The sequence below is a fragment of the Vidua chalybeata genome, chromosome Z (genome assembly GCF_026979565.1).
Source record: "Vidua chalybeata isolate OUT-0048 chromosome Z, bVidCha1 merged haplotype, whole genome shotgun sequence".
In the NCBI taxonomy this organism is placed as follows: Eukaryota; Metazoa; Chordata; class Aves; order Passeriformes; family Viduidae; genus Vidua; species Vidua chalybeata.
In genome coordinates this window covers 33,647,886-34,224,601 of record NC_071570.1, presented here as the reverse complement: position 1 = coordinate 34,224,601, position 576,716 = coordinate 33,647,886, and the positions used below count along the sequence as shown (strand labels likewise).

Below are 576,716 nucleotides of genomic sequence, written 5' to 3'. Positions count from 1 at the left end.
ACTGAATTCAGTGTAAAAAATCTGTAGACCAAATGACAACAGCATTTTAACTAGCAGACAAGTTGGTCACTAAAAATTTCAATTACAAAGTTTGTGGGTTTTGAAGAGAAACCCTGCCTGCCTTTTGAATAAAAGTCTCCATTCTACACATTGACTTTTAAAATATGGTCTAGATCTGTATTAATGAGTGACAAGGAATTTGAGAAATGTGATGCACATGTGGCTTGGCAGGTGCTTTATATTGAAAGGCACATGAGGCTTTGTCAAATTCTGTAGAGCTGCTCTAATCATAACGACTGAGCATCAGTCATTGTTTACCTTAATTCTATCATAAGCACATCTGGGTAACTCCTTAAAATAATGATAAGATAATTAGTCAAGAATTGAGTTGGAAATCTGATAAAGTACTTATGACATCCATATTGCTACCAAATTAATTCATCATGGTTTACATTGTTACAAAAGCACCAAAAGAATTAATAATAATTACTGCCAGTTTTTGAATGTGTTGCTAACATGAGATCAAGTACAATGAATGTTTTTAAAAAAATAAAGAAGTTATTACAGAGGTGTCTCAATAACCCTACAAAATTTTATGTCTGAATTTTTTTATTGATAAAGCACATAACTCTTTTTCATGTATTACCATCCTTGGGGAAAAGGACAAGCAAGTTAATTTTGTGCATCTTTCCCAGTAAGTTTTCAGGCTAACACTTTGAGCCTGCATTACAAGAACTGAACACTGTCTATGCTGAACCCACAGCAAGAACTCCAAGCTGGAGGCAGCATATACAGTGTCCCACCAGAGAAATCAATAAATGGATAGTTAGAGCAGATCTGAATCTTTCTTGTTTTGACTTAGCACAGCTTCAGCTAAAGTTGGTGAATCAATAGCTCATGGCAGCAAGAAGCTGTCCCTATATGTCCATGGCAGTGCCACTGCCATGTCAATCTAGGGAAAGGCTGACACTATAAAGCGGGCTGTATGCTTTGAGCCAAGTCAGAGGTTTTAATCAGGAATAGACTGGTTTATTCCTGCTAAATGGCTGCATATTTTTTAGTTGTCTGCTTAAAAACTATTGGCTAATATTTTCATCATTAGGAACTAATGAAAGTTGCCTGGCACCAAGGTGGAAAATGTCTGCCACAGAAAAAACCTAGTTAGGAAAAGAATGGAAGAAAGAACCCATTCCCTGGCATGAGTATGTGTGTGTAATGTGTGTGCAATGCATATGTACAGCACTGTCCTGACACTTTCTATTTTCAGTTATGTCAGTCCTTGGCAAATTTTTAAGTCATTAGCTCAGAAATCTGTTCCCCAAGGGAGTTGCAGGACTCACTAGAATAGAAAAAGCAGAGCATTGAAAACTGTACAGACATCAGGATCTATCTGTGAGAGGGTGGCTGGATCCACAGCTCCTCTTCCTGAAGTTCAGGTATCTCCTTCAATGGTTTTCCAGCATTTCCATTTTTCTCCATTACCACACTGATACTTCCCTGATAAGTTCCTGGTTACAATCTAAATGCAGCCTGTCTTTGTTTTCCATCCACTATTTTCACACATCTCAGTACTTTTCCTCTCTTTTGCATTCCCAGACAGGATTCCAAGCTGTTGTAGTGTACAGCTACGCAAACAGAGCAAAAAGGCTTTGTGAATTTGATATGTTTCCTAAACCTAAAGCTGAAGTTTCTATTCTGTATTTTTACGTGTATTCATCCTTCCCCCTGAAGCTATTCCCATTGGATTTTACCTATAATGTATTCATACTGGGCATTGTTCTATTGGTTTCACCTTATCTCTTATTTTCCCCTATTTAACCTGTAACTCAACCCCTGACCATTGTCACTTGTACGTGCGGCGTTCGAGCAAATACAACCTACTTTGGACTGCACACAAGTGTCCAATCTCTTGAGTCTCTTTATCCCGGTCATGATCGTGCTCTCTAAACAGATCTGTCTGTATCAAACAAACCACAAAGGTGTTTGTTGCTTCTCTCCGGCTGCTCCCGGAAGCGCCTGGCCAGCACCCCGGGAAAGAGGAGCCGGGCGAAAACAAGGAAGTTGGAGAGACAAGAAGCAACACCAAGCCTTCAATAAGCTTATACATTTGTAGCCCTGTTTGTATCTGAATGAGAGTTTTCATGTTCTCTGTGTTTCTACATGAAACCTCTTTGTAATCAAACTCCTGGGAAATTCTGTGGTTTTTCTTTTGTGTTCTCCCAGCACTTATCCTTTGTTTCTCATTTCTGCCACAAAAAGCCTTACTTGTGCCTTAGTTACTCATTATACCTGCTTCCATAATATTTTACCTTAGTCTCTTTCTCTTTGTTCTCATTTGCTCAGACTCAGCTCCTATTCAAGAAGACAGTGCTCATCCCTTTGAATTCCTCACTAGCCCTTTTGTGCCAGGGCACAGTCAGCCCTTCAAAATTTGCAGAATAGAGCTGTGGTTACACCCCTACACTAATATCCACTGATTCTCCCTCTGTGCTTTCTGCCCTGCCCAGACTCCTCCAATTGCTTTGCTGCACTCCCTAACTCCCTTGAAGTAATTTCAGTCCAGTCGCCTGCTCATGTTGAAGGAGAAGCTTTGTAAATATGAACTCACCCTCTTTTATCTTAGCCCGTCTTGCTTCTCAAGTGCATAAGAGTACCTCTAAGTCCAGTGGCTCTCAAAAATCTCTTTTGTCTATTTTTCACCACCCCTTCTTTCAACACACCTGCAATAATTGTCAGCCTCACCACCAGTTACAGTCTGTATCCCTACAGGCATATTACAAGTGGCCTTTATGATGCCTTTGTCTGCAGCAGGTAGTGAACTCTGTAAAGTATAGAAAATGCCTCATTCTATGTCTGTGTAACATAACACTGGTGCTCAGCACTTGAGAAGAATAATTTACTTCTCCTATTCATGTATTCTTGATTTAAAGATGTGTTTTCTCACTTGGAATCTATTTTATCATCTGATTTGAAATTGTCATGTAATCATAACAGTGTGTTTGTGATAGTACATTACATTCCATGGCAAAAAATCTGATGTCATAAATGCAGGATTTATATCATCACTGAAAAAATCAAGCTGAAGAAGCAAATGAATGGAAAAAAACTCATTAAAATACCAATGTTTTCTATAATTGCAGTAAAAATATCACTGGAAACCCAGACACACATTGTTTAATACTTTTCTTTTTATACATGTTTCCTGATTTTTAAAAGTCTGCTTCTCTGAATAAGCCCTTCTTGCAGGGGTGGAATATAGCTGCAAAAAATAAGTGTTTGGAATCAAGGCTCTAAAATTCAAAACTATTGCCTCACACAAATTAAATAGAATGGAAATAAAAAGGACCACAATGGTGAGAAAACACACATAAAAATTTCTGGGCTACATTTCTCAAAGCTGAGCTGCCCCTGCTGCACTCTATTCATTAGAGTGCAAATGACGTATTAGGGACGTACTTGCGCAGATTATTTACATGAACTAAGAAATCAGTGTTGTAAGGAAAAGCAGCACATCCCAAAATGGTATGACTCATTTCTGACTTCCTGCCCTCCCTCACTGAAAACACAGACAAGGAAAAACAAAAACTTCTGAAGATACTACAGCAGTTGAAGACATGTTTGACAAAATCTTTGAAATTTAAAGACAAAAGGTGTTTCAAAACAGATGTTCCTAAACAGCTGGTGTATTTCAAACACAGGAATTTCATAATATTATGATTTACATGTTAAATTATTTATAATAGAGATTTTTGCAGGAGTTTTCAGGAGATTTTGCAACTGTAAGTTAAACACTAGAAAATTGTTTCCTGTTGAGTTGTGTCTCTAAACTGATTTTAACAAAGGTGCTGGATAGAACATAACCTCTATGCACCCAGCTTGCCTGTTGCTCCCACACATTCCATTCCAATCAGATAAATGAGGAAGTTACCCTTTCCTCACCTTTAAAATAGGCTGGGAATAGACTACAAAGAAGTGGTTTAACATTTGTGATTGGATGCATTCAGGTTTTGTGGAAAATAAAATGTTTGAAGAGCAAGGCAAAAAGGTGGAAGACAGTACTAATAGCTGAACTCATTGAGGTCTCAGATCTATTTAGCATTGCTAAAAACCATTTGTCACATCCCTTGATCTGGTTTAGATGGCCCTCCTATTCCTGGTGTTGCAACTTGTATTGACTACAATAGTCTTCTTAGGCCAAGGCACACTTAGTTGAGATCCTGTCTGGTGGTGATCACTGAGACACCAGAGTCAGTCAAGGCTGCAATCAGAATGCTCTGTTTGTGGACAGTTTTTTAAACATCTTTTTCTTCTCATGCACCCAAACACTTCCTTTGCCTTCTCCTACCTAACAATGTACGTTTTTTCATGTAGAGTCCTTATGTAGTGCGAAATATTGCACTATGGAGAATCACTGATTCCTACAATCTCCGAACAAATAATTTTTTTTAAGATGATCTTAGTATTCAGTGTAGGGATACACTGACAATCAAGACAATCCAGACAAACAAGAAAATAATATTTTGGGACAATGCTGAGCACTGTCAAGCCTTGCAAGTGCCCAGGAAATGGATGACAAGTAGACAATAGCTGCCCTCTTAAATAAAAAGTGCCTATTTCAACTATTCATTTGGTAGGTTCACCATGTCTGATCAGAAAGTCAGGTACTTGATTTAAAATACAGAAATACTGTTTGTACTCAGAGAAGGAAGTCCTCTTTCTGAAATAGGAAACAATATATTCAGGACTCCAGGCATGTTTTTCAATGTGAATACACATGAATTTATTTACAATTGTGTCACCCACAAGAGCTGTGAGAGCCAATTTAAAGACCTTACAAGATGATGTATAGATGATTGCACAGTTCCCACCAGCCAGATCTACAGCACTTTCAATTTGCTGTACAAACAGTATCATATGTTTCAGTGGAATTAAATTCAGAATAAGAAAATATTGTGTGGGGTTATTTTTTTTTTATTGCTGACTTGTGATTAGAGGTGTTACAAATAATGGCATTTAAAAGTTTTGCAAAATTGTGTCTAGCATGTCCTTAACTTTTGATGTTCCCCTCAATACAAATCTTTATTTGCTTACCCATTCAGATCAGCATTCTCACAATCCTCTACTGGATTAACAGAGAATCCTACACAATCAGCTAAAGGCCAAACCTCAGAAAAGGTTGCCTGGGCTTGTGACAAAATAACAAAATAAACTATTGCACAGAGCTGATGACAAGCAGTCCAAATGAGATCCAACTGGCCCGATGACAAAGCCTCAATGGCTTTCAGAAGATGTTTTTTTGTAATGCTGTGATGACTCTACAAAGAAATAAACACCACAGTCAGTCAAACTGAGGTATAATATGCTTAACACACTGCCGGCATACAATTCATTCAGTAATGTAAAAAGTGACCATACATCTTTATGTTACAAACACTTCCTACCTACATTTATACAGATATAAAACTGTTAGCAAAATGGAAGCTATTTGAGGCTTGTAAAAGAAAGCAGACTGTATTATCTGGATTATTTCCATTTTGGACATATTTTCTTACTTAGTTCAGAATGAATGGCTTATGTTAGTACATTTAAATACTGAAAGAAGTTTTGGGTTACAGAATGATAGTACTTCCATAAAAACAAATTATTTTTCCATGTCTACAAAATTGTATTTAAAATGTAAAAACAAATATGTTGTGTAATATTATTCTTCTTTGCCTTCAAAAGTAAGGCAGAACCCTGCTAATCTGCTATGGACAGATTTCTTTTTGTGGCTGTATGACTAGTACCCCTTTGTGACTTATTTCTGCATATTTTCTCCCTGCTTTGTCTCTCACTTTTTTGCTAATTTCAACTTAAAATATTTTCCCATTGGAAACAGGAAAAGCCTTTTGCAACTTGAGAAACGACACACCAGTATTTGGTAACTTCTAATCAATTATAGATTCAAAAATTATGAGAGCAAAGCATGTAATTTAATTATTACTGCAAAATTATACTACAAGTTACACCCAAACTTCAAGATCTGCCTTAAAGCATGACCATGACAGGCAGATGAACAATCTCAAGATTTGTCCATGCCCCTCCCATGTAGACTTGAGACTCTCTACCTAAACCATTGACATTAGCTGTAATCTCTCAATTAGTTTGAAAAGGGAATGCAAGATCCCTGACTTAGAGCTGATGTTTGGTATTGTTACAGATACTTCCTACCCATGTTTAGTTAAGATGAACCTGGATGTCTCAGTACAACTTGAGATCCAGCAGCTTGAGATAAATTCATGTATGAGAGGAAATTTGCAGCCTCTCAGACAGTGCTCCTCTTCAGACCTCAGTTCACACCATTTATTGCAGTATGTTCTCTTATAAGGGCAAAGCATCAGAGTCATTTGTCTCTTCACTGTTCTTTTAGAAACATTGATTTCAGCCATGCCCTGTTCCTTCCGGATCCTCCTTCACCTTTGCTCTTTCATGGATGAATAAGAGGTTTGTAATATTGCATCACTTGCCCTCCCATCATCTGACTTTTTAAAGATCATCTCCATCATCTTCATCTCCTCTTTTGCCAGCTGTCTCCAGTCACTGGGTTTTTTTTTTTTTTTTTTGCCCTGTGTTTTACCAATAACTCACCTGAAGCAAAAAAAAAAAAAAAAAGAAAAAAAAAAAGAAAAAAATCACCCTTTCCTCATTATAAAATTACAACAATAGCAGAATTCCCTCATTTCTGTCTTCCTTCATTTCATCCTGTTTGTTTACACACCATTGGCAAAACACCAGCCAGCATCTCCTACCTCTGCTGTATTGCCAGGACTCCAGAAAACCCTAGCTCTGATTTATGCTCAAGTCATGGTTCAGTCTCATTTGAACACTGCACACATCACATCAGGATTTCGTGTGCCTTCCATTCCCCTTTTCCCTTCTCTCCTGCTTCAGTGTGAATGCTGACATTTCTTCCTAATTACCTTTTCTGAATTCTCTTCTCAATTTTCCCATCTTTCCTCCCATGAAACTCTTTATATGTTAACTCTGTCTGCCTCCCTGTCTTTCTATCAAAACATTCACAACATGATTATCATCTCTGAGGTCAGATTTCTGCTCTCCGGTTTTACTAATGTTCATTGATTCTTCCAGAATATTCCTTGTATGTCAAATGATACAAGAGGAGACAAGAAGGTCAGCTACATTTGCATCTCTTTTAAAGAGCCAGGGGCAAATATCTTAGTACTGAAACTGTTTACTAGATTGTAATCTTGCAGCATAGATCTCTGAATTGTCATGAGCCCACTTACAGACCAGTTAGCATTGATTTTACTGTCTGATAAGATATTAAGTTCCATTTCTGACTTTTTTCTTTATTTTTCTTTTTAGGAAATGGTTATTATAGTCAAGGTGCTACATACTTCACAGGACTAAATGAAATGCTAATTTTCTATATTCACCTGGATGTAAAATACACCAGGGAACTTTTATCATGAAGTGCCCAAAAATATCTGACAATAAAGTTCAACCTTTGAGTGAACTTAAATAAACCAATAAATCTAGAAGACAGATAGAGGAGTAAAGAAAACTCAAGGAGAGGAAACAAGCAAATGGAGTAAGCTGATTTTGCAGGACTGAATTTGCTTTAACGTAATGCCCTGAAGACAACAGCAGGACAACAGTACAGTACAGTCAAATGAACAGATGTGTGCACCAACCATCATAAAATAAAATGTAGCCTTTTACATACAAGTCTGCTAAAGGAATAAGAATAGAAAATAACATCTTTCCCATCCAGGAAAGGCTAGAATATTCAACCCATATGGAATGGCTGGTCTTTAACTCTTCTTTATTAGTATAGTAGTAGAAATGGAAAAATTCAATTTATCATCAGTGGTAAGATTACCAGTCTGCTGTGGTTTTTACAGGCTTAATAACTGATATGCTATTGTTATTAACTTTAGTTAAGCTATTGTAAGTTATGTGTTAAGTGGTGTTTCAATTTTACTTGTGATTATCCTTCAAAAGAAAATACAGAAGATTTGATAAAATAAATGCCTATTAAATAAACACACTATTATTCTGCCTGATTTTAATAACTAATAGATCTTACTAACTTTTTAGACAAAGTTCAATTTTATGTTTGTCAGCCTCTAACCACACTGAAACTTCACATACAAATGGTATGAATGATAAAACAGAAATGTAAGATGGATGTTAGCTTCTGTGTGTTGTGTAAAGATATTATCACCCTCCTGTAAGAAGATTTATGAAACCATCTAATGTGAAACACTGTTTGAAGGACAGACAATACTGTGACAAAAACCAGTCTCAGAGTTTCCTCATTTCAGAACTCTTCTTTGGGGAAAGTACTACCCAGCCATTCGTACCTATAAGAACATATAATAGTTGATACTAATTCCAAACATTGTATGAAGTCTGTCAAGGGTCACTTTAGGAATAATGAAAAGTATAAGCAAGTAGTATGAATGTTAAAATCAGAAAGTTAATGTTCTTCTTTTTCTTGGTGTCTGGCATAAACTATCATCATTCCACTGAAGTTCCTGCAAAACACTTGGCCTCCAAAATTATTGAGGATTTTATAATATAACTGTCCATAAATGTACCCTTGTCACACCACTGATGGTTACAGCAGAATCCCTTACCAAGATTCTCATTCTGTTGATCCTGCTGGGTTTGACTGACTGTTCACTTATACCACTGTGAATAAGAAAATGAATGACACTGAAATTATTGTAGAGATGTCAATATTAATTAAACAAACAAACCCAAAACATAATCAGACTAAATCAGACTAAAGTTTTTGCTTATGTTACAGAATTTACTCATTACATACACACCATTTTTGTAGGTGTGTGTGCACAAGTACTTATGCATTTGTGTATTTCTCTCTCACCAACTCTGGCCATCTTTCAGAGCTTTTGAAGCCATTATCCCACTTAACTAAGTCACATGGCAGAGCAGAGTTACTTTCAGAGATGTTAAGTGTTTATGAGGTTCATGGAAACAGATAGCCAGAATGAGGAAATAGCTCCTATCAGTGTCCCTGGAAAGGTTGTGGCGGGAGTCTCTAACTTATTAGACACTTGGGAATCTAACCACAAAACACTTTTCAGTAAGAAAGTGTATTTCAGTAGCCTCACTGTTCATAACCCTACTAGGAATAAAGTCTATTACCTGCTGTTAAATGTCTCTTGAACTGCTGTGGAAATGCCTAAGTGACTACAGATGCACAACCTCATTTAGAATTAACACACTGCAGAATAACCTACTATCTTCTGAGAAGTCAGCTAGATGGTGGATCAAACTGGCCACTCAGAGAGGTCTCCTTAAGCCAGCACCCACACTAGCAGACTGAAAGCTCAGAGTACACTCTGCATAAATGTATTTTCCAGCACAGACTGGACTGCCATGTAGGCAAGAACCATATCTTCATTTTTCATGTAAAATAAATCTGTTGCTCTATATAGAGAAAGGTTGGATAATAGCAAAGTTAATGTCATGGCCTGTTTTTAAATTAATTCAGATCACCAGACAAACACAGTACAACCTCAATAGATTTCAAACTAGTTCTCTACAATCTAATCACCTTGCAATTCAAAGCATCCTTCAAAAGCACAGGAACAAACTGCAAACCAGGGAGCAGAAGACTAACTTATACTGCCATATTCCAATGTTGTGGAAGAGATTCAAAACATTCCCACCTTGGTCTATCTGCATTTGTGCTTTATCCTTCCTAGCTCAGGGAAGCTAAGCACACATGAATATGAACAACAGGAGGAAGTAGAGATATTAGAAGATGTCTGACTATTCTCCACCCCAGTCTCTTTGCCATGACACTGTTTCTGCCTGTGGCTTTTCTATGTGAAGGGATAAAAATTCATAAAACAAAAAGGAGAGGAAAAAAAAAGAAGAAAAAAAGAACAGAAAAAGGGAAAAAAGGGAATAAAGGAGTACCACCTTGGTTTAACCAATATTTCCTTTCCTACTTGTTTTATATTACACAATCAAGTGCGTTAGCACTAAAACACCACATCGTCCTTGCAGTGTGAGTTAGAACAGCTGTAGCCACAGCATAACTGCCCTTGAACATGTTGAAATTTTCTAATGTATCACAATTACAGAAACACCTGTGACAAACAGCTTTCTTCTGATCCTCTATAAAAGTTCACAAAGCCCTCAAACTTTCTCATTTGACACAGGTCTATATTGCCTTGATGCCAGCTCCATGCATCTCAGTATAGGACACTGCAGCATCGTTTCTTTTCATTGTGCCTCAAAACATAAAATAAAGGGTATGCGCAGGTGCAGAAGTCAACTTATGATTCTGTTACTTGAGAAAAAGACATAAGACTCACCACAATAATACTGAATTTCTTGGTAAATCATTTCCACAAGCAAAATTATTTTCAAGAAATTAGAAGTGCAGATATTGTGACAACAAATGCTATATGTGCTATACTGTATTCTTGATCTCTGCAGAACAACTATCCCACAGGTACAAGTGAGCTATTGATTTGATGCATCATTTGGGGGTTGGTGAGGGTAGGTTTGAATCACATCTGTACATAGTGACTAAAGTTTCAGGACTGAATGCATTTGGCTTAATTGTTATTTTTCAAACACTGTGCTATGGATGTATTAGCTTTAGGAACTGCTGGCTGGAGTCTATTAAATTATTTACATTTATACTGCTCAAAATGTCTGTTTAAAAAGGGCAGGAAGAAAGTCACCCTTAGCAATCACCACGGCAAGTGTGGCTGATGATTCCCCAGGCAAAGATCCAGAAGAGGGAAAGGGAAGCAGAAGTCAGTTACCAAGCCCAAGTTTCTTTTTATGCAGAATGGCAGTCTGTAGATAAGCTTGTCTTTTGAAAGATGAGGAGTATGTAATAATTACACAGCCTCCCAAGTCTTGGCTCTCTATAGCTGTTCCTAGCTAGTGGAAACTTCTCCATGTCCAAAAAAATGCAGCAAAGTTTTAATAATAATTTAATAATAAATTAAAAAGATCTATTTAATATTAATTATATAAAATATCCATTATATAAATATTATATAAAATATTATATAAAATATAAAATAATATATAGAATATTGTATAAAAATATTATATAAAATATCTATTTAATAGTAATTAAAAATATCTATTAGAATAATAAAATATTCATTAAAAAGGCACCATTTTTGCAGTCTTAGAGAGGGGAAGCCTTCCACCATCCCCAGTAATATGGCACATTGTGGAGAACATGAGGTCTTTCACAGAGCATGAGGAGACAATAAATAAAATTACTACACTAATTCAGGAAGCAATACACAATGGCAAGCATAATTTGAACCACTTCTGCATTGCTCATACACTCAAGAAAAACAGCTAGATGTCGCTGTGTACAGCTCAGGGGAAACATCTGTTCCAACTGCCTTGGTCAGCAAGTAATAAGGAATATTATTGAAAATACCTGAATGCTTTTATGCAAATAAGTGGTATGTCTTCATGTTGCATATTATGTTTTGTTCTGATTACTCCACCTGATGAAACACTTAACAGAAACAGAAAGTTACTGGAGACAACTGATAAGAATGTTACAGTCACAAGAAGCCTAAATATGTTAGGATTATTTAACCTGGAAATAAATAAAACTAGCAAGTCACAGTGCAAGCATACACCATAAATTAAATGTTATTAAGAGTGTAAATTGAATACTCCTGTTTGCTTGCATTTTCTGCCACTTTTCTTACCCTTCATCTGTCTGGTCTATTTAGATGCTACAATACGAGCATTAGAAGATATCTATTACTCTAAATTTGAACCATGGCTGCCATAATGAGGCTCACAGATGGTCACTAGGCAATTCCATAACAAACAAAAATAATCTTATTTACCCTTTGTCCTCATAAAACAACAAGGAGACCATTACATTTAAAAGGCAACCCATTTCAAAAGGAAACACTCCTATAACATAACCCTAAGTGTGGATTTTCAGGGGCTCATGCATCTCTGGGAAGCAGCCCCTGATTGCTCAGGAAAGGCAAGAGATCTGTGAGCAAGTTGCCTTCCCACAGGTGGCTCACCCAACTCTGCTGCAGCCCAGCCTCCTGCCAGCTTCATACACCACCCTGACATGAACATGGGTGGGCAAGGAGGGCAACACTACTGCCTTTGGAAAGGACTTTTTCCCTTGTCACTGGAGTACTTTGGACACTGCAGTCCCTGGTTGCCAGTGCAGAAAAGTGGAACTGAAGATCCCATCCCCATTTTCCCCCTCCATCACCGCCACCCTGCCTTGGCACCCAACCACACTGAGCCGTTCACAGTGACAAACAAGCATAACCGAAGCACAGAGCTCCAAATGTTTCCAACTAATACTCCAAACATCTTGTGCCATACATCATGGCTTTCTGGAGAATTCAATGCTGTAAATGATCACAGATAAGAATCTAAATGGCAATGGTCCCAGATTACATGTTTCTAATTCAAATTTCCATCAAAAGTAGGAGTTATTTTTAGGAGTGGTGAAAAGACCTGCTTATTTAAAATTAAGAATTAAGGAGGATTTAAAATTAAGAATTCAGGAGGATTCAAAAGGCTTAGACTCTATGACAAGTCAAAGCCACCACAGTTACACGTGGCAGACAGACCACATGTTCTGTAAGAGCCAGAGCAACGATGCATAGTTCGGACACAAGACTCATCACTGACTGACTACCCCCATGGACAATCTTCTCTGTGGTCACATTATTCCATATTTGTCTGCTCTGTGGCCTCTTGTTCCCTTTAGAAACTTTCTGGTAGAGTTTATCTCCGTCAGAAATATTCTACTGCAGGGACCAGACCAGTCAGAGTCATAATTTCTGTGTCCGAGTCAAAGAACTGGATTTTTTTTCCTTCTTTTAACATTTATCTTCATGTGTATGGAAGACAGAGAGAAGAACAAAAAGACAGGGGAGAAAATATGCTACCTTTTATGCTTTTACATATTGAAACAGGACTATTAGAAGCAGAGCATCTGAGATAGGAATCTTAATGGTGGCAAAGATCAAATATAATCTTCTAGCTATAGTATTTATGGTTCCAGTTTTAGTTTCAGTGGATAGAAAAAACCACAAGTTTGCTTCCATTTGCAGTCTATTGCAAGCACTGGCACATACTTCTAATGTGGATATCGTGGACACAGTATGTAAATACATGTTGGCACAAGTTTCCCTGCAGCCACGGAAACACCTGCCTCCAAGTTAATTTATAATCTGCACCTATGGTCATGAGACGCTTACAAGTTTATTGAAAAAGGTCTTGTCAAACCATATAGGAAGGACTCTGTTCTTTCTCTTCCTGTTCCACATGACATAAGTTTGGCATTAACAAGTCACATTTTTATGTCCAGCTTTTTAAATTGTTAATAATACATAAAGATATTTGATATGTAAGATCATGGGTCAAATATTTCTCACTTTACTCCCATGAATAGCCCCACAAACTTTATTTATACAACTAGCCTGAGGAAGACAGTCATGTTTTACCTATCCTGTAAAATTATTTTGCAGTGTTTTGAAGTGGCTCTGACCACTACTTAAGGGTATTCTCATTAACTTTGAAGCACAATGCATGTTCCTCTCTTGAGCTCTTCAGATGAAATCCTGTAAGACCAAGGAGAGTTGTTCATACATAAAAAGAAGTCTGATAATGCAGTCAAGATGCCCTGGTTCTTCTCAAATATGATTCAGTACAGGAAAATATCATGTCCCTTCCACTATCTGGGTTTAATGTATTCCATGTCACTCTATATAGGAAGGATTATGAAAATCCATTCAACCACTATTTCCTTGACAATATTTTTTCCTTTGTTTTATTAATGACTATGGACAACAGATCTGCAAAGGAGTTACTGCTTTTTGACTCCAGTGTAGTCAGCTGGCATATTGCATATTGGCCCTGTACTAGACCTAGGTGGTTTGGTTTTGGATAATTATAATGTAAGTAATCAGGAAGTGGAGCACCCTAGGATGTTTATAAATATCACAAAGAGCCATTATTAAAAGTATCAGATACATTATACAGGATAGTCTTGAAAGCACAGAGAAGTTCAGATTGTAGTAGTTTTTCTCCACTAGTTTTTATAGGAAAGAAAAGTACTCCATGAAATACAAAGCAACATAAACAACTCATTTCAATTCAAATCTGGATCCAAGCTGGAAGCTTAGTATGTAGCACTCAATCCATTTCAACACAGAATCAGCAGCAGAAAGTTTCCACAGCATTTGTAGTTTTATTGGGAATCAGCAGATGGTGCTCCACAAGGCCCTTTACAAGTTCTGTGTAAAGAAATATTTGGGTGGCTAGGTCACACTGAAATGTTAATTATACCTGTCATGCCTGGCTGTGCATTGCATCTATGAAGTCCATTGACCAATTTTCTTGCATTTTCTTAATTGCTGACCCACCTGTAAAATGGGTGACATATGCCAGACCTTCATTGTTACACCACTACAGATGACAGCATAGGCACTCTAGGCCTGTCATTCTACATCCTTGAATGATAAGAAGGAATTGCATAGCTACCTTACACGGATTCCTTGAAACCTAAAAATCCTTACTTCAGTTAGACTAAGAAGCAAAATCCTGAACAACCTTGGAATGAGTATCTTACTGGGAGAGGGAAAAGAGGGTATCAGCAGCTTGGGATAGAAAACAACCAGTGTTTTTAGGACAACCTAGCACTGATGTGCCCAGGAGTAAAAGCATCAACAGCAGAGGTGCAGCTACTTCTACAGCCACAGCCTATCTTGACTTCAGAGCTGAAAAGAAAAGCTACTCATACCCCCACCTACTTGGTTTGGACCCTCAACTACACAGAAACTCATACTTCTCCTTTTCCCTTCTGCCCCACTGTTGACGAATAGCTTAGGAAAGCAGTCACAAGGCAAAAGTTGTTTTTGCAGTCTTTGAGCATGTGCTCCTAGGACTGGATGGTACTGGGATGTGACAGCACGTTCTTCCTCTCCACGGTGGCAGGCTCGCTTTCCACCACCAGCACAGCACACAAGCACATCCTCCCTCATCTGGGAGTCCCACAGACAGTTCCAGTGTCAGTGATTGCATTTTCCCTGCAGCTACCTGGTGCACATTAGCATTAGACAAGAGTGCTTCAAAATAATCCAGAACCAAATATTTAATTCATAATTACACTCCAATTATGACATGAAGGTATATTATCATTACCATAAATTTACAGTGACCTAGAACAAAACAAATTAAACTACTGTCTTAGAATTATACAAGACCAGTAGGGATTTTCCAACTGTTATATTCTATTTTAACCCCAAATCCATCTGTCTTCTTTGCAAATTGACAATATGTATACAATGTTAGTCCATTTATATCAAACACATTATTGTTTAGCAGTGGATTCTTGAAGGTTTTCTTGCAAAATACTTAACTGCCTGAGGTCCAGGAGAAATAAAACCCCTTTCATTGTTTCCCAACTATTTCTAATGGGATGAATAAACTCTTTAACTCCAGTAGTATCTAACATGTCCAGTCAGAGATAACAATTATTTCCTGAAAAGCAACTGATCTGTGTACATCAAATTCCAGCTTTCCTTGGAGCAGATACCTGGGGAAAGGAAGGCACTCTGTGAACAATACGAGATGTCGTCATAGTGTGAAAATGTGATTCAGTAAAATTCATGGAGAACAGGATCAAAATGAATACCTACTGACAATCTGAATTGTCACAAAAATTCCCTGCCACACATCTCCCTAAAGAAATCCTCTAGAATTTTCATTTTTCTTGGGATCTCTGCAGGTGATTTTTTACAAGGAATTCAGGTGAATGAACATTTGCTATTTTCTGCTGTCTTCACAAACGGAAAATGACCACCAAATCTCAGAAACCAACAGCAAAGCAGGCTTCATTAGGGAAGAGAGACCAACCACCTGTACTGTTACATGAGCTAGCTAGGCCGAGGTAGGATATGGGAGAGGGCAGCACATGTGATAGACCTGAAGTTCCCATGTACTTCCCAATAACACTCCTCAAGGGACACAGCAGAACTGGACTGCTGCATGTTGAGCATCTTCTTTCTGGAAAGCCTTTCAGGGTGCCAGAGCTCAAATACTATCAGAGTGGTCTCAAGGGACAGCATCCCTGGTGACATGCTGCTCAGGGAACACTGGAGGCATTTCCAGAAGGGACTGAAATCCCAACCAGTTCCACTAGAGGGTTATGCCAAAAGGACAAGCCTGAGCAGCGGCAGAAACAGGCAGCCTCATTGTGCTCTGTCTCATTGTAGTGCTAATTGTCCTCCAAATACAGGGGTACAGCCTCTGGTTTACACCACTATTTTTTCTTGCAGGATTAATTTAAGAAGCATAAAACCCCTAAATGTTATCCTTTTCTCTGTCTGTGTCTCTGAGCCTTCAAATCTCCTCCTACAAATCTTAGCCTGAATTTGCTGCCTATGGAACATGAAACAGAATTTAATCTCATTTTTCTGTGAAAATAATATGATTTTAGTTCTGAGAAGCTCCAAGTACGTTTTGCAGATTTTCTGTTTTTTTTTTTTTTTTTTAACAAGTTCAATTGAATCAGCACTCTCATACTGTACTCTTATAATAACCTAGAATAAGACAAGAATTATCTGCTAATGTCGTGCTGCAGGATAAAACAAAGTTTGTAGGAGACTTAAAAAAGATCTTAAAAATTATGTATATCTTTAAACAATACAGGATAAAACTAGTATATTTATTTCATTTTAAGTGATTCCAGACACAGCAAGTTACACTGTTAGTATGCTGTTATTTTCCTCAAAAGAGTCAGTTGCTTCACTTGAACTATTGAATTTTGGGATATTGCAGCTTGAGCAAATAGCATACAGAGTTTGATGCTTAAATTACTCTCTCACTGTCTAGATTTGTTATGTCATAATCTTTGAGATATTTCAGAATGAATTATTTTAAGGATTTGTGTTTTACTAGTAGCAGGCTACTAAAGCATGCTTCAAAGTTGTGTGGGTAAAGCACTAACTGGAGTATAGACTTTCTTTCCACCTAATGGATGCAAAATCAGTTTTGACTTAGGCCTTCTCAGGAATGCTTTTCTTTATTCTCTTTCCCTTTTATCAATAGGTAAACTAGACATGCATCAAAGACATCTAAGAAGAACCAAGCTATTGAAATGGATTCATTCTTGAGAGTCCTCAAGAGGTCTCTCTTATTTTGTGAATTCTTTGTAGCTATAAGTCAGTTTGGAGTAGTGAACACTGTTTTAAAATACCGTATTTTCAGATTTTCAATTGTTGTTCAAAACCTCCCTTGTATGTGTTTGCTGCTAAGAACTCTTAAATTTCTTTTTTCTCTGCTAAAATTCCATGAAGACCAAATGAAATCTAATAGCATGAGTTTGATTTGATTCTTTACTTTTCAGTCCTCTCTAGAGACTAATTATTTCATTATTTACCCTATGCTATCCCTTCCCTTCACTCTCCTCTGCTCCTCCACCAAAAGCTGTGAGTTTTGTAAATGGAAATGAAGAAAAGTGTCTTTCTCTGACAATTATATTTCCACAAAGTAGGCTGCTTTTACTATCGTGTTTTCATGCCTTTTAGGGACAGTGTAGCCCCACACATTACAGGCCTAAATTTCCTGGTTGGAAAACCTAGCATTTCTGTCAAAGATGTTTTTTTAAATGCTAGATATTGGAATTCTGGACACATGTTAGAGTCTCCGCTTTAATTTTTAAAAAGTTACTTGGAAATGTCATTGTTCTTCAGGAAGACTTAAAGTGATTGCCATCTCAGAAAACAGAAAATATGAAAGAAAGATAACTGGATTTAAAACTATTTACTTAAGCTGATTTGTTTGAATCAAGCCTTGTGACACATGTACATTCAGAACTTGACCTTGGCAATACTGCAGCTCACTGAGTGAGCAACCATGAAAAACAGACTCATGAGAACCTCTGGTCAGGGGTGTGGGACATAAGGCATCCTCTATTTAACCATTACTGTCTTCGTTACAGAGAAGCAGGGACTTGCCAAGCCTCCCAGATATGCTAGTTATGACCCTACACAGCGAATAACACTATTTTAGCACTCAGGTTAGAAGGCATTTGGGTGCTCTGACAGAACAATTTTATGACTTTTTCCATTTGCAGACATAGCCTTCATATATAAAACTGGAAAGCATACTGCCTTCTCACCATCAACACCACAGAATTTCATCTTTCTTTTGGATACCATGAAGGATGCTCAGAAAGCTCCATGAGCTTTGCAGCACATGGTCAGTGAGTGAAGGACTAGAAACAGACTAAGTTCTGGGTACTTTCAAGATTGTACAGTTGGGAGGAACTAAGATGCTAGGAACAAGGAATACTTGGACTCTGGGCCATATTACTGTCACCTTCTACTGCCTGTAATGAAAGAAAGTAGGACAAACTTCATGACTAAACCTTATTAATTATCTTCAAAAAAAAAGAAAAACATGAATTAATGGTAAATGTAATGGACATAAATAAAAAGAAGACACCTAATACAGACCAAATCCTCAATGTCTGAATTTTATGAGGCATTAATGAAACAACTTTTCTTTTAATAATCAGCTTTTCTTCATTATTTCACATTTTAAAATGTGGGGCCAATCCAAGGATTTCTACATGCATAATTGAGGTAAGGTAACACAGCAGCAAGAAAGAATGGCCAGTGGAGACATATTTAGTTAAGATTTGGGGCTTATCCCTGCTGTTCCACAGGCTATCCCTTTGCCTTTGGGATGTTGTTTTGTACCTGAGCAAAGATATTTAATATCATTTGTCAACTCCAAGTGTACCCAGGTTATTTGTACAAAGCTACCAGATACGTTACCATACACTTCTGAAGCAGCAGCTGGAATTACACAGAATATAATATGGAAAAATGGCTAAAGCCTTTTTCCTGCCTTTACCTCTCAAACCTTCTCATCTGAGATGCAGATGATCTCCATGTTTAACTCTTCCTGCTCCCACAATAATCTTGTACAATAACAAGACCTTTTAAGGATGAGCACTTTCTCAGAGTCTGAGGCCCCACAGATATCCGTCCCATTGATGACCAGTGGAAATCAGAGTTGTTTAGGTTGATCATGAGAACAGGCAAGAAAGCAGAAGCTCAAACCCATGTAATCTGGACTGCCTTGCTAACCTGTAACTAAACTTGCTACCTGGTGTACAGAAGATGCACCTCTTCTCCGAGACATCCAGGGAAAAAGGGTACTGTAAGGACTGGCAGTCTGGAGATATATCTTTCTATCCATAACTTGTGGCTACTCAAGTCACCTCATGATCAAGCGTATAAGAAAGTGTATGCAAATGAACCACATTACTGGACAGAACAGGAACCACAGGGATCAGTAGATGCCCTTCTCAGGGGAGTTTTAAGAGGACATAAGACAATCCTAGTGCTACTGAAGGGAGACAATTCCCACAGTACATACTGTGAAGCCAACAAACTCTAAGTAATCCATGCAGGGCATCCATTGCAAAGAAATTTATGCAATAAGTCCCAAAACAAAGCATAAATTACCCTGGGTCTTCATCCTTCCCATACTGCTAACTAATATTTGTATTTATTTCATGAAAGTCTGACTTCAAAATAAGACTTTAGATGGTCTACAGATACCATTATCTAGCACTGCCATAGGACAAGTCTACAGAAGCACATGCAGAGCCATGTACTTAATATAGTACAATAGGTTCAATTTGTATTAAAAAAAAAATTTTGGAAATTCACTGTTATTTTTGTGATAGCAAAAATTTACTTTTTAAAGGACCAAAAATTTTGATTACCTATAAAGGGACATGATACATATGTGATGATGCTCCAGATCCTGAAATACACTCCTTTTCTGCTCTTATAAATAAAGCAGCTCACCACAACTGGGATAAAAGCTTTTCTTTGCTTTCATCATAGACATGACCTGATCTTCTCTAAATTTCTTTTTCACAGTTTGTCACATTTAGATATTAATTTTTGCTGATATCTAGTTCATTTCTCTTCTGACCAGCACATTTAAGGCAGCACCAGAGGTGACATTTGGAGCATTTGGAGTTTACCAACAGGTACCATGTAGGACAATTTTGATAACATCCCAGTAAGCTGGCACTGACTAAATAGCAGTCTAGCATCCATTTGTTTCCATTAATATCTGAAAGTAAACCATTAAAATTTATCCTCTTCCTAGATAGGCAATAAAGTAAATATAAACCTCACAACAAGAAGTTAATGATCTGTCCTTAGCAAGGCTGTAACTTTGACACAGTGAAGCACTTACTCTCTTAGTCTAGAAACAAGATCCAGTATATATATCACTAGATATATGCACTGAGCTGGAAATTCTCCATTTATTACCCTTTTTACCCTGCTACATTCAGCTTGTCAAAGTTGACTATCATGCTTAATAGTGATTTTTTTTCCATTAAACTCCAATCCAGGACCTACAGTCAAACACAGAATATTTTGGGATTAGAGAGTTATGTGACTCCACACTTCCAAATAATCAGATATGCCCTTCACATTAACTCTAATAAGTAGACAACAAACAAACAAAAAGAAATATAACATAATGGCAAAAATTGACTTAATTTTCACAGTAGTTGTTTACAAACTATGTCTGTCCTCATTTTATCTTTGGTTTAGTCTCCAGTCCTGGTTCAGCTGCAACTGATTGCCAACTGACATGTCTCTTGAAGTCTGCCTTACAAAATGTTGCAGACCTCAAAAGCACAATACGCACACATAACCCCATTAAGCCATTCCGAAAGCATTATGCTCCTCATCTATAATTACAACTTAAAAATTTGAAGTTTTGTCACCAAGAATGACATAGTTTCACTTGGAATAGTTGTGAGAGCAGAAAAGGCAATTTACCTGCCAGGAAGCTGGGCAAGAGCCATTCTTCACTTAACACATGACTTCAGACAGCCAGAGGTTGAAATGGCCTTCCAGGGGCTGTTCTGCCTGACAGTTTTGCCATCTCCATGCTCCCTTCTACCATGCCTCTTCCTAAGCCTTTATGTGGAAATGGGCTGCCTAGAGCTAGTGGTGCTGTCCTTCTGGCATTTATTTACAGTAGCAGCATCCTAAAAACTGTGAAGAGCAAGTTTCCCACAATAATTATATTTTCTTTCATTTTTAACGTTTTTTTAGGTTTTAAAAAATTAATTTAAAATCTACACCAGAATTCCTGTTGCTGTTGAAAACACTACAATCCCAACAAGGTGAGAGACTTGCCCCAGAAATTCCATGGTCTATTGCACATTTCTAGTTGTTTAATATTGTCTGAAAATATACAGAGGAGCACCTCTTCAACAAAACAGGAAAGCAATAGATCAGTAGACTCCTTTATAATTTTTTATTTTGCTTCCTTAGATAGTTAATGTTTTTAAGAGTTTCCTCACAGATTTTTCCAATACCATTTTCTACTGGAAATTCAAACTTGTCCAAGTTTTCAGTAATCCAGAAAGATTTTGCAACTTGTTTAATTACCTGTTTTCATTCCACTTGCACATTAAACCTCGTCTTGCCACACCACATCCCATTTGCAATGGGTACTGAATAATAAGACTTGCTGCAGTTCCTCAGTGGTGGTCCATGGTACTGCCAGCACAAGACAAGAGAATGTCTTTGGAGTGTCTAAGACAGCTTGCCCTGTTTGGACTTCCAGTAAGAGATAGGTATCCTTCAAACTGTAGGGGATACACATTTCTGTTATTACTTCCTGAACCACCTAAAGAAGGTAAGGAAGGGGTCAGTTTGGCCCATATCACATATAGGTCAATTTTATTTGACCTAAAACATGAATGACACCTGTCTACATGACCTTTCTGCAGTATGAACCAGAATGAACAGTTTTACCGGTGTTATTTATTAGTTAAGATCCCTACTACCTCTTTATCTAGTCCATTGCCCACCACCTGACAATAGACATAACCTCTTAGGTCAATTTAACAAAAAAAAAGAAAAAACAACAGTTCAGTATCCCTGTATTCATCCAATAAGCAAAACACTCCCCAGGAGCATGCACTGCAAGTTCTATGTTTAATAGTCTCTGACGTGCAGGAATAATTTCAGTGGAATAGCACACATAGCCAATACTCGATACTAGAATTCAGTTCACATATTTTAGAGCTTAGTTTTATCAGGAGCTAGTTTGCTTTTTTTGAAAAAAGGTCTTGGTTAAATCAAGAAATCAAATTTTGTAATACAATATTTTATGCTACTTTTTGCTGAGAAACAGCAATGAAATTTCTACAGAAAAGTTATTTAAGGTCTGTAATTCTTCTTCTCCTATATTTAAAAAGAAAAACTGGAGGGAAAGCTTTTCAAATGGTACAATGCAATGGTACTCAGAAAAGTCCTTAAATCTAGTATCTGAGATGCAAATGAGGGGAGCCTACATAAAATTGCAGTTTTTCAGAAACAAGTCCTTCTTTTTGTGATAATCAGTGCAATTCGATGGGAACAAAGCAAGGTAAGAAGTCTTCTCTCCTACCAGAAGAGGACGTTCTACCTTTATTTGAGTACTTGCTCAGTGGCAGAGGCCATTTGTGTGAGAAACTGCATGGGATGATGCATACATACATCCAGGACCACAGGAGGGTGTCTGAGTCTTTTTCTGCTCCCTTGAATCTAAGATTGCCAGGATAGGCCTTCCCATTTGCACTTGATCAAAATCCAGATCCCTTCCAAATAAAGGGTTTTGGCCTGGAGTCCCATCCACAACCTAAAAAATGTTATTGCAAACATGTTCCTTAACAAAGAGGGGGTTCCAAGCTGGTTCACTCCTGATACCAGCAACCACTCTTCTGTTAGGCAACAGAGTGAGGGGAAGGGCGTAAGAGGTAATGTTATACTAGTACAGTGAATACTGACATCACAAAGTCAATATTCCACATACGTGTATGTACGTATGCGTGTGTCTGCATCTGTGTGTGTATGTTAATAGCACATGTTGACAAGGTAACTTGCTAATTATTTTTCCTCCTTCTCCATATCTTGCTATTTTATTCAGAGGCCAGCCACTTAATATTTTGTATTATGGATTTTGCTGTAGCTCTAGCTATGTCTATTGCTATATTAGAAGTAAAACACATAAATATGTAAATTGGGAATCAAATCTGAACTTTCTGAAAGTCTGAGAGGTAAGTCTATAAGGGGTTTTTTTAAAGGCTCTATTATTCCAAGATCAGGGCCAGCTGCAAAGATTGGATTCACATCCAAAAGCCTATATTAAAATGCATACATTTCTTGGTAGAAAGAAGTTGTGAAACCTGTCAGACTGAAAACAACACTCTTTTCTTGTACTGCCTGACAGTTCAGTTACAGATCTACACTATTGTTTTTTTTTGGTAATTTAAATATGATTGTTGACAAAGCAGAAAGGGGTGGGGGAGTCATAAAGAGTGGCACACACAGTGAGAATGAAGAAAGCATTTCTCATTACATAATATGTCCCTGACATGTTCTTACTCACAAATCCAGTATCTAGTATTTAAAAAAAGAAAAATTAAAAAAAAAAAGAAAAGGGGGGAAAACAATGAAAGAAACAGCAGCTGTTTCTAAGTGATGTCAGAGAACAGGTGTGATACAAATCTCCATACCAGCGCAATCATATTGATCTCCCGATGAAGCATGCATGAAGCACGTGTGTAAACTTTATCGACCCATTCTGCGTTTCATTTCCAGGAACACGGCCTGAAAACGTCCCTCTACAACTGAAAACATTTTCAGGATAAACACCGTATTGGCCAATTACTAAAAAACATACACAAACGGAACACGGGAAGGTGAGCCTGACCCTGCAGCCCTCCAGGCAGCCGTGCAGTGCCGGGCCGAGCCGGGCGGTGCAGTGCCGGACCGTGCTGGACCGGGCCGAGCAGAGCCGAGTCGAGCCCGGCCGCCGAGCTCCGGAGCAGCCGCCTGCGCGCCCCGCGCTACCGCCGGGATCTCCCCGAACCTCCCCCGGGACTCCTCCCGGACCAGCCCCGGCACCAATGCTGCCCCGGCGGGAGCCGTGCTGCCTCCCGACCTGTGCAGCGGATGTGTCCGGAGCCCTGGACCGCGGGGGCCCACGGAACGGCCCCCGGAGCACCTTGGGGCCGGGCTGCGGCGCTGCCCAGCACGCCAGGACGTCCCCGGCGCGGGCAAGGGCGGCTCGGGGGCCGGGGCGCTCGGGCGCTGCCGCTGCGCGCCGCCGTTAGAGGGCACTACGCAACCCCGCATGAGCGCGGCTCCGGCAGCCGGCGGCAGGGGCGGGGGGCAGGGGGAGAGTGGCACCAATCTGGGAAAAGATTAAAAAGGATGTGGAGTCCCGGAGCTTCTGAATTCTGAAGTGCTCAAAATGCCCGGGCGATCCTCAGGACGAGGATCATAATAATAATTAAAAAAAAAAAAAAAAAGAAAAAAGAAAAAAAACCCAACAACAACAACAACAACCAAAAAAACCGCAGCGAGGTCAATCATTTACCAGTCTGGTCCTTAATGCGTGTGACCGCAGGTGGTACCGAGGGACATTGTGATTCATGCCCACTTTCAAAGCGGGACCAGGGCCCGGCCTGAGGCACCCAAACAACTGTCTTCTAATATTAGCACGGCTGTATTTCTGGATCTATTATAGTCTGTCCAGACAGATCCCATTGTAATGGGATCTTTTATTAAAAGATTAGCACTATCTCCTGCAGTTGGTGGAAAAAAATCTGTTATCACTGAGTTATTTGCAGTTGTGGGGAGGGGGCAGTCGGGAGGGGGTGGCGGGGGGCGGGAGCGGGGAGGAGGGGTGTGGGGAGGGCCGGGCGGAGGGCGCGGGCGGCCGCGGCGCACCGGCCCCTGACCCGGCACTGTCCGGGCATTCCTGTCTGCATACTTCGCAGTCTGTTGTGCTTTGGTGGCTCAGAAAAGCGAAAGAATCGAAATTTAAAAGGCAGCTTTTGAATAAACAATACCATTTTCCGTTAAGTAATCGTTTTGTATAAAAGGAAATATCGCCTACTCAGTTTCATTCAGCGGTGCCAAAAAATGTTATAAATGAGAGACCGCCAACTTTTCCAAGGGGAGAATAATGCCAGACTGTGCTTAATAAACTAGTGCCCTAGAAGTTCATTATCGATGTTGCAATCTTTCTGTTTCTGAAAGGAGACCGCCTACGTCGCCCCCGTTCCCGTCTCGTCCTCCCGGGCTCTCCCAGTGAAAAGCCTATCACCCGGGAACGGCCCTAGGTATTAAACTTTTGGCCGGGGGTTTGGGTTTGGGGTTTTTTCATGTTTGGGGCTGGTCGATCGGGGTTTGGGGCTTCTTTGGGCCGAGCGATCTGTCCTCCCGTCCGCCGGAGGTGCGGGGAGTGGGATGTATCCCCCGCAGCCACCTCGCGTGGGGACCATGCCCGCGGAGCCGACTCCGGGCGGGTGGGCTCCGCTCCGCGCCCCGGCAGCACCCCCAGCCCGCCGGAGGGGCCAGGGCGCCCCTGGGGCGGCCGCGACCCCCCGCGTGTCTCCAGCCCCCCGTGGCGCTTGCGCGGCCGTGGCGGCTCCGCAGCGGGGGCTGGAGCCGGGGCCGGGGCCGGGGCCGGGGCTGCTCCCGCTGGCGGCTCCGCCGGTCAGGGCTGCGCGGGTGTGCGCCTGTGTGTGCGTGCACCTAGAGCGGATAATTGGAGAGGGTTTCCAGAAGGTGGAAAATGTCACCTGATTCAAACTGAACTTTTTAAATCTCCCCACCCCCGAGCAGACACACACACACATTAGGAGACCGCCCACCGCAGACAGCTAGGACCCCCGTATAGATTTAAAGAGAGACTGCATTCAGAGCCTGACGTTCATTCAATAGAGCGATCATAAGCAGGCTGGCTAGCGCTCGCTCCCTCTCCCTACTCCCCCTCACGCTGTCTCTGCGTCTTTCTCACTCCCTGCTATACTGAGGATGTTAAATCAGAGAATCCACCCGGGCATGCTCTTAATCCTGATGTTTCTGTGCTACTTCATGGAAGATCACACAGTGCAGGGTAAGACCAGACTATTTATTCGCAGATATATTTCTTTATTATTACTAATGTTTTCTGTATTTTGGGCACGGTTTAGTTTGCTTGCGGTGTTAAACGCCTCTCTCCAAGGTTCAACAGAACAGAAGTTAACTGTGGGCTTTGTAGCGAGGTGCAGAGGTGTCATTTAGATCCCTTTTTGATCGGATCTTCGCACTGCTCCGCAAAGGCACAGAGGACAGATAGGATGTTTCTTGTTTTTTGTTGTTGTTATGCAGCGTGAATGAAGAGCAGCATCGTGAGGGAACTTTCCCAGTCTCGGCTCCCGAATGAATGCACAAAGTTTGTTGGTAATTTAGTTCATATTTTTATCTCTCCTGACTGACTGAAGGAGAGTGGTGATGGAGAACCCCACGATTACTGCCGGACATTTTTAGAAACCAATAAGTGGTCATTTTACTGACTTTAATATTGGGATTTTCTCCTCCTCCCTACTCTTTTTTTTTTTTTTTTTTTGAGTGTGTGTCTGAGTAAATATTAGCGTTGTAAATTCTCCTGCACTACTGAAGAGTATGCTTAAGTAAGTTGGTGGTTTTTTTTTTTTTTTTTTTTCCTCGTGCGAACAAAACAAACCCGACCCTGATATTGACAACTCTTAAGAGCCCTCTTTCGACACAAGGGAATATTGATCTTTAGTTTGGGGGCTTTTCCCCTATTCTTGACCATGTTCCAGCCACAGCCTGGACGTCTTGCCATTGCTTCTTTTATAATTCTTTCTTTTCTTTTTTCCTTCCCCAGTACCCATGATTAATCTAACGTAGGCAACTGTAAGACATAAAACTTTTTTTTTTTTTTTTTTAAATAAGGGCATTGTTTGTTCAATGATTTTTTTGGGGGGGGTGTCTTCCCCCGCGCCCAGCAACATCTCCGCTGGCCGATCCTGACCCCTCGGTGCGGTACATTCCCATGGGAGTAAGGAGGAAGGATCGAGCCTTGGCTGGATTAGCAGGAGAATCAATTGGTATTGAGTTGCTGGAGAAGTCACATTGGTTATTCACGAGAGACTCATCTCAACTAAAATGCTTCAGCTAAAAAAAGGGGGAGTTGCTTGGACTAATGTTCTTGGCTTGACTCCACAAATAACAGGGTTACTAGAGGGGGGAAAAAAAAGACAAAAAATAACCCCAAGAAAACCCACTCTATCCCGTGCAAAGACAGTGTACTTTCCTCTGAAATGCTTGCAGGAGAGATGGCACCTATAACTTTTCCAGCTTGATCGATTTTTAAAACTCTATGGGGACCTCCTACTACAAGTGTCCTTGTATTTTATGTACTTTGCTCACTTTTTTTTTTTTTTTAACTCTGCTGAATTATTTTAGTGAAGGAGACATTTGTTAATAGAAACAGTAAAATGTGGCGATTTCGAAAGACTTCGCTAACAGCAAATGTTCCCAATTCGTGCAGATTGCAAAATGGGCTGGGAGTGAAACTGTGCGGCACTAAAACAATGCTGCTGTGCAGCCGCGGTGAGGAGGAGAGGGCAGGGGGAGGAGGAAGGAATTTGCAAGCGCGATTTTCTTTTTATTCCCTTTTAAATGCACATCTTTTTCAAGGCTCTGTCACGTGTCGGCAGTGCTCCTTCTGCTCTACATATGGAATAAATACCTCCAAAAACTCTCGCTGTTTTGGTTGGGTCTTCTCTTTCTTTCATTCTGTTTTGTTTTGTTTTGGATTTTGTTTTGTTTTCTTGCTTTGGGTTTTTTAGTTCTTTTGTGGTTTTGGGGAAGATTTTTTTGTTTGGTTGGGTTTTGGTGGGGGGGAGGGTTTGTTTGTTTTTTAAACTGCGCTTCCAAATGGGCCGTAGTAGCTGCGGGTTATGAAACGGGACAAATAAAAGGAAGCAGTCTAGTAAAAGTCACGGCAAGGCGCACGTGCTGTGTCTGGGTCACTGGTGGCCGCCACTGATCCGTCTGGGTGTCCCCCCCGCCCCTCGCCCCACAGCTGGGAACTGCTGGCTCCGGCAGGCGCGGAACGGGCGCTGCCAGGTCCTCTACAAAACCGACCTCAGCAAGGAGGAGTGCTGCAAGAGCGGCCGCCTGACCACGTCGTGGACGGCGGAGGACGTCAACGACAACACGCTTTTCAAGTGGATGATTTTTAATGGGGGAGCCCCAAACTGCATCCCGTGCAAAGGTGAGGGGGTGCTGGCGAGCTGCTGCCTGCTGAGGAGCGGCTTCGGCAAGGGGAGGAGGAGCAGGGAGGGAGTTAGAGGGGGGCAGCCCTGTCCTCTTGCTTCCTTCGGGGTTTTGAGGGACGTCTCGTACCAGCCCCGAGATCGCGGGGGGGAACCCCATTTCTACCCGCCGCCTTGCACATCACGAGGAGGGGGGGAGAGAGGGTCTCTCCCCCCCTGCCTTCACTAGTGGAGGGAATTTACCTCGAGCGGCGTGTCCTGGAACGGGAGGGAATGGTGTTTTTGCTCTGTGCTCTGGGTTCACGGTATCTTTTTTTCTTTAAGCAGTTTTGACACCAGGTCTCTTCTGCACACTTGGTATTAAAGTGGTGCCTCTTTCCTTCCATCAGAAACATGCGAGAATGTGGACTGTGGACCCGGGAAGAAATGTAAAATGAACAAGAAGAACAAACCTCGGTGTGTTTGTGCTCCGGATTGCTCTAATATCACTTGGAAGGGCCCCGTGTGTGGCTTAGATGGGAAAACCTACAGGAACGAGTGCGCCCTTCTCAAAGCCAGATGTAAAGAACAGCCGGAACTTGAAGTCCAGTATCAGGGCAAATGCAAAAGTAGGTTTGCAAATCTAATCCAGTCTCCCTCAAATGCCAAAGAGTGTCTGTCTGAGAGTAGGGAGGAAATGTTGGGTGTACTTCTTCATAGGAACCAGGTTGAGAGAGAGTAACTAGACCATGCTCAGCAGACAAGGATGTAGCTGAACCAAGAGCTCCCCATAGTCTGGCAGCACTTGTGTTCACACAGCTACCCTGAGATATGAATGCATCCTCCAGTAGCCCTTAAAGGAGGAGAGCTGCTGAAGGCTTTTATATGGTTATTTGTTCTTGTTGTCACCTATACACTCATCACTGGGATCCTAGTATCTTCTACTAATCACTGTGTTTCTGTCTGTATTTCAGAAACCTGCAGGGATGTCTTATGCCCAGGCAGCTCCACATGTGTGGTTGACCAAACCAACAATGCCTACTGTGTGACGTGTAACCGAATTTGTCCAGAGCCTACCTCCCCTGAACAGTATCTCTGCGGGAATGATGGCATAACTTATGCCAGTGCCTGCCACCTGAGGAAAGCTACTTGCCTCCTGGGAAGATCCATTGGATTAGCCTATGAAGGAAAATGCGTCAGTAAGTATCTTTGGAGGAGACTGAGTGCAGGGGGGGGGCTTCCTCCATCACCTGTTTCAAAGTACCCAGTGTGTGTAACTGGACGGATGTGGTTAGTGCTGGGGAGGAAAAGAGACTTCAGCAGCTTGGGTTAGTGCTTCCCTCCCAGAAGAGGAGAGCCAGGTGAACTTAGCCCTGGAAAAGATTACAGTAGGCATGAGGGAGAAGAGGGCCTGATCTGGCTGTGGCTGTGGGTGCTGCCATTAGTATCCAATGGAGAAATAGCCTCCCTGAAATAGATGATGACATGGTTACAATGTAATAAGGTCACAATATTCAGTGGGTCTGTATTCCTGGAAACAATTGTCTTCAAGTGGTCTTAGCAAAGACTATGTTAACTTAATTTAAAACATCTGATCACTTCTTCTTCTTTAGAAATAATTGTGGGCTTTGGAGACAGTGGGTGGGTGAAGATAGGCAAATAATTTCTGTGCAACTTGACATTCTGTGTTGGAAATGATTCCAGAAAGGATTGATAGTGCAGTGTATTATGAAGAAGCACCTGCAGGGCAGCCTCTGCTCCCCAAAACTGCTGGGCGAATTTGGGGGAGTCTCAGGTTGCTTTTAGTTGGCGTAGGTTGAGGTGAATTCCCTTTCAAATCTTGTAGACAACTGCTGTCTGTGGGTTAGTTTAAAAGTAATAGATTTAGAAATGCTGGACCTGTTGACAAATCCTGCATTTACCGCTAATTTGGGGAGCCAAATTTCCACTGACGTGAAATGGAGCAGGAAAGTCATGTACAATAGGCAAATGTAATCCTGTATTCCCAGGGCCAAGCTTTGCTGGCACAGCTGTCTTTCTTCCCCCACATATAGACAGGCACTGTTGTCCAAGGGAATGCTTGCTTGAGCAAAATCAGCAAGTATCATCACATCTACTATATCTGAGCTTTCTCTCTTCACAGTTCACAGGGGAAAGGGAGGTTTTGGGGGTTGCTTGTCTTTGCTTTGCTTTTTGCTTTGTCTTCTCACTTACCTCTAGTATTCTGTGTATGTTTTTAGAAGCCAAATCCTGTGAAGACATTCAATGCAGTGCTGGGAAGAAATGCTTGTGGGATTTTAAAGTTGGCAGAGGTCGGTGCGCCCTCTGTGATGAGCTATGCCCTGAAAGCAAGTCAGAAGAAGCAGTGTGTGCCAGTGATAACACAACTTACCCAAGCGAGTGTGCCATGAAAGAGGCAGCTTGCTCCATGGGTGTGCTTCTAGAAGTTAAGCACTCTGGATCTTGCAACTGTAAGTGAGATTTTTAACTCTGCAGACACTTAAGGCTTCTGAAGGCGATACCTAGGTAATGAAGACTTACACCTTTAAACATAAAAAAGATTGATTTATTGATTCAAGGTACAGTAGAATATAAGTATCTATCTTTCATGCACACACTTTGGTTGCTGATAAAATGCAATAGATCTCCAACAACGAGCTGGCCTTCAAGTTGGAGTTTTTGGGGATGTTCCAAGGACAAGCCATTCTATCAGAAAGGGGTTGCCCGAGGAGTGTAATTCTAGTGACTTTTTTTGTACTTTGTCTGCTCTCGTGTGCTTTGCTGATTGCTTTATTAACACCTGGATAAACTCTTAACTCGGTCCAAAAGAACAAGTTTAAAGGTAGTACGTGGCACCTGGTTTAGCACAGTTGCCTCTACTAACTCTGAATGAAGGACACAAAGCAATTAAACTAAAACACCAGAGCGCTTTTTATTTGATTTCAGGAATCTGCCAATAAAACCTGAGCCATTGATTCTTCAGAACTTTCTGCAGTTATGACTTCATAGATTATGTGTAAAAAACCTTACTGCATAACAGCAGATGCCAAAGAGCATCTCACTACAAGTCGCATAAAATGCAACGCTGTATTATGGCTGTTCAGAGGGCTTTCAAAACATGCACTGAGCTGCTTCTGCGCTGTTGTTGTCCTAATTTAAACAACAGCTCCCCTGTATTCCCCCATCTAGCAATTAATGAAGACCCAGAGGATGAAGAGGAAGATGAAGACCAGGACTACAGCTTTCCTATATCTTCCATTCTAGAGTGGTAAAACCTCTATTACTATTGAAACAGCCATTGGGCACAAAATCAATGTCCGTACTGTAAATAAGTGTATGCTTATTTATTTTGGGGAGAAAAAAAAGTATACATATAGTTGAGTCTCGTAGACATTTATTTATACTGTGTCATGTTTTATAATTTATACATAAAATGTCTGGTTGACCGTACACCTTGTTTTTTGAAGAAATTTATTCGTTACGGGAAGAGCAGTGTTATTTATTGTGAGGTCTCTTGCTTGTAAAGTAAAGCTTTTCTTTTTTCTTGTAAACTATAAAAGTCCATTCCTTAGAGCCTACCCACATGATCTCACCTCTTTGTGTCACTGATGTTAACTCTTTTCCACTTTAACAAACTTGCATGTCAGTTTCTATTATGTTTATTTATTGGATTTTCTTTTTGCCGGTTCTGTACACAAAAGATCCCTGTGTTTTTGTTTACAAGGAATCTTGACTGACCAAAAAGCATTATAACTGACTAAAGTATACTGTCAAGGTGCAGTGAGGCAATCTTTAAGGAAACTTCTTGCACTTCATTTTCTCTACTTCTCATCACATGGTGTACTGAAATGATTTCTGTATCGAGAGTTTATACTGTACTATACAAATTTTGAACCCAAAGAAATTGGATTGTGAAGTTCAATAACATCTACAGGCCTAACTGTAATAAGAATAAAGGTTTCATTTTATTTTTATTGTTTTAATTTTTTGTCATATGCATAAGTGTTTTATCAGGTGTTTCCTTTAAGATGGTCTTGCAGTACTGACCGCTTTCAAAATTTTCGTATCCAATCAGTGTGTGGCTAAAAGTTATATCAAAGCTTTATCAGTTCAAGTTTCTTGCTTTTCATAATACTTTTTTTCTGATGCAATTTTATATTTTCAAACATGGCGAGTTAAATATAAATTCATTTAAATATATAGTTTTGTACTTTTCTACCATGTAAATGTGCAATGTATATAAAAGTTATAATGTGTATTTGTAAATAAATGATGAGTGAAAAAAAATAAAAAGTGGAATTTTCCCTAGAGGCAGTCCTCAGTCCTTTGTTCTGAATGGTTTTGGTTCTCTGGATTCTTTTGCATCATGCGACACCACTTAAGGCCAAAGCTCTCAGCTCACATTGATATAAGAAACCCTTTTTTCAGATATGGACAATGTCTCAAGTTCATTACTGTTTAAATGCAGTGATAGAGGAGAAGAGATTGGTCATTTTTTTTCCACTCTCAATCCTCTCAACAAGAAGTCTGTAATTTCATAGAACCACAAAATGTTTTGGGTTAGAACAGACCTTAAGACTGTCTAGTTTCAATGCCCCTACCATGGTCAGGGACATCTTTAACTAGACCAGGCTGCTCAGTGCCCCATCCAACCTGGCCTTGAACACTGCCAGGGATTTGGCATCCATGGCTTCTTTGGGCAACTGTTCCAGTATTCCACAACCCTCACAGTAAAGAATTTCTTCCTAACACCTAGTCTCAATTTCCCCTCTTTCAGTATGTACTCATTCCTCTTTGCCCTGTCACTCCAGTTCGTGTCAGAGAATCCCTCCCCAGCTCCCCTGTAGGCCCCTTCAGATCCTGGAAGGCACCTGTGAGGTCTCTCTTCTTCAGGCCTGACAGACCTGAAGAAGAGGCCTCACAACCTTCTCAGGCCTCACAACCTTCTCTTTTCTAGGCTGAACAGCCCCCACTTTTTCAGCCGGTTTTCATAGGAGATATGCTCCAGTCATCTTACAAACCTCATGACCCTCCACTGGACTTGCTCTAGCAGTTCCATGTCCCTCTTGTATTGAGGACCCCAGGGCTGGATGCAGTGCTCCAGTGGGGTCTCAGCAGAGTGGAGCAGAGGGGTAGAGAACCCCTCTCTCAATCTGCTGACCAAAGGGAGCATTCACTGCAGGCTCATGGTGAGTTTTTCATCAGCCACTACCCCCAAGTCCTTCCCCACAGGGCTGCTCTCAGTCACTTCTCTGCCCAGCCTGTGGGTGTGTCTGGGACTGCCCCAATGCAGGTGTAGGACCTTGCACTTGGCCTTGCTGGACTCCCTGAGGCTTGCATGGTCCCACCTCTCAAGCCCATCCAGATCCCTTTGGATGGCATCTCTTCCCTTTGCTGCCTCACTCTTTTTTAGGCATCTTTTACTTTGATATTTCTAGGAGAATTTGAATATGCATTTGGATTTTTGTCCATTGGTCATCTGCCATTTTTATTTATTGGTCATCTATCCATTTAGATGATCAATAGGAAAAAAGCAAAGCAGGATCTACTTGCTTATATTCAAGATGTGTAATAAATAGCAAAGAAAAAAAAAAAAGAAATCAAACAAATCTGAGAGCACACTATCACTTGGAAATTATTTTTCTCCCAAGAGGAAGCTTAATTCAGAAGTTCTTTTTGGTCAACCTATATTAAGACTGGACACTGTTTGAGACTGGCTACTACAACAGTGAATTGAGGAAAGGTAACCTGCATAAGCACAGCAGGAACCAAAATCCTGTTCAGTGCTACCTGGTCATGTTGTTATCACAAATAAGGCCCTACTTAACAAAAATTTCTCTATCATATTACATGAAACATAACAATTTACTTATGCATCTTATTCAATGATATTTAAGTACTTTTCTGAACTGAGGTCTGAGTGAAGTTATTTACCCTTTTAGTTTAAATACAAATATTTGAAGAATTTCCTGTTATAGTCTTCTGTATATTTTCTACTGTATATAAAATTCTAGTTTGTAATTGATTGTTTAGCATTACCCAAAGCAAACATAATTTATTCATTTCTGAATATATAAAAACTACAAACATGAATTTATAATATTGTATTCACAGTAATACCAAAATATTTCTCCTTCTGTTACCTCATGTTACCTCCTGTTACCTCATTTAGACAAATAGTCTCTTTGGAAGGAAGTACATGGTGGGTAGAGTAAAGGGAGAAGGATTTTGGTCTCCTGAGGGAATAGAACCCAAAATAAAAGAGAACAGGGGCCAGGAGAACAAAGATATGGAAAAAGAATCTATTGGAAAACCACTCAAGGAACTAATAAATACATGTCAACAACAGAGAAACAACCTGTTTAATAGATAGATTGACTATGAGAGAAGATTTTTCCTATATTCAGTTAGGTGCCAGCTACTTCATTTCCAACAAAACAACAACATTAAAATATTGGTTTTAATTGTAAATATATTTACATGTCTTAAAGAGAGACTGTAGCAGAGCAGGATTTCTGGGTTGTAGTTTTATGTCCTGCTGCTGGTTCACAAAATAATTTTGAGAACACCACCAATGGACAAATTCGAAAAATAAACAAAAATTCCAATAAGATATATTTACACAAGTACATGTATGCTAAATGGCCACAAAAACTGACATCAGGTTTTTGCTGATAAAATTATTTAAAAGTTCTGAAACTGCATCTCTCATTGCTACTGCTATTTCTGTACAGCTGAAAATCTTGAAACCTACCTTGCATCAAAGCCTGATTGTGATGTACAGGTGTGGCATATTCTGAGAGGCTTCTGAAGTAAGCATCTTCTGAGCATGCCTACCATAGACCAGCCTCATCATAAATCACAACAGCCCCAGAGACTTTCTCCCAGAAACATGTCCAGAGGTTGTGGAAGCACAATAGCCAACATTTTACATAATATCGTACTTGTAGATAAGGCGCTTGTTCTTTAATTGGGAGATGCAGGTTCACTGCCACATCTCCCAAGAGTGCATCCAGCACTAACACAAGGTGAAGCTCAAGCTGGAGAAGTGTCTGTCATGCCTGCTGAAGCCATACTTCTGTATTGGACAGGAAGCAAGATTCATCGAGAGAGCATAATTTGCAACCCTAATAGTGCTCCTTCTAAAGATGAAGTCCTGGCTAATTGCCTCAGGGGCTGCCTACACATTTTGCATTTGTAATTGAGTAACATGCATAAATAGTGCTTGAAGCAGCAGCCAGAATCCAGATTGCTTCCCTTCCTCCTTCCCCCAGCAGGTAAGTGGCTCCATCCTTGAGCTATGAAATCATGTTTAACTCTCTGCATAAAGATTACAAATCTTAAACCAAGATTACAAATCTCAAATCTTTTTCAACATTGAGTCATAGTTACAACAAGAGTGAGAGGCTTTACTTTTTTCTTCCTCTCTTCAAGGCTTGTACGTGGGGAAGTTTTTGGGAAATGGAAATGTGATTTTTATTTCCTCAGTCTAAAGAAGGGGGATTGTGTGTGTGCATGCATGTGTGTATATTTGTCTTGTTATGTTTGGTTTTGCTTCTTCTCTTAATGCACAGGCTACCCTGGCTGTTGTTTAAATGAAGAAAAAAGATCTCTGGATGTTTAAGTACAGAAAAGTGTAAGAAGATCTGAAGTCATGAGCTCCTAAAACCAGAAAAGAAATAATTTTTCAGAAACATCTTTCTCTTCAGTGTTTTGTATTGTCTGGCATACATATTTCCCTTGCTGTAAATCACATTTCTGAAACTCCTGGATCACCATGGAGTATACTTTTGTACTGAATCCCAGGTCTGTGAACTCCATTCACAAATGCAGACGAAGTAACTTGGAGCAGAGTGCATGTGTTTGAAAACAGAACCCCACATTCTGGCACTAAAGTACAATCACCTTAATTCTAAGATACTCAGCTTGAGGCATTTGAACAATACGAATATTGCCTTTAAAGCCCTGCTTCCCAAATGTATTTGTCTGTGCAACACAGGCAAAAGAGTATACTCAATTTTGGTCACACTCAAATGCATTTCTGATAGCTGCATTCTTCTGACAGACTTACATTCTGACAGGCTACATTCCAAGCCTCTCTACAGATTTTAAACAGCTGCTATTTATTTTTCTTTTCTTTCTTTCTTTCTTTCTTTCTTTCTTTCTTTCTTTCTTTCTTTCTTTCTTTCTTTCTTTCTTTCTTTCTTTCTTTCTTTCTTTCTTCTTTCTTTCTTTCTTTCTTTCTTTCTTTCTTTCTTTCTTTCTTTCTTTCTTTCTTTCTCATTCTATCTTTCTTTCTCTTTCTTTCTTGTTCTTTCTTTCTCTTTCTTTTTCTTTCTTTCTTTCTTTCTTTCTTTCTTTCTTTCTTTCTTTCTTTCTTTCTTTCTTTCTTTCTTTCTTTCTTTCTTTCTTTCTTTCTTTCTTTCTCTTTCTTTCTTTCTTTCTTTCTTTCTTTCTTTCTTTCTTTCTTTCTTTCTTTCTTTCTTTCTTTCTTTCTTTCTTTCTTTCTTTCTTTCTTTCTTTCTTTCTTTCTTTCTTTCTTTCTTTCTTTCTTTCTTTTCTTTCTTTCTTTTCTTTCTTTCTTTTCTTTCTTTCTTTTCTTTCTTTCTTTTCTTTCTTTCTTTTCTTTCTTTCTTTTCTTTCTTTTCTTTCTTTCTTTCTTTTCTTTCTTTTCTTTCTTTTCTATAATCTTCTGCTGAACTTCATGCAATGTACTTGTCATCTTAATTTCAAATTACCTTCATATTTTAAGAGGCACCTGGAACTACGAGGCTGATGTTGGTGGATGGCCAACAAAGGTACCAAAATATGCTTCCATCTTATTTCTGAGTTAGAAGCATTGCTAAAAAAGGTCACAGGGCAAACCACATAGATAAGAGAGATGGGTAATTATGCAACTCGTTGGATAATGGAGACAGAGGTCGTGCTGATGAGAAGTGAGCTCTGCAGTGTCCCAAGGGCCGGGGCACTGGCCTGCTAGGGGAGTCTGAGTGATGGAGCTGCTTCTGCCTGGAGAAAAGAAGCACCTCAGATCAGCCTTTTCCACCTACAGACAGATAATGTTGTGGACAGAGCCAGGCTTTGTGTAGCAGCACAAGGTGTGCATAACCTGAAACAAGAGAATTTCACAAGAGGGTTTAAGGAAAAACTTTTTTCCACATTAGTACAATCCAGCAGATGATCTCTTGACAACCCTTCCAAGTTGGATTATCCTATGATTCTATGAAAAGGCATGCCTACCTACTTCCAAGTCATACAGACTCCAAAATCAGAAAGGAATATCCAGTTGAAAAGAAATAATTTCCTCAAGAAACTTTGAAGGAGCAACCATATCACCACATATCTAGGATGCAGTTGTCAGTAGGAATACAGGATGTTCCTCCTCTAGTGCATCTTCCCATTATATGATCTTTAAGTGATCCTAAAATTTCCCATAAATGCTATTTTCCCACCAAGTTTAGTGAGTTCAAGGAAAGTGGCACCTATCCCTAGAATAATTACACTGTGTTGCATAGAATGTGTAGTAGATAAAATGTAAGAAAATGCATAAAACATCTACATTTTTAAGTGAAAACAAATAAATAAAATGAGAGAAACAGTTAAAATGCAGTTTAAAATAATGCTATTGTTCAGATTTACAATTTCTTTTTTTTAGTAGTGACAATAATTCTCAAAGAGACAATAACTAGTACCAGCTAGATTGGTCAAGACATCAAGGAAAGCCAAAAAAAAAAAAAAAAAACCAAAAAAAAACAAGCCCAAGACAAGACACTTAGAAATATAATAGATAATACCAGCTGGAGCAAGTAAATAAAGCTCTTCAGGAATGTTTTCCATAATCTTTTCCCACCTACAGTGGTTTAGTCAGATCAATTCAAATCCTTGTTTCAAATGGTGACCCCACCCAAACTGCAAAAAGCCTAAAATGCATGACATTAAAGACATACAAATAATGAGTGTTTCCACATTTGAACTTCAACCTTAAATAAACTAATTTTCATTCTTTTTACGAGAAAGAAAAAGGGATTGAGCTCATCCCTATAAATATGCAGAGCCTGAGATCCAAATTTACACAGTGCACAAATCTGGAGTTTGTGTACTTCTCAATCCAGCATGCCTGGAAGCTGTGACAATTGATTTATTAATCTCCCCAGCATTCTCCACTTACAGGCTCTGATGGAACTTCAGCCTTAATTGAAAGGCAGTTGCACTGTCAGCAATATGGCAAACTGCACCACACGAGCTGATGGGGCAAAACCCAGCCACAGCCCACAGCAGAAGCTCGAACAAAATCCTCTTTTCCTATCTGGAAAAAAAAGGCAGAACCTGAAGTGTGTAGCCACAGCCTGTGTGCAGCAAGGGTAGTCTAACATACAGAGTTGAGTACATGTAGTGTGCTTTGCAGACACACTGCAAGTTAGCAGAGAGCTCTTCACCTCACGCAGCAAAAAAATACATGGTGAGTCTTCAGAACACCTGTGAGTTAACCTTACTGCTTCCACTCACCACCACCCAATTCTCCTTAGTAATGAACTAGTCAGGATCTAGAAAACTCTTTTCTGAAAAAAAAAAAAAAAATCAGTGAGTCATATTCCCTTTATTAGATTTTTCTTTCTTTGGGTTTTTGGTGGATTTTTTTTTTTTGGTGGTGGTTTTTAATTTGTTTGTGGTTGGGTTTTTTTGTTTTCTTGGGTTTTTTTGGTGGGGGGTGGGTTTTTTATTCTTTTTCAAATCAGACAGAGTAAATATAAAAAAAATTGAGAGAAATTAAGAAGTAACAGGGAAGTGTCACAGCAAGGTAAATGAAAAAAAAAAAAGACAATGGTAGAGTAAAGCTACAAGGAGAAAGACCACAAGAACAAAAATAAATAAAATTGTGCTAAAAGTTACATGTGAAGTCCAGTTGTAGCAGACCCTCAGATGCATGAGCAAGCTATGAACGTTGAAGTGCCATCTACTGGTATATCTCGTGCTAACCATGTTGCTTGGAGTCCACAATGGGATTCCACATGGAGTGGGAGATCCATGTTCTTTTCTGCCACTGACTTTTTGGTGACTGTGGGTAATGGGCCTTGTGTTATAACCTCTCCACTGTAAAAGGCAGATATTGAGATTTCAGTGAACGTGTGTGCTTTCACAACTGGCGCAAAGCTCTTTGAAATGTAGTGGTTGAATGTTCTGCAAGACAAGTAGAAAATTTTGCATGTACACATCCAAACCCAGCACTTCTGGACAAGATGCTAAAAAATGAAATGTGAGACTCATAAGAAATGGAGAGCAGAATACAAATGAGAAAAAAGAAAAGAGAAGAAGGTAAAGACCAGTAGGAGTTAAGGAGGAGAAGAATCAATAGAATACAGTGTAAGTGATTAATTGCTAAGGACAATACAATTTAAGCTGCAGTTTTACCAGATGTGTATGTGTTGCTCCAGCTGTGGGAACAGTAGACTCTCCAGATCTTGTTTCTAACACACAATAACTGTGAACTCTATTATGTGCAAATAATAAATCTGAGCAGCACCTCCAATATATGAATAAGCAAGAAAAAGGAGGTCATATTTTCAGAAGTGTTAGCACATATTTGTCAACTTAGCTAAATAGCACAAAGGAAGACTACAAGACAATGGTAACACATACACAAAGCAGTATGTGAGCTTGCAAGTAGATACATGGTTTTGAAACCCCAGGTTTAATAGGTAAGGCCCCTAGGGATGGCAGACAGGCAGGGTCTTGGGCAGACTGGATGGGCTTGTTTTGCTGATGTATTTACTGGCTGGTATGTTAATTTTTTCAATGTGTTATAGAGCAGTTCCCAAGTTAGGGTCATGATCCCACTTGGGGCCCACAAGCCTGGAAGTGAAAATGAAAGTGGGGTTGTGACCCTGGAAGTAGGGTTGCCAAGGGAAAACTTTGGGAAGCACTGATGTTGTGCTACTAGGTGAGACCCCTACGTGGATGGTATGCTTAATTACTGCTGAGGGACAAAGGTTTTACCAGTGCCTGTATTTCTCAGAGTTAAGTCTCATTTCTGACTGATTTATTGCCAGATTCAAGTAAATGTCTCAGGTACATGAAGAGAGATTTTAGAATTACATTCAGAATTTTGAGTATTACATCTTGAAAAGGCACATGACACAGTAAAGACACATCCACCATTTTCTTTAAAATATCCATTAGTAGTCACAATTTACAGATTAGAGCCCTTCTCTCACAATCCTTGGCCAGAAGAAATCACTCCCACTTTTGCCATTTTTCAGAAGTATGATCACACCACCAGGTCATCACTGTGGCATGCAGCAAAGTCTTTGGGTTATGTTGAACTCTGCTTTGTTACTGGGGAATGTGGGGGTTGTCCCTCACCACTTACTTAATTTTTGGGCAAGGAACTGCTGAGAAACTGTTGGCTGAGAAAAGAGTTACTATGTTAAGAAAAATACTCAATAGAAAGGGAAAACCACTCTGAAGTCTGACATTTTTTAGAAGTGGCACAGATACCTTCTTCAAGAACAGATCCTAAGATTGAAACCAGCCCTAACTTCTGAAGGTTTGAAGGTTTAGTTGCAGGACACATTAATCTAGTGCCACTTCAGGCACTGTAGAATACCCTTGTTGGTCTTCAGCTGCTGTACCCAAATGAGAGAGTTTCTCCATAGTTTCAGGGTAATTTCTGACACCCCACAAGGGAGCTATGATATGCCAATGAGTTTTGAATAGAAAAAGATCCCTATTTGTGGACAAGTGAATTGACCCCTTAGGGTCTTAAGTCATGCAAGTATTTTTGAAGAGTCATGGAAAGTAGACATAAAGAGTTGCATCTTCTTACTTCTCATGCTCTATGTACATTTATTTCAATCTAAAATTATACTGTGCCATGACTGCAGCTTTCACTGTGGAGTTGGATAATATTTCTGACTTTCACGTAGAGAAGTATTTTGTAGTCAGTAACAGAACAATTGTGACATGCAGCATGCCACTTCAGTAAGTGAAGAGGCATTAACAGCTGATTTTTGGCAGCAACATATCTTTGTTTCTTATTCATTAGTTACTTGATTTACACCAGGATTAATTATTGATACGAATACTTCATCCATATTTTTTATGTCATAAGCAGGGGAAAAGGCATGGCTGTGAATAATCCATAGAATGGTTTATGAAGCACAAATTCCTCAGAGACTATCAGATACCCACCTGGTGTCCCTGAGTGCTGGATTTCACATTTAAATCTCTGAATTAACAGATGTGTACAGTCACACACAGGCAGAAAGACCCTTCTTGATACAACATCTGAGGAGGCTCATGGACACTGTTTATTTTCACAAAATGGAGGGGTATCTTGAGCTTGTGAAATTTATTCCAAATCTACACATCTTGAAATGTTAATAACCAGTATCTGCATAGAGTTCAACTCCCAAGTTTTAGTTCCCAGAGCACATTTAAAAAGACAAGTATACTTATTGAAATCAGTTTTCAAAGAGAAAACAGCTACAATATTGAGCAGAAGTCTCCAAATCTGAAAAGCATGCTCTTCTAAGTAACCCTATTAAAAATTACGTTTTTAATTTTTGCCTGAATATTTTGGCAACTGAGATACAAACATTTGAAATTAACTGAGGCAAATAAAATTTATAGAAGCCATTATAATTAAAACTAAAAATGGTAGGTTTTTTAAAAAAAAGGAACTTCATTTAAAGTTTACCATATTTTAAAAAACCTGCACATTTCAGATCCTCCATTTCCTCTGTTAGAAGTGGGGATTGTATAATAATATTATATTTTCAAGCTTTTTCTCCACAACTACGGATACTAGAAATATAGGCTTCTATGAAGCAGTCATGTTATGCAAGAACTTGGGGATTTTAAGAAACAAAACAAAAACAAACATTGAAAAACATGATAAAGTCATTAAGAGTCAGTAAGGCTGCTGCCAAGCACGGAGTATTTTATTTATTCAGAACTCTGTCCTATGAAATTGAAGTCTTATCTGCATTTAAGAATACCCCTTTTAATTAGTCCCACATAGGGCAAATCCTCCCCTAAAAATGCTAATTATAGCTTAAACATGTTTTAAACATATATCCTGGTTTTGGCAGTGAAGGGTCATATCTTCATTAAGAATGTCAGCATCCCTAAATCTTTGGAAAGGTAGTATAAAGGACAGTTTTCATGGAAAAAAAAAAAAATCAATTCCATTGCTAGCAAACGTAATCATGTCAGTAAAATCAATCTATCTGTAGAGACCAGACTGGAATACATCATTTTTGGAAGTACCACAGAAACCAAATTATTATTTAGAATTTGATTTTTCGCAGGGGCAAGTAGCCACAGCTGCTTATAAACAGTTTTAATAGCTGTTTTTCACTGCAGTAGCAAATCATATAAGAACACACCAAATTATCTTTTATTATAGTCTTGTAAACTATTCAACAGCATGTATCAAGCCCAGAACCTATGTTCTCACTCTTTATTCTCACGATGTTAATAGCAAAAAAAAAAACAAAAAACCCAAACAACATAATATTTTGACATATGTGATCCCTAGAAGGAGAGTTGAATATGTCTGTCACTGTGAAATCTTCATCTTTTCTAATGAAATTAAAATATTTAAAATCAGGTTTTCAGCAACTCGTGGAAAAATGCTTGCACAAATTTCCTGGATATTGAAACCAAATGAATGTCATTATTTGCACATACAATCACTTGCTGTGCTGTCTTGTCTCAGGCAGATTGTGCACTGAATCCTCAAAGGTTCTCTGGGTTTCACAAAACCTGTAAATCACAGCTGAGATCTTTGTTTAAAGCCTCCAATGGGGGAACAAGGGCTCAACAAAGTAGAGGGTATGTAACAACTATTGATCATGAGGAAGGTCTGACAGATCCACCATTACATTTATTTTTTCCTCTCCCCAGGTTGCAAAGCAGCACTGCTGCTGCTAAGTAAATCTAGGCTGAGGAAGGAGATGGTTTTTGCCCTTCCACCACTTATGTGAAGGCACATATCCCTAAGCCACTGAGTTCAGTACAGAGAGCTGTGCTGGGGCTTAAGAGCCAGAAAGGCACCCTGGATAGTATCCTAAGGCAGGCAGGGATACGACAAAATGTGGTAATACTGTACTGATAAACTCAGCAGGGTCACAGCATAGATGTGAGAATGTACCGTGAATTTGTTATCAAGGATCCTGGCATACTTTTGGCTCAGGCCAACTACTTCTCTTTCACAACTCAAAATTGCATTTCCAGGATCTGCACAAGCCAAGGGTCGTCCCCAATAAGAATACAGTTAATACAGTCAGGAGGAAAAGCCAAACAGACTTTGGCTTCAAAGAAGAGCCCATTTTATTCATTCACACAGACACAACATTCAGGTCAGGTTTACACAGTGTCTGAGTGAAACACCTTATTTATATGGTTCTAGAAATTACTTGTATAACTTGCAGCTGATGGAATGACATAAGACAAAGCCACAAATGAGCTGTGCATGATATTCATCTTAATTTTCCAGCAAAGGCAAGCATGTACAAACCTGAATATGTTCCTTACACCTTTAAAGGTACCACAGGGATTTTTCTTGGAGAATCAGGAAAGAGACAGCAGTTAAGTGAATATACTCAATTAATATCTTAATATGCAAACAGTATACAAGGAAAACACTAATAAACAGAAAATGTACTTGTTATTAAAATACTCGGTAAAGAATTGATTGATTTCAGTAACTTCAGTGAACTTCACAATCTGTGTTTCTGAATAGGAGAAATGCCAGATTTGGAATAAGTAGTTGCCTTATGGAATCTTGGCGTTTTCTCCTGCTCAGAAATGCAAACTCTGAAGTTCAACTGAGCTATGTAAATCATCTTGTCTTATGCTCCTCTTATTAGGCAATTCTGTCTTGATATTCTGAGTAATGAACTGCATAACAGTCTCAATGGTACATAAAATCAACATGTTACTTCAAGAGCAAAGCCCTTTCAGTAAAAAATTGCTTAGAATATTTTCTTTCATCCTTAAATTAAAGAGCTGTTGTCTGCACAAACATAGCTAGGCAGACTGAAGCAAGGAATGAGAAGGAATGAAGTGCTATTGGACACACTTCATGGGTTCTTGATATTACTAGGAATATTCCAGGTGCATAGCTCAGTCTGAGATGCTATCTACACTATGGGATGTGGGCAGATAATTCACATTTCCTTTCTTGTATGTCACTGATCTGTCTGCATGAGAACAGGTTATCTAACTTTCTGAACAAAAATAATCATGAAGCTCTGTTTTAGAAAAGATTACAGAAGTTTTGGCAAGGTTAAAGCAAATATCAAAATAGAAAAAAAAAGGAAAAAAAAAAAAGGAAGAACGCATAACAAAGCATATTAAAATAGCCAGATGGACTACTAGTCCCAGGAAGCAAAGAAGAGGAGCTAAATCACAGATGCTTATGTGCCTTTTTTTTTTTTTTTTTTTTAATTCCAGAAAGGTGGCTTTCCAGCATAGAATTGATTAAAAAATATTTGCTTGGAGCATCCTTCTGGGAAAAAAGCACTCTACTTTTCCAGAAGTAACTAAGCAGAGTCAAGTATCAGAGCAGTATGATAATGCCATTGTCTTCATTAGGATTTTGCAGGCTTAGTTAGCAGGAACTAGTTGATTCACTGAGGTAAAAAAAGAACCCAAACAAAATAGAAATTAGTGAAGTTACAGCTTCTGAGCCTTCACTTCAATGCCAGCTGGAGAAATCTGCACCTGATTTGAGCATCCAGGTCAGCCCAGGAGCTCCATGCAGTATTAGTCCTCCACTTGTGAAAGCTGTAGTTCCTTTGTGTGCACAAAGCCTGGTGTTCTACTGAAAATCCATTATCTTGCAATAAGAAAAGCTCTTTAATTTTTCTATTGGAAGAACAGTCTGTCTTGGGTAGAACTGTTTGAGAGTCTCAGACAGCCACCACCACTTTGATGACTTAAACTTCATATTTGTACTGCAAAGGAAGTTGGCAATCAGCCTCGGCAAAGGCGAAATCCCAGCTTTAGAAATATAAAGTAACCCAGTTAGAAAGGCACAAGAAAACTACAAAATAGTGACTTGCAAAATAGTTGCATTTCTGAGGCTAATTTTATGAGGGCAGTTTGCAAGATTCATAAATTAATCCAGCAGACCTAATTGCAACTGAAGAAATATGTCAAGAAATTATCTCACCTATCAAGAAAATATCTTACCTTAAAATAAAGTTTTGATCTAACTTACTTGGTCCGTGTATGGAGGAAGAGAAGACTGATCTGTTTTCCTGTAGACACGAGGATTTGTGGGCCACTTGCTTTTATTTTTACATCATTGTTATTTCCATCAAGGTATCTAGATTGCTTGTACACCTTTAAAAGGTACTGTCAAGAAGTGCTTTACTATGGAAATCACATACATCCCTAGAAATTATGACCTTTACATAAAAAAAAAGTCACACATATTTAAAAAACACATAAAAATTAAGACTAAATAGATGGAATTCTGAAAGCTTACTACAACCATCCTGATACTTAACAGGGACCTGTTTTTTGTTGTAGTTTGCACTCCAAATCCATAATTCTGTAGGGTTTCAGATGCTATAAGTTTGCAAGAGGTCTTCAAGTCCTTCTTGGACAGGTTACATCGTAATTGTACTCTAATTCTGGAAACTTATCATCAAGAACTGGTGAAAGGCACATCAAGTACCTAGGATACTACAGTGAAATACAATTTTCCTCCAAATATTTACATGGGATGATATGGAAATAAAAGGATCTTTTGTGATTCCTTTCTACCGACTCCTCTCCCTCTACTTGTGCTGTAAAAAGGAGGATGATCTATGCCAGAAAAAAGCATGACTTGGTGAATTGTGAAAAAGGGAATGAGTAATACAAACCCAAGAAACTGGATTAAGATAGAACCAACTTCCAGTAAAAACATTCCCTAGAAAGTCTGACTTTGGAGCTTATTTTCTCATCAAAGTATTTAAACTTTCACTGATACTTATAGTTTTAGAAATCCCAGTGTTGTCTTTTTCCATTAATAAGCAAATTTTAGTTTCTGATTTACAGCTTTCAGCTGGTTGACATAGCAAAAAGAAGTGAATAACATTCTGGAAAATCTCTACCTTATAATTCTTGGTCTTTAAGACCTGGGGGACAAAGATTCAGGTTCCATGAAGCTTCCCTATAGATAAGATTATTATTTGTAATGACAACCTCTGATCAGGCATAGCATTGCACACATTTAAAAATAAACAACATCTTTTCACACAAAGGAAACGAAACAGAGATAATCCACTTGGGCATCAGTAAAAATCATGCTATGACACCATTCTAGAAGAAGGTGGGGACTACCGGAAAGATGATAAGGCAGGTTAAAAAAAGGGAAAAAAAAAGGCAAAAGGAGGAAAAATGAGATAATCACAAGTGGTCCCAAGAAATAAAATATTCCACCTGACTGCTTCTTAATCATCTTGTTTAAATATTTGTCGACTTTACCATGAAACAAAATCCAAGTAAACAGATGTTGACAGCAAATGTTAGGATACATGCTAGTAGCACAGATAAAGACACAGATACAACCCAGAAAGAATTATATGACCGTGATTAACTGGCTAGTGAAAGCAGACAAAAAAATGAGACTGCAGATGAGGAACAACTAAAAATTACACAAGACAATAGTGCAATATGATCAAACTTCAAGACAAACACAACCCCAGGACAAGATACAAAGAGCAACGAAGCTCTCAAACAGACTTCTGTAAGGAGCAAAGTGGCAAAATTAGTCCAGATTATCTTAAAACAGACTTTATCAAAAAAGATTATGTGATACAGTTGCCTAAAATAGGAGGAGATTGGGTGTGCCAAAATATTCTTTTTAATCCCATAAATTCTTGGTTAAAAAGACCAAAACACTTTGACACTATTTCCAGAAGTGTGATTTATAAGGACGATAACCTGCATTCAACAACTTTATATTAAAATTTATTTTCTTGTTCCAGTTTTTCATGTTGAGAAGCTATCACTGCAAAACATTTAAAGCATTCCAGGAAAGAATTTGAACACAGAAATCCAAGCAGTGATAGAAAGTTTAAACCTGATGAGACAACAGCCAAAACAGAATAAGTATGTGAAAAAAACCATGGACTTTGCTTTTGTGGAGAGACCTTAAAGATTGAAAGGTGTGGTGATAAAGGTCATAAAGATAATTAATCAATGCAAAATTCAAAATAATTTATATAAGCATTCCTGAAATCCACCCTGCCCACCCCCTCCCCCAGCATTTTGTAGCAAATCAGTAACAATTAAACAAAGGTTAGTACCAATATAGAAAGTTCTAGGGGTTTACCAGACACATCATTTTCCTGCTGGCAAATCAAACATTGCTCATTAGAAAACTACAGAAATTGTGAATGTGGTGTGTGGACTTCATAAATTGGAATTTTTTCAAGAATAACCCTAAAAAATGAAATTCAGAAACATGAAAAAACATGTTTCAACATTGTTTTCTGTGTTCTTAAAGACAGAAAACTAAGAAAAGGGAAAATTCCTTCTCTATGTTCACTGTACTTTAGGAATCTAGTTTTCTGAAGTGCAAATTGCAACTTTGTCAATAAAGAGGATATCCAAGAGGCCACAAAAGTTTGCATTTGTTTTTTCCAAGACATAAAATATAGCAAGTTTTATTTTAATCTTCTTCTGAAAGTTGTAATTTTTTTTGCAGTTGTTCCCTTGTTTTTAGAAGGGGTTTTTTAGGTCATTGGAATTAGAGGCTTCCATTCAGCGAAGTATATTAGCACATTCCAAGTTTCTTTAGAGGTATGAACAGCTCAATTGAATGCATGAAGGAATCTATATAATATCAATGTCAAAAATAGACCTGGGTTTTAAATATATATGAGGCAATATTACACAATATTTTACATTAATAACTGTTAAAAATGCATTTGGTTTTGAATATGGTACTATTAAAAAGGTAATATAAATTAGGAATACATTGAATAACCAAATATGAGGCTAAAGGACTTCCTTGAAATTGTCTGATACTGTCAGATACTACTTAAACAGTTGTTACACATATTAACTAAAATAATCTTTGTGAACAGACATACATTTTTTTTGCCATTTCTAAGTTTCATGTGAATTAGAGATACGATACATAAGATGAAATTTGAAAATTTTTCTAATGTCTTAATTTTTTTTCTGGGAGCCTTTGTTCTCATTCAGAATGCCAGTGGTCCTCTCTAGACCACTGAGATTCAATGGAAAACCTTTATTATTATGTCCATTTTGTTCATAAATGTACTCTTTTATTTCATCTTGTGCTTTCTTTTCAGAACAACTATCCTCCTCTTCAAAAAGGAAAACCCTAATAGCACTTTCCTCTAGTGAATTCCAGTAAAAGGAGGCAAGCAATAATAGTATGGATTAACAGGCATTAAAATTAAACCATATGGAAACATGGGCAGAGGATTTGAGCAGGAAAAGTACCATTTAAAAATTAATCTTTATGTCTTAAAAGGGATTGTTAGGAACATTGCAAAAGTTCTGAAAACTCTTAATTCAGTGCTGCTACAAAGCCAGTGTTCTGAAAAAGTAAAACTATGTTTATGTTGTGAGGTTGGCTCCTCATAGAAGGACAGCCCGGGAAATATACTTTGTGACCTAAATCTAAACTAACAAAAGACCCTGAAGAACACTTATGGTATCTGTCGTTTAAGTCACAATTTCTGTGATCACTGACATGTACATGTGAACAGGGAATTTATTACACTCCTGTAATACTACTACCCTTTATCTTTTTATGAGGAAAATAGAAAATGAGGAAGAGTCTCCACTGTGTGACATGGTAAATAAAGTAAAAAGAAAGAAATATGAGTGCTACAGTAGTATTTAGCCTGTTGTTTATCAGATGGGGAGAAAATTTAACTTAAATGATAATTTAAAATTACAGTTTTCTTCATGCTTTTCACAGCACTTCATTGATAGAAAATACATGAGAAAAGTAGTCTGAAAGAAGGGGAGTTTTAATTATACTTTCCAAGCTGACAGGAAGAATACAGAGACACAACAGGGATTATAAGTCTTTTTGATTAACTGTCTCTTATTTAAATTTGTTTCTGCTTTCCTCATGGAATGGGATAATCTATCCAAAATGAATTTTTAAAAAAATAATTATTCAAAGAAAGAAAATTGCTAGTGTAAGACTTAGAAGCCAGAAAAAGCAAGGGAAGAAAGGTAAGGAAAGTGAAAATAAATAAATTGATACAATTAGAAAAGAACTAGTAAGAGGCAATTTCACAAGCCAATTGATCTACCAAATGCTTAATTGTGTCATTGGAAAGCAGGAAGAGAAAAAGTAATGATCATACTGTTGGCATGAAAGAGCCTTGCTTTAACAACAAATGGATGAGTTTGATCTCTCCAATTAAATCTTGACATGTTAATATCTGGCTCAAAAGGCACAAGTATGACTGACTTTGCCATCCAGATTAGTTAAAGCTAAACTCAACAGGAATACTGAACTGAGTGGAAAAGACCTATCTGTGTATAATAGTCTCTGTTTCAGATGAAATATGAATTTATTTCTGTGGGTTTTCCTTGTGTTGAATACAACCACTTTTGGTGAAAACATTCAAAAGCCTCTTTCTTCAAAGCAGCTGGAGTTATTCAGTATCTACCTGTAGTTGATGTCATCGAATAAACAGGCAAGTTGAAGTGAGAGACTATTTGCAGTGATCAAATTTCTCACAGAGCAGTGGTATCCTAACAACACTACTACTCATGTGAAAAACTGAGTATAAAATGAGTTTATGCGTCCAAATGAAGATCAGATCAGTAGGAGAAGAGCTTTAAATTGCACAGAGTAAAGGAAAGGAAATGAAGTCACAAATTAGATAAAAAAATGTTGGTTTCAATACAATTCTGTACCTTTAAATAAATTAATAATTAATAAAGTAATATTTCTCATAATTAATTTTCCTAAATGTTCAAATACAGGCATTTATTTAGTTTACTTATGAGTCCTGTTTTCATAAAGAATTTAAATCCTTTACATATAAATATAAATCTTATAGATATATGGGATATACAGAATATAGAATATATATCAATGGATACAAAACTAGAAATAATACAGCTCTATAGTATATATCAATAGAATATATATCTCATAGACATAAATAAATCACTACTTTTCAGTAATATATCAAGAAACATTTCCTTATTTTTCATGAAAGAGAAACAGAGTTCAGAAAAATGGGATTTCTGCTGCATTCTACATATTATTATATAATATAGTGTTTTCAGCAATATACAGAACTTTTAAATTCTTACAGAACTTACAGAATTTTAAATTCTTTTATTCCACATTAACCAACTTAGGTCAGGTTTTTTTATACTAATACCATGCAGTATTTCAGAAAGCCTCTAAAATCTCATCATCTGAACTCAGGGGTTCAGAAACTATGCAAAATGTCAGGTAAAGGCTTCTATAATACTTGGCAACAGAGAAATCTTTTTTGCAGCATGAACTATAAGGACAAGGGAAGTCATACTATGTCAAGACTGGAGGGAATAATTTCCTGAAGACTTAATTTTCCAGGAACCTCACAAAAAGCTAAGAAGGAAGAATGACTATCATTATCAGAGAAGGAGTGTCTGATCTGGACAACTAAAAGGACTAGGATCTCTAACAACTGTTTTACTTTTATTATTCTAAGACTCTTCCACTAACAAATACCACCATACCTAGGATCTTTCAAAAATCATATGAGAAGGCAGATGGCTATAACAGTTCAAAGACATTGAAATCTGTTTTACTGCCAGTTAAAAAAAAAAAAAAAAAAAAAAAAGACATAGAAATTACCCTACAGATGTTAATAATTGTCTGGGGTGGGAGCTGGGGAATGGGAAGGCTGGCTTCTAAGTAAACAATGCAAAAAAAGACAAAGAGGTCCCTGCTGATGTACAACAATAAAAGCAGTTTTCTCAGCAGTGTCAGCTTAGCAAGCCTGAGGGTCTGCATTTTAAACCCCAGTGGCCTGACGTCACTCACCCTGATGGTGTGTGTGAAGGAAGCTATCTCTCTGCAATGACCGACCTGAAAAGTGTTTTCAAAGCCCAGTGGGCTAATGTCACTCATACCGACGGTGGATGGTGGGATCTCTCAGGGTGGCAGCCTGGGGGAAGTGAGCTGCAACACCAGCAGCCGACCATCACTCACTCTGATGGCAGGGGGTCAGCTGGGATTCTTTGGTGGCCTCCCAGGCAATAGTTAAAAAGAAGATTTTGGTTCACATGTCAATGTCTAGCTTGAAAGCAGCGAGTATAAAAAGTGATTTTTTTTTTTTTAATTGTGTTTCACTAGTGGCAGCAGTGCAGCCAGGAAGGGGAGTTTCTCTGCAAGGACGTCTGATTGCATGTGAAGCTTACAATGGGGCTGGCTCTGCCTGGTTTTAATTTTTTTCTCCTGTATGAGCTGAGATATTTTATTCCCCCATACCAAAGGGGGAGAAAAATTAAATCCAGACAGCTCCAACTGCACTCAGCATCTCATATGCAATCAAACAGACTTTGAGAATACCATCAGCTTTTTTACCAACCTGCCTGTCCTATAGAGAATGTAAATAAATACTAAAATCCCAAACATCATGTTCTTATGTTAACTCATCTTGTAATGCAGAAACTGACATTTGGGACAAATTCTCACGTTAAATTTCCCCTGACAACTAAAGTGTTGTAAGGTTTGCAAGGGATACATAGGAATAGCCTCTGTCCCACTGCAAATACTTAAAAAGCCCCACAAGCATAAATGCAGCTGATATTTCATTAGCAAAGTAAATTATCTGGGACAAAATGAAGCCAAAAGAGTCACTACTCACAGAGAAAGCTCTTTACAAAGACAAACTTTTCAAAGTAAAACTAAATACACAAAAACATAGTATTTTAAAAACTAAACCCTAGTTCTATGAAAGTAAATGAGTTATGTCATGCTTAGTAGTCTGAAGGGTCAGAATCTGAGAGATGTCCAACACTGAAATCATAGCTTCTGTATGTAAAATCAATGCAACCAACAAATAAAATGAAACTGGGAATTCATGCAGCTCTAGACAATATAATCAGCTTTCTTGTATTTTGTATCCCTTTTCCACCAGTTCTTTGCCCCATTAAACTGTTGAGATCAAGATTGATGCCATTGTTTCTTACATAGCTCCCCTCTGCCACCCAGAAGGAAACAAACTAACCCAAAGCAACAATACATTAAGGAATAGTTCAAGAGTTCTACTGGTCACTGCTAACTGTAGTTTACTCGAGACTATGAAATTATTTCTACCAGAACTGGTGTGTTTGGGCATGAAGTAAGGCTGTGCAAACTCAGCCTAGCAGAAAAAAAGTAAAAAGTTAAATATTGCTCTCCAATTTTCACAATGTGTGCAGTCCACATTTGTGAAGAGAAAACATGACTCTAACTCTCATAGTTAAGCTAATAAGCTTTCTCATAGAGTGAGACAATAGGAACTGTGAGCATACTGTACCGCACAATAAGTGTTGGCACATGAACTGGTTCAGTCTTGAGGGACAGTGCTTCACAGTATATCAGATCAGCTTGCAGCCAGAATTATGAATGAAAAGTTTAAGCCTTCGTGAAAGTATTGACTTCAAATGATAGTTCTGCAGTCATCTCAAAAATTGATGCACTGAACTATTTTGAGGAATATGGCATTTAACATTCCATTTTCTAAGACTGCTATGCACAAAAATTCACTAGTTTAACCTAAGACATGATTAAAAAAGGTGTTGTATTATATGTGTGAATACATTTACACAAATTTAAGCCAATCAGATAAACATTTAACCTGTGTAGGAGTATCTTACATGTCTACTTATAAACCTGGGCTAGTAGTGGGAGACAGAAAAATTCATGTTTCTCCCTTTCTCAGGCACCAGACTGCAAGGGACTGTTGGTGCATATTAATTTCATAGTAAACTGTGTGCTTGGAATTGCCACAAATGCTGTTTCTGGAGAGCTATAGTTATTGGTTTGGAAATAGTCTCTCACCATTTTGTGACTACTATACAAAAATACTTCATCAACAAATGCTATGGTTACATTTAAATTAGTAAATAAACAGTCTAAGGATCCTTTTGTATCCCTGATGTGGCTCAGTTTACATGGCACAGCTTGCATCCGTGGAGCTAAACTCTTTCTCCTCTTCTCCCCTACTCAAAAAAAAACAACCCAAAACCCAGAAAGGCCTCATCCACACAGCTTATTAGGAACAGTCTCAGGCCCATGCTCATTCCCAGACTGTGCTCAGACATTGTTTGGGATGGTGCTAATTAGTCAGGGTCAAAACGGTTCCAGGGGCTGTGCAAGCAATTAGCAGTACGTTCACTTGCACACATGCTCAGGCCCATCAGCCGTGATCTAACACAGGACCATCCTGTCCCTGCAGCTGCCAAAAACAGCTCCTGAATTTGGCATCCTCCTTTGGCAGATTCAGTTAACTTCAAATTCCAGCTGCCATTTGCTACCTCTGTCCTTTCCCCACTCAGAGGAGAGGCAGCAGGGAGGGCAGGAATCTGAAGAACTGGATTATATGAAGCACAGGAGCCTTCACACGCTGCCCAAACCACTGGCTTCCTCTCTGGCAGGAAGCAAAGACACAAAGCTGGATTTGCCCAAAAGATCTTCAGTTGAGCTATGATAATCTGTCAGCTGATAGACAGACTCAGACAAATTACCTCAATTCACAATGGAGCCCTCAAAGGCAACTGGCTTCACAAACCACTGGTGCCTTTGAATGGCTAAAAAATCATCCCCTGCTTACATAAATGACAGAACACTCTTCCTAGCTGAAGAACCATAAAAGAGAAAAGTTTGGATTAGATTAAATAAATCTGAGTTGGTGTGAATGCTGTCATCATTCATGCACTGGACAAAGACTTTGGAAGAGAGAAAAAATAATAAATGTTGTGAGATGCAGATATTCTTGCCATGTCTTCTCTGCAGGTGACTGAAGCTTTGATGTCAGAGACATGCATTATTAGGCTGATAACTAGTACAGCTGTGAAAAAATTAACCCAAATAAATGTGGGAAGCAGTTTTTCAAGTCTTTTCTTCACAATCACTGGACAAAACCTGCTAGGTTCAAAAGTTTGGGGTGTTTTCCCACCTTCATTAAACAAAAGACACCACTACCCCATATAAACTGTTCCAATTCATCATTGCCACAAAATGTCTCCTGTTATCTGTCTTACTACATCTGACTTTGTACATACTCACTAACAGTTGAAAAAATAAATTTTAAATACTCACATCTGTAAACCCAACAAATTTATAAATTGCCGTTGTTACTGTGTTGCTCTATTGTGCTGCCCAGACAGGTTTTTCACTTTTCTCCTTTTTCTGAAGCATTGTTTCTGTTTTGAAAGGGAAAAACAGCATACACTTTCATTTCCCCGTAAATCAGAAATATTTTATGGGAAGAAAGAATACCGCCTAATACAAAGACTATGAAATAATGGCTCTAGGTCTGAAATTTCATTAAGACTATATAGTGTATGTGTGTTGCTTTGAAAAATAACCTTCTGTTGATTTGATACTGCAGAAGACATTTTCTGAAAGTTTGTTTTGTTTTTCATTAGAAATAATTTTCAGTCCTCCTTCATTTAGGACAAGAAAATATTGAATTTACTCGCTTGTGCAGAATTTTTGTATCTGACCCTGTCAAACTCTGTCGTCAAAATCAAGCACAAGGCTTGCTTCTCCTGGAGCAAAGCAGAAACAGTTAGTCAAAACCAACATCTCCTCCTGTAGAAATTTATTAACTTTTTTTTTCTAAATAATCTTCTAAATGTTTTCTAATTTTTAAGTAAAATTAAAGCTGAAACTTCATTTAAGTTTTTTTTAATGTCATCAGATTTTTTTAATATAAAAACACAGTAATTTCAAGAATATAATCTATTTTTACCATCAGAACCAGAAACTTTATAAGGATGATAACCTGCATTCAACAACTTTATATCAAAGTTCTTCACAATGTTGCAGATCCTACTCTAACACTGCTTTTGCACCATGTATTTTTGGAAACTTTATGTCATTTGAGCTTTTGGCACCGAACAGAATCATAGCTGACTTCTGATTTATAGCAATCTGTCTTCTTCAGCCGTGTACACAGAACTCTAATTACTGTAGGGTGTGAGTACTGTTACTTACTTCTGGTTTACAGTTAATATATTATAAATATGACTCCAAGAGACTAGTGGTTGTGTCAGTCTTCCTTGCTTTAATATAGGAGGTAAGACTAGAATTGATTTAAAAATAGAACAGAACTCCTGAAAGTGCCACAGTATGTTGTTAGATGCTTCCTTATCTCAGCGAACTAAGAATATGAATCCATTTCAGACAGCAAAACTAGGAAGTATGCTAAAAAACAGGTGCAAGAAGATATACAAAGACTTTCATGTCTTTGTATAGAGCGCACCACTTTGTCTGCAAAATATAATGGGAAAGAATGGAGCCAAAAATACCTGTGCCCAGGACAGAAGTCTCCGGGCACAGAGGGACCAGCCAGCCCAGACACCTGACCTCCCTGGCACTTGTCCCCTGCCATCGAGAGTCACAGAATCAGCAAGTTAAGGGCTGAAACAGATCTTAAAGATCATCTAGTCCCAATCCCCCTGCCATGGGGCAGGGACACATCTCTGGTTCCATAGTCCAGGTTTCTGAAGGCATTATATCCAACCTGGCTTTGAACACTGCAAGTATTAGGGAATCCACAACCTCTCTGGGCAACCTGTTCCAGTGCCTCACCACTCTCACAGTAAAGAATTTCCTTCTAATAGCTAACCTAAATTTCCTCTCTTTCAGCTTGTGCCCATAAAGAAGATGGTGTCACAACCAATGCTGCCAGAAAATGTTTCTGGGCCAAACATGTAGCTGTGGAAAAGGAGAGTCTGCACCCCAAACACGTGAATGCCTCCTCCACGGAGCGCCGGACATTACCCCTGCCTTCCCTCCATGCTAGCAGTGCCCTTCGCTCCTGCCTCTGCCGAACCCCTTACCCACCGCTCCCACTCCCGCTCCCTCTCCCAGTCCCCTCCCCGCCCGCCCTTCCCACCGCCTCTTTCGCCCTCGCCTTCGCGTTTCCTGTCCGGGAGGAGGAGGTTTGGCCCTGCGGCGCCGCCGTCTCCCAGCGGCTGCGTTGAGCATCATGGCGGCGTCTCTCTCAATGTCAGCGGCGCTGAGGGGCCTCGTCGCCAGGAGCGGTGCGGCTGCGGTCCGCCCGCCGCCGCCCAGGTAACGGCACCGCGGGCTCCCCGCCGGCCGCCCGGGGGGCACCGCCGCACCCCGGCGCCCACGGGGACCCGAGGAGGCCGTTCCGGGCCTGGACCTCCCCCGCGGCCGCCCCGGGAGCTGGGCCGGGGGTGCCGCGTAGGCACCCGACGCAGGTGGGGGGCGGCCAGACTGGCAGCAGGCGCCGGGCTGAGGCTTCCTTCGTGTCAGTCTGTGCGTGTCCTTGCCCGTCCCCGTGTGTCCGTCCGTGTTCTCGCCTGTTCCTATCTGTCGGGGCATGTCCTTGCCCGTCCTTGCTGCCTGGTTCGCAGTGACCGCCCGCCCGATGTCCTTGCGGTGCCTGAAGGTCGGGTTCTGGTCGTTGCGGCTTCGCTGCCGGGGAGTGTAACCTCGCCAGCAGTCTCCCCAGAGATTTGTATTTTCTGTCGTGTTGCCTTTCCTCTCCGTCCCTTCTTCGAAACACGTTAACTTTTTCAGAGGATGAATATCTGTTTTTTTGCCAATTTCCTAAAAATAATATTGGAAATAGCTTTATAATCTTAGGTGGCACTTTGTTCCTTTAATGCAAAGACCTATGTTAGAAGTCCAGTACATGACCCAACCACGAGATGAAGATGCGTGCATTTGTTTACTTTTGTGCCTCTCACAGGCCCAAGGCTTGTATAAGACCCCAATCTAGTCAGGACAAATAATGTAGCTCCATGCCATTTAGTTGTGATTTAGTTGTGATTTGCTTTTAGTTTGTGATTTGCTTTTTGTGCTCCTTAAGTCTTTAGATATTAACAAATACAGGTTAATTCTAGTAATTTTTTTTTAAATCTCTGGGGGTTTTTAAATATGTATGTGTATATAAATATGTGTGTGTGCATATAGAAAGACGCAGAGAAAACTATATATACATGCAGAGAAAGAACTGTAGCTGTACTATTTTTTCACATTTTTATCCTCTGATTGTCCCATTGGCTACTGCTGTGTTCTCCCTCCTAAAATGGAGCCTGTTTTATGGTGTTGAAGGTTGTCAGTCTTCTAAAAATGCTTTGAAATCTGTGAGTATGAATTTAGGAGTTCCTCTACACTAATCCAGAAGCTTACTGTTCATGTTCAGCTGTTTCTTTCTACCTTTCTGTTCCTCTGGTGTTGACAGAACTGTTGCCTGTCCATTGTCATAAATTGCATAAATCAAATAATTCAGGCTAAAAATAATTCTGTTTGTTTGTTTAAAGTCTTACCATTCTACATTTCAAGTAATTATTTCAGAAAAAAATAGCATGGAAATATGAGGTAGGTACACTTCAGTTGGTATTTCTTTTTTGAAACAGTGTGTTAGATTCCTTGCTTGCCACAGAGAGTGAGGAAAAATTAGTGTCCCTTAGTGTTTTCAGTAAGAGGGATGTTGAGGACATTGGCCTGAGTGAGACTGAAACTTAGGCTTCACATTCTGTAGGACAGTGACCTGATAATAGGTCAGCAGGTTTCTTGGAGAAGAGGAAGAGCATTATGATTTTCTCTTAAAGTTTTGTACGCAGCTTTGTAATCACTCCTTGTTGTTAGAATGAGAAATTTTCCGTGGAAGAAAGAAAAGATGCTTCAGATTAAGATGGTTTTGGTAGTACGAGGGAATGCTTAGGACTGTCATTTATTGCATAAGTTTTGCAAATTATTTCCTGGTTAGGTAGGCACTGAAACTTAAATATTTTCTCAGTTACTGTTTTATATAAAAATATCTTTATATGAAAAATATTTATATGAAATTTTATTCTTAACCAACCTCTGTAGTCTCCCTGTTTGGGAGTAAGAATCAACATACATAATTACAGAAAAGGGTTTAGGGTTCTATGTTTTAAATTCAAAATGTCTTCCTACAGCTCATAGTGAGGTGATAAATCAGATAGAAGAAGACAGGAGAAAGTGTATCTCTTTCTTTTTCACTTTGTATTGCTTCTTGTATGCAACTGTTTGTTTTCCTTTGATACATAACAGAGCATGTAATCCTTTGTATTTCATCAGAAACCTAGATAAATTTCAGTATACAGATAGATGCCTCAGAATTTGACAATGTATGAGTCCCATTTTAAGCTTTAGTGTCTCACATCTCCTGACCTCAGAGAGCTGAACGTTTACCAAAGACCACTTAAGCTTGTTTTCCAGTTGAAGTGATCAGTAACTATCCGAAAGACTACTTTGAGAAGCCAGTAGTTTGCTGCATATCTTGCAATTGGATATATAAATCCTGCAATACTGGTTTCCTTTCAGAAAATATTTTGACAGATGCAATTTAGTACAAGTAGTCTCTTTGTTTTGAAGTATTTGTCTGTCTAATTTGTTAGTGGAGTAATCTCTGTCTTTGTCAAACTGTAGAAAGAATGTGTTATACCAGTATGCTAGATATGTATCTTTAAGTAAATACAAGTATTAGGATTATTAACAATAAAAATTATTGGTGTTCTTAGGAGATGAATGAAGAAGATTCTGGAACTGTCAACTGTGAGGGCATTTGAATGACTCTTATATCACTCCAGTCTTATGCTTTTGTTTACTTAGATTCAGAGTAAAGTTTGGCTGTTTGGTAAAACTTAATGGAAGTTTCATGTTACTTGCTTAAATTAGGTTATGAGAGTAATATAGCTAATTGTTTGGACACTGTAGGTTTAAATTTTAAGCATTGAAGATGTAGTTTTATTTGCCGTGCATTTTTATGTAGATTTTTGAGTGTGAAACTTCTTATAGTGTTCTAGTTTTCAGAAGTTCAATTAAATAATAATGTGATTACTTTCCAAGAGTTACAAGAGAGATTCTGTTCTGATTTCTGTTAGTGATATTTCTTTCTTAGAATTTTTATGGCATCATCTAGCACAAATACTGCTTTTTACTGGGACATATTTAGGCACTTTAACATACACATGGCCAAGCTGCCCAATGATTCTAAACTGGTACTGTTTTTTTCCACAGTATGGACATAAGTGTTGAGTCTGAAATTAAGAGAACATGCAGCATTCCTCATATCTTTATGAAATCTTGAGTGCTTGTTTTAAATCACTTAAGTAGGGGTTACTGCATCCCTCATTATTTTAGCCTAATAGCTATCAGCAGATATTTGAGCTGATTGTGAAAGTCAGTGTCTTCTTTGCTTAAATCATATTTTGAAGCTTTCATATTGTAAGATCGGTGAAGTTTTCAGGAGGCTTGAAATTATGTTGAACATGCTCTCACTAGTTTGACCTAAAAGATTGCTAAAAGTGTTTCCTTCCATTAGAAATATGGACAGTTGAAGCTGGAAAAGAAAACTTCAAACAAATTCCTGCTGAACTGGGAATCAGATGTTTGTCTCCAAGCCACTTCAGAGTGTTTCTGAGAAGCCCTTCCTATCAAAATATATTAGAGTCAGAATTAATTTCTATTGCTGTGGCAGAATGTTTTGTGTGTAGGTGTGGTATGGCCAGACACTCTCTACATTTCATGATAATGAATTTTTCATGTCACTTTTTAGTGGTTTTTCAAAATGTGTTACCTTCCTCTTGTAATGCTGTTGTAAAGACAACAAATGTTTTGTGGTTCATCATTGTTATGGGTTTAGGAGGATGCCCATGCACAAAAAACTCAGGACACAGCAAGAATTGCAAATCAAGTCAATTTTATTAGTCACTTTTGCATAAATACTTACCAACCCCTGGATGTTTGAGAAGCTGCCAAGCAGGAGATGGAGAATGGTGCTCAGCCAGGAGGGGTAGGTAGGCTGTGCGCCTTCAGGGCATCCCCTGGATTAAAACTGCATGCATCATGTCCTCCCATCCCGTCCACCCCAGAACCACCCCTTATATCACTTCCTTGGGAGTGGCCAGCTTCAGCATCATCTCACGCAGGGCCAGTGCATGAGATAAGATCATAACAGCCCATGATCACACCTCCATGCCAACAATGGTTTTATTGTGTGTTATTCCCCCTTCATAGGATGAAGCCCACCAAGTGACTGATACATAGTTTCATTACTGAAGGTTAGTCTTACCAAATAACCATAAGGACTTTTATACTATCCTGCCCACCTGTACAACAGCGGACTAAATATGGCAGGTCTTCTGTCCCTGACACAATCATAATGGATATCTGAGGTTATGAAAGTAAAGAATTATGGACACTTGTGTAGTACGAAGCCTTTTATTCAATCCATTCTCAAAAAATTGAGGAAATCTGGGATTCCATTTACATTTCAATTTTCAGTTACTATCTTTATAAGCAGGCTTTCCCCTCAGGAAAATGATGGAGAAGCCATTTTTGTGGCAAAATAAAGGACTTCTAAAACAAAAAAAAAACCTCCTGTCTTAATTTTTTATCCTGTCCTTCCATAAAAAATAGAGACAATGCTTACTAACTTAAAAAAAAAAATAATAATTCTGGAAGATAATAGCTTACTGTTTTATGTTATTGTTTGTTTGGGTTTGGTTTTTTTTCTTTCATGAAATAATATTGACATTTTTGTTGCATGTGAGTATCAAAGCATGTGTTAAAATATGACTTAGTAGACTTCATGGAGCTAGGTCTGGGTAGTGCAGAGAGCTGTTTAAAGATGCACAAAGCTCTGACTGAATCTGGCTAATAGAAACACTATTTTGCCAGTGTTAGTGCTAGCCAATGTGAGGTTTTTATCAAGTCTGGAATTGGTAACATGTTGCAGAAGTTGTATTATTTTTTATTTCATCCATCTGTAATACATGTCTGCTGCTTCCTTTATACCACCCGATATATATAAGTATGTGTGGTGTTGTCAGGCTCAGACACGTCAGAAGCTTTGGATTTCATTAATAAAAAATACAGTTCTATATCATTTATCTTTGTTAAAATTATTTCCGGTGACTGATGTAATCTGCATAGAGTACCTGGAATAAAATTTAAAGACCAGGAGAAAATGCAGTCTTTTTGCAGTCTTGCCTTAGCTGTATAAGAGATGTTTATAGATAGTTTCATTTTGGTTAGTCACCAGGAAAAAAAGATGTATTTGGCTTTTAAAATACCTATTTGGCTAGAATTTTACAGTTTTATCTTAAGTATGTATTTTGGTTGTAATGTGTATCAGAGCAAGTACAGTGAGTCAAAGTATCTTACAACATAAAAGCACTGGAGTAAATTGAAATCTGGAATAAAATTCAAGCAGTTTTTTTGCTTGTGAGATTGTGATGACATGGAGCATTGGAGCAGGCTCAAGGTGAAAGATATGGAGAGACAAATGGACATAGACAAGGAGAGAAAAAGATGAAATCTACTACAGTTCATACATTTAATGAGCATGAGTTTAAAAAAAAAAGTCCAGGCATCAGTGAGTGTTTGTCTGGTCTTGTAGACACTGAAGCCATAGTTTGGGAGTAGGTATTTCATGTATCTGAAGTGCATAATTCCTTTAAAAACAGGTCCTTTTTACTCTTGTCCACTCTGTTCAAATAGTGATTGTGTGGTTAAGAGAGGGTCTAGGAGCTGAGTCTTGCCAGTCTTTCACTGTGACTGAAAGCAATATCAGTGGTTATTTTTTGTAGTCACAGGTCTTTTGACGACAGCTTGTGTTTGGCTCTTGTGAAGGACGTCCCTCTTTCCACAACAATTTTGCATGCTTTGAAGAAGAGAAGGGGAAATTTCTGATAAATAAGATGACTTCAGTCCCTTTGCAGTATTTTATGTGGTATCTCAAAGCTTCTAATCCATCATTACTTGAGTAGTTGCAACAGGATAATTTACTCATGTCTGTTGTGTTCATGGGTATGCACCACTATTAAGATATCAGAGTGACTATGGTGAACCAGAATGGTGTCTTAGATTTCCTGGTTTTGCCTTCTCTGTTTGGCTTTATTGGTAGTAGGGTGTAGGAGTGCTCCTTGTTTCTTTTGGAGTGGAAAGAGTAAGCTTTGGAAAGTCCCATGGAGTAATGAAGATGTTAGATTTAATGAAACATGGGAGCAGTAGGATGTTGCTGTCAGTGTGAACAATTCCATCACAATGAAAAATTGAAAAATACCATGTATCATGTAGTTTAGTGGTGAATTCAGATTAATCTCATTTGAGTTCTTAAAGTGTATGGGATTCCTGTCGTGTTCCTGGAAGTTTACGTATTTTCAGTATTCCTCTAGAGGAGGAAGAGGATGGATAGAAAGATATACAAGTAAGAGGGGCAGACAGTAAAAAAAAGTTTGGGAGAGCCAAAGTTTGAGAAGGGGTCAAGGAGGAGATGTGTTGTTCTGGAAATGGCATCATGACAGCAAAATGTTCCTGATACGGCTTCATAGATTGTTCTTTCTTATTGGTCATATAACTTGGGGTGATTTGTTTTAATTACATTCAGTTCCTTCACTTTTGGAATTGGAAATCCAGAGGGGAGGAATAACACTTTTCAGAAAGTAAAGGTTAAACAGAGACAAGCAGACAGATGTGTAAGGTTTATTTTGTTGAAAGCTAGCTAGTAAATAAGCAATGTGCTTGCTTCTCCACTAAAACAGCTGAATGCTCTTCCAACCAGTTTTGTGGCAGCTAACCATTGTGGGCTCAGAATTGTAGCTTGCTTGCATAAAGTCTGGCATACTTTTAAAAAAGCATTGTTACATGTGATAATAACTTTTTTCAAAAATTTACTGATTGGAGAACCTAGTAATCTTCTCTCTACTTAGGTGATTTGAAGTGGAGTGGAGATAGAATTAAACCCCCAAAACTGGACCAAAACAACAAACAAACAAACAACCCCTCAGTAAAACTTTGGAGGGTAGAGGTGAAATTTGTTGGCAATAGTATCTTAAAACAGAAGGATATAATACTTCCCTTCAGGGACTAGACAGTTTAAAATAGAATCTAACACTGCATTTGAAAAATGACCCTTTGTTTTCAAGAAAATCCCTCAAACATTCTTACGGAAAAGACTTCCATGTTGATATATCCTAATATCAAATATTTGATATCTCAGAGTTTGAGAAATATATTTGTAGAATTTGTTGCACTAAGTTGAACCACATTTTTGTCAAATAAATTAGTCTTTAGTAAGATTCTGAAATACCAGATGGATACAGGGAAAGGGAATAATAATGCCAACTGTCAATGGACAGTGTTTCAAATCTGTGTTAGTAAAATGATAAAAATTGCTTTATTGATGTAGGTTTAATATAACATGTTCAACAGATTTAACTTACAGTGGAAAAATACTGCTGTTTGGATTTTAAAAATGACCTTGATTTTGCCTTAGTATAGGTTTGAGTATTTTGACTCAATTGACCTTATTATTGTCTGTCTTAGATGAAATTGGCTGTTTTAAGAGACTGAAATGCTGAGAGTTTTGTAGTTAGCAGGGAAGCATGAACCTACTCACAACTAGTTTTAAAAAAAAACCCCAAGTTTAACAACTCCTATTTTATACTAATAATTTCAGTAAATTTGTATGATCCTTAATAGCTAAATGCTTTATATGTTTTACCCATGTTCAGGTTTTCATTCTTATGATAATACAATGGATTTTGCTATGTTTTTAAAATTCTTTTGTAAGCATGTGCTTCTGTGTGTGTTAAAAAATATACCTCTGAATTGTCTTACAATCACATCCTTTTTTGTTTTTAATAAAAGAAATCTCTAAGCTAGCAGGAGGCAAGCTGAACAGTTCACATTACCTTCTTTATAAATGTCTGTTTTCATATTTCCTAAGAAATTAATGGCATTTTTTCTGTCTGAGTTTCAAAGGACAGTTGTTCTCTCCTGGCAGTGTAATAGTATGTTTAGGTACAATTTACTTAGCTCTTTCTGGTGCAGTAGTTTCTGTCTGAATCTTCCCTTGACCCATGACGTTGAAGAAGTAAAGTAACTTTTGACTCAACAAGAGAGTCTGTAGGCAGCTCCAGAATGTGTGTGGGCAAACAGTTCTTGCAGCTGCTTATTACTGGGGTCTTAACATGAAAGAGTTCATAAAGAAGTTCTATTCCTTTTTTTATAGTCAGACTTTATGTATTTGATACAAATATTTTTAGACCTTTTATGAATGCTTATTTTATATGTGAACACCTCTGACATTGTCATTTGTGATCAGTCTATTGAAGTAATTTTCTGCTAAATGTTAATGAAGTAATCCGCTAAGTGTTAGTGATGCCATTTATATTGAAGTCCAGACTAAAATTTTATTGCAGATGATAGCTGTTGAGTTTTTCATATTTTTTATAGATTTCAGTAGTTTTAAGGTAAGATTTCTATGGATATTGCATTTTCAGAAGTTACCATGTAACATCTTTTCTGCTATTTTAAATGAAGGGAAAAGGCAGAAAGCTCTTCATGCAGTAGCTTTGACTGTTCTGTCATGTGTTCAAGGAGTATTTGCATCTGCTGCGTAAGTTATTGGAAGGAAAATTCTGCAAGAGTGATGTTTTTTCATACACCAGTGTTTGTGCCTACCAGAGAAAGAGACAAATAATTTGCATGTTGTCTGAACTGAAATTCAAGAATAAGGTTTGCTTTTAAAGCATCAGTGTTGCCTTAAGGCTTTACAAAAGTGTGAGTAATGTCAATACTTGCAGTCTCCTTTTAGAGAGAGAGCTAATAGCTGATTAGATAGTAAGAATATGAAAAGTAAGAAAGAATTGTACTAATGGAGGAGGAGGGGATTGGTGTATGAGGGATCAGTGTAGAAGCGAACACACAAATAGGGTATCTGATGAGGTTATTTTTATTCTCAAAGGCGAGTTCTCAAAAATGCTTCTGAGGTGTATTTACATTAATAAATAATGACAGATGGAAATAAAATTAAATCAGATAATTATGGAAAAACAGAGCATTCAAGCTTTCTTTGACTGTAGACTTCATTTATGTAGCTTGGTAATTTCATTATATTTCTCTTGAAGCGCACAAAAATTTGTCCTTCATCAGTTTAAAGAATTGTCGTTCCAAGATTGCAGATGCTGATTCAGCATGCAAAAGAAAGGAAAGGGTTTTTTTTCCTAGCTAGTGCCATGTAATTGTTGCTTGCACTTGTGTGTAGAATAGGAGTTATAGTTTTGGTTTGGTAATTTTTTTTCAAAACTCCTGTGGGAGACACATAGGTTGCTTACACTGCAGCCAACCATTTGTTTTCATCTCAAGACAGATGTGTATTATAGAAGGTGTTTAATCATGCTGGTGCCCACAACTAAAAGCTTGTGTGGTTATTATCATTTTAAAACAAGATGATGTTTAAAATCAGTCATTATAGAAAGACTGCATAAAAATTGAGTCCTTTGCTTTGGTTGCAATATGAGGCTAAAAACCAAGTGCAGATAAATTGCATAGACTGGAAAAAAACAGTATTGTATTTTATCTGATAGGAGTTAATGACAAGCAAAATGTCAAGGAACATCAAAGTGTGTCTACTCCAGAAGATAAGGCAAGCTGGAAAGTGAGGGTGACCCCAACAGGGACAAGAGCCAGAACCAGGGCTGGAGGTGGGTACACCTAATGATGCCACTTCAGCAAGGGCTGAAGACCCAGAGCAGAGCTCTTAAATAGAACTCCAGCACCACAGGCAGGGGATGTTCATGGAGGCCCTGTACGAGGCTGGTCATTAAGACCTGCTGGTGCCCTTAGTGTCCTGACACATGGTCCAAGAGAGTTTGTCTTCAGACTGTCAGTGTTAGAACACCTGAAAACGCAGACTATGTTCTTGCACGTAAGGTGGCACCATTGGTGTATCTTCTCTGCATGTATCTCAGTAGTCAAAAATTTATTGAAGTATCATGGAGGTTTTTCCTCAGAGCTGTATAAGAACCATGTGGGCTGACAGATCGAGTGGTGTGACTAAGGTGTGTGACATGGAGTATAGCTAAGGTACATGATAACTGAAGAATAGCAACAGTTCAAAGGGGAATTGAGGACAAAAGCTTAGCATCAGAAAGGAAATTGAAGAGAAAGGTAGCTGAGACAAGGTGAAATTAACAAAGCAAGTGTGAAATTAAATCATGCAAAATAGTATTACCTAGATTATCCCATTCTCATCTAGAATAACTCCTACGAGCATACGGTTTTGAAAAGAAACCTGTATGTCATGTTTCATTTGTAAAGATTTGGCTTTCTCTAACTGGCTTGCACTACAAACATTAATATATAGCTCATAAATACAGTTTGTCATAGCTGCCCAACAGCTAAGGTTTACTTACCAAATAGCTTGTTTAACTTTCACAAACCATTATAAATCAAGATGTAGTTTTCCAGTAACACTTTAAATGATTCTTTCTTGTGTTGTAGTTTACAGTTCAAGTGTTTGAGAGCATTAAATAAGAAAGAAGTTGCCTTTTAATTATATAGGTATATATAGACATAGATATGCATACATATATATATGCCAATATATATGCTGTGTTTTACAGGTCTTAGATTATTAGAATAAGAATTAATTAAGCTGGTAAATGCAGTCAGATTGAAGGGCTAAATCAATAGGAGTGGATAGGAGTGAAATTCAGGATCATGCTATGCCATAAACCAGTTTGCAAACAATCTTTACTCTGTTTTTCTGTTTAATGTTAACATGATTCAAAGGCTTTTTTTCAAAACGCACAAAATAAGACAGAGGTGGGATGTGGAACATTAGTTTCATTCCTCACAGTTTTGAAATGAAACCCTTTGACTTTTGTTGTTCCTTCTATAAAGAGAGCACAGTTTTTAGTTTTGTCAAGTTGTATGAATGCCTGACTGCGTATGTGTGGGGAGTTTGACATTTAGAAAGCACAAACAAAGCAAATGTGTCACCTGGGTATTTTATCTTTACATCCTACACAACTTTTCTCTCTTCTTTTTTAACTTTAGTTTTAACTTCTTTTTAAACTTTATTTAGCATTAACTCTTCTTTATTAACTTTATTTAACTCTCTTCTTATTTAACTTTATTAGGCTTTCTAACTAGAGAATGTAAATTTAGTTGATAGTTGTTATGGGCTGTGCAACATTTCCAGTATTATTTGTCTTCCAACTAACTTGCCTATAAGAAGTTTCTGGTTCTCAGCAGCCTTAAGATTGTGAACTAAGGTTAATTCCTATGATTAGGTGTTCCAGTTAAGAGAGTAGTGTGTAATGAAATGCTTTATTAGTAACTGTCCAGGTGGCAGTAATTCAGAGTTCCTGTGACCTGATAGCAGTTGGACATCTTACAAATTATGTATTATATTGCTCTAAATGTAGTATATCTGGTTTCCTTTCATAATGAGTTCTTTTATTTCTACAACAAAAATGTTTAAATAATTTTGAGTAATTTTGTTCTTAACATGTTAAGCCCCTCTCTTAAAAGTGTTTCTAATATGTTTTCTGTAATCTGTCAAGAGACCACTGGTATGCTCTGAGTCATGTGCACATGAGGGTCAAGGAGCACTGACATGACTTTTTTTAGAAGTGTAGTTGCAAGTAATGACTCAGTTTGCATCTAAGCACTTCAAGGAATGTTTTGATACCAGCCTGGGACTTGCAGAGAACTGTTTCAGGATGTGCAGCTGTTGCTTGCGAGTGTGCTGACTTGAACCTTCAGGCTAGTTCTGTGGATTTTTGGCTGAACTTTTCCTCAGCTCAAGCTGTTTGCATTGCTCATATGCTTATACTCAAGATCTCAAAAGACACCAACTCTGCAGGAGGAGGTTTAGCCAGCCTGGGCATACTGTCTGCCTCATGTGGAGCCTTCTGAAGGATTGGTCTTTGTTGTGCACCCAGTCACATCACCTCAGTTAGCTGGCTGCTCAAATAGGCCCTGTCTAAATCAGTGGAAGTACAGGCTTGGTACTAGGTCAGAGTTAACCTTCTTTGTTATGTCTTGACTGCAAGAAAGCTGATTAAATGAAGAAAACTCGTGGTGGGCAACTCATGTCTTCACAGAACTGACTTGTTTCCTGAGAAATTCACTGGGGTGCAGAGGTGGATATAGTGCTCAGGTCCTGTGGTAGTTCTGGAAGGACATTGTCTTTACATTGTGCAGTGGTTCAGCTGATACTTGTTTGAATATAGTAGTTCAACAGCATTTTCTCACCTGTGGGATAATTAAAGTAGAATCTAAAATAAATAAAATTCTATTATTTTCTATGTGATGATGTATTCACTACTTGAAAATATAACTAATTTAAAAGCATTATAGAATATTCTGGGTTGGAAGGGATTCACAAATATCAGTGAGTCCATCTCCTAGCCTGCACAGGAGGAGTCACACCACATGCCTGAGTCCCTTGTCCAAACACCTCTTGAGCTCTGTCTCGCTTGGTTCTGTGACCACTTCCATGAGGAACCTGTTCCAGTGCCCAGCCACCCTCTGTGTGAAGAACCTTTTCCTGATATCCAACCTAAACCTTCCCTAACACAGCTTCATGTTGTTTCCTCAAGTACTATCCACCACAGAGAAGAGATCAGTGCCTGCCCTCCACATCCCCTCATGAAGAAGTTGCAGATTGCAATGAGGTCTCTCTTCATTCTCCCCTAGGCTCAACAGACCAAGCTACTTCTCATGTGGCTTCCCTTCAAGACCTTTCAAGACCTCCTTGGCCCTCCTCTGGGCATTCTCTAATAGCTTTATGACCTTCTTGTATGGGGGTGCCCAAAAGTGCCCCCAGCACTCGAAGTGAGGCTGCCCCAGTGCAGAGCAGAGCAGGACAATCCCCTCCCTTGCCTGGCTGTGATGCTGTCCCTGATGCCCCCAGGACACCCTTGGCCCTCCTGGCTGCCAGGGCACTGCTGGCTCATGTTCAACTTGCCATGGACCAGAACCCCAGGGCCCTTTCCATGGCACTGCTGTCCAGCCTCTCATTCCCCACTCTGTCTGTACATCCAGGGCTGCCCCATCCCAAGTGCAGAATCCAGGACTTACCTATGTGGAATTTCATCTGGTTTGTGATTGTCAGTTGTCAAGATCTCTCTGTGCAGCTTCTCTGCCTTCAACAGCTCCTCCCAATTTAGTATTATTGTCAAACTTGTCTGGTATCCCTTCCAGTCCTGCATCCAGGTTGTTAATGAAGATGTTGAAAGTCTTAGGGCCTAAGATGAAGTTCTGTGGAACCCTGCTAGTGACAGGTCGGTCCCCAGTCTGATGTCACTCCTTTCACTGTAACCCTTTGTACCCAGCCCATGAGCCAGTTCTCACCCATCTCATTATGTGTTTGTCCAGCTGTGAGCTGGACTTTTTGTCCAGAAGGATCCTGTGAGAGACAGTGTTGAAAGCTTTGCTGAAATCCAGAGAGATCACATCAGCTGGCTTCTCTTGAGCAACTAGGTGTGTTACCTTATCATAAAAGGAAATTGACAAGCGGGACTGTTCATTCATTAAGTTGTGGTGGCTGTGACTAATGGCTGCATTGTCCTTCAGGTGTTTTTCAGTAATTCTCAGAATGGTCTTCTCCAAAACTTTACCAGGCACTGAAGTGAGACTGACAGGCCAGTAGTTTAATATTTGCAAAGGCAGGTTAACTTAACATTTAGCTTCAAAGTTCCAAACCACAAGTCAAATGCTTATTTCCATGTTAATTTAGTACATTTATATAGCCATTTCTTCTTTCCGTAAGTTTTGCCTGACAGAAAAGCATAGTCAGTTCTTGCCCTGTTTTCCTAACACACGACTAGGAAAAATATTTTTTTTGCATATTACCTTATTAGCAAGTGAAAGCAGTGTCTTTGTATTTATATTTCAATTTCTATCATTTCAGCAACTTACTACAGAAATTTCAGTAGTTTAGATAAATTAATTAGTACTGCATTCATCCATTTAGAAACCTAATTTAGTCTGTTTAACATCATTTTGTAGGCAAAGGAAAAAGTATGATCAGCCAACTTCACCATAGTATGAAAATATTTATTAATTCAGGGACTTCGTTTTCCTCTGAACACGAAAGTTACTCCTGCAGTTCATACTACAAAATAGAACTACATGTCGCCATATGCAGTGTTTGGCACTATATTCCATATTTTACTTCTATTATAAAACAGTAAAACTAGTTAGTGAAACTGAGTAAAAATAAAATACCATTGACTCTGTTAAGTCACTATCACTTCAACCACAGTAGTGACTTTAATACCAAGGAAACATTATCCTGCTGTGTTTAAATTCATCTCTCACAAGTTTAACTTTGCAAGCTGTCTTTTTAAAAATGCATTATGTTGGGGCTAAATAAAAATATATTATATTGAATGCTGTGATCTGTATTGTATTTGATGTTGTATCATTATTGCCTGTGTTTTATATGCCAGAACTTCCTACTGATTTGGATTTAGTCTGTTCAATCACAGTGTATGACTAGGTTGGATGCTGTGGAAGTTGTTAGTGGGTAGTGTTTCTTTTGTTCTTTTTGTTCAGAATTTAATGTTTTTATGATGGCTGTACATTCTGAAGCTTATTAGAAGTGCAATAATACTAAATACAATAATATTAAAAAGTTTGGTCTTCTAAGAATGAAGAATATTCAATCTATTTTGTTGTTCATCATGGCTTCTACATAAACGTATATTCACATCCACTGGTGCCCTGGTCTTTCAGATCTTTCTTTAAAACGTCCTTTAGATTTACTTCTTGATGACTGTCTTCATTTTTCATGTGGTACATGGGGCTTTCTTCAAGACTTTGTTTTACCTATACATTATGATCTGATTACCTGTTTGGTGATACCTGGATTTTTTTAATCATATCTCCAACAGTTGACCAAAAGGGGGTGCTAATAGATCAAACAGTCAGATGTGTTGCATAAAGAGGTTAAGGAGAAGTTTTTGTGCAATGGTTTTAAGTCCCAGCTACTGAATTGTGTCAGGTAAATACAAGTTTTCACATCTGGATGTTGTGTAACATTCCAATCACAGCACTGCTCTCCGAGGAAGGCAAATTCATGCTGTGTAAATATGGCAGCTTCTTACTATGTAGGGGTTAAGCGTAGGTTACTTAGCAGGTATTTACAGTGGTCAAATTTATTGAGTTTCAGCAGTTGAATACAGATACCCAGAACAACCAAGTAATATCTGAAGTCAGATGCCTTAATTCAGATACCACAAAAGACATCCACTAACCATTTTTTTACTGTTTGGTTTCTTCTGTTCAACAGAAGTTAATGGCTTCAGCAGAGCTGGGGCCTATAACTTAAGATGGGAAGTGAAGACCTAAGAATCTTCCCTGCAACAAGGAACTGCTATGTCCTTATCCCACAGTGGTAAATATGGTTGAGAGACCTGATACTGTTATGAATATTGTAGTTTCCCAGTAGACTGAAGAATTTCAGTGGCTTTTCACTGGACTCCTTCATTGTGTAGCAGGGATGTGGAAACCATTTTTGACTTTGCTGTAACTACAGATGATGGTGGAATGGGAATACACACTTATCATGGAAGACGTGGTTAGATGATCACAGTATTTGTTTATTCAGGACAATAGTACCTGCAGAAAGTTTTGAATTCTGCAAAGACATATTTTTGCTGGTAGTCCTCAATAATTCATTCTGTTTATTGTTTATTGTTGCTAGCTATGTGTAAAGCTTTCTGTATAGTTTTTGAAATTCTGAATTATTTTAGCAGTCTATTTGTGATTATTTGTGATTATTCTAAGTATTCTGTGTACAGTAATTCTAAATCAGAGTTTGGTTAGACTTGGAACAGGATAGAAGTAGAACTTCCTGCTCATAAGGTCTCATCCCAAGATATTTCAACAGGAAAAAAAAAAAAAGCATAAGCAGTCAAAAAGAAGCAAAATGGGAAGATGTATACCCATATTGCGTACAGAGAGAAAGAAAGAAAGCAGATTACCTTTCCAGAGGTTAGTAATAGGAAAAAGCAGTAGGATCTTGTGAGAATGGAATTGTAGTTCTAGTTGAGGTGTTAGGGCTGGGTTAGACTCAATGATCTTGAAGGTCTCTCCCAGTGATTGTGTGATTCTGTGTGTAAAATGTGTGTTCTGCAAGATTATCAATCAGAAAAGCTACCTAAAAGTCAAGATGGATGTGGGCAAATATTAATAGTTAATTTTTGAGAATTGCTGTACTGTTGAGGATGAAATAAAAGGCTTAACTCAAATGTTCACTTAAATGATTTAGATTGCAAATTCATTTAACTTGAAGGTATAATAGATATTATAAAGCTTATACCATTTCTAAGGTGAAGCTTGAGTGATGAAATTATACTTGCCATTGTGGGAGTTTGAGAAGAGAGTGTTGTGTGAAAGAGATGCATTTCCTAGTTCTGTCCTCCGGTTAGTGCCTGACATTAGCTACGCACTTGCAGTGAAGCCTGTTGAAAATTAAACAGGCATTCTGGGAATCAAGCTACATTTTCTACTAATTTTCAAATAGCAGTATTTCAGCTCACATGACATTTCAGAGTTGCTAGTTTTTCCAAACTTCAGATTACTTTCCTACGAGAGATGCAACAAATGGAAATATCATCAGCCTGTCATCTTTCAAGCACAACTTTATGTTTTATATGGTGTTTTATGTATTTTCACCTGGAGGTCTCTCCTCCACTGACTTGAGATTCACTTTCCTAGTCCAAAAGCCAGTTTTCAAACACTCTTCAATTAGGAAGTTCTTAGAGAAAGTATGTTCTGTCCAACTCATTGCAGTCCAGGGATGGACAGAACACAGCTCATTTGAGAAGTGTACAAGGTTGCAAATTCCAGTAACAGTTGTGTTTTCCAGAATTGTGTAGTCAACAGAAATGTCTGAAAAATTATGAAGAGGAGAAGTTGACTTAGGTTAGTAAGCTGTCCATCTGCTTTTGAAGAATAGCTAAAATATCATGGAGAGCTATAAGGTATGATGCCTTGGAAGTTATCCCAGTTGACAGAGTTATCTCATGCAAAAAACCCAGCTCCCTCTATGTAAAATGTGGAGGCATCTCAGAAGGAGATTCTGCCCACCTTTAATCTGGTGGGGTTTTTGCCCTGCTCTTTATCATTGGCATTAGTAAAAACAATGTCTAATGCTGTAATGCTGAGTGGAAATAATTTTCAAGGGCATGGCATTTGTACTTTTTAAACCTGATTAATGTTTTTCCAGTTTAAAACAAAACAACCCACTCTCAACCATGTTCAAACTAAATTGTGCTAAATTTTGTTCATAATTGAGAAAGTTCATACAAGAAAAAGTATCATCCTGATCAGCCTTTTTATAACCCTTACACACCTGAATCTTTACATATTGATTAGACCTTTCCACAGAACAAGCTTCAGAGAACTTCTTGATTCATAGTATAGATTAGTTTTCTTTAGAGAACGAAAGAATTAAATTGTATAATCCAATGTCTTTCTTTGGACAGACATTAAGTAATGTAGTGAGCACTGTATGACATGAAGTTCCGGAATACCTGCAGAATATTACTTTGATAGTAAAGCTGCTGTAGTGGGGGAGAAACTAATTTTCCCGTTACATTGTTTTTTTTCCTTATTTAAGGTTGAATATTAAGTCTGGAACACAAGTGTAATGCTGCAGTTCAGGATGCTCTTAGGATAACATCTCTCTTGGTGTGTAATTGAATAAGGACAAGTAACAACCTGTTCTCCTAGTGCTCCAGTGTCTCTCTTTTCTGTTTTTATGATATATTATTTTACATGTACAAGTTAAAAGTACTGGCTGTGTTGAGCCAGAAACTCTCTGGTACAGAGATTTTGAGCTAACAAAGTAGTTACCATGAATTTTTATGAAATTATTGTGCTTCCTTGCACTTGAAAACTTCTGTGTTTTAAAACAAAGTAACTTTCCTGACAGATTTTGTCACTTTAAATAGGAATAGATAAGTCTGTCCATGCCGCAGAGATAGGTGAATCTATAAACTTCGTGCTTTGGAGATGTTTTGAAGTTGTAAATGGCAGAGGGAAGTTCATTTAATAGAATGTAATCTGTGTTGAAAGTATCTGATATAAATCTATTAGATATTTCTTAACTGAACTTTGTTGTAGTTGCTTAATTTCAGAAGGTTCTTGTAGAGAAAACTGAATTCCTACATTTTTGTTCCTCATTTCTTTAAAATGGCCTTAATCAAACATGGAGCACACTCTTGTCTACCTGGATTTCTCCAACGGTTTTGATATGCTTTGTCAATGCCTTCTCCCAGAAAAGCTGGTGTGTTACAGTCTAGTGAGGTGGTCCATGCAGTGGGTGGGGAACTGGCTGACAGGCAGCACTCAGAGGGTGGTGGTGCCTCGCTCCTTTTCACATTGGCAGCCTATTACAAGTGAGGTCCCCAGGGATCAGCTTTGGGCCCAGCACCGTTTGATTTCTTCATAAGTGATCCGTGGTGGGATCCTGACAAACCCTGATAAAAGTTTGCTGGTGATACCAAACTGAGTGGGGAAGTGGATACTTTGGAAAGGAAATTCATCCAGCAGGAAGACCTAAACAGGCTGGAAGGTACTTACGAAGTTCAGCAAGAGCAAGTTGCTGTTGTTCAACTTGGGAAATCATAATCCAGAACTGCAGTATAGTCTGGGATTTACCTGATTTGGGACTGGGGTAAGGGACCTGGGGGTCCTGGAGGAAAACAGTCTTAGTCTGTGTGGACAGTTGCTTCTGAGCAGAAAGGCAACAGATTACTGGTTGCATGAACAAAAGCATAACCAGAAGAGATGAAGAAGTTATGATCCCACTTTTCTCAGCACTTCTCAGGCCATACCTGCAATACTACATGGACAGGCTGGAGAGGGTCCAAAGAAAAGCCACAAAGATCATCAAAGAACAGGGAAGCCTGCCATGTGAGGAAAGGCTGAAAGAACTGGATTGGTTTGGTTACACAGAAGGTGGACACTCCTTTTTTACAGTGAGTCACATGCAAAAGGAGCTAATGGTATAAGTTACTCCTGTTGAGATTTTGGTTAGACACAAGGAAAATTTTTTACAATGTAGTTAAGTCAGTGAACTATTGGAACAATCTCCCCAGCCAAGTGGTGGGTTCCTCAGTGTTGGACAATTCAAAGATTCAGCTGGACTGGGTGTTGGGCCATCTTGTCTAGACCATGCTTTTGCCAAGAAAGGTTGAAACAGATGGTCTTTGAGGTTCTCTTCCTGGTATTCTATCGTGAGGTCAGAGAATTTGGTTTCTTGGCTTGTTTCACCTGCTGTTGCATTATTTCTCCAGAAGATGATTTATACTCAAAGGGCCTAATCCTGTCATTAGTGACATAATGTAAGCTAAGGGCAAATCTAGTTAATTCAGTGATGTGGAATTGTGTTCTCAGTTTCTATATGTATCTTACAGATTTAGCAATTATGCAAGAAGATAAATTGTATTTCTTGGAAATGAATAAGCTGACTGAAAATGATGTAGAAATTAAGCAAAATAATTGTTTTGTGCACTGACAACCTGAAAACTGTGTTTGCAGTATCAGCTTAGAGTTTGTTTAGTCATTTTTTTGGATTGGTTTGGGTTTTTTTGAATTTGTTAATGTCCTGTTATTGAAGTGTAGAATTGGAGCTTTACCATTACAAATAGATTTAGGATTTTTTTCCTCTGATGCCATCAGTTTAAGGATCAGAGTTCCAGAATGCTTGCAGCAGCTTTGTATTTTTCTGTCTGTTCGTGACAAACCAGCTACTGTACATTCATATAGAGCAGTACAGTCCTTGCCACTGGCAGTCTCTCTGTGACAGAGAGCCTGTAGGCTGACATAAAGTGCAGCCTGTTGTGAACTGCTAAGTGGGAGTCTGCCAAAAACTCAGCAGACAGAACTAATTGGGGAGAAAAAGGATTTTTGTGCCCTCATCTCTCCCTCTTCAATTTTTTTTACAAGACGGATATTGTTAAAGTAACTTGTTTATGTAAGATTTGTCTGCCTCTATTTTCTCATTGCATGAATCATTTTTTAACTTCAAGTCTTGCACTGCAGGTCACTGAGCACTTCCACATGGCGGCTGGCACAGAACCAAACTCGAGACACGCAACTCATCACAGTTGATGAAAAATTGGTAAGGGTTTTCTACTGAATACTATGATACAGCCTTCAGGGTTATTTCTGCACAATAGGCATTCAGTATGGTATTCTGCGTTCTTCTAGGAAAGCCGTATAAATGCGAACTACAAAGCAACAGTCCTTTATACACTAAAAAGTGGAACATCAGTAAAACATAAGTATGTGAATGAATATGGCATTCAAGTGATAAGCAATGTAAAATGATGAATACCTTATTTATTGTTATATTTTAATCAAAGACCAGTATGAGCTGTAATTAATAACAAGTTTGTTCTTTTTGAAATTTATGTATATTTTCTGTGTAGTGAAATTATACATAATTTGCCAGCTTCCTGAAATTTTCTTCATTGGTACCAATATTACTAAAGATACTACGTAAAGATATATCATGGAAGATTATTGTTGCTATGCACATACACTCTAGCTTTTGAATATGCATGAAGGTTAGATTACAACTGGAAACAAATGCATAACATTCTTCCGCTAATCAGTAGCAGATCAGAAATTTGGCAGTCTTTTCTTGTAACTTCTTCCATAATGTGTGGTCTGTTATTCTAGATGCAACCTGACACTTATGTTTACATTATTCAATAGTATACATTATTCAATAGTATAATTTTTGTAAGACTTCTGGGGGAAATGCATCACAGCAGAAGCATGCCTTTCACTGGTTTTCATATCACCTTTGAATCTCCAGGAAAACAACGTTCCTATCATATGTGCCAGGCAGTTCACATTGTATGTATCTTTTTTGTATCCCTGAAGCTAATATGAACTACCTAAGAAATCTTTGGAATTTATATTTATAAATTGTATGTTTGTAATGGTATGTACAAGTTGAAACAGCCAAAGTTGAACAGGCTGTTGGAAAAAACCCACACTTTAATAGCTCTTCACGGCTTTTTTCTCTCATGCTTTGTATATAGATGTAGCAATAGTAATTACGTACCAGTAAAAAAATAATCAGTTACTTCATAAACTTCTTTCTGAATTTAAGAAGTAACAGTATAATCTTAGATTTAAAAATTAAGGAAAAAATAGTACTTTATTCTCACAAATATGATTATCTTGCTAGTCTAGTTGCATAACTTGGGATCAGAAAATTTGTAGAGATTGTGAGTCACTGTAAGTAAGATTGAACAAGCCAGTACATGTACATTTTCCTAAATGACTTCTAAATGCACTGTTCTTTAATGTTAAAATACACATATACACATATGTATTTAAATACAGCTTTTATAATGCCTGAAAAGTATCACGTTTCCCTATTGCGGCCTTGGGTGATGGATACCTATGTCTGAAAAGGCTACAATACAAAGACAGACTCAGAAAAAGAAATACTCTTCCACTTCCATATTGACTTCAAATGTACATTAGTGTTGTACATATACCTTGTCTAGCTATGAGAGTTTATACTTCCAGTTGAGTTAAAGTGAAACTAGTTTGAAATACAGCTATTCAGTTCTCTTAGTGTTGTAAATACACTGTACATGGAGAGCATATCTCTGATGTCATTATATGTTGTCATCAAGTTGAAAACTCTTATAACAAACTTGAGTTTTTTTGAGATCTCGTATTAGCAGCCATTAAGTTTTTTTACTTTGATTCATATAATGTATCTAAATGATTATTTTATCTTTATTTCTTTAGTGTTAGGTTATATGTCAGACTGAATAGTGTTTTCTTGCAATGTTGTGCACATTCTAAATGCAAAAATCTTTTTTCTTCTCTTTTAGATTATGATAGGGCCTGAAACAAAATGACAGAAAATTAGAAACTTCATTTGTAGATTTCATTAGATTTTGGGAATAGTTTCCATAATGTTGTAAATTCAGGTTCTTTTAATGGGCAAAAATTACATCCCCTTAGCAAGGAAAATTGTCTTGGGAGTTTGATGTGGTTTTCAACTCTTTCAGCATTAGAAGGAGTTCTCTAGACACCTGTTTAATTTTAAAGTAGAGTACTATCTTACCTTATTTTAGGTTGTTGCAATATATTTCCTAATTTTAAGTATGATTAATTACAACCAATTGAGACTAATATAGCATATTTCAGGTGTCTCAATTAATTAACAAAGCATAAAACTATTATTTCAATGCAAGCTGTATTTAAACTGTACTCTGGAAATTGATGCATTGCATTTAATTGAAAAAGACTTATTTTCTATTACAGATTGTTAGACATCATTAAATCATACTTTAATGGATTTGTCATCTTTGACATATTTTAATTTTTTTTTAAGCTGGACATCACCTTTTCACCTTTTACTTGCATTTCAGAAGGAGTAAGAACAGGTGGAAAATGGGATATGGTTATCCTTGTGAGCCACTCCCATCTTTTAACTTACTTGGGAACTGAACTCTTCTGTGACTTGACATTTACAAGGCTAGGAGAGTAATGCTAAGGTTGTTGAAAACTTTTAACTGCATATTGTAGTGGAATTAATGTATATTTCCAGTGCTCTTGTAGACCTTGTATTTGTATGTGAACATGCATATACTAGAACTTGTTCAACAGAATCATTTGGTTCTAGCAGTGCTAAAATATTCCTTGTATTAAGAAACACAAATTAAATAGAAGAAGTGTGACCATCCTGAGATTGAATAATTAGGCAGTAGTTGGTCGCTTCCTTACTGCAGCCTAGACTCTACTCTGTTGGATACAACAGAAAAATGAGTACTAATGAAATAGTAGGAAAACCAATAGTTTAAACCGCATTCATTTATCACTCTAGAAAAAAGATGTGTCTCTTTAATGTAAAAGGAGTTAAATGTTGAGCTTATGTAGAACATATCCAAGAAATTATATCTTTGTCTCAGTTATTAGCTGTTTTCAGTGAATACTGAATAAATTAACTTTAATGAACAATAAAACCTGAAGAAAATAACATACAAAATGAACAAAGCTCAAAAGAAATACAGTTCTTGCATCATATTTTCATTCTCTGGCCACCAATTAGGTCATATTCCAAGAGTCTGGACAAATAACTGTGTGCAAAGTAGTCTCTCAAGACCCTCCTTGCATTAGGAAATTTGGGCTATAGAGGGCAAAGGCTGTCAGCAGCAAATCTCACTCAGGTAACGTTCCAGATTATTTAACTGTTTGTATGGTATAACATACATCATTGCATCACAGTTATAAAAAGTTGTAGTGGTTTTGCCTGAAAATGGGAATTTGAGCTGTTCTAATTCCTGTGATTTGTTTCAGTTTTTGTGAGTAGGATGCACCGATACTGTGCGTAGCTAAAAGTCGTCCAGTTCAGCATGTGTGCTTTAAGCAGACTTCCCGGTCAGTGCTGGTAAGGCTGCATTGTGGATGTTTAGCCTGGAGTTAGGCACTTTGGTGGATGTTCAGTTGTTTACAGCTGAAAGATTCCCACAAATATTTGTCAATAAAGGGACTTTTTTATTGGTTAAATTATGATATTTCAAGAATGTTTCAAGATTAGAATTACAATCAGAAAGTATCCGTTGCATTGCTAAAGCAGAATATTCAACTAATAATAAATATTCTGTAGCTCAGTGCAAATATTATTGCAAGAGCAGTTAGGGCTTGGTCACTGGGGAGTTGTTGTTACCTCACAGATGTTTTTATATTCTGTATCAGGCCAAGATAAAATGAATTGCTGCACAGGGTTAAGCATTCCAGGCAGAACTACACATTGCAGTTTAAATGGTACTAAAATAGTTTTTTCAGCATGGTGAGAACATCTAGGGGCAGACTATTACAAGCATGAAAGGCTAAACAAAATGATGCTATTAACATTTCATCGTGTGTCCTGAAGTTAAGATTTTCTACATAATGGTTCAAAAGTCTTAGTACTGAACCTCAGTAAAGGACTATTTTCCATCAGACTGTAGACAATCTGTGTAACTCACTGAAGATAACTTCTCTAAACAAAACTGGGCACAGAAAATCTGACCCTTTATTTGAGGGTGAGCATACTTTTGAAAGGTCACTCAAAATGCTGCAGCAATACTGCTCAGCAGCCTAGGCCAGTGATATAAGTCACTGTGGATGAAGGGAAGGCCATAATGTCATCTACATGAATTTTAGTAAATCCTTTCCCACATCTTCCTCCTGAAAAAAAATATCTGCTCATGGCCTAGATGGGTGTACTTTTCACTCAGGGGAAGCCTGGATGGTCAAGAGTTAAATACTGAAAGGCCAAGTCCAGAAAGTGGTGGTGGATGAAGTTAAATCCAGTTGGTACTGATCATAAATGGTGTTCCCCAGGGCTCAATATCAGAGTCCTGTTTCATATCTGTATTGATGATCTGGTCAAGGGGACTGAGTGCACCCTCAGTTAGTTTGTAGACACCACCAACTTGAATAGGAATGTTCATCTGCTGGAAGGTAGGACAGCTCTGTAGAGGCATCTGGACAGGCTGATTGGTGGGCTGAGGCTAATGGTGTGAAGTTCAGCAGGACCTAAGTCCAGCTCTTGGGTCATGACAATGCCAAGCAGTGCCACAAGCTGGTGACAGCTGCTGAACATGAGCCAGGGTGTGCCCAGGTGGCCAAGAAGGCCAATGGCAGCCTGGCCTAGATCAGCAATAGTGTGGCCAGCAGGGCCAGGGCAGCGATTGTCCTCCTGTATTGGGCACTGGTGAGGCCACACCTCCAGTGCTGTGTCCAGTTCTGGGCCCTTCCAGAAAGACTCCAAGAAGGACATTGAGGAGTGACTCTAGAGAAGGGCAGTGGAGCTGGGGAAATGATGATATTTACTGAGGGAGCTGAGGGTTTTTAGCTTGGAGAAAAGGAAGCTCAGAGCACACATCACTGTTCCCTACAGTTACTTGAAAAGAGGACATAGGTAGGATTGATCTCCTCTCTTAAGCAGGAGTTGATAGGAGAAGAGGAAATGGGTTGGATATTAGGAAAAATTTCTTCACAGGAAAGGGTGTAAAGCATTGGAACAAGCTGCCTTGAGATGTGGTTGAATCACCATTCTTGGAGATGTATAAAAGATGTGTAGATGTGGCACTTCAGAACACAGTTTAGTGATAGGCTGAGTTAACAATTGGATTCAATTATCTTATGGGCCTTTGCAGTGATTTCTGTGATTTTAATAACTATTGGGATATCTGTGTCAAGAATCTTAGCAGCTTCCTTTTGGCTGTGTAGAGGTATCATTTAGTGTTTAAAATCTTTACTACTAGATAATCCAGGAGTAACAGTGTATTAATAGGATTCTCAGAATATGAACCTTTTCCACAAAAAAGTTGTGAAAACACTCCAGTCCATTTTTTCTAGAAGACTGTGTTATTAGCAAACATCACACGGTGTTTTCGGGATTGAGTCATAGTTTGTTCACCATCCAAATCCCAATTTTGGCTAGGATTAAAAATTAGTGAAACTGTATAATCTTTGTTTGATTAAAGATCCCTAGACTTTACTATAATAAACAGTGATAATACTGCAGCTCAAGTAAAATATACAAACAAGTGAAAAATAGCCTGGAATGATGAAACTTCTTCAATATTCAGTCTGATAGTCTACTGTGCTATGAAACAAAGGACATAGCAAATCACACTTTAACATGTGTTTTAAAGTGTAATCGTTGCTTTCCCAAGAATTGAGAGTATATAATATACACTAATCTGAAAACCAAAGCTGTAATGTGTCATAGAATTATGTGTGAGACAGTGTGACATTGCATTGAAGACTGTGTGTAGGACCTGTTTTTGCAACTCAGTGAAGAGAAACACTTGGCAAAGTATGCATTTATTAAGGACAGGCTTACTAGATTTTCTTTTATTGAAACTACTATTTCAGCCAAGAATTCTCCAAGCATTACCACTGTGTTAAACAGTAAGAATGTAGTGGATGTTCTATGTTTTGGTTTTCAAAATGCTGTTAACCCATTGTGGATTAATACCTTAAGGGTGAGTTGAAGCTGTTCCTAAATTACCTTAATGGGATAAAAGAATTTGCAATAATCTTTCATTTAATCCACTCTAGCTGCAGTATTTATTTAAGTGGCTACCATAAAGGATTCAATTCAGTATAGTGTTGTTCTGCAGATGATGAATCTAACTTAAAAGTTTTTCTGTACTTTATCTGTATAGCTCTGATAAGGACATACCATATTCAAAGCATACACAGGACCAGGATGGTAATTTCTTTGGGGGTTTAGACTTACTCATTCCCTCCCATTAGCCTCAAATTTTCCTCTTGTGGCTGGTCTTCCTTCTGTTTATTTTTTTCTATAAATTAGATCAGCAGCTTGCATTTTGCTTTAGAATAGTGGAAAATAAATTTAAAAATATAAAACTGTTACATAAGACTAGGCTAATAAAGATTTTTTTTTCCATCCTCTACTTTACAAATATGTTTTGAGAAGCAGTTTCTAGTTTTGCACAGTGGGGCTTTGCATATGAAGCCTGTGATTTGGAGAAGTACTTTCTTCAATCATGTCTGTGTCAAGTAAGCAGGTGATCATCTTATTTGAACTGTGCTGTACTTGAGATTCAAGACTTTAAAAAGTGCTTTGTTTGCCTTCGGTCATCTACAGTTCTGTGTTTAATGGCTCTGATGTTTGAAAGATGCTAGAGGCTGATTAAGGTATAAAACTACATTCTAGAAATATTTAAAATTTCAATTATTTCAATAAAAGTAAAATATTCAAAAGAGAAGACCATTAGGAAGTAAAAATGCACATCTACTTTAATAAAACGACCTAATCTAAGAGTGGGCTTGCATAGAGTTAAATGTTTAAAGGCCCTTACTGATAGTCACTGATAGTTTAGGTGTGAAACTGAATTATTGCTGCAAAACATAATAGATTAAAAAGGTTTTTTTCTATTTCTCTGTTATACCTTGCCCACACTTCCCCATTTCCTGCTCTCCCCTCACCCAATGAAGACTAAGAAATACTACTTTGGGGAGGAAAAAACCTTGTTTAACTTAAAGAAGCAGATTAAGTGAAATGTAATATTTGAAGGGTTTAATGACTCTGGAGATGGTGATTACCTTTCTTACTTCATGTACACAATTCAGGTCTGCCAGAGTATATATTTGTTTCTAAACATTATTTTTTTGTTTGTTTCTAATTGAAATAATTAAACATACTCTTCTTTATAGTTATGGTTGGTAGTTGCATTTGGGCTTAATTACAGTACAAGTTCAGGTGTAGTTACCAGTTTGTCTAATGACGTACATACTTTCAGTACTGCATATTTACTATATTTTGCTGTTTGGCAATTAAATCCCTTCTCAGTTGGAATATCCTAGCTCAATTCAGTCTGTATTACTTGCTACAACTTGTTTTTGTAAGCAGCTGTAGTCCGATGGAGCTTGCAATGGTTTAGTAAACCCAGTTGCGTGATAAAGTGCTTTCTGTAAGAATATCTGTAGGCAGCAAGTGATACTCCCTGTGATAAAGAAGCTTTCTATAACTCTGACAGTCCAAGTAGAAATTGCCATCACCTTTATCTGTCTTCTAAATATTGCCATATTACTAAAATTCAGTTGAAGATACTTCTGGTATTCAGTTTAAAAAACTACATTTTGCAGGTAGTTCAGAACCCTGTATAAAGTGATAGGATCGTTGTATCCATGAGGGCAATTTCAGTCTCATCCCTATGTAGGTTTATTTAGGCTGGGGTAAAGGATTTGTATTCCTTTGGTCTGAGAGTCTTTTCTTTTGGTACATAGTAATGCTCTCTCTGCTGGCTGTTGGAAGGAGGAGTGTTTGTGATTGAGGTTACACAACCCTTCTGAGTGTCTTATTTTGTCTGGGCTTCCTTCATACAGCATTACTGTGCAAAAATTTCAAGGCTTCAATCTGGAACACTTGGTCAAAGTATGTTTTTTTGAAAAGTATGTAGGTTGTTTTTTATTTTTTTCTTTTCATTGCATAGTATTTAATTTTCTATGAAAGAATAATGCTTTTGAAGAGTTTGCTGTGATGGCTGCGCAGAACAAATTAAAGGGACATCATTGTGTTCTGTTTAGCTTGGATTCTGAAGGGTTATTCAACATCTAAACACCTACTTGGTTTTGGAAGTCTAAATATGCAAACCATGTTTCTGATCTGCTAGAAAGAATAAAAGTAAGTCATTGATACAACCAAGTAATCAACAGGAGTAAGAAGTAACTTCATTTTTTGGAGCTGTTTTGTTCAATTGTTTTTAAAGGAGGGTATGTCCATGTTCTCATAAAACAGTTCCATTACATGAACCTTTTCTAAAACACCCAAGTTAGTATCCCATGTTATGAAATATTACTGTTGATGGCATGAATTCTTTTTGTGTTGTCAGGAATAGTGAATAAATGTCCTGTACACCACTAGTTTTTCTGTGCATTCAGGTGTGTCTTTCTGCATTTCTGTAGTACTAAGTTATACACTTAAACCGCAAGTCCTAGCCTAAGAAAGGCTAGAAAACCACAAATCTTAAATTCCTTGTACAGACATGAAAGCTGCTTCTAGTCATGAAGCTCTAGCTGAATCATTTTATCAAGTCAGAATGGAAAAGCTTTCCTTGTCTGGAAAGTCTGGTAATTTCATGGGACTCTTTGAACATCTTGGTCATGGTGCAAGAGAACCTGGGGCTTCTTCAGCACTTTCTGACTCTACTCATATCATCAGTGATGGAATCAGATGTTTTTCAAATTCTTGATGGCATGTTTGTGAGGTATGCTTAAGTACTTTCATGTCTCTTTTCTCAAACTGGCAAAGTAAACCTGTATTAAGTGGAGACATGGACTATGGAGAGAGCATCTGATGTTCAGGACCAGAGTTTTAGTATGTCATTTAGTTCTTGTGCTGTGAAACATGCACTGTAGGGAAATTGCTTTGTCTCTTATATATCTTTTTTGGCATACTCAGTTCTACTCACTCTAAGTTTAAAACAAAAGAAAGTTCTTGCTGACGGGAAAATAACTTTTATCCTATTACTTGTTACCCTGAAAACTTGGTTAACAGGTGATAAGAAGGAGCTATAAGGAATTTCTACAAAATGCTGGTAAGAAATACCAAAGACAGTAAGTATTTTTAAAAAATGTTTTAATTGTGTTCCAGATATTTCTGAAAAATTATGATTGATAGTAATTCAGATTAAAATTTGTGCAGAAGTAGTTGATTTTACTTACCAGTTCATTTTCTGGATGTGCACATAAATTCACATATGAAAATAAGTAACTGTTTTCCTATGTAGGCAAACCTCATCTGTATAAATCATGTATTTGAAGTTCTTACCAAGTATCATATTAACCAGGCAGAAGCTGGTTTAAGATAAGTATTGTAGCTTGCACTAATATTTTATTCTTCTGGTTTGTATTTTTTCTTAGGACCATATTTTTGTTGTTTTGTTTTTGACTCTATTTGAAAGCATTCTTGTGTCAACTCATTCTGCATCTGTTGAGTCAGAAGTTGAATATCTTCTCTCTAATGTCTGCTTCCAATACAAATTCTTACTTTTATCACCACTAAATAAACACAATTGTACATTGTATTCGCCTTAGGTTTTTTTCCCCCACAGCAATACAAAAGTGAAAGGAAACATTAGTGTATGAAGTTGATTTTATTTGATGATGGATTTCTCTCTATTTTATTAGAAAGTGTAAGACCCTGATTTCTGTCCTGTAAGTAAAGGCCAAGCATATAAAGGCCAAAGCACTAATTACAGGAATGGACTTCTAGAGGTAACTAGCTAAAACCAGTTGTGAAGTAATACTAATATGTTCGGCTTTTTTAGAGAGGGATTTTTGAAACCATCATTTTTAACTAGCTATATAGATAAATGTAAAGAAACCTATTTTGTCCAATGGTATTAAGGTGTATTTTATTGATAACATTGAAACAGTTGAAGCCCCATCAATTCTTTCTGTCCCCACAAGGAAGTAAAGAGTGTGCTACTGTTAGAAAAGAACCTTCTAAAACACAGTTAAGGTTTAAAAGCTATATGCACTAATTAACAAAATGCAGTGAACATTTAAGCTGTTAATAGCCGCAACATCCCTGATGCATAGACCTTCAATATGCTAACACTGCATAACAGTTCTCTATTGTGCATCTCTTTAACGAGGGTAACTGTGTCAGTTCTTTTCTTGCTTCACTACCTGCTGTGTATGGAAATTATGTACACTATTTAACACTTCCTTTCAACTTCTAAAGTGCATGCATATTACACAGAAGCATTACATCCTGCATTAGGGTAAGGGGCAGCTTTTAACAGGACTGATTTCCTTGTAGTTTCTGAAGTGCAACTTTTCTTCTTCTAAAAAGCGTGCACTAACAGGGATTTTGCTCTCAATTTGCATTTCTTGATTGGGGATTTACTTCTGTTTTTCTCTCTTATGTCTCACACCACTTGTAAGTGTATGGGCAAAGATCTATTACAGAAATCATTTTCTCTATAAAGGAGACGTGAAGAATAGAGAACGTGCATCACAATTAAGGCAGGCATTGGCTGCATTTCTTGATACTCTTCTTAGTAGGAGATGATAAAGTAGTGTGATAGAACTGTCAAGCTAAACTTTAAAAACTACTTTTTGCCTTTTTTTTACTCTCACCTTTGATGAGTACCTTTATCTTAATAAACAGAAGCCTAAATAGTTTGCTTATTTTTAAGCCTTAAAGTTAAATGCTGCTCCATAGCTACCATTCAATAGGGAATTAATTAATTGGTAGTTGTGAGGTGAAAGGAAAAGAACACTAGCAAATGCACAATAATGAGATTTAAATTTTAGTATACTTCACTCTAGCTTCCAGCCCTAGGACATTGTTGGTTAGTTAAAACTGAATTCACAGTTAATGTTTCATACACTGTAGTTGCAATCTTTCTTATGATGTCATCTTAAAAAATCTTGCCAGAGTTATCAGTTCCTAAGATGTTGCTGTACATCCAGATGGGTACTCAGCAACTGAGACCTTAGACTATTTGCTGTCCAGGTTAGATTAGGAATTAAACAAGGTGTTCCTGCCTCACAGTAGGAATTCCACTACCTGTGTGTAAGTAGTTTCCTAGTTTCCTGCAGGCTGAATGTTTTGCTCCCTTGGGTCTTTTGCAGCTTCAGTGGATAAGAGAGCATTGAGAAAGAGCCACATATTTAACATCAATTGAAAGCCTTTCTGAAAGCTGAAGATTATGCAGCAAGTAGTACCTGAATTTGGGAACTCTGCTAAGGCCTTATTTGGAAATTTTCTTTATTGGTACTTCAGAGAAAGCTTTGTAAGGTTTTCAGATGGGCATAAAGTAGATCATAATTTTTAATTTTCTTATTCCTGAAGAACAGTAACCTTAAAAAATTCATTTAAGTCATATGTCTATGGTTTATTTTGTAAATACACTTAACTTTTAGTGAAAGTTAAAAGTAAGTACTTTATTAAAATGGCATCAGAAACACACAAAAAATACAGAAATTATTTCCAGTGCACAAGAGTAGCCTGAATTTTGGCTTTCACCTCAGATATGAAGACCTGATCCTGAACTGCTGGTTAAGGCTCTTGGTGTCCATGATCAAAATTGCATTTTATAGACTATAAATCATCAGTAACGAATAATTCACCAAGGTACTATTGAAATACTGTGTTTAACTTCTCAAGACAATCTGCTTTACTGTGGCTTATGCTAAGATGGTATTATAAATACTTCAAACTGAATAAATTGTTTCAAAAACATGCCATCACTGAACTACAAGTAAACTGCAATATGCTATTTATTTAACAGTACGTACAAAATTGAACTAACTGGGGGAATAGGTACAAAATTCTTTATCCTAGGTAGTGTCTATCTTCTAGTACTTCTGTCTGCTTTCTTTCAAAGCTTTTCCTGCCTGTTCTCTTGTTTTCCACTGAGTGATAGTATCTGTAAGAGCAGTTGCTTATTGTAGTACAGCAGGGAAGTGTTACCATAATGTAAATTATTCTAAGATAAATCAGATTATTTCAATTGTTGGTTACCCAGTTTCATTTCCTAAATGCAGGTAAATAAAGACTGCCTCTGATTTGAAAGTCCATCATCTAAAAATCTAAAAATGTGGCTGTAGTTTTACTCTTCACTAATTGATTTTCTTGCATGTTTTTTAATCTGAGCATTTTGAATTTCTAGTAGAGTGCTTGAAATCCATGCACTGTAGAAAACTGTATTTTTAAAACGCCTCACAAAAAGATCTAGCCACTTGTCTGTGTGTGCAGGCAAAAGATTTGCTTACATATGGTTTGGATGAATTCTAGATAGTATACTTTCTCTAAATATTGTTGGGTTAGAATAAAAAGCAATTTGCAAGATCTTCTGTAATTCTGACGTTTTTCCATCTTGTTCAAGATAATCATGCTGTTTGTCATTTTGTCAGTTTGAAGAACATTGCATCTACACTGAATTCTCTTATGAGTACTAGTAGCAATATCAATCTATTTTTATGAAATATACTCTGCCCCTGACTGCCCCCACTTTACCTCTATTTAATAATGATTTTCTTAATATAGATACATGGGGAAACTAAAGTGTAAACCCAGCTATTTGATTTCCTTTCTTTTTAACATCTTTTTACATCTACACAGCTGAGACATACTGTTACAGGAAAAAAATGCAGTATTAATAAAAAATACATTTTTGTGTCTTGCAGTTGTTTCTTGGCAGAAAAATTACACTGAACAAGAAATAACCTGTCTATGCTGAAAGTGGGACTTAGGTGTTCCAAGTGTTTCATTTTTAAGTTTGTAAAATGTTGTTTATTTGTCTATCAGAATGCAGACTAAATGGTTGGTATTTTTTGCAAGTGTGTCAAGAAAAATGCCTCTCTGTTTTGAGTCTTGTCAGGGTACTGAGAAGTGCAAATTGTAGATTTTTGTTTTTCTTTTCAGTGTTGTAGTTTAAACTAACAAAAGACAACTCAGCAGCTTTTCTCATAACTTGCCAGTAATCACTTTTATAAATACCAATTTTCTGTGACTTTTGGAGGAGATGTGATTAGAAAATTTGGGGATGCATTGCAAACTTCAAGTGAAGTGTTTTAAAGACATGAAAGAAGGGCGGGTGAGAAGGATGTTTTCTACTTATTTTTGTGAAGTCATGTTCCAGTCTTTATTCTGTTTGCTCTTTCGTAGTGTTTTTCTCAAATCACAGATTCAAAGAGTTTTATAGTTTAATGATGTGTGGAATGTGTTATGCCATTTTATTTGTAGTATCTCATGCAAGCAAGTCTAGAATAATATTAAGTATGTAAAATATTGGGAAAGTGTAGTGAGCCATTGGAGCAGGACAACAGGGAAGTTCTCAAGGAGTTTGTGCAACTGCAGTGAATACTCAGACATCATGGTTGCTATAGTATTGCCGCAGGTGTGAAATACAAACTGATGAATAGAAATGCTGAAGCTACAGTGCTTGTTTTGGATGCTGACACTTCCTTTGCATAATGGCAGTCAGCAATCTAAAAAGTATTATAGTGGACTTAGCTTGATTCCAGTAATGTGACAGTTTCTGCTTCTGTTAGACCTACTTTTCTGCATTTTGAGTTTCTCTTTAGTTTTTTACAAAACTGTTTGTAAAAAGAGATTTTCTTTAAATGAAAGCTTTCATGAAATCTTTGTTATTATCAAATTCTGTTTCCTGTTTACAGTGTTTCATTTTCTTTTTAAAAATACAGTTCCTAGGGTGCTTTTTTCAGCTTCTTTATTAATCATGCTGCAGGATGGCTACATGGGAGAATATGTTATGAGTAATACCATGTTGTTCATCATTTACTGTGATAATGCAAAATAATTGTGGAGTCTGAAAGAAAACTGTATCCTGTGTGATACAAAGTTTCCTAAGAGCAAGTAGGCTTTTTCCCCTTGTTTTGTTTGTTGCTGTTAGATAAATGTTGTCTGACCATGTTTAGTTCATTCTGCTCCATTTTTCCATTTGCAGTTTACATAGCAGATTCTGTTCTCTTGCATTTCACTCAAAAATATTATATTGAAATGTAAAAACATAAATGTTCTGATCCTGACTTACAGTTAAGCAGCTGAGCACATTAAATAAAAAACTTTTTTCACAGCAGCTACTTTGTGGGTATTGTGCAAGATGTTCTGTGCTTTGATATAACAACTTCTAAATAAAGTGAATTGCAACATGGATTTATAGCAAAACTTTACGTAGTTAGTCTGGTAAAACATGTTGGAGGAAGAGAGCAAGCTGTTGTAAACTCTTATAAAGTACAGAAAACTTCTACTTTCCATTCTAACAAGTGTAAAACTATTGAGGTTAAGTAGGTGGGGCAACCGGAAGTAATTGCTAAGGCCAGTGGCATTTTTGTGGTTTAATAAAGGCAGAAGCTAATTATTCAGTTTTTATTTAAGTGAAATGATGCCAAAAAGGAGGTTCCTGCGGAGCAGCTGCACTCCTTCAGTGTTACCCTAATTTACCACAGACACAACTGTCACAAATAGAACTTTTAAACTTGATATATAGCCACGAAAGTAAGGAGCCCTTTGTCTGGAATGCATGCAGAAGAACTGCTTTATACAAATCAACCGGCAGATGACGGACAATGATGAAAATTTGATTCTTTGAAGTCATAATGGTCATTGAAATGTGTGAAATTCTGGTATTGAAAAGAGAGCGGCTAGCAAGACTCTAAATCCTGGGTGGTTGCTGGAAGCTTGCTGGGAGGTTTTTCTCTGTTTTGACATCAATTTCCCATTGCTTGTTCCCTGTTTCCTTTATTAAAAAAAAAAAAAAGAAAAAAAATAGGAGGGAGTGCTAAACTGTAGGTAGTTAATAGTAGTTATGTACAGTTTCTGTCTTCATGGTGAAGGAAATGCCATAGAAGAAACATAACACCTTTATGTACACCTGACCCATCTATTCAAAACCATTTGTTTTCAGAGCTACTTTCAATCATTTTGTCTCTCTCCTTTAATTAGAGAGTTCCATTTCTTGTCCCCATTGGAATTTCTGCTATTAGTGGAGTACTTAAAAGAAGGAAATTCTCGTTTCCTTAAAAAGTCATCTTTGTGCTGAATAGTGCTTTCATTGACACTGCCTCTGTGAATCAGTTTTTCTTAGTGCTGTAGAGCACATTTTGTTTGTTACTACCCTTTCCAGAACAGCTTTAGCAGGCTTTCCACCATGACAAACATTCTTAAGTAATGTAAGTTCTAATAAAGAGAAACACTGATGTTTTTAAGAAATTTTATGTGATTTCCACTGTTTTAAACAAAGGGGGATTTGTCCCTTTGAGCTTATTCCAAGAAGAGACAAAATGCCTCCAAATTAGTATTAAAATTTTCTTGAGTTACAAAAAAAAAAAAAAAAAAAAACAAAAAAAAAACAAAAAACAAAAAACAAACAAAAAAAAAAAAAAAAAAAAAAAACAAAACAAATCAGAGTTTACTATTCAAATAACATCCATATTAAGAAAAACAGAATGTCAGAATGCACCTTTTAGGTGGCAGCCTGTTTTAAAAATGTGAAACAGCGTTATTAATTTTTAGTAAACCTATATAATTCAATTCTCAAGTATTTTATATTGTCATGTAGTGTCTTTAAGCTTTTGAATGCTGAACACCTCACTAGTATCTTAAATTGCTAACACAGCAGAATTGAGGAACACTAAAAAAGATACTAATGTGAAACCAGCTGTCAAAAATATCTTTGTTTTTGGAAAGTTGGTTTACAGGTAGTTTCAATGAGAACTTAAACTCAGAACAAAGCACTGAAGACCCAGCAAAGAGTTCAACCCAATGCAGCATAGCTCTTTTCAAGTATTATATTGTTTTAATGGCATCTTGGAGCGGGAGCTTTAGCCCATTGAAATGTCGCTTAAAGGACAGGTTCTTCTGTCAGTAGCTGGAGCTGTGTGGATGAAATGATCACAATAGAGTGTTGTAATGCATTTTAAAACTGTGAGAAATCAGTTTGTCTAGACTAAGAGTGCGCCTACAGGGAATAGGAATCTTAGAGCTTCTGTGCTCTTTAGGTGTCAAGTATGTGATAGATGCCAAGCCTTTTTATTCCATATCTTTGGCAACAGCTCAGCTATGCTACAGTACCTTACATGTCTACAGCAAGCAAAAATCAGTGATTTTATGTCAGGACAACTTGAGCTTCAGCAACCAGAAACTCATTGTCCTAACAACTGTCTGTCCAATTGCCAGCTTTTAAAATGGGGAAGATATCAATAAATGATTGCTAGAAGGCATGGAAACTCTAGCTATAATGAATGTTCGTATGGAGAGCTAGCAACACCATGTAGATATTTCAATTTTGGAAAGCAGGCAGGTTTTAATTTTCAGTTTGAAGATATTTTTATGGGATTAATCCTATATTATTAGTGAAATAACCTTGATTTAGAGCCAACTGAGTGCCCGAAAAACATGGCTTGAAGGGTTTGTCTGGGGTTTTCGTTTTACTTTCATCCAGATAAACAAACCTAGGCATTTCTTTACTATGGTAATCTCACAGATACAGCATTCACTGATTTTAACCCTCTTTTTAGTTTGTGTTTTGTATGTGCTGTGTAACATTTTTATGATTTTCTTGTGTTAAGTCTTCAAAAGAGAAAATAGAATATGTCCATAATGTTATATAATGTAGTATCTTTATTTTAGTAGTTCCAGATTATTCTGGAAGAATTAAAAAGCTTCTAAATCTGAAGCATAGAATTCATAATGGATTTACAAGTTGCTGAGAGTAATAATAGTAAAAAAATAATTCTGAGCTATTTTAAAGTTTACACATCTGAAAGCATTTGATGATAACTAACTCAACATTTTTGCACATACCATATTGTTAAAGAGCAGAAAAAGAATTTTTTGTGACTATTACTACATTTTCTCATGTTTGTTAAATACAGAAATAAAGGTTAATATTTCAGCCTATTCGTATACATAAGCAAGCTGAAACACTGAATCCCTGCCAGACTTTAATGCAGGTGAAAACTCCTTTTTGTTAAACAAAGCACTTTGCCAATTCAAATCAGAAAAAATTTAAGCAAATTCCTTCCTAAACTGCAGTTTAAGCTTCAGTAATGAGAAGTGCCAGTCTTCAGAAGGTATTTTTACATAGGTGTTACAATATTCTAGTAGCTGGTACTGCTTCTCTTTCATATCACTGCTAGACTTATATTAAAAATAAGCATGACTTGGTCCTAATGATAGCATTTATAATGGAATTGTTAAAATAGTTCAACAGTTTTTTGTGGTAGTTTGGGTAAAAATGTCAGAAGTTGGAAAGCTAGTGTGGATGTTTGTTTGTTGCCCCTGCTGTCCTAATTGTAAATGCAAGTCAAATGCTTTAAACTTCCTCCCTTATATAGTTCTAAGGAACTGATCTCCCAAATTTTGTAAAATAAGATTGGAAATGAGAACTGCTGCTTTTCAAAGTATGGTCTGGTGACTGCATCAGGAGGTTTCAAGTTTGCCACAAAGGAAAATCCCATAAAGTTAGTAGGTACATTTATGTAAAATGAGAGTGTTCTTTTTAAAATTCTCATTTCGTTCAAGTTGTGGCCATACTGTCAAGATGAGTTCAATATGCCCAAAATTTTGCTGCAGTTTTCTGAGTTTGACCAGTTTACTACTTGTTCCTGGAGGGAGGGGAGGGGAGGGGAGAGGAGGGGAGAAGGGAGACTGAGGAGCTCCCACTGGCCTTTTAAGTATGTAAGGAACAGGAGTAGTTTAACCTCCTTAGAGATTGATTTGATGTTTGATTTCAGTCTTTACTAGGGTGAACTGACAGGTTAATTTTGCATAATTACTGTTTAGTTTTTAGCAAAAACGTTCACTTTAATTATATCAGATGTTGCTGAGAGTAATTTTTCACAGCAATTCTTGTGAGGTTTTTCCCTATCTTATGCTTTATTAAAGTCAGTTAATATTTTTAGGTTGGTTTGAAGGACTTATCTTTGTTAAGGTTTATTTTGAAGGCTTATCCCTCCCTAGTAGAGGAGGGCATCCTTCTATTGATTATATACAATGTTACAAACATTGTATAATGTATATAATACATTTGATTTCTTTGAAGGTTGGACTCTCCTAAATAATTTTGTCCTTCACAAACATAGTGAAGAATGTTACCAGTGTCAAATGTCCCTCTCTTGATCTTGAACTTCAACAGAATAACTGACTGTCAAATGCTGAGTCATAACTTGAAACATCATGAAGTTGAATGGCTAGAGGGATAAGAGCTAAATTCTGGCACCTTCTCTGCAGTCTCAAACAATCAGTAGCATATTGTGGAAAAGTTGCTACCTTCTGCCTCCTCCTTCATGCGAAGGATAGCTTCTTTAGTCACCATAGGTGTTGGTGTCTCTTAACAATATACTGAGTTAAGCCCAAGGGAAAGCACTTGCACTGCAGCACATACTTGGCTAGCAAGTATTTTGGTGAATAGTCCTGTTCATATTTTGGAATTTGTCAATGTTTCAGTCAGCACTCTAATATTTTCCTGAAGGAAGAAAGTGTTTGCACTTTTCCACATTTGCTTTAGCTGGTGCAAGTTGAAGCAGTCCTGACTGTGGACAGAGAAGCATGGGGGGAAATATCCTGTCCCTCCTCTGGCTCTAGTTTTGTAGATGGGAGATGAGCAAGTTTAGGTAACTGATCCAAGCAAAACCTAACTAAGCCAGGGTAAGCAGAATAATAGCAGCCCTAACATGTATCACCTTCATTTGTGTTCAGCTGAAATCATAATGTATTTTTCTAATATTTTTCAGCTTTTGTAACTTTAAAAATAAAGCATGAACTTATGTGTAAAACATAAGCAGTATTATTTTACAAGTCTCTTACGAACCCTTTTTTAACAAGTCACATTATGGTTTTTTTTAGGATATTACTACTTTAACTGGTGTTCCAGATGAGCACATCAAAACCAGAAAAGTTCACATTTTTGTTCCAGCACGTAATGCAATGCAGTCAGGAGCTAACAATACAAAGAAATGGAAGATGGAATTTGATAACAGGGAGCGCTGGGAGAACCCTTTAATGGGCTGGGCATCTACGTGAGTACTTACTGAATTTGAAAATACTTTTCTTCTATATTTTGACTCTCACTAGTAATTAAATTTGAAATATTAAATATTTCTACCTGTAAATCTGATTGTAGTATAACAGTACTTACAGTAAGTGGTTGGGTTTGTTTATTGTATGATTTATAATCTGTTAAGTTTAAAAGCAGATTTTTAAAGCTGACGACATCATCTGGAAAAGTTCGAAAAGATGTTAACAACCACACATTTCAATGATTACACTGTGGTGATGTTACTGTGTGGCAGAATCAGGACCAGAAGGTCATTAGTTACATAAAGTAGTAAATCATTCTCAGCTCTCAGTTGCATCTTTTAAACAAAAACAATACTTCCAGATTTTTTTTTATCCTGAGGATCTAAAATGAGGAGTCATGACTAATAAAAAAAACCACAAGAAGCCCAGCTATTTAAAATATTATTCCATTTGTTAAAGTATTGTCAATATAAGCATTAAAATCTTTTAAATACACTAAAAATCCAGAAAGGTACTAGTCTTAGCTTAATATACTGTAATTTGTAGATGTAATTACAACTTGTATGCATCTGATTTTTAATTCTTTTTTTTTTTCCTCATATGAATTCAGTACCTACATTTCACAGTGTGGGTAGAATTCCTGTAGACTCTGAGAATTACACCAGTAATTCCTCTGACAATATTGTAATTTTGATTTGGTGCTGTCTCCTTTGAAACATATTCAGAATAACTAATTATTAGACATAAACCAAAATCAACCACTAGAGATTATTTTTCAAACTTCAGAAAGAATACAATGTGTACTGAAAATATCTAGCTACAATCATATTAGCATTTATCATCAGAGAATACAAAATTTTATGAAAAAACCAGTAAAATCTTAAACATGAAATAATTTCAGGATGCAATTTTTGAGATGTATTAACATTCTAAATCCAGTCACAGAAATTATTTTTTTATATATATAACATAAATGTATCCAGAAATTTAGTACAAAGTAACTATGAAATTTATTTAAAGTAACTTTGAAATTAAGTCTTCCTGTTGCATTGATTTCTCATAAAAATTTGAGAAAGCTTTACATATGTTTTTATTTTGGGGTAGGGAAAGGAATTTCTCATGGGTTAGCATGCTCCAGGTAGGATTAAAAAAAGTGTTCTATTGAGAGTCAATGCTAGTAGCTTAAAGGTTTTGTAAATTAGTTTGTATCCATTCATTTTCAAGACGTTCTTGTAAAAACTTCTAGTGTACACTCTGGTGTTACCATTCAACACCAATAAAATATACCTAAGAATAAAATAATAAAAATACCTAAGAAGAGTTTCTTCTCTTGAGATTGAATTTCTGCAAAGAACATTTCTTAGCCAGTTTTCCATTTACTTTTGAATAATGTAATGGGATTAGTGGGTAAGAGCTGTCTAGGGCCTACATATTTAAGACCTTTTTTCTCTGAACTAAGTATACTTGAGTATATTGGAAAGTAGGTCTTTCCTATATTTCTGTCATTTCTTTCATATATTTCAGTCTTATTTGGGGCTAGAGGTTTTTTTGCACTTGTTGTTCTTGACTATTTGGGCTTTTTTTCAGTGAAAATTTTCCAGTTATGGATCTAAGTAAAATGGGCCCATGGCATGTTTTTTTTTTAATTGGGAGGTTTCATTACGAGAATGCTTAAATACATTTCTTGGGTACACCTTATAATATAAAGCTGTAAACGAAGAAATATGGGGAAGTGCGAAGTTTTGATTGTATGAGGTCTCATAGGAGAACAAAACTTGGAATCCTAATTTTCAGTGATTGATAGAACAGTTGGGGTAGGCATAGGAAATTCTGCAACACTGGCACTGCTGACACTATCAGGACGTCATGCTAGACATCCTGGTTTTTTCATCCTGTTTTGGACATCCTGAAACCCAGTTCTCTCACGCAGATAGTTCATTTATGGAAATAAATCAGAAATCTATTTAGATTGAATGAAAGATGATTCCACATTAAACAGAACTAATAATTTTTGCACAATTCTCATTTTCCAACTGCCTCTGTCCTGGAAGGCTTTTGCTATATTTGCAGTACAGAACAGGCACTGGTCCCTCACCACACTTCAGACCTGAAGCTTCTTTGTTCCATTTTAGCAGCGTTGAAAAGATTTTTCCAACCCCAGTTATGGAAGAGAATAATGATAAGCAGAAGTTGTCATAATATTGCAGTACACTGGGGCCACTTGATTCTCCACTGGTCATGTCATCAACTAATTCTTAGTTCTTAATTCACTTACCTGCTCTTAGAAGAGAAATCTTTAAATATCTTTAAGAGAGAATATTACAGTGGCTTGCAAAAGTGTAATTTCTGTCTTTATCCTGGTTTTTTTTTTGTTTGCTTGTTTGTTGTGTGGGGTTTTTTTTTTTTTTTGTTTTTTTTTGGTTTTTTTTTTTTTTTTTTTGTTTCTGATTTTTTTATTGGGGAATATATTGGATATATACTGAACTCCATTTTTCCATGTGTACATCAGATAAAATTACATTGTTGTCTTTGCTGGAAGCGAGATTCCCCCTTTTCCCCTCCCCCTTCCCCAGTCACAGGCTTTGCCCTTTATTGTAGAGAGTTCAGTGTATCTTCAGTCTTTTCTCTTCATTTATCCTTCTAGCTTCAGAGAGAGAACAGTTGAGAGGCAGCTCCTTCAATAGTTTGTTGCAATTTGGTCTTGTCTTTCCAGTTGTCTCCCAGGCTCATAGGCAGTGTTGTCACAGGGAGGTTTTATCTATCTTTCTGTTGCTACAGCCAGTATCTAATTTCTTTAAGAGTTAGAACTCTTATTTCTTTCCTCCTTTGTCACTGTTCTTAAATTGAGTTTTTATATCAACAAATAAGGCAATTTTATGTTTTTACTGAGAATTTAATTTGTTTCAAAAACTTTTATGGTATTTTATTCATGCAGTTGAGGAATAGCTGGTCATCTAAATCTAACCACTATGTAATTAGTTAGCTAGCAGTTTGCATTTTGGAGCTTCATTTTGAGTTGTGGCCTGTGATCTGTTTGCTGTGTAGGAATAAATTGTGGGGGTCATGTGACCTCAGCCAAAGCAGAACTCTCAGTATTTTTTTAACGTACTATTCAGTTTCTGGTTAATTCCTTCTCTACTCACTTCAGTATTCTGTTCTTTTCTGTCTGAGATTATTCTTCGCCTAGCTATTCTACAGACACTTGGTCTCCTTGAAATGTTCAGAATTACCTTATACCTCCTGATTTTACAAAAAGAAAGGGATTTTACAGATTTAAATTAAAGAGTCTCTCAGAGCACTTACTATAACCTCAGCAAGTGGTTAGACATGTGTGTCTAACAATACAATTAATTTTTGCAAGTAGTTGTGAGGGAGGTCTAACACTCTGAAAGAGTAAAACAGTACTTTGCAGAAAGTAAGTGTTGACCCTGAAAATAATTTTTAGAAGTCTGTTGAATGGTTTGTGAGTTGGCATACTACAGTGAGCTTGTATAATACAGCATTTGATTTAACATTTGAGATACAGATACAATTTTTTTCTATTTCCAATATGCCTAAAAATTGTCATCTGATTACTTACAGAGCTGATCCTTTATCCAACATGGTTCTTACTTTCTCTACTAAAGAAGATGCCATTGCTTTTGCTGAAAAAAATGGTACGTATTGTATGTATGAGCCATGAGAGGTTAATCCTTCCATAGGCAATCTTGATCTCAAAGTATTAACAACAGAATAAGGACAGGATAAAGTATCTTCCCTCCGTTATGCAGAGTTGGTAGACTAGTGTTCTACATGGGGAGGAGGAAAATGGGAAGGGGGGATATTTCCAGCGGTGCTGAAGATATTGAATTTAGACTTTCCACTCTCTAGAAAGCTGTTTCAGCCTTTAATATTATTATTAGAATGTAATATTAATGTTAAAATTCTTTTGCAACTGTCTCTGTTTTACATATGAGCTGAATCAGACCTTGCACAGGTCTTCGAGGAAAGTTTATACTTCAGGTGTATCCCAGGCTTGGTGGTCCAGCTGCATGGTGGTGTGATCTTTGCCTGAAGGTTTAACAAGAGCATCTCAGTTCCTACTAAGGAAAACTGCCAAGAGTTCTTGTAAATGTTTGATAATCAAAAAAACAAAATTAAATTACTACCAAGTAAGCATGTTGGACTTCATTTTTGGCTATATTGCAGCCAATATTGTAAAAGAAACCCAAGAGGATCATCAAGTCCAACTCACTGCTCCTCACATGACTACCTAAAAGCAAACGGTGTGACTGAAAGCATCACCCAGATGCTGAGCTCTGAGAAACTTGGTGTCCTGGACACTTCCCTGGGGTGCCTGTTCCCATGACCATACTCTCAGTGAATAAGCTTTTCCTATTGCTGAGTCTGGACTTCCCCAGAAGCAGTTTCATTCTGTTCTTTGTGTCCTGTTACTGGTCACCAGAGGGGAGATCATCACATCCCCTTGCTGCTCTCCATAAGGAACCTGTAGATTTAGGATGTTATACCTAACTCTGCCCCAGCATTAGAGTCTAAACACACATGCTTGATTCTTATTTGTGAAAAAGACAGTAGAAAAGCCAGTATAATTACTTAATAATTATTAAGCCAATGTTATATCAGAGGGAATGTATCTGTGAACTTAGTTAGTTAGGCTTGTATTTCCTGACAGAATGATGGTACCACAAACAGTACCCATAATATTAACCTTTTGAATATTCAGCAGTCCTTTTTTCTGAAATGTTAGCATGATTTTTTTGCTGCTCTCTTTTCTTTTTCTTTTTTTCCTCTTTTAAGTCAATGCTATTTTCCTTAAAAAGTTAAGCTTGATGCTTAGTCCATATGGATGTGAAGATGATTAATTACATTGAGATAAAGCCAGGAATAATGAACATGAAGTGTAAGGTTCTTCAGAAGTCTTACCTGTGGTGTGCAGCTTTCAACTATATTTAGTCTGGGGTAAATAGTAAAGTTCCTTGATCAGACCAAATTATGCAAAGTTGTTAGATGGTTGATATTGTGCACCACAAAGCTGGTAAGTCCATTAACCTGTACATCTAAGAAACTAAACAATTTAATGTTCAATTTATTTTCACTTTTTAATAGTAAAAGCTAGAATCTTATTTGTCTGTTTTATGAACAAATGAAATTGGGAGAGTTTGGCATTTATGCTTCTGTATTGTTCATGTTATTTCTTGAATAATTCAGCATACAGGAGAAAGAAATTAATGTAATGACCTGCTTATGTCATATCTTTGTAGATGTTATATTTTGTCTTTTCAAAATGCAGATTCAAGTAAAATACATTTGTTCAGTGTAGAAAGTTTATGCCTTCAAGGAATTAGAAATTACTCCATTGTTAATGAAACCAGCTAAACTAAGGCTATGACTTGGTATTAATATTAGTAGTTCAGTATTCACTTAGCTTATACTCTTAATTTTACCATAATTGAGATGCACCAAACTTTTCTGTAGATACTGGCTTGCCTAACTTTTAATTTCATTTTTTATTTATGTATATGATATGTGCATAATATTTTCTGTAATGATAGCTTCAATATCATGTGTAGCTAGAAATACAAATTTTATGTTATTTAGTTCTGGTTTTTGAAAGACATTAGAAATTTAGGCACACATTTAGACTGGAAGTTAGCTTCATACCCAAGACAGTATTGAGACATACCTAAGTCTAGGAACACAAATAACTACCTCTCTCTGTTCCTTCTGTGTGTACCACACAAATTTTCCATTTGTTTCCATACCACACAGAATTCCTTAAGAACCTGGAATTTCTGAAAATTCTAAATACTGCAGGTTATTTTGGTACAGTTAGTAAACTTAAGAGTTTTTTCTCACCTAAGAACTTAAGGAGATAAGGAGATGTCTTTCTGCCTGCCCCATCTGATGTGTTTTCTAATGTCAGAGTAGCAGCACTGGATACAGTAACAGGAGACATTGCTGTCCAAAGTATTACAGCTGAGGATGGTCTGAGTTCTAGGCAAGGAGGTAACATTTTTAACTGGAAGAAATGAAAAATTATGACTGTTGACCTAATTTTTTTGTACTGTCTGAATCACTGAAGCAGTTGTTTAAAAATATACAGATTAAGTAACAAGAATGGAGAGTTTTTCTACTCCACAGTAACCTTTAGTCAGGTGGTGAGGGTGTTCTTCCAGAGAAGGTGAAATCTGCTTTCTGTCTACATGGCTTGTGTATGGCACGGCTCTGGGCAAGAGTAACTTCCCCCAGCATTCTGGTATTTTTATAAAAGTGATCTCTGCTCTCTGTCGTGAATACCACAAAGTGCTGGTCTGAAGGAGTCTATTCCAAAGTGTGGAACCTAATCACGTATAGTGGTCTCTTGCAATCATTAGTTAGATGTAACTGACTTTATGCATTTTGGCTATCTGTGGCCGTGCAAGTCATTGTGCTGGCAGTTGCAAATCTCTTTTAGAGGCACTCGGCCCCTCTCCATCTGGTGTATAAAAAGATGAAGCAATACCTTGGGGCTGTAGATTCCATTCCAGCAGCCAAGTGTCTCAATGTTAGGTGTTACAATGCTGAATGTTGCAATACTGAAGTCTGTCTCTGGATCTAGTTCTGGCTGTTTACTCAAGCTTATATTTTTTAATCAGAACAGGAGGCAAAAGCCAGTATTTTCACAGATGGAAAGAATATGTTTTTAAAATCTCTGTTGAGTGTTTCTTACAGAGAATAGTTAACTTGGAAATTAACACTGGTTGAGACTAATAAACATGAAGAAAATGTTTGTGTGACGTTTGTGAATACGCAGAATTGATGCAGTGACATGACAACTTGTGTATCTTAGAGAATATTTTGATGTGTAGCTGTATCTTGATTGTTTACTGTGAGCACCTTAAGTATAAAAATTCAGATATATGTTAAGCATTTTAGGGCTTGCAACTAAAGGAAGAAACAAGTTTCTTCCTTTAAAAGTAAGGAAGAAAAGTACTGTGAGTATCACTTAAAACTGCATATTTAACCACTTCTGGCTTCAACAGAAGTATCTCAACCTTGAGTGAAATATTGCAGATAAAGAGACCAAACTTTGGAGTACTGAGTGCTGCCCTGGCAACTTTCCAGGCACCTGGAGGCTGCAATCGATTTGCATTTTGATTTACATAAACACTAATGTCTCCACCTCCTCTTTTCTGACATTTTTAAGCATTTCTCTTGCTTAACGATCACGTAATTTACTTGTCTTCTATCACTTCATTCCCTTTTCTTTTTACTCCTAATTTTTTATGTTCTTATAAAAAATGTTAAGTATTAAACTCCTTTCTAATGTTGAAGTTTTTTCTTTGCTCTTTGGGTTTTTTGGTCCTCCTACTTTTCTTTTTTATTAGCTTTCCAAGGTCTCCATTGTCTCCCAGCCTTTGAGATTGATCTTTTGTATATTATTTTATGGCATGTGTTTTCTTACCTTCTTCATTTCCTCTGCCAACGTACAGGGAGCCTTAGTGCTTCTGTGTACTATGGAATTGTGGAGCCATGAACTTACAGGACAGTCAGTCTTCCCTGTTGAGCTTTTCATTGATGACTGTCAAGTTGTTTGCCTGGAGGTCTGTAGTATGGTCAGGTCTTCCTATCTTCACAGAATGGTCATTAGCCACATTTATGGCATTTCATTATTCTCCGTTGCCAGCTAAAAGGGAACAATTAGTGGGTGCCTACATTGAAAAAACATATTAAAGTTAAAACCTTTAAGTTGGATTTGCTGTATATTGTATGCTGAGAATATAATTCTTGTTGTTTCTTGTCTCACCCTGCCATTACCCCATAACTTCTAGGCTGGAGTTATGATGTTGAAGAGAAGAAGATGCCAAAACCTAAATCCAAGTCTTATGGTGCAAATTTTTCTTGGAACAAAAGAACAAGAGTATCTACAAAATAGGTTGGCATTGGGGGTGTGACTGTGAATAAAGTCAGCTGTGCTGTATTTATAGTCCATGTATAATACATCTCTTAATCTCCTAATAAATTTGACCTTTAAACTACAGATGCATCTTGTGATGTCTATTTAAAATGGTTTTCATGTCTCCAATTGAACCTGTTACAAACTTCCCTATAAATAGAGGCGATTTGAAGTGTTCATACTTCTAAAAACTTGCTGAACTAGGAATCTATCAAAAGGAATGTTTGAAATCAGCTGCAACTTTAGAGGTTATGATTGATCTTTGATGGTAATTTTATATCTACTATCCTGTTTAAACTTCTGATGTTTAATAAGTTCAGTAAGCTTTGCATAGACAAAGTCTTTCAATAAAAGCTGGGTTTTTTCTTTCTATACAAGACAGTGTTGGCAGTTGAAGAGCAAAGGGTGGATAATAACTCAAGACTCTTCTGTATAAATCTGTATTATACAGATTTTTCTTTTCTGCTGAAATTAATACCATCATTATTCCAGAAGCATTCGTGACTAGAATAGAAAGCACTGGGTTTTGTTTTGCTTATGGAGCAGTTTTCGTCTGAAAGATTAAGATTGTAGTTGTTTCTCTATGATGTTCTTGAAAAGTGAAACTAAGCCAGTTAAACATGCACAAATGAAATCAGAATACTTGAGTGCCTCACACAGTATCAGCATATACTAATTGCATAATTACAGTTCTGGGTATTTTATTGCTAGTTACATGTTTATCTGAATTGAGGTTTCCTGTTGCATAACAGGAGATGTGGTGATAGCATCTCAGCCTTAACAGCAAGTATATATTCTAAGCTCAATTTGTCTTAATATTATTGAATTATTAGTTTTAAAAATGCATAATGAAAATTTGAAATTTGAATCTTTGAAATCTTTGTGTATATATTGTCTGTTGCTTTATGTGCTTTAACTTAACAAGTTATGGCATTGGCACATGATCAGTAAAATGTATTACCAATGGGGGGGTTGTACACCTTTTTCCTATGCAACTGAAAGTTTTATCCCAGCTGTCACAAAATATACAGTTGAAACAGCTCTCTCCACATAGATCTAAGTAATGGTGTGAGTGCTGTGTTAGATTTTAACAAAAAGAAGGCATAAAACTGTCTTGTATTGCCCAGGTTTTATTATTATATGGTGTATATTCTTGTTTCAGTTTTAACTAGCTCCCTATATGCTGGCTAGCATTCATGTAAGGCATTGGTTCTGACCCAGTTTCATTGTAATCAACCAGTTGGATGAAGTTGCTATTTTCCTATTACAGACAAAAACTGTTATTCCAATTAATCTTCTGTTGAATTTTGAATGCTGCATTTTGCAGTGGACCCTGAAGTCCTCCAGGAACGCCAAAGTGCACCAAACTGGAATCTTAGCCAGAATCTCCTGCATCTCTTTGTATTCCAGTTCAGCTTAATATGCTTATCTTACCAACAAGACAGTAAAAAGAAAAGCCATTCATTGGAGTTTTTTTTTTCTGTTTTTCCCAAGTAAAGAGCAGCAAGTTCTTAATAATCTTCAAGCTTTATCAGATTATCAAAATGAGAAATCCACAGGTATCTAATGCAACAGAAACACACCTTGGTTTTTGAAATGACATGAACCTTGAATATGTCAAAAGGCACAACAAGTAAACTACCATAAATAGTCATTTATGATGAATAAGATTAGCAATTCATCTGAAGGAGAATTACAACATTGAATGAGACTACAAATTCATTTTGGTGGTAGATTTAGTTGTGCTGCATCCAACTAATATAAGCTTTTAATGGGAAGAATATTTGAAATTTGTGAAAGAAATGAAATCATTACTGGGTAAAGAAAAAGTGTAAAGCTCACAAATAAACTGAATATGTTCTTTACCAAGTGGGATATGTTTGCAGGTCGAGTGTCTTGCCACCTTACATGGCAATAGCAAAAGAATGTTAAAGAATTACTAGGCAGTTGCAATATTGCAGAATAATGTACCACAGATGTTGCATTTACATTCTTCCACCAAGCTGTTTTAGAATTGAGGTGTTTTCTTTCTTTTCAGTTTTTTAGCTTCCATTATTGTGGAAAGCCCTGTGCGAAGAATGGGCTGATCTGAAGTATTTTATGCTTTGGCTTTGGTAGTACGTTGTGTGAAAGCATGCTACTGCTAGAGACAAAGTCCTTTCCCATTTCTAGCAAATTGTTCCACAGAGCCTCCAGTTTTCTGAAAAAGGTTATTATCTGTCATTGCTGTCTCATCCAGCATATCATAATGAGTTTGGACTATTCCTGTCAAGTCTTGTTGAAAGTACCTTCTTCAAAGAAACAAGCAGCATCATAATATCTTTCTTCCCATATGCTACTACTTTTTACTCCCATCAACTCTATAAGGTAGGTGGTATATAGGTTTGGGGGATTTTTAATGTCTCTTGTCCACTTGAAATTTTCATACATGAGTTTTGAAAGGTTGGCCATTCCAGTACTATAATTACTATGTAAAACCAAGAATGTTTTGGTGAAATTTTAGCTTCACTCATAAACTATAGTTTCTTTATTTTACCACACATTTTTGTTTCAACGTTCCTGTCAGCTGATACCAAGTGTGCATCCTGCAGGTACTAGGAATATTGGCATCTTTCATAATTCCAATTAACTTCTTTTTTTTTAGTTAATAATAAAGGCCTTGCAATTCTTAAAATCATGATGTTATAATGGAATGTAAAGAATGTCAGGAAACTAAAAGCACAGTTTCAGATTTCTAGCAGAGTATTCCTTAATTGTGCAGTTTGATGGATAATTTAAAACAAATCAGACTATTAATGGATACTATGAAATGGAAAAATTAATTACCCATATATGCAAAGTTTTGTCATTTGATAGAAAAGGAAAGGCTAATATGGATAATTACCAACTTTTGCCTGTATTTTCACAGTTGCGTAGTTTGGTTTTGCCAGATGCAGCTATCTGACTGTGTCTAGTTACTGGGGAGGTCAACATATTTTGTTATTCCAAAAAGAAAAAAACAAAATAAAGAAACATTAAATAACCCAAGAAAATAATTTTACACAGTTGTATAGTAAGTTATGGCCTGTCTGGTAAGGCAACTTGCTTTGATAATTCCTTTTTCTCATTCCTGTGTTCTGAAAGGGATTTACATTTAGTTGCTTCTTGCTTAATGCTGGAGTATGTCACCAACTTCACAAGATTGTGCTTACAGCAACTTCTAAAAAAGGGGTGCAAAATAGTTTTAAATTGGTATTAAAATGTTGATTTCAGTGGATGTAAAAAACTGATTCTTCACATCCATGTTCATCATGAGGGAAGGTAAAAAGATTCCTGTCATGAATGCCTCCTGCACAGGAAAAGTTAATTTAACACCTTTTAGGACAAGTTGATTAGAATAAGTACAAATAAGTTGATTAGAATAAGACCATAGTCTTGAAGTAACTGAAATTTGAAACTGCATAGCTCTAACTTGTGGTTTAAACATTTTTTCTTAAAACTCTAATCTGAATAAAAAATGACTCGTTTTGGGGTCTTTTGTTTTTTGGGTTTTCTTTCATTCCTCCCTACACCTTGAAAAACTCTATAAATAATTATTTTCACATTCTTCATTGTATTTGTTAATTATGGGGCAGGGTGATTTGAGTAGTTAATTTGGATTTACAGAGGGCTTTCAAAAAGGTCTCTTGCAAAGACACAGAGAAACAACACACCTGAAGGTGTATCTTCTGTTTGAGGAGCAAATCTCTAACATGGAGGAGAGAGGATTGAGGATTAGTATAGGTGGCCTCTAAAATCACAAGTAATCCAGGGAAAACTGTATAATTCACTGGCTTTTAAACAGGCACATCAACAATCTCATGAGAATAAGTATGTTTTCACGTAGCAGATTTTGAAATTAATTGGCAGTTTTTTGACTACTATAACTAGCTTTACACTAGATTCAATACAAGAACTGCATATTATAAAAATCCGCATTAAATATAAAATAGTATCCTGTTTAGTAAAATCCCTAACCTAAATGCTGCTGCAGCTAGGAAAGTATCCCAGAGTATTCTGGGTCCTTGGAGTATCCCGGTTTTATCAGTGACTGCCGAAGCTGGTTCAGGTGTCTATCTGTATCTGGCTCAGAATGGCTATTCTTTGTACTGTTTGCCAGTATGGTGATCCAACATTGTATGCTATTGTGTTTTGTCAGTGTTTTGTGATAATTAAATACATCCTTTATAGTGAAGAAGTGATCACAAACAGTTCCCACTTTGAAGCTGAACAGCATTCACTGTTGACCATCATGATCTTTAGTGATCATCAGGTTTCTTAAAATGGGTTATCACACTTGGATACTTACATGTGATCAAATTCCACTGATTAAGAGTATTCTCTAGGACTTCAGAATTACTTAAATGAAGGTACATGTACAGTTTTCCTCCTAAAACATTCTGGTAAAACAATGACTAATCTTGATAAATAACTACAATTATTGTTAAAAATATGTCACTAAGAAGAAGGGAAGAAAACTGTTTATTCTGGTACTGTGCCTATAAATACTGGAAGATATTTTAATTTCACTGATATTAGGTAGAGAAAATGAAAAAATTCTTATCATGTCTATCAAGTAAAGCAGTTGTCTCGTGGCATGCCTTGGTTGTCTGTTACAGGAATATGTATGCAAAGTTGTAGTCAGTCTACTGAGATGATTTCTATAATTGAATGCAAGCTTGTCATTGCTGCCTTCTTCCTTAACCAGCTAAGGGAGTCAAACATCAAACTGAGAAGTACTGTAAATTTAAAACCAGGACACACTTATTACAAACAGTCCCTAATAAATTCTGTGCTTATTCCAGCACCTTTTCTTGATCAGTTCTTAGATGCTTCACTATTTTTGTTTACATGATCCAGTGTCGCTGCCAAATAGTTTTGTCAAAATTACAGTCTACTTAATAAATGAATTTTTTTTTTACCCTTTCTTACCTTTTCCCCCCACCTGACCTCTTCTATTGCTTCACCTGGAATGTCTGCACAGTGCTTGAGAAAATATTTTTGAGTATGGCTGAAGAAATGCTAGTTACAGTGCCCTTTACATTTCAGAATGTCTTGTTCATTGCTCTGTTGCATGGAACATTCAGGTTTTCGATGATGCATTTTCTGGTTTTCCAGTTTATTACTGGGATATGATAGCAAAGTTCCTTTACCAGTCAACACCCCAAAGTACAACCTTTAGACATGTAAAATACCCAGTTTCTAGAACAGACATAAAATCTCATCACAATCTAAGGAGCTTCACAAAGACATTACAAAATAAACTACTAAATGTGGAGGTGGGAGGGTAATTTCTGATTTCTAATTATTCTTAGTTTGCAACTGCTGTTTGCATTTATGCGTGAAACAAAACTTTGGAGCAAAAGATATGTTTGCCTCAACCCAGAATGCTGAACCACAGCACTGAGAATGCACAGTTAACTGAATTCCATAGGCTGTACTTGCACAGGTGTAATAACTACCTAAGTAAAACGATTTTAAAAAAAATTACTTAAAATAATTATGCTATAAAAAAGCAAAACTTGCTACTGCTAATATAACCCAAATTTTAAAAATAACAGTAAATTGTAAACAACTTTGCTGCAGCCCATCACTTGGAGTAAATTTACAAATCCACAATCTTACAGTATCTCTTTTAAAATGAGGTGAAGTGAGAATTGCCCACCTATTCACGATATGAGGATATTTGCACATATTCACTCTGTGAGGAACTTACCGGGTTCCTTTAGTAGCTGGTGGATTTAGATTAATTTAGCTAGTGCAGAAATCTGAAGAGGTGAGATGCATGGAGTTATAGAAATACCTTCTTGTCTATTGCCGTGGGTGTGATGTGAATGAATGTTAAAAGTGCATGTCTCAAAAGAGAGACTAAACAAGTTGTTTGGAGGGAAGAAAAGCCCTGAAGGGTTTTTAAACACATAGCAGCCACCTTCAGCATAGAATTCCCTAAAGCACAAATGGCTGAAGGCTGTCAGAATAAGCAAAGGAACACGACTCAGCAGGCATCCCTGCAAAGCTAGACAGCTGTCTACATTTGCTCCCCTTCAGAAACAGGACCTGGGCTAGACGAATCCACCATAACCACCTTTTGTTCTTACATGACTGTAAACACAGACCAGTTAAATTACTGCCATGTCACGTGTAAACACCTGAAGTTCAGTCATCAATACCACTCTTCATGTCTGAGAGATAATTAATGTCTGTTGAATTAAATATCATCTGAGTGATGATTAAACTGTTGGATTTATATCTCTATATCTGAAATTCCTTGCTTTGCACAGCTTGTGTTTGAATTACATACATATTTTTATTTTGTTGTATTATCTCAAGTTCCTTCAGGTTTTCATCCCGCCTGCTTTAAAAATGATGGCTGAAGCATCATCTGCTGTTACTAAGAATGGCTGAGAATTTTTTTTTTTTGCTTTTTTCTTTCTTCCAGACTACTAGTTTAGTTTGGTGTCAATTTTTTCCTCCAGACTAGTAGTTTAGTTTGGTGTCAAAGTCCTGCCTATGTCTCAGAATTCCATATGCTTTCTGAATGAGGCATAGATGCTACCAGTCAGTGCAACAGAGGCGTGGAAAAAGTTGGGTGTAGTCAGTTCTCTTGATGTACCCTCAAAAATAGCATCTTCACATCAGTGCCTATCTTCAGATTTCAGGCTAATTAAGAAGCACAGGAGAGAGACTTTGCAGGCCCAATGTTTGAAATCAAGCCTTTATTTTCCTAAAGAGAGCCAGAAGACCAAAAGGAAGATAATATAGGAATTTCATTTCAGGAAGGGCAGATGATTTACTTTACAACCTGAAATTATTTGAAAGAAGGAGGCAAGATAATTTTTATATCCACCCATGCCTGCTTTTTATACACTGGAAAGCAGGTTATGAGGAAAAGTGGGAAACAAATACAATTACCACTTCTTTTGCTGATTTTTACATGTTAGAACAGAGTAGAAAATAATCAGCACCTGGCTCCACCACCCACCAATCACAGAATACACCTTAGGAAATTGTCTCAATACCAGGTTTCACTTCTTGCCTCCTTTTCCCACACTGCATGATGGCTTATCTTCAAAGCATTCCCATTTCACTATCTTCAGACAATTCTGTTTTGCAGGTGGAAAGCAGCTTTTTGGTTTTCCTCAGCTTTGATCATTACCATATGGTCTTTCATATGTGCTCAGGGTCTCTTTCCAGCATCATGATTTCTCGCACTGGACCGTTTTTCTGACCAGTTCTCTATAGGAAAAACTACTCAAAGTGATGTGGTTCTTGGAAGTATTTTGGGTTCCAGACAGAAACAATTGTGTCATGCCAGGGGCATAGATCAGTGGCCTGGCCTGAGGATGAATGTTATCAGGTAGGAGGCCTTATCTTAGAGGAATGTTAACCTAAAACGCAAATACAGAAAACTGGTGTCACAGAAATAAAAATCCAGTTCTTACTGGCACCTCCTGGGCCTTTTATTCTTTTTCATAGGCATTGCCTTAAAAGATTCACAGTCAGTCTTTGAGTGATGTGGCTGTGTGTGCTGCTATGTTTTCTGGAATTTGGAATTTCTTTTTTGGCCAGTAGGCTCGGCGTCCCACATTGGTGCACTTAAATGACCTTCAACATCTCCTGAGGGCATAAAATGGCAGTGTAGCCAACTGCCTCATCTGTGATTAGAATTGCTAGTTGCTCTGTCTAGGTGCTTAATTCTTTTTATCTGTATAATATCGCTGACCTAGTAGCAGGCTAAAACAAGAAAGTTTTATTTTTAGGTGTCATTTTGATTTTTTTTTTCTTACCTATTACAGCCCTGCTGTTTGAGTTGTCAGCAATGTAAAAAGTTCTCTTAAGTCTTGGCAGCTTGGAAATATTCTGTAAAAAAATTAGTTAATATTGGGAAATGTTCATTGGTTGAAATCATTGTGATTTGGGGAAAAAATCTGGCTGAATTGATATTAGTTTTGAAATATTTTGCAGCCTGGGAATGATTTCAGATCAAAACCACTAAACTTGCATGGGAGTAGCCAGTAGCAGGAAAATACAGTATCTGGGAAGGTGCAGTTAAGGGTGTGGCACATGCTGCTGCTACAACCCAGGTGAATTCCCTGTTAGGCTAAGGAATTCCTCTTTTTTGCTGACACCACTAATACCCAGTTATTTACAGGAAATAGGACTGTTCTAGAGAAGTGACTGAAGCAAGGACAATAGATACTGATGGGATACTTACTCATCTTGTGTAGCAATGACCCAGGTCTGGTTTGAAGCCAGAACTTCAGTTCTGGATCTTACGTCTCTTAGAAAGTTGCTGTTAATTGCTGTAGTTTATTTCTATCTTACTATTTTTCTTTGCAAGGAACTTCAAAAGCTCCAGGTTTTATTTCCAGGCAAGGTCCTCAGGGATAATATTTCCCCACCCACTTCTAATTAATTTAGAGTATCTTCTTTGCCAGATCACAGACAGAATATGCTGCCTCACAATTCTCTGCCAAAATCTTGGCTTAGAAAGAAAAATCCAATTTCTAATGCCATATTACTGAAGCAAATTTGCAAACTTTGGCTTTCAGAGCATCAATAGCAATTCAATTTTAAAGTCCCTGGGCAATAATAACCTGAATATGAGAATACTTAGTCATGTGACATGGGGTGCATTTGTTTCTCTTGAAACCAAATTTTGTCTTTGTTATCTGCAAGTGTTTCTGGCCTGGCATCCTGGTTCAGAGACTAAAACATTCTAGCATATCAGGTGGAACAATCCTCTTGCAGTATATATAAGGCTGTTCTCACAACCTTCACCTGCAGTGATGCTGATAAAAAGATTTGCAATCTTATGTTCATCCAAATAAGCTCTCCTGCTGTTTCCCTGAGACCTGGATAGTCTGAGAAAGTTTCAAGGTTTCTTTTTGCTTAATTTAGCAGCTATTAGTCCAGCTCCTTATAGCCTCAAAAGCATCACTGTGTGTACACTTTGCAGGTATTGAGCCCTTAATTCTTAGCATTACAGGTGAAATGTATAAGGACTGGTTTTTAACTCTTTTTATTTCTTAAATCTTTGTGTGAGTATAGGATTCTTCATGAGCATTTTGATTCTACTTCTTGAAAACCAATAGAAGTCCACCTTACCTTAATTCCAAAGTAAAATTTCTCCTTAAAGTAGTTGTAGCTTTCTGTGTCAATTACTTCATTACTATTAAGAAAATCTCTCCTCTGAAGAAAGCTGAGAGAGTCAGGGCTGCACAGTCTGGAGAAGACTTTGGGGATACCTTAGTACAACCTTTCAATACCTAAAGGGATCCTACAGGAAAGTCCATGTGAGGGACTTTTCACATGGGTGTGTAATGATAGGACATAATGACCTCAAACAGACAGAGTAGGCTTAGATAGAATATTTGGAAGAAATTCTTTAATGTGAGGGTTGCCCAGAGAGGTTGTGGATGACCCATTCCTGGAGGTGTTAAATATCAGAATGAATGGGACTTCCAGCAACCTGGTCTAGTCAAAGGTGTACTGGCAGGGTTGGAACTAGGTGATCTTTAATCAAACCATTCTATGGTTAGAACACTTTACAGGTATTTGGATCTTATTAAAACATTCCCAACCCTGATTGACGTGACTGGCTTTGTTGAAAGAGAGAAAGAATAAACCATTTTGCAAGCAGTACTGCAGATTTTCTCCCAGAATGAACCCATATGGATTGCTAACTCAAATACTCTATGTTAACAGATAGCTAAATGAGAACCTTCTCCCCAGTCAGATAAAGATTTACTTCATAAAAGCTTCTGCAACTTCTTTTGGAAATATTCCCATCTTTGGAGTATGCGCTATGCCACCTGTTTATGTATTTATGAAACGCTGCTCCCTGGGGGACAGGTCTGGGTTGTATGCTTATTTTGATAAAGCACTACTTTAATCTTCAGACACTAAGTAACTACTCCTGCCAATGAAGTTATGTACAGAAGTAAAATATATTATACCTTTTATCTTTCATTTCAATTTCCCCAAATTAACTGCTCATTCTATTGTATACATGTAGGCAGTACTCTGCTATTTCAAAGCTTTTAACAGAATTATAAATGAAAGAGATATCTGGGATTCCACTGAAGACCATCTAACAACTCAAGACAAAGTATTCTGACTGTGTATTTGTGGTATGTGTGCAACAAGTGAGGAGTCACTGCACAAACTGGTGTTATAAAACAGTGATCATCAGAGCAACAGTGGAGTCTCCTTTGAGTGAGTGTTTATGTGTTTCACTGTTGGTACCTTGCAGATGCTAATCCAGTGATAGGAAGTGATGTTTGCCATCCAGCTAAATAAAGATTGAAATGCTGCTTAATCAAATAAGCTTATGTTCAAATGTTTCCCTAAAGGTGTCCAACTGGTTTGATGTCTGCATACTGTTAGCCAGCTCTTGGTATTCCCTCTACATCCTATCCCATTTTATCCACAGCTGAGCTGTAATTCCAAGTAGGTGCTGCTTACTCAATAATAACTAAGGATACATAAATTATTCTTCCTTTCTGGGATCTTCACAGTTCTGCTCAGTGAATGGACATCATATTAGCTCCAACAGGGTGGTTCAGAGTGGTTTCCCAAGACTGATCCTTTCTTGAATAACTGTTCTGGTTAGTATGTTCAACAGAAAATTTGTAGTATATTGCAAAGAATTTTTAGCTCTGGAATTTCTTGTGTTCAGGGGAAAATAGGATTTCCTGTTGCTGTGTGTGTGGCAGCCTCATCAAGGTGCTGATGAATACATAGAATGAGCTGGGTTAGTAGAAGTAACTGTTCTTCCAAAAAATGTCTTGCTCATCATAAATCTAATTGTAGAACTATACATCTGGAAGCAATAAAAGAAGTGGCCTATACTCTCCAAGTGTCAAGACAAAGGATAGCAGGTGGTAAATGATGTCTTAGAAAGCTGAGCAGGGACCCTACTGCACATTGTCCAATCTTTTACATTGCTTTCAAAATGGTACCAGAAAATATCAGTGATAAGCAAGTTGCCAAGATGTTTTTTATGCCATCGGCATAGAAGGCTATGACTCTGACCTCGCATCTTCAAAATCATTCTCCAAAGACCAAATCTGGATGTATTGCCAACATGCCTATGTGCTGAATTTAGAATGGAAACCTAGATGAAGTGATTATTACAAACCTGCATCCCCAGAAGTTAGAACTTACTCTTCTAGCTGATCAACTGGTGAAATAGAGTTTAGGAGATTACAAGAGAATTAAAGAGTGCCTACATTACAAAAAACCAAAACGTATCTCATCTGTAAACTCCACATTCTCAGGATGTTCAGGCAAAGGACATATGGAGCAGTTCATAATGCTTAATGTTCCTTAGGGCATCAAACATTTTCCAGCTTGTCACACACACAGAGGTTTAACAACTTTTGGTGAACTTAAATAATAAGAAACACAAGTCTTGAGGGACCTGGAATCAGTCACAGCCAACCATGGATATATATTTTACAGTTTTCTACAAAAATACATGCTGTAAATGCAGATAAAGTTTATGTTTTTCCTTCAGTATAAAAGAAGAACAAAAAGAAACAAACATGCTAACCACCCTGGAGGATAATATGTGAGAGTAAAATTGGAAAAATTAAACATGTCACCAGTGTCCCAACCATGGCCTTAGCAATAGGACATTTTTTAAGAGAAACTGCCTAGTGGATCTAGAAAGTAAGCAATGCCTAACCCCATGTATAAAGGCAGAAAACAGACAGGACTGTTAACTCCATTATGAAAACAGGATAGGAACCTCTGTGAGTACAGATCTGACAATCAAGAGCCTCCTTGGACCTCTTTGAACAGAAACAGGCAAGGTATTTTTTTTCCCCAATATCATTAAAATAGTAGTAAATTCTGCCCCAATATTCCATCACTTTCTGTGGCCATTTTCTGATGCTTCAAAAGAAAGTAACCCTGTCTACCTTCATTCCCCAAAAGCCAAATTATACGCTAAAGGCAAATGTAAATCTGGTCCTTGCAGGTAAACAGCTGGTAGCATTAAAGTATTTAAAACATGGTGCAAAAAAGATATATGGAAATGCAGTCTCCTTTCAAGGCTCTCTTAGAGGTATAAGAAGTTAACCACTCAAAGATACAAATCACAAGTTTTAACTTTGAACAACAAGATCACTTGTATCCTGTCATCAAGTCCCACTTACACACTTGTGAGTTGCTAGCATAAAATATTTTATTCCTTGTGGTCATTATTTCAAATGCTACTCCAGAGTGGCTTATCTTCAAAACTCTAGTCTTATTTACAGACTAGTTTTATTTATAACCAGTTTATACAACTTTCCACTTAGGTGCTTTAACCAATATTCCCTCTCTGGTAAGGGCTTTCTGAATTAAAATACCTAATCAAATTCCTTTCTAGGATTTGATTACAAACTAAGCACATCAAACTCTTTCTTTAATATCTTCTCAGGCCAATGGCTTTTCATTTGCCAAATCCTTTTGGTAGCCATTGCTTTAGTTTCTTTTATGCATAAATCATGCCTAATGCAAAGTCAAAACATTACTCAGAATGGGAATTGTAATTGGTTGTTGTCACTGAGCTGATGAAACATGTTTCCGCCACAAAGTGCAGTTAACCCTATCCAGCATTTGATTGAGTATGAAAGATCACAGCCTAAGGATTTTCTCAGCAGTAGAAGATGTCGTAAATTTGGCAGTGACTTGCAAATCAGATTCTGAAGTGGAGAGTCTGGTCAATCTATTAAATAGAGACACTGAAAATTTTCAGCTAAAAACTGGGAAAAATAAACTGCTGCTCTGATTTTTATTATTGTTTTCTTTTTACTTCTTAAGGAAGTAATTTGTAACTCATTAACAAGTTGCGATCAAAAATGGAATTGATTGAGTAGTTTCTAAGTGGCTTCTGATGGCACTGAAATACTTTGGGTTTCGCAGTTTTATTTCAGTTTGAGACATGTCCAGAGGCTAGAACAAATAAATACATACATAAATAAAACAGATAGCCATTTAGAGCATTGAAAGTACTGAGGATAGGTCTCCATTTTCACTTTGTTTATTGAGTTGGTATTTTTTTCCAATAAAATTGTATCATCAATTGGCCTGAAAGTGTTGTCACCTCTCTCTACAAACTTTGTCTTATAAACTTCAAAACAACAAGTAGAGAGTCAACTGAATATAGTCAATAAATAACAAATGGGAGTTGTTTTCCTACTAGAACAGTGCCAGTGGTGGTGATTGGTCTACTAGTATTTACCTTCCATTTGCAACACAGTTTGCCAATCTGATGATTATTTGTGTGTAGTCACAAATAAGATAGATGAAGGAAAAAGGGAAGTTACTCATCAGGAGTGCAAACTGCAATGTGACAGCAGTCAATGTATATCAAGATTGCAACTGTTGTAGCAAATGCTGATTTGCTAAGCCCAAATTGTTTAGGAAAGGCAAAGTGTTAAGATATTCCTTTGATAGCTTTACTGTTTTGGTCCTTATTTAAGGGCTGAAAAAAAAATATGCATTATAAAAAGTATAATCTTTACTTGAAAGCATACTTCCTTAATCGCTTAACTGCAACTTAACCTTAGAGCTAAGAACACCACTATAACTAAATATGTAGGTTTCAGTGAAATTAATATTAACAACTCAGTTGAATCATCAAGCTGCCTGTTTCCAGTGGATAAAAGGCTTTACTTTCCTCCACAGTGGCAACAACTTTCTTCTAAAAGAAGCCAAGTATGTAAGCAAAGTAAATTTTCATCAAATTTTCATCCAAATCCAGACAAAGTTCCATTTTTGTCAGACTGCCAAACAGTATGTGAGCTTTAGCTTGAAATTGCAAAGTTCTATGGCAAAATTTATTCTTTGAACTTGTTAAATGTTTTCAGAAACTGACAACAGTAATATCCTGAACAGGTTACTATGTACTACATAGCTATTTCAATTAGCTGCTTTACAGTTTCTAGGAACTTTATATGCGCTGCCATATAATTTCTTGAGGTAGCTTTTTTACAGAAGGAGATGCCAGGTGAGATACACATAGGTATATATTCTAGTTCGGATAAGGGAAGGGAAGAGGAACATGGGTGAATGATTAGACTCGATAATCTTGAAAGTCTTTTCCAACCTAAACAATTCTATGAATTGCTGAGACTAGACTTGGCTATGTCCGCAAGACATTCCATTCTGTTCTGCCATTGAAGTGGGTTTGGAAACTACCTCTCAATCAGATGGCATTTGCAACACTTTTGTTTTGTGTGTCCATGTTTTCAAAATTGTATCAAGAAATCAAATGGTTGCTTATCACAGATGTAAGGTATTAAACCTGCATGTTTCAAAGTTTCATGATACTGACACTGGCAACTTTGGAAGACAACGAGAAAGAAATGCATGATGAAGTAGGAACGCACAGAAAAACAATTTCTCTTTTTTAACTGAAATACAGGGGCTATTTTTTGCCACAAAATGCTGGGTTAGAGTGTTTCAGTGAAGAGGAAACTATTGCTCCTTGCACAGGAAGAGCTGTTGGAGGGAGATTAATTATCTGAGTTGTCAGAAATAACAACCTTTGACTATCATATGAAATAGCAGCATACAAACAATGGAAATAAAAAGATAAGACTAAATCACAGTGTTTTAGCTAACCAATCCTCAGTGCTCTGCCAGAGTCCTCATTGTCATTAAGGGCAAGCTGAAGGATTCCAGAAGTGAGACAAAGCTGTGCAGATGAAATCCTCAAAAGAGAGCATGACTGGCTGTTCATTGTTGAATGATGAAGTTGCTGCTGTGTTTTTGAACATGGTATCTTAAAGAGCATTCAGAGATGGTAGACTAGGAGAAAGTGTATTCATCTTGTTGCCTTTACACCATCTGCCAAGATAGCATCTGGCCTAAGCCATCAAGACAGCCCTGCCTTTCAAAACCCCAGCAAGCATTCTTTTCTTTATGCATTTCATGTGTGATTAAAACTGAGTTGTTGGTACTATGGGCCATGATAACTTCTCAGCAAGCCCTATACGAGAAAAAGATAGAATGATGCTGTAGTGAAAAACAGACCCTTTGAGTGCCTTCTCCATGGCAGAGAGCAAGACCCATGCTTTCAATCCAGCATGGTAAACCAGTGAGTACAAAAAGCAGGTTTAACTCATCTGAGCACTGCCTGTCGCTTGTGTTCTTTTCCACCTGGTGTTTTTTTTATTGTTGGATGTATCTGATGCCTTTGTCATGAGGCATGGCAGAAGCTTATGGCAAGATAAAGCGACCTAAATTAACCAGGCAAGGATCAGTCTAAATGTATTTAATTCTTAATATGAAAGAATCTACATGCCAGTCAGCATTATTGTTGTAAAATACTTGTCAGATGCACAAGATTAAGAAAAGGTCCATGCCAAAGATCATGCCCATAAAAGGAGGAATTCATCAATAGGTATAGGCTGAGCAAAATTCCTGTAGGCTGAGCAAACTCAGAACGTAGGGTGCCTCTTACCCTGGAGACTCTTCCCAGCAGAGCTGTATAAACCTTGTTCAGTCTTTGTCGTTGTGCCTCAAATGGAGTCTGTAACCTCGTAAGGGTCTGCAAGAACTGACGCAACATGTAACACGTTTCCATAGACTTGGGATCTTTTAAGGCATAAATGTTTCAGCCAGTTGCTGTGCATTGTGCAATAGCCATCTCCAGGGATTTCAGTGGCCGTCCCAGAAATTTCACAGAGGAGCATTAAGCAACGTGCACTTCACATTAGGAAGTCAGAAGGTAAGGGGTATTTTCTACACTCCAATGTATAACAACAAATTATCCTCATCCTGATAATATTATCTGTATAATGAATAATCTGTTCTCTCCTTGTTTTTCTCAATACTGTTTTTTAAAGGCTCCATTGCCTGACATACTTCCACTCACAAGTCTATTACAAAACTTCCTGTTGAATGCCCTGCCACTGTACAGCACCGTTACAAGGAAGAGTTTGTCACGGTTTCTGGAATTAAAATCCACTCCCTCAGAAATAAATCAAAGTGCTGCTAAAGAAGTCTCAACAAATGCTCTTAGTCTTTGGACTGGCAATATGTGAGTAACAATTAAAGCAGGCATGATTACTTAGTAGGAAGATGTACAATGCTCACAAAATAAAGTACCGTTGGGCAGGGAGAGGCATATTTCTTTGACATACTCTGAAAAAAGGTGATATATAATTCAGGTCTATCATTTTATGCTGCTGTACTACTACATTATTGCTGTACTACAGACTAAGTTGTGATTTCTAAATAAGGCAGTAATTGAAACCTGTGTGTAGAATATTAATCCTGTGTGGATTCTTGAACACATCACATGTCTCCACTACAGAGACACAGAGAATTCCACTTTACCAAGAGAATAATGTCAATTTACTCTTCTGTTAGAAAATACATCCAACGTGAAAATTGAAGTTTTGTTGTAGCTCCTGGCTCCTGTAATGCAATATACAGCAGTTGCTCTGAAACCCCAGTGGTTGTAGCTCTGAGTTGTCTTTCTTTTATTACTTTGCACAAGCTCTCTTCTAGAACTGTGAGGAGAGGAGGGGTTAGAAATGTAAACAAAAAATGAAGTGGTCAAGGATGCCTGTACAGATACATCCATTTTCAAGTCCAGACTTCAGTTCTGACTCTCAGTCTCTGCTGGTTTTTGTGCATTCTGTGGTCCACAGCTCCTGTTTGTATCACTGTTGCAGTGGAATAACAGAAAACGTAACTACTTCTATATTGGCTAAGAAAGACTATTTAAGACCTCTAAAATAGAATTTACAATATAAATAAATAAATAAATAAAAGTATTACCAGCAAAATTGGATTGGAGCTAAGAATTCCAAAGAGCCCATAAAGTACAAATCACAAGTATTTTTAAAAATCTGATAGTGAAAGGATGTTAAAGTCCAGCTGAGTATATGATCGTAGAAATTTAGAACTCTATTAGATATTCTATGTAACACCTTCTTGCCTCTTTTGGGTGCTTGTCTTGCTGGCTTGAAACAACAGTCTTATTTGACTATATACATATCTGTGAATCACAGGAAGCCCTTAGGGTTCATAAAGATAAAATAAACCACCCAACTCTATTCCACACTCCCCAAAATGTTTCACAGCAGATCAAAATGGTCTAATACTAAATTTCAAAATACCAGATCTCTTTGTAAGTCAATCTAGATTTTTCAAGCAAAATTACACTCATTTTCCCAGAGTTCTTTTATACCCAAGCTTCTGCTTGGGTATAAAAGCAGGTAAGAGGTTCTCTAGATCAGTTACTCATTATGTAACTTCATGCAACACAGATGAATAGGTACCCTAAATTTTTTCAACCTTCAAGCATTACAAGCAAGCTTTTGAGAGAAAAAGACAGCACATGAATAATTTTATTCTTTTCATTGGCAGACTCATGACTTTCATTTTTCTGTTGGAATCTGAGTTTGTAAGAAAAATTCTGTTTCCCTTTATTTATACTGTGTGTATATGAATGTCAGGGATCAAACTTCCTTTATGCTTTTCAACAAAGAATGAAATGTTATTGGAACATACTGCCCTAAGAATCATTGCAAGAACATGATGATCCCCAATAGAAATGAGTATTAATGGTCTTGCAGTATTTCTAAATATTTTCTTCTGCCAAAAGTTTACTTATGGAAACTTACATGGAAAACATAGTTGAATTTAATAAATACCTAGATTAGATGTTAAATTTACCATCATTTTCACTTACTCATCTCTGAGTTGGTCTGTTCCAAGGAATGATTGCTGGCAATTGTTTAATACATCAATTATTCTAGTATTATACATTAGATAATAACTTCACCTTATCAGGAAAACACATTTCTGAATCTCTTGATCCACTGAAGGATAATAATTGGAATTTTTTTTAGGAAACACTAGAAGGAGACTGAGAATAAAGTAGCTCTTTCCAAGCTATTTTTGTGCTTCTGGAAAAATAGTGTGGGTTTCAACAGATCATTTTGGTTAAAGCAAGATCCTTTTAGTCACAGGTTACAGCTTTAGATTAAATAATTTTTATTTTTTTAAGACACATGTGTCTGAACTCTACATATGTAGAAATACTAGATAAAAAGGAATTGAATAAAGACAGAGGCAGGAATGTAATGAACTTTTTTTTCCTCAACCTTGGAATTTCTAGTTGATTTTTATTAATGCAACACAGATCCAGAAAGGATAAACTGGTGGAAATGGATCATAGTGGTCACAACAAACCCAGAAGAATACTGAAGAATACTGAAGAGTGGCTGGAATATTGCCAGTGAAAAAGGCCCTGGGGGTGCTGGTGACAGCAGCTGAACATGAGCCAGGGTGTGTCCAGGTGGCCAAGAAAGCCAATGGCAGCCTGGCCTGGATCAGCAATGGTGTGGCCAGCAGGAGCAGGGCAGGGATTGTCCCCCTGTGCTGGGCACTGGTGAGGCCACACCTCCAGTGCTGTGTCCAGCTCTGGACCCCTCACTGCCAGAAAGACACTGAGGAGCTGGAGTGAGTCCAGAGAAGAGCAATGGAGCTGGGGAAGGGTCTGGAGCACAAGTCCTGTGAGGAGCAGCTGAGGGAGCTGGGGGTGTTTATTCTGGGGAAAAGGAGGCTCAGGGGTGACCTTATGACTCCCTACAATTGCCTGAAAGGAGGCTGTGGCCAGGTGGGGGTTGGCTTCCTCTCACAAGTAATAGGTGATAGGATGAGAGGAAGTGGCCTCAAGTTGTGCCAGGAGAGGTTTAAATAGAAGTTTAGGAAAAACTTTTTCATTGAGAGAATTTTCAAGCACTGGGCCAAGTTGCTTAGGGAAGTGGTGGAGTTACCCTACCTGGAGGTACTTAAAAGGCATGTAGATATGGCACTTGGGAACATGGTTTGCTGTTAGATTTGGCCGTGCTGGGCTAACAGTTGGACTCAACACTGTGTAAGATGATGTCGGGGGTGGGGTGGGGTGTCCCCACCTGTTTTTTTTAAGGCAGGAATTTGCATGGAAATTTAGCAAGAATATTGTTTCTAAAATTAGTTATATACTACGATCCCATAGGATTTCACTTACGGCTGTGCATCAGGAAGGTCTTGTGGCCTTAATTAGCATAGTCTAGCAGGCACAAACAACATGTCGCAGACCTCATGTTTGACTTTTGCCTATAAAGAAAGATTAAGTTGTGAAGAAATACAATTCCAATAACTGAAAGGAAAAGCACTGTAGCTTAAACCCCTTGGTAGATGATGAAAGGCTTGAATGGAAATGGAGATGAGAGAAGACTAGAGCAATTTGTAGTACTAAAGTAGTTACAACTAATACTAAACTAGTTACAACTAGTAGTATACACCTGTGGAAAGGTGTGACATAATGTGAGTATAGATGCCATAAGGGCTATAAACAGATCAGTTATGCTTAACTGGGAACACAAACCAGACAGGCAAACAAACAAACAAACAAACAAACAAACAAAAATAGAACAGGCAGGAAAATAGAGTAGGAAAAGGACATGGGTGATAAAGGTAGAAAATTAAGAGAAAAAGAAAGGTAAGAGAGAAATCTTGTTTTACAAGGAGACAACTGATAACCGTGTATTTTTCAGTCTGGGGTGGGGAGGCAATTTGAAAGTTGGGGAGTATGGTGAGGAGTGTGCATGGGAAAAGGAACTGTAGAGAGATATTTAGGGAAGACATTTTAAGGTCATTAGTTTCTGTATATTGGCAGTAGTTGTGGAGAACAGACAGCTACTGTAGTTGTTAGTAATGATAAATGTCATTGAATTATAAATTAACAGAATGGAAAACTTCATGTCTAGCCATTGTGTAAAATTAGGAGGGGGACATTCTGGCTATGTGGGGTTGGTAAATGCCAGGTGCATGGGTGAGTCGTGAGCATTGGAAAGAGTGTCTTATTCAAGTGGTCTATTCAGTTCTTACACCAGCACTGTAATGTCATTATTTTTTTTTTAATGCTCTGTCTGCTGAATACAAACCAAAGAATAGTAAACACTAAGTGCCTTAGTGACTATCTCAGCACGTTCATATGTTCCTGCTTGCATGTCCAGTGCAATGGCAGAGGGGAAATGACTCACCTTTAATGTGGTGATTGTTCATAAAGGCCTCTAAAATCACACCTGCTAACAACATGACATGACACTTAACTGGGTCACAATGCATAACATGCTAGCCAGCCTCATTCTGAAATTACAATTGAATAAGTATTGAAGTCTTTATCTCTTCTGACATACAAAATTTCTTCACGTAAAATGCATTATTTTTGCATATATATGGACGTTTACTTGCCAGTAGTCTGGAAAAAATCATAGTGGAGGTGTTTCTCCCTCCATGGCTGTGCCATACAGCTGTTTCTTTCCAAGTACCATTTTCAGCCTGTTCTCATCTTTGGCTGTTTCACCCTCACATTATTCTTTATATCACACACTATTTGTCCTTCTGCATGTATGTTGGAGAATGACACAGCCACTTTTCCAGGAACGTGATTCTTCTGTCATAACCACTAAATGTATTAATATCCCATTTGCTGCAGATTGCATTGCCTTAATACAGAATTCAGTTTACAAAGGTTACCATGAGTTGTGCATTATGTGAAAAATTACCAGTAGAAACAACTGCCCTACTCAGACAGGAGACTGCTAAAGAGCAGTTGGAGAATGAACTACACACAGCTAGCCATTAAAGGCAGAATTATATTTAAAAAAATGAAGGCCTATTATCTACAAACATAGCTTAAGAACCCAAACATATTGAAACATACTCAATAGCAGCATACTTACAGCAGTAACTGAAAAGCTGTTATATTTTCTAATGCAGGTTCTGCATGTTTAAGTAAAATACAGTACTGGTTTAACAGTAGCTAGTAGGGAGAAACAAGAAGTAACCTAGATTGCATTAGTAAAAAAACCCTCTTAAATTCCTTTAAAAAAAAACCCTACAAACTAAATCATATCACTTCTTTTTGCTGTAACAGCACAGAGAGAGAATTACAAATGGTGTTCGGGAGTGGATAGCTTAGAGGAAGTATCTTCCCCTCTCTAACATTCAAGGTGAAATATCTGGTAGATATTTCCAGGGTGCATCTACCAGGTTAGGATACAAGTAAACATTTCCTGCAGACTGACCATGGCTACCTCCTCCTGGTACTCCTTCCTTCTAGGAACAATCACCTCATGTGTTTAAGACTTGAAATCATTTTACTTTGCAGCTCCTCCCTGACCATTTCTGCTTGGCTTAAATTCTGCTTGAAAGTGAGAAAGGGGACAGTAGTATGTGATTTGGGCAGGGGTACACATCTTCCATGATTCTCACTCTCTGATTTATGGTAGAAACAAATCCACTGTCCCTATGTCTGTGATTGTCAGATATTCAAATATCACTTGTAGAAAAGGAATGTAAGAGATCTATAGAACATAGAGAAGTAAGCACTACAATTATATTATTATAGCAAAAAGGGGGAAGTGGTGGGAGAGAGATGCCACCTCATTTTAGGGAAATTCCTTACCTACAAATTACTGCAAACTAGAAGACTATCCAAGGAGCTATCACTATATGATGCCTATATGTTTCATATAATCTTCCCAAGACATTTGCTGTCAGAGACAGTTGAGATGCACTGTTACCTTTACATGCTACGTCTATTCCTTATACACAGATTTAGTTTCTCAGACCTGGATTTTGCCTCCACTATAGTTACCTCGCTCTGAGAACCACACCCTCCCCAATATGATCCTCAGGATGCAATCGCTAGGAACTCAAGTAAAGAGGCCTCTTTCCTTCCAGCCAGGCCCATCCCCTCATATCAGAGGAACACAGTCACTTGGCTCCAGTTCCAACATATATTATCACTTATTCCTGACTTGAACACTTCACAATCTGTGCCACTTTCCAGCCACTCAGCCACCCTCTGCTTCTATGATTCAACTTCTGAAGGTTGCCGCCAGTCTGAACGCCTCCTCCGTGACAGCTACACAGTGTGTCCAACCCGCTGTAGGAGCTACCCAGGGAAGAGTAAGGTATCTATGCCATGGACAACTCTGGGATCTTGGATAACACGGCCAACTCATTTAAAATTAGCAAAAAATCACCTGCAAATGAAGGAAAGCATGAATATACATATCTAAGCTACATTTCCAATCTACACTAAGGAAAATACAGGACACTCCAAACCAGACCAACCTGGAAGAGAGTACTTCATATAATGAAGTACGGAAGCTACGGAAGACAAACATACCTGCTATTTCCAACCTTCTTGCATAAGCATTCTGAAGTTCCATCACAGAGGAAACTCCTGCCACATTCTTTCCCAACCACCTTAATGTTGGCCTGCACCTAAAAAAGGTCCACACTGGGCTGCATCCAGCCCTTTGTGCTGCCCCACCTACTGGTGTTAACATAAGAGCTGCTCCCAAACCAGAGGAACTTGGCATGGCAGGGGTTAATGGGGTGATGGGGAGGGGAGGGTGAGACTAAAGAAAATAGCCCGACACTCTTCTAGCTTGTTTGATGGAGATGCGTCCTGGCAGCATTGAAAAGCTTCAAGATTAATGGAGAAAAGGCGGAATCTGACAGCTTTTCCGCTGGTTTCACTCCTCCTGGGTGGGCCGATTGCTCTTGAATGTCACTTGCTACTTAATCTTGTGTATCTGAAACAGACTGATGTGTTTGGGGAGCCCTGCTTGCTCTGTATAGACATCAATTGGCAAGGCAGATAAAAGGAAACTGCATTGAATTACTCTCTTATGCCTTTTATAGAGCACTTTCTGACTACAAAATAATTAGTAGCCTCATCCAACAAAACCCATCGTGGCTAGGGTGCTCGTTAAACACCAGAAGTGAGGAGGAGAAAGTATTGCTTACTCTCTTCCAGCTCCTTCCTAGAGCTACCATCAAAGCAAGACATGTTTATACTCAAATGAAAATATCTGTAGTTAATACTGTCATTTAATATCACCTCACTGTCTGTGGGATGCTTGCATTGATTTTTTTTTTTTTTTCTGGGTGATTATTTCTGTTTGCACATTATCACTGCAGAGTTAACAATTTATGTGTTACATTCTCTCATTGCAGAGCAGAAAACCCTTAAGTACTCTTTAAAAATGTAATACATCTCCCACTCAGTGAACATGATACATTTTCTCTTGTTGTACATAAAGGAGGGCATGGGAGACTAAAACGTAAGGTTTTTTTTCCCTCCATCTGCGATGAAATCAGATGGTGACTGTCTTGCAAAGGACATTTGATTCTTTTTTTAATCCCAGAATATCAAGTCAAGTTCTTCTATATCTTTCACCCATGTCATATCATTTACAGCAACCTAGAAATAGTAACAAAATTTTAAAAAGCAGCCTTTAATAGTCTGTAAAATTTGCTTCATGTCCCAAACTGATTCACATGTTATAAATCTGAGTTTGTCCCTATTTGTTACTAAAACAACATTTGGAGCTATACTAGTGTATAGCAAAAAAGCTGACATTACTCTCCAAGTCTGCAGTCCACAACATAGGCAAAACTCTGGCACTGAGTGAACTGAAAGATAACATTTTAACTTTTTAGGCATCTAAATATTTAGGAGTGCTTTGTTGCCAAATTACCTTCTGCCCTTTGATAGACAATTGTCTGAAATAGATGCACTGAGCCAATTTGACACAGGATGTATCTGTCATAAAATTCTATTTTTTCCTTTTCAAACAACAGAAATAAACACAGTTTAGTCTTAAAACTGTGGATTGCGTCACACCACCTTCTAAGTAAGGAAAATTATCCCAGATTAAACATCAGAACCACCACTGTATTTCCACTGGCGCCTAAAAACAGTTAATAGGAGATGACTGTGCCTTCAGCAATTACACAGACCTGTGCAGTTGGCAGTGGGAGGGAAATATCTCTGTTTTTACAATATTTTTCCTCAGACCTAAGAGGCCCTTTATAGAAAGAAAATGTGATTTTACACAAACACTTATAACAAGGTGGAGGAATAGCAGCCATTTCAGTGGTTTTTTTTTTTTTTTTATCTATCTATTTTCTATGCCTTTCTTAGGAATATAGGAGACATAAACTGAATAATGAATCACTAAAGGGAAAGCATCACTAGGCTCTGTATTGTATTTATTTACTACATTTTTTTAATAGGTGGACCTGCAGATACTTCACTGTTTTTAAAAGAGCAGCTATTATTTTCTGATTTTTCTGTTTCAGCTGTATGGGACTATTAACAGTATAACATCTAATTTAAACAATCTTTAAAAATTTTAAAAGTTGTTTGAGAAATTTAAATTAGTAAAAACTTCACTAAGTCCGACTGTTGATTTTTTTAATGTTGGGCTAATGATTGTGGTTTAATAACTGAAGCATAATTACACATTTAGAGTAAAAATCAAATCAGTATCTGTTTTCCCATATTGACGCTTCGAAGTTCAGATTAATTCTCTACTTTAAGTTTGTTGCATACATTTCTCAGCCTTAAACCTCTAACAAACTTTGGAAAAAGGTAAAAAAGAGCAACCAAACTTAGTTATGGTAATTTATAGAAAATGGATACCATATCCGGTATATGTTCACTTTATTAAGATTCAGGAGTGAACAAAGAAAAACTAAAAAAGGAGGTTATTAGAACCTTTTGGCAATATTGTGAAAAATAAGCAGCATGACATCCTAGAAACTACAGGGTCTTCACATAATTTCCCTCATTTCCCTTCCCTCTTCCCCAGAAGGATGACATTTGCATTGTTAAAACATACACAGGACTATAAAGATATTTACCACATTTCATTGAAGTCTCTTAAACAAAATTCTTTCTGTAAATGTAGTCCAGCCAAATTTGTATGCTATTTGTCAGAAAAAAATCTTAATCTTTCTATATTTGGCCTTGTTTGCTGAATGTTAAGATTTTTAAGAGCACTGGTCAAATTCTACAAACACATTTAACTTCACCAGTTAAGTTCATGAGACCTGGCAGAAATGAAGGCTTATGCACAACTGCTTACAGGACCCAGATCTTACAAGTAAAACAACCTGAAACAAGATATTCTATTCTTTTTAAGGATTAAGGCAAGAGAATCTCTGTTAATTACATGCATATTCTTTATCTGTAAAATTTATCACTTATTAACATCATACCAATGTTTTAACAAAGTAAGAGTAGGGGATGCAGACAAACCTTAGGTAATTAATACAAAACGTCTTTACAGTTTGTTGTCACATTTGGCCACAAAATGGAATTTCTTATCTAATGATTCTTTGTGCAACATGTTGCAGCTATGCTTTGATTTGCAGGCTTGTTCAAGATACTTGAAATCATGGGTCACTAACACTATACACCGCTGCACTCCCTCTGAGTCCTCTTCCCTGCTATTTTGGTGCAGTGTTTGTTCCTACTTCCTAGCAGGATCCAGGCGCAGTGTCTGGTAAGCCACTGATGTGTGCAGATACACACACACAGGTGCATAAAACAAAAACCAGAAAGAGCTTTGTTTTCCTTCTGCTGCTATTCTACATGAAGATGCAATCGCAAACCAAGAACACCTGGATGAACAACACTGGTGGTAAGCTTAAAAGGCAGACAGAATCAACTCTGATCTGTTTAGACTTTACTACTACATAAAAACAAGAGGCTTCTAAGGCTGAGTTAGGCTTCACAGTGACACAACAGAGATGTTGTCTGGAATTGTACTGTCAAATGGAAGGAGGCCTCCACATGCGCCTCACTGCCCCTCTGCAGCCACATTTCACTTCCCAGCACAGAGATGACGTTCTGGCAATTGGTGTTTCCTGTAAAGAAAAAACACAATTTTTTTCAGGCCCACTGCTCCATACTGAAACCCATGTTTTAAAAGCTGATTTCAAGGTTGATAAATCTAAAGGTAGAACTTGTAGTGTTGCAAACACTTTTGGCTGTTATTCTGACCTGGAAGCTGTCAGAGTGGGATGACTTTCAGGATCTTGTCCTATCCGTCCAATTCCAATTTCATTATGTCATAGTGAGATGAGAAGGAGACAAAGTGATCATGATGCAAGAACTACTTTCTCTTTTTCCTATTAGGATTGTGCCGTTATGAAGACAAAGGGCATACTCATAGCATGGTGCTTTATAAAGATAGGAAAATATTGTAGTCAATTTTTTTTTGTTTCAAAACTGCTTCATTGCAAGAATTCCACAAGAAAACTTCCCCTTTGCAAAACAGGACAAAATTCCATCTTACCATTTTCTAGACTTTTTCATGTCCAAAATATTATTTTTCCCTGTGCTTCATCCTCAAAAAACTTGTTAATATTTATTTCAACTAAACAGTTTAAAATGTGTTAGCTTTTTCCAGGAGTTCCAAGGCAATATTGTTCCCTATATTTAAAAAAATGAAAGGTATCATTACAAGTGTAGGAGGAATATGCAATCCTGGCTGAAAATGCATATTACAGCCAAGACACAGCATCACATAAGCACAGATGGGCTGTAGGGTCCCAGACAAGACCTGGAGCTGAGAAAACCCCAAGTGGTGCCCTCTAGGCCTCCTGATGCTCCCCATGTGACAGAAGGCAGCACATCACAAATGCTGGAAGGGAACCAGGGCTGAGGGAAAGGTGTGGGCATATTTGAACTTCATTCAGCAGGAGAGAAAGCAACACTAAGGCAACATCTCTCATCTTCCAAGCAGGAGACTGACAGTCATTGTGGGAGATCCCGCCTGGTGGAGTGAGACAGCATGAAGGTGCTGGGTTTGGGGGGAAACAGTTGCTGTGGCCCATTTGTGTAATTGCTAAAATGGAGGATAGGTACATGTGGGTCTGTCAGAGGAAAGAGTAAAAACTTAGGAAGGATAGGAAATGGGCTCAAGCAGAAAGGCTGTGCATCACCAAGCAACCCTTTAGTTTGCAACACAAGCCAAAATATCACTTAGTTCCATTTATGTGAGAGACTACTGAGACAATTAACATGTTTCTATACACAAGCATTTATGTAGCTATTTTAAAAACGAAATAAACTATATATAATTGTCCTAAGATACAATATTTTTTGTCAAGATTTGGACAAAGTGGGAAGATGACCAGGACTTGGCAACACTTGATTTTATGCAAAACCACCCTCCTGCCCCTGTAACTCCTAAGGTTGGGATTTTTTTCTATCATCCTTTCATAGGGCCCCAGCCTATACCCACAGTCTTGGCTCCCATAGTGTTGTTTTGGAAATAGAAATTAAACCTCCTTTCTCATGACTGTCAGGGAAGCAGAGCTCTTGCAGCCAGTTTCAGGAGCCCTTGCCCAGATCCCATAGCTGCTGTGCTCCTTTGGAGGCCCAGCATGTGATCCAATATGCTTTACCCTGCTCCTGGCCATAGGCTGCATTCAGATGGTCACTTTCCAACCTCCTGCTGCCTGACTCCATGGAGGAGTAGAGGGAGCACACCTTGGAATTCAATTACCTCCTTCCCATGGGTGGTGTCCTAGTTTAGGGCAAAATCTGGGAGGAGACCTCTGGAAGGCGCCCCCAGAAAACAAACCCCCACGGCCTCTCCTCCACCTGGTTCGGGATGGATTTCCTCAGAGAGAAATGGAAAAAAACCTGTTTATTTAACAAGCAAAACACTCCCCAGTACAAAAAAACAACACCAGATGACAAAAGTCTTTCACTGTTCTGAAGAGATGACAAATTCAGAAAGTCTCTCCTGGGAGTGGTCGCCCAGCTATCAGTCTGCGGCGCTGGGGATGGCTGCTGCAGGTCACAAAATGCAGACTCTCGGTGTTTCTTGATGTTTCCCAGGTCCAGGTCCAGAGCAGGTTCAGATGATATTCAGGAAAGGGAAAGGGAAGGGAAAAAGAAACAGTCCAGGGTAAAAATTGGACTGCCTAGCTAAACTAACTAATAAGCAAAAGCAAAAGCAAAAGCAAAAGCAAAAGCAAAAACAAAAGCAAAAGCAAAAGCAAAAGCAAGCCAGCAAGCCAAGCCAGCCAAGCCTCTCCTAGACACAGACCATGGGGGGAGGTGAGCCGGCTGATAACAAGACAAAACAATCCTTCACTTTCAGAGTCAGTCCTGAAGGCACAGAACATAATATCAGGCATAAACAGAACACACGATCTGGGATACGAACACCATACCATCACCCTAGGACATTCTACCCCTTATGTCCAAATCGTCAACTACCAAACATCACGTAAAAACTTCAAGTAAAACTTCCATCTTTCACTTACTCAGACCTTCAACACTTACACATTTCCTTCCATCTCACTTGCTCAAACATTCGACACTTACACATTTCCTTCTGTCTCATGTCTGTGTGGTTTAATGTACAAACAATGGCAGTAATATCCAGCAAATTGAGATATTTGCATACGAGTCTCACCCCACAATCAGGTCTCCCTGAGGTACACATCGTGTTCTTCCATCTTTCTGCATTATCCACCATGTACAACCTGGTCCCTGAGCAAAAACAACCCCACGAATGGGTTTGTCTGTACTCAAGGCAGAATTGATCCACACTGTCTTCCCTAACAAACCTCTGATATATGCCACTGGGACTTCATCTCCGTCTGCTATATTCAGGGACTCAGACTGGGCAGGACCTGCTCGATTGGTGGAACCTCGGGTGTTAACTAACCAGGTGGCCTGTGCCAAATGCTGCTCCCAGTTTTTGAAAGATCCCCCACCCAACGCTTTCAAGGTGGTTTTTAACAGTCCATTGTACCTTTCCACTTTACCTGCAGCTGGTGCATGGTAGGGGATATGGTACAACCACTCAATGCCATGCTCCCTAGCCCAGGAGTTGATAAGGCTGTTCTTAAAATGAGTCCCATTGTCTGACTCAATCCTCTCAGGGGTACCATGCCTCCAAAGGACTTGCTTTTCAAGGCCCAGGATGGTGTTACGGGCCATAGCATGAGGCACAGGGTAGGTTTCCAACCATCCCATGGTGGCTTCCACCATTGTGAGCATGTAGCGCTTGCCTTGGCATGTCTGGGGCAGTGTGATGTAGTCAATCTGCCAGGCCTCCCTATACCTGTATGTGGACCACCACCCACCATACCATAGGGGGCTTCACTCACTTGGCCTGTTTGATGGCAGCACACGTTTCACAGTCATGGATAACCTGAGAAATACTGTCCATGGTTAAATCCACCCCTCGGTCTTGTGCCCACTTAAAAGTGGCATCTCTACCCTGATGGCCTGAGGCATCATGGGCCCATCATGCTAGGAACAACTCCCCCTAGTATTGCCAATCCAAGTCTATCTTTGACACCCCTATCTTTGCAGCCTGATCTACCTGCTGATTGTTTTGGTGCTCTTCATTAGCTCTACTCTTGGGGACATGAGCATCTACATGGCGAACCTCCACAGGTAGTTTCTCTACCCAGGTAGCAATGTCTTTCCATTCTTCAGCAGCCCAAATTGGTTTTCCTCTACACTGCCAGTTAGCCTCTTTCCATCTCTCCAGCCATCCCCACAGAACATTGGCTACCATCCATGAATCAGTGTAGAGGCAGAGCTTTGGCCACTTCTCCCTTTCTGCAATGTCTAGGGCCAGTTGAACGGCTTTGAGATCAGCAAGTTGACTTGATCCACCTTCTCCTTCAGTGGCCTCTGTGACCCGTCGTGTGGGGCTCCATACAGCTGCTTTCCACTTCCGATTCATCCCTACGACGTGACAGGAACCGTCAGTGAAAAGAGCATAGCGTGTTTCCTCTGCTGGTAATTGGTTGTAGGGTGGAGCCTCTTCAGCCCGTGTCACTGGTTCTTGTTCTTCATCTGTGACACCAAAGTTTTCACCTTCAGGCCAGTTTGTAATTACTTCCAAAATCCCAGGGCGATTCAGTTTACCAATACGGGCACGCTGCGTGATGAGAGCAATCCACTTGCTCTATATAGCACTGGTGGCATGGTGGGTGAAGGGAACCTTTCCTCTGAACACCCACCCCAGCACTGGTAGTCGGGGTGCCAGGAGGAGTTGCGCTTCTGTACCAGTCACCTCTGAGGTGGCTTGAACTCCTTTGTAGGCAGCCAAGATTTCCTTCTCTGTTGGGGTGTAGTTGGCTTCAGACCCTCTGTAGCTCCGACTCCAAAATCCTAGTGGTCGGCCTCGAGTCTCCTCAGGCACCTTCTGCCAAAGGCTCCAGGACAGACTATGGTTCCCAGCTGCAGAGTAAAGCACATTTTTGACTTCTGGTCCCATCCTGACTGAGCCAAGGGCTACTGCATGAGAAATCTGCTTGATCTGGGCAAAAGCTTGTTGCTGTTCAGGGCCCCAATGGAAATCGTTCTTCTCGCGGGTGACCAGGTAAAGAGGGCTCACGATCTGACTGTACTTAGGAATGTGCATTCTCCAAAAGCCTATGGTGCCTAAGAAAGCTTGCATTTCCCTCTTGTTGGTTGGTGGGGACATAGCTGTGATCTTGTTGATGACATCTGTAGGAATCTGATGCCATCCATCTTGCCACTTCACTCCCAGGAACTGGATCTCTTCAAGCAGGTCCCTTAACTTTACTCTTCTTGATGGCGAAACCAGCTTCCAGGAGGATTTGGATGATTTCCTCTCCTTTCTCAAACACTTCTGCTGCTGTGTTCCCCCACACAATGATATCATCAATATACTGTAAATGTTCTGGAGCCTCACCCTTTCCTAGTGCAGTCTGGATCAGACCATGGCAGATGGTAGGACTGTGTTTCCACCCCTGGGGCAGTCGGTTCCAGGTATATTGCACGCTCCTCCAGGTGAAAGCAAACTGAGGCTTGCATTCTACTGCCAGAGGGACGGAGAAAAACACATTAGCCATGTCAATAGTGGCGTACTACTTTGCTGCCTTGGACTCCAGCTCATACTGGAGTTCCAGCATGTCTGGCACAGCAGCACTCAGCGGTGGAGTCACTTCATTCAATGCACGGTAGGCCACTGTCAATCTCCATTCTCCTTCAGATTTATGCACAGGCCAAATAGGGCTGTTGAAGGGTGAGTGGGTTTTGCTGACCATCCCTTGGCTCTCCAGCTCTCGAATCATCTTATGGATGGGAACCACAGCATCTCAAGTTGTTCTGTACTGTTGGCGATGCACTGTTGAAGTGGCAATTGGTACCTTTCGCTCTTCTCCCTTCAGAAGTCCTACTGTAGTTGGATTCTCGGACAGTCCAGGCAAGGTGTTCAATTGCTGGATGCCCTCTGTCACTGCAGCTGCTATCCCAAATGCCCACCTGAGTCCTTTTGGGTCTTTAAAATACCCCCTTAGGAGGTAATCTATACCCAAAATGCATGGGGCCTCTGGGCCAGTCACAATAAGGTGTTTCTTCCACTCATTTCCGGTCATGCTCACCTCAGCTTCCACCAAGGTAAAGTCCTGTGATCCCCCTGTCATGCCAGTGATGGAGACAGATTCTGCCCCCACATGTCTTGATGGAACCAATGTGCACTGTGCACCAGTGTCAACCAAGCCTTATATTTCTGTGGTTCTGATGTGTCAGGCCAACGGATCCACACAGTCCAGAAAACTCTGTTTTCCCTCACCTCTACCTGGCTAGAGGCAAGGCCCCTCTAAGCCTGGTTATCCTTCTTTCCTTGGGCATATGTCTTAGAGGTTCCTTCCAATAGATCGGACATGTCATCATCATCATCATACCTGGAAGCTTGGCTACGGGCAATTGGGACGGCTTTCCTTTTGGTGGAACTTCCTCTTTGAGTCTTACCTTCCTTCAATTCACGCACCCGCTGTGCTAGAGCAGCAGTAGATTTTCCGTCCCATCTCTTCATGTTTTCTCTGCAATCACGCAAGAAGAACCACAGCTCAGCTTGTGGGGTGTACCTTCTTTTCCCATCTGGGGAATGTCTGTGTTGGATACCAGCGCCTCTAATTTGTACTGCCGAGATTTGGAGAGGGTCCTCTTTAATCTCCTCCCTGAGTTTCTTATGATTCTTCTCTATCCTGTCTTCTAATTTCTGTAGATGTGTTTCCACTGTTGCAATTCTAGTATGTGTCGGGCCATGCACAGCATCTGCATATGCTCGGAGCTTCTTGGCCATATCAAACACGGGCTCCTCATTATCATCCCGCTTCATTATTGCTAAAGCAGAAGCGTATTCATGCGGCCCAAGCCATACAAGTTTTCACCACATCACAGATGTACATGGTACCATGTCTGGATTCCTAGTTGTTATTTTATCAGAGAAGATAATCTCTGCCACTGCCATTTCTCTCAGGCATTGGATTTCTTGTTCTAGTCTTCTACTGGGTCTGCTGTATGTAAAGATCATCTGCACACAGGTATCTTTGTGCTACACTTTCCAGGACCTGTGCCCAGAGGCCGTGAGGGTTAGCTCCCCTCATCATTCCTTGGTCAATGACAGGATCATGTGACAGGGATCCCAAATGCCTCGCTTCAGGGCCATCCAGAATTGTGGCTTCACCTGCAGCATCCCAAAGATGGACCAACCGACTCATTATAGACTCATCAGGTCATCAAGTGTAATCCTTTCTCAGGCCACGGAGGTCCTTTAAGGAAAAGGACTCAATATCGGCCTCTGATCTTGTACTAGTTGCTCTGACTCCTGATTTTATGTCAGGAGGTGTTGAGAGTCCTTCTCTTGCATCATAATCATCATCATCATCATCATCCACTGGTCGATCGGTCTTGTCTGTGCACTTTTCACTTCTCGTGCTAGTAGCAACAGCCATTGGTTGAGGCTTACAGTCTGGTTTAGCTGCTGGCTTCAGGTATGGGCTGTTGGCTGCAGCCTGAGTGACTGGGATAGCTGCTGGTTTATCTCCCTGCCCCTCTTCCTCTGTCTGCTGCCTTACAGTATCTAGCAGAGTGTGATAAGCATAGGCCAGGGCCCAGCTCACTGCAATGATCTTTTTCCCCTTAGGGGTATCATGGCACTTCTCTTTCAGGTACTTTGCCACCTCAGCTGGGTTCTGAATTTGTTCACATGGAAAGTCCCAGACTACAGGGTCAGAAAGCTTCTTTAAGATTTGGCCCATATCCTCCCATTTCCCACACCACTCAGGATTTCTCACACCTGGGTCTACTCTTGGGTCAGGGGTCTCATCAGCCCTTCTAGAAATCTCAGCCCTCATTCTAGAGAAGCTGCAGACTGTATAGAGAAAGCTTACCAAATTAAATACCAGAAAGATGGTATCTTTAACATTTAGGGGAAACTGAACATTCTCTAATAGGGATGTAACAGATTCAGAAGAGAAGAAGGAAAGCAAAGGCTGAAAAGCCTCATCTCCTGCTTCTCCTCTAACAAACTGGGTGCACAACCATAACCATGAACCATACATTCCTGGAACAGACTCCAGCACCTTTATAAACCTCCTGCAAGCCATTACAACCAAAACTAGCCCGATGGATATTCTAGTCAGTGCCCCTCTACTGCAAAAACTACGTATTAGGGACAATACCGAATACTTCTGGATAAGAAAATAAACCTAAGGACCATAGAGGTATTAAGACCTCAAAAAAACCTAGGGACCAGAAACACATGCAGGCCTGCACCCCAAGAGACATTATGAATTCAAACAACATAGCCAGTACTCTATACCAGCCCAGAGTAATTGCAACAAAAAATATGATTAGAACAGGTTTTTTTCCACTCTCTCGAGCCCCACATTGGGCACCAAAATATTTGTCCTAGTTTAGGGCAAAATTTGGGAGAAGACCTCCGGAAGGCGCCCCCAGAAGGCAAACCCCCCACGGCCCCTCCTCCACCTGGTTCGGGATGGATTTTCTCAGAGAGAAATGGAAAAAAACCTGTTTATTTAACAAGCAAAACACTCCCCAGTACAAAAAAACAACACCAGATGACAAAAGTATTTCACTGTTCTGAAGAGATGACAAATTCAGAAAGTCTCTCCTGGGAGTGGTCGCCCAGCTATCAGTCTGCGGCGCTGGGGATGGCTGCTGCAGGTCACTAAAATGCAGACTCTCGGTGTTTCTTGATGTTTCCCAGGTCCAGGTCCAGAGCAGGTTCAGATGATATTCAGGAAAGGGAAAGGGAAGGGAAAAAGAAACAGTCCAGGGTAAAAATTGGACTACCTAGCTAAACTAACTAATAAGCAAAAGCAAAAGCAAAAGCAAAAGCAAAAGCAAAAGCAAAAGCAAGCCAGCAAGCCAAGCCAGCCAAGCCTCTCCTAGACACAGACCATGGGGGGAGGTGAGCCGGCTGATAACAAGACAAAACAATCCTTCACTTTCAGAGTCAGTCCTGAAAGCACAGAACATAATATCAGGCATAAACAGAACACACGATCTGGGATACGAACACCATACCATCACCCTAGGATAGGTGGCCATTGACTTGCTGAGCACAGGGGCCCTGAGCCACAGGGAACAGGACTAAGATAAATTGGATCAATTCACACAAGTTAGAGGCATTGTTTCAGATTCTCTTTGGAGTCATGCACATGACATTGCAATAGATTATACCATATATTTTTAAGTTCTTCTTCAAAACTAAAAGGGTTGTTTGTTTATTTTCCTCTCTGAACAAAATTGTAAAATTCCATTGCTATGAAATACATGGAGCTATTTTAACAAATCATTGCTGAATATAAACTATTGCCAGTCATTTAATAGATTATTGATGGTATTTTAATTAGGCTGGCCACTTTACTGAGACCAACTGTCAATGAATCATATATTGTCTAATTTTAAAATCCTTAACTCATTAACCTCCTTTTCCTCTCCTCTCCTCTCTTACTTTGCATCTGTATTTTATATATATATATATGTATTTACTTTCACTTTTTTACTTTTACTTTTTATATCTTTTTCACATTAGATTAATTTTACTGATACATCAGCCCACGGTCCAGTGGGAGCCATCTGCAATGCTGGTTCAATGCATGCTGGTTCAAAAACCCCTCACACTGCAAAGCTATGATGCAGTGAAAACTCTCAGTGCTGGGTCTAGTTTTCTGAAGTGTTGCTGGGTAATGCTGTGACCACAGGCCTTGTCCCTTCTGCAGCTAGTGTGAAGCCAGCATGTATTTCACACTGTGTGTTGTGATCAGTGTGACAGAAATGTTCTGGTGCACATCAAATTAGGTGAATGAGCCAGAGGTGATCTCATTCTTACTTCAGAGACTACTAAGAGACAGACTGCAGCAAGTGCTTCTGTTCCTAAGATGGTTTGTGAAAAGTAATTTATCTGTCTCATCCAGAGGGAAAAAGAGCTTCCTACTGCTCAAGGGTACCTTCCCCACAGTAGGAAATAGTGTTATGTCACAGACTGGACATCAACATCAGGTTTCATAATGAAGCTTTTTTCTTACTGTGCACTGTGAAAGCATGTGAGCTGCAGCGATACTTGAAGGGACATGAAAGACAATAACATTTATGGGATTTGTGCTTAAACCTGATATCTAACACACTGGAAGGATAATTTCCTTTTTTTCACTTGTAAACCCTGGTTGGAAAATGCTTAATCTGGGGCAGGGAGAAGCTCATTTCTCAACAGTTTTCTGTTAATTTTGCAGTTTTAGAAAAGATGCTGGTTATTCTTTTCTCAGTCACTGAGTAATCTTAGAGGTACCTACCTACCTGATGAAGTGCATCTTTCCCTTTGTCTCATTGCAGAGTTTTCACAATCAGCTTCATTCACTTGTCTTCATGATTCATGGTATTTTATCTCCCAGGATAAGAAGTAAGGCACCTCTGAGATACACACTGATGAGACTCGTTCTTCTGGTCATCTGCCAAAGCTTGTGGTTATCCAGTTTCAGAAAACAGTGAAAATCATGGCTGTTTATATCAGCCTTTAATTAAATTTACAGCAACCGCTAGAGTTTACTAATTTAAGGTAGTTGCATAAGTTAGACTCCTGTGTTAATCTCTGTTCCCATTACTGTTCAATATATTAAAGGTGGTGTGAGAAGACACTATTCCTGCTCTCATAAGTTTGAACCATTCTTCACTGATGCTCACATTTTGTGTATCTCAGCTTCCACTGTTTAACCAGCCATACAGTGACTTTTTATTTTACAAACAGAGAAAATTTGTTACTCCCAGAACATATGATCACAGCAAAGTTCTCAGTGCCTGAAAAGGTGGTCTGTGATGGCTTTGCTGGCAAACTCATAACTTTGATTAGTAATGGTGAGATGTTAAATCCCCATTACATTAACCTACATTCTGTCTCAAGTACTTGGAATACCACCAGGCCTTGCAGAACAGAATTTGTTTTCTTTATCTTTTTCCCAAGTTTCCAGCACAGCCTGGAAGGGCAGCTGGCTCTGCCTTGGTGTGTTAGAAGCACAGTGCATACCCAGCTGGCTGTTTGACAGAATTTGCTGGGCAAAGGCACAGAGGACCAGCAGCACAGTAGAGAAAGCTCTGATGAGCACTAGGATAAAATTGGTGGAGTTTCTCATGTGCCTGAAATCTGCTTTTGGTATAAAGTATTCCTCACTTTGTCCACTTGTCTTGTTGATTTGTTTCCTCTGCTCTTGATGCCCTCCTATTTTTCCTTTCTTCGTCCTCTCCTCACCACCTTCTTCTGCTCTTTTCCTCACCCTCTTCCCCCACCTGTATCCTCTCTGTCATTTTTCTGCCTCTTCTAGCATTACCCCATGTGAGGAGCAGCCAGTACTTGGATTTCATGTGGAGTCCCTCATGCCAAGTGTCAGTGCCAAAGCAAATGTCTGGTTAAAATGCTGGCCTGGCTTTGGGCTGGTGAGTGATACACGATGGGAGTTTGACTGGGGCTTGGCAGCAGCACATGGGACACCTCTGCCCACCCCAGCTCACCATGCCTCCCCTCTTCACTACTCATGTCATGTGGACAGGGCACAGTTCTTTTACCTTCCAGCCTGGGACAGAGGAGCTGCCATCTTCCCTTCCCCCGTGTGGGATTTTAGAGTGTACCTTTGATTAATTGTTTGATTTTTTTTGTATTTTTGCCAGTGTTTTTCTGATTTTTTTATGCCTAATAGAAAAATTGATTAGAAGAGAAAATAAAATCATCTTACATACTTTCTTCACTCCTTCTTTCAGGCATATTCTGTTTCAAAACACTTTTATTAACAAGATCATTACTGATAGTGGATGAATTATCTGATAATCAGATAAACAGCAGGGTTTCTACTATTGTTTACCCTAAAAAAATCTCAATCTCCCACTACAGGACTATTTCACAGGCTGATACAAAAGAAGGGTCTGTTCTTTGAACTGTTTTTTCTTTCTTAATCTGGTATTCAAACAAATTAAATTAATAAATTTAAAACTGACATGCTGATTTATTTTCAAGGTTTAACTTTGTAATATTGCTTGAGAAGATTCTGATTCCTCCTCAGTTTTATTTTCTGAGTTCCAGACAGAGGTCATATAAAAATAGTAACACATATAAAAAGATGTTTTTTCTTCATGCCATTATTCTTAATTACACACATCCTTGAACCATCCTTTTTTTCCTTAATAGTTACACCAGTCTAATGTTTGTGCATTGTTATCATCTCTCCTATCAGTCTCATAGCTCCACATGACTAACTCCCCTAATCTTCGAGGCAGGGAGGAGAAGTGGAGATTGCAATTGTTGTGTATCCCCTGGCAGCCTGACAGATGAAACAATCCCCACACAAGGCTACGCTGTCAGCCGGCTCCTCTCATTACCTGGCAGCAAACTGGCCGCCCTGAGAGACTGCTTGCCTACCAGAAACTCCGCCGTGGCAGCCCCAGATGGGCTCAGCCAGATTCTTGACTTCCCTGCCGGCCTCAGCTCAGCACTTTCACAGCTAACTAATTTTACAAGTGTCTTGCACTGATTGCACATATGCAATTTCACACTGAGTTGGGTCAGGGGACTTACCTGGCTGAAGAGTAATGTGGAAAAAGGACACTGGTGCAAAAGAGAAGGAGAAAGGCAAAGCACTAAGCAGCATAAACTGTGGAGGAACTGGCCAGGGGGGCTTAGCCTCTGCTTAAAGTCACTGATGGTATATTGTCCTCATCCTTCTGCAAGAAACCTTCCTCCAGTGCCAGCCCACGGGTGGCAAATTGCCCAACCATGACTTTTAAAGTGGAAGGAAAACGGCACTTCCATAATAGCATATGCAATTCTCTTTAATATCACAATAGATGTAGCTCAGGTAAGCAACTGCTGGCACTTCTTTGAAAGGGACTCCCACAGAGGCTCTTCTTCCACAAAGTTTAGTGTGGAGCAAGCACCTCTGTCCTTCTTTATAGATTGTGATTTAGGTGTTTCCATTCACTTAGAGCACTGACCTGGATGTTCCTACCAAAAAACTATCTTGGACAAAACACTGCACCACTGCTCTCTACATCTTAACAGGAGGTGGACTTTCTCCAGACAGTGATCGACATCTGTCTCAGTTTTGGCAGAATGGGACAGTTATGGCTAAGAAAAGAGGCCAGGTCCCCAAAAGTCCCCATTTCTCTAGCTTATATAACAAACCAGTTTAGTTTCTGATGGCTCAAAGTGAGCATATATCAAGCCTATTAATAATTACTACAAGGATGTCCAAGAAAAACTGGGAGAAAAGCATTAGGAAAAAAAAAACCCTAAAACCTCCCAAAGAATCTAATCATGATAGGGTGAGAAAAGAATGTGGCTGTGGATTGATGGATGATGTGTAGATATTTTTTGTTAGAGACTTATGAAACAAGTAGAAAGTCCAGATGTTTCAGGGACAGTAAATAGTTCAATGTTTCTGAAATGGGTGTGGTCAAGGGAGAAAGTTAACACTGAGATGCCCAAATAGGTTATATCTTCCACTTGGTTTTATTAGTTGGTGTATCTGAGGTTTTCTTCTATAAAAAAAACATTTTGAACTTCATCTAAGGAATTTTTTTTTTAGTTTATTTTCAACTAAACACATCAGGCTGGAAGTTGCAACAAAATTGGATCTTGGTGTAGGACCAGGTTGCTGCTGCACATGACCAGGGGACTGATACAAGCAGCATGATTGTGGGCTGGTGTAATCTTCAGTCCAGTTTTATCTGTATTGCGGAAACCCAGGGGCTGGACATTTCAGTCAAAGGCACAGAAATTGGTCTATACTCACACATTTCTAACTTAGAAGGTCACTTCCTGTCCTCCTCCCAGTTCCTTATAGATTTGTACCTAGCCAATTCAGCTTGGAAACATTGTTCTGCATTTTACTATCCCCATCTTTTGTTCTCCACTGTCAGTAGCCCTGTTGCTCTTTCTGTTGCTATGTATCTTCAGCCTTGAAGAAACTCTAGTTCACTCAGCTAGCTCACATTAGTGAGTTGCTTAAAAGACAAACTTAAATCCCAGCTTGATTTGTGATTTGCTCTGCTAATGCTTTAATTAGTAATAGTTCTTCAATACAGTGACAACACCTAAGTAAGCACAACTCTGCGATAGATGTGCCTTGACATTTTATTTTGGTGGATTTTCAAACAGAGATCAAACCTTGCTTCCAGGCTTTGGTCCAGTCAACCCAATGGCTTCCCTAGTAGCAGCACACTCTTCTATAGTCTGCAGAAAGTTTCCTCCATCACTGCTGGGGTTTGGCGGCTGGTTCACTGTTCCTCTCAGCAGGCTTTTACTGCTTCGTGCCAGGATTTTCATTTGCAGTCTCTGGTTTGTCCTTCCACCAGCTCCACAGGGTTGGAGGAACAACTCTGCCTTCCAGAAAGCACTCTGTGTCCTTCACAGATGTTCATAGGGAACTTTTTGAAACTCCCCACCAATTAATCTTGGGTAACTTCTTGATCTGATAGGCACTGGGTATTTTGACTTTTTGTCCTTTCTGGAAGAAGGGTTTTCAGATCCAACCGTCCTTTCAAACTTTTATACATGCATTAGTGAATGCTCATCCAGTGGCTTGGAGTATGCATATATATTCTTTCCCTGGGAAAAAAAAAAAAAAAATGAGTGAGCTGTACTCATTCCTTCCTCCATAATTTTGCAGGCTTTGTGCTATTTATGGCTCAGCACCCACCTCTAGAGTCTGTTCCCCCAGTTTACAGCAGCATATTCAGTACCTCCGTTCACACCCTAAGGAGTCACAATGCCTTAAGAAGAAGACATCATATACTGCAAGTCAGATAGATGATACTTTCCCCTTAGTACTGCTTTTCTTCAAAGAATTTTAAGTAATTTATAAGTCAAAAATAGAATTTAATTTAAATTTTAAGATTTCTACCTATTTTACTATTTTTTTGTAATTCCTAATGGCAATTCTGAAAAAAAACTTGTATCATAAATAATATTTTCCTTGGACCTGAGGTGTGGCATATGTATATGTGCATGTTGCATAAAGACAGATTCACATCTCTTCCTTTTTATACAAAAATGTTGTTCCTCAGCACCTGAGAGCACCTGGAGCATTAGTAATGCAGAGAGCAGAGAGCAGAACAAATGACAGTATGTAGGCTCGAAGTGTGACCAGTGTATGCAAAATGTAATCATTGTTGGGACCACTAAAAATTGCATGACCAGCAATGATTTATTAGTAGTGCAGAATCCAGGGAAATACTCCCCTCTAAATTATTGTTTCTCTGGCTCTAAGCATTCAATACATTCCCAGTTTGAGCCAGGGAATTTATTTTCTCCTCTTCTCTGTATTTGTCTGTGGTTTTCATTATCATTCACTAAATATACTTGGACATGACATTACTTTTCTTGAGCTACAGATTTGAAAACTTCTGTGACTCTCCCTTTGACCCTCCACCATTTCAGGAATTTCATAATTAAATCAGTAACTCACACTCACTTAATAAATGGGGCCTGTTTTTTTGGCATTATATAAATTACATACTTTTCAAATAAGAAGGGCAGAGTAACAACAATTATCTAAAACTCACTAGATTGAAAGGCTTGAAATATATAATTTTCATGTTTACACAGTTCCTCCCTTTCTTCTAGAAAATATGTGAAAATAAAGTGGATAACCTGCCACTGAGCCAGCTTAATGGTAGATCTAAAATATAAATGTCTACCATTTTGTCTAAAAAGCTACCATACTTCTGTCACCAACTATTTTCATAAGCAACTTACATGCTTTATGGAAGTCATTTTCTGTAATGATTACTCCAATTTTCAAGAAGCCAGAGGAGGAAGCATTTGTCATCAAGGGCCAAAAAGAAGAAGTTACTTGGATCTTAAATGAGCCAGACCAAAAAGTATCTTATGTTGCCTAAGGTATAACTACATGCTCAATTTTATAAGCCAGTGATGTCAGATTCGGTCAAAATTAAGTTTGTCTTGGCTGTGAATTTGCTGAAACTATTACCAAATACACTGAGGATTGGAGAATCTGCTGACTGCTACTTTGAGAAAAGGAGGGGGCAGACAGCTTTCAGAGAATCAGTCCACAGAGGTACCCACAGGTGTTTCATGGTGGCCTTTGCAGAGCTACTGCTAACTGTGAGATGTGCCCTACTATTGCTCTAACACCTGTTAAAGAAAAGAAACAGCGCACAAAGTGAAATTTCTGAAACTCAGTAAACATGTGTTTTACTGCTAAGGACAAAGAAGAAAGAGATTCCAGTGTGTGCTGAATCTCGAGATGGGTAGCTTGTGCTACCTCCATTGCAAAAGTGGAAGAAGAAGCAGAAAATAGCTGCCAGAAATAGGGTAGTATGGGCCATCTAAAACAACAGACAAAGATATATCAGCTGAGCCAAAAAAATCGTTAATTGGGATGCTGGTCTGGGAGTTCATGGCTTTGTAGCCTTGTAAAGGCTGGTTCTTGACTCTTACTCTTTCTTTTTCTAAGAAGCTAGACAAGTTCATCTTTTGAAAATTAGCACATGTGACTAAATACACAATGATAAAAGCACTTATATTATTTCCATAAATTCCCCTGACAGCCATTTGAATGCAAATTGAGCAGAAAGAAACCCTGTTTAAATGAATTAACAAGGAAAGGCAGTGGGGGGGGGTATGGGGGAAGAAACAGGACTGAATACAGACACACTAGAGACAACCTCTTAAAAATAGAGTTGGTTCATAGTAAATATAATCAAAGAAGGCATTTCATATAGCTTTATTTAGGGTCAGAGGACTCTTAATTTATCCACTTAGTGGATAAATTAAGTGCACTCTTGAGTGCGCAGTCAAGATAGTGAAATGTTTCAGCTATTTAATCTATTTCAATACTGCAAACCAGGGACTGCCTGTTATGTGTTTGCTTTCTTGCTTTTGTCTCCATGAACAAAAGAAACAGCAACCTCTTAATTGAAAAGATAACATCACAAAATTGAAATGATACAGCACAAAATCTGTGCCACATGTTTAGAATCTGCAGTGAACTTATCTCATTTTGGTGAGCCTCTGTTACTGTGCTTGCTGACCTGGAGTGTGCAAGCTGTAGAAGATTGATGACTGTTAGAAGATTTACAAGAAAGCTGAAGTTAAGCAGGAAACTAGTTTATTTTATCTTGAAAACTGTGAAATAAGATGAAAGTTTATACCACTTCAGAGTGTGGTAGATTATTTAGACTGTTTTGTTTTTTCTGAGAAAGGGATACACTAGTCAGTGCGAACTTTTGGTTCCCAGCGCTGCTGCTCTACATTGCCATAGTGGAAACTGCGGCTGTGGCACTGGTGCTAACACCAGGGGCTGAAGATGAAGAGTAAGGGCAGAAATAAACTTCTCACAAATTCACCACCAAAGAAACCAGATGGAGACTGCAGGTTCACCTGAATGTCAGTCATCCCAAAGCATTTCACTGGAAAGCATTAGTGAAAATAAGATGGATGGAACTTAATCTTGTATGAAGTAGTATGGAGAAAACAACTCCAGAGGGAAACCAGAAAGAAATAAGGCATATTCTCTCCCCACATGTACCTAAAACAAGCATCTGCTGCAATATATCTGCATGCAGTTCTTTCAGATCATGAAGAGTAGTAGGTAGGAACAGACCTATTGAAAAACCAAGTATGGGTTGCAAGAAGTGACACTGGTGACTCACTGTTGAACAGTGTTCAATTGCCATTCAGCTCTGGTGAGTCAGGGATAACTGTACAGATGGATATATCATGTTCAGAAGAGATGTAATATCATGGCACATCAAATCTACACGTATATTTTCATTTGAAAATAAGTTTCTTAATCATAAACAATTTCAATTTAAAGAAAAATTTAATTTCTTTCCCTATTTTTTCAATAAAATTGTAAACTATTTTACATAGTTCAAAGTATTTGAGGCTGAAGTAGCCACATAGCACAATTCACAATTAAATAGAATAATTTTGAACTTTGCCTCAAAATTAGAAAATAGCTGATTTGAATTATAGCAAAAAGCAAATGACATTTAAATAACTGTCCATTATTTCAATAGCAAGGGTTTGAAATAGGCAACAGAATAGATTCCAAACTGTGAACAGATATCCTTTCTTTATGGCTAACTGGGTTTGACTTCACATGGTTAAAAGATATATGTGAATGTCTAGCTACAGCTGAAAGAAATTAACTACATCCAACAGATCCTTTCTTGTACAGACTACATAAAAAAGATAAATCTATGAAATGTTTAGACAAAAGACTCGTTAAAATTAGTCTTTCATGAAAATCATCATTCAATCATCTTCTTAATGTGATCCATGATGTAAATATACAATGTCTGTACCAGGGGAAATTACACCACTATACACATTGCCTACCTAAAACCATAGTACTGCAATGCAAAACACCAAAGGACTCTCTGACAAAACTAAAACTCAAGCCATGCTAGGGACTCAGTCTTGTTTCCCCTGCAGAACAGCTGCAGAAGAGAGAGTCATAACTGTTTTCAAGGTGCAAGTGGACTGCATGCTAGTTGTGATTAGTGAAATGGAGCCCCTTGTTACCAGACAATTTCACTGAGTTACCAAAGTGAAAGTGCCTTGGGAAGATTAATATGAAAGGATTACAAACTTGCTTTGCTGGTCTCATCTGTGGGAGGCCTTAGTTGCATAGGGAAAGCACTGCAGTGAGAGCCTATGCTCAAGCACCAGCACTGCTTCAGAGTTCAGATGATCTTTAGGTCAAAATTATTCTGCATTTGATCTCTCTCTCTGCCAAATGGAAGAAAAGAAAGTCCTCGCTTTTGTAAAGAATGGAGTGAGGCTTAATGCTGTGGGCTTGTAAAGTTATTTGAATAACAAAGGAGACAGAGCTATAGTTAGAATAATGATGCTAAGTCAGGATTTTCCAACAACACAAAACGATGGCACTGATTACATATTGGTGTCTGAAAGAGAATTGGTAGAAACAGATCACTATATCAGACAAAACATCTTCCCTAGACAGCTAACAGCTAGTACTGCCCAGACAGACATTCAAAGGCACTCCATGAAACATAGATAAAAACGGGGAAATATTGACACAAATTCATCTGTTTTAACTGTTGTTCTGTCTGGATTGCAAGATAGCTACAGGTCATGCAGCAGTAGCTGTCTGAAAATATGCATGCTTCAATCTATTACCTACACCTGTAAACAACTCTTCATGTGATGATGGTCTGAGTATCAGCAGCACAACGGGTCTCAGCTCATATCCAATAGACAATGGAGATTCTGTGGAAGGCTCCAGACAAAACTTGACATCCTTGAAGGACAGTACTACATCCTTACACACTAAGTTGTATGTAAAATTCTAAAAACTACCCTTTTTCCCAGCAAGATTTCAATTGCTTGACAGGAGGAGAGAGAATCTGAGATAAACAGTCAATTAAGAAAATATTTCCCAGAATTATTTTGAGATGTTATCTGGCAATGGTCTGAGCAGATGTGCCATGGCGTTGTGCCATGTTGTTAAGGGGGCTAAGTTGTGCTGTTAGGTAGCCTCTTTGCTGAACTGTGCCACAGACACCACTTTCCATGGAGAAGATGTTGTCTGCAGCTAAGTCACCGCTCAAGGTATTCCCAGGCCTCATAGTTACTTGTGGCTATATGAATAGAAGGTATCACATCCTTTGCATGTTGGGGCCTTATTCAGGATCTTGAAGACCAAGAAATGAAGCAGCAAATCTAGAAAAGTTTAGGTGGTATCTAAGCTTTTAGCTCAATAGGTAAGATGAGGACCAGTGTTCTGAACCAGGCAGTTTCTGGGCAGGCACCAGACCTATCAATTCAGGAAACTTCCCAATGGCCTTGAGACAGAAAAAAAATAAAGTAAACCTGCCTGACCTAGCGAAAAAAGGTATGGAGAGTGACGAGGCCAGTCAGAGAAAAAATTCGCCTCTTCTGCCTGATCCTCAAGACCCACATCCATGATACCATGACCAAGGATTACGGTGTTGTTTTGAAGGTAATGCACCAATAAACTAAGCCTCTGTTTCTGAACTACATTTGTCCTATGTGAGGGAAGGTGATACTCATCAACCCCTCTAGTCAGGTAATATAGATCTGCTAAATTCACCCTGCACTCATTCTCTGCTAAGGAAATACTCTCTTGCTCCAATTATTTTTGTCCTGTCTTTTCATTCATTGAAGACTTTTCATCCACTGGACATTCATTGCATGCTGTGTAAATGCTGCAGATATGCAGCAAATTCACACATGGAGGGGAAAAGGTGTAACCCCAATGGTTTGTGGGACCATCAGCACCACAGGGAGCTGTAAATCCCCATCAAAGGGTTGATAAACTGCTTTAGCATGAAGGTAGGCCAGTCATGACCTAATTTTGACATTTGGGATAACTGAAGGAGGACAGGGAATTTTTCTGGGCAACAAAATCAGACCATGTGTGGTTTGGAAAGGTGTGTAACAAAGACATACAGATAAATGAGGATAGATGACAAAACTTCAAAATAAAGTTAATTATAGATATGCATATCTGACACTAAAATAGTTCTGGTAACAGAATTTCATATTTGCATCCTTTGAAACATCAGTGTAATATTTTTTATTGTTTTTCAACATATTTTCTCATATACAATGATCTTTCCTACAGGACTCTTTATATTAGTTACTTTGGTAATATTTTTCTCTCTGAATTTTCTATAACTTTTAGTTCAATAAACGGAATCTGATATACTGTAGCCTTAAAGTAACCACAGAATATAGACATGCAAAATATAGACACTGATCAATAGAAGCAAGTCATTTTGATAGGTGAAGAAAAATCCAAGCAATTCTGAAGGAGAAATAAATATTGAAAAAATTTATGTGCTCCAGCTATCACAGCCCATAAATGATTACATGAAAGAGATATTTTATAAAATGCATGTAGACAAGATTTTTTCTTTGTTCTGTAACCACAGATACGGCTTAAGTTTCCTCATAGGAACCTTTAAAATAGGGAAAAAATGATGGCATTTACCTTACCATATGGAGGTCTACATATTTCAGCACAGTGGTGGTATCCAACATGCTTATCTGCACTCCCACTTGACTCTACATCTGTCTAACTACCCAGGAGAGTGATGCATCTGGAAAGGTTGAACAGGCCAAGGGAGTTTACATGTATTTTGCAATGTTCTTGAGAAAAATTTACTGGAGGGAGGTCAACATGTCTTTTTTCTTGTATCTCTTTATATTAAATAAAGACACATTGTATGTTATCTGAACATCCTGACATCTAGGTTTATTTGTAAGTTTGTTTGTTTTCACTAAGAATGCAGAAACATATTGGAAAGTGTTTGCTTTTGAAAGCCTTGTATGCAAGGGGAATACTTGAGAGGGCATAATATGAGGATTAGTACTGAGTAACAGATGTAGAGATAAAACAGGTTTCTGATAGAACAGATTACAGTCAAAAATGTTTTTTGAAGAAGTTCATAGAGTTGCACTCCAAAAATTAGCATCTTTGTTATTTATGGTAGTGATTCATGATAGCCTGTGACAGGATGCATGGGAATGGGGCATGTCCCTGTGAGAAATGATGGGGAGGTTGAGTAGTGCCAGGGAAAAGGACTCGCCTGGGGGTGGGGAGATATTTCACATGCCTCCTCTGTCCGTGCAGCCAGCCAAGGCACAGGCTTTGATCTGCCCAGGATGACAGTGAGCCAAACTGTCCCTCATTCAAATGAATCCACCAGACAGTTGTGAGACATTCCTCAAAGGGTCACCAGCACAGGGCTGCGGAAGAGGGCAGCTCCGGCCATGCTCCTGTATTACATCTCCTCACAGCCGCACCACCTGCTGCAATTTCCCCCCACATCAGGCTCAATTTGTATGCAAATCCTCCCTCATTTATTCTTGCTCCCTTTGGAAAGGACAAATTAAGTATAATAACTGTAATTGCTTTAATAACATGAAGAAAATGACACCTTTATGGGACCAATAATCAAAGACTGAGACTGTAATACAGCATGACAGGTGTGAAGGCATGCCACCAGCCGTGATTTTCCCATTTCAGTATTTCTTTCGTCACCTTGAAAAGTGCTTGTCTCGGTAAGCCAGGCATGGCTGGTCCCTGGCTGTAAACTCCACACCATTCCTGACAAGCCAGCCAGGGTTCCCGTGGCAGAGGCACCAATAGAAAGCAGTGGCTCCACTGGAGCAGCCACTGCAGGTCATCAGCACCCGGCTCTGGAGGACATGCGTTGGCATTAGCTGGTGAGGCAGAACCACTACCAAAGCCTCCTCAAACTGGTGTTTCCCCCCCACTCTGCAGCAAACAAGTATCTTATAGCTGATGGGTCACAGGCTGAGGCAGATGGCCATCCCTGAGGAGGCCTCAGTGCCATTCAGAATAGTGGCCCACACCTCACCAGGCTCACTTTATGCATTCCTTATGCGGAACCAGACATTATCTAATTTTGGCAACTTTTTCTGGTTTAATTCTGACATTAGTAAATGAGAATCAACTTTCAGCATAGTTAGCTGAAGCAAGGCACATTTGATCTTGGCTTTTAGTTATACTCAACGCCATCTACTAACAGTTATATTTTCTAGCTATTTGTATTGTAACCTGTAATTTTGATCACAAAAGAGTGTCTCAGAACTATCCTCCTGTAATAGTCCCTGCTTTGATGAAAGATAAACCCAGCATCAAAGATCAATTATTACATGAACAAGAGTTCCCACCCGAAATAAGCAGATATGGAAACACAAAAGATGATGAGAAAATGAGCCTTCATGCATACCTGATGAAGAAAGAATAGAATACTGTGTCTCATGACAACCATGAATGAACTGGTCCTTGGGTGCCAGGGGAATTCCAGATTTGTGTTAACAACCGCTCCAAGGGCACACTTGTGTGACACGTGAGAGAGATGTGCAAAGAGGTGTGAACATCAAGGTTCACAATGGTTTAAAAATGTTATAGCAGGCAGAAATTAAAAGGATCCAGTCACTAAAGGATCCAGTCACTTGATTTCTAGTGAGCACCTCCTCAGGCCGTAATCAGGTTAGATGTGAAATGGCTCTCACAGACCAAGTGCTTGAGAACATGCTAGTCACTGGTATCCACATAGTATAAAATACCACACTTGAAAGAAAAAACAGTTTCAGTTTAATTTGCTTTGAACCAAAACCTAAAAGCAAAACTGTCTTCTGAATCTCTCATAAGCAGACAGAACAAGATTCACCATCTCACAGCGGTAACAGAGGATTTGTTCTCATTATTGAGAACCTAGAAAACAAGATATTTCTAATCTAGAAACACTGCATACATTTTCATAAATGTCTATGTCACCAATACATCTACATATGAAACCACCATATTTGACCTTGATATTAAAATTCTTCAGAGATCAAAAGCAAGTGCTAAAAATAGGCAAGATATTTATATAGCCCATAATAGTAGAATCTTATATTACAGGCACCTCTCAGTGGGGACAGGCCTGAACTGAAATCTCAGGTCTGCACCAAGAAAAGAAAATAAACAAACCATACCAAGAAAAGAAAACAAATAAACAAAGAGCTGATGTAGCATCCATCTCCCGCATTTTTAAGTTGATGTTCTATCTCAGATCTCAGAAGTTTACCAGGAATGTTCCTGGTAAGAGGTAAAAGACTTTGGTGCATGGATGTTTGGTGTTCTTAATGCTCCAGAAATTAAAAAAAAAAAAATCAAGAAAATGAAAAGAAGCTCTCTTTAGCCTGAGAGTGAGCCCTGAAGTCAGCGTGTCATTTAAATGAAATGAGAGAACTCCAAAGAAAAAAGCCTCAGCAACATACTGCTATCTTTGGGTAAACATTTGTTTGTAATATTTTTTAAAAATAATACTGTCAACTTCAGTGATTGACGATTTCACCCCATTTATCACTGACAACCAGAATTATTTTTTCAGCTGTGGATCATGTTAATTGTGGAAGCTAATAGAAAGGAATGTGAGGTAAATGGTCTCAATACCTTTAGTATATGTGATGACTTTCACAGACTTGCAGTACTGTATTTACTGTAACCAAATGGTCATGCTCTATATCTTAAAGGCAAAAGTGAACTTTCCTGCATCAATCACACTCCTGCAAACCATGCAAAAATATTTTAGACAAGGCAATTAGCATTTTTAAAAATCAACCTTAGTTTCAAATAATTGAAGGAAGTTCAATTCAATTCTTTCAATTCTGACACCCATGTGTAAACCAGAGAGGATTCCAGCTACCAAGTTGGCAAAGTAATTTATTAAAAATGGACTAATACTGTTATAACTCATGTTACTAAAAATGAGTGCTAATTTCTTCTCTGCGGCAAGATAAATATTGAGAAAAGGATGATATTGCATTTTTCATTCCACTGTTAGACAAGAAAAAAAAAAGAAAAAAAATGTTTTCCAGATACTGCAGTTAATCCGTGTTAATTTTAAATGGTGCCAATCCCTTTCACATCTTGAATCTCCAGGTCCTACAAAAATACCATACATGGAAATGCTATAATAAAATAGTTCTGATGTAGTTTTGTAAACAGGTATTTGTTTTCACAAGCATTAAAATTTGATACTGTCAGAAATGGGGTCTTTGAAAGTTACAATAATACAGTAATTTGAATATAAGTTTGTCTGGGGAAATGTTAGGATATGTGCTTTCAAATAAATGAGAAGGTGACAAAAGACAGAAAATGCTGTTTTAGTGTATGTTAACAAAACACAAAATGGATTCATTTCTATAGATGAGATTTTTAAAGTGCCAACTTTAATGCACAGTAGGAATTATTGCTTTCAAGGGACTATGTCAAAATTGACAAGCCCAAAATGCAACCTACTATAAAATTAGACTCTTTACATTTTTTTACAGGATGCCTGTTTGATCTTAAATATCTATCAACATTCCTAATTCAAGACTGTCATATTGTGAAAACACCAAATACTTTGCTGTGTGATTAGCCATTAAACTTGTTTTAGTTTTCCAACATTCATATGCAAGTCATGATTTCCTCTCTCCTGCCTACCATCTCTGGGATTGTGCATTTGAACAGCACTAGACCTTTTGTTTGGGATTTCCATGATTTAGCATTTCAGCTGGCACTGTTTTATAATGAAGTTACAAAGTTCCTGTCCTTCAGTGTTCAATGCTTCCTTAGAAAGATGGCAGATCTTCATATGTGGAAGTTGCAAAATCAGAAAAGGATTTTTTGTCTCCTTTTTCTTATTACATACAAATGCTTTCTAGTGAACACTGAAATGCAATTAATTATAGTTACATTGCATGGTAACAAAATAAACAACAGCATTTCACTTTTGCAAGGTGATAGGTGAAAAAAGAAGTACTGTGGTGGCTAGTTTTATTTGTTGTGATTTTTAGGTACAATTCATGACTCTTGCTTCTTAGCAAGTGGCCAGTTTTCAAATACATAAATATAGTTACATATATATTTTTTTCATGTATGAGAATATGTTTCTATGCTTAAAAATTAATTGCAACAGCTTTTTATTATAAATAAGGTCTTTACCAAAACCAGCCTGGAGGAGACTGAGGGGAGATTTCATCACAGTCAACAACTTCCTCATGAGGGGAAGCAGAGGGGCAGGCCCTGATCTCTGTGGTGACCAGTGACAGGACATGAGGGAATAACCTGTGTCAGGGGAGGTTTAGGCTGTGTATCAGGAAAAGGTTCTTCCCCCAGAGGGTGTTTGAGCACTGGAGCAGGCTCCTGAGGGAAGTGGTCACAGAACCAAGTGAAACAGAGCTCAAGAAGCCTCTGGACAAAGCTCTCAGGCACATGGTACCATTCTTGGGGATCGTGCTTTGCAGGGCCAAGAGTTGGACTCAGTGATCCTTATGGGTTCCTTCCAACTAAGAATATTATGCAATTCAGGCTATTTTCAGGCAAAGAGTGTCTCTTTGGCTGTAATCATCCCGGACCTTTCCTGGGCCTTTTGCTGATTACTTCAGTTGGGTTTTCTGTAAACCTGACAAGATTAGAATACTTCTGTTCTCTCTCAGTTTATTGCCACAGCTAACTGGAGCTCCATAGACTAATGTTGGTACCAATACTGACATTTGCATATCTGCCTTTCCTAGAGAGACTTGTGATTAAAAAATTAAGGTATATTTAAGACATTATAAATGGAAGTGCTGAACATGTTTGATGCACAAACACACCCTCCACAAGCAAGGCTGTCCTGAATATATCCCATTAAAACCCACCAGAATACCACATATTACATTTTCCTATGAAATTCATCTATAATGAACAAGCATTATATATAGCCTATTTTGGCTTCTCTAAACATAGCTGTGATAAAAGCTAAAATACATTATAAACCACTAGAATTAAGAATGTCTCAGAACTATTTAAATTAAACTTCAGTCAAACCCACACAATGAAATTAGTCCGTTCACTCATGAGGGCAGAGGATTGAAAAGGGTAATGATCTTCTTCAGTTTCTTCACCTAACAGAATTCAGCACAGCCTACTTGATTTCAGGTGTCCTTTTCAACTACAGATGCTGAAAAAGGTATGGGTTTTGTTTTTATATTGGATATGGGACTCCCTCTTATCCTCATGTTAACCTGGGCCCTGGATGACTAACCCTACAGCTGACACAAACAGATGTTTTTATTTGTTTAAACTATTAGGTCAAAGGGCTAATGAGCTAATGAAAATTCTTTTAAGAGCTATCAAATGAGGCATGATTAGCTGGTTTTCAGTTCCTATTTGTATGAAACAAAAGAATTTAAAAGAATCCTCAGTTTAGAAATCTTTCATTTCATTCCTAGTCTTGATTAAGAGGCAGATTTAAAAAACAGTGACATGAGAAAAGCATACCTCAGTAACTGCATTACCAACTTCAGTCTAGTTTACCAATGGTGTTCTTCCATCAGCTGTTACAACTTGCATTGTGAGAGCACTTCCTACTCAAACAGTGCTTGACAGGATAACATTGAGCCGTTTCAGCAAGCTTCTGTATTTCCCAGAATATATTCCTTTGCTCAGCTTCTGTAACTTCTGTTTTGTATATGTACTTTGCCATGTCATTTATTTAAAAAGAATTTCTAGTCACATAAACATGGCCCTCAGTTTAATATTATGGAATAATTGTGCAGGGATTATTCCAATCTCTGTTTCACCAATAAACCTGCAATATCTTTCAGATATACTTCCAGAGTAAAAACATCTTGCTATGGAAGAAATCCGCTGATTTTGGAAGCTTCTATTTCATACATATGTATGTGAATTTGCGACTATGTATGATGTACCAATACTTACACAGTAGTATTTGTTTTCACTTATGCATAAATAATTTATCTTGAAGAATCCAAATCAAGGTAATATGCCATGGCCCTAAACTGGCTACTTACTCAAGAAACAAAAACTTATCAAGTCAGTTCTACACAGTGTTTATTTTTTTTTTTTTTTTTGATAGTGGAAATCATGTATAAATCACAAACAGTACAAGTTTCCCATGTCAGCAGCTGACCACTTGATTGGGTCAGCTTCTGTTGATACTGCATTTTTAGTATAAAGTCAAGATAATATGGCAGTTAACTAATACTTTTGACTACAGTAAAGATACAAACTTTTGTAATATAAATTAATTGCCATTACAAAAAGGCAACTGTATTAAGTAATACGGTACAAAAATCTGCAACTTCTATAAATATAACGAAATGCAGGAAGTTAAACGAAATAATACATCACAGATTTTTGTATAGCGCATTTGAATAGGCAAGCTAAGATACACATGGAGCATTATACAGCAAGAAAGAATATCAAAACCCACTAAGACTGATATTTTAAGCCATACAAATGCTAAAAGTACAAGTACAGGGCACAACATGAAGCAGTTAAAATTGCCAGCTCAGAGTGGGCAGACAAGGCCTTACTGATGAGTTGTAAAGCATTAGGCAGCAGACAGAAGGTTGTCAAAACCACCTGTTGTTGGATACTGATTGATAATGTTTTCATTCTGACGGCTGAGACACCGCAGACAGCCACAGGTCTGAGAAGAAGCCCAGTGTGGGCACACACACATATACACACAAAGTAATTTAACAGATGGCTAAAGAACATTAAAGCACAATATCTTTTTTTTTAAAAGACAATGTTCACTCCTTAATGAACTTGCATGGAAGCCCAAGCCTAGTGCCCAAGTTTATTCCACCTAAATGACAAACACATGTGAAAAGATTAAAACAAACAAACAAAACCCAAAGCAGTTAAGATTGGTTATCTGAATGAAAACTGCATGGTGCTTACATATTCTACCATAGTCAGAGCATTCAACAACACTATAGACAAGGAAGTGTGACATGAGCTGCTATGAACATTGTTATCCCCTCATAAAAAGGTGAAGTTGTTGATAGACGTTTAAAAGGTACACATCCATTAAGTCCATCTACAACACAAAACCACAAAACCTACATTCAAAGTAGTGTTGGTCTTAGTCTTCAGCAGTTATGAGGTATTGTTTCAACTTGTGATGAGGAATGATCACTCTATTAGTAAGAAAAAGCATACTCAAAATAATTCTGAAAATTAAAATCACTGCTTCTGTGCAGTTGACTTTTGCCTAAACTAAAAACACTGAAGTATCAAAAGGTCCTAGTCTAAATGGCCACTGGCATACTCCAAAACCACATTATCATGGACTTCTTGGGCCTTTCCATGTTAGTTATGTAGCAGCTTCAAACAGTGCATAGCCGGGAGATCACAACCAAAAGAAAACTTGGAGCCACTAAAGTTTTCGGACCAGACAAACTCACTGATGGTAGAAATAAGTACAGCTTCAAGAATGCAAGAGAGTTGGGCTTATTTTCATTTCCTGTACCTTTTGGTCCATAACTAAACAAAGCAGGGGAAAATGGTAAAAAAATGTTATTTCACATCTTCTAACTTATGGCCAATGAAAAAGCAGTAAAAGCTTGGAATCCCTCATTTTGCTTCCCCAAACTGCCTGCCTTCTCTGGGAAATAATGCTCCTACTCCTCCTCCCTGCTTATTTTTCATTGTCCCTAAATAATACAGAAATTTGGGGACTTTGGGGAAATCTGGGGCCACTGTAGCCTTTAAGCTCATGTCAGCAACAAGAGAGTTTGGAAATGTAAATTAGATCCAGTTCCTCTTTAAATCCAGGGAAAGGAACCTCCTTAGCCCTCACAAGAGAAACTGATGGGCAGCTGGGTCCTGACTAAAGTGTGCAGAGAGAACTGAATCAAAGCAGTTGATTTAAAATGAATGTGCTTTAAAATGAACAATTCCAGTTCTTGGTTGTTTCTAAGAATATTAGCAGTGACGATTGACCTGACAGGAAAGAGACCATAAAACAAAGCAAGGACATGCCCTTTAGGCTTCCTGCCTATTCCATCTCAAAATTTAAAAAGGAGTTTACCAGTTTTCCCAGCTTCTTTTTGTTAATAGGAAGCAGTCACAATAGTGGGAACAGTGCAAGAAATTCATGGAAATTGAAAAGTAAACTAGAATACCTATTAGAAACATTTTGTTTAACAAAGAGCAAAATTACAATTAATAGAGAAATGGCTTTTATGTGCCTTCAAAAGCTGATGTTTACTATTTTCTTATCCCCAAATAAACTAGTAAGAAACTACAATAAACTTAAAACAGAAGATAAATGCTCAGAGTGGAAAGATATGTTGCTTAAAGCCCTGAAAACAAGGCATTGTGTGTTTCAAGACAGAAGCAGAGTTGATCAGGAACTAATGACACCTCATTTGAGTTTGTGTTTGCAGACATTTATGCACAAGGATAGCTGAATGCACAAGGCACAGCATTCAAGGTGTGCACCAATCCAACTGACTGATCTGCACATACCCTGTTGTCACTGTGAACCAGTGGCCTGGCATGTTTCTTCAATGGACAAATCAGTTTATGAGTTTTTTAAAAATCAACAAAAGGTAGCCAAAATACTGCAAATCTGCAATGGGGAAAACACAGAAAGAGGAAAAGTGGACTGTGTTATGTGACTCAAATCGACTTTTTCTAAATGCATTACAAATGTTGTTTCCAATGCCTACTTTTTCATCTTCTAAGTAACATTTAGCCCAGAGGAAGTTTGAAAGAACAAGATATAATCCCCTTGAAAAGAGAAGCTTATTGTACAAACACTGGAAGACTCTTAATTACGGGATAGATGCCTTGGCAATGTTACAATAACAGTAGTAGTCTACAAATGAGTGATAAAGGAAGTATTTGATATCACTTATACTTTTAACTAGTAATAAAGCCTCCACAGATGAACTTAGAGATATTTGCTCTGCTTTTCTTATGGAAAACTACTTTCAAAGAAAATTATTACTTTATTCAACTTCTGTATATTTCTAAAATCTTTCATATACCTCTAAAAATCTTTTTACTTAGATCAGCTGTTTATGTCAGCTGATTTCCCCAAGTACTGTTATCTGTGCACATCTGTTTGTTAATTTACTTTCCAGCAAACTTCCAGCAAAATACCATACTGCCTCTGGCAGGGTTTTGCAGTGACTTTAGAAGAGACTCAACTACCTTGTGGAGTCCACCACCTCAACTGTGTGTTCACTTAGTAAAACCTCAGGAATAACCTTTGCATTAACATGAAACTGCTTGACTTTTAGGTATCCTATTAAGGTTCTCAGTGGCTGTGCTTTTGCATAATGTGAGATCAATAAACAAGCTAAATTAGACTCATAAATTCTTCAGACATTACTTATTTTTTAAAATTCAAGGTAACACGTGGAATTCCTCCTTTACAGACTATGTTATTTTTGTGCGTGTAAATTTTTCTACCAAGGATGATCACAATGCAAGAAAGCAACATGCAGTGTGCAGAAATAGTGGTAAACAAAGAGGAACTTTCTACTTCAGTAGTGTAGACAACTTTACTGGAAATAGCTGTGTACCTTATTCACAGAACATTTATTTTAACCAAAGGACATTCTGCATTAACTCTGTATGAACAACATATCACAGCTGAGCCTTGATACTACACTGTAATTAAGCTGTGACAGAGTGAGCAGGTACAGCGATGCGTGGGAACCTCTTCTTTCTCTTGGCTTTCACATTCTTGAAGGTTCGAAGTCTCTCTCTTCTAGCAAGTTTATTAGGAGGGAGAAACTGTCTTTTACTGCCTCCATATCATCCAAGGAGCAGGGCTTAAGAATCCAGCGCTTTCCACGTGCAAGTGGCTCAAGTTCAAAATATTTTTTTATCTATTAAGAAAAAAAAGAGAGACAAATGTATTATATTATATTATGACAACTCTGTCTCACATCTAAAAAATCAAACCAAACTAAACCAAACAAAAACATGTAAAAAAATCAGGATATTAATTTTCAGAATCATACCCACAGCTGCTCTTATAATACAGGTTATATGACATGACCTGAAAGAGTTTTCTTTAGGGGTGCTTGGAAGCTACCATTCTACCCATACATTTAACAGCATGGGAGGTCTGAGGAGGACCAGACTTGAGTCAAACAGCAAAGCACATGAAGCATATGCTCAAAAACATATCCAAAACAGCAAAAGTAAATAAGAAATGGTGTTTGTATTTCAATGTTAAAAATGTATGTTTCATTATACTCTTACTGGTAAACACTTAAGATATAGAATTTGTCATACTACTGTAACTTCACAAATTAAACATAAAAAATGTACAGATCCTAAACATTCCAATCAAACATGAGCTATAGCACAGCATCTCTTTGTGACCAAGAAAATCCAATGAAAATTAAAATTCTTCCAAAATTACTTAGTTTTTCTAAAATTAAATATAATATTTAATTTTATAAATTAACACACTAATGTTAGTAGGATGGTGGTATTATACATGAAACATGATGCAGTTTCTTGGAAACACCAGTCATTACTGACATTGCAACCACTGTCAAGACACAAATACAGACCCAGAAAGACTGAGAAAGGAAAGATTTTAATTTGGTAGTATACTCCAATCACTTTTCAAAATAGAAAGTACAATGTCAAAACAAGTTTTTGATGTCTCTTAGAAGAGAACAGCAGCCCACAGATTATACTGGCCCACAGTTTACTGTTTTTATTAAAATTTTAGGCTTTAAAGGTATTTGACATAAGAGTCTACTCATGTTTGACTTGTCCAATAGAATTTTAGTTTTTACATCCAAAACTACGTAACTCAGTTCCTGCTACTGTCCATATATCAACAGAAATACTTAGTCCTGACTTAGTTTGAACATTCTTGTTAATTGTAATTATTGCAAAATACTCTTAATTTTCTTTTAGCACAGATTGTGCCATAAATATACAGCACAATTACAGGAAAGGTTACTCACAACATGGTAGGCAATAGAGGCCCTAGATAGGCAACAGGAGCCACACTGCTTAAGGCTCCATGTGCAGAAGGAATGAAAAGAAGAAAGGAAAAATAAAGGCTTTCAAAGCCCATACAAACTGCAACATCTCTGTGTAGCTCTTATAGTGTCTACTGATAAACAACAGTTTTGTTTATCCATTAATGTATTCTAATAGAAAAAACCAAGTTGAGTTGTATCAACTCACATAATTCAAAATTCAACCATGATCAGGCAGGCTTTCTTATTTTTTTAGACAGCAATTTCAACCAGAATGTTTAGTGACAAATATTAGGGAAAAAAAGGTGGTTTTGAGACGAGAACTTCTGCTAACCCAGAAACAACATTGTGAAAAATTTTAAATCTTTTTTCATCAAAGTAGAATTGTACCAATAACATTTGAAAACGATGTGTGGTACTTGTTACTCACTTCCCCTCAAACAAATTTAGAAAATATACCAGTTGAAATATATGGGGCTTCAGCAAACCAGTATTTTAATAGCAACGTACCAAATTTTTAGCATTGCTATCTCAGTGCTGATACTGATATCACCAGTATCTGATATGTTAATGCACTTATATGTAATAAAAACCAAAATACTAATATCTACAAGGGATGTATTGCAACTTTTCCAGCAACTTGAATTTACTCCCATTACTACACTGAGTTAATGGCACTAATCATAGTATTGGAAAAGCAGAGCAAGGAAGCTCTATTGACTGTTCCAGCAGCAACCTCCTTGACTGTCACATGAGGGGAGGAAGTAAAAGCTGCACAGAAAGATAACAAAGCAAGCTGTCAGCGCAGCTAGCGGATAGAGCTGCCCGCTGGTGTTAAGCTGACAAATATGGCTGAGTAATCTAAGATGTTTCAGACCTACAACCCAGAGGATGTCCACCACACCCCCTCTACTGGAAGACTATTGCCATCAGACCCTGGAGCTCACTGAAGTCAGTTCACAATCTTCTTTACACAGCCTCTTGGATTAAGGCTCTGACATATGAAGGAAAGTCATTACATTGTAAGGACAGCACTTGGTTTTTAAAGTAGAAACACATGCTCAAGGAAATGATGGCAGTAACTAGCACTGAGCATTTGTGGGCAAATACAACACAAGTTACCAAGTTCTAGCCAAGAAAAATACAATGCCTTTAAGCTATATTTCAGTGACTGCAGATGCCAACAGATTTAGTGAAACAAATTTTGCAGATAAATTATTTGAATGCCAAAGTTGATCAAAATGTATTTTTTTCTGCTTCTATCTATATAATCAAATTGTTACTAAATTGTCACTAATTACTAAATTAGTGATGCGCTGTCATCATTTTTCACACTAAGGAACAGTTCAGAGTATCTGCAGTAATAGATCCTAGATGAATACTGAAAGTGTTTGTTAGGTGGCTGTTTTTAAAATGTGAGGGTTTGATACTGACATGAAAGTACAACTGCTTATATTCACAAGAGTTATTTCATTCATACCTTCTGCAGAAAAAAAAAAAATTTGCTAGTTGACTTGTGTCTAATACTAATCTAGAAAGATAACACTAGTTGGCTTACAAATAATAACTCACTAAACAAGAAGTAGCACAGAAGTGATTTTTACAACCCAAGGGACACATTGTGGTGTGTTACTATACTTCCTCATTTAAACTTCATACCACAATGGAGTTTGTTAAACCTCAAGGTTTAGCAAGCAGGCTCTCTGGACTTTGAAACTTCCAGAAAGAAGTTGGCAGACCCAAATATTTTCCAATTTATGGTAACTTCTTCTGCCTTCAACTCAGAAGAAGTCATTCTGTTCTAAAAGCAAGTACTTTTTTTAGACTTTAAAAAAGAACCATTTTTTACATGCAATAGATGAAACATGAAAAGTTTGACACAATCAGATGCCCAATTCTTTTTATACAGTTGAGTTTTCCACTGGAATGCACTCAGCTCTCCATCTGTATTTGTTTTTGTAGCTCCTTTCTGCCCCACTGACCATCATCCACACTCATTACCTGCAGATTTCCTAAGAAGACATACACTGATCACCAAAGTGTCCAAAGAAAGCTGAAATTCACTGAATACTCACACACCTAGGTAGCTCTTGCATAATCAGCAGTTGCTATTTTACAGCTCCCTTCAATCACACTAGCACAAAGGGGTGAGTTCCTAAGAGAAGCTCTTCTCTTCCCCTCTGCACAGTGAAAAGCTTTCTGCCTGTTCATGGATGCTGAAGTGAAATATAAAGACTCAAACATGTTTCAGAACTCCGCTGCATTAGATGCACATTTACATACTGGCTTTGCATTTTCAAGAGTTTACTTTGAGATTACTAAATTTTTTAAGATATAGTCTTAGAAGAATAAGAATTAAGATTAAGATTAATAATTTTAAGACTTCTTTACTAATTTTTACAGGATATCTTGACTCCACATGGGGGCCTTGTTTTATAGAGAACCTGACATTGTATTTATGCCACATTCTGAAGTCAATAAAACCTAACAATACATTTGCAATTCCCACTCTTCTCACACTCTACCTTCTAAGTCTATTCTACTGGCACAATACACTAAACATATGGTTATCAAATGTTGCTTAACCTACGTGCTAGAAAAGTCAAGACACAATAAAAAGGACCAGTGCCCAGAACCTCAGCTGGTGTAAATTATCATAGCAGTGTGGAACTGATGTTACTAAATTGATATATGTAAGCTGAGTAACCAGGCCCTGCTGAAAGCTTTTCTGTGTTCTATTGCTGAACTTCATCATCTAGTCAGTTCACCACCCATGTGAACATAAGATCTATAGGAAAACTTAGATGTTCTAATATATGAGAAGAGTAATCTCCATTATTCAACATGAAAAAAAGCTGATTGAAAGCATTATTTTTCATTCAAATTCAAAATTATACTACCAAATTTCATCAACATAGAAGAGCTTCCAGCCCACTGTGACTAATCTGTTGTAAACAAATACAAAATTCAGATAGTCACTTACATTACCAGGCTGGTAAATGGAGAACTTAATGAATTTTTTTTTTCATTCATTGCTGTTTTATTGAAAAAAAAAATTGGGACAAAAAAATTGTAACAAAACATGTATATTATATCCATGGTCTTGTCAGTGTCCCCACTAGACTAAATTTTTGAAAGACTTAAATTTTCACAGGACTTACCAATTATTACTGCAAAAGGCGGACTGATGAAGGTATGAATTGAACTAAAATAATCTATTTTGCTGAATCCATGTATTAACCATAAGACATGGTTCATTCATCCATTCCAAATCTGCATGGACAAGAAACAAAGTAATAATGGGAGACTGGAGTAGCCCATATTAACACTGTGAAAGTTTCACTGAGCTCTGATGCTGATAATATCTTTTCAGACATCATAAAAATCTGCTTTTTGGAGCAACCATTTAGAAGACACAGCAGAGAGAGGGAATTTTGCTTGCTGTCTCTACAAACAACAGACAAGCTGTCTATAACAATTATTGTGCAAATTCAATATATTTGGAGAAGAGAAAGAGCCAAAGGTACTTTATCTTACATAGCACTAAATTTTAAAAAGGAAAACGACATAAAATTTGTAACTTAAAGAAAATTAACTGTGCAGCTAAAAAAGTAAAATGGTTGCAGGTGGCACAGAAAAAAATACCATAATTAGAGGCTCAGAGTATATTTATACTGCTTCAGAAGACTTTAAAATAAACAAAAAAAGCTTTCACCAATTGCAGTAAGGAAAAGGATGGCATTAGAGGTAAAAGAAGTCAAGTCTAAAAAAAGAAAAGAAAAAAACAAAAGAAAGAAATTTCTGGCAAATTAAATAGAAACCACAAATGTTGACCTGCTAACCACAGAGCAGAACTCATTACTTAAATCACCACTGATGCTAAAAAGTAAATTGAAATCCACTCTAGCTTATGTTGGTGTGCTTGACTACAAACTGCACAGCCTCTTGTGCTGCTACATGAGCTTTTCTGCTGGTTCTTTTCTGAGTACAGTGATTTGTAGGATTGTGTGGAGTGGACTGATAACCACTTAATCTTAAATCAACAAGTTCAACCCACTGTTATACAGGAGTTTATATGTCCATGCTTTTCATGAAAAATCTGCTAGAAAGCTTCTTATCAGACAGTCCACTTGGCTAAAAAGGACCTCCTGTCTGACCAGAGCAGCTGTAACATGCACAACTCTCAGCCAAAGTTTTGTAATATTTATTCATCCTACAGAGACACTTCACTTCTAAAAAGATACTTCACTGCACGTGCCTGCCCGTATGCTTCTTCTTAACAGTGATCTCATCCTTGTCTAGAGGGATCCTTGTAATGCACCTATGCATCATAAGCACTCCTCCTAAAGCACCTGTACCTCATGTTTATTGATTCCATATGTAATATCTCTTACAACAGGGAGGGGAATGAAAGTGCCTCAGCTGATGAGAAGGGATGGTGATGTGCTGTGGTCTGGAGCAACCTATGCACAGGCCTACTCCCAGGAATGCCAGCGGAGGTCCAACAACACTATCACCAACAGAAATGCTTTTATATTCTAGCTCTTTGAGGATATATATTTCACTGCTCACCAACTTCAATGTGCCAAGGAATCCAAAGTCTGTATGCACAACGTTAAAAATTTGCAATGAGTCCATTAAGTACATATGATAATCAAATTTATGTAATTGAGCTGCCTTTTTTTTAACTTTAAAATATAACTGCTGAAGTAAAATAAAAAGAAAAAACAAGTCTGTCTTCCTCAGCATTTCTGTGTCATAGCAGGGTAAGCAATTTCTCTAGACAGGATTACAAAACCATCAGAGGCTTTTTAGTACATCTCATAAGTAGTGGTCACTGCTTTACAAATTGGTATTTCTAGTTTGTACAGCTTTACAAAAATTTTTTAAGATTTTTGCCTTTTATAAAAGACTACCTGAAACACATCCAACTCAACTTTGTAAGAGAGCTGGATGATATTTTTGGCTTATAAGTCTTTACAAAGGGGAATGCAGTCACTTAAAGCAATGTACACAGTGCTTTGTGCATGTTCCCATCCTTGTTATCTCCAGTGGCCACAAGTCACAACACTTTTCAGATTACAAGTGATAGTTGAAAGAAATGTATTTTAAAGAAGATAACTAACTATTCAGAATGAAGAAATAGGATGCCTGACAAATCCACAGAGCCACACTATTCCAGAGAGCACAGATTATTGGCAAATGCAAGCAGGAGACAAGAAAAGGAGGAGTGAGCTAAAGAGCTGGAAGGTTTTTAAAACAGAGAAGTTGGGGTGTTTTTTTTACAGACAGACAGAGTCATGTTACATTGGGTCTGGAAAAATAAGATGGATGAGAGTGAGGACAGAAAATTGCAGAGGTTGCAGAAGTATCACTGAGATTTGTATGAGGATGGAAGCAAAGATACGCTTTGAGAAGCCACTAGGATCCATGAACTCTTTGCACACACTCTTTGTATTACCACACAACAGTGTACTACAGTGCATTAGATTTTTTTTTTTTTGTTAGATTCTGTTGTTTTGTACAAAAGAAATAGTAAATTGTGTAGCTGCCAAAAACAAACACCTATACTTTGCCTTCTATGTCTTATTGACCCAGGATATTCCTTTCATATAAGTATGTGCTTTTCTTACAACTGGAAGCAATAGAAATAACACGAGAAGAGCAGCAGCATACTTATATAGGGAAATCCAGACTTCCAGATGAAGATTCATATAACCATATAACCAGGAAAACAAGATAAGGGCTCACAATTATCCAACCCTAGAGTGAGTGAAAGAGCATCTTGAGTGATAAGGGAAACAAGAACAGAGAAGAGGATACTGTAGAAAATGCATGCAATGAAAGCATAGTAAAATATTTTTCTTTAACGCCACTTTAATTCTTTATTTTACTTCAAAGAATTACTCAAAAGTGAAAATCAAACATTACCTTAAGTTACTGCTCCTTTTACTTTCTCTCTTACCCACTGTGTTTTATTAAGTACTATGGGTTGCCACAGATAACTCTCTGACAGTTGTGTACTTACACATAAAGTTTTAGAATAAAATCCTAAAGAGTAATGCTGAAAATTAGCCCTGGTTAAAGATAGCTATTTGGAGGACATCTAAAATTCACATATCTTTTTTCCTGCACATGGAGCACAGGCACAAAAATTGTCAATTTACTGTATATAAGGACAATTTTCTATTTTAGTGTATTCTTAGCACATCCTAGTACCAAAAAGCTGTACCAAAAATAACTGATTGAATATAAGATAAATTTAAACTTAAGATAACTGTACCCCTGTATCAGCAGCAAGGAGCAGGATTTCCAAGGGCTTTGTGGTTGGCTCCTCACATTCACACTGCTGACACTGTTCCAAGTTAACAGTCAGATTGAGCACAAAAGAAAAGTCACTCAGCAGCAGCTGTGGTTTTGTGAGGGGTGTGCTCCCACAAGCAGACACAGACAGTAGTAGTGCCTATTTCCCTTGCTCCTTACCAGGTACAGAGCACAGCATGTTAGTATAGGATGGTTCCAACCTCCCTTCAGGTCTTTTGCCAATGGGAGAACTATTTGTTATGTACAGTCTGCACAGAGGCAGTGGCAGCCCTGAACTAACTGCAATTAACCATTCCTTGTTCAAAAGCAGAAACTGTGTAATAAATCAATTTGAAAAAGTTAACATAAAATACTTGTTAAGTAAAAATTGTTCCCAGAGACCATGCCACTGCCAGGTTCAGTTCCTGGCTGTCGAAATGCCACAGGCTCTTGACCCTCCCAGCTGCTCCAGTACCAGGAACTTCTCTGGGACCTCTTTCTGAGGATTTCTTTCTGCCCTGTGTTTAGAGGATGCGAGTCTGTACTTTGTGTTTTCTAGATCCATGCCTCTGAGAAAATTAATGCCTCCAAAATCACAGCAAGCCACCATTTAAAACTACTATTCCAGGCAGCTCCAGACTCATCTATTTCTTGATACTTTTTAACTCTCCACCTAGAATTACAGCAGAACCCCTCCAGGTTTTCTGACCAGGGCTTGCTTGAGTAAGGCCCCCCTCACTGCTTTCAGATTTCTTCATAATGCAAAAGGATACCAAGAGAAAAATTACACAGCTCAATTCAGATATAGTCCTGTACACAGGAGAACATCCATGTGCAAAACAAATCTGTCACTAACCCTAAAATGATAAGAAATGCATGAGCAATCATAGATATGGAAAAAAGTGAGCACTTTACAGCAAGACAGAATGTTTTAAGTCAAGTGAATGGGAAGTAATATTAACAAACTAACTTGCACTGAGATTTGCAACAGTGGTGCTAGAAAAGACATGAATTTGGAGGAGATGGGTGAAAGCAATGAGATGCTGAAGAAAAATATTGTTCTTTTGAGTCTTAATCTTAAAGGTAAAGATTCTTTCTGCTTTTTAAGTGACAGAGTTATTCCTTCCATTAGCATAGGTTGCAGCAGGGAATTCCACCTTTCTGAAAAGTTTTTTAGTAAAAATATTTCATGGGAAGGGAATGAGTAATGAATATTTTTCTGTTACTGCATTGAGAGATTACTTCCCTATATTATATTGATCCACACTTCAAGGAAAGAGATTAAATAATCAAGAATTGCACATACAAGACGGAAGAAAGATACATGGGTACCTCGGGAAGGATATCAACCTTTACATAAAAAAATCCAAACCAGCCCCAAAGTACCATAAAATGGCTTGGGCTGGAAGGAATCTCAAAGATCATCCTATTTCAACCCCGCTGCCATGGGCTGTGACACCCTCCACTAGACCAGGTTGCTCAAAGTCCCATCCCACCTCGAACACTTCTGGAGATGCGGCATCCACAGCTTCTCAGGGCAACCTGTTTAAATGTTTAACTTCCCCATAGTAAAGCATTTCTTCTCAATACCTAATCTAAACCTGTTCTCTTTCACTTGAAAGCCATTCCCTCTTGTCCTATCACCACATGCCCTTATAAAAAATCCCTCTCATCTCTCCAAAGAATGGCCAAACTCTGACTGACAGCATTTGTAAAATTTATGGTCTTCTTAAAGGAGAGCTGCTGAAAATAATATTGAAGCAGCATAAAACAGGTTTTGTAATAAAGCGATTGTTACTTTAAGTGAATTAAGGCTTTTCTTTGTACATGCCAACTGTGGAATACTTTTAAAGTCATTGAAAAGACAGATTATTTCTGAAAAAAAGCATCTGGAGGCAGGTGCTATGTCCTAGTAATGCCCCAATTATCATGACTGTACCAATGAAAAACAAAAGCAGATACCTGTCAAGTGATTCTAGCAGAAAGGGAAACCTAGCTTTTGAAAGCTGACAGCTCCTTCCCTCTACCTTTGGATGTGACTTGCTGTTTTACCAACAGCCCCTAGCATTACACCTGGGGTAAGCACTGCACTGAAAATGAAATCAATATAGCAAATGTATAGCTGACACTAACTTTTTATGGGGATGAGAAGATTAATATCATTTTATTAAAATAACTTAATGCAACAGATTTTTTTAAGCATTCTCGGCTTACCTTAGACAGTTACCTGTCTATTCAAAATTGGGGTCTAATAGAAGTAAAATCCCCTCTTTAAATTCTGAGGTTCTGGTGCTCAACATAAGTCAGAAATCCGCACATTTGCAATTCCTAATTTCATTTACTTTACATTAGAAATCATAGGCTAAGTTTGCTGACTACTAGTGACAAACTAAAAGGTTATAACCAGTAGCTCTTACGGAACATATTCAAAATTGGTACCATTTTACCACTTCCTGATAATGAATTATTACATATGTCGACAGCTAAAATGACCATAACTAAATACTCCTTACCAAACCAGGAAAGATTCTATATATTGAAGCTAACAAGTTTAAATTTCAAGCTCACATATGAGAAACAACCAATTATCCTGTCTGAAACACAGGCTTATAAAACCCTCAGTTACTTGTAAAATGGTCTGCTACACACGAGTAAGATGTTGTTTAAATGAGTTGTTTGACTAGATGCATTCACCATGAAATTGATTCTTTTAAAGCATTATTTTTAAACTTGATACAAGTTAACTGCATAAACTGAAAATGGGAAAAATCTGGCATTATAAAGCGTAAGTTGCAGTATGAGATTAGTATTTTATGATGTCAAGGGTTACTTGAATGAGAAACCCATCAAAAACAAATAGCCATTTGTGAGGCAGTAATTGAAAGGTTTAATATTATTAAACTATTCTGCTATTTCTAGGCCAAGATGTATAGTATATTATCTACTGTTATATCACCACTGCCTGTGCAACTCCAAAGTATTACAAAGGCAATAAAACAACAAATAGAACATCTTTCAACCACTAACGCCAAAAATAAATCTGAGTTGTGATTTTTCTATAGTCTGAAAGTAGCACTATATAATAGATTTTTTCTTGGCACTTCCAGTTAGATTTAGTATTACTCTCCTGTTATGCCTATTATTCAGTGATTGGCATAAGGGGATAACCAGCAACAGGTTACTGAATATTCTTCAATCTCCAGCTCAGAAACACAGTTTTCAGCCTTACCTGGTCCAGATTTCAAAGAAAGAGAAACTATTGCAAGGACATAATGAATTTAAGTATATGTGTATATATATATATAAATATATATATATAAATATATATATATATAAATATCACTAAAAATATGTTCTTAAATAACATTTTAGATTTGAATTTTTAGCACAGTCCTATATAAAGAGACAGACAGATCATGCCAGTTTTATGGAAAAGACTAGAAATTGCAAACTAATGTTTTATGTTTGCTTCCATAACTGAAAAATGGTTCAATTGTTTTATAGTGAATCAGTGTACTAATGGTATGCTGCTAATAATTCAGATGCTTCAGTGACTTATAACAAAAAAGGTCTACTTGGTAAAGAGCTAGAATTTGATATATTAATAATGTAATGTTTCCAACTGTCTTCTCACTAAAGAAATCACCTCCTTATAAGATGAAGCATTAACAACAATTTTTTAAAAAATAAACATTACAAAGTGTTTTACACATTGCTCCAGAAAAGTGGGAAAAGATGCAATGCTTCCTACTGCAATACTGTTTTGGAGATGGATCAAATTTTTGAGACTCCAAATAAATAAGTATTTGCACATTGTACAGCAATTTACTCAACATGCAGTGAAGAGTGCCACCAGCCACACTGTTTTATAAGACCAGTTGCAGACAGATTAATAGAAATGAGAGTGTCATCATCATGTCAGTCAGACCACAGGCAGTGCAGCAGGAATTGGAGAGGGTAAGTAGAGATCAGCCATATAAAAAGACTTTCGATTACTTAAAAGCAATAAAACATCCTGCTTCTAAAGATGTCTAATCCATGACAGCAAAAATTACTTCATATTTTAAAAATTCCAGTCCAGCTGGTAGTGCATCAGCTTGATGTTTGCCAGCTAGAAAGCACAAATCTGCAAAATATCCTTAAACATTTGAAGAAGAGTACACTGAAAAGTGAACAATGCTTAGAAAAATCAAGACTGAACAGCAATATCTGTAACAGAAAACAAAACATGTTTCCTTTGTTTCCTTCACAAGAGTTTAAATGTATTAACAGTATTTATCAGTAAAAAGAAGGTATAAATTAAATCACCTGGGTTTACATTAAAGACAAGCATGGACAAAGAAGTACAACTGGATCCTATAAAAAATCCACTGTCCTGTGGTCTGATTAGATCTTCAGCTGTTTTTGTGGGAGGGAAGAGAGCAATTACTATTGAGAGAGAATTCTTATTGAATTATCAATAAGAGAGCTCATTTCATACAAAACATATGCAAGACCATAATGCTTCTAGTAGGATATAACTACTCCATTTTTAATTAAAAGTTGACTTTAATTATAATTATTAATTAAGTTAATAATTATTTAAGTTCTAATTATATAGCCTGGGCACTCACAAGGCATATATATATATATATATATACATATATATATATACCAATCCTTATTTCTGTGAACACTCTGTCACTTACTTTGCCAATGAATTTTCTAACCTAAAGGGCAAACACAAACAGTTCAATTATTTTCTTTTCAGTATCCAGAGTATATGATTGATCAGCTAAGTTGTTTGATTTGGCTTTTTCATTAGATGACATTTTAAAGCACGTCATTAACAAGAATAAACAACAACACTCATGTTTGTGCACAAATACCCTAATACCCTGAATAACGTGCAACTTCTCCTTCTCTATCTTCTTTTCACTACAAACATTCAGAGATATTAAGTTTATTATCAGTTATGCAGTTAATTCATTCTTGATATAGCAGTGTAAGAAAGGTACTGGATTGCATTTTAGATATCAACTACACCTTAGTCTACAAGCAAGAACACTACAGCTTGTATCATATAAAAACATAAAGTGACATTATCATTAAAATGGCTCCCCAAAAATGCACAGCTGAAGCAAAAGGAGAAATACAATGTCTTGTTAATGTCCTATTCAATACTGTTATGTCTTGTTATGCTCTACCAGTATCTTGATGGGCTATAAAGAAGTAAAATCACTTGGCAAAAATGTTTTATTAATAGAGCAGTCCATCTACCTATAACCAGTACCAATATGCAAAACACCCAGCAGAATAGAAACATATTTTATGGGAAAAAAACCCAAACATTTATGGTCTTACACTTTGATATTAGCACATACTTAGCACTTACACTTTGCAAGACACTGTGACACCACAATGATGTAGACTACACTCTGTCTGATACAGACAAATCTGGAACATTTTGAACCTAGTTCATGCTTAAAGCTGATAGCATTAAGAAGAAGGAAACAGCGTGGAGAAAAATTAGCAGAGACATCAAAAAGACAGACAAAAATAATCCCTTTGCTTACAATTGCTAGCATTAATATATTTTACAGCCATGGTCTAGGCCACCTTCCTGCAGAAGGAAGCTAGTGCAAGGAAGTGAGGGTCAAACCTAGAGTGACATGGTTCACTGAATGACCAAACAGAGGTCTACATATTTCCCTTATGGCTGCTGGCACCGGTTTTGGCCTAGAAGCCTCTAATGAACAAAGAGAGCTCTGATCCCTTCTGGAGCCATTCACATATGATTAAGATCCAACAATAAAGCACTTTGATCCACTGAATTACAGAAAGATTGGATGTTTCCTGAAGAAGTCATTTCGGGTGAAAAGGAAACAGAAGAAAAGAAGAAAATTTTCCTGATGAGGTCAAACTTACTAAGACAGCACTCTTCGCACTTTTGACATTCATTGCATTCTCTTGAGATTTTTGAAGCTTTGGAAAGATGACAGATGACTGAGGTAAGGAAAAGAGGAGTGAACTGTGGCATCAGTGTCTCAAACTCAAAAGAATAAAACTCAAAGAATAAATTTAACTTTTTGAAGATGGAATAAGATTCATTTTCAAGAGAAGGAAATTGAGTTAAGGATTGCAAGGCAAATTGCACCAAAGGAGGACATACAACCACTACAACAAACTGGATGGCATCTTTCATAGATGATGAAAAGCTTGCAGCACTACAGTCAAAAATACATGCTTCCTTGTGCTCATGTAGCTGAAAACAGCAGGAGATATATGGGTAAGTCTATAAAAAAATCTCAGAGAATGAACACCTGGTTTCTTTAAAGTAATCTTTCTATCTTGACACCAATATACTTCACATAACCCAAGAGAATTAAAGGCCTGTTTGAAGTTAGAAGAGCATGTTCTTGACATACCATTTGGAGGAGTATTTAGTTTTTTTCAACAGACATAAGTATTAAGCACAGGTGATGGATTCAGATCCACAGGAATGAACGGAGGCTGGAATGTCTAGACAACCAGGAAAGCGTAACACAGGTGTGACAACTCTGCTTGACTATCACATTCCAACATTTTCAGTATAAACTAAATAACTTCCATCATCTGTTGATATAAAAGCAGAAGAGGAAAAACATATTTGGCTTTGTCTACTACAAATGTCTACTCCTAATAATTTATTTTGGAACCTAACTCTCCTGTTCATATTTGGGTTGGATGCTTCTAAGTCCACCTGGGAATGGCTCAGCTCTCTGGTTATCCAGGACAACAGTTCTTAGTTCATAAAACACTTCAAATTATTTGTCACTGGTATAGTCAGACTGCTCATACTTGAATGCTTTTCATGTGGCTGTCCTACTGGACTGCAGGTGATTTTTTGCTCAAAAAGAAAATCTTCATAGTTTAAATGTAAACTCTAACTTCTTGAATCCTTTGCTAATGTATGTGTTTTATGATTCCTCATGCACAAAACAAGCAACACACATTCTCTTTCCCCAGATGATTTTTAAAAACCAACAATGTAGAGCTGCACTGACAGCCAACTACCAAAACCAGGAAAGCTGAGGTGAAAGCAAAGGGAACCAACAAGGTAGTAACCCTGAAAGTAAAATCTAATGTCTGATTGTGATAAAAGGAGATTTGCCACCAGTCTTGTACCATGAAAGATAATATCACCCTCTATAAACTACTCAGTTTTATAGTGCTATAATGCCAGATGAATATTAAATAAATCTTGAACTATTATGTGCAGTACACATGAAAGGCAATTAAAGGTTAATATGCTCCTTAAAACAGTATGACTTAAAAATATATGTGAAAATAGCATTTTCCATCTCTAACAGATTGAGGTACAGTTTACCTATTTTGGAGTTCAAGTTATGGAAAAGTTTTACTTTTTCTGATGCCATAGGATTTTAGCTTTTATATTTTTCATATATTTGTAATCCTGTAATTCTTTAGTGTGTCACTCTAAACTCCATATTCAGTGTTAATTACTGTCTTCACATTTTGGTCAGACAAAACAATTCCTCTCTAGGCCTGGGAATCAAGGACACCTCACTGTCTCAGGCCCCAAGAAATGCAAACAAAAGTGAGCTGGGGGTAGGAGCAAACTTAGGGTAAATTACTTCATTACCTGAAATTGTAATTGGAGATTAACCCCCAATATGCAAATGGACCAAACTTATAAAAGTCTGAAAACCTGTGACCCGTCATCCATTTTTGGGTGTAGTCCATGGGTGGGCTCTGTCTGCCCTAAATGTACCTGAAGGCCCTTCAGTAAGTATTACTTTTTATTCTCTTTTTATTCACTTTTTATGCTTTTTATTCTCTTAATTTTGTCTGGTTTCTGTTTTTAGGTAAGCCTGAAAAGGCATCATTCCTATCACACACCTACAGTATAGCATGTTCAGCAGACAGCTGATCAGCAAAATCTTCAGTAATTAATGTTTGATTACTCCTGTCATAATTTCTTCTGCTTCACAGAAGATAATCTCTAATTAATCATTTAATTTTAATCAACTAATTAAAAATGTATTAGATACCATTTGCTATTACAAGTCCATGAAAAGGAGACACTTTAACAAATCCATTAGACAAGTAGAGATACAATTTTTGGAGCTATAGAACTGTAGACAAAAAACCAATCTCTTGAAAAACTGACAGTGGACTGACCTATGAATTAGCAGAGGGGCAGGAGTTTGAACAACAGCACTCTCCCATGACATTTACAAAGCTGCAGTTCATCAATATTACTGCTAAGAGCAGAGCTTGGTCTGACAAACCAAAACAACTTATTGACCCTACTTATAATTAACAACAAAGGCATAAATTTTAATGGCAAGTAAGTAGTTAAGCCAGTTGCTAATTACTGCCAACCTGCAACTGGATGCAGCAACACACCTGTGCTTTCAAAACTTCCTACAGCCACATACATTGGCTGAGATGTTTGACAGCCTAAGTGTGACTGCTCTTCTTCACCTTTAGGAGTTTTCCACTTTTCAAAGTGTCTGTACTGCAAAAGTACCCCACATAAAATAGTGTGACAATTTTCATTATTTTCCATATATTCTCTGTCTTGGAAAGTCTGTTTTGTTCTTTTCTGGTGACTGAGGAATTGATTTTTTGACATTAGCTTTCACACAAAGAGAATAACTAACCTAAAGATTGTTAGATTATGATAATTACAAATTGCATACAGTGCTGCTGTGTAACTCTTAAAGAAGCTAAGTTATGCCCAGCTTCTTCAAGAGGCTTTCCCAGAAAGCCCTCTAACTTTCTTCCTCGTTTAAGTTCAAAGTAAAAGACATAGCAAACTTTTGGCTGAACTTGTCTAAAATATATGTGGCAAAGCAGAGCTTTCACTTGGAGAGCTGCCAGCCCACCTTTGGCTCCCAGTGACAACCAAATACCTAGCTGCAGCTAGGTTGAAGGATGAGAATTTGGCATATCAACAGCAGTCAAATAGGAAAAAGTTTACTCCCAGGCTCCATAGCTAAATGATCACCATTTTAGCTTTGGCCACCTGGAATAAGGGAAGCAAGTTTTCTCGGTATTCACCAGCCATAAGCAAAGTCTGCTTCATTTCCTATTCAAATTTAACTGTAGCAGTAGAAAGGTCCACGTTAGTCAGGGATGAAGGTGCATGCTGCAAGACTGAAACCCTATACAAATGCTGGAGTCACAAAGGGTGACTAGAGACCCAGTTGTGGGCTTACATTAAAATCAAGTATGCCCAACAGAAATGAAAGAGAGCTAAGGGGTCTACACAGTTGTGGAATTTCTTTTTTTGTTTCATTGTTATTTTTTGTTTGTTTGTTTTGGGATTTTTTTTGGGGGGGTTTTGTTTGGTTTTTTTGGGAGGGTTGTTTCTTTTGGGACTTTTTGTTGGGGATTTTTAAGTGCAGGTGGGTTGTTTATTTGGGGGATTTTTTTTTTTTTTTTTTTTTTTTTTTGTTGGGTTTTTTGGTTGGTTGTTGGTTGGTTGGTTGGCTGGTTGGTTGAGTTGTTTTTTTTTTTTTTTTTCATTTTCTTGTTTCCATAAGTCAGCTCAGGAGAGAACCCAGGAAGGCAGGAATAGATGAAGAAATAGTGAAGGAGGTATATAGCAAAAGAAAGATATATTCCATTAGAAACAGAGGAAAAGACACCAAACTCAAATTAGAAAGTTCAAATCATGATTAATTTCAGATTAGTTTTGTTTACTAGAAATTGCAAGAGGTCAGTATGAACCATTATTGCATAAAAACTCCATCTTCATTACAGCTACTCATTTCTCTCCAGTGTTTCCCATTCATTTCAGCTGAAATCTTTCATTCCATAAAGTCCGTATTTTGGGTCATAAACCTGGGTTTAAAAAAAAAAAAATTTAAATAGTACTGAGATATTAAAAGAATATCATACTACTCCCTGTCTTTCAGACCAACCTGAATCTAGAAAAGCTTCAATGTGAGTGGTGTTTTTATAATTCATGCTTACTTATTAATGCAAGTACCAACTGCAAACCACTGTACTATCCACTCTAGTTCAACAATACCACTTCCAAATGCAAATCATCGCCATGATATACCTTGAAAGTGTTATGTGTAATAGGCATAATTCGTGCCTATAAAATAATATATAGATAGGAGTTTTTATATGACAAAAATATAGCAAGCAAGCCAGGGCAGAAGGAGGGAGAAGGTTGTATCATGTATGTCAAAACCATTGCTGATAAGGCTTCATTTACAAGTTAATACATGTAGCAAGCTTGGAGATTAGTCGTTTCTTGAGATGATCTAGGAACTCCCAGACGATGATTGTCCCGACAACTACCCAAGATTAAGGTCACTGGAACCACCAAGAGATACATCTCAATGCCAGGTTCCGGTAACTCCATCATCAAAGTGCATCTCTTCCCGGACCTCGGATTGTTCAACCCGGCACAGAGAAAAGAAACTTTATGAATATGTGGGACTTTGAATGGAAAGAAAAGGCTGATCGCCAAAATCCTGGCCTCAAGCAAAATAAACTGTATAAAAACTACTCGCGCAGGACTGGTGGTGTGAAGCATAGGAGACACCCTCTGCTATAGCGGTTGAACCTGTATCTTACCCAGCGCTGATCCCGGGCTTGGCTCTGTCCTTTTCTTTGTGGCTGGCTCAGATAGAATTTGATCCTTGTAATAAAATGTATTGGTTTTTTTCTTTTAATTTGGCTGAGTCAATTTTTACCTATAACAAAAGCATGGCTAATCAAACAATATGGTGACATTTACCATCCTCATACTCAGTTACAGGATCTAATATTCAGGAGGAATAATTCTATATATAATTCTAAAGGAACAGCTAGAGTGCTACAGATAATAATATATATCATCTATAGAGAGGAGGTTAAAGATTTGAACCATGTCTTCAATATTAAAATTCAGATCTTGGAATATTTTTTAACATAAACATAACTGTTGAGCACTGTGAGTTCAGCAAATTTGGTTTTTCTACTTCTATACCACTTGGTTTCATTCTAAGGGGGCCTACATCTAAATAATGCCCACTACTTTGGGCATCACTTAAGGAGGCATAAACAAGCTTTAGAATTAACACAAATTACAATAGGGATACCAGCTCTCTTTCTCAAAAATACTATTGAATTCTTGAAGACTGTTGTGCAAGAATACTATCTCATGCCCAAGATATTAATGAAGGAAATGTCATCTATTTTCATGAGCTAAATAAGTACTGTTTTCCCAGTTTTGCAGAGGGAAACCAGAAAGGAAAGATTACAATCCTGAAATGGCAAGTTACTTCACCAAGTGTTTGATTACCAGTTTTGAGCAGTCCCATCCAGATGGGTAAATACTTCACTTCTAACTTGCAAGCAATTTTTTCCAATTTTTCCCAGCCACCCCCGTCCCAAGTATGTTGGAATAAGCTCAGCCAGGTAATGGCTAGCCAGAAGAAAAACAACATTTCTTTTTAGGAACCCTCACCAGCTCAGACTTGTTCTTTTCTGAGTCTGTGCCTTGGAGAAGTTCAGGAAACTTGTCATTTCTACACAGTAACTGCCTCCTAAAATAGATTCACCTACAAACAGGCTCTGGCAGCACCTGAATCTGGCACATTTTATGAACCCAGAAGGGGAATGACACTGGTGAGTTGGTGAGGAGCTGTGACATGTTTTTGGGTTTTCCTTAGAATCTCTTGTCTTTTGGGAAATCATGAGGAATTATTAGTGCTAGTGCTTATCACCTAGCTATTTAATAAATTCCTTACAAAGGAGCGAATACATCCAAATTCTCACTCAATTAGCTAGCCAAAAGTTAGACTGACAGGTAGGGAATAATAGAAAAAGATGTAGAGGGTTGGTTTCCTTGGAGGACCAAGGAGGATCTATCTCTCTTTAGATCATCTCTTTAGATGCACAGAATGGCCTGGGCTGGAAGGCACCTTACAGCCACCATGTACTTACAGCCACCTTGCCATGGGGATGGATGCCATCCACTAGCCTAGAGTGCTCAGAGCTCCATCCAACCTGGCCTTGAACATTTGTGGATTATTCACAACTTGTCTGATCAACCTGTTCCAGTGCTTCACTGTCCTCACAGTAAAGAATTTCTTCCTAATACCTATTATAAACCTACTCTTTTCTCAGTTTAAAGTCATTCCCTCTTGTCCTGCCACTACATGACCTTGTAAAATGTCCCCCTCCATCTTTCTTTAGGCTCCATTCAGAGACTAAAAGGACACAATTTGGTGACCTCAGAGACTTCTCATTTCCAGACTGAAAAATCCCAATTCTTTTAACTTTCCACATAACATATATGTTCCAGCCCTCCAATCACCTTGGTGGCCTCCTCTGGACCTTCTCTAACAAGCTGGTGTCCTTATGTTGAGGATCCCAGAGCTGGATCCAGCACTCCAGGTGGACTCTCACGAGGGCAGAGGGGCAGAATCCCCTCCCTCCCCTGCTGCCCACGGGGCTCTGGATGCAGCCCAGGACACGTTTGGCTCTCTGGGCTGTGAGTGCCATGGCCGGGCCATGTGCAGCCTCTCAGCCACAGCACCCCCAAGTCCTTCTGGGCAGGGCTGCTCTCATTTTGTTCATCCCCAGCCTGCGCTGATACCTGGGACTGTCCTGACCCTGGTGCAGCACCAGCACTTGGTCTTGTTAAATCTCATAAGATTTCCATGGGCCAGCTTCTTGAGTTTGTCCAGATCAAATGTTGATCTGGTCAAAGCAGAAGCAGAAAATTACAGTAATTTAAAATAATGAAAAAATTAGGATTTTTTTATTAAGTACTTTCCCAGTATTTACTAATAAAATGAATTTTACATTGTAAACACAGTAATCTTTCTCATCTATGTGTCTCAACGTTTTTGTATAATTATGATATGTCCATATTAAGCGGTTGTTTTTTTTTTTTCCCACCTTTCAGCTAAGTTTGAATCCACAAATTCAGTGGGTTTAAAATAGAGTAAAACTAAGTTTATACAAATAATATTTTGTTAGCAAATCTATCTCTTATTTTTATGGGGAAATTTATGCATAAAGAATTGCAGTAGGTTGAACAAATTTTTGCCATTTCCTCACATTAACAGCCATATTAGGAAATCTAGTGCTACATATAGGTCACACATATAGTTGTTCAAAAGACAGCTGAGACTTCCGCTTGGCATGAAGCCAAGGAGACGAGACTCTAAAGCCCATTAACAGTGTAGCATGACTGGGAATTAAAGAATCTTGTGGACTCATAAACTATCTAGAAAGAAAATGAGAAAAATTATAAAATTTGATCAGAGGGTTTATATATTTTTATTAGTGCCTGGCAGCAGACTAGTAATAGACTATTTAAACGTGTACAGCAATATAACTATATTGTGTCAGAAGCACAGTACTTAAAAAGTCTGCAGACAGTAGAGTATTCATATTCTAGACAGCAGAGTAATAATCATTTTAAAAACCCAATCAACCAACCAACCAACTAAAAAACAAAACAAAACAAAAAAAACCCCAAACCAAATCCCAACCCCCACAAAACCTGACTAGACTTCACACAGCTCTTAACTGTATTTATCAAGCCAATATTCTCTGGAACATGGGTTTTTCTAAAGGAATCAAAACCAAATGTTTCCAGACTATCAATGTCAATAATTACATAGCAAGCACTGCCAGGAAATTAGAATTCCCACATTAAAATCCCAATCTAAAACACTCAAAACATAACTACCCCACCAAACTCTGTTTAAATAAGGTAAAAATAGCTGGTCAATGCATAGCAAATTTGCACAGTCCAGAAGATGAATGCTTCAAGGTAGAACTACCTCTCTGTCAGTGGCTGCAAAAAGTAATATTCTGAAGTACAGCTGGCCCATTAGTCAAGAATTTCATAGCAAGTCTCAGGAATAAAATACTACTTTCTTCATAACAGAATATAAAATGAATATAGAGTAATATTTAAGTTAGATTTTATGTTTCCTAAAACACTCCTGAGGAGTCCTGAGGAGCCAGATTTTTTGGTTGCAAAGTCCTGTGTTTAAATACCAAAAGGACTGTATTTAGAAAACCAAGGATGTTTAAGAAGTTCCAGGATCTTTTTTTGGCTTTCCCATTTAAGTTTAGTGACACTACAAACCTAATATTAATTCATTTCAGTTACCAACGCTTTTGAGAAGTTTGTGGATGTAGAGTTAATGAACACACCTGAAGATTCTCCAAGTAAATACAAACAGAAAGTCAGAACTTTAGCTGATTATGGAAACATTAACGGTAGGTTTTTGTTGTCCTCCTCACCCACTAAAATGGTCTTACTGTTTATTTGCTAAGATATTTATATAGAATTTAAAGATAGAAAGCAAAAACTTCAAAGAAAAAAAAGAGAAAATAAACATGGCTTGTTTATCCCTCTTTATTCTTTCCCCTCTCCCCCCCAGTCAAGTGCCTTTCCTGTGCTTACCTTGTTCTGATCTTTCAAATCCACCCAACTGGACAAGAACCATCTGCTGCAGCACCACAGCCCACAAGGCCAGGAATAGCATGGAGAACCATAGCATCACTTAGCCCACAGGCTGTTTTCTCACGACTGCTGAAAACATGTCCAACAGCCAGGTCATACTGCCTTCCATCTCCCACAGAACAGATTGCAGTGACTCAGGATCCTACTGGGTCAGAAGTCCGCTGGGCAAACCTGCTGCTGCCGTACACAGAACTAATACCCTCTTACTGCCACTCCACCAAGTCTATTTTCCAATCATTTAAATGCGTTCTAGCAGACAGTTATGACAAGTAAATGCCTTCTAGCAGCAGAATTAAATGAAGCTTTGGGACATTCAATGAAAACAGATGCGCAATTCAGTTTAACACTGGACAACTTGTTTTTCTTAACATGCTTTTATGATGCTTCACCCAACTACAGCACGTGTTGTAGTGGTATCACATCTTCTCTGCATTTCTTGAGGACCTCTTAGAACTAACACCTTGCTGTGCAAAACCAGAGTTTATTTTAGTGATTTGATTAATCCATTCTAGGTCAGTAAAGCTTGCACATATTAAAGTTAGTTGACTTCACAAGTTGACTATAAAAATGATACAGAGAAGGGGAGGGGTTACTGCCAGAGACAGAAGAACTTTAAATAATAAAAATTTATAAACTCCACAGCAGAAGAATTCAGATGGAATTATAATGTATGCTTCTTTTTGGTTTCCTGCTTACTATGTTGTAGAACTTATATCTGCAATTAAATCATAGTAAGATATATGTTTAGGTACTAAGCTTCCCTTACATTCTCCTCATCCTCTCCCTAAACGCACAAACTAAGACAATACAGAAATTAACCAAACTGCAAAAAGTCCAAACAACTCCTAATATAGTCTCAGAACCATTTGCTTGAAAAAGATTCACGTATCACCTGAAGTCAACAGAGGAACTTTCCTGTTATATACCTTATATGGAAACAACTGAGACATGAAATCTTCATACAGAAAGACAGCTATATTAAGCAAGATAAATAGCATTGTCTTTCCTTGCTGTTATTCTTCACTGCTCACTACAGCCTTATACACTCTGATAATAATCCACTGACAGCAGAATGAAAAATGCATTGAAAGCCTCTGATATAAAGCAACATTTTGACTACCTAATTAGTACCATAAATATTACATATTTTTCCAATTAAAATATAAACATTAGTTCCATAAAACTTTTGTACTACATTAGACCAAGTTTGAGATACATGAATTGAAGTACAGGAACAGTGAAATGCCTTGTTTCTCTACTTTGAAAAATATTTTAAAAATTGATATAAAATTCTGGAACATCACACCAAGACTGATTTCAATACAGTATAGCAATAATGATAGCTTAAGAACCAGTAAAAGGAGGCAAGAAAAAAACCCCAAGGAAATTATTTCCCCAAGCAATTGTGATGTCTGCAAAAGGACAGAATGAAAGTGATTGGTAGCATCAAGACAAGTAATAAATCTAAACAGTCTGTGAAGGCACCATGCTCTGTACACCTCCACTGCAAATTGCAAATTACTTTCAGCAGTGCTTTTTTACTCCTGAAAGTTATTCCAGCAGTTTCAAACACAAAAGTACTTAAAAAACCAGTCACAACTTTGCTGGCTGCTTGTCTGAGCTTTTTGCTGTTGACAGATGTTTCCTTAATAGTTATAGCAAAGATGATTTGTAGGAAAGATGAAGACTTGACACTTTCCTAGGTGCTCTGTACACAAATTTCGGGAAAGGTGGGAAAAGCTTTTAATCTGGGACAATTTCTCCTTTCTGAGGAGAAAAGCACAGTGGAAGTTGTACCTTCAGACAATGATGTTCTTTTTCCCGCCCAGAGGTCTTAAACACTACAAGTTACATGGCTCTTTACTGACAGCAGCCTTCTCCTGTCAAAGGTAAAAATAATCTGGTGCTAATGAAAAAAGCGTAACGTACTTAGAAACCAACTAGATACCACGGGTCACAAAGTAAGGAACTTGTAGGCAATGGGCTGAAAGCCAGAAGGAAGCACTACTAATCTGTTTGCTGCAGCTGGTGCCTCTTTCTGCTTCTCCTACTGGAGAATCAGGATGATACTTTGTCTACGCCAGGACTACTGAGGCATGCAGAAAGGTAAAGCACAACTCAGCCAGAGAGTGAAAACAGACACCTATTGTGCTACTCAAGCAATTATTTCTGGATACTGACTTTCTGTATCTCCAGACAGGCATCTCAAGCTCAAAGAAGCTCATTCTCTGTTTTAAAAGCCCTGATGCTCCAAAAGAGATATTGTGAAAAAGACTGATGAGTCTCAGTAACTACCACCAATGCTGTGATAATGAAGGAAGAACTGTTCATAAACACTGTGTCCTCTCCTGCTCCGTGTGAGAGCAACTACAAGTTCAACTGCAACCATTCATATGTGAAGCTCTGCCAGGTTATGCTTGCTTACAGACTGCTAATGCAACAGCAGTATGACTGAGTGCAAAACCTCCCAACTGAGAATAAAGAGCTCTTAAGTAAAAAGAGAGATATGTCAACCTGAAGAGACTGGGCTTTTTTCTAGTGGGAATATCCCCATGGAAATTCCTCCAAATCTAATATGCAAGACCACACTGTTTTTAACTAAGAGATCAGGAGGCTCATTAAAATTATCTGCACAGTAAACAAAACAAAACGAAACAAAAAAACCCACAAAGGAACATACGTAGAAAGTTCATTAAAAGAACACCAGCTGTGAATGAACAAATCAACTATTGCACAAAACTGATCTACAGAAATAAAGACCAGCATTTTTATTAATTTTAAGATCCAGACATTCATAGTTTGATTTGTCGAAGTTTGCAGCATTTTACAGCACTTTCCACAGTCAAAATGCCTAGTAAGTCTTTAATGGTCATTATTTACCATAGAAAAGTTCTCTTAAGCTGGGTATCAAGAGAAGAGAACTGAGAGAAAACACAAAAAGGAACCACTAAAAACCACTAGGTTTCAATGACCTATTTGGCACTTGACAAACAAAATCTATGATAAAGGAAGTCAGATAGAGAAGCCTTCAATTACTACAACCACATAGTTCTTCATGCATTGCCTTGCACATCCTCCCATCTAGATCCTATTCCTCTCTTAAAGGATTGCCAGTAAATTAAATAGAACCAGGATTAAAGAGAATGCTAAGTAAAATTTTAAGCACATGCTGAACTTCAAATATTTAAAATGTACCATTAATACATAAAAAGAATTGAAGACATGTAAGAACCAGAGATAGGACCCTTATCTTTAAAAGTAAGTCCTTGTTTAAGAGCTTTGCAGAATCAAGGTTTAAACACTAATAAATATTCTTAATGGCTGATTCCTAAAAGAGCCCTTGCTGAATCTTACTCTTTTGCCTTACCACCAAAGTATCTGCATGTGCTTCAGACTGTCTGATGGCCCATTTTTGGCTCTCCATACTTGGTACTAAGCTCTGTGAAGCACATCTTTCACAGACACTGCATAAGAATATGTAGAAGGACATTTAACAGCCAACAATGTCAAGAGCACAATATCATGATTGACGTTAACATTTCACCAATACAGAATGCCAAAAATAATCAGGAATTAATTTAGGCTCGATTTGTCAAATGAGATGCTTACAGTCATATTCCTAACCCAGGAATGCTGATTTGAATGCTGACTTTGAATGCTGACTGTGAATGCTGACTCAGTTTTCAGAGGTGCTGAGAACTTGCAAAGTTCAGAGTTTCAGACCTTGAACATCACACCATTTGTTGAAGTACCTAAATATAAATTATATGTAACATAATTGGAGGTTAGGCTGAATTGCTTCAAAATTTTGTTGATGAGAAAATTAAAATTAGTCACTACTTTATTCCAATGAAAAACCAACAGAAGCATCCAAAATCATGTAGTGACTGTGGTTTCAGAGCAGTATAGAACCACAGCACTGTAGCTACATGAAACCAAACCAAGCTAGCTAAAAAGCCACTTTCAAAAGTATTTTCTACAGCTAATTTTCAACCTGGAAACAGAAAAAATAGCACTGATATTCTTTGTTGTACCCAATTTTGAATCATTTTTTGGGAAGATGATTGTAAATCATCTGGGCTGAGAAAACATTTCCATAGATGGCCACAGCTGAAATGCATCCACACAAAAACTACGAATAACAGAATTATGCATTAAACTAATGTGTTATCTATTACAAAGTGCAAAAATAGTGCAGCTCACATTGAACATAAACCACAGCATGCTCAGAAAGAAGACCAACTAACCTACATGCTCCCAACTGAAAATGTAAAATCAATTACAACTTTAAAAAATTATTACACAAAAGTCACCTGTGTGCACTGTATGGCATGGTTCCACACAGACTTCAGTTAATCTGGTCACTGTCCTTTATTGTTGATGACAAAGGTTGGCAGAGAAACAGAAACTTACAGAAGGAAATGTGCCTGAAGCATAAGCCCTCTCTCCCACATACCAACAAGATCCTATCTCATGTACTTACTGGAAGCCAAGCACACAGGGCAGAACCTTAGTACAGGTTCCAAAAAAGCAAATTAACTGTTTCTCAAAATAAGTAATTGAACAATAGAAGAGAGAGAAATAATTTCTACGAAAGAGAGAAATTCTGTTCAATGTGGCATCACTGGCCACTATAATCACCCACCAATAATCATATATGCCTGACAAGGTATGATTCTGTAATCAAATTAAATTGAAGCAGGATGGAAGAGGATATAGTGGCGGCGGTATTTCCCCCTTAAAAACAACAATAATAATGCAGCTGCAGTAGGCATGTTCTCAGACTTTTTTTCTTTTTAAATTTATCTATATATTAGAAAACCCAAACTCTTTCTCTTTACTTCAGGAAAAAGAATGTTTTTCTCCTTCATATGCAAATGCTCATATATCTACATAAAAACAAATTCTCACAGAGCTGAGAGGGAAAATTCTCTCCCTCCTACAATTTGCTTTTTCACCCCCAAATGTCATATTATACATAATAGCATGCTAGTTAGACATATGTATAGAGTAATAGATGACTTCATGCACTGTTGTATCAGAAGACACATGGACTGTTTGTAGTAGTTGTAATAAAATGCCATTTTTAGGATAGCCCACATACTTGAGCATTTGCTTCACTTTCATCTGCCAGAATATGTAATAGGATGAGTGTTTGGTGCTTAGAACTATTTTTTGATTCTTATTTGTATCTGGAATTACAAAACATTTTATTTGGAGAAAATATACTTTAAAACATAACTTATGGAAAAGCAACTTCAGTGTTTTCACTGTATCATACTCAACATGTAACAAATGGATAAAGCTCAATGAAGGAAAATTAGACATCTAAAACCAAATACAACCACATCAGAGTGATCTAGTTAAACAAGAATGCATGTTGCAAATTTTATCTCCCCAGCTAGTATTTTTGGTGTCTAAATGTCCATGAACGTAAGTCCCTTAAAAGGATTTCCCACACAAAAAATACAACCAAACTGTGAAACTTGCTGCCACAGAATGCTATGGATGCCAGAAGAGTAAATACATTCAACAATTAATTTGAGAAATTCATGGAAGAAGCATTCTTTTAGGTGGAAAGGTATGAATGCAACACTGCATGATTAGGAAGTACCTAAAGATCACTCAAAACTAGGATAGGATGATGGGTGAAGTATCACTGTGTACCTACACTGGTATAATGGCACTGCAAGCCAACCATGGTCAGAAAGGGGCATTGGGAAAAATGATCCTTTGGTGTGACTCAGTGCAGCAGTTGGTGTCTTGCAGTTCCATACCAAAGCTTTTATCCAAAACACTACTTCCATTCTGTATATCATACCTAGATCTTTTATATATAAACTGAAACAAACGTCAGAGTGATGACTTTTCTAGTGAAGCTGATGCACAGAGAACCGCATGAACCTGTTATTCATGCAGTCTGTATATTCATACTTCACTAAGAACAACTCAGTACACCTGTCTTTACATTGCCTTGCCAATCAAAATACCCATACTGAACCCCTATTACGAAAAGTGTTATTAATATTTTAAAACAAGAAATTATTTAGAATCATTTAAAATTTAATTTTGATTATCAGAAGGCATCTTTGGCATAATTTAAGTCCAAGATGAGATGTTTCTATTAAAAAAAAAGAATGCTCCATACTTTTTGAACACACAAAATTATGCTAAAGTATCTAAGACAGTTACAGAACTTTTTGGACATGATAGCACATAAAAACACTAATTCCAGGAACAAAAGACCCCAAAGTATGGAAAATTTCTCTTACTCAATGGCACCATACATCAGTTTCCTTAACCAAGAAAATACAACAAAATTCCCTATGTAATATTTGAATGCAAATGAAAACCCTTATGAAATCAGATTCAACACCCCAATTATTTTTGAGCAAGAAGATTATATTCAGATGATAGAAGGGGAGCACAGTTTTGTTTAAAAACAAACTAGAATTCCTTTTAAAGAGAAAAAACTTAGCCAAAGCAATGCCAAAGCAACACCATATAGCAAATGTTCTTGTGTGGCTACGCACCTCTCATAATCCAATGTAAATAATGAAAAATATCAGTATAAGAAAAGAGCTGTAAATGAGAGTTTGTGACTGGTTTTCCAAATTTGATGAGGAAAAATAAAGTAAAACATGAAAGAATTTAATGGTATTAAAGGTCTAGTTTTTTTAAACAAGGGAGTTGGTTAACTGAATGTAGTGAAATGGAAGTTAAAAAGAGATAGAATATCATTACTAACTCTTGGACATCAATTGCAGATTTCCACCAACATAAAATAGCTATAAACATTTCAAAAGAAGTGTGAGGCTGAACTAGCAAAAGTGTAAAAATCCCTGCACTTCAGGGCAGGATTGCAAGCTTGAGCCAATAGAGTGCAGTTCAATACTTTAGCAGAGAAGGAGGGAACATTCCTTAGGTATAAACCACTAGTAATTAGGCTAATATATTATGTGCATGGCAGCTTTTAGGTTTCTATCACATAGCATTCTAGTTTATATTAATAACATTACTTTAGTAAAAACCAATAGCAATATGTGCTGTAACCTGGTGTTCTGGATAGTTGCCTGTTGGACTTGACTTTCAGAGACTTTTTGAGTGCAGGATATTTGACATAGTGTGAAAGGCCATAAATAGTTTTAACATCACTCAAAACTACCAAAAGATATCCACAGATGAGCTACAAACTAAAGTGGAGGAACTCATGCAGACAATACAGCCTTGGCAGTCAGTAAAGCTTAGGCCTCCCAAACTTCCTGGTTGTTTTTCCTCTTGCTTTGGGTATATAAAAAAAGAGGAAAACACAACCTTTTAAAATTTACAGACTGCTATTAGGTTTCTTAGCAGTCAGCCCTCGGTCTGTTATGGGAAGATTCTTTTCATATGATGAATAACAGAAGTAAACTGAATTTATGAAAAGCATTATGTGAGAATCCAGACTAAATCTTATCTTGTTTTCACCAACAACAAGCTTGGGAATTAAACGAATTATAAACATTATGTATTTTTTTAAAAAAGTAAAGCCATGTGATTTTTACATAAGATCTCAGTAGAGAGTCAGTGTGAGCCAAGAGGCTCACTTTGCAGAAGGTATCATTGCAAGACTGAAGCACAGGACTGCTTACCACGTTCCTTGACCATGTCCCCTGGTTCTAGTTCTTTCTAGCTTTGTTTGGTGTATGGGTATAAAATCTTTAGAAGAGTGAAAATCTCTGACCTATATAGGTGTTCAGTGGCATGAGGGCAAGTATTGACGGATTGATGGATCTCTGACATTACTGAATTTTTTGCACACTAATTTCATGCAGCTATAGAACAAACTAAAAAGTCTCATTAAAATAAGTGCTCGAGCAAAATTCCTGATATTATAGAGTCTTAAAATGATGTTAAGAAGTCATACATTTTTCCTCACATATCTCCATGCCCTCAAAACTGTTCCCAGAATTTTCATGTGGCTTTTCCAGCACAGCTTCAAATCACAGATTTTGTGATTTACAAGCATTTTTCCCTGTAGAAGGACTTTTCCAAATCTCACCGTATAGAGATACCTACACAAAATAAGATCCTATTATATCAGAAAATATACTTTTGAAATAAAAATTTCAGTTACAAACTATTAGAAATGACCACCTCAGATTTTCAAGAGCACCCTTTAGGGTATGGAATTACTGAGTATTCCATATTTTAAAATACTTGCTATTAGTTCTGTAAATCTAACCATTGCTGTATCACTGTCAAATGTTTTGGCTAAGTAAATTTTGTATGGTTATCCTATTTTCAGCAGAGGCAACTAGAAACGGTATTTCCTTGTCTGTACCACTGTACAGACAAGTCTGTAATACTTTGATGGACCTTTCAGAAGGTGAAATTACTTACATTCATCAAATTATTTGAAAACCCGAAGTCTTACAAAGAAACTTCCTATTAAAACCTCTGAAGAATGGTGGTATGATATAATAAATCCCTAAATGTACAGTCTCCAGCTGACCCAAACAGCTTTTCATGTACTAGCAGGTAGTGGCATGTTCCAGCAATCTCCTTTCTAAAGGCTTAGTATCACCACAAAGCATATGGCTAAGGATCAACGCAATGAGATCGGACTGTTCATTGAGTTACACAGAGATCTCATTTATCTTTGTTTTTGGAAGGCAGAGTTAGGTAGGCTGTATTTTCACATTAACAATTGCAGAGCACTCCAAAAATCCTGGCATGGCCAATGACATGGAAGTTTCAGGTCCTATGATTTATTCTCCTCCATACATAAATTAGTGTGTGTAGATGGAATCCTTTCACTTCAACTAAAGCAGATAACGCAAAATTATTTTCACTGACACATTTTTTTCTTCACCTGTTTTTTCTAAATTATTTTACAAGTCATTATGATTTTGTTCAGCATATATGTATATCCACAGACAACCCCCATTCATCCATTTGGCAGAAATTTAAGACAAGACTAAGTAAGCCCTACAGTGCATTTGAATATTACATCCCTGCATTCAACAGGTAAACCTACATCTAATAATCTTACTGAATAAGAATAGAATGAGTGCATATGTGTAGATGATAAATTTGATCACAAAGCACAAAAGTTTTACTGAAGGCCACACCAAGTGCTTTCATTACTCAGTTTCTTTTATACACTGGTAGGATATGACCTTTCCTACAGACTATCCAGCAGTTTTAAGTTTGTCTGGTCAAATAATTTTACTGCAGCCTTCATCTGAAACTACTGAAGAAACTATTCATAGCAATGATTTTTATTCAATTAGATTTTTAATACAGTGGGTTTAAAATTCAAATTGGGAAGAATAAAAGTACGAAAAAAACACATTTGTCAAAACAGAACATCAGCATGGTGTCCCATGCAATCCAGGGAAATGAGACACAGAATATTACTGCACCATTTTTCCCAGCAGAGTTAAAACATCAAAATACCTTCCCTTGCAGTTTATACAAAGGCCAGACACAGAGAAAAATGCACAAAGTATGACATTAGCCATACTGGAGTTATTAATGGAATAAATGCAGCAGTCAAAGACCCTCTGAAGATAAAAGCATCACTCTCTCCCATCTCTGGAACTCTGCCCAAATCACAGTCATATTTTCATATTTGTCAGCCTCTTTTCCCTTGTAATGAAAGAGTTTCCTTCATAATAGAAAATAAAAATTAAGTGTTCCTTCTGTGCTTCAAAGTAAAATGGTTTCAGTAATGATGCAGACAGTACAGTGTGCATCTTTCTAAGGAAAGATTTACTGCTTCAATTTCAACTTAACATTTTGTATTGCTTCAGGGTTAAAAATACTAGGACATGTAATCATGCAGAAATCTATTTCTTACAAGCGAATTGGTTGCTTTTTTTGGTATCTAGTTCTATGTTTGAGAAGGGTCACATTTACTCATTAATACTCTGAGAGAGGGGTTTTATAATGTAAACATATGTGCTGTAAAACTAAGTCTTGCATAGTCAACAGTAAAATAATGTTTAAAATTTCAGTGTAGAATGTTAGCTAGACTTGGCCTTAAAATTATTTTTGCAGGAAAAGTAACTGAGCTAGAAAGAACTGTTATGTCAATCACTGATTTGACAGACTGACAGTTACATCAGTTATGACAATTTCTGGTCTTACAGACAATCCATAGAGTTTCTGTACAAATCACAGCTATTATTGTTTGAACTAGAACCAAACTTCAAAGCAAGATCCCTGGTCTAGTTTTAAAAATTGCAGAAGCTTTGACATAGGAACAAGTCACTGTGGAACAAAGAGTTATGTTTCCAAGCACCATGCTGACAGTTTACCTTGGCCCAAGACAAATTCAAGACAGTTTATATCCTCTGAGAACTAACCTCATTTCAATTATTTTGTGCTTGCTGAAGGCTAAGTAGGCATGTACTATGATCGTGAATGAGCTGACCTGTAGCAAGTTCATATCCCATTGCAATTGTCTTTCCTCTCAACCCCACCAAGCACTTCCTGGAGCATGGAAAATTATTTCTGTATTTAATTCCCTCATATTTAAGATACCCTTCTATTCAAAATCTTCCATGTTTTCACTTACAGATGACAGTAATTTCTGGTTTATTTACTTGTTTATATAAGAGACACAGCTTCTTATTTTAATTAGCAAGTGATTTTGCTGTATCTGAAATCAGATATTCTAAACACTTGACTCCAAAAAACAGGCTCCAGATCTGTTAGAAATGTGGGCAAAAACCATTAGAAAGTATGTGGACCTCTAAAGACAATGCTTTCTTTAGCTGAATGAGGAATGGTAGTTTCAGTCTTTGGTATTCAAAGATAACTTTGCTGTTACTATTGCTCAAGAAAGTCCTGCTGTCTTAAGGCAAAGTTGAAGCACCAGAGAGAACAAAGAAATGCCGATGTTGCAAACCACATATCATTTTGTCTGTGCAATGTTTCATCTTATCATGACTGCACATGGAGTTAAATAATATTCTTACGTGGTATTGTTCATTTTCTAACTAACCTCTCTGATTTAAAAAAAAAAGAGAGAAAATAAGCCGTGGTTAGCATATAGTAGACCTTTAAATCTCTTTGGATTCCTTTTCTACATACTGTAAGAGTGAGCTATTTTCTGTCCTCCCACTCTCACCCAGAAGCAATGTCTGCATGTCACTTAGATCGCTGTTCATGAGAGATATAAGTAGTAACAAGTTGTTGATTTCAATATTTAATTTATTGCCAAGACTAGAAGCAATAAGCAAAAATCTGTTTGACTACAAGCAGTCAGCAAACTAAATACCACCACAAACAAGCCTGTATCCTTTAAGTATAACTCAACCACACCTTACAGCTCTTCTCCTTTATTCAGCAAGTCTTTACATAATGAATATCTAATGAAGCTGGAGTGTCTCTGTACTGTCCTGGATATCTAGCCTCCTGACATAATGCAATTGAACTGTTCTGCAATTCTTTTTATTATTAGCAAATTTGGTGTCACACTGTGACCGAGGCTATGCAAGGCAGCACGCATGCACGCTTTTCTCTTGTACATATTTTTGGGGCCTGCAGTCTGAATCTCAAACAGAAAGGTGAAGAGACCTTCCAGGTCTACAAAGACTTGCAGAACATTACCCAGATACATTGTAACAGGACTGGAAGGACACATATTATGGATTTTGAAGGGACTTACTCATTGTTCTGTATCTCTTTCAATGTGTGAGGGAAGAGCAATGTCAACTATCTTCATAAGCAAAGAGGATTTACAGTTACAAGTAATTATTGATAAAAGCTGGTTTAAAAACTTCATGGACTTAAGGTTTTTAATTAAGTACAGGAAAAAAAAAAAAAAACAAAGATTATGAGCAAATGGGTTATCAAAAGTTTTCAAACTGTAGAAATTTCCTGCATATCCAGAATGAAGGCAGATTCAGAGTTGCTAATGGCGTACAAGTCTCAGTGTGGTTGTAGGAAAATAAATCCAAAGTCCAAAAAATCTCTACAAGCTCTTCTAATCCCTGCAATAAACTTAGTAAGATAAAAATAAGGGCAATGAGAAAACTGCATTGCAATATTGAGGGAGCATTGCCAGTTGCTGCTCTCATTTAAATGGGGATCTTTTGTTTGAGCTCCCCCATTGCTCACTGCTAGAACAAACTGCCTAGACAAGTTCTATGCCTTCAGGTGTTCCATAGGCCAAAGTCAGTATTTTAAATACCACTCCAAGAACACCACCAGCATTATTAACTTACAATTGTATCACGAGTCTCAGGATATTTGTTGAGTTTTTTTTCCACATCCCAGTTTCCAGAGCAACACAGTGACAAGAAAACCCCACTTGTTATAGTAAATGAAAAGAGTTGTTGGAAGTAAATACACTTAAATAAGCAGCCTACCATGTTCCTTACCAGTTTTGGGTTAAGAAGGTGGGTTAAAATGCAGTTCAGTAAAATTCATGTTGCAAACATCTAATCACAAGCAGACAGAAGTCTGCACTACAGTGCTCCATGTTCAGTCTTCTATAAAAATACAGATGAAAAAATGTTTTTTTTGGCCATTGATCTACTTGATCATTGCCAACAGCTAGAAATCTAGCAGGATTTGTAGCTCATGAATACTTCCACCAAATTTTCTGGTAGTTTCCCTTAAACTGGAACCAGTATTTTCTTTCTTTTCTTTGATAGAGCTTCTGCCAACCAACTTTTGTGCATCAACCAATCCTCCTAAATACAGTGACAGACTGCTGAGACCATCTTAAAAGAAAAAAGCTCATGTTGATAGGATTATGACAGCAACAAGCCTGTAGCTCTCTATTCCTGTTGGATTTTGATGCCAGGAGAGTTCCCCTAAGAGACAAGAAGTTCTTCAAACTCCCTGGGGGAACATTTTACAGGAAAGGAACACTTGAAATTTGATTTGTCCACTGAATTAACAGCACTAAAAGTCTGTTCAAATGCTAAAACAAACACATGAAGTATAGCACAGCCAAGTAACTTTACTTTATAAATCATATCATTTTCATTTCCTGAATCCATAACCACAGTGATGCAATAATGGAAACTTTTGTATGTTTATAAGTTAGATGACCCACAATCATTCCCTACAGTAAGCACTAGTAATTTCTGACTATTAAAATAATTGTTATATTCTATTGCTATGGTTTTCTTAACATTATAAGGTGAGTTTTCTATTTCACAAACCGTTATTACATTGGCAACAAGATTTCTGACCTTAGCCAACAGTATTGGATGTGATTAATTTCTAACATTCTTTTTGGAAGTCAAAATAAACATCCACTCAGTTTTCTTTGTTTGCCATTTCAACATCCTAAGCCTACTGGCCTTCTCACAAATTCATGCTGGTTGTCCCTAATTAACTTTTTTCCCTTTTTAAAATGTTTGAATTACATCCAGCTAGATTACTTCTATTTAAACTCCCGTTCATCGAACATTAATCCCAAATTGTTGTATTTCATTTAAATAACAATCCCATATTATATTTTAAATTAAACTGTCAATTAAAATAGACTGTTCAGACTTACAACAAAAGTCATTGATGTGGCAAAATATGATGGGAAAATGAAGATACCTTTTACACAAGTCTATATACAATGTACTGTATTATAGAATCAGATCTTAAAACACCACCACATCTGATCAAGAAAGTTAATATGTACAATTTTGGAATATGTAGAGGAATTGCTTTAGGGTATTATTTTATAATCCTTTCTTAAATTAGTCTCCATCTCAGTATCCTGTGCTGCTTGGAAGTAGAAGTTAATTTATTCTCTCAGCTTCTGCCATAGATTCCTTACCTATGTAATTAACAAAACTGCTGACAAGATACCTTGCAGATTTTTTCAGAGTTCTTACGAAGAACAAACCTATCCTTTTGTAGAATAACACACAAAGTAGCCATGCAAGATTGGATTCTACTTTTCACACTTCTAACTAATATTCACGCATTTGCTTCAAACCTTCAGTATAGTAGCTGCTTTCCAGACACTTGAGAAGGGCAGCCTGTAATCTTTCAGACAGCAGATCAAACTAAATGTGCCATTTAAGCAACATAACCATAGAATAGCTTGCTGGAAGTCACAACCACACTATGAGGCTCAACAGATGAGATGCAATGAAGAAATTCTGTCTATACAATCTGCTTCATCCATTTCTTTTCATATTTGACTTTAATCTCTGTATCCTATGTCTCATTCTTAATTTGTTTAATTGGCTGAAGTCTAGAATGGCCTCCAGCTGTCTAGACCATTGAACTAAGAATGCAACTCTGCACTAGCTCAAAGTAGAGTGCCTCAAGTTTTGCTCCTGGAAATTTACATGAGCAGTTATTCACACTGCTTTCTAGTTTGTCTTTGCAAGGTACTTCCTGTTCTACTTGTTTTAATTGCCTGTCATTCTACCAAAGCATTACCTGACTACCAGTGTATTTACCATAAATATACATTTGTTTCGCAAAAAAATTACAGTTTTTCTTGGTGTGGATCTTCCATCGTTCTGCCCTTTCATTCACTTACAATGTATATTTTATATCCTTCCATGATGTTAATTGCATTATTGTGTATATTTGCTTCAGTACAATGAAGTACCTTTCTCTTTTTTTCTCTCCCACATCATAATTTTTCTTTATTACGGGTGCATGACCCTATAGCTTAAGAGCAGATTTCTGCATGTTTAATCCTAAATTTCCTATAAACTAGTTCTGCTGGAAACATTATGAGCTACATTTATTTTTAGAGTGAGTTCTCTGTAGCACTTCAGTAAATAGTTATTTAAATTTCGTATCTAAGAACAAGGTGATTTTAAAACATCCATAGTTATATATTTTGATTTTTTTTCAACCAACACACAATTTACCATAGCTCCTAAAGAGTTTCATTCATTTTTCCACTTTCTGACATAGAAGATACATTTGGGCTGTGTACCTGTGTCTTGGGGTGATACACCAACATTCTCACGGGTGGGTATTTCATGGTAAATTTCACCATTTACATCAACCAATTGTCCCTTTGAAATGCCAATCTCTGAACACTTTAAAATGTTCTTTGATAAGGATCTAAGTCAAACTAGTTGTCTCCCTCTCTCTCTTTCCAGCAGAAAAGAAACTTGATACACTAAGAGACTTACTCGACTGACCCTATCCACCCAGTAATTTGGCAGATGATGTATGCCACCAGTCTATTAAACCTCCAAGTCTCATGAAGATCAACAAGTGTGCAGAGCACTGTAATCACATTAACTGACCCACTCTCTTAAAGAATGAAGCCCAGATCCAAACCTCATTAGAAACTGAAGAAGCCACAGAGGGATGTAATAGCATACATACTTTAACTACAGAAAAGCCAGAGATAATCCTCAGAAAAATTTTAAGACTCAAATCCATTAGAAGTCTGTACTTTAGATTCCTTCCAAGGTTTTTATCATCTTCACATTTTTAATTTAGCATCTGCAGATTGTGCATCTCCTTTCTTGTTTCCAACTTTTTTGTCTGCTTATCTAAACTGCTTAATAATTTGAAAGTTTATTTTCTTGGATATATATACCCATGAAAAGAGTCACCCTTCTGTATAATTCTCCCTCCATTATTAAGCAGTAAAACCTCAATGAAGTTTCCAATAAATTTTCCTTCAACTTGTTTTCATTCTTTTTGATGATATCTGCCAAATCTCATTATACTCTCTTTCACCACAACTCTCCACAGGTTAGGATTTTATCTATATTTTAATAATTCTCAATTATATTTACCAGATTTAAAACCTATTTTTATGTGTCCCAGAAAGCCCATCCTATTTTCTTCCAGATTATTCTTTCTATTTGATCCTTCTTACTCTTCCATTATCTCCATACACTGTTAATATCTTTTGGACAGCCTGTAAAGGGATTACTCACTTTCATATTGTCATTTGTACTTACTTAAAAGTACAAGCTTACCACATATCAATTGTGCAGTCCTCCCTCCCTTCAATTTTCTTCATGTCTTTTTTTTTTATCTTAGGCCTCTCCAGAGTTATTTCTTCTTCACATTTTACATGTTCTCCTGACTAATTTTTTCAGCAACAAAATTCAGATACTTGATAAATAAAACTAACACAACAAATCTCAAGTCTGCTCAGGAAAAAAAGTTCAACCTTAATTCAATACTGTATCTCTTTATAAATTACTGTAGCGAGTGAACAGGGTAGAGAAACTATTTTAAAAAGAAAGTGACTCCAAACATGGCCCAAATAATGAAGATAAAGATGCAAATCTAAGCACAATTCTGAACAAGATCAGCTAAAATATGTAAGAAAACCCAGACAACTTATACTTGATCATTAATAACATCTGAACATCTCTATGAAAATTTTCAGATGTTTATCACTAACTTTTAGAGTGTCAGCCTTAAGGTTTAATCAGTTAAAGAAATAAGTTGAAAGCAGACTGAAAAACATAAAATGCCTCTAGTCAATACAAAGATGGCAGGGGACAAAGTAGCAGCATCCAAAAATATAAGTCTTTACCTTTGTATAAAACCAGTAGATTTTAGAAAAATTGAACCATTTTTGAACAGTAAAGTATCCCATAAGAAATAAAACCGGTAAAAAGTTCAAAGTCTGAACATGTCATGGCAAAACAGTCAATAAAATACAGACTATAAAACTCCATGTAAATTGCTACTATTTGTGATAATCAGGAACACTGAAATAGAAGTGAAAGTAGAAGTCAGACACACTGTTTATCACAGACTATGAATTATCATTTCAATTAAAACATTATCAGAAAGATATACCACTTCATCATTAATAAAAATTGCCTGTATTCAGTTGTGATTCTATCCACAGTACTAGTGTGCTCATTAAATATAACTCTAATAGCATAATCCTTCTCAAGTACTGTATCTTGCAAAGGAAGAGGCTGAAGTCTCAATTTGAAACTATAATTTGAAACTATAATCAACATCTAAACCTTAAGTCATTTAATACATAACAGATTTAAAATTTGTTGCTTGATTCTATAGAATTAAAACCAGTGGTGGAACAGATTTATCTGGAGATTACTTAAGTGGGCAGGAAGTAAGATCAGTAGTCTCCAGACCTCCTCAGGCACTTAAGCAAGAATGGAGAAAGGAGACCTGTATTTAAATAATGCAGCTGGAAATGAGATAGGAACTTCCCAAAGTGTCAAGGGAATCAAGAGAGAATAGAGTGAAAGAAGTTGCAGAAGTTAAAGTTAATATACACAAGAGTACATAGATACCGAAAGAGCTTGTCTGCCTGTAATATCAAAGCAAAAGCAGTTTCAGGACATAAAACATGGCTGACATGAAAGGACTTATAGCTCTGAATATTACTACCACACTTTGAATTTCCTTCAAATTAGGGGCTGTCTCACAGCAGCTGCTTTATAAGATTCAAAGCTTTATTTCGTTTTGATAATGATAATAAGGCATCCCTCATTCCTGTTGGAAAAATTGCCAAGTTTAGTATTAAGAACATAATCTGGGCTCTCTACCATATGGAAATACAGATCAAATCTAAACAGAGAGCTGACTTCCTTCAGACGCTTTTGGAGTCAATCCTGGATGGTAACTAGTTATTCCTGATTACAATGCTGAATGGAACAGACAGAATTAAATCAAAAAGAGCTAAAAATTATATCATCAAGTCTAGCACTAATATAAATCTTAGAGTTGTGCATATTCTCAGGAACTGCAGAGTACTATTTTTTAAATTTAATTTTTTTTTTCATTCAATGGGTATTTTCCAATTTAAATATCTGGCAATTACTTTAGACCTTTGTAAGCTTTATTCAACCTACTATATACTTGGACCCAACACAGCACCCGTCTCTCTTTCTACTGAAGCCATTTTCTAGTCAAAGCAAAAGTATAAATCAGAAACCAGTTTCCAAATACCAGTTTGGAAAAATCTGAAGTAATTATTAATAGAACTACTTACTTTAGTGTAGCTCAAAATAATTTACTGCTATCAGTTTTGGTTATTTTTTTAGGGAAGAGATGGAAGTAGCTAGAAAATCAGTACGATCAATTTATACTGAACAGAAAGAACATAATCATACCCCATAATCTTTATAGGGGAGTGTTTTGCCAAATCACTTTCTAGACCTCTAAAATGGACGTGAAAATAAAAAATAGACCTTTAGCTCCTATTAGGATATCTTGATTGAAAAATACACGTCACAGTAACTCAAGGTAGTGGGTGTAAATTTTTTTTTACAGACAAATGATGCCTATGGCCAACATGAGAAACTGGCATTTAGATTTAAATCCTAAATTCTATGACATATGTTTTTATTTTGAGTTTTTCCCCCATCCCTGATTCAAAGCACTGGCAAGAGAAATTACATCAACAGATTTTTGGCACAGCCGTGACAGATCCCACATTACAATGAAAAAAAAAAATTCCCCCCAAAACCATGTGCGACATTTTCTCTTTGAGATCAATGAAAGTCCAGCATTATCAAAACATGACATGCCAGGCTTTCAACATTACTCAACTGAATACATAAAACTCCTAAAAAGTTGATGTTCAGAGTAAGACTGCAGTCCACGGATTTAAGGTTCAGAGGGACCATCAGATCACTCAATTTTACAATCTGTATAACACACAAATGGTATTTCAGGTGGTATTTCATGTAATCACTACATGAAATACCATACAAGTCATGTTATCACTACCATGATTTGTATGACTTGTAACTCATGGACCCCATTCCTGACAATTCAAACCATTGGAGATAAAGGCAATGTGCTGCACTCCAGTTTCTCAGAGGTACAATGAGATACCATCCAGAAGTGTTAGGCATGGGAACGCTGGAAGAAAAACTGAAAAGGAAATGGAAGCAAAGTACTTTAGCTAATGTTAGCATCTCAAGTCAGCTTATAGTACAAACACAGAAAACCATATTTCAGGTTGCCATGGTAACAACAACCAGATTAGAAAATTTTCACCAGATTTACGTTTTTGTTTGAAAGGAGGAGAAAAACCCCATGATTGTCATGAATCCCCTGGGGTATTCTCTACATATGCAGAAAGCCATGTCAGAAAACACATTTAAAATATGTCCTGTATATATGAATAACCCTTAACTTTATCCCAACATACTTATTCTGATCCATATGCTTTCCCAAACAAACTGCTATTGTATCACTAGAGCAGGAATGGGAGAGATGAACATGTGGAGGCCTCTTTCAGCACACACATGGACTAGAAGACCTTTGAGCCGCAAAGGAAAGCTGACTAGGATAAGAGGCATATCTGAGAATAGTGTTCTGCATGCAGATGGCTCCTTCCATTGCTGAAATGCAGTCTTGGATCACCAGCAAACTGCTGACTGTGAGCTCAGCTGATGTCCTCTGCTGAGCGCACAATTGGTTCACTGCAGTATATCTCAGGCTTGGTGGAAGGACATGGCTTTTAATTCATCTGTTCACACAATCACCCCGAAGCCAAATATGAAGTATGCTTCCAGGGCCCCAACAATAAAAACCAGAACAGTGTTCATCATACCACCACAACATACAGATTTACAACACCAAGAAAAAAAAAAAAACCAGCAATCCTGGTTAAGTTTTAGCTTTTTTCAGAATACCTCAAAATAAGTTCTTCACCCTTTCTAACACTCTCCACTCAATTCTGAACAGCTTTGTGATCCTATCAGAGGATGTGACATCAGCTAAGTGCATTTGCATTGTGCCAGACAATGTGTCAATGCCCACATACTGTAAGACTGTTCAGAAAAATTTATTTGTGATAAAATACCAAAACCTTTGTTATTCACATCAAGCAACTCAAAATTCTTGCAACATCCCATTTCCTGATCAGGATGGAAAATAGTGATGTTGATACTCAGGCAGTATTGTACCTTCAAGTTTTAAGCTCTGAGCCTATCACACTGCTGTAATAACACTTTTGTCAGTGTAATAACACTTTTTGTGGTCCAATTTGAAATTCTTCATGTCTCTGTCAGTTCTGGATGTGTTTTTCTCTTCTTTCATATAGTTTAAAAGGAAAGCACTACCATACAAGGCCAGATAAAAGAAATGGAAGTTGCAAAAGGAACTCAGGTTGACTAGAGGACAGGTAATCATATTTACAAATAACACTGATAATCAGATTTTAAGAGTTCTAACACATAATTAGATACCTCTCAGTTATTTGCATATTTCAATGCTACTTTACATCTAGTAAGGGCAAGAAACTTAAGTAAGCACACAGACAAGCAGATACAAAAATGAGTATCTGCACTATGTTCAGGGGTTCAAAAAGTATGTGATCAAGCATAATTCTATTTTCAGCATGCCTAATGAAATGTCTGTCATAATAAAAGGATAGAAGAAAGCCCCTTGCCTTGACAAAATGAATCTTGCAAAATGATAATTAGGGAGAAAAAGATCTTCTAAGCAACTTTACACTTAAGAGAAAAGGACAAGACTGAAAACTTACTTTCAATACTACAAAATTAAACCTTTAAAAAAATAAGAACAGCAAGACTATGATACAGATAGCACTTCTAACAGTTGGAGCTGAAAATATTTTTCTGATGTAGAAAGTAATTCCAGAAAGAGCTGAATGGCTCCTTCTTCCTATACCATTCTCTTCAGACCAGATTGACTCCATTTGCAATCATGAGCTTAAATTTCAAGAATTCATTTTCTAAGCTTTTTCATAATATACCAGCCCAATGAAACCGAAATTTCAGTCTGAGCATTTCTATCAAAGAGACTGGGATACCTGAAGTTTAAGGTACCACTAATTCAAACTCAGCCTAGAATTTGACAGCTTAAGTGTGATCTATTATTGCTGCTCATCCAAGAGAGAGCTTGTACTTTGAAGAGTCCTTTGCAAACTGTGTCTGGGGACTTACCTTTGGTAGCACAAATGTCAAAATGCAAGCTAGATTTGTGGAATTAATAAGAAAAGAATGTAAAAAATGTATTTTATTATAAGGCAAGAGGATGCAACATCAAGTACATAGAAAGAATAGATCTGTTGAGTAAGGTGACATTTTAAATAGCCACTTTTCAAAGTAGAACTACATTTTAAGGGTTTTTTGCATATGTTTTACCTAGAGACCTCTGTGATGATGTGCCAATATCAACTTCCCTTTCTCTTTAGTTGCCTGTTTTATTTGATTTCTTTCTTCAGATATGTGCCAACCAGTTCAACTTGTTTAACAACATTTTTTTTAAATCAGCTGCCTTGCTGGAATGTTGAACTGATGCATGTGTGGGTGTGCTTATAATGCATGTAAAAATACATTAAAGCAATATAAAGGGTCTGGTTTAAGCCTATAAAAGTAAAAAAATTAAGCGCAAAGGCCAAATACTGAAGCAGACACCTCTTTATATATCATAATACTTTACAAAAACAACCACCTAACTTGCATAGAAAGTGCTGTGAAAGTGGAAGTGCTATGTTCATTTAATACAGCTGTGGTTTATACGGTTGAACTGAAAACCTAATGGAATATCACAGGCTGTGTTATTATTTAATGGAAGGAGTTAGATTTGCAAAATGTTTCACTCTCAAATATCATAATATGTAATAAAATTATGCAATGTAATATATTTAATGATTATATATATTGGATTGTGCACTGAAGAGAAGTTCTTTCCAGAAAAAATATTTAATAAAATGCTGATGATATGAGGGTAATCAAGCAAAACAATTGAACCAGGATGTCAGATGGGGATATACTATTAATGAAATCAAAGCTGCATCCTGATCTGGAAAAGCATTAAGATTTCCTTATTAAGTCAGCTTGAGGCACAAAAGCTTGCCTGTTTCAGGCTCAGATCTCCAATTCATAAGCAGCAATTAGAAATCCCTTAGGAAATTTCAGTTGCATTGTCTAACCTTTATGTTTGTGACTGAAAAAAACTATAGAATGAGAATAGACGCATAAACTTAGTCAGAGAGACAAGCTCTCAACAGTCCACACATCCACCTAACCCTGATAAATCACATTAAGTCGTCATACTTATGATATAAACTATTTTGTACTGTTTTGATAAAGCATTAAACAATAAATCACAGAATAATAGAAAGGCTTGGATTGGAAGGGACCTTAAAGATCATCTCACTCCAACCCCCTGCCACAGGCAGGAACACTTTCCACTAGATCAAAAGGTGCTGCTTCTGAAATCCTTAATTCTAATTGGATTCATTTTTGACAATAAAATGTCAGATTCTTCTTGTTCATATTGGGAGAGAGAGAGTAGAGATAATAGGAGGTTTTGGGGAAAACTTGTAAGATTTTACAGCTCTAACAATCAGTTCAAGGTACTCGGATGATCAGCATCACTTTGATAAAGAGCAGCTATTTGTGCAAGTCCTGCCTTGTGCTTAGATGTACTTAGGTACTTCTATTCTGCTAGTGGAGAAACAAGCTTATTTCCTAAAGGAAGTGGAAATACACCAAGAGTTTTTTTCATCTTCATATAAAAAGAACCGTTCAGAAAAAAACCTCTCCTCCAGGTCTCTGTCTTGTCATCTGACTGTTTTCACTATCTCTGAGGATGGTCAGATGCTTTTTATCTTCTCTAATGCCTCTGAATTCTCCATTTTTCTCCATTTTTCATCTATACCAGCTGTCTCAAACAATCTTTTTTTTTTTTTTTTTTTTCCATTAAGCATACTGTGGTAGTTTTTACAAGAAAAGTGAACAAAAAAAGCCACCCACATCACCTGCCAGGTCTTGACTTTTGGACCATCGCCACTGATTTCACCTGCTTGAACTGCTTAATGATTTTGTGAAGGTGGGAAGAGCAGTAGGGTCCTGCTTTTTTAATCACTGCTTGATTTTTTCCATTGTGTGAGGGGAATTAATTTGCTTAAATCAAACCTTCTTGGTAAGTAGAAGGTATCTGGTATCAAAGACATTTTAAGAGTCTTCTCAACTCAGTAATTCTGCTTGCCTCTACCTGCCTCAGTACAAGCGAATTTGTAAGGAAAAAATGATGCTTAAGCTTGTCTAAACCTGACTGAAGACACATGGACAAAAGAAAATAGTAGTCAGTGGAATTTTTTTTTACTTTACTCTTGCTGGCGTTCTTTGCCTTTTGCTGTCATTCACCCAATAGTGGATCCAAAATGCAGTAACTTGAGATTTTACTCATGCACTACTTCAGCAGAAGTTCCTACCACACAGAGTTCATAGGAAGGTCTCAGGAGATGTAAACCAACTAGTAGCTGGCCCAGATTGGCCCTTTGTTTACATACTTTCCTTCTTGTAAAAAATAGAAAGTTCCCTCAAACAGTCCTCAGCAATTGCAGACGCTGACCTAGCAAGTTGGAAAGATAATTTGCTAACAAATGAAGTGTTAGTCATAAAAAGTTGTCTATGCTCATAGAGCTGTAAGGCTCTATGGACTGTTATTTTTAAACACATGAATAGTCAAAAATTCATAGTATAGCTTAAAAATAAGAGTAATTCCTGCAATATTATATACCTATTCAGATTGTATGCATTCTTTGACATTTTGTCCTTATCAACAATGGGTTGATCTTTTACCAGTCTGTTTTTATGCCTTTGGTAAACTTCATCTATATTTGATGATTATGGATGCACAACTCTCTGCTTTGACATGGCATATCTTGTACCAACTGCAAGAGCAACCAACTCATGAGGCACCAGCCCACCAGCCCACTCCACAGAGAAGGATTTGCAGGTGTCCATTAACCATGGAACAAAAACCAGACAAGTTCAGCTTTTACTGTAATGGTAGCTAAATCTCACCCTGACTTTTGCTCAGTATTCAAAATTTTCATGCCAATTTGCCTACTTGAATCTCAATATCTTGAGCAGAATGCTTTCTGAAGCATTCTGCATCATGTATCATTCCAGAAGGCAAGGGGACATAACCATCTGATGTAAAGCCATTCAAACAAAGAACTTTGTCATCACAGTTATACTTAAATTTAAATTTAAACCACTCTCTTCTAGTAAGTACAGGAGATTAATACTAAAATGGTTTTGGTTGAGTAAGATGTACTGACAGGTATATTAGAGGATACCACTGTCATTTCATAAAACATTCCTCCTTTACGCTACTTGTTTGCAATTAGATCAAAAATGCTTCATCATTCCAATTAAAGACTTATTCTTCTCATAATTATGCTTCTTTGACAAGAACGTAATCACTCACCTGTGCTAAGAGTAAATGAAGTTATGCTTAACCTCCATGCTATTGAAATACATCTCATGCAGTTCCTAAGGCATTTCTCCCAAAATCTGTATCTATTCCTTGTCCAAACCAATACTTACCTATGACTATTTTACCAGCATTTCTGTAAAGGATACAGCTGTAACAAAAAAAGTATAACCCAGATGTTAGAATCAAAAAGCACATTTGATATAACAGGGTGGAAGGTTTAATATATTTTCACTCCTGTTAATGCCAGAGTTAAATTTATGTCAAAGCTATCCAAGCTGTCAATATGTGAAGATGTCAACCAAAATAAACATTTTCCTGTGGTTTAGAATGAACGAAATGGCCAGTTTACATATTGCAACTACAGATTTTCTCAAAATTTTTTTTTCTTTCCGGTAGTGTGACATACCTGTCAATCTATGTTTAGTACTGTTACATAAAAATTAACCTTTTTAAATGATAGAATACAAAAAGGAGGGAAATAAAATTCTCTATTATTTTATGCCATGTACAAGCACTTATTTTTTAAAATTTATATGTCTCCCTTCAAAATACATAGCCCATGTTCTAATTTAAATGAGCAAAGCCAGATATATTACTTCTCATGTAGTTCTTTCTAACTCAGAAGTCGGTTCAGATATTAGGAACCTTCCTTTTGTTAATGAACATACTCTTCCCACTTTATTCTATGGATATTTTATTTTGATTATTGAAAAACAAAAATCACTTTCAGTTCCACGAAAAGATATTAGGCACCCAGAGGGCATTGGTCAGGGGTCTAAAGCGATATAATTAATTTTACAAACTCTAATCACCGAATTTCAGGCATTTTTTAAATCCAAGTGGCAAATACACTGAACAACTGACTGAATTCTTCAGGGTCAAACAAAAAAAAAAAGAGCTACGTGATGTATTTGCTAAAAAAGGAAATATTTGGGAGAGTTGGGTGAGAAGAACCTACCAAGAGAACAGGAGTCAAAAACAGATGGTAGATAAAGGACGGAATAATCCATAAAACCTATCTGCATAAACAAAACAAGACATACTTTTTCCTGCAGAAGCTCATAGCACATTTCTTACTAGACAAAACATTGGCATTTTAGCTGTGGTGGAAAATTAACAAAACTAAACCAAACAGAACAAGCCTGACATCAAGGTGCTAGGTGCAACCTGAATTCAGACTCTGTCCTGCAGCATATATTTAAAAGAAAAAGTGCTTTATGCTGAACAGCAGTATCTTGGAAGCGCATCCTCAAAGTTAAGAGTCAAACAACAAAATTTTATCAGAAAGCTTTTACCAACCTCCTTATCATTCATGTCAAGTAGTTACAAATGAAAGGAACAGAAAAAAGATGGTGTGCCTGGGGACACCAGGACCTGATCAACCTTTTTGCTGTACTGCAGATTTGAATAATAAGGAAGAGATTTTCCCTAAACTCTCACCACAGATACTAATAGTAATGACTCTATACCACTTCAATGTAAAAAATCAAAATAAATGACTGAACAAGTATTATTTGATAGTTTAGCAAATAGAAGTTTCAGGATATTAATAAGTCTGAAAGTCCTACTCCTATTTTTTGCTGACAGTTTAGCAAAGCTATATATTTCTAATAAAAGGAATGTACTTTGATTTTCAAAGACAAACAATTTATTTTTGGGAAGGCTAAAAACTTAACGCAGAATGATCATTCCTTTATGTTTTAAGTAGCAGATTACAATAGCATCCATATAACGATACAAGTGGCTCCTTTTTAAGGCAAGTCTATGCCCTGAGGCAAAGGTGAATGAGAAAATACAGGTCAAGAGGAGCACAGGAGAGGAAGTGCATTGTAACTGCCTGGCTGCCACTAGAGAGACCCCTGGGAGCTCTGCACTTGCCCCTGGGGAGGGCAAAGGCACATGGGAAATATTACACTTGCCAAGGTGAAAGACCAGGATGTCTGGGATAAAATTGCTACAAAAACAAGAAAAAAAATTAGCAAGTAACAATTATGTAGGAGCAGAAGAGCTCCCCAAGTTTCTGCAGGACTAATGCAGGGGATACACTGAACTGAAAGCAGAAGGTATCCATAGTTCAAATGAGAAATGCACCTCTCCTCTGTTCAGCTTGGAGGCAGGCATGGCCTGCTCTGCTCTAAGCTGATGCAGCCTCACCTCAAGTCCTGTGTGCAGTTTGGGCACCGCAAGAAAAAGACATAAAAAAGACATTAAGCTATAGACAGTGTCCAATGGAGGGCAACCAAGATGGTGAAGAGCCTTGAGGGAAAGCCGTATGAGAAGTAAATGAGGTCACTTCATCTGTTCAACCTGGAGAAGAGGAGACTGAGGGGAGACCTCACTACAGTTACAACTTCCTTGGGAGGGGAAGAGGAGGGGCAGGCACTGTTCTTTTCTCTCTGTGACCAGCAATAGGACTCAAGGAAATGGCCTGAAGTTGTGTCAGGTGAGGTTTGGATTGGATATCAGGAAAGGGTTCTTTACCCAGGGTTTGATTGGGTACTGAATCAGGTTCCCCACAGCAGTGGTCACACCAACAAGCCTGATAGAGTTCAAAAGGCATTTGGACAATGCTCTCAGGCATATGGCACCATTCTTGGAGATAGTCCTGTCCAGGGCTAGGAGCTGGACTAGATAATCCTGATGGGTCCCCTCTAACTCAGCTCATTCTGTAATTCTATGATTCTATGGATAACTGGGCTGGCAAGGATGGAAACATCCATGGTTTGCTAGTCATGCTGGACAGCAGACACTCATGCTTACAATACCATCTAATTCATCCTCAAGTAAATGACAGAAAATCTAAAATACCTATTTGAAATAAAAAGACTAAAAGAATAGCTTATATGGTCACTAATATCAGACAAAGATCTACACTTCCAAGCCACATCATACAAAGAAACTGGAAACAGCATCCATACAGTCTATGTCAAACAGGGCCAGATCTCCTGGCTTGCCCACCTGTATGACAACTAAATCTGTCATCCCACAACTCCCCATCAAAACAAACCAGTCTGGACCAAGACAAAGTCATGCAGGCCTGAGTTTTAAAAGAACCTTTCCCAACTTGGAAAATAAACAAATTAAACCCATATGTTACATATGAATCAAGCATTTCCATAAGCAGCTGAAAGAGTAAAATTTGGTTTTCAGTGTCCTGCACTGATTCTTTGTTATCAAGGTGAACATGTTTTTCAGAAGACTGCTCTGAGATGTTGAAGTTGGACAGGAGTCAAAAGTTATTGCTAATAGGGCACACAGGCAGGCTCACATGCAGAAAACACCATCACATGAGCTTTGTTTTCTTGAGAAACCAATATTCAAAAACAATTCCTCAAAGGATATTTATTTTAAAGCAAAACCTCACTTGTAACATGACAATAATAAAGAATCACATATTTTAATAATGAGAGTTCACACCACATTCCTGGGACAAAAATCTAAAATCCTGTTCCAGGGAGTAGAAAATTCAAAGAAAAAAAGCCATCTTGCTGTAATTTTCTAAGGCATTGAGGCATTTCTAAGGCTGAATTAATTTCTAATTCAGAATTAAATACTGGTAATAGAGGGAGTACTGAGATTTGTGACTGGTTTGGTACCCCAGAACCCAACTCTCTTAAATTAATTCTGAAACTCATCCCAGTACTATGTTAAAGAAAATTGTACAGAAAAAAAAAAAGTGCTCATAAAATAAGTGGTTCTTCCATGACCTCAGCTGTCAGTAACTGATTATCATGAGCTAAGTGCAGAACCTGAGAAGTTCACTATCATACCTCCTGTATTAAATCTTCAGTCACATTTGAGTTGAGAGAAGAAAGCAAAACTGTATCTATCACTCAATAGATTTTAGTCTATAAAGATCATATCTTATTTAGCATAAAGGAGTAGGAAAATACAAAAACTTACAATAGTATTATCAGAAGCTTTTTATTTAGTTACAATATTTGGAAATTCTACAGCAATTAATTCAAAAACCAAGATTATGGGAGTCTTGGCTACAAAATAAAATCATTGTCTACTGGCTGGAGAAAGTTGCTAGATTTAATTTTTTTTGTTGTTGTTTTGAAGTACAACATTTCATTTTGAATACTTTTGTTTCATATTCTGTATTACTTTACTGGAGAGAACAATCTTTTCAACATAAAATAATGCAAAGTACTGGCTTTTTTAGAGCTGCACCATTAAACTCACAAGTTCACACAACATATTTCAGTTTCAACAAATGATTTCTTCCTATTGTAAACAAAAACTTGTCAACTAAATAATGGTGTACTTCCTCAATTTTTTTCAAAGCCACTCAAGTTTTCTGACCACCATACCCAAATACAGCAGTCAAGCTGGATGAAGAACAAGTATTCAGCAGATGCCATGACCCAACCAAAAAGACATCTGCCACTAGCATGTTTACAGTTACTATTAACCTGGAAGCTGCAAACACACCATTGTTAGAGCACACACTGGCACGGCTATAAAAGGTTTCCTAGGTGCCTAATTAATCTATTAAAAAGTCTATTAACAAAAGAGTTGACAGTACTGTCTTATAATACTTATAAAAATATTAAGACTGATAAAATGTAGACTGCTGTTGATTTAAATATTTAATAATCCAAAACATATTTTATATTGTTTAAGTCCTAATCCATTTCTTTCTACATCATAGAAACCAAAATAAGTTTCTGTTACAAACATAGATTTATATGTCATCCTTAAAATCAGTCAGATGCTGTTGTCAAAGATAACAGCCATTAAGAGGATGTGCCTATGTAAACACAGGCAAACTCAAAACCCTACAGTAGAAATAACAGCCCCTCCAAAACACAGAAGCAAAGATAAGGAACTATCCAGTAGTTACAGTCTGAAGACCTTGTGGGCATAGGGGAGAACAAAGTCCTGTACTGATCCTTAGACAGCATCAACATTCTTCTAACAGGAGGAGAGGCAATCACACATTAACAAAAGTAACACTAACAATTTTTCCTGCTCCTCATGGCAAGTGCCACAACATCAGCAATTTCTTTAAGAATGTGTTTTGCGGAACAGAGCATGGCACATTGAAAATATGAGAATACAGGTTTCTTTCAAGATGTCATAAGAAACATACCACCTCAAGTGCTCAGTATCTTGCTCACCTAGCGTTATTGTTCTTCTGACTGGAAACAAGATTCAATTTTATGTGAAGAAAAGCTTATGGGCTGATTTTCTAAAGCAAGCAGCTTGCAACTAGAGACAAAGCTCAGAAATGCATACGCAAGACAAAAAGACTTAATAAAGGTCAAAGGTTTAGATAAATTCTGCCTTTTGGCATAAGCATTAGGTGAACTAAAAAGTATTCAAAGGGACTTCAGTCACTTTTATGCTCAAGTAAGATCAATTCATAGTATTAAACACATCTGTTCTAGTATCTTTAGTAACTATGTTTACATAACATGCATTCTCTGTCACAAAATATTATAAAACTACCATTACTTATTCAAGGATCTGAATTCCCTAGGAAATTATGTGGGGCCAAACGGTATTATACAGTTTTTCGTAAGTGTTTATGGCAGAACTTCAACTACTTTCCTGTTAATGAAGTGTCCAGAGTGGTTTTTTTTTTTCTCCATGTTTATCTTAAAAACATTAATTTACAGAAATTAGAAACATGTGACAATAATGACTTCTGCATACTGCCAGAAGCTAAATGCAGTCTTTATAGTGAGAAAGATTAATAATAACTTACATCCCAGTAAATCAGTTAGATTCATAAAACAAGAATGTTTTCACCAGCAGCACTGAAAATGCTGAAGACTCTAGCAAATAGCCTCTCACAGCTCAAAGAGCCAGAGAACACCTATTCTGCAAAACAGTCAACACAGTACTTATTTTGAGTTCAAAGTCTTACCAAATAGTAGGCACTCACTTTCTTAAAAGTGGTAAGATATCCATACTCTGACCTCTTCCTCAGGAATAGCACTAAATAAAACTTTATTAGACATCCTAAATTCACAGCGTAGTCACTAGCATAATTTGGGGGTTAACAAGTACGTTCAAATTTTCACTTTATGCAAAACTCATTCTACATTTCAGTTTAGAAACAGAATATCCATTATATAAGATCTACACATAATAGTATACACATACAAAGAGTATCATGAGGATATCTGCATGCAATATTTTTTAGCAGAAGTAGTAATGTTCACTGTGCACTGTGTCCAGGTTTGCTGACCATAGCTATCTCAGGCTCCACAGAAGTGCAATAAAGCTCTCTTCAAAACAGCTTTTCTTTCAAAAAATTACCTTTTTTTTTCATGTCTCCAACTCAAACTATACACACACACACACACACACACACAGAGTTCAATGCACAGCATACTTAAATTACTGTATATAGGGAAGCTCAGAGAACATCAGTACTACAGGGTCACCTAAGCAGTTCTTAAACTCACTCCCAAGTTTTGCTGAGTTACCTATAGATGATGCAAAAGCAAGTGAGTTATGTATAGACGAAGGAGGCAAGGGAAAGGATTCATTACAGTTTGCTAGACCTTTTTCCACAGAAGTTTTGGGTTTTTGTACGTTTGTTGCTTTTGGAGGTGAGTCCACAGGTGCCAACTCTTTAAACATCTCTAAAAGACAGTGGAGAAAAACCAGAAACTGCTGACCTTCCAAGCATAGCAGACTGTGGTTGAACATAGCAGCACATGGCTACAGAGCACACTGTTGGGCTGAAGCCTGCAGAAGGCAGCCCAGTGCCATGTGCTGGGCAGTGCCTGTGTTGATGGTGGTGCCTGTAGCTGAGCTGTGTGAGAAGACTGATTCATTAACTTGGATGTCACTGCCACCTGCCAGCTCCTTCCCTGGCATGTCAGAGCTTTTCTCTCCCTACAATATGCTAGCATAACTACTTGAGCAATTATTTGCTTAAATAGTTCAGTTTTAATTGCTTAGGCTAGCTTTTTATCAGTAGTATAGTTTTAAAACTATTTTTTGGCAAAAATACAAGCCTAGAGATGATACGGGAGTAACGAGCAACCACATGGGTTATGTGATGGATGCTAACTTACAGCAGGGACAGTGTCAGGGAATCCTGGAGCAGAGAGGCAAACAGGGTGAGCAGAGATGGGGTAACTGGACAAATTCTCTCTGCTCAGCTGTAGAAGAAGGTCAGCAGCCAGCAACAGGGAAGAGGAAGGGGAAGGAAGGCAAAAGCTGAATACCATTGGCATGTACCAGCAGCAACCCAGCACTGATAGGACATCTCAAGGCCTTCAGAGTTGGTCCAGGCACAGAGCTGGGATCCTTGGAAGGGCTGCCAGTAGAGCAGCACCATGTACTACAACTACAAGCCACTCATCTTGCTGAAAGCCAGAGTAGTTTGTGGCTGATAACGTCAAAGAGTCATTATTGTGTTAGTCCCCATGCTCATGAGGAACCAGCAGCTGATGTCCATCATGAGGCACAAAAACACACAATTAGTGCCTCCATTGAGAAAGACCTGGGCAACTCAAATGACAAATGCTTTCCTGCTTGCTGGCTATTCTATTTAATACAGCACTTTACAAGTATGATCTAATATATTGTGAGATTTGGGACATAGGGTTACTATGGTTATAACCTCCTTTGCTTTCTTCCCCTTGCAGGGGGAAGGCAACAAATTGCAGGCAACAAATTAAAAGTAGAGCAGGAAATATTATTATTCACAGATATTAGCTGGTACAACTCTGCATTGTCTTAACATAATTCTCTTTCTCCATCATCAGTGAAGGTTTATTAAAGGTTAGAAGAAAACAAATGATCATGGATACATAGACTGGGGGACAAGCTTATTTTTGCTAATTGAGATGGAAAACTTCTGAGGCCCAATCCCACCTTAGGCAGCTTACTATGCAGATTGCCAATCCTTTAACACTATTACAATTACATTTATACTACCTTGCCAGACAAAATACACAAAGAATTAACTGGAATGATTACAAATGGCTATTTTTTCCCATTTTTGTTTAAAAAAACCAAGTTACCTAGTTGCCAGAACCATATTTAGAATGGAACATCTACCAAGAGCTTTGTATGGCCCTCATAATTTCTGTTCACCTATCTGAAACCAATCAGAACAAGTAGAAGTCTATTTAGGAATATGGTGAGATATTTTTTAATCCATAAATAATATATGAAACTGCCTAGGGAGTTTTTAAAAGGGGGTTCACTGACATGGGTAAGAAATTTTGCACTTGTAAATAGAAATAGTTTGAAACAATGCAATTTTCTTTGGATAAAAGATCGTTCTATTGTCCAGTGCAAATATTTTAAAGAAAACCAAAGAGACTGAAATTATTGGCTCAGTTTAGAAATTATGACATTGAACAAATCAAAGCAAAAAAAAAATAAAAGCACAAAACAATACTGGGAGATGAGAGGTCTGGTCAGGTTTTAGACAGACTATCCAAACAGCTGGAAAAGATGTAGATTCTCTTAGGGAAATTTGTAATGTATTTGACTCATGTTTTTGTGTAACTGTGGATTATCCTAAGGGGTTTGAAAGAAGGAACACATGCCAAAAATTTATAAACATTATCTGGAAAATGGTAGTATTTTAGTAGTTTTCCAACATAGCCAGCAATAGAAATTAAAGTTTAAAAGTAATGAAAGAAAAAGTAAAACAATTGTGAGGTGGTCAAAATGAGGGATTACCTATAGATGAAGTGGATTCTTCTGCTTTGTTTTCACAAAATAAAATCAGTTAATGTGTCCAAAAACTAAGCTTTCTTTAAAAAATATGTTCTCAGGATTAAATTTTTTTAAATATTATAAATTCCTTACTAATTTTTGCTTTTCATCGCTTAAAATGACAGAACAGAAATAAAATTCATCATTAATACAACTCTTACTGGCTTGCTTTATCAAGTCACATATGTACTACACTCTGTAAGTGACAGACTACCCTTAACATGTGTAATACTGTCTCCTCGAGTAAATCTGTCTTATAATGATTATGATTTTACAAACTATTTATTTTTAGAAATTTGCAATATGCTTCCTCTCACCATTTTCAAGTACTTCATAGAACTGGTAATTATGGAGATATTTTGTGTCTTTGCACGATTACATCTTCTCATGTTAGAAGCCAGTTTAATGTACTTAAAGATGGAGCTGGAATGGCTTACAATGTCACTTTTCCAGACAAAGGTTGCTATCTTCCTTGAAATCCATCAAACCCAAAATAATTAGGGTGTGTCATCTTACTAATTACTAATAATTTACAATTTATTTATTATTTATTATCAGTAATAAAAGTAAATATTCAGTAACTAGTCCAAGTAACTGCTTCTTGTCTCAATTAAAAGGTTTAGGGGTTTTTATTTCTACTTCAGTGATCCAGCATTTAACATTTGGGAGGGGTACTAGGTACTTGTGGAAGAACAATGCAGGATTTGCAAATCTTGCAAAAGAATTCAATTGACAGGGGCCAGTGACAGACAAAAGGTGTAAAAGGGTATGCATAGAGCAGCTGATCAATAACAGGTGGGGAGAGATGTGATGGGCTCTCAGAGCTTGGCATGGGACACCGTGTCACAGCTGGGTCCGCAAATACAGGGCCCTATGTGGGGTGACACACACCTCCTTGAGTTGCACAGGTATCAAAGCCTTACACATCAAAGGAACTGACAATTAAAATACACAATTTCCCAAACAACTGTGTCCCAGCTGATGGAAGCTACAGAGAGCAAGTGAGACTGTGACATAGAAATGGAAAGCAGCACTAAGAATGCATTTGGAGTGATTAATATGCAATTTCACGATTCTCAGCACAAGAAACTTGATGAATCTCAGTATGCCAGAGCAAGATGCAAATTATTTCTGAGTCAGGCAAGTAAAATGTTCATTAAATTACTGATTAAACTGAAGCCAGCTTTGAACACAAGAAATTTTGATCCCCTTCTACTATGGGAAACCTTCAGTTGCACCTTCTGAGATGGGCTGCTGGGGCATGGTCCATGTTGGTGGTTTTGCACTGGGGGTTCCTGGCACAGGAGGGATTCGCACGTGTAGGTGGCTAAACCTGTTCTTCATTTGTAGAGTCATACTTGTGGACTAACCAGACATATGGCCTGAAGACCTAAGCACCATTACAAATAAATGAGCAATACCTATCCTGAGTAAAATTCAGAACGTTGAGCACATGGAAGGAGTTTGTAGGAGCCCAATTCTGTTCCCAGAAAAATTCAAAAGTGTTTCAGCCATTAATTTTTGTTTGGAAGACACAACTCTGCAGAAGAATAATCAAGTTCAAATTGTTTGCAAGCTTAACAATTTTAAGGCTGAATGATGAACACATCCAAACCTTCGGGGAAAAATCCTGCTTGCTCTTTTAGTCCAAAAATGACAATTAGATTTTAAGCGGCACAGTTAAGCAGATCCAAACACCAGTTTAAAATTCAATCCAGAATCCAAAACATAGCAGCCAACTGAGAAGCATCTGGGGACATCCTGATCAGACCAAAGAATTTATAACACAAACCCAGTATTTATTTAATAATCATAATAAATGTACCAAAACACATTAATATAAAGGCCAAAAAAGTAACTGCATTTACCCAGATACAAAATTCTAACCAAACTCTACTTCAAACCCATTACATTTGAGAAAGTCTGAAACTGGGTTTTCACTTCACCTTGAAAAATTACCAATTAAGCAGCAGAATTTTAATTTTCAGTAGATATCAAGTAAAAAACATGTAATGAGAAGAGTTCTGCTAGAGTGGAAGACCTGTATGTAATTACAAATCACAGTTTGGTGGCTTTTTCCAGCACCCAAATAAAGAAATGTAGATTGACAAATGACGTCTTTAAAAAGAAAATGTTTTTCCCATGTTTTTAATTTAAACTGTATCTCAATGTTGGATCGGAGAGGCAGTCTTTTTAAGATGTGCTTAAACACTCATGCACAAATATTTCTCCATTTCAGTAATCAGATGGGTCTGTTTTAAGACAATAAGACGTGACAGGTAGTACATTTGTGGGAGATCAGTGATTCCCTTGGTTGCTTTGCAAGATGCAGGTCTAAAGGCATAGTGACATCAACCAGCCGAGAAGTGCAGTAATCCCCTGGGACTAGCTGTCATGCCTCATTGTCCTTATGAAAGAAAAACGGTAAACAGGAAGCCAGTCTGCAATTATGAATTTATGGATGTTTGTTAATGAGTATCTCAGACCTACTCAGACAGCTCCTTTTGGAATATTTTTCGAATTTCACAGGCTGTTTCAGAATGGTCCTTCAAAACTGATTAAAAATGCCACCATCATTAGATTATGTGAGAAAAAAAATCCATATTAAAATTTGGATATTGTGATTTAACACAAATACACTTTGAATGCCTGGGGAAAACACTCCCCCCCCCCCACCCCGCTCCAAGATTCAGGCATCAGCTCTTTCCAGCGAACAAATTATCCAGGAATGAAAAAAACAGAAGATGGAGAAAACTTAATCATAATAGTACAAAAAAAAAAAAAAAATGACCCAAGAGGACTTCAAGGACCCAATTTAATATATTTCTGGTTTAAGACACACAGACAAAAATGAAATATCAGGAATCATATATTATGATTTGTGCTAAAGGAATCCGTCAGAAAAATTGCCAGACAATTACACAAAAAGATAATGAGGATAAGATGACACAATTTGAATACAGATCACCCAGACAGACACCCTCTCGGCCATTTAGTAACTCCAGACAGACAGTTTGCAGTGGTTCTCTTACCCTAACTATCCTAAAAATCAGGGAAATAATACAGTTAAAAACAACAACAAAAAAAAAGTCTTAAAAATATTTTTCATAATATTAAATTAAGTACTGTTAAAAAAATAGAACATAACTAGGGCAAGAAAATATTAAGAGAGAGGAACAGTGATGATTTATAATGAGTGCTGGTACCAGACAGGGAAGTAGGGTTGGGATGGCAGTGGATAAGCAGTTCATAAAAATGTCTTGGGCTGCAGGTCATATACAATATAACACAATATCTGTTTTATGGGAGAGATTTACTTGCATGTCTGCTTAATGCTTTGCTGCATGCCTAGGTATACAAATTATCCTTTAGAGAGGTATAGTGCTGTTTCATATAGGGAGTTTAACAGTATCCAGGCACCAATCTGCAGCTGGAATTTTATAATTGATCAGAACATATTTTTCCCAAATAAAACCAATTTTTCCACAATTTGTTGAACAACAAAGGCAAACATCCACTGAACTACCTGACAAAGCTTTAAGAACAGTTTGTCCATGAAAAAGAGAAGCAGATAACAGAACAGTGCTTACTGCTAACAGCAGAGATCCAACTAAGTTAACAAGTTTTGTCTGAAGTCACGTTTCATTTTACTGCATTGGGGAAACCCATTGCTACTCATCCATTCAACACATTTGCCTTCTTGCAGGTGCTGAACATTGCACAGCTCAAACTAATTTCTGAGCAGCATGCCAGTGAGTTCATAGGCATGAAGCCATTCTGGTTTAAAGACACAAGAAGCTCAGTTTACTCTTCCATGTTCAGTATATGAATTCAAAAGGTGTTAAGAGAGGGAGTGTGGCATTGCAGCTGCAATATATTTCTACTCACCAGTGAACCCTTTCTCCCCAAGTGCATCTCTGCAGACTCTCCATCTAACAGACACACTCACAGTACTCACGCACCCAAGGCTGAGCAGAGCTCCTGGTGTCCTAGCTCAAGCAATTGAAGTGACTTTGATAGAGCCACAGAGGCACCAAGTGAAAATGAGAGATCGAGCTTCATGCAGCAGTCCTGCAAGTCTCTGATGTGCATTATTTCACATGTTCAGGTCACCAAAGTGGCCACTGCTTCAGCTCAGCATGTCATAAAACCTTGTCACTAACTGCTCTACGAAGCACTATTGCCCATACAGTTTAAAGATATAAGGCACAGTGCTGTTCCACATCTATTTACATTTAGACATTTCTATGGCAATATAAAAATTATCTGATCCAAATATAAATATTTCTATGCAGTACTAATGCAAGTGACCCGAAGAGGAGACTGATTAATTTTCTAAAATTATCTTAATTATATAATCATGGCAAACTCAAAGAAAAAGGATACATATATTTGAAGCATTTCATGTGCAATTAAATCGATTATGATTAAAACAAATGAAGGAATTAAAACAGGCTAAAGATACTAATAACATATATTTTAGAATTAAAAAAAAGGAAATTATTATGAATCATCCAAAACAGGACCAGGGATTTGTGTAAGAGTTATTATTTTATCTAGGTCCAAGATATCATATGAAGACTAACAAAATACTTAACGATGCTGGTTTATAATGCTTGAACATGACATATCCCAACTCTTGCATAACACTTGATTTAGGTACAAAGCGCTTTTCTTTTTCACACCTCAGATATAAATGGAAACAAGGAAAAAAATCTCACTCAACAGTTTTATATGTAGATAGTTACTGTGCTGCAGATGTTTCTACTGGCATTACACACTCTCAATTGAGCAAGATAAAATAGTTGATTATATATGCTTTAGTATATGTTAACCTAAAGAAAAGATTAGCTTAAACTGTCTTCATCAGCAGATTACACCAGCACATTTTACTTTGCTCCAAAAATAAAGAGGAGCACTTGCAGTGCTGGATATGTCATTGCAGTTCAGGGCCAGTAATCAGTGTTTTGTGGGGTAACTTCTCAAACAGCTTACAGCTGCTCCTTACAAAACCTGACTTGGCTGCATTTTCATTTTGATTGTTGCAAGTATACTTTCAAGTCAAAGACAGTAAAATAGAGGGGTTTTTTTGCCACAACAAATTTACTATCTTCTCTTGGTACCAGGGAACAAAGCTATGAAGATATATCTGTTACTGTAAAAAAAAAAATTTAAAAGAAAAAATTAATAGTATAATTCCCAAAGGGAGTTATAATAAGTATCCATATCAGGTGACCTACAAGTCCAGGATTTTAGAAAAATGAAGTTAAGAGTCTGCAGCAGCTGAAGTAAAACCTTTTTTTTCCACAGGGCATCAATATTTCTGCCTTTTCTCATATCTCCAATACAGGCTTGCATTTTCTTGAACTGTTGTATCTGCTTTATTACCAGCTCCCAGAGATATTGGTCAAGAGTCATTCATGGTCTGATTGGGTTTTTGGAGTAGGAGTGGATGTTTTACTGTGGGGGTTTCTGTTTTTTAAAAAATAGTTCACTTATACAAGGATCTACAACAGTAAATGCACAGTGTACACACTCAAGTAGTACTGGCTTGAGAAATAATACAGTTAAAGAGTTACCAAGATCCTAGCAATTGCATTTTTTCCCCTCAAAACAGGCAAAATTATTGTGAACAGTAGGAGCTCTGCCCTGTAAAATCTTCCTATTTAAATCAAAACCTTTATTCTTAACTTCAAGGATGATGAACTTGTTGAATGTGTATGACTATAGACTCAAGACAAACCTTATAGGGAAAACCTGCCTCTACAGTTTTTGATCACTTTGACTTAATCAAGCCACAGAGAATGTTCTTGTAGGTGATCAGCACAGTCTTTACAGACACAGTGCATCATAAGAAACAAAAGCAGAGTTACCGAAGGAAAACCATCTAGACAGTCAGCAGAAACTTGAGCATTAGCAGGCGGCATCAGCATGTCTCTGAGCCATGACAAAGGAGGATTTTGCTCTTTCTCTAGAGAGACTTTTCTCTTGAGCACAAAATGTGTAATCTCTTCATAGGTTTCTAAGTGCTCGTCAGGTCACTTCTACTGTGTGAGCTCAGGCCGCATGAGCAAGAGACCAAATCCCTATTTTGAGGACACAGCTACAGTTTTTAACTACTCACACCATGCAGCTTGGTTGCTGCTATAGCAGTGTGCACAGAGTAAAAGTGAGGGAAGCAAAGGGGTCTCATTTCACATACTGCTTTCACTCTTGTTTGGAAGAAAGGGATGATAGCATAATGATTCCCGAATGTCTTAAAGAAGGAAATGTAACAGTGTCCTAAATTTCCTAATAACTCAAGCATCGGATTACTTCAATTGTAATCACCATTTCTATTTTATAACCAAACCTGTAACTTAATAGCAGTGGAACCACATGGAAAATAAACCGAGAAGAATGCTGATATTTAAAAAAGCTATAAGCAAATAAGTATAATTTGATTCGGGTTTTATTTTTGTTTCTCTTTTCCTTTTAAAAAGGCTAGTTTGGCTTCCATGAGTATATTTCTTTTGCAAAAATTGATTCTACAGATGTTTATGAATTTAGAAAAGTACAGCAAGAGTGTTGCAAATCAGGCTTGGGAAAAATCATCAGACTGCTTTCATCAACTGCAACACAGAAACACTTTAATTCTGACCCTTCACCAACTATAAACTATAGGAAGTATCTAGTGCATTAGCTGTTTCCTGCTGGTACCTAAAATTTAAACATTTGTGCATAGAATGACAACTTGACAGTCATCTGACTACAAAAATTAGTTTGGAGTAGATTGCTTTGGTTGTAGTAATGATATTAAAGCCTATTCGTTTTTATGAACATTAGCATAATATTTAGTATATTTGAACTGCTTTTTTTTAATCCAAAAAAGTCAGCACTGTCAGTTAAAATGATGCTAGTCTCAGTGGCAGCATGCCTAACCTCAAAATCATTGAGGTTCATTGCAGCAAGCAAGCCGCTAAATCTCCTCAGTGTCCAGTGGGGACAATCAGAATTGTGCTGATTGAGAGGAATCTACAACAAGGATACAAAAGGGTCACCACACCTAAACAAACATTGTAGCTGAAGGCAATTTCAAACTTTATATGTTTTGTAAACTAGAGAGACTTTTTTTCCCAAGGAAAAGTAAAATGAGATTCAAGTCTTCCCATTTATTTTCTCTTAAATCATCTGGTTTTCTAGTATTTATTCTTTACACTCTGCCAAGCAATATTATAATTTACAGCAGTTTTTGCTGATAGAAAAAAACCTGGAAGCCCTCTCCAATGCCAAGCGACAGCAGTTTAGAGTGTTTAACTGGTGAGTAATGCACTGATGAAATACCACAATGCAAATTTTTTTCAAAATATTTAGGACTTAGAGATTACTTGTGGAAATGGTAATGTTTTCTAACAAATCAACTGTTTCAAGAACAGACCACCCAAATGTATTATCATAAAAAGAAGTCAGATACTTAATTACATAATAGAATGACACATTTCTACTTTACTTCTCTATTTTACATTTTTAAATTCCTTTTTTTTTAACAAAATGCATCCTCTCTAGAGAGTAAAAGATTTACAACAGGAGGCCAGTAGAATTAATTTGCTAGTAACCAACTTCCTCGTGTTCAATTACTTTGGAAATAGTTTAGCTTGAACCATGATACTGTACATACAGCACAAGGGAATGAAAACACTACCCCTTTTCCGCATCTGAAATGGCCTTCCTTAGACCACCTACACTGACTTAAACCATGCGCACTCTCAAATAAATTTAAAAATCATAGAATCATAGACTTCTTTAGGTTGGAAAAGATCTTTAAGATCATTGAGTCCAACCACTAACCTAGCACTGTCAAGTCCACCACTTAGGGCCCACTTGTCCAGTGCTTGACAACCACTTAGATAAAGAAATTTTTCCTAGCATCCAATCTAAACCTCCACTGGCACAACTTTGAGGGCACTTCCTCTCATGCTGTCACTTGTTATCTCGGAGAGAGGCCAACCCCCATATCACTTCAACCTCTTCTCCGGCAGTTGTAGAGAGTGATACGGTCACCTCTGAGCCTCCTCTTCTCCAGGATAAACACCCCCAGCTCCCTCAGCTGCTCCTCACAGGACTTGTGCTCCAGACCCTTCCCCAGCTCCACTGCCCTTCTCTGGACTCACTCCAGCTCCTCAGTGTCTTTCTTGCAGTGAGGGGCCCAGAGCTGGACACAGCACTGGAGGTGTGGCCTCACCAGTGCCCAGCACAGGGGGACAATCCCTGCTCTGTTCCTGCTGGCCACACCATTGCTGATCCAAACCAGGATGCCAGTGGCCTTCTTGGCCACCTGAACACATGCTGGCTCATGTTCAGACACCTCCAGTGTCTTTCAAGCCACACTTTCCCAAGATCGTAGTGCTACCTGAGGTCTTGTGGCTGAAGTGCAGGACATGGTACTTGGTCTTGTTGAACCTCAAGCTCAACCCTTTAGTCCAGCCTGTCCAGATCCCTCTGCAGGGCCTTCTGCTCTCCAGCAGATCAACACTCTCACCCAACTTGGTGCCTGGTACAAAGTGACTGAGGATGCACTTCTTCCCCTCATCCACGTCATTGATAAAGAGGTAAACAGGACTGGTCTTGACACTGAGCCCTGGTGAACTCCACTAGTGACCAACTGGATGTAACCCTATTTATCACCACCCTCTGGGCCTGGCCATCCAGACAGTTTTTCAGACAGTGAAGTGTGCACCTGTCCAAGCCATGAGAAGACAGCTTTTCCAGGACAGTGAAGTAGGAAATGGTGTCAAAGGTTTTACTGAAGTCCAGATAGAAAATATCCACAGCCTTTCCCTCATCTACCAGGTAGGCAGTCTGGTACACAAGGAGATCAGCAAGGATCTCTGGCTAAGCAGAGATCTGTCTTTCTGCCTGGCATATCCTGTACATGCTGTGTAATGGCAGTCAAATGATCTGCTCCATGACTTTTCCAGCACTGAGGTCAGGATGATAGGCCTGTAGTTCCCCAGATCCTCCTTCCAGTCCTTCTTGTAGATTGGCATTATACTTGCTAGCCTCTAGCAAGGCTGTCTGGGACCCAACCAGTTTGCCAAGACTGCTTGTAAATGATGCAAAGTGGATTGGTGACCAATTCTGCAAGCTCCCTCAGTACCCTTTGGTGGTTCCCATCTGGCCTCATAGTGAACAACTTGAGTGAACAACTGATCTTACTATTAAAGATTAAGGAAAAACGGACCTTAAGTACCACAGCCTCTTCTTCATCCTTTGTTACTATGTTTCCCCCTGCAGTCAATAAAGAATGGAGATTCTCCTTAGTCTGAGTTTTGTTGCTAACATATTTATACAAACATTCTAAGTGCCTTTTATGTCAGTAGCCAGATTAAGTTCTAGTTGGGCTTTGGGCCTTCTAATTTTCTCCCTGCATAACCTCACAACATCCTTGTAGGTCCCCTCAGTTGCCTGCCCCTTCTTCCAAAGGTCAAACTTTTTTTTCCCTCAGTTCCAGCCAAAGCCCTCTGTTCAGTTAGTTTTGTTCAGTTAGTTTTTGTCTTTTGTTTGTTAGTTTTTGTGTTTCAGCACACTGGAGAGCCTGCTCCTGCACCTTCAGGATTTCCTCTGAACAGTCATCCTGGACTCCTTTGCCCCTCAGGGCTGCCTCCCAAGAGCTCTGTCAACCAGGTTCCTTGACAGGCCAAAATCTGCCCTCTGCAAGTCCAGGATGACAGTTCTGCTGAACCTCCTCACCTGTTCTTGAAAAAACTTGAAAACTCTTTAATTTCATGATAGCTGTGCCTAAGATGGCCTCTGACCACCACATCACCCACCATTCCTTCTCTGCTAACAAACAGCAGGTCCAGCAGGGCATCTTCCTTCACTGGTTCAAAAACCAGCTGTGTGAGGAAATTGTCTTCCACACACTCCAGAAATTTACTTGGCTGTTTCCTCTCCACTGTATTGAATTTCCAGCAGACATGTGCTAAGTTGAAGCTGTTTATAGAATATTTCATCTGCTTCCTTACCATGGTTGGGCAGTCTCTAACAGATTCCCAGCAGGATATCTGCCTTGTCATCCTTCTCCTCATCCTTAGCCATAAACAGTCAATCCTCTTGTCACTATTGTTAAGATCTAGACAATCAAAACATGCCCTAAAGTAGAGGGTTACCTCACTGCCTCTCTTTCCTTGAGAATCTGTTCCGAAGAATTTCTAGCCCTCTACTACAGCACTCTACTTGTGCAAGTCTTCCCACCATGGTTCCATGATGGCAACTATGTTATGATTTTTGTGCTGTGCAAAGGCTTCCAGCTCCTCCTGTTTGTTTCCCGTGCTGCAGGCATTGGTGTACACACACTATTGATCCCACTACCTTTTGGGGGAAAAAAACCTTAAGTCTTTTGTGACCATTCCTAAGGTACTTCCATGGTTTCTAACACATCAATAACCCTTGTGCCTTTGCTGACACATAGATCTCCATCCTCTACCTCCCCTGAGACAGGAGACAAAAGTACGTTGCTAGCATACTTGCATTCATTCAACATATTTTATATCACTTCAACTTTTGGTCAAGAACTACTGTATTTCTGCTGTCTGTGCAAAAGTGAGATATTTCTTGAGCTACTTCACAGATTTTAAAACCAACCACCTAAATATCATATTTCTCAGATTCTTAACAAGTCTTCTTTGACGAAACACACAACTAAAGACTGCTTAAGAAATAAAATGTGAACTAGAAAAAATTTACGTAAAAATTAATCTACATGATGATGTACCATGTTTTATTTATGCCAGTCTGCTAACTTCCAGCAGTCAGAAATTCATACTAGGTATTCTGCTTTTTAACACAAATAAACACACAGTTCATATTAAGACTTCATAAGGCCTTCACAAATACTGCCTTAATGCACACATATATTACTAAAACTCTCCTTCATATCTTAATTTTCCTCAAAATGAGGAAAAGTATATTCATAAAATGTATGCAGCAATGGTATGTCTGAATGTTCATAGTCACCTACCAGAAACATGCCTTAAACACTGGATAGCCTAGTTAATATTAAGCAGACACAAACTGTATTTTTCTATTTGAGAGCAAAGTGCTGAAACAACTACTTTGTACTTCACTACTTATAAGCCATATTGTGTGTTCATCACCATTTTACAGAATAGTAAAGTCTACTAAAGGGACTATCAGTATCTGATGAGAAAGCAATATGTATTGGCAATCCATTAGAAAAGGGTAACAAAAGGACAAAGTATTTAAATAATTGAATTTCACAGCAGATAACTTTAGTGGGTGCCATAAAAACGTGCTATATCTGTAAAAACATGAACATATTGAAGGGGAACATGGAATAAAACTGGATCAGAGGTGCTCTGGCAAAGAAAGCAGGGAAATAATAGGGATTTGGTAAAAGAATTCAGCACTGGTCCTTCTCCTTTTCTGGGCAATTGCCCTACATTTCCTTCTGGGACTGTGACAAGACATTTATTTTTTTCTTTTCTATTTTATTGCACTGCAGGCCTACTATTTATTTTAACATATTCAATGGGCGACTTTGTACTTTGCTTGGGTGGCTATCCCATTGGTGTACTACTTCTGTGAACCTGAATTTCAGAGAATCCTATACCTCATCTGAAACTAATCTACTGTGCAAAGAAACTTCTACTTATCTCCTCACTGCACTAAAACTGTTTAAACCAGATGTGTCAAAGTTATTCTGCAAGAAGGGGCTGAATTCCACATTTAATTATGCCCCATGGAGCAGGTCATAAACCTCATGCTATCACTGACAAACTGTTTTTGATCCCCCTTGAAGAGAAGCTGCTTTGGCCCAATCACAAACACAAAAAACAGACCTATACAAAAAAAAAAAAAAGTTTCAGACTTGCTTTGTAAACATAAGGAAAATAATTGGAGAAGAAAATTGTATTAGATGTTAATGTAGCATTAACTGACAAACAGTATAATGGGACAGAAAACTGCTAGCAGTGTGGAAGCAGAATTTGTGCAAGTTTTCACTTCTTGGGAAGTATCCCATTTGTCTCATTCTGCAACAGAATGACTGGAAGAAGTTTATAACCTTCCCATGTTACAGTGTGGCTGCACTGTAAAATGGACCATGGAGACATCCTAGAACAAATATCTCTCCCTGAAAAGAAAGGAAATTACATTGAGAGATGCAGAATTTCAGTGATTCTATTTACAGCAGAGACACGTCTATCCTCCAGCTCCAACAACAGTGTTAGTACCACCATTGGGAACAAAATCTTGCAGCTTGGAGAAGAAACTGGACAAGACATAGCTGGCAGAAAAAAATAAGGAAAAAAATAATCAAGATGGCTTGTTAAATTCAGTATCTAACTTAAACTTTCTCCATCTTTTCAACCCATTAATCACTGGATCTGTTTGAGAATTTTTCACACCTCTCTACAGTACATATCTCCTAGCTGATCACTTCCTCATTTGTTGTTGACAGCCTCCCCTCAAAATCTATTTCTTCTCAAATTATTGGCTGGTTCAAGTAAGATAAAAAAGCTCACCATTTTTGCTAATGCTGGTGGACTGCATGACTTTGGACTGCTGCTTTTTGAACACTTTCTACAACAAATCATGTGACTTGGAGTGGCAAAATTTAAACCCTCCTATGTTTTGAAAACTTAACATAGATCTTTCAGAAGCAACACTAGCTCACTCTTTATTAGGTACATAAATAAAAGACCTTTGCTTTTCATGGATGGGGCCAGTCATGCCATCCAGTTTTCTCTCTAGTTTTATCCACAAGCTGTCACCTGTGACATTCTGCTAACAGCAAATATGTTACAAATATGACAGGGAAAAGACTATGTTAAAATGATCTTAGAAACAGCAGAAAGAACAGAGAAGTGCACAGTATTGTCAAGAGTTACTTTAGGACTTCATGCAAGCATTGCTGCCTAGTATATATGTGCGGTACAGATCATTTCATTCAAGTGCAGGAGAGCCTTCAGCCTGAACTCAACTTGATAGCTTCAGCTAGGCTTCCTTCAGGCAGCATGCCCATTAGCCTGCAATCTATCAGAACTAAACTGTACTCCTCAGGTACATGCTATACACTACAGCCAGGAATGAAAAATTCCCAGTTTAAGTGACGAGTGGGTTGAAAACCTTGAGGAAGTTTCAGTTACATAATAGCTACTTACCAAGGCTGAAACCTGTGACCTGGCAGAGCATTTGCCTTGAGCAGAAAGTTTTGTCTGTGATTCACTGGTAAGAATTTCAAGATCTCACTCAGTTCTTTTCGTGAGCATCAGAAAGCACCAGCAAAGGGTAACAGGACCTCTGTCTCATTCAGTGTGACTTCAGGCACAAGCCTGAATAACACCATCACCTGGCAGGTTAGTTGTGGCTTTATCTCTGTGAGTCTTGAAAATCCCTGAAGGGAGACTCCATAACTCCTCTCTCTGAGAGCAACTGTGTTCTCCTGGGGAAGATCCTCTCCCAGTGTCCATACTGAGCCACCCAACACACAGCTTCTGGCTATTACTGCTTATGTCATCTGGCTTTACCAAGAAGAGTTTGATTTCATTATCTTTCTGTTTCTCAAATATTCTTACTGCATTTCAGCCTTCTCTTTGCCAGGCAAGAGAAGCCCAGCTTCCTTGCAGTCTCTCTTGCTTGGAAGGTGGGTACTGGTTACCCTGGCAGCTTGCCACTGGACTGTCCTCACTTTCTTCACATCACTACTGACTTGAGGACTCCCCGACCAAAACACAGTATCCACAGAGGAAGAGAAAGGGCACGGCGACTTGTGTGCAGTTCTGCAGAGCTGCTGCTACCACCCAGAACAAAATTGGACAACTCATTCATGGTACTAATCACTCATGTGCAATCTGTGCAATGAAAATGTAACCAGAAAGAGAGAGATCCAGATGGTAGTGGCTAGATCTGAAATGTAATTAGTTCAGTCAATACAGTAGTGTATTTTTAGATCTTCCACTAGTCAAAACATGAGATGTTGCTCAAGAAAATTTAACATTGCTTTAAAAAAAAAAAAAAAAGATTGCAAAAACTGTTTGCATGTCAATTCTATAGAGACTTTTCTGACAACTGAGGCAAGGGCTGGAAAGCACATTTCAATTCATACAATGGTTAAAGGTAGGAGCACTGCCAGAAAATATTATTTGGAACAATTCTTGGAATACAGAGGTTCATCTGTTTTGCAAAAGAAAGAATCAGAAGCACATAAGTATAAGCAGTTATTTTAAACTTGCCAATTAAGCAAGGACACCAATAGCTAACAGATGCAGTTATTTGCATATGGTATTAGCAAAACATACATACTACATATGACAAATCCTGATTGAAACCTGTGTCCCGGTAGAGATAATACAGACCTGTCTATTAAACTCAGCACTTGTCTGAGGTCTATTACACTAGCTATTTAATTTGTATTTCATTAATAGTATCTTTCAGATGCAAAGTTGGAATGTAGAAAAATTAATCTAGAGTGTCATTTCCCAGAACCATTTAAACCACTCAACAGAAAACTTGCCTTTGGAATTTTTCATCATGGACTAAGAAAAACTGTTCCTACTCTGAAGGATCTCTTTCCAAAAAACAGACCTAATTGTTTCCAAACACACCTCAGAACACTGAGGAAACCCAAACCTTCACAAAGAAGTTTAAACACTGTGACTTTGATTATCATTGACACATACATCCATTACATTGTTTAGGTCTGTTTTGATAAGTGCTACACAAACACAGCAAGAGTGAAAACACAAGAGGAACACATATCATCTGGGAGGAAAGAGAAGAAGGAGACACCAGCCAAGTAACAAATGGCTACTTCATGTCTCGAGTTGCATAATTGGCAAATTTCAAGAAGAAGGAGCCTGGGAGCAGGGTATGAACTACAAGAAGAAGGGCAGCTAAATGGAGCATCCCTATGAGCGGGCCATCACAAGGAAAAGGTACTGTAAGGAGAGTCAAAAAGGCTCATACCAAAGAGCAAGAAAACTGGTGAAAAGCTAGATAAGTGCATTCTACTAATTAAAACAATACTGATACATTTAAAACACTTTTTTTCTAATTAAGAAATATGAGTCCAAGGGCTTTTTATGGAGGGAGACTAATATCAAGAGGTAAAAACCCAACAAAAACTACACAAAGACACCTCATATCCCTCAAGAAATGAGACAAGGCAGTAAGGAACTGGGTCATCCATTTCAAGAAATGCATAAGGTAAGCTACGGTGGTTTTTGTTATGTTGCATTTCAGAGGTTAGAAAACTTCACTGGGGTGGTGAAGAGTCCCATTGGCTCAATACAGAATAGTGGTGGTAGCCAAGATAACAGTGATAAACTACTTTAAAATGTCTGGTGCACCACAAGAGAGCTGTGCTTCAACAACATCAAAAATACATGGCAAACCAATCATTAAAACCATTCATTCAAAACACAGTTTGACAATTTTCATGGGGCCAGTTTAAGATTATGGATTTTTATTTATTTAAACATTTTTGTGAAGTGACAAGCCCTTTTGTACATAGGTTGAACTATGATCACTTTCTAAATTGCTGCAAGCACAGTTCAACTTTTGTTGTTTTCATCTTTTGCTTTCACTTTTTGCCTAAACAATTTTATGAAATATTCTTAGTTTCTGCCACCTTCTACCCATATTAAGCAACCTAGGATTGTAAACGAGGGCAGAGTTTTCAGGCTGAATGCAGCGTATTCTCTATTCCCCTAATCGTGCAGAACCTCCTCCGCCTCACATCTGCAGGGCTGGAGCATTGCCAGTGGCAGGTCTGTTCTTCACAGCATCATTCTTTCAATGCCGCTGGGGATTTTCTGCAGAAGATAATTTTGACCATATCTTACTAAAAATTGATGCCCTTTGATGGCATCAAGTTGATAGTTTGATAGCCTGTGCAAATTTGGTCAACTGTCTTGCTTAATTTCTAGAATTGCTGGCATTCTCAGTAATAAACAAACCCCTTGATTCACACTACCATGATATGATGACTAGCAATTTTGGCAGCTCTGCAGTTCAAACCCAAGGCTGAAGTGGCACAGGAGAAAAACCACTATTTCCCATTCCTGCAAACTGACTTCTGAAGTCATGGCTGTAACACACTGGGCCGGCAGCTTCTGGGTATAAACACAGGACAGTTTTTAGGACTAACCACTATGCTCTCTCCACAGAACCTAAACCAAGATTAAAATAATATTTGCATCAAGAAAAACTATAGCTGTAAAGAGAGCTAATTTTGTGCTTGTATGGTTGGAATATTATACCTGAACTTGCTCAGAAAGTATATACTTTCCTTTAACACAGAATTAGCTTTGGGTGTAACTATCATTTGTTTTTTAGCAGAACCTACAAACTACTTCTATTTGCTTGCACCTAAATGTAACAAAAAGATGTCCTCCACACCCATTAAGTATAATTTTAGGAGCCAGAGGCTTCTGAAAGACCCAGGTGAGCTAAGAGCTGGCTCTCATCTTCCTCTAACCACAAATGGAAAGGTGGAAAGTCCTAAAGAAGGAACGACTCTAATCCTATTACTCTTTTGCTGCTTCCATGCCATGCCAGCCAAGCACCTCAACAGCAGTCACATTCACTGTCTCCCTCTTGTGGGATTAATGGCCCTTTCCTTGTTGCTGTCAGAAGGTAGTACTCCCATCAGAAAACTTGCTTTGCTCTAGCTAGTGCCAGATTTATCTGAGATGACTGATTTTTCTTGTCTTTGTTTTTGCTTTCTGGCAGGACTTTTAAGAGTGGCTACATTTTAAAACTTAAAATTCACTTACTAAATACTGTTCATGATTACTCATTCATTCTGCAAGATTACCATACTTCAAGTACTGCTCCAATTCTACCAGATACTGAAAATCACTAGGGAATATCTGAATTAATATTTTCCATCACATGAATAAGAGAAACAAATAATTATAAAAAATAGTTTCTATACTTATCTTTACTTTTCATATTTTGTAAATTAGGAATATTTTTTAATAAATTTGAACATTCCTTTATTTCAAATGAGAAACTAATGGTTTCATAGGTATTAAACCAAACATTTTGACTGAACTGCTAATAACTGAATAGCTGAGTTTGTGTGTGCATGTGTATGTATATATATATAAATATATATATATATACATGTGCATGCACAAAAAGGCAACACCCTGAGCTTAAATTATCTTTACAGAATATTCTCCTTTATTATTTTTTATCATGGTAGAATCTATAAACCCCACTAGAAACTGGGGCCCCACTCCATGATGTGCTGTACAGACATCTATTAGAACTCAGTTACAGCCCAAGAGAGTTTACAAATGTGTATTTCTCCTATGATGCACATAAATACAGTGTGGCTGTTCAGTTCTTCAAAACTAGCCTGAATAATACCCTCGAGAGCACAGACTATCAAGAAAGTACTATGATTTGAGTTTGACTATTCATATTTTTTTTTAAAGGCTAAGTAGCACTTCAGTTTAAAAACATTTTGAGAAGCAGTGTATTAAAAGACAAACATCAAACAGACTTATACCACTTTTATAAAAGCAAGTCCAACTAAAAATTATTCAAGTTTTTAACTGCTGAAGCAGTCAAAAAAGGAGTGCTTTTGCAATGGCAATTTTTTTTTTTTATGGAAAGAGGTGGGGTAAATGTTTCAGTTTAGCCTTAAGCCAAGGAAATTAAATCAGCCTCTCACACTATCAAGAATAAAAAATAACTTGGTGGATCTTCTTTCTTTCACCCATCTCACAGTGTTTTTTAGTGTTGCACATTGACAATGACAACAGCTCGTCTCACATACACACACTTGTTAATTACTCAGATTTACAGCAATGCATGATGCACAGCTGTTGACTTGCACCCATTGCAATAGATACTGCACATACAGAACAGAGGCTCAGCCTCAGTGCTTACAATGCATGTGTGACAACAAAAAGAGCAGATGGGTGCAGACAAATTCCAAAAAGAAGATAAAGCTGGTCAGAATATTCTCAGCACAGTGGTAGATAACTGGATCTTATATATCTCTCTCTATATAAAATATATATGGCAAACTTCTTTTGGGGCATACAGAGAGGATGAAGATGCTTGTTTAAGTGTTAGGTGAGCAGTTGAATTTATCATGATAAACAGAGTTAGAACACTTCACATAGGCCTGCAAACACTCTTATTTAAACATTTATTTTCATGAGAACTGAAGTAATGAATAAAGAACACTCTCTCTTAATATGCAATTGGATTCCATGAGGAATCCCCAACCAGTCTCTCTGTTTTTTTAACCTCTAAAAAAACCCCAACAAAAACCCCCTGCAACCAAACCAACCAAATGCGCACCTACAAAAACCAACAAAAACCAACCACCCACTGAACAAAACCCCTCAATGCATCAACAGCATATATCAGTCAAATGGCTACCATGTATGGGTCCTGTGTATTTCTAAATATTACAATGGCAGTGACAGGAATATAAAAACATTATTTTAAGAGCATATGAATAAAAAGATTCACAAGAGTCTTATCATGGTGATTGTTTACTGTGAAGTTACTGACAGATTCCCTCTGATCTAACTTCAGGTTTGTATGAGTAAGCTACTGAGTTGGTAATCCTTTAAGTACAAATCTTTAGGGTAAACTGGGAGCAGTAGTTAATGTAAATACAACACAACTGTTCTCAAAACTATCAGTTGAAAATTATTCACATTTTTGCCATTTCCTGACCAAAAGTAGCACCTCCTATTAATTTACTAAGTGCTACACTCCAAAATTAAGTTCATGGCATCAAGGATACTAAAACATAAAATGTTTACCATCAAAGAATGTTAGTATTAAAATGATTAAATAAATTAGAAGATTAAGGTCCCCAGGATCAGAGAGAAAAGGTCTGTAACATTGCTTTTTCATCTGTATATTTCTCTCTCCCTTCTCTTTTTCACTTATCTTGCTCCTTTTCCACCATCTCTCCAGAACTCAACAGGAGATCAAAGGACATTCCACCCACAGTAAATCAAGCTAGAGGCTGCCAGTCTGGAGAACACAGCCAAGCCACAATTGCAGGGGAAATGAACACAACTGCACTTACATCAGTAACAGAGGTTAATAATTTTTAAAGGATAGAAGTCACATATTCACTGGCTCCACAATTACAAAAATGGTGTCCATGGTTTAGGCATCCAATAACAAGGTTAAAATATAATACTCACTTTTCAAAAATAACTCAGAAGCTGTTTTCATTGTTCTAGGAAAATACTATTTTTTGAAACCTGTTCTTTTTATATGTTTAAGTTAATATTCAGCATGATTCAGTCTAATTTCTATTAACATGTCTGCAAGTGTAACAATATCCGTATCCTTTTCAAGCTGTTTGAATGTGGGATTTTTTCCAGCGTTTTCTTTAAAAGTTTAGCTGGCTGTTTTATAATTTGTCACCTTTTGTCTTCTTTCAGCAGTATGTCATTAAGTCTTTAATTTGGCGTTTCCTGTTGTCTGCAGAGGGATATATGCTGTTTTAAATCCAAAGGACTGCAGACATAGATGGTGGGTAAAATCTGTGAACCATAAGTAAATTCTTATAAGGAACATACAAAAAAGATTGTTCTTCAGTCAGACTTAAGCCATTACTTTCTTCAAAAGAAGAAAAGACGCAAGTTAAGAAAAAGGCACCGCCAAAGACCTTCTGCCCAAATGTGCATCTCCATGAAGTTTCCTGCTGAGTGCATATGAATGCACAGCGATCTGGGAAAAGGATCCAAATAGGATTTCAAACATCCAAAAATTTTAACTCAAACATTTAGGTATTTCACCATGCTGCTATTCATTCATTCACTGATTTTTTTTGTCTTAGTTTAAAGAGATGCTAAACAAAAGGAGAAGAGCTCTACATGTATTTACATTCCAAAACTAAGCTCCCCTTACCACCCCCCTAGTCTGTCATCCCTTCATAGCTAAACAAACCGTAAAGTCTAGCCCTATGTCCTTGAAGCAAAGTCACAAACACAGTAACAGAAAAGTTTGGTCTTTCAAGAAAAAAAAAAGACAAAAAGCGGTTTTAATCTATTATAGCTGGCCATGCTGTTTTGACACCACATTCAGATAATATGTGCAGACTGAACTGGTGGAGGAGTGGGATCAATTTCTTTATTATTTTGGCTCTTACTAAGCTTTGTTCTTTGACAATTTCCCAGTCATGAATAGCTATTCCTGTCCTACTGCTAAGACTTGCTCTTAGATACAAGTGATACATTTACCAAAACAATTTTGCAAACAAAACCAGAGGCTAAATATTTTACCATATAAAAGGCAGGCAAGACCAGTGGTTGGCTCTCTGCAGCTGAGGGGTTTCCACATAGATGAAGCTTGACAGACCCAGCCGCCTGCGCCACAGACAGCTGCAGGGCCCTCTTAGGAGCTGCTGTGTGCTTCAGCCAGGGCAGGTCACACACTGCAAACACCAAAACCTGCCAAGTTTTCCCCATTTCTGATACAACAATACTTTTAAAACAGTACACAAATACAGGCAAGGGATGTCTTTCCCAAGGAGGTGAGAACCTAAACAACATTAGAAAGGCACATCATTCCATTGAGAAACTGCACAGTACTCTGTGCTGAACTCTTCCAGCACAAGTGCTGTCTCTGGTGGAAGAGGCAGCAATACCCCACTTGAAGCAGAGCAAAGCATGAGAACAGAGTGTGAATGACTCCGTGGATTACAAAGAAAGTTCCTTCACACGGAAAATACATTTAAACCACCTTCTCTAAAAGGATTAATAACAAATTATACCGTCTTCTGTTTGTGAATAATATCTTAAACTTTAATATAGTATATACAGCTGGAAGATTTAAACATGGGAATTTTACTATAAAGTTATTTATTCTTGTTGTTAAAATGCAAAATTATATATTAGAATAATATATCTTCATAACAACGCCTCTGATGAGAGTGACAAACATTACTTTGGAAGCACTTACAAAATTACATCTTTTAATATTAGAAGAATCTGTTGAGATCATTGTGACAAGGATGATAATTTGAATTGCATACTGTTCTGTTTCAGTTCTTCTGGTGAAACATTGCTAAGCACCACCTTTTTGAGCATTAAACATGCAACAAAAATTTTTTCCTAGGCTGTTGCTAAAATATATTAGACTTTCTGACCACATCCATGATATGTGTTTTGCTTTGTTATTCACATCCAGCCTTAAAAGCTGAAGGATTCCAGAACCTGACTTTCTATCTGGCTTGTTTGGAAAAGTTCTGGCCTTTTCTGTGCCAAAAGTACAGGAGTTTTATGATCTTGAAAGTTGTACAGGTTGAATTGATTTCTGCTATCAAGTATGAGGCAGAAATTTATAATCAATATTTATATAGCATATTTAACTGCTCATGACCAGCATTGTTACATTCATATCAGTTTTTAAGAGCCTTCATTTGTATGCTTATTATTTCATAAATATACTTTAAAGGTTTTCTGAAGCTGTATGCTGTCATGAACCCAAAAGGAAAAGTCTCCTAGAAATGGTCAAAACTGCTGCAAAGACAAATCTGTGTGGGGAGGGCATTCTGAAAACATAGAAGTACTACACCTATTCTGTTCAGCTCCCCCACAGACTTTTACTAAAAACTTTCCTGTGGTTTAGCTAAATCCAATTTCAAAGTGGACTAAAAAAGACACTCAACATCCTCTCAGAGAGCTACTGTAGAAGAGCTATTCCTTGACAGGTATTTTGGGCTAGTCCTTCATGTAGACAAGCCTTATGTGATACCTTTCTTGGCATAGTTCCTAATGTTACATCATCCACCACAAGGCTTCAGTCTTTTGTAAACAATTTTGTGGGTAAACACAGGTATTCTTTATCCCAAGTCCTCTAAACTCTAATATACTTCTCATCCATAGAAGGTTTTGTGTATATAAACAGGTTTTTATCAAGCATTTGTATTGAAAATGTGAACTCTAAACATTCCTTTGTCATACCCTGAAAGTTGTCACTAATATTTTTCTATTGTACAAGGAAATTTTCCATTCAAATTAAAAAGAAAGTTCCCTAGCTGTGTTCTTTTTGATCAACAAACATTGAAACTTGCTGTTTCAATCTAGGAAATTATGCATTTAGAACTCCAGGAGCACCTAATCTTAGAACTCAATTTGAAATTGTTCTTTTTCCTCACGTTATAACAGAAAAGTACCTATTCTGATATAGCAATTGCACTGCTAATCTAAAATGTAACACGGTGCATTAAACCTGTTCTGTGATGATAGAAAACATGTGCAACTGTGCAGATACATCCATCAAGAGAAAGGTTTCCAGTAACTTTAAGACAGAAAACAGCAAACTCTAGACCCCAAAGGGAAAAGAAAAGAAATAAAATGTAATTTCACACTTTGTCAAATGAGAAACTACAAAATAGGTAAGTAAGATGTCTCTCTCTTTTCAAAAGCAGCCAACTTTGCCAGCCAGCCCGCTCCAGACAAAGTAATAGAATATATAACTAGGTAGCCTTCATTTCCCAGGTAATAACCCTGTCCTATCCTTATCTGCTATCATTATCAACATTGCATTACAAGATGATTTTATTTCACTTGAAAGTTTGAATCCTTTAATATGGAATTGCAATAATTACTTGTGTTTCACATATATCATTGAATATATTGCAACATACATTAAAGATGCAACACAATAATTGTTTTCCTATCTCCATAAACAATTTTAAGAGACATTGGCAAATCCCTGTTGTTTTGGGACATGCGAAACGAAGTTTGAGCACACAAAAAACAGGTCTGCTGGAAATCAGTAACTCAGTCTCAGAGGATGGTAAGGCCAAAAAATGTAAAACCATTTATTAAAAAAATGTTCTCAACATGATAACAAACAGGGCACTGCAGAAAACAAAACTCTTCTGGACATCATCAAAAGGCTGTTCATGACCTGGTTAGAGAAGATGCTCAAAGGCATGATGTGGGAAGCCTTGAAAAAAGATACATGCAGTCATAAACCATGACAAAGTGATTATTTTTTTGGACTCTACAGTCTGCATGATTTCCATCTGCTGTTTATTCGTTCTCTTCACCCTCATCCACCATTTACATTTTGTTAGAAATAGACACATTTTATGTCTAGCTGTTTTACAGTCCAGCTTTTCTCTCTTGCTTCCTTCCTTCCCTCCCAAACTCTTACAGGCTTCTAGATTTTTCTAACAGCTTTTTCTCTACACTGTCAACCTGGTTGCTAAAGTGCAGAAGACTACCACAGCAGTTCTAACTCTCAAATCTAATCACTGAAGGTTTCTCTTCCTGCACCCAGCATTCCAGACACTAAAGCTTTTCATTTGGCCTATAGGACTTCAATGTATTTGTAGATGAGAGAAACACACAGCAAGAATGGAAACCCAATCTACACAACTAGCATGTCCCCTGTTAAAGAACACACTCTTATTAGTCAGCAGTGACACCACCTGGCTTATTCTTCCTCTAATCCAAAAAAAAAATCTTTCCAAGAGTCCATTGCTATTTCTGGGTCCAAGCTGGCTTGAACATTACTCCTTTGCAGTCCATATCTACAGACTGTGCATCAAACAAGTTGCCAGAATACTGTCTCTGTCTCACTATTTAAAACAAGATTAAAGCTCTTCCTCTAAAAGCCAAGTCTTAGAAGTGAAGTCCCTTCACATATTAACAAGGCAATTCCACATAAATTACCATCCTCCGCTCCTGAAATTTCAATAGTGTTATAAAAGCAAGTACTCAGAAGCAAGTAAAATGGGGGGGGGGGGGGAGGGTAGACCTGCTTATACTGACTGAATTTTGTCCTCTCAACTGCCACTAAAATGCAAAAATAGTTACACTCATCAGTAGGGCCCTATTTTCTGTAAAGATCTTTCCTTGATTCCAGGCAGCCTCTGAAGAATGAGTTCTCCATCTCTGTGCAAGTTAGACCTAATGCAGAAAGCATAACCCATGCAATTTGCATGACACTCTGTGACAAAAGCAGAGATCTGCAGAGATCTGCTTTTGTATCTTCCAATTAGAAAGAGAGAAGCTCTCAATTTTAGTTTAATTTTTTTGCACTGGAATTCACCATTACCATAAGGCAGTTAATTACAATGGAGCTCAAAACAGAATGAGAACGCCCTGTTTTGGGGTTTTATTCCTGGTTTAAGGGCCAATGTGTTTAGGAACCTTCAGAAGAAGGATGCTGGGGAAGATTCACAGCAAGTAGTCTTGGGTAGGTCAGAATTCTTTCCTCAGTAAAGAGTGATTAGGAAAACACAGATTATTAACATCAGTCAGCAGACATGACACCTGATCTCATGCTTTTCTGATTACCTGCCCCAGGACACCTTTGTCTGGGCCAAAGGGTATTTAGAGGGAGGAAAGCAGCTGCAGCCGTAGCCACCACTATTTTATCTGCGTCCTGTCTGGAGTTTAAATTATGTGTGTCATACTGACGCAAGACACTAAGATGGTTCAAGTGTTGTGCTAATAATGCTTAGTGATTTTGGCAGGAATCCAGGAACACCCTGTACAAAGGAAAAGCTAGACAGATTATGACAATTTTCAACGGTTTATAACTTGCTCAACTCTCCAAACCTTTTCAAGGAGCTAGCAAAAGACTCCCCCCACTTTCTACCTTTATTTTTCAGTAAAGGAAGTAGCTGCAAGTGAAAAAAATAATCCTTTCAAACCAGGAAGCATTAATATTGAAAGGAGTAACAATAGAACAACAAATTTGCACTTCCCCTGAAAAATTCAGACACCGTCTGCATGATAAAACAGGAGTAAAACTCCCTTATAATAGTCAGTCATCAGCCTGCAAAACCCTTATGGTTTTTACAAGCTTTCATCTTGTACAATCCCAGTTCTACAGCTCTAATAAGACATTTTAATAAATGCCAGAAGATGTTTTAAATGTGAGGACCTCCTAACATGAACCTGTTCTACTGGTAATAAATCTATCTATCAAGATTACTACTTAGAACAACTAATTGTATAGAGATCCTCATAACTCTGAAACATCATGCACAGTACAAGACATAAACAGGGTTCACCTGAATCTTCAGAAGACTATCACTATCTCACTTTATATACAGAGCCCTTAATCACAAGCTTTCACTATGTGTCATACTTTTGTAAGGCATTTTAATTCAGAGGGAGAAAAGAAATCCATTTAGTTACAGAAGCAATCAGTTTAATGATAGGAAATACATTACAGCACAAGAGTCTGGAACAGTTGGCCAAGCCATCAGAAAGATGTCATTTTTAAGAAATGTTTTCTCTATATAAGCCTTGAACTGACCTAGTTAGAACCTTAAACAGAACCAGAATTATTCTGTAAACTTTTAAAGGTCTTGCCTGCAGGAATACATTTGCACATCATCCTGGAGTTGTGTCTAGTCCAAACTTTAACAAATTGACAAACACCATAAGTGTTCCCAGAAAAGAAATTTGTTTAGAAGTTTCAAATCCAGCTACTTTAATGCCTGGTAAGTGAGCATGAGCAGTTTCACTACTCAGTTCTCAGGAGGAAACTGACAAAGACAAAAGTTGTTCTTTACTGTGCAGAAATGGGTTGTGAGAAATGAAACATTAAGATAACTCAAGCATTGGACTGATTGTCAACAGGGTCCAATAGACTAATCTACTGGACTTTGACAACTCTCTAAATTCAAAACATAAAATGCCAGGACAGCCATTGTATATGGCACAAAGCAAAAATGCAGGACTTAATATTGATTACAAATACCTCAAAATCTGTGTCAAGCATTTTGTTTCAGATAAGAAAAAAAATTCCTCTTAATGTTCTCAATTCAGTAGTACATAAAGCACAGGTAATACTCTTATCACCTGTCATACATAACTCAGTTCTTAGAGTGGGCTCTGTTGTGCACAGCAGTAGGTTTAGGAGAAAAAGAAAAAACTAAGATGATCATGACTCCTTGGCCCTAAATAAAAAGAAAACAAAAACCAAAACTAGTATGGACTTAAGCATTTTCCAATCTTTACCCTATTCATAAACAAATAATCTGTATGGATGAATCTATGGTACCAAAGTTCTTCTCCAGAAGAAAAATTGACATAATATTAATAGTGAATAATGCCCATGAATTTTCAGTCACCTAGGCAGGCTAGGCTTTAAGTGGTGTTCTTATAACTAATTTATTTCCCAACATCTTGTATTGTACATCAACTCTTTGTATTCAGTTAAAATCTGACAATTTTATTTTTAAAAAATGCTTATGAAACATATTGTGCCTTGAAAATGAAACTCCAGCACAATAGCTCTGTCTTCACTCTCTGAATTATTCACAGACAATATCCTGTTCATCTCAATACAATTTTATTCTTACAAAAAGCAAACAATACAACTGGTTTGGGGGCTGGGGGGAGAGCTGCATCCCATCTTGTCCTAACCAGTCCAGAGCAATTCTACAAGGGAAGATTCCTCTGGATATTATTTAGACCTCCTTAATGAAATTCAGGTGTAATCCCTAAGGCTCTATAGCAAAGAGTATCTTTAACTCAAGGACAGAATACAGTATTTGCCAAAAGGAGATTAATTATGTTTAGATGTGTCTACTATGAATACCAACAAGTCTAGAGCCTCTTTAAAATACATTTCAAAATTAATTGAAATTACATTCTTTAAAATAAATTCTTAAAATTCAGTAGTGAACAAAATATAAGCAGTTTATAAAATACACCAGGAAATCCAGTCTATAAAGACTTTGTTTTCATTTGTTTTAATTTTAATAAAGTCAGTCACAATATGAACTCCCTCTCTAGCCACAGAAAATACTTACGGGGAGCAAAACGTTCAATTCTATTTCCAGATTACCACAATGCAATTGTGAATAATCCACAGAGGTTTTCCACCAGCACACTAAGGGGTCCAAAAAAAATGGGCCTTTTAATTTGTTTCCTTCCTCTCATGCTTTTCCTAAGAGAAAGCTTTATCCATTAATACTATTTTGGTAAAGTTTTATGTTTCTTAAATAGTTCTTATGCAGTCTAGATTAAGAGCAGAGGAAGAGTCAAGCCCTGTACCTCTTCTGAGCAAACATACTTTCCAGAAGCTTCAGCCTTCAGATTTTTTTAATTATTATTATTATTATTATTCTATTAATACTTTCAGCTGTCAATCTACCCTCTCTCAACCTGGGACCATAATGTACTCAGAGTATTTCAGTAGTCCACAGGGTGTGAGACTGCTTTTTGTTGCCAGAGCACATGAACAAGAAAAGTAAAAATACTGACTAAAGGAAAACGTGTGAATATTCCTAAATGTAAAACTGTGAATGGACATCATACTAAATTACAGATCTTCCCTTCTTTTGAATCAGAAAGATAAGGGACGTGACGTTTAGATTATGCTGTATATTTTATACAAATATCCTCAAAACCAGTCGATACCTCAACTTCAGATTTCCAAAATCCTGAAAATAGGCAGATGTTGAACAAAACAGTCATTCTGTAGAAAGAAAGCCATCAACCCACTGATCAAAAGGGCAAATGAGACATTTACAGAGCCAGTAAATATATGTGCTTCTGCATGGAAATTTGGTGTGAGAAAAAAAAATTAGAAATCTAGAAATACCAGATATTTCAGAGCTTTTCTTCAGTCACTAACTCAACTTTCTGTTTACCTACACAGGCACTACATAAGCTAATGCAAGTGTCTAAACCCAATAAGCAATGATACACTAACTGCAGTCCCATGCCGTACCCCTGTGTCCAGATTTTAAACAGTTTAAAATCATAGAAGAAAAAGCACAGAAGAATCAACGCTGACAGTCCTTGATTATCTTAGCATAAACTATTAATTATTAAACCCTTTATTTACTGACAAAATGAAACAATATCTTCACTTCTTTCATCACCGTAGTGTATTTATTTTTCTTCTCTAAATACTTCAGACTCTATCCTCTTACCTGATTGTATTGATGCACCCTCATGAATGGTGTGGCTGTGGGGAGGGCTCTCTTAAACTAATAGAGCAGAAAAAGCCTCAAAGGAATACTGCAGTACAAATACTTGTCTAGAAATAGGAAAGTTAATTTAACACTGAAATGTAATTTAAACAAGCTTTGGACACAAATCCTTCAAAAAGCTAAGCTGAAAGTTTTATGTTGCATCTACATTTATAATTGTATTACAAGTACATATTTTGAACATTTTCTATTACACAGGCTACCAAGGCAGGTAAGTCTGACTGAAGAGGTAATTTATGTACTTTAAAATTTTCAGTATTGTTAACCTTGAGAAGAGCCTCTATATTCCTGGCCCACCTGATTTTTCAGTTTTAATAGCAGATCTCACACCATAACACTTTCCTTCCTATACACCTTTGTGAAGACTCATAATGATCTGTGCTAATAATGATTTTTGTGTATAATGGAACAGCAGATCACTGAGAATTGAATTTGATTTTAAAAACAAGAATAATAAAGCAATTCAGGTTCTTTCATAGCAGGATAATGTATTCCCGCACCTTGTAGTACAAAACCACAGAAAAGCAAATAGATAAGAAGTCAGCAGGAAAACAAGAAAAAAGCATTAGTAGCTTTTACCTATGGAGTTCTCTTGCCTCTCATTTATATATGAATAAGCAAACTGTGTTAAGAGAAGTGTTTTGCCCAGTTCATGTGTTAAGGTTATACCATGTCAACTTCTAGGAGGAGAAGCTTAAAACAGATCAAAAAGAAAGACCCTGTTCACTAAAAAAGGAGCCATTCCAAACTGGAAAGGGAACTGCAAGGGTGATTAGAAGGGGCAGACTGCTCTTAAGCACAATAACCACAAAGAGATGTACTCCTGATGACCAAGGAAATAACCAGTGAAGAAGAAGACCCCATCTCTGTTCTTCTCAAACTTAAGGTCCAAGAATAGCTAACCTAATTTATGTACATGTCTGAATGTCAAATTCTTCAGGCTGACATAACATTCACACATTATTCTAATTGACAAACCCTTTTAGAACTCATAAACTGCTAATTAATCAAATTGTCAAAAGAATATTAGAACATGCCATTTTTGATTTTTATCTACACACAGAGGAAGGTTCTGTCACCCAATTATTTTATCAAATACGCTTTAATTTTGAATTTATTCTTACTCTGACAGCTACAGTATGTCCCAGCTTGTTGTAAAAAAACCTAACAAAATTCATGGCAAAAAGGAATGGAAGCAATCGACACCATCTAACCAACCCAGTTCAAGCAGCACAGCCAGTAAAAGTAATTACACAATCATGTAATATGCTAAATCCAAAAACAAACTAGTTTTCACTGGATGGTCTTCAAACTTCTAAAAGTAACCTGCAAAAGAAGAAAGATTGTACACAGAGTCTTAGACAAAAAGAGTAACAATAGTACTCCCTTAATATTATTACCTCTTATTTATTTAAAAGACTAATGTATTTTATTACTCTTTATACTGCAAGACTAGGAGGTTTTTATAGATTGCATCGTTTAACTAGTTAACTTTAATTACAATATTTAAGTTTTCATTTCTTTGGGATGTTTTGCTGAAGAAATCTACCCACATTTGCCACGAATAAGCTTGGATTTTCATAAGGTGTTTGAGATGCACTCTTGTTCAGCAGTAAGCAAGGAATATTCCAGATGAATTCCTGAAGCATGCCATAGTTTATAAAAACTGTGAAGAAATAAACATGCAGACTTTTTAAAAATGCAGGCAAGCCCAAAAAAGAGAACTAGAGATGATCTACCCTCCCCTTGCCCAAATGCGGCATCTAGGGAATGTGGCATCCTCCTCCTGTTAGGGAGATTGTGACCTTGTCTTCTTTCCTACCTCTCTGGGAATTTCCTTCTGGGCTGCTCACATGTGTGAACAATAACTACACCATTGTACTGCCTTTATCTGTATCCTAACTTCACATAGTCTTCTCACATAAACATCCTGCAGATGAAATCCTACTCTCAGACCAAAGGAAGGCAAAATAATCTCAGATCTGTTACCTCAGGTTTTCTACAGTTTTTCCTCTTCTTGTCACTTTGACATTATCTTATGATAGACACAATTCTTGGCCATAAAGATCCTAGCTGTCATCTAGTGTACCTTTCACAAAAGAAAATAAAAAAAAAAGGGGGAGGCAGGGGGGCTGCATGTTCTTCCAGTACTTTTTCCTGTAAGAAAAACTGAAAATTATGGAGAACAGTGGTAGCTCCTTCTAGAAACTGCAGGCATGATTCTAGAATACTGCTGCTGGGCATTTCTATGGAAGACTTGAAAACCTAAATGTCATCACAGCTATACTTCTTTAAAATTTACTGTTTATCTGCATATTCAGAAAGGCCTTGCTCCCAATGTACACGTGTTGGGCAGGACAGAGCTGTAAGTTGTGGTGCTCCAGTCAGACCACCACACATTTGGTTCTGCAACATAAAAAAACCTCATACCACTCTAGAACACAACAGGAAAGACTTGAAATCCGCTAAACCAGTAATGAAAAATAGTGAAATAATAACTGTGATCCCTGAATACTATTCAGGAACTTTTATTTTAATAACACCTAGAATTCTACCTCAGTGTGAGCACTGTAAAACACATATTCTGGATTAAATATACTTCCCATCCTAGGACCTTGAAATTTATAAATTGTAGCATTTTACATAAGAGCTCTCTAGTAGAATATCTGTATGGACTTTTAAACTGTAATGCTCCATTCTCAGAAGGATTGAGTCCTAAATATGAACTGTTCTAGTTCAACTTGTCCTGGAATTTATTTAAATCAATATGCTCTTATTAAAAGGACTTTTAGGGTATTTTTTTTTTCTACTGACAATTTTTCTGAAGCACGCAGGACTTTTCATTTTACATTTAACATTTTTTGAATGCACTTCACAGTTTTTGTAATGTATACAAATACATATTAATAATTGAAATTGAGAACTGTGACCTTACATCAATGCCACAGAAGAAATAATTTCAGTCACTATAAAGATGGTTCTGTTTCTGGATACTACGGACTGATCAATTTCCCAGATTCCTAGAACAACTGTTGAATGTATTTCATCATGATTTTAAAAGGACTCCATCCTATTAATTAAGCCAAGTGAAAAACACTTTCAAGTTGCCTTCAAAATGAGGAAGGGGGAAGGTGTGAGATTTTTGTAATGAGTTCTGTATAAACTGAAGAATTTCCAAAATGTTATTGCATACTATTATATAGCAAGAACTAGTATGAAAAGCAGTAGCACTGGAACTGCTTTTATTACTTATATGACAGCCTAAAACACTAAACACATTGGAAGGTCAGTAACTTTATCTTAGCAACTCTGTTTCTAAGACAGCTACTGGAACAAACTTAGGTGCATTTAGAAGATGGTATCACCATTTGTGAACACATATGCATATCAAAACACATATCCATAAAATTTTTAGATGTATTTGTCTGGTTTGGGAAAGACACCAGACTACCCAATCTACTTCACAGAGCTTGACATAAATATATCATAACATGATGTGCCTATTTATTTTGCCATTACAAAACCTGTCTTGTTATGTTCTCTTTGCTTTTCTTTTTTAAGCAGAATTGAATGCAGTTTGGTGATACTTTGATAATATTTAGTAAGAAACATAATTTGATACTAAAGTATTTAATTAGTCTTTGCTTCAAGATAAAGCTTGAAGTCTGGATTTCTTAGCACTTAGTTAAATATTGGATAATGATCTCATTTAAATGATGGAGTAATTATGGAAAATACGTAAAAGGAATTAGCTTGGACACATGACCAGCATCTTGAAAATGTGTTAAATGATTATGAAGGACACTGCTTGACAGGGCTAATATGGCAGATGGACAGAAGTAATTTCATTGCATACTAATGCTGATGGCCTTAAAACTATAATTTTAAAAAGAATAAATAACATACATTTTATTTATGTATATATAATATATATACAAACATTTTTTTCCAGCTGAGTCAATGAATATTTAAGACTTAATTTTCTACAACAAGAATCTACAAGCTCATTAGACAATTTAGCTAAATAGAAATAATAACTAAACAGAAAATAGTAATTTCTAAGTGTATACAAGCAAACTAGTATTCTCAGACACTGGAAAACAAACTGTTATTCAGTGAAGTGTTTACTTTTTTACTAAATTGTGGTCAATCTGTAGATGAAAGTATTTTCACAATTCATCAGACAGCATGAGATGCAAAAGTGAGGAAAAACAAGGATGGTCCAAATCTGATAAGAAAGTTGTTCTCTGTTTTTCCTTCTTACAGAGACCTGAGGTGTCAAATAAAACACTAACATGATTGGAAGATAGAACACTTTCTTTTTATGGCTTAAAAACAATAATCATATAATAGCAGATAGGAGCCACGTGAGTCTGCTGCAAAATATCTTCTTATCTGAAGTGAAAGATCTTAACACTTGTAAAACTATCAGAAAGATGCAGCATGTGTCTGCCATTAACAAAACAGAGAATGGCAGGCAGTGAAATCTTTACTACATGTCAAATTACTATGAGATTTAAAGTGAAAATATAGAACTCTGACTTGGATAAATTTACGATGTACAATGTCTGGGGGGGGAGGTGGAAACAATGGACAGAACTCATTCACACTGACTAAACACTTCTGGTTTATATGTGTTACCTGGATATTGTACTTAAGAAAGAAATTGTGACAAAAAAGTGATGACCAACTTATATAATAGGAAACTGTTTGGGTTTTTAAGGTTTTTTTTGTTTGGTTTGGGGTTTGTTGGTTTATTTGTTTGTTTAAAAACTAATTACTGGCAGCAATTGATGAGAGAGAATTGGAGGACGGGGATATATCTTAATGTTTCCTGCAACTAATTGTTCCCAGCAACTAAGGAGAGAATTTAAGCCTCCACACAAAAGATAGCTCCAACTGCCTTTTTTCCTTAAATAATTTCACTGATGGAAACTTGAATATACACTAAGACAACCAGCAAATACATTCCAAAACTAAATTACAGGGATTAAGTACAGGGATTTGTTAATTCACACTAAAAAAAGAAAAAAAGTGATATTCTATGTACTCAGCACACCCCTTTGCCATTAAGTTTTGTTCCTTCTCATAATTTTCAAAGACTTCAAAATGAATACCCTATGATTTCCCTCATTATAAAAGACATTGTTTTATATGATATTACAATTACAACTAAAAAGTGGTTGGCAGATATATTGGTAGGTTATTTATCTATTTAGCTGTCTTTGTACAAGGAATATTTTCTTCAGATTTTCCTCTTGCTCTCATTCTAGCATCAGTTCCCCAAACAGAATGAATTTGGTCAGTTCCCTTGAATTCAACAAAACATTGTTTGTTTGTTTGTTTGTTTTTTAAATCTATCTGCCTGAGGAATTCAGAGCCCAAAATCTACTTCTTAAGAAAATATTATCACTGTGGTAAGTAAGGTTTTCTGGTAACAAAAAAAATAAGGACTTCAGGCTGATGGAATAAATTGTGGTAATTTAACTATTTACTTCCCCATATTGCTCTTAATGAAAGCAGCAGAGGTGTTGCTGGTGTGATTTTACTACAGTTACAAGGGAACAGGGAGCATCAGCCAGTGTGGTACTTCAGCCAGCACTTAACAGAGATCCTAAACAACATTTCTTTAGGCAAGTCCACAAGTTTGTCATTACAGCTCTTCTTTCCCTTACCCTAGCCTACTACTTGGCTCTTCACCCCAGTTTGAAAGGAAGAATGTTCAGTTCTCTTGCAGAAGTACTGGGAGTAATTTTTCACTGTATTTTGGGAAATGCAATAAAAGTGTGTCAAAACAGCTACAGCAAAGTATCTTTAAGGACATGTATTTTGCTTAACAGTCCCAATACAAGCTAACTTCTTACAATAAGATTCTTGAATTTGTCCTGCACTGGTTTTAAAGACTGTAATTCTTGTGCTTTATATCATTTCTCCTCCAACACCTTTAGTATCATTTGAGAAAAGAATCCCACAAAATGAGACATCTTTTAATGTCATCAATACTAATTTCAATTACTACACAAATCAGAACAAACTCTCCCTTCCTTATTAGTCTTCAATAACTCATAAACAGTTGTTTTCATAGCCTTCATGTACCTCACCAGGTTGTACATATTAAGCCCTGTTACTCATCCCTCACAAACCAGTCCCAGCACCCTCTTTAATGCGGGGTCAATTTGTATGCAAGAATGCAGGCAGTTATTGCCCTTCTGCAATGTTTGAAAGCATCAAACTGTTGATGTTTGTTTCGATCTGTTTGAGAGATGCAAGGTGATTTTGAATACTGTCACATACTTCATTCTTGGGTAGGTCAGATATGTTTCACTTCTTGAGTGAGATTTAGTGGCAGCTACCACATAGATTTCTTAATATTTGCTGATGGCTTCAATTACATATGCCTCGTGTTTATTCCTACCATTTTTTTTAGAAGTTGTTATGGTTACATTTTCCTAAGTTCATTAGCCATTTGCTCATTCTTTAGCAGTAGCATATATATTTAAATGAACCTGTTAATATTGTCTATCTCCAGCTTATAAACTTGGTTTTTTGAAAAAACACACAATGACAAGCATGATGACTACATATTTTCACAAGCTGTTACAAGTCTTTTTCCAGCACTGGATACTTCCAGGAATTTTCTTCAAAACTCAAAACAGCCATTGTTGTGTATTAAAAGCCATATCTGTTATTAAAATACATATTTTTATCATGGCAAAGTGCACTACCATCAGTCAGATGATAACGAACTTCATGAATGATTACTAAAGTATTTAATCAGAATTTAACCCTTTTAAGTCTTTGCTACTTGGCAATTTTTGAGGCATTTTATCCTTGGGAGCCAATACTTTCCCTAAGAATGAACAGATACACAGAAGAAAAGCTGCAAGTAGTACATATGACTCTTACATATATACACTACTCCTCACTCCTATATTCTCCAAAAGCTGGTCATTTTCTTCCCTTGTCAGCTTACACTTCTTCGTCTCTTGGATACCTTTCAACTATGTGACAATGAAGAAATCAAATACCAAAATAGCAACAGCTACATATCCTCTGCATGACAGTGTAATTTCTTCTGCCTTAAGCCAGTGTCTACCATTGAAATCAAAGCCGTTTTACTTCTAACTGATGTATATTACACCAAAGACTTAACTCTGCTTATATAAGACTTGCAGAAAGACCAATTTACTCACAATTGTTCTATTTAGCTTTTAGAGTCCAAGCCAGCCATATATTTCACAGCCAAGGCAGTGAGAGTCGTTGGAGAGAACCCTGGTTCTCATGCAAAAGAACAAAGGACCTCAAGCTGTACTGCTACTTGTATTCCTATACATAAGGAACAAGAAAGCAATGTCTACACACATTTACTCTTTTAGGTTTTGAAGCTGTTTAGAATGTTGACAAGTTCAATATTTTAAAATAAATTATCTTCAAGAATTTTAAAAACAGTTTTTATATTTAAATGTATTTGAAACAGATCATTCACAGTTTAATTAAAATCTAATACTTGTATGACAGGGTCTTGGAAATAGGTATGCTCTTCTGAATTGGGATGCATGATTCTGATAATTACATGAGAATCAAAGAGAGAAATCTTTAACTAAAATGAGCAAATGAAAATGCACCAATAAAAACTGTGGCCTCCTAAAGAGCAAAAAAATAAAATATTAGCTTCACATATTTTACACACATCTGCAAGATATTAGCAGAGAGTTGAGAGGGCAAGAGCATTCATGCAAAAGTCATGCAGGTTAGAAGCACAGCACTCTATATATGCTGCTGGCTATATAATTCAGCACATGTGAGCAGTTCCCCCTGTTGCCCATGAAGGCGTTTGTTGCATAACCAAATGAAGTCACTACTCACTACCTGTTCATTGTCACCCAGCACAGAATGGTACCACACAATACATATTTAGCCAAAATGGTTCATCTACAACAAACCTTTCAGAAACATTTGTAACTGTAAATTAAACACGTCCATGAGTAGCTTCCAGGGAACTGAGGCCAACTGGTACAAAATGACGTGTCTAGGGTGGTATACTCCCTTAGTCTGTAAAATAGAGTGGCCTCACAGAAATGGTCTTTAGGGAATGATCCTTGGAACACTGACTACCAAACAGTGTCCAGAAATTAGCTCAGTGGTTTTGGCTTTAAGTTAATCAGGACATTTTTCTGTAAAACTTTTACTATGGACATAGCCAAAGAAATTCAAAATGTCCCCAGTCCAGTCTGCAACTACAGAGAAAAACTACAACCCATCTTCAGCTGGAAAAGGGGAAATAGTTCAATATAATTTTAATTAAAAACAGGCAAAATTGGAGCCCAAATCAGAGGAAACAGATACTACTTTGCTACTGCAGTGAGAAGGCAGTTGTTTTTATCTCTGAAGATGGCATCCCGTTAATAAGTTTCACACACACAATGCAGACAGGCAAAGAAAAAATTCTATCCCTGTGTTTATAAACTACACAGCTACCTGACTTACCAGGGTTACTTTACACTCCCACATCAGATAGCATATTTATGCTACTTGAGGGACTTGTCCTATCCCACCTTGTTTCCTCAGTCTGGCAATCAGTCTTAGGAACAAGATGGGGACCAATGATAACTGAATCACCAGCCAGGAACAATTAGGAAATAATCATGACCTTCATATTGCATGTTCTAAAGATCTGATGAAGCCACAGGCTCAGTGAAGGATGCATCTCACATCATGGTACAAAAGGATACCCTCCCCGCTGTGGCTGAGTCACATAAAGAATGCATTTCACAAAACTGCATTTTTGTTGGGCATGTTTCTCTGTCCTTCTATAAACAGTTCAGGTATGCAACTTGGGCCATATTCTATGAAATTCCTTAATGCTATGGTATTTATATTAAAATACATTTTATGGCACAGCAGATTAAAGCAGGAGTTTCCACATATCGGCACTGTACAACATTCTCCCCTACATTAGGAAACTCCACCACTGTCCTTTGGCAGGTTATATTCTATTTTACACAAAGTAGCTTAATTAACTTATATCAACTCAGTTTTCTCTAGCAAATTTTGCAGGCTTGGAAGCCAAAAATCTCCAGCTTTTTTTTAACAACTAAAATTCTTTATTTGCAATAATTGACAAAATTATACATGTACAAAAAAAATTTCAATCAACAACATGTAGCTAAAATTATTCCACACAAGTGTTTTTCTAGCTAGCCATCTTAATGAGCGCTGCCTCCTAGTACTAATCAAAATAAAAATATACATACTTTAGCTATTGCTATAAAAACTAATTTTATATTGTTATGTTGAAAATAAACCCCACATCTTCTGTGTATGACAAACAAAACAATGTCTATGTATTCAAGTGTCCTTGAAATAAGAACTGATTTTATGGCACAATTCCAATGCCCAAACAAACAGGATGTGCAAACATCTTTTATTATACATGGAAATTAAGATAATTTCCACAGCTAGCAATTGGTCCTTTAAGCCACTATTACTATGTTGGGAACTTAGGCTGAAAGATAATTTTTACACTCTAAAGCAACTTCATAAATTACATTGTGGCAATTCTCTAAACAGTTTTAAATATTAATTATGTCTAAAAATCAGTCTAATAAAATTGCTCTTAATTATCTTCTGAAATAACTTTTCTATTTGACTTTTCTGCAGAGAGCATAAAATCCTGGAAAAAGAATCCTGAAATTACAGGAGTATCTCACGTGGCCATCTCTAATTTAACAAAGTCAGCCTATCTGAGTGAAAGAACATAACAAGTTTGATCAGACAGACACTATCAAAAAGTGTTTAACTCAGACGTATAAGTCTAATCTTTTGCTGTCTAGTATGCATTAGTTAAGTCCCTATATAAAGAAGGCACAACTAGATTCATAACAAACTTAAATTTCAACTTACTAGGTATCAGAGAGCAAACACTATCATCAGGAATTTCCAGAAAGGATGACCTATAATTTTCTGTTCATATAACACTCAGTGTTTATTAGGTTGTACTCTGGAAAATACCTAAATCTTTTAAATATATCGAAGTCTATAAATATTGCCCATCAAAACATCTATTTGGGATTGAGAGTTTCCATTCTCACAGAATGGGTCAGGTTGGACAGGCCCACAGTGGTCTGGTCCAACCTCCCTGAACAAGCAGGGTCATCCTGGAGCACACAGCACAGGATTGCATTCACTTGGTTCTGGAATATCTCCAGGGAGGGAGACTCCACAACCTCTCTGGACAATCTGTTACAGTGCCTGGTTACCCACGAAGTAAAACATTTCTTCCTCATGTTCAGGTGGAATTTTCTGTTCATCAGTTTCTGCCTGTTGCCTCTGCCCCATTGCTCAGCACCACCAAGCAGAGCCTGGTCCCTCCTCTGACTTCTGCCTGCAGTCACTGACAGACACTGATGAGGTGCCCTCTCAATCATCTCTTCTTGAGGCTGAAGAGGCCCAGCTCCAGCCTTTCCCCACAGCAGAAATATTCCAGTGCCCTAATTGTCTTGAGCTGGACCCACTCCAGAACCTCTGTGTCTCTCACATCCTGAAGAGTCCAGAAGTGGACACAGCACTCCAGCTGAGGCCCCACCAGGGCTGATCTGGGGTTTGTTTTATTTTTTTTTCTCATTTCAGTCTTTCTAATTATTGAAATCTGACTCTTGAACTAGCAATTCTTTAACATCATTTAGAAGATTCATTTCTGTATCCCAAAACTGCTATTTTATTATAAATACACTATTCTAAGTTTTCATTTTTTCTTTATATTAGAATAGCTAATTTCATAATTTAAACTATGTCTTGAGCATAATACAGGGGTGCCCTCAGGTTTTGGTCTAATTATTTAACATCATGTGCTGAAGTATGGCTATAGTGCAACAGAGGTGGTGACACAAATACACAATTTTTAAAATAGTACAACAACAGAAATTCCTGTATTAAGACCACATTATCAGTAAGTCTTCCTTTTGCTGGGTCAGAGGACTCAATAATTAACATCAAGGCTCTGACACTGAGTAAAGCCTCAGCTTTCATCTAATTCAGATGACCTCTTCAAAGCTTCATTATAAGATTTAATTGCACTAATTAACAGAGATCAGAGTCAATTAGCTATTTGCAGTCTGCACATCACATCACAAGGCACCGATGTTTGCAGTGATGCTGCACGACAGGAAACTAGATCAATTAATGTAACACAACACTTGTTTTGTTACCCAAATGTGCATCTCCAGATTTCGGATGCCTCTGTGCAAATGTTGTCAAGGCTGCTAAACCCAAAAAAAGCTAAGTAACATTAAAGCTCTTTATAAATAGGAATTATTGGGGTTTTTAGCTGTAACAAGAACTTCCAAAAAAACACCAAGAAAAACAGTAATAAAAAACCCCAACCTATCAGTGCCCTTTTAACATTCCAATATGAAAGATTAAGCTTCCTGCACAGCTACATTTTTAACTTCAGAAGACATTCTGGGAAAGTAAATAATAAAATAATAAACTTCCACACTTTCCTTCAATCTCTCTGTGAAATGCAACTTTGCCCTGCAGCTGTGCTGGACAACAATAGCATGCACAGCACCAAGCCCTGCATTCAGACCATGGAAGTTTCCCCTCACAATGGGCTGTGGTGCTGAGGAAGCACAGACACTCTTCTGCCAGTCCTGAGCTTTGAAAAACATTTCTTTGAATGCAGTGTAACCTTCTGTTCCCTATTAATTACAGGCCCAGAAACCTGTAGTAGAAAAGTCTATTCACAGTATGTATCAAGTAATGACATGAATTAAAACAGTGGCTCCAACTTTCAGATGAGCCAAGACATGCCTAATGACCATTAAAGTATCCAAAGTCTATCTTGAAGGCTGTCCTGAGCTTCCTTTGTCTGAGCTTTAACCATGTATAGCCAAATCATGATGTGAGACCAAGAATGGAATGCCTACAGTGGTGTCCTATGTGCCAGGGCATCCTGAGCCCAGTGCCACAATAACGTGGCTGCATGACACCTGGTCTGCTCATAGTCCTCCTGCAACTGGAAAACACTTTGTAGATATGCTCTTCATCTTTGGATGATTTTACATATTATTTCTTATTTGATCTTAAAGATTGTAAGAGATATTGATTTTTTTTGGTGAAAACTGAAAATTGGTTGTTGCAGGAAACTTCTGAGCACTTTTTACTTTTTTAGCTTTACATCATTGGCTCATATTCTGCATAATAAATGCCATATCAAGTTCTCTTGTAAGTGGGGCCCAGTGAAATTCTCATACATCAGTAAACCACTGAGATGCCACAAAGCCACTGCTTTAAGTAATGAGGCTGAGTATACAGAACTACTATGCAATGTTACATGGGTGTGAAAATGCCTCGTGTAGGTTTTTAATAAATAGATAACAACAAACTCAATAATATCTTTATTCTGATATTAATGTAAATGCATATTTAAATAATAATGATAAATATTAATATGCTTTATATATTCCTATATATATATATAGGAATATATATATATATATATATATATATATATATATATATATATAAATTAAAAATTAAACAATATTGATCATTATTCAGATTGAAAAAGGGATCAAAGAGATCTAGCCAAAGCAAGTGAAGGGCTACATATGGTGAGATGCCTCCAGTTACAATACATGCACATCAATGGCTTCTGAAAAGAGTAAGATCAAATACACATATATTTTAGTGATCTCTACACTGCCCACCAGCTTCTCAATTAGGGCAGGAGTTGAAGACTCTGTGGAGCCAGTCAGGACAACCAAGTGCATTCCTTCCCTCCTGCAGGTAATCACAATCCCTGTTCCCACTTGGAAAATTGATGAAACTACATCTTTAAAAGTAGTTTGATGTGTTGACCTGAGATTATGATTGACCTGGGTTATGATTGTAGGTTTATTACTTCAAAACCCTTGGGAAACATTTATATGCAAACATTTCGATATTTGCTTTGCTAACCCAGTCTTGACACACTGTATCTCCACAAAATCCACCCAAGCACTCTAGCAGGTTCCAAAAAACGGAGACAACCAGAAAAAAAGAGAATAGAACCTAAGTGGAACTTTTCCTTGGTAAAGTAGTACTACTTTGGTGTTGATACTGACTGCAAAATACTCTTTCTGCAAATAAAGAAAATACAGTAAAAATCAATGAGATTAGAGTATGCTAGGAAGGCTTAGGGGGTAAAGAAGGGATATAGGAACCCCAGGAAAGAACAACCATGTCAGAAACAATACCATAAAAATCCTGTGTCCTGTCTATTTACCATCATATATATAAAACCAAATTAAAACCAGAATCACAGAATCAATTAGGCTGGAAAAGCCCTCTGAGATCATCGAGTCCAACTTAAGACCAAACACTACCATGTCAACTAGACCACAGCATTAAGTGCCATGTCCATTCTTTCTTTAAACACTTCCAGGAACAGTGACTCCACCACCCCCCTAGGCAGCCCATTCCAGCATCTGATCACCCTTTCTGTGAATTCTTCCTAGAGCAGAGCCAAGAACCAAACTATTTTAAAAACACAAAGCCTGCCAGAGTTCAAGAAGTGTTTAGACAGTGCTCTTAGGCACATGGAGTGATTCTTGGGGCTGCACTGTGCAGGGCCAGGAACTGGACTTCAATGACTATTGTGGGTGTCTTTCAACTCAGGACATTCTATGATGACATAATGAACAAAAGTTGGGGCTTGGTGATTGTTTATTTCTCAAACACCGCCCCCCCTTCCCCAGCCTCTTCATTCAGGTAACAGAGCAATTAAATTAACTATAGTTCCTTGGCGCATTCACTCTGGGCTTTGGTCACTGGACTCAAAAATCTCAGTCCATTTCTGTATTCCATCCTTATGGAATGGAAAGGAACCTAAAGGAACCTAAGCAGAGATGCTTTCTCACACCCAGTGAGATGCTGCTTGTCTATGTCAGAACTGGGCAGAGACAGGAAGAGCAGCCAAGCAGCTGCACAACTGCAATAAATGCAATTGACTGATCCCTTCAGAAAACTTTTCCCCCTATTATGTTCTAAAACATAAGCCAAAGTCTTGTGTATTCTACTTCATTTTCAGAATCCTTAAGTATGCTCATGAAAAACCTTTTTAGAAAAGCAGATTTCCATTACGAGTGATTTTAAGAGAAGCTAATACTATTAAAATTCAAGTGAAATTCATACTGAAAGATATATTTAACCTTATTCTAAAAACTTTTCAAATTAATCAGATTACATTCACAAGTCCAACTCATAGTTCAGTTTCCACCATTCATGCCTGCCATTTCTACCTGAATGCAAAATCTTGCTCAATTTGCTCAAAGTTTATAGTAGTCTACATTTTACTGAGAGAAGGAAAATACAGGAGGTATGGGGGATAAAGAGATGGAAGAATAGAGGCCTGTTAACCGGTCTTTATTTTCTGGAGTATTTTTGTATTTTTTATATTCCTGAATATTTTTCTAGATGATCAAAGGAAAATGGGTAGTGGTATTTTTTTTCCTCTATATAAAAGAAAATATTACTATAAATTACTAAATCATTAGAAATCTCTGAGAGGCGACACATGAACAGTTTTGCCCTTAATTGCAATTACTATAGATTAGTACTCCTGCTGGGAGTTCTCCTGTTTTCCTTTTCATATTATCTGGATGGAGCAGATTAGGTGATCAGTCCTCAAGTTTTCTCTTAATCCTCTAAAATCTCCTATGCTTCTCAAGTTCCTCTCTCCTTTCTTCGCTGTCTTGTCCCCCATTTATATTAAGCTGGAAAGTAGCTTTCTTCAGGATGCTATAATGTTAAACAGTCAGTACTGGCATGATAATGTGATTTTTCCTGTCACTAGTGGAGTTTTGGTGGCTTAAAAGAATTGAAAACAACAATCAACCCAACAATTAACCTCCTAACATCCAAATCCCCTGAACAACTGAAACAACAACAACAAACACTTGCAAAAGACGTTTTTGGTGCTATTGAGGAGATACTACTATGTTGAAAGCAATATAATTTGAAAAATTGGGAAAATTAAAAATGTTATATCTACTGTACACAATACATAAATAATTTGCAAACAAAAAACTAAAAAAAAAATACAATTTAAAATAGACTGACTCTGAGAGATAAATAAAGTCTGGGATTTCCCTGATTTCTTCTAAGCTATCCCCTCTTTAGGGACCTGTCCATCACACAGAGAGGAAAGGCTAAAATCAACATGAATGACACAGATAGACTGAAGTGATTCTGCCTGAGGTTTTTTGCTCAACTACACATTCCTGCACCAGGAATTCAATAACCAGTTAAATGCTTGATCTGCGTGCAAGAAAGAAGCATGAACATAGGATTTCTTCTCAGAGAAAATTTTCATCCAACCACTTAATGCATCTGTGTGTGGCATTCACTTCTGGCTTCATCTTGAGTAAGATGAAGATGCTTTCAGAAAAGCTTAACCTTTCCAGAATAGCAGTAGAGGATGTCAAAGGGATTAATGTTCCCATATACTAAACCAGAGATTTTCTTGTGTAAAGTGCACGTTCTGTAAGATTAGCAAAAAAAAAAAAAAAAAAAACAGAAATAAAGACCAGCACAGACTTGTACATCACAGTAAGACAACTCATTCTTCATAAAAGCACACATCTTTTCAGCACAGGAAAACTCATGCTGGATGTTACAGGCTTAGGCCTCTATTATAATCTCAATCTCCTTTACTTCTAGGAAAAAGGGTCAAAATTCTTTATGTGATGTTATTCGTACATATCTCCGTTCTCCTGCCATTTTCCTACTTCTTTAGAAGAATGTTGTTATCCAAACATCTGTTGTTTTCTCTGTAATATAATGAACAATATTTTATGGGCTGTATATTCCTCTAGAAATAATATATATGTCTGCAGGTACATATAGTTTACTAAAGGCAAGAATGAAAAGTATACTACTTATTTTCCTTACACCGGACTCTGACTTATATTTCTCATGATGAACAGGACCAGCAAAGTCTACACACACTGGAAAGGCCTGTTGAAAAACTACTCACTTCATGATCTAAACTGCTTGCAACAACAAATTACCTGATTAAAGCTCCTCTAACATAAGTAGATAAACTTATCTTGCCTACAGGCATAAATGAGAGTGCATCTGCAAACTTACAATAATGTTTATCTATTGGTCTCTTTCACAGCTCAATAACATGCACTAAATAAGCATTTTAATAAATTCATCTGCCTTTTGTAGTTCGGGGAACAGGGGGAAAGAAGGAGAAAATGCAGAAATCTCTAGTTTTCATGTAAGCCAACAATTTAAAAAGGGTCTATTACAGTACACTTGGCACCTGACAAACTACTCGAGAACCTGTCATATGGCATGCCAAGTTCTTTTAAACCTCTGAACAGGTTTATTATTACTGCTCTACAAAGTCTGCAACAAGTCTTGGCAGACCTACCACTCAGCAAGAAGAACATTAGGCCAGATGTATTTAGAATTCAAAAGTGCAAAGTTGCCATTTTCCATTTACAAGCCACCTTTAATCTTTTCAACTAACCTTTCCAACTATAGTCAATCCAGAATCTTGCCTACTTTAGCAAGACAGATAGGTGGAAATGTAATGAGAGAGTTCAGTTGTCAGGCTAGCTCTTCATGGGCCAAAACCACTTTTCTAGTACTTTTAAGTAGTCTTTGGGTAAATGTAACTGAAGACAAACTAAACTGACTAAATGCTGCTGGGATACAGTGCACAGATAGACACTATTTCAGAGAATATTCACTGTAGCACTGTCTGGAAGATGTATGTAAACACAAACACACACACACCCCCACACACCCAGATTTTTAATTATCTTTCCTCTCCTCCATATTTCCCCTTTCTACCACGGACTCCCCAAAAACATCACAACTGACAAAACCATCACATTAAAAGTGGTTAGGATACACCAATACTTACCAAATGATCAGTGATAAGCATTTCAAAATGCCTCAATTATTAATTTTCAGATGGTCATGTAAAGTAATACCTGTCATAACATTTATTAAATTGTTTTTTTTCAAAAGCGTTTCTGGCTCACAGAATTAAGACAGAATGAGCTTAAGAAAGAAAATTAGAAATTAAGATTACAGAGCATAATTCTTTGGACAACAAAGACAGCTCTATCATATTCAGGACGTAACTAATCAGAAAAGAAGAGATTTTTTTTATATAAAACATATGTCTGTGGCTTGTGGAGGCTAAAGGGTTCTCAGAGGTTTAGAAAACTAGCTAAGATACAAACAATGGAAAATATAGTATTTCGTGAAGTGCAAATATCAACACATATCTGTGAATTCACAATAGCATTTTCTGAAAAGAAAACAAGTATTTTCTCACCTGAAACTATAAAAAGCAGTTCTCTTCAATTTGAAGTGATCAAATAACAAAGAGTATATTTTAGGAAATAACTGTAAAACTGAGGTAAAGTATTACACTGAATGCACATTAATAAGGGAGTGAATTAATCCCTGATGAATGTTACCTGAAGGAATATCAAAAATTACAAAATTTTTGGTAATGTATGACGTTTTGGGTTTTGTTTTTTGTTTTGTTGTTTTTTTTTTTTAATGGGTATGCGTATGCATGCATGAATTTTACAGCATTTTGCTAAATATTAGAACAAAGGATAAAATGCCAAGAATAAATGAGAGAATGAAGCAACAATAGTTTCTCAATCCCAAAATATATAAATTTCAAAACACGTCATTTTCACTTTTGAAGGAATAACTGTTGAAATAAGTTAGGTTTCCTTTCAGGTGCAAACTGCTGGTTTGCTATAGAATACATAGATTCCACAGCATTTCTCAAGTGCAAGAAGCTGTGCCTTCATAAGAAACAATGATTATATCTTCAGAAAATGTGCTTCCCCATATTTTGCATGCTACTAGTCTTCCATCAGACATTACATTAACTTAAAAAACATTATATAACATTAAAAATTGGTCACAAATTGCATTCTCTAGCAAACAGCTCAATATGATGATCAATTCTCAGAAGCAGCTAAGAACACACCATGCAGTTTTGATTTCAGTGTTTGAATTGTTTTTTTGAAAGGACAGTTTCTAACAGAGTAGCTATAGCACAGTATAACAAGCACAGGGTTTCAAGCAGCAATGGATCAATGTTAATCTACGATCAACTTATGTAAGGCCCTAGCAACTTCAGATGATTTTGAAATATTAACCAACGCCCAACAAACTTGGCTGAAGAAGCTTCCCAACTTTCCTGCTTACCGCTGGCATTTGCATGGCAGTACTCTTCACAACATATCCACACAGACTGTATCTTTGAGAACTTCAGCAGTATAACACCTCAGAGTGATGCACTGAATCAGTATTTCAATTTAGACCATGTGAATTTGTCAGAGTTAAGCTGACCAATCTTAAACAGCAAAATTTATAAACAAGAAGCATGCTTCTACAAACTAGGGAGTGTCTTCAGACCATTTCAGCAAAGATGCCTTCTAAAAGGATGGTCTTATATAGCTGCATTATTACCTTGCCTAGCGTGACAGCCAATTTCAGGACATTATGTAGGCATTCTGCTTCTTCCTAGTACAAACCAAGATGAGCTGCTCAAATGTAGATGACCTTATGGAAATAAGAATCACACAGTTGGTGCTCTCAATAGCTTATGTACACCTATTCTCATCTTAATGACAGAGATCAGCAGTTAGAAAGGTCATGACTGAGACCTCCCAGGATGATGAAGAAGAGCAGCTAATCAGGCCACAAGTTATGCAACTGCTGGGGGGGAGTTCAAGAAATCAAAGCAGATAGCTACAAAGACAGGCCTATGTACAACAGATAGATATCTATGTAACTGTAGGGATAAATACCTGTATGCACAGGAACATCAGACAGCACCAGACACCCTTCTCCTCAGGGAAAACTCAGAACCATGAGACAGTGAATTTTGCTCTACATGACCACCATATACCTTCCTATATACCTCCAAGGTCAGCACTGGGATCTGACTCAGAGATTGATGAATCTGAGATTATCCATGTTAATATTCTGATAACATTATGTCAATGAGGTGAAAGGGTAAGCTTATAGGAAACAAAGGAGGATTATTTCTATGGATCAAACAGAATTCTGTTGGCAAACAGAATTTTGGGGTAGGAAACGCATTGGACAGAAACTCTTTTTACACAGGAATTTTTCCACTTGGGTCATGCACCTCTATTAAACAATAAGTAACTTTCTGAAGACAGATGAAGAACAAACACACATTGCAAAACATGCCATAAAATAGGAGCTGCTTCTTCCGCCGATACGATAAAATAGTCCAAATGACACAAATGTCCTCCTACAAATCTTTCTGAACTTAATGCCAGGACATGTTTGGTTACTGTTTATGAACTTAAGTTCATTTTCTCCTTTCAACAAGCACCTCATACAAAAAAAATTCTTATTAATTAATGTTGTTATTCCATAGCAACTTCCTTTACACAGTCACAACAAAGATCTGTCCCATCATAATGAGATTACGTAAAATATGCATCCACCTCAGTTGTATAACACCATCTAATTTGGGCTTTAAATAAGTTTCTTTTACCAACAGTTTTTTCCTTAAAATGCATGCTTTTTTGGACAATCAAAAAACTGAAGTTGCCTTCTTCAGTTTAAGAAAGCTGTTTTTATGGTCTTGCTTCTCCTTATCTTCTTAAAGGAGTTATTAGCAATATTCAAAAAGATAGTTGATAAAGAACATTTAACTGTTTAACAATACTCAACAGACAGTTGATTATAGAAAGACATGTCAGTGCACATATGGCAGGCAGATAAATTATGCACATCTGGATTACTTTTGGCAAGAAACACAACTAAGTGTCTAACACCAAGTTTAGCAATCTGTCACTATCAATATGTGCATTTATTTAAAGACGTCAAGGATTCAAAGTCATATTTTCTATTTCTTCATAAAAGTTCCAGCTCTTCACGAGACAGCAAAACAGGTGACAAAACACATTGCATAAATTGCCAAAGGCTGTATAAACAGGGAACATTTTCAACTTACCATGCTTACAGGAGTAGCCAAATTTTCAAATCAACTCTATCCTTCACCAGTTTATATCAGTATTTAATACATAAAGTAGGTAAATAATCAAGTTCTGAATACCCAGCCTCAAAAGTTAGATGAAATTTTGCTAAGTTCAAAGAAAATGAAATAATATGAAACTACCTGAAAAGTTTCAATTATGATCTTGTTTGTACAGTAACTGATTATTTTTTGTGATGGTGGAATGAGAAAATTTACTCATATCTAACTATACTGCCCAAAATTAAGTAATAGATTTAGCAGCAGGGAGAACTTACACCATACTAAAAGGCAAGCATAAAACTGAAGGTTGAGAAGTCATGCTTGTTCTTAATTCAAATCTAAGATAAGTAACCAAAAAAGGAAAGCACAATCGATACACCACAGAAAGCAATACTTGCATACTAAAATATCAAAAAGCCAGAGCAAGTTTTTCTCAAAAGAACAGAGAGAATGATCATAAATCCAGAAGTATCTTAAAAATATGAAAATCAAAATCAAATTTTGTGACAAAAAGCCTAATTGCTTTCTTACATATTAAAATCATTCAGCTTATACTAAACAAAGGGAGAAGGGAAAGAAGTATTACCACTATAATTTTTATTGTAAAAAAAGCTATAAATACATGTTGTAAGAATTTCAAGACAACTCATTGCTTCAAAGGAGGTGAACACCACCTTAACCTGATGGTGCTGTTTCTTTGGTATTAGAAATTCCACTCAGGTTTAGCTCAAATCAACTCATAGTATGGTCATCATCCATGGTCCTCTTATGATTTTCATGTCTGAAGGGAATAAAACCTCATTCTGTCTCACTTACACTGTGTAGATGTATGGAGAGACAACATTAAGCCTATGTAAATAAATTTAACTTTTATATTCACATTAATATATGAATACATGAAAAATAGAAAGGTTTTGATTTACAGTTGTAATATAGAGCCTTAATTACATTCACAAGAAATTGAAATTACTTCAGATAGGTCATAACATTTATTCCAAATACCTACTCAAAGTTGTATTAGTATCTGTTATACCAAAATACAAACATTTCATTATCTCTTTCAAAACCTGAAACCTTGGCATATTTTTTACAGAAGTAGTATCCATTTACATTTTATTACACACACACACATAGATCAACAAATAGCTACAATATTTAAAATTTTAAAGAATTAACTGATTCACCATCTTACTGAACACCATATCTGCACCTTTGAGTGAGTGTTCACCTAGTCAAACATAAGAAAGAGAAGTTGGAAAAAAACAGTAAAGAGACAGTAGAATTACCCACCTTCCTGATGAACAATCACTCCTGTGGCAGAGGAAAAGACACTGCACTGTTGTGATTACTGAGACAGCAGTTTTCATACCAGACTCGGGACAAACACACTGGGCAGCATGAATTCACCTAGGTCTTTGAGAGCTTAAATTAGATGGATTTTTGTTTGTCTTTTCATTTGTACTTTGCTGCTAATTCACCTTCTAGTGGATTACAGGACCTGCTTCCCACCATATATAAGCTATTTCTCTTGTCTTCAGTACCTCTAAAATTTTCATTCTTCTTCACAAGTACTCAAAGGAAATATGCAAAATTTGGCACAGGCACTTCCCACCACAGAAGGAGTTGAGAAATTCTCCTGACAAGTATGCATAGGGTAATATTTTAAGCAGATGATTAATTAAATCAAATTGAGAATCTCTTAAAAAGGGTAAATGAAAAGGGTTTGTTTACTAGGACAAAAATCTTGAATAGCACTGAAATGGGTAAATAACAAGCTGAACAGTCACTGGTTAGATACTGACAACACAATAGCTTACACTCCCTATTGGGCACCTGACATTAATTACTTACATGCCAGCTAAAATAAATGGACATGGAACTTGATAACTTCAGTTGTGCTATATTTCACCTCAAAATTCTTTTACCAGATTGGCAATAGCTTACACTATGTAACAAAGGCTCTTTCTTTGCATACGTATGTTCAGATTCAAACAAATTTACCTGTGTCTAGACACACTGAAATGTCTTGAATGTTGAACTCTCTACCAGCAGAGGGGGAACCTCTATTGTGATTTCTTTCTTTTAACACAATCTTAAAGGCAGACTTCTAAATCTGTTGTTTAGCTTCCAGGGCATTCTTTTTACAAACCTCACATGCAGGACTAAGTTAACACTCCTACTTCCCATGGGCATTCAAGACAGAAGACTTAAATAGGCTGACTGTGCTTGTTGCTTTGATCACATCATAAGACAGCATTTCTAAAGCTACTTCATAAATGTAGCCTATACCAGCAGGACTGTATGTTAAAGGAAATATATATATTCAGATTTTCCTTGATCCTTGTTTTAAATTACCTCTTATCAATATGAATAACTCATTTCACTGTCACAATCTTTTAGGGCTTTTTTTTAGTAGAGAAGAAACTTCATCTTTCACAGAAATCAATGTTCCTTCTCCTTGTACTTGAATTTTCAAGATATTCAAAATTTCGTATCTTCATTATAATTTAGAGCACTTACAAGACTCCTTTATATGGACATAAGCTGGAGAACAGAAATAACCTATTCCCACAAAGTCTTACACAGCAAGTCCACAGTAAATACAAAGAAATGAACCTGTGTTTCATACATCTTAGTGATTGTAATGACTTCTCTTCCTATGGTTAATTCTCACCTTAATTTCCTTCCCTCAAAAGACTCCCTTAGATTAAAGCAAACTGTATTAGTTATCCAGCAAAACAATGGATTGCTAGCTCTTATGTTCAGAAAGCATTATATTATGGTATTCTTTTAAAAATAAAACCTCTATCTGCCAATAAGAACTGAAAAATTGCAAAGTGGGCAATCGCTGGAGAATCCTCAAGGTGGAAGCTTTATATATAGAAGCAACTTAAGAATAAAAATATTTTAAGTGTACACAGGTTTATTTCATTTATGTATTTTAATTTACATCACCCATGAAAGATGCTCTAGATTTGAGTTATCATGAAACAGTAGTTGGAGATATAAAACAAGAAACACAGACCTAATGTAATTCAAAAAAATATTGTAAACAGATACTCTTTTTTTAAGGCAAAGCATTTTAAGTGTAAAACATTTTTCTCACTAGAAGACAATTGCCAAAAAAAGGAAAAAAAATTAAAATAAAGTATCTAAATCTCTGTCTAACTTTGCCAAATTCTAATCTGAGTGCTTACATTGTGCTCAAACAAAACTTTGATCATAAATTTCTTTTCAGAGACCAAAATGAATGACAATAGGAAAGCAGGTTTCTATGGCAGGGCAGCTCTGTTAAAGCTTTCAATAACCATGTCAGCTCCCAGGGGCTTTAATTTGCTTCTGTGGTGGCCTTTGTTTCTATCTTTAAAGAATTCAGAAACTACATGACATACATGTACTTAATTTTTTTTTTTCAGTATTCTTTGGTAAAATTCTAATTGCTCTCCGACACACATTTCTGAGGGATGATGGTCACCAGAGCTGATTTGCAGAGCACCAGACAGGTGAGGATCTCAGCCTCTGACAAGGAGTCCCAAACACTAGCAATTTCAATTCTTTTGGGAAGGTGAACAGGCAAGCACAGCTCTAATTTTCTGCTTTTTAGTATTCTTCTTTCCGCTCAATGCTTGGTGACATTAGCTGGCACACTCTGTCTGTCAACATTTTTTTTTTTTTTCTGCAGAAGTTTCATGGGGGGAAAAAAAGAAAGAAATTTTCTAGGCCTATAGTTTGCTTTTCCCCTCTTCATCTCTTCTCCCCTGTTATTTGCCTCTTAAGATGAAAACCTCAGGTCTGCAAAGACAAGTAGGAGCTTACTACTGCATGACAAAAAAAACCCCAAAAAACTCTCTTGTATTTTCTAACAATAGCCTGCCAGTCTCAGAAACAGACTACAAGAGACATATAGATTGGCCCTTCTAAAGCAAAACTTTGGATACTATGTGTAAATAATATTCTCCTAGTGTTACGCAATACAAAAAAGCTGATATGGCCCTAAAATACAGTACCACAGTACAGGAAAATCCTGCAGAATCTAGTACCAAGCACACAATTTAAAGAACTAAAATTGAGTGATTAGCAAGGTTGTATTGATACATGCTTGCCATAGAAAACTATGATGATAAAGTTTAATTTTGGAAATTTTCCTCAGTGCCTGAAAACTCATGAACAGAAAGCTTATCGTGGTAGTAGCCACAATTCTTCCTTTGCAGGAACAGCAAGTATTCCACTAAATGGGTAGATAGGGCCAGGCTGGGTGGTGCCCTGAGCAACCTTGGCTAGCAGCTGGCACTCCTGCCCACATCAGAGGGGTTGGAACTGGCTGATCTTTATGGTCCTTCCAACCCAGGCCATTCTATGTTATCTAGAAATTGAAACTAAAATTAGAGAGGTTTTAAATAATAAGGTGACAGAACCAAACTCTTTTGGAAGTCTTTCAATAGCTAAGAAGTAAACATTTGCTCAACAAGAATAGACTTCAATTTTCCTCTTATAAGCAGAAACTTAAGATTTTCAGAGTGGTTTTCAGTAAGATAGTTGTAAACATGCTGGTAATGAATAATCACATCTGTCCCAGCAAAAAAAGCTTCAGATAAGAAAACATTTCACTATTTCTGAACACTGCACAAAGTATCCATCTAATGAAGTCTGAAGATGCAAGAGACAACTGTGATAGAGGTTGTTAGACTGATGGTCCTGATCAGTCCTATCACTGTTGTAGAGAGACGGTAGTTGTACAGAATGTAGTCAGCTGAAAAACGCCGTATTTGTGGAATCCTGTGGTGTTTTGCAGGATTTCTGACAGATTTTTCCCATATTTCGATAGAACTACATCAGTTTCTTGGTGAGTCTCAAATAGCAAATTCCTTTAATAGGTACAAGGTTGCCACAAGTTTCACATAGTAATACTTTAAACTCACACTGCCTTCTGAAATGCGTCATTGGCCTAAATTAAGAACTAAGTAACTGATAAAGGAACATTTAAGTTCCATAGAAGAGACCTGGGATTCAGATTTACAGCTTTCTTTTCATGGGTAGAAAAATTCAGAATTTTATCAAAGCTTGCAAACAACTTCACTGAACAAGCTAGCTGACACTACTTTTTGCATATTAATCAAAATTAAAGAGTTGTTATCTATTAGCAATTACATTCTGTATATTCATACCAATAGTCTGAATAATGGCCCCAAGAGTCTGACTTAGGAATTCTGAAATACTACCAAATAGAAATAATTTCTTTTTGCACACAAGATTGATACTCTATCAAGAACATGAAATCAAGCATAAGAAATGGAAACAACTCAAATAATTTAAATGGTAACAAGAAATTTAAAATCTCTAAGGTAAGGAGAATTACAGCCTTTGACTTACATGTTAGCAAAAAGCCTGTGGACTATTTCTGCATTCTCTAATACCATAGCTGAATTGACAAGGAGGAAAGTGGTCACACAAATAGAGAATATTACATCAACATAGTTCTCAAAAAGCATTAAACTCAGAGGATGACTCAACTGATTCTAGGACAGACATCCTTCATAGGAAAATACTAATATATACTGAAATGAATGAAACATGCAGAGTAATTTCTTTACAACAGAAAACTAGTTAGAAGATGCTATATATTTCCTATGTCTCAGGAAACTCAAGAAGGCCATTTCAGAACTTGAAAGTGCTGTATTTATTTCCAATTATTACAATAAAAGACAATGCAAACTGATATCAAAGAAATCAAAATATTTTTCAAAGTGTCAAGAAAGGTTTTGAATAATAATGTTGAAGTGTCAGAGAACATCACTACCTCTTTCAATTAATTTGCAGCTATTGCTCTCCAGCAGGTTATAAAACAACATATAGCTATATAAGTACACTAAAAAACGTATTTTTAATATAAATTCAAAATTTAAACCAAATTTTAATTCAAAAAACAAAATCAATTTTCAGATGCATAAAATAACCTAATAAGTTTTGGCAGAGTTTTCCAACATTTGATCTATTTTAGTCAATTAACACAGTGAGTGTCTGGCAGATAATCCTGAGCAGAGCAAGTCAACTCTTCTTTCATTGCCTAATAACAATATCCTGGCTATACACACTGTATTCTCAAGCACTCCCAGTTACCCATTGAAGGTTCTCAGAATACTTTAAACTGTGCTTTTCAGAAAACGTAAGTTGAAATAATTGCAAAGCCAGGATGAGAAGACCATCCTACTGGTTTATTGTTTAAATTATTTGCATTACTCTTACAGTGAGAGAAAACAATACCGTGACCACAACAACAACATATGCGTGGTGTGGGACTCTCTGTGACCACAGTTCTTACAGCTGATACCACGTTCCTTTAATTTGTGTATATCAGATTCTATGCATATAAAAGCACTGTGAAGCAACCTGAATAACAATCATGTCAGAAATGGAGAAAATTAGAAGTATTCAATTATTAGAATGATAGCACCGGTTGGTGCTAGTAGTCTTGTTTTCCTTTGTTTGTCCAAACTTTTGCATTAAGCTCTTAATTCCTGCTTAAGATACAAACTCTCCTTGGAATCACTAATAATTAAAAGGCCATTAGCTTTGTGGTTGTACTTGATAAGTCTACCAGTGCTTAAATTACTTTAAGACTGCTTCCGTACCTCAGAGATGACAAGCAATTACATTAAGAGTCTGACATGCTCCAATACTACACTACTACTTCAGTTAATATGTAAGTGCAGGGAGCAGGATGCATGAAAAAGACCCAGACAACCTCCCATCTAAAAACCCTGAAGGAAGGTGCAGTGTAGTCACAGAGGTAACTCCAGCCTTCTCTGGTATAAGGACTTACAACTGACGTGTCTCTTTAATTCAGATTTTGCAACGATGAGAAGAAAATTCAGTAGAAGGAACAGAACCACAATTATGAACGTGACCCTTCCTGAAAAGGGCAGTTTTGTAAAATATTTTGTATCTAATAAGCTAGATTTCTAGTCTCCCCTCTGGCATGCTTCTACCTAGGACATGTCAAGTTTCTCCTCTTTCATTGTATCTGATTCCTCCCTCCAGCCCCTCTCTCTCTGAATGGTCTCTATTTTAAGGCTCAGATACATATGCTACTTGTTTTGTCCTCAAATGCCTCAGCGAGATTCAGACCCCTGCACATCCTGATCAATATTATACAGAAGTGGATTTAAACACCAGACCACAACTAAACCAAACTAACACAAAGAGGCCCTACATGCCCCACTGCCAGACACAGGAAATTTTTAAATCCTCTGTCAGCTAGGTTCTACCAAAAGTGGAGAAAGTGCTTTGCCATTGTTTAAATGCAATCCACTTCTACAGCATCCATCCCTCTGCACAAGAGTCAGGGATTGATGATCTGATGCCTTTTACATGCACAAAAAATATCAACCAAACCCTGAGTTTACTACCCACAAGACCCTTTGAGCTTTGACACAGCTGGGTTACTAACAGCCTATAAGTATATTCCTAACTAAACCCTGCTGCCAAGTAAATATCAACAAACCAACATGTAACAAAACAAAAAACTTCGTTCAACGTTCCTGATTTCAAAACAGGCAGTTATTCAGTCAATAAACATTTATTGTAATTCTACAAGTAAGTGAAAGGCAACTAACAGGCAAAAGACTTTTTAAATGTCTGGCAAGTTTGGAGAGCGTTTGGAAGGAAAAAGCTTGCCAGAAACTGCTGGCAAGCACACTCCCTACAACAGCCAGCAATGGATATCCAAGCATGCATTTTTGCTTCCTTTCCCAGACATAGTATTACCACCCCCACCTTCTTATTTATGCAGGGAAAGGGTGGCATTATTGAATTTGTTTTCTTAGTTAAGCAATTTTTTTCCTATTGCACAGAGGAATGATTTCCAAAAGGAGAGGTAGCCAAATACATCTGGGGAACATTTTAAGCCCATTTTACAGGTATTAAAAACTGAAATGTCAGAGTCCATTGGCAGAAAATAGTATTTCACTTTTATGCAACACATTAGCTACTGCATTCCCAGTTTAGAACAGCTTGAGAGTTATACTTCTCAAATACAGCCCTGAGATGCAAACAATGGCTTCAGAGAAATGTAAGAAGTCACACCCATTTTCTTTAGAAAAAGAGCACCTGTAACTACTATTATATTTTGCTTCTTTTGTTTCACTAAACTTTGTGTTTGAACCCTATCCATTATGTGGATTAAACCATAACTACTTCACACTATTAAGGATCATAGAGTGGATAAACCATGGGAACTGAACCTACAGGAAGGTTTTGCTGGAGGTCTTATATCATGACATCCAGATAAAAAGGAAAAACTTCGCATCTTGTATTCTAGTGCCTATATCAAAAGTTAAAATCTCTGTCTTAAAAGAAATGCTTTCTAAAAATGCAACTATGAGCTGGGAAAAAAAAAATCCAGAAGCCTGAATTTGGCTATATCCCCTCTTCTTTTGTCAGCTGTCTTTCTGAAGCAAGCAACAATATTACCATCAAAAAACAACTTAATCATTTCATATAATACCTGGCAAGTTTATGTGAAAACAGTTTATGTTTATGTTGCAGTAAACTTTTTGTGGTTTTTAAAGCATCAACCTACAAAAGCTATTCACATCTTAAGGAAAGCTAAAAAGAACATATGAAAATTTCCCTTTTCTTCAGATAAGTAAGTAACATTTACTCTTCCAGAGTCTGTGACGGGCAGTATCAATAATATACTCTTGGACTAACTTTGTTTTATAAACCAATTTTGAAATAGTGCTCTAATGTCTTGATTCCTAAACACACACCCAGAAAAATTAGTCTAGCAAGATGACATTTGTCTCTTCTCACTGACCAAATGCTTTGTAATAAGCAGATTGGCGGAGATGACTTAATTCAGACACACTGAGTAACTGAATAATTAAATCAAATTGAAGAGCTAATAAAGAGCGCATAGAGACTGCACAGACAACATTATTTAGGGAATGGAGAAAGTAAATGGAAAGAGAATACTAGTAAAGCTTAAATGTGCCTTGATTCAGTGTTCTGATTTGTTAAACATTTCCCCATCATTTTATGCCCTAATAAGTTTCCATTGACTAACATGACCTAAAGCTACAGAGAAAGCTAGCTCAGTGCAGAGTTTCCTAGAATGTATCTCCACCAAGTTGCTGCAACTAAATATCAGTTAAAATATTAGAGAAAATGGAAGCATACATATCATAGAAAATTCTTTTTGAGACTAATGTTTGGGTATAGTAACAACCAAGTCACTTTGAACACCATGCTGTTTCAAAATACACTAATCCTATTTCAATTTCTAATAATAAGTGTATTTTACAATGTGTAAAAAACAGGAATGACATACTGTGAAATTAGCTGCCAAATGCAGCACTGAATATAAAAAATGTACTTTGTTACCCACATTCAACTGTCAGTTAAGCCTCAGGTTACCAGGAGGTAAAACTATACCTTATATCCACTGTAAACAAAAGATGAGCAAGATAAACCAAAAATAATCTGGCACCACATATTAATACATAATCCAATACAAGTTAAAACCGAAAGTTAATGTTCAATGTGAACACTGAAGCCTGACATCCTGTTGTCTTCTCTTCCCTTCAAGAAGAGATACTCCCTTGATTGTCAGTGAAATTATTTGAATGATCAGTGGGAGCATAGTCCCCTGAAGTCAGGTGAGGAATATAGTCTTAGCTATGGGTCAGCTTTTCTCAGCTGTTTAATTTCATATATTTCTAATTGTAAAAAGACACAAGGATCAAGACAATCACCTCTGTCTATGCAGTACAATCTAAAAGTTAATACAGCTGTATGGCAATAGTGAAAACCTGACTTTTGACAGCCAACAGAAGTAAGAATCAATTAGTGAAACTTCTGGTAGCAGAGAGAAAAAGTACCTTACTTCTAAGACCATCCATTTGTTTTATTACCTAGTGCTACAATGCACAATGATAATATAGCTAAAAGGCTGCACTTCGATTTTCACTAAAGCCAGCCACATCAGAAATAGCAATGACAAGAGTTTGCCATGAGTTAAAGGCTATCAATGCAACTGCTTGTACTCTTCAACTCACGGAGATTCAGGCCACTGCCAAGTAAGTGAATGAAACAGAAGGGTAAATGTAATTTCAGGAATAGGTAGTTTCAACTTTTCATTTTTGCAATTGCAAAACAGCAGGTTGTCAAGTCCAATTCAAGTGTCCAGAAGCAAACTTTACTATTAGAAAAATAACTTTTTAGTACATAAAGACAATTTTTGTGTGTGTCTGCATTTGTAAATGTAAATTTCAGATAAATCGATGCCTATTTCAAGACCAAAGGTGTGAAGATCACTATTTACTCCAAGACAAACAATCAAGGATATGAGGGCAAAAAAGTATCATAACATGCTGCAGAAGATTCAAAATCTACATTCCTGGGCAAGTAGAGCTAAAATCTTATTTTTATATACATATTCATATGTGTATATACATACCTGTATGGATTTAATAAATACAAATAAAAATTATATATATACAAACACGTGTACACATACACTCTACAGATCTCAAAATAAGCAGCACGGGCACATAATTAAGGGGTCCCCAGGGCTCATAAAGAAAGTGCAACGACCTTGTTAGTGTTTGGCCTTTCTTTCACACCCAGTCTCATTGTAAAACAGTCAACCATGAAAGTACTTTAAAAAGCTGGTTTTCTTTTTATTTACAGCATGATTTTATAATGTACCATTCATGTTTTACAGAAGCTGGTACTTCTGTACATCTTTCTGCCAAATTCAACATGAACCACAAACTTTCTAATTTACAACTTTCAGAAATTTGAATGCTTTTGAATACCAGGATTTTCAACTTTGCAATTTAATGACAACCCTGCCTGTGGCCTTTCCTGACCTGTTGTGAAGTAAATCAGGCACACTAATGTGGGCTAACAAGTCTTTTTCACACTGTTCGATCACCCTGCATCTTTTTTCTCAGCAGACACCGCCTCTCTCCCACTCTCTGTCTAGCCATCCTCCCTCAAAGCAAACAAAATGGTCACTGTAACCCTGCATTACTGCTCATTAGATCACAGGTTAGTCAAGTGGAACTGCCCGAGGTTCCCAAAGGAGAGCTATACTTCAAAAATCTGTCCATGTCAAATGAAGAAAAAACCCCTGAGCGTGGGGTCACCCAGATCAATGATCAAAAGAGACTGAGAATAGTGGAGGGAAAAAAAGAAAAGGGAAAAAAAAAAAAAAAAAAAAAAAAAAAAGAAAAAAAAAAAAGCCCTTTTTTGTAAAAAAAAAAAAAAGCCTTCTGTATAATAAATCAGAATAGAAAAATACTAAGCTTTTTCCCCACTTTAACAACAGTCCATTTTGACTTTAAAATGTTTTTTCTTGTTTTTCAAAAGATTTTTATATGAGTGAGAGTATTTTTAAAGTGTTAAGATTGTGGTTTCAATAAAACTTAAACTTACTTAAGAAAATTAGCAAGAGGAATAATAATGGAAGATAATGGAGATTTTCTCTCCATCACATAAATACTTAGCCATTCCAAAAGGAGTTAACATCAATTTTCATTCAATTATGACTTTAATTTAAACAAATCATACATTCTGAACTTCATGAGAACTGGTATGGGTAGCATGTCCACAAAAAAAGGTAGTCAAGCAAAAACCACATAGCCTGAACTCTTCTGCTACATGACAGATGTGCAGGCACGTGCAATACTTCAAGAATGTACAGTACCATGACTGTGGCCTCTGTTTGTCTTTTACGTACGCAGGGCAATTTTTTAGTAACAATCACAAAAACGCCTGAACTGAATTTAAAAAAATTAAAATACAGTAATAATTTTAAGTATATAATTTTGATTCACAGAACAGATCAAATTACTCAATGAAGAGCACTGACTTTTAATAAGGATCTGTGCGGACACAGGTTATAGATATCACATGCATTAATACTGCTTATTCAAAATGATTTATGTATTTCTAAAACAACAAATATACACAGAAGATGCTGTTGCAGCTAAAGGGACCTGATTGTTTCCTGGAATATTGGTGGCAGAGCATCTTTTTGTTTACAGCTCCAATAAGATTTCTTCTCCTGCCCTAGGAGTGACTCAAATTTCACTTTCTTACTCCCTTTATCCTCAACCATGAGTAAAGGCAAAATTAGCAACAAGTAAACAAATTGGGACAGAATATCTGTAGTAGATTTGTATTTAATATATGATCTGTAGTAAAAGCATTACTGCAACAGAACAAAGCTACAGGAGATCAAAGGAAAGAAATCTTTAGAGTACTTAAATGTTTCATATAATGTAGTAAACTATTTCCTAGTATTTATTACCAGAGTAACAGAAAAACCAAAATGAGACAGTAAATGCTATGATAGTACATTATGAAAAAATATTGAAAAAAATTTCACAGAATAAGCTTGTATTAACAGAGAGACATATGAAACAACTTATTTTTAAATAAATAATGCAATTGCAGAAAATATATAACAATATATGCAGTAATCCAAATTATCCATCTCTGGAGATATGTGTGGATGAAATGAAAAGTCTTTTAAGCAAAGCTCATTCACTAAAGCAGGTTGGACTTTTTGGGGTTTTTTTGTTTTTTTGGTTTTTTTTAAATCAGTTTGCTAGATGCCTCACACATCTTTTAATAGGCCATAGATGCCTATTAATACTTGAAATGGAACTCCAGCATGCATTAACTTTAAAGATGCCCACACATTCATACTGAGTCTTTACTTTTAAGATAGTATTAATACAGCACAAGCTTTCTGACACTTGCAACTTCGCATCTAATCAGAATCTGAACAACTAAATATAACAGAAAAGATCAGAAAAAGCAAAGATATTGGGAAATATGTAGTCATAGCTATGGATTATTCAATACACTGTCAACACTCTGCTTTTCAAAACAGTAGGAAAAAATATAAGGATTATGTGTGTAAATCTGAATAATAAATGAACATATTTTCAAGTAAAAAATTGCTTAACTTTGCCTTTTTTTTAATGTTACCTAATTAATTTATATGATGCTTTAGAAAGTTGTTTTCTAGACTAACTCAAAACTTTAGGCTGTTCAGATTCTAACAGAAGTTACTGTTTCATGTCAGACTGCTGTAATAGATTTTCTAAACATTTAAACTATTTTGAGAAAACATTTATGCTTATAAAGATTCTAGCACGACTAATGATATGCTGCAGTATCAACAAATCATCATTAGAATAATGTTGTTATATTCAAAACTCTGCTTCTAGTCTTATGAAGACAATTGTTCCCAGATGCTAGAGTGAATAACTCATGTTTCTTCAGAAGCATGTCTGCATCTGCTGTTGAATCACTGCAAGAAGTGGATGGGAAAATGGTTTCCTCTTTTTGAACCAAAAGTCATTAGGCACTGAACAGAAGTGGTTTGTGACGAAATAATGGGCACTGTTCAGCCTATATCACTATAGAAGAAGGCCTTCAATGGCTCCAATTTTCTTTAAGTAAAAACTCATAGTACTGCATCCTCATTGTCCCTGAACTGTGGGGCCCTTCACTACTTTTGAATTTGCAGAACTCCATTCCATTGTTTGTTTTTGTTTGAACCCCAGAATGCTCTCTACTCATCTCTTCTGTTTTACTGCCAGTGAAGTCTTGAGAAGTAACAGGGTGCATGAGACTTGTCAGTAAACCCCTTCCCTTTTTCTCCTGTTACTCCTTCTCTCTGGTTCATTCTATTTGCAAAAACAGAAGTGTCCTGTCCAGCAATCAAGCTCACAGTAATCTCTGATTTTTGTCTTCCACCACACCCAGAGAGCATCCAAGATTTTTCCAGGAGCATAATGGCTTGAAAGAATGCCAGAGTAAAAAAAAATGAGTTTAAAACTGAGAATGGATAGGAAGGAATTTATTCTCACCTTACAGTAGTATGTGTTTCCTTCCTGGCCTTTGACAATTGTAGCATTGTTTCAGTAACATCCAGACCACTGATGCAAAGATGATCCTTTCCCCATCCTGTCACTTGGGAAAACATCATTGTTTCTTGAATTCTCAAATACATGCCAACATCTCCATCTCCAGCGGTTTATGGTTTGTTTTCACTCATAGGAATTTTACGCTCAAAAATCTAAAGACGAACCAGCCTCTGACAGGCCAATGACACCTCAATTTTCAGGTTTGTTTTTCCTTATGCTGCAGCCCATATTCAAGAGAAATTCTCCTCAAGCATCTTCAGAAATGTTGAGTTTCATAAGGAACAGAAAGCCTCCCATGCTCAGGCTGAGCTCTGAGCACCTTCTATTTGACACAGTTTTTAAGAAACTCTGCATACACGTATTTCCAGCAAGGTCTTCAGGGTGTTGGTAATTACAGACAATAATAACGTATGCTGTGTCACAGCATAGGTAGTATTGATGCAGCTGAAAATTTTCTATTTTTGTGGCACATAATTAAAATCCAACTTGAAATACTTAAAGAGATACAAAATGGATAGATTTTCTTCTGCTGTGGTTATTGCTGAACTTCCCTGACATGACCAATTAAGATACTCACCATGATCTCCCATGTGTGTGAGTGTGTAATTCCTGCAGAATGGACTGTAGCCAGAAATTAATTTCATACACTGCATACCTACTCTAATAGAATGAAGATTATGTGATAATAATCAACTTGAAAAACATTTCTTTTAAAATTTACTTTGTTACTTTGAGTACCAAATATAAATTATGTACTTCAACTACAAAAAATTACCTTTTCCTTGGTAAATACAAGATTCACAGTATATTTAACTTGCCTTTAATCAGCAAACTTATTTTAGCACTAAAAAGACAAATAGAAGAATAAGTCCTCATCTTTTAAGAAGCAGCAGCTTGTATTATTGAACTCAAGATTTCATTCTAGTACATATACATACATATCCATGTAAGATGGGTGTTTGAAAGAAAAACATACTAAATCACTTTTACAATAGAAGAGTTTTCAAAAACTTGATCCAATGCATTACTAAATACTTTTCCATTATTTTTCAACTGATCCAGAGACCGTTTTTGATAAAATGGTAGAGTTATATTTGGAAAGTAGTTATATAGCCACTATTTTGTTCCATTTGTAATAGTTATTAATTCTGAGAGAAATACGACTTCTCATGTTCATGTAAGATGTCACTAACAGTAATTAAATTTTTGAGCATTCAAGAATTCCCCAGAACAGCAATATCACAGACATAGAGGCTCAAAAGAGTCATAATGATTGTGTGGTCAGATTTGTATCCAACAGGCTTCAGCATTTCATTTAATTCTCTACTAAAGCATACCAAATTTTTACCAAGCCAAAAAGGTTTCAGAAAGAACTGTAAAAAGCTGTGCTCTTCTCTAACAGTCCTTACTGAATACCATATAAGCATTTGTAAGTATACAAATACTTATGAAAAACATTTACTAAACTATGCATATAGATTTGTATCTTAAAGCATTTTAAACTTTCTCTCATAAATTTACTTTTTATTTTTAGAGACTGTGCTCTATCTTTACAGTCATTGTGTTTAGTTCTGCAAGTGCAGCCAACTCCTTCTCTTTGAACGACATTTTCTTTCTTTCTTTGCTTGGAAGTAAACAAAGACACTAAATTTTCAAAGCACATAGTGAAAATATATGCTTCTTTCCTATCTCTCTCTCAAGTCCAGTAAAAGTAATTGCACACCTACTCTAGAACATTGATTTTTAAGTAAGAGGGGAAAATTATTTCCCACTATTTCCTGTATAATCTTCCTTTACTATGGTTCACTCTAGGGGGATAAGCCAAAAAAGCGTGAGAAGTAACATGGTAGGTAGAAGGGTCCAACTCTCACTGGATTTTAAAGGTCCACACTTCCAACTTTCCACGCCAGTTCTGGTTTTACACATTCCTCCCACCTCTCGTTTTTGCCTGTACACCAATTATCCAATTGTCTTCTCATCTGAGTTTATTTAAAAGTAAGACCTTGAGGAAGGATAGTAGTTAAGTAATTTTTAGGTCCAAACCAGTTCATCACATGGTTGTACAGACAGACTGTCACACCTGAAAGATGGGGGAGGCAAAGAGGCCAACAAGCAAACCAGTACTGCTGATGAAATAAATACTAGAAGTACACAACATCTATATACATATAAAACAACCATTTGAAGACCCAAATAGTGCTGTAAAAATCCATGTCTGATGTTCAAAACTATATACAGCAATACTCTTCAAAATCTACTCCAAGACATGCAGCTGCTTTTTTTGCAGACATATACCTGGCACCATTCGGTACAAAGGGCCATTCAAGAGATTTATTTCTCTAAATACAGTTTCATGTTGTGAAATGGGTGTTTGTGGACAACACTTCTACTCCAGTGTCCTAGCTACCCCTACTCTTTATCTTGTACATTTTGTAATATGTGCACATTTGCAGATGTGCTTAAGTATTTAGTTTGGTATCTTCAGGAACATCATTCCAAATCAGAGTTTCTAGGGGTAGTCTTTGAATACATTTCCTTGCAGATTACATGTTTGTCAAGAGCACAACTAGGAATTTACTATTCAAAGAGATACTTTTCTTTGTTAAGTTTTTGTTTCTTGGTCCCACATACACTGGGACAGCAATATTAAGCTTTACTAAGTGATATTATTCACCAAAACATTATCAAGTATACCAATTCATCTTTTTAGCTAATGAATATATTGACAGTTTTATCTGTTATGGCTTTGTTTATTGTAAAACATGATTGAAACACAAATTCATGTAAGGAAAAGGTGTGGTTACTGTTTGGATTCAGTCTTGCAACTATGAAATTCCTTGCTGTTTACATTTAGCTAGGATATGGATCTACTCACATTTATTTAAATTGGTTATCTTTTTAGATTGCATTTTTTATATACTATTTTTATTATTGGATCCTTTTGTATCTAAATCGTTTTCCTAATAGGTATGAAGAAATTTTAATCAGAATGGAAGTTCATATGAGAAATGCAAATAGGAGTTACTTCTTCATTGTTCTAAACAGGGCAAAACTAATATTGTCAAAACTCTAGTTTAATAATATTCTTTCCTGCAAATGTGTTCATAACTAAAGTCTGACAAATAACTCTTCTGTTCCCTCAAAGGCCACAGTTGTGAAGGAAGCAGCCAATACTCAAAATAGCAGAGTCCAGCTCCAAAACAATCTTCAAATATCAGGGGATACACCTTGGACGAAAAGAAGTATTTGCAGTAAGGAGATTGCAAATATTAAGGTCGCTAAGGTCACTATGATCTCAAAAACAGGGTAGGAATCTATATTTTGGCTATTTACTGCAGTAATCTGAAGATAAATAATCTCAGAAACAGTTCCTTGAGGAACCAAAAATCTGTCCCCAATTTATCTTTGCTCTGGATGTCCCTGTCACAAAGTACACAGATTTGCAACAGCTGGTCTTTGAAAGATTTGAGAGGCTTGACCATGGTGAGGATGGGACAGACTGCAGAGAAAACTTTGATTTTCACTCTTGGTTGTAGGCTAAGTTTTTGCAGTACCTGCTCCAGGAGAAAACATTTGCTCAAAACTGTGAGCTAAGATACTACATACTCTATGAAGGTAAACCCGTTAGTGGTCATTGTTCAATGCAGTTTTTCAGATTGCTAGTAATGACATCCATTACTCATACACTGAAAGGGTTTCCAAAGAGAAACCCTTTTCCCCTAACTGGCAGAAACCACAAACAGCATGAATTATGGAAAAGCAGTACAAAGACACTGGAATATAAAGAAGTGATTACATCCTGGAATTGAGCCTGTCATACTAAGCAGCCAACTCAGACCATTAGCAGGCCCAGAATGTCCAGTTTGCAGCATGCTCCAGATCCCCACCACCAGCAAGGGCCTCCACAGATGCGGGCAAACCTGAGCATTCTCCTGCAATGGTTATTGAGCTTTAAGATATTTAAGACATCAAGAAGACACTGTTTATCTACAAAATTATTTCTAGACATAAACGACAGAGAAGAAACTGGCAGAGTAATAGATAACAGCCCTCACAGCCCTAAGATGGCTGTTTTCATAGGGAGAGTCACCTTCCACTATTTTGCTAACAGAAGACCTAATTTAACACTGTCAGTGATTCAAAATCCATATGATCTTGAAAAGATAAATACATCACAATCTATGTAAATATGCAACAAACCTTTCACACTCACTTTTGAAAATACTGTTTGCACTTAAAAGATTTTTTTTTTGAATCTTGGTCTATCAAAGAAAAAAGGACAACGAAAATGACTTTCCTATGGAGTTTCACACCCCCATCAAGTAAAATTTAAAGTAAGGTCTTGTATGCAAGGAAAAAAAATAGCACTTGTCATCACGTTAAGCTTTCCACACTATTCCTTTACCGACAAGTATATTTAAAACAATGGTATAATCTTAAAATAGGCTGAGAATAGGTTGATTTACTGTTAACTAGTAAGTCTATGTTAAAAAGTTCTAGCATTTTTAAAAATGGAAATTTAGAACAGGTCTTCAGTGATTTCTCCTGTTACTATTTAAATATATGAAAGAAATTTATTATTTGCCTGAATTTTTGGATAACTGAACAAAAACCAAACAACAGGTTACATTGTATGAATGTCTTCACACTTATGGTCTTAGAATAGAATAGTTCAAATGGAGTGGACCTGCTGTGATCATCTAATGCACCTACAATCTTAAAAAGAGCCTTAAATATAAAAAATAGAAACATCCAAAAGTCAACACACTGTCAAACAAGAAGCTGCTTCACCTGTGAACTGGAAAAGCTAGTTCAATTTGGTTCCTCCTTTGGCCAGTCCTATATGCCTTTCAGGAGTCCCAAACAGATTCAGACAAGTATCCAGAATAGCCTGCTCCTAAAATATAGTGGCTACAGACAACTTCCAACACATGCAGCTCCTAAATATTGCTCTGACCCAAGAGAAAAGTGCACACGGGTTCTGGAATCCACTGCAATATCCAGTATTATTCTACTGCAATATTTTAAATCTGTAAGAGAAATCTGACTAATCAAAACCAGTTTCGGCAATCAAAAGTACTTTTGTGTGAAAATGTAAAAGCACATTCTGTCAGGAAGATACTTATTTTAAAAAAACATATAATTAGATAAACTGTTTTGGAACTGCAGCCTGTATTTTGGAAACCATGGCCAAACAGATATGCCACCACCTTCCCTCTTATGCCGAGTAACTAAATTTATTTTTTATTTGTAGAAGTTTTTATTTACTATTTCGTAAGTTTTCCAAAACTACAGTCAGAACTGACTTATATATGATTAATTCTTCATTACTGTGATTTTAATCTAAAATAAAGTTATTCGGGAGCAAACCTATTGAAACAAAAATAATTGTATCCGTTTTAGAGCCTGGTTAATATACACAGTCTTTATTTCAGCATTGCTCAGTAGAAATCACTTAGCAGATATTTTAAAATGTCTAAATAAGTGCTATTGTCACAGGAAAAACAAAACAACTTAAAAATATCTTTGACATGGGAAGATAGAATAACCACCATAGAAGTCTACATAAGAGCAATTGGAGGGACATCTTTATTTATAGTTTCTAAAATGAAATGCCACGCCAAGTTTACTTTCTTGAGTTCATTTAAAAATCAAAATATAACTAGAAAACAGCTAACCAGCAACAGAACTCAGAGGAAAAAAAAGGGTTACATTTACTGATTAGTATTTCAGCTTGGCTTCTCCTGTAATTCTCCCTGGTCACTTCAATAATACGAAGGATATTCTGCAAAATTAATTAGGTTAAATTGCATCTCATAAATTAATAAGTTATTTGGATATTTTTGCAAGTATCTATTATAGCTGTGAATTGAACTATTCATAACATTGTTTATTACTTACAGCACATAGATTCTACAGTATCATTTCTGCCTAAGCAATGTGTGGAAAAAAAAACACATTAAATGAAGTACAACATTGTGAAAAAGTGAAGCAACTGCACTTCCCAACAAAAAATATAACTAACATCTGTTGCAGAAACTGCTTGGCACTTGCACAGTTTTGTGAAGAATTTTTGTTGTAAATAAATATTTTTCTACGTTTCCTATTATGCACCACTCAACTCAGACATTTTCCTTAATTATACTCCAAGGAGTCCTTTCATTTCCATTAAAGAAAGGTAATTTGTTGCCTGAAAGAATGCATACATATTTTTAAATTTCAACTGTGATTCATCTGTCTTCTGACATATGAAAAAAAATCAAGAAAATACCTCTAATTAATGGACTTAGTTCTGCAAAAAATTTTAATAAAATTCTCAATGCTCAACATATTACATTTGTTACATATTTTAATATGTTGGTTTTATATAAGTAATGGTCTTGCGATTCATCATTTTACTTCTATTCCACATCTCAATAATGAGGAAAATAGCACAGCAAAGCCTTTAGGAAAGCAAAAAATTACCATTTTAACATTGGTAAAAATGACTGACTTTGTATACACAGCAAACACACATCATCATTTTTTCCAGGGACAATGTAACAACTTTGTGATATTTCTCTCTCTTTTTCCCCCTTTTTTTCCTTTTTCTTTTAATTTCACTTTCCACTACTCTTAATTAAAGAACTTCAGAATCACTGAGCTCTTGATACAGTGTGGGTTTTTTCCCTCAGAATATGCATGTACTGTGCACATTTAACAAAACTGTTGTATTCTGCACACATTCTGTTGTACTCATACATTGTCTGTTACCATATTAAACTGTAATTTTTTTTTAAAGCATACAGTAGAAGCCCATTTAAATGCTATTGTAAGCATATAGAGATCTATTACCCTACTGAGATTTCAAGGAACTGGTAATGAAGAATGAGGTGAAAATGAGAGTACTGCCAATAAAAGAAAAGAAAAGAAATGTTAACTCTAAATACAGAAAAAATTCAGCTCAGACCAAAAGATCTACCCACATGGGCTCACCTGCAAAATGAGAGAGTTACAAGTATAATTTGCTGTAAAGCAAACCAACTGGCATTGCATTCATCATTAATATGAAATTGACAAAGAACATTTCTTAAATTTTATTTGCTATCAAAAACTTCAGTTAATATTGAACCAAATTTGGCCTCTTTAAAAATGGAAAAGATAGTAAAATAAGAAATACTTAAATCATATAAGAAACAACCCTTCTGATGATGAAAAATATTATCGATGAAAAAGTTAAAGCCAAGGCATACAAACTATATTTCAATTATAAAACCCAATCAGTTTTGTCTCAGGATATTGTCATTTTTGAAGCAGGAGGTTTTTGCTTTTATGCTGTATAATAAACTAGGCCAAAATTTCTTTTACACTTTATAATAAACTATGCCAAATTATTAAACTTGCATATCAAAATCCATATTACATTTCCTTTAAGTATTCATTATTTTTTTTCTAAGTCTGTTTTTTATATGAACAAGACTAGAACTTGTAGGTTCTATCCCTGCATAACTTTTGTTTACTTTTTTATGTAACTTGATATTTTCAATCCAAATTCCATTTTTTTCCTTTTTCCTAAGAATGAAATTTCAGAGAAAACAACCAACAATTTTTAAAAATACTTCACAGTGTAGTTTACAAAACTTTCACAATCTCTTCTTAAAAACACTGCTATACTCCAGTCACATTTACACCATTTCCTATCATATAAAAAGCTTCATTTCTTTTGACTCGGAAGGGAGACATAAGTATCAATAAAGAAACAAAGGCTGTATGTTCAACTATACTGTACTAAGAGCAGCTATCCTACAGATCAGTTTGTTCTGAGCTGGAAGTCTAAAACTTCGTATTTCAGAAAAAGAAAAATCTAAGAAAGTATCAGTTTAAATACAAAATAGCAACACAATAAGGTGCTGAAACAGTTTTCACTCTGCTGCACTCACAGAACAAACGGATTTCTCATATAATCTTTAAGAGGAGGAGTCCTTTAAAAGACATTTATGAACAGAATGACACAACCCAATTTTAACTTCTTCCTGCAATTTCAGAAGTAATTTTCAGCATTTCCTCAAATGTATCTGACATGATAAGAATGTAGACAAGACAAATTTCTCAGAAACTGAAAAGCAAAAGGTTCACTGAATAGAACAATTACATAATTTACTGTGAGATAGCTAGAAATTAGACAAAAACATTACTCCTTGGAACAGGAAGATGACAACCAGTTCAGGACTTCAGAACAGGAATTGCAGCTCTGACCTGACATCAGTACACAGCAGTTCAGAGAACAGCTTTTACATAAAAAGACAACATATAGCCACAATGTATTGCTTTAAGCAGTGGAAAAGAATTAAGCAACGGAACAGTGCAAAATTAAAAGTAATAGCAAATAAAAACCCAAGTTAAACAAAAAAAATCAGTCCCAGCAGCTTTTCATAAGAGTAGTTTTAAAAACATCTTTCCTCCCTTAAGTAAAATTTGGTAAAAGCAGAAGATCTGTTTGTATCCAAGTATTACTTGTCTGTTTTCCAGAACAGCTAAGTCTGTATAGAGTGCAGTGGAGTAAGTTTTTAGGGACTGTGACTGTTCCTGGACTCCGTACTTAGTGTAAAGAAGAAACTGAGGCCAGTCCTTAACCAGGATGTCAAGGTAATAAGTGATAATGGATTGGTGATGTACAGAAAGTAAATACAAACAGGCATGAAGCTGACACATTAACATACCTCTTGTACTGAGCGAGCTGCTGGCTTGTCTTGGTGATTGGCCAGTATTAAAAATGGCAAAGTACATAACTGTGGGTGCTGAAGAGCGGAATGCAGCTCATTCCTAGCAGTTTCTAGATCATCTTCAGAGGAGGCGCTGTCTAGTACAAATATTACCCCTTGGGATCCTTGGTAGTAACGACTCCAGTATTTCCTGATATTGTCAGCTCCTTTCAAGACAATAATGAGAACTAATTAAAACAAGAATAGTTTACCAAATATAACACTTGTAAGTGAAAATAAACCATCTACTTAGAAAGATGAAAATAATTAATTTTCTCTCTTAACCATCATTAAAAGAATAAAAAGAAAAAAATACAATAAAAAAATCCAACATACACTCACACACCCCAATGTCAAATCAACATTGTTTAAATAAGGAAGGAAGTTGACTCAATGCAGCTTTCTTCCATTAAGGCTTCTGCTCTGTAAATGAGTACTGGCAGAACTACCATGCTGACAGTACCAGAGAGCCTAATCTTTTACCTTCTCACTGGAATATCTTGGCACTAATACCTAAACCTTTATCCATTCTTTATCACTTTGCCCTGCAGCTCCTTGTCATAAACCTGCAGCTTCTGTCACGGCAGTTGCTCATTTCTGATAAGGTCTTCCAGTTCATCGCCAAACCATCAGGCAACCACTTCATAATTGGGGAAAAAAGGTGCCAGGAATGCCTATTAAAGTAATTAGATACTTAATGAGGAGAATGATGATACAATAGTGAGTTGAACAGTGAATGCAGAGCTAGGGTGACTACATGCAAAGGCATTCAGTTCAACTACTTTTGCTCTGTCAACCACACTAAGGATTCTGGATGAGCCCAACAGCAGACACATGATTGACTGTATAGGCTTATATGCCACAGTAATTTTTAGGACACAGTTCAGCAGCACTCAGCCATCTCAACAGAAGCCAAGCACTAAGGTTATCAACAGAAAGCTTTTGTCTCCCCTGGAGAGCAGCATATGTTGTAGCAATGAGGTACGAAAAAAAAAATTGTATTTGACAGCTGTCAAACTATCTAAACTATGATTTGGATATGGGCTATTCTTTGTATGTCTGGATCTGGCACTACACTCATGGGGACAAACACTAAACAGTGAACAGAGGCAGCAATCATTTAGTAGAAAACTTGACATGTCTGCCAGACAATGACTTGCAGAAATGTGCAGAAGGTACCTTTTATACACACTTTTCTTATTTTGAGACAGGGAGAAGTGAACTTCCATATATACAGAAGAACCAAGAGCTTAAAATAATAAAATTCCACTTTTCAGTGAAAAAAAATTACACAAAATTTCTGAGAAACATAATGAGATTTTAATGCAACATAATGACCATAACTTTAATACAATACTTAAAATATTAACTTAATTTACATATTTTGCCACAAAAAAAGACAGTCACTAAAAACAAGTAAAGGGAGAAATAAATATTTGCTCCATCAAATTTAGGTATGCAACTCAAGAGTATTCAAATCTCACCTAATGGAGTTACTCTTGTCTTTTTACTAGTCACACTGGAACCCTGAACACTTTGTTTCTGTATCTGCACCCAAAACAAGCTGTCAGCACACAAACACAGATGTTTTCCTACAGAGAATACTGAAGTCATACCTAATAATTTTTTTCTGCAAAAGACCTACAGAGCTGACTACTTAAAGGTGAATGGTTGTGGGACTTAGTCAAGACCTTGCTTAATCTCTCTGTTAATTTAATCAGACTCAAAATAAAAATGCCAAACAGGATGGATGTTTTATTTATTTTATCATCAGGATATGAAGATTAATAATATATATATGGAAGAGGGACTGCATTGAAAGCTAATTCTATGCTTCTGTAGCACATGAATATCTGTCAACTGTACTTGTAAAAAATTTTATAGCATCTGTTAGATGCCGAGTCTTTCCGAACAGCTGTCTACTTCAGAACCACGTAGAGCAAGCTGCCAGAGGGACACTATTTACATAGCCACACACAGCAGTGTCGCAGGCATCTGAAGTATCACATTACTTTAAAAACTAGTAGAGAATCATTTTCTATGAACTTAAAGACCAAGACCATGATCAGTTCTTTGAACGTATTTTTTTCCCTAGCAACATAACATCTGTCTTATTTGCTCTAAGCATCAGTCAGCTACTTTTCAATCACATGTCACTGCTAGAATCTGAGTCTTACCTTTGTAACCATACTCACTCTAAAAAGAAAAACTGTGGTGAACTGCAGAGCATTTGACCTCTTGTATCCAGGCACTTGGAAGAAAGCAGTTCATGGATCCCTACATGGGACACTGAAGCCAGAAAAGGAGTATGCTGATTTGACTTTACGGTCAACGGCTGGTTGACTTTATGGTCCTGTCTTTTTGGTTCAGGTTCTTTAGCAGCTCAACTTTGTTCCTCCACATCAGCTGTCCCAAAAGAACCACCACCAAAGTATAGCAGTCCTTTTCTCTCCTGCCCTGGTCAGTCACCAAAAGAATCACCACCAAAGTATAGTAGTCCTTTTCTCTCCTGCCCTGGTCAGTCACTATGGCATAGTCATAAGAACCAACTTCCCGTAAGAACAATGTCCTTGTTATTGATAAATGTCCTTGTTATTAATAAACTTGTTATTTTCTTTGGGATCTTCCATTACTCTAATGACTATGCCCTGAAATTGCTTATAGTTCAATTCTGAGGAAATCACCTGAGGTTTAAGAATAAAAATAATTTGCACTAAGCAGACAAGGAAAAAACTGATACAGCATGTACCTTAGGCTGCCATTTTAAACCATTTTTCTGGCAAATGCACTAGAAAAAAAATTATTGGCATCAATAAGCTATCAGCAGCTGGAAGTCACAATTTCTACAAGACAAATAACCTGATATTCTTTTGCCTCAACTCTTCATATCCAGAGAACAGCATCTGCTCTCAGCTTCTTTCCTCAGAGCAGCGGAGTGGAGTTATCCTGGGAAGGAAATACTTGCCTATGAATAGTGTTTCAGCCATTCACATTTTGTGGCATGACAAATTCAGCCTTAGAAAGCAAGCAGTTCTTTTTAGTGCTGTTCAGCAAAACTATCTTATTTATTAAATTTTTCATCTATTCCAAAGGTTTCAAAGATAGGAAGATTCAAAGTCTGAGGTCTTTGGAAATCCAGAACATATAACATATGATTTGTTTCCCTCAGCAATGAAGGAATTTACAGGAATGGGTTGAGTCCTGTGATGTGACTGAAATATGCAATTTACAAATAAACTAGGGGGAGAAACCCACCAAAATCCAAACTACAACACAAATCACACCACTTATTCTAAAAGAAAAAATGCTATTCAATCAAACATAGGCTTGAATTAATTTATAACAGAGAAAAAACCAAACCTCTCTTTACATAAAAATGACAGAATGCTGTAACCCAACCATTTAGCATTACTACAGGACAGGTTTACTCAACTAACTGTAATTTTAAAGACCTTCACTTTAATATTTTTAAATATCAAATAACTATTTTTCTTTATCATCAGTCAAAGGAATAGTGTGCCCATACTAACACTGTTAATTATTTGTATCAGTGTTAACAGTACCCCTTGGGAGCTGGGAGGAAGATTTTGAGTTATATGCCGTTTAACATGCACCTGAACCAGTACACACAAGTACAAGTACACACTCCTGTAAATATTATGCAAAACACAGAGCTGCAAATCTACCTTTCAGCTATGAATACTTCTATTTACAACTTCACTCAGTGGTGGTTTGAGGCTACCTTCAATTCCCTCCTTTTCAGTACTTTTAGAACTTTCAGAACATAGCGTTACAGAAGAAATTCACTGAAAGAAATTTGCATGTGTCAAATCTGTTACTTGTCAGACTTGCAGCAACTCTGCATCAAGAGCACAATGAATGTCACAGAGTCCTTGCTTCAACACAGTCTGGTCTGCAAATTAAAGCTCTTGTTAACCTCAAAATACATCACAGGTCTGGAGAAGTTATAGTCTCAAATAGAGGGAATTTTTTTTCCCTTCCCATCAAAAACAGTTAATTAGGGTACATGAAAGAACATAGGCTGCAAACAGCTTTTCTACCACTTCAAATATCTCATCCACTCACCTACATACTCTGAAGGTTTTATAGTTAATTAAAATATTATATAGATCATTCCTCTACTGATATTAAACAGAACATTTCTAAAAAGCATAAAGGTGAAAAAATGCCAAAGACTCTATCACAAAATCTTTTTGTGTGCAATACTGGCCATGGGTGGGGGAGTAAGAAAGAAGGGAAGGGTAAAACAAATCTCTTATCCATTCTTGCAAAAGAAGGTTTTTCCCAAGAAAACCTTTGGAAGATACATGTTTCTAAATCTATGTAGGATTTATACCTTCACTACACATCATACCCTCACAAGTAAAACTGATGTATTTTCCTGAGAAGTCAAAAACATGCCTGAAACCTTAGAAATCTTAGCACGTTCAAGAGATGTGGCCGCTCCTTATCTATCTTGGGCAGGTTTCCCAGTATTGCACCCTTGAATAAATCCTGTATACAGTAGGGGTTTTTTTGTTGTTTGTTTGTTTGTTTTTAATGTGCTGGCTCCTTTTTATGAGCTTTTTATGGAATTTGTCCCATCTGAAAGAGACATCCACAAAGAGATAAAAACGTTTTCACTGGTGTAATGTCAGTCATCATTCTATGGCTACTTTGTGTGGGTACTGCAACAACACAGATGTTAAACCAAAACCTTCTCCGTTTTCTAAAGTCCCAGGACTTCTGCTTCCTAGGGTCTAAGAGCAAGTGATCACAGCCTACTTTCTCTAGGTTTTCAGGCAGTGTACTCCTGCAATGCACAAAACATGGCAGTGGGAAATTGGCACTTTTTCCCCAGAAAGAGGAATATTTTGAGATTGCCAAATCAGCTATATTCACTGCAGCAATTCAGATATGGTATGAAAAAACAGCATAGAAGGAAAAAAAAGGAAAAAGAGAAAATGATGAGGAAAAAAATTTCTGCCTTTGCATTCAAAACATACAAAATCAGAAATGCATATAAGTTTATGGTACTTCATTTTATTTTTCTTATCAAACCAAAGTTTATGGAAACCATCTCTGTAGCATCTTATCTGCCTTCCAGGCTTTCCCAGTAAGATGAATCTGAAAGTCACGCCTTCAGTATTTTCCTTATTAGCTAACTTAAGTGTTGTTTCCAAATTTGAATCTTCACTTTACTCTGATATTTAAATCTGGTGGAACAACATTCAGGTTTCAAGCACTTGGAAGTTTTAAAAACATTATATTTATACCTGCCTGCAGAAAGTCAGTTTGATCTACTTGGTTGTGTGTATTATACTACCATGTCAAAAAAAACCTTGCAATTTGGAACTAGTATCTCCTGTTCTAGTTAAGAACATAAAATTCATTATAAAGTTCATTAAAAACTTTACAAATTAATTTAAAAGAAAGAGAAGGATATGTGTACCCTGCAATATGCTTTAACGTCTATTTAAGCTCAATATCTAAAGATTTAATAGTTTGCAGCAGGTGGCACAGATAGCCACTTTTCATGCCTTCTTTTTCTTTTTTTTAATGAGTTTAGGGTTGTTTGCTTTTTAAATTCACAAACATACAGTATGCCCTCTAGGGCTAGCAAAGACTAGTTGGCATCAAGATAACCTGCATCTGTATCTTTCTCCCACATCTGCTAGAGAACTCTGAGACAGCCAGAGCAGAGCAGAGGCACAACTCAACAGTAAGACTGCTGCCAGCACCCAGCAAGGTTCAAATGTACCCTCCCCTGAGCTGCAGACACAGCTTTGATAACAGTGCAGCTAACCTCAAATAAAGTTCAAAACACATCTATCTCTATGGCACTTCAAACTAATAGTCATACAAAAGAAGTGGCAAGTCTACCACAGCTGTGTATTTCTGTTTAGCCTTTTTGCAAATTGGCCCACAGACGTTCAAAGCTTTAGCTGTCTAGAATCAAAGATAAAACTTTGGGGGGTGTTCCTAAAATATTTGTATCATTTCTGATGCTTAACTAAGCTGCTACACTCTACCCTTTGATTCTGCCTGAAGAAAATGGCATTGCAAGCCCAACAGAAGGCAGAAACTTTTAAGCAAACCAAATATTCTGCTTTTCTCTCCACAAAATATCTCACAAACAAAAACAACCAGTCCACACCCACAAAAAGCTTTACTAGGAAATTCTGTATTTTGCTTATCCTATTTACACAGTTTTGATAGACATTGCTTGCATGGTTCCTACTTGCAGCCAGATGAACTGTATGTTGTCTTTTCACACTGTAAAAAAACCCAATTGTAGCAAAAGCACAGTATTTCCAAAGAACAGTGGTAAGATCACTATGCTGAATAAGAGCTTCCTCAGACTCCCATTGAAGAGGTCCATGAGCAGGTATAAATGATCTTTCTTATCTATGAAATGAGGAAACTAGGTGACAGAGCCTGGGTTTAGGCACCATTTGAACAGCAGGCTGAGCATGATTGATAGCAAACAGATCTAACTTTAATGCTTTTGGAAGCGGAATGTATCCGTGCGACTCACAGTGTGGACAGCTCAACAGGGTCATCTAAAAATTTCATCTGCTAAGACATTCTGTAAACTGTTTGATGCAGCTATGTCGCAGATGGCATTGCCTGTACTCCACAACCAGATTTTGTAGAGGTGTCAAGTGCCTTTTAGTCAAGTACAGGATGGAGATTTTAGTGCTTTGTGTTAGTTCATCCCTCTGTAGATGACTTAGGCTGGCATTTACTTGTGGAATCAGTTTTCTGATGACTAACTTGATGAAATGTTAGCTGTTCTATGTTGCTAGAAGGGTGTTCTGTATTCTACTTCCATAGAGCAAAGGGAGAGAAATTTCCCAAAAATATTTGAATTTTAAACTAATTAATAAAGCAACATTATTTTCTCCCATGTCCATAATTTTTTTCACCAGGTAGATACTACCTGATAACCATTGCTGTCTTCTCCAGAATTTCATATTTTCCATTCAACTTGGACTGAACAACAGTGTGGCTTCTCCTCCTACTTTTTTTTCTGCTGCTCTTTACTTCCAAATTAAGGCAAAATACGCATGCTTTGTTTAACCAAACCTATTTAAAGCTATTTTTTCTCAAGCTGTCACCTAGACAATTAATTTAGCTGGCCTAAGAATTTATGACTTTGGTAATCAAACTTAAGAAGTAACAGCAGTGGGGAGGCAAGTTCTCATCTCTTTTCCTGGGCATGCTCAACCAACTGGAGACAAGAGCATTCCTGATATTAAACACCCCACTCTTGCTAAGCACTTAACAGATTTTTTGTCTTAAATTAATTTTCCAATATGACTACACAACATGTAGTCTCTACGTTTGAGAAAAAAGCTTTAGGGTGTGTCACAAAACCTAACATAAACATATGACAATATATTTAAATAAATAAAAGAGGGAACATTATTAAAACCTATAGCATGTTGTTAGTATTTTTTATACTTTGTAAGAAGAGCTGCTCAAATCCAGAATAATTCTTTTAAATTTGACGTGGCACATTGTTTAGCAACTGATCTGTAGTTTCTAAGCCTCCATTTACAAGATACCAAACTAAACTATTAAATAACTTATTCTAAAAAGACAACTGGAAATTCTTAGTTGACTAAGATGGACCTTAAATCTTGATGTAGACCTGAATAAATATCTAAACCACAACTTTACATTCTGTTTGAAAGCATTACAAGTGCAAATGACTTAAAAAAACATGAAATAAATTGTGCTTTCAGTCACTCTATCTCCGGGCTGGAATTTGTTAGAAGCAAAGAAAAAGTTTCCTATTGCCTTTACACCTCCATTATCTATCTTGAGAACCAACCTCAGCATTCAGCATCCCAAACATTTTTCAGCAAAACACTGTTAGAATCTTCTGAACAACAAACATTATCATCTGCCTTATTTTTTAGCCTTCTCCCACTCCTGTGTTCATCACACACAATGTCACCCTTTGTTCCCACAACAAATTACTGCACTGTAAGAGGAAATCATCACAACTGTAGTTTCTTTCCATACCATTACTCAGCTGAGTTGCATAATAAAGACAAATATTTCCAACCGTCCTGGTAATAGTATATTCTGAAAGAATGTGGACTAGGGCATGGCACATCTCCACAATAATTTAAATTATACATAGTATCTTTTAGACTATATATATATATATATATATATATATATATATATATATAATCTTTTAGACAATACAATAATTTCATATACATATTATCTTGGGAACAAGGAAGGGATTATTGGTATAGCAAAATAGCAACTTAAGAATAGGCAGTTCAACTTGGCCAGCAAATAAAGCAAGACTTTCTTTTCAAGTAATTCAAGAAAGCCTAATGTTAGATTTGAAAGCTTTCTGTATATTCTTACTTTTTCAGAATCAAATTCTAGGGTTTTAAACAAAAGATTTACCATTTATCAATTTGGATAAACCCTTTATTTTCTTTTAGGACTGCAAGTTCTTAGGAAACAAAAACTATAAAAAAAAACCAGAAATTGTGTTGAATTTTTAATATTCTAGAATCACGTACTTCAAAGAAAAACTTATGCAAAGAGAGCACAACAAATTTTGTTCCTTGTCCTTACATCTTAAAGGAGGATGAAGAGATAATCAGTCCTTGAACAGATTAAAGAAGGGAGACTATGTTCTGTATATTTTGCCTGAAAATTTACAATCCCTGTAGAAACAAAGAAATAAAACCTGGCTTCATTATCAGCTTTGGAGACAACCAGTACAGTATAAACTAGCACCATCTTTGACCTCAAGGAAGAATACTGCTTCAATGAAACAGAAAGCATACTACACAGTCAGCATCTGTTTCACATAAATGCTTGGCTGCTGAATAGAAGAACCTTAAGCAGTATAACTTCTGCTGTGTTTTAAATTCTGTCTGTAAATATGTTACTGTATGATGACATATGAAGATTTCTGTTACCTAAACCTAAAAAGACAAAGCAACAAAAAATTAAGACTATATAGAACATCACTCTGTAAATAACATGTAATAAAAGGCAGTGGTTGTTATGGAAAGATGCCTTCAAGTTTCCAAGATCAAATGTCTGGACAAGACCTCCACACTACAGTAAAGAGAAATTATATTACAATAGCATAACGACTGAAGGCAAAAAGACAGGAATAAGACAAAAAATCCCCAGCAATCAGGCAAAACATGGGTTTCTCTTCAACATCAGAAGCAGAAATTCCAAAACAAAATTTAACAGTGATGTCTTGGGTGACAAATGAAAAATGTTTTGGTTTATTTTCATATAGGAGTAAGAGAAAAACCATGCCTACTCCAGAAAGCTCAGGTTTTACCTTCATCAAACAGGAACACATTTCTCAGCTAAAAGGTTAAATGCTGACTAGAGAATCACAGAATGATTTAGGTTGGAAAAGACCTCTAAGATCACTGAGTACAACCTTTGACCTATCACCACCTTGTAAACTAGATCACGGCACTAAGGGCCATGTCCAGTTGTTTCTTGAACACCCCCAGGGATGGTGACTCCCTTGGCAGTCATTCCAATGTTTAACAACTGTTTTCATGAAGAAATTTTTCCTGCTGTCCAGTCTGAACCTCCGCTGGTGCAGCTTGAGGCCATGCCCTCTCATCTTGTTGCTGGTTGACAGGAAGAAGAGCGACCCCTACCTGGCCAAAATCTCCTTTCAGGAAGTTGTAGAGAGTGATAAAATCACCTCTGACCTTCCTTTTCCCCAGACTAAATACTCCCTCAGCTAAGGACTTTCCTCAGCCACTCCTCATAGGACTTGGGCTCCAGACCCTTCCCCTGCCCAGCTCCTTCTCTGGACTCACTCCAGCTCCTCAGTGTCTTTCTTGCAGTGAGGGGCCCAGAGCTGGACACAGCACTGGAGGTGTGGCCTCACCAGTGCCCAGCACAGGGGGACAATCCCTGCCCTGCTCCTGCTGGCCACACCATTGCTGATCCAGGCCAGGCTGCCATTGGCCTTCTTGGCCACCTGGGCACACCCTGGCTCATGTTCAGCTGCTGTCACCAGCACCCCCAGGTCCTTTCCAGCCACTCTGTCCCAGCCTGTGGCACTGCCTGGGGCTGTTGAGACCCAAGGGCAGGACCTGGCACTTGGCCTTGTTGAACCATTGGCCTCAGCCCATCGATGCAGCCTGTCCAGATCCCTCTGCAGGGCCTTCCTACTCTCCACCAGATCAACCCTTCCACCCAACTGGGCATCATCTGCAAACCAATAATGCACTTGATCCCTTTGTCCAGACCATCAATAAAGATATTAAACAAAACTGAGACCCATCATGAGTCCTGGGGAACACTGCTACTGACCACCAACTTTTGGAACAAAACAAACTTTTGGAAGCCTGCTTTTGCTCTCTTACCAGACAATGAAAAGGTAACGGAACTAGCATTTTTCTTCAATATTTCAGATAAGAGATCAGATTACATAATTTTAAAATACAAACATGCAAACACGCATAGGTCAAAGGAAAAAGGAAGTAAAACGTGCAGTAAAAAATTCTGACAATCCTTCTGTCTTTGAGAAGACATAAATGGATGAAAACAACAAATCAAGTATTCTCATCATGAGCCAAAACTCTCCACTAAGATAAGATTTCTCAAAACACACATATCTATATGATCAGAAAAGTTTAACCGACTTTAACAAGGAACTGCTACAGAATACACAGGTTCAATTCTTGATTAAAAAAAATCTTGATTAAAAAATACATGAATTATATATTTCATATAGCTTAGGTAGCAGAATATATAAATTAGACTGCAAATGATTCACCCTATTTAAAAAAAAAATCCAAAAAGTGACATTATGACTAAGGGCACATAATGCACATAACACACTCAAGCAGTATCTACACTATCCCTGAGGAGTGGCCCCTTAGTGGAAGAAAACTTACTGGGTTGTTTTTTTTTTTAGAGAATACATGCTCAAACAGGAACATGTATGTTTAAATCCATGGACCAGTGGTAGTAAAGAGGAAATGCTAAGCTTTCCACACATGCTTATCTCAAAGCCTTCTTGGAACAAGTTCAGGTAAGACAACTACTATGTAACTAGATCTAAAGCTTTCCTCAAGAACCAAGTCAAATTCTACCCCAGATCATTCAAGAGAGGTTACAAGCTCATTGAAAAATCTAATAAATATCCTAAATATGAAGTCTACTATACTTACACAAGTAATAAAGAAGATATACAGAAATTCAGGAATATAAAAAATATCTAAGTGGGTTTTAAATTAGTAGAACATTAGACTCTATGAGAACTCTCATCAGGTGACTGTTTTCTTGCTTCTAACAAACAACCTCACTTGAGACTCAAGAGTCAGAATTGGGAGCCAAACAGGTTGCCTATATACAGAAAAGTTAAAAAAATATCCTACAACCATAAAACAACCACTGCTCCAAAATCCAATAAATCCAACAAGAGAAAAGTTCCCAAAGAACACAACTCATTATAAGCTGGCTGCCTTTGCAACACTTTCAGTGGTGCAGTAAATATATTGGTTTTGACAAATGTTCACATAGTTACCTGAGCCAGTTCTCATAAGTGAAAGTTTATACATACAATAAACACAAGGAACATACACTTCTTGAGCTGCCACATGAGCCATACAAAAATTACAGTCCAGTTTGTATATCTGTGTAACTTGACCACTGCAATCCAAGAAATTATATTAAGGAGATACACCACACACCTTCCACTCCTCCTGCTTTTTAGCCTTTGTTCTTTGAGGTCAGCTTTTCTCAGCTTTATCTGCTGACATTTTTAACTCCAGCTGTACTGATCTATCATTTTAAAATTTAAAATAACTAAAAATTTAAAACAACTGACAATTATGATGAGATTTACACATGCATGTTTTATAAACAAAGCAATAAATGCCATACCTCCAAGTTCTTTTACGTTCAAAATTGCATTCTGGAATGGCACTGCTTTTATACTAAAACCTAAGAAGAGAAATACAGAACATTAGTACACTATTTGCTAAAGGGGCCATTTGGAATCAATTGCATTTATTCAGAAAAAACCAACTTTTTTCATCAAGAACCAGGATTTTGCTTGAGACAGTCTATTTCAATGGGTTTTAAAAGTCAGTCATAAGGGGTGGGAAGGGGGTAAGAGGTGGAGAGGTGCCATAGAGTTGAACAAGAATAAATCAGGGTAAGCAATGCAATTTTCAATTACAAGTACCTGGCACACAAAATTTAGCACAGAACTTCCATCCAGACCTTCTACCAGAATATATTTCTATAAAATCATCTTTTAATGCATCTGGAGCTAAACTGGACAATCCAGACTACCACTAATATGTGGTAATCATTCTGCAAATTTTAGGAGACATTGAAAATAATGTGCAATTCAAATCACTGTATTCTTCCATTTAAACTTCATAGGTTTTGGTTGCATGGAGGTTATTAATTCTTTCAGTTATTAACTGAAAGATCCTTCTACAGACCTTAGTTGGATGTATTAAAATGGTCATAGGCACACTGGAAATATCTGAGTCCTCTATTAGCCTGATTTTTGCTTAAAACTGAAATAAAAATAGAAAATCCAACCAAACAGAAAAAAAGAACACGACCAAAATGTAACCTTTACCCTTAATTGAAAATTCAGACAGACAAGAGAAAGGGAATGTGAAAGGCTCTCAGCCATATCAATGCATTATACACTAAATTGTGCATACATATATATAAGTGTACATAATACTTTATAAGGGAAAAATCATGTGTGCACTTTCAGCAAAAAATATCCAGACAGACATTAAATTTATTTCCATCTAGCACAAGTAGTTTCAACATGATTACATACCTGTGAACTGAGTAAAGAGGTTTTGAGAAAATGTGTTTCACTTCACATTTATTAGCTATCATGTAAGAGAAACAAGATGTTTTTTCTCCCTGGTTAGACCAATAAGATGTTATAGTACTATGGCAGATACAATAGAGGAAATTGCTAGATACAATAGAGGAAAGTACAAGAAAATCTGAAGGGAATAATTATGAAATATTTTGGGGATTGTTATCTTAAAAGAAATCCTAAACTCTTCCTAGAAAAAGGGAAAAAATGGAATGGACCTGAGTGACATTGATGAAAAAAGCAAAAATACACATCATAGCTTGAAACCTGAGTGGGGAAGTTGTCAAATTGTACTCTTGGATTCTCTACAATATTGTCTGATATGCCACATTTAAGAAGATTTATTATAAGCTGAATACTCTAGATGTGCATCATTTAGGTTTGCCTGCCTAGTATTCTCCAGAGTTGGTTTTCATTCCTCAAGTTACCTAATTATACAATAGCATTTTATTGCATCTCTCTAGAAAAACAAAAAAAAATTAATTTTTAATAAGCGGTACTTTCATTTCTTTCTCTGATAGCTCTATACTTCTATTTTTACTGCTGTTACTATTTATTTCAGGGTCTAAACTGTTTAAGTATAATCAGTTTTAATCCCAGAGATAAAGCTTAAGAAAGCGATAAAATAAATTTTTAAAAAGGCTCATTACTCTACAATTTCCCTCTAACTTTTTGAGTTAGCCACCTTCTCACAGCTAACTGTCAGATTTCTCTAGCATTGCCAATAACACCACTAGAGAGGCCACGGGTTAACTATTCACAGGTTAATAAAAACACTACTTTCTTGTACTTGTTTTACGTTTTACTTATATTTGTATTAAATAATCTTATATTCTGTAAATTAAGAAAACATTCACTGAAAAACAGTTAGGGTTGCTTAGGTGCAGTCATGAAATTCAAGCTCATGAACCACAGCTACAGTATGAAGCCATGTTACCGTAAACACCAGGTACTTGCACAACACTTAGTATCAGTTCAATCAGCAAATCAACTTTAGTAATTGCTGCAGCCACTCAACCTGATTTCTTCAACCTCCATGATCTAATCTGCCCTCTTTCTGAACTTCCCAGCCAGGTATTCCTTCTTCTTACTTGATATGTTTGTTTCTGGTTTTTCTGATGCTGTTTTGTTCTTGGTTTGTTTTTTTTTTTTGGTTGCTTGATTTTGTTTTGTTGTTTTTTTTTTTTCAATCAAAACATGCTTTTCAGTATTAGACATTCTGGTTCACCATTATCAAGGTGCCTATTCAATTTTTTTGGACTTAAGATACCACTTATCTGTGGTTGTACTGTCTGTTTTTATGCATCTCTTCAGTACCACTGAAACTTTCTGTAAATTGATTCTTTGATCACAATCTGCCCTTACTACATAAACAAGCCTGTTGCTCATCTAAAAAGCTGGGATTATTACCAAAAAATCATATTTGGTTGCTAGTATATACCACAAGGCAGCATGGACCAAGTATGTACAGAAATAAATCACAATTAAAGTTTCAGAGCATCAATGTCCTATTCTATTTTACAGCATATTCTCCTCCTTTCTCTCCAATATATAGTGAGACTGTTTAAAAATCAAAAGTAAAAATGAGAAGAAAGAAACATTTTAATGTGCATCTACAGTACTACAGTACTACTGTATGTTATGGTTCTGCTTCATTACACCAGACAGTTTCGACTTTTAACATATTCCAAATTGTATGTTCTCATGGATATTCCCCAACATGTGAACAAATACTGAAAGAAAGTAGTGGTAGCTGCAAAGTGATCCATTAGGTACCTTCAACAGCAAGGAAAGTAAGCTGACGTTCTTTACAGCCTTTTTTGCTATGTGTTTCAGGAGTTATCTTTGGGCAATATTCCAGCACACCATGGAATAAAGGCAACATCCTACCTGTGGTAGACACAATATTCTCCGGGCTTTCACTGCAGAGCTGAGACAGAAGACTTGTCTTGCCAGAACCAGTGAGGCCTATGCAAACCAAGTCATACTCAGGTCGTGGTGGCGGCGGTCCCTTGCAGCAAAGTGCTCTAAAACACTGCCAGGGCAGGGCAAAACAAAAACAAAAGAAAGAGGTTAGTTTCCTTTTTTGGCAAATTTTTATTCCTTTAACCTTCTAAGAAGGAAGTTTATAAACTTGAAGGCATTGGAGAGAAGCAAATTATTATTCCAAGTTATTATTTTGACTGTCAATAATTAATAAAGACCACCTCAACTCAAATCTAGAACAACTTTATAAGAAAACAAGTATATATGTTAGCTTTTCACCTAAACATCAAAAAGCTGTGTGTCCATTTCCCAAGAAGCACAAACTGCTCACACCACAAGACAGGCTCATGCCCTAATACAGCTCTGCAGTTGATTATGCATGAGTTTAATTCCTGTGCCAATTTCATGCAATGCCTGGTGTGAATATCAGAGCCAATCCTGAACAGCTGCTGACCAGGCTCTACCTGTTGTCACAGAAAAGAATCAGAGACCTTTGCTCCAATAATATCCTTTCTGGGCTTGCTTTGTCATGCATTTCAGCTCAGAACAACAGCTTATAAACAAACAAACAAACAAATAAATAAATAAATAAATCTTTCTCTACATAGATCTAGTAAAAACCAGATAGATCTCTCACTTTCCCTGGAGGAGTATAAATTAATCACAATGTAAACAAATAAAAATCTCTTATACAAAGCGTACTTCAGATTTTTGCTCACTTCTCTTAAACAGTTTTGCCAAAATAGGCCAAGTTTCCAAAAGGCTCCTTTAGGCCTTCATTAAGTTCTTCAATTCTTTGTTTATATGCAATTTAGAAACTTTTTATGTAAAAATCTAAAAGCATACAATTCCAGGAAAGCTAGGAAATTAATATTTTATGTATAGAGCGTAATTACTCACTAATTTCCAAGGTAGACTTCTGCCACCTCAATATACAAAGATATAAATAACTTTTTCCCCAGTTATCTGCCACCTTTATACCAAAGGACGACATCTGCTCTAATAGGGAAGGGAAAACATGTCTGTGCAATCAGCCCTTTCTCACACATACTGTTTTTACATAGCCCCAGCTCTTTATTTCCATCTTAACTACAAGTCTGTCCTGCACCAATTGTGGGAAAAGAAATCCAGTCTTTACAACCTTAACCTAGTTTGTCTTGACAATTGCCCAGGTTTTCTCACTGAGGGCTACTGGAGGAGCAGAGAAACTGAACTGGTGTCAGTAAGGCTCTAATGCAAACAGTGGAGTCTGACCCTGTGAGCAAGTTGTCCAGTGAGAATGTGATTATAAAAGGACGGCTCACTCAACACAGAACTTTAGTTGGATTCTTTCAGTATAGATGGTAAGCTATTACACATGCTGCCAAAACAGTTTTCATTGCTTTGAAGAAGCAAAAGATAAATTCAGTGAAAGCTACGAAACTATTTCAGCATCTTTTAAAAGAGTGAAAGGCAACACTTTAAAAGAAGAATATGTACAATAATATTTAAGTAGAATAAAAGCAGCAGATTTTAGAAATAATAGCTTTGCTTCTATGAAGATTTGATTCAAAAATTATTTTCTTTAAGAAGGTTTGCTCTTGAATATGTCCATAGCTCAAAGGAATAAACTTGCCTACTAGCTTTATTTACTGATGTTCTATTCATTTACTAGTTTATACTCACCTCACAGGTTCTACAAAGCCCCAGCAAACATTGTACTGCGGTACTTAAGTGAGAAAGGCCAATTGAGTTCATTGAAAAAGATAAACTCCTTTAAATAGAGCTTCCACTTAATGGATATCAAGCTGAAGGCCACATAAAATCCTTCAGAGCTTGCCAGAACTCCTGAGGCTGTGTGTCAGACCCTCTATAGCCAGTCTCTAAAAGGATTCCATTTTTCCCTGTCATCATGGCATCTTTGCAACACTCTTGATGTGACATTGAAAAACATAAAGGAATAGACAAGCTGATGGAATTCTGTGCTTCTCTCTGTCCAGCCACTCTGCTGGTTCTCATGCAACCAAACATGACACTCAAGCTCTGACAATATCTAATAGCATATAGTTCTGTGAAAGATAATTTCTGCTCTTTGTAAAACATATATGGAGGCCCTGTGAGTGACAGGCAGGTTTGTGAAATTCAGGATCTCTCTACTGCAAACTCCTTAAGTCCAACTTAGACTGGAGAATCTTTATATGCTGTGGATGAAATACATGATCAAAAATCCGGGTCAGATTGCATCTCCAAAGTAGCACATGTAGACTCATCATCCTCTCACTTATCCTTCACTACTAAGCAGAGTTAGGCATGAAAATTTCAGACAGACCTCTAGAAGACAGGAACATGACTCCCCCAGACCACTCTTATATTTTATTTGGTATGATTCCCTTATCTTTGCTGTATTCATGACTTTGTCCTCCTGCTAGGCTAATTTCCTTCAGTAACTTGGTTTAGTTGTAATGAAAACAATTTTTTAATATTCTAGCTTCAAAAAGCTACTGAAACTTAAGCTATTGTGTATAGCACTTAGCAGCAGCTGAGATAAGAAATTCTAGAGCACACTGTACAGCATGCTTGTAATAACAGATTTAGATTTTATAAACTTGTTTCGCAACCCTCCTTACTCAAGTTCAATGAACATCTTTCCCATTGGAAGTATCACTATACGAATAGTCTGATCTCTCTCTTCCTGTTCTCTCAGCAGCCTAAAGTTACCTGCTCCCTAACAAAGTTACGGCCATTTAAGCATCCATTATAGAGACTAAACCTTTATGGTCACAACTGTGGCAGCTGCATCTAGCAGCTACCCAGTATCTGTGGGGAGTAAAAAATTCGGAAGTCACAGATCATGCAAATGAAATTGCATCTTATATTCTGTATTTCATTATACAGGAAATATGTCCTGAAATATTTTATAACCATGGACTACAGCTACACATTGTTTAAGATGTTGTCACATATTACAATGCACTCTAAAAACCACAAAACTGCAAGAAAAGTGTATCAGTAACTGAAAAAGTAATTCCAGAATTCCAAAACACAAATATATCAAAAACATTGAGAGAGTTGCTTAATTCACAACTAGTGGTCAGTTCCTTCCCAAACCAGCATACTTTCCACTCCATTTAGTCAACCCAAAAGGCATAAAAGAAGTTCAAAGCAACTTGCCAGATATAGACCTGGAAGCCTCCTCCATTGATTCCCAAACTTGATTTGCTCAATGGGCAATAAAATCATGCCTTTTAGGTATTACAAAACAAACTCTAAACCCAAACAGTGTCTCTTAGAGGAAGTGTTGGAGCAGACAGAAAATAAAACATTGGACTGCTGCAAATACAGGATCAAGCAGAGCTAGTTGGCACAGTCACTGAAAGGTTGTTTGGGATATGGTCATGTATTCAGACCCCACTGCTAGCAACAAAAACTGAACATTTTTTTGAGCCTTCTCATCTTATTAGGGTAAGACCTTACTTAGTACAAAGGAAATGACATGTCAAATTGTCAGCTTTCATAATTTTTGAGAATATCACACTTAAAACTATAGCCACTGCATGGGGGAAATAGACATGAAAAGAGAGCTAGGCAGGGAGAGTCAGGAGTTCATTTTTTTAAAGAACAAACATATTTTTAAGTACTGAAAATAAAACAATAAGGTACCTTTAAAAAATGCATTCATTTAGTCAGTTTTTGAAAAAAAGGATGGATTAAGCCAGGAGACTGGGAATAATAGGAGCTGCAGGCTGCAGAAATCTTTGAAATATGCAGCAGCACTGTTACTTTCATTTTATTTGTCAGTGTGCATGAATGCTGTCTGTGCATGTATAATCATTTTTTAAGAGTTAAGGGAAGAAACTAGCCAGTTCTACTCCTCACAGATTTCCAACCCAACAAGATGATTCTGGGTTTTAGGAAGATCAGTATTTATGCTGACAATCCTAGACAGTGTCCCTTTAAAGTCCTATGGAGATTTCTTCTAGGAAAAGCATATTGTGTTTATAGCAGGGATGGCCAAACACTTCGGATATATGTGCTGCTCAGAGATCACAGATTGAAGATCTGGGCAGCAAATGTCCCTGAATTAGTACTCTCTACAACACATTAAACTGCCTCCAGCTGTTGAGTCTGTCTTTGCCTACTCATTGTACTTCTCATTTCACTCTCCTTTTTGGAGTGAAATACTCCATTATTTCTGCTTTGTTCTGGACCCATCTCCTGTCTGTTTCTTTTGTTGCCGCTATTTAATAGGGACAAACAGAAGCAAGGGATTTCATGCTTAGTTGGTTAAACACACACACACTCATGGAAAAATATTTTAAGTTAGTGCAGCACTAATGCTAACAAACCAAGCATTCAGAACTCTTGAAATACAGAATTAAGGTTGAAAGCTCAACTCTTAACTCTGCTCCCTTCCCCCCCTCTTTTACTTACAGATATGGTCTCGTTTTACTATTTATTTTTCATTTAAGGTATCTTTGAACAAACAGACTTCTAGTACTTGTACACACATCTAGAGGATTAGTTAATCATCTGAAGCTGTTGACAAAACTCAAGGAGTTTATTAAAAAAATAAAATTTGCACATAGTAGGTTTCATAGCTCTGATGTTGCCTGAGATCAAGCAAGCACAGAAAGACCTCAAACCTTGAAGAGATAATGTGAAGGGGGGGCACAATGACACAAAACAGACAGTCATAATGTTAATGATAGGAAACAACTGGGAACAGCAGTGGAATAATTGAATGCAAGTAATAAAGCACACAAGGCACCAGAATGACATTATAAACTGTGTGGGGTTGGGGGGGGTTGGGGAGAAGCATATATAAATAAACTAAATTTTAACTGTATTAATACTTTAACTTTAAATTAGTACAACAAAATTCCATGCATTTCACAGTGTGAGCTAAAGTTGCAGACTCCTCAATTTCCATTCTGCTGTACAGGTAGTTGTACCCCCCAAAAAAACCCAAAAAAACCACCCAAACAGGATTCCTCTTCATCTATATGACTTTAGTAATAAGGACAAAACCTAAGATTGCTGTCCATTTCATGGCTACTGAAAGAGATGAAAGTAGTTCCATGTAACCACTGCCAGCCTGAGTGATGTTTGGCACAGATAAAAATCCCAGCATCATGACTAGACACCTTCTTTAAGCAGTGACCACTATACTCAAGATCCTCCATCCCAATAACGATCTGAACTCCAATGGAAGGCTCAAGGTCTCCTAACCTGCTACACCATTCCTCACACAGGATAAAGCAATCCTCTAGTTTAACCTGGCTAAGAAGGGAGTGGTCAGCCCACAGATTAAACCAAAAGCACTCCTTCTCCACATGCATCTACTCCTCCTCAATTTATATCAGCCTGTGCTGCAGAAAAACCAACAAATATAGGCATTAAAGACAGGATAATATAAAAAAGGACAGAAGAAAACCATTTCTCAAGGAAGTGAGGCAGTTTTAAAGAGAAAACAGTCCTGGTGATATCCTACCTCACAGAAATCATAGAGTTGGTTGAGTTGAAAGGGACCATAAAGATCATCTAGGTCCTGCTGCCCTGTCAGGGGCCAAGACACCTTTCACCAGACAAAGATGCTCAAAGTCCCACCCAACACTTCCTAGGATGAATCACCACAACACTCTGGACAATCTGCTTCATGGTCTCACCAACCACACAGTAAAGAATTTCTTCCTAACACCTCATATAAATCTACTCTCTTTTAGTTTAAAACCATTCCCCCTTGTCCTATCACTAGATGCCCTTGTCAAAAGCCCCTCACCAGCTTTCTTGGCTGCTCATTTCAGGTGCTGGAAGGTGCTATAAGATCTCTTGAAGCATTTTCTTCTCCACACTGAGTAAGCCCAGCTCTCTCAGCCTGTCTTCATAGTAGAGATGCCCAGGCCTCCTCTGGACCCACTCCAAAAGCTCAATTTCCTTTCTGTGCTGGGGACCCCAGGGCTGGATGCTGCAAGTGGTGTGTCACCACAGCAGAGGGCACCACACCCCTGCCCTGCTGGCCACATCTCTTTGGATACAGCCTAGGACACTTTAGGCTCTCTGGGCTGTGAGTGCCCATGGCTGGGTCATGTTCAGCCTCTCATCCACCAGAACCCCCAAGTTTTTTCTCAGCAGAGAAAAAACGATCTTTTCTCTGCTCACAACCTATTATCTGCCCAGCCTGAGGTGCTTGGGATTGTCTTGCCTCAGGTGCAGAGCCTTGCACTTGACCTTGCTGAATTTCATGTAGTTAATATAGATCTTCCTCTATTAGAGGGATGAAGCAACAACATATGGTCTAGACCAGGAATCTCAAATTCTGCCTTCTGACCATGAAGAAATACATTTGGATTCACTGGTTGTAATTGTTGACCACCCCTATTAAAAGCTTCTTGGTATCCCAGAGTAGCCAGATTCTGGAACCTCAAAAGAAGCAATAGCCTTAAAAAAACTTTCAACATCCCTTGTAGTCCCAGATGAACAAGACATAAGACACAGAAGTACTAAAACCAGATAAATGACAGAGACATATTCATGTTTTAATATATTTGATAACTCTTCTAACAACAGAGAAGGCTTAGAGGAAATACAGTTAAGAAGAAAGAACTGGATGACTCTGACAGGCCAAATACGATGCTGCCATTCAGAGCTATAATTTCAAAAGACCTCATGGTCATGATAATACAATTACAGTGGGTCAAATTGCAGGAGATAATTTGTTTTATCTGATATCAGATGAACTGCTCTTAGATGAAGGCTTGACCCAAAGTTCAGGAATCATAAAAATTCAATAAATGCAGTCAAAGACATAACTTCCCTGGAAGAAGCTGTAAGGCAACAGGAGTCCTTTCCCTACCATCAGCCAAAATAAACCACAAACCTCACATCCAAAAGGGAAAATTAGCCTCTCTGACCTTAATCTCTTGCCCACTCCCTATAAAATCAAAACCAAATTATGATTCTCCCTTACATTCACACTAGAAGAAAGAATGAAGTAATAAATATCAAGTTCTAGATGTACTCAGATATTCAGTGAAGTAGTATGATTTAAAAGCCTACATAAAATTAAATGGCAGACAGCTATGATAAACCAAAGCTGAGTCAGCAAACAGTTATAAGCACATGCACAGGTGGTACTCTGAACAGAAGACAATCACTTGCGTCACTGCAGTGTCAAATCAAGCTCCAAGTGGGCTTTTGGACACTTCTAAGTTCCAACAAGTGTAGAATTATTGCTCAAGTTGTTTCCTCTCTGATAGTTTGCTTTCCACTTGTCTTATTGCACAAGACTAACTCATTCAATCCACCCATCCGTTCACATTTAACAGCAAAAGAAAAAGGCAATAAAAAAGATGAATGAAACCTTTTGCAAACAGTTTGTTTCACAACTTAAGGACACACAATCACACTAAAAAAAGCCTGAAGAATCATCGAAAATACCAGCAAAAAATGCAGTAGCAGCACTACCCAAATGTGCAAAAGTTAAGGATGTGGCATTTCCTGTCACTTCTAATTTCTGGTAAGGATAAAAGATGTATACATTTTTTTCTTAATATGCCCCCCTCAAAAAACCCACACAAATAACAACTACTAAACAAAAATCACACCTTTGAGCATTCAGGCTTGCTAAAAGTAATCCCTGTACAGTTTCTGAGTCAAAACATAAAAAGCTTTTCCATTATTTATGTGGGCTATAAGGTGGGTTTCAGCATAGAATGAATAATTCTGTTCTGTTCACATGGGATCACAAAAAAAAGAAGAAAGAAGCACATAGACCACTTGGAGTTCTTTGATGTTTTTCTGAGCTGTCTACTCAACTACATGCCATCTGCATGCAACAGCATGCTTTGTTTCTTTTTTCTCCTCAAAAACTATTCACAAGTACACAAGACCTTGGACATTAGTATTCAACATACATGGCACACATAGGGCTATTTTGGTAACAATATCAAGAAGAGGACTTATTGAAACAGTAGAGTGACATTTTTAAGCCCCATGCCAGAATGGGTCAAGAGCAAAAATTAGAGAAATATATTTGGTGCAAAGAGGAATCTAGCTGTACACTAGATGGATGTAAATGAAGACTTGCATTGCATTCCATGCATTTAAAAAGTAAAGAACAAGGAAAGTTACTGCTGCTGTCCTACTGTAAAAATTTGCAGGCAAATTCAAAGTACACTAAGAGAGTAAGACCCATCGTGCTCTGTGAAACTTCTGTATTTTACAAAAGAATCTATTAAGTTAAAATAAACACAAATTAATTTGAAACACAGCTGAAAAAAGCATAGGAACAGCCTAACGCAAACAAGAGACATGTGTCCCCATGCACTGACAGCCAGAAGATCTCAAGGGGGATTCAGGTGATACCACTGAATAAACCCCTGAAAAAAGTAACAAGATCTGAATTCCTCCATCCATTGTATCAACAACATTACAGAAAGAGGCAAATTCCAGTGTATTTTTCCCAACCAGTTTCATCCAAAGCTTTCAGAGTTGTTTGGCATCATAAGCATAAATAAAAGAAAATCATTCCTGGGCTCTGTGTTTCTCTTGAGTATCAAAAGCAAAGTAACCTAGAGAAACTCTAAGTGTTTTGAGGGAAGAAGAAATAACTAATGTTTACTTGAGGCAAAGTTTCCTCTGAGATTAAGCCCCAAGACAGGTCTTGATCCTTCTCATGAAAAATTTCAAAACTAACATTTGACATCAAATCTGAGAGAAAAGAGGAGAAATCTCTGAGGACAGCAGTCCAGACTGTTTTCTATAAAGTCTGGTCTTACTGAACAAGTTCATAGCTAAGATAGAATAGTAAGTACAAGAAGATTGTTAAGTATCAGTCAAAGCAAAAAAAACTGTCCAAAAAAAACCCAAACTAAACTAACCAACCAACCAAAAACCACCACCCAACAACAAACCAAACACACACAAACAAACAAACAAACAAACAAAAACCCAAAAAAAAAAAAAAAAAGGACCCATTGACATTTGTGGGGCGGGGGAAGCCACAAACAAGAAACTTTTAGAATTAATTTGCAAAATACGATAAAGCAAAATTAAACACCATCATGACAGTGTGACAATACATTAAGAGGCAAAATACAATTTCAACTGTGACTTTTAAATCTGCTCAGGAATCCCTGCTGCTCTCTGCTCATGCATACCAAACCAAGAAGTGAACAAACCAACAAATGTTTGATTGCCATAAAATTATCAGGGGATAAGGAAAGAAAGGGTGAGTAGAAACTGATGCAACAGAAGTTACTAAAATAGAAACAGTGTATGCACTTAACATCCAAACAGCACTACCAGTATACACAATCCAACAAGAAGTAATCGGAGGATTTAGGTAATTGAAGGAGGTGGACAGAACAAGCACAGTCTGATTTTGCGGACTGTGCAAGCCTTCTGGCCAAAGAATTCTTCTGTTTAGAACACTAAAGAGAAGACTGCTTTCAACACCAGAAAATGGAGTAAGAATTATACCAGTATTAGTGCAATCACAAATGGGAGATCCAATAGACTATTACCAGTTCATGGCATTACCAGTCTCCAGTCTTGAATTTGAAATACTAGATAATTGCAGGCTATAAATATCTCTTATGCATTAAGTTCCCTATTAATTATTTCAGTCTTATACAGCCTTTTCCTCTTACTTTCCCAGTACAATATATTTACAAAAAATGAGAAACTTCAAGAGAATACCTATTTTGACCAAAAGACCCTAGGGAATATACACAGGAACCTCTCTTCCCACCCCCTTATACAGTATAACAGTTTTACTTGGCTAGCACAGCACATTACTACCATGGGAGGAAACAGACCAACCCATACAAAAACATTAATCCAAAATATACAATTAGAGGAAAGCATATGAATCTCAAGTACCATTAAAAATTCTTCAGATTTTAATCAATGAGAGCCTCTTGGAATGCAGAACAGGTTTAGCCTCAATCAAACTCTTAATGAGTTAGGTTTGAGAAACTTCAGCCATTGAAAACATCTCATGCTCCAACACAGGCATTTCACATTTCTCCTGTCTCCAGTTGCAAGTTTGGATATTTTTTCTGCCTACATATGGCATGTCTGCCTACATGGAGCTTCTCAGCTGCCATCTTGCTGATGAAAACTCCATTGGCTATTTTGTTCACTTATAACTGAAAAATCAGAACTGAAATTTATTATTCCTAAGCATGCATAAATCAAGGACTAACAGCCTTTAAACCATTTTAAAGAGAATGCCAAGAGATGCTCTACTTCTAGTGCCTGAAAGTTTGGGAAACACAACACAGTTTGAGATGGGGATTTTCAGCTCATAGGGAAGAGAATAGATCCTACAAAGAAATGTGTCAACTACAGAAAATAGTTGTTTTCATGAATTTGCACTGATAAAAAAAATAAACAAAACCAAATTAAAAAAAAAAAAAACAACTCACACAACAACCACACCAACATGATTTTTTTTTTTAGTAAGTATTGACCAATGCAATTCATCTTTTTGAGTTAGGTGGAAAAAAAAAACCCAAATAAATGGTAAAAAATATTCTGTAGACAAATTCTGGACACACAGATTATGTTACCTTTGAAAAGCCATGGCTGAATTTTAACATTTTTTTAGGTGAAAATGGAAGTTGGCAAGAACCAGCTTTATTTTTTTGTAAAAACACCCATTATTGTGGCTTTGCTCACAAAACAGCCTGCCATACAGCTATGCAGACTCATGGGTATGTCAGTGTGCCTGCTTTGTGGTGTTGACAGCCCAAGTCAAGAAATTTCTCCTGGTGAAACAACCACCACTTTTTATCAATTAAGAGGCATGAAACACTTCAATCCACAAGAGTGTATCACTATGCCAGATTTTTTTTATTTTCCCTGGTCTCAGAACTGTTGAAAGCCTTTTAAGGGGAATTAAGTTTTTCTCCTTTGAGTAGGTGCAGCCTCCAGTCAGCTCTAGAAAACTAACACTTTTAAAAGAAGCCCTCCACCTGAGCCCTTCCCGTGCAATCTGTTTCCCAATGATACTGCTTTCGTTGAAAGTGTGATGAATGTCTTGTTTTTTTCAGATAATTATTATGCAACAGTTCCATAAAAATTTTTGTCATTTAAAAAAGCAACAGACTGCTACTTAAGAATACACCTGATGTTGATGAATACAATCACAAATCCAAGCAGAAATACATTTAACATGTTGTTCAGATAACGGAACACAGCTCTGGGATGCCTGGTTCCTCAGCTGATTTAATGCTTAGCTGTGGGAGATTTAATACATGTTCTAAGGAGGCTGCAGACACTTCAGTAAGAACTGATTCACTGCTTCTTACAGGAACTAAAATTTTATCTTTTATTTTAGTTCAGCATTAATCTTGCCAACCTGGGAAACTCCTTTTTGCTGGCTAGAGAGAAAAAATCACTGAGGACCAAGGAGAATTACTATAATGATAAGAGTCTATCAGAGAAACATAAGCAATCTGTAGCTGGTAGCATAATTCAAAATGAGACAATGAGTAAAAACAGGCTTAAGAAATGGAAGACAGTTGTCTTTTAGAGACTAAGACAGAGGATTAGTTGTAAAAGCAGTGTATTGGCTTTAACTCAACTTTTTGTTTCAAGTATCTTAAATTTTTACATTCACTTTCCTAAAGATTACTAAAGCAGATTACTAAAGAACTGTAATAAAGAACTGGAAGCTGTGGCTTTGTAATATAAAGGCATAATAAACTTGAAACAGTGACACTTCAGCAACTGCCAATCAGCTACATATCATTAAATCAGTATTTTTGAAATACAGAGCATGAGAAAAGATGCACACAGTTCTATTCATGCCACAGAGATTTTTCACTAAAAAGGATGCTTTCACAGCTCACGAGTAATTCTTCGAAGCAATTTATTACAATGAAAAGATACAACAAGGCATGGAATACATCATACCATTTTATACAAGGACTAAGAAGTCCAGCACAGTTTGATTATGTTATTGGAATAAAGTTACAAAGTGTAGGATATCAGAAAAAACTAACCACTCTAAAACGTCAAAAATCACTGGTAAAGCACTGAAAAAGCACTGGTAGAATTTTACTTTCTTAAGTAATAATAATATAGGCCTCTTTATTTGAAGAAATGTATAATTGATCAGGTTTCCTCATCCTCACAAGAAATTCTTAAGACTATGCTGTCAAGATTATTGCCAGAAAAGCATACAATCACAAATTCTGTCTTAAAGAGATCAATGCTTAATCAGGAAGAAATGGCAATCTATAAAAGCAGGGAAAGAGACATTACACCTTGGTTTCCTAGTGTACTGCACACAGACCTTATCTGACACCTGGAGGTAGAATCATCATGCGCATAGATGAACTTTTACATGAGAAGTTTGCAGAACAGAGAGAAGAACAGGGTGTTGAAATACTTCTATATTAGAAACACTACCTCTATAGATAGTAGGAAGCAAAAACTCTGCTCCAAATCCCACAGCCCAACAGAGTAAGAGCTGGTAGTGAGGCATCACCTCCACTTACAACCTTGGACAATTTAGCTTGGACTTATCTAGTTGAGCAGGAAGTATCAGGGACCTTCTGGATAGATATTGAACCAAAGGAATTAAAAGAGGAGATCCTCCAATACTGCAGTCACTTCCAGTTCTGCAAGTCAAGAGCAGAAAGATGACATTTTGAAGTACTTACTGCAAAAAAATGTCTTCTACTCATTTGTATACAAGCATTTTATAAAGCCTATATAAATGAGAAAAAAATGCTGTTTGCATTCTCTGACAAGTCCAAATTTCTGGTGCCCAAAGAAAAGCACAAGCCCCTAGATCTCCTGGAACAGAGTAGAGGCAAATTGTGTCAGGTCACTATCTTCAACTGATGTGTACCAAGAAACCCAAATTAAGCAATATGGAGCAACATATTAAAAAAAGCATAAGACTGATCATTCCTCAAGACTCACCAGTTAGGCAGAATGATGAAGCAGAAATTATCCTGTTACTATTAATCACACTGATCAAATCTGAAAATTTTATAACAGCTACTGTTTTTCCTACTGAATTTTCTAAGTTCCTCACCACAGGAAACTAAAATATTTCAGACTTTTTAAAGCATTAAGTGTTCTCTCTTCAAAGTCAGAAATAATCTGATAGAAAAGAACAAAATATCTAGGCCTAGGGTTTAAAATTAGGTAAATAATGAGAAATTCTAGAGAATATATGCTATCTTGAATAATTTTCCTAATAAAAAATCTCTCAAAGGTCTTGGATATTAGGAGGTCAACTGTGATTTCCAAAACTAATGCACTTTTGCCTAAATTTTCAAACTGACACTAGCAGTAAATTAGGTTATTTTTAAGTTCATGCTTAGAAATAAATTTTATTAAACCTATTTTTAAATGTGCCTAACTTCATTAAGTTGAGGCTAATGTAAAATTTAGAGAAAGAGCAGGGAAAAAACCCTAGGAAAATTAGCAGGAAGGGGGAAGAACATGTTGCTATTAATGTATTACTTCTAGTAAAATACCACTGAAGTTCAACATAATCCAAGCCACAGTGCAATGTGTGTAAAGCAGCCAAGAGTCTAAGTTCCATACACTAGAAGAAAAGCAATAATTTTTTTTTTTTTTGTTCAGATTTGGAATTTAGTTGTGGCACTGATTCAGCCTATATGTACTTCAAAAGAAAGCCATTCTGCATGGAAACATAGTCTAAAGTAACAACAAAATGCAAATTTCAGAGCTAGTTTTGCTTTTAAAGGCATCAAAAAATATGAGGACATGATTGTGATGTCCATCAAGCACAAGGGAACTAGAGCAATTTAAAGTAGTTTATTGTAAGAGGACACAACTGAGCTGAGAAGTCTCATATTTGACTTGTGTCCAAAAACAGGAATCAAAATGAACTATTAAGCTGTAGTCTAAATGTTTGAAGATGTTTTCAGCTGGGGACATTATACAGCCTTAAATGGTAAAAACAGTTTAGTCCTCTCCCAATAAAAATCCTTGGAAAAATAATCTTCTACAAATAAGATGAAGTGCCAACAGACCATAAATTGATTTGGAAATGTTCACATTAGAAAAATCACATCGATAGCAATAAGCACACCATTCAACAATATGAAACCAGGTAAATATTTTTGCACTAAGCATACATATGAACTCCACTGTAAAAACATTCAAACTTACTTGGCCTTCCAGGCACACTGAAGTATTTTAATGACAAATGTATCATGATTCTTCTTCCTGCTGTCTCCTGCTTTTCTCTTCTGTTAAACCTTACATTCCAGCTTAATAGCAATATATTTTGTCCTCCAATCAACCATACTATTCAGTGGCATTTCCTACAAAAATTTTTCTTGTGTGTCAGATAAACACAGAAGAAAATCCTTCAGGGACAGCTTGATATACCACAGATGCCAGTTGAAATAATACTGAACCAACAAATTAAGAATTTACTTAGCAAACCTATCAGCACAGAAAATGTGGTAGAAGTACATATTTTAGCAAAATTTTACTATATCAAGCATATGACTTGGACTTCATTCCATAATTTTAAAGCTTTGTGGGTTCAGAAGTATCAGAAAAGTCATGCAGTGGGAAAGACCAACAGCAAAAAAAACAAACTGAAAAAGTCTACATACAAGAAGCAGCATGATGGCATTGCATTATTGTGCTATAATGAATCTTTTAATTGGGAAACAAAAGCAGCTCATATGTGGCATTTTAGGATAGCAAAGTCCTCTTCATAATTTTCTGGTTAAAAATAATTTGGTGCTACCTGGCTAGACAAAAACAGTGACAAAAAAAAAGGTTACCTTGCCACACAGGATCTAATTGAGGGTAAAAAAAAAAAAATTCCTGGAGAAATTGCTGAACTTCTATCAACAATTAAACAGCCCACTAAAATAAATTACATATAACAAAGAACAGTGTGAATTGGCAGTGCAACTCGATCATTAGTGTTCTCATAAAATTCTGTGCTTCCCACATTTTCAGGAATTAGACCTGCAAGTTTCCCCATTTTTACATATATTCAAAGAATTTAACATTATTAGACTGTCATAGATGACTTACAATTTTTGGCAGCCCATCTGCTGTAATAGCTTTGAATTTCCCTTAAGTGCATATTGTGGATGACTTATTTTAGCAAGAACTAACACTACCTTGAGGCTCAAACAAAATCTAAACTCTTAATTCCTCTGCATCACTAACATGTCAAGTGAAGGTCAGTGTTATATGCTTAAAGTAGATTAAGATGCATGACATGCTACATATATTGGACATTCTTTTGATCTTGATTTGAAACTATTAATCCTTCTAAAGCAGAATAAGACCTTCTCCATATACTTGCACTACGTACTTTGTATCTCTGGTCAGCAGAGTCAGAACTCAAGAAAAATGTCAAAGAAATACTTTTCCAGTTACATTGGGGTTAAAAATTAAGCAAGATTGCTCATGCTTGCCATTCCACAAATTCCAAATATATTTGAAAAGTCATACTAGTCCTATTCTGCATTCCAAACTTCTGCAATATTCATTAGTCTCATTGTAAGAACCACCACAAGTGGAAGAGCAATTTGCTCATTACATTTCCTGTGTTGGTTGCACACAAGATCTACTTTTTTACTGTAGCATATTGGAGAATTTAATTGATCATCCCAGAAAGAATGTCAGCAACAAGAGCTATTTCAGTGGCTCATTAGCTAGTTATTAGAAACAGACTTCATCACTGATATCTTACGACAGTGAAAACAAAAACCAGATTGTATGGATTTGTTTTTAAAGAATTTGATGTCATCATTTTTGCCATTATAAATTGATACTGAAAACAAATATTGGCAAAGAAAGCAAACATCCTATACTTTTTGGATTTCTCCACTGACCACACATAGGGAAAAATACTTCTCCAACACTACAAAACACTCCTCTTCCAATACAGACATAATTTTTAAAATGAAAGAACAAAACCTTGATCTTCTATTCTGTCAAAGGGAGAAATTTCAGTTACAGTTTCACAACAACGTTTTCCCTTCAAAAAAATACTGACATAATGATCCTGCAGTTTTCAAACACTTTACACTGCAGATCATGTGGCAGAACTGTCAGCCATACCCTTCAGCATTTCCTGCTCATTAGCTTGGGTGTTCTCCACGTTGTAAATGAATAGGCACACTTTGTTCATCCCCAACACTTGCAGCAGGCTGGAGAGTCATTCAGAAACCTGAGGATCTAAAAGTTCTAGAGGCATTCAACATCATGAAGGTGAAGATTCCTGAATTATTTCACTGGATTTTTATACCCCACCTAGTAAATACAGTTTTCTCTTTACAAGCTGAGCCAGTATTCAAATAATTTCTTTTAAATATCATTTACATTCATGATACATTCTTCTGTAGGAAGAGACTTTGGAATATGGCATCAAGTTCCAATTAGTTTTTTTCTGCAGTGTTCTATAGCCTAATAATATCAGTGCTTAACTCACTTCAGTCAATGCTTCCATCCAAACAACCAAAGGAAACCGTTTCAATACTGAAGAGATGCTATTCCCCAGTTGTGCTTATTCAGTCACATCATCCCAGGTTAAGAGGTACTGCATGATAAAGGTCAAGTTTTTATTTTCAGTATCAACATATACTATGCGTTCGTAGGGTCCACCAAAATGAGCACTCGAAGAAAAAGAGAATCTTCTGGATGGTGTAGCCTCATTCCTTCAGGGGGATTTGTTCATTTGTTGTTTGTGGGGGGAATGTTTTTTCCTTTTGCTATTGCCAATTTTAAACCCTAGGAGGCTAGGGCTTCAAAACCCGACTACTGAAAGGACTGACATATCCCAAAGAATGTAGGAGGAATTTGATTAGGCTTTTTTATTGGGAACTATTTGTAGTACTCCTAGATGCTTACATAGTAACAGTAGCTAAAAACTCTTACCATCTTTGGCTGTCCAGGAGACTGCACCCCTTCTCCAGGAATGTGGATTCAAGCATAGCTATCCATGTATTCATCACCCCTAGGCTGAATATCACTGAGTGCTACACCCCAGGGATGAGGTGTTCCAATTGAATCAACAGGCACCCTGCCCTGGGAAGCGGCACGTGGGGGGGATTGCTCACCCGCGCCAGGCGGCCCGCTGGTCTGCTAGCAGATTCTTTCCAAGATCGGGTGCTTGATTTCATGCTAATGCGTGGGAGGGGATCCATTTCTCCATTAAATTCTGTGATGAAGGCAGTTGAGAGATCATTGCTATGGGCCAAATCAGGGGAGGGAGGCTCATTTCCACCGCAGCTGACTTCAGCAGTGAAATGCTTGTGGTGGTGTCTCAACCGCAAGATGATTATTAGTTCAGTAAAATTTCCTCTGCGATAGCAGTGTGATTATAGGAATGGGTTCAGTGCCCACAAAGAGAAAAAGCAAAGTACTATCTCAGAGTACCATATTGAATTTCCCTAGGCACTCATATCACATTACCATGCACTCTGAACAGAACATTTGAGAAACATTTTTGTCTTAACAAAAAATGAGTTTTAAGAAGTCGCACGGAAAGCTTTTAAAAAATGAAAAAAATGCTGCTTTTTATAGAAGTAAGAATAGGGCAGGACCAAAAAATCTACAACAGATTTCTTTTATCCAATTCTGTTGGTTTTCTGCTGGAACAGAGGTAACATAAATAAGTAGATGAATCAAGGCAGAGACCATTCTGTAGTTCCAATTTCCCATGTCTTCCCGGTTTCAGCAACTCCTAGTTTTCTGCTCTAATAAACAAGCTACTCACTTCAGTAAACAGTACTTTTTGTTAGTCAAGCCTTGTATTACAAAATAGTTTCTGGCCCTGATGCTAGATTTTTAATACTGGCTATTCACATGCAGCTCTGCACATCAAAAATGCTATTGTACCCCTGCAGAAAATTAACTACCTAAGGCACAGGCTTTAGAAAGCAATCATTGCAAGACAGCAAAAGCTCCAGTGCATCCAGATCAGGCAGAGGAAGAGAACATGACACAGTCCCTTTTTAAAAGTGGGGGTTCACTGATTTAAAAATAAAACAAGTAATGTGCTCTACACAGGCCCTAGACAGCTCAAATGACTGTGTGGAGCTACTCACAAACAAGTGATACTTAAGCCTTTTCAGGTAACGCACAAAAAGAAAGCAAACATTAATTAAGAAGTGGATTCTCAGTACTTCCATATATTACATACATATTTCATGCAAGTTAGCTTAACTCAGTGAACTCTCACACATAGATTAGTGCTTACGTACCTAAAGTTAATGTTAATTACACTGCAAATTGTGCACAGACTAGACTGCAGCTCAGCATGTATTCATGTAGCATGTAGCTCAATTCATATTTCCTTACGACTACCAAAAAGTCATAAGGAAACAAAGAGAAATACATGAAGCACTTACCTACTTGATAGCCATTAAAGAAAAATCTATCTGTGGAGCAGAGAGAATAAAGACATCTGTTTTCATAGAGCTGGATATTTTAACATCAATTTCAGGTTGCCCTGCTATGTAAAAACAGTAGCATATTAACATGTTGCTGTCTTTTGGTTCTGTTGACTTTTTAGTGTCTTTGTGGATGCCCTACATGAAATTCCTACATGAAATTAAAATCAGTCTCTCAATTCTGAGCCTTAAATGTAACAGCATATATAAAATAAACTCATTTCCCTTTGTTACTTGCAGAGACATAAATTTTCCTATTTCAGAACAGGCATTTGTTAATGTAAATGCATCAATGCATCACATTTTTTCCTTATGTTTCAGATGACAATACTGCCAAAAATACAAATTTCTATTTGTTCAAATTTATTTTGTAGTCATACTACATGTGGCATACTGAATGTGCCAGCTCTCAAAAATCACAGCATAGTCTTGAGCTGCACCCTCTGCTGAAAGAAATCTCACTTACAAAATCTAAGCCACAGCAGTATAAACACATAACAATTTTCAAGACAATCTAAAGCAATTGAGATATCCAGATAAATGTCCTGGGAACTTTCTGAAGGGATGCATGCAGCTGTAAATGGAGTGAGGACAAGAAACAATGGATAAATTGAAGCCCAAAAGGTTCAGACGGGATTGAAGAAAATGCTTTTTGCCCATGGGAACAGTCCAGCACTGCCCAGACAGGCTCCACAGCCCTTATCTTTGATGGCTTCTTCCACTTGGTTTCAAGACCAGAACTAAGCTGAACAAAGCCTTGAGCAACCTAGTCAGACCTTAAGCTGACCCTTCTTTGACTACAAGGTTAGACTACAGACCTTCCAAGATCCCTTCCAAGATCCCACCTCAATTGTCCTGTGAAAGCAACACAAATCCTACAGCACCCTTCTGTAGGGCCTATTTATCAATACGAGTCTTAAGTGACAACATTTTCCAAGAAATACAGTATGTAAGTCAATAGTGTTCTCAAAAATCTACCATCACTGGGAAGGGCCCTTAAAAAAACCTGGACAGTTTATTAATTTGAATAGACTTCCACAGACTGTTTGATCCAATGTAGGCATGTTGATTCACTGCCCTTTTGCCCAGGTGCTCAGACCAAAGCACGCACACCACCTTAGTCACAGGGTGAGTAATCAGTACCCAATTTATTGTTTCTTTACCAGTGAAAACATCTCTAGAGGTGTATCACAATGACTAGGGTGTTTTTTTGCTTTGTTTTTACAATCAGGGGAAAAGAGAACCCTCTCACACATTAACTGGAATCATCAAGCATCTGCCTGTACTTCTGGGAGAGCTCTGGGACAGCTCTGAAGAGCTGCCAGATCTACTTACTCAGTATCCTCATTTGCATGGCAGGCAGGTTGCCAGACTCAGTTAAACAATACCTGAGGTCTAATTTATATTCCCACCTAGGCCAGATAGCTGGGATTTAAAACACTTGCAAGTTTGGGTGTGAGGGCGGTGTGCGTTGACAAGGGAATTAGGCCACGGCTCTACAGGATTTCTCTTCTGATGCAAGATTAGCTCAAGCAGCTCTGCTCTCCCCGTCACCCAATTTTCTGCACAGATGGAGGACTGAGGGGCAGAACTGGAGACTGCACTGCCTCTGGGGTGAAGGGGATGGACCTGGGATTCAGAGCAGTGGCCCAGGCAGAGTCCAGCAGTACAGTGCCCTCGTTCTGCTGTTCAGGCAGGGAAGCTGCAGTAAGCTTCTACCTTTGGGCTGGCAGGGACAGGCTGGTCTCAATTTATTTAAAAAATCAGGCCACTCTCAGCTGCTCACTTGCTTTTCAACACTTACTCCACACCTCTGCCCCCATGTCTTGCACACCAGTTGCCATAGTTTGTTTCCTCCCCACTCCTACTTCTCTCTTCACATTGTCAGAAGAGAGGGGAGATGGAAGTACCTTCTTTCCCAGTTCATCACCTGTCAAAAAAAATCCCTTAAAAAAAAAAAAAAAAAAAAAAAAACAGTGACTCATCCAAGTACAAAGCCAACAAAAAGTTCTAAATCTTGCTGCTTGCACATCTCCTAAGTTAGGCACCATGGGTGGCCCACCTCTTTCTAGAACATATTGCAAGGGAGCACCTCTGGCCATTGTGATGGCAATACCCAGCACCACCATCCAGCAGCTCTTAATCTTCCCTTCTCCACTCCAGCCACATGCTCACAGAGCAAACCATCCTTCGCTGTGTTATCAGGGGTCTTTGCCTCTCAGAACTGACAACAGTTTGTAGCACAGCAACCTCAGGCAGCACAACAAACCATCCTGCCAGGAACCTGGAAAGGCCCACTCTTTTATCAGTCCTTCTGTTACTTTTTGTAAATTTAGACTGCCCTGAAAGCGATACTTAGGGGCTTGAGGGAAACCAAAACACAAGCAGACAAAAAAATGTGGATCTTTTAGCCCACCTCTGACAAATTCATTTGCAAAGAACAACAAAGTTATGTTAAACTGCATTAATTAAGGTGAGCAATGCTTATATAAATACTCTCATTGTCTTGTTTATAAGTAAGTAAAAGCAGCTGTAGAAGTAACAATTCTTTCAAATTTAAACAATGTAAAAATTTTAAGCTAATTGATACAAGTTAAGACAGCATGGAGTAATATTTCATTCCAAGTTTTCAATATATCAAAACAAAACCAGAAGTATGCTGAAAGAAAAATCTCAATTCTTCAACTTCTAAGAAAAATTTTACATCTAAAGCCTCTCAGGCTGTTTATAGCTTTCCAGTGCACCATAAGCAAGGAGTAAAAAAAGTAACCAAATATAATTTAGTGATCTTGAAAAAAAAAATTAAATAAAAAGAAACCTATATTTCTTTTTGTAGATACATGTTTCAAAACATCCAGTTAAAATCAGAATAAAACTATAGGGAAGTTACAATGCTTACTCAATTATTTAAATGCTGTATTAATACTAATTAATTTTAAGTTAATACGGAAAATTAGCAGATTAATTAAACTATCTGAGTACAACATGTGTTTATTTTGATAAAACTGGAGCACAGGAAGGAAAATCAGAACCAAGAATGTTTCTCTTACTCTGCTTAAAAGGCAGAGTGAAAAATATGCTGCCACTGAGACAGGAGAAGGCAAAACAGAAAGATGAAGTTTGACAAACTATCAGACCCAACAGCCATAGATAATATCCCTAAGGAACATGAAAAGAGAAAAAGTAAAAGAAAGAACAGCCCTATGCCTTCTCCGCATAAAAAAAGAATTCCTATTCTCCTGTTATATTTGTTTCTTTGATATTTAATATTCTTTTCACTAAAGAACTTAAGAAAGCTGCGTAACAGTCAAACATGCTCAGAACACATAAATCACAGAAATCTACCAAAAAACACAAACAAGTATTATACCATCAAAGTCTCTGATCACAGATTTGCAAAATATAAAATATCTGCTTTTTCCAAGATTCAGCAATACACTACTGCTGTGTAGCAGGGAGGTTATCGGTCCCCAAAACAGTGCACAGGGAATATTGTTTCCCTGGAGCTGATTCTTGTCAATTAGTATTTATATATTTAATTTTATTTGCATATTTACCAGATATATTTATTTTTTTCCAATGTCACAAATCTACATAAAGCAAGAAAAATAGCAATAGCAGAGGACAAAACTATCTGTAAAATGGCTTTATATTTAATTGAATTCTTGTTCTGATTCATCATCAGTAATAATTATTCCTTGCAAAGAGGGGATAGACTTTCCAAAGCACATACCATGGAGAGACTTGCAAATTAATTCAAGTTTGTGTAAAATTGTTTCTTCATTAAGTGGTAGTGCTTCTCCAACATATCATTTATTATAACATCTGGATGCTTTCATCATCCCATTACTCCCTTTGCTATTCTTGAAATATCCTTGTAACAGGAAAACACTTTCAAAACATGCTCTGGCATGTTAAAGCCCAGAACTTGCCACTGCAATTCAGATATTTTAAATTTATACCACCTCTTGTTTCCACCATCAAATGTACCAGCATGTCTCAGCATAATTAAAAAAAAAAATAGAAACAAAAAGATACTTCAAAACATTTGGCTTATTTTAAACATGCTCTCTCAAAATCATCTCTCCCCCTGGTCAACCATCAGTGGTTCTTATATTGCATAGTAGCTATGACCCCTACGTTTGAGGTGGCATGATCAAAGGAGTGCTGGCCAGACTTGGAAAAACATTTCCACTGAGAATGGACATACTGCCTGTCAAAAGGTTATTCCCACTGCGTACTGGGAGCAGCTCATATTACTGCAGTGTAACATGAAAGTGCAAAATCTAGCTGTAGTAATCCACATACATGTTTTTCTTTCTAAAAAGGGCATATGGGAGACACTGGCTAGAACAGAATATCCGTATTATCATTTGAAGGGAGGGGATGGACTGGCGAGGGAAAGCTTCCCTAATCAATACAGCTGTAGGAATCAGTCTCTTAAAAAATACTTTAAAAATTCTGCCTCTTACCATAGCAATTACCTCTCTTCAGTTGCTTTCCTTCCCTCTAGTTAAAAATTTATATATGCAAATATACATCTACATATAGATAATCACACACATACATATGATCAGACTTTACACGCTGCAGAAGACAAAATAACTTTGGAGGCGTAAATCTTAATGTCAATGACAGGAAGGCTTTGGTGAACCATTACCATAAATCTGACAAACGCTAATTTGATGGGTGGCTGTATCTGTCTGCTGCAAGACCAGTCTAGACAGTCTATTGAGAAATCCTAAAACACAACTGTTTGTTCCCTGTAACACCATCTGGATATGGCAATAAGAGCCGACCCAGTGCCATTCACACATGGATCAAAGCACATGCTAATGCCATCATGAAGTCATACACATAAAAAATTCAATCTGAGAACTCTATGCAATTTTCCTAAGTCCTCAGTGAAGAAACCTCAGACTTAGCACAACTCAAGCTAAGTGCATGAAGAGGGGGAGAGGGTGGAAAAAAAGAAGAGAATATTTAATGAGCTTGGCCTTCCCGAGGAATGTTAGGCCACCCATTGTATTGGAAAAGGCTCATGTCACACTTCAGTCACGGCACCCATCAGGGTGCCCCTTTACAAAAATTGATCCGGAGGTTTTTGTAATTACCTGTTTCAAACAGAAAGAGTGCCCAGAAAAAGGAGAAGGTTTCTGAGGTGTAAATCTTGCATTTTCTTATTTAAGACAGAGCTGGCAGAATTTGCAATATTGCAGACAATATTGAAAACCCCTCTCTCATTAAACTGCAGCATGGCACTAGATCAAAGCACCAAGGGCCCCCTATTGAACTTCTCTAAATATTACAAACCTAAGAGCAAGTCTGGCTATGCAAATACTAATAAAGGAAATTTTTTCCTGCTTTCAGAAAAACAAATCACGGCTTTCCATGATACAGCTTAAATAGGTAAACATACTACATAGTACACCAGAAACTTTAAATTGTCAAAGCTTCATCTACTACGAAAAGAAAACAAAACCAAAAAACAAAGATTACTGGGGGCTTTTTTCCTGCAAAGCTCACTTCTGACAGTTTCTGGGACGCTTTTTTAATACTGCCCTTCAAAAAATTCTTGTAATTTTTTAAAATATCATGCATTATGGAACCAAATCAATAATCTGCACAGAACATTTGGCTTTGTCATCAAATCCACCATTTCTTTCTGTTAAGTATCCACTAATACTAGGCTTCCAGCAATTATATTATTCCCAGCTTTTTGACTACGGAAACTGTATTTCTTAGTTAACTCTGTTTTCTTTTTATGATGTATAAGTTTAGCATTAACAGTCCTCAGTCTTTCTGGAAAAACTATCTATTAAGCTGGTTTGCTGATCCTGAAGATATATGAAGTCAGGAAGCAAAGGCAGGTTTTAACAACCATTTTGATACAAGTCCCATCTTTAAAAGCTGACATCCTACCATTTAAATCTTTTTCTCTAATCTTTTGAAAGCAATCTGAATACTGTTGGACTTCAATGACTCTTGTGGGTTCCTTTCAACTCAGATATTCTGTGAAGCTATACTGTTATGGTGGTGTTTCATATTGAAAACATTGTAAGATTACAATCCTAGCTCTTTAAATACTTTTCTTTGTAAATTAAAAAAAAAAAAGGACAAGTAGCAAAATTTACTTCTGCCACTATAAGCAGCTCAATGGAAGTAAAATAACTATTAAAACTGCATTTTAACCATTTATAGGCTGATGTTAGTAATTTCCTTATTGCCAAAAAACAGAACTAGTATGTTAGCATGAATGACTTGTCATAAAATAGTGCATCCCTAAAAGTTTCATAAAATTACTGCAGAAAAATAAATTCCATACTTGAAGAATCTGTAAAAATCCTGTATATCTGCACACAAAAATCACTCAAACTCAACTTCCAAACACAATTTAACTCTCCATCTAACTTGAAATAATATGTATTTGTAAAAGTAGGTATGAAGTGGTCCATCAGTAGCTATACTGTGGTCCATCACTGAAATAAAACTGTACAAAAAGTACACTACAGTCGTCAAGATGTTTTAATTCAGTGCTACTGCGGACACTACAAATGTCTTAACATTTAAATATCTGAGTTCTATATATACAGTTTTCAATAACAACTTTAGAAGAGAAACTAGTTCAGACTGTTACCGAGATAAAATAGTCTGAGGAAATTTCTGCTACCATGCCATGAGAGAATCAATTATAATAACCTTTTTTTGTGACTTAGATTAAAAGATTAGCATTCCAATAAAACAAACAAAAATTCTTAAGAAAATATTTTTTTTTAAAAAGGGTGGGGGAAAAATGTATTGTTTCAATCAGATTACTTTAAGACCAGAAAAAAAAAAAAGAGTGGTCAAGAAGTCTTTCAGTTCAAAGTGTGCTCATGGATAAACAGAAAAAATCTCCACTAAGATTTCCGGTACTAGAAAATCCAAGAGATTGGCCCTGACTTATGACTCAAAACACTGATACACTATGAGTCATCAAGTTTTCAGACTGTAGAGATATTTCAATATGGGGAAGTAGAAGATTTACAGGAATGAACTGTGCATCACAAACCAACACTTGTTTCTGCAGAAATCAAGCATTTCCTCTTGAGGAAAGAGAGTGAAAATGTGAACATATGACAGCAATTCTTCATTACCTTTGCAACAGGATTAAATGGCATCATACTAGCATTAGGCTCTTTCATGTCTAAATCATGTACAAAACTGAAGATACAGATCACATACAGATAACTGAAGAATACACATGCATTTAGTATTTGTTTAGAAATACACAGAATCTCCTGTCTCCTCCAAATTTCTACATGAAGCATTGTCTTAAGAGAAATAACCTAAATTTAGGCAGAACAATATATGTCCCAACTGTCAGTGTTTCAGCAGCAGACACACAGTGAAGGGCATGTTTCGCAGGACTTCAAACTTCCAATGACTCCCCTTCATGCTGTGCAACAGGACAGCACTGCCATCTACTGCTCACTGCCGCAGCACAACCCTTCCACACACCTCCAAAAAGTCTCCATCAGCTTAGAAAGACCTCTCACAAGGAGAACCAGAGACAGAACCTTGAGAAGCCAGTCCCAGGGAAGACACCTGCACCAGTAACTCTTCCAGCGATTCTATAATTCCACAGACTACGAAAAAAAGGGCTGTATTTCTTTACTCAAATGTCTTGCAGAGCACAGAATTAACTGGAGCACAGAGAGAAGAGAGCTGCAGCTGCTCCCCAGAGGGAGTCACCAGGTAGCTATGCAGTGCCCTCTCCTGCTTTCCCACCAAGGGAGTGGTAACACTTCCTGAATACAGAGTCCTTTTTCCATTTTCCAATCCTTTTTAGAGTACAGACATTAATCTGTTTGTATCCTGAGAAGCTATCCATTTTCACACATGCACAAACATTACAAGGCTACATGAATTACACACCTAGTGTTGTAAGCAAAGCAATAATTAATTTTTCCAATTTTAGCACAACAAATTTATTTCTACCAAATTTTATAGACTCAAGTCTTTTTAAAATAAAGCTTGTGGGTAATCCATGGACTAACTAATAAAAAGGTATTTCATTCAGCTGCTTAAAAGAGTTGCTAGGAAATTACTGACATATTCAAACCACTTCAATTGCTATTTTAATATGACAAATAATTTAGCAGAATATAAGCACAAGGACATATTTGTGCCACTGCCTTTCTAACTGAAAGAAATTAAGTTTAACTGGTAAGCTTGACAGATTTTGAAGAATCCATCCTCAAGAATGCTAATCCCACTAACAACAAATTTTGATCCACTAGAAACTGATGCACAAAATTTGAAGAAAAGAGACTACAGATTTTGTTAATGGAGCACACACATCTCATATGGTAATAATGATGAAAGTAGTACATTTACATCTTACATCTATAAGTACATTGAAGACAAATTGAACCACCTCATTATGAAAAACAAAGAAGTTATTACTGTTTTGTAGGATACAAAATAGCCATGTAATCACGTCAATCACAAGGCAAGTATCATATAATTACAGTACATAGTTACTCATGTCTCCCAGACTCCACAATAATAAAAGGTTACCTGTGGCAATTTGAAACTTGATGGTGACAAGTGGTAGAGGTGGAAAACAACTGAGGGGGGAATAAAAAGATGAGAATAATTGCAAAATCTGTAATTAGAATATTGTGAAGTTACACAGACAGTTTTCATCTGCTGTTGTTTTATGGTGTTTGGGGATTTTGTTTCTATATGGCAGAGTCTATCAAAATGTGAATAACCTTTCAGAAACTTCAAGAATCTTTAAGATCTTAAAACACTCTCCCAAAAACCTCTGCAAACACTCTACCCCTCTTTCTTCTTAAAACAATTTTTCAGAGAATGCGAAAATATACTTGGTCTGCAGAAAAAGCAAGTCACAAAAGTTTGTCACAGCATTTTTGTCACAGTATACAAAAAGAAATACAGATTAATTTCTTCACAGGTAACATTATACTGGGGATTTGCTACAGGCCACTCAAACAGGAAGACCAAGCTGATGAGGTCGACTAGAGACAGACAGGAACAGCCACACATTCACATGTCCTGGCCCTCATGGGGAGCTTCAACCTGCCCAATATCTTTTGGAGGAACAACACAACAGAGCATATGCAATCCAGGAGGTTCTTGGAATGTGTTGGTGGAAACTTCTTTCTCCAAGTGACAGGTAGCCTGGGAGGAACACCAAACAACCAAGAATCATTTTAGGAAAGCTAAAAACCTCATATAACTAAATCTGGTCAGGGACATCAAGGGCATATTTGTGCGACTGATAAAAGGAAGATTAGGGAAAATATAGTACCTGTTCAGAATGGACAAGAACAAGGAGAAGGCTGAATTACTCAATGATTTTGTTGCTTTCAGTCTTCATTGAAAAATGTTCTAGCCATACTGCCCAAGTAGCAGCAGGAAAAGGCAGGGACTGGGAGAATGTAGAATCACTTACCCACCACAGAAGAAGATCAGGTTCAACACCATCTGAGGAACCTGAAGTACACAAACCCATGGAACCAGGTATTGTACATCCACAGGGCCTGAGGGAGTTGGCCGAGGAAGTGGCTAAGCTGGTGTGAATCATATTTGAGAGGTCATGGCAGCTCAGTAAATTCCCACAAACTAGAAAAGGGGAAATACAGTCCCCATTTTTAAAGAGAAATAAGGAAGACATGGGAAACTACAGGGCTGAGAGTGCCACCTCAGTTCCCAGAAAGATCATGGAGCAGATTCTCCTAAAAACTGTGTTAATACACAAGGAAAATAAGGAGGTGAATGGTAATATCCAGCACAGTTTCCTAAAGCATAAATCATGACAAATCTGGTGGCCTTCTCTGACAGGATTAGGGATGAGTGGTGGATGAAGGAAAAGCAACTTAAATAATCCACCTGAACTTGTGCAAAGCATTTGACACTGTCCTATATGACAACATTGTCCCTAAACTGGAGAGAATGCATTTGATAGGTGGAACATTCAGTGAGTAAGGAATTCCCTGGATGGCCATATGCAAAGCGGCATGGTCAATGACTCAGTGTCCAAGTGGAGTGTAACAAGTGCCATTCCTCACAGGTGATATGGGGACCAGCTTAGCTGAAAATCTTTATTGGCAACATGGATGGTGGGATTGAGTGTACCTTCAGCAACTTTGTCAACACCACCAGACAGTGTGGTGCAGGTGACATGCAGGAGGGCAGGGATGCCATCCAGAAGAGTCTTAACAGGCTTGAGAAGAGGACCTGTGTAAACCCCATGAAGTTTAACAAAGCCAAGTACAAAGTTCTGCATCTGGGTTGGGGCAACCCCAAGCACAAATACAAGCTGAGCACAGAACAGATTCAGAGCAGCTTGGGACATCTGATAGCCAAAAAGCTCAATATGATCCAGCAACATACATTCACAGCTCAAAAAGCCAATAATGTCCTGGACTGCATACAGTGGAGTGGCCAGCAGGGCAAGGGAGAGGATTCTGCTCCTCTGTTGTGCCCTCATGAGACCCCACCTGGAACACTGCATGCAGCTCTGGGACACCCAACATAAGGACACAGACCTCCTAGAGCAGACCAAGGAAGGGTCACAAAAATGCTCGGAGGGCTGAAGTGCCCATCCTATAGGTAGGTTGAGAGAGGTGGGCTTGTTCAGTCCAGAGGAGAGAAGGCTCTGGAGAGGCCTTATAGCACCTTCCAGTACCTGAAGGGGCCTACAGAATAGCTGGAGAGGGACTTTTGACAAGGGCATGTAGTGACAGGGCAAGGGGCTTCCATCTGAAAGAGGATAGATTCATGCTATGTATTAGTAGGAAATGCTTTACTGTGAGGCTGGTGAGGAACTGGAACAGGTTGCTCAGAGAACCTGGAACGACCCAAACCTAGAAGTGTTCACAAGAAGGCTAGGTGGGGCTTTGAGCAACCTGTTCATGGAAGTGCACTGGCCCATGACAAAGGGATTGAAGTAAATGATTTTATTGGTCCCTTCCAACCCAAACCACCCTATGGTATTATAAACTGGAAAGCTAAAGAGACTCAATTTTCATACAGTGCCCATCAGGAAGTGCAGACCACATTACTCATTCTATCTCTCCAACAGACCTGCACACAGATTTTAAGATACAGTTTGGTAGACTGTAAAATTCAACCTGAAGAATTTATTTGGAACACATAGAAAATAACTTTTAGATTTTATGTACACAAATTATTACCTTTTTCTTACAAGCCAATTTTTACTTGAAGTCACCAGTGAACAAGGGTTTGCTGGTTTTACCTACGGTAGAGTTAATTTTCTTGCCAGTGGCTGGTAAGGGGCTCTGTTTTGGATTTGTGCTGAACACAGGGTTGATAATATATAGACATGTTTTTGTTATTGCTGAGCAGGGCTCACACAGATCCATCCTGTCAGTTTTTCCTACTGCCATGTTGGTGAGGGGACTGGGAGTGCCAGGGAGGCTGGGAGGACACACAGCCAGGACAGGTGACCTCAGCTGACCAAAGGGATATTCCAGACAATGGCTGGGGTGAAACCACAACAAAGGGATAAAGGTAAACACTACCTGTAAATAGACACTTCATACCTTGGTAACAGAAAAGACATCATGCTCATACATAAAGGGGGGAAGAAGACGGAATGGGGGGACATTTGGAATGATGGTGTTTTGTCTTCCCAAGACACTGCTGCGTGATGGGGTCCTGCTCTTCCAGAGATGGATGAAAACTTGCCTGCCCATAGGAAGCAGTGAATTCGTTCCTTGTTCGCTCTGCCAGGGTGTGCATCTTTTGCTTTCCCTAATTAACTGTCTTTACCTCAACTCCCGAGTTCGCCAGCTTTTATGCTTCTGATGCTCTTCCTGATCCTGCTGGGGGAGCAGTGAGCAAGCATCTTCCTGGGCTTGGCTGCTGGCTGGGGTCAAACCATGACAAAGGGAAAAAGGTAAACCCTACCTGTAGAGACACTTAAAATCTTGATAATAGAAAAGAAAAGAATTCTAACTGAAATCTAGATACTTCTTTTGGTAGTTACCCCTTTTTATATCTTAAAAAAGATGATCAGCTTTACATGTACCATAAGTCATGTATAAATCTGAAGCCTAATAATGACTTGAATTCTTTGCTGTTCTTTACACCCAGTAAAAGGAAGCAGGTTCCTCCACAAGCAAAGCTCTTCTCTTTCCAAAGTGAATTATCTAAGGTCACAGGTATATTCCTATGTTCAGATTTAGAAGTGAAACCAGCCTATTGTAAAGAAATGGTTACTGAATGGTTATGCTCATACTGAAAATTACTTCAGCTATTTTGTTTTTCTTACACAAAAGATACTAATTCATCTTTGGCAGCCTAATTAAAATCTCACTTCATTAACAGGGTATCAGCTGTTCCCTCATCACAAGATGATTTCTGGGGACTAATACTGAAAGAAAATTATGTACGTTGAAAAAGAACAGAGAGAGAAGAGACTAGCTAGAATTGTTAGACAAACAGTCTTTAAGGTGTCCTCTACTTGTGGGGAAAAAAAATGCACTATTCAATGAAAATTGTAGCATTCCTGAAAATAACATAGAAAAGCGTAAGTTCAGTACACACAACTGTCTGAGAAAAAGCAAACAACATTCTTATGATGATGATTCAATAGTTTCCATTCCAACAGTAGCTCACAATGATGTTAAACAGCAGCTATTAATTGGACACTTTTACATCAGCGAAGTTGGATAGCTTGGATTCAAGCATGCTGAGATACGGCATAGGTACTGGCTAGACTGGTAGTGCTTACTGTTATTAAGGTTTAAAAAGCTGGAATTGGAAAAGTTCACAAGAACAGCAAGAACAGAACTACTATGTCAATATTTACAAAAGACAAATTGGATGCACTAAATAATTATGCCTGTCAGCATAAGCAGATTTTGTAAAGAAAAATAATTTTTATGCAGTGAAATAGCTGATGAAAGATTTGATTATGAACAATTAACATAAATTACACAATGAATGCAAATCAACAAGTCTACAGACAATAGACTTACTGTTCTTAAACTGGGTGTAAAAAAGTAAGTCTTTATGTAATATTCTTAGTCTTCTGTAATACCCTACAGTGCCAAACTGAGTGTATTTTCCTTAACCCACTAGAAAAATATAATACCAACAAAACACTTTCAAAACTATGTAAATTTATTTGATTGATGGGCTCCTGGCTATACCTTTAAACAAGGCACTGTCATGGAGTGATGCATTTCTACTGTGATTACACAGGACCTAGACCATACTGTCTGATATTTAAGAGCACACATCCCAAAGAAGCACAAGATTATCAGAAACAGTAAAAGAACACTGAAAAAAATTAAAACACAGTTTTTTACTATGTGTCCAGGAACACAGTAAAACTTGAAAGAGACACTGCTTGAAGGAATCTGTGGAAGGTAATTCTGTTTAAAGTGACTGAATGTGCAGTGGGTTTCTTAGAGAGAAGACTGTAGAAAGCAAATGGCAGGCCACACTGACTGTACTGAGCACAGGCAATGAATGAATGGCAGGCCTTACAAGAAACAAAGTTGTGCACATTTCTATCTAGACATTAAAAAGGTGATAGCACTTTCTGCCTTGTGAAATAAAGCCTCTGAAAATGTTTTTGGGCATCTTATAAGGATCAGTCATAGCCTCAAAGGACCAATGTCTGCTTTGGAGAGTAGAAAATTACTAAATTGGAAAAGTAAGAAACTATGATGTCTGCAGTTGACACAAGAAGAATCCCACAGCATTGTTGTTGTTTGTCCTGATGTCTGCAAAGCAGAGTGCTCAATCTGGAGAAAAACAGAATCAAGTAGGTCAGGGAAGAGTCAACGAAATTGAATGGTGAAAGAGCAGAAAAAAAAAAAAACCCTCAGATAATTCAAGGATTGAGGAACTCATAAATTCACCTTACAAGATAAAGAGTAATAGCAATCTTCCTCAAAACATACAGAAGAGGATCAAAAATGACACAGGCATTCATTAAAGGAGAGGCAATTAAACATTAGAACTTACTGCCCAGAGTATAGTGAGGTTTTTTACTACTGAAAATACTCAAATCAGAATTAGATTGTTTGACCTTCACCTGAAAACAGTGTTGTAGTTTAGACAGTATCTGAAGATTTATTATAATCATCAAAATCTGGTAATAAACATGATCAGAACAAACCCTTCTGGATTTACATCTATTGATTTGGATATCCAACATATATTGTCTGGATAACCAGCAACCATGGCTTTACTGAAAGAGAGAAATAAGCAGTTCCATGCCTGGTTCCACCAGTGCCACTGTGGGCTGTTCAACATTTCACAGTGCTGACAGAAGCCCATATTATGCTGAAGCATCTCAGACACAGAGATAGCTCACATTCAGAGAAGTAGCTGACATGGACAACACAGAGTTCACTAAGTTACAACCACTATAGGCTGATTTCAGTTTGTTAATCTTAAGGAATCCAGAGAGAACAAACAGAATAAAGTACAAAACCAGTATAAGTCCCCATTTAAAACAAAACAGCACAATATTTCCAATGCTGAGAAAAACACCTCTTTCAGGAGGATTCTGGTGCATGTCAGACCCAAGGAAAAAAGCAAACTTTTCCATAGGATGTCCTGTGGGACAGAGCAGCAGAAAAGGTTTCCTGCTTACCTAGGCTGTCACAGGGACTTTGAAATATGTGGAAGCAGAAATCACTTCTGCAAGAAGAAAAATGAAAGGAGGCAGGGGGAACAACATCACCCTTTTGTAATTTTTACTTTCTCTCCCTGCTACAGATATGAAGCCAGCCACAGGCACTGGTTAAGGAAAGGAAGGAGACCTGCAGATGTTGAAAGTGAGATGGTCACTACTCCTGCTACAATTGAGAGGACACAGCAAGATCCTTTGCAGCTGGACACAAATGAGGAATAACTTTGCTCATCCACTCCCACATGTCAAAATACAGTAAGTCTTAGAGGACAGAGCCAAAAGATGGAACATACTGATTTCAGTGTATTTCATCTGGCTGGCTGCTTCAGAAAGCTTTTTGTAAACTTTAAAATCTTGTTCCATGTTTGAAATATAGAATTTTCACTAAATTCTATAGAAAATGCATTTGTTTTGCAGATGCAAAAAAATCTGTTTTGCTTGCAAGCATCACTCCAGAGAACTTCAGAGAACTTGAGATATGCTGTTCACCTCTCACATCTAGTAAAAGGTTCTCCAAGCTAACTAATCCTGCTGGTCACAAGTATGCAATGCCTATGATTATAATAAATGTGCCCAACTCTAACTAGAGGTCAGTGAACTGAACACATGCAGCAATTTATTCAGTGAAGAAAGCAACACCAGTTCATAACACAGAGAGCAGTTTGACTTAAACGGTTTTTATTTACTCCATTTTGAGAAGTAGCGAATGTCCTTTTTTCTATTTAGATCCAAAAACAGTCTATGTGTCCATATAAACAGATTTGTAAAGTCTGCACTGACTCAAGAATTTAAACGGTTCCTTGTAGATGACCACGTTTTAATTTAGACAGCTTTTATTCAAACCAATGCAGTAGAGGAAATTCATCCTAAGTGTGGTGAGCTTGAAAGAAAGACACCAAAATTGTCTTTCAGAAAAAGATCGATTCCTGCTGAAACCACAGGTTTTTTTCCCATATGGGAACTTACTATAGGGAACCTAACAACTGAGAAAACATTTCAGAGAAGAGTGTGCATACACACCCACTCTGGAACAGATTACCAATTGTTAGGCTAGTGAAGGCAAGCATATTTCTCTAAAGTAATCCCTTCTCCTCTCAGGAGATAAATCTTAGGCAAACAATACTTGCTAGCAATGAAAACACAAGATGTCAACAGTTTTGTAGCTTGTTATATTATTTAATATCAAGTTTGGGCGAAGCACAGTGTGGGAATTAAAAAAAAAAAAAGAGAGACTGAAAAAAAAAGCAGAAAGTAATTTCTAATGTTTTCAGGTCAAATTCAGAATGTATTAGTTAGAAAAGTCTGGAATGATTCTGAACTACATAAGGCCTGTAGGAGTCTTGGAGATGTTCTCATGAGCCAAACAGGCATAAACAAAAGACAGCCTTAAATATGAGATAAATTTGAATTTAAATTGAGCCAACATGGATAAAAAGAAAATAAAACAAACAAATTCTACCTGACCTGAAACTCTCAGTAAGCCACAACACAAAGTCAGCCCTCTCCAAAGAACTGCAAAATTAAACAGATGTGGCTAAATAGATAATACAGCATTCTAAGAAAGCTCCCGTGAAAATTCTGTTTACATTTAGTAACTTGGATATAAAAATCATATAAGGCACACTGTCGTAGTTTGACATAGAAGTAAATTTTTTCCAGGAAGTTGGGTCAAACCAATCAGTAGTCAAGTTTAGATATTAGCACCTGGAGTGACCACTGAAAGTATAGACATGCCTCTGAGAACACAGGAGATTAAAAGCAAGAACTCCCAAAAGAACTCTCTCTTTTAGTTCCAGTCGTCAGAAAGTGCAGACTCCCCCCCTGCCCAGCCTTAGGCTGGGTGGGGGAGGGGAAGCCATGAGGCCTTGTCCAGGTAGGCCGAGGGCTGAGGGTCTGGAACCGAGCCAGCTCCTGTGGACGGAAGGGTGGAGAGAAGCAAAGATGCCTTTGCCCCCCCCATGTGGGAAAGAGACGGAGAGCCTAGCAGCACCTAGAAAATCTGCCAGCAGAGGAGAAAGAGAAGGGGGGGGGAAATACCCAGCGTGGGAGGCGGAACGCCGGACTGAAATATCAGCCGTCCAGGGAGTCTGAACTTTTAACCCTTTCAAAAGAATGAGAGCTTTTTAAAAGTATTACTCCTCCTTAATTTGTAATAGAAGAGAAATAGTCCAAGACCTGAAATGTTAGAAAAAAAAATATTTAAGTGAGAAGAGATGAAGAAGTAGCTTTTAACTAGACTTTTCTTGTTAGCCATAGACTAAACCAAAATCTCCTGCAATAGAGACTGCATTTTAGGGGGATGAAGTGGTGACACAAGGGGGACCTGTTTCAGCTTCGAACAGCACAATAGCGAGAAACGAAGAGAGCTAAAGAAGAAATAGTGATACCCTCTGTCTTCAGGAAGAAGATAAGTCCTGTTTTTAGACCCCTCAGCCCCAGGGGAAAATGGGGGGGACTGTAGTCCCAAGATGAGAAACTGAACTGTTATATCTTTAGGTCCATAGCAAAGCATCCTTAAAGAGCCCTATGAGCAGTCTGTCCATGCACGGTAGTGAGAGCACTGTGACATGGAATAGAGAGTGTCACACTAACAGATTTTTCTTCCGGGCAGTTGCCATGTGTGACAGGGAAACACAGGGGGGCAGCTGTGTTTCCTAGGGGGCCTGTGGTGCAAGAGAGACTTCTCTCTCCCTTGATAGTTTAAGCATAAATTACCTGAAAGATAGTAATTTGATCAAGAATCCCAGGTAATGTTTCATAGCTGGGTGTGTTTAGAATTAAGAGAAAGAAGGGTAGTTTTAAAAAGTCTTCATCCTAGATTTAGTTTATGTGTTTTCTGTATTAGTAGTAGTTTAATAAAGTTTTTTTCCTTTATTATTAAGCTTAAGCCTGCTCTGCTCTATCCCTGATAACATCTCACAGCATTTATTTAAAGAAAGTACATTTTCATAGAAGTGCTGGCATTATGCCAGTATCAAACCATGACATTTTATGGTTCCCTGACCGGGAAAATCAAATTCTAATCAAGATAAAATAAAAATAAAATAAAAACTATAAAATAAAATCAAAAAAAATAAGAGCAAAGCATATATTAAGTTATAGTACCAATATAAAAGTAAAAAGTTAGTATAAATTATTGTTTTATGTATAAGTGTGTTGAATGTAATTTTGATAATAATTTTAAAAATGTGTGTTCTCAGAAACGAAAAGTAGAGTGTCGTAGTTTGACATAGAAGTAAATTTTTTCCAAGAAGTTGAGTCAAACCAATCAGTAGTCAAGTTTAAATATTAGCACCTAGAGTGACCACTAAAAGTATAGACACGCCTCTGAGAACACAGGAGATTAAAAACAAGAACTCCCAAAAGAACTCTCTCTTTTAGTTCCAGTCGTCAGAGAGTACAGACTCCCCCCCTGCCCAACCTTAAGCTAAGTAGGAGAGGGGAAGCCACGCAGCCTTGTCCAGGTAAGCCGAGAAGGCTGAGAGTCTAGAACCCAGCCAGCTCCTGTAGACGGAAGGGTGGAGAGAAGCAAAGATGCCTTTGCCCCCCCCATGTGGGAAAGAGACGGAGAGCCTAGCAGCACCTAGAAAATCTGCCAGCATAGGAGAAAGAGAAGGGGGGGGGGAAATACCCAGCGTGAGAAGCAGAACGCCGGACTGAAATATCAGCCGTCCAGGGAGTCTGAACTTTTAACCCTTTCAAAAGAATAAGAGCTTTTTAAAAGTATTACTCCTCCTTAATTTGTAATAAAAAAAAAAATAGTCCAAGACCTAAAATGTTAAAAAAAAAAATATTTAAGTGAGAAGAGATGAAGAAGTAGCTTTTAACTAGACTTTTCTTGTTAACCATAGACTAAACCAAAATCTCCTGCAATAAAAACTACATTTTAAGGGGATGCAGTGGTAACCCAGGGAGACCTGTTTCAGCTTCAAACAGCACAAAAATAGCAAGAAACAAAGAAAACTAAAAAAAAAATAGTAATACCCTCTGTCTTCAAGAAGAAAATAAGTCCTGTTTTTAGACCCCTCAGCCCCAAGAAAAAATAAAAGAGACTGTAGTCCCAAGATGAGAAACTGAACTGTTATATCTTTAAGTCCATAGCAAAGCATCCTTAAAAGAGCCCTATGAGCAGTCTGTCCATACACAGTAGTAAGAGCACTGTAACATAAAATAAAGAGTGTCACACTAACAAATTTTTCTTCCAGGCAGTTGCCATGTATAACAAAGAAACACAGGGGGGCAGCTGTGTTTCCTAAAGAACCTGTAGTACAAAAAAGACTTCTCTCTCCCTTAATAGTTTAAGCATAAATTACCTAAAAAATAGTAATTTAATCAAGAATCCCAAGTAATATTTCATAGCTAAGTATGTTTAAAATTAAAAAAAAAAAAGTAGTTTTAAAAAAATCTTCATCCTAAATTTAGTTTATATATTTTCTATATTAATAATAATTTAATAAAATTTTTTTCCTTTATTATTAAACTTAAACCTACTCTACTCTATCCCTAATAACATCTCACAACATTTATTTTAAAAAAGTACATTTTCATAAAAGTACTAGCATTACACCAGTATCAAACCATAACACACACTTTTTCCATGGCAAGCCTTAAATATGATAAATTTCTTCCAATAATGATAAATTCTTTCTGTTTCAGGTAACACTTTGCAGATAGAAGACATATGCTCCTACCTTGCACAGTTTTATATTACTATTTAGGAATTATTTAGCACACATTAGTGCCACAGAATGTCTTTCAGCTCCCACATGTAGCAAAACCTAGAGTATGGCTTTTGTCTAAGATGAAAAGACTGAGACTAATTAATGATCCAAAAAAACACAAATAGTAATGCCCAGAAGTATGATATAGGACATATGTGAACAAAATTAGGCACAAATTTCCTACAAAATTTGTGTCTTGATGACTGATGATATAGGTCTCTTAGACATAACAACAGAGTTCAAGCCAACACTCCTCCTTTAAGCATGAAGCCAAACTGAAAGAACAGTTTACAAGAATTTCTCAGCAACTTACATTGAACCAGGTGATGCAAAGCTGGCACTGGAATGCTGTCTTGCTGAATATCCTAATTTGGACCAGACACTTCTATGACTAATATGAATAGAGTATCAACTTCACATGAACAAGCAAAATGTTTTCAACATACAGGCAAGATTTACTTGGTAAATGCCAGAAGTGCAAGAGCATTCATGGAAGCCTCATGAAAACAGACTCACTCTCACTCAAAAATAAGAATATAATTTCAAGTGTGCTTTCTGAATATTTAATATAATCTGACGAGAAAAGGCTTTTGTTAGGAGCTAGAGCAGTTAAATAAAGGTTATCAGAAAAACACAGGGCAAAGATGGATTCAGAAGAGATTACTGAGTCATCCAACAAGGTATGAAAAAACTGCAAGGCCTGAAACATCGCAAACCTGTAGGAGCAAATAAACAAACACTTTCCTCTTGTTAACACTGCAGCTTACATAATTAATAAATAAGCAGAAAAAAAAACCCTCCCTTTTAAAAAAGTGTTCCGTTTTCTGGGCTTAAATTTCTAGAACAGTTTAATTCTAGCATATACAGTATTACATCTTCGACGTACTTTCCCCCTGTTTCTCCAACAACCAGCAATTTAAAGGAGCTAAGAGAAACAGATGATAAAGCAACAGGTGGGGAAAACCCAGAAGGCCTAGAAAGTACAAAGGAAGAAGGCTTGTGGAAACTTGATGTTGGCAAATCAACTTTTCACTCAGCAGCTGAACAAATTCTCTAAGGTCTCCACTGTAGATAATATTATAATCTCTCAAAATAAGACCCAACACTTCACTATTCTCTTGCAAAGAAAATAAAGAATTTGAATTAAGAAACATCTTTCTCAATACATTGTTCATTAGCAATAGGATAATACGAACAGAACACCCTTGATCACTTTCCTTTGTATTAGCTATCCTTTCATTGTTTTCTACAAAACTTTTAAAACTAACCTTTTCATGCAAAACTTTCTTGAAATCTTGAGAACAACACCAATACAAACTTTATTACCCTGCTGCAAATAAGATGCTTACAATGCTGCTGCAAACAAGTACACAGTATTGGTTTGTAAAATTATCTAAGAGGTGCTACACGAGAGCATTTACAGTCAACATAAAGGCTGATGACCTTTTCCTCCATAGTATGAAACCAGAGCATACATGGAGTAGACACTTTTTAGTCTGTATTAACTCAAAGAGGGGCAGCAAAAGACATCAGGAGACATCTAGCACTTCGTGATGTCAAAAGGGTAGGCTCACCCCTTTCTGTGTCTGTTCTGCGCTGCACATTCCTGCCTCTCACATGCCATCAACTCTTGGGGCTAATTTGGTCCCTCATTTAGACCATTCATGTACACTGAACTGTCAGAAATCCCCAAATGGGTGAAAAACACAAACCGGCTTGCAAACCTGGCAAAAAATAAACAGGATAATACAAGCACTACAGACACACGCTTAATCTCCAATGTCAAACCAAGTAGAAAGCTGTGGGGGGATCATAAATCTCAGAGCAAAATTGCCTTTTTAGCAGCAAACTGGTCCTGGCAGCTCAGCTGTCCCCCAGAATCTCATTTTAACCATTCCCTTATTTTACAGGTTTGAACATTTACCTAGAAAAGAATTTCAAAAATATCACAACAGTAGTCCATAACATTATGAACAAGGTAGGTGTTTCTACAAAAAAAGATCTCTAGCTCACAACTACCTTGGCACTTGTGCTAATTCTCACTCACTTGACTCTGAAAACTTATTCCTGGTTGAACAATGAAATCTTAACTAAAGAGTTAAGAACTCTTGATCTTCATTTGCCTTCCCTCCTCCACCCTCTTCCCCCAGATAAACACCATGGTCTTTCACATTTGGAGCCAATGCTGAATTTCAGTGCCGGCTTGTTTATTTGTATCCTGAGGTTTTCTTCTAGGCTTTGTTTGCTCTCAAATGTGTCCGGAATCTCTCTCCTCTGTAGCTGTTGGCACTTATCAGCTTTCTTCATGAGCTTTGCAACACAAGACCCAAGGTGAGACAACTCAGAACCTGCCTCCAACAACAACAAACTGTCTAACCAGAAGGGATTTAGGCTGGTTCTCCTTGTACACCAGAAAAATCTATCTTCCTGGAATGTCTTTTTTTCAGAGTGACCAATAGCTTAGTCAAGATAATGGAAATGCCAGAATGGCAAACAGAGGAGTAAAGGTGTCACAGGAAACTTCTGCTTGCCTCAAGAATCTTGCACCTATTTCAAATAATTAGCTATGTTAAAAAAAAACAACCCTACCTTGAAAAGTCACAGTGACAGTTTTGCTCTTTCTCTTCTGCAAATACTTCATAACTGGAAAAAGAAGATGGATAAAGTATCTTCTCTGGAGAAAACTGCACAATGATCTGAAGATGATGCACTTGTAAAAACAGTAACTATGCTAAATGAATGGCTACTTCCAAGCAAACAAACAAATGAACAGACAAACAAGATTCCCCCCTCCTGAAATGTACAATACAGTAAAACCCTACTGTTACAAGATACTACAGAATACCATAATTGACAAGAACCAAATAGGTTCTACACATTCACCCACCAGCAAACACATTTAGAGAGCTGCAATGCTAGGAAAAAGACAGATAGTACGGAAAACAAAGTGTTTAAAACCCAAATTTATCATTAGGCACTCTAAAAAAGCCTCATAAATTTCCACTTCCATTTTTTATGTTTTTACTGAATGCTGAAGACCCCAAACAGATTGCAGATACAAAGTAGGACAGCTTTTATGTTCTTATCTCCCACACAAATGCTACAGGGAGTAACCACTCTAATATGCATTACTCACATGCCCACAAGTGCTTTGTTTCTATAAAAACCAAATTTAAAAGACCCAAACACAAAAAGTCTAAGGCAAATCACACAGAGCCTAACAGATGTACAGATTTGCAGGACAACTGCAAACAAAACAGACCACTGTAGATCCTCCCTAGTATCCTTCTTCCTCCCTTTTCTCCCCTGTTTAGCCAAGGGAGGAAGATTGCTGTGGATTGTCACAGTTCCTGCAGAGCAGTAGCATTGCAGAAGGTGGTTGTCTCTTGGCTTCCCACAGGACAAAACCCCAGAAATGTTGGGGGCTGAAGGTAGGAATGTTGCCTTTCTGTTCCTACATTTTACATCCCTCTGCCCTGACACCAGTCCACGGCTAATTTCCTGCTATCACCATGTCTCTCAGGTGTCAGGCTCAGGCACCCACTCACCCAAACCTTTCATTGCACAGGAAGCATCGGTTTTCCATGAGGTGCTACACTGTACCATTTCACAGACCCCCAAGGGAACTACTCCAATTCAGCTCTCATACTCTCCCTTTCTGCAATCTTGACTGCCATTGCCAGCCTTGTAGTCTCTCTGTAGTCTTGGATTCACAGGGTCAAGTCATCCTTGTTCTCCTCAATGAGCAGGTACACTTACTCCAAGGTTTATTCATCACTCCATCCAGTGTCCTGTGCCTCAGACCAAAAGTCTTCCAGTAATTGCTTTAGATACTTGCAAATCCTAGTTCAAGGATTTTCCTGTAATGTACTGAAGGCATGATAATAGTAGGGAAAACAGTGGAGACAAAACCCGAACAAAATCAACTCTCCCACCTTGCCTCGCACCACACACATACACTCACTCACTTTCCCCCATCTGCTTGACTTCAGGAAAATTCCTGCACTAGTCCCAGTATCTTCTCAGCCTTCGCCTCATAATAGAACCCTAGGTTACACCCTCCCTTTTGGCAGGGATCTAAAACTTATTCATCCCCAGTAGGAATAAGGGCTCCATGTCTTAAACTACAGCTTAAAATTAAGACTGCAAGTAGTGTTTTCACAACAACGCGGCATGCCAGCTCTTCGTTAGAACACGAATCCTGCTCTTAACTGCAACACTGAACGTTTTCCAGCAGCAGCGGGCTACGTTCACCCAGCCCCACGTCTGAAGGGTGTAAAAGGCGGGCGCAGGCAGGGCGGGAACCGGCGGGACGCGGCTGCAGGCGATCGGCGGCAACGGGGGCGCCGTGTCACCGGGCCGGCCGCCAGGGGGCGCTGCCTGCCACTCGCGGCCGCGCAGGGCGCCCCCCGGTGGAGGCCGGGGGAACCGCGCCCCGGCAGCCCCGCGCCACCCCAGTGGACACGGCCGGACACGGCCACGGCCACCGCCGGCGCGCAGGCGGTGTCCTGCTGCTGCGGCGGCTTTCACACCCCTGCTTTACCACGCAGGCTGCCAGATAGGGCCAAGCTTCCAAAAGAAGCCAGCAGTCTGGTTATTCATAAGGAAAACGATAGATGCCAAAGAGATCGGAGGGAATCGGGCGCGGGGGCTGGGGGCAACACACCCGACGGAATTGAGGTTTAAAATAAAAATACTTTGGTTTCCTCATGTGTTTTTTTGTGGGTTTGTTTTTTTGTTGCTGTTGTTGTTTTGTTTTTGGTTTTGTTTTTTTTGTTTTGTTTTGTTTGGTTGGTTTTGGTTTTTTGAGGCTTTTTTTTGTTTTTTGGTTTTTTTGGGGTTTTTTTGTGGGCGATGTGGGTGTGTTGGTGCATAACAGACTTTAAACAAATCTCTATAAAGATACATTTGATTGATAACACTTGTGAACTGCAATTTCAGTGGTCTATTGCCAAACTGCAGACAACTTTTCTGAAAGACAGAGCTCGTACTGAGACAAAGGCAGCCTAAGAGCCACTCTTGCTGAATTCCCTCTATACCTTTGCTGGAGTGCATTTGTCAGTGAACAGCTTTTTAATCTGAAAAATTTCGTTTGCTGAACTAGTTCTTAAGTAATTTTTTTTATTCTATTGTCTCCTAGCTCTTCTGAACAAAACAAATCTGTAACTCAAAGCCATATCCATTAAACAGGCAATTCTAAAACCAACTACAGAAATTCAGTTTAACCAAGTTGAGAAAATTCAAGACAATCATGCAAACTTATACACTGTATATACTAGAGGAAACACTTTTACCATTCAATTACCTCAGAAAGAAAGTGGGCAAGTTTTATTAACATCTCCTAAAAATACAACTCAGCCTCCTGGGTTTTGCCTGTCAGTATCAGAAAACCACAAAAGTAAAGATACAAAGATTTCTTTGCACATTAACTCTGAAAAGTCCAGTAACCACCTTGACTTTCACTTACAACCAGCAACAAGGTATTGTGTGTATCTGAACCAGCTACACATCTAAGTCATGTTTAAGGCACATTCTTTAAAGATTATAACAATGCTGAGGGAATATAAGAAGTGGTTAGAAAGTAGACTAAAAATTGATGTTTTAGAAGATCTTACTTGAAGCTTGCCTCTTTGCTGTGCTTCAGCTTCTTCTGCTACTTTACCAGTCTCAGACACATTCCCTTCCCTTTCAGAAAAACTGCCATCCTCACTACTGTGCCAAAAAGATCACCCATAGACTGTTCAGCAGCGTGAGAGGACAGTAAGGGGTTCTGTGAGAGACTGTGGCCCACAGAAAGGCTCCACTCAAGGTGATCTCAATGGTGACTGAGATGGAGGCAGGGGGACCCCTGCAGGTCCCAAGCAATACCAGTGGCATGTCATCTTCAAAAGGCCCCAGAAGAACTGTCCAAGGAGCTACAGGGTTATCAGTCTAGATTTGGTCCCTCAGAAGGTCACAGAGCAAGACCTGTACAAGAGAAAACGGATTACGGTCTTAAGTAGACAGCTTAGGATGGGTAAAAATTGATTGAATGATAGGCTTAGAAGCAGCAGTTAATGTCTTGTACTCTACCGGGACTGCAGTAACAAAGTAGAGAACTACAGAAGCAAAATCAGTGACTGGTCCCTCATCAGAAGGGACACTTGTCAAGTTTGCAGATGACATCAAACTAGGAGGAAAAGCCAATGCACTGGAGAGAAGGGTTGCCATCCAGAGGGACTTGGGTAAGGCAGGGTGGAGGAAGATGGGGAGGGCCTTGTGCAGTTCAGTGTGGAAAAAAGCCCTGCCCCAAGGAAGTCAGAGCCTCAGGCAGCAGTGCAGGCTAGACTGCTATGCCCTGCCTGGGCAGCAGCTCTGCAAAAAAGGTCTGGGGGCTGGCAGCAACCCAGGGCAACAGCATCCATCACTACAGTAGTACTGGCACAACCAGGAGATGGAGGAAAGTGATGGTTCCCCTTTGATTCAGTAGTTTTTAGACAACACCAAGATAAGATACTGAGTCCTTGGTTTGGGCTCCCTACTGCAGGACTCCCACTTGCCAAACTGGTGTGAGCCCAACACAGGCCCACCTGGATGCTCAGGGACTGGAGCACCTGCACAGTGAGGTGATCCTGAGGTACAGGGCTGCCTCAGCCTGAAGAAGGGAAGGCTTCAAGAGCACCTCAGAGCAGCCCTCTTCTGCCTAAAGACAGATTACTGACAATAAAAAGTCAGGCTGTGTCATGGTGGCTGAATGACACATCAGCACAAGCTGAAAGACAGCAAGTTCAAACTGGAGATAAAGGGAAACCTTTTTCCTACAGGAACAGTGCAGCAGTGGTGCAGTTTGCACGGAAGTGCTGTGCAATCCCTGCTCTTGGAAGTTACTTAAAGACAGACAGCAAGAAACCCTGAGCCATGTGGTCTGGCATCTTTGCTGACCTTACTTTGAGCAGAAAGTCAGACTAGAGACACCCAAGACTTTTCCATCCTTAGCTGTAGTGTCCTGTTCAGTGCTGGCCAGCTGCAACGCAAAACTGAATGTGTAGTGAGCTCCTTAACTTTTCATCTACATTAATCTTGTTAATTTAGTGGGTGACCATATTCCTAAAAATTCAATCTATAAACTGACAGCATGTTTTCAAACCTACTTTCACGGAAGAAAGACACAGAAAAGTGAAAATAGTACTAATATGAATCCCCAAGCCTGCATGGTATAATCTTCCATGCTTTTGGAGATCAGGGAGGATGAGCTTTCATAAGAAACATTATACTGCCCATTACATATGGTCATCAGAAGTATGAAAAGAACTGTATGACTCTTCAAGCAGGTAATACAGTAACAAAGCAAAGTCGTGAGAAAAAGCTCAGTATTGCTCTCTACCTGCAGCCAGTGTAAAAAAAACACATTTAAGAAAATCAGTACTGGACACAAAATATACAGGTTTTTTGGAGCCAAAACTAAATTCCCTCTTTAAAATGGGGAGGAAAAAAAATCAGTTCCAGAACTTTTCACAGGCAGAGTAGAAACAAAAAGACCTGCATTCACCTGTACCAGAGAAAACAGGAAGCAGATGTGCTGCTGGTATGCAGAGTGATGACAGAGTCCCTGTGTTAGCAAACAAAATTTCCAATGCTGAAGCAAGAGGTACATCATAATTCTTAAAAAAAACCCCACAGAACATGTGAGTTTCCCCAGTCATTAGCAAACCCACCAGTCATTAGCAAAACCCTGATGTTTGCTTTTAAAAAGCTCTGCTGTATATAGTCTTCATGACAGAGATTACTGAACAGAGGAGTTGATTCTTGTATAAGTAAACTGATTAAAACTTTGTACATGGTACTAAGTTTTTCACATGAGAAGTGGTGTATGAAATAAGTGTTACCCCTCCAGTCTCCACCCGGTGGGAAGGTTTTGAGAGGGAACAGCATTTAGCTAACGATCATGCTGTAGAGCAGTCAGTCAAAAGTTTCTGAGATGGCTGTAACTTACAGGAATCTCATATTTTGAAAAACAAGTGGAAGGGACTGTGTAAAAACCAACCATTATTAAGAATAGCTTTGAAAATGCCAACCTATCATTTCCACAATGGACAAATGCTCAACAGTTCGAGGAAGGCTCACAAAGAGGAATAGCTACCACACAACCAGTTGAGTTACTGATAATTCAGGTTTACCAACTATTGGGCATTATATTATCAACCCACACTAGATATGGTTACACAGATTGCCAAAGCTTGGAACAATCACCATCTCATGTGGTTGTTAACCTCAAGACTCTGCAGATCCAACATCCAGAAGCAGAGCTATAGAAACTGATCAGCCCCACTTGTACATCATCATCTTGAGCTCCATCCACACTTAGGTGCACTACATAATCTACATCCATCATGCTCTGGGCTAGAAAAGGTGTCACTGGAAAATGAGATTTACTAGGGAAGGCAATGAGAAATAAAATTTAGCATTCGACCTTCCTGTTCTTCATTTAGACTCTATCTACACATGATTACTATTTCAATTACAATTAGTAATTACATACACAATATTGCAAGAAGTCAACACATTACGACTGAGCAGAAAGCCTGTCTTCTTCCATAGTTGCACAAAGTCTAGGCAATTACCTGGTTTTGCTGCTGTAGCTATGTGGCCTATACTGAAAGATCCTAAAAGCCACCTTTTGTAGAATGTTCTGTTTCGCTAATGGAAGAAATGTCCAAGATATGCAAACAACTGCAGGGAAAGAAAAAAAAAAAAAAAGTACAAATACATACATCACTCCTACTAATCAATCTACAATCTACTACATATACTCTCTATAGCTACTGATCTGTTTTTCCCCTCCCCCCTGTTTACTTTCCTTTCCTGATTTCTTTGCTAGCTCCAGTAAGTGCTTCAGGTACTCTAAATACACCAATTAAGAACCACATGTGTATGCAGAAAAACAGCTTTACAGATGGCAATACTGGAACAGTAGAAATCTTAAAACTCTACAGTGTTTATAAAAATCCTAAAAATACTTTGATATTTCACCTGGGGAAGTGCAGAAGTATGAGGGGATGGTGACTAAAGGAAATCCCCATCTTCCTACTTCCTTTCTCCTACTTGTTCCCTTACCCTCTGCCTCCTACCTCCTGCATGACAACAACAGTAGATCAGAAAACTATCTATTGACAAATTTTATTATTTTCTGACAAATATATACTCTCATGTTCACACTTAAATTTATCATTCCCCTGCAGCTGCAAGATTGCAGCAGAGAGAAACCTTTTTACTGGCTGGGCTCCCAGGTACCTTTAGGGCACACCCCAGCATGTGTTGACTACCAAAAAACATTGGGGAACAGAAGACCTCCTTTCACAATATCAGGACATGGTGATCAAATCCAATTCTGTGCCAGATAGGAATAAAAATCTACATGCATAAACTGCCTCTTTCCAAGCCCAACTTTTCCACTACAGTAAAACAGCGGGATAATGGAATTTTTCCTTGTTGTTTCCTGCTATGCATCTATTTTCTGTTCTACAGAAACTTGTTTGGTTTTTGGTTTTTTTTTTTTTTAATTGTCTCAGAAAATGGAGATGTGTCATTCAAAATGCAAGAAAACAAATCATTTACACAGCATTTGCACACAAATCCTGGGAAAAGTATATGAGTACAGAGAATAAAATTGAAAAGTAAGTTGCTATCATATTGCTGCCACATATCATTATGTGGATCAATCATTATGTGGCGCATTGCTGGCCTTTGCTGTACTCTCCGTACACCATACAATGCTGGATGGTGCCACAGGACCAGCTGGTGTCATAAACACCAATCTCAGATTTGAGGTGACAAAGAAATGTCTCTGGTAATGATGTTTATTTGTCCTTCTTAAGTCTTTTGACAGTGAAGACAAAGGTACTGCAACAATCCTGGACCTATACAGGACAAATTACAGCAAATTTAGTCTGTTTTACAAATCTATAGACTATACAACATTGTTTCTTGTAGAAATTTGAACAAGGCAAAAGATTTTCTCATTACAAGCAGAAGACTGCCAGCTTGGTAAATGTAATTCTATCGTTTCTGCCATGGAGTGGCTCTGTTATAACATTTACACATTTCAAAGATACATGCTATTTTAGATACCCAACAGGAGTATGACTTAGCTGGAGCATGACTTAGAGAAGAACTAGTCATTGCTACAGTCAGCATTATGGATATGTAGCAGAAATGATGGCATGTTCCAGGAGGATGAGAATTCTGGGGGAAAAATTGAGAGAAAAAATGAGTGAGTCTGAAACTGGGGAGTAAGTTATTACACAGTTTAGACTTCAGCTACTTTATGTTTTGTTCCATAATTGAAGACATTTTACAACATGAATAAATAAAATTCAGCATTTGTGAGGAACCATGACAGTAGCCACGATTGCCACAGAAGATCCACACAAGCATAGTCAAGGTGTATTTTCAGTAAGCTTTCTACAAAATTCTTCAAAAGCTGAAGAAACCCAAGTCATCGTGACAGAAAAAGAAAAGCCTTGTATGGATGAGTAATTGGTTAAGTGTCAGGAAACAGAGGGTCAATTCTGCAGCGTAGGGAGGCCACTTGCAGAATTTCTCAAGGAACTGTGATGGATCTGCTGTGGTAAAAGTAAGCAGCAAGAAAAATCCAGTTACTCAAAACAGTACAGGGTAAAGCTTCATGGAGGGACAATGTGAAACTGAAGAGACACCAGAATGGAAGGTGATATTCAACAAATAAAGTGATCTACATGTAGGGAAAAAGCCAGCAGTCTTAATAAATTGATATGGTCTACTGCTCAGAAAAGAGATCTGGAGTTATGACAATACCTTTAAAACAGGAGTTTAGTCCCTTATTAAAAAAAGAATAGAATTAAGGATAGGAACATCATCAAGCCATTATGTAAATCTGTGTTTTAATGTAACCATATTTATACCTAAGATATAACTTTTTTATTCCCTTTATATCAAAAATGTGAACAGATGCAGAAAAAGCTCCTAAAAGGACAAAAAAGGATGATCAAAATATGGAATAACATTTTCTTCAAGCAATCTTAAACCTAAGCAATCTTAGTTTCTTTATTAGGGAAAAGAGAATTTTAGAGAGGTCTGACACATATGTGAAGGTGTAGGTAGGTTCTAGAGGGTGGTGGTAAAGGTAACTGCAGACATCTCTTCTCACACAAGGATTAACAGCCATTCAGTCCAGCTCATCGGACACAGCTTCAGAACGACATGAGTGGTTCCTTGTGGAACTGGTAATTCACCCGAAGAACCACCAGCTCATTTGCAAAAGATGCCATATATTCTTCCTGACTTCTTGAAGAAGCTGGACATAGTCAGAGATGCAAATCTACTGATGATAAAAGAACATAAGCCACAACAAACTCCAAAATCTCTTGGGCTTAAAAGAGTTGCAAACTTGTAATGTATCAGGTAACATTACTGCAAACACATTTCCTGTTCTTACAACTTTATAGGAATTTGTTTATGGCTATTGTAAAATATGTTGCTGGTCAAGTAGTGTATTTGGACTGACCTAATATAGTCATCTTTGTGTTCTAATTCTACCTTCAGAACAAATAGCAAAAAAGAATTTGAGGCAAAAACATCTAACTCAGTTTTTCTCCACAATTGTTAGCAGTAGCTAATTAAATTACCACCACCCATCCTGTGCAATGAATGACTCATGGGTTCAATGGGGAAAGGAAGAAGGAAAACAAAGCAATGTTAGGTAATTAAAGCCTATACCAAAACACACATGAAAGGCAGAAGGCAAATTTGGCAGGATTATCTTGCTTGTAAATTTCCCAATCTGTGACAGCCTGGAGTTGCAATCAGACACTTCTAATGTCTCCTAAATTTTGAACGGTCTGGAAGAATTTGATATATGGGTCTTCTGAGGGAAAATGTCACTCACATGTCAGATTTAAAGGAATACTTACAGAATCTCCACTTGCTTTCCTGGAAAGAGACATAGAATAAATTATTAAAGACAGTGCTTTAAACTAAACTGGGTGACTTGGACTTGAGCAGATATGGGAGCACTCTAACTATGTTCTGTCAGCTACGACAGGCAACCATGCTTTTCTCCATCCATTCCAGGCAGATCAAGGGTGCATTTGACCATAGCTTTAGATGTTAATGAAGAAGAAGAAATCAGATGCCAGCACACTGACAGGGAAGTGGTTTTTGTCATCAGTACCAGAACATTCCACACATGTCTGCCAGTTCCAAAGATACTGCTGTAGAAGTCCTTCTGTATCTTCAGCATTGGATCATAACCAGAAGGTTATGGCTGATTATGTGCTAAAACTGAGCTAAGTCTACTAATAGGTACATCTGTCAAAGGAAGACAAGATGAATTTTTTTTTTAACCCTAGGACAGAACTTTCAGCAGTGAGTAGAAAATACTAAGAGGGCTAAGTAAAAACAGATAGCAGCTTCACAAGTTGATTGCTTTTAGGAACATACATTTACAGATTGTGTTTTAGTAAGGAGAGTAAAACACAGATTTCCATGCAAATTTTCAGGAAAAGAGGGCATAGCATCCAGCTGCACCAGGGAAAGTTCAGGTTGGACATAAGGAGGAATTACTTCACAAAAGGGTTGTCAAGCATTGAAACAGCCTGCCCAAGGAGGTGCAGAGTCACCATCTCTGGAAGTGTTTAAGGAAAGACTGGATGTGGCACTTAGTGCCATGGTCTAGTTGACAAGGTGCTCTCTATGATCTCAAAGGTCTTTTCCAGCCTAATTGATTCTGTGATTCTATTCTGCCAGTGGCTGCTAAGACAAAATGTACACATGCATACTTCAGTGGTCTGTTGTAAGACTCTGAAATATTGTTTGTAGATTACCTCATGCAAATCTGAGGTTTCATACTCTAAGACTGTTTGCTGTTCAGAGCAAATATAACTAAATACCCATATAAATATTTAGCCTTTCAAATGCTGTTAAACTCCAACATGATCTTATAGCATCAAGCTCCTCTACATACTACAAAAAATGTAGTACAGCCCTCCACAAAAATTATTTTTCTGCTTTAATGTAATTATTCTAAGAGTTCCAAATTCTGCAGTGGCTTCTGAAATCAGAATGGGAAGGATTTAAAAACTGTCCAGTTTTTTGGTTTTAAACAGAGATGAAGGTATTTTATTTCCATACACTTTTAGCAGAGAGACGGAAAAAGATCTCTGTCATGCTTTAGGTAAAGGAACAACAGTTATTTATCACACTGCATCACTATCCTGTTTCCAGGATAGTTTGTTTCTTTTCCAAAGAAAATAAAGTTTTATCTGAAGAAAATAAAGTTTTATCCAGTCATAGCAGTCCACTTCACTAATTGTCATAGCTTTATCACTTCTCAGTTTGCATGTCAAGCTAACACACACAAACTATTTTGCTGAGTTACATACAATCCCTCTGTTCTAGTCTTCACAAGTAGCTATTTCATTCAACATGCATTCATGCTTCACTGCTCATTTATTTCAAATTCACTAAAATATGAAACACTTAATTGTTAAGTGGGTACAGACCTCCCCTTTGGTACTAATTTAAAAAAAATGCAATTATTTTAAAGATGGAAACGATCACCAGAGTTTTCAAATCATTAACATGTATGCCCTTAATTATATTCAAATGTTACTATAAGATGGACCCCAAGACATCAGTTGTGCTAAATTACTCTAGCCACCAGGTGCCTCAATCAAATGCCCCAAAGAACTGACAGTAGGAGACTATTATCAACACCTGAACTCCACATTTAGGGTGCAGAGCAGGTAAAATTACCAGCCTGTAGGCAAACCACCAACATAGTGGAAAGGAAGGAAGCAACACAGGCCAGACAGTCTGATTTCAGAAAAAAACATATTCTTGATCTCAGATCCAACAATCAAATTTAATTCAGTCATGTGAAGCAGAGACCAGGCAATGAAGAACCCTGATACCACTGTCCTCCATTCTCCACATTCCTTTCAATGCCTTAGAAAAGGCCTTCACAAAACTAACAAATTGCTCGGCACAAGAATATGCATCTTCCCCAAATCCCACAGATGACACATAAAAGGCTGAAACACAAATCTTCTTCCTCTCTGCCTCTCATCTACCTCTTAATTTTTTAGTTGGGAAAGGTAGGTGGGGTAGTTTTTGTTTTGAGCTAGAACCATTGTCAGATTTCATTTTAAAAATCTCTGAGAACACATATTACCAGATTTTGAGAACCACAGCCCTTAATTTATAGAAGTTTTTACTGTAGACTGAAGAAAATCAATCAGCAGTGTGTATTCAAAAAGCTGGGAGTAAGAACTCACAGCAGCTTCAGAGAGGCATGAGAGGTATTCAGCACAAACTACAAAGAAAGTAAAACCCATTTTTGGTAAACTCAAGATTCAGCATTGTGCTGACTCTTCCTACTTTCAGTGGGAACACAGGACTAGATAGGATCATTGTTGAGTCACTAATTTCCATCTTCCACAAGTGCAGGTACCCAAACAAAGATTTACTCATATAAAGATTTACACATATAAGGAGATGGACAATCTCAATTTTGAAGATTCACTTTGCTCTGTTCTCCTAATCCCTGGATATATTTTGAGCTTCAAGTAATCTCTCATTTCCTCATAGCAGATTAAAGATTACCGAAAAGAAATTCCGAAGTCAGAAAACTAGCACTTCTCCAGAAAAGAAAAAAGATAAACTGTCAATGTTTTGAGCTTGCCAACAACAAAAAAGTTTTTGAGGAATAATTTTTCAGTCAGAAAATATTTTAGGAAATAAATCAAATAACAGACAATAACTAAAGAGTCACAGAGAACTTTTAGCAGTCAGTAGCTCACAGAAGACACCACCTAACAAGTCAGGGCTTAGACATGGAACTGGTTTAAAAGAAGAACCATTAAAAAAAAAAAAAAAAAAAAGATAATTAGAAAGAAAAGAAGGAAGGTTAGAACAGAAAGAAAACAAAGAAACTTTATAGACATCCCTACTAACATCTTGCAGACCAAGCACTTGAGGCAGTAAGCATTAAATTTGTGACAATTAGAAGAAATCACCATGGAAGAAGCAAAGAAAGGATGAGTGCATATTGCATGCATACACCTCTTGGGTCTCAGAATCCTCCCCAGAATCTTCTCTCTATACAAAACAGAGGAGCAGTAATACAGAATGATTTTGATTCACACACAAAACAGGTTAGCTTGAGTGTCACAAGTGACCTTCCATTCAGACATACTTCAAGAAGTAGAAGGCTAACATACTATTTCATCAAAGCAGGTGACTGAGTGAAGCAGAAGTTGAGCCACGGAAATGCAAAAATAAGCATATAAATCCCTAACACCAGGTAAGGCAAATGTAGAAGGCAAAGCACAAAGCCCTTACCAACACTGATAGAGAAGGTGATCCTGGCTCCCGTCGACAATTTAGATACTCATAAGAAAGTATTAGGCATTATAAACTAGTCCTGACTAGAAGGAGAAACCACTTTCGCTGAGATAAGATGGTCCATCTTGAAAGAAATTATACAAGAAATTAGCAAAGTTTAGCCAGGAGTAGTATTGCTCTGAGAATTCTCAAATTTAATTACAAAAGACAAATTGGAGGAAAAATAAACATTTTAGCTAGTTAACTTTACAGAATAAGATAATATAGGAGAATACAAAGGAATAAAAATATACAAAGCCTGTTGTGTGGCAACACCACTCAAAGCAAGAAACAACTTTATACAAACTATGCTGCCAAAAAAACCAAGCAACCAACCCCAACTGTACCTAAATTCACTCCCACTGTGTTTTAAACCTGAAGACACTCCAGTGATTCAAAACTAGCCTGTCTGAACAAGATGCTATAAAATGTCAACAAGACTGACAAGCATTTCTTTCCTGCTTTCATACAAAGGTATTTCCCAACTCTCCTATCATAGCCAATTGAAGATTTTCCTATTTTCTTCAGGTTACATCAACCATGATATCTGCCCTCAAGATAGGAGGGCAGGATACCTCAGTATCTTCAAGATGAAGATTAAAAAGTCAAGCATACTGCCAGAATTAGAAGTGGTTTCACATTCTGTTACTGCCTCTCTGTTAAATCTCTGTGGTAACTTCACAAAGGATTTCCCTGTTGCTATATAGAAAGTGCATGTCAGCGACAGTGATTTGACTGTATGGAATAAACCACAGGTAAGCTACTGAGCAGGCACATTTAAACAAAACAAAAATAAGGGGGCTTAAAGTGATAGAGTGATTATTGCTACAATAAATCAGTATGCAATTTTTGAGTAAAGTTTCATTAAACTAGTATTCACCTTGTATTCAAGAATACGAGTGCTCTAAAAAGACAGAATCTTAACATTTGTTTTATTAACAGAGTATGTATGAGAAGTCTCTAATCCAGTACTTGACCACTTTCTTGCTCAACTATGAATATTTTGCAGAGAGTTAAGAAAAGTCAGAATGATTTTTGATTAAGGAAAAAAATACTGTTCACAAAAAGAAATTACAACACCTTGGAAAAAGAGGTTTTAAATACTTTTTAAATGGTATGAATTCTTCTTAAGCAGCATCCGGAAACTAGTGAAAAAGCTGTTTCTGAAAGGAAACTGCATTTCTCAATATACAAGGAGCTGTGTGTGAGAAAGCTCCACCAAAATAAGTTTGTATTGAATTATTATTTATATCTACATCCTGTTTATCCATTTAGGAAAAAAAGTTGAGTTCATGTTCCATAGATCCCTTTGTGTAAAGCTTTAAAAAGGCTTCTGCTAAAATAGGGAGGGCCCCTGTACTTATATCCTCCAATTCACACTCTGTGGCAACTCAGAACTTTCAACCTGGATTTCCCCAACAAAAATAAAGTCATCCTTATCGTTTCCTCATAAAGCAGTTGGTTTTAAGCTTTAAGCAAAGAAGTATAAAGGGGATATTGAACTATAGAAAAAAATACTCTTGTTATTGTTTATAGGTCTATGTAGCTTGATCAAAATACTTGACTGAAACAAACCCAAGTTTTACCAGAAAAGGCTATTGTGTGCCAAGCTATAGCTGCTTTTCTACACCTTTCTGCACATTCCCAAGACTCATAACCCTTGAAAAAGGCAGAATTGGTCACTGCCCAAGGACCCTTTCCTGGCTTCATTATAGCAGCACTGCACTGAAATGTAATTGAGGCTTGATTGCACTTGGACACTTGCCTACTTAAAGTAAAAGTTTACCTGAAAAAGTTACAGCTTACATTCAGGCACTCCTCATCTTCAAACTTTTTCTACAGGACAAAAGGTACTCCAGATACATACACTCATCTGATACAAGCTAGCACAGGACACCTCTGCACCCATACATAACTGTTTTTACTATTGTTGGCATCAAGTAGAACATCATGTACTAGAATAATCCCATATTTCAGCACAAAAATACAATTTGAAGTTCAATTTATATACTGTATTTCTGTAAAAGAAGACCAAGAGAAGCCTTATGTGCTGGGGCACAGGGGAGGAGAAAAACCCAACAAGTTCCACAAAAACACAGCAAGCCAAATCAACCCTCAAAAATATTGAATTATGGGTGAAGTCCTCAACATACAGAGATTGTTTTTTTAAATTATGTTAATGTCACAATCACTCATACTATTACCCATGATTATGAAAGCATTCTGCTTTCAGACTTTTTGAAAAAAACTATGTGTTATGCTGAGTTCTACAAATATAATGTTTTCTTTCACACTTGCAAAGGTACTTCTAAGACAGAAATTGTATATAGCCTTCTGCTCAAATTATTAGATAATTGTCTCCAGTCACTTCATTGAAAACAAGCTGACTTGTATACTTGGGTTTAATTTTAAATAAATATGCTTTTCAAAATTCAGTATTATAATAATATCTAACAACACAATATACTTCTGTTTTAATTTTACACAATAGGAACTAGCCCAAAACCAAATTGTTTAAAAATGTTGCTCGAAAATAGGCCAACAGAAATGTATTGCTTGAAAATTAGTTTTCATTCCTGTGGTTTTCATTTTTCTGAGTTTTCTTTTACTCAATTTGAGGACTTATTCCACACTTCCACCATGTAAAAAAAAAAAAAAAAATTATTACTTCTCCCTAAACAGCTTTTTTTTTCTCCTTGCTCTTGAACTTCATTCTTCTTCAGTTTTAAACAGCGGAATTCACATTAGGTTTTGTACAAAATGGAGAAGTTTAACATTAAAAGACAGTTAGGACCTGCTGATCAGAAACTGTATTTCAAATATACGAGCATCTAAAACCAGCTGCACAGTATCTCGTCTTGTAAATATACTGAACCAGCTCGATCTGACATAGTTCAATGGTGCCATTTTCATAGTGACAGCACTGAAAAAAAAAAAAATCACATTACTTTTACTTAGAGGTTATTTGCCTCTTCAGCTCACAGGGGCAACCCGAAACTGGTGCAGGAAATCAAGAAACTCTCCTCCATAAAAAAATTACAACCCTTTTAATGGATTTTTCAACTTCTAATTCAAGTAAGTAGGACCATATAATTAAAGTACAAATTAGAAGAAAACCTAGAAAACTGATAATTTTGTAATCTAATTTTGTTACCAAAACATTAAGTTACAAAAAAATAGCAAGAACTGTCTGAAGATAAAGTTGAAGGGAATCCTGCTACTGACAGCCAATCATTGGCCTTTCATGACATGCAACCAGAATGTGAAACAAACTTACAATTTGTTCAAATATTTAACAGTAAAAAAGAAAGAAAAAAAAAGAAAGAACAATTTCATAAAAGTCACATATATTGGCTTAGCCCTATAGACACATTTCCAACTTTTAGCAACTTTCTGAGTGTTAAATCACAAATAGAATGAGTTCTCTCTGTAAAAGATCATAGTAAACACCTTCACTGGAGTTACTTGGTCTGTAATAATAAAACAGTAATAAAACTGAATACTAAATAAAAAATAACTAAATGAATAAAAATTAAATGAATAAAATAAATACATAAATAAATATGAGGGAGAGTGATAAGAGGCAATGGCTTTAAACTAAAAGAGAAGAAGTTTAGTTAGATATTAGGAAGAAAATCTTTACTGTGAGGGTGGTTAAGCACTGACAGGTTCCCCAGAGAAACTGTGGATGCCCCATCCCTGGCAGTGTTCAAGGCCAGGTTGGAAGGCACTCTCAGTAGCTTGGGATAATGGTAGGTCCATGGAAGGGTGGTTGGAACTGGATGGCCTTTAAGGTTCCTTCCACATCCTGTTGCAAATTATAAAAGTTTAAAAATTTTTATATAATTTTAGTCAGGGGTTTTGCTCACCTTTGCCCAGGGTAAAGGACTTTAAGTTCCCTTTCAAAGGAATGTTTCACCACTCGAGGCCTGATGACCTTAAAACCTTAGCAGATTTGGAGTAATACAGAAGATACACAAAAGATAAGGACCATTAATGACCATCAGCTCCAAAATCACCCCTGGCACGGCTAGTGACTCCTGGTCGGGGAAAACAGGTAAGAAAACAAAGAATGAGAACCATTGAAGGCAAAGAGATCAATAGCCAATAGGAAACGAAATACAAAGAACTGTGTAACTTGGGACCAATGAACATTGATCCAATTAATTTCTTTGGCTTTTGACTGTATAGATATGTGAAAAATCCAGTAAAAATGTGTGATTGAATGATTTTCTCTGCACAATCCAGGCAACATGGAGATGAAATTGTTTCTGTTGCACATCCTGGCCAGAATAAAGTAATGCTTTAAGTCTATAACACTAAAAATGTTGGAAAGTTTTTGTTTTCCCTGCAGTTTCAGTGACACCAACACAAGCTTTTTTACAGCTCTGTGAAATGCAGGTAACTAAGGACTGAAATCTAATTACATAGCAGGTCATACTCCCTGTAAACCAAATACCATCCAATGATGGATGCATTTTGAAATTTGTTTTTTAGTTCAAAGTTTACTATTATACATAGGAAAGACTATTAGAACCATTTTATGATCTTTAAGTCCAAGTATTAACCCAGCACGGCCAAGTCCACCATAAAACAGATCCCTTACTGTGACATCTACACATCTTTTAAATACCCCAAGGGTTGATGAATCAGCCACCTGTCTGGGAAGCCTGTTCCAAAGCTTGACCACCCTTTCCATGGCGGAATTTTGATGGAAGGTATTAGTGGGTATTATGTACAAATAGAGGAATTTAGGAACACATTTTCCTAATATCCACTCTAAACTTCGCCTGGCACAGCTTGAGGTCATTTCTTCTTATCACAGTGCTTGTTAACAGAGAAGAGGCTGACTGCCCCCAGCCACAGGCTCCTTTCATGGAGTTGTAGAGAGTGGTAAGGTCACCCCTGAGACTCCTTTTCTCCAGGATAAACACCCCCAGCTTCCTCAGCTGCTCCTCACAGGACTTGTGCTCCAGACCCTTCCCCAGCTCCATTGCCCTTCTCTGGACTCACTCCAGCTCCTCAGTGTCTTTCTTGCAGTGAGGGGCCCAGAGCTGGACACAGCACTGGAGGTGTGGCCTCACCAGTGCCCAGCACAGGGGGACAATCCCTGCCCTGCTCCTGCTGGCCACACCATTGCTGATCCAGGCCAGGCTGCCATTGGCCTTCTTGGCCACCTGGGCATACCCTGGCTCATGTTCAGCTGCTGTCACCAGCACCCCCAGGTCCTTTCCAGCCACTCTGTCCCAGCCTGTGGCACTGCCTGGGGTTGTTGACAGGACCTGTCACTTGGCCTTGTTGAACCTCACACTGTTGGCCTCAGCCCATCAATGCAGCCTGTCCAGATCCCTCTGCAGAGCCTTCCTGCCCTCCAGCAGATCAACAGTCCCACTTGGTGTCATCTGCAAAATGAGTGAGGGTGCACTTGATCCCCTCATCCAGATCACTGATAAAGATATTAAACAGAAGTTCCCCCAGTGCTGAGCCCTGGGGAACCCCACTCATGACCGGCCACCAGCTGGATGGAACTCCACTCACCACCACTCTCTGGGCCCAGCCATCCAGGCAGTTTTTAATCCAGCAAAGAGTGCACCTTTTTTCTGTCTGTAAGACAAAGAATGATAGAACGGTTTGGGTTGGAAGAGACCATTAAGATCATCTAGTTCCAATCTCCCTCCCAAGGGCAGGGCCAGCTTCCACTAGACCAGGTTACTCTAAGCCCCATATAACCTTGAGCTAAAAAGTTTAAAGTGAAGCAAGAAAGCTTAACAGGAAATTTAAACTAGATCTTAGAAAAACAGTGTGTAGAAAGTAGGGCTAGTTGAGCTCAGGAAGAGTTCATCAGAAGAGATTATGGAACCTGATGTGTTTTTTTTAGAAAAACAATCTGGTCAGAAATGGTTTGGTCATAGTTCATCCTGCTTCTGAGCCAGGAATTAATTAGATGACTCTCACTCCTTTCAGCTGTATTTGTTATGATGTCATCATGTGAACATGAAAAACAGAAACATTTGTGCATTAAGGGAGACTCCCTTTTTCTTAGGCTTCTTATACTTCACCAATCTATGCCATGAAGTCTTGCATCAGCAACACATAAATCCTTCAAGTCATATGTTTATAAAACACTTTTCTCTATTAAGCCTTTCTTCCAAAATGTATTTCAACCTTGTCAAACCCAAAACAGCTATTTAAAAAGATCTTTACAGAAAGACTTCTTTTGATATCCCAAATTAATCTTGGAAAAACCCCACCAAGACTCAAAGCCTATTCTTCAAATAAGGAGTCTGTTTTCAGTACAAAACACAGACAAAGCCAACAGAAAGTTACCTGTGTCAGTTTAAGAGCTAAGGAATACAGAGTGTCCAGTGCCTAAACAGCAACCTGAGAGACCTGCAATAGTTCATCATACTGAGCATATAATAGTAAAAACTTATATACCATTTCTATAATTTCTTTTCAGTCCTCCATTTTTCCTTAAGAAAAGAAGTCCTTCCTCATGACAGTTGCTAGAGTAAGCAGGCAATACACATGCTGCAATATAACACAAGCAGCTTTTCTTAAAAAATATTCCAGCAATGAGGGGAACAGGGAATCAAAACCAGAAAATCTTAAACCCTGGTCACACACAATATCACAGTTAACATATATGGGGAAAAAATGGTTACTTCATTTGAATCAGATGCTAGGAGAAAAAATTATTCCAGCTTACCTAGTGCACGCATCTTATAAAGCAACCTTGTAAAGAAAGCTTGAAAGAAGTCAGAGGAGAACAGAGAAGTGACAACATGAAATTAAGTGGCATTCTTTGCAATATTCAACAACTTGAGCAGATTACTAACATCTTCCTTCCTCAGGAAAGAGCTTCCCACACTACAGAATTTTAGAAGAGAAAATCCTTAACTCCCACAAAAGCAGCCACAAAACCCCTTTTCTGAATCCCATGCTATAATTCGCAAACAAATTTGCAAACACAACACATTATTTCTAATTATGTTCTAATTTCAATGATAAAAAGAGCAGAAGGCTCATATAAGTATTCAAATGCCCAGACACCAATCACCTAAGGCATGCACTGCAATTCAGAACCACAAGATCTTGCATACAACTTGCTGTGGAAAATCAGTAAATTCTTTACATTTTACACCTCAGTTTAGCCTGCTGAATAACAAAATAGCTTGTGTCTCATTGGGAAAGTTGAGATCTGTGAGATTTGGGAATATAAGCGTATGGAATAATAAAAACCTCATGAGGAAAAGTTCCACAAGCATTTCAAATACATTCAGATTTTGTAATTATTTAGAGCTTTATTCATATTCACCATTTAAAGCTGATTTATCAGCCACTAAATTATTATTGGAGACTGATAGCTTGTAAAAGATTAATTAATTACAGGCTCAGCATAAAACTCACCTAAAATAATAATTTCTTTTATTGTGGTTTTCTTGTTTATTATCTAATAGTCCTAGAGCCTCAGTTCAGCTTAGTTTACTCCACAGTAGTTGTTTTTTGGGTTTCTAGTTGTTTGGGGTTAGGTTTTTGGTTGGTTTGTTTTCTTCTTTTCTTTTTAAATATACATTTTGACCTTTTTATTTATGGATTATTTGGATTTAAAACTCTTTTATGATCCCAATATTATTCTTTCCTGCAAGGCTGAGGTCCAGTATTTGGGGTGCTCACCTACCATGGCCATTGCTTTTTAATCTGGTATGAAAAGGTGTGTATTTCCACATTTGATCCTTTTCAGAGTCATCTTCTTGTTCAAAGTCAAGTGAGATGGCATGGTGAAAAGCATTTTAGAACCACTGAAACTAAGAGTTATTTCCTCCTAACATCCCACAATATGATCCAATCTGCTCATAAGCCTCTCTCTTAGTAGACTCATTCTCTTCCATGGCCAATAAATTCAAGCAGAGAAAAAAAACAACACACAACTCTTATGAAGAGCAAGGCAAATGTATCTGAAACACAAATCCTGCTGTCAATAACCAGAAGTCTTTGTCAAGTCTTACTCAATACATTTGCTTCACTTTCCCCCCATGGTTCCAGATCTTTTGCCTATAAGGATTTAACTTCACAACAAATCCCACCTCTTTTTCCACACATAGACAAGAAGTGCACTTGGCAAGATCTTGCACAGTTTCCCAATACACTGATGTGTTTGAGGTAATCCCTGTCTGCCTGTAGCTTGCTTGTCACAGCAGAGACCTGAGTCAGTATGGAACAAAGTAGCAACCTCTGTCAGGCCTCTAGGTATGACCCTGTACAGAAGGGTTATTACTTACACATATGTATTCCAGAGAATTGCACTGGAATGTTTTCCACAAAATCCAAGATGACAACTAAATGAAGTAAGCAGATCTCCAAGAGAGCACTAACACAACATGGGCCTGGTTAAGAAACAAAATCTCACATGTTTTCGAAGTGTGTGCACTTTTAGAATTGGGGAACAAATAATTATCTTCCATTACGGTGAAGTGTATGTTGTCTGGCTACATTACAGTGTAAAGAATGCTTAAAAAATCCACAATTAATGCAATTTGAGGCAAGGGTACATGAAAATATGGGTAGTGTTTTTTTGTCTGAGATGCAACATTTATTAATGTTGAGTGACATGTTTCACTAAACCAGGTTGCTCAAAGCCCCATCCAACCTATCCTTGAATACTTCCAGGGATGGGGCATCCACAGCTTCTCACGGCAACCTGTACAAGCACCTCACCATCTTCACAGCAAATCATTTCTCACTAATATCTAACCTAAATTAGTCTCTTTCAGTTCAAAGCCATTCCCCCTTTTCCTATATCACTACATGTCCTTGTAAAAGTCCCAGCTATGGCATGGAAACATATTGCCTTTGAAAAAGAAGAAACAAGTTGTTTTGAAAAAGAAATCACTGGAAGATTACGGATCTGTTCAACATGGTGCCAGCATGTGCCCAAGGCTAAAATGAAGTTTTGAAAATGCTACTGAGCAGCTACTCTCAGTTCTGTCATCAGCATGCAGCTGGAAGCCCAGGAAACATACAGCAGACTTGTGTGTCCCACTCTTAAATTACACTTTGATTTGGAGAAGAGGAGGAGAAAGTGGGACATTTCATTCCATTGGCTGTTGCTGCTTTCCTCACTCTAATTTTAAAAAACCATCTTTCAGATGAGAAGCTCTGCAGATTGTATCTGGAGATCCACCAGTGTTATTTTTCTGAAATGTGTAAAGGTCCCAGTATATGAATCAAGAAGGATTTTGAAAATGCACATGCTGGAATTTTTTGGGTTGTCCTGTGCAGCACCAGAAGTTTGACTCACTGTTCCTTGCAGGTCCTTTCCAACACAGGACATTCCACGGTAAAATAACTGTATGACAAATAATTTGTGTCAGTGAGGTCTTCAAGACACCAGAAGGATTGAGTGAAACAAGATAGATCTAGAACATTCACTGGTAGCATTAAATAAAGCTTAAAAAAATCAAGTTGTAAGTTTGGGAAGCCCTGGGACAAACACTGCTGCAAACAGAGGTACTAGATTTTTGCCTGCATTAACACAGGCAATTGTGACAATACCAGAAACGGAATTTTAAAATCTTGGTTACAACATATCATGTCATAGCTGTATGTAGCTTTGCTTTCCCTGACAAAAGATAATCTTACACCACTTCTCACATTTTTACCATTTCCTAAAGGTCTATTGCCCAAAATAGCATTTGAGATCCTAGTAACACACACTTACTCAAAAGCTTCCTTTTGAAATTTAGGTATATATAGTCATAGGAGTGGAATCATAGTATGAATTTATGACATCTATTAAACACTATTGTTTTCTACTCTTAAACAATATAATACCCAGCAATATAAACACAGTAAAAGTTCAATATAGTTTTGTACTATATAAATCCTTGCCATAAAATGAAATGGCGCTCAAAAGTTTTCTTATGACAAAACATAACTAGCTTTATGATTTGTATGCAATATAATCAAATTTATCAAAATGCAAATACTGTAATAGAAGGCAGATCTAAAAGCATTATTTACTTTAAAAGGCTCTAAAGGGTGCTGTAGAACAGCCTTTCCAAAAGCATTTATGGATTTCATTATACATTAATACAATCTTAAACTACTTTGAAGACAGAAGACTCTTATAAAGACTATAATTATAAAGCAGCAACAGATATTCAGCAAACTACTTTGAAAACTAACTTCAACACCTAGGCAAACATCTTCAACTTTAGGGAGAGAAGAAAAACTAAAAACACTATGGATATACGTAAAGTGATGGTAAGAATTAGAAGTGGTTTTCCACCAAAAAAAAGTTAATTCATGAGCAGATTCAATTTTGTGGCATTTGATACACTTTCTTTTTTTTTTTAATCTACTATCCACTTGTATGGCTTCTTCCCTTAACAGATACCTATTCTTGAACAAACACAGGATGTCTTCAGAAAACAGAGTTAAACTATTTACAGTAGCAATCATAATAGTAACTTATCATTGATGGCCTCAGGATACAGTGCATGCATGTTCACAGGAAAAAGCAATTTTCTCTCACTCTAACAGAATTTTCGAGCTCAAAGAACAAAAGCTTAGGAGCTGCAGAACAAACTTTTCCCACTTCTGCTGTAATATGGAGTCTTGTGAAAGATGCAATTATTCTGCAAGCATAATTTCTAGTGCTCTGTGGTTGTCCAATTGCTGCTAAAGGCAAATACAGACTAACAACAAATACTTTGTAACTCATATGCAAAAGCAACACAGTTTTTGGCAAGATTATTACTAAAAAAAAAACAGAACAATAAAAAAACCCTGCAGCTACATGCAAAATATTATGAGTGATACATACTACTTTTGCTCCCTATTTCCACTTGCAGATCACCTATTAGATTCTTTCTTATCCAACTGTACAAGGTAGAGGATATGATTGCATGCGCACAGACGCAGGACATGCAACTTTGACCACAATCACAGGGAGCTTGCTTTTCATCACAACTTAGAATTGCCCAGTCAGGAATCCTTGCAAATCAATTTGCTCTTCTGCACATTTCATTGCTATGCATGGTCCCAGCCTCAGGATTATAGAACCTGAAAGAAAAAATTCACTTTCACTGAAGAGTGACTTGTAGTTTTTTCACCTGCTCAATAATTCAAATGCTACAGTGAACTAATAGATTTGCAATTTGCCACTAATTCAACATTAGTTGAATCCCCCTGCTGTCTTTCAAAGTCCACAATCTGAGTGCACCTCTGATTTCAAACAGGTCATTTTTTCATAGGAGACTGCCCAAATTTTGAATATTTTTACCTTGCAATGTACTTACAAATTACTTTTTAAACCCACTATATTAAATTAAAATATTTATTTTCTTTTTGGAATTAAAGAGGCTACTTTGCAAACTACACCAGAAAAGGATGCTCAGCAGAGGCCATCAGAAAAATTCCATACTCATACCATCACCCCCTGCATCACTTGAGCCTAACAAGGGTAGTTTATTTTCCACGTCGAGCACCATGAAGGCAAAATACAACATTTTGACAACACATTACACAACTGTTTTCTGGACAGGCAGCAAGAATGAGGATTAGGAATCCTGACTTCCAAAGGGAAGAAGCAAAACAGCACTTATGTACAGGATAACTAACCCCAAAGCTGTGATAAATGCAAATTGAACAGCATCCTGTCTGAACAGAAAAGATTGGAGACTTTCGTAATGATGATCTGGGCTTTTCCTTTTGTCCTCCCTAAAGCTAATGGCCTGTGGAACAACACTACTGTTCTCTAGAGCAGGGAGGAGCCATGGACAGTAGAGACAAATCAGATGGAACAAAACCTGTATTCATAAAGTCCCTAGCCCGGACAAAGCTCTATTCCAACTTGCAAGTTTGTCCAACAGAGATTCTGACAAAAATTAACAGGCTAATTTGGCAAACCATACCTTTCCCAGTGAAATCAATTACTAATTGTCAGAGGTTCTCAAAGAGCTGGGAACCCAGTGTATGTCACTGAGTAGCCCGGGGAAACAATGCTGTCGCAGCAGCACTGGCTACACCAAAGCTGCTGAGCTCTTTGAGCAGGTAACATGAGCTCTGGCCACAAGGACAGACTCTCAGCAATGTCAGCACAGTTCACTTTAACCAAGGAACTCCCTGGAGAGAAAGGGGAAGAGATTTGTATTCTGATCCACACTCCTGGCCCAGTCTTGATGCTCTCCCCCTTCACCTGTCTTTACTTTCCTCATTTGAAAAAATGTTACAACTGTTCCTTTATTTCAGGAAAAGTAGAAAAGAAAGTCTCAGCTCATAGTACAAAACCCACAATGTATCTAACATTCACGTGCACAGAGTGACACACACATCAGGACAGTCTGCCCCTCTCTCTCCTGTTTAGGTTGGTAGTAACACAAATCACAGCTAGCATGGCTCAAGCAGCTTGACTACAGGTTGGCAACAACAAAGCAGGCACAGTCCCACCCAACACAAGTCAGTGCCAAGACTGGGGTGATAGCAAGTACCTTTCATTTATGGCTGGAAGTTAAAAACATTTAGACCTTTCCTTTCCAACAGGCTATCCACAGAATATTAGCAGTGACTGTGAATGGAATTATCTACATTTCCCCAAGGGTAGCAAATAAAAGGACTTTTTCATTATGCACTTTTGTGCTTTTGTTTTGCTGCTCATGTCAAGGACATGACATGGGAAAGGGAGGAGTAGACAGGATATGCTATATGAACACTGTTATTACTTTAACTTATTATTTTCCAGTGGGAAACCATGTCAGGGAGGGGAAGAGTCTCATAGGAAGCTTTCCACACTCTAAGTCACAGGACGACTCCAGAAACCTCCCAGGCATGTTCCCATGATTACCTCCTATTTCACAGCTGCCTTTAGTTGTTGGCTTAGTTGATTTCTCTTCTTTTAAGAGCTTCCTCTCCACCACTTCATAAGTAAATGCTATTTCTTTTTTGTTCTAATATCAACAAATTCCTTAGCACAACAGCTGATTCCAGCCAAACCATTTCAAGACATGAATTTATCATTATAAACAAAGACAAATGTAAGTAAGTCCGAAGTAAATCAGAAAACGAAAAGCACATTTGCATCATTTACTATACCAACCATATACAAACTATAGCAAGCAAAGCTGTAAAAATGCATAATTTATTTCCACTTCTCATTGCATTCAAATTCAAGCTAAGAGGCTTCTAAAATTAAGATATTGGTTATTCATGATTTCCAGGAAGAAGATGCCAGCATTGATGCAATGTTGCCACGGTGCATCGCTTTTGCCATACCCAGCATTTGAAAGCAGAAAGAGCTACAAGGAGCTTTTTGTTATCCTTGTGTTGCTTTGAAACAAAATTATTTATCTACTGATGCCATATTTTGAAACCAAGAAAAACTTACTTTGTAATTTCCTGCAACAGGAAAATGTATCTTCCAGTATTTTTCCTTCTAATATATACCAGTAAAAGATTATGCTTCCACTAGGCCTTCGCAGGTATTTTTGCATGGTTCTCACCCCTGTAGAGGCTTTTGTCCTTGTTTTTCTATCTAAAACAACGAGTTATGTGAAAATTTCATTTTGCATGTTCCTGCAGTCACATTTAAAGGTTAGGGACAGAAAGAATGCCTTATTACCCCTGTTGAAAAAAGCTTAAAATTATATGCAAATGGATGAAAAAAGTCTCAAGGGCTACTACAGAGTATCAGAGAACTGTCCAGAGTATGTGCACACAATCACACACGCTGTTTCCAAGATGGAGTATAAAGGTGGCAAGTGTTCTATCATAAAATCTGTTTTACAAGACAAAAAAATGTGGACTATTTTCCCTCCGAGGTTCATGTAAGTAGAATTCTCCATCTTTATTTTAACAGAATATTTACCTGGTTAAGAAAATTAAATCAGAAACAGAAAGGAAATAAATTATAGCCTTTGTTACAAGCTGTCATATGCTTACAGTCTCCAGAGTCACGCAGATTCACAAATTTATCCGTCTGCTCCCACACATCCAATTGACACATCTGATGGAGACCCTAGTATGGTGGAAGAGGCAGAAACTTGCACCTGAAAAACCGGTACTTCTGAGATAAGTTACGTGAAACAAGTTGAGTTTTATTTTCATAATCCCCAAAAAAATTTAATTTGAGTTTATGATAATGTTTTCCTTTTAGATGGAAACATCTATCAGTTTCAGACCCCTACAAATATCTGTATCGTTTTTATATTAACCACCTCTGCTTTGCTCTTCCTCCCTTCAAGGGTAATCTTTAATCATTACTTTGAAAGTAATCTCATCTAGTTAATTCACCTGAAATAGGCATTACATCTCCTCCTGTATTCTTGCAAAGATACAGGTCTTCTCCTTGCTGAAGGCAGCACAGGCTGTTTTGCCATAGATCACCATGTAAACTCTTCCCCCATCTCATAATCTGTACATTCCATAAAAACAGGAAGCCTATTTAATGGTGTAGTACAGTTGATGTAATGAGTGCTTTATAGTGTTACTGATAAGCAGCTTGATAACAGACTAACAGTTGAGATGTCTGTAGTCCAAAGGACTAAAAGGCTTACTTGCAGCACTGTACCATGAGGACATGCAGAACAGGAAGTGTTCAAGTACCTCAGTACAAGCTGAACACATGGTGCTGCTAAGGACTGGCATCTGTGAGACTAGTTAGATTTGGATAAAAATCAGTAAGCTAGCAAACAAAATCAACCGAATCTGCAAAATAGCACACAGCAGAAAGTACAAGACCCAAGGAATTAGTTAGAAGGGAAATATGAACTGGAGTTTTGTGGAGGTTTGCTTCTTGACATCAGTATGGAGCACTCAATACCTGACAGCTGCCAGACTTCTGACACACCTGAGCAACAAATCCAGTGACAGTTATAAGCACAATGAGGGTATGGTGCACAGGCAAAAACTATCACACTGTGTTTTTGCACAGCTCTCACTTCAGCAGGCCTCTCTGTTTACTATGATACCAAAACTGTACAAACCTTCTTCCAGTCAGATCATCTGAAACTCACCCTTGCAATGACAGGCATTTTATGTAAGCAAGTATTCTCTGCAGCTAGCATTTTCCTAAAGGAACTATTTTAGCCTTCAAATGCACTTTACATGGCATGCCCTGCCTGGTACACTGTGGCCATAACACCGCATCTCCAGATGCTCTGAAGCCTAGTCATCATCCTCCTCACTATCGTCCATTAATTACCAGCAGAAAATGAAATCAATTTCTTTCAGCATTTCAATAAATGAAGCAAGCTGGTTTTATTTCGCAATTTAAAACATTTGATAAAATTAAGTATTTTGCTGCCCAAAAGGTCAGAGTGAGATACTAGTTACCCAACTATCACTATAACTGCAGCTATCACAACTTAGCAGAGCACTCTAGTATAAAAACAACACTTGACCTATTTTAAACTAAAACAGAACTGATTACTGTCAGAGGATGTACTACATTTTACCTTCTCATACCCAGGTCTGTAATACACACATATTTATACTTGGACATTCCCTGAAATTAATTTGAGCAGCTTACTCTAGCCTTCTAAAGAACTAGCAGACCATCTGAGTACCTTGCAGCCATTGAAACCTCAGACTGTAACCCTCTCTGATCCTTAAGATAGTATACTCTTATCACACAGTAATTTTTATACAGAAAGTCTTCCTAAAAAATTTAAATACCATAAGGAAATATGCCTTTGACTCTTCTTTTTCTACCATTTAAAATACTTTTAGATTTTGGAAACAGAAAGCAGGCAAATGTCACGGGAAAAAAACCTCAAGCAGATATTAAACACTACCTGGAACCAAATTCTGTGAACAAAAGCAAATGTTAAGCTTTGAGATTCTGTCCTCAAGTAAGACTTACTGATGGCACATAGCCCTCATCACTGTTGTTCAAAACTCACCTATACTTTTGACTGTCTGAAGTGGTAAGTTCCAGGCTTCCTCCTGAAAAGTGTTAACATTAGGAGCAGCATTCCCACTCCAAAAGTTCCAGGATATGAAGTATGATTTGAGCAACTGCGTCTTATACATTGTGTAAGCTCTATTTACACTATATTATTGTAATGTATTAATTAAAGTTAATTTCTACAAAAACCCATTCATCTAACTGTTCTCATCATTAATTAGAAAAACTGGGAGCAGAAAAAAAATGCTAGCATATTTGGGACACATAATTGAAGTAAACTTCTTATTTCTTTTATATAAGGTTTGTTATACCTTATATTTAGTTTAAGTTAAACTAATATTTAACTTAACTTATATTAAGTTTAACTTAAAAGCATTTCCAAAATGCTAAGGCTCTCCAGACAAAATTAAAATACGTGCATTTAGCTAACATGTTTTAATATGTGACATTACTCAAACATCATAGATATTTAATGGCAAATGTACATAAACCCTCCAGCAATTACATTACACAAGAATTTTCAGCAACTGATGCACATGAATGCTAAATTTTCTTCCACCTCAAGCGGCTGGCTGAATTTTTCTTTACCTTTTTTTAAACTAAAGTGGAAGATACTATTTTTCTGGTTTTAGTAATCTTTGAAAGGACAAAAATCTACTGTAATTTGTTTATGCAAACTAGCTTGACAAATCCCTTTTGCTATCTGCATTACTTCAATCCAATCCTAAAAAACTTATGTAACTTCTTTTCACTCAAATGTGAAACACTAACAAAAAATACTTAGTTAGAACATTGCCTTACCGTGTAAATGCCAATTCTACAAACAGCAAATGAGAGCTGGATACATTCAGACATAGTCTAAAGGAATTAAAATAAAGACATTATGAAGAATGCTATTTATTAAGAACTACTTTTCTTCCCATCTCTCCTCTCTCCCCTGAAAGAAATACCTTCTTCAAGGCTGTATTAAACAACCTTAGAAAAATGCCAAATAAATTCAGGTTATACAGATACATACTACTTTTCATACAGAAGCAGCTAAGTGTAGAGATGTCAACACCTTCACATTCACTAGTTCAGTATATCATTATAGGTCTCAAATTATCTAATGATCCCAAAAATACCTGTACACAACATTAATGATTTGCACGTAAGCTTTCGGTCTCATTTATTTTTATCTACTCTGATTTAAAAACAATCTGCAAGAATCATTTTAATGGAGTGCTTTTTGGCCTCTTAGTGGACTGTAAAGAGCTTCTGTGTTTATATTTTTCTCTCCCTTTACCATCACTGAAATTGTCTTCCTCTATATACCAGAATAACGCATATAATTTAACATTTGCACATTTCTGGAGCCTTATTGCTTTAGTTTTCTGAAGTAGAACATGAAAATAGAACATTTTATTTAATCTGCTCTTAAGCTGGGAATAATTATATTAAAAGTTTTTACCCTCAACTTGCTCAACTTCCAATCTCCTGTGATGCCACAATTCTAGGTCTTCTGCAGTCACCCAGAGAGGCTGAGGATGGACTACAAATTTCTGATGAAACAGATGAAAAACACCTTCTTTAATTAGCACAACAAAGCCAGGAAATAAATGCAGCTCTCCAACACCAAAATAAAAACTACTGTATGTTTGCCATATTTCCTATACAACTACGTAAAATAAACTAAGCTTACAATTATTTATTCAGAAGAATAATTGAGGAATTACTTTATATAAGGTATTTGAAAGACAAAACTTAAAGTCTTCAGGCAGAACATTTTCATTACATGTTTAAAAAGTTCACACGTTATCTAAGATAAAGTGTTGGATGATACAGGCTTTAAACATACCAGTCAAAACATCTTTTCAGCATCTGCTTTCTAATTTCTCCCTCCCTCCAAAAAAAAAAAAGAAACTGAATTGAAATACCCATTTAACTAGAATTGGGATTAAAAAAAAACCACAAAACAATAGATCTTGTTAATTACAAGTAATAAAATGTGTAGCAACATTTTTCTTTTGGTGTTAACTGTTATATCTAAATTTTACACAAACAGTATTTCACTGAACTGTCTGAAAGTCAAAAAGCACAGCACAAAAACCTGAAAACAAACTTCAGTAGCATAACTGATTTTCATTTCTTACTGGAAGTAATCTAGTGTGCTATTAATGACAAGGAGATGCTGACCTGAAACACCATTTCAGTTTAAGGAGATTTTTTTGTTCAGCTTTAAGACCAAACATTCAAGTCTATCTCTTGTGCTCTCAGCTTCTCCCAGAAAGAAAAAATTGACAGAGAAATAGGAACTGACTTCAAGAAATCCTACAGTTACACAAAGTGGTGAGGTGGGGTCATAAACCATACCCCTCTTGACAGTATTTGCAGACTTTGTTCCAAAGGTTCCAGGGATGGATGACTTCCCCAAGCAATTTAGTCCAGTGCTTCATTACCCTCTGTACTAGAAAGTTTCCTAATGTTTAACCTTGGTCTGGGGCAATTTAAGCCCATAGTTAAACACTGGATGATACATTGAATGATTTGCATTTTCAGTATCCTGGCAGAATCTATGTTGCTGGTAGACAAAACTTTATGTACAAAGTAAATTATTATTTCAGCTTGCTAGAGAAGTAAACATGCAGCAGCAGCAAACCATTATAGCTTCTCCATGTATACAGTTTTCTTTTATTCTAGACAAGCACAGCATTATGAACTGTTTTCTTTTTCTTATTTTTTTTTCACTACTTCCAGGCTATGCACTACTGGGAGAACTAAGCTGCAGTTCAAATTCTCCAGCAAGCCCCTGTAGATCCTTGCTTCAGCAGTATAAAACAACCTACATCCCATGTTACCTTACTTACCCGTTGTTGAATTTGCTACTGTTGACAGTCTGTAACCACTGGCTGTTTTAATTATTACAAAGCATGAATTCTGTCACATACAGTACTGATTAATGTTTCCCTTATGCATTTCCTAGTGAAACATTAGATAATACCTTCTTCAAGTCTCCAAGATAATGCTTAAAAACTATATTCTATTGTGGTAGAAAGTGTCATTAAATTCAACACTACTATTAATATCTATTATATTCACCTCTCCTTTCTTCTGAAAATTTACACTGCTTCCCCAGAAGTATTTCAGTTTAATCCTTGAAAAAAGTGACAAGAGTTGATTTAAATAGTTAAAAGTTTAGTGATACTATCGTTCAGACTATTAGTCCAACCACTTCGAATTAAGATACAGTTGATAATCTGTTGCTGCAATGGGGAGTTTATTCTTGATACTTGTAATGTTTCATTACTTTGGTTGTGCAACTCACTTGGGACCATACAATTGGGCAACAAAACAATTGTTGGAAAATTAACACAGTAATTTACTTACAGTTTATTGTTGCTTTCTGAAAGGGTTTTACACGGCAAGCATGAAAATAAAAGAAAAAGAAAGTAAAAATATACCTACAAATACTATGAAAGAAAGATACCTTGTTTGACACAATTCTACAAAGACTAATTCTTCACAGATGTGATTCCACATGTCTGAAGCAAAAAATGGAGTCATCAGATCAAATATGTCAAACAATATATGCATGCATCTCTGCCAAAAAGCACTCTTCTGCCTAGGCAAAGGGTCATCTCACAAACTCTTACTGGAAAGCAAACTCATGCCTAACTTTCCTATTCACCCAAGACTTTGTTATTTTAATCATACCTTATAAAAATGTGGCTATTTATAATGACTTAGAAAGATGTCTGCCCTGCAGCTGTGCAACATTCAATTCACAACAAGCATCTGCTCCATCCATTTTTTCAAGTATTCAGCTATCAGTACAAATACCAGTAAAAAGCAATTTCAGTATTTGGTGTTTAAAAAAAAATCTCATTCAACTCTGACACAGGCACACAGTCTGCAACTCACAAAGCCATTGTTTTATATATCTATTTTGTCAGCAAATACAATATTAAATCCCTACTCATAATATTTACAAGAGACCAGATTTTGAAAAGATTAATTAGAGCATGTTCTGCAACTGATGACTTCAAGCACTGAGTTGAAAGCACTAGCCTCAAGAACCATGGTGGGCAAAAGGGAAGGGTGATCCTAATCAAGTTCTCAGGAAAGAACCAAAAGGCTCAACACCTGACAGAACTGCAGGAGCCAGTCAATTCTGCTACTCAGCAGAAATACTCACCTCGACCTCAACTCACTGTGACATTAACCTAAATAAGTCACAGCACTGAATACAGCTCCAAGACCGCAAAAACAGAAAACAAAACAAGAAAAGGAAGATGTTAGAAGGTTTTTTTTTTCTGGTGATATGTTTCTTTAATACACTTATGATCAAGGCACACTTCTGCTTATTTATAATGAAGTGATACAATCAAGTAATCACTTGGAATTGCTGGATCTTCCAGGCAAAAGTTTTTCCACCTCTATTCTTATCTGCATATTTTTCAGTATATAAAATTGCAAAAAAATTAGCAATACAAGTGTATAAAATATGCAGGTTTTAAGGTATCTTTAAGTATGAAGCCTGAAACAAATTCTCAGTGCTTATGTGTTGTAAAGAACATGTGGGTACCCAAAAGCACACACAACCACACCACAGTACAGGTAGCAGGAACTTTGACCAGAACTGCTGTTTGCTAACCTTGTGTACTGAACTCCAACTCCAAGGCTCCCCTTTCTGCACAAGATGTCACAGCCCTCTAGCACATTCTATTAATAACATTTCTAATTTAAACTCCCTGAATTCTTCTTAATACTGTTCTTAGGGATAAAAGACACAGAAAATATTTTCATATTCTCCTTTAATGCTGAATAATTAGATTTCTAAAATACCAATCTTCTTGTACCTAATCATTAGAAAAATAAATCTCAGTTTAGAGACTAGAAGAAACCTGATGTTGATGGAAAAGCGCTGATATGTGAACAGGAAATAGGACTAGATCCAAGAACTCTCTTGTCATCATAAAAAGTAATCAAGTGGATGCACCAAAGAACAATGCTCTCCTCTCTTTTAGGCAATATTCTCAGTAGAACAGTTTTCCATGACTGTTTCCAGGACTGAAGTGGCTCAGGCAGTGAAAGATACAGATTAGCCAGCAGAAAATTAATAGCTGCAAGAACAGCATAGACATTTCTCAAATATTCTGGACCTTTTATCCAGTCTTGCTGAAACCTGAAATTATGCAAGTTTCTAGGCAAGAAGAAAGCACTGAGAAAAGACATCACTCATTGTAGAGTGCATCATCTCTTTACACAGGTTGTCTATACAGTTTCGGGTTCACTCAGTATTGTGAGCCTTACATAAAAAGTTACACATTTGTTAAAACACAGATGTCAGAAAGCCAATAGCCTTTCCTCATACATCAAGGCAGTACTTCCAAGCAGAAGGAATCTGTTAGCTACGTGCCCCTGGAGCAGATTAATATCTTCATAAACATCTCTGAATTAAAATGTCTCGCCTCCTGTGCAGTCAATGTAATTCTGATTACACCAGACAGCGCTCCTGGACACCACTCAAAATATCTCAATTTTCTAACTGCAATTTCCTGTTCTAGAACTGACTCTAGATTCCTCCTCAATGAGGAGGAATAATGGTTGTCTTTAGTCCACAGCAAAGGATCAGGATATCCAGGGAATCATACCTCATGGACTTATCCTTATGTTCCAGTATCACAACTTCAGGATTTCCTACCATCATATCTGAACATCATGTTTAATATCCACCCAATGGACCTGTCTTTGAAGACACCGTACAAATTCCTGGTCTACTCATTTTCACGTCCCTAACATTACTGCACAATCGAGAACTCAACTACACTCACATGAAAACACAGTTCCTAGATTATAATTTTGAGTTCTTCTATATGGGAAAAAATGCCTATTGCCTAATCTCTTTCTGATTTCAAAGACATCTAGAATATTACCTCCTCATACCAGTCAGCTGTCTTTTCTTCAGACTGAAGGGCTGTAATTACTTATCTCTGCTTGTTTGGAAGAAATTGCTTTTCTTCAATTACCACATCAACCTTCTGTGTATTTTCTTTGGTTTTTCAATACTCTTCCTGAGATGATGAAACCAGAAATGCAGCATGCTTATATTTAAGCAGTGTAATAATGAGATCTTCCCCTCTTTTTCTTTCTTAATATTCTAAATTTGTTGACAGATGTCTGGGTTGAGATGACATTTTAAAGAAGGATCCTCATTCCCTTTCCTGAGTACTGATGGTATTTTAGGGCCTATCCATGCATCTGTACTGTCATGTGACTTCTTCTAAAAATATATGCAACTTTGCATGTATCAACACTGAATTTCATCTGCCATTTTATTATGAATATCAAAAAAGGTACTAGATTTTTTCCTGGGTTTAATATGCATTCTTAATATTTGTCTCTGCATCAGCCCATCCAAAGCATATGCAACTAAACACAAACATGAAATTCCCTTGTAATCTCCGCATTCACTTTTCCCTCTTATCCACTGCCAGAGTGCCGGAGCCTTCCCCCAGATTGGGGTGACTCCAGGTGGTGGTAAAGTCTCTCCTCCAACCCGTGCCTTCAAAAAAGACTCAGTAGTCTTCAGTCGTCTGGTCTCAAGGCAGTTTATTGCATGTTATCTCAAGGCACACACACTCCCTGACATTGTCCCTGACTCCTTCTCCCTCTGCGTCTCTCTCTGCGTCTCTCTTCGTCTTCTTCTCTGTCTCCGTCTCTGTCTCTGTCTCTGTCTCTCTCTCCCGAGGGGCTGGTGCCATCTTTTATATCACACATTACGTATTAGGTGTTTATAGTTTTTCCCCAATGCCTATTACCTATGTTGAACAGTGACTTTCTACTCTAAACCAATCTGTGAGTGCCAACACCACCAAGAACATGGAGAATAGGAAGAAGAAAGAAGGAGGACAGGACACACCCAAATCCCTCCATCTTAGAACCTCTGACCCCCATGTACAAAACTCAGACCCCTCTGTACAAGGCCTAAAACCCCCCCTGTACAGCACTCAAAAATCCTTCCTTTTACTTTGTGATTACTTCTATTATAATATCTAAACTTTTGTGATTTCTTGTTCTTCCTGCAAGGTTGGTAAATTGTTCCATGGGTCAAACTCAAGACCACAGGGATTTCTGGCTGCCTGCCAGGGTCTCAGAGGCTTCTGCCCTGGGCCCGGAACATCCAAGAGTGTCTGAGGGACACCTTGGGTTCCGACACCAGAGCTGTGCTCTCAATGCTAATTTGTATTTATCATGAAATTTGTATTACAGATCACAAAATTATTACTTTATTTTTAATTGTTTTTAAGTTTTTCACCTCTATTAGAGTCAAAAATCATATAAAGAAAGATTAAGCAGTAGTTGTAAAAGCTAATAAAATGTGGAAAACAGATGTTTCTTCCCTACAAAAGCGCCAAGTTATAATAAAAAAAAAGAAATCTGCAAACTTACTTCCCCCATATCAACAGCTCCTAGTGGATCTTGGATGCCACCTTGCTTACTCTGACTCTCCAATGCCAAAAGCTAATGTGGGTCCTGTGAACAAATTTTTCTTCTGTTGCTCCACCAAAACATACAGCAAGGTTCATGTTCTTCCTACTGTTCGTTCTTCTAAGCAACAAAGTTCTAGGGCAGGACTGCATCTAGCGTAAGAGCAGTTGTCAGCTACATTTCCTGCTCTGTGTCTCTTCCTCAGATAGAAGGAACTCACACACTCACTGGTAATTAATTTAGTCATATTACTAGGTTGCCAGAGAGAAAAAATAAATTCTGTATGCTGAAGAGTTCTGGCATGAGATGAGCCATCTTTTATTAGATGGCAAATACCCTACTTATGTCCACAAGGACTTTTATATTGTCACAGTCAGATAGTTTGCACTTCAGAAAGTTATCCTGCACACACAGTGAAAAACAGCAAAACCAACATACTGCAGAGCAGTACAAGCCAAAACACAAAGAAGCACAAGATTTTAAATACTGTTGTGGTTTTTTTTCTTAGGGCTTTACAACTCTTTGGGCCCACATTTGTGGTTTTAAACTAAACTAAAAATGCTTCTTTTATTAATGGAGAGCTAATATCCTCATACAATCACAAAACTTCAGAACTCTGTTTAAAAGAATAAACATCACAAGCTGGCAGAATTAAAAAACATGAGAAGATGATATTGACAACAAGCCAAAAATGTTAATCAGCATGTGATATTAGAAGGAATATTTGTCCTTACTAAATGCAGATATTCTCGGTTACTAAAAGCTTGCATTTCTAACCTTTTGTGAAATTCATCACCATGTTGCCTTGAAGCTTGGACATCTGACTGAAGAATTCAGGAGCAGCACACTGCAGAGCAACATAGTATGGTAGTACATAGCAAAAGCTGGACTTGAAGATCAAGTACTCTTACTACATACTTGAGACACTAGTTCTAATCCAGGCTTGTGGTGTAAAACCCATTAGTGAAGTAAACCTTTCCATCCGGTTTCATTTGAAAAATATTAAATTCATGTCATCTGTGATCACTCTGCAATGCAAACCTACAACCATAAGCATTACCTCCTTCAATTAAAAGATTTACATCTGATCCAAACACTAATACAGTCACATACACCTTACAGCTGTTGTTTTCTTTCCTGCATTCAGCTATATCTTTATTTTGAAACAACTGTCAGACTGATATATCAGTCAACATAGAGCCCAAACAATCCTTATTGTTACCTGACAAAAGACAGAATTCCTATGAGAGGGGTGTTCAGCAAACAGTAAGAGGATGTGGCCCTATGCCTAGACCATGGCTGCTCATGTTGCAGGCAATATATCCAAACCACACATGAGCCTCAAAAGAAAAATACAGAGTTGCTAGTATGAACCTTAAGCCATTTTTCCTTATTCAAACGACAGCATCTACGGGTTTACAAACTTTTGGTGAAGTAAAACTCTTACCTTCAAACATATGCCTCTCTAACACATTTGTGATGTGAGAAAAAATGTTTTCTGTGACCTGCAGATACCAAACAACAAAACTGGCAACAGCAACAGAAAGACAGGATCTGAAGTATACCAGAATCACTAAGTGATCTTGATCTATCCCATATTGCCACTTGCTGAATATAATCTGTCCAATTAAATTAAAGTATATAACTATTTAAAAGAAAGGTCTTAAAAGGAAGCGGCCCAAGAAAGAAAGGTTGCTCAAAAACATTTAATTTTTTTTTAGTATCACCTAACACTTTAAGAACACCAGTTTGGATTATGCAGCTTTCCCCAACTAAGACTTTGTCTGAACACTAACTATCTAGAATGTGAGGTCAAGTCTGTTCAGAAACAAAGCAGAACCTCTTAAGTCACTTCAAGGCCTATTCACATATTCATCTAAAATTCGAAAATTTAGTTGAATTTACTAAAAAACTTACCAAATTTTAGATTTCATGTGCGTGCATACTGGAGCAGAATAGTTTGTATCCACTAACAAGTGTGCAAAGAACAACATGAACCCACCCAAACTTGTTATAGTTAAAAGAAACCAATCCCCAACAAAGCAACAAGGATTCTAACACACTAGGAGTGTGCACTCTCTTGACATTGTATAACCCATGTTCCTGTTTAACTCCTCAGAAAAAGGACCAAAACAAAGGAAAAAAAAAATTACTATAGCTAATGCAGTTGATCATTCAAGAAGAGTTATCTTCCATTTCAGGTTGGAATATGCTCTTCAATACTTGCCCAAGAAATATTTTTATCTACAACTATGATAGTACATAGTATCTTGGGATATAATTTACGGATAAGTTATCATAATAAAAATGCTAACAATACAAAATTAAACAGGCTATCAATTTTTTATTAGAAACCTCTTAGGCAAATATAACACCTTTTTTTTGTGAAGAGACAGATTCAAATTTCTACATCACTTTCTGAAGCGATTTTTAAAAATGCTACACAGATCAGGCTGATACATTGAACAGAAGCATGTAAGAACTTCATCTAGTGCAGAGGATGCCACTGAAGAAGTATATTGTGAAAGTCTACTCAGGAGCTTAAAATCTGCATTGTAATTGCAGCACATAAGAAAAACCAAAGCATTGTTATTGTTTCTTCACAACTTCTCCAAGGAAGAACTGTAAGACTGGTCACATGCCATGCTTTTCAAAAGACGCATCATGGCATAACTTCTTAAATTAAGCATAGTCTATTGAACAGAGGCCAACCAACACAAGTCTCTGAATACACTAAAATCCTTCCAGACATAATGTAGCTATAATGAAGCTGAAGAAGGTTGCAGACAGTACCCTAGATTATGTAGTCACAAAAACCTACAAATCTACGTTGACACAGCTGTGTTCACATAGTATGTTTTAAAAGAGTTAACTAAATGCAAGGAGAACAACACGTGTAAGTAAAAGGTGCCTCTGAGAGAAGATGTATTCTTTTCTAGAGGTTGGACTTTGCTTAGCCATGTTGATTAAAAAAAAAAAAAAAAAAAAAAAACACCACTCCTAACATCATAATTGTATCAACACAGAAATAAAAAAGGCACCAGGCTGAAGAGGCTCTTCTAGCTATCAAAGATACAGAGGCCAGTGATACCTTTTTGTTACAATGTAAAACTGCAAAAAGAGACCAGAGCATCACAGGAGATACTCTTGTAGTACCAATTTATTATCAAATGACATTAGCCATAAATCAAGGATCACATTCTAAGTAGGGAAGGTGCTACTCAGGTTCTGGGTATCTTCCCATAAAAGTTTCAGGCCATAGTCCAAGCTGGCTCCAAATGACTTTACTCTGAAAATGTTTCAAATGCTTTCAATAAACTGATTATATTGGAAGGTGCTTCAGATGTTCAGTACTTCTTGGTATCTGCTTCTTAATGGAAAAAAAGACATTTCCATCAATGTAGGTCCTATCCAGCTAAAATCAGGAAAAGAACCTTCCTATGCAAGTTTGGGAAGAGCTGGCTGAGGGTAGACTCCTTGTGGAGATGCACTGACCCCTGAATTCATGGAGCAAAAAACCTGACCTCATCTGTCCTCACCTCCTTCCACTACACTCCCTCACTCAGCCTCACTGATAACCAAAACTCTGTCAAATATTCTGTCTCAGCGCTACTGCAAGAGGAAACAACTCATCCTTTGCTCTCTGCCTCACACTGCAAGCACAGGAGAAAACCTCACTGGCTGCAGGCTGCAACACAGGTACTCAACATGAGGAACTAGCAAAGGGACCTTCTGTTTGTGTTTTCATGCCCATGTACGTGCAAGAGCCCAACACAAATAATGTTGTACAAAACACAAAATTCCTTAAAATGTACAGCTCTTTTTGCTGTGGAAATAATGAGACAATTGTTCTACAGCCATAGCGTAACATTCGCACTGTAACTTTAAATCTTGCATAGATAAAGAGTAGGCCCATCTTTACACCAGGGCAGACTGTGACAACAAGCCAAAAACAGGTGTACACAACTAGTTGCATAAGTCACCATCATATTTTTTTTGGTTACAGCAGACTTTCTGAGGTGCCTGAATCTCGTGATCTATAAGGTTTTTTAGAACTGACACCAAAGAAGGCCACACAACAAAAAATAGGAAAAGGATCAGCTGGAGAATAAGAGTCAGGGAAAGAAAAACAAAAAAAAGAAAAGAAAAAAAAAAAAAGTTGAGCTATTTAATCCCCTCCCCCCTTTAGTTAATACAAAAACATGCTCTTAGTTTGCAAGGCTTATTAAATTTATTGTTCTCAGAGTGGCTGGCCTTCCACACAACAGCCTGTAGCAATCACAAAGGTTAATGCAAGCATTTGAAAAAGTACAGAATAGCCAGTTTCTTCTGGCCATAAGTTATAAAGGAAAAAAAAAAAAAAACTCAGAAACAGCTCTAGGCTCTCAAGGAGCTATGAGGCTGCATTTGATACCCAGCAAGTTTATTATCAGTATTTCATTAACTAGGCTGTTAAAGAGAAGTCTGCCTACCATTTCTGCCACACAGGACTCATTTTCTCGTGTCTCTCTGTAGTATTCAAATTCAGAAAAGCAAGCCTAAAACATTTTTGGGGGTTGCAAGGCTCAATAAACCAAAATAAATCTCTGCTCCATAGACACAAGATTAGCAAAGTATTAATTTAACGTTATTTCTGGTTTAGTTAGCTGCCAGAAAAGGAAAAGCCAGACTACATGCAGCTCTCGTCTCAGCAAAGCAAATATTCTGTTCATTATAAAGAGCATCCACTGAGATTCTGTTGCATTTGATGAGCCAGTCTTGAAAGCCTACACCCGTGAGCATCCCGAGTGAAAAAGTATGAATGACAGAATCAAGATTCTGTCTCCAAATACTTCCTGGTCGCACTTGACACCAACAACGAGCAGGGATGGCCAGAAGATGCCTGCTCTTCACTGCCCCAGCTGACGCCTCGCAGCACTTCACGGTGACGGAGCGGGCACCAGTTCACAGCACAGGGCTCGAAGCAACAAAACTGGAGTAATGTCCTGGATGCCAATAGGACTAGAGCGATGGGATGTGCTCGTTACGCACCCCCCTCCCCCCCCGCTAGGCTGAAAAGACCAGGTAAGTGGGTACCATACTAAAAAAAAGCCACCTGCTCATTAGCCAGCCATGCCACAGGGTTTTTGCCCGTCGAGGGTGCGCGGGTCAGTGCAAACAGCCACGATCCCAGCTGAGGTGCACGCCCGCGATACCATCTTTCACAGACGAATGAAGCCTATATTCATTAAAAAGCCATAAACACTACCCCCGAATACCAGCTGCCCGGGCGCTCTCGGCTAATCCCGTCCGCGGTAGCAATTTAGTTCACTGAAGCATGCCCTAAGCTCCAGCATTTAGGAAAAAAACAGAGACCCGGGTCACGGCTTTAGCAACCTAATAGCGGCCAAATGAGCGGGGCTCGGCTGCTTTATCGCCCGTTAACAGCCCGCCCGGCCGGACGCGGCAGCGCAGCCGGACCCGGCTGTCCCCTGGCCCCGGGCTGCCCCCCACACCCCGTCGCGCCGCGGACACCGCCCCAGCCGCTCAGTAAAATGTCCGACGGTCCGCTGCCGCCGGGAACCTACCAGGTAATCCATGTACCAGGGTGGCGCCGGGCGCCGCGCTGCCGAGCTCTCCGGAGGGGCCGCGGGCGCCCGCCCGGCTGAGAGCGGCGCTGGGCCAGCGGGGGCAGCGGCTGCGCGGGGAAGCGGCGGGGCCGGCGGCGCGGGGCGCTCGGCGCGGCGGGGCCGGGCGGGCGCGCCGGGGGCGGGCGGGGGGCGCGGGCGCTGCCCCGGCGGCGCTGTCAGAGCCGCGCTGCCGCCCGCACCTCGCGGCGGAGGGAGCGGGGCAGGGGCGGGACGCGCCGTCAGCTGATCGCACACGTGGGGGCGCGGCCGGGCCGCCCTTAAAGGCGTAGGAGCGCTGCAGCCGCGCGGTTGCGGCTCTCGGGTCTCTGTAGTCCCATAGCCTAACAGATCCCAGAGAAGGGCAACGGACTGCAGCACAAGTCCTGGGAGGAGTACCAGAGACAGCTAGGAGTGTTTAGCCTGGAGAAAAGGAGGCTCACGGGAGAGCTTATCACTCTCGACAACTGCCTGAGAGGAGGCTGTGGCCAGGTGGGGGTTGGCCTCTTCTCCCAGGCTACCAGTGACAGGACGAGAGGATATGGTCCTAATCATATCCCGGGGGGAGCGGGGGGGGTTCGGTTGGACATCAGGAAGAATTTCTTCACAGAAGGGGTGATTAGACACTAGAAAGGGCTGCCCAGGGAGGTTGAGTCACCATCGCTGGGGGTGTTCGCGGAAAGACTGGACTTGGCACTTCGTGTCATGGTCTAGTTGAGGTCGTGGTGTTTGGTCACAGATTGGACTCGATGATCTCATAGGTTTCTTTCCCAATCTAATTGATTCTGTGATGTTCCCCTAAGCACCGTGAAAGCACTGCCCATGTCTCCTACTGCAACCTGACATCCGAACCTGTAGGCTTTTCCACAAATTTAAGGTGTTAGTAGGAATGCCTGACTCCGGGAGAAATGGAAGGAAACTTCTCCATGTCTGTGATAGTGGGTTAGGAAATATAAAAATAAGGCATCAAGTGAAAGAATAAGAAAAAAAACAGAGTGTAGTTAATCTAACTAGGAGAGTTGGTAAGGAGCTAGAAGAAAACAGGCATAAATGAGGAGCCAGGAGCAACAAGGAATCAATATTTGTAAGGATATTGGTGAGCAATTCAATTACATCTAGTAAACTGGGGTGGGGGAATGAAAATTACAATTACTGCTCTGAATTTTGTAACTAATTGTGGACAGTCTCAGTTGTTGTGGACAGTCTCAGTTACTATATCCAGAGAGTGTTGGTAAGATGTTCCCCTTGTGCCTGCCCAAAACGCACCTTGCCAGTGGATAATTCATTTTCCTCATACATCTAGTCTAGAAAAAAATTTATTCCTTTGGCAGTCCTTACATTTCTTTGGGATTCAATATCAAATACATCTGCATAGCAACTGAAGTTTAATTTAGATGAGTACAAATGGGATTTTTACTGGTTTTTTTGGTTTTTTGGTTTTTTGGGTTTTTTTTTATCATTTAGAAGTTCACAAATTTTTAGTACTTTTAGTACTTTTAGTACTTTAATAGGTAATGGGTGGAAGGAGGGATACAGGCATGGCCCTTCCTGCTGTTCAGCATTTTGACTGATTTTCATGTAGTCACAGACATTTCTGGCAACTGTCTCTTGGTCCTGAAATGTCCTTTTGACAGGGGGTACTACAGTGTAAAGACTACTTCACCCACTACAGGGGTGGATAAAGTAGGCCTCTGAATAATGTAACACAGGAGCTGCAAGAAACTGATTTCATCATACTTCTGTCATCATATGTGATTTTTAACATTTTGCAGTGCTTTCCCCTTAACAGTTAAATCCCTTTATTTCTTCTTTTTTATTCTTGATACATGCTGCCTTTTCATGCTTCTCTAAATGAAGGGTGACTGAAATGAGAAGATCAAGAACAAGTAGATATTTCAGAACTGTTTCCTGTGAGACAAATAGGAAAGGACTGGGAATTATTTCTTCTATAGCTGATTGAGAAGAAAGTAGAATCTATGAATCTAGAGAGTTGTTGCAGAGATGCTGCTGTGATAGGAAAAGAAGTAACTGGCTTTCATTGCAAGAAGGAAGATTCAGTTCAGCTACTGGAAAATAATGGGAAGAATATTTGAACCTGAACAGACATCACAATCAAAGCTAGTAGAATTTCTGAAAGTAGCCATGAGCTTTAATAACATTTCTCAGATGTAGTTTAGTTTAGTTACTTAGCACAGACGTACATCTGGAGAAAAAGAGCTAGAAGACCCCTCTGTTCTAAACGAAGCTGATAGATCTGATTATGAAGATGCAGTGTGTTTATATATCCAAAGAAAAATGCTTATTCTGTTTTATAAATGTGATTTTCTTTCTAGTTTATAAACAAGACCTCATGATCTGAACACAAAATCAGTTTTAAAAAATCAAGAAATTTCTCATATATATGCTGAAATCCTACAAACTTGATCAAAAGAGAAGCCAAGCTTAAATTTATGTATTAGGCCTTCACATTATTCCTTTGGCCATTGCATAGGCTTATGGCACATTAATTTTATTACATAAAGTGGAGATTAACATTGAAAATAGCAGAATGTAAGCAGAATACAAGTCCTATAGTACATGCCTTCCAGCCTACATAGCAGTCATGATGCTGCTGAGATTTTTCTAGCAAGTCCTGTAAGATTTCTTTCATCTAAAATGAAGTTCAGTTTCATATTGCAATATATACCTAATGCTGTGTTAGTTATCTTCATAAAGAAGCTTGTCAGCAGGAACTTGTACATCAAGACAGGAAGGAAGAGATCAAAGTATTTAAATGGAGCAAACGTCATGTGTTGGCTGTGAGGTAATTAGTCTGGTTCCAAAAATGGAAGTGAGCTTATGCACAGAAGCACAACTTTATCTTCAGTGAAATCCTGTCACAAGAATAATTTTCTGTAAACTTGTATGAAAAATAATCAAGACTCAGACTTTGACCCTGAGAATGCTGAGTGTAACATTCTATCATCCATTGCTTCTGTCAATGCAATTTAATGAGTTTGAACATTTTAACCTAAGAGTAGCGCCTGACAAATTCAAGCATGTATAGCACTAGCAGTTAATAAACTCTGGTGGTGGATTTGACATAAAGGTGTATTTGTTACTTAATAGATATCAGCAAAATGGGAATTTAAAATGTAAATACTAATGAATATGCCTATTTCCAAATATATTTGAATGGAATTAGTAGTCTTTGGAATTGCACAGCCAGCTGTATATATGACAAATATATACATAGTGAGCATTATCTTGGAAATCAACTTGAATTACAGGCATACTGTAGTACATCTTTTAGTCATATTGCTTTAATTTCCGGTCTCATTGGTTAAATAGATTCTGTCAAAATAATGCTTGTGTAGAAGTCCTGCAGAAAGCAGTGCTGTTATTCATCCAGTAGATGTACATAGATAGTGTTGGCACATCATGGTTTGAATGACCTGAAAACTGGGTATTTTACAAAAGGTTCAGGTTCCCTAAAACAAAAACACCCAGTACCACATCAACTGAGACAATCTAAACCACTTTGCCATATGAGAATAATTTCATTCTTTACAAGGACAAAAGTACCTGGTGTGTTTGTTCTCCCCTTGTTCTCTACATCCCACCCAATTTTTAATAGGGGAAAGGCAAGTGAGTATTTTTTTATTATTAGCAAGCAGGTGGTTGTTTTAATCACCAGGTTTTACTGATATAAGGAGCCCTGATAGCTCTGTTTAAAAACATTAATTACCGGCGCACGACATTTTACCCTTCTAATTAAAGTTGAGAAGAAAAGCATTTATTATCTTCGAAAGTACTGAAAGAGGCTATCTTACTCATAATTTTCAACATTAGTTTTCCATGGTACAAGGTTGTTACAGCAGACATGCACAAACTCCCATCTTGGCAACTCATAGGATAGTTAGCAGGAAAGCAAAACATAATTTTTACCTTCATGTTAATACCATATACTTACTCTGGAAAAATAAAATCTGTAGAAAAAACTCACATAAAAATGTGGACTCCTTTAATTTAGGGTGCTCATACAGTAATATAAAGGCTCCAAAATGCTACAAAAAAAACCACCTTTATTTGTTATGGCTAGAAATTTAGAATTGGATGCCCTAGAAGGTACAAACTGTGCTTAGTTCAAGAATACAAATGATGTGATAAAACATCACATCATCTGACTGGCAGAATAGAAAAGAAGTTGGACCAAACAGGAAGTTAAGATTAGTTAGAACAGTTCTGTTGTTCAGCACCTGGAAAACTGATAGGAAAAAATATTTGAATGGTCTAATGGTAATAGATTTCTAAGTATACATTTTAACAATAAATGCATGTGGCCGATTGTGACCAAAAGTATTTCCTAGAAATATCCAGAAGGGCATAAAAATCTAAAAAGATCTGGACAGAGAAATGAAAGAATGAGGTTTTCATTACGAGAGTTTGAATATTAAATAGATTCCAAGAGCAGTCAGCAGTTTTAGTTGCAGCTCAAATTTCAGTAAGTGACTTGGAGCCTGCTCTTAATCAAACTCATGTAACTTACAGGGAAAGGGAGAAGGTGCTCTGAGTAAATAATGTTTGAAGCAGTTTGCAGCTCTTTATCTGATATATTGACAAATGTCAACATCCAGAGATACTACAGCCAAAGGTGAATGAACGCTATGAGAAAAGCAAAACCTCTCAGTCAAAAATTTCTTTCTCTTTGCTCTAATGCTTTGGTACCTTCTGGCATTTTGGTCACCATGTGTACTATGGTTATATATATTTTTTTTTTTTTTTTTTTTTTTTTTTTTTTTGTCTGTAAAAGAACACATGGGTAAGAAAAAAAGAAAACAGATCTTGAAAAGGATTTTTAATCTATTCTCCCTCTTGTTTCCTGAAATATTAGGCTGACCTTCAGGTAAACTCACTGGCAAAATAACAACAGGCAGTCTAAAAGCAAAGGTTAATAATGGAACAAGGTCAAAGGTAGAAACCAGTTTCCCTCTGTAGTTACAATGATATAAATTTAGTATAATTATAATTAATAATTAATTTAAACCTATGGTTTATTAATAAAGTGATTATAATATTACAGTTGATTTTATGTAGGTTATTTACTCCTTCCTGTGCATTTGATCATGTTAATAAAATGATGCAAAAAAAATTGCATGAGAAAATTTGAATAGATTATATTACCACATAGGCTGGAATTTACATATGACATTTTTTCATTTCTATGTCACCCCAGCTCAAGTTGGTAGTGCTGTAGACTCATTTTTAATTTCATGGCTGTTCTATGTTAGGTTTTTAAACAGTCCTGCAGCAATAAATAATGTTATTAACAGTCCTAGTCCTAAACTGGTAACCTTGTTTGAATTATTAGCAGAATTTGAAGACTAAATGGCCACAGATATCTGCCCTGGTGGCAGGGTTTCTGTGTTTAAGAGACTTGGGAATTTGGAAGCCTTAGACTTAGAGCTTTAGAGTTTCTTCTCATATACATTTAAGAAAACATTTGCGTCTTTGCTTGATTTCTTTTTTGTGAAATGTAGAAAATAGTGGTCTCATAAAGATTAAAAAAATTAATTCACAGTTCTGATCAGGTTTAAGTCTCTATTGCTTGTGGCACTGTGGAAAACTTCAAGAGATGGATTAGAAGTTGTATCTTACCTTCATGTCCCTGCTAACATGGGAGGTAAACCCTGAGAAGTCTAGTCCTGTTTTTCATAATGTCTGGTTTTCTGGGATGAACTGAACCTTTCAATTTTTGTGACTTCATAGTGGTATATTTTATGAGGACTACAATTTTGCTCAAAGTCTGTAGTACATTTATTTCTAATATTGTTTACAAGGTATTCAAATATTTATTGCCCATGTTCAGATTGTTTTGCCTTTTTACTGAATGAATATGTAAATAAAAGCAATACAATTAGACTCTGTGGTCTTTGCTCTAGTGTTAACATGCAAGTACAGGTCTCCCTTTGTAGTTTTTTCTTTTGTTTCCATGATGAGAGCTCTGTTAGGCTAGAATTATACTTGTGCTCCAAATTTACCCCTAAAAAAATAAGAGACACAATACTCAGTCTCTTTCAAATTATAAAATGGGCTGGGTTCTGATCCAGTTCTTACAGCTTTACACCTTCTTATTCGGGCTCAGAAAATTCTTCTTATATTCATAAGTTTTCAAATCATAGTCTTACTAAGGTATGGAAAAAATGCCATTGCTTTACTAGAAGAAAATTTATCTTATGAGCTATATAATTCATCTGTTGTGTTTGAAGATTTACAGTCCCACAGGTTTGCCTGTCCAAAGGAGAGGGAGGTCATTACACAGATAAAGCTCTGCAGGAACCTGGAGCATGTGTGACTGTTGTCTGCATTAGTCTTTCTCTTAACTCCAAAGGAGGAAGATTCAATAATGGCACATTATAAATTGGTAAGAGGAATTATAAAGTCTTAATGCAAGTGAAGGTACAGATAATTCTGAAACAAAAGAAATTGCAATTTCCATATGACCTTGTGTTTCATATTTACACTGAATGTGTTGTCCCATCTTATATACTTACACCGTGTCTTCCTTAATAGTCATGTCTTCCCAAGAAGTCAGTGTGACTACAAACTTATAAAGCTAAACTTTGCTTGTAGTGTAATTATAGCATATATTAGGAATATGCTTGGCAAAGCATTGCAGCAATATATGTAGATGACCATTTCATCTCTTGCTGGATATAATGAACATCAGATATGAAGTCTCTGTGGTTCAAGGTTTTTCTACACTTTAACTTACTTTTTTTCTGAGTACCAAATGAAACTAAAAATGCTTTCCAGCAAAAATAATAAAATAAATGCTAAAAATTAATAAAAAATAATGTCTTGGTATGGACATACCTTTGTGTCAGGTTTTTGTCTCATCTAAGTAGTACATTAAGAAGAGAAAGAGCAAAGTAGTAACACATGCCTTAGAATCTGAATGGCACCTACCAGTTCACACAAATGTAATTATTTTATTCATATTAGGCAATTTAAACTATGCAGGCATGTGAAAACAAGTTTTAATTAAATCTGCATTTTGCTATGCAATACATCCTTAGAAGCTCTTTTTTTTCTCTAAAGCACATCCTAAAGGCCTACTGATAATGTTTATAGAAGTAAATATTAAATAGATCTTTCCTAATTTTTTTTCTTATCTCAGCTCTACCTTAGAAATCCACAGGTCAAGTTTTCACTATTTGTTTTGTATCACAGATTTTTAAGAAACTGTTCTATCAGTGTGAGTGGAAATAAGAAAGGAACCCTCTGCAAAACAGATGATCTTCATAATGAGAATGGTTGCCTATTCTGAAGTCACATGCAGAAATCTACTTTTAAAACATAAATAATATTTGCATCTTCAGCATAACCTTTACAATTATAGCAATACTGAGAACATGATCTCTCTGGAAGATGGGACCCTTTGTCTCAGAAAAAGTACAAAAGCTTATACTCATCTTTACAAAGATGCTATGCTTGATTTGAAGACCTAATTCATGTTTCTACTAAAATCACTCTTTTTAATAGAAGCAAGACTCCAGCTACCTGACTTTCATGTAACAGCTATTTTGTTCAGAAGTTTTCTTGGTAATTGAACTGGATTTTCATAGGTCTTATGCACTTACTTCTACAGCTAGGCAGACCTGAAAGGAAAATATAGCTCTGGAATTCTGGCTACCCAGCATACCTCATCCATGGCCAAGAGGGAAATGTAAAGCAAACAAGTGAAGTAGCTTAGACGTGTTTATCCAATCAAAACTAAACTCTTAAAAGCAAATTTGGTGATATAATTACTTGTCTTATAACTAGCACATTGATCAAAAGATGTATTTTGCACTTTGACCATGTAGCCTGTGTGTTTTTGGAGTACATATTTTATCTTTGAACTTAGGCTAAATCAGCATGACAAGATCTGTCACTGTTACTTTCTGCATGGAAGATTTTTTAATGAGAGAAAACAAGACACCATCTGTTTGGACATGGGCAGCTGACCCTGAAATGCCATTGCTCTCACAGCTCTCTCCACTGTATCTTGTTCCCAGCCCAGAAGATACTTCCAGTAATACTGCTCCTGAATGACTGGAAGCTACCATCCAAGATTATAACAGAACACTGGGTGGCTTCTGAATCCTTTAAGCACAGGGAAGTGGCAACAAGAATTGAGATAAAGTGATATAATAGTGGGATTCTGCTTGTTTAAATCCTTTGTCTTACAGAACTTCATAGGAGGAATAGAAATAAAATCTGGCCCCTGAGAATCAGAATAGAGACCTGGAAGGAGTCAGAGAGAGGATTTTATGATGTCTCAGAATGTCAAGATTGATTTGCAATAAATGTGAAAAAATCAGTATTGAGTTCTGCTGTGGTGGAGAAGTGGCAATGCTCAACAAGTTTATTTGAGAGTTTCACTCCTTAGAACTGATTGAAAGCAGAGAAAGAAGAACTGGAATTGGCTTTAGGATGTTTCAGTAGGAAGGATAACTGGAAAAAGTCAGGTTTGCAGAAAGGGGTGGGATTATAGAAAAATGAACCCCCAGCAGATCTTGTAAAACAGGTCCCAAACATACTATTGTTCACTTCGTTGGTGCCTGAAAGTTAAACTTGCCCATTGCCGTTGGTATTGGTGAGAAAAGCCTCTACAGATTTCAGCTGATTTCCATGAAAAAAACCTAAATGGTTTGTTAGCAAGCCCTGTTTTCCCTTGGGATCTGGAGGACAGTCAAGGAAGTCTCTAATACCCAACACTACCTTTTTTTTGGATGCTGGTGGTAGTTGTACAGTTGTACCTTTAAGATGACTCAGTTGCTAGAACTTACAACAACTCATAAATTGTTTATGGTTTTCTTTATTCCTCCTTGTAGAATAAAACTTCTGAGAAATGTTTCTTTCCCTCCCAAACAAACATATGAAAAATAATAAAGTAAAATTCATAGAATCCTTTCAAGAAAAATATGGGTTGGCAAGAATAAAAGACATTATCGACTGAACTAGCTGGACAGAAATAAGCTATTTAAACAATTTAATTCTGCTCATTGGGCTGTGTAAAATTAGGTGTAAAAAAGAGCTAAAGGCAAAGTCTGTTGTAACTCCCTAGTATATTAACTAAGAAATTTAATCTTTTTAAGGGTGTGAAAGCTATCTAACCATTTGTCCATACAAAGCATGGAGTAAGGGTTATTGCCATTTAACAAAGGACCAAGTGCTTCTGTGCCCTGGAGAACAGAAGATGGTCACTGACAGGGAAGGATTCAGTCCAGAAAGGGATTATGTGTTCAGCTGTCTTGCTTTTTTTTTCCTGGGAAGAGGTACCAAATGAATAGAAATGTTAATGACAATTACAGTAAATTTGAACTTGCTCTTACTACAGGCAAGATTAGGTCTGCATTAACTGCTTTTTTTCTGAGATAACCACAATTGTTATTTAATTGTCAAATAAAACCACATAATTAGTGCATTATAAAACTCACATTATTTTCCAAACAATGGAATTAAAAGGAGGTGCCAAATATTTCATTTTAAATATCAGTAAGGAACTCTGAAAGAGCTACCCTGTTCATAGGCAGAAGCAAGTTGCTGTGAATCAGGGTATCTCTCAGCATTCCTTATCACTGCCACTCACTTTTCAGGCTCTATTAACCTGCTTTGGGATTCAGGATACGGAAATGTGTGACTAGATTTCTGTCAGGATAAGGCTTCCTGCTGACAGACTTTGTGCAAAGGTCTGTATCGTTAAATATGCATTAAGTTTTGAAGAGACTCAGGAATGAAACTAATTCCATATACCTTATAGTAAAATGTAATTGCAGACTAAGAATAGGCAGAATGCTCATTTTATAGTCTCCTTATTTTATACAAACTCTAAATGACTTACTAAAATTCCATGTTATTATTTACAGGAAACTGCAAGTATATAGTTAAGAGAGATAAACACAGGGTTATAGCAACTATGCTAATGGCAATCCTGGGTAAATCACAATTCTTTGTTGTACGTTTTCACATATGCAGTTTTACACGTTAGCATATACAGTGACTTCCCTCTCTTATTTTCCCTTCAAGACTTTTTCCTAATAATGTCCAGCTAGTGGCTGAGCCTTTTTTTTTTACTCTTTCTACACTATAGGCATTATAAAAATAAATATTTAATTATTTTGCCCCTTTGCTCCTTTTCAGTCCAAAGAAATGTAAAATTGAATTTCAATATGAACTTTGCCCAAGAGAGGACTGAAAGTTGAGTGTACAGTTTTTAATTTAAAATTGGATTGAAGCAATTTATTCTAAAAAACCTTTTCTTCTAAACAAAATCCATTAATAGTACTATAGTATGATAAGTCTATGAATATGCAATTTTTGTATTTTATTTGTAACCTAATGTTCTATTGGTGAGTAAAACAAAAGCAATAGCCTTGCAGAGGACAATACAGTTATATTTACTTTATGAACAGCAACAAATGGTAAATCTACTGAAAACTTCTTAATTCAAATGGAACCCTTTGACAAACTTTAATTACAATGTGTTTTCTTATTTTCTGAATACCCACTCCCCACTTGCTGTATTCCTGTAATATCAGATGCACTATAATGATGCCCAAGCAGCCACCCACTACCAAGTGAAATACTTGGTGCCATAGTAGGGCAGCTGGGAAGGCTTTCCCTTCTACTGTCTGCCTCTGATACCTGAGTCAGCAAGCTGGTTTTGGTTTCATCAGGAATGTTAAAGGTATGTTCACACTAAACTCAATTTCTTCTTTGTCACTAGTGGTACATTTTCATACTTAAAATTTTCGTGATCCTCCTTGTTTGCTCTTTTTCCTCTGAAAGTTTCATATGATATTTTGTGTAAGGTTTTGCATATGTGTATTAGAAGATACTGTTTCTCCTAAAATAATAAGAATCTAAACAGGGCTATCATGCTGAAACTTCTTCCTGTACTCTTTGAAAGTGGAATAAAGAGTCTGATTTTCCAGAAGCCAAAGAGAAAAACCTGTGGTTCGGCAGTTCCCCTAACCAAAGTCCAGCCATTCTTTCTTGCTAATGTCTTGGCAGCTGGATTATAAACCTATCTTGTCAGTAACAAAACTAGCTAGTGATAATCATCTGAGCAGCACAAATAATGCTGCAGACATGCTAAGGAACAGTCTTGTTCTTAGCTTCTTCAAGAATCTTAGCTGCATTAGAAACAAGAGTATGGGAATAAATACAACAGAGAGCATATACTCTTGGAAATGCATCTCCACTTAGGCAATTTACTGTGTGAGTGGGAACTTTACAATAATACTGTTCTTATGTGTTTACAGAATGAAGGTCAAAATATAGCATGTGAATTCAGCCACTTCAGTGAAATTCTTTCATCTATCCTTTCTGCAATTACAACTCCAAAGGAGACAGAAAATAAGACAAGGGTGTGAATATTCTGAGTCCATCTTGAAGAATTCTTGCTTAGGAATAAATTTTGTTTGTCTTTTGAACATCTTCCACATAGTCTTGAGGATGGAAAAACCTGGTAAGAAGCTGTTCCATGAAGAAATGCAAGTAATGGCCCTGAGATTGGTTTAGTTGTCTAGAGCATGTGCTATTTACACCAAAGTTGTAGGTTCAATCCCTGTTTTAGACTACTTAATTAAGAGTTGGACTTGATGATTCTTGTGTGATTTTCCCATGCAGAAAAATTCTGTGAATCACAGTGTCAAAGATGCTGATGGTGCTCTCAGCCAAACTGTATCTTAAATCAGGAAAACAGATTGAAATATGGTATGTTGTGTAAAAGCTCTTTAAAGGCTAAGTATTTTATGAGGTAACTATAGATTTCGTATCTTGAAGCAAGTCCAAAGCATGCTTTACAGGGCTGTTTTACTCTCATTAACCCATTTTAGATTTTCCCACTGAGGGAGAGGCCAGCAGCCAAACTATAGGTTCCTTGCCTTTAACCCATCTTAAGAATATGTAAGAAGAAATACCTGTTGTATTTTATTTCTGGTTTACTTCAGCATGAAGGTTATGGGTAGATCTGGATCATATACGATTTTTACAGCCCTGGCAAAACAACAAATTACTTTTCTGTGTAACTAATGTGAAATTTGATCTCTTGCTTCTATGTGGAGGTTTTAAGAATAAAATGGAGGTGAATTTGTTAATTCATTAACATGTAATTCTGTTAATACTTATTCAGAGAATTAAAGCTAAATACTGTTGTTATTCTGAACACATAAAAACACATAAATAATGGTACTAAATTATCCAGATACTAGGACATTCTTTCAAGTACAGCTGTTAATATTGTGAGCAAAAAGCACTGTCCATTTGTGCTTAGAGCAAATTATTCTTATTAGTGTTGATCACTAATCCTTCATTTTCACCTTGCTCAGCAGTTCAGCATGCATATTAATACATTGTCTTAGAACTGAGCTATAGGCAAAAGTAATGTTTTTCACACACTCACTGTTTTAATGGCTAGCTTTCAGAAGACTAAGACATATTACTGCATACAAACAAGTTTTGGTAAAAGTCACAAAAAATTCTGTGGTATATAAATAGACTTCCAATCTAAACATTTTAACCTGGGTCCTACCAAATCCTGCCTACATTTCCTAATATCATTCTGCTGCAGGTGGGTAAGTACTGGTGTATCTCTGCTGGAACAGTGTGCAGAAAACATCCAATAGATTCAGTCTCTAGACAGTGAAGTGCCAAGAGGTTTCATTTTACTGCATCACCTGACTCATAATTCTCAAGGGAGAGGAGCAGGCAGAAGTCACAGTGTACTCTGATCTAACTTCACTTTTGAAAACTGTACATTACTATCTGAATTAATTCCCAAATGTGATTCCGCTTTTCTGCATATCTCACATCCTTATAGCAAACTGTGTCTTGTGAAAAACAAAGAAGAGGAACAGAAACCTAACAGTTGTGGCTGTAGTGCAGTAAATTTTAAAAACACTTAGGAAGAAAATGCTAGATTACAGATTTCCTGTGCACATTTATTTCAGCCTGCATGTGCCTGTATATTATAATGTGCTGTCCAATTATATAACTCTACTGTATATTTTCCACTTGACTACTATATCAGTCAGAATTAAATTTTCCTTCTTCTTTACTATTTAGTAAAGAATTATTGTGGCCTCATGTTTTTCTCATGTTTTTTACTCACCACTTGACAAATTCTGTCTGAGGATAGAAATCTTTTTTTTTTTTGGTCACATAATCTAACACTAACTCCTTCACAGATACTATGTTTCTAAGATTCTTTGATTCTATGATACTAGTCAGTTCATTTTCACAATTCACTAAAATGAGAGATTATTATTGCTTTCTTTCAGAAGCAGGAATGAGGCACAGAAAGTTAAAGGTCAAAGTATTTATTGATTTTGGGCACCTAATATAAACCAGAAAGGATTCTGTAATATTTAATACCAAGTAGTTATTGGCCAGACCACTTTTAATATTTCCTGGAAGTACAGCTTTCAGTGCCTAGCACTGCTGTAGGTCTTGACATTCCAGCTCAGACCTGCTGTAGTGGAACAAACCATGGGCTTACGGCTTTTTCTGCTAGCCTTTCTCCCCACATCTGGAGGTAATAACTGCAGGGTTGTGTATTGAGTAACAGAAGGCATCAGTCCAATTGTTTCAAACATGCAGCCAATAAACTCCATATTTGTTGGTACAAAAGGCAGAGCTGACATGTGTCAGCCTCTAATGCCAGCCAGCCTGGAGTTGCTAAGATAACTCCTAATGAACTCACCCACACAGGAGATGGGAATATAAAGGGTAACGAGATGTTGGAGGCAAGTGCAGCAACTACATTTTGGAAGGCCCTAATAGCTTTTCGTCTTCTCAAATGGGACTGAATTTTGCACCTGACATGTAATTGGTATGTAGCACGCATGTCTTGTAACCACATTACCTAGTTGTCAAAATGCTTGCTTCACACTTAGACATGGGTTAAAAAAATACATATGTGAAATCAATGTGTGACATTTGAAACCAGGAAATTAAAATTATTATCAGAGTATGTAAAGTGGCTTTAAAGACTAAAGAAATTGAACTACTGAGAAAAAATATTAACATCATGATTCTACATACTCAGAGTGTAGAACTGCAACAGTAGAATAACTAAAACACACTTTTCCAGATTGCAGAATAGTTTGGTGTCTTTTTATGGTATCAACAGGATGCATTTTTTACTCTGGGAACAATAGGAACAGGAAATTGTATTTGATTTCTCAAAATAGCAGAGGCCTCTTGCACTATTTAAGTACCTAAATTTAGGATGCTGGTTTCCCATGGTTCTAGACTAGACCTTAGATTACAGAATTACTAGTTGTTTGTATATTGGTCCCAAATCTCTATTGCGCTGCAGACTGTGCATGTTAGCCCTCCCACAATTATAGTTCATAGAAGAACTCAGTACTATTGTTTCCTCGCTGATGGCTAACTGCTTTCTATGGCCTGCTATACAAAGGAAGAATGAAGCATGATTTGGCATCTTATTTGGCCCTGAATCTTGTTCCTGAGCAGAAAAGGGGCCTGTCTCCAAACTACACAGATTGAGGTTGGAGAACTAAATGAAAAACAACATAAAACTATATCAAAGTAGGGAGGAACTAGAAAGCATCCTTTCTTCGTCTAGGACATGTTCTTAACTCTAAAATGTTGTACATTAAAAGAAAAAAAAAGAAAATCCACTGCCAAAAAAAATCTAACATTGCACCAGTGGAAAAAAAAAATGCCATAGGCTGTGAACCACTGGTATGTGATGTAATAGTCTGTCATTGTTCTTAATCCTGGTATTGTTTTCTTTGCTATTTGTTTCCACAGCAAAATTTCAGCAGTGGTAGAACATGAATAGTGGTGAGACAGTTTGGAGTCTATCTGAAACTGTCTGGTGGTTCTTTCTGTCCTGTATTTTTGCTAGAATAAGATTTAATCCTGTAGCCTTTACTTTGCTGATATCCTCAGTGAATGCTCTGGGAATAGCAATGAGAGTAGGGAGTTGACAAATTAGACAGATAACCACGAATTATTCAACATCCAGCTGTCTTTAGCCACTATCACTCAGTACAGTTTGCTGAATAACAGCTTGCTTGTACGCTAATAATCAAATTTCCTTGTGTTTAGAACATTTTGTCTTTCATTTTACTTCAATCTTCTTTATCCATCAATCAGTCATTCTCTTTGTAAAACTGAGTATGTTTTGAATTGACAACAAAATGTCAACAATGCTAAGTCCTTTGACTGCATGTCAAAGCCCCTCTGTGATTTTGCTTATGATTAACTCTTTGGAATTATTTTCCTGTGGCTTTGTTCATCCCTGCACAAAGAAGCCCCTCTTCACTTTATCAACAAAGGAGTCCATAGTCTGCTATCTGTAAGTAGCTTTAACTGGCCCCAAAGAAAGCTACAACCTATATGGAATAGCTAAGTAAACACTTATGCCCAGTAAATATATGGTTTATTTTTTAAAACTTCTCTCAAAGAATAAGTAATCACATTCTAGCTCAGTTGTACTAATTACTAATTACTAATCTTTGACTGCAGAACTACCCCATTTGCCGGCACAGACTTAATTTACCTCCTTGGTACAGTAAAGATTAATATGGAAGAAAGAGCTTCTACTGTGACAATAAAATGGTTTCTATAACATGTGAGTTAAATCTGCCTTTATAAATATTATTTTTCTCTCATGATCTCACTACAAACACTTTATTTCTTGCAGAGCATGCTATGTAAACATAAACCTTAGCAAAATAAAGTTTAATTAAGGATCTTCTGACCTTCAGTAGAACTACAAGCAAGAGATTTTCACAGCAGTTCTGACCTGTGTTATAAAAATAGCTGTACTGACAAATATGTGTTGGGAGGAAAGTATTGTAGTAATGAAAATAAAGTGCTACCTTACCTACTAACCAAGTTTCTGGTCATGTTAAATAAATGTTTACATGTACAGAAATCTTTGTTTAAAGGATATGGCAAAGACTGAGTTAGATTCTGCCAGTATTTTATATGATACAAAGGCTTTTTTATGAAGAAAAACAAATCTCCATTTTTTCCAACATATGTGGCATGAGGTCTTTGCAAATAGGCAAGTGTACAAAGCAGGCCAGAAAACATTTTTAGATTTTTCAAATTCTAACATGTATAAACAAAAGGTCAAATAACCTACTTATCCATGTCCCGTAAATTAAGATTCACAGTAAATTAATTGGTAATCTTAAAAAAAGGTCTGGTCAAGTTCTGTCTTCTGAGATGAATGCACACCATGAAAGAAAATGTAATTTCAGAAGCAGTAAGGATGATAGTGTTAACATTAAGGACATAAATTCTGCACTGATACACACTTAAGTGCAAGTACAGTAAAGATAAAGGATTATGTAGCTTATATATCAGAATTTGTTCCTCATACTTAACTGAAAACTTTCAACAGAAAAGGATTTCTAGGAGCACATTTTACCACCTTTGCAGCCTTTCTGGCATTGCCAAAGTCAGGAAATTAGGGCAATATGAGACTATTGTTTTAATTCCAACACTAAAGGAAATAACAGTTCTGACATAGGAGCCAGATTTTGATTGGCTTTCACCATGTGGAGGGGCAAGGTAAGACAGTATTTTTGCCAATGAATTATTCGCTTTCCTTCTAAGACTGGAATTTCATATTATCCACTAAGGCACCATATGAAGACAATAGCATTGAGACACCATCAATTTCCTCTCAGTCACCCTAAATTTGAAATTTTGGGGTAAGCCTTCCACTCTCATTACTTACCCAGTCAGTCTCCAGCTGCTTCTTGTCAGCTAAAGATGCATGACACAGTAGTTAATTCCCAGGATACATTGATATTAAATAGCATATTTATGTCATTCCAGAGAGGAATTGTTCACTAACCACAACAAACTCTTCCTGTAAATCCTTCACAAATCCCAGCAGTTTCTTTTTAAATACTTTCTGGATGAAGTACTTCTACCCTAGGATCAGTAGCTGGTCACCTTCCAGACCAACACATTGACACTCAGCCCCAATGAGTTCTCAGCTGTTTTCAGAGATTCTTTGAACACATAACTTCTTAAATATCAAACTTCATTTAGTAAGTTCATTATTTTTTGGTAAGCACTTACTTTGACAAATATATCGAGAGGATCAGTACACCACATATCTTCACTTTGTTCTTAGGAAAAAGAAAGAAACAAACATCAAAAACCAAAAGGAGAAACTGGGTGTTTTGTGCTAATTACATACTAGCATGTTTTATGTGTAATGTAGGACCTACACAGTACATAATTTTAAAGAGCATAAATTTTGCTACTTCCAGAACTTCATAGGTGAGATTTTCAGTACTTGTATTATTTTTACTAAAGTGGTCCACATGAAAATATGCACAGCTCAAGATGTCCCCAGGGATAGGGGTTTCACATCTTAAGTGTACATGCCAGCACAAGCTATGAAATTTTAACAGGCCCAAAATAAATACACAAGTCTTACTGCACTTCATTGCCTTGAGCTATTCCTACCAAGTCTCAAGTAAAACCTTCTGTGAGGCAGAGGAGGAGGAAACCTGAAAATTGGCATTCTTCTTGGAACACTAGTTGATTTTTAACTGATGAAAGTAAGACTGTTCCCACAGCAAGAGTGCTTTGGATCCTGACTTTCAATAGCAAAACAGAGCTTTTGACCCCCTACGGCACATTATTCTCTTTTAATTGTTCATTTCCTCTCTACTGTTTTGTCTGCAAGAATTGAACAGATTATCATCACTCTAAAGAGTTTGCTTTCTATAGGAATTCCTCAAGAATTTGTGAGGCACAGATGCATTTGCCTCTAGCATACATAAAAATATTTAAAAACAAGCCATGTGAATAACAAAACAGATTTGTGTAAAGAGTTGCATAACATCACTTTAGCTTTTACAGTAATGTGAAATTTAAAAATCATTGTTATATATGTTGTATTTCATTCCTTCACTGTTCTGTAAAGTTGTTGTTCCAACAGCAGCTGCTGTGGTCCTGTCAACCTTCATCTGCTTCATCTTCATCCTTCATCTGCTCTTCTATTGTCTCAACATGTCAAGAAAAGCCAGTCTTGTAATAGTGGTTGCAATGTGTCAAAATGATAGTCCATTCCAACATTTCCTAACAAATGAGCAAACACTTGATTCTTAGTGCAAAAGCTGGGATTAGTTTTCCACTTAAGAAGCCCATAAGTTACAAGAGAGCATCAGTGCCCTGGAGAGATTTTCCAAGAGGTTGAGCAGATACAGCCTTTTCCAGGTTTTGAAGGACATGACCCACACAAAGAAATCTCCCTTCAGTAAAGCTGGCTATGTAACAACAGTCTTTACTACTTGCAAGAATTTTTATAACACAGCGTGAAGTCTTGCTGCAGAAAGAGTTATGTTGTGATTCACTGACCAATATAAACACCATGTGATTGGAATGAGACATTACTAAAAAAAAAAACCCTCAATATTTATTGCAAACAGAACACTTAGTATCTGCTGATTAGGCACTTGCAGGACTTGTGGTTATGTTGCTTATTTCTTCAGCGCTTACACAGATGCAGATCTAACAATCCAGCTAAAAAGACAGCTCATATCTTTAAGGAGAAATGGATTCAAAGCGATTGAAGTGAGATGGTTATTTTCTCACTCTAAACAAATATATTAAATGCCATGTGAAAAATAACTTTTTACCATGGAGTTTTCATATTTATCACCCCAGTTACATTATCACATACATCTTATTTTACTTTCTAGCCCTTGGTACCAACCACAAAGCTTGTATTTCCCAACTGGACATAACAGAGCATGGGTAAAACAAAAGGAAGGAACTACTTTTTATTTCAGTTCATATGTGTTGCAAAGTCTTAAGTGACAATATTTCTTTTGAATGACATGTGAAGTAGATAATGAGTGGCATCCCTGGGTGCTTTCATAAAAGTAACTGCAGTGCTTCATCTAGATTCATTTGAATAATTACATCGCCCTGATGTGAATTTAGCCTGTTAGCTTCTTCTATAAGAGTTCTTGTTCAATTCAGCCTGCCAGCCTTTTCACATTTTTCCCCTTTCAGCAGTTACTGAATTTCAATGGTAGTTAAAATACAAATTTATCTTTGGGGAATCAAGCATACAGAAGATTGTGACAGGGTAAGCTACTATTTCAAAGTTGCATCAAGCAAGATGAACCTATATTTATTTAAGAAATGCATTAAAAATGTGCTTCTCTCATGATTTTTTGTACCTTAGATTTTTGCAGTTTAAAATACAGCTTTATCAGGATGCCTACTTTATGTATTTAATAGCATCACAGAATCATAGCAAGGTTTGGGTTGAAAGAAACATTAATAATCATCAAGGTCTAAGCTCCCTGCCATGAGCAGGGATGTCACCCACTAGATCAGATTGCTCAAACTCCCATTCAATCTGCCTTGAACACTTCCAGGGATCCACAACTTCTGCAGACAACCTGTTCCGGTGTTTTACAACCTGCACAGTAATGAATTCCTTTCGAATATCTAATCTAAGCCTACTCTCTTTCAGTTTAAAGCCACTCTCTCTTGTCCTACCACTACATGTCCTTGTCAAAAATCCCTCACCACCTCCCTTGTAAGCCCTCTTTACATACTGGAAGGCCACAATAAGGTGTGTCTTGAGGCTTCTCTTCTGCAGAACGAAAAACCCCAACTCTTCCACCCCGTCTCTACAGCAGAGGTCCTCCAGCCCTGTGATCGTCTTGCTGACCCTCGTCTGGACTCACTCCCAACAGCTCTATGTCCTTTCCATGCTGAGGACCTCAGAGCTGGATGCAGCACTGCAGGCAGAGGGGCAGAATCCCCTCCCTCGACCTGCTTGCTTTGGATGTAGCCCAGGACGTGAATGAAATATTTTTTCCGCCACCCCCCTCCAAAATACTGAGAAAGTAGTTTATATCCGCGTGAAAGAGTGTAGAGCTTTCCTCTGGCGTTTCCTGCCGCAGCGCGCGCGGCCTGGCGGGGCGGGCAGGCGGGCGCAGTGTCCGCGCCAGCGCTGTCCCCGCGCTGCCGCCGCTGCCCGGCCTCACCAGGAGGTGTCGCTGTACTCCGCGGAGCCGGTGCCGCGCGCTCCCGGCCGGCCGTGCCCGCGCATCCCGGCGCCGTCCTGGAACGCGCGCGAGGCAGACGGACACCAGGGACACCGGCGGGCAGCGAGGGACGGTGCGGGTGGCCGGGCTGCCCGGCTGCTGCTTCGGAAGAGCAGCTCTGCTGTGCTTTCCCTGGGCAGCTGGCGGGCTCCTACCCGCTGGGCAGCACGGAGAGAGGCCTTCGCAGGGACGGTAATATCGGGAAACAAAACCTGAGGCACCGAACTGGTGATTTAGGACATCGATCCTGCTTCTGTTGGATCTGCTCTGAAGGTTTAAAAAGACCACGGTAATGAACTGCTATTAAAACGTATTGCTGGACCGAATCCTAGTCTAGGTATTTGAAGAGTACGGCACCATAAGGCATCAGAAGTGCCTCAGTGTTGCAGCACTGCGCCCATGTTTAAATTTGAAAGCCGAAAATCAAGGGTGTTTGCGTGTTGCACTTGGCGTATTCCCCATGTTAGCAACAAAGAGATAAGAACCATTCTGCTAATTCATGAGCCCATAGGTGACAAACTGAGAGAAGGGACTGAACAGAGGAGAGGGCAGGATGGGAAAGCAGAAACAGGCTCCATAGTTCCATTATCAAAATCTTTCTAATTTCTTGTCCTACAGAGTAGAAAGGGATCGTATAACCTTCTGCAGCATTTTGCATACAACATGAATTTAAAGGGTATTCAAAGCATCTTTCTGGCTAATTAGACCAAACAGCTTCAAGTATGCTTAACACAGACATTTGAAAGACTAACACAGCTGTTTCTGGGAATAGATACAGCTGTCCCACAGTGACTTGCAGTGAGATGGTGACTTCTGTTTTCATTTGAAGTGTAACTATGGGCAAGTGTACCTTTTTACAGAGATAATGGGAATAAAAAAAAAAATTAAAAGCTATATTCCTGTACAGTACATTTATTAATGAAGTGCAAAATTGAAGTAAAATAAGTCAGGCTATCATCACAGAATTAATTAGGGACAGCAATAGCTTTCAGGAATCTGTATAAGCATAATATCACAATTGCTTCACTTCAGGGTTAAAGTTTCCTCATCAAGTAAATAATGTGCTAGCAAAAGAGAAAACAGCTGAACAGGTAACAGGCAATGCTCCAGGCTGGTTTTAAAACTATTTTAGTCAGTCATAAATTCAGAATTGCATTTTTAAATTATTTCTGGAGGACACTAACAGGAGAAGAGCGAATAGTTAAATAAAGTACCCTAACTCTCCTTACTCACAATACTTCTCTCTCACAACACTCAATTAAACAGTTGGCCTTTAACGTAAATAATCTTGAACTTTTGAAAATTTCCTTACCTTCCAATGCAGCTTTTCTAAATTTAAAATAAACTGGCAGCTTTAAAGCTTTAATTACACATACATCTGGTAATCCTGCCCTGCTCTTAATGCAATAAAGTCAATATCTGATAAATATTGAAGTTCAGTTGCCTCTTTCTTCATTACTCCATTAGCAACCAAAGATCCTATAATAACTATGGTGATGGAACATGTAAGGACAAGGGAGAGACAGAACTCTGAAAAACAATAGCCAAACAAGAAGGAATAAAAGTATCTTATTTGATTATTGCTAGCTCTAGGGCAACTCTTACTGCACTAACAAATCAAACAAAAAAAACCTTCACCATCAATTGCCAAAACACATTCTGTTTCACATTACCAAGCTCAGCTAGAGCGATATCTAGCAAACATACTAAAATTTAGAAATTACTTTCCTTCTTTATTGTACTTTTCTCTTAGCTCCTGTTAAACAAACTATTGACCTTCTAGGCATTATCTGCCCTGCAATCACAGAATAGCAATAATGTTACAAGCCAGAGGTGGTAGAAGCTCCTTCTCTGGAGATGCTTGAAACCCACCTGGATGTGATCCTATGCAACCTGTTCTAGGTGAATCTGATTTAGTAGGGGGGTTGTTATAGATGATCTCCAGAGGTCACTTCCATTCCCAAACATTTTGTGATTCCATAATTACACCTCAGAGAGCCTTGGAGGTCATCAGTCCTGCTTTGCAGACACATGCAGTAGATGAGATCACAGGTTCAAGCTGTTAAGCAACAGAAGATGAAGGTTACTGGGAGAATGTGATAGCATTAAGGATTTAGAATTGTCTTTACTACGCTTTTTTGGGAAAATAACTCTACCCTCTTCTGGAAGATCTGAAACATGAGCTTTCATTGTAGTTTGTCTGCACTCTTGTGTCTAACTCCCTGACATGCTGAAGACGTCTCTGCTGTGTTTGTAGGTCACTAAGATTGCAAATTCAGCCCTTCAGGCTTCCCCTTTTTGGGCTGAGATGGCTCCCTCCTCCCACCAATAACATGGTGTCCTGGGGTGATCATGCCCAAATTTCACCTATGCACAGCTTCTGCAAAAATGTCCAATGCATTTGCTAACTTTACAGTTTAGCTAACCTGAATTTTGCTGCATTCCTGCTGCCAAGGTAATTAAACCTCTTCCCTTACCAGCTACATGTTTCAATTAGAATATACAATTCTAATACAGATTAGAATTAGATATACAATAGTATATCTACAGTACAATCTATAGAAATAGATATACAATTAAAAATACAGATTTTGTACTTATTACCACATATCCCTTGGAAAAACAAAAGTACTGAATTTCCATTTAAATTAAAAAATCTTTCACATTATTTGTGTAATCATTATTCATAATAATAAACAGCACAATATTGCAATAAGAAGACATGCATTAAATTTTTTCTTTTACTACTCCTGCATGAAAGACATGCATGTGTTGAAGCCACTCAAGACTGCAGCACTATAAATAGTGCTCTATTGTTAGTGGATAAAAGATTAAACAAGTCTCACAGCACTGGAACACAGGACGCCGTATTAAATGTTGAGCTCTGCGTGTTCTAAAAGTGAAAGGCGACATCAACTGATAGACTGGTCTGTGGGTAAGACACACGGCTGGGAAAAGCTCAGTCTGACTCTGCAGTTTCCAACACAGCAGGAGTAGCAGCTGATCTTTCTGCCTCAGCAATGGCAGAAGCTGTCATAAGACATTGGGTGGAAACTCCTGTACGGTACCAGGAGCAGTTTGTTGACCAAGAGCTGGAAGCACACAAACTGAACCACCTTTTATATGCTTTGCCGGGCCCTGCCACCACTGCATCGAGCGACCAAAGGTGCACCACAGAAAGCACGGCTGGGGCCAGGAAGGGCGGCCAGGAGGAGGAAAACACACACTTTCGGGTCTTGCTGGATGTTGTGCAGTTCCGCCCTGAAGATATCATTATCCAGACTTTTGAAGGCTGGCTCCTGATTAAAGCTCAGCATGGATCCAGGATGGATGAACATGGTTTCATATCCAGAAGCTTCACCAGACAATACAAATTACCTGACGGAGTGGAGAACAAAGACTTGTCTGCACTTTTCTGCCATGATGGCATTTTGGTTGTTGAAATGAAGAACTCAGTGGAAAAGAATTAGAACCATGTCTATAGTTATCGGTGAGATCATTCTTAATGTAACAAAATTATAATCATGCAATGCTGTAGGTTGTAGTAAGCATGTAGCATGTATTTATTAAAGGAAATTATTTGTATATATATTTTTCTATATGCTGACATTACTGTTTGATGTGAACTGTTATATTGCTTGCCTCCAGCTAGGAGGCACAGGTTGAAAACACAGGCTGTTCATACAGTAGCAAACTCAGGCTAGTCTCAGCAGGAGAAAAGAAATAATTTATTTGATAACGTATGTAAAATGGAGCACAGTTTTGAGTTAAGTAGCAGTAATTATATTTCTAAGGAATAAGCATTTACGAAGGAATGGACAAGTTGCCAATCTTATGGAAATTTATGTACCAAAAAATTTGTTTTCTAATTTTTGAGATTAAATTATTCTCTCTGGAAAAGCACACAAACTGAAAGATACCATCAAGAGAAAAATCCCTATTTCCATAGTTCAAGCTTCTATACAAAAGAAACTCTCAAGAGATTACTTTTTAGAAGTCTGTTGCATGTTTCAAACTATTAGAAAAAAGAATTTATTTGCTTGACGTTATTTGCTTGAAAACACAATAAATAGAAATTATACTTTCTGTCAAACTAATTTGAAAGGAAACCTTTAAAGACATTTTAGAAAACTGGTTTTGTTTAACATAACAACTGAAGGAAAAATATTTGCTTACAAAAGCACCAAATTCTTCTTTGTGAAACCTCAGTAATAAAATGACAATGCTCTTGTACAAATGCCTTTTTTCTTAAATATTTTAGGTAATCTTGTTATTTAATCAGATGAATATTTAATTGTCCATGTTCCTTGACAATTTAGGCTGAAATCCCACAAGTCTGTCTTCAAGAACAAATTTTTCTGCCAATGATAATCCCTCTCTCCCCATAGGAACACAGACTCTACATGAATCTAATTTTAAATACAGGGGCTCCCTGCTGCAGATACAGCTTTAGTTTCTGTTCCAGTGTCTCACATTTCATGAGAGTGGCGGAGATGAAAAAAGATCCACCTTCTATATCTAGTATGTGGTCTTCTCAATATTAAAAAGAAATAATGCTATGGGTTTGTAAATACTCACATATTTGAGGGTAACTGCATCTGCAAGTCGAACTGCCTCCTTTTATGTGTACTGGAGACTACTATGACTGGTGTGCTATGAATAGTAAAGGAATGTGGAATGGAAAGTGCCAAGTTAAAAACAGACTCTTTATCACAGTCATCTGCTGTTTGGACAAATCAAAAACATATTCAAATGAAATTGAATACAAATACAATTTTAGGAATACAAGAAAACTATGATGAACAAAACCTGGGCTCTCTCTGGCTGAAGCTAGAGCGTGCCTTTCGTTTCAAATTAAAATCCTAAGTTGTATGTCTGCTTTTATGAGAAAGATTTACATTTTTGTTGTTTAGACTTAAAGATATTAGAAGCCATTGGTTTTAGAAAAGTGGGTAGTACAATTTTTGTATTTTACCTATTAATTGTGCTAAAATTCACAAGAAATTTGTACAAGAAAAGCAGAATAAAGTCTGAATTGTAAATTTCCATCACATGCATATTCTTAATATACCAGAAGTCAAGAGTGTAACGTGTTCTAACAAACGAAATCAAATACAAAACATATGGCCCTGAATTTCTACTCAACCCCACACTTTTCCCTCATATTGCCTGTGTTGAATTTCCATATTGGTTTAAGATCAAACAGCAAAAAAAATCAGATCTAGATTTCTATGTCTAGGAGCTTCATCAGACAGCAATCTGGTAGAAGATGTAACATGGACTTAAGAAACTGAATTCTATATACAGGTCTGGTTTTAAACTTTACAGGCCAGCTTTATAAAAGCTGTACAAGCTTAAACCCATGGTTTCTACACTACCTTATGGCACAACTATCGGGATAGTATTCAGGATCACAAGTTAACAATCTGCTTTAGTGATTTTTGTTTACAGAGAGTTTTGTAAATTTTCTCACTTGAACTTACAAGTTATTATAGAAACTATTCTAGCTATGATTGCAGTGATGATATTCATAGCCCTATAGATGAGGAAGATGTTCTAAAAAAAAACATAACTGATTTAATTATTTCAAATTAGATCATGGTTAAGCTACTGGAAACTTGGCAATTAGACTATACAGCCAAAATCATATCATCTGCTCTATATATGTTAATACCATGGTTACACACAGGCCTGCTTATGTACACAGGCGTGCCACACAAAGCTGGATGGAGAATGTGACATCTGATTGTTCTGTATTGCAGGTCTCTCTGCATCACTCTATGCCCAAGTGTGTACTTGCTCACAATGTCATCAGTCAGGAATCACTGGAACACCTTGACCCAGACATAGCACAGATTTATCCAGCCAAACTTTACCTTCTCTTGTAGACAGATCTTTACAAAAGCCTATATCCATGCTCCTTGGTAAATAAGAACTTCCCCTGACCTGGCACCTGAGTGTTGACGTAACAGAGACCAAACTAGAGTATGGACCTGTCACTGAAATCCTGCATTTTAGCACCAAGAAGAGCATGGGAAAATGTTTCCCTGCTTTTTTTTAAGCGGTGATTAAAAAAATCTTGGATGGATGATTTTTATGTGTCTACTAGAACAATCTCAAAGTACTTGGCCGACAGTTTCTGAATAATCTGGAAAGATCTGTTCTCACATATTTTATATGATATTTTACTTTTATAATCTGATTAGAACTGAATGTCAATGTGACATAGAAAGCTGCTAATATTGCTCATGGGCAGCAGACTGAGATATTAATCAACAGCAAAGGATTTCAGCTTAAGGCAGGTTTAAGACATGCTGAGGTTAAATTAGGAACTGTGAAATTGGATGTCTATAAAATTCTGGCCCAGAATAAGTGATAAGCCTGTGCAAGCTTTGCAGACCAAGTGTTACCGAGCCTCCTCAGTTCCCAACAGTGAGGGATTACCTTTGTAACTGATCAAACTGCTCCTCCAAATGGATAAAGACGATTTAATGCATGAATGTAAGCACTGTGAAAAATGCCTTCATACAGAAGAAAATGTATCAATATGGCACTAGTCTCCAAAAAGAAGGTAAAAAAAAATCCATAAGATTCTTGTGGGCCGAAAGCCCAAAAATGCCTTTCATTGCCTTCCTGCCTTTTTATAGTTTCTGCTGCACCCAGGGCATCTGAGATCTCTCTACAGAGTTCAATACTGGTAATACAGTTAACCAAGGCTGACATGATACCCACCAGTCACTCAATAACAACTTCACTGCATCACTGGAAAACAGAAAAGGAAATCTCTGGTATATCATGGTGGTGACACTCCCACTCAGAGGGGAAGGTCTCACTTCTTACTTCATATCCAGGAATCAAAATGTCCCTTTTAAATCTGAGTAACAGTACAAGACTGGTTTTTAAAGTGAGTACAAATATTTCTGAAAATATACCTTCTGTTGTTTGGAAGAGATGAAGACCTCTGTCTTGCCAACTACCAGAGACAGTGGCTGGCCCTTCTCACCCAGAGGACAGCAGCTCAGTAGCCCTACATTGTGAACACAGAAATTAAGTCTAAAGAGTTACACCTGTACACTACATTGGAGTAGTGAGCTGGCCCCACTTGTGCTAACTCTGTGCCAGCTCCAGGTCCAGAAAACTCGGACTCTCTACTGCTGTGCTCAGACTGAAAAGTCATCCCTTATTTAAAAAAAAACTCTTGGACATTAAGAGAGACATGAGAAACATGGCACTCCAGCTCAGGACTCCCCATTCAGGTTAGTGCTAGAGTGGAGATTTCTGCTGTCTGTGCCATGGTGGGCTGCATTTTCACCAGAAATCACATCAATCTACTTTAAAAGTAACCCTCTTTAGTCACATGGTAATACTTCTGATGCCAGCCTTTTCAAGGGGCAGCAGCTTGCACAAATAGAACTGGTGCAAATAGAGAATAATTTACAGTTCCTCTCATGCTCCTTGGTGTGTTTACAGTGCTTTGGGTTGACCCTGACCCCAGTAAGCACTGGTGATGAAGCATGCCACTGCTGAGCTCTGCTACATGGCACAGAAGCTGCAGCAGGCAGGTCTGTGCATGAAGAGACAGAAAACTGTAGAACCAGGGCAGGTAGGTCTTGGCACACAGCTCTCTCAGGGAGAGCTAAAACATTCCTGTGTTACCAACACTGTTTCCAGCAAATCCACACCACAGCCCCATAGCAGCTACTGTCAAGAAAATATACTCAATCCCAAGTCAAAACCAGTACATACATATAAAGAGATTTGAAGACACAATATTTAAGCCTTCTACAATAAATATTTGATTTTTTTTTGTAAAATAAGCATTTTTAGGGGCTGAGAAAGACATTTCAAAACTACTTCAAAAAATTTTGATTGTTAATAGAAAAGGAACACGTACATGGACTGAACCCTTGGTATCCTAGGCTGAAAGAGTATCTTCAGCTACTATTTTCAGATATGTTTCTTTCCAATTGCACATCTCTTCAATTATCTTATCTATTAATTATACATTTCATCATGTAAGCAGATATATTGCATGTCAGAATCTCCAAAGGTTTCATTTGTTCTTAGCAGAGTTGGATGACATGGGGATAAAAGTGGAAGTGCCCTACCTGAACTAGCCACACCAAAATTCCTAGTCAAGTCTTCATCAGCTCAAACTGGTTTACTGAATCAGTATCAAGTAGTTAATTTGTGCTGCTGTCCCTCTCACTGGCTATGCATGGAGTTGGTTTGATCCAACAAGACTTCCTCACTCAGGTGCCAATGTGCAGCCTCCAGGGCTGGCTGGAACATTTCTCTCTACCACCATAGTATCAGGAGTAGAAGCTGGCTGCTCCTGCAGCTGATTCAGACATCCAGAGGGACCACATGAGTAGTTCTCTGTTTGTGTCTGACTTCCCACAAGAGGTAAGATGGGATCTGAGAATGTTTTTGGTTCCAGTGGCAGTAACTCCTTTATTTTTAGTTCCACTCCTCATTTTCCAGGATATGCCATTTTCCTCTCAGCCTTGGGCACAAGAGTCATCTGTTCCACAGACATCACAGTAGCACACTGGAGTAAGCACGAAGATCAGGCATGGCTTCTGTCTGTGAATAAGCTAATTTTGAATTTGGATGTTGGGTTTAAATAAGTCCAACTCTTAACTAAAAATTATTCCACTGATCATAGCTATAATGAAAAATTAATGAAGGGGAATGATTTTCAGAGCAGAGCGTGACTAATAAAAATATAATTCTTGTACTCTGTCTTACAAGGCAGACAGAAGCTCATAAGCTACCTGGTCTGGTGACAGCTGTATGCATTTTAATAGCAGTTCAATTACATTTTGCAACTTTACCACAATTACCCAAGCACTGGTGGCATGATTAGTATGTACTGTACAAGACACACCACAAATACAGTCTCTGCCTTAATGTATATATGGAGCCTCAGGACTTGATCCTGGCATGAAACTGAGAGACTCAATACAGATTAGGAGACTATGAAACAACTAAATGAAGAAATACGAACTCTAGACCCTATAACTACAGCAATATTTAACTTAAACCTTCTAGAAACCTCAGTCTGAAATGACTACAGTGTCGAGACAGATAAAGTTTCCATATTTATTTTATTCCAGATTTAAAGGTCAGAAGGATCAGTGATGATCCCTAGTGTGACACCCTGAACAGAATGCACATTATCTCACTTGATTATTTCCTCATGAAGCCAGCCCATAATATGTTTGAAAAAGAACACATATTTAAATAAGAGATCAAATCTTTATTTCAAGACTTCAGTTGATGGAAAACTCATCACACCTCTCCATCTGTTATTCAAGTGTTAATATTCATCATGGCCTACAAAGAGCAGGTTTTTCCTAGTCCCCTGAGATTTGTTCAGTGATAATTTTATCCTAAAACTAAAAGTAATACTCTGGACAGCTCTTGGGACAGTCTTTCTACTACCCTGTTTCTATGAGTTACAAAGATATAAAAGCATGATGCTTTCAATTAAACAGTCTTATTAACTACTAATAGAACACAAAGGAATTTACCAACATGAAAAACTGCAAGCATATTTTTTCCACATAGAGCAGAAATACTCATTGAATAACTTTGCATATATTTAATATCTTTGTACCTTATGGGTACCTGTATCATCATTGGCAATTTTGCCATCTTCATGTCCTATTCTTTAAACTATTTCTAGGATTCTGTTGCTTGTTGAGTAAGTCCTGACTTCCCACTGACCAGATAATTTTTAATATACTCTGAGCTTTCTCTTGTATCAATTGATATTGCTTGCTACCAACTCCTTATTTTTTCCATTTCTACTTTCACTTGCCCATTTATAACAATGTATTTTAAAATTGGATAATTCTGCTTATATGAGCACAGTTCATATTTATGGGTAACAATAAACACTCTAAATGCATACAGAACAACCAGAGACAGGTTCTGACACTGTTTCTCTTAGGAAATTATAATCTCTTAAGATTTTACTAATGGCGTGGATGCCCAATACGTCTCTGCATTGAACTCCATCCTAAAACAAATGTTCAAAACAAGGAAGCACAAGGCTACACCACCTGTGACAGGGAATTCATGTCATTCACTTCCTCACAAATACATGGCTCTAAGCAAGCACAGCAAGAACCCTCTTCACCACCTCAATATTTGCACACCTCTATGTTCTTCAAAAGACAAGCAAAACACAGAAGCTAAAACAGAGTAATATAGTGTCATTTCCAGTCATTCAGCTTCTCAGAACTCTCCATGTCTTGAGCTGACACAGACAAATGAGTAACTCCTTGGCCATCCTTTGAGTGGTCCATGTCTGCAGGCAACAACATGAACAAAATTCTTCTCCTTGAAGATAAAACAATGTAACCCAATTAATATTTATTTAATATTAATTAATATTTATTAATTAACCTTAATATAAATGCCACTGTCTCCTGATACAGAATGCACTGTACCAGCTTAAACACAAGCTCAGAGAAAATAAAAGATACTTTGATGGTCAAAATTCCACCAAAACTGGTCTGTTGCCTAAATTAGTAAGTACTTGTTCTGGTTTCCAGGCTGAGACTGAGAAGTCACTCATAAAATGCAACAATGGACAGTAAAAACTTATAAAGTAGTGTCAAGGCTCATCCATCCTGATCCATTGACATGTATAACTGAGGAGCTGCCAGTGACTAGTCCTTCACTCTGCAACCAGCCTCCACCAGGAACCTTTCTGCACTGAACAGAATAACTTCAGCCCAAGTCCTGTGGATTTTTAGAACCTATCAGTATTTATTTTCCCATAGTAAACCTCAGCGTTAACACAAGCACAGACCCTGCTATGGTCTTCTCTGCAATTTCTCTATCCTGGGTGAAGACAGGGAAATATGCATGAAAGAAATTAATGAATGCTCAATTCTTTATTCTCACTATACTATGACTTATTCATCCTATACAATGGGTTTATTGCTGGGATAACTTTACTTTCATGCCACATTTACATGGTACATGGATATAATGCGGGCCTTAACATCAGCTACCCACTTAGCTCTCAGTTTTGCTTTTTATCAAGTATTTGTTATTACTAAAGGTATTGGACTGATAAACGTAAGATTGAGATTATCCCTCAAGGACTTAGGTAGCTCAGGACAAAGTACAGCAGGCTCATTCATCCTCTTTTGCTGTCTCAGTCTTTATTCAGCAGGTAAATTCTGCCTGTGTGCATGCCCAGGGACTGGTAGTTGGCATGGGCCCATTTGTCCATAACCATGAGAAACTCAGCACCGTCAGAATGTCAACCTAGCACATATCACCCCTGCCACAGCATGGAAGAGCTGGATACATAAAGGATTTATCCTGACAGCATCCTTAGATGGTTTGCAACATTATCCCTTCAGACAGGAAATGGAGACAGACACACATTCCAAGTAATATTAAATAGAGAATGAAGAATAACTGAGTAACAGCCACCTATTATACAGACTGGGGCTTGAGATAGCTAATACATATTGCAAAGGCCAAGCAAAAACCTCAGTGTTTCTGATCAATTATGTCTAAATTTACACAACCTAGTTTGAAAAAAAAAGCAATGCAACTTTTACTTCATTCATGCTTATGATTGAAAAATATTTTGTTTTAGTCTATATCTCACTGAATTTTTTCCTAAATTTCTATTTATAGAATACTATAAAGTGTCTCCATTTCTCTTTGGTTTATGTTTTCAAGTAAGATTTTACAAAACATTTCAAATAAAATTATATTCCATCTTTCAGAAACTGAAAAAAATACCCCTAGAATAACATGTTTGTCAAATTTATTGCATTTTCTTTACTGATTTGGTAGTTCAAAGTCTTTCCTTGCCTTTAGCGTCTTAGTTCTAGCACATGAAATGTTTGAACAATTTTGTGTTTAAAATCATTTTGTGCCCTCTAGTGGCAGCCCTGCCAGGCACCCGAACTGTGCCTTTCCTGTCAGAGATTACATAAAAATGGAAGCAAAACAGTTTATTCCCCTACTAAGTGAAATTTATTATTAATCTGTATGGTTTCAAAAAATTACACTCAGTTCTAGTTATGATGAGGTAGTAACACCAGCTACAGATTTACCACAAATAGCAAAACCCCCAAAAAATCACATACACTATGTAAGCATTTAATCAAATTTGCTCTAAGAAATTATATTGATGACAACCAACCTATTTGTAGCCATTTCCTTGCATAAAGCACTATTCAGTGTATTTCCTATTAGAGCATTGTTGAATGCCCAGACACATGTTTTTTCCAGGGTCCACAGAGGAGCATCATCATAAAGAAAAGACTTACTGCCACCAAAGTTTCATCTTCTCTCATGAAAATGTATTTTGCTTTTCTTACTAAAACAGCAAAGTAATAGCATAAAGGACCAGTTACAAAATAAAAATGGAAAGATTTGACACTTTCAATGAAAAGGGGAAATATAAGCTTCCATTACATTTGAGTTCAGAGCCTCTCTTCAATTCACTTTTTCTTATTCAAGATAGATTAAAACCATACATTTTTTTAAAAAATGTTTAAATGTTTCCAAATTTTAGTCTAATTTTCTACACCTGATCAGCAAAAAAAAAAAAAAAAAAAACAAAAAACAAAAAAAAAAAAAAAAAAAAAAAAAAAAAAAAACCAAAAAAACATTCTGCTTTGAAACATCTCTTTTAGCACATATTAATGGTGTCTTGAGACAACTAACTCACATACAATGAGATATTCCATATATAGTCTTTGCTAGGCATTTGGTTTTAGTCTGGCTTTCAGCTTTACTCCCTCAAATTACAGGTCCCTAGGAACACAGTAAATAATAGACATCTTCACTGAATTACATGTTATTATTCTTTATAATAACATTCACTTTGCCTCTGAAAATTCAATTCCCAATGAAGATGGTAGAAATTCCTGACCAAGCAAAGCCTTAAGATACACACTTTGTGCAGCTAATATGCTCTAAGTCAACTATGTACCATTCTTACTTTGAAACCATTGTCTCTCCTAGCCCAAACAACAAGAAACAAAGCTCAATAAATCCAGCTCTTCTACTTGGCACTGCAGATGGTCATTGAGGACTTTGGAAGCTGTTTGGTTTTTTTTTAACATTTTAAAAATGTTTGTTAGAATGGCTTCTAATTTTGCAGGTTAGTTTTCTTGAAAATAATAATTTCTGGTTTTAAGATGTTATTTATAATATCCACAACAGAGTGCCTCAGCACTGTGGTAATCAGAGTTGGCTCACAGGTGGGAAAGAATGGAAAACATCATTTGCAACCTTTTTATTGTTCCAAATTCTCTTTGCAGTTTTGATCACTAGGAAAATAACATAGCGCACATTTTCCTTTTATATTTTTGCCTTATTGAAAGCATTAATGCTGGAAAAATCATGACTCAATGTCACATAACTTATTTTTTGTTAAAGTCTTCAGATAAAACTGAAAGATGTTAGAGAATAACTACTTTTAAAATTACACTGACATAATTAAGAAATACTATTTTCATTAGCTTTGTAGATCTTACACCTTCAAATTCTCCTGGTAGCAGTTTTTGTCCCTGTTGGACTTGACACCTTTGCTTCTGTTCATTTGAGATGCAAACATCAAGCCAACACTAACTAGAGAAAAACCAGGCCAAAAGCACTGAGGGGAGCAGGGGGAAGTAGGACAGCTGACACCTCCACCAGACCTAAGGAATTAAGAGAAATGCCCAGCTCGCAGTTGTCCCTTTGTCCTGCCCTGGCTGTGACAGCCATAGCCGGACAGGCACTGTCAGCATGACCACTTGGAGCAGGAAAATCCCATTCCTGAACCAGCTTTGCACCTGTGCAAAGCATCTGTTTGTCACTCCAAGCTGTCCAATGAGAGCAAATCTTAAATATCTATTTAAAACAAATCAAGTTGCTCAGCATCATGTCTAGTACGATTCACTTCAAGTGACAGAAAAGAATTTTGTCTACTCAGAGAAAACAACATTAATCATTAAGAACATTGAAATTTAGATGAATAGGAGTAAAAAGCTTAGGAAAGGAGTTGGATCAGGGGCAGTCAAATATATATAATGCATTAAGTAGTATAGAGAAGGCAGATCAAGGACTATTCTTCTGTAGTTTAACCAACGAAGATTCACATGAATGCACAAGGTTTCCCAGATCAAAGTTGGCAGTAACTTTGGAAGGAATATGAAGTCCCAATCACTTATCTTGATCTGCAGCAGTCAGAATTTGGGATGAAATCTAAAACCAAGATCAAACTGATCCACATCTACCTCATGTTGAGGTTTTAGTCCTTACTCTAAGTTGGCCAAGTGGGTGGACAGCAGCATGGGGCGCTGTGGGCCAGCTCCCATGGCTACCTCTTGTGTTTTGCAGAAGAGAACTGGACCTATGTCAAAGGTGCACTGACGGTGCATCAGCTGCAGGGGCAGAATGCTGACTGATGGAAAGAGAGCTGTGGTGGTTCTAAGAGCACTGACAGGTGCTGATGCAGGGTTTGAGGATCCCCTCAGGGCCTGCTGGTCAGCGGTGAGTGATGATAACCAGGCCAAGTCAGGATGTTTCTACCAGCTGCCAGCTCTCTCTCAGGAGACAGCTGATGATCCTCACCTTAGCACTGCTGTAGACACTCAGAATTGCTCTCTGTAAACTTGCTGCAAAACAAATGTGTTCCACAGGGTTTGCTACTGAGGAGCTGGTTGTGCGGTGAATTATATGTTTCTTTGGCCACTGTACTCACTAATTAAAACAGACTTCCAGATTTAAGCATTAAAGGAATTTGGGGCTAACATGCTGGACTGGGGTGAGCTGACATATTAAAAAAAGATTAAGTAGATAAACTACTATTAAGCAACAATAACAGAAAAGTACTGTGATAATATGTGAACTAATTGTGGAGAAAATGAAGGTCCAAAGTGCAAAAAGTAAACCCCAGGTATCAAACACTAAAACCAGCAATGACAGGAAACAGTGGGTCTTGTAGCATTCCAGTGAATTGCTTCCAGGTGAAGACAAATTATTTGACACAAATCTGTGAAGTAACATACTCTCTAAACTATGGCAGAGAAATAAGCAAGATATCCAGATGCTTATAGGAAAACATTAAGAACTGGGGACCAGAAACTTGGAACATGCCCTCTGAAACACTTCCTTCTAATTGCTCGTGAACAGGTAGAAATTTTGAGAGAAACTTGTACCTAGGGATCCGAAGAGAGGTAAAAGATATTAACGGGACGGGATCCATATGACTAGACAACACAGGACCAGGAGAAACAAGTGGGTAAATAACCAGGCAGGCAAAAAAAGCACCTCGACCGGACTGAGGCTGTTCCATAGAAAACCAACATCTGTGGCATGACTACATTTTTCGCGAAGGCTAAAATGCGCGTTATGCACGAGCAAAACCTGACATTCTTTTTCTCTGGACGCTGCAGGCAGCCGGAGGAGCGCCAGCAGCACCAGCGCGGCCACCGAGCACCCGCCTGGCGCGGCTCCCGCGGCGGCGGCACCGGAGCCCGGGGAGAAGACCCGAGGGCTCGGGAACCTTCCCGGCCAGATGTGGGGAAGACTGACGCGCCTTCGAGGGATCGGGAGGCGCCAGCGGCGATCGAGCGGCGGAGGCCCGGCGGGGCCGAGAGACACCGGGCCACGGGGCGCGGCGACAGCGGACACGCCCAGCGCGACCCCCGGCCGGCAGGGGGCGTAGGGAGGGGAGGGACTATCGATGGGGGCGGCCGCTCTGCGCTCGGCTGCTCCGCCCTGCCGCTCGGCTCTGGATTAGCGCAACTGGCGACGTGGGACGGCCCGGCCCGGCCCGGCCCCGCGCCCGCCGCCGGCTCCGGGAGCGGCTCCGGGAGCTGTACCGGGAGCTGTACCGGGCAGGCCGCCGACGGGACGAGAGGCCCGAGGGCGGCGGCACTCTGGTGCAGCAGCCCCGCCAGCGCAGTGAGGGGCGGCGGCCCAGGGAGCGCCCCGGGGGGCGGCGATGGCGCTGCGGGCGCGGGCGCTGTACGACTTCAGGTCGGAGAACCCGGGTGAGATCTCGCTGCGGGAGCACGAGCTGCTGAGCCTGTGCAGTGAGCAGGACATCGAAGGGTGGCTGGAGGGCGTCAACAGCCGCGGGGACCGCGGGCTCTTCCCGGCTTCTTACGTGCAGGTGATCCGCGCCCCCGCCGCCGAGCCGCCGCCGCCCGCCCGCTACGCAAACGTCCCCGTCGGCGGATTCGAGCCGCTGCCGCCCCCCGCCGCCTTCAAACCGGCGGCGCAGCAGCCTCCGCCCGAGCCCTTCCCGCCGCCCCCCGCCGGGTATCCCTTTCCGCCCTACGGCGGCTCCTACCAGCCCAGCCAGGGCAGCGATGACGACTGGGACGATGACTGGGACGACAGTTCCACGGTGGCCGACGAGCCGGGCGCCCTGGGCAGCTCCTACCCCGACTATGAGGCGGCGGGCGGCGGCGCCTCGGGCCGGTACCGCCTGTCCACCCGCTCCGAGCCGTCCCTGGGCCCCCGCGGCGCGGGGCACCCACCGGGACACCCGCACCCACCCGGCGGCGGCGGCGCCGCCAAGAGCTCGGCCACGGTGAGCCGCAATCTCAATCGATTCTCCACCTTCGTCAAGTCCGGCGGAGAGGCCTTCGTGCTGGGCGAGGCGTCGGGCTTCGTGAAGGACGGGGACAAGCTGTGCGTGGTGCTGGGCCCCAGAGGCCCCGAGTGGCAAGAGAACCCCTATCCTTTCCAGTGCTCCATCGAGGACCCCACCAAACAGACCAAATTCAAGGGCATGAAGAGCTACATCGCCTACAAGCTGGTGCCCAGCCACACCGGGCAGCAGGTGCACCGCCGCTACAAGCACTTTGACTGGCTCTACGGGCGACTAGCTGAGAAGTTCCCTGTCATCTCCGTGCCCCACTTGCCAGAGAAGCAGGCCACTGGCCGCTTTGAGGAGGACTTCATCTCTAAACGTCGCAAAGGCTTGGCATGGTGGATGGACCATATGTGCAGCCACCCTGTGCTTGCTCAGTGTGATGCCTTCCAGCACTTCCTCACCTGTCCCAGCACAGATGAGAAGGCCTGGAAACAGGGCAAGCGCAAGGCTGAAAAGGATGAAATGGTGGGTGCCAACTTTTTTCTGACCATCAGTGTCCCCACAGGCCCTGGGGCCAGCCTGGACTTGCAGGAGGTGGAAAGCCAGGTGGATGGCTTCAAAGCCTTCACCAAGAAGATGGATGAGAGTGCCCTGCAACTTAATCACACAGCCAATGAGTTTGCCCGCAAACAAGTCACTGGTTTCAAGAAAGAATACCAGAAGGTGGGGCACTCCTTCAAGTGCCTCAGTCAGGCATTTGAGCTGGACCAGCAGGCCTTTTCAGCTGGCCTCAACCAAGCCATAGCCTTCACTGCAGAAGCCTATGATGCCATCGGGGATCTCTTTGCAGATCAGCCCCGGCAGGACCTAGATCCTGTGATGGATTTGTTAGCGTTATATCAGGGGCATTTGGCCAACTTTCCAGACATCATCCATGTGCAGAAAGGTAAGACCCATCTGTGTTTTCTGAAAAAAATTAACTTTTATCTATCAGTGGTATGCAACTGATAGAGGAACCAGTGCCTAAATTTGCTTGCTGGCCTTGTGTTCAATCTTCCAGTGTTTACTCAGGTAAACTCTCACTAGAAAAACAAAAAACACATCAGTGAAATTTTTGTTTTGTGCCAAAGGCCTAAACATAGTTGGGAGTTTTGCTGATCAGAGGTTGCTGCGTTTGGCTGTGTATCTCTGAAAGCAGCCGGGTCTAACTAAACTGCCCATACATTAAAGATTATTGGGCTTGTTTACAAACCCTGGAAATCAAGTGGTATGCAAACATCTATTACTCTGAGGTATGTGAGGTATCTTAAATCTTTTGTCTATTAGGTAATGAATATGAAGTAATATGATGATGCAGGTGCTCCTGTGATTGACCGCTCTCTTCAAGGTGCACATGGAGGTGTGTGTTTTGCAGCATCAGTCTGATGAGATGTTTAAGGCTGCTGGGGCATTTTTGTTCAGCCAAGTGTCCTGTGGTGTCTGTGAAAGTAATGGTCAGCTACAGTGTTCTTAGTTGTTCAACCTTCGCCCTTATTGTCATGAACAGATGCTGGTTGCCTGTTAACCTTTCAGCATCTTTCTAGCTGGAACATGCTATCCAGGTTCAGATTGCTAGTTGTAAGGTACTTTGTGGTTTGTCAGAAAGGAAGAAGCTCAGAAATGAAAAAAAATCTGCTATATATCTAATGCCACTTGTTCAGAAAAACAGAAGTTTGTAGTACTGTATATGAGGAGATGTTGCTGTTAAATTATTGATAGTCATACATTCTTTACCACTGCAAGTAGGTAAGTCCATAATTTTTGTATTATCTTCCTTACCTGTAGTTTTCAACTCAAAGTTCAGGAGGGTGTGGGCATTTGAGCTGTAAAACAGACCAAGAGAACATCACATATGTTCTGCCGAAATGGGTATCCATAAGTTATCCCTGAAAATGCACGAGCTTTGTAGAAAATTATTTTGGAGATTAATTTCCAAGTGAATTGTCACCCAGAGCAAATCAGTCTTTTTGTCCTTGCAGGACATTCCCAGGGGTTTTGTGTCTGGAACAGTACACTAAGTTTAGTAAAAAGAGTTGGAAAAGTTTTTTCAACAGAGCAGAAAGACAGGTGTCCAAAGGTATGCATTGCTGCGAACAGCTGAGGAAAGAGAGTTGCTACAAAGTGCACAATTTGTTGTTATTTAAGAAAATAAGCTTTTCATAAAAATTGTATGCATCGAAGTCAGATTTCCATTCTCCTGTCAAATATCAAAAATTGTGAGTGGAAACTTAATCTAAATTTTATTTTGAAGAAGAAAGGGAGGTGTGAAGGTTAGCATTTGAGGAGTTTCTTTGCTATCTGCTGTGGTATTGTGTTTTGATAACAGCTTTCAAATATTTTAGATTTGGGGAGATGAGTGGCCTTGGCAATGCCTCATGTTTGGGAGCACAGCATGTTAAAGTGAGTTGTCATCTAATAGGATTATCTGTTAGCTTCTGGAAAAAAATAAAGGGACAGGTACTTGTATTATACAGAAAAATACAGCAGACTGTATATACTATTTTAATAATACATCCTCAAGCTTTAAGGTTATATGGAGGTCTTCAATGAAGTATTTTTGGAAACAAGCCTTTGAAGAGAAGATTTGGAATAATAAGATATGTGCTGAAACCATCCTTATTTCTTTTGTGGTTCTATTTGAATTTACACTTATTGAAGGTTCATGTAAATAACTAGAGCAGTGTATGAGCATGAAGTATGTAGAGTTGATTTTGAGCTAGAGCACTATCCTGGAGCAGACTGGAGAAAGCTCTCCTGCATGCAGCTATTAATGCTCCAGCACCTCTGAGCCTAGCAGTGTGTTCTCAGTATCATCCATGGAGCATACAAGTCATAGGAATATGGCAGGGGCTTGAGAGGGTGGTCTCTTGAGTGTACATGGCCATGACAGGAACTGACTTATGTGGGTTGTGTGTTGTTGTTTCTGTTACAAGAAAGCAAACTAGAGGAAAACTGAGAGTCATGTTTTGTGCTCCATATTGCTGGTTTATTACTCTTAAGGGGTACTTTTAAGAAGGTACAGCTTTTCAATGCCAATCTGTAAACTTCACATGAAAATATGAACTGTTTGGTGTTCTTGGAACATAAAGGCTTTGTTTTAAATTTGCTCTCTGGGAGAGTTGCCAGTTCTGAGAAATAATATTTCCCTATAGATTATATAAATATCTGTTTGTATAGTCAACAGCTATGAAACTGTGTTTGTGATAAGAAATAATCTGAAAAATAGAGTTGCTATGTCTTTGTTCAGGGGTTTTATTTTCTAGTGTACAAGCTCATTAAGCAGTAAAATGACACCAAAGTGCCCTTATAAGTGGCAGAAGCAGCAGCCTGACTGATACATTGTTTAAATGGCCATGCCTTCAAAATTATGAACCCTGAAATTAAGAAATTAAGAGTAGTGCTCTTTTTTTTTTTTTTTTTTTTTGCTACATAATGCAAGTATATTGGTTACTTCTGATAAAATCCAAGATCATATTCCCTTGGACCTAAGAAGGATGGAAGAACAAAGGCAGCTGTACCAGAATATGCCTTTGTCTGTGCATAGAGCTGGAGGACCATGAATGTGAGAATGATTAACTCCCAGCTCAAGCTGGTTCCTTGCAAATCTATGGGGCCTGATAGGATTCATCCAAGAATCCTCAAAGAGTGGGGTGATATCATTACAAAGCTCCTCTCATTGATTTTTGAGCAGTCTTGGAAATCCTTAGAGGTCCCAGCTGACTGGAAGCTGGCAAATGTTGTCCCAAGAAGGGCAAGAAGGAGGATTCCTTCCACAGGCCTGTCAGTCTCGTGTCAGTGCCTGGTGAAGTTATGAAGAAGCTTATTCTGGGAGGTGTTGAAAAACACCTGAAGGACAATGCAGTTCTTGGTCACATCCAGCACAGCTTCATGAGAGGAAAGTTCTGCTTATTGAGTCTTCCTTTTATGACAAGGTAATCCATACAGTTGATCAAGGGAAGCCAATTGGTGCAATCTTTTTGGATTTCCATAAAGCTTCCATTGCTCTCTCTCACTGCATCCTTCTTGACAAAACGTCCAGCTCACAGCTGGACAAACACATCATGGGATGGATCAGAACTGGCTCATGAGCTGGGCACAAAGGGTTACAGTGAAAGGAGTGACATCAGACTGGGGACCTGTCACTACGGGGGTTCCACAGACCTCCATCACCAGGCCCGTGCTCTTTGACATCTTCATACATGACTTGGACTCGGGACTGGAAGGGACACTAAGCATGTTCCCGGGTGATACAAATCTAGGAGGAGCTGTTGACTCCCTCAAGAGGAAGGAGGCCTTGCAGAGAGACCCTGACAGATCAGAGAGATGGGCAATCACCAACCGTATGAACTTCAACAAGGGCTGGTGCCAGATTCTGCACCTGCGATGGGGCAGCCCTGGATGTACAGACAGAGTGGGGAATGAGAGGCTGGACAGCAGTGCCATGGAAGGGGCCCTGGGGCTCTGGTCCATGGCAAGTTGAACATGAGCCAGCAGTGCCCTGGCAGCCAGGAGGGCCAAGGGTGTCCTGTGGGCATCAGGGACAGCATCACAGCCAGGCAAGGGAGGGGATTGTCCTGCTCTGCTCTGCTCTGGGGCAGCCTCACCTCGAGTGCTGGGGGCACTTTTGGGTGCCACAATAGAAGACATTAAACTACTAGAGAAGATCCAGAGGAGGGCCATGAGGAGGGCCATGAGGATGTTGAAGGTTCTGGAGGGGAATCCTGATGAGGAGCAACTGAGGTCACTTGGTCTGCACTGTCTGGAGGAGACTGAGAGGAGACCTCATTGCAGCCTGCAACTTCCGTGTGAGGGGAAGAGGAGGGGCAGGCACTGATATCTGTGTGACTGGTGACAGGACCCAAGGGAATGGCCTGCAGTTGTGTCAGGTGAGGTCGAAGCTGGATATTAGAAAAAGGTTCTTCACCCAGATGGTTTTTGGGCACCAGAACAGGCTCCTGAGGAAAATGGTCCAAACGCCAAGCCAGATAGATTTCAAGAAACATTTGGACAATACCCTCAGGCACCTGGTATGATTCTTGGCATGTCCCTTGTAGGGCTAAGAGTTGAACTCAGTCATACCTGTGGGTCTCTTCCTACTCGGCATATTCTGTGATTCTGTAATTTTAACTGTTTTGTCCTGTTATGCTATTGCTGTACTGCAGTTAGCTGAAGAGCTGCTGAATGTGGTTTCTAAGTGTGATTTGTGCTATGGACTGAGAACTCTGCATGTCTGAGATTTTGTTTAAAAACTTTCTTTTTGCAACTTATGCAAAAAGAGCCACAGAGATAAAAGTTCCCCTCTACGTGGACTTTTTCTTTTTCTCTAGAATTATGAACCAAAGCCACATAAGCCTTGCTGTTGCTTTGTCTGCATCTTACCAGTAAAATGTGTTAACTATTGTGGTTTTAATTGTTTTGGGATTCAGGTCTTTCAGCCTTCTCTGCTGAGGACATCATATGTGATCTGATTTGTGTCATTTATGTAAAACACATGTACCAACAGACTGTGCAAATATTTTCAAACTGTTCATTATCTTATTAATATTGTTAATTGATATTTTATTAAATGGCAATAGCTTCAATAGGAGATTTTACAAGATGCCTTTTCTTTAATCTTGAGTTCCTAGTGTGTAAGGAATTTTCTGCAGGAAGAGTTAAAGTTCCTGCTACAGAAGAGACAGACAAAGTATTTGAACATTTCTGTACCACATGCCAGTTGAGGATCAACAGGTCAATGCTTTGAGACCTTTCTTGGTTTCATATGCACCCTAGTCCAGGTCTGATGATTCATTAGATTGAGCCATACAGCAAAGAATGTGCCCAATTGTGTGCCAATTGTGTGCCCCCAAATGTGGGGTTGGAAACCCCACATTTCCATCTGGAAATACTTGGTTTGAGAGTCCAGCTGAGGCTGGCATAGAACATATCAGTACCAAGGCATACGTCCCTTACAATGACTTGTTGTTCTATAGGTCTTGTTTGGAAAACTAAGTGATTAGGGAGAACCAGTACCTGAATAGGGTAGACAATGGCAGAGTGGTGTCTCAAGCTTCTAAACATCACAATTCTTTCATGCATCTAGCCCTCAACTCCTTGTAGGTAAATGCTTCTGATGCGCATGCATGGAAGTATTCTTGGGCATATATGTGCGTTCTTTGAATGGAAGGTACATATTAGACAGATACACTTGTACACAGTTTTCTTTAGCCTCTGGCAAAACATTTGCAGAAGAGGGATGTTAAGTTCTGGAGGCTCAAAACACTAAGCTGCATTTTATCATTTTCTGTTGCAGAACTGGTGTATCATTCAATAAATACTGGTTCCGTTTTTTTAATTTTGAGAAGCAAATCAGCTTCCCAATTGTTATGGATAATACCTTCTCTTTTATGCATTTAAAGATACTTGGGGAAATACCCTAGACATTCTTGGTGAAATAATTTCTATGTATTAATTGCTAAAGCTTTGCTCAACTTGAAGCAATCTTCCTACTTCTGTAATCTTCAACACAAATGCTCACTGCAGGCCCATGCAAGTTGAGAAAATTCATGCACTTGTGGGAATTGGAGATAGTATATACTAGTATCCTAGCTCATTCTTGTCTGGCTCTCTTGTCTTCATATTTATTTAGTAGAGTAGAGAAGTTGGGGGAGTTTTGGATATTCTTCTTTCGAGTTTTGTGTTAGCAATTACTATAATTGGCCTCTTGTGATTCATAAAAGTGGAGGAAGTACTGACTAACATGCTGTTTCATCTCTGCTTTCCAGATTTCTTCTCTCTTAACATTATGATAGTAATGTTTGAGGAACTTCTGGTTATGGTTTTTACAAAAGAGACCTGTAAAAGTGGTCTAAATATTTCCTGAGACACAGGCAATTCCATTTCCTTTTCATGCCAGGATTTAAGAGAATTATTTTTAAAAATACCTGAATGACTTACTGGTTTTTGGTCACTGTTTGTGAAAAGTAAAGTAAAGCAAATAGTCTTATTTACCTGAGGCAAACTTAAATCTAGACATAGAATACATTTGCTGTGTTTTTAGAATATTGACAAATATATTTTTATATTGTTTACAAAACTGTAGATGAAAAATCTATCCAGATGGAAATGCATCAAAATTGAAAGCACCATAAAACCCAAACAGACTGAAACCTAGAACATTTTCGGCTTCCTTCTCCCTCCTCCCCCCAGGGAGAAGAAGTGGTATTTAAATTAATGAATAAATCAGCCTGGTTAATATTGGCATCTAAAACTTTATATCACAGTATAAAAACAGTGTTTTTCTCTCATGCTTACTTCCTTCTTAAATTTGTTGTGCAGAGAGGGTTTTTCTCATCACTGTTTTTCCCATTATCCACCTTGTAGGGTTTTTTTCCTCCTCTGTGCCTCAAGTGCATACACTTTGCATGGGCTTCAACTCGGGTAGCTGCTGGGTAAGAGCTAGGCATGCAATCCTAGCCAGATGACCCTTGCAGCAGTAAAAGGAGATGGGCACTTCATCTGTGTAAGAGCTTTGGTAAGAAAGGATGTACTGCTCCTGGATGTCTTCTATTTTTTTTGCCATGTCAGCCTCCCTATAGCTGTCACAGTGATGATGTAACACTGTCTGTTTGCTGCCGCATTACCCAATATTGTCTCAATATTTAGAGGTAACCTGAAGGAAATGGAACTAAAATGTGAAAGAATATTCACATTTAGAAACTGTATAAAATTATAGCTGCCTTAGTTTGTGTGAAGTCAGAGGACAGGAGTAAACAACTTAAAATTGAGCAATGGCTTTACTTGAAGAAAATTAAACAGTAAGAGAAAAAAAGAGGACTTCTGTGCTCTGTCTATATGAAAGATACATGGGTCTTCTTAATGTATGATTCTTTTTTCTCTTCCACTTCCCCACAATCTCTGTGGCTTTCTAAGGGAGTGAGATTCATGCTGTTGTGATAGATCTTTTTCCTATTACCTTTTGAAACTAGTCTGATATCATACACCTTCAGTAACAGAGAGACATTTCATGGCTACTAATACACAAGTGGCTTGGTTTTTTTCAAAACCTGCTGGTATCAGAGGAAGACTATAGCTGTTCCTTCTGTGGGAGACTACATGCATTACTGCACACCAGAAAGTCTGTCCAGTCTACCCTCTTAATTCTAACAAGGGAAGTTCTGATTGGAGCTCACACTTCTAGGTTTGACTACAGGCAGTGCATATTTAAATAAATACAAATCTTCATCAGATTTGTAGTCAGATCATAAAAAATGCCCCAATACTACTCACCACAAGCAGTAAGGCCTTATCTACTGGGAAGGCTCTGTGAGCTGCTAGGAAGTAGTAAAACAGTGAAGACACTGAATAATTAAAAATTGTATTGTAGAAGGAGGAAGTCATTCTATTTCAAAAACATAGTAATGCCTTTTGAGAGACATATGAAGAATCTATATAGGGGGATGGTTCTACGGAAGCTCTGGGTGCTTCTAGTCTGGCTGGTAGGGCTTCTGTCCAAACATGGAAGACAAGAATTGGTATACTGAAAATGGAAAGAAGCTCCCAGAGCTCTTCCAGTTCTTCGTTAGCACATTTTCAAAAATAAACAAGCTGACTAACTTTTTTAGTTTGTAAGTCACCTTTAGAACAAGGACGTGTTTCAGCCTTTCCAGCATCTTTTCATGACTTCATTGTTAGACTTTGTTTGAACAGTTAAAATGCCAAGTCTGTAAGTGTAGACTGTGTAAACTTATCCAGTTGGCACCTTATGTATTTTAAATTTCCTGGTTCAAGTAACACAGAATTTGAAAATTTTAATTGAAAAAATAGGAAATTACATTTGGCTGAGTCCCCAGACATGAGCCTTATCAGCAGATTAGAGCAAGCAAATGGCACATGCTTTCTTATGCAGTCTTGTTTGTACCTTTCATAAAAGCCATGAGGACTTAAATAAAATTGAAAAAAACTCAAACAACCCACCAACATTTAAACAATCTGTTCAGTTCTTGCCAGTGGCTTTGGTTTGTTATTGTAGCAGAACAGGAAGAAGTGTGATGTTTTCAGCCTTTGTTTTAAGTAGGTACACATCATGGGTGGACAACTTCTGTAATCATAATGTAATCATGCTTTTTATGCCTACATGGAGTTCATTCATTAAAAATGTGAAAAGCAGGTTCATCCTGTGATTCGGAGTTTACGTTACTTTGTTGTCCCATGGTAAAAGCAACTCTACTATTCTGATTTTTTTTTAGAATGTTTGTGATTTTGAACCTTTATATGCATGAATAGCTATGCTGCCTAGTTAGCAGTATCCTAAAGAAGCTTTTCTGTTAAATAATGTGAGTATAGCATTATATTATAATTTTCACATGTTCTGCTTTTGTATTATATAACATATTTTAATTGGTTGCATTAATTATGCCTTACCTTGAATATTTTTTTTCTGCAACAGGAATTCTACCTCTTTTTTGTTCTTACAGAGAAACTGCAACATTCAGATATCTAGGAGAGGGCAATTAAAGGGTACTAGGATAACATAAACCAGTATCTGCATTTCATTTGCATCTTGACTCTTTTATATGAATTTATGTTTAACTGCCCACACATGTTTTATTTGCTCATCTTAGGACAGGAGTGGAATTAAACAGGTGATAATGGACAAGCAGACACTTGTATTTGTTGTTCTTTGCTTCTCTTTTAGCCTTAGCAGAAAACAACATCCAAAAGCAGGTGTTTCACTCTGCCCCAATAAAGCAGTGATGTAAGAGTCAGTGGAACTTGCATTTATACTTACTTCTCTCAGTAATAGTTGGATGTTGATACACAGTGTTATCTGTGTTCCCCTGTCCCTCCACATCCCATGAATCTTTTAAAATTTTGAAAGAAGTGAGCATTTAATATAATAGTGCTTAAATCCATTTTGGAGAGGAGGAGAAGGAGGAGTCATTTCTACTCATTTGTTATTAACCATTTCTACTGAAAGTTAATTTATTTTATCCATAGACAGCATAATTTCTGATGGTTCTTGTCTTGAAGTCAGCAGTATGAACAGGGCCTTTACAAAAGCTGTTAAAAGTCTAGAGCATCTTTCTAACATAAAGTGCTTGTTCCTAGCATCCTAATTAGGAAAAATTAGTTCTCAAAACCTGTGACAACTGAACTCTAATAGACCAACTCCAATTCTGGAAAAGCAGAGTTCTGTATTAGAAAGCTTGTTTGATGCCCCAGTTAGATGTAAACTAATGAGAAGTACTAATAATGACTAAAAGGTTTCATCTTGGTACTTCTGCAAATTCCAGTTGCCTAAATTTTCAAGTGTGGTTCTGAAAAACATGACTAATTTTCTGATGGGCAAATGTACTATGTTTCTGGTGACCAGCCTAGTTTATGTTTCACTCTCTTGGTCCCCCTAGTCTGCACTGCCAGCTGAAACCACACTGAAGAAAAACTCTTTTAAATGGTACGTGTGAGTGCCAAAAAGTATAGAGTGCCTTAGAACTAGGCAAACCCAGCATTAGTTAGCATTTGCCTCTCAGGCTGTGGTGCAAAATGTTATGTGTGTGATAACAGACAGCTGTACACATAGTTTAACTGGATTTTACAGTCAAATGATTCCTGATGGACCTCCTTTCAGACATCACTGTAGGTGCTTGTAAAGACAAAACTATTCCCAAACACAGATTAAGCATGTTTTAGTGTCTAAAATAAGGTCATGTGTTTGTTTAGAAGACTGCTAGTGTACAATGCGTCAAAAGATAACAGTTTTAAACATCTCTGCATTCAAAATTTGAATGGAAAAATATTCGTCTCATTTTACACACTTTTTCTATGTGGCTAGCTAGCATTATGTTTGGTTGGGGTTTTAAAAAATTTTGTTAATGGCGTTATGTGGGGTGGTAGATGCATTAAAGTGATAATTCTATGATGTTTCTTTCATTTACTTGACCATGTTGCTCTTGTTTTCTGTTATCAACTCCTCCAAAGGCAAGCTCTGGCATCTGCTCACATAGCAGTGTGGTTGTAGCATGGCCCAGCAAAACATTGTTACTGGAGGGGCTCATAGATTCCTCTGTGGTACTCTGAACTGAAATGCACATTGACAGTGTGGAGATTTAAATATTTTTTCAGTAGTGTGATCAGTTTACACTCTCTGAACATGCACAGGTATGACTATAATCCTTGTAGATTTGGATAAATAAATCAGCTCTGTATACTCTTCCTCTGCGTACACCAACTGACAGATGTATGCTCAATGGGTCTAATCAGATTATTTAAAATTTTAAAAAATATTAGTTAAACTACCAGTAACCCTTGTAGTTTTGAAAAATTGACTTTTTACACTGTTCATTCTGGCATTATTATTAATTTGGTTTATGTTAATTAAATCAGTTTGTAAGTTAAGACCATCAGATGAGGTTACAGCTAATTAATGTTCTGAAATATCTAGCAAAGACTGTTTTGTGCGTGAGCTCTTGAGTTGTGTAGATTAAAAAGTGACTTCATTTGGAACTGAAGAATGTATTTTTTAGTGTCAGCCTTCAATAAGCTTTGCAATGGGGTAACTGAAAGAACAAATAATTATGACTGATTTTAATAACTGTAGTCAGTGTTGATCTAGATGTCAGCAGAGTGCTGTAATTTAAAAACCTAAATTTACAGAATAGTACTATGTTATTCTGGGCTTTTTGTGAGCAATGGGCAACAAAACAACTAAAAACAAAGCTCACTTTAACTATTGTTAGGCTGCAGGTTCTAAAAGCATTATAGCCATTTTCATGCATCTACAAAAACCTCTGTAATATTACAATAATTGCAGTTTGATGTATTTGTATTTTATATTTCTGACATTTCACTATGGAAAAGGGAATGTTTTTGAAGTGGTTTCATGCCCTAAATGAGAAGAATGTCATCTTTTAAATGCCAAAACTGGCTTTTAAAACTATTCTGTTGGCACTTAGCAAAAGCAAGTGGCAGAATTTTGCCTTTGGTTTTGAAAATCACTTGCTTTTTTTTGATGTAAATCTGTAAAACTAGATTTTTAAAAAGCAACTTATTCCAATATTAATAACTGTAATTGTACTTTTTCCCTGTCACATTTCTTTTAGTTCTGTCTCTACTGAAAAAGTCTTCTGGTTTTAATTTCGGGCAAATTCCTATTATGCTGCTTTCCATTATAAATCTTGGCCGGAAAATGTAAAGAATTTGCAGAATCTCAGTGTAGGTTTCTTTTGTTAATCAGTGCTCAGAGCATTTTTAAGAAAATAATCTCAGTATAGCAAAATCTCTGTTCTGTTACAAACTATTTCACTTTCAATTGAGAAGGAGAAGTTTGGGGATTTTTTCAGAGTCGGATTTCACCCTATGTGTTATCTCATTGTAAAGTTTGAGCACAGCTGGAAATTAGGCAGCGTGCAATCGCTTGCTCAACCCTTTCCTCTCTCTTCCCCCACCCCAACCCCAGTGGAATGGGGAGGAGACTTGAAGTAAAATTTGTATGTTGAGATAAGACCACTTAATAATTGATACTAAAGTAAAATGCAATAATAATGGTAAATATTAATAATGATAATAAAAAGGAAACAAACAGGTGATGCACAATGCAACTGCTCACCACCCACTGACTGATGCCAGACCCCACTTCCGAACCCAGATCTCCCGTGCTTCTGGGTAACTCCTTCCAGTTTATATCCTGGGCATGGCTTCTGCGGTGTGGAATGTTCCTTTGGCCAGTTCCAATCATCTGCCCAACTGTGTCCAGTTTTCTTTTGTGCACCTCCTCACTGGCAGAACATGAGAGTAGGAGGGAGAAAAAGAAGTCCTTGACTTGGAATAAACATGCCATAGCAAAAACCCAAAAACCCCAGTGTGTTATCAACACCATTCTCATTCTGAATCTAAAACACAGCATGGTAACAGTACTGAGAAGAAATTAACTCTATCCTAGCTGAAAACAGGACAGTCGTGAAATGCTTCTGCAATTTCCCTTGTGCTGGAGTTATTGTGTAACCCAAGGCTGACCTAATCACATAGCTAAGACAATGATAAAGCTAAGGCATCATCTCTCTCCCCAGGCCACTTGCATTCTTTTATTAGATTAGTCATTTGAGACATATTGTAACAACATCTTTGCTGGATCGAGTAAGAGTAACCATGTAGACCAACTTGCTCTGGCAGCACTCAACTGGATTAGAAATAATGTTATTTCTATGCACATGAGCTTCCTAGGGTTTACTTTTTCAAATCTTTAAGCAAAGATCTCTGGTTAAATAATCTCATCATTAAATAAGGAAAAAGAAAATATTTCTAGTTACATTATCTGCTTCTACATCTTTTTATGAAAGCAGCATCATTAATATGTTTTTTTTTCCTTTTCCATTAGAGATGGTTTCTTAGATTTCTTGTAAGAAAAGTAAAGCAGAGGGAGTTGTTTGACAAATTCAAAGCTCTCTCTTCATTAAGGTACTTTGAAGGACACATCATTCATCCTATTAGAATATTTAATATGCTGGACAGATGAATGGTATGGAAATGTGTGTTGTTTTACCTTCTAGTAAGTAGTGCACTAAATGTTATTTTGTAGCTTGCTGGTAGTAGAAAGATGAAATATTTATTGCATAGATAATTTTATTTGCACAAGATTTCTGAGGTACATCTGCTGAGCGATTGTAAAAAAATGTGTTTGTTTTAGTATAATTTATCACTGAAGTGAAAGAGATACTTTTATGTCTGCAATGAGAAAGGCATTACAATCATCGGATATAAAAAAATTAACCTGCTGGCTCTTACAAGCTGGGTGAGTTTTCAAGTTGAATATTTTGAAGTGAGATACTGAAGACTTCAATATATTGGTGACTTAATGGATTCTTGAGACTGACAGTGAATTTCAGACCCCAGTGATTTCAGCTGGTGCTTACCACTGCTTCAGGTGCTGTATTCAGCAGTGTTGAACTGATGCTTCATGTTTCATCCGTATGCATTACTGTACACAGTTAAATTGTTGCTGCTATAGCAATGTACTGTTTGTGTTTTTTAAGAATGGAGCAAGCCCTGCCATGAAACAGATGTCATTGTAGTAAACACTGTGCAAATAGACAGCAAAAGAAGGGCTTCTGCCCTGAAGAATTCTTTGTGTGGATTAGTAGCTTTGGACACAGCTGATGTTTCACACTATCTGTTGCAAGCAGCACTTGAGAGCTGACATTTGGGTGTTTTGAGAAGAGATGGAAAGGGAAAGATGGTACATCCTTAGCAAGTATCACTGCTCTTTGGCTTCTGATTGCATGTGCTGGTAGGTACATGGCAAGCCTGCCTTCCTAGAGAGACTAAGGAGTTGAGTGAAAAGCAGCCTGGATTGCAGTCTGCAAGAGAGGAACCCCAGAACCTCTGCCTTCTGGCCACACTGCAGGCTGCAGCTTGTACTTTGAGACACATATACATCAGCATGGATTCAAAGGAGTACACGTGTACTTCCTGTGTGGAGGGAGATTGAGTGTATGGATCCAAACCTATCCTTATTTGACACTTCACACAATCTCAAAACATTTGTTACTGGAATAAAAATGCAGATGATGTGAAAATATATTGTTTGACCCAAATCAGGACTTTTTTTTTTCCTGAATGTATATAACTCTTCCTCATAACTCCTCAGCACCCATTTAAGTTGCTATTAGTATGCTGTTTTATGGCTTGAAATGACTTATTTCTATTGAGAACTCTGCATTGTCCCTGTTTTCTTGGCTTCTAGCACAATACACTAGCACAAATTTTGCTAGCATGAGTGTCCCTTGTTGAATGTGTTTATATCATGTTGTGTTGTCTAATTTCATATTTCAAAACAAGAACTGAAATCTGAGTCTCTTTTAAACCCTTAGCTGCAGTGAGCACAGGAGTCTACTGTGAGGATTTGGGCAATGACAAACAGTGTTCCTATAAGCTTTTCCCCACCTTTAAGAACAGAAATAGATGTGGCACAGTTTTTTGCATCATTTTTAATCCAGGCCCTCTTCTCTTGTTGAAAGCTAGTCCTGATCACTGGGAAATGACTCCTGAGAGAAGATCTTTAAATGCATGAGCAAGATTGAACAGAATTTGTACATCTGGATCTAAAAAAAAGCCCAAGAAATTATTTTTATGTATTCTATTCCTCTGGGAACAGTGCACTGCTATATATTTATCCCAGGCATGTCCTTTGAAGGAGTATTCCTTGAACTAGTATTCTTTGGGAGGTAGCTCCTTCTGTTTCTTTTTCCTAAAATATGTTTTAGCCTTTTCTTGGACTGCTGTGATTCAGCCTTCTTTTCTTTTAAATACATCTTCCTTTTTTTTTTTTATTGTCCAAACCAATACTAGGTATTTACATAATTAAAATCAGAAACCAGGAGAAATTTCTGCAGGTGTACTTCTAGACTGATGGGCTTTGCTCACACCAGCATCCCATCCAAGGGTGGCAGCAGTAGCTGTGAAGTTCCAGATTAGGCGCTGAGTGTGATGGATCAATTAGTGAGGGTGGAGCTGGGGAGTTCATGGTGTACAGCCTGGGGTGCAGCAGGTCCAGAGTTGTGAGCTGGAGTCATTAAAGGTTGCCATCACCTATTGAGGCATCTCTCTTACCTCTGATGGTAACAAGACCGTTGTCTTCACGAGGGATATACGCAAGGGGCTGCTCTCCAGTTCCCAATTTTCTGTCTTCTCCTGTTCACTGTAGGATGAATCATTGAACCTTCCATATCAATAAAACTCTGTTCCAGCTTGGGGTTTTGCTCACATAGATTGAAGTACAAGAAGTGTAGATTATGGAAAGGTGTTTGGAAGAAATTTGGGAGTTTTTTGTTACTTAAGCTGCTTTCAAAACCCATGAAAACTAATAACATGAATTTGGTAAACTAAGTCTTGCAAATTGCAGTAGATGCTGAACAGCTTAAAAATGACATTTTGGTACAAATAATTAATTTCTTCTTAGAGTAAAGCACATGGGTTTGGGGGATTTTTCTCTGTGTTTAGGGAGAATTCTTTGCTTGTCCTAAAATAAGATAAAATTATCCCTCTATGGAGTTATTTTAAGATTAATTTTATTACTAATAATTAAAAGCTTCATTTAAAGGCATTTCAAAAAAAAAAACAAAACAAACAAGCAATAAAAAAGTATAGCTTTGTATTTAGGAATATATATGAGCTTTGTCATCTATTGCTCACATCTGGTTATAGTCTATCCAGGTTTTAAAGGAAAGTCCAGTACAGGACCAGTATGATCCATATGCATTAATAGAGTAGTGTTAATGATTGTACTGTACTTTTCCTACTGGATTCCTTCACTAATTATAAATCTTTGGGTTTTTTTGGTTTTGTTTTTTTCTAATAGCAAAAAATTGCATAATATATCTAATCTGGAGGGCAGTCTTGTTTGGTAATGTGTGTTTTTTATTGATGTAAAATAATCTGAAGATTATACATGCTCCAGAGCTTACTTATTCTTTCAGCTGCTGATGTGAATTTCAGTATTTCTTTTCCAGTTTGGTCATTTTAGAAATAAACAGTCTAAAGCTGTTTCCCACATCACAACTGAAGAGTTGTCATGTTTATTTAACCAGCTACATCTGGCTTCCAGTAAGTCCCAAATTTCAGTTTTTCACAGCTGTGCATAAATTCCTGTCGTGCCCACAGAGTGCAGAAAAATTTTTGCTAAGCCTAAATTTGTTGAAAGAAGTGTTCTTTTTGTAAGAGAAGGGATTAAGTGTTTTTCAGATCATACCCTACCTTACTCCTTAGAGTAAGATTCCTTACTCCTTAGAGGGCAACATACAGATCTTCTGGCGCAGTGTCACTGCCAGCACTACTGCATGTGGAAAAGTTTTTTCAGTGATGTTTTTGGAGCCAGGCTGGAGATGATGAGGTTAATCAGCAGAAGCAGCCAGTGCTAGGCTCTTAGCCATCCCGCTGTCATGCCATGGGAGCCAGGAAGGTGTGGAATGCTGCCTCTGCCTCGCAGCCCCCAGAGAAAGACACTGCCCTTGGCCTTCAGGCAGCACACTGTAGTCACATGTAAGAAGTGTAATCTGAAGGGAGAGTTACGACATTACAAATATTTAAAGGAAAATCTAGTGAGATGATAAAAGTTGTGCTAGTCTGATTTGGTTTAGTTGTATTAATAAAATAAGTAAAGCAAAGAAGTTGCTCTGTGGGAAATTGAGTTCAATATGAATGTCTTAAGATGGCTCTAATTTGGGTAGGTCTGTTTTGGATGATACTTTGCTTTTGTATGATGTGTGTTCCTTAATTCGCTATTTTAGGAGAGGGAGGATTTTCAGTTCTGTTCTACTACATTTTACAACACTCTGTAAGGTCTGCTTGGGCATCTGTGACTTTGAGATAAACTTTTAGATTCTTTGGTAATCAATAATTCGGTTTGGAATATCTCTGGTGTAACAGTAAAAAATGTATTGACAAGATTTTCTGTTTTAAGATACACTTTTGACATTTCACAAGGATTGGGAGAAGAGATATTTCACATAGTCCAGTTCTTAAAAAGGTTATTTTTCTGGTATTTATGTAGGCTTAAATTGATCTGACTAGTTTTCTCGTGCTTTTACTTACTCTTCTACTGGTATAATGATAACATATTTATTCTCTGAAGGACACCATCTGATTTTTAAGGTTGTAAAATAGGATGTTTTAGTAACTTTAGCATGCTTAAGCCTTAAAAATTGTTGAGTTTATTTTTTACACAGGATCCACTGGTCCGTGATTTTTCTTACTTTAAAAAGCTTTTGTTTTATTGTCTTTCATTCAGACATTTGTATATACACACCTATAAATACACTGAGAATAAGTCTTATACAAATCCTTGTTGTTATTAAATCACTTGTTAAAGTTCAGTAGTCAAGTCTACATAGTCCTTACAGTTCAACTGTTTCATTTTGTTCTTTACACAGGAGCCCTTACCAAAGTAAAGGAGAGTAAGCGGCACGTGGAAGAGGGGAAGATGGAGCTCCAAAAAGCTGAGGGCATTCAAGAACGTTGTAACATTATTTCCTTTGCAACCCTCGCAGAAATTAATCATTTCCACAAAATTCGTGTGAGGGACTTTAAATCACAGATGCAGCATTTCTTGCAACAGCAAATAGTCTTTTTTCAAAAAGTGACACAAAAGCTAGAAGAAGCTCTTCACAAGTATGACAGTGTTTAGTCTCCTGATTTGTGGACTTTGCTCAGCACAAATGTGACCCAGGCAGCAGAGCAAATGCTGCTGAAGAGCTGTTGCCAGTGGTAGATGGCGGTACAAGGATGGGTTTGTGTTCACCTGGAAGCCAGGTTTAATCTTTGATTATGTAGAAAGGAAACAGTTATAGGGCTGTGTAGTAGAAACAGTACCACGCGTTGTAACTAAGTTATACTGTGTATGCCTACACCATTGTAACTTTTCTGAAATAATAAGTATACTATTTGCCTTATTGCTTTTTGAAATACGGTATTTAGTGCATACTTCATAGACCTCAATACCTTTTGGGTATTTAAGGAAGTTGGCTAGATAAATGCCTGCTTCAGATGCCTTTTTACTTTCCTAGATTTGGATTTCCTAAATTCAAACAATTCTCTGTTTACAGACTCCTACTAGAGCAGCTATGTGATTCTGTGCCTTTAGACTCTATTTTTCCTTTTCTAGTAAGTCACATTTTTATGATTAAATGAATGAAGGGTTGGTGCCTATGATGGGAACTGATGATGAAACCTCACATTGACTGGAAAAAAATCAGCTGCCATCCCATTTGCATAACAAGTACTTTCTTATGACAAATGTTGGCTCAAAAGGGAAAAGTTAAATTTATTCACACTTTCCCTGGAAATCAAGACTACTTGTTAAATGTACTAGGATGTTAAGCACATGTACAAAAATACACCATTTAATTCCCTTTCTGAAATAAATAATACAGTGAGGGGTGGGTTTTGTGGTTTTTTGGGTTTTTTTTTTGTTTTGTTTTGTTTTGTTGGGGTTTTTTGGGGGGTTTTTTGGGGGGTTTTTTTTTGTTTTTTGGGTTTTTTTTTGTGGGTTGTGGGGTGGGGTTTTTTTTTGTTTTTTTGGTGTGTTTTGTTTGTTGGTTTATTTTTGTATACAGCATTACTATAAGTGGAAATTTGAAGAGCTAGCATAATAAAAGTTGCATATATCAAGGGGATATTAATGCAAGCTATGTGGCTGCAACATTTTTTTAAGTTTCAAATTGTTTGCTCTTTGTTCAGTTGCTGATTCAATTTAACTTCAGACTTGCATCTGCACTGCCAGTTGTCTGAGTATAACTCCACTGTGATTCATTAGTTTACTAAGTTAAAAGTTTTTGGGGATTATCAGTAAATGAATGATCTGAAGGCTTGGCTGAACTGACTTGGAAAACAGGTGGCATTTTTATGTTTGTAACACTTAAGAATTAACAATTGTCTTAATTTTTGTATAAATATTTTTGACAAGCAGGGTGCATTTATAGATATGTAAACACTATGTTTATGGCTTATTTCCCTTGAATTAGTCTGTATTTCTTACCTATTGATTTCCTTCTCATAGGTCAGTATAAAAGAGGGTTTTTGTTTATCCTATCTTTTTTCTTCTGAACCAAAATAACAAAACTTTGAGAGGAAGCAAAATGTTTATTTTTTTGTTTAATTGAATTAATCAAAAATAACTTAAACAAATGAAAGCCTGGAAAAGGAAGTTGAGCAATGGTTACAGTTAAGTACAAATCATTCCTCACCTATGCAGCAGAAATGTGCAGTTCTTTCACACAATTATGTGAGTTTTTTTGGTTTAACCCCACACCTCAATTTCAGAGGAATAACATGTAAGAATGTAGTTTTGGTTCTAAGATTCATCTCCAAATGTTTGGAGATGGCTGTTTTGCACAAGCTGTGTTTGGTGGTGCATCTAGTACACACATAAAGCAGTAAAATACAGAATAATGAAGAGGGGAAAGCAAGTATTTGTAAAAGAAAGGACAATCAGTGAGGAAAGACTCAATTTCCAGCCTGTTGAAACAGTTCTGCAAACAAGATTGACCATAAAATAAGGACCACAGTCACAGGGTTGATTCGCTTTTTACCTTCCTCATGGTGTCTCATTCTACATTCAAAACTCACCACTTCCCCTAACAGCTCTTCCCAGCAGTACTCCTGCTTTCCCATATGTCATTTAATTATGTGACAGAGTGATGAGCCAGATTTGAGCCGAGTTCCATGGCTAATGTTTGCTTAAGCCAGATACTGTTTTAGTAAATGTCTTTACAGTAATTAGATGAGACTATAATCAAGCTGATTCTACATGGAGGTATTAAGACCTGTTCAGAAATTGATCTTGGTTCAGTAGAAGTGTTTTAGGAGGTTAGTATTAATGACATGTTCATGTCCAGGGGGAAATTAAGCTGTGATATGTATTCATACAACCTTATCAGACAGGTACAGTTTTCCTAATAAACTGTCATGGCCTTCACCTTACTTTCTCATTTGTGAATTTATTTGGGCACAGGAAAAGTGGGTGTAATAATTGGTTAAATTTGACGTACCAGAAAATCATGTCTAGAATCCTGCTTTAAATTGTTGCAGAGTACAGTAAGGTTCAAGTCTACATCTATATTAGCATTTTCTTCTTTTCCTCAATCATTATAGAGTTGATGTTGAACTGGCTGATGAGTGGAGCACAAGGAGTTACAGTAAAGGGTGTTGCATCAAGCTGGTGATTTGTCACCAGTGGGATTCCACAGAGCTCAATCTCACACCCTATGCTCTTCACTGTCTTCATAAATCACTTGGACACAGAACTCAAAGGGTTACTATGTTTGATGATGAGGCTAAGTTGGGAGTGACTCTTGACTCCCTTAAAGGCAGAGAAGCCCCACAGAGAGATGGGCAAATCAGAGGGATAGGCAATCACCAACCATATGAACTTCAACAAGGGCTGGTGCCAGATTCTGCACCTGCGATGGGGCAGCCCTGGATGTACAGACAGAGTGGGGAATGAGAGGCTGGACAGCAGTGCCATGGAAGGGGCCCTGGGGTTCTGGTCCATGGCAAGCTGAACATGAGCCAGCAGTGCCCTGGCAGCCAGGAGGGCCAAGGGTGTCCTGTGGGCATCAGGGACAGCATCACAGCCAGGCAAGGGAGGGGATTGTCCTGCTCTGCTCTTCACTGGGGCAGCCTCACCTCAAGTGCTGGGGGCACTTTTGGGTGCCACAATAGAAGACATTAAACTACTAGAGAAGATCCAGAGGAGGGCCATGAGGATGTTGAAGGTTCTGGAGGGGAATCCTGATGAGGAACAACTGAGGTCACTTGGTCTGTTCAGCCAGGAGGAGACTGAGGGGAGACTTTGCTGTGCTCTTCAACATCCTCATGAGGGGAAGAGGAGGGGCAGGCACTGGTCTCATCTCTGTGGTGACCAGTGACAGGACTCAAGGAAATGGCCTGAAGTTGTGTCAGGTGATGTTTGGGTTGGATATCAGGAAAGAGTTCTTCACCCAGAGAGTGTTTGGGCACTGGAACAGGCTCCTGAAGGAAGTGGTCCAAGCACCAAGTCTGACAGAGTTCAAGAAGTGTTTGGACAATGCTCCAGCATATTGACTTGGGGAATCCTGTCTGGAGTCAGTTTCCTCAGGGTCAGGAATCATTGGTCTTAATGATCCCGATGAGTGTCTTCCAGCTCAGCATATTCTATGAGTTTGTGATGTAGGGTGCCTGAACTCCATTAATGCTTGCTGCACTATATAAGAACTAGAGTATTAATTGTATTTGGACCAAGTATTTGACCACTTATGTCTGACTGACTTCTGAGTGGTGTGGTCTGGGATCCAAGTGTACTCTCCAGTAATGTGAATGTATATTGTGTGGGACTATGGAAGCACCAAAGGAAATCTAACTATTTAAATAAATAAATGTGAAAGAAAGCAAATTTGCTCTGTATCATAAACACTTTTGTTTCATCTGATACATGTAATTTGTTTTCAATGCATCACAGTTTTTGTGTTGATAAGTAGTAAGAATCTAATATGCTTGTTGGGGTTTGATATCTGCAAGGAGATCCAGTGAGGTACTGATTTTTGTTAAAGTGCTGAGTCCTATGAACACTGGAATGAGCCCATCAGGGTAATATATCTATGTAAAATCACCAGCAAGTGGAGTGTGAATAATATTTCTGTTCAAATGGTAGGGTTAATAGTTAGAAATTAGCAGCATACTAAAAATATTAGATGTTTGATTCCTAGCCCTTCTGTGATATTTGCAGAAGAGAGTTACCCCTATGATTTGTGCATGTTCTCTACAATTTTGTTGCAAATAAAATTGGCTTGGTTTTAGAAAACTTCAATCAGCTGCCTGCACTAAAAATACCTACATTACTTGGTGAGGCACAGGTATCTTTTTTGTGAATTCCAAGATCTGGTTGGCAGTACCTGATTATTTTGCCAGACCTTTACAATTCCAGCTAGCATCTTCCAGGCTGCTTGTCTGCTGCAACCGAATTCTTCTGGGAAGCTTAAGTGAGAATTGCTCAGCTATTTCTCAAAAGGAGTTCATAAAAAAAAATCTAAAGGGTGTTTTCTTTTTAAATTCTGTAAACAATTTGGCTGTAAATATTTCGTTCTTTCATACTTTGGAGAAAGGACTTGATATTTGGCACACACATTATCTTTTACAACTTAGGTGTGCTTTCTGCAGACCCTGTGAAAATTTGTCCATCTATTTCTAAGTTATACTAAAGTTTCTCTGGGCCCTGCTGTACTCAGTTTTGACAGATATATTTTCTGTAACTCCCCTTTGCTCCAGGCAATCTTGATTCTAACCTTAGACAGCAGCAACTAAGTGAGGCTTTGACTGTAATTCTTTTTCCCCTCCATTCAGAGGGGGCTGAACCTCTCAGACCACAGGCTGAGCAAAGCTGTCAGTAGATGCTGTCAGCTTTTTAGGCCTGGCTATAGGAGAAGAGGAGCAGCCTGGAACACAAGTTTGATTGTTGTGCCTGGCAGTTACAAGAAGGTGGATGTCAGAGATAGCTGAAGAGGAACAGGAAGATAAGAAAATTGTGAGGAGAGAAAGCCCTGTGACTACAAAAGCCTGTTCCTCCACTGCCTAATTAATACCTTGGGCTTCCAAAGCATCCAAGGCCTTTTGCTGTTTCTAAATAGCCATCATGAGCAGCCAGAAAATGGGAACTTTAGTTCTGCTCATGGTGAGGGCAGCAATGTTTGCTTTCCATCATTAGAAGTTACTTTCTTTGCATAATGGTCTCATAGGCAGTTGAAAACTGTTGAAGAACTATAGGTTTCAGGGCTGAATGAGACGCCATAATTCAGGCCCAGTCAGGCAGCACAGTGGGTGTTGCTGTGGCCTCATGTGTTCTGGCATATGGTCTTTTTTCTTGGGAAGAGAAGATCAGTTTAGGAAATTGTGCACATAAAAACTCCTGTATTGAGGAATACTAAGATTAATCATTCAGTTTAAAAAAAAGAAAAATTAAAAAATATTTCAGAATTAAAGTTGCCTGTGGTAACTATTATATCAAGACACCTCATGAGACATGATCAAAGAACTTTTTGCACTGTTTCCCTGCCTGATGAAGTGCACATAATATAAAGCATTGTCCTAATCAGCTTAAGGTCTTTCAGAGAAGTTGTTGTCTAGCTAATCCTTACTGCTTTTGCAGCATCAGTTGTACTCTGTGCAGTTAGAAAGACTGGCAGAGTGAAGATCAGATACGGGTACAGAATGGTGTTCAGAGAACTCGACTCCCTGTCTCTACCCAGGCTCTATGCAATATAAGCCATGTGAGATAAATCATTGATATGCTCTCCATTTTGTGTAGGCTTGAGTTTAAACCCAGGAGTTACACTGGGAATTCACAATTTTCACTGAAGGTTATGCACATTCTGCTTTGGATAAAGGAAATACTTCAAATGCAAAGTTGTCTGGAAAAAAATAGTCAGGTATTCATTTCTTTAGGTAGACCAGCACAAGTTGGAGAACATTTGTAATCCATTAGCACCAAAAGAGGAATAGTAAACCCAGATCATATTGTTGGAATGTTGCAAATGTAAGTATAAACTCCTTGAAATTAGTTTTCAGACATTGATTTATTTTTTAAAAAAATCCCTCCTGATAAAATCAATATATAGCCTTCAAAATGAAGTGTATTATTTAGGAAATAAGGGATGGAGCCACATGCTGAGTAGCAAGCATTCTCACTCAGGTACTGTTCATTCCATGAATGGAATGATAAAGGCCTTTTGAGATGAATCATAGAGTGATCATGTCACTGGAACACATTTTGAATGTATATTCACAGGAAAGCAGAATTAGCCACATGGGCTAACTTACTTCTGGCATTTCCTAAGGCTTGAGATGCTGCTTTGTAATTCAGTATTTTCTCAATGTAACACAGTGCAGTATAGTATGTGTTGCACATAGAAAAGTAAATTGTGTAATATATGTAAGTAATGTAATTTCCATATCCTTCAGACTCATGCAGTTGGCAGCAAAGCTCAGGCATGCCCTGAGTTAATTTAAATACAAACTAGAAATAGATACAGTACAACTCTTAATTTTTTAAAGTTAAAAAGTATCTCCTGTACTGACTGACTGATGGACTTGCTACTTAATTTGGTCTCACTTTGAAAGCAATGAGATTTTTTTTTTTGCTTTACTCCACTGGGAAGAGTATCAGGCTCAGTGAATTGAAATTACATCCTCCATCAACTCAGAAGTGTTCAGCCCAGAGTATTCCCCTCCTGTGCTCATTTACAACTGAATCTAACATACAGAATTTTGAAGTTGCCTGTCAAAAAGCTCTACCCTGCAATTTTAATCAAAACCATCCTGTTTTGGGGAATATGACATTATTATTTGAAATGAAGAATGGTACTGCTTTTGGTTTTAAAAGAATTTCCAAGGAGCACAAAAACTTTCTGTGAGAAGATAGAATCAGGAATTTTGAATTTCATCTTTTTCTCTTGGTGTTTTAACTGGCATTAACAACTATTTTTTATGGAGAAAATAATGCGGCATGAGAGGAACATGACATAAATACACAAAAAATTTAGAGCTAGGTGAGGCAGTACAAAGTTTTATTTGTGATGAGTTAAGATGATGGTATTTCTGTTGGTACACTCCATGCTATTTTTTAAGGTCTTCTCTATGGAAAAAAACCTAGAGTGAGTTCTTTAATTAAAAGAAATAATGTTGTAAGAGTATCCTCTCTTCTATTTCTAGTCACTAGCCCTTAGGTAAGAGTTCAGGAGGCATTTGGTTCCTTCACTGTCCTTGAGGGGCACTTAGCTATCTCCCTGTCCCTCAGGAGGCTGCCATACCCATCACCTCCACCCCAGTGCTTCCTTCCTAAGGTGACTGGGAAAGAGTTACAAACAGCAGTTCAGTTTCACAGGCAATTTCTGGTTGCAAACACATGAACAATGTTGCTAAATAGCACTTGCAAAATTATAATTGTCAGAGTCCCCCAGTGCCATCCTGGCAGGATGCTGCCACATTCAGTATTTTTCATTTTGCCTTGCATAGAGAAATGTTGCAGGCAAGATGACTACCCCAATTTTTATATCAAAGGAATTTAGGATCATGCTGCTGATTTGATTGCTGTGTCAAATCTGTGCCAGTGCTTATCTATCAAGGGTAGATTTCATTTAATATAATTGTAAGAAATATAGAAAGCATTTTTCAGAACTTTAGTAAGCATTGGGAAAATCTTGTTTGTTTGCATCATTTTTCAGGATCTGTGAAGCAAGCTTGTCAGAGGTAAGGTCACTGCTGTCAGAGTGTGGTACCAGGTTTGCATTGTGCCCATGGGTAGCTGCTGTGTAGAAACAGTCTGTCCAAAAACTTAATGCAAACCCGACTGAATGTGCTAATGAAGAATTGCGAGTTGGTAAGAAAAGCATGCCATCTCGAGCTCAATTGCCTTCTCTGGCAGAATGTTTAATTTCAAACATGTAGTGTATTCAGTTTCTTTTCTTTTCCTTGCCACTGTCTCTGTGGGAGTCACTTGTGACTGCATAGGCAGTTGCTCTTCAGATAGGTCGGACTGTTCCATAGCATCTGTTCAGAAGCTGTAGCTGAAAGGCAGCTGCATCTCTGTTTTAGGGTAAATAGTGTGACAAGGTGCCTTTAAGCTCTTGCTTAAAGTGAGTGACATGAAAGTCAGATGTAAAAATGAAGTTGTGATGATACACGTTACACCCTGCATAAGGATGTGGCCAATGCATCATCCTGCACTGGTGAGCAGCTCAGTGATGAGCATCCTGGTGAGCAGATCAGTGATGAGCTTCTCCTATACTGCTGGTGTATTCCCCCAGGTGGTTGTCAGCAACAACACTTCAGCCTTTCAGTGTCTCAAATAGGTAAGTTTCTGGGCTCTGCTGTCCATACCCCCACAGCACATGCAGTGACAAGGAAGCGTGTCTCAGTTCAAGAACCGGTTGCTCACACTTTGAACTGCAGTCAAGGAGTGTATTTGGCTGAAGAAGTTGAGCAATATGAATCCCTGTGCCTGGGAGTGAGGAGGAAAGAATTTTAACTCTCACAGTAGTACCTTGCAACATTGTTCAGTGTATCAGTGTGGTAAGGAAAGCCTGTCTGGAACTTGTTAGGGCAGGACGATGAGAAGGAACGGGGAAGTAATTGCCTCTTTCCTCACAGCCCAAGTGCAGACTGTGGAGCTGTTTGTTGACAACCAAAGAATTAAGTTGAAAGATGCTTTCCCTTTGGATCATTCTGAATCGTGAATGCCCAATGGGTGAAGTATCCTGCAGAAGACAGTTGTGGCTATTTTCTCTTTAGAATCATTATTGCTTGGTCTAAAATACAGGAGCAGCCCTGCCAGGAGGAACTTCTGGCAGTAAATGCTCAAATGGCTTCAAGGTCATCTTACAACCTCCCTTGAATTCTTCTGCACTTGGAGACAGCAAGGAAAGGACAAGCGTTAGCTCACAGTTATCAATGATGCTTGTTCCTGAGACATATGTTCCTGGATCTCTGAGGCCAAAGGAGCTGGGTGACCCCTACACATGGGTGAAACTATTTCAGTGTTATCCAGGACATTGTGCAGGTGGCAGTGACATTCACACTGGTATCAGTCAGGGCTCAGCATTACCTTGTTCCTTAGCAGGACACACTGTAGGTGCCCACCTCCCAAAGAGTAGTCTGGGATGTTAGTCCCCAGGCTATAAAAGCTTTCATCTGAAGCTGTACAGGGAGGACATAAGCTCTCAAGGGGCTGTGTACTCATGATCCCAGTGCTCATTCCATCCACTGACTACTTCTGTATGTTCTTTTGCTTCTTCCCCTGGGAAATGCGCATGCAAATTGTTCAGGGAGTCAAGTCACCCAATGCAGAGATCCTCTCCATAAGCCAGTTACCTTAAGCTAGGTTTACAGGATCTGCATCCTTATGGGCCTTAAACAGTTATCTGCTTGGATAGTGAGGAAATTTCGTTCAAAATAGACCTGAAGTAGATTAGCTAAACCACATTAAAACTTTATGTCCATGTGCTCATTCAGGATTCATGCTATTCCCATTTAGCCTTATTTGCTCACATACAGAAATAAAGTAAATCAAATTAGGCTTAATACTGAACAAGAATGCCCAGTGTTTGCATAGGGAGTTATGCAGCTCTAATACCTAAATTCCCATATGTAGTTGACACATGCAAACGAGTCTGAAAATTTTTGCACAGAAAAGATGCCAAATAATTTCCTGTATATTCTCGAATTTATACAAAATCTGAACAACTTTTCTCGCTCCTAGCATGTTTTCTAAACTGGGATTAAAGGCTAACACTGCTCTAGTACAGGTCAGATTCCCAGCAGGAGCTACAGCTGCTTATCCACAGGAATCCCAAAACCAGAAAAGGCAGGGTGAGAAAAGGCTTTTCAAGCCTACATGGTACTCAGCATTGCTGCAATACATCACCACATGTGCAAGGCACGAAATGCCTTCTGCCCTTGACACCATACTGTGCCATCCTTCTGCTCACAACCCTCTGCTGAACTGTATTCCCACAGACCAGTCACTGTTCCCACTGCCAGAGGGAGGAACAAGCATAACAAAGGAAAACAGGCAAAAACAGATTGATAAATAAACTGTCAAGTGGGGTCTGTGATCTGTAACAATTGGCAATGTTATCTACATGTTTATTCATAGGGGTGACTCAACGTTTTTCTTATTATTGGTGCCTCAGGCATGTTCTGTATGAAACAACTCTATTTTTGTATAAACTTACTATACATGTATCCTTTCTACATTGATTACATTACTCCATTTGGGCTGGCTGCATTCTTAGAACTTACATTAAAAATTCATTAAAACTTTTCTCAAGATTTTACCTGTCAGAAACTTCTTTTCTCTTGTGAATAGCTGTCATGGAAATACTGTTTCAGTGGTTAATTTGAGCTCTTTTTGGCTCATTTTTAATTCCTGCTCAAATGGTTGTAATTTCATAGTCGGACAGTGAGCAGAACCTAATCTTTATCAGTGGGGAGATAATGTAAGTGGGCTTTTCCTATCTCAGAGTCCTGATGAACAATACTAAGGAGCCCAAAGCAGAGGTGTGTCCCAAAGTATAGTGAAGCCAACATATGAGCTGCTGCCATAAGCTGCAAAACAAGAATGTTTGAATACCTGAAACCTTAAACTGTGTTCAATTTCTTCTGATTGATTCTGCAGGCTTTTCTCTGGTAGGAGAATTCATGGTTCCAGAGGGTCGAGTCCCAACACTTACATGCCAAGGGTGAGACCCAAATGCTGACACACTTACCTGCTGAGCTGAGAGCCTCTCTTTAGGAATTTCAGAATGCCAAGTGCACTTGAACTTATACTCATCTGGAAATGCTGACTATTTTTTTTTTTTTTTTTTTTTTTGCTTTAAACTGTCTTTCACAGAATCACAGATTTATTAGGGTTGGAAGGGATCTCAGGAGATCATCCAGTGCAACCCCCTGCCAAGGCATTGTCACCAAGACAGGTGACACAAGAACATGTCCAGGTGGGTTTTGAACATCTCCAGTGAGGGAGACTCCATGACTTCTCTGGACAGCCTGCTCCAGTGTCACCCTCAGTGTAAAGAATCTTTCTTCATGTTAAGGTGGCATTTCTTGTGTTTTAGTTCATGGCCATTGCTCCTTGTCCTGTCACTGGGCACCACCAAAAAGAGTCTGGCACCATCCTCTTGGCACTTGCCTTTGAGATGTTTATGTGCACTTATAGTCTTAGATAGATTTATGTGCATCTCAGTCTTCTCTTTTCCAAATAGTCCCATCTCACTCAGTCTCATAAGGAGATGCTCCAGACCCCTGATCATCTTTCTGACCCTTTGCCAGTAGCTCCTTGTCTGTCTGGTACTGAGAAACCCGGAAATGGACACTTCAGATGTGGCCTCACAGGCCCAAGTAGAGGGGCAGGATCACCTCCCTTGACCTGCTGGCCACACACATCCTGATGCACCCCAGGATCCCACTGGGCCTCCTGGCCACCAGGACACACAGCTGGATCATTGTCAACTTGTCACTCACCAGGATTTCCAGGTCCTTCTCAGAAGAGCTGTTCTTTAGTAGGGTAGCCCCAGCCTGAGCTGGTATTTGGAGTTATTCCTCCCCAGGTGCAGTATCCTGCACTTGCCCTTGTTGAACTTCATTAGGGTTCTCTCCACCCAACTCTCCAGCCTATCCAGGTCCCACTGAATGGTCCTGTATGATAAAACAGCCAATATCTCACATATGAATTTTGGTGATCCTGCATGGAGCCAGCTCAGGCAGTAAGCACTTCTGAAACCAGTGACAAGGTTTCGACTGTCACAATTACTAGGAAACAAGGCTGAATTAGGGTAAACCACGTTCTGCAACACAGTCTTTCTCACTTTCTTCAAGATATGTATTTTTAACATAATAGAAGGTTAATTATCAGCGTATTTTGAAGTGGGCTCTATACCTGTGTCAGGGCTTGCTGATACAGGTGTCCCTGAGTAACAGTACTCAGGGGAGTAATCTTACTTTCAGATTGGAAGAATACAAATTATAACAAACACACTTGCTCAGTTCTTGCACATTTATTTATCAACATATATAAGGAAACTGGCATCCTTCAATAAAATGAAAATATTAAAATCCTGTTGACAGCAGTATCTCCCAGTTATGATTTGTTGGATATTTATTGCCCACACTGATGGTAGGCAGCAGATGCCTGCTTTTCCTTACTAGCACCTCCCTTAAAAAAGAAAAATAAGACTAAGCCAAACAGACAAAAACCACAAAACACACAAAGAAACAAACATATTTAAATGAGTCTGTAACACACTTATGCATATCTTCACTCAGGTTATAATTTTTTGTGTTAACTAGAATTATAAACATAATGTCAGTATACCTATACCCCCTGTTAAGTTCTGAGTATTTAGGTAATTTTGTCATTCTCTTCTGCTAATTGTTTTGTGACTTGCAGACTTTGAAGTAGTGTATTTTCTCTCTTATCATACAAGCTGGAAAAGTGCCCAAAGCATATTAGCTCATCAGCCAGCCATTTGTACCTGCTGCTCACTGTCTGCTACTGCTAAATATATGCTAATGATGCTATCTGAGCCCTGAGATGAATTTGTAAATTGTGCTCATGGCAGGGAAATGAGTGCTACTTACAAAGGTGACAAAGAAAGCAGCGGCTTTTAGATGAGATGAATCACCACATTACATATTACTCTATGGTAATAAATTATATTTTCAGTCTTGAATTCATTATTTGGAAGTGTGATTATAGGGCAACTGTAGCATGTGAGAAAACTTTTGAAGTCTCCTGAAGTAGAATAAAGAGATTATAATAGATTTTTTTTTAATGATCTGATGTTTAAATACGTACAAATCTGTTACAATGTGAGTTTTTAGAGGTCTTTTCATATATTGTGTTGCAATTTAAAAACTGCAGCCTTTGATTACTTTATAAGGCTTTTTTCCCTTTCTTTATGTTACTTTTCAACATCACTGTGCAGTGTTCAGCATGTCTGAATTACTTATGTATAAGCTGTATCAAAAGCAATGAAGTAATATGAGAGCAAATCAAGCTAATTTAAAATTCCAATGTGCTGTAAAATAATGCAGCCTCTGTTGAATATGTTTGGTATGATAGAAAAATTTAAGCCAACTGTAAGTACAGTTGGAGTTGGAATTATTTAAACATTTTCGAAATATTATCAAGACATTTAAAAGACTGTCTGAAAACATGGGTTCTGCATTGCACAGAGATGCAGAGGAATAGAGGTGGGGATAATTTTAGAAAGCACTGCTGTTCCGCTTTATTTAGTGTTTTTGTAGTGCCAGGACAGTGCCAGGACATGCCAATGCCCTTCCAAAGTGCTTTTTCATGCCCTATCCTATCCCTCAAACTAAAACATAAGTGGTGAAGAGAATCAGCCAGACACACAGAACGGGTATTTTAGCTGTCTGCCCATGAAGTCAGTGATGGGCATCCCAGGGCACAGACACTGCTCTCCCCTTGCCTGGCTGCTGGTCTCAGCAGTTCCCAGAGACAGGCAGTGCCACAGGCTGGACTGGGAGGCAGATTCCTGCTTGGGGAACTCTTGCAGGAGTCTGCAAATGAACCATACTGTTGTGCAGGCCCAGAACTGGCTACTCACTGGGAGCTGGACTGACCTTAGGTACAGGACAGCATGACACCCTGAGGTACAGAATTACTATCCCATGGGAAGGCCAGCTCTAGTTTTTAAACTCTGTTCATATGTAGTGTCCTAAACATGCTGGATCAGTCAAACTGATCAGACAATCCGGGAAAAAGCAAAGTCTTAATAATTTCTGAATAAGTAATAGAATTTTCTTTCATATGCTAATCTACTGGAAATAGAAACTTCTAAATTTGTCCTTGCTAAGGGTGAAACAACATGAAAGAACTTTTGAAAATATTTATATTTAGCCGCAATAAAATACTTATCAAAAAGCAATGACCAAAAATATGTGCAGGCACTGTGACTAAGAAATACAAAAAACATCTAAAGAAGTAAACTTAGGACACCATGTATTTCAGCCACACAAACATCCCAGACCATGAGAGCACCACAGTGGCAAGAATGATCTTAAATCCACAGTAACTTCTGGAGCTGTGCTTAACCTCTTATAGATAACACTGAAATTCACCCATGGGTTTTCACAGAATCACAGAATATCTTGAGTTGGGTGGAACCCACAAGGATCATCAAGTCCAACTCCTGGCCCTGCACAGCACCATCCCCAAGAATCACACCATGTGCCTGAGAGCATTGTCCAAGTGAGCTCTGTCAGGCTGGTTCTATGACCACTTCTCTGGGGAGCCTGTTCCAGTGCCCAAACACCATCTAGGGGAAGAACCTTTTCCTAATATCCATTCTAAACCTCCCCTGACACAACTCCAGGCCATTGCCTGGGGTTCTGTCACTTCTCACTCAGAGATGAGATTAGTGCCTACCCCTCCTCTTCCCCTCCCAAGGAAGTTGTAACTGCAGTGAGGTCTCCCCTCAGTCTCCTCTTCTCCAGGTTGAACAGACCAAGTGACCTCAGCTGCTCCTACAACCCAGAGCTTTAAAAGAAAACCCGAGCTTTAAAAAAAACCCCAAGCTTTCTCAGTCCCTGCACATACATCGTGGAAAATGACTGTGAAATGTTTTGAGTTCTTTGTGAATGTGTTGTTGTTAGAGAGTTATTATGGAAACCTAAATATCTCCAGAGACATCACCTCTCTGCTGTGTAACCCTGTAGCCCTGCAATGCAGTAGTGCCTTCCAGCAAGAACCCATGGTCTCTGCAGGGGCTTTCCAGGGCCTCAGGACTGAGACTTCTCAGGTTTGCTCTGTCTGAATACCTCTTGACTTGCCTGCAGCTCTGTTTTGCTTTGTTTAACCTCCAGTTAATCAGGTCCCTATGGTTAATTCCCTCTACTTGTGTTTATCCTTGTGTGGTACAATCATGATTTTATATAGCTCGTAGCTGCAAGCGGTGGCGCTGTGTTAAATTAGATGTTTAAGACTTTGACACACAATATAGGGCAAAGAAATAGAGGTGTGGTATATCAGCAGAGGACTTGAAAAGTGGAGATACAGAATGTCTCACAGAGGCTTATGGGGATGGAGCAGTAAGAGATGGGCCACAGGCTTGACACTTGAAACTCACCACTTGTCCATTTTAGAAATACGGATCTGTTGCATCCCGGAGTTTGGGTTTAGATTAGAGTTTTTAATTTATGTCAAAATAAGTCAAGTGCTGTAATCCCGCGTTTCCCCCGTGTTGTTCCCCCCCGCGGTTTCTGCCCCCATGCTGCCCGCTGCCGGCTCTTACCCCTGTGCTGCTCCTGTAACCACCCTGCCGTCCGGCCCCGGGAAACCCCGTGCTGGCCACCCCAAGCCCCACGATCCCGCTCAGCCCAAGGCTCGGCGCCCGCCCCTGCGGGGTTCTCTGGTTGGTCGCTGTTGCTGGCGTCACCGCCACGGCAGCCACCCCTATTGGCCGGCAGGCCGTGGATCCTCTCGCCACGCCCCTCCATAAAACCCTATCCCGCCGGCAGCCAGGCGCCATTTGCTCCCATGCGAGTGCCGGGAGCGGTCGCGTCTTTCCATCGAACCGTGCCATGTGTGACCAATAAACCGTTCCTGCCAAGCACGGAGTAAATGGACAAATTCCTTACCTCTTTGCCGGGTCCCTAGCGCACAGTAACAGAGGCTGGCCAGCCCACGCGCCCGAGACACGGAGCCGTGTCCGGGAACCCGCGGCAGCAAACCCCGGCAGCACGTGGAAGCTACGCCACAGCCGGGCTCCCAAGAGCTGCGTGCAGCCGGGGAGAGCAAAAACCCACGCCGCACGGATCCCCATCTGGACTAATCTAATTTGACAGCTAACAAAGGGAACAAGGAAATAATATCTAACATACATAAATAGTACTATATGTAGTAAATACATTTGTAAAATGAAGCCATAGACCAGGAAAGCCAAAGAAAAGTAAAAAACTGGTTTGGAAAACATTTAAAAAAAAACCTTATCCCAGGGAAGGAAGAAGAATACAATGCCATGACCATCACATTCCTCACGGTGAGTGACTCCAGGGGCTATGGTTGATGCTGTTATCCTCTACAGCTGGTCCAAAGTTCCTGAAGGTCCAAAGGAATGTGGAAGGGTGAACACATGTCCAAGGAGAGGGGTAGAAAATATTAAATATATGCATGACAATTTTATTATTGTTATGATTGAGACTTCTACTGTATAGAAGTGCTCTAACTGCATTCCTGGTCTCCCTTCTCCTGTAATAATAACATCTGTATTCCTGATTTGTAGATTAATGATTCTTGAAGTAGACCATTAAGATTTTTATTGCAATAACAATATATTCTTGGCTTTATTTATGTATGTGTCATGCTTTCTTTTAGTTCACAAGGAAGATTTTGAGCATAATGGTATATTATTTCCCACCCAGAAGGCAAAGAAATGTTTATTGTCAACTTGGGGGTGCCTAAGACAAGGTAGGCACTTTGAGCTCATTGCCCAGTACTGACACTGACTGCATGGCTGCACTGGAGCTAGCACCCTTTAAAAATTATTTGCATGGCATATTTTCAATTTGTAAATTCTTTTGCAGACACTGTTTCCTGAAGAAACAAGATGTTTCCAGTCAAGAGCCTCTCTGGAAAGCAGAGGAAAGTAACATGACTGTTGCTAGGTTTGGGTGAGCCCCTCCCTCTTGCTGAATCCTGCCTGTCCCCTTTCTGGCCCAGGTCTGTGTCTCTGGTCTGTCTGGGTCCTCCCTAATGCTGACCATCCACCCTGGCCCATATCAGAGTAAAAGTCACAGGAGAAAAGGACAAATTTAACTTCAATCATTTTGGGAGGAAAGCAGGCATGATAATAATGTCAGTCCCTGTCTGTGGTAATGAGAGGGTAGAGATTTAACAGCCATGGGAGACACCTGGCCTTGATCTCAGAGGGCAATGTATTTTGTCTTTTCCCTGGCTCTGTCTCAAGAGCTGTTACGCACAACAGTATCTCAAGGTAAAAATACTACTTTCTTACCATTAAAGGCACCATGCTGACGTCATGTTAGGGTCTCCAAAAGGAAATTCTGACCATGTCTGAAAGACTTGAACCTCCATTTCTGCAAATTATATGTTTTTATACTAAACTGAGATGAACTGTGAAAAACACTACTGTGCAGCCATAAGCATCAGAGGACCAGGAAACAGCTTGAAATGTCAGGGAACAGTAGAAAAATCCTTACAGTTTTGGCAAAAGGAGATGGATGTGGGAAGAGAGGTTCTTATTATAGATATCATCTGATGGTAGTTTTACCAGGAAATAACTGTGTATTTATATTTTTAGAGGGACATTTCCAGCCTAATAATACTACTATTGCTGTCTGCTGAAAGTTGCTGTGCCTATGAGAGTCCCATACACTGAGCAACTTGCCATAAAGGAGGAACTGTGCTACCATGCAGAAGTGAGGGCTTTACTCAAATGGGTAAGCTCGGGTTGCTGAAGGTAGGTGGAAACGAGCACACACAGATGTTAGCAGGCACAGAACAAGGCAATAGAATAAGCCTTTATTTTGTATTGCTTTTTTTGTTGTCCGAAATATCAGGACCATAATTTCAAGTTATGAATGCCTGTGTAGTTACACATGCATCCATACATTCACATTCATTCTCTGTACTTTGAAAATTGCTACTCATGCAAAATAAACTCTTGTGGATAATAATTGTCACCAGAGGATGTGCACTATTCTGATTACTGACTGCTCACAATGAAATGTCCTGCAGCACATTCACTGTACAAATTTTCTATTTGTTTCCCTTCAAGTACACAGAATTTAAATCTTGTACTGATTTACAGTTTCCTAAATTCCGAAGTTAATTACACCAACCTATATGTTGCTGTATCTTGTATGCACAGTGCTTTGAAAAAGTACCAGAATTAACAGCAGTATCTTCAGAGTCTGCTCTGAGTGTAGTAGGTTTTGATATATTTCTCAAAAAAAAATCCACTTGCCTCGGGATTTGATGCAAAGGGCTAGAATACACACCATCTAGCCTGAAGCTTGTAGTCTGCGTCTGTATTGACTTTAGAAAGATTTTATCTCTGAATTTCAGGTGCCACATCCAGGCACCTCTTGAACACTTCCAGAGATGTGACCCCACCTGGATTGGAGGGCAGTTCTACTTGTTCTGGGACACACAACAACAGATTCCCTCCAGGGTCTCCACTGTCGATTGTGTTACCTACTGCCAGCAACTGCTGGATCCTGTGAAGGACTCCTGCTCACAGTTTACAGAATACATTCTTTGTTAATACAATAGAAAATTGTGACATGTTAAAGTTCAAAGATTGAAAAATTGATTGCAAAAATATATTCGAAGCAATAAGCAGATAAGCTCTAATCACCAGTAAAATTTAGGTCCAGATAATAATTCAGCATGCATGAAGTGCAGTTCTTACCCAATAGGTATCCCTATGGGAAAGAAGACATGTTCACCCTGTTGACTGATCTCAGAAATTATGATGGAGTTTTCTTTTACTTCTCCCCATTTTTAACTTACTTTTATACTGGTTTTGCATTTAAGGAAAGTTTGAGTGACTCATCAAGCATCATGTCCACTGTGAAGTGGTTGCATTTGGGAAGTGGGTAATCCCATTCAGGGAGTATCATCTGCATTTCACCGTATAATTTCTGTACTGTTAATACTTCTAGTAGAATGTGAATATGACTTCCATGTTTTCTCTGATTTTAGCCCCAGTCATTTTCCCATACCTCCCCTGATGCAATTTAAAGACATTTACTCTCATCCTTTCACTTGAGACATGGCAGAGGAGACTGACCCCCACCTGGTTATAACCTCCTTTCAGGGAGTTGTAGAGAGTGATAAGGTCTCCCCTGAGCCTCCTTTTCTCCACACTAAAGAATCCAAACTACTTCTGGACTTACTTTCTATACCTTTCCCCAGCTCCATTACCCTTCTTGTCTCTTTCCCTCACTCCAGTGCCTCAATATCCTTCCTAAACTGAGGGGCCCCAAACTAGGGGTTTGAGTTGTGGCCTCACCAGTGCCCAGCACAGAGGGACAATCCCTGCCCTGCTCCTGCTGGTCACACCATTGCTGATCCAGGCCAGGCTGCCATTGGCCTTCTTGGCCACCTGGACACACCCTGGCTCATGTTCAGCTGCTGTCACCAGCACCCCCAGGTCCTCTCCAGCCACTCTGTCCCAGCCTGTGGCACTGCCTGGGGTTGTTGTGACCCAAGGGCAGGACCTGGCACTTGGCCTTGTTGAACCATTGGCCTCAGCCCATCGATGCAGCCTGTCCAGATCCCTCTGCAGAGGGTCTGCAGCAGATCAACACTTTCAGCCAACTGGGTGTCATCTGCAAACTGATTGAGGGTACACTCAATCCCCTTGTCCAGATCATTGATGGCAGTAATAAACTGAACTGGTCCCAGTATTGAACCCCTGGGCAACACCTCTAATGCCTGGCTTCCAACTGGATTTATTTCCACTGACCACCATACAATCTTTTCTGTTAAGGCTGAAGTGTATTTTTTATTCCTTACTGAAACAACAACCCTTCAAACTTACCTTTATTTAGGGCCTATTAGTGATTTCTCTATCTGGACAGGTAAGTAATCACTGAATTTAAATTTGTGCTTTAACCAAGACACAAAAATAAGATAAAAATGTCTTCTGTCCTTTTTGCAAATCTAATTCAAGGCAGCTGAGACGAATGGCTTCCATGTATTTCCACTAGATTTGAAAGACCCATCTCATATCCTAAATTTTGAGGCCCTAGTGCTGTTAGTGTCATGGTGTCTAAAATGATAAGAGAGTCAGTGTTCATAAATGTAGCAACTAAGATTTGGAAGAAAGGAAATTGAACAACAACTCATAAAGTTTGGGACATCAAAAATCTTTCTCAGCTGCTTCTTCAGGACATAATGGGGGCAGTTGCATACCCAAAAGTGCACATGTTTTTTTTCCAGTTGCATTACTTTGATAAAAGTTTTCATCTCTTCCTTCCTTCCAAAGTGGTTTTACACCTGGTTAATTTTTTGAAAGATTATTACCCAAAAGGTATCTATCAGTAAGAAATTTTTTTGTTTCTATTAGGTGTAAAAGTATTTGAATCTCAGCTAGAACAGAACAGAATTTGCACAGAATTTGTTCTGAAGCAAAAGACAGGGAGGTGCCATCACATGATAATACAAAGTAAATCACAGAATCAAAAAATAGTCTGAGCTGGAAGGTCCCCATACTGATCATTGAAGTCAAACACCTGGCCCTGCACAGGACAACTCCAAGAATCACACCATGTGCCTGACAGTTTTGTCCAAGTCTTATGCAGGATAGAGTGCTGGATTGAAAAGCTGATATGCCATTCCATAAAGATACAACTGAGATGTATGGGAGTATGAAGAATGTTATGTTGAAAACAGATTATGCCTTACCATTCCACTTCATTGCAATGCTGAGCTAGCCTGTCTTTAAATTCATAAAGGTTCGTACTAGCTGGGTGTCTCAGTGGGTATCAAGGAGATGAAGGTTCAGTAGTGACCTGTTACACATATGCACAAGCAGGGTCTCCTTAAAAATTGTGGCTTTCCAGGGCCAAATACACATATGAAGTGTGATTTCTTGGGGTGAAGGCAGTCCCAAATATTGGGATGCTTCTTCAACAATGCCAAAATTTCAGGCTCTGCTCAAGGAGCCTGCTTTTATTCTCCTGTGAGTCACTATGAGAAGGGGGGAAATCTGTTCCTGGGAAGGAAATTGAGCTTGAGATCAGGTTTATATGAGTTGACTTCAGTTCCAGCAGAGTAGCTGTGAATGAGCATTATAACTGAATGACAATTTGCAGCTGTAATGGATGATCCCACGTGCCTTGCATTGCCCAGACCCTGTTACTCACATAATTGGTAAAACTGTAATAGGCTTCTTGATGTACAAAGTGGAGGTTGGTGTCTGGAGCAAGAGTGGGAGGTCACTGATGCAGGCTGAACCCCAGTGCTCTCTACCTCCTTAGCAGTGTATAAAAACTTCCAGACACATTTAATTGCTAATTTACTAAGTGAAATGTGTTATTTTTGATAATTCCACCAAGAATATATACTTGAAATATTTTTCCTGTCAATATAAGTGTTTCTTGGAAATATCTGTGGTTGCCGTAAATAGAACAAATACACCAGATATAGCAGACTAAGGCATAGTCTAAGTATGTGATGTTTTTACTGTAAACTTTACTGAAAACTAAAATGTGTACTTTTTTGTGACTAAATAAAAAAGGGAAATGTGAGGTCTTCGGTAGTATTGCAGTCAAAGTACTGGAAACGTTTTAGTGGAACTTGAATCTTGCAGGGATTAGAAAATATTCTATACAAGCTATTCTATATGAATATTCTATACAAGTTTCCTGCATTAATAGACTGGCTGCTGTCCAAAATGAGGCTCCTCTGTGAAAATAGACACTGTTTTAAGGAGATTACTCAGCAAATTCTTAATTTTTAAAAATTCAATTCTAATAATTAAATAAACAGTGTAGTCAAGAAACACCCTCCCAAATCTTTGCAATATTCATGTTACAATAGCAGACAAGAGTGTATGAGGGAAAATGACATTCACAGACACTAGCAATAACTAAACCGGCTTCCTTAATGTATAGTTATTTCAGCAGGAATTTATATTTTGTGTGTTAGCTACTAAGAGGGCTCTAACTTTTTCCCTGATAAAGGAAAAATCTGGAAGAGTTGTGTTGTTTATGAAACACGGATTTGACTTTGTATCCTAGACTGAGAATTTATTACATGATTTGGAAAGGGACTGCATAGAGGTGGAAGAGGAAAGCAAGGAAAGAAAAAAAGAAAAAGGACAAAAAGAGATTCAGAGGCAGACATTATTCAAAACTACAGTCAAAGAAACAGCAGTAGTAGGCTAGATATTAATAGGCTGCTGGATAACTTCATTGCTCCAAAATGCCTGTTAAGAAATCACATTTTATTCTTGCCAGAAGTTACTTACTTCCCACAAAGAATGTTTTCCTGAAACTTTTTCCTTACTTTATAATCACTGAAATAAGAAGAAATGAAAAGAAAGAAGCAGGAACCTTCTCATGTTGAGGTAGCTGGCAATATCTTCACACCCAAAAAGTTAAATTCTCAGGAACCTGAATTTTTCAGATTAAAGTTCCCTAATCAAAACCCCAGTCTCAGTGGTTTTTTAATTTTTCACACTTTAAATATCTAATAATATGTTAAAGAATCACTTCAAATTAGATGTGCAGAAAGATCATAGTGCTCAGCTATATTGTGAGTTAAAGTGCTAGAGGGAATAATTTTCTATAAAGATAGATAAATTTCTGTACATCTTACATTAGACAATTGCTTGTTTTCTCCCTCATTAGCAAAGCCCTATTTTGATATATAGATCAAATTACTGCCTGTCCACCTTTAAGTAAATCCTCCTCTTAAATCTTAAAGATAAAAAGTTAACTAATTGCTAACACATTTCATGATAGATTTCAAAACATGGTATTAGTTCTGAAAGTCATACTGCCAGGGCTAAAGTTATTACTAGAAAACTAGATACTTTGGCATGTATTTGCAAGAGACATTACTAAATGAAAACAGGTCTGGCCAAACTTAGACACTGCATTAAATGACTTCTTGATGCCAACTCAAGTTGGCATTAAGGAAGAATTCTTTTGGCTGGTTCCAGCATTAGCTGGGGGAAATGAAAACTATATGCAAAAGGCAAAAATATCTGCCTTTGCCATCAGAGATGCTCTCTTAACTCTTCTTTCCCTGCTCCTTTCCCCAGACAAAACTGCCAAATATCAGAGGGATCACTTCGAGTTACAGTGATCTTTCACAAAAGGAATGAGCTGATAAGTGTTAGGAACTGAATGTGTTGTTATGGGATAAGGTGTGTTACCATGCAGATGGAAAGGAAGCTGTGAGGTGCCTGGGCATGCAGCAGTGAAAAAAGCAGCCAAGCTGGGCCACGGACAGAAAAGTAGGTCAGGGGCAATCTGGTTCCAAGGCAGGCTAGTTGGAGTCAAGCAGATCTGCAGGTCAGAATGGAGTCTGCCCAGTTTACGGGAACTGCTGGTCAAAACGATGCCAGGCAATTTTTCCCTGCTGACATCAGCATTCTTCTCCCCATGAGGAGCAGCAGCTGGAATGGGATGCAGGATGGGACAGCCAGGTTTGGGGCAGCACAGTCCTGTGGAGGTAGCTGGGGGGTGCCTTTCGCACATCTGCTCACATAACCAGCTGCCAGGAGTGCTTCCAAATCATTCAAAGAGTTGGTCTGAGCTGTTTAAAGAGAAGCAGGATGAGACTGCATGTCCTGAATAAACAATGCTAGCACAGTTGCTTGTCGATTTAGCATAAATAGAAAGAAAAAATAGTTTCTTTCCTCAGTTTCTTAGTTTTAGCAATCAATAAGGGAAATGGACCTGCAGTATAAGACAAGCCACAGTTTTCTATCTCCAAAACACACTCCAACAAGCCATAAAAGCCTGATTCAAAGGGATGGATTTGGATCCCAGGTTATGTCCCAAAGAAATAAAAGCTAAATAAATTTTTTTAATACATCTCTATGTTATCCCCAATGCCTTGCACAATAGAAAACTATGAAATGCTAAGTGCCAAACTTGGTCAATCAATAAGTTTACTCCATGTGACATCAATATAAATGAGGTACAGACAGGACTTAACCAAGTCTATCCTACCTGAATGCCAAGAACAACATACCCTTGCCTAAATGGGGCATATGTAGAATTCCTTTCAAAAATAGAATACCCCAGTGATTCAGAAACATTCAATTCCTTGAAAATAGTGATGTAGAACAGAGAATATACTGGAAATCAATACTCTTACAAATGTATATTGGAAGAACAGAACTATAAGTCCAAGGACGTGGTTTACTGATGCACTTGGCAGTTCTATATTAGTGGTTGGACTCAGTGATCTTCAAGATACTTCCCAAAGTAAATTATTCTATGCTGTTCTAATTGTTTTCACCACAACTGTCTCAAAACAGTTATAATGTGCTGAGAACATCTGCAGCCAGAGGCACGGAAAAGTCAATGGAGTCTTGACACTAACACTTCTGCCAGAGATGAGTGATGGAAGAAGTGAGGAAGCCCAGTAAATTAGAGGGAGTTCATTTATTTCCAGGCTTGGAATAAACTGGAGCTTTTCATCTTTATGAGTAACTGGCTGTTGGCAACCAGTTTAAAGCTGATGGGTCAAGAGTGCCCTAGGATCAAATCTCACATGCAAGTGCAATCTTATTAGAACAGCTCAGCAGACCCAGTGTGTATCAGATTGTTCCTATAGAGCAAGAATAAAGGTAGTAATTCCTTGGCTCTTCTTTAATGTCTTCAACCTAATTAAATCTTGCCTATGGTAGACATACCAACTCAGCTGAGCAAAAAGCTATCACAGTCCCTCTGAAACTACTAAAATGTTTCTGGCTGGCAAGCCTAGCTAACATAACATCTGGTATGAGAAAGAATCCATCACATAAGCAAAGATGAGGCATGTCACTGCTCAGAGACAGATGGAATCCATTTCCTCACAGACTGTGAAAGCCCTTTTCCAACAACATTTGATTGAGATCACTTAACTGACAGTGCATCAGACAAGTCAATCTGATGACTTGTGACCTAGCAGCAGTCTCCCACTCCATCCCTGCTGCAAGCTCATCAGGTGAAGTTGCAGCAGGACCACTCTAAGGAGGAAGGGCAGGTCCAGCTTGCAGATCTGTGGAGCAATGTGTCAGTAGACTGCAGGGCTGCTCTCTCCCCCTACATCCAGACACAGAGGAGGATGCTGCTGACTCAGGGATCCACAAGCAGCTTTGCATGGCTTAGCTGGTGTTTGTATTCTAAATCTCTCTGGTTTGCATCTGTTTTGCCCACACAGCAAGGGAGCAATAAATAACCATAGTAAAAATGATGAGCCCTCAATCCATCCTGTTCCAGGAGAAATAACCATATGGGAGAGCATGGTCACAGACATACAGTTGGCTTGGCAAGGGCACCAGTGTGCACTGAAGCTATCCCAGGGATGGGCAGAGTCAGTGGGTAATGACCCTGCTCCCACAGTATACCAAATGAGTCAAAGATCAAGCAAAGCTCTGATGTTCCATCTAATTAATACTCATTTAAAGAATCTTTCTGTGTGGTTTTGGAAATTAATGCAATGAGCTGAATTTTGAGGAAGGATATTGTAAAATGACCCTTTTAAAGGACTTTATTGGTCAGGTTTTTATAATAGCACCCAGAAGAGTTATTAAATACAGAACTAAATACAGATTATTCAAAAAGAAGTTTGGCCAGTGATCAATAAAGACTATCAGTTAGCATTAAACAAAGGCTGATTTATGTAATTGTTAGCATGGCTTGTGCAATGCTCCAAACAAATGAATAGAAGTCAGAATACAGCTGCCTTTTAAATCTATGCCCCAGATAGGAGACAGACACAGGGGATATAGTGATTTGATCATGCAGAATAATAGTTAGCTTTTGGCAATTGTATGATATGTTGTTGATTATGTGTACTATTTGTTGAATGTTTGAGGTGTCCTGGGAGGGAAGCGTTTCCATGTAATTTAGAATATGTATTGAATTGGTATCGGAGAAAATACCAAAGAGAAACAGGACCAACAAAGAGCACAAACAGAAAATCAACCTGATGAGGAATCTAAGCTTTCCATTTCAGTGCAGATTAAAAGTGTTTGTGCTCTATCCACTGAGAGTGCTCTCTCAATTGAGAGGGAGATTTTAAAAGATGTGGAATACAGATTTGTTTCCCTGGAGCCACCCTTATCATACAAAAGGTCTGCAAGCACATTTAATGTGTAACTTCAGAAACAATACCCCGTTACATAAACCCAGATGTGCAGTGCAGTGGTACCTTTTCCAAGGCAGCACTGTTCATCTTGGATAATCCACTGCTGCACACCTCAGTATCTCTGCTGATACACAAAGATCTGATTGCTCTTTGTGGCTACTCCAAGGTACAGCAGCTACCAAAAGCCCCAGGAAGGCTGCTGTAGTAGAGGCCCCTGTAGAATCTACATAATCAGGCATCCTCCACTGTGGAGAGGGATGCTGTGTGAGGAGGGAGAGCAGGGCAGGGGAGGGTTCTTGTGTGTGTTACACCACTATCACTGCAGCATCTTCATAGAAGCAGTGGGGTGGTGCATGGCTGCCTGAAACAAAAGTTGGAAACCTGGGCAGAAAAAGGTGACACAGTGCTTGAGCACCAAATGAAAGACAGAAGGAATTGGGGCACCTCCAAGGAATTTGTCTCAATTAATGTAAGGAATTAGGATATTGCATATCTTCACTTAGAATTATGTGTTAAATGCAATTACCAATGTCCATAGCAATAGGCTCCCAGGTGAGATAACACAGATGCAAGAATGAGTGTGCTTTGAATCACACCTCGTAAGTACAATCTGATAAGAGACTCAGAGAAATCTTAATTGATTTTGGTTACTGGGTTGGAGTTTGTTCTCTTCACAGTAGCTTGTATGGAGCTGTGCTTTGGATTTGTGCTGAAAAGAGTGATGATAACACAGAGATGTTGTAGTTATTGCTGAGCAGTGCTTACACAGTATTGAGGCCTTTTCTGCTCCTCTGTGTCCCACCAGCGAGGAGGCTGGGAGGGGTCACAAGGAGTTGGGAGGGGACACAGCCAGGGCAGCTGCCCACGAATGAGCACAGGGGTGTCCCATTCCATAGGGTGGAATGCTCAGCATATAAAGCTAGAGGAAGAAGTAGGAAAGGCGTGGGAAGTTCAATGTGGTGGTGTTTGTTTTCCTAAGTGTCCTAGGGTGGCTGTATGATGCCTTTATCCCCAATCGTCTGCCCTGTTTATGTTGAAGTCTTGTTCCAAGAGTGAAAGGAGGAGGGAAGAAGCTCAGGGTTTGTTTTCAAAAACTCACTCCCTCCTCCACATTCCTGCTCCGGGACGGTGTTATCTGCGGACGGACGGACAGCGAGACAGAGCTCTCCTTTGCTTTTTTCTAGTTAGTTTTAGCTAGCTGAGGCAGAGAAGTTCCCTGGACTGTGGTTTTTTTTCCCTTTCTCTGGACCTGCTCTGGACTGAACACCAGAAGAGCATCAGCAGCTCACATCTGTGGCCCAGCGGGCCGGGCCTGGGCCGCGGCATTGCCAGCGCTGGAAGGACTGGTCAGAGACTGAGTGAGCTGAGCTGCAGCCCAGGGGGATTTGCTCTGAATTTGTCTCTCTTGGAGTGGCAAGAAGTCCTATTGTTTAATATTGTCTAAGTTCTCTTGTGTAATAAACAGGTTTTTTCCACTTTTTTCCTCCAGAGGTATTTTCTCCCGAACCGGCTGGGGGGAGGGGCCAATTGACTCTGCTTTCCTAAAGGACCCCTTTTGTGGGGGGGAGGGGAATTCTTTCTCCAGACTTGCCCTGAACCAGGACAAATACATTATTTTGGCGCCCAACGTGGGGCTCGAGAAAGTGGAAAAAACCTTTATTCCTCTACTGATTGCATGCTGGTTGTGTTTGTTTTGTAGTGGGCTAAAGCACCCAGTAGCCATGTTGCTTACATCCATAATGTCTCTTGGGGTGGAGGCCTTCATGTGGTTCTGGTCACTAGGCCTTTTTGAGGTTTTAGTACTTTTCTGGTCACTAGGATTGTCCCTTACACGTGGTTTTTACAGTAGAAGAGCACAGATTAAAATAGCTATTGTGCTGGCCTTGGCAATAGTGATTTATAAGGCGCTTGTAAAGATACTGGATTCTGTTCGAAATATGTATGCTTTATGGTTTTTTCACCCTACCCTGCATCCTAGTTCCAGTAGGATGTTCTGGGAGTTTATTAGTAATTGCACCTGGTTTGTTAGAGGAGGAGCAGAGGATGAGGTTTTCCAACCCCTCCTTTCCTTCTTCTCTTTTGAATCTGTTATGTCATTTTTTGGGAATGTTCAGTCTCCCCTGAATGTTAAAGAGACCCTCTTTCTGGTATTTATTCTGGGAAACTCCCTGGGAAACTTCCTTTATACAGCCTGCAGTTTCTCTAGAGTGAAGGCTGAAAAATCCAGAGGGACTGATGAAACCCCTCATCCAGATGTGAAAAATCCAAAGTGGTGTGGAGAATGGGAGAAAATAGGCCAGACCCTGAAGGAATTTTCTGACCCTGTAGAGTGGGATTTTCCAAGTGAACAAATTCAGAACCCAGATGAGGTAGGGAAATACCTGAAAGAGAAGTGCCATGATGACTCTAAGGAGAAAAGGATCATTGCAATAAGCTGGGCTCTGGCTTATGCTTATCGCACACTGCTAGATACTGTAGGCCAGCAGACAGAAGCAGGGGGGCAGGGAGATAAACCAGCAGCAATCCCAGTCACTCAGTCCGCAGCCAACCCCCCAGTTACTCAGGCTGTAGCTAAACCAGACAGTGAACCTAAACCACTGGCAGTTGCTGCGGGAAAGAAGAGAAGCAAAACTGACCGGCCAGGGACTGATGATGATGATCCAGGAGAAGGACCCTCAAAGCTAATTACTGACCCAAAAGCCGAAGTTAAGGCAACTGATGCAGGATCAGAAGCCACTACTGAGTCCTATTCCCTGAAGGACCTTCGTGGCCTAAGGAAGGATTACACTCGACGACCTGATGAGTCTATAATTAGTTGGTTGGTCCGTCTTTGGGATGCTGCAGGGGAGGCTACAATTCTGGATGGTAGCGAAGCGAGACATTTGGGATCCCTGTCACATGATCCTGCCATTGATCAAGGAATGATGAGGGGGGCTAATCCTCGCAGCCTCTGGGCACGGGTTCTGGACAGTGTAGCACAAAGATACTTGTGTGCAGATGATCTTTATATGCAGCAAACCCAGTGGAAGACTATAGAGCAAGGAATTCAACGCTTGAGGGAAATGGCAGTGGTAGAGATTGTCTTCTCGGATGATCTAGATACTGTAAATCCAGACTTGGTACCATGTACATCTGTGATGTGGCGAAAACTTGTAAGACTTGGGCCAGATGAATATGCTTCTGCTGTAGCAATAATGAAGCAAGATGACGGTGGGGAGACTGTGCTTGATATGACAAAGAAGCTCCGAGCATATGCAGATGCTGTACATGGCCCAACACACCTGAGAATTGCAGCAGTAGAAGCACAAGTGCAGAAACTAGGAAAAAATATAGAGAACAAGATAGAGGAGATTAAAGAGGACCTTCTTAAAATTTCTGCAGTACAGATCAGAGGTCCTGGTACCCAACGCAGACGTCCCTCAGATAGGGAGAGGAGGTACACCTCACGAGCTGAGCTGTGGTTCTTCCTGCGCGATTGTGGAGAAAATATGAGGAAATGGGATGCGAAACCTACTGCTGATCTGGCACAGCGGGTGCGTGAATTGAAGGGAAGCAAGACTCCGAGAGGAATTTTCACCAAAAGGGAAGCAGCTCCAGTGACCCATAACCAAACTGCCATATATGATGATGATGACAATATTTTCGATCCCCTTGAAGGAACCTCCAAGACATATGCCCCAGGAAAGAAGGATAACCAGGCTTAGAGGGGCCCTGCCTCTAGCCAGGTAGAGGCTAGGGAAAACCGTATTTTCTGGACGGTGTGGATTCGTTGGCCTGGCACATCAGAACCACAAGAATATAAAGCTTTGGTCGACACTGGTGCGCAGTGCACATTAATCCCATCAAACTATGTGGGGACAGAACCTGTTTCTATTGCTGGTGTGACAGGGGGATCACGGGACTTTACTTCAGTGGAAGCTGAGATCAGCCTGACTGGAAATGAGTGGAAGAAACAGTCTATTGTAACTGGCCCAGAGGCCCCATGTATTTTAGGCATAGACTTCCTCCAAAGTGGGTATTTCAAAGACCTAAAGGGACTCAGGTGGGCATTTGGAATAGCAGCTGTAGAGACAGGGGGCATCAAGCAATTGAATAGCTTACCTGGACTATCGGAAAACCCATCTGCAGTAGGACTTTTGAAGGTAGAAGAGCAACGAGTGCCAATTGCGACCTCAACAGTGCATCGCCGGCAGTACCGAACGAATCGAGATGCCGTGATCCCCATCCACAAAATGATCCGTGAGCTGGAGAGCCAAGGGGTGGTTAGCAGAACCCATTCACCTTTCAACAGCCCCATCTGGCCTGTGCATAAATCCGAAGGAGAATGGAGATTGACAGTGGACTACCGTGCCCTAAATGAGGTGACTCCACCGCTGAGCGCTGCTGTGCCGGACATGCTGGAACTCCAGTACGAGCTGGAGTCCAAGGCAGCAAAGTGGTATGCCACTATTGATATTGCCAATGCGTTTTTCTCCATTCCTCTGGCAGCAGAATGCAGGCCTCAGTTTGCTTTCACCTGGAGGGGCGTGCAGTACACCTGGAACCGACTGCCCCAGGGGTGGAAACACAGCCCCACCATCTGCCATGGACTGATCCAGGCTGCACTGGAAAAGGGTGAGGCTCCAGAACACCTGCAGTACATTGATGACATCATTGTGTGGGGGAAAACAGCAGCAGAGGTATTTGAGAAAGGGGAGAAAATCATCCAGATTCTCCTGAAAGCTGGTTTTGCCATCAAGAAGAGCAAGGTCAAAGGACCTGCTCGAGAGATCCAGTTCCTGGGAGTGAAGTGGCAAGATGGACGGCGTCAGATTCCTACAGATATCATTAACAAGATCACAGCGATGTCTCCACCAACCAGCAAGAAGGAAACACAAGCTTTCTTAGGCGCCATAGGTTTTTGGAGAATGCACATTCCTGAGTATAGCCAGATCGTGAGCCCTCTCTACCTGGTCACTCGCAAGAAGAATGATTTCCACTGGGGCCCTGAGCAGCAACAAGCCTTCACCCAGATCAAGCAGGAGATTGCCCATGCAGTAGCCCTTGGCCCAGTCAGGACAGGACCAGATGTGAAGAATGTGCTTTACTCTGCAGCTGGGAACCGTGGTTTGTCCTGGAGCCTTTGGCAGAAAGTGCCTGGTGAGACTCGCGGCCGACCACTGGGATTTTGGAGTCGAAGCTATAGGGGGTCTGAAGCCAACTATACTCCAACAGAGAAGGAAATTTTAGCAGCCTATGAAGGAGTTCAGGCCGCCTCGGAGGTGATCGGTACAGAAGCGCAACTCCTCCTGGCACCCCGACTACCGGTGCTGGGGTGGATGTTCAAAGCAAAGATTCCCTCCACCCACCATGCCACCAGTGCCACATGGAGCAAGTGGATTGCCCTTATTACGCAGCGCGCCCGGATTGGAAAATTGAATCGCCCTGGGATTTTGGAGATAATTACAAACTGGCCTGAAGGTGAAAACTTTAGTCTTGCAGATGAAGAGGAGGAAGTGGCACATGCTGAAGAAGCGCCACCATATAACCAACTGCCAGCAGAAGAAACACACTATGCTCTTTTCACTGATGGCTCTTGCCGCATTGTAGGAATGAAACAGAAGTGGAAAGCAGCCGTATGGAGTCCCACACGACGAGTTGCGGAAGCTACTGAAGGGGAAGGTGGATCGAGTCAATTTGCTGAACTCAAAGCGGTTCAACTGGCCCTGGACATTGCTGAAAGGGAGAAGTGGCCAAAACTCTACCTCTACACTGATTCATGGATGGTAGCCAATGCTCTGTGGGGGTGGCTGGAGAGGTGGAAGAAAGCTAACTGGCAGCGTAGAGGAAAACCAATTTGGGCTGCTGATGAGTGGAAAAACATTGCCACCAGGGTAGAGAAGCTACTGGTGAAAGTTCGTCATGTAGATGCCCATGTCCCCAAGAGCAGAGCCAATGAGGAACACCAAAACAACCAGCAAGTAGATCGGGCTGCAAAGATAGGGGTATCAAAGATAGACTTGGATTGGCAACACAAAGGGGAATTGTTCTTGGCACGATGGGCCCATGATGCCTCAGGCCATCAGGGTAGAGATGCCACTTTTAAGTGGGCACGAGATCGAGGGGTGGATCTAACCATGGACAGTATATCTCAGGTAATCCACGACTGTGAGACATGTGCTACCATCAAACAGGCCAAGCGGGTAAAGCCCCTGTGGTATGGTGGGCGGTAGTCCAAGTACAAGTATGGGGAGGCCTGGCAGATTGACTACATCACACTGCCCCAGACACGCCACGGCAAGCGTTATGTGCTCACAATGGTAGAAGCCACCACGGGATGGTTGGAAACCTATCCTGTGCCTCATGCTACGGCCCGTAACACCATCCTAGGCCTTGAAAAGCAAATTCTTTGGAGGCATGGTACCCCTGAGAGGATTGAGTCCGACAATGGAACTCATTTCAAGAACAGCCTTATCAACACTTGGGCTAGGGAACATGGTATTGAGTGGGTGTACCATATTCCCTACCATGCACCAGCTGCAGGAAAAGTAGAGAGGTACAATGGATTGTTGAAAACCACACTGAAAGCATTGGGTGGGGGATCTCTCAAGAATTGGGAACAGAATCTGGCAAAAGCCACCTGGTTAGTTAACACCCGAGGCTCTACCAGTCGATGGGGCCCTGCCCAGTCTCAGCTTTTGAATATAGTAGATGGAGACAAAGTCCCAGTAGTGCATGTTAGAGGTTTGTTAGGAAAAACAGTGTGGATCAATTCTGCCTCAAGTACAGACAAACCCATTCGTGGGATTGTCTTTGCTCAGGGACCAGGTTGTACATGGTGGATAATGCAGAGAGATGGAAGAACACGATGTGTACCTCAGGGAGATCTGATTGTTGGGTGAGAACTATGTATAAATATCACTGTTTGCTGAATACTGCTGCCATTGTCTGTGTATAGTTGTATATTAGATGTATAATGTATCTATTTATAGGGTTTGAATATATATATTAGTTTTAGTAGTAAGCTGACGATATGGGGATAAGGGGTGGAATGTCCTAGGGTGGCTGTATGATGCCTTTATCCCCAATCGTCTGCCCTGTTTATGTTGAAGTCTTGTTCCAAGAGTGAAAGGAGGAGGGAAGAAGCTCAGGGTTTGTTTTCAAAAACTCACTCCCTCCTCCACATTCCTGCTCCGGGACGGTGTTATCTGCGGACGGACGGACAGCGAGACAGAGCTCTCCTTTGCTTTTTTCTAGTTAGTTTTAGCTAGCTGAGGCAGAGAAGTTCCCTGGACTGTGGTTTTTTTTCCCTTTCTCTGGACCTGCTCTGGACTGAACACCAGAAGAGCATCAGCAGCTCACATCTGTGGCCCAGCGGGCCGGGCCTGGGCCGCGGCATTGCCAGCGCTGGAAGGACTGGTCAGAGACTGAGTGAGCTGAGCTGCAGCCCAGGGGGATTTGCTCTGAATTTGTCTCTCTTGGAGTGGCAAGAAGTCCTATTGTTTAATATTGTCTAAGTTCTCTTGTGTAATAAACAGGTTTTTTCCACTTTTTTCCTCCAGAGGTATTTTCTCCCGAACCGGCTGGGGGGAGGGGCCAATTGACTCTGCTTTCCTAAAGGACCCCTTTTGTGGGGGGGAGGGGAATTCTTTCTCCAGACTTGCCCTGAACCAGGACACTAAGTCACCACTGGGTATGTTGGAGCCTTGCTGTCCTGGGGGTGACTGGACATATTCCTGCCCATGGGAAGCAGGGAAGTAATTGTGCAGCTTTTGCTTTCCCTGTTAAACTGTCTGTATCTTAACCCAGGAGTTCATTCAGTTTTACTCTTCCTGTCCTCCCACCCACCTCACTTGTGAGCAAGTGTCTAGGTGGGGCTGAGTTACCAGCTGGGGTTCAAATATGGCATCCTTCACAAGGACTGTTTCAGAAGGAGAGAAAATAGGATAAGGCTTTATTACATTTCTTTGCCTGTTAAAATGTTATTGAGATTGTATCAAAAGGCTGAGATTCTACAGTGGATGAATCCAAAGGATTTCATGCAGAAGAAAGATAAGACACACAGTGTTGAAGCCCCACATGGAAACTGTCATTATTTTGGAAAAATAGAGCTTTACACTGTGTCTCCAATTGAGCAGCTGCTTATGAAGAATTTTACTTCTTCCCTGCCACATGTGTAATACTGACAAGATATCTATGCTTTAATCTGGCATTGGCTTTCCATTCTGATTTCCCTTCTTTCCACATTTAAGTGGAATTTCCCCTCCAACAGGAAATCAGCAGAAAACCTCTCAGCAGCTGGAAAAAATAATAGAAGAAGAGTACTAGAAAATTTGAATGTATGGAAGAATAGACTGTCCTTGTACCTATTAACAAAAACTGACCGTGCAATAGTCTTTACATCCCATTTCTGCAACATAAGTAGGGCATGGATAATACAACCACAGCCATACAAAGTATGGAAATTCCAGTTCAGAAAAGTGTTTCATATTTTGTAGCATGACTTTATTTTAAGCTGGATAAAAGCCAAAAAAATCAGTTTTCTTCTGAATAAAATTCCAAAGCATTTTCCAGGCTGTTTGGTTTCAATATAATATACTTTCTTGAAAGCTGTTCCAAAACATGAAGAAGTTACATTTTTTCCATTTTTAAACAGTTCTTGTTTCCTCTGTTCTCTTTATAAACCATTTTGTTGCAATTGTACATTTCAGAGAGATGTTATTCCATGAAGTTGCTCCAGCAAGCTATAAGCAGATATTTTGCCTCTCTTCTCATTGCTCCAGATTACCCCAAAATGTAGTTCTCTGCATTTAAGGGGCGGGTGGGGGGAGGGAGGGGGGGAGAAAGTATTCATTCATATAATTATTTTAATATTTTTGAAGTAAATCTAATATAGTATATTTGAATGTTCTGGATGGCTGAACTAGAAATTTATATTTCTGCCACACAATGAAGCTGCTGCCTTGACAGCCCTGGAGGCAGGAAGATGAGAACAGCCATTGAATGCTGCCAGTTGGGCTCAGCACATCCAGTCTCCAACCAGAAATAAAGGAGCAAATCCCCACCACAGCTGCAAGAGCCCCATGTGGTGCAGAGGATTTGGACCCTCTCCATGCCACAGCAGACAGCAGTTCCATAGACACTGAGGTGTGATGCTGAGCAGTATGCAGCTGGTAGGAATTATTTAAGGACAATTTAGCAAATTAGACTAATGACTCACATGAATTCACTCACAGTGGTTGGTGTAGCTGGAGGGCCAGAACACGGTTTTACCCACTGGAGTGGGAATCCCAGACTAGCAACCAGATAAAATGGCATGGTGCTTTACAAAGGGTTCCTGTCAGAGGGCTCACAGGGGCAAGCAGAGAGACTTGAACAGGCAGGTTTGACAGGATTGGCACCCATGATGACGATACCTGTTGCTAGTACAATGTTGACAGATTTCCACTTGCCAGTGTGGTTAGATCTATGGGTGTTTCATCATTCACACCTTTGACATTTGGCTTGCGTTGATGGAAGAATAGAAAATAAGTTAATCCCTAAAAGTATTTCAAAACAATAAAACATAAAACCAGAGTAGGTGTATCCCATTTCTAATCAAAATGTGCCTTGCCTTTAGGTAGGGAATGCTCTAAATGACTAAAGAGCACAAGTCCATACCATCTCCGGTTCCCAGCAGCATGGCTGGCTAAGGCAAGAGCAGCTGATTGCTGGATGCAAACGTTTTGTTACCAGAACATCTTCCCACATTACAACGATAAGCATGTAATCTACTTAGCGATTTCAGTTATCTCATACAGGATTTTAGATGGGCTGGGCTGTAGGAAGACTGTGACCCAGCTAAGTGTTTACTTTAGCCTGTTTGACAGATTGCACGTTCCTGTGAGGTAATCCAGTTGGAGTAAAATCCAGCTGGCTCAAATCCTTCTCTACTAATTAATTCAGTTAATATGTAAAATGAGTAAGGTGAGATGGAGTAATGCTAGGGAAAAAAAAAAAAAAAACAAGGGAAAAATGGGGTTCAATACCAGTGATAACAGAATTAGCTAAATAACACTCGCTCACTGACAGGTTTTATTCTGTTTGTAGAACTCACTTGCTTTTACAAAATTGCCTAAGCAATAAATAAATATTTCTCCTGAGAACTTGGACTTTGGTAGGAAAGAGCACCATCTTGTAAATGGAACAAAATTAGCCAGTTACTATTGTTTGCTCCCAGAGAGCAGCCAGGCTATGCTGGCTGGCAGGAAGCCCAGGGGCCAGCCCCATTTTCACTCTGTGCTGTCGGGTTTGCCCACCCCTTGCAGGTCACATAGGTGTGTTGAACCATGGCTGCAACACATGAGGCTGTTGTTTGACCCTGAATGATTTCCTATTTCCCCCATTATGCTCCAAATCAAAAGTAAGAGTCATTTCACATCATCATTTGTCCTGAAGAAAGGACTATGCTGAGAAGAAACAAATTTTCAAAAACAGAGTGTCAAGCTTTGGTTTGCAAGTCCATGCCTTTTCAAACCTAGGTTCACGGTTGCATCACAGTTCACTCCTCAAACAATTCCACAATATGCCATGCTGAGCTGGAAGCTGCCTGAAATTACTGCACTGAAATCAATGAGAAAAACAATGTAGCTGAAATTCCAGCACTCCCCCGGGCTTAAGTGTTTGGTCCAAGATTCATTTGTAATGCTGCAGCTGCTAAAGAAACAAGAACTCTTCAGAAGTATAGCATTTAATGCAGAACTAATTTTTTATGTGGAGAGATTTGCTCCAAGGCAGCATATGGGTTGACAACCGGACCTTGCCTTAGAAAAGTTTGCCCCTCCAACAATTAATTCAGTAGGAGATAAAAGAAATTGTTCTGGCATTCTTTTTCTTGAGCTTATTCAATATTTTCCCTTTGAAAATAAGCTATTTTTAAAATAAATTTAAATATATACCAATATGTTACACATTAGACACAGGACTCAAAGGAATTGTAAGTTCGACAGTGACACGTAATTGGAGGGCAAAGAGGCCCTGAAGAGAGATCTCAACAATTAGAGGAAATGGCCATTACCAACTAATTAAGTTCAATAGGGAAAAGTGCCAGATTCTGCACTTTGGATGGGGCAGCCCTGGATGTACAGACAGAGTGGGGAATGAGAGGCTGGACAGCAGTGCCATGGAAGGGGCCCTGGGGTTCTGGTCCATGGCAAGCTGAACATGAGCCAGCAGTGCCCTGGCAGCCAGGAGGGCCAAGGGTGTCCTGTGGGCATCAGGGACAGCATCACAGCCAGGCAAGGGAGGGGATTGTCCTGCTCTGCTCTGCTCTGGGGCAGCCTCACCTCGAGTGCTGGGGGCACTTTTGGGTGTAAAAAATGTAAAAAAGATATTTTAACTACTAGAAAGAGCCCAAAGGAGGGCAACAAAGATGGAGAAGGGCCTTGAGGGGAAGCCATAGGAGGAGCAGGTGAGGTCATTTGGTCTGTTGAGCCTGGAGAAGAAGAGACCGAGGAGGGACCTCATTGCAGTTCCAAGTTCCTGGGAAGGGGAAGAGGAGGGGCAGGCACTGATATCTGTGTGACTGGTGACAGAAGCCAAGGGAATGGCCTGAAGCTGAGCTGGGGGAGGTTTAGGTCGGATATCAGGAAAAGTTTCTTCACCCACTGGGTTTTTGGACACTGGAACAAGCTTCCCAGGGAAGTGGTCACAGCACCAAGCCAGACAGAGTTCAAGAAGTGTTTGGACAATGCTCTCAGGCACAGGTGTGACTCGGGATGTTCTGTATAGGGCCAGGATGCAATGATCTTTGAGGGTGACTTCCAACTTGGCATACCCTACAATTTTAAGACATTTCAGCTGATGAGAAATAAGGACAGCACAGTCCATTGCTACACCTAGTTGAGAACTAATGCATGTCTTCAACCAAGTAGCCACAGTCCCTACTCATTCACTTCTCCTACTGTCTTCCAAAACCAGAATCCTCCAGTCCCTCTCCTGCTGATACTGTTATCAGAAGTAAAATATAAGCATGTGAGCCTGATACTGTTATGCACATCTTCATCTGGACCTGCTGACACTTCATGCACCCTTTATCAGGAAACCTGGCTGAATTGGCTGGGGGAAAGAAGAGACAGATGGTCATCTGGGACTAGTAGACCTCCTACCCCTGCTGTTACTGGTTCAGCCCCTCTGAAACCACCTTCCCTCCGTCACAGCTCCTGGCACAGCCCTACGGCTCTGTGCAGAGCAAATTACACAACTGCAGCACCACTGCCAGCTCAACACCCTAGATTTAACCTGCCAAACACACCTGGCAGTGGAGAGAAAACAGATGTGATTAAAATCAAGCCATCACTCTCCTCATCCTGCCTCACTTTCCTCCTTAAATTGTCTCTGCACCAAAGATGACAAAATATTGGCCAGTATTAGACAGCTGGCATGCATAATCCATCCAATTTATTTTGCAGTCTGGTTCTTTATGTCTACAGGACCAAAATGAAGATAGAGCCATGATATATGCTAAACATACACTGCCTCCACCTAGCCACAACAATGTCACAGTGACATGTGCTTTAGCTTTTGTTAGCAGCACGTGCATCTGGGGCTGAAGGGGTGGGTTTCCTTCAGACGTGTGTCAAAGCATGTCACCACACCTCCACTGCCTTGGTTACCCACAAAAATGGGCTCAAACTTGAATAGGCCATAATCATATCTATCTAATCATATAGTTGTATAATCTAATCTACTCTGCCTTGTGCCCTTCTGACTTTTGGGCCCATTCACTTCACATAATTTCAGAGGAGGAAAAAAAGACCTTCAGCTCCTTATTACGGGCTTGTATGGAGCCATTTACTGAGCATCTCAGTACTGCTGCACTATGAACAAAGAGGGATTAATTAATGGGCTGAGAATATGGCCATGAACAAAACAGCAGTGTGATTTTGGAAACACTGTCAACAAGGAAAAAAACACAAATAATCAAGAGAAACCTTTTCCTGATGTGAGGCATTTATTCACATCTTAAAAATACCAGGGTTTTGAATTTATAATACAAAATGTTTGCCCTTGACAGGCAAGCTGAGAAGGCTGTCCTTTCAACTTAACCATGTGGGAATGAGGGTGGCAGAGGTCTTCAGTGGTCCCATCACTCTCCTTTATGGTCTCTGTTTTAAGAAGAGATGGAGGGAGAACCAAATACAGCTGAGAGAATTGTTCCAAGATCCATAGTCTCCAGAAGTTAGTTGAGAAAAACTGTAACAGCACAACCAGCATCATTAGACTTTACATTTACCACATCTTTTCTGTTTTCTGAAATTCCCATGTTGTTCAATAAGTTCCCCACTAAGAATTCTAGCAAGGGAATACAGGATATCCTAATGGTAAATATATAAGCTGTGAATGTAACCAAAAAGAAATATCATATTTTACTACAGTACATATAAAATGAGTTTGACATTCAAATTTTACAGCCCTCAAGCATAATTTTTTATACAAGAAGCAATGAAATAGGTACCTATAAAGACTCTGAACTGGAAACTTCCCTTGTAACTATTCCTTTTAATTGGGAATAGGTTTGCTAGAAATAATATTAAATACCAAAAAGAATGAAAAGCAGGGACCCAAGAAATTAACAAATTTCTGCTGTATAGCAACTAAATCCATACAGTAGCTTTGCCAAGATATAGCCTACTCTAAGATATTACTGTGTTATCCAGTAATATGTTTCTAATGCCCACAGAGTGAGAATTGTGCTATTTACTCACAAAGTTATTTATTACACACCATAACAATTCTTAGTGTTATGGGAAATATTTGTGTGCATCTGACAAGACTTTCATTTATTACAATACTCAGTAAAACTTTTCAAGATTCAACATAACTGAGTTACTTCAATATGAATATGACAAAAAGTTACTTATAGACCTTCACAGATTTAAAAGACTTCAAAAGAATATTTCAAGTTCAAGAAGTAAGAAAGAAAAAAGGTGAAAATTTGAATATATTATTAACTATAAGAATTCTATCATTTATAAAAATGACCTTACAAAAAATTAAAAGATCTATCTAAAATGCAACCTAGCTAATATCAAAGTCATATTACTAGTTCATAATTAAGAAAAGAACTGGCATACTCAGTAGGTTCACATTCAGCCAGACAATATCAGCATGCTATGTCACTTCCCTTTAGTAACAGCCTCATTACTCTCTGTGACAGTTAATTACATTAACTCCCATCTTTCATAATGTTTTTATAGAAGAAGCCAAGTTTAAAGATAGACTTTGCTATTTTTATATATCTAAAGATAGGCATTTTTTTTGTAAAAACAATTTTTATTTTCTGTTCTAGTTCTGGGTAAGGTTTGACCTATCACATCAATTTTATGGCCTTTTCACTATTGAATGAACTATTAACCCCTTGTTTGCTTCCTCAACCATACTTACTAAACCATCATGAATAATAGATGTTAAGCAAAAAATAAGACTTCATGTGTGTGACTAACTTGGCTGAAAACATCCATATAGTAATCTCATTAAAAATACTAAAAGGTTTAGGTAATTGCAGAGTTGGCTTGAGATCTAGAACTAAAAAATTAGTCATAGATTTATGAAAATACTCCACCACTCCTTGGGAAAACACAGAAAAAGCACATGATTTTTATTTAAAATATTTTCAATCCCTGCCCTTTTCCTACACAAGACTACAATGTTTTTAGCATCAGAACAAGTCTTCTTAGGTCCTACAGCTTGTATTTTTCCTGAATATAATTTATAATTTCCCCTGTGACCATCTCTCCGGACCAGGCAGCTCCTGTTCCTTTGTGTCAATCATTCCAATGTCAAACATTATAACCACTGCAATTCTTCAGTTTATGACCTTCAGTTATGACCTGAGGGGCAGCCTCAAGTCAGCTTCAGCTCTCCAGCTATTAATTTACTAAAACATGTGCTCACATGTTAAAGCCTTCAAAATCTTCTGGATATTTTACTGGAGAAAATTTGGATAATAGTAATAAAACTAGCTGCTGTTTCAAGATACAAGGGCTACCCATTTCAAAATTTGCCCCTTTCACTTTTGTACAGGACTTTTTGCTGCTGGCCATGGAAGCAGAGCTCGAGCTGGGGCGAGGAAGCCCCATAGAGTAGTTGGCACCACCTGTCACAGCAGGGGAGATGTGGCTTCTTCTACACTGAGGTTCGAAATGGTAGTCACAGTAAGCAATTCTGTCACAAGAACAGAGAGGGAGAGAGAGAAAGCCCATCAGAATTTATGGCTAACACTGATTTTAAAGAATAAGACACATACAGTGTGTTTTGTACATATGTAATTTTCATAAGTGCAACTAAATCAGGTGTTTTGCCATTATGCCTCTATCAGGTTAATATATAAGAAGTAAATATCCTTGTCTGTGCAATAGGTTAAAAATATTGTAGATTTACTTTGTTGATAATGTGTTCTGTAAGCAACACCTGAGACTAGAAGGCATCTCTGGCAATTGTCCTGTCCAACCCCTTGCTCTAGGCAAGGTCACAGGCTGTCCAGGACCCTGTTCTGACAGGCTTTGAGTGCCTCCAAAGGTGGAGACTCCACAACATCTCTTAGTAATTTGTTTTAGGTTTGACCACCTTCAGGTTAAAACAGTTATTTTCTTGTATTTAAATTGAAACTCATGCATTTTAGTTCCACGCTGTTGCTTCTTGTCTTTCACTGAGCTTCACTGAGAAGAGCCAGGAATCCAGCTCCTTGATTCCCCCATCAGTTTTTTAAACACATTCATAAAATCCTTCTTGAGTATTCTCTTCTCCAAGCTGAACAGCCCCAGCTCTTGCCTTGTTCAACAGACGTTCTAGTTCTTTAATCACCTTCATGGCCCTTTGCTGGACTCCCTCCTGCAGGTAGGTTCATGCCTTTCTCATACTCAGGAGCCCTAAGGTGCACACAGCACTCCAGACATGACCTCTTACCAAACTCTGGTCTACAGCAAGAACTGTATTCTTCAAACAGTTCCAGTTCGCTTGAAAAGGTCAGTCTGAATGGAAGGATTTTGTGTTATTAAACTGATTTTAAGTATCAGAGCTGCAAAAACAAACCACATAAGCCCTTGGACATTGTTACAAGATGAGTCAAAGGCTATGCCTATCTTCCAAATGCAGGAGGCCAGGCGTCAGTCTGAGGCTGCTGGTGTGATTGATTGTGCTGATTAGCCGCTGGCTCACAGCTCTGCGCAGGCTCCTCCTGCCAGCTCCCTCCACAGCAGGGCTTGGACATGAGCAGGGAGGTGGCTGACTGCAATGACCACTCCCAAAAGACGAGTAAAGCAGGGCTTGAGAGACACCAAACAACTGTGTTAGCTCTTCAGCAGGGAATTCTATTGTTCAAGAACCACTGGCATTACAATTCATAGCACTGCTGGAATAGTTGTTCACATCCAGTCTTTGCCAGTTTCAATTTGGAAGTAGAGGGGAAGCTTAAAAACAGCCAAAGCGATGTTACAAAATCTGTTATGAGCTACGAAATACACCTGAGAGGGAAAGAGTAGAGAAGATTATGCTTCTTAGTCTAGACATGGTTATCATAACTCACATCTAGGATCTTACCATCTACTCAAGGAGATTAAATTTTAATGAATTGCTAATTGCTAGTGACTGGTTTATAACTGATAATATTTATTTTCAAAGGAAAATTAAAATTAGATTTATCATTATTCCTTTTCATATGCATGTGCACTTACTCACATGTTTAGGATAAAATCATCTAGACCTGAGATATTTTTAGAACAATGTGTCTTAAGAATGTATGACAGGCATGGCATATAGCTTCTAAAAGATCCTTCAGCCAGCTCTTGATTTTTCAAGATGTTAATTGATATTGAAAGGCTGGAATCAAAATAATGGTGTTGTAACTCCATCCACAAGATACAATATTTGCAAATTCCATTTTCTGACTATGCTTTCAGATAGTAGCTGAGTTCTGGTCCATCCCATGCCCCAAAGAAAACCATTGCTTTCTACCATTGCATTTAGAAAGGCTGGAAGAAACGTTAACAACATCAGGACTCTGAAAATACAGCAGGTATGAAGTGAATTAAACAGGGAATATTCTGGTGAACATTAATGTTGGTGAGGAAAGGAAGTGAGAAACCTTCTTCCTGATCCCTGCTGGGAGGGAGGGGATATTTTTGTAACTAAAACCCACGGTTTACAGAACTGCCATTTCTTTTAAGCCAACTGCTGTATGAGTCAACAATTTGAAGGCTCAAGTTTCAAAGAGTACCACTGTTAGTAAGCTCCTTATCCAAAGGAACTGTGATTTTGAATCTTCAAAGACTCAGAACACAGATTCAACACAGAGAAACATTTAGTGGCATTTCAAAGAAAGTTTAGGACCTCACTATGTTGTAAATGCATGTAGAAAAAACAGGAAGGGCAGTGCTTCCCAGCTTGGCAGTTTTCAAGATAACAAGTACATTCTAAGTGGAGATTGCCATGAATAAACATCTTTTCTACATCTAGAGAAGCAACTGCTTACAGCTCGGCCCAGCCCAGCAGCCAGTAGATTGATTGAATCAATCTTTCTTTCTGTATTGTACCTCTACCCTTTCAGAGGAGACAGTGGGGCACCATTCAGGCTGGCAGTATTTCCCTTCTGTTTTTCACTTCTTTGCATTCCAGAACACAACTGCAAGCTCCTGCTTTAAATACATTCCACCCAATCAGCAATCACTAAGAACACATCAATATCATCCTGTGGATAGCCAGCCAAAACAATTCACACATCAATCAGTCCTCTCAAAATCATGGCGTCTTAATCATCTCCAGTTCAAGGGCCATGAAGAGGAGGAGGCATGGGCATCCTTCCAACAAAGAGAAAGGTCACTCTGTGAGACTGTGCCTGTTGCATCATTTGGCCAGCAAGGACCAAAAATGTGAGTGGGTCCAGCTATCAGAAGTTCAGTTTCCATTCAGAAGGAAAGTTCTCTGAATTGTTTGCATTCATAAGCAGCATTATTTTAGAAAACATAGAATCATAGAATATTAGGAGTGGGAAGGGACTTTAAATATCATCTAGCTCCAACTCCCCCCTTTCATGGGGGACCCATGCTTCCCATTAGACCACATTGCTCAACTCCTCATCCAACCTGGCCTTGTCACTGCAAGGGATGGGGCATCCACAGCTTCTCTGGGTAACTCGTTCCAGTGTCTCATTACCCTCACAGTAAAGAATTTATTCCTGTATTTAGCCTAAATTTCCCCACTTTCAGTTTGTGTCCATTTCTCCATGTTCTATCCTCAAATGACCTAAATCCCAAGACAACACTCACCACATGGTGTTAAAAATGAACTGTCGGCTGGCTCAGGGAGCTAAGCAAACACATACATTTGCAGTGAAACTTTGCATTAGATGTACCCAGCCAGTAAAAAGGCTCCGATGATTTCATTTTTAAAAGGACACAGACACTCACAACAAGCACATACACAAAATTTATAACCGGAGCATCTGAAGAGCAACAAATGCCAAGGAAATAGAGAATTTGAGATAAATTTCTATGACCCAGTAATGAAGGAGGTTTAGGAAAGAGCAATAGGAAATGAAAAATAAAGATGAGGGGGTACAGTGAAAATGAAGAGATTTTGCAAGAATGAGAGCTGAAATCCTGCCTTTCCTGCAGGCCAGAGGACTTAGGTCATTGACTCCAGCTGAGCCAAGAAGTTCATTGAAGGAGCACTGTTAGGAGTCCAGGCAAGGCTTAATGTAAAACTGAAAGACTTAGTATGTTAAAAGCCCCGAGGAGAGAAAAAGTATTTTAAGACAGAGCAAAGTTCAGCTGTGCTGAGGTTTTTGGGACTAAGAATATAAAAAACTATTACTGACTTCATCTCTATAATCTGCGGACACACTAGAAGGAGCTGAGAAAAATGATCCCTGTAGCCTTTTGTTTTCCTGGGAACAACACCTAACCATTGTGTGTTAACCTAGAATGAAGGGAAAGGCTGTGATTTGTATATTTCTGAAGAGCAGGTTGGTGGTTACAAAGGGGTGAACTGGGGGATTAGACCAAGGGTAAAACTGACGTGTGTCACTGGGAGTAACACCACTGGCATTGGTGAAGGGCTGGAGTGTCATGAGCAGCTGTGGCCAATGCACTTGATTTATGGATGATGAAGAGCACTGGCACATTTTTGTGCAGCCACCAATCTGCAGAGGAAGGAAAGAAATTTCAGAAGGATTTTATACTGAGTAATAAATGTCTTTCACAGATTTACGAACAACAACAAAAAATCAAACAAAATCACTGGAAAGCCTGGGTAACATAGCAAACTTGAAAAGTTTCTCGTGTGAGCATTTTATATATTTTCTTTCAGTGTGATGATTTCTGCTGAATCTTTGACCTTTATTTTGCTATTTCTCAGAAAAGAGATGAGGATTTTGCACTATTTTGCAAATCAGCCACCAAGGATTTTGAAAACATTTTGAAAGTTTCCTTTCCTTTCCTTTCCTTTCCTTTCCTTTCCTTTCCTTTCCTTTCCTTTCCTTTCCTTTCCTTTCCTTTCCTTTCCTTTCCTTTCCTTTCCTTTCCTTTCCTTTCCTTTCCTTTCCTTTCCTTTCCTTTCCTTTCCCTTTCCTTTCCTTTCCTTTCCTTTCCTTTCCTTTCCTTTCCTTTCCTTTCCTTTCCTTTCCTTTCCTTTCCTTTCCTCTCCTTTCCTCTCCTTTCCTCTCCTTTCCTCTCCTTCCCTTTCCTTCCCTTTCCTTCCCTTTCCTTCCCTTTCCTTCCCTTTCCTTCCCTTTCCTTCCCTTTCCCTTTCCTTTCCCTTTCCTTTCCCTTTCCCTTTCCTTTCCCTTTCCTTTCCTTTCCTTTCCTTTCCTTTCCTTTCCAGGAGGAGAAAAGAAAACTCTAATAATCTACTTGAACTATGTGGAGTAAGATAACATCAGAAGGAAGTTATAATTCATCATATTCCTACACTCCTAAAAAGAGTCAAAACAAGTAAAAAGGACAATGACTTACAACAAGATGCCAGTGAGAAACATGTTTGAGCAATAGGAAGATCTGATAAAAAAAAATGTTCAAAGTATTACACAGATATAATAAGATAATAATAAAAATGACAGCAAAAGCAGAAAAACTTCTCTATAATAATATAAATTATTTACCAGCCATATACATTATCCCTTTTGTTAGATTCACATATTGTTTGTGGTGTAATTTCTTACTTCAAAAATTTTATGACACATAACAAATCTTGTGCTACTTATCAGACAGATTACATGTACTGTGATTATTTTTTTAATTCTCATGTCAGAATTTTACAACAGATTATTTTCTACTCTATTGATCACAGTATTCCTGATTCTCTATGGAAAATTTTGAAGTTACTGTGGTTTGGCTTCAAGTAAAAAAGTGGGGGGGTTATGACATCTATAAAACATTTTCCTTTCTGTTTAACATAAAGTTTTACTGGAAGTTGCACTGAAGGAAAAATTTGCCAAGCTAAGATAGGTGGCTGGCATATGATCTATGCATAAATTGAGGAAGAAAGATTGTTCCTTCTGTGAAAGGTGTAGCTCAAAGAAGAAATTTTAAGAGTTTCAGGAAATCTCAGAGCTTTATAAAGAACCTGCTATAAACCATTCGACATCTGACATGACTAAAAACAGCATTTTCCCTTTTCTGCCTGTACTCTATCTTTTGTTCTTGGAGCCTCCTCTGTGCAGACTTTGTCAGAGCAGCCCACCAGACGTGTCTTGGTAGGCAGTGGTGGGGTAACCCAAAAGCTACAGCCAGGCTAGGACTTGGGACAGACTTAACTGGAACTGAGTTTGGAAGAAGGCTTAGGGGGAAAGAGAGCTTACCAGTGCAGCCTTACTTCTGGGGTGGGAGGGGCTGCAGAATGACAGTGTGTGTGATCCAGGAACTAAGGGTCTGGATTAAGTGAAAGTTAAACAAAATGTCTGAAAAATGCACACTGCATCCAGTTTGGGACAGGGAGCATTGTTTGTTTCTCATCACTATCTTCTTTCTAGCTCTTAGAAGCACAGCAACCTCAAAAAGAGGTTTCTTTCATACTTTCAAGTATTACAAGTTAATTTAAATGCATTAGAATATTCCGAATGTTACATTGTAATTGTAAACCCAATGTGCAAATATAATTACAGTAACACCACCAATATAGAGACAACTTGTCTCCAAAAGCACTAACAACTGTATATTAAAATAAGAGGCTTTTAAATCCAGCATGAGCAGTTGAAAACAAGTATCCCTACCGCTTCTCCCCCTCTTCCAACCCATGGTGACCGTGCAATGCCCATCCTTTTTCTTCCTGCTCTTGCTCTAATGACCTCCAGCAGTTTGCTGGCTTTCTAATAAAAGAGCCTTTCCTGGGTCTTGAGGAGACCTGCTTGTTCCATGAATATCTCTCAGGCTTGGCACTGCCTTGCTGTGACCCAAAAAGGCCTTTACCACTGCTGCGGTAGATCCTGGGTTACCCCAGCTGAGCATGCCCAGGTCTCAAAGCATGCTTTGCTTCCTCATCATGATTTTATCTGAGTCTATGAAGTAGAGCTAAAACTGGGCAAAGAGAGCAGCCAGATGCCCTGCTGCTCAGCTGCACCTTCTTAATGAAAGTTACCACATATTACACACACATAAAAACATAAATGGTATTTCATTTATTCTGTTTATTCTGAAGTGTCGTGTACTTCCAGTATGCTAAGTCCCAAAGAAAATGATAGGGCTGGAACCATACAACCCTGACAGCAAGCTCAAACCAAGAAAAAATAAAATTAATGACAGCAACAACAATAAACAAAACAAAACAAAACAGCCACTCACTTACTACTCTGAGAATATTTCTGAAAGAAATGGTTGCATCATACTGTGTACTTGGTCATAATTTTCAAAGAAGGATATTTACACAAGCATCCTGAAAACTAAATCATTTTGGAAAAATTAAGGCTGTAGAGAGTCCCTCCCTGTACTCCACAGGGTGCAACTACACATTTATCTACTCAATCTAATTAAACACATGTAAGAGCAGTGTTGCAGAGCCTGCATTTAGTCTGTATTTACATACAGCTCAAAAGCCTTTCCTTGTGCCTCCTGGCTGTTTGAGGCTATGGACCCATGAGCAGCAGGACTAGTGTTGCAGGTTGATGGTTAGGGAAGGGCTTGTTGCACCCTCCCTGATCCTAACCCAAGGCTCTGGCACTCCTTGGACCTTTCCATAAGTTGATTAAACCATCCAAAGGGGTTTTGTTTCTATATTAAAGTGGTAAACTACCTTAAACTATGTTTCAGACATAAGTTGCTGTACTAGCACTGGTTTTTATTGTCCCTCCATCTTAAATATCTTTCTGTAAACCTTTTGAGTTTAGATATTGCATCAGCAGTTTTTTGCTCTATTTACCAATAGAGCAGCTCTTTGGCACTGGCAGGGGACCAGGATGAGATCAGATTTGTACAGTAACAAAAACTGATAGAATTTAGAAGGTGATTCAACAGTGGCAACTGTATAACCACTGATGGGGACAGACTGCATGCAAAGGCAGCTGTACCATAAGAGTCAGGAGATTCATTTTCTTGTTCTTTGACATACCCATGTTTCAGCTCTTTATGTACCACCATTTCTACAGGAGATTATTTCAGAACAAGTGCTCTGACTGGAACTAACCATGTGTGACTGATCCTGCCCCATTCAGGACTTAACTGAAAAATACTTTCTACTGTAAGGGGTGATGTGAAATCTGACTTCAAATTGTCCTCTACCCAGATACATACCATGAAAAGAATTCTACAATTAAGGTCTTGTCTTTGTTTTTCTCTGGATGGTACTGCTTTGGCTACTTTTTAGGGTCCAGCTTTAACTATACCATTCACAGTTCCAGTAAAAACTCCCACCATGGCTCAGAGTCATTTGCATCCCCTACCTCTGCTAGCCCAACAGGCAAGCACAGTGCTGATATTGCACATTGCACTTCCTAGCAGCCTTGTGATTTCAGTTTTATTTTTTCCTTTTTCAGGAACTTTTTTTTTCAATGGTTTGAGATACTCCAATCCCTCCAAACCCCCAATTTCTCTAGAAGCCAAGGTGGGCACACTGTCAGTAGGTATGTACGGGCCTCCAGATATTTTCAACCGAAGTCCAAGCAGTGGATTGAGCCTTGAAGCTGGCAGCAGGCAGAACAGTGTGACTCACTGTGAAAGGGCAGGAGCATGAGGGCAGTTTAAAATAGTTTGTTTCTCTCAAGACTGTTTCTTTCCTGAGGTCAGCTGTGATTTCAATCTGAAAAAAACATGTGAACAGATCTTGTTCAGTTCGGACTCTGTGTTTGCGTACTGCATGTTTATTTGCTACTTCTCTCTCTCCCAGGCTATATGTTTTCCTATAATTTTCCTGGATCTTTCCTTTTCCTCCATCCTCTGTTTCCTTTTAGGCCTATGCTGGGGCAATGAGAGCGTCTGTATTTCTGGAGATGTGACCCAGCTGCATCCCAAGACTGTACCCAGACAAGATAAAGGTGTGTCCTCCCTCTTACCCCAGAAGGAAATTATGCTGTGGTCTCTCAGGTGAACCCATGGGGGCTCCAGCAAGGATAAGGACTGCAGGGTTTGCTGTATGGACCTAAGTTCTTGCTGGCCAGAATGTTTTCTGACTACAGAAGGAAGTGGCTTCTGTATGTGTCACTGTGTCTGTTCTGAAATATTTTCCCATAGAGCCCATGCCTCCTCCTCTTCCTGGCCCTTTAATTGGTAGTTCAGCTTGAGTTAAATGTTAGATTTTCTGTTTAATGAATTGGATATAACTAAAAAAAGAATCCACTGTAAACAAGGTTGAGAAACAGTGCCTTAAAGTTTGTTACTGCATTTATAGAAGTCAGTCGAGCATACACTGGTAAAATAATAACTGTTTGGTCTGTACATAATCTTCTTGTTATGGATTACATCAGCGCTTGCCAACATACAATTAAAGTACCTGACACACCACAGATAAAATTCTGCCAAAGGCCTCTCCCAGCTTTATTTTACCTAGTGTTTCACACTGATCTAACTACAAAATGTTCAAACTGCAGCACAATCAGTATAAGTGCTTCCCATGCTGGCTGGGTTAAAACCAGTTCAGTCTGCAATATACTTGGCTGAAACCCAGAAAGGTTTTTAGGCAATTGCACTGTAAACTGTGGCATAGAGGTTAGCTTTCAGTGAAGAGCAGGGCTACAGCAAGGTGAAGGACTTTGGGGAAGCAGGGGATGTTAATCCATAGGTAATTTCTCTCCACTGGAAGCAGTGACTGGTAACTAGCTAAAACCTGGGCAGAGGCTCAAGATGGAGAGAGGAAATAGTGCCAGGAGTTTTCAGTCAGGATTACAGAGCACACCAAACACAAAGCATTGTGGGTCTGGTGAGGTGAAACATCTGCCTCCTTGCATTGCTGTCCTGTGGCCAAGCATGTGATGGCTGGACATGCTCCCCTCTCAGTAAACCACCCCACTGCCTCAAGCATGGTCCTTTAAGCCTTCAGGAGCAGACATCAGGGCCCTGGACACTTCAGTTTTCCTGAAAATCAAGAATGCTAATAGGAGGAGAAGGGAACATGTCTTTTCCCCTGTCCAATCTGTTTCATGGCAAAAAGCACCCCTCTGATTATTTGTAGATCAAGTAAGTGGGTTTATGACTCGTAATGATGAGTTGATGTGTAGCAGTGCTCTGCTCATCCTTCCCTGGATTGGTCTTAATTTCTGGCACCTTAGTAACTTCTTGTTCCTACCGGCCTGGGCCTCTAGTGGGACTTGATTAAGGGCTTATAGTTGAATTGGTGAACAGGAAGAGGATCTTCTGTGTAATGGAAGTTAAGCGTTGCAGGGCTTAGCTGAGTCAGGGCTAGCTCCAGAGGAAGTCAGTGAGATCAGTTCTTCCAGGGTCAGTAAAAAAGTGAGAAGGGAGAGAAGAACCAGGCCCACACTTTTTATGGATCTTTTCCTTTTGGCTGGATCTGTTAATGCCAGCAAAATGTGGGGTACTTCAAAAAAACAAAGCCACTATTGTCAACATTATTTAAGGGATAGCAGAAGCCAGGGCAGGAGATTACCATTAAGCAATATCCTATCTTGAAAGACACTGCATAAAAAGGCAGTCATGATATTGATCCTGGCTTTCTTTCAAACCTTTAAAAATGTTGCAAATTCTGACATTATAAGTGTTGTTCTATGATGTGAGGGAAAGGAGAATTAGAAGTGACCTTTACAGTCTTGTACTTTGAGCAAGTCATGCTGTTGATCACATAAGCATCCAAACATTTATGTTTTATTTATAAAAAAGCCAAGCTTTTTCCAACTCACTTCCTGGTAAAAAGGCAGCATTCAAACCACAGAAATCCTTTGTGTCATGTGTACTGCTCATTATTCTGGGAAACTCTGAGAGTTGCCTATTGTATACTGAATTCTTTGTTTCAAGCTTCCAGAGGTCCTTCTGGGATGCTTCCCCACAAAGTTACTGTGGCTGTGTTTAACAAGCACTTGAAACTCAGAGCATGTACTTGTAGGAAAATGAGAATATGTAGCAGCATGTTAAGTACTATGGAAAATTGCAGCCTGGCTCAGTGCTGGGGGAAGGGAATTTCTGTCATTGCCAGCAGGAAACTTCTGGAGGTCTGAAATAATAAGAGGAACAATAGAAATCTTAGGAATGTACATACTTTTCCATTTTAGTATTGAGTACCTGTACATAGTTTCATTTCAGAGATTCTAGAGTCTTCGAAGTTCTAGAAATACATATCTATTTGAGAACTGCTGGCAAATAGTAGTCAAATACTGCTTGCTTTGGTGTGATACAAAATTCTAGCTGTTAGATTGAAAACTTATTTTTGTAAACACCAAACCAACCAGCTTCAGAAAATACCATTTAACATCCATTGTGACATTAAATTTATGCCCCTTAAGAACAAGCAGAAATACAGTGGTGTTTTCTAGAGGCTGAGTTTTATAGAGAGACCCACTGTGTGAAACACCCACAGCAGCACAGCTCATGAAAGATCCTGACCTTCATTTTAACATTCGTTTAGCAGTTGGCCTGGAAATCACTGAGTCCTTAATACGTCTTTTTGTTCTGTCTTCAGGCAATATGTTCACAATAAGCAGATGTGTCTGTATCTCACAGGTGTCCAGAAATCTCACTGTACAATTTGCTGCATATGCTCTTACCAGGTTCAGAAACAAACACCAGTGACTGCATATAATAATTGCTGTGCCCGCAACCTTTTATTGACTCATTTTAACAGCAGGAGCTGCATCATTTGTAAAGACCAGTTACTCTTCCCTCCATTTAGAATTCTCATTAAAAGTTCAATGACTTAGAGTCCATCACTTTCACAATTCCTACAAATGCATTAACACTGTATTTATAATGTGCTACATGGAGAAATTATAACAGTGTTTCTAGATTAGCAATGGAAACATTTGTCACAGTATAGCAGTGTGATTTGGGGATCAATCGGGAACATCAGCTCTAGCAAACCAGCCGCGTCAACATTTTGTCAACAGATCCAAGCTATTTGAGCCTGATTTAATTCTGTCTTCCACTACTTCATTGCCATGACTGTTGCTTTTTCACCAAAGTTCATGCACTGATTATTCCTTTCTGCAGTACAACAGCAGATGCTCATGTTTTTCTTCTCTTGTTGATGTTTCTATGTGAAGCAAAAAATCTGAATGTTTTCAAGCACATTTCTTTGGGATTTAATTTCCACCACTGGAATTAATATAGGACACTGTTAAAAATTAATATAGGACACTGTCATAAAATCTTGTGCTTTCCAAAAGCCATTCTGCAATAATGGAGAGTTGGGAAACAAGCTGCAGTGAACTCATGTGGTGAGGGTTTAGTTTCCTCCCCAGTGAACTTTACAGTTGCTGTGTATTTTGGAGCATTACTAAAATGTACATTATAAAGAGGGAATGATGATTATAGTTTAACTTACTGTATTTATCTGTACATCTCTTTTGCCTCTAGAAAAATAGACTTCTGTTAGTCAGTAAAAAGAGATCTACCCTCACACTTCATATGATGGCACATTGACCATCTTTCTGCTGAAACTGACTGAGTTTTCACATTGACAACATAAGAATGAAGTGAGGAGTTCATTTAACTGTGTCAGCTATTATCAGAATAAAATCAATGGTGCAGAAATAATGATTACTAACCTAATGCATAGCTGATGTTTGCATCCTAACTTTTCTTTTAATGGCATTCAAGAACATGGCTTCAAATTTGAATGCATTTCAGTTACAGGATTAATATTCTTATTCTCTCTGAAGAACTGCAGGCCTATCCCTTCAAGAAAATGCTTATGATCTCAGAGGAAAAGCTTTAAGATTATAACAGAGAGTAGGACTGACTTCAAAAGGATTTTGTACAGAGGTAGAGGTTTTCCTTTCTAAAATTCTGTGTATGTTTAGTGCTAACTGCAAAATTGTTTCCCTGCAGTTAAAAGCTGAATAAAATTCCCAGTGAAATAAGTCATAACACCAGAGTGTCAAATCCAAAGAAGTAAAAGTAAATATTATTTCTTCCTGTCCAGGACAGAGTATTTTGCTTCTAAGATAAGCTGCCTAGGATCTTCATTCTTATTCATAAAATTCCCCAAGGAAATCCCTTTTAAGTACACTTTCAGCTATTTGATTCAGAGGGAAATGTCATGCATAGCTTAGAGTTGATGCACATTTCCCTTGCTGGTTTCCTGCAAGTCTCTTAGTTCCTTCCGGGATCATTCAAGACAAAGTGTATTCTATCCCTGCATCATTAATCATACAGATAATAAGGAAGAATATTCTATTTGAATATACCTAACTTTATCTAAATGTGAATCTGTCCAAAATGTACTTTATCACAAATTCCAAGCACTCATTGAAGTGTTTGTTACCCAGCAAGGCACTCAAGTAAACATGCAGGGGAAAGATTTTGTTAAGCTGTGTTTAACTGTGGTTGACTAAGACCTGAATTTTTTTCTCTGAAAAGGTTGTGGTACCAGTTTGTTCAGATGTCAGATCTGCCCCTAAACAGGTGCTTGTCATCCTTTCCAGTTTTTCTGGCTTTTAAACCACATTCTTAGAGTGCTGCCAGTACACTACAGTAGGTTGTGATTGGAAAGAGTCTGGCAGCAATTTTGCTTTAAGCCTAACAAAAGCAGGAAGCAGGGAATATAGACACCATATATTCCTAGGCCTGCTGAAGCATTCTTCCAGAGATTTGCTGCTAAACAGCAGGGGAGTATTCCAAACACTTTGATAAGTGACCTCTACAGGGAAAATTAATGTTGTTTGCAACAGGAGATAACCCCTTTAAAAAAAAAAATACAGACCATTACCATGAATTTAGCCAGTTACTTTTGTAGATGTGTTTCCAGGCAGCACTTGTGTTTAGCATCCCAGCACTGAATTATTCCCCCTTTGCCTTCCTGGCATGTTAATGGAATCTGTTTCACTGCTTTTGCTGATTAGATAACAAAACAGACTCTAATGAACATCATGAAGCTAAAGCTATTTGTCAGAGCTGGTTGAAATCTTTCCAATTAATATTTCAACACGGTTTAATCTAAGATCCCCTTTCATAAAATATTCACAAACAATGTAATTCTTCAAAAGGATATATTGTGTAAGTATCCTAGCAAAAAGCAATTCTTAAGGATTTGGAAAAAAGTATTGGTTTTATTCTTAATATCTTTTTTTTTTTTTTTCTATTTCCAGTTCAATTTCCTCCCTATTCCTGCTAGAAAATGTGTTTAAAATATACAACATCTTGACTGCTTATTACTGAAGGTAAAAAAGCACACAAAGCAGTCTCTGAATTGAAGCTGACAAAAAAGAATGAGAACTGTTCTGCCATGTAGTTTACCTTCACTCTTTACTTTTTTGGGCCTCAAAGGAAAAAAACTATTTCAAACCAAAACAGCTTTTTCTCCTCAAAAGACTAACAATAAGATACTGTTAAAATATAATTAATTTTCTCATGATGAATTACAATAGTTACAGAATTTTAAAGAAAATAAGACATTCATACAGAAAAAAGATACGGCTCTGCTGTTCACTGTAACTCACAAGCTCCTGACATCAGAGGAGGCTTTACATGATGGCAAACCCTGATCTTCAAAGACAGAGATCCAGTAAACATAGGGTTATACCCAAGCTTCTGCCTGGATCCTTGCCTCCATCTATTGGCTTATGTTGGGTAACCAAAGAAGTCACATTTAGGTCTAAAAAAGTAAAAATGCGCTAGCTAGCCTAATGCAGATGCAAGGAAATCTCTGAAAGTATAGGGTGTTATCAGCTGAGTTTTAACTATCTCCAAGAAGATAAATTTCATGGCTTTTCTGGGAACGTGTTCCAGTGCAACACAAGTGAAAAAAAAAAGAAAAAAAAAAAAGAAAAAAAAAGTTAAATTATTTATGATGATGACATGGAAGTGTCTTCTTTGTGTACTTTCTTGGGGATAAGGTTCATGTATGGAACCTAATGTATGCCAGCAGGCAGGGGATTGGAGCATCTGACTTAGTTCCCTTTGGAGGAAATCTGATAAGCACATGAACAGCTTGGAGGAAAAACACAGCACATGGTAAACAGAGAAACAAAATCTCCTCAAAACAAATTGCTAATACAGAGACCAGCTGAAAGATGTGGAAACACATTAGGTACTACTGTCTTTTTCCTGATGAGTTTTATGAGCAAATTATTTCCTTGGAAATTGCTACAGTTACATTTCTAAAAGAAAAACTCTGCAGCTTTCAATACTCCAGCCAGAAATACACATTTGCCAGGAACCAAATATGTAGGAGAGTGACATGTTTTAGTTCAAAACTTGCAGAAGCTTGAATGAAAGAGGTCTTAGAGCATGACAGCTCCAGTCCTGCCTTCCTGGGTCACAGAGTCTAGTACTGTGGCATTCTTGTGAACATAAAACATGGAATTAACCAACCTCTTAGTGAACAAATCTTTGGGCCAACTTAAATAAAACCAACTTATGTCACAAGCCCTTGTAAGTGTAGAAGGAAACAAGGAGAGATTATCTTACTCTCTACTGTTGTGTATATTTTGGGCAATAGAGAATTAACTGCAGTTTTTGAAGATAATTGCTTACACACATGAAAAATAGTAACCCTGTTTTTGTGAGTAGAAAAAGCAACCATAAACTGACCAACCAACACCATCTACCTGGACTTCGGTAAGGCTTTTGATGTGGTCCCAAGGGACATCCTTATCTCTAAACTGGAGACACATGGGTTTGAAAGGTGAACTATTCGGTGGATAAGGAACTGGCTGGATGGGCACAGCCAGAGAGTTGTGTTCAATGGCTGTATGTCCAGGTGGGGGCTTGTGATGAGTGGTGTCCCTCAGGGCTCTGTCTTGGGACTGGTGCCTTTTAATATCTTTATCAGTGACACAGACAGTGGGATCAAGAGCACCCTCGCCAAGTTTGCAGATGACACCAAACTGACATGTACAGCTGACAACAGAAGAGCAGGACACAATCCAGAAGGACCTGGACAAGCTTAAGAAATGGGCTAACATGAACGCCATTAAGTTTTACCAGGCCAAGTGCAAAGTGCTGCACCAGGGTTGGGGTAATCCCAGACATGGGCACAGACTGGGGAAGTCACTGAAAGCAGCCCTGCTGAGGAGGACTTAAGGGTGCTGGTGGGTGAGAGAGGCTGGACTTGACCCAGCCATGGGCACTCACAGTCCAGAGAGCAAAATATGTCCTGGGCTGTCTCCAAAGCACCAGCATCCATGCACTTCATCCATGAGCAGAAGATCAAGGGAGGGGATTCTGCCCTCTGTTCTGCCCCTGTGACACCCCACCCAGAGTGCTGTATCCAGCTCTGGGGCTGCCAATACAAGAAGGGCATAGACAAGGCCACCAAGATGATCAGAGGGCTGGAACACTTCTCCTCTGAAGACAGGCTGAGAGAGTTGAGGTTGTTCAGCCTGAAGAGAGAAGGCTCTGGGGGCACCTTGTTGAGGTTTTCAGTACTTAAAGGGGGCTTATGAAAAAAAGGGAGAGGAACTTTTTACATAGGCAGACAGTGATAAAGCAAAATCAAAAGAGAGATATTTTAAATCAAAAGAAGAGAGATTTGGATTAGATATTAGGAAGAAATTCTTTACTTAAAAGTTGGTGAGACAATGGAACATGTTTCCAAGGACATTGTGGATGACCGATCCCTGGAAATGTTCAAGGCTAGGTTGGATGGGGCCCTGGGCAACCTGACCCAATGTGTGGCATCCTTGCCTGTCGTGGCAAAACAAGATATGGGTGATAAATAAGTCCCTTCCAGCTGAAACTATCCTATGATTCTCTGATCTCTCATGGAAGTTTTGCAGACACACTTAGCCAAGTATCCCCAGTGTTAGATTTCATAAAATCTAAGATTACCCCGGCACCTTAGAGACACTCTTGTGAAGATGACAAGAAATCAGTGCATTCAGGGACAAATTAACTGTAAAGGAGAGAGTGCTGCTTATTGCCAGCTGGTGAACTGCCAGGTTTGAGACATCTCATTCTTGAGAGGCTTCCATGCTGTGCTGTAAACTGCTGCTGTGTGAAACACTCCAATACCAAGTGCATCACAAGGTAAGAGCTTTCCAAGAGCATTGGATGATTATCCACTCCTCTACCTAGGATTATCTTTGCTATTGTAAATATATTCTGGCTATGATTAGCATGAACCTCTCTTGATGTGGCTTCTTGTTATGAGCAAGATGTTTCTCTGTGCATTCTTTCCAGCACAGAATAAAAGCCAAGTGTTTCATAAGCATATTCATTGTTTCACACTGGGAATTGCCACAGTAAAATATTAAATACAGTCAGGCTGAAATAATAGCTACTCTAAAGGGTTCCATTGTGTTATCAATCAAATACAGATGGACCAATTAATATTATGCAAACTCAATATCTAGCCAGAAAAATTTCTAGTAGCTAGGGTCACAACAGAAAATGCCTTCCAGAAAATAAAGGCTAATTAGGCTAAAAAGGCTTTTTCGCCAAGGAAAAATTGTAAATATCAATTTAAAATACAGTTTCATTGCAAGCTCCATTTTTTTTTTTAATAAAATATTTGGGACTCCTAATGAGCCTAGTAAAGACATACATTTTTTGGACGTTGTATGATGTATGAAAGAAATTGTATGATATGCAAAAACAAACAAACAAACAAAAACAAACAAACAAACAAACCCAACAAAACCAAAACCAAAAAAGAAAGTAGGTCAAACATATTAATACAGTAAATTCTAGTATCATTCAGGATTCATATACTTTTTTCAGCTCTTACTAAAACCAAGAAATCTGACTTCCATTATGATATCTTCCTTGGTCGTTATCAAATTCTGTATGTGTTACCTCTTAAGCTTCACTAAAGACATGGCATGAAGTGTAAACTTCTTTCTCCAAGGCAAATTGAACATTCAATGCCTACAATGAGTAGGTCTTCAGATGAACAAAGAATCCTGGGCTCCTTTATAGCACTAGTGAAGAGAAACACATTTTAGACATAATCCACTTTGGCCACCTTAGGAAGTGAAATAAATCCAAAACTTGTCTCTTTCTACTCTGTATTGCTCTCAATACAGGGTCATTAGCTCAAACCATGCAAAAATGAGATAATTTCCATCAACTACACTGGGACGAGCTCAGTAAGTTAGAGGATGGTGCTAATAGTGCCAAAGCTGTAGGTCTGATCCCTGTATTCACACTCCCAACTCATTCACTCTAGAGTTGGACTTGATGATCCTTCCTACTCAGACTGTTCAGTGATTCTGTCACCAGAGGTTCAAAATAATTACATCAAGCCTTGAAAAAAACACATCTTAAAATAAAATGCATTCACTCATGGATTTACCATCTCTTCCTATTACCTAGAAAATATTCTTTAGGTCTCTTCACCTGATTTCAGCAGGTGCTTTTTTTCTCTGCTAGCTTTGACATGTAGGAATAACAGCCACTAGATCATAGAATGATAGAATTGTTTGAGTTGTAAGGGATTGTGAAAATCTTCTCATTCCAACTCCCCTTCCATGGGCAGGGATACCTCCTTCCTACTAAACCATGTTGCTCAAAGCCCCACCCAATGGGGCCTTGAACACTCCCAGGAGTGAGGCATCCACAACTTCTCTGGGCAACCTATTCCAGTGTCTCACCACTCTCACAGTAAAGAATTTCTTCCTAAAACTAATCAGGATTTTTCTTCTTTCAGTTTAAAGCTGTTGCTCCTTTTCTATAAATTTCCTCTTAACAAGATATCAAAAATCTCTTCATGGAAAAAAAATTAGAAATAAGCCACCTTCCTGAGTACAGCATTATAAATACAAACTAAATCTGGTAACATCAGATGATATTAGCACCTGCTTCAGTAACAAGAAGGAGAAACTTGCCCCAGAGTGGCCCCCAGACCACTTAATCTACTCACCAGGGGGTCCCACCTGACACCTGCTAGTGATCTCAAACTCACTTGCACACACTCACTTGCCCCAGTTGCTGGCCCCATGGACACACAAGCCCAGTGACCAGGGGTCTGACTCCAGCTGCTCATTCCCCATTCACAAACACACACAGAGTAAATTGAAATGGCAGTGTGCCTCTGATGGTGCTAAAGCACTCTCAAATAACAAAACTTTGCATGGACTGTTCAAATCTAAACACTAAAATATCTAAATGCACTGTATTAGTAAAACACTACAAGTGAGGAACAGGTGGCTGAAATTGCCTTTTTTATGTGTTTAATTGCCAAGCAGATGGAATGTAAGATGCATCAAAAGGTGAGTTATTTAAAATGAATGATGATTTGGCTATACTTAATCACAGCCTACTGAATTCAACACAGGCTATATTATCTTTACAACTAGGTAATGCTGTGGCTGCTCTACCAAATGAATAAGCTTTTCAAGCCTTTTTTTCACCACGGGTAGGCTGATTGCCCTTTCCCTGCCTTCCCTGCAAATCCACATTCCTCTTCTGCTGCTCAGCACAACAATAAAAACAATCTGTCTACAAAGAGTAACAACTCCTTTTGAGATATGCATGCAGAGAGCTGATAAAACTACTCAAGAAATAAGAGTAAGACAAGTTCAGTAATCTGCTTGCCTTATTTTTTTAAGTAGCGCCCATTTCTCTATGGCGCATGGGGGAAAAAGAAATCTTATTCCCTATGAAAATATTTCAATAAAACAGCCTATTTGTTTTGTGTATGTCTCACCGTGCAACACAGGAAAGGAAAAATTTATGGATGTGTTGACCTCAGTATTGCAATCAGACAAAGAGCCTCAAAATGATGTGACCTTACCCTTCACTTACCTCCACTGCAGCAAGCATTCCCATAATAACACAGCACAGCTGCTGTAAGGTGTGCTCAGCTGCTTGACCAAGTGTCACTCTAGAAATGGTGATTAAAACAGCCAATAATGCATGCTGCAAGCACTAAACTCAGGAACGTTACAGCCATACAGTCCTGCCAATGCCAGTGTACTGGGCTGAGCTGTGTCTTTCCTTTGGGAATCTGCCAGTTACATTCCACAGTCTTAGGAGTAGAAAGAGATTCTAATAAAACACTTCAGTCTCCTTCTCAATCAGTTTTATAAACTGCCCCCTTGAAGCATTTTGAGATATATACACTCATCTTGGCAAATTGCCAGAGTGGGTGGATTCCCAGCTAAGCTCTTCAGGATTATAATGATTCAAGCTATTCCAAATAACCATAATGCTGCTCTTGAATTTTCATCTATTGTCATGAATACTTTTTTCTTTGTGCAGGTTTGTAGAACTCTAATACCAGGGTCAACATCCTTCTTAATGCTTTGTTATTCTAAGTAGAACAATCCTCTTCCATTGGCCCTTTTAATGCTTTTTTTCTGACATTAGCAATATGCAAATATTGGGCTGAAGATTACTGTGCTCTGGTTTTGCTGGCTATTTTCCTTAGAAAAGTATTCTATTTATGGCATATGTTGACACAGCTGATTCCAATTTTCCTTCCAGGGGAAGCCTACCATACTGCTGTATGTAAAAGCAATCATGCCAGGACTTTGTTTCAGAAAGCACCCCAGACTATGGACCCTCTCGGTTGTCTGGGGAGGCAACCCTTGTTTCATTTGCCAGTTTGTCCTCAGTTTCCTCAGCAGATGTCCCCAGAAACATCACTGGGGTCATGGCCAAGGATAATACGGAGAGGGAGACAATGCTTCTCCAGCTTAAGAACTTGTTCTCCACCCACTATTTTGGAATGGGAGTGTCCACACATGGAGTTAATCACGGGTAAGTCCCTATACAGACAAGTCCTAACACTTAACACACCACTCTGGAGGATGCTGAGGCTTCTAACCACATCCTGGGTTCTAGATGTTGATCACAGAATCTCTCAGCATTGTGCTTTGTGCTGCAATCTATACCTGAGCCTTCAGTCTTTGCAAAGATCAAAGAGTGTATACCTGCAGTTCTGTTATTAACTTCCTAATTAAGACTTTTTACAATGATTACAAATGTGATGGCTGTCATAATCACCTACACGCTTAAAAAGCCTTTGAAAATAACTAATTCTTCTCCACAGTACTACTGTACAGCAAGTTATCAAAATGTCTCATACTGCAAATGTTTCACACCTATGTTCATGTGTACATCAGGAAAATCTGCATTATTTTTCTCTTGACAGCTGAGCTGACTCAACACTGAGCAATTGAGCTGCTGCTGTTTTGGGTTTTTGGTTTTTTTTGTTGGTTTTGTTTGTTTGTTTATTTTGTGGGAAGTCATGGGGAGCAACTGGAAAAATTATTCTCTGAATAATTTTGACTTTGAATTCCTGTGGGACTCCCTGTCAAAAGCATACTTTTTTCTATTTTCCCATTTTTTGGACAAAATTAAAGGCAAAGATCTAGGTTCAATTCCCAGTTACTGCTTTGTAAAACTAGAGTAGCTCCACCAAACCATGGGTATTAAACTAGATTTAAGCTACACTGAGAGCAGACTTTGGATGGCAGACTTTGTGGTCAGCACTTGACTATAAAACTTTTTGACTAGAGGCTTTTGTAATCACGTTTCCCAGAATTCTTTACAAATGAACTTCAGAAGTCACTTTGACAATGCTGCATTTTCCTTTTAAAAATCTTTATTTTGATTAGTAAGCAAATGTACTTGTAATCTTACAAGTACAAAGTAGAATAAAGCTAGAGTAAGGAACCAGCAAATCCAAGTTACTTTCATTTACTCCCTTGTATTTGCCTAGGGTTGCAATCAGATGGCTCCAATTTCTTTGGTGAGGCAAAGAGTGGCACAAAAGGCCACCGTTTTGTAAGAGAGGATATAATGGGTTGTCCTGTACAGGACCCATTTGACTGACCAGAATTGAGAACACCATGTACATCATCATTAACTATGTTTGCAGCCCTGGTACCAGCTATAGGAAAAGCAATAATTAATGTTGTTTTGGGGTGATAAATCATCCAACTGTACCAGTGTGCATTAATCACCTACCCATAGTCACAGGGCTGTAGATGCAATGTCTATTTATCTGTTCTTATGCCTTTGCACTAGCAAGAGCTGTATTCAGTAGAATCCTGCTCCTCTCCCAGGTGCTGGCTTAGGCAATATCACGCTGCCTAATGATGAAAGCATCCCAAGGACTGTAGCCCAGCTGCTGCTGCTCTGTGCACAGAGTCGTCACTGCTGCTCTGTGCACAGAGTCGTCACAAAATGCTCCATGTGTGTACTGTGGGAGCATTGAACAACAACTGTGTCACAGTGGAAGGAGATGGATGTGTAATTGTTTTATTTTTTGTGGTCTTCAAATAGAATAGGGTAGGAAAATTATTAATGCCATTTGGGTTTTTAAACCTCACAAGTAGGAACCCAACTGCAGGTTTAATTTCTACTGCTGTGATGGTCAGCATTCTTCAAATTTCTGAGCCGTCAGAAGCACTCCAGGGTTTATTTATGCATTCCTTTCACTCTTGCCCCCTCTCTCACACGAGTTCCCCCAGATTCTGTGAGGCTACTTGCAGGCAGTTTGGATAGTTACTGGGAATTACCAGTTACTTTAATTTTAATCTCAAGTCTAAAAAAACCAACAAAACACTGGGAACCAAACTTTAGCATATCATAAGCTATGAAAAATCTGTGAATGTCTGTAAAGTCTGGAGACTTGTGAATTTTCCTAAAAGCTTGAGCTGCTTAACATAAACTTTCTCTGAAAGTTTCACTGTTACCCCAGTCAGTATCCTGCTATGCAGTAACACTCTGCCAATGGAAATGACAGAAGATTAACAAATTATAGGAAAGATTGGAGAATATCTCTAATGTAGAAAATGCAATAGTTCTATTGAATATGCACTACAATGTCCACAAAAGTCAATTTAGGAATGGAGGAACAGGGCAGTAATGCCTATTGTGAAATATTCTACTGTGAAATATCTCATCTTCAGTCAGCAATCACCTTTACTCTTGGGTAATAAACATGCTATCAAAGGTGCAGAGCAAACCAGATATTGAGCTGTGCAAATAGACAGAGCTGAGTCAACTTCTGCATATTTATATAATAGAAATTAATTAGAGTAAGTATTTTATTCTCCATATTTTCTAGCATAAGTACTATATTTGAGCCCTGATGTGGGCTTTTCTAACCAACATGTACAGGGTGTATTTTCAGGATGACATATGACTAAGTGATTACATGTAGTGTCTGTGCTGAAATTTACTTTTTAAAGAGCACTGAGCATATCATCATGAGTATGATATGCACAACCAAGGTTCTTTGGAGTCTATTCTACAATAAGGACATTGTCTTAGATTCTTGCTTCACTGCCAGGCTTCATCCAGCTCCCCTATGGGAACAACTAATTTCTACATGTATTTTAATCTGAAGTGTTGATATACCACCTCACAATTTTAATTTCTTTGTTGTGAACTCAGTTTACTTCACCTTTTCTTTTTCCTCCCTGGGGAAATGACATTCATGTGCAACATCTGTCACCTATCGACTTCTTGGGAAAAAAGGCTGATGTCATTACAGTTTGCACCCATGTGTCAAGCTGCCAGTCTACATGTGCCTGTTTCTTACCCACAGCTCATTTTCCTTTGGCCTGAAACTTCCAGTCTTCATGCTTGATTATGAAGCGGTTTTGTTGCTCAAATTATGTTGCAGTCTGAGAGATGATGATCCTGTCAAAAGCTGATTACAATTCTCTGAAGTTCACAAAGGAAATAGAATTTTTTAAAATGGTAGTATGTAGATGCTACTGGTAGAATAGTATCCATTTCCCTCCATTGTGAAAATATGGATACAAAAGAAATCAGTTTGTCAGACATCAACCATTTCATCATTACATGCTTCTACTATTATCTCCAAATATCATGTTTTTGTGGTTTTGCTTACAGACACTCAACAGTGACCTTTTTCTATTACTTTTTTGGTGCTTGCCATTTTTCCTCTGGTATTATTCTTCCTGTTTTCTCTTGAGGCATTAGGTTATCTACACACAACTTCATATTATTTCCTCCTTATTCACTCCATGCTTATTTTAGCTGTTTTTTCCTTCCTCTTGCTTTTTCTACCAACTTCCTATGTACAGCTATGTATTCCTTGCTTTTTTTCCCACACTTCAGGGAGTTGCCTCCTCAGAAACCTCTTGTATTTGCACATTGTGATGTGAATGTGATTCATTGAAAACATTCAGAAACAAGAAAATTTTCGGCCTCATAAACAGTGTTCTTATTTGATTATGACAACCACAACATTTGCCCACTTCAACCATATCGTTTACCTGAAACAGAAAATCAGCTCCCTGACTTGGTGCAGCACATGGGAAGAAGTGAGGCAAGAGGAAATCAAAGCTACCAGGAGTGGTGGCAGTGCCTCTCTGACCAGGTCTAAGCCAGCAGGGACATCTGAGGCCAGCCTAAACTGACGATGAAACCAGCACTCTGCTCAAAGTGACCTTTTTGTGCCTTGTCATTGTCAGTAGATACATGACAAAACTGAGCTCAGGCTCAGGACTCTAACTTCTCAAATAAAAGCTTGAATATTAAATACTTTGTTTCCACTTTTGTCCCATTCAAAGCTGTACCTGCCTGAAGTTAGAGAAAGGAGCTTTCAAACCAAGTCAAACTTACAGTGACTTTTCTGTAAGTAGACTCTTAATAGAGTGCATGCATTACTTTCTCCACATCAATGCATTTTCCCTCTGCCTTTCTATATAATCTTGCACCTATTTTCCATATTTACCTGCTTCCTCACTATAAATATCAAAACTGCAGATGGAGCAGAGTGAAATAAACTAAAGAATGCAGAGTGCACATAAAGCAAATCACAACATTAGTAACCATTCTACCAAGCTGTCTTGTACGCTACACAGGAAGTTAAATCACACCAAATGAAAAAGGTCCACCCAAATTTAGGATAAACTATTCTCTTTTCTGTAATTTGATTCTGTATTTCAAAATTTCAAAGTTTTATTCCTGCTGCCCCAATTCAGTGGCCCTGCAAAAAATGAGAAAGCTGCATTAAGTCCCACAGATTGCACAAAAACTTCTATATAGGCTTATAGTTTGCCTTAGAAGTAGAGTGAAAACCATTTTTATAGTGTAGTGCCAATTTTTTCCAAGGAAAACAGCCCATTTAAAGTATTGCAATACATCCGCTCTTAGCTGGTTCCTGCATGCAACAGCAGTAGTTTTGAATATATAGCATTTATTTTTTTATGAACAAAAGTCATCCAAAACACACCATTTCAAAATTTTTTAAGTGGGAAAACAATTTTTTCCCATTTTCCTACATTTCTGGATAAAAAATAAATTAAATTAAAATTAAATTAACTATCAGATTATAGAGATCTTTTATGTTACCAGCTAGAAAGAATGTTTTTAGGTTAAGATATCTCCTTTTCACTTGAGACCTTCTTCACCTATTTGCAGTGTCCAATTATAAACTCAGGAGAATCCTCCTTCCTCTATCTGGCTGTTGTCTGGTATATTTTTTATATTTTGCTATTCTTCTTTCAACTTGAATAATTCAAATGTTTGACAACACACAAAAATTAGAGATTTTGTTTACATTATTTTATAAGGGTTACTATATTCGTGTTTGTTATTGGTGTCACTGGAAATGAAGGATGAATGCACAACAAGTAATATTAACAAAATATTAACCAAAAAAAGCTATGCAGAAAGTTTGTATAATATTTTTACCTAAGCAAATTCAGACAGCAAAAGTCTCCATGTCAGGAAGCTGGAACAAACAAATATGCATGATAAATGACGAAATGTGGTGAGGTTTTTTTAGCATTCCGGATGGTAAATATCTGGAGGAAATTGTCAGGAACAGTGATACAATCAAATGAAATTATGTGTCCTGACAGTTCCCTGACTCCATTTCCTTGCAGTAAGACAGGAATACTCATTGCCTACTTTCACATCCTATAGGACCAACTAGATCTTCCGAGCTCCCGAGTAGGACAGCACACGGGCAGCCTCTGCCTTGATATCAGCACACAGCCATAAGGGCAGCCATTGATCCTTGCTCTGTAGGACAGGGCCACAAACTTTGCAAAGGATTCATCCTACCATCTTGACCCTACGGAATTTCTCATGTCAGTAAGAGACACAGAATCAGAGGTGCAAGATGGCAAGTGGTTACTGAAGACATTACTGAAGAGGAGAACCTGGAGAGGTTCTCAAAAGCAAAATATGGGGTTTAGAGCTGCTCGGGTGACTAGATTGCAGCCAGGACACAGCCAGACTCTGTTGCATTGTGCAGGGTTTGGCACTGGACACACACCACATCCCCAGCCTCACCACATCTCCAGCCTCACAGCATTCCCAGGCTCACTGCATCCTTGGGTTTGCTCCTTCCCAGTGCTGAGGAGATTAGCATAGCCTCACAAACAGGTGTTAACTGAATCCTGGGTGGGAATCCCAAGTGAACTGCTTGAGAGCTGCCAATAACTTAGGTGACTGCTGTAGCCCTTTCTTGTTCCAACAGAAGGGCTTCCTATATTATTCACTCTGTCCCAGAAATAGAGATAAATCTTTATCTCAGACATCAAAAATAGCAGATGCTGCATGCATTGGTGTCGCAGCACGCCGTCACGCGGGGCGTGCTGGGCGGTGAGTGCAGGGGCGCAACCGTCCCCCTGCGAGTTCTGCAATCCCAGTTATTGTCAGGTTCGGCGCAGGGACAGATAATGAAGGCACGGGTCTTGGGGTAAACCAGAGTGTATTTATGAGATGGACAAGATGGAGCCCCAAGAAAAGACGCGGGGGGTGAACAGAAATTTTATACAGTAACTCAGGAGGAGGGGTGCAGGAACATTAACCAATGAGGGTAAAGCTGGGGAGTGGTCTAAGGTGGGACTAAACTATTATAAACCTATCAGGAGAAATCGGGGAGTGGTATAACAAAATAGACAGGGAACACTGGAAGGAAGGGTAGGGATAGGGAGGATTGACAAGGAACATTCTGGAGAAAGGGGTGGGGAAAGGGAGGACTGACAACTTGGAATGGAGGGGGTTAGGGAAGACCTTGGGAAGATTGGCAGCTCGGGAGAGGAGGGGATTAAGGAGGAAAACAGGGGGCAGACATGAACTTTAAACAAAACACACTACAACACATTGGGTCATAAATAGCGCAAAATTCAGAAAGATGCACAAGTTAATGTGCCATATGAACCAGATTTCTTTTCAGATGGCATCTTCTTTGCATGCTCTGTGCTTTTAAGGTCTTTCCCATCTGGGACATCTGATAATTCAATTAGAAAATTCGCTTCCACTCAAGACTTTCAGAGGTCTTTCAGAGGTAGCAGAGTAAATGACAGCCCTGTGAGCCACAGCACAAGACAGAGGCTCTACCTTCCACCTTGTTTACTGATTAGACTGACAAGAGCACATCTGTCTCTGAGGTCTGGAGTTGGTCTTTGTGCCCCTGGCAGCCTGGCTGTAGGAGTGTGAGCAAGAGCCAAGCAGCTGAAGCAGAAATAACACCAAGCAGGAAACAAGTAATTTCCATGCCACTGCAAATGCATGTGCAGAGAGCAATCATGTGTAGTCTGCAATTGTATTTGTGAATAAACATTTCAGCTATCATTCTAAATACAAGGTTATTGTTGGCAGTGGCCTTGTGCTGAACAGTGGTATCACTGGAACTCAGCTTAGTATTCAAGCTCAGATGAAAAATGACAGCAAAGCATGTTTTCTGCCAATTTTAATACGAGCTCAGCAATTAAGCAAAGCATTCTTTACAGATACTTCATCTGGGGAGCAGAGGGATTGTTTTGTAGAGCAAGTTAGATAATTTGGATTAGCCATTAAGGCATCTCTATCAGCAAACACACTTTTTTTACAGGCATTCCCCAAGGGATAAACCACTTGGATTTATATGTTTGTGATGTGTCTTCATTTGCTAGCCATGACCAGGATTACCTGCTTTGAGGGTGGCACACCCTCTAAATGCATTCAATATGCATTTAGACAAACAGTGCTATCCTGTAAATAAGATCCTGACTGCACTCAGATGACTGAAAATACAGAAGGACCATATAGACTGGTACGGGAAAGTGGCAAATCAGAAGAGATATTAAAGACATAGATGAATGAATACCATGAATACCATGAAGAAATTTAGGATAACACTCTTTTCTTTTTTAATATCTCTTTTCTTTTTTAATATCTCAATAAAATGCTAGTTATTTAGTCATGCACCACAGGAATTTACTTATGCAAAAAAAAAAAAAAAATCACATCTGTTTAGAAAGCAACCAAACAAAACAGCAGCAGAGAAAGCCACCATAGATATTAGGATCACATGAGCAAATATTATGTATGCATCCTCTTTTGATTTACATTTTGAATAGGTATCCAATATTAGCCACTAGTGGACACAGGATAATGGGATAGATGGACCTTTACACTAGTATGGCACTCGTTACATATCTACATTCTAAAATTGCTACTGGAACGATCCCAGTCTTCATAGGCTATAAATCATATATGGATTTAATGTACACAGGATATATTGATAAACTGATGATAAAATGGAAGAAACAGCACTATTTTTTAAACTATCTGTGGGAACTACACCTTCATACATCTTAAAATTTCTCAAGTGAAAAATTTTAACACATACTATGTCTCTGTCATGTACAATACATATTTTCTATAAATTAATCTGTTTACTCAGAAAGAAACACTAAGAATGGCCTTGTGATTTTTTGAACTAACCTGACTTCCGAGGAATAATAATGTTCAAATGGCACCTTCTGCTTTGTCCATTTGTGTAATGCTCGTAAGTCAATATGTCACTTTGTCTTGATAAAGGTTAAGTGCAGGTAATGGATTAATTGGATTATTTGGTGTAATGAAAATAATCCCAGGAGAGCACAGATGTAAAGAAACATGAGCAAGATTATGGACCACCAGCAACAGCTGAAATTACTTTTATTTCAGACATGCAGATCATGACCTGACTTTTAAGTTTAGTGATCCAGCATATAGTTTACAGTAGAGTCTTGGAGGAATAATCACCATTGGTGGTTATTCTCTGGAATGTCAAGGCAGATACATAACTCTCCCAGCATCATTCAGTGTGAATATTGCAGTCTTCCTGGATTAGCACCATAGCTTTAGTGGTGACGAGTATGTCACAGTGAGCACTCTTTTCCTCATTTTAAGTAACTCAGACTTTATATCCTACCAATGAAATGACAAAAGTAATTTAAAAGCATTTTACAATGCTCTCTCCTGGTTTTAATTTATGGTCTGTAGACTATTAATATGACTATTAATATGAGCAACAGAAAGCCAAGCAAATTGTCAGCATGCTTAAATTTCCTCTAAATGAGCTGTATTTTTCAGTGCAGTGGAAAAGACTGGTGACATCTGCAGATGAAAGAATAAAATAAAATCAACTTGTGCCATTTCAGATAGAACTTTTTAAACACCTAGTTTTTTTCCAAAAGCAGTCCCAGTTTTATAAAAGGCAACAAGGAACTGATTTATCAGTTAATTCAATACTACCACACTTCTCTGCAGAGAAGCAGAAAAGTGTGCACTGTGCTTTTGTTAAACATTGCTTAATATATGCAACTGCACGCCGAAATTGATGCCTTCCCTATGTTTTAACTGTTAATGCATAAACCAGCACAAACTCTCATGACCTAACGTCTGCATGAGGACACTTTTGTGTTCTCTCATTTCTTTCTTTCACATTGGGAGTCACAGAGGTTTTTTTGTTCATGCTACCTTAAAATATCATGAAGAAGAAGGAAGAAAAATCAATTTAGGCAGTAAATCTGATACAAAAGATGTTTTCTTTCACACTTTTTGAAATGCCTAATGTATGTAGGGCCAAATTTTAAGCCTTTTTAAAAGTGAAGGCAGGATGAATAATAACATTAACATTAATAATAACTAACAATAACAGTATTTTTTAAAATGTACTATTTCTATGCAGAGAAATGTCGGTCAGCTTAATTGTTCATTATTAATAATTCGTCCATCTCCATTAAATAACTTTAAATCATTGAATCAGGCTGTCCAGATACCTCTCCTAGGCTCTCAATCACACTAAAAGGATGTGTTCATCTGCAATACTTGTTCTGAATATTTAAAACATACTTTTAAAATTCTTTTGAAATTAAATCACAATTAAGGAGAGAGTAGCCAGTGTGGAATCAGGAGTTTAATGTGTGTAAATCAGGGTCCTTCCACTGAGGTGAAATAATCTGAATTCCCTAGGAAGTGAAGGACTCTCTTCAGTTCTTAATTTTTAAATGTGGGTCGTCATTTGTATGAGCAGGACTGTGAGATCATAGTACACATGTACTTGATCATTCAGTTCAGTTGTCTGCAACTAAAAGATCAACCTTTCCTTGTTTCTTCCAGGAGTTATCCTGTCTATTCTCTTCCAGCTGAGCAAAATTACTCTAAAAAAAACCAGTTTTTAGCACTCAATTTGCCAGGTTAAAGTGCAGCTTGCTAAGAAACTGAATTTAGGATAGGTATCCTCAACAGCACTTGGGATGGGTGGTAATTGTAGGATCAGACCTTTCTTTCAGGAGACAAAGCCCAAGAATTTTGACATTTCTTTTAAAAATATATCAGCGCTAAGCCAGTAGATTATTTTACAGTTCCTGTTTGCTGGCAAAGAAATCTTTTCACTTACTCAGCACTTTGTGTCAGATGCTGAATGCAGTCATAATCTTGAATTCCTGCTTTCAGTCAGCTGTTTTTTCCATAAAAATTAGTATTTTCACAGGACTTAGTTTCCCCTGATGTCATAATTTTCAAAAATATGGTGTAAACCACTTCTTGTCTTCTTCAATGCTGATGTCATGAAAATCACTCTGACCAGTCATTTCTCTCCTATTTCCCTCACATGCAACATCCTCTAGAGCAGATCTGCCTATTAATGGCTTGTTTCATAAACATAACCAGTACGAAAGCCATTCCCTTCATGTTCTGCAGAATAATTCAGAGCAAAGAGAATCCGGAAACCAAACCATACATATCAACACATATATTTTTTAAAGATTGGCTAACACAACTCATTGATGGAAGCTATATATGACAGTGAAGTCACTGAGATTCTATATTCTCTTATCATCCACTATCAGTTTAAGCATTTTGACACTTATTTTGCTGGTGTAAACAGTCTTTACACTTTTTGATGATGAATTGTGTCCCAGATTGATTATATATGTGGAAATCTTTCTGGGGACTTTGCTGTCCCACAGAAGGTGGGGCTATTTTTTCACACAACAATGCCAGAACAGTGGAATATACAACTGCAAGCCACAGGGCGCTTTTGTACCTCTGCTGTCATCTCCTCCAGTGGAGCCTTCCACTGTTCAGGGGAAGAATCTCCCTTTGAAAGAGGCTTAATATTTTGGAACTTATGCACTTCTTTCAACATAAGGTCCAGGAACTGAAACATTGCCCAAAAAAGTGAGGTAACATGGTGCTGCCACAAGCTGCACCATTGTGTACTGGGGGTTAGCACTGCACTGAAGCTCAGGGAATACAGTCATGCTAAGTAGGCCAGTGCTAAGGAATTGAACAGTGCTATAGGATTTGCCTAGGCAATGACACTGAGTGGTGTTAGATAATTAGGATCACCCTCAGTGTGGTTTTGGTCTCACAAAACAAGCAGACTCCCAAAACCTCCTAGATGTGGTAATTTCCAGTTTTGGCCATCATGCTTAGAAATATAAGTGGGGGTAACAAGCCATGAACTCAGAATTCTAAGAGGATTGGCCTGTGTGCCATTAAAAATCTGTTATGATTGATATACAAGCATAGAGGTAATCAACAAATGGAACTCTTACTTCAATGATTCACTAACAGTGAACTTTGGATTTTATTATCACAATAGCTGGTACCTACAAATCATACCATGGCCCCAGAGCATGCACAGCACAGCAGGGTAAAACCTGTAACAACAATGCCTCACAGTCTGCCAGACTCCTGACTTGACCTTGTGTTAAATCAAACTTTTCCATCTTCCTTCTGAGGCTGACACAAATAACGTGAGACCTTGTTCCATGAACTGATAACAGCACAGGCAGGACTTGGTAGCCCCAGTACACATCCTTCTGGACAGCTAACACAGGAAAATGAAAAAAAGAAAAAAAAAGAAAAAAAAAAAAAAAAAAAAAAAAAAAAGAAAACGCTGACAAGTTCTTGTGCTTTTGGAATGAAATTTAAAAGTAATTTTTCCTGGATGGGAAGAGAGAACAAATACCAGCAATAGGAGTTCAGTCCAAAGAAGCCAATAGAAGTTTTATTGTTGGCATTTTTATGAACAAACTACATATGAAATTACCACTCCTAAAATCTGGCTGCTTTTTTCCTCAGTTTTGGTCTTCAGATACAGTTGCAGCAACAGCTCTACAAACTGTCATGTTATCAACTTGTAATGTCAGAATAAAGCAAAAGAGTACAAGTTTCAGAAAAAGTGAATATCATGCAGACAGTCATCTTTAATCAGTGTATCATCCCTCTTAAGACAGCAAGAGTCCTACAGAAATAAATAACTTTAAAATAATAATAGATAAGAACTACCTTATTCTTTGTGCACTTTGAGGCTGCCTTGTTATTTAAGCACTGGGACAATTACTTTTCCCACTATATTTTTTCCCCTGTATTTCTCTTTCATTTTTTGTTTCTTCATCAGGCCAGTGAAAAATAAAATTGAAAAGCATAGGTGCCCATGGAACAAAGGGAAAACCAAGCACTGTGGGAGTGAGGACAGAGGGGATCTGCAATAGTGGATTTAGTGTAGTTTGTAGCATCATCTTTCCAGACAGCCCAGCAAGAGGCCAACTGCTCAACCTGTCATGTTTCAGTGAAAGAGAAGCCCATGACTAATGCAACCAGGAAATGTTGACATAATGGAGTTACTAAGAAAACCTGAATCTTAGTAATTCTCCATCTTAGACACATTGCAAGCAAGGTCACACAAGTTTTATGCACATTAGTAGGACCACATTTTTTGTTTTGCCTTGAAAGGCCTTATGGTAGTCAGACAAAATGTTTTTGTTGTCAGCACACAAAATAAAATAGCATTTTCCACAAACACATGAAAAAAAAAAATGTTGAGCCTGTAACATTGTTGTATCCTGTGAACATATTCATTCCAAGAAAGGGGAACTGCTAGGAACTGCCACTAGGACAGATTCAGACACATGTGGGTATCTCTGCATCCAGTGCTATCTTTATTGCATTTCTAATGCCCTTGAGGAGACATTAATCTTGTATTCAGGAATTCTCTCATATTCAAAATTCTGGACAATGAATGGCCTATCAGACTACAGCACTCCTCCACCACACATTGAAAGAGTCACTAGTGGAACTAGCCACAGCTGGATATACAGAAGACCAAGACAGTTAAATTCAACTAAAGGGAGTCAAAATTGTAGGCAATGGCTCTATGGCATAAAGCAAGCAGGAGAAAGGCAGAGTTAGCTGTGTGATTTGAGCAGGATGAGCAAGGCAAGGAGAGGGATGGACCACCATGAGCAGGTGTGGAACCTCATGCCCTTGTTATATTACAGGTGGGTTACTCCCACTGTGGTGGGAAAGGAGGGGGTGGATGCTACTGCAGGGCACTGACCATCTGCCCACTGCCCACTGGGGCAATTTACATGAGAGGAAGTGAGAATATGAGTTGAAAAACATGAATTGAGCCTGTGCCCCTGTCTTGGCAGCCCAGACTGCTGCTAAGTCCTTGCAGGGACCTTTGCTTTCAGACCACTTTCAGATCTCCTATGTTCTCCTAATAGCAGCAATTCACTGTCCATGCTCTCCTTTTCTGAGACTGCAATATGGCTGAATTGCATAGATTTAATCAAAATAAGCATCAAAAAAATATTTTAAAAACATTAATATGTAAATCTTTGTGTCAAGTTGGCAAAGATGATTATTATCATTCACAGTCAAGATTTTTTTTGTGGGGGGGACAAACAAAAGATAAGGTGTAGGTGTTTATTTAGCCATTGTTTTCTGATGATCTTCATATTTAGGCACTGAATATACAAATGGTCTTCATACGAATGAACTTCAGCTAAAGACATTGACTAAATCAGTGTGAATTACCATGAGAAGCCAGATTTCTAAAATCTGATAGGCATTATTTAGCTACCTCTTATTCTAATTCCTCCTATTCAGATCAAGTGATCACAGATAAATCACAGATCTACACATTTTGTACATGATGTAAAAATTATGGAAATAATTGAACTGAAATACAAGGAGTATATAGACAAAATTTTACATGCTTGTCTTAATGTTCCTGCCTGCTGCGAAGTTTGAATCCTTAAATTCTCTTCAAATCCTTGAATCTTTGAATGCTCTTCTAATCAATACAGGAATATAAAATATGCCTTTTGTTTAGGAAGTCACTAGTATATCAACTTCAAGTGAAGTAAGCAGAAATGAAGCAAAAGTTTATGTTTTCCTGCAAAATTTCTAGCAGTAAATTCTGGGCAATGAAAGGGGTTTGTTTCATGACAGAGAGATCTCAGGCAGAATCAATCACAAGTATGTGTCATTCTCTATTCATTGTGAAGCTGAGAGGGGAAAGCCAGTCTGCCTTTAACATTCGAAAGCTAAAAGTCACACTCAAAATATTTTCAAGGTATTAATAAAATTAAGGTCCTTACTCCTGCTATAATTCCCCAAATATATAAATACTCTGCTTTGAATATGTACCTCAAATATATAGTTCTTGCCATTACTAATGTAGCCCAAATAATTGGGTACATTCTAAAACAACCCATTAGGAGTCTTTCTAATTGATTGGCAAAAAGGTTTCTCCTGGGATGGTATTATCATCTAATGGCCTTAAAAAGCATAAAACTACTGAATAATTGAATCTAATTTAAATTCCACTCGGAGGCAGAAAACCCACAACAAATCTGTTCTTGCTCAAAATAATTTTTTGTTAATTTGCGATTTAAATGTTTAATGAATTTTCTGAAACCTGATTTTATTTATTTTGCTGCTATATCATGCTTATAAGATACTGCATATTTTTATAATGGGAGAGGCTCATGTCATTGACTTCTTGAGTTGCAATTAATGGTATACCTGTTGGGTTTTTTTGTATTGCAATAATTTTCATTGTTTTCACCCTAACAGTTTAGCTATTATAATTCAAAATAGTAATGTCAAAAGACAAATAAGAAAAATGAGCTTTCTAAAAATAAATCATCTTGGTTTTATTTATATTTTCCATCATTTAATTCAATACATTTATTTCCTGATTAAGATGCTCAGGACAGGCATACAGGACCCACCATGTGGGGCTCTGAGCAGCTGGGTCTAGTGAAAGGTGTTCCAGCCCATGGCAGAGGCAGTGGAATTAGGAAACTTTAAGGCCCCTTCCAGCCTAAGCTATTCTACAATTAGAAATACAGCAATACCAAAACAGCATCAGGGTGTTTCACAACATTTTTGTCCAAGAAAAAACAAAGCCAAAAAACCACCTCAACTAAAAACATTACACATTTTAGCAGTCTAAAAAAGTTTATTAAGGAAAGGTTTATTACCCTGCGTATCCCCAGAGATTCTGGCCTCTTTATCAATTACTTTGGTAATTTCCACTGAAACAGATACCTTTTCTTTGGATGCCTGTTCAGACTACTGTCCTTATTTCATTGAGGACACTAAACAGCAGCTAGGTGTTATACAATAAAAATTTAGGAATTTAAAAACAGAGTGCGAAACATCTTTTCTTCATTTTTTCAAGAATGTGAGCTGTATACATAGTGGGAAAATGCAGGACAAAACATGTAGAATATTTTTCTTCGGTATTGTAGGCACTTCCCTGCCTTACACATTGAGGTAGATAGGTTCATTTTCATGCTAATGTCATTTCCTTTTGAAAAGGAATACTGATTTCTTCTGTTTAAGCATGGGAAATGACCTAAAGGTCTCTGCATTGGTCAGTAGGAGAGCTGCTGTGCTCAGGGAGCACAGCACTGTGAGGACTGTCTTTGCTGGACTTTGCACAGGCACCCAGCTGCAGCCAGATGGTTACTTGACTCTTCCAAAAAAGAGTATTAGTTAACCAAAGCCTAAGGAAGTACAGGGAAATCCTTCCCAATTTGCTCTTTCCTTCCAAGCCTTTAACTTCCTTCCCAAACCAAAACTTCACTAGTCTTTGAGAAAAACATCTGCTATGACAGAGATTGAATGAACTGGGGCCAACATTAAAATTTAAGGTGGCTGTGATTAGACTCCAAAATGCATGGCAGAATACTTACACCACAGTTTGATTCCAAGAGGTACAGAGCATACAATGGCTCTGTTATTTTAGGAGAACCTTTGCCATCAGCCTGTTTGTCAGAGCAAAGTGTGAAATAGTCAAGACCCGAATGATCATCCCACCACTGCGGAAGTCCATGTGTTCAGGCAGGCAGTAGCTACCTTCACTGGACCCAGAAACTGGAGATTGTTGGAATGGGAGAAAGTAGAGGTGAGGAAGGGGAGAATTCATGTGCTGTGCCCATGAGGATGTACTCAGGCACCAGGACAGGCCAGCCATTCATTTCCCCCTTCCTCAAGGAGATGAGGTGAGTAGATCTCTTTGCTTGGCTGCTGGCATTCTTTTTTACTTCGTTCTTTCAGCACAGCACTTCAGATTGACAACACTTTACTCTGTCCTTGAGTTCATAGTTTTTCAGACTTTAAGTCTGGTTAAGCCTTTGAATGTCTTCAGGTAAGAAGGCTTAATCTAAAGGCTTAATTTGAAGACTTCCAAATAAACAACTGTAAAATGATGTTTCCATGTATGTTTTTGCAATACTTAAGCTGTGCACCAGAAATGTTTTCACTCTGCCTTTTTTTGTTACCTTGGTTACTTGTTAACCTACCACAGGCCATCATCAAGACAGATCTTGGTCATTTTCTCAAAATGCAAAATATTTGTGACTTATTAATCTTCTCACAAGAGGGAGAAAATTGATTTCCTCAAATATCTTTCCTCACCATAACACTCTGGTTTAGGTTCCTTTACTATTTCAACTACCTCTACAAACATGGACATCAGCATCAAAAAATCCGTTTCATTTTGCTCCCATCAATGCTGCATGGAGATAATACTTCTTTCTTAAGCCACTAGAGCCTAGGATTATCCTCTTTAATCTAAAACACTGGGCTGCAGGACAGGTTAAACTGATCAGGTTGTCTACTGTCATCTGCATTCATGTGCAGATCCTGTTCAGTCACTGATTTCTAGGAAGAGTAAAAACTCCATTTTATCTTTTTTTGTCTTTTTCCTCAGATATGGTGAATATGTGTGAATACAGTTGGAGATTTCTCTGAAGTCCACTTGCCTCTTGCAGCCAAAATACAGAAAAGAAAAAATGGAGTCAGAAGAGGGAGGAAAAAAAAAAAAACAATTAAGTGTACCACAGGAAGAAGAAAGGGAGGGAAAACTGTAGCAGTGTGTTAATAATATCTATCTTTGACAATCACAGAACGTGTCTTAAAACACAGTTCCTCACTCTTCAATTATCAAGAAAATTACCATGTTACTAGGTACCTTCAGTGTAGCTGTTTTACATTTCAGTCTTTCAATATATGAAACACCATAAAATTACTGAACTCTGAATTGTATTTTTTCCTTTCTAGCTTGTTTTCCATAGGAACCACCCCTGTACAACCATGCCATCTGCCTGTCTGCCTCCCAGCTCCAACTTCAGTGCAACATCCACCTTGAGCCAAGTTTGAGAGAGGTGCAACATTCTCAAAGATGATGATGGTAAGTTATTACAAGTTCATTGGAAAATTAGCAGCCTAAAAGTGGAAAGAAGCCAAATTTAGTATCTCATGGTGAGTCAAAAGACAGATCCAACTCAATGTCTCTATCTGAAGAGGCAGCAGCCATCTGGCCAGCATGTAGGCACATTATGGCTAGTTTGTCAAGAGACAGAATCACAGAAGCACAAAATAACAGAATTATTAAGGCTGGAAAAAATCTCCAAGCATACCTTTGACTGACCACACCTTGGCAACTAGACAGTGGGACTAAGTGCTACATCTAGTCATTTGTTGAAGATATCCAAGGGCAGCAATTCCACCACAATCCTGGACAGCCCATTCCAGCATTTAACAACCATTTCCATGAAGAAATTTTTCCTGAGTGATAAGGTCTCTCCTGAGCCTCCTTTTCTCCAGAATAAACACCCCCAGCTCCCTCAGCTGCTCCTCACAGAACTTGTGCTCCACACTCTTCCCCACCTCCACTGCCCTTCTCTGGACTCACTCCAGCTCCTCAGTGTCTTTCTTGCAGTGAGGGGCCCAGAGCTGGACACAGCACTGGAGGTGTGGCCTCACCAGTGCCCAGCACAGGGGGACAATCCCTGCCCTGCTCCTGCTGGCCACACCATTGCTGATCCAGGCCAGGCTGCCATTGGCCTTCTTGGCCACCTGGGCACACCCTGGCTCATGTTCAGCTGCTGTCACCAGCACCCCCAGGGCCTTTCCAGCCACTCTGTCCCAGCCTGTGGCACTGCCTGGGGCTGTTGTGACCCAAGGGCAGGACCTGGCACTTGGCCTTGTTGAACCTCACACCATTGGCCTCAGTGCACTGATGCAGCCTGTCCAGATCCCTCTGCAGACCCTACACATGTAGCTCTTGATCAGCAACAGGAAACACTGAACGTTTTCTCTGTAGGACTGGGGGGAAGGAGCTGAAGGTGAATCTGAGCAAGGGCAGAACCAGGGCCTATAAAACACACAACCACAGGATGCTATTCATCTTGCTGCTCTTCATCTTCCACTAATTAATATTAAAGAAATGATGACCTTGTTAATGAGAGCAAGGAAAGAAGAATCACTGACAAATTCTGGACTCAGTACCAGATGATCACTGGCTTTAGTTAGTTATTTCACTATAACAAGGAGTATCAGCACAGACAAGACACTGGGAAATTCCATTAAATCCAGAAAACTCAATGAAGAGATGACAGCATTATACAAACACACCTGTTATGCCAGTTTTTCCCATTGGATAGTCATCACCTCAGACCACCCTTACTATTTGTAAAAGATCACTGTGCCAAATGAAATATTTCTGCTTATTAAATTTTATATCAGCTTCCAATAAAAATAATTTTTATTTACACTTGATGAGGGCCCCTTTTTTTGTGCCAATATTGTCCCTAACATATTTGTAGCTTAGATGTGTGTATGTCTTTGTATTGCTTTCAGATAAGTACAGAACCAGGTTTTGAAATGCACTGACCCGAGAAACCAGGTGACATGTCACAAGGGATTCTGCACCCTTATGTTATTATTCCCACTCTCAAAAAGCAGCATTTAATAAAAGTTCATTCAGCAGTAAGCTTGGGCAGTTTCCTGTTAAGGCTCCTGCATTTTTAAAAGCAAGTCAAAATAACCTCTTGCAAAGTGGTTCCAAAACAGCAGGGGTCTATGAGTGTGATTTTGTGTACTCATCTGAGAAAGAGACTCTACCATGGTGAAATCACATTTGCTGCCAGCTGGACCCATTTATTAGATGTTAGAGAAAATAGTAGAAGATGGAGCAGCATTTGGAAAACAATCTGTCAAGACAAAGACATAGTTGAATATAACCCATCGAAACTTGAAAACCAAGTAAGCATTGTTGGAAAAGCAATGCAAAAATATGTCTGTTGGGTAACTGCTGAGTGGCAGTAAAATGTCAGAAAATTTGCTTTGCCTGGGGCTGCAGGAAAGTGCGATGATATGATTTCTGTGGGACCGTGAGAACTGAAAATAACAAAAAAGAAGTCATAAAACAATTGGAAAAAAAAATCCCTTGGTATTAACATCTACAGGTGGTTGTCTGGAGAAGAAAATGTATGCAATGCTGTTGTTGCAGAATACCTGAATACTTAGACAAAAACATGCTGTGAGTCAGTGGCTTTACAAAAAAAAAATACAAATAAAAACACCAAGGTAGTGTGTTAGATACAGAGCATTAGATACCAGGAAAATCTTTTCATAGTAGCTACTGATACAGACCTAGAGCTGCCTGTGCCAAACAAAAGGAACAAGGGCTGTGTCATGAAAGAGAGGTTGGTTTCCAGCAGTGGGCTGCAGGACAGGGCCAGTCTCCATTCACCATGGACTGCCAGCACTCACCAGTCAGTGACTCAGGTAACAACTAAGCCAGCTCAGCAGTTCTCCCCAGAAGGCCCTGAAAGATCCTCCACAGGAAAACATATTTTCCCTTGTTTTTTGCACATAGTAAAGGAAAAAGAACAATCACCTGGCTTACTGAAGTCTTGACCCTGGTTCTCTGGATGGTGGTCCCTGCATGATTTAGTGTCCTCTTGATCCTTCAGTATTTTTGCAAAGAGCCTGTAAGGCTCACAGGTTTGGACTCTCTTCTGGGAAGTGGAAGGGGACATTTTCTCAGTCAGAGACAGAAGGTTTAAATCTAGATTTCCCCAATATTATATGAATGGCCCAATCACAATCCTTACCTAACCTACCAAGACTTTCCCAGAGTATATGGGATTTGCAAACCTAGTGGCAAGGTGTAGGCTAGAGCTGGATCACTTGAGACCCTGAACTGCTAGCCTGAGCCCTTTACTCCATCAGTCAGCAGAGTGTAAATCCAAGGCAAGCCCAAAGAAAGGCCATTCTGATTTCAGCATCTTCCAGTGAAACCAGGCACTGTCAGGCTCCTGCTGGGATGTTGAAGGTTTACTGAAGCTGGTGTATGTCATCGATATGCACGTATGGTGATTCCAGGTCCTTGTTCTTTAACCTCAGAGTGAAAGAGCTCACTTGATGTTCTTCCTTTTTATCAGTGGCTATGGCCAACCCAGGAGATTTCACAGGCTGAGCAACACCCTAATGCCAACAGTGCTTGCTCCCATTATATCCCCGTGTGAGATCCCTTTGAGTCAGGTTTGAAGGAGCAAATTGACACAGAGGAGTCACTTCCAATCAAAGAGGCTACAGATTTGCTGTGTAACTATCCAAGTTTCCAGCATCCATTTTATTTTCAAAGAATGTAGAAGTCATGTTTGTCTGCCCTAAAAGCAAGAGCGGCCATGCCATTTCCTGTGTCTGTGGAATCTTCAAAGGCAGTTTGCAGAAACTTTGAGTCGGGCATCTCCCTCTTTCCATATCACATGCTTGTGCAGAAGCTATTAGTCATTTGTGTCATCTATTCTAGCATGGGACAAAAAATTGAGCTCAGTCAAATACTTTGTAAATATAAGATCTCCTAATAGAAAACCACAACTTCCATTCCTCTATGGAAATTGTAAACAAGAAAATAAAACACCTTTTTGAGATACTTGCTGGATGTTTGCTTTGATATTTCTTAAGCCTATGCTGTCAGTATAACTAGTTGGATGATTTACCCACACAGCATCCAAACACCTTTCCAGTTACAGCTGCTCTGCACTTGCTAAAGAAAGGCACTCAGTCTCAGTGGACTCTGCATTGGCTGTACAAACAACTGGCTTCATAATTTTTGCTTTATTTTGTTTATTATATCAATAGCTAAGAAATAAACCATGTCTTCCACACCAGAAAAGAGTATGAAGACAAAATAAATTTTGTTATTTATTTCAAATTATTCTACAGTTACCCACATGCAACAGGGTTGGTGTATTTTTTTCCAAAGTAGTAAAAGTTTGACAAGTTTTCAACAGCAACCATGTTATTCCTTGAAATGCACTTATCAGCTCCAAGAGGTCTGGAGTTACAAAATTTCTGTTCCAAAATCTATGCACAGGAACATCTTCTCATTGAACTTTCTTATAAAATAAACACGTATTGGTGATTTATGGCCAATGAGCAATTAAACCACATTAACAGTTACTTAACAAAGACAAGTGAATTCCTAGGCAGTCAGACTTGTTAAAGAAAATGACAGCATCCACAAAGGAGAATGACTTAAACTATCCATGAGGTAATGGGCAAAACTGCATTCAGTATGTACATCCATCCTATACTACACTGTAGCTCTAGTGCCTGGGAGGAGATGCACTGTTTACAACTATTCCAATATCTGACAGAGGGTCTAATTTTGATATGTATGTATGTATGTATGTATTTATTTATTTATTTATTTATTTATTTATTTATTTATTTTTATATATCTGTGTTTATATATTCCTCTTCTGTGTTTGTGTTTCTCAAAAAAGAGATTGGTTTGTTGTTTGGGTTTTTTTTAAGGAAGATAAAACTCTAATGCAGAACACGTGCCTTAGGCGTTTCTTAGTAAAGAACTGCCCACTGCTTACAGCTGCCAGTCTGAGAACTCCCCAGCAGGGTGGCAGTAGGACATCTGTGAAACTAGATCAGATCTCCACTGCCTGACAGCCCCTGAGAACAACTCCTTCCTCTGCAGCTGCACTGAAGATGCAGGAGACAGTCTCTCTCTGACAGCAAGAGGAGTGCAGAGAGGCCAGGCAGTGAAGGCTCTTGCCCTCTGTCTGTGCAGCAGCCTAATGGGACATGAAATAGGCCGCTAAATGTGCAATGTCTGCCAAGCACAGCACAAGCTGAGCTTGGTGTTGAGGGAATAAGCTGCTGCTTCCTGAGCTGTGGAGTCACACAGAGACACCATGAACCCACCATTTTACAACTTTTCAGGTTTTCTGAGGAACCAATAAAACAGAAATGGGTTTAAAGCGCCTTTAAGTTTAAATTGTGGGTTCAGATTAGAGTAGGCCATTACAGAGATCAGTGGTGACCAACCGTTACCTCCCTCCTTGCTCTTGAATGGTGTGCACAGACTTACTTGTCTTCTGAGGGCAGATTCCATGCTGAGAAGCAAGGCGATGTCCCTGAATCCCAAAAAGCAGCACCATAGAGAAGACTAAATGAACCTAAGTGCTGCAACCAGGAACAAGGTGACTTCAGGAAGGAAAACAGGTACTCACTGATGATTATATTGCAGCACTCCTAGAAGAATACAGGACTTTAAATGGCTAATAAAGATTGAGTGAGACAGTAAATGTCTCACTCAGTTAACGAAGAAGGCAGTTGTTGGTTCTAGTTGATTCATCCCACTTCTGCTAACTTCTACCCCTGATGTAATCTTACCCTAGTGCTGCTTTTCAACAGTATTTTCTGCAGCCATGTGCAAATGAGATCAGCTCTCCAGATACATTCATTTCTTCAAGGATTAAGCTCAGGTCCATTTTCATCTATGTAGTTATCTCAAAATCAAGACCTCTGCTGCCTTACTTTTAAATACCTTTCATATCTGCAGATTACCAGATTTACCATTAATCATTAATTGCTTCCGATTAATACAATCAGTCAAAATCCAAAGCAAGTTCGTCCTGTTCCTTTCTGCACTTTGACCAAGACACTAGGAACACTGCAACTCTAAGGTAACATTCATGCCAACAGACCTAACATCTGAATTACACCCTAGGCAACTTAACTCAGCCACTCTGGGTGGTGGTTATATAAAGAACGATTTTAGTGATCTGATCTGATGAACTGCACAACTGGACTTCTTGAAAGAGCCTTCTGAAGTCAAAATTCAAAATGTTTGTGCCATAGATTATTTCTTTCTAATAGAAATAATAGCTCTTGCCAGCTGCAAACAAAAGAAAAGGCAAACTGAGTTTCTAGGACTTGACACCTATCTCTAAGCAGGACTCTCCCTTCTAGTAGGAGCAAAACTCACCTTGGCACTTTCTCTTCACAGGCAGTGTGGTGGATCATAGCCTGCTTGCCTAAGGCACAGCCCAACATAACTCTGCCTTTCAAACAAACCCATGGGTGTGCTTCCAAATGACCTTCCCATTTTTAGAAACTCCATCTAATCTCAGAAAGATTGTCTCCGTAATCCTCTGTCTCTCCCTGCCTCTCTAACCAACTCCTTCCTTAGCACTCACTGCCAGCAAAGCAGCTTCCGGGGGGCTTTGCATGTCTCAAAACAACTTCCTACATGCCTCTCCCTAAGAGATTCAATTTCATTGGTATGTACTTGAATGTCTATACTTGTATAGGAAAAGCAAGCTCTTGATTACTTTTTTTTTTTAATTCTCTTGAGAATTTTCTCACCAATGTGCTTTCATGCACCACATCTTGTACCTATGCAAGATGAAGTGTATGAGCTGGAGCACTGTGATCAGTCACATGTTTTACATTGCATAAATTTATTCTGATCTATTGCCTGTGTTCTTGCAAGGAGTTCTGACACTCCCATCCCAATGCTCAATCTGTTCCTCCTTTGTTTTTCCCCAACAAATTTATGTGAAGTAATGCCCCTCTCACTGTGAAGCCATACAAATGCTTTGCAGCTAAAACTTCAAACTGCAAATAACTTGATGTCTAGCAGTGCCTACCCACTTGTATAAAGTATTCCCACAGAAACAACCAAGCGGCAAGATCAGCAATGAGGAAATGATCACGTAAAGCAAGCACTTCACCATGCCGAATCTCTCTACAAACACATTGGAAAATATAGATTTCACCAGTTGCAATGAAAGAACATTTTGTTCTGGGACTGCATTTGGGATATGCAAGCTCTGGCAGGAATTACTTAGCTTTAAATGAGTGAAGATAAATTAATACATTTTCCATTGAATATGCCAGGACATTATTTGCAGCCTGTTTAAAAATATTCACAGAATGTACTTCAACACAGCATCACAAGGACTGACTTGACAAAAGTGGTGCAAAGCAGACTGGAAGCTTCTTAAGTAGACTCTCTGCTGAATTTGGAATTGTAAAAGGTAGTAAAGGCTACTGCAGCAAAAGTTGTAGCTGGCCCTCATCTACACTTAACTAAAAGAAGAATGTATAGGGTTTATGAACCCTATTTTCTCTTATTTCCAAACCAGTACTTTCTGAGGTGTAGGAGGGGGACACAACTCACTACTACTGAAAGATTTCTGTGCACAGGGCACTGATTCATGGTGTACAGGAAGCTGCCCACCAGGGCCACCAGCATTTCTGATGTCTCAAGAGGAAGTTCCTTACCTCAGTTTACAGGAACGGCTGCAAGCCAGCTAAGTTCTGATTGAGAAAAACAATCAGGTTGAACAGTGCATTTGGTGTGAGGCTGGAGTGAGGGGGTACTTTCGATCAAGATGAAAATCAAAGAAGAAACAGAACTAATGTAGTAACATTAATGTATTTAAGAACTTGATATCTTAAAATCCGATGCAGTTAAATAACAGAAAATCTTTCTGAAATAAACCCAGTGCAGTCCTGTTTGAGCAAGTTCAAATCAATGCATTTATTTTGATGTTACATTCCTGCAAGTGCTGGAAATGGCCAGGTTAGGTGCTCAGTGAGAAGCCTCTCCTTTTCCAGCCACACACACTGAGTGGCACTGGGCACAGCACAGCATCCACCCCAGCACATGTGCAATTTAAAAAACACAACATTAGAAAACTCAGAAGAATGCTGTTATGGGCAATAGGATTTTCCCGTCTCTCTGCACTTCACAGGTCTTTAAAGCAAGCACAAAAACATTAAGTGCATGGATTGTAAACAAAAAGTTTATTGATTTCATATATGTTTTCAAGGCACTTTCATGTTGCAGTTTATAACTCCATTTGGTAAAAAGGGGAATCCTTCACTAAATAAAACACAAAATTTCAAGGCCAAGGGAAACAACCAAAATATTCAAGACAGATTCTGACCATAAAATATGTGTGTTCCTAAAATCTCAAAAGAATCCATAACCACGAAACAGAGTAGGTTTTTTTTTTTTTAATTTTCTAGACTGATTGTAATTTAGGAAACCCAGTATGAGATTCATCCCAGCTAGTTTTTATCATTTCAAACCTGGACTAGCTAAGCCAGAGCAGACTTATCTATATTAAAGATCTATGTATGAACAAGATAAACCGTCCTCTCCCAAAGACTATTCTCCGCTGTCTACAGGGTAAGTTTAACATAATCAGAGTTTTTAATTTTGGGTTTTTTTTACTAGGGATTCAGGATGGGATTTTAAAGCTAAATTGTTATGTAGTTATCAGTTACAATATTGCCTCTAAATTTTGCATTAAACCAAGTAATCACTGATTAACAATAAACTTACATCATACAAAGTTTTCATAAAAAAAAAATATGGCAGGCACTCTGGCACAGTTGTGTCACAGCAGCCAAAACTGAGGAAGAAAACTGAATGCTGGCACATGTCCCTGATTAATTAGGTGTTAAGGCTGATTTTAACTATAAAAACAAAACTGAAAAAAACCCGCTCAATGCTTTTAAAATTGAGCAAAATGCACAAGATATAACCCCATAATGATGAATCTACTGGAAATGAACATCTGTTGTCAACCAAAACCATTTTGGAAACAGAACAAGATTTCAGTCCCTTATGCTAAAGCTAAAAGAGCCAGCACAAATTCTACCACCATTTTTGATGTTCTTATGTAGTGCTTTTTTCTCCTACCACGCAAATGCTCAAACTCAAGAATGGACATTCAATTGTGGAGTTATAACTGAATGGCAGGTTTTTTGACTATTATGTCATGGTCTCAATTTTTACATCACCAGCACTACATCAGCCTTATGCTCCATCTCCACCGCACACTAAACACCACAAATTCAGGCACACCTGTCTTTACACCAACACACTCAGCAAAATCTCATAAAGAACACATTTAATTTCTGTACATTTGTTCACCCTGTCACAAGCTGACAGTGTGGATTTTGTCACCAGGCTCCAGGAGTTTAGAGCAGTGCACTATTTTGGTATCAAACTGTAGGTGCACTGCTTGGAAGGATTTGGAGCATGAGGTGTCTTTTGCTCTTGACAGGAAGGTCTCAGAACTAGAAAAACGTGAAGCAGGCTTCTTCATTTGTCAGGAAAGTGCTGAGATTAATATTCTTTACTCCTCGTTGGAATGTGGCCTGGAGAAGGTGTAAAGGGATCAGGTTGCTGCTACTGTCTAGAAGGCATTGGAAGCAGGCTGTATCTGACAGCTGGGATCTCGAGGAAGCTGGTGTCTGCTTGCTGTTGGTAGAAGGGGTCCCAGGAAATGGCAAGAAACATATAGCTATACCTCCACAAAGGGTGCAGGGGTGTCCCTGTGGTGGCTGGCAACACCACCTCTGGCTGAGAGTCACTCAGAACAGTCCCAGAGACCTCTTCTAAAAAAAGCAGAAAAGGTCCACCACACAGTGAGATCCACCTGGGACACCTGAACACCCAGAGCCCTTTGAACTCATGCACTGGCATCAGGGAATGACAAATGTAAAAACTGTGTGACAAGATTCTACTACATTTTAGTTTGAGTGTATGAAGGGTTCGTATCTTCAATATCTAGTGCTCTAATAAGTTGACCAGCTGAAGACGTGGCTTGTATATTTCCCACTGACATGGACTACTCTTGTTGAAGTGGCCTCTAAAAAATGCACCACAATCATGTCTGCCCATGGTAGTAGAGGTGGTAAAGATGAGGACTACACCCACTGCTCCTGTATTCAGCTCCCAGAACACAGCAGTAAGCACAGTTTACATCTGGCCCTCCTTGTGAATGAAAATTTCCCATAACTACAATCTATAAATGACAGAAACACACTTAATCATCAAAAATTTAAAAAATCATCCAAAACAAAGTAGCGTGAGATGAATAGCACCAAGGATCTTTAGGTCAGCAAATCCATTCTATAAAAGCAAAAATGGCAGTACCTAAATAAAATTAGGCCGAAATAAAAATGGTATTTCAGTGTTTACTGAGTGAGTGCAGAGCTGAGACTGCTGAGAACAGAGTTTTTACAAAGAGGCTGGACGGAAGCTGTAGCAATTTAAAGGTGAAAAATAGAGATGAGAAGTTCACTGTCAATAAGAGATTGGTTATGATCACAGCACCATTTCCTTGAAGTCAGTTCATTCCTTGTAGTCAACAGGCATTATACTCCCTTTGTACAGAAGTTATTGCACACTTCATCCCCAGAGCAAAGTTGAAGTACATAGTACTTGGTAGCAGTGCATAAGGCATATTTGTTCAGTGTTCTGGAAAATGAAGGGTCAACTGCGAAACTTCAGAAGAGGATACATACTACCTTGCAGGATTGCTTCTGTCAGTAGCTTCAGGACCCATGACAGTACGCAGCACAGGCCTTGATTCTACTGCCATCTGCTTGAGCACATAGACTCCAGAGAAAGTTGTGTTTGCTTAACTGAAAGCAGAATTTACCCCTTTTTCAGGAGCAGGAAATTTTATGCACATCCAGACATAATCTAAGCCTAAAGATAATTAAGCAGACAGGCTGACTGACAAATACTCAATTTTTGCCAGGTGGAGTAGAGGTAAAGGATATATTTTAGCAGTTTTCAGACACTAAGGGCTAGAGTTCAGCATCAAATCAGGCAAAAAGAAACCAAAAGAGCATACAACATCTCACAGTATTCCACCAGAATCCTTATTCACTGCTGTATTATTGTTGCTGAATTGAATTCTGGGTATCTAGTTTAGTGACCTGTCAAATACTCCGTTTTGTTTCTTTAGTACTGGCCTCTGAACAGCCTTCAGATCAAAGTGCATTATTGAAATTAGCACCATGGAAAAATTACTTATTGAAACAATCTGAATTTCTTCAAAGAGAAGTAGTGATTCAGAAGGAATAAAATACCTTCATAGCAAAATCAGTTTAAAAAAGAAACACAAAAAACAAAACCAATTCCATTAAAAATATATAATCCATGACAGAATATTCTATTTTACCTTTCATGGGAAATAAAAAATACAGCATACATGGGGTGCACTCAAAATCCATGTGGCCAAATTCCCCACTGAATTAAGTGGGAATTTTGCTGACACACCAACTGCAAATCTTCTATTATGGCCACCGTAATCAGTAGGATTTTTGTTATTATTTCACAGGTATTCAGATTTCATCTAACACAGAGTGTATCATTTGACCTATAATAAATAAGGGTAATAAAGAACAAATTATATGTCAACAATATATATTCACTTTTCCATGCTACATCAATTAGCATGACCAAAACTGGTGTAACTATACCCAGTACTGATTGTGCTTCCAAGTTGAGTTTGTTTTACGACAATACTGGATCACTTCAGGATCAAGATTTAAAAAGCTGTTTTTCAGATACCTTTCTGTAGTTGGAGGAACCACTGTAGGAAGCAGCTGCTCATGTTTTACTGCCACAAATGTTGAGGCTGTACTTATTTCAGCCCCCTTCAGGAGAGGAATCACTGTGACAGAGGGCACAGTCAAGCTCTGTTCCAGACATCGATCTGCACTACTAAGGATTGCATCTGTTTGACTTTTGACTAAAGGTTTTGTCTTCTCTTTCTTCTGACACATGAACAAAATGCACACAGAGGTAACAGCAACAATGAATAGAACCGACACCAGGACCAGGGGGATAATAAGGTACCAAGTGTTGCTTTCACCTGCCTGCTCTCTGGGACCTCTGGCAAAAACCTGGTTTGTCATCTTCAACTCCACAGATACACTTGTTCCCATGGCCTGATTTAGCAATGGATCCTCCTCATGTAGGTTTCCCCAGTGATTCTGCCCTGGCCATATAGTTGGTTCAGTCTTCTGTGGTCCTACTGCAGCCTCTTCATTCTGTGAGGAGACTGGTGCCTCATCCTTTGAGGTAGAGTGAGCCTTGAAAGTGGTCATGCTGGTTACATAAAGCACTTCTGTTGTAAAACCCTGCACAAGTGGAGGACTGTGTGGCACAATGGAATACTGAGAATAGCCAATAGCAGGCTGCACAGCATCTGCCCTGAGTATAAATGTAAATGAGTCATTCAACAGATCAATGCCTGTCATATTTGTGTCTATGTCTAAAAGCAAAACACCACTATCAATGTCAGCCTGGGTGAACGTCTGAGTATCTTCAAACACTGCATCATTCACAAACCTTTTCTTTACAATCCTTCCATAAGAGGGGGGCACTATCACTTCAAATCTAGGATTACTGTTTGTCAAATTGGCTATCTCAGAAGCATCCAGATGACTGCTTCCAAATTTTTAAGCTGCTTGATTTGAAATCTGCAGGTCAGATACAATTTGTACTAAAGGCATCACTGTGATGTTTAGCACTTGTCCTGTTAGATTGCCTTCGGCAGTAAAAAGCATAAACTCCAGTACGTCACTGGAAGCAGTAAGATTTGTCAGGTGATAAGAGAGCTTTCCTGAGTACAAATCTGCCTGCTCAAATTTAGTAACCCGCTCATTTCCAATCATGAGGTGCCCATATTTGAGTGGCTGAGTTATTTCATACATAATATTAGTGCTTTTTCCATTTGTGATGGCTGAAAGCTGAACGTCAGTAATAGTGACAGCTGTCTGGCCCTGTGGCAGCGCAACATTAGTAAGGTTGACAAGGACAAGAGCAATTGGTACAACTTCAAGACTGAACAGTTTGTATAAAGGGCGATGTTTACCATGAGTCACACTGAAATAAAACACCCTAGAAGATGAACTTTCATCCTGTACAAACCAGACTTTACCACTATCAACATCAGCTTGTGTGAAATCTTTTATAGAGACATTGAGACTGCTTTTCATTGCTAAGTAACCATTATTAGGGTTCCTAACAATAGTGTATTTCAGCTCAGCTGGAGCATTATCTTCAACTTTCAGATTCTCTGCCCCCAGCACTGACACATCTCCCTGCAGGACTTTCAAGTGCAGTCTTTTAGTCTTCAGTTCTGGAGATCTGGATTCAGTTCTGGAGTTTCATTCACTGGGAAAACAGTGATATTAAACATCTCCTCTAAAACTTCATTATGGGGCTTTGTAGCAGGCTGGCTCTTTAGGTTCAACCAAACAGCAAAAGTGAAATTGTCACTTAGAGATTCAGAATTATCATGTATGTACATAATTCCAAATTTGTCCAGTACATACTGGGAGAAGTTAGGCTTTTCTTTGGTTAACATTTCGTTCTCCAACAACAATCATGCCATGTTGGGGTAAAGACAGAACCTGAATCAAGCAGAACCTGATACCAGATTTCATACACAGAGCGCTGTACATCAGGTAGCTTAATCAACAGCTTTGAAGCATCTAAATTTGTTTTGTTGATTAATAATCTACCTCCTTCCTGGACTACAGCACCTGGAAGAAATGAAAAGAGAATCTTAGAAACTGAACATTTTATAGTTGCACTGTTTCAGAAACTACGTGTCAAACACTGATGATGCTCAAAAAATTTTCTCCTTTGTGGTATCCTTGATTTCCACATGTCATGGCTAAAAACACATTACCACTACTACAAACAGATATAAGAGACAAGATTTTTGACTGATGAATACACTAAGATTAAAGAATTACCAGTATCTCAAAGCTTTTTATAGAGTTTTTCACCTACCATTACAGAAAACAAAGTATCTTCTACAGCAGTAGGAAGGATCAAACCTATGTAGCTATCTCATTTCTAAGGGTGCAGTGAACAGAGCTTTCCAAGCTACTACCCTACAGTACTCTCTGTCTCAGAAATATTCTGGTCACTGCTTACTGAAGAGAAAGAAATTTTTGTTTTTTCTCCATTCTTCAATGGAGCTCTGACAGATCCAAAACAATTTTGAGCCAAAACAGTGAAGCATTTTTACCTGTATTAGCTAGAAGTCGACTATTCTGATCATGCCTGTTAATTTCATATGAAATGACAACAGGGAACATCTGGATATCCAGAGCTGATGGTGGAGGGGATATAGTAAATGTAAAGAAATCTTCTGCACTCCAGTCAGCCGACTCTGCTGTAAGTGTTCATACATGATCACACCTTCATCAACATGTTCAGGTAAAAAGAAGACATATGAGTAAGAGCAAGGTGATTATAAACAGAGGAGTGTTAAAGACAGAAAAAGTATCTTGAGAACATTGTTCAAAGAGACCTTTGTACCTTAGTCCACGCACAGTGTATGCAGAATCAAAGAACTGTTTAGATTGCAAAAGACCTGTAAGATTAAGCCCAACTGTTAACCCAGAGCTGCCAAGTCCACCACTAAATCATGTCCCAAGTGCCACATCTACACATCTTTTAAAATATCCAGGTTGATGATTCAACCACTTTTTCTGGCAGTCTGATTTTCTGTCTTTTTCTGACAGTCTCAGCTATGTTTCACATGAAGAAAGGTGTCCTACTATTCCATTTAAACCTCCCCTGGCACAGACAGAGGCCATGTCCTCTCATCCTACTACTTGTTACTTGGGCAAAGAAACCAATACCCACTTGGGTACAACCTCCTTTCAGGCAGTTGTAGAGAGTGATAAGGTCTCCCCTGAGCCTCCTTTTCTCCAGGATAAACAACCCCAGCTCCCTCAGCTGCTCCTCACAGGACTTGTGCTCTTCCCCAGCTCCATTGCCCTTCTCTGGACTCACTCCAGCTCCTCAGTGTCTTTCTTGCAGTGAGGGGCCTAGAGCTGGACACAGCACTGGAGGTGTGGCCTCACCAGTGCCCAGCACAGGGGGACAATCGCTGCCCTGCTCCTGCTGGCCACACCATTGCTGATCCAGGCCAGGCTGCCATTGGCCTTCTTGGCCACCTGGGCACACCCTGGCTCATGTTCAGCTGCTGTCACCAGCACCCCCAGGTCCTTTCCAGCCACTCGGCCTTGTTGAACCTCACACCATCGGCCTCAGCCCATCAATCCAGCTTGTTTGTACACTGAGATTAGCCTGCATTTCTCTTTCTCTTAAGATGGACTCTGTGTTGCCAGATAAACACATGAAAGAAAGTGAAATGTTACTGACCATGAATGCTTAGTAAAAACCTTACATGAAGAGCAGAGAGATATATAACACTGGGAAACTGTCTCAAACTAGTAATGGTGATCATGTGCTCTGATGGACTGTATTTTTAGTAAATCAAAGTATTAGTGTCTTTGTAAAAACACTTGCAGGGCTGGATTATTTGTCCTGAAAAGGCATATGAAAGGCTGAAGGCTGGAGAAGGACTTTTGATTTTCTTCAGATAGCAAAAGATACTTGGTAAGAGACTAAGCAAACCTGAAGGAAGTGTAATGACCATTGATATTTACTCCCACTTAGAAGGAAGAAGCTGATGGAACTACAGAGTGGAAAATTTCTGTATCACAGCAAAACAGGGATTCCTAAAACAAACAAAGGAATCTGGTTCATCCTCTCCCTGCCTGCACTGACCTTGTAGATCATCATACTCAATGAATCTAATCAGTCCACTATGAGAAATCAAGCTTCAAAGTATTGCAAAATACTGCAGTAAATATCCAGAGAAACAAATGCACATACAGGATAAAACCATTTATCTCTTTAGACCTTAGACTCCAAAGGAAAAGGTAGTTTCAGATTATTTCTCACCAGCTGGAACTACACGTCAATTTTATGATCAATACTATAATACATTGGAACTGTAATAGATTTCCTAACTATATCAAGACTAGACCACTTACTGAATCTTATCCAGTAGATTCAGCATCTGGTCTACTTGGTAATACATTCACTGGCCTGGAGAGAAGACAGTTACACCCATTAAACCCTTGGCAAGTTCCCAGGAAACCACTGACCAGACCTGCATCTGTTAGTTTGTAACTGCCAGAGAGATCCCTTTCTGGGATGGTGCTGGAAATTTACTATTTTAAATTAAACACACTCCTCACACCCTGCAAACACCTTGAAGGGGCTCATTAGTACACATTTCTATCATATATGCTTGAAAGATGTGAAAAAAGAAAACAAACCCCCCCTGGTGTTATCACAGATGAAGCAGTTTAGAAGTATAGAATCTGAGGTGTAAATACAGAGAGACTGAATCCTGAAATTACTGCAACAGCCCCCACTGAGATCACTAGGCAAACTGGGCTTTTAAAGTCAGTTTTCTCAGCAGCCTCAAAAACAACCCAATTTTTCTGTAAAAAATTTAGACTGATGTGATAAAATCATTTATGCACATCTCCAGGTTTCTGCTTTCCCTGTACTGATTTAATTCTTAATTGCTATTATAGGACAAATAAAAAAATAATAGTAAAAGGATGTGCTAGTTCAGGGTAACTTTCCTCTCTAGGACAGAAGCTGAGGACAGTAAATTTTTCGTAACAAATACAGGCACAATACACATCCTTTAAATTTAGCAGTGTTTAGTATCCATCTTAATTGGTTGGTTGTTTTGGGGTTTTTTGACTGCAAATCCATTCTAATGTCTGGGTTAAGTGGAATTAGTGAGGATTTCTGTGTTTACCTCTGCAATGACCCTATATAATGAAGAAGTTGCAGCTGGCTGTGAGATGAAAATACTTCCAAGATATCACAGAAAGTACCGCAGAGAAAAGCAAAAATCAAATATTATGCTAAGAAACTCCTGTGTTACTCAAGAGTGTTTAATGTGCAAATAATTTTCTTCTATTAGCTAATCTGTTCAAGAAAAATGTCTTGGAATGCAATAGTAATTTCTGTTTCTTTTTGCTAGTTTTTTTTCCCTTTGGCAACAAAGCAATAAACACAGTGCATACAGAAGAGTTCACCATCCCAACAAAAACAGTAACTCCTTTTCCAAAGTGAAATTCCAAGTTCCTCAACACAGAATTAAGTCAATGAATACCCACAGACCTACACCAATACAAGATGTTTTTCAATTCAGATCAGTTTTACAAACTTATTACCAAACAGAAACTAAATGCTTTAATCTCAGTTACACGGAAAATGTAAAATGTTTGTAACATAAATGTAATTTTCTTCACTCATATTTAAGTTCCTGTGATTACAACACACTGGACTGAAAGTTTATTTAGGATCCCTTTTCTCCCTCTTAAATCTCACCCTCTACCAGAATAAATAGCAATCTTCTTTGGATACTTGAATTCCACCTGCAAGAAGTCATTTAGCTCTACTTGTTTGAAATTAAAATGGCCAATAGAAATATGTCCAATAAACAAGAAAAGCATACATATTATTTCAGCCCAAAACCTTCCACAGTTTACAAAGTTAAAAGTACATTACTAAAAAGTACATTACTAAAAACTAAGCTACAGAGAATAAGTGACATGGTACTGTCTGATAAACACACATAATGGTCATATCCATAGGCAAAAAGAGTGACACTTCAAAACTTCAGCTGTAATATTTTCTGTCTAACCTGCATAATTGTTTCATCTAATACTCATAAAAATCACATATTTTGGGATCAGAAGGGTCAAGTGTCATTATACAATTTATCACTTTCATAAAGTAAGACAAAATTCAGCAACTTTTGAAACAAGACCAATGATATAATGGGATTACAACATGTTTTTTATGAGGACCATTCTGTGTTCATCTTGATTTATAAATTCCAGGTGGAGGCCCATTCTACAACGGTCCTTGGTCAGGTTGTTTCAAAGCCTGATGAGAACAAATAAAAATGTTGTCCCTTTTCCAGGTTTTACTGCCCAAGTTTCAAATTCTGGCCAAGAGTTTATTATTCCTTCATATACTCAATCAAATAGCTATATTTAAAATCTGTAAACGTAAGTTTTCCCATGAGCAAAGTCAGAAGATTGACACCCTTTTATCTCACTCTAATTTTCTGAGAATAGCTTAATGTATGCTGAAGATAGTCATATTCAAATTCTGCACACAGACAAATCATTCCTTTTGCAGAAGATTTTTTCCATCAAGTTACATAAGCTGCCACGTTTTAGTCATTCAGTAAGAGAGCCTGTATCACAGTTAAGATACTTCACACACTTAGTACCACAGCCAATTCAGTCAATAAAAGTCATCTTGGGGACAGCCACGAAGACTTTGTACAGCTGAAATGGATCTGATACTTGGACTTTTCATAGAGGAAAAGGCTGCACCTTCTGCCAAAAACTAAAAGCTTCCAACCTCTGACTGCTCGTTAATGGCACCAGAACAGCTCTTCTTGACAAATAGCCTTACAAGCAAAACAGTGGGAATTGCCAAGACCCTGCTAGTATCCAAGCAGAAGGGAACAAAGGTTCCTCTTGTGTTCATTACTAGATGCCAGATATTTAATGACATAGCAAATCTTGGTGATTGCACTGATGGGTCACATATGCCTGGTTACTTAACAGATATAAATGGATCACATGAAGAATGAGCAACTGAGATGCCCTCTGAAGTAACAATCTACACTCAACTAGTTATAAAATAAATGCTTACCACAGACTGTGTAAAACTGAAGATTTCCTGAGTGGTATCATCAGAATCTACTCTGATAAGCCTTCTAAGTTTTGGGGAAGTTACAATCACAAAAGTTATAGTTCTGTTTCCTGCACTGGTCACATCATTGGTTTACAGCTTTCAGATCATGTTGTGAAATAGGTTTCCTGGAACCTAAAAAATGTCAAGTATAGGAAGAAGATTTACAACAGAATTTTTTTCCAGAAGTCTAAGTTTTGTAACCACAACTCACACTCTCACCTAGATATTCTACTTAGCATTTTAATAACATTTTATAAGATCATCAGGGTTACTCTTTTTCTAGTTACCTTCTGGTTACAACCCTTCAACAGCTTTTTCAATTAAAAGCCCATTGGTAAGATGTACCCATGTTTTAAAAACAAAAAAAATGCAGTTCTCTTCAGCACATGTAATCACTAAATACTGGCTTCTGCAAAAACTACGTGAAGTATAGAACAGAGCATGTATAAGAAGTTCTGTTTCTACATTACATGTCTAGAACCAAATTCAAACTCCACTGTTTTTGGTGTTCCCAGTTGCCAGAGAAGACATAGGTTATTCAACTGAGAGAAGACTCAAAACAGCAAAGTTTCTGGTGAACACATAAACCGAAAACATAAAAATCAATCATTAACAAAAGTACACTTTATCAATATGAAATAGGATTTTCATTAAATAAAATTAAAATATAAGTACTGAATTAAACAAACTAGGAAGACAGAAATGTAACAGAAATAACAGCCTGAACTGAAATAATGTATTATTTATTAAGATGGATGGAGACTGAGTGGTAACAAAATTCTTTTAATACATAGCATGACACTAGCCTTACTAAGGTTACTACCTTCTGACTTAAAGATTATAAAGAGCTTTCTGGCATTAGTCAAACCAAGACAACTTTTGACATAGCTGGGGCAGTAATTTCCTAGCTAGTAATTTCCTAAAAGAAAAAAAAAAATATCTGGCTTCTTTTTGATGCAGTTTCAAGGTACACAATCAGCAAACTAAAATTTATGTTCAATGATAATTTTAGAGGAGCAAGATTCGCATCATCCTATTCCCCCTGTATCCCCACTTTTGCCTCCATTTTCAGATTTTCTCTTCTCCATGAGCAACAAGCTTTATAGGTTTCAATACAAAATTTCAAAGTATTAAATATACTTGAAGTCCGAATTAACACAAAATAACACATATATATATTTTGCATACATATATGCACACATACACACACACACACACACACACATATATATATATATATATATATATATATATATATATATATATATATATATATATATATATATATGCATGCCATAATATTCAGAAGAAAAAAAAAAAAAAAACATGGTGAGGACAGTGAAGAATAGGGATGCTTTGAAAGCCATTATTAATACCAGGAGTCTGCTTCTTCACTTCTGCTTGTACTCTGGTTCAAAAAAACAACTGCTTTGAAATAGAGTTGTTATAAGATTTTCTGTTTTCCCATTTGTTTTCCCATCTGTCTTCCCATGTGTCTCTGCGTCCATACTGTTTTGAAAAGTGAAGGAGTCTCTCAGGTTGAGAAAAATTCTCCCAGACAATACCTAATTCAAGAAGTCTCCCTCCTCTACATCTCCCTTCTTTTCCTTTTTTTCTGTGACAGGAAGGGAGGAAACAATGACCTTGTGCATACAGCAGACGTACAATTTAGCACAACAGTTAATCAGACCACATAAACCTGCAAATGCATAACCTGCTAGTTATGCAAATAAGGCCTTACTGCCGTAACAGAGTAGGATAGAGTAACTCTAAAACATGGTCACACTGTAGTGATGGAAGCTACTGCTCCAGTTTTTCTTGACCATGCCAGGGTACCACACCACTGCCACCACAGAGCAAGGCCATGGGGAGCAAGGGCATCTGTTACAAAACCCCCTTGATTCCTAGTAGATCTGACCTCACTCACTGAACACCACAAGCTGAAATAGAGTCTAGAGACACAGACAACATAGTCTATCATGCTCTGTAAATTAGCATCCTCTCCCAGACATAACCTTCTCCTTCACCCACTTCTCACCTGAGAGTTGAGAACTTCCCTGGCACTCACAGTAGTTCTCTGGTCTGACACCTCAACAGAGAGAGGAAGCCAGTAGACTGGGTGAAAGAAAATGAAGTGAGAACACTGCCTGTGTGTTCCCAATCACAGAAGGAGAGATCACAAAAATCCCACCCAAACACAGGGGACAGGAACAGATAGAGGAGGAAGACAAACAAGTGACACTGTGTAGGGCAAAGCTAATAAATTCAAGTAGAGTGCAACAGCATAACGTTGGTGCCTGATAATTTTTACTGCCTACATTTAAGATTTGGAAAAGGCTTTGGCATGAGCATTCTCCCTACCACTGCTGAACAGTTATAAATAATCTCATCTACAAACTGATTTGACAGCTCTGCTTCCAATTAACTACAAGTCAGGCTTACTCTCCTCAGAGAAACTCAGCCCATTTCTTGTTTGAGCAATTGCCCTCTTGAAGAAGCAAATCCTTCCATTGCACATAACTAGCATACAGTAGAAAAAGTTAATATATCTAGCAGTCAATTTTCTGAGTATGCTGAATAAAACAAGCTTCTGTTAAAACAGAAAAAAATCTATTAATTATATAAACAGATCTGGTATACCCAACACAAAAAAAGACAGCAGTTCATGCTCTTATACAATTGCAGAACAATATGCTTTAGAGAATAGTTTATACCCAGTCATGAAGACTGGTAAATTCATGGTAAATTCTTCACAATAAATTCATTTTTTACTACCCCAGAGAGAAAATTTCTCAAGCTGGCTCAAAAATATCTCTTTTTAGTAGGGCTATAACATTTAACAGGACACTGGCTGTTGTTTTTATATATAGTAACCATTTGGCATCCTCATTGTTGTAACAGTCATTTCATGATGGCAAAGTACAGCTGAAAGCCATATAGCTCCAGAATATAAAAAATACCATAAAGAGAACACGTAAAAAAAAGCTAGTAACACTTTATAACATCTAAAAGAAATTTTGCTAACCCAAAGTAAGTGAGAATTCAGGGAAAAAAAATTGCAATCTTGGATGAATACAGTTTGCAGTGCTGAAAGAAATACTGTATTTTGTAAATGGAAGAACTGATTGACAGCCTAGAGACTTTGCCTTCTATGCAAGTATAGGCATACTTTTCTTACAATTATCATTGGCTTAAGATAGAATTCCAGTAAATCCCTTTGCCCAAGACAACCTTACACATAAAAATTGCAGGTTAATAAGCCTTCTAAGTGGATATATGTGAATCCCATTTATACTGACTGAATTAGAAGCTCATGCTGCTACAATCTCATTTTTTGTTGCCTGTGTTTAAGTGGCTTTTGCTGCAAACCTTTGTTTATGCAACTTATATTCAGGAAGTGTAAGAAGATACAGTGCTCCTCTTCCATATCCAATTAATTAATCAAGGTACAGATCACAACCTCTAGAACTCTGCCAATTCTTAGTATCTCTCTGATTCTACAGATCACATTCAGAGAAACAGAAAAAAGAAGGCATCATAAAGTGTGATACAAGATACTACTGAGAGAAAACTAATCTTTATTTCTCCTTTAATGCTGCAATAAATGTTAGATTCCTAACTCAATGAGTTATTCCTAACTCTTGCCAGTGCAAAGAAATAAACGGCTCTGGTGAGACCTCTTAGCACATCAACTCCTTCAATGGTACTATTTCATTTAAAAAAATACTCAGCTGCTGAACCAACTAGCTACAAATGCACAAATATGAATCAAAGCTTTCACTTCTTCTGATTCCTCAGTGAATCTGTGCTGCTGTCTGTAACTCATTTCCAGCAAAAGAAAAGTGAACTAGCAATCTGGAACACTTACATGTGCTATTCAGAATTTCATGCCCACAAGCTTCACTCCTCTATTACTTTTGCAAGGTGTTATCACAACCACCTAACACATCTCTAAATATCTGAATGGACTACAGAGATTTTAAACAAACCTGAATAGGAAATCTCCAGAGCTTAGGCAGACAGTGTTATTATCACATTGTAGTTGAACATTTCACTGACAGTTTCTATGACTCCAAGGACACACATATCAAAAGGTTAAAGAATACAAAGCAAAAAAGCAGTATGCTGTCTTAGACAGCATACTGCTTTTTGTAAAGAAAAAAGATACCCTTTTTGCAGCATACCCTTTTTGTAAAAACACACATAAATATTCCCAGCTACAGTTTTCCACAGTTTAGTCACTTAATTATCTGACAAATAACTCTATATTAGGCAATATTTTCAAGTGGACAAAATCATTATCATCTCAAAAAACAGACCTGGAAAGACTCCGAGCCCTTTGTTCACTTCAAGACTCATGACCAGCACCTGAGCTGTGATGCTAAAAATTTGTCAGGGTGCAAAGTTCAAACCATCTGTCACCTAAAAGCTGAAGCCTCCAGACATTGCTCCTGTGGAAATCAAAACCACAAATTTATTCTTGTATTAGTCTGTCACACAAAACACAAACATACACTGGACACCTTTCACTCTTGGCTACAGTGAAATATTGTTGAGGAATATATTCAGGGCAAGTAGCTCTGGGTGTAGCCGCAGTGGAGCTGCAGGTTGAGCTCTGGGTGGCAAGAGCCTGAGGCAAGAGGCCCTGAACTGCTGAGCCTTTGCTTAACAAATGGCACGGGGACCTGCTGCCAGGGGACCAACACTCAGAGACATGGCAGGATCTGAGGACTGCAGAGTTTGTGGCTTAGACTGCAAAGTCTTTTGGTCAGGCTCCCCTGTCAGGGGCTCCCAGCAGTTATTTTGTTTTTGCGCAATAATTAATTTATTTTAGGGATACAGGCACCTGAGATTCTGCTAAGGAAAACCTGAGGTGAAGTCAGTGAGGAAACCTTGTTTCACTGTGTGAGTGTTGGGTATGTCAAGCAGGGCTTACTGGAGCCACCAGATGAGAAGGGGGTTCTGTCTCAACAATCAAAGTCTTGGGTGGTGTCAGTGTGACTGCCAAAGTGACTCCTGAATGAGCAGACAGGAAAGTATTTCCTTAGCAATACATCCAAGATCATCCTGAAAGCAACTTTTGATCACAGCCTTTGTATCTTAACTAGAATTAAATAATTTGATAATGCAATTAACACATTCCGAGGAAGAACCATTGGCTGTTGTTTTCAGTGAAAGCCAGACACTCCTTAGATGTAAATCAGCAAGCGTGCCCCCTTCTTCTCTTTCTCCACTGAGTCAGTGGAGCTGAAATGTAGTTAAACTTGGGGAGAAAATGACTCCAAAATTTTCAAGTCCATTTATGTCTTAGGAGGGTCCAAAGCCCTTAGGCAGTCACATTTTGGCAAAGAAGGAATTTGGGGAGAAAAGTAACTTGAATATTCTTTCATTCTGATTTATATTTAAAGGTCTAAATAACCTCTCGGGTTCTTTCCTTAGCCTCTTCACTGCACTTTAGCTTTGCTGAAGAAGGTATGTTGTCATAGCTTAAACTATTTCAGAGGTTATGTGTACTCATAACAAATGCACATTTTTCCCTTTAATCTTAGGACCCTGTATGTACTTTGGCACAAGCAACAGCAAAATACCTCCAGGAGTCTTGAGTGGATTCCTGTAAAAATACATGTCTCAGAACTGACAGGCTGCTTTTAAGCAGAGGTCCCCCATGTTGTTCAATTAGGTAAAAAGAAAAAAAAAAAAAAAGTGAAACATTAACTGTTGCAAAGAATTACCATGCTCTTGTATTTGCTTTGCCCAATTTAGCCATAAGATATTGCTACAAAAATATAGATACTGAAAGCCAGAGAGTACCACATACTTTCACGTAAAAATTATCATACTTTGCCTAACTATAAATTAACATATCAGAAGAATCAAATGTGTGTTCTGAGATTATAGTTAAAAATGCACCTAAGAAATGCTCTTGTATTAGCCAGGCAGCTCGGGAAGACCTGATAATATTGTTTTTATTTTAAAAGCTTATATTTTCTGATGTATTCTGACAAAAAAGAGCCAGTTGCTTATTCAAAAAAGCATCTGGGAGTCTACTATTTGTACTGAGTTAAAAAAAACCCAAATGAATCTGCCTACGCAGCCTCACTTGCTTTTTTGGCTAAGGCAGGTCAACTGCTTCCTTGACATAAACGTTTTGTCATCAGCAGTCAGGAACAGAACTGCGTCTTGAAGTTCTGCTTGGGCAGAGCATTTATAATTTTATCACAATTAATTTTTAAAGATGTAACTGATCAGAGGTGATTAAAAGGACAGCAGAAAGAGGGTTTGTAAAAGCTGCACTGAGAAGCAAAAGACTTCAGAACCAACAAGAGTTCAATTTATTACTGCCCTAAGAACAACACTGTTAGTCTAAGGGCAAGGCCCATACTGCAGAAGTGAGAGGGAAGCACCCTAGAGTGAAGCAAGAGTGAAAAAGAGAAGGGATTCTTATGCTGAAAGAGGGGTACAGAAAAGTGTGTTCTAGTTTTGCATTTACGCTGGTGATAGAACAATCAGGGATTATGGAGGAAAGAATTAAAAAATCCAGGGAAAACATGAGAACAAAGAGGAAGATTTGCAACTCACACCACAGAATAAGCAGCATAATGTAACTCATAAGCCTGAGCAATGTGAAGGGAAAATTCTGAGGTCTAACTTAGAAGCATAAAAGCAAAGTATGGTAGTACTTTCATTGGCAGTAAAAAAGACACTGAGGATGAAGAGTCATTGCCACATACATGTGTAAAAAATGTATAGTGCCAGAGGATGGAAGAGCTGCCTCAGCCAAGGAGAACCTGCTCTTACCTTTGGAAAGGGTTCAAGTGAGTAGGAAGAGTAGATGGGGAGGAGACAAAGAAGCCAGCACACACTGTAAGACTGATGACAAGGAACAGAGGAAACATAGAGAAAAGGGATAAAAAGCTGACTGACAGCAACAACATAAGGGAAAGCCCCAGGTCAAGGCCGGAGGCAATAAGATGGGAATAACAATTACATTTCCAGCAACAAGTCAAGATGAAGGAGGGAAGAAAATTGCTGACCAAGAAATGCAAAGAAGCTAAATGACCAGAGTACTTTGCGAAGCACTGGAGACCATAAGGTTGAGCAGACAGCATAGCCAGAGCAGCTGCAAAACCTGACACACAACCTGGGTAATTTTATGTTACAAATTTACTCTACACTCCCACTCACTGCAAAATGAATTTTTCTGTTCTTTTCACTTTTATTAATCAATATTCACTCTCTAAGACTACAGATGTGCATTTGCCCTTTCTGGAACACAAAGCGGATTAATTTCCTTACACTGTCCTACCATCACAGGGCTTTTTACATGTCAAAGTCTTCCTTGGAACAGTTAAAATAGCTTGGCTCACTTTTATCATGAGCTTGACCTTTTATTTTCTGACCAAATTATTTGAGCAGGATACTTACAGCTCACCAGCAGCTGACTGTAAAAGCAATTTCAGCAACACATATGCACTTTGCAAGACAGTGCATTATAAGGCAGAGTACTTCAACCTCATGAAAACGCAGCACAAATCTGCAGTGACTGCTGCACCCAAGGGAGCATTGGAACTCCAGCCTGCCTCAGGGGTGGCAGAAGAGCCATCTCTTCTATCTCCATCCCAAAGCAATGATTTACTCCTTCTGTAGCAACTTCTTTCTTCTTTCAACTGAGGTACATAGTAATACACCTGGAGCAGGAAACAGGTAGCTATCACCCTGTGAAAGCCCTACCTCTTCTGGCTGGAACCCCACTGGGAAGTTCTTTCCTGCATCCTACCACTGCCACTCAAGGATGCACGAAGCTGCCCTGACTACTTTTATTCCCCACACATTCTCCCAAATGCAAAAAAAAAAACCCAATATCTAGTTCTGGACAATAGGAGAAAGAGTCAATGTTTAAAGCTTAATTCTTTCAGAACCTGGAAGGGACAACAATATCACACAGATGAACTATAACCTCATCATCCATCTACGGCAGGTATCTGTGAGACTATTGGTCCATGAACAATACTGCACTGTAGCAAGACAGAAAAGTTTCAGGAAATTTTTGATCACAGTAGTCAAAAAATGGATTTCCTATCTCTGAAAGGTGCATGGAAATGTTCCCCTACTGCAAAATTGCTTTCAGAAAGAAGGCTCCTATCTAATGAACCACAAGAACATCAAGGTATCCCAGTATTTAAGTAGACATCAGACATCTTGTTTAGTTTTTGAGATAATGTATAACCAGTGTATAACACTTCATATAACCAATGTTCGAAGATCTTTGTGATGTTACAATAGGATCTTTAATGGATTATAAACACAAATATACTGAATAGGAGCACTTTTCTGGTATTTTTGAAATCACATACCATTGTGTACAAATACCAGCTGCCCTTTAATTATATGAGCCTGGGTAAAAGTAAGGATGCTCTTGTTTGGAGAAGACTTCAGAGCCAAATGTCCATTACTCGGTGGAGCAATAGAATACACCAGTTCTGATGGTGAGGAGTCCTCGTCTTCTGCACAGAGGTCATCAAGAGTTATTTCTGTGACTGAACCCACCCAGACCTAGAAAAGCAAAAATAATTTTAAAAATAAAGAAAGAAAGAAAATGCATACAAAAGAAAATTGTGACAATAGGAGACGAGGTACAGGGATGGATGACACATGACTCCAAGAAAAAGGAAGAATAAAGATTTGTGCTGTGCAACACTAGCAGCTGTAACGGGTTTCTTAACTGTCCATCCAAATCTCTGATCACAGAGTGGCATCGCTCGTCCTGGCCAATAGTTTGCAAAATACAAGACCTTGAAATAATACAAGCAAACATACCCTACACCAGTTAAGAGTTTCAGACAGCTGGAGCACAAGTGCTCTATTTGTCAAGCATTATACAAATTCTTAGAAACATAAAAAAATTGTATTATGATAACTGAGTCAAGGAGCTGCTTTCCAACACATACACATGAATATTACTGTCATGTATTTCACAGCAGGTAAGGCACTGAATATGTTCTACTTTCACCAGCAGAAAAGATGAAAGAAAAACAGCCTGGGGATAGCACAAACACTAATACAAATGGAACATTTTTGTAGTTGCACTATTTTCTTCTAGCAAAATGCACTAAAGGCCCTTTTTTAGTGCACTAAAAAACCCAGAGATGCTCAGTCAGAGCACTCAGGGAGATAAAACAACCAAACCTCCAACAGCTGCCTACCATTTTGCAAGGTCACAATTGCAGAAAAACAGTTAACTAGTTTTTAGAAAGATCATATAAAAAACATTATTTACTTCTGGTAAATCTAAACCTGGAGCACATTCTAAGTCTAATTCCAGAGGAGAGCCAGGAGATTGTTTAAAGGACTGGAGGATGTCTTCTATGAAGTCAGGTTGACAAAATATGGGCTGTTCAGCCTGGAAAAGAGAGGATTGTGTGGGGGACCTCACAGACACTTTCCAGTATCTGAAGGGACCTACAGGGAAGCTGGAGAAGGATTCTCTGACAAGAACTGGAGTGACAGGGCAAGGAGGAATGGGTACACACTAACAGAGGGGAAATTTAGCTAGGTATTAGGATGAAATTTTTACTGTGAGGGTGGTGAGATACTGGAACGGGTTGCCCAAGGAGGTTGTGGATTCCCCAATTCTGGCAGTGCTCAAAGTCAGGCTGGACAAGGCTTCAAGCACCCTGGTCCAGTGGGAGGTGTTCCAGCCCACGGCAGGGGGAGTTGGGACTAGACGATCTTTAAGGTCCCTTATTTCAAGCAGAAAGACTGTTCTTAGGGTTTCATTCCTATCTGACTGGATAATTTCTTGTTTGGAAAGGATAAGCAATGGCCCACTTTGTTCTTCATCTCTGCTGTATACATCTGGAAATGCAGACAGAAGTGCTAACAAAGAACAATACATATTTATCTCAACATGAAGTGAAATTTCTAAAATATTCACTACATCAATATAAATTATTTCCATACACAATTCATAACATAAGGTAAAATCTTAAGAGCCTAAACTTTTAAATACCTCAGCCTGAGCTTCAAAACAGACACTGCATCATTCCTTCCTTGTCTTCCTAGGGTCTTAGTACACTTAATAAATATCTGGTAGTAACATCACACCAAATGTTTGAAAGGGACAAATGATCCTTAACAAAGAGCATTTTACCTCTGCCAAAGCCAAAAATCAGCAATCACAATTCACTAAGCATTAATTCTACTTTTTAACATGAACTATGAAAGAAAACGTTTTCAGAGACTGAAATTTGTGCCACCACACTTCAACAGAGGAAAGATTTCATTCTTCATTGTGTCACAAAATATGTGCCATGGAAAAAGAGATACTAAAATGAAGTTTGATTTTTTTTTTCTAATTTAGAAGAAGTTTGAAAATGAAGTTTATAATAGAAAATACCTTTCAACTAGCAATTAATTATTTTCTCCCCTGAAATATGTATTTTGCTGTAACGTAATTATTAATATTAATATTAAATTTTGATAAATAATGACATTTATGGCACAGAACAACAACTAACGGCATAGGGTGACTTAGTGAGTGGCACCAAATAAGCACATCAGTGTCACAGGTTTTGTACTGAGACCTTTTAATTCGTCTCAGTAGCACTTGCATAGGTTATTCTATGAAGAAAGTAAAAGGTCATATACAGAATACGCAAAAATATAAGAAATTATAATGGACATATATTACAAATTATTCACTACGTTTCAAATTATTTTCCTTACTAAAGGAAAAAAGAAAATTTCTAATTACAGAAAACTGTTTTTTTCTGTAATGTAAGTATTTAATTCTGTTGTCCCAGTACACTACCTCTTAATGCACCTCAAGTATTTTACATGGCCTGCAACATGATCCTTGAGGAATGAAAGGAGATCTAGGAACTGAAAAGAATCAGAAGGAAGCAAACACTGAGAACACAGCAAGAATTGTACAAGCATATTATTTTTCATATGTGAGATCAAAATCTCCTTGAAAAGCACCATGAAAACTGTATCTGAACTACCATGATGTAGCATGACACTGATTTTTCATGTGCCTAACATATTCCACAAGCATAGTCCAAGAAAAGGTTCATGACTTTGCTGATGTAAAATAACTTCTTCTGGTCTACTTACAGGATTCAGCTCATCAGTATCTCCTTGCATGCCACATATTCTACCAGATACTCTGTATTCACATTTTAACATTCTAGAGAGCAATTTAGAGAAAACAACAAAAACAATCAGTTTAAATTTGTGCGTTTTAAAGAAAATCTAATTCTAGGAAAATACAGCCGTCTTGTGGCAACAGGAGGATACAGTCATTTCATAGCATTGCCACCCGTGTATTTAAACACAAATAATTGCAGCATATAATGCCAGGATAGTGTTTTTCTTCAAAACATCCTATTTCCTTTACCCATTCCCATTCCAGAAAGAAAAATGTCCATAGAACCTGTGGAAATTTTAAGAAGTTATATCTAAAATGCTGATAAGTTTCTAAATAAGAATACATCTCACAAATTTGTTGCAATGGAAAGGATTTAAATTAAATGCATTACAGAAGTTCTCAGGACAGTAAAACTTTCTGCATCTCAGATGTTATGTCATAAATTCTCAGCTGGGAAAAAAAAAAAAAAACAAAACACCTTAAACCCTCATTTACTTCCTAGAGAAAAAACAGAGAAAACAGAGAAAAATTCCCAAAATGGTTGGATGTCTGTCATTCTGAAACTCTCCCTATAGTGTTCATAACATTGATAGCAACACACAAGGCTGAAGAAGGGATGTTATGGCTGTCTGAAGGGAGAAAGCTAGAGTTAGACTCATTCAGTATGTGTGCACACACCTAATATTTTCTTGTGTTTGGACAGAATCCCATGACAAAGGCCTAAATTAACTTCCATATATGCCAACACCAACATCATTAGCCACATAACGCACACGTCTTCATATAACCTACTTCTCAGCAGCAGATGCCATATCCTAGCCTATATTTTTAATAATTCAGCATTTCTTTCTGACTATTTATATTGTGACCTGCAAAATTTCTGAGGTCCTGAACTTCAGTCAACTCCAACAGTTCTACTGGACTTCTGTTTTCACAGTACTGGTCAGTCATTTTATACTTTTGTACATTTCCAACCTTACTAAATAGATAAAAGAGCTACTGAGTTTTTAAAAGCAACATTGTCTGTTATTCAGTATCTACCACTAGCAATGTTCTTGAGGAGCACAGACTGTTTGGCTGAACATGGGACCAGCCACCATCACCCTACACAGGAATGCCCATCTCATCTCAATATTTAGCAGGACTAAGAAAAACCCACTTTCTTCCATTCACTGAAGATATGCAAGTTTGATGTGAGGAATAATCATCTCAGTGTATTCCTCCCAGCAGATAACTAGACTGACAGATTTGTTTTAGACTGCGACTGCACGTGCATCCACCATATGTGTACATATTGGTAGTCATTCACAGCAGATACAAACTTGATTTTTCAACAATAGCTTGTGCAAAATTAGCAAAACCACAGGCACAAAGGCAACATCCTGGTTCTAGTACACAGACTGCCTCCCCAGTAGAGAGGACCAACTCTGGGTAGGTGAAGCTTTGTTATCTCTGCTCTTGGGAAGCCTAGATTGACAGATATTTTTAGAAAAATCCATAAGCTGCATTGCAGTGCACTACACAGCCTCAGGTCTGTTAATAGCCTGCAATTCCAGCAGCTCAATGCCAACAGTTTAATGCCAGCAATGCACCAGAACAGAGGCACTGAAAAACCTGACTGAACATGGTGCTCTCTTCTTTGTGGCTAGGCAAAGATTTACTGCGTGCTAAGCTGATGTCTGTAGAATACCACTGTCATTACTTCATCCAGGGAATATTTTGCTCTGTGCCACCCAAATGTTATGAAGGCAGTCTGCCCTTCTGCCAGCAGTCTCTGCACAGGCCAGGCTATCTTCTGTTGTGGGCATCTGCAGATTACCTGCTGTTACTGTGAAGCTGCACAATACTACCACTACAGCTAGTTTAAAAATTATGTATTTTCTCATATGAAAATATGTGAAATACACAACACAAAGTTACCATCATCTTTACAGTAATATACTCTCCCTCTCCAACACACAACCAACTACATAAAATTAAATGCACATTTTGGTACCACCCATTTATAAACTGCAACATAGAGCACTGGAAATGATTGCAGCTTCAAAATAACCTGCTTATCTTCTTTCAAGGCTATTCCTAAATATCTTCTCTGCCTTGATGTCTTCCAGCTGGCTAACTGTGACCATTTACCTGACCCATGTTCATGTCATCCTGATTTTTGGAGTCACTTAATTTGTTTTTATACAGCAGATCTCAGATTGAAAGTCTTTATACATGGGAGCTTTTTGGGCACAGTGTCTTTACTAAAATGGTTCTCATTATTGACTGCTATTGTAACACAAAGAAATATTACACAAATACATCCTGGTTTAAATACTATAAATAAACAAATTAATTAATTAATCTATCTGAAAATGCATTGAAACGGAAGTGACAGTAGTCACTTCTGTAGTGGTAGATAACTTTTCAAAGATCTGTAGATTAAAAAGTCAGCTATGGTTATTAAGAGCTAAAGATAGGTTTAGCTAAAGGTAACTTTAAAATTTTCTTCAGGATTTTCTGGGAGGAAGGCAGTTAGAAAAAGTTAATGTGTTTTCTTAGCTCACAGTATCACACTGAAGTAATAGCTTCAGTGATTGGACTAATATTTTGATGACCCTAGATTTTCACAGATTGCATTACACTATTGGCAACTTTTTAAAAGGGAAACACTCCTGTTTTGTGCAAGAAATACTCAACACATAACAAATTCTCTCTTGTCCCATCCTACTGACATATCTGGACAAGAGCAGGCAGTAGAATGTACTTCAGGAGGTCTGATCCCTTAATGCACTTCATGGCAATAGGCATAGGGTTGTGCAAGGCCGCGCAAATACAAGAGTGAAAAGTTGGCATTCTCATCATCCCTATTCTTGGTACTTTTCTGAGTTACATGTTCATTAACAGCCCTCAAGACACCAAAGTAAACAACATGAAAACATAACAAACATCCAGGTGCAAGCCATCCACCCTCACAAGCCCTACGTCAGTCCAAGAGACTTTGTGTAACTTTAAGATTAAAAGAATGCTCATTCAGCCTTCTAGATAAACTTTACAACAGCCAAAAGAGTTCTCCATGTCCAAAATCTTCCTAAATACAAATAATCTATGTACTGCCTCCTTTAATTAGCATTAAATTCTCTAAACTCAAGGACTACTACATATTATACTGACTATCCTGCCAGATACAAACCTTATAGTCTGTTAATGAAGGTACATTAAATGGCATCAGAATTAATGGAATTAATTTTAACACTTCAAAATGTTGACAAACATACCTGAAGAATTCTGTTTACTTCTATAACAGGAGCTTCATCATTTACTGCAGAAACAGTTACAAACACAGTTTGGGGTAAACTTTGTTTCCACAACTCTGTGTTATTTGCTATCACAGTAAAATTGTCCATCAGTTCTTCACTGTCATCATGAACATAGTAGATTAATTCTTGTTCCACCTGACAAATATAACAAGCTGAAAAACTAAAGAGGCTAGAAGAAAATAAATGTTACACTGAAAAGTATCCTAGTCATGGCTCTCTATATTTATTGTATCAACATTTTATTTATGCTGTAATATCAGATTGTTCTTCTATCTTTGCTCCATTCACAACAGTAAATTTTATGGCTCATCTGTCCATTCCTCTAGTCAGAGTATCTTGCCAGTCTTGGCATTCTTTCCTTCCTCCTGAAGGAAAAATGGAAATCCAACCCCACTATATTTAACAACGTTTCCTGGAATCTACAAACTGAACACAGCACTTGTAGTAGATGGTGACCTGTGATACCATCTTGCTTCTTGGAGCTAAATGACTGAAAATTAGCACATTGTGCATATAGTGGCTATCTGTGAGCAAAGAAATTACCTAGAAATGTACTTCTTTTTCCACTTTTCTACTTGTTCAATCTACATAGCACTTCCTCTGGTCTTTTCAAAATGCACCCACAGTCTCACATTTCCAGAGTATCTACAACTCTGACTGAATGTCAGTGGCCCTTCAGTCTACTGGGCTATAGTACATTAGTCTGTTTCAACAGTGCTATCAAGAAAATGATGTGGTTCACCACAACAAGGCAGCCTCCCTCTCCCTCCCCACTCCGAATGACCAGCTAGTAAAAACAGAAAGATCTTTAACTCAAGGCCAGAATAAAGCTCAAACTCCTGTATCTCAGTACCTCTCACAAAATCCCACAGCTTTCAGCAAAGCAAATAATTAATCAAGACTTTGTCTAAGAAGATCTAAAGGCATTACCTGTTTTCTGGTCAATGTGGCTAACTTTATTCCAGGAACATGAGAGTTTTCAACATACCCATGTTTTGGCTGCTCAGTTAAAATGAATTCACAGCTGAGTCCTGCAAAGTGTCTACTAGAAATTTTTAGACAGTCTTCCACCAGAGCTTTTGGGCCCCCTTCAAATACTGTAAAGTTCTGTACTCATTCTGGGGATGATGTCTATAGAGTTCTCTATTCCACTCACTGTTCTGACACCATTGGTCACATCCAGAAAAAAACGGTCATCTCGTTGGTCAGAAACTGTCTGCACATACTGAACTTTGCCCTTGTCAACATCTTGCTGAGTGAAGCTCAAAGCTGGGCTTTGGTCAGAACTGAGATAACTTTCTTCTGAGGAAAACTTCCGAATGTATCCATACACTGGAAGCTGTCTTACTGTGAACACAATCTCAGATGGAGGACTATTTTCATGAACAACCTTAAATTTAAGAACATATCCCAAAATTATTCAAATGAAGTGGGAGAAATTCAGTAATTCTCTTCTGAATTTTTCACTTTTAATTCTGGGATTGTCTACCTAACTAAACTAGCACTTCTTAGTTGGGTTACACAGTTCCTAAAAGAATACAATACTTTAAGCAGACACATGTTAAATAAATAAATGGCATAATGGTTAAATAAATGGCATGGGAGTAATTTTGTAACCCCAGATATGTTTTGAAAGGTTTTAAAAGAAACCTACTGCATAATTAACTACTGATCTCACATCTACAGATCCCTGCCTCAAACAAGGAATTCAGGATTTCAGCAATGTGCAGCTGGAGCCCTCTTGCGGTGGTTACTGGAAGGCTACACACTAAAACTGGGCAGGGAAGAATTAAACAAACAGAAATGGCCTCGGGTTTGTGACTTTTTTTTTTTTTTTTAATTTTCGATGTAACTCTCAAACAATTTTAACCGGGCTAGCTCCAAATTAAACCAGACAAAACCCTTTCTTCCTTGGCATTTCCCACCAGCACAATTAAGACCATTACATGGAGTACGAATAGTTGTTACACCTAAAACAAATATATACATGCAGAATCTCCAAATTATAATTTCCTTATGCACCAATATGTAATAAGAGTCAATGACTATGGGCAGTATTTTCTTTAACATGATCAGTTTTCCTTCCTAAAAATGGAAGCTTGCTAGTGTCAGTCTCTCCCGAACTAAGTGCCCAGAATGCAGTCATATTAGTGGTAATCAAAATAAGTTAAGAGAAGACACAAACTAAAGACACTGCAATGGTTAAAAAAACTGAGGACAACTTACTACAAGATTGGAGGAATGGACAACATGGTTAACCTACTTGCAGTTTTCCTTTACTGATTTTAACTGGTTTTCCTTCTTCAATCAAGAGATTGTTCTTGTTCACAATCCTTGGTGGCTCCTGATGACTTTCCAACTACACACGAACCTGTAGTCCAGATCCAGATGGACATCTCCAGCACGGAACATAAAGTTAAATGTGTCAGTAAGGTTGTTGCTGTCATCATGTCTGTAGGTCACATGTCCCTTTATCAGATCAAGCTGAGTAAAGGAATCCATTAATACATTATTCACATATATTCTTCCATATTTTGGGAAAGAGAGTATCTTGTATGTAAGCTCATTATCATTTCTTATATCTTCGTTCGTAGTAGCACTTAGGTTAGCTGTTGAAACAGTTTCTTCTTTCCCTTTTTAAACCAACAATCCTGTACTATTTGCCAACTTAATATAAGGATCAGTGGCATTAACTTCCAGAAGCAAGGAAGTATAGTGCTTACCATCTGTCACAAAAAGCACAAAACGCCCAAAATCTGCACCATGGTGTATAAACAGGACTTGCTTTTTTGCTCCAGGTCCACTTGTTTGAATTGGTAGAGTCTATGCAAAGTATCATTTTTTAGCACCAAGTCCCCATTGGAAATACCACGTCTAGTATATAGCAACTGTCCATCATCAAAATCAGAATCAGGATCATGATAGCAAAGATCTGCCAAAGTTAATAATCACTGCCCATTTCTCACAATGTCAAATATCTTATCAATTACGCAAATTGGCTTCTCATCATTCTTGAACTGGACAGAAATACAGAATCTGATTTCTACTGACAAAGGTTCTACTTCTGAATCAAAGTTAGTCCCCTTTCCTGACTCTTTGCTGGAAGCTCTGACAAGAAATTCATCAAACATGGTCTCAGAATCATCATGCACATACAGAAGGTACTTATCTGTTACATCTTTATTAGTGAAAGTTGTAAGACTATTATTATTCTCAAATGAACCAGAAAAATTAGTAAGTTTTAAGTTCCCATGCTTAGGAAACTCTATAACTTCATATTGGAAGGTTTTATTATCTGGTATTTGCACAAATAGTTTTGTGCTTGTTATTAATTCTCTTTCCCCTTCAATAACATTAAGGCCATTGTTAGTCAAAATAATGTTTCTGAAATCTGATTTTATGTAGACTTCAAAGTCATAGAAATTTGAATCCAGATACTTTGTAGAAATTAGAAATCTAAATGAATCATAGTCTTCATGGTACTGGCTGATTAATTCATATGCCACTTTTCGATCAGTAATATCTTTTTGGCTAAAGACTGAATCTTTTTTCAAAGGCTGGTCATTAAGCAGTATTTGTCCATTCTTTGGTAGGGACAGAAGTTTGAAATGAAGCTCATTTTCAGGTATTTCTAGATCTGCAATCACAGCCAACAGACTATCAGAATTCAAGTACTTCTTTCTTGTTTTTTCAGTTTCTAGAGGAGCATGTTTCAATAGACTGTACCTTAACCATTTCACTCTGATTGGAAACGAGCACTCTTCACTGATTCTGTTTCCTATGCTAACTTTGAACTTAAATTGGTCAGTAATGTTTTCCAGCTGAATGCCTTTAAAAGTGCTACAGTATCTCACCCGGTTGTGCTGAAGGGAGTGTTGAGAAAAAGAACTAACTTGCTTCCATACCCTCCTTGAATGATGCCTTTGAACCTGACCAAAGTGAGATGGCTCTGTGATCTCATATCATATCTCCAGTTCCTGGAAGACAGCATTTGTTTCAACTGCCAGATGCCTAGGTCTTATAAGAGCTGTAACACCTTGGAGGAAATTTATTCCTGAGTTGTTGATAACTCTGTAATCCAAAGGAACTGCCATGACACGTAACACAACAGTGTTGCTCACCTTCTCACCATCACTTGCCCTGAGAACAATCCTTGAGTTCCTGACACATGTGTGGACAAAGAAAACGGTGCCTTCGTTTAAAGCTTTAGAAAAAGTAGTGATAGCTTTTCCAGGATGCCTTGAATTTTCCAAAAATCCTGAATCTGCATTCAGATTTCCAAGCACTGAAAGTCTGAGACCCACAGAATCTGTATCTTCATCTAGAACTTTTATCAGGTCATTAGTCAAACATTTCTTTGAATTCTCTAAGAGAAGAAGCAAGTTTCCCTCAGGAAGTATGATCTCAGGTGCATCATTTACTGGAGTAACAGTAATGCTAAACATATGCTGCTCATTTCCTTGCAAATATGGAGACACAATCTTCTCACTGCTGGTAGAAATGGAGAAATTAAAATAATCATAAGTGTCCTCAGAGCCATCATGGACATATAGAATCTTCCCTTGCCACACGTCCTGCACAGTAAATGTATTTACCTCATGTAATGGTTCAACATTCAGTTTCAAGTGTCCATGAGAGGGTGGTTTCTTTATATCAAAAAGAATTTGTGACTGATTAATTCCTAATTTCTGAAAGTCCAAGTTAACTTTAATATGCTTAGATTCAAGTGAAGCTTGCTCACCCTCGAGCACAATCAAGTTACTCAGAACTAAAAGGTGGCTTTTGTCTTCCTTGCCCAGAGAAATCGAGCTTTCATGGGAAATGGCAAATACAGGAGCTGCTTTCACAGGAGGGTTCTTTTCAGCCATCTCTACAGAAAGATTTCTTTTAAAAGAACTTGGCATTTCACATCCAGCTGAAATGTCCTTAGTGACCAGAACATTCTTCAGTGATTTCTTTTCTGAGTTGGCTTTCAGGTTCCTTAAGCAGCCTTTGAAGGATCCTCCTCTGGCATACTTCCCAGATATTGAGATTAACTTCATCATTTCCAAATGTATGCTGTCATCTACGCCACCAACAAAGAAAGATCCCTTCAGAAGGGGCAACTTACTCTGGGGAGGTAACGACTTTTTCACAGTTTCTTCATCCAGTGTTAGCTGCAAATATTCTGCAGTAAATTTCAGTCTGATGTAGTGCCAACGACTATCATTGACTGACCTACGAGAAGAAAGATGGGTTCTACTTTCATGTTTTCCTACATAAGCTTTAATTAAACCCTCTTCCATTTCCATTGCAATGAAATCTCCCGCTTGCCCAGGCTGGTAAAGCAGCAAGCCGCGTGCAGCTGAGGTTTGCAAAACATACTCGAAGATTCCCTTGTCGTCCACATTCCATGATGAGAAAGAAATATAGGACCTGGAGCTGAAGAAACTAATGGGTTCTTCTTCACCTGCAAAGAATTCACCACTGCACCCCACTGAAACTTCATGGATGTTTCTGAAGCCAGGAGAAGGTCTCAGAGGCATCAGAATGTCTAACTGATTGAATGACACACCATCAATACATCCTCAGAAACTGGGTAGTGCTCCAACAAGGTAGGGAATGTCACGGTTACCAGTACCACCTATGTAGAATCCATAATCAGTGTTTAATTCATAAAGAATTCCAGGCATTTTTGCACTAGTTCTATCATGTTTATCAATCACCAATGTGACATTATCTTCTTCATGATGTAGTTCAACCAAGTGCCAAGCCAAATAATTCAGCTGAGATCTTTGCTGAGAATACTGTACTCGTTCTCCCACAACAAAGTTAATTTTCAGCTGCAAGAGATAGAATTTTAACTATAAAAATCCAAAATTATCTTTTTCACAATCATACATTAATATATAGTTAACACATTAATTTTCATATCTTTTCACACTAACCATATAATTTACAAAATAGATTTGAAAAAATAAAATCCTAATAAAATTCTGTGTAGGTTTACTTGTCATCACAGATGTTTGATTAACTGCAAAAGCAGGAATGGACTCCTCTGCAGTTCTGCTAGAAACAGCAACTCCTGAGAGCCCAACTGAAAGTGATCTTTCATTGATTTACCTTGCAGAAAAACAATTACTCAGATCCAGGCATTTTCTGTAATGCTAACATCATCAAATCTGAAATTTTGTCTTTGCTTAATCTCATGGTTTGAACACAATGATCTTGATTTTAAGATCTAGAGATGTCAATGGCTATAGAGATATAATTGCAAAAAATAAGAGCCATACTTTGAAATTATCGATTATATTAAGTGACTTTTCAACTTCTCTAAACAGCAACTTGTTTAGATATCTTGTTATAGACAACAGACTTAAGAAAAACTTTGATAAATACAGGCTACACATATTTTTAGCTACAGTTATAAAGCATACCTGTGCATATCCTGAGCACAGCTTCATTAAACAATAATCCGTCTTCCCAGCTGCAAGAAAAAGCAGTCCCTGTGGCTTGCTTGTTCAGAACTGCAACTGTAAGGATGTCTGAGGGGATGCTTCTGCCATGTTCAGCTCCACAAAGCTACCACCATAAAATGATACTGAAAAAAATAAAGGGAAATAAATAGGAAACTCAATCACACACATACAAAAAAAATTAGTCTTTCTTATTGATACCTCTATATATGTAAATAATTTATATTCTTTTCTACATACTTATTCACATACAAATGAAAATAAATCTCAGATATCAAATTCACCAGTCCAGGCAATTTAATAGGAGCCCAATGGCCATCCCAGAATGGATAAGGGATTAATACAGTCCAGTTTTCTTATCTCCAACAGTGATGACTGGAATGGCAAGAACCATGCACTTATACTGAATAATTTATTTCAAATACTCCTTCATTTTTGCTTGTTTGTTTCAGGTGTTTTCTTCAGCTTGTCACACCCTGTCAATTTCATAGTTGCCATTTGATTTTCTCTCTGAAGTATTCCTCTAGTTTCTCTTCGGAAACATTTTCATCTACAACATGCTCTTACATTTCCATCAGAGACAATCTATGTCATCTCTGCAGAGAAGACCTACTAAGTCTCCTGCCACTACCATCATTTTCAGATGTTTTCATCCCTCTCTTCCAGGCATAACTGCCCTCTTGTTTCCTGTATGCAACCTCCAACCACCCCGCCATCCTGCTGGCCAGTCACTCAGATCTGTACAAGCCTCCTTTATTGTCTTCTCCCCTCTTCTCTGCTCTGCGGAACAGTAACACCAAGAAGAGTTTCCATTTGACTGCTCACTGTCTTTACCATCCCCATTATTACTATTTTGAACAGCACAGATCCTAAGACCAAATCTGGGGCGTCGCACTCTTTCCCCCAGGTCCGGGGCAGCTCCGGCGCCCTTCAGTGCAGCCCCCAGCCAGACTTCCGGGTCTGCCACTTCTCTCCCATATGCCGCTGGCACTGGCACGCTGGTCAGAGTCTGCCGGGTTCTGTCGTCCACACGAGGGTCCGAGGCAAAGAGAGAAGGAATGTCCAAATTACCCATGAAGGAAAGCGGGAAGGCTTTATTGTCACAGAGAGCTGTGGTGGGGGGGTAGCGACCCGCGCTTCGCACTCCACGTGGGGGAAATGGCGCCGGGACCCGGGAGGGAGCGGGATGATATAGGGAATGTGATAGGGAGGGCAGACACCCCCCCCTCCCAATCTGTGCGGATGCTGCGGTGATGACGTAAGACTGCGACCAACCAGGGCACCACAGGGGCGGACACCGAGCCTCAGGCTGAGTGGGATTGTGGGAATGGGGCGGTGGACACGGGGTTCCTGGGGCCGGACGGGGGAGTGGTCACAGGAGTGGCAGAGGGGAAAGAAAAGCCCAACAGCAGGCAGCATGGGGCCAGAAATCGCGGGGGAGAAATGACACGGGGGAAGCACGGGGGTACACAGGACTCAGCTAGCTAACACAAATAAGAACCCCTAAAGCCCATTCCCACAATGCAACACAAATCCTGCAAAATTCTGCTGGTAACTTCCCTCTGACACATTAAAAAGAAAAAAAAAAAAAAAAGTATCAATCATCTACCACTCCTCCTATTTAATCAATTACTTAATATACAAAGCTCTGCACTTGAATGAATGCTAAAAGCCTTTGGCAGTAAACTTTTTAAGAAGCCTTCTGAAACTCCAAATCTTAGACACCCTGCCCACCCCCATCAAGAAAACTCCCAAGGGGTTTGTAAAGAACTCTTTAAAGAAATCTTATAGACTCCTTCAAAATTTAAAGAAATCTTATAGACTCCTTCTCACCTGTGCATCTTTTATCCTTTATTACAGAACCTACAAATTTGAGTTATGAATAACAGGCTTACAGTCCCCTGGTAATTCTTGTTTTAAATATTGGCATAAAATCTGCCACCATCCAGGCTTCAGGTACAAGGGAGTTTAAGCATGAGATCATGTACTACCCTTAGCAAGCAAGTTATTTCATCACCAATTTTTTTTAGGTCAAACCCTCTCTTCCCCTTCCACTACCCCAAAAAATGAATTTCAGTTTGGGAATCTTCCTAATTAGCAGTAAATGCCATTTAGTTTAGCTTCTCTGCAGTAGCCATGCCCTTTCTGAGTGCTTCTTTTATACTAGTAACTTAATCAGCTGGCTGCACAGACCCTCTGCAGGGTTTTTGTTCTTGATGCACTTAAGGAGGATTCAGTAAAAGCTTTGATTCCTTCAAGCTGATCCTTGACCTTTTTTTTTTCCCAGACATGTCTATTTTCAAATTCCATCTGCCAAAGTTTATGATGCTTTCAGCTGTGTATGGATACAGCTTGAAAGAACACCACCAGTTAAATATTTATTTTGCAGTTTTTAGCTTCATTTTGAAATTTTCTCATTTTAAAATGAAGCATGACTGCAGAGGACTTTTGAGGTTTAAATGTTCCAGTTCCTACATTAGCTGTCCCCTTGCTTAATCTAATACACTCCTACAAAGTGTGACTTTGACTCTGAACTGGATTCTGTGCAGAGTACTAAATCAAAAACCTAATTTAGTAGCTCATTCATGAAATAACAATCAATAATAGTATCTAAAAATTTGCTATAGGATGTATAAGAATTCTAGGTAGCTTTCCCAAGAAAAAGATTTCAGCAAAACCCACAGCCAATAACAATGTAATATCAAGTTATATTAAGTACCTAGAGAAACACAGGAAAGATCTTTACATTACTGAAATACACATATTTCTTCCAAAGAAAGAGTCACCACTGTGCCTAGAAAAATTTATTCCAAGTGGAACAAAAAGGAGTTCTGCCCCAGGAGTTTGCTTATAGTTCAAAAGAAGCTTTCATGAAATAGCTCAAATACACCTTGCAGGTTTTAGATTAAATTTATACACTGAGAGGACCTATGCCCTTTGTTGTACCTAAAAATGTTTTTCTGTGGGGTAAATAAAGAAAGACCTCCTCTTTAAAGCAAGTATTGGTATAACAGAACTAGAGACAAATCCCCAGTATAAGCAAGGACTAACTATTAAGATAGGAGGTTAAATAATTATAATTTTTTATATTATGCTAAATTCATACATTGCATTTTTGGGGAAGAAATTAAGCAGAGAGATTATGGATTACTCAGTCCCATTCAGAATAACTAGAACAAAGCTGTAAAGTCAGTATTTTGCAGAGTACCACTGGGCAACAGTTTGATATTTATATGAATATATATGTGTATATATATATATATATATATATATATATATACATTCATACTATATATTAATTTTCTGGAAAGAAAAAATAAACATAAGTTAAACCTTCTGCCTTCCATAAAACTTTTCAGAGTCAGAATCTGTCACTGAAGGTGGGGCAGGTACGCACTGGTCTACCAGTAAATGATATTTTGAACCACCTATACTGCCTTGGCATGATTTCGTTTACAGCTAGCAGAACCATATTTTTAATTTTTTTTTTTGACACGTTACTTGTTGTATCACAGATAAGATCAAATTCCACTGTTGAGATTGAAAAACACCACCACTACCACATAATACATAATATGGTTTGCTTACAAATCTTAAGCTCTCCAAAACATGGTGCTGATATTTCAAAAACAGAAGTTGGGTTAATGAATCTTTCTTACAAGGACAAATAGGAAAAGGACAATACAGCAAAATGAGAGGTGAAAAAACTTCCAAAGAATCAAAATAGGACACTTCATAATGAAAAATATTCCTCCATTTCTGTCAGCTTATCTAAGCTGGTAGCAGATGAAAAATGAAAGTGGAAAAGGAAGCTGCCAGATTCACTGAGAATGCCCTTTAAGGCTAAATATAACTACTATTCAAAAGGGAATTCTCAGGGTTGATTCCCACTTTCTCAGTGTAAAATTTAGTGAGATTTTGAGGGTAAATCAAACACTACCAGTGTGTGTAAGCCTCTTACAGTCACCTAAAACACACACAATGAAGAATAACCCCATGCTGCATCTGCATATGCTTTACACACCAGAAACAATGTTTAAAGGTCCCTTCCAAACCAAAGCATGCTATGATTTCCAAATAAAAGACAGTCCTGTAGTTAAAGCACTGAATGTGAAATGAACAGTGCTGATGTTATTTTCTGGTTCTATTACAGAAACTCACTAAAAACTGAAGAGTTGAGAAAGCCACTTAAAACCTAATTTCAGTGCACTGCCTATAAGAAGCTCGTGGGTTTTTTTTCCCTTCCCAGCCTTCGACTGTTTTCTTCCCTTTTGCTAGATTACCTCTGGGTGAGGTTACAGCTGTAACAGCACCTGGAGTAAATGAAGGGAGCTGGATTTTAACAAGCTCTCCTGGTGATGAAGTCAGTCCACAAGGCCTAGCAAATCTTAGCTTGAAGGCAGTTCAAGCAGAGCATCACAAGTTGGTACACCTAGAAACAGCAGGCTAGTGTCCCAACCAGGTGATTTGGAAATGTATTATCTGGCTTCGCCATGCACTGCCTGCAGTGCCAGGGACAGAGGACACTAACAGCCAGCCATAAAGCACTGGTTGGCCTTACACCACTATCACACCTAATACCCACAAAACCCTTTGTCATGTCGTTGAAGACAATGCTACTATTACTAGAGATTGCCATTTCAGTGGCACTCAGATCTTCTGACATCCTTGATATGTCTTAGACATAAAAAAATTCCTCCACTCACTCTGGCTGCAGGGTTTTCACTCACAAAACTCATGAAAACATCACTTAGAGCTCCATGCATTCAAATTCTCTCATGGAAAGAAAAGATTGGTATATTTCATTTATAGTATCGGAATTTAATCTTTTCATTAATCTCTTCATTAACTTCTGAAGTAAAAAACACTTTTTAAAGTTACAATTAAATTTAAGTTCATTTCTAACCAGTCTTCTCAGCTACTGAAACAGACGCCACAGAACCACAGAAATTGACCACTAGACATTTCTAAAGAATGTTATCGCGATTGGTTTGTCTCACATGGCATTGCAGTGAGGAACAGAAGGTGGAAGAAGGTGGATAAAAACCACATTTCTTCAAGTGCATGCTCATCCAATAGTTTTTAAAATACATGTAAGTAATAAACTTTATTACCAGTCTTTTTAGTTCAAATTGCAATGTACTTCAAGTTACATCTCAAGAAACAGAATTTGCAGATTAAGTTTTTGGCTGTTTCAATGGTTTTGATGACTGCCCAAGAGCTACACCTTAACATGCATCACTAGTGGTGTGGTAACTGGCCTGTCTTGAAAAGCCAGGCACAAGACAGCTGAAGCTGTATGCTAAAACCCAGATACCTGCAGTTGGTGGCTGATACTTATCATCGAGACTACTAGTTCACACGCATGGAGCAGGGAAAGAATTGCAGGGAATATTCCTGTTTCTACCTCAGCACTTTTCCTCATGACATACTACAATTATGATAAGAGGTGGAGGAAAAAGGTTTACATCTACACTGCTTGCAAAGCACCCACGTTTTTATCAGGAAGTCTAGCTATGTCAAGTCTCGGCGTCTCTGCAACAGGAGGGGAAGCAGGCACAAGGCGGGCTTACAGCCGAGCGGACAGCTCGGCCTTCACTCTAAGGCAAGAGGGCACCAAGCCTTCACAAAATGCCCGCCGTCCCACCACCTGTGCGGCCGCCTGCGGCGCCCACCCGCCTGCCCCCGCTCCCGGCCAAGGGGCTGCGGCCGCAGCTGGCCCGAGCAAGGGGCCCACGCGGCCCCCACCGGGCCGGGACAGGGGCACTGCTTTCGCGAGAACACCGGCGACAAGTCGCTCCAGCGCTCCGAGCAGTCCTGGCGCCGGGGCTGCAGCCAGGCCGCCCCTTCCCCGCGGGCGCAGGTGCCTTCCGGACCCCGCCACGGCCCTACCTGCGAGAGCGGGCCGGCCGAAGGCCAGCAGCAGCAGCGCCAGCAGCGCCGGCCGCAACAGCGCGGCGGGCGCGCCGGCCATGCAGGAGCCGCGGCCCGCCCGGGCTCCCCCAGCTCGGGGGGCCGTGGGGCTGCGGCCACCGGAGAGGCGGGGAGTGTCACCGCTCCGGCCCGTGCTCCCCGCCTACCGCCCGGGACGCCTTCCGCCCTCCTCCCCTCCTTGCCGCTCTCCTCAGAGCGCAGCCCCTGCCCCAGCCCGCCCCCGCTCCAGGAGCGCCGGCCTGGGACTGGAGACGGGGCAGTGCTTTCGCATATCCTCCAGCGCCCTTTACGGCTGTGGATTAGTGCGTGCTTCGGGTGGGACTTGCCCACATGTGGATTACAGCTGTTGTCAGTCGTTCACCTACTGGACACTTTCTGTCTCCATTGCCTGCCCGTCGCAGTGGGAGGCTGCTCTGAGGAACCCGAAATCTTCCCCTTTCCTGGCTGGAGCATCTCTAATCCCTCAGTGTGTTTGTATACTGTCCATAAAGAAACGCATCACACTGCTTTAGTGAAGAAACATGTTACAGGTAGACCAAGCAATGGTTTCAGAAGCTGAGATGATCACAGAATCAATTAGGCTGGAAAAGATCTCTGAAACTGAGGCCAACCTATGACTGAACACCACCATTTCAGCTCTACCATGCTACTGAGGGCCACATCCAGCCTTTCCTTCAACACCTTCAATAGAAGGTGACTCCACTATCTCTCTGGGCACCGCATTCCTGTGTCTAATCACCCTTTCTGTGAAGAAATTCCTCGTAATGTCCATCCTGTACCTCCCCTGGCACAGCTTAAGACCATGTCCTCTCATCCTGTTTCCTGGCAGAATAGGCTAACCACCAACTGGCTACAACGTCCTCCAAGCTTGTTATAGTGATAAGGTCTGATTATAAAAAGTAGAGGTCCTAAATTAGAAAAAATACACAGTTCACACCTCCTCACTGCAGTCCCATGCTTAAAAGCACAGAGTGTCAGCTTTGAAAATGTTTTTAAAGAGCACATTTCAGCCAATCATTTATAACCCTTTATCACACAATTCAAATATGCAGACACGCCTTGAGATACATAAATGATCCATGCCAGGAACCGCCTTGCAGTCATAAAATTTTCTGCGATTTTATCAGCTAGCAGGGTGCATTGCAATGTGTCTCAACAGGTTGGTTGTTTTTTTAACTTGTTACTCCCTTACACATAGGACTGGAATCTGTGACCTGAAATATGACACTAAGCAAGCAGAGTAAGTAACTGAGATACTAAAACTGAAAAAAAAAAAGAAGAAAAAATTGTGATGGCATGAATATATTTTTTGGGTCAGCTGTCTGGTTCTTCTCTTCCTTTGAGGTTTGCAATCAGCATTTAGTCTATATTTTTCTTAGAAATTTTTGGCAGGCTTTGCTATCTTTAAAGTTTTAGAATAATGTATGTGACAGCAGGGAGAATCTGTGCCCAGATGGAAATCATGGAGAGGGATCTTCTCCTAAATATCACTTTAAAACTTTATTGAAGTTCTCAAAGACAGAGGCCTGATAAACTTCATTCACTTCAGACTGGCACTCAAAGAAGATTTGTGAAAACCTGGAGAAGGTACTGCGAAAAGCATCTATTTAAGATGTGAACAAGAAGGTCAAAAAGAGAATTTAATGTGGGATAACAATTTATAGCATGACTGATACTGGAAAAGCAGGTCTCCAGATGTGCATCAGCAAACCCCTGTGCTGCAGCAAGGAAGCCTGGGGAAAAGTTTTGCCTTTGCATCATTCACCTGAGTTACATAGGTCTCACTTAACTTATCCCTACCTTGTGCAGAGAAGTTTGCAGGGAAAGTCATTGGATTATACCTCAGAAGGGTATCTTATCACTTGTACTGTGGGCCTTGAGAAGTAGTAGTCAAAAAATACTGCAACAAGGTGCCCAAATGAGGGGCACAAGGTATGTAAAGGAGTATCCCATACATGAGAGCAGTTTTGGGGCCAAATGCAAAGACAGCAAGATAGGGAGCATGAAGGCCCTGGTGCATACGTGGTGAGGCACATGCAGGAGGACACTGTGCAAACAGAGGGCACGTCTGTGGTGGACCAGAGCACCACTGGAGGTCTGAGTTCAGAGAAGGGAAAATAAATAAGCAGTGTTGCTGGAGGTATCACACTGGATACTGAGCTACAAAAACTTTGTGAATGTGAAAAAATATGAACAAGCCATATTTTTAAAAATATCTCATGATTCATGGTATAGGATGAAATTTGGGAATATGATGCAGTTATTTTAGGTAATCTATTTCACAACCTATTTCACTTACAATCACAAAAATGTAATTAGTCTCTAGTGAGTAATGGCAAGAATCACTGAACTAATACTTTCCTTAAACAATTTTTTTTTAATATGCTCATTTAAAATTTGCCTTTTGTCCAAAGAAAGGCAATTGACTCTGAGGTCAATTGAAGGGACTGTCAGAGCTGAGATTGTTCAGCCCAGAGAAGAGGAGAGGTTCAGGGGAATCTAATCAATTATTCTATCAATGTTTATGAACAGGTGATGGGAGAATGTGAAAAGAGGGAGTAAGACTTATTACAGGTGTCCAGGGAAAGTTCAAGCACAATTAAGTCCAAATTGCAATAAAGGAAATTGCATTTAAATACAAAAAAATCCTCCTCATGCTTGGGATAAAGCACTAGAACAGGTTGCTCAGACAGGGTCTCCATCTTTATTCATACTCAAAACTTGAGAGGGCACAGCCCTGAGCAACCAGCTGGCAGTGGCCCTACTTTGAACAGAGGGGTTGGTCTGGACAGTCTCCAGAGGTGCCTTACCACCTCAGGTGTTTTGTGGTGCTGTGACTCAGAAATCTTCATGGACATTTAAAACAAACATTTGGACTTCTGAAAAGAGAAAGGCCATATCTTGAGCAATGCCTACATGGCTATAGCTTTAAGGCACATTTTCTTAAGTCATTTAGGATTTTCCAACCATGGGTCCTACTTGCTTTTAGTGGAACATATGATGTTTCTAAAGAAATATGTTAAAGATTTGGATAAACACTATTCCTGTTAAAACATACTTCATAATACTTCCTTTTTTATTTCTGCTTTTCCCATATGTCTGTGATTTGGGGGGGGGGTTAATTTTTTTTCCTTTTTATAATATTTAGCATATATTATTCAAGGATTTATTATGTCTGAAAAGCACAGCAGGATTTGTTGCCTACAAAAAATTCTAGTCATGGAATGGTTCCTGTATGCCAGCTGTATATCTAGTAGTTGATCTCAGTGCTGAATAGTTCTGTGCGAATGTGTAAAATCATTCAACTAGTTGACAGATTCTTTCCTAATAATGATGGAGATCTGCTTGTTTGCATCTGACAACCTATCAGTATAACAGTTTATTTTTATTTTATTTGGTTGGGAAAAGGTTCCACTGAGAAGACAGGATTTTCTTGTGGTACTGGAAACCACTTTAAAGGTTAGTTCCTATTTAATTTTCAGTTAATAGTACTCTTTGCAAATTGCTGCAGACAAGATTTTCTTCAGGTTCCCATAGGCTTTCAGACAGCTGGGGGGAAAAATACAAAACCAAGAACAAACAAACAAAAATCCCCCACAAAAGGTCTCAACATGTTTTGAAACAACTTCTTTCCTATTTCTTTGAATTTGGTTAAATTATGCTGAAATTGCAGTTGTGGGTGAGTAACAAACACTTAGCAGACATGCCTGGAAAAATATAATGGGAAAGATTGAACACTGGCTACACTGTGTCAGGTGGAAAATACTGAAGTTTAATTTCCTAAATGGCGATGCAGAGTAGTGGACCAAAGCTTCTTAATATCACAGATACAAAGTAGTTGTGTATATATGCTCTGTTGTCTCGTCAAAAGCAACACAAACTTTCAGTGGTCCGTACAGATCCCCAAAGATGTTGACTGGAAAGACACTAGAGGGAGTCCTTTTTTCTTGTAACAGCTCCTTAAGTAAATACTACCTTATAAATGAAAATGTTGAAATAGAGTTTCTGGGAAAAATGAAGGAGCTGTTAATTTAGATGGGATCAAACAGTATTTAACTTCTAAATTCTTAGCTTGCAATGATTCATTAATACAAATGAATTTTTTAAAGGGCATTTTTAAAATAAGAGCTTTTTTTCCAGTAAAGAATGTATTTAGAGTCATCATTCAAAATTAATCTCTCACATTATTGTTCTGGTAATTTACATTACAAGGTACCTGTTCTACAAAGCTATGCTGTTCTCGTGATACATAACTGAAGACTTAAGATTGATAGGCTCTAAGTTTTCAAGTTAGACTAAAGACTTTTACTGAAGTCAATGGAAGTTGTCAGCTGTCAGCATCACATTTGCAATAAAAATAGGTTTGCTAAAAGTCCCTTGGTGCATTCCACAAGTTACTATGCTGTACTGGTCCATGCATGTTCCTAAACCACATTAAAACTTTTGAAAACTGTAGAAATCTGAAAGAGAAATTCATACGCATGCAGGACTGGAAGTCCTCAGTAGCTCACAATTACAGTTTTTCCTGTGCCACTGGGACTGGGAATATTTATTGTGAGACAGATCCTAAATTGTAAGCTTAAAGCAAGGCAAAGCTCTATGCTCTGAATTAAGCAGGAGGAAGACATAGGTATTCACTAGGGATCAAAATGCTTCCTTTCTTCCCCATGCATCAAACCAATACCTATTAGCCTGCTTCAGGTATTCACCATATTCTCATCCCCTCCAGGATCTCACAGAATGAGTGCTCACCTCTTGCTCCTCTCCTGATGTTGAGTGAGCAATACTGGGAAGTTCTGAGATTGACTTGGGCATAGGTCATCCAGGAAAATAAAATTATCTTTTTCTGCTACAATGGCATAGTCTGAGAAACTCAACACAGCAGTCAGTGCATGAGGCTGGAGATATTACTGGGAGGAAGAGGTTTGGAGAACCCAGAGAAGAAATTGGAGGAATGACTCTGGTGGGTAGTGGTGCCCTTTACTTGCACGGCAGTAGTGTGCCTTTGAGATCAAGCTATTAAGAAGCCAGCCCAGTGGAGATCCCCACTGTAGTAATGTTACCAGGGCAAGAGAAAAATCACAGCCATGTAAGCAGGCCATATAGCAGACTTTTCTCCCTTAAGCTGTTCATGAGGTAAAGGTTTGCTCATCCTCCTTTTTCCTCTGTGGGTGGTAAGGCTCAATTACATCAGTTTGCAGCTGTGTACGTCTTCAGGCTGTGCAGTGGAGGATCTGCTGTTCTCACTTGCTGTCCTCACATTCATGCTTGAATTGTCATGGCTGCTCAATTCTGCAAATAAAGGCTGCTAAAGCAATAGAGCTTTAGAAGAGACAAAAAAGCATGCATGTATATTATGATGCCATGGCATAGAGTCTCCCTTATCCCCTGTAGGGTAAATGCTAGCAAACACAGGACACTCACCCTGTGATCCCTCCTAGTTACAGATCAAACTGTTGTTATTTTCTAGCAACACATTTACCTAATTTACAGAACATAATAACTAGTATAGTAGCTTGCATATTATTATTTAAATCAATCTATTATTTTTAAAACAAATTAGGGAAATGCAGGAAACCATGCAGAAGTCTTAGCTTGTATTATTTTTGCTTGCTTGTTCTGCTTCACTATGTGAAAAATGTTGTTCTTTATTCCAGGTGTTTACTGATTTACATATATGAAGGAGTCTGAATTTTCACACTGGCCTTCCTTTGCCCCAAGTTCAGTGTTAAGTGTTGCAGTTTAGTGTCCTCTCTTCTGAAAATCTGTACAAAAGTCTCAGGTCATTTCTTTCTTTGGTACCTATTTAAAACATCCAACTCCAAAAGTGATAATCTTTCCTCAGAGATAGTCTTTCAGAATTGGGAGTCTTGAAACAGACCTTCACTCCTATCTGCCAAAGCAAATCAACAGCTAAAAGTCCAGCAAAGAAAAAAACAGCAGCTACAGCAAAACTATGCAAGTTATCTTTGCACAGGGAGGAGACTAGAATGCAACTTTTGTACAGGTCAAAGGAGGCAGAGGAACTCAAAGGGATACTGCTAAAGAAAATGCTTTCATGCCCCTGGCTTCAGTACACTGAAAGAGATAAAGCAACTCCCTGGAGAGAGCTTCACTTTCAGGGAAGTTGTGTATGGTCTTTCTCAAGATATTTGAAGAATTCAGATTCTTAGGTTTTAGTGAAAAATATCATCTAATTCCATTAAATGGCTGAGTTAGAGACTGTGTAGGGATCAGAAAGTGAAGCAGCTCAATTACAAGCAGTATGTCAGAATGCTAAGTAAAAGTAGTTAAATAAAAAAAAAAAAAAAAAACAAACTTTCCTACAGTTTTGAGTTTGGGGGCTTTTTTTCTGCACTGATTTGTGCAGTTCACTAATACTTTTTGGCTTTAGCAGATTTTTATGACACTTCTGCCAATCGGAACCTTCATGAGTGTTGTTTGCACCCAGTCTCCTTTGGTTAGACACATTTTCTTTAGAAAAACCACTTATATTCCTCCACACCAATCTGTTTTTCTCATTTCCCTGTGCAAATGGTTTGGATTCTTCCAACAGAAGTAACTCATCCTGGATCAGTGAGAACTGTCCACAGTGCCAATATTATTGTTCTGGTGGAGGATCTCGTACTTTTTCATATGCTGTCTTTAGCATCACTATAAGTGAGTGGTGCCTCCTGCTCTGATACTCACATGACTCTCATTCCTGCTGCCTGTATTAAAAATGTATTTTGCAAATGTATTTTGTATGACTTTTCTTTTTGGATTACTTATTAAATTGCAGCTGTAGTAAGTTCATACCATTGTTATGCAGAAAACTATCTCTTTGTCTTAATCAATATCCTCTGTTGATATCTGGATGGGATTCCTGTCTTGCATCAATCTTACAGAGATGCTGCTGTACTGGCTAAGCAACCTCTGGCTCATGCTAGCTGTTTTTACAGCCTTCATGATTTTGACTGTTTTGTTCTTACTAAAGTACTCACATTAGGAGTAATGTGATCTTGCCTTTTTTTTGTGTTAGCCATGGTTACAGAACAATGTTGGCTGTGGGTGAATAATAACATAGGATCAAAGGAACCACCTGTATCATTAAATGAGACCTTCCAGCTACTGCAAACATTATCTCACTGTTACTCATTTATTGAACTCTATCTTAAAAGCATTCAGATGGCTTGGACTCATCCCTGTCCTTTACCAAATGCAATTTTTGGAAAGCTGCCCTGAATAAGATTGGAAACTACTGGTTTTCAGCTGAAGATCTTTATGGGCAATTGATATCTAATTTTTCCAACATTACTTTTGAATCGAAATAGTTAGCAAACTTTGTGTGCTGACATTTTCCTCAATGTACTTGTAGCTGGCACTCATTTTCCCAAAAGCCCTAGCTGAACAAGCCTGCTTTGTCTATCTAGCCTCTTCTCGCAAATTAAGTTCTCAGTACCCTCACTGTTGTTTTCAGCCTTCTCATCCTCCTTTGCTGGTTTGAAACCACCTTTCTGTAACAGAGGTGAACAGAATAATGTACAGCCACTCAGACTTGGTCACAGAAAGGCTTTGTCTCACACTTTCATTGCTTCAGATGGTCTGGCGCTGCCTTAGACAGTGGACCAGACTCTCAAATCCAAGAGAAATCCTTCACCTCAAACCTGGGAAAGGAGAGGACAACTATAACATCTGGCACGGGAGATGGCTGCCACTATGCTGCTGTCCAGAGGCTCCAGATTTCTCTGATTTGTCTTTCTGATAGCAACCTCTCAGTGATGGATCAGACCAATGGAAACATTGGATTATTAACTATGCTCCCCATGCCCCATGTGAGGAGCGCAGCTGGCATTGGCATTGGCCTTGTGTCTCAGCAGGGTTTACCACATTTATCCCAACCAAGAGCCTGTGTACACGTTGTATTAGAGTCACTATTGTTGCTCTTTAACCTCTATAATTATGTTATTAATTTCATGCACCTTTTAGAACTTGTGTTCTTTTGGTTTTCTCATATATAAAGAAGTTGCCTCATTGCAACTTTTCTTGAGAATTCTTTGCCAGTTCTCTTTTGTTGCATCATTGTCGTTTATTTGTCTGGGGTAATACAAGTGCTGTACTCCTCCCTTCACAGACAGCTTAAAAACAGTCACAGCCCAATAGTTTCAGAAATGGTTCTGATAAATAATGGGAAAAGAGTGAAATGGTGGGCCTAGGTGTGATGTGATGACCAGGACTGCAAAGGCAGCCTGTAGGTTTATAATACTTTGTTATAATGTTACTGTAATGATTAATAGGGTTCATATTTTATATATAGTGTAAATTTTGCCACGGAGTTTGGAAGAATAGAATTTGAAGGCTGGGCTGTTGGCTTGGTGCTCTGGTGCTTGGGAGCATTGCATCAGATAATAGTATCTGAAAAAGTCCATGAGAGTTTTTGAGTGAAGAAAATATCAAAAAGACCATCAAAGCTACTGTCCTTGATGAAGCAGATGACACAAATTCAGTGATGTGTGGTCTTGGATAGAAAGACAAATAATATTACTGACCTAAAGGCCTGCTTGCACTATCAAAAACATTTGCATTGAGCTTCACAGGGCTGGGATTTAATAAAAATTTTTTCATTTAGTACTTATAGAAGCATGGAGACATGGGAGGTCTCAAGGTGTCTTGGTCACCAGTAGAAGTGGATTCTTAATGGCTGTAATTTTTGCAGGCAGCAGGAAAAAGTTCTGATATATCTTCAGTTTTTTGTTGCTCTGTGGCTAACTTGTCATGCAGCCAAGTTTCCTAGTGTCTCCCAGCCATGACAATTTCTTATACAAAGAAGAGGAAGATTGTTTTCATTTTTAATCCATTAATTTCCTTAAGAAAGACAGTGTGGATTTGAAAAGCAATGTCTTAACACTTTGGACATGTTTGACTCATCCTGTCTGACGGATCTCTCACTGCCATAACAAATCTGGTGTGAACACTTTGTCCTGGTGTGTGGTATTTCAACTCTGAGATTACATGTTGGAAGCAGTCCTGTATCCCACTCCATTGTCCAGACCAACTGAACTGGAGCCAGTTCACACTGTGCTGTTACTACCAAAGAATGTTTCAGGGGTTTGGGTAGCTGGGAGAGAGAAAGATGTACTCTGAAACCAGCCACAGACCGCCCTAGCTGTAAATGGTATCTATGGTACCTACTCCATTTTATCAAGTGTTTTCACTACTCCAGGTCATATACCTGTAGACTACTCTATAGGAGATACTGGACTTCTACTCTCCTCCCTACCTAGTGTATAAGTCGTCCATAAAATTGACCATTGCCCACCCGCTGGCACTGGAAATAATCCCACAGTTTATTGCGCATGTACCCAGACACCCCTTCACACAGGGGCTCCAGTATTGGTAATCCAGTCACCAATGTGGTTTTTTTCCAGCTGTCAGGCCTTGTGCTAATCCTGTATACCTCTTTTAGACTGATCACTGATAAAAGTTGTTTTCTTGGTGTTACTTAGGTAGGAAGACTCAGTACAAAAGACACAGATGGCAACAATCATTTAAATATCTTGATGGCTTGTGCTTACCAAGGACTGCTTGTAGAACAAGAAATATGCATTTAGGCCCTGAGGAATCACAAGTGTCAGCGGGGTTCATCTGCAATGTCTGTCAGTGCAATGTTTTAAAAGGAAATGTTGTGAGAGTTAGTTTCTCCTTCCAGAGAAGCTTTGCTGGTCATCTCAGATCTGTGTAGTGCTATTGTTCTTCACTAGCACTTCAGGCTGGAATGGGAATTATTTTTCTCTCCAACAGTTTAAAAATGGCTGATCTCATCTAGGCAGGCTACCTCCATGCTTTCCCACTGCCTCCGGTGTACTATCAGCACTAGCAAAACTTGTGCTCTTGTTGAAGAGTGGGTCTAGTGATATGGTGGTTTAAAGCAGTAGCGGGCTTGGAGATCATGGCAGCTTCGCTGAACCATGGCATCATACGAGTGTGTCTGAGTTGGTTCTGGGAGCAAAAATAGGGCGAGGTATGTGGGGTGGCAGTATTGTTTTCCAAGTTATATCCAGGCTGCCTCAGGCTTCTTTAAAGATATGTCCACTCCAAATGGAGTTTCAAAGTAGAAATTCTTCACTGCAGCACCACTGGAGTGAAAAGGAATCAGAGATTAGTTGCTTCAAAACAGAGGTAGCCTCGATTCTGGTGGTCAGTCCAACTTCTATCTGGGAGACTTAGAAAGGATTGTGGGATGTGGATAAAGAAGACAGAGGAAGGAATGTTGACAGAAAAGGAAAAAATGTGGAAAGGAAAGAGAAGGGAAAGAGTGTCTCCCTTGCTGTCTGCTCTGCAGGTGGTAGGTGTGTGACTGGGATAGAGATACTAGAAAGAAGAATGTTATAACGAATTACAGGAGAGATTTCATTGACCATTTATTTTTACAGTCTGTCAATGTTTCTCCTAAAGCTAGAGTAATCCAGAGACCTTAAAATTAATTCATAAGCATATCCCCAAGCTGCCAATTGCAAATTGCCGATTCCTGTTCCCCTTCAAAAGAGAGATTCTCTCCCCTCTCTTTTATGCTCAAAATGTAGTGTGATTTTCTGAGGTTCTCTATTTGTATTCTTTGCACAGAACAATACTTTTATTGTTACATACTCTGGCCATGCTTTCTGCAAACACTTCAGCTTTTAAACACAGCATGCCTGGTTTATTTTGGCTTCCTTTCTCTTTTTACCCAACATATTAGAAAAAAAGACATGTATCTCCATTGCACTCTGTATTCACAGCACACTGATCTGTGCCATTTTGCATATTCTGCTACTGTTGATCTTGTGTGGTTATTGAGAACCCTTTTGTGGCAGACATTGACCGAAACACTTTAAAACTACAAAAGCTTTATTTTCCCAGTATTATCCCAATTTTCTCATTAAGAATGGCAGAGCCAAATCTAATTCAATTCTTGCAATAAAATCTCAGGCCTAAGCACTTACATAGCTGTTTTCTGAAGAGCGGACTGCCTGCAAGGACTCCTGCTCCATCTTCAGTCCTAGTGATGTGACACCACTGAATCCAGTTGAATGCCAATGTTTGAAAACATTGCTGACAATGAGAGCAGCATCAGACTCACCTGTGTATATTTTACATCTGTCTGTAATTTTTTCCATCCCACTCCTAACTTTGTTTTCAGATGTGTACTGCTGATGCTCATAAAGTATAATTCTTGATAGGTCTAGATAGATTTTTTGTTGTTGTTGTTATTAAAGAATTTGGAGTTTTGAAAGAAAGCAGTCAGTTGCCTTCCTTTGTATGAATACCATTTTTCATATAGAAAAAACAGGATTAGTCATTTGATAGCTGACATTTGAGTCATGTTATGTTGCAGTCTTTTTCCCTTAAACACAATGCTACCTGTTGCTCTGACAATCAAAATCTATCTATTGTAAAAATGTCCTTAACATTTGGGTTTGCTTGAGGAGGTAGCTTTAATCCTCTGTCTGACAGTCAAACAGGAATTTTTCTGGTATGGGTAGCCTAGGAACTATATTTCGCAGCTGCTCAGACTTCTTTGAATGCAGCATGACTTCAGAAATAGACCTATTGAGAGCACTACTTTCCCTGATATTTAATCTTCAGTATAGAATATTCCCCCATCTGTGTAGCAGTAATCAAAAGGGAAGTAATAACAAAGGGAGAAATTTACTTCTTCTGTTATTCTCCTCCTTTTACAGAATCACAATACAGAGAGTGCATGGCTGAGCCCTCCATCCTCCAGCAGAAAGAACTTCCTCTGTGCTTCCTCTTACCTGAAAGTATTGAGCATTCAGCACCTCCTTCCAGTTCCAAAACAAACTGCTTCATGGCCAGCTGTTTTCAAAAAGCCGACATCTTGTTCACCTGTCTAGAAAATGGAGTTACGATTTGTACACATCTTAACCAATCTTGTCCCTGTCTCGAAACTTAATATTCCCCAGTTACTCTTGTTTTGGATGATCAAATTAAATGTTTAACACTTCCTTCATTGTGTTCATTTTCAGTGGAAAGGCTTGCAATTAAATGTCAGTGTTGCCAAAGAAACCACAAAGTCACCAGTTATTTCTGTCTGTAAAATCACAGAGTAGCCATATAATCTTCCATATGCCAGCTAGTGAGGATAGGCACATGCTAGCACCAATGTGGCAGTCACCTCTGCAGTATCAGGCAGACAAAAACTTCTGACTTGTGAAAAGAGATGCCTTGGAGATCACTGAGACTTAGAAATAGATGTCCATTAGTTAATCACTGGAATTTGAACATTACAGTAATTTGTTTTTCCACAGAGAACTTGTGAAAACTTACAACAGACTAACTGGATCCCAAGTCCAGATGAGATAGAAATTGCCTCAGTTTTGCTTCAGTGATTGTAGCAATGATGATACCATCTGAGCATTTGAGTTCATGTTGCTGTTTGTAACCATGGTGAGAAGGGTATATTCCAGTGAGCTGAGTAACATGGCATTCTGGAGTTTAATTATTTTTCTGTTTCTAGTTCCCCACTTTCTCTCTGTCTTATTAATGTTACAAGCAACAGAAAAAGTAATATGAAAAATATACAAAAATTCAGATACAATATTTTGTAAGTGGCTTTTACAAACTTCACTTTCTGATATAGGGACACAGTAAGTTAAGTTTATTTGTCTGCAAATATTTTGTTAAATTTGGAAATATTACCCACTCTTCTTGTCAAGAGATGAAAATCTTAGACTCATTTTCCAGTGTGAATGTGATTAATTCCTGATGTTTCTGATGACTCATCCCCTGTTTTTACCTTGTCTTCTTCAAATGTAAATGGGAAAATATATGCAGCCTCTGTCTAATTCTCAGACCTGTTTTGGTACGTAGGTAAAACTCACTTAAAACATTCATAGGAAGACATTAAGACATTCTTAGGAAGCATGCAAGGCAGCCACACTGTTCTTGCAACAATGGAGAATAATGTTTGGATTAAAGTTATGGCACCTTTGTTTGTTATCATTTTTCTGGACACATCAAGGATAGTCAAAGAAGCAGTTAACTCTGAAGTGTCTGAGTCTTAGTTATATTCTTGTAGGATGGTGAGAATTATTTTTTCTTTCAATTAGGGAGCAAACTCATGTGGAATATCTTGGATGTACTTTGGGAAAGAAAAGTGCTGAAAATATGGTAAAATTAAGTATTTTATTAGATCCATTAACATAATGTTTATTTCATTTTCAGCAGTGCTGAAAAGCAAGCACAGTGAAACAGAGTTTGCTTGCACATAGGCAAGTACAAATGAGTTTGCCCATTTTATCACAACAGAACTGATTTCTTCTTTGTCAAGGGATAGCAAGGGAAAGAAGCATCCTTACAACTTTTTTACTTGCATTCTGCTGAGCTTTATCTTAAACACATCTTTTAACCTTGGTCTTCATCCTAGTAATCAATTGAAAGAATATATTTAAGAAGTTGTCAGCCAAAAATAGCAGCTTTATTGCCAACACCACCTCCCATTCCCATGCAACTCTGGCAAATGTTTCCCTTCCTCTCTTTCTCTTCTTATCCAGCCATGTCACCCAACAGAACCAGAGACTGGGATCTGAGAGTATACAGGAAGGCAACTGGGGAGAGAAGAGAAAAAAGCTTGGAGAGGACAGAGATGTTTTCTCTTGTTCCTTATATACTTTCTAAGTATCCTGTCTACTTATAGGGAAATGACACCCTATCTGACAGCTAGCTTAATGTCTTTTAAAGTGATATGCTTTTCCTAATCTGGTATTTGGAAAACAGTAATGACAATTGATAGTCCCGAAGTGTCATTTCAAAAGAACATTTGAAATAGCTAATTTGGAAACTTTAGAATTACATGTCTTGAGTTTTGAGAAATAAATCTGGTCTTCTTTTTCTTACTCTGGTTTACGGAACCAACCTAATTTGTGCTCTTCTCTCCATCCAAGCCCAGAACTGCCTTTTTTAAACAAACTCAATGCCTGTAGCCTGCTCTAATGCATTGTCAGACCCCAAATATCATTTGCCACCTGCCAGCCACTGACATATGTCTTGACAAACAGTGTTTTTAATTTCATGTGAACTAGGTTGTCCTTGTTTACACCCAGCAGTATAAAAAAGCTCCTATTGTCCATTGTTCCCTTATTTACTCTCAGAAAACTTATTTGTTTCTGGCAGCCGTCTCTTCAAGGAATGTGATGCAGAGTACTGATAAAAGTGCAAACATCTGTTAAGATGACTGGCATTATTCTGACAACAGTGTAGAAATCATCTGCTTGGGAAGGCAGGCAGGTACAGCCAAACAAAATTGACTGTAGCTTCATTCTGCAGTGGCTTTGATAAAACATATGCTTTAATTTCAGGAGAATTAAAACAGCTGTGCAAAGCCTGTTAGGCTTCCTATTCATGGCAGGCCTGCACACACTGATTGCTGCAGCAGGAGCTGCCATTTATGTAGATGCTAAGCTCCAGCATACTTTTAAGGAAAATGGTCTGAATAAGGCAAAAAAACCCAGAGTTCTTCAAATATTAATTGTTCTTGGAAGCTTTAAGGAATGCTTGCAATCCTAGAAGCTGGTACCTGACAGACTTCAAGTCTTGATGCTTTATTTCAGCCCTGAGTGATAGAGGAAAGTCTCTCCAGTCATTAGTGCTATTTCAGGCAACACTAAGAAAATTCTTGATGTTTTATAGTTCAAGCTTTGACCTGACCTGACCCTGCTTAACTTTAAAATCTGACCAGCAGGATCTGAAATTATTTTTTCTGTAACTAAGAGTTGAATGCATATTTAAATGCTTGAGACCTCTACTATCAATATTGGTCCTCTAATCAAAGGTAAATTGTTCTATTTCACTTTCATACAGCTGATTTTGTCTTGTCAGCCCTAAAAAATATTTCCAAAGGAAAAAATTACTGAAATCTGATTTTTTTTTATTTCTCAGTAAAATATATTTTTAATAAGGATCTAAGAATCTTCAGTGGTGTCTGCTGAAAGTGGCGTTTGCTTTTCCAATGTTATTTTTTTCTCATTATTGCTGTCTAGATTCAACAACATAATGTCCTCAGAAGAGACCAGCTATTACTCCTTCTTCCATTCTATCCTTCTTCTGTTTTATTTTCAGTTTTTGTTATGCAAAATGCAAGTGATTCCTCTGGATGCTTTCAGCAAATAAAAGTGCCAAATTCCCTAAACATCAGAAAGCAAAAATAGCTGTAGAAAATCTTCTGCAAAACCCCAGCACTTCCATAAAACAATCAAAATTAGATAACTGGCATGTAAACCAGGGAAAGACTCTCTTCCATCACTGATGTTTCTCTGGACTGCACAGGGATATCAGGTTGATACTTTGATAGATTGCAATCTGTTTTCAGCAGCTGACCCAGACATAACATCATCATTTCCTGATTATATTGATATGTGTTTCTATTATTTGCTTATTTTGCGCCTTGAGAAACAATTCCTTTTTGTTGTTAAACTGTAAACAGCATAGCAAGGCCTCATATTAAATCATAATTATTTACCGTGCTGTTCACGCACCTTTGTCCCTGGGGAATGTGGTGACGTGAATTTACAGGAAGATCAGGGTATTTCTCACCAACAGTTTCCTGTTATTGATATGCTTTTGTTTAGTTGTGGTCTTTTTTTTACTCTTTCAGGTTCTCAGGGGAAAAATAAACAGGCACACGACATTAATCACAGTCCTTGGGTATCGTATTGGAAGTCTAACAAATACTTTCAATGTGGAATTGTGAACAAGGTTTCCATCCTTGGAAAACACCAATGACAGCTTATTGTTTGCTAGCACTTGCTCCTGTATTCTGATAAATTATTCCAATAATTCTTTAAAATTCTTTTGTGATTGTGTACCTTTTTAGGTGCCAGAAGGGTTCAAAAGTTTATGAAGACAACCTTGAATGGTTTGCGTCTGTGTGTGTAGATTTGCATAATTGGGCTGTTTTCATTTGAGAGAAAATACATATCATGTAAGAGACACAGAGGTAATTCAAAAATCCAGAGTGCTTTCAGCAAATACTGTCAAACATGGCCAAAAATGTTTTCTTTAAGATAGTTTGCCAAGTTTTTTTTTCTTTAAGAATACATGAAGCCTATATTCTTTCTGCAAAAAAATATTATTATAAAAATCGTATTTACCAGTGTGTCTAAGATGTAGCTCCTAAATATTTTTTAGTGGTTTTGGCTATCCTACTTTTATGTCTGTCTTCATGGATAAGTGGTACACTCCTAGCCAAAAATCTTTGCAAAATATCTTGATTTTGCAATAAGGAATTGCAGTAGAAGAACCAAGAAAGTTAGTAACAAAACAAACTTTGGGAGGTCTAGATATTTTTTTTCTTCCAAAGCATTGTAGAAATATTGTGGTTATAGGCAAAATGACATTGTGTCCTAGAGAACTCACACCACGAAGGCCACTGAGCAATAGATCTGTTGGCTAAAGTAAACTACCACTAAAGTAACTCATAAGTAATGTACTAGCTATTCAGATTCGTTACCAAATTCTCAGAGTTTAATACTTTTGTTTCATCATTGTAAAATAGCATCTTTCTTAGCATCTGTGCTATAAGATTTAGAGAAAAATCTCTGAGTTGAACCTACATGTCCACAACCTA

General features: G+C 38.2%; 6 protein-coding genes and 1 pseudogene across 17 annotated transcripts; 5 read left to right on the top strand and 2 right to left on the bottom strand.

Annotated features, from left to right (window-relative positions):
- Positions 1–25,887: 25,887 nt before the first annotated feature.
- FST (follistatin) lies at positions 25,888–32,142 on the top strand. The gene is made up of 6 exons (XM_053931769.1): positions 25,888–26,019; positions 27,997–28,188; positions 28,579–28,797; positions 29,143–29,367; positions 30,409–30,639; positions 31,358–32,142. The coding sequence occupies exons 1-6, from the start codon at positions 25,938–25,940 to the stop codon at positions 31,438–31,440; spliced, it is 1,032 nt and encodes a 343-aa protein (XP_053787744.1). The 5' UTR covers positions 25,888–25,937; the 3' UTR covers positions 31,441–32,142.
- A 24,171-nt stretch (positions 32,143–56,313) lies between these two features.
- Positions 56,314–103,276, top strand: NDUFS4 (NADH:ubiquinone oxidoreductase subunit S4). Its single transcript, XM_053932483.1, has 5 exons — positions 56,314–56,456; positions 76,242–76,320; positions 95,083–95,255; positions 98,839–98,912; positions 103,068–103,276. Exons 1-5 carry the CDS (start codon positions 56,371–56,373, stop codon positions 103,169–103,171), a joined length of 516 nt encoding a protein of 171 aa, XP_053788458.1. The 5' UTR covers positions 56,314–56,370; the 3' UTR covers positions 103,172–103,276.
- A 38,669-nt stretch (positions 103,277–141,945) lies between these two features.
- Positions 141,946–418,612, bottom strand: ARL15 (ADP ribosylation factor like GTPase 15). Of its 11 annotated transcripts, none has more exons than XM_053969064.1 (9): positions 418,544–418,576; positions 404,083–404,269; positions 372,399–372,414; positions 370,483–370,573; positions 369,834–369,890; positions 299,823–299,967; positions 296,960–297,019; positions 285,002–285,210; positions 155,790–159,597 (listed from the first exon to the last, which is right to left on the bottom strand). In XM_053969064.1, the coding sequence occupies exons 5-9, from the start codon at positions 369,885–369,887 to the stop codon at positions 159,445–159,447; spliced, it is 621 nt and encodes a 206-aa protein (XP_053825039.1). In that variant the 5' UTR covers positions 369,888–369,890; positions 370,483–370,573; positions 372,399–372,414; positions 404,083–404,269; positions 418,544–418,576; the 3' UTR covers positions 155,790–159,444. The 11 variants fall into 11 exon arrangements, with proteins under 11 accessions (XP_053825046.1, XP_053825039.1, XP_053825038.1 ...); XM_053969063.1 differs by lacking the exon at positions 418,544–418,576 and adding an exon at positions 405,327–405,346; XM_053969070.1 differs by lacking the exons at positions 155,790–159,597; positions 404,083–404,269; positions 418,544–418,576 and adding exons at positions 176,785–176,853; positions 177,601–177,719; positions 382,070–382,173.
- On the top strand, positions 405,085–405,680 carry HSPB3 (heat shock protein family B (small) member 3). The gene is given in 2 exon segments (XM_053969078.1): positions 405,085–405,190; positions 405,193–405,680. Coding segments are annotated over 2 exon segments (594 nt in total).
- Positions 418,066–514,888, top strand: SNX18 (sorting nexin 18). 2 transcript variants are annotated; one of them, XM_053969056.1, is made up of 2 exons: positions 418,066–419,738; positions 514,808–514,888. In XM_053969056.1, the coding sequence occupies exons 1-2, from the start codon at positions 418,193–418,195 to the stop codon at positions 514,819–514,821; spliced, it is 1,560 nt and encodes a 519-aa protein (XP_053825031.1). In that variant the 5' UTR covers positions 418,066–418,192; the 3' UTR covers positions 514,822–514,888. The 2 variants fall into 2 exon arrangements, with proteins under 2 accessions (XP_053825031.1, XP_053825030.1); XM_053969055.1 differs by lacking the exon at positions 514,808–514,888 and adding an exon at positions 436,735–437,791.
- Positions 465,758–470,222, top strand: LOC128782526 (uncharacterized). Its single transcript, XM_053932920.1, has 3 exons — positions 465,758–466,131; positions 466,987–469,230; positions 469,496–470,222. Exons 1-2 carry the CDS (start codon positions 465,758–465,760, stop codon positions 468,905–468,907), a joined length of 2,295 nt encoding a protein of 764 aa, XP_053788895.1. The 3' UTR covers positions 468,908–469,230; positions 469,496–470,222.
- Positions 514,889–525,780: 10,892 nt separating the features above from the next.
- Positions 525,781–560,153, bottom strand: LOC128802554 (chondroitin sulfate proteoglycan 4-like; annotated as a pseudogene).
- Between the last annotated feature and the right edge of the window lie 16,563 nt (positions 560,154–576,716).

Coding starts and splice junctions, on each gene's coding strand:
- FST (XM_053931769.1), top strand. CDS start 25,938: ATGTTAAATCAGAGAATCCACCCGGGCATGCTCTTAATCCTGATGTTT. Junction 28,189..28,578: donor AAACTGCATCCCGTGCAAAG/GTGAGGGGGTGC, acceptor TCCTTCCATCAG/AAACATGCGAGAATGTGGAC. Junction 30,640..31,357: donor GCACTCTGGATCTTGCAACT/GTAAGTGAGATT, acceptor TCCCCCATCTAG/CAATTAATGAAGACCCAGAG.
- NDUFS4 (XM_053932483.1), top strand. CDS start 56,371: ATGGCGGCGTCTCTCTCAATGTCAGCGGCGCTGAGGGGCCTCGTCGCC. Junction 76,321..95,082: donor TCACAGTTGATGAAAAATTG/GTAAGGGTTTTC, acceptor GGTTTTTTTTAG/GATATTACTACTTTAACTGG. Junction 95,256..98,838: donor TTAATGGGCTGGGCATCTAC/GTGAGTACTTAC, acceptor GATTACTTACAG/AGCTGATCCTTTATCCAACA.
- ARL15 (XM_053969065.1), bottom strand. CDS start 369,887: ATGTCTGAATGTATCCAGCTCTCATTTGCTGTTTGTAGAATTGGCATT. Junction 299,968..369,833: donor GTAGAATTGGCATTTACACG/GTAAGGCAATGT, acceptor CTGCCCTGGCAG/TGTTTTAGAGCACTTTGCTG. Junction 159,598..285,001: donor CAGCTCGCTCAGTACAAGAG/GTATGTTAATGT, acceptor TTTTCTTAATAG/ATAAAAAAATATTTTGAACT.
- SNX18 (XM_053969055.1), top strand. CDS start 418,193: ATGGCGCTGCGGGCGCGGGCGCTGTACGACTTCAGGTCGGAGAACCCG. Junction 419,739..436,734: donor CATCATCCATGTGCAGAAAG/GTAAGACCCATC, acceptor TTCTTTACACAG/GAGCCCTTACCAAAGTAAAG.
- LOC128782526 (XM_053932920.1), top strand. CDS start 465,758: ATGGCAGTGGTAGAGATTGTCTTCTCGGATGATCTAGATACTGTAAAT. Junction 466,132..466,986: donor CCCTCAGATAGGGAGAGGAG/GTACACCTCACG, acceptor ACCTTTCAACAG/CCCCATCTGGCCTGTGCATA.